This window comes from Pelodiscus sinensis, chromosome 17 (genome assembly GCF_049634645.1).
Source record: "Pelodiscus sinensis isolate JC-2024 chromosome 17, ASM4963464v1, whole genome shotgun sequence".
NCBI classification, from domain to species: Eukaryota; Metazoa; Chordata; order Testudines; family Trionychidae; genus Pelodiscus; species Pelodiscus sinensis.
Window position 1 is genome coordinate 34,094,329 of NC_134727.1, and position 535,342 is coordinate 34,629,670.

At 44.4% G+C, this 535,342-nt stretch overlaps 11 protein-coding genes and 2 long non-coding RNA genes across 30 annotated transcripts; 4 read left to right on the forward strand and 9 right to left on the reverse strand.

Annotated features, from left to right (window-relative positions):
* Positions 1-4,509: 4,509 nt before the first annotated feature.
* On the reverse strand, positions 4,510-25,913 carry HNRNPH1 (heterogeneous nuclear ribonucleoprotein H1). Of its 3 annotated transcripts, XM_006138207.3 has the most exons (14): positions 25,721-25,913; positions 24,777-24,887; positions 13,191-13,325; positions 12,278-12,433; positions 11,936-12,079; positions 10,236-10,374; positions 9,029-9,207; positions 8,532-8,603; positions 8,319-8,452; positions 8,083-8,218; positions 7,644-7,727; positions 7,458-7,508; positions 5,964-6,056; positions 4,510-5,277 (listed from the first exon to the last, which is right to left on the reverse strand). In XM_006138207.3, exons 2-14 carry the CDS (start codon positions 24,823-24,825, stop codon positions 5,159-5,161), a joined length of 1,491 nt encoding a protein of 496 aa, XP_006138269.1. In that variant the 5' UTR covers positions 24,826-24,887; positions 25,721-25,913; the 3' UTR covers positions 4,510-5,158. The 3 variants fall into 3 exon arrangements, with proteins under 3 accessions (XP_006138269.1, XP_006138270.1, XP_025034841.1); XM_006138208.4 differs by lacking the exon at positions 25,721-25,913 and having other exon boundaries at positions 8,319-8,431; positions 24,777-25,049; XM_025179056.2 differs by lacking the exons at positions 5,964-6,056; positions 25,721-25,913 and having other exon boundaries at positions 24,777-25,051.
* Positions 25,914-27,571: 1,658 nt separating this feature from the next.
* On the reverse strand, positions 27,572-37,760 carry CBY3 (chibby family member 3). Its single transcript, XM_006138209.4, has 2 exons — positions 37,617-37,760; positions 27,572-28,143 (listed from the first exon to the last, which is right to left on the reverse strand). Exon 2 carries the CDS (start codon positions 28,055-28,057, stop codon positions 27,572-27,574), a length of 486 nt encoding a protein of 161 aa, XP_006138271.1. The 5' UTR covers positions 28,058-28,143; positions 37,617-37,760.
* An 18,277-nt stretch (positions 37,761-56,037) lies between these two features.
* Positions 56,038-70,891, reverse strand: LOC102456931 (leukotriene C4 synthase-like). Of its 2 annotated transcripts, XM_014581142.3 has the most exons (6): positions 70,780-70,891; positions 69,202-69,447; positions 62,923-63,022; positions 57,810-57,880; positions 57,468-57,549; positions 56,038-56,857 (listed from the first exon to the last, which is right to left on the reverse strand). In XM_014581142.3, the coding sequence occupies exons 2-6, from the start codon at positions 69,257-69,259 to the stop codon at positions 56,731-56,733; spliced, it is 438 nt and encodes a 145-aa protein (XP_014436628.1). In that variant the 5' UTR covers positions 69,260-69,447; positions 70,780-70,891; the 3' UTR covers positions 56,038-56,730. The 2 variants fall into 2 exon arrangements, with proteins under 2 accessions (XP_014436628.1, XP_075756625.1); XM_075900510.1 differs by lacking the exon at positions 70,780-70,891 and having other exon boundaries at positions 69,202-69,457.
* Positions 70,892-85,245: 14,354 nt separating this feature from the next.
* CANX (calnexin) lies at positions 85,246-117,632 on the forward strand. 6 transcript variants are annotated; one of them, XM_075900515.1, is made up of 18 exons: positions 85,332-85,386; positions 88,298-88,326; positions 90,197-90,231; positions 92,714-92,765; positions 99,744-99,929; positions 100,385-100,458; positions 101,024-101,082; positions 101,394-101,535; positions 102,499-102,580; positions 104,328-104,520; positions 106,578-106,767; positions 107,826-107,939; positions 109,826-109,982; positions 110,476-110,691; positions 111,644-111,763; positions 111,864-112,017; positions 112,458-112,558; positions 114,376-117,632. In XM_075900515.1, exons 5-18 carry the CDS (start codon positions 99,747-99,749, stop codon positions 114,409-114,411), a joined length of 1,821 nt encoding a protein of 606 aa, XP_075756630.1. In that variant the 5' UTR covers positions 85,332-85,386; positions 88,298-88,326; positions 90,197-90,231; positions 92,714-92,765; positions 99,744-99,746; the 3' UTR covers positions 114,412-117,632. The 6 variants fall into 6 exon arrangements, with proteins under 6 accessions (XP_075756628.1, XP_075756629.1, XP_075756630.1 ...); XM_075900514.1 differs by lacking the exons at positions 88,298-88,326; positions 90,197-90,231 and having other exon boundaries at positions 85,289-85,386; XM_075900513.1 differs by lacking the exons at positions 88,298-88,326; positions 90,197-90,231; positions 92,714-92,765 and having other exon boundaries at positions 85,246-85,386.
* Positions 117,633-123,664: 6,032 nt separating this feature from the next.
* On the forward strand, positions 123,665-163,177 carry MAML1 (mastermind like transcriptional coactivator 1). Of its 3 annotated transcripts, none has more exons than XM_014581148.2 (5): positions 123,665-125,648; positions 143,667-145,079; positions 148,100-148,360; positions 156,730-156,841; positions 158,721-163,177. In XM_014581148.2, the coding sequence occupies exons 1-5, from the start codon at positions 125,280-125,282 to the stop codon at positions 159,707-159,709; spliced, it is 3,144 nt and encodes a 1,047-aa protein (XP_014436634.2). In that variant the 5' UTR covers positions 123,665-125,279; the 3' UTR covers positions 159,710-163,177. The 3 variants fall into 3 exon arrangements, with proteins under 3 accessions (XP_014436634.2, XP_014436633.2, XP_075756627.1); XM_014581147.2 differs by having other exon boundaries at positions 123,668-125,648; positions 143,664-145,079; XM_075900512.1 differs by lacking the exon at positions 123,665-125,648 and adding an exon at positions 139,716-141,647 and having other exon boundaries at positions 143,664-145,079.
* Positions 131,018-133,440, reverse strand: LOC142818744 (uncharacterized). The gene is made up of 3 exons (XR_012896387.1): positions 133,344-133,440; positions 132,380-132,512; positions 131,018-131,131 (listed from the first exon to the last, which is right to left on the reverse strand). It is a non-coding gene; the product is annotated as an uncharacterized LOC142818744 (long non-coding RNA).
* Positions 163,178-169,042: 5,865 nt separating the features above from the next.
* Positions 169,043-186,589, forward strand: LOC102457340 (leukotriene C4 synthase). Its single transcript, XM_025179020.2, has 6 exons — positions 169,043-169,427; positions 177,778-177,877; positions 180,059-180,129; positions 181,438-181,519; positions 183,968-184,111; positions 186,257-186,589. Exons 1-6 carry the CDS (start codon positions 169,370-169,372, stop codon positions 186,369-186,371), a joined length of 570 nt encoding a protein of 189 aa, XP_025034805.2. The 5' UTR covers positions 169,043-169,369; the 3' UTR covers positions 186,372-186,589.
* On the reverse strand, positions 174,210-182,541 carry LOC112543872 (uncharacterized). 2 transcript variants are annotated; one of them, XR_012896388.1, is made up of 4 exons: positions 182,185-182,541; positions 181,279-181,506; positions 177,905-178,032; positions 174,210-174,338 (listed from the first exon to the last, which is right to left on the reverse strand). It is a non-coding gene; the product is annotated as an uncharacterized LOC112543872 (long non-coding RNA). The 2 variants fall into 2 exon arrangements; XR_003087150.2 differs by lacking the exon at positions 174,210-174,338 and having other exon boundaries at positions 177,884-178,032.
* Positions 186,478-306,380, reverse strand: MGAT4B (alpha-1,3-mannosyl-glycoprotein 4-beta-N-acetylglucosaminyltransferase B). Of its 4 annotated transcripts, none has more exons than XM_075900519.1 (15): positions 306,296-306,380; positions 222,233-222,412; positions 221,447-221,587; positions 220,467-220,600; positions 216,622-216,668; positions 211,396-211,509; positions 208,889-208,964; positions 207,924-208,038; positions 206,214-206,344; positions 198,095-198,202; positions 195,423-195,616; positions 193,038-193,101; positions 190,718-190,805; positions 188,530-188,642; positions 186,478-187,668 (listed from the first exon to the last, which is right to left on the reverse strand). In XM_075900519.1, the coding sequence occupies exons 1-15, from the start codon at positions 306,363-306,365 to the stop codon at positions 187,645-187,647; spliced, it is 1,599 nt and encodes a 532-aa protein (XP_075756634.1). In that variant the 5' UTR covers positions 306,366-306,380; the 3' UTR covers positions 186,478-187,644. The 4 variants fall into 4 exon arrangements, with proteins under 4 accessions (XP_075756634.1, XP_025034804.2, XP_075756636.1 ...); XM_025179019.2 differs by having other exon boundaries at positions 193,038-193,116; XM_075900521.1 differs by lacking the exon at positions 306,296-306,380 and adding an exon at positions 304,640-304,928 and having other exon boundaries at positions 193,038-193,116.
* Positions 306,381-324,863: 18,483 nt separating this feature from the next.
* On the forward strand, positions 324,864-334,407 carry SQSTM1 (sequestosome 1). Its single transcript, XM_075900522.1, has 8 exons — positions 324,864-325,146; positions 327,001-327,096; positions 328,634-328,863; positions 329,006-329,174; positions 329,453-329,539; positions 332,135-332,379; positions 332,661-332,868; positions 334,108-334,407. The coding sequence occupies exons 1-8, from the start codon at positions 324,978-324,980 to the stop codon at positions 334,263-334,265; spliced, it is 1,362 nt and encodes a 453-aa protein (XP_075756637.1). The 5' UTR covers positions 324,864-324,977; the 3' UTR covers positions 334,266-334,407.
* A 1,766-nt stretch (positions 334,408-336,173) lies between these two features.
* MRNIP (MRN complex interacting protein) lies at positions 336,174-345,996 on the reverse strand. The gene is made up of 7 exons (XM_075900523.1): positions 345,865-345,996; positions 344,053-344,112; positions 343,588-343,685; positions 342,041-342,113; positions 341,536-341,672; positions 341,164-341,266; positions 336,174-339,273 (listed from the first exon to the last, which is right to left on the reverse strand). The coding sequence occupies exons 1-7, from the start codon at positions 345,922-345,924 to the stop codon at positions 338,626-338,628; spliced, it is 1,179 nt and encodes a 392-aa protein (XP_075756638.1). The 5' UTR covers positions 345,925-345,996; the 3' UTR covers positions 336,174-338,625.
* A 6,784-nt stretch (positions 345,997-352,780) lies between these two features.
* On the reverse strand, positions 352,781-401,303 carry TBC1D9B (TBC1 domain family member 9B). 3 transcript variants are annotated; one of them, XM_075900527.1, is made up of 23 exons: positions 401,073-401,231; positions 393,088-393,198; positions 392,037-392,097; positions 386,764-386,882; positions 383,762-383,990; positions 382,686-382,944; positions 381,284-381,491; positions 379,057-379,269; positions 377,346-377,507; positions 376,358-376,508; positions 375,644-375,858; positions 374,602-374,719; positions 372,047-372,332; positions 370,769-370,898; positions 369,353-369,451; positions 366,542-366,610; positions 365,484-365,724; positions 364,884-364,949; positions 363,124-363,195; positions 362,706-362,756; positions 359,459-359,512; positions 356,948-357,054; positions 352,781-355,343 (listed from the first exon to the last, which is right to left on the reverse strand). In XM_075900527.1, the coding sequence occupies exons 2-23, from the start codon at positions 393,175-393,177 to the stop codon at positions 354,678-354,680; spliced, it is 3,666 nt and encodes a 1,221-aa protein (XP_075756642.1). In that variant the 5' UTR covers positions 393,178-393,198; positions 401,073-401,231; the 3' UTR covers positions 352,781-354,677. The 3 variants fall into 3 exon arrangements, with proteins under 3 accessions (XP_075756642.1, XP_075756640.1, XP_075756641.1); XM_075900525.1 differs by lacking the exon at positions 392,037-392,097 and having other exon boundaries at positions 401,073-401,303; XM_075900526.1 differs by lacking the exons at positions 362,706-362,756; positions 392,037-392,097 and having other exon boundaries at positions 401,073-401,302.
* Positions 401,304-422,102: 20,799 nt separating this feature from the next.
* RNF130 (ring finger protein 130) lies at positions 422,103-533,167 on the reverse strand. 2 transcript variants are annotated; one of them, XM_075900528.1, is made up of 9 exons: positions 532,207-533,166; positions 512,784-512,978; positions 480,694-480,944; positions 456,082-456,153; positions 454,000-454,082; positions 440,547-440,643; positions 439,146-439,350; positions 436,909-437,002; positions 433,659-433,840 (listed from the first exon to the last, which is right to left on the reverse strand). In XM_075900528.1, exons 1-9 carry the CDS (start codon positions 532,463-532,465, stop codon positions 433,825-433,827), a joined length of 1,272 nt encoding a protein of 423 aa, XP_075756643.1. In that variant the 5' UTR covers positions 532,466-533,166; the 3' UTR covers positions 433,659-433,824. The 2 variants fall into 2 exon arrangements, with proteins under 2 accessions (XP_075756644.1, XP_075756643.1); XM_075900529.1 differs by lacking the exons at positions 433,659-433,840; positions 436,909-437,002 and adding an exon at positions 422,103-426,816 and having other exon boundaries at positions 532,207-533,167.
* Positions 533,168-535,342: the final 2,175 nt, after the last annotated feature.

Here is a 535,342-nt window from a genome sequence, read left to right on the forward strand (position 1 = left end):
CTCTGTTCTGAAGGAGTGCCCTGGGACTCACCCCCTGAAACGTGCACTCTCCATGCTCTGCAGCAGGGTTCCTGGTCCATTCTCCCTCCATTGGAGCTGGGGCTGAATGGGTAGTTAGGGAACTTCATCTGCCTGTTTCATTCCCAGCCCTAGGACCCAACAGAGGTTACAAAAGGTTGGAGGCAGGCTGGGCTCAACTTCCTGTCTACTGAGCCAGAAAAGCTGCCTCAGATACCACTTGCATTTGACCCAATGCTTTCTTAACTGCTCTACCATGTCTTTATACAGCAAAGCCAGCAGGGACAGTTAATCCTCAAGGCTATGTCTACACTCGAGGCTCCTTGCACAAGAAATATGCAAATGAGGCTAAGCATGGAATATCACTGAGCCTCATTTGCATACCTAATGAGCCACCATTTTTTGCAGAAGTGGCTCTTGCGCCAGAAGGAGCTGTCTACACTGCCCCTTCTTGCTCAAGAAAAACCCTCTTGCGCAATGCCGTTATGCCGATTATTTTCAGGAATGGCATTGCACAAGAGGAATTTTCTTGCGCAAGAAGGGGCAGTGTAGACAGCTCCCCCTTCTGGCGCAAGAGCCTCTTCTGCAAAAATGGCAGCTCATTAGGTATGCAAATGAGGCTGTGATATTCCACACTTAGCCTCATTTGCATTTTTCTCACATAAGAAGCCTCGAGTGTAGGCATAGCCTTGGGGATTCACCAACCCAGGGAGGAATGCTGAGCCAAGTGCTTTCTTTCTGCCCAAAGAGCTGGGCAGAAGTTAAAAACAGTGGCCATGAAGAAATGGACCAAGTAGAGGTCACTTTTTTTCCCTCCATACGGAATAGGACAAAGATGCATGGTAGGAGGGAAAGCTTAGGGCCATGTATTTTGTCTCTCTTGTTTAATAAGGAGTGTGAAAAGAGGCAAAGAGATGGCCTGGACTTCGGGGTTGACGGCATTAGGATACAACAGAACACAAATGTAATGGAGGAAGTCAAGATAGCTGGCAAAACCCCAGCCCAACCCGCCCTTTCATTACATGTCTCACTTTATCTTGTCTTGCTGTTCTCCACCCTTAACACTAGGGTCAACCTTGCCAACTTTCAGCCCTTGTTCAATCAACATTCACTTCCTCTCTTGCTGCTGATATGCTGCAGGGTAAAGTCAGACATAACGAAAGGGAGGACTGGACTCAGCAAATGAGTGCTGATGGATTAGCAGGCAAAGGCTGGTTGGCAGAATACTAGGAGTGATAGATGGTTGATGCTGAAAGCCCAGAGCTTTAAGTTGAACGAATTATGCTTTCAGTGAGTTGTTCAACCCGAGGTGCAGGTTGAACAAAGATGAGGTGTGCAGTATAAGTCAGAATAAGCACAGGAGATGGCAAGCCAGGAATGGAAAGCAGAGAGGAAGAGGTAGGTGGATGGCAGCTAATAGCAGCCTAGTGGGACACTAAAGTGTTATTCAAAAGGGAGTTGGAAGCAGGAGCAAAGAAGCCCAGCATTCCTATGGCTCATCCAATCTAGGCAGTATGAGAGGACTCAGTGATGTCTGCTGCATTAAGTAGGGAGGTGTGATTCCCAGCTCAGATATCCTCATATGCGCTCTTGAACTAGAGTGCTAAAAGGTGTAGTTGTGGCATATGCTCCACACACTAACCACAAACCCACTTAGACCTGCAGGCAGTTGGCATGGCCAGCATCTGCTACCACAGCTACATTATTTTTAGCACACTAGCTCATCAAACTCATGTCTACCACCACTCCAGCTCCTTGTACAGATGTTAGATGACAGAGGCAGGGTCAGATAGAGCTGGAGAACTAGCTTCCAGCAGTTCCTGGCTCAAAGATCACAAGGGGTTGAGTGTTAGTTTTAGAATAACTGCTCTAAATAAACATGGCAGAGAGGAGTGGCCTAGGTGGAAGGTAGTTCAGATGTCAGGTGAGAGGGGTGTGGATTTGAGTCCTGTTCTTACTAGCATAGCTAGGTAAGACAGGATTAAAAAGCAATAAGTAACAGTGGGGGGGGGGGGGGGGGAACTAGCAAGGTGAATAGAACCAAGAATAAAGCCAGTGAAGGGTGCAAGAGGGCAAGCCTGAGGATCTGATGCAGTAGAGACATTAATAAAGCATGGTAGAGGAATAAAGATACAAAACCAAGCCATACCAAATAAGAGATAGTATTTTGGATCTAAACCAGCTGCTGTTTACAAGAAAAGCTCTTCAATTACACTTCCTTTTAGGGGGTGAGGAAGCAGGGACAGGTGTGATACAGTTGCATTACTGTTGCTTTTCATGTACATGTTCAGACTGTTGACAGTCATGCAAATCTCAGCCTGAGAAGAGAACAAGCTACTGGCGAGTTGGTGAAATTAATGCACTGCTTAAAGGGGAGGGACTTAACTTTGTAGGAAGCTTATTTGCAAAGTCGAAGTTCAGTAAGCTAAAATACATTTCATATTTTGGTCATTTTTGTTCAACCCAGATACTGTACTTTTGAAAGATACAATAGCAGAGATGTCCGTTTCTTAAACTACCTTCTCAGGCCTCAGTGGATGTTTTAAGATAGGATGTAGTTGTGCCATAGAACAGGGGACTCCAATTTTCAGCTCTGCTGCTTGTCTGGGGTACCCAGTATTATTCATACATTAATCTCCGTCTGTAATTCAAAGATTAAGTCCTGTGATGAAAGCTACCTACACTTTAAATATTCCCTAGCTCTAGTAGTATTGGGGATACATGAATTGGAAACTACAACATCAAGTGAATTAGCTTTCCTAGAAGAGCTTGAAGGACTAACTCATTTGAGTTGGTTAGCTTGCAATTACCAAGTCAATATAATAAACAATGGTCAAAGTACTGTTTAATTTCTTTGTACTGCTATTGTGTTCATTTTTCAATGTAGTTAAACTAGTGCCCTTTTCCAGTATGGACATCTATGGCAGCTAAATGCTTTCTCCTTCACTTGTATAGCACCTGAATAATGAGTTATTCAAGTGTGAAGTACAGTCAGGGGCATATTTGTGTTCTGATGGCCTCCCAAGAGAGTGGGGGAACAAAGCACATTGGCAGTTGTTAGCAAGAAACCACAGCACCTTAGTATTTCCGTACAGATTTGTCAGCCATGTTACCGCACGGCCCCTATTGTGCTGGTCTCCAACCTTTTTAAGCATGAGAAATTCAAAAAGTGAAGTGCAATCCAAGATCTACCTCAAATATAAATACCCTTCTCCGTGGCTCCACCCCTGCTCACTCCGTCGTCCTTTTCTTGCCCATCCTCAGTCACTTTCACCAGGCTGGGACAGAGTGTTGGGGTGCAGGCTCTGGTCTTGGATCAAGGGATCTGGAGTGTAACAGGGGCTCTGAGCTGCTCTTGGGGCAAGCAGTTAGGATGTAGGAGGGATTCTAGGTGCAGGCTCTGGGACAGCATTTGGATGCAGAGGTGCTCAGGGCTTGAGGGGCAGGAGGGGATTCATGACTGGTCGGCATTTGGGATGTGGGCACCAGCTGGACACTGCATATCTCAGGTGGCTCTTGGTTGGTGGTGCAGTGGGGTTAGGCAGGCTCACCCTGCCTTGGCCGTGGACCACTCCCCCTTAAGTAGCCAGCAAACTCCATCCCAGGTCCTGTTTTGCCGCCTCTCTGCTCTGTGGAGAAAGGGTACAGAGTGGGCACCTTATCAGTGATCCTCCACCTCTTCCCCTGCCCTGCACAGAAAGCTCCCCAGGGGAAGGGGCAGCTCCAAGGGAAAGGGCAGGAGATGGGCAGCTGATAATCTCTTGGCCAAACCAGTCAGGATCACCTGTCAGACTCCAAGATCTATCAGAAGATCCCAATCTACTGGTTGGTGACCACTGCCCTATAGTGATTTAAGTTTTGGACTGTGGTAGGAAAAACTAAGGCCCAGAAACAAATCTGGGTTGAATATAGGTTATAGAGCAGCTCTAGGAAGCTTTATGAACATAAAAGTTTGAGATGTGACTCCTCATGGAATTCGATGCAGAATCTAGTCTACATAGAAATGGTAACTCATTCTAGCCTCAAGCAGTGCATCTGCAGCATGTTTTCAAACTCACAACAGTGAGTCTCAGGACAGATCTACAGGTTCAGGATCATGAAACTTGTAATATACCACCTATGTACAAGCTCAGGCAGTGTTTTTACTGCTGTTCTTAGCTCCCTGCTATAAACCCCAGGACTCTGCATCTATAGACATGATTATAGACCGCTTTTAAAAACGGTTACCACCGAATCAACATAACCAAGTGGCACCAACTAGGCAAAGGAATAGATTCGCTTGTCAGAAACAATAGTCTGTCCAGGAATGCAATACAGAATGCTATTCATCAGCAGCACTCCCAGCAGTAGAACTAGATAGGCTGGCATATGTATGCTACTGGGTTAGCAGTACCTAAAATTATCTGCATCTGTATGTGCAAGAATGTCAATTACAACTCTTCACCCCTTGTAGTTATGAAGGATGGAACACAGAATATCAAATGGAGAGAATAGTTTTTAAAAGGAAGATTTATTTAACAAGTTTCACTTAGCGCAATACACCTAAAAAAAGAAATCACCATACAATGAAAGATTAACTCAGGCCTCAGAATTTTATACGAACACCAAGACCAAAATCCTAAAGTAGCTGTATCACATCTCAACATGTTTCCCCATTAACTTAAAAAAAAAGCTTAAACGTGCCTTACAAGATATTAAAAGAAAGAAACTAGAACTAACATGCCAAATGTTCACTTTGAATTGCAGACATAGCCCCTATATTTCAGTTTACAAAAAAGCATGTTTCTCAACATGCATTCAAAACAGTGTTGGATGTAATATGGTAAAAGAGCAACATTTAACATAATTGAAACAGCTTTAACCTAAATACGCTTACTGTTTAAATACGCCCCTACAACAAAACTAACTTGAGAAAAAGCTGAAAATTGTTTAACAGTTATAGTCTTTACTCAACTTGGTTATTACACCCTAAGTGAATGTTTATTTCCATGTGTTCAAAAATACTGAACCTGAAGTTTTAAAATAATCCTGATTTCACTTACAGTAAAGCATAAATCACAAGCTTGTATTGCAAAACTGTTAAACTTAGTTTTTTGTTTTGTTTTGTTTTTTTAAAAAAGGTTGACCAAAAGTCAGTCAGTTACATTCCCCAGCCAGCGCTCATATTGGACATGTTGGACATCCCGCCCATTCCATTCACTCCCATTGATGCGCGGTTTCCACTGCTGTAGTAACTGCTGTTCATTGCGCTTTGATTACCTAAAAGGAAAAACAAACAAATAATTGAAAAGTTTTCCTATTTATCATAGTACAAGACTGGGTGAGAGATTCAACTCCACACCCCTTTCATCCTCAAGTGCTTAATTCTTGAGACTCAAATCCACTCATCACCTTGCACACACTTCACTACTACTACCACAGACAAACCTTCCAGATATTTAAAAATGAAAAGTTGTTTCTTTCTTCACCAAAATAGTCTGTTATTTCACTGAAAGACCTAAGTCCATACACTACATTTCTAGTATATCCTGCTTTTATTTTGGGAAACAAAGCACTGGCAAAGGACTGTTTTTTTTCCTCACGTTGGTATAACTAGTAACTGCAATGGAACTGCTCCCCATTTATACCTACGAGAGAGAAGACAACAAGCCATAAAGCTTGTAGTTACTGGAAGGGTGGATTTACTTAGCTTATGTAATGTAGCTACCCAAACAGAAATGGATCCACTTTCCATCTTTCATATTTCAGAAGAATTTGACTTTTAGAAAACTAATTCCCCCTAATACCATACTTTGAAAACATATGCCAACAAAAGCTCTATTTTAAGGTGGTGCTGCCCATCAGCTTATCTTTCTTTGTCCTTACACTCCTACAAAGAGATCCTTACACACGATGTGCAAGCCAACTGTATGACAACCACCTAAAGCTTTAAAAAAACATCTTACCATATCCGCTCATGCTGCTTTGAGTGCCATAGCCTGCTCCATAACCCCCACTCAGCTGCTGATTAGCAGGACCACCATAACTGGATTGGTTTCCTTTCAAGTTAAGGATATGAACGTTAATACCTTGACTGCCAACAATCTGTCCAACAAACAGATCTACATACTACCAAATTATGAACGTCCTAACAGATGTTAGCCCTTGTGGTGCCACATATCTGGTCTATTTAGACACCGTTCTGCCTATTTTTCTTGTTTCTCACTAGTAGAAATTTGGCCAAGAGCAAGATACCTGTGATTCTAAATGGTATTTAATCTAGGCTAAAAAAACCAATTAAGAATAGTAACGTTGTATTGCTCCCTACTCTATTTCACCAGAAGAGCATCAGTTCACTCATCACTACGTAAGTCACCATATGTCTGAGGATTTAAGGCTTAAATAGTCTAAATAGTCTACTCAGCTACAAGAGACTTTAAATGGGGTGCTATATTTTGGTGTGTCTCATCCCCAAAATGCCCACTATTCAGAAATGCAATTGAGAAATGTCTGACAATGCGTAGCAAAAATCCATGTAATGGATTTCTGGAAATTTTTTATAGTTAAGCCAACTGAGACACCTCTGTACTTTCAGAGGCACAGGAGAAGTCAATACTAGGACATCTGGAATGTCAATCCTTCAGACAGTCTGAGACTTATTCCTACCCTGTATTTGCATGCACCACATGGGAAAGTTTCTATACCTGTATGAGAACTTGGTACGTTACTGAGTCAGCAACTACTACTAAAAGTTCTCAAACACTCAAGCTCCCTTTGAAAAGTACAATCTGCAAGAGTACAGTACCCTCTACAAAACACTAGTTGAAGTTATGAAATATGCTTTTAAAAACACTTAAAACAACATTACAGTACAGTATTCTGAAATAATGAAATTTCATTCCACAATCAAAGTGCTTTACAATCACCACCCACACACACACACCCCCACCACAAAGATATAGAAGCCAACCACCACTTCAAGATTTTATCTGAGGAGACCAGCAAAGTAAATTTCAAGAGGAGTATCTACTTTACCATGTTGCATCCAAGCTTCTATTGCTATGAGAAATGGTTCCTCAATAGCAGTAACAGGACATTACTGGACTTAAACATATTTTAAACTTGGTAATTTTAGGTTTGCTATGATATCTTAGAGCTTAAGTTTTTAGAGTGGGGCTTTTTTGCTCCCTGTTTCCAAAAAGATTTACGCTGACACTTTACTCATGAGATAGTTGTAAGTTTGATACACCCTCTATCAACGCTTGGTCGGGGGGGGAGGGGGGAAGGGGGGAAGAGAAAGAAAAAAAAGACAGGACAAGGATAACTAGCATCTCCCATACCACTTGTGCAAGATCACATACTTATAGAAAGCACTCATATCATCACACTCTTCACATTCAGCACAATTTATTTAACAACCTAATTAATTGTTTTAATGTATTCCCAAAAGGTTTATATACCTGGCAATGTGCTAGTGTTCCAATCTTGAACTACCCCTTCCGATTCCTTGACTGTGTGATTAAGACAGAATGTTGAATTTCAGTTTTTATGCCAGGCATAGAATAAGCAGGAGCTGCATAAAATTAGCCAGCTTTGTTAAATATCAAGTTTTGGAATAAAAATGCAGTTAGACTGTTCACACATACCCATTGCTCCCATCATTTGGCTGCCATATGCACCACCACTTCCTCCTGCTGTAGAATTCAAGAAGAGTTCTACATATCTGTGTTCTGAAAGGAAAAGCATGTTTAACAGAGCATTGAAAGATGTATCGGACATTATGATGTGTGGTACAGAGTATCATCTCAATTTAAGATAGCTCAGATGTCTACAGCAAGTCTGGCTTTAGACTAATTCCTACAGAATCCACACAATCTGTCAGGTCACACCAAATAGAGGATGTGAACTATACAAACCCTATTACACGTATAACTTTAATCCATCTGTACATCGACAGTCTTGTCTTAGATAACTATTCTACCATGTTACAAAACAGGAGGTCACCGATAATTTTAATACAAGCTTTCAGCTGTAGTGTTTTCACTTTTCTTCAAAGACATCTTTAGGAAAGACAGTCACACTTACGCATATTTGCTTTGTCTTTGGACATGGCGGCCACAGCATCCTCATGAGTAGCAAATTCAACATCTGCCTCTCCGGTCACTCTACCATCTGGTCCAATTTCAATGTGGACTCTTACAGGGTTCAGAGGTGAAAAGAACTAGGTAGAAAATATTTACATAAGATTTTCTTCATCTGGCAAAATATTGTGGTACATTTAGGAGAAATTGCTTGTTATACACAAAAGTATTTGAACTCACGTTATAAATGTCGTTCTCCGTAGCTCTGTAAGGTAATCCTCTCATGTGTACGCAGTGACCAGTTGTGCTTTGGAATGTAGAACTCGCATCTCCGTATCTATGGTCCGACATACCTGCGGAGAGAAGAGTCCATTCTAGATCTTTCAGATGTATTGGCAGTTACATTTTGGATGTATTTAAAATTTTTTACCACCCCTATTAAAGAAGACTTACCTCTTCCAAATCTATCAGAACCAAAGCCATAGCCATCACTGTATCCATTGTAGTCATCATAGCCTCCATAGCCTATAAAAAAAAAACAAATAAAATACATTAAAATGCTTGTCCTACATAGAGAAACTAGTATGCAACATACTAAAAAATTTGAAGCTAGACTTCTGCTTCTTGAATTTGATTTTTCCAGGTTTTAACCACACGCCAATAGGTATGAAATAGTATAACGTGCAATATAGGTTATGGTTTTAAAGTACAGAAAACCCCCGACTCCGACTGCCCGAGTTACGACCCCCCGCACTTACAAAAGTGGTTGTAAATGCGGAAGGGGCTGAAAACCCCCAACTTATGTCCTCAGCCCACATTTAAGACGGCACATGGCGCCTATCGTAAATGAGAGTTCGAGTTACGACTCCCCCGACTTGCAACGTTTCCTCAGGAACCAATCACATTGCAAGTTGGAGGCCGCCTGTAACTGAAAACCTTATGATACATACCTCCACCATAAGCTCCACGTCTCATTCTTTCAAAACCACTTCCTCTGCCAAGACTGTTATAGCCCCTTCCAACACCAGGCCTGTCATAAGGACCTGGCCTCTGCATGGCCAGTAATTTGCGGGGAGGATCATAGTGAGTACGGACTTCTGCTCGACTACTCTTGAAGATTTCAATATACCTAGGATGTTTTCCGCATAAGAAAGATAGTCAGTCTTTAATTCTCCACACAGGAATATTAAGTCAGTATTAAATTGAAATTAGAACAAGATAGTCTAGTCATAGCCTTGAAACTGGCAGTCTATTTTAAGCCAGGTTTCTTTGTTATACAGGCAATGACAAATTCTACTCAAATACTATTTTACTTTCAAAATAGTGAATTTTCAAGAAATTACAATTACTGAAGGGTTTATAGGCTCCTCATACTTAACAGTAGCCCAGCCTTAAGGGTGGGGGAGCATGTAAAGTTTAAATTTAATGGCTGTCAAAAAAAAAAAATAGGAGGGAGACAAGTCCACTCAACTCATCACTTTCATGTTTTGCGCACGCGGCAATACATAAAGAGGGTTAAAAACCTAGTCTCCACCAAGATTTTAACCCATCAGAAGTCTATAAAAAAAGCTTTGCATATGTGCTAGTCAACCCACCCTATGCTTCAGTGGTACAGCATAGGAAAAAAATGCATGCTTCAATGAAAAATAGTCACAAGTAAAATAGAATAAAAACCCTTTGTGACAATTTCTTGAAAGCTATGCTTATTACATTGAAGAGTAATACAATAAGAAAATTTGTTACATTTCAACTTATAAAAACAAGTTTAGAAATTATCACATTTTCTTATGGTAATAGGGTACTATATGTGTCTTTACAGCTAGAGATATTATAGGTGCTACTTGAGAAATTTAAAGCCATAATCTCTCAACTTCTGTCAGTTTTTAAGCTATCAAATTTATAGTTTAAAAGTTAATTGAATTTATCCTCATTCAGTACTTAAATTTTCAATTTTGTAGGATGAGTAAATATTATATGCTATGTACACAAAAAACAAGGTGGTGACAATACTTTTACTTACATGATTTAAGTTAGAAATTCAAATACTAGACTAAGTTTTAATTGTTTATGAATCTGTCCTTTAAGAAGAGAGAATATGGATTTAATTAGCATTTACCATAAGAAAAGTGACGTATCCAACCAACCATCCATCCCCACCTGTGCCCTATTCTTTCCTTGTGTTTCTTTAGAGCCTTTTCAGCTATTTCCTGTGAAGCAAACTGCACGAAGGCCTCCCCCGTACTCCTCCCCTGGAAGTCCACCGGCAATGTTATCCCATTTGGCACGATTTCCAACCCTTCAACCCAAGGACAAATAACCCCAGTAGGGGGCAATATTAACATCACAAGCCCAGGCATGAATTTTTCTTATAGCTTTAAATATACCAGAAAGTTAACACTTGTAAGCGAATGGTATGCTAGTTCTAAATTAGCATTCTAACAGAAAACATGTCAACATGAAACTTCACTATTACATACCATTCAGTTTACATTCTTAACCCATCCTGCTGTGCAGAAAAAAAACTTTTACTTTGTAGCAGTAAAATCAATTTTCATTGAATAGTGCAGGGTGTGTTAAGACAAGTTAAGCAGAGCCTCTTAAGAGAACTTTACGAAATGTTTCAATCTGTTAAATTCACACAACTTAAGTCAAACAGTAACAGCTTTACACATCGTAGTATTTATAAAAGTAACATTCATATAAGACAATACTCTTATACAAACATTTTAAATCTCTAAATCCAGTATTATACATGTAGAGTACCGCTTATCTAAGAAATTCATGACTCGTTTCAGAAGTATAACTGCTAAAGAGAAAGCAGAACTTTGCATACAAGGTACATGTATAATTTCTACCACCACTGCTCACAAGTTACTTGTTAACCACACGAACAGTGATAAACAGTTCATTTATATGCTAAAAAAGGGTCACGTTCAATACATCAATTTGCCAAAATACACAAAACAATTTAGTTGCAGTCTAAAATAGAATAATCATCAGTTTTCAGCCTACATTAAAAACAAAAAGTGTCCTTACTAAACCTTTAACAGGGTGTCAAGTGCTTTGGGATTTTTTTTTTTCCATTAGACATTCTAATATTCAGGATTATAACTTAAGCAAAAGTCACATTTAGAAGTTGACACTTTCTGCTTTCAAACAGACAGGTAAGGTTTAGGCCCAATCAAGATCTAATTGTATGCATTTGTAGATCTCATTCCAATTCCCAAAATAGGAAATCAATATTAAAAACAAATTGGCAAGTATTCAAAGTCATAAAATTTACAATTCAGTCTTTAACCCTAAAACAAAGTTCATAAAACACTTATTCAATGTGAAGAAACCAAACTTCTGTATCACAACTACTCTGTACTTAATGACAGAACTGTACAATATTGACTCTACATACCTGAATTCAGAAATTTTAAGCCTAACATTAGTCTGTCATCCTTAAAGATTCCACCCATTTTACTGAGTCCAGCAATAAAAAGGCTCAAGCATGTATGTGCTTGACTGAGCAGCATGAGTGGAATGGCTAGAACAGCATGTAGAAATTAACCTCAAATATTTAAATATTCACTTTAATTCTCAATTTGAAGAATACAATTTTGACTTTTCTATGGAGCTAAGTAAAACAAATGTGTTTAGATGGAGTTATCTAGATAACCGATATTTTAAACAAGCAGATAACGATATTTAAAAGCTATTAGCTATTCAGTATTTATCTGCAAACAGAGCTCAATATAATTTAACACACTATGGCACAGTTTGCCCAGTTGAAAGCATTAATGGGCAAGAGTTCAGTGCTACTGATGTGCACTGACCCATAATGCTACAGCTGATACTTATACCCCACATACCTGAAAAGAACTGTACAATTTCTTCTTTGCTACAGCCAAATGGGAGTCCTCTAAGACGTACAAAACCATCATTAGCAGTATCAGGGCTGTTAGGACCAGTATGCTTCAGAACCCAATCCATTTCAACGTTGTTTGACTTGAAAACTGTAAGAGGCACTTAGAATTAATGAATTTTGGAATGCAGTAAAAACCATTTTAAGTCATTTGCCATTTGAGAAGATAGCCAACCGGTATAATCTTAAAATTCACTTAAATCAACTTACATGCATTTAAACACCACAAGTTATAAAAAGAGAAGCTGATACGAACATTTAATCGATTACTAGGCCAATTAAATCAAACCTTCAACATATCTGTGTCCCATTGTTTCTCTGTCTTTCTTCAGTGCCAATTTCACATCATCTTCTGTTTCAAGTTCAACAAAAGCTTCTCCACTTGGTCTGCCTTCTCTTGTATAGATGAAACGGATGCCTGAAGATCCATTTTGAATTTTACATTCTATAAGAGAAACCCCAGACAGTTCTGTTCATACACGGATCTGAATCACTGCTGTTAAGTGTTGTTCCTGGAAATATTCGCTTTAATCCTAAATGGCTATAGACATTTACTATAATACTACAAAGATGACTGTTTTCCTTCTTAGTTTAGCTGAATTTAAATAGTCTTTTTTTAAATTTACTATTACGACTGAAATCAACTGAGAGATGCAAGGCAAGCTTGCCTGCCAGCATGCCTTGAAGGCAATCAATACCCAAGATGAATTGAGTTATAAAAGAAGCTAAACTATACCCCTCTTACAGACCTCTAAAGACGACACTGGGTTTTTGCTTTTTTTTTTTTTTTAAATTTAATTGAAAATACTCAAAGCCTTATTTAAGGCTGCAAGAATGCTTATCCCATCTGGAAAAAAAAAACCAAAACAACAAATTGCAATATGGGACTTTAAATCTGTTCAGTAAATAGTGAGTGTACTTGTTCATGCAAATACTAAAAACATGCTGTAAGTTAACTCTTACTTACGGTAATTAAGTACTTCAAAAATGCTACTTATTTTGAGTAGCGAGGGTACTCTACAGATTTCCTCCATTCCCTGGTGGTGCCTTGACTCCCCACAGGACCCCTTTACCACTTCCTCTGACTAACCTTTCTTGGGACGCTATGGAACCTGCCTCTCCCCCCATGCGGCTAACAAGTGGAGTGGCCAGTTCCGCTTAGGATGTTGCCCAAGCTGAGGCAGCCCTCGGTTCACACTTACCGGAGAAGAACCTTTGGACCTCCTCGGCGGAGCAGGACCAAGGCAGCCCACGCACCTTCACCACGAAGCCCTCACCGCCCTCAACATTCAACATCATGCTGGAAGCAAGACTTGGCTCAGATTCACCTTCCGTTGCTGGGCGGGGCAGGGGAAAGGGGGAGAGAAGAGAACAACACACTGAGGCAGAGATAAAATTCTCCCTTCCCACAGCCATCCCCTTACTCCAGAGTACTGCCTTTTAGTCCCATCTCCCCGCCCCTGCTCTACCACCTCCCCCACTCCTGCATGGCTGATGCTATTCAGACAGGCTCATTCCTCCAGCCCCAACTGATGCATCCTAATGGTGGGCAGATTCCACCCTATGCTCCTTCTCCCCTGCATGTACTAATAGCGGTGCTCCGCAGCAACCTCAAAGGTCTGAGCCTAGTCCCCAGTCAAACAGGTGAACCTGCAATGAGACTGTGTGCTTCTGTTTCCGTGAGCCAAGCCCTGTTGCTACACAAGACAGGCCCAAGCTGTAGCGACCCCCTACGATGTTCATAGCAGACTCTTCCTGCTCACTGCCAGGAGGGCCGGAATGAGGGTGGCTAGAAGACAGCTCTGAGACAGATGCTTGGGCAGCCTACACTAACCAACCCCCCCCCCCTTCTTTTTGCACATGCATCCTGGACCTCATTTTCAGCAACCCTGCAGCAGTTGAAAGACTATGCAGCATGCCTCTGCCATACATACATGGCTTGCAAAATGGGAAGGGGCGGGTTAAGCGAACGGCACATGCTCTCTATCAGAGGATCCATTCTCCTTTCCTAGTCACAGTGACGTAGGGAGCATGCATCCTTCTGCCACTCCTCATATCTCTGGTCAGGCCATACACACATGCACTTCCTCCATAGAGTTTTCAAAACAAGGGCCCTCAATCCCGCATAGCTAGTAGGCCCAGCCTGTACTGAAAACTGTATGTGCACACAATTACGCTTGAATAACTCCAACCACTTCTGTTCTGGTACATGCAGCCCTGTGGATCCCAGAGACAATCCTGGTGCAGGCTCCTATCCTCACACGGCCCCTAACAGAGTAGAGGGGCCAGACAATACTTTGTGGTTGTCTTAAAGTAGCAATATCTAACCAATTAGGAAAGAAACTTCTGGCGGGAACAAGTTATTCCATTTATTTTCAATACAGTTTCATGCTCCTTTTTCAGACTGCAGGATCTGAGAGCTGACACAAGAAACAGGATATAGAAGAGGAGACAGTCATTTGATCCAGTACACATGAAGTAGGGATGTTGAAAATCAGTTAAATAGGTAACCGTGTAACCACTGAAAAGCTCAGTTGCACATTGCAGACTCTGCAGTATAAAGCTTAAATAAGTTTTGTACTGCAGAGCCTGCAGCAAAGCCTCCTCTAGAGCAGTACTGCAAGCCCTGCCAGCCTGGAGCTGACTAAGTGTAATTACGACCACTAATGCTTATCGGTTAAATGGATAGTTGTTCATGCTCAAACATCCCTAACCTGAAGGCTGCACGAATAGAAGAGACTGAGCCCTGGCTGAAAACTAACATTAAAAAAAATAATTAAAACCAGATCAATGTTAATCTATTTAATTAAAAACTAATGCAATTTTACTAGTACAGAGGCTGGCTAGAGAAGTCAGTCCAGGTACTGGAGGTTCAGACCAGCAACAGGATGGAGAAACATGGTAGAGGGACAGCAACAGCTATTCTAAAAGCAATGGCAATGTGGCAAGGCTAGTCATAAGGGGTTCAGCCTGCAGCAGCTACAGATTGGGGGAGGCAACACACACAGTGGGTACAACCTGGGCATAGGGCACCAAGTTTCAGATAACTGCAGAGGGAACAGCCATGTAGCTGGTGAGAAGCAGGACAATTGAAACTGCTGGCTCAGAGCAAGCTCAACTGCAGTGATTCCCTAGATTGTGGAACCTGGTGTTTCCCCCAGGCACACACCAATGCCTCAGCCCCTCCAACTTGAAGTGTCCATAGGGGAGTATCAGTGAAATGAGGCCCTACCCTCCTCTCTCCAACATAGGAGAAGGGGGGGCTGAGTCTTCCTCCTGCAGTGAAAGACAAGTGCAGCCTCCCCTGGCACAGGGAAGGTGCCAGAGACCTGAGGTTGGGTGCTGGGGGGAGGGGCGAAAAGAAATAGAGTGAGGTCATGAAGCTAATGCCTCAGAGCACCAGACTGCTGCCAAGAGCCACACAGTCCTTTGCAGCCAGCTGAGTTTTAATGGCTATCAGCAAGACCGGTCAGTTTCCCTGGGACACTGCAAGATTTAGATTACAGACACAGCAAGAAGAGCAGCAAATCCCAGCCAGCATTATTAGCCTTAAGCAGGGGAAATAATTCAGTGGTAACCATTAGCATTAGGGATGTTACAATGTGTTTACTTAGGTAAACGTGTAACCTAAGAAATGTCAGTGGTTACACATTTACATACTGAGAGCCCTGCATGTAACCATGAAGGTTGACCTTTGAATCCAGGGTCATCTGGTTAACAGTTTACACTTTTGCATCCCTGATTAGCACTAGTGTTTGCTATGAGCAAGTAATAGCATTGTCAGGATGTTGCCATGACTGGAACCAGCATTTACAATTTCACAGAGCAAAGATTCTTTTCAGCCTCTAACTACTAATTAGAGAGTCCTTCCCTTGTACAATAAGAAAAACAGCATTTGTTCTACAGGATTTAAATAAAATTCACATACAATGTGGGTCTTCACTTGCTGTATTATTTCCTGTTACTGACCCAAAACCAATATATTGTATGAGGCATTCTGGCTCAGCAGTTCTGTACTTTGCTCTGGCAAGCCTGCCGATAATGGTTGATCTGAACCACAAGTTCTGGCAATTCTCCCAGACTCCACCCATCACTCTCAATTGCTCTGCTGAACATGCATAACAACTATACATTCTCTCCCACCCCATGCCCAGCTCTTAAAGAATGCCATGTTAGCAGCATCTAAGTCCCATCTCCATGTTTTAGGCATGATTTCTAAAATGGTGGCAATTCTTAGCGGCAAATGTACAGTAGCTCCAGTCTGTGTTCAGCACTATTCCAGCTCCACCTACTGACTTAGTGTAAACAAGGCAGGCTAAATTTACTGTTTGTGTACTGAGAAATGCTACAGATACTTTTTTTCCCTTTTGCATCTAATGGAACAGTTAACACAATAGCTCCTACAAAGTCAGTGATAAAAGGTCTTCCAACATTTTAATCCTTGCTCCACTACTAACATATTGGCTTCCAAGCAAGTTGTTTTGGTGGCACTTGTATAAGCAGTCCAGTAATATGCTGTCGGAAGGATACAAATTTAGCAAATGTTCTGATGGAAATACGAAATATTTCCAACCAGGTAAACAGATTTGTACGATTTAAGTTGCAGACAAGACTACAACTTAATATGGAGGACAACAAGTCAGTCCTTTTAATTTCCAGATTTAACAACCTCAGTGATTTTAAAACCAATTACTGTTTGGTCTCCTTATTTATTCACAGAAGTTTCAGATGATATTAAAAAATGAAAATCCAAATTTTGGAAAAAGGAAGGCGCTAACATCCAGGTATAAACAGATTGGTCACTAACGGTGCTTGTTCACACAAGCTCTCTCTTATTAGATGCTAGCAGTCATTTAAAAGCCATCAGGGGGAGAAAGTAGCATAGCCTTTTCACAAAGCAAGTTTCAGGGTGCAAAAATTATTTATTCAAAGAGCAGTACATTTTCAAGGCTGCAGAACCCCCATTGCAAACTTATTACAAAGAGATGCCATAAATGCTGAAATAGCTACATGTAAAATTTTTGCAGTTCACACAAGGCAGCTGAAATAAATCACATGTTAAACAGTGCCCAGAATTATGGGGGAAACAAACCCACAGATTCTTTCGGTCTTCTCATAAGAATGTGCATTCTCTGTAATTCACAAATGCTGCTCTTAAGACCACTACTTCCAAAAGTTTTCTAAGAAAAGTGGAGGAACTCTATTTCCAGTGTCAAACTCACAATATAGGTTCATACCTTTCCAGTTTATACTTGACTAGGGTTAGAACACAATTAAAGCTTGCCTCAGCTAAGTGCCATGAAGCAAACATCCATAATTCAAAAAGCTGTGATGGCTTGTTCAAGAGTTCAGTAACTATCTCAGTGTCTGGGTGTAGTATATGGTGCAGTAGCCTAGAATAACTATTTATATATAAAGCTCAATTAGGAATGTAAAATTTCGATTAATTGGCTAATCCAATAGCAGGTGCAATTTGTACCAAGAACTACAAATCAACTAGCATGTCAACTATAAGATAGTGATAGAAATGTAGCCGTGTTAGTCTGGGGTAGCTGAAGCAAAATGCAGGACAATGTAGCACTTTAAAGACTAACAAGATGGTTTATTAGATGATGAGCTTTCGTGGGCCAGACCAGCTTCCTCAGATCAAGTAGTGGAAGAAAATAGTCACAACCATATATACCAAAGGGATACAATTAAAAAAAATGAACACATATGAAAAGGACAAATCACATTTCAGAATAGGAGGGGGATGCGGGGGGGGGGGGGAGGAAGGCAAGTACTTACCTTCCTTCCTTCCCCCCCCCCCCCCCCGCATCCCCCTCCTGTTCTGAAATGTGATTTGTCCTTTTCATATGTGTTCATTTTTTTTAATTGTATCCTTTGGTATATATGGTTGTGACTATTTTCTTCCACTACTTGATCTGAGGAAGCGGGTCTGGCCCACGAAAGCTCATCATCTAATAAACCATCTTGTTAGTCTTTAAAGTGCTACATTGTCCTGCATTTTGCTTCAACTATAAGATAAGCATTTGTTTACTGGATAGTCAACTAGATGTTCACATCCCCTAAGCTCAATGTTTTCAACCTGTGGTCTGCAATCTTCCTATCCCCATTCAAAAGGGGTCTGGCATCTCCATATGAAATGTTTGGGGGGGTCTTCAAATGAAAAAGGTTGAAAAACACTGTTTTACCTTATTTGTCGAAAGTTCCCTCAGACAAACCCTCATCTTTATTGGGGGAGAGCAATAAATAACATGCCTAATCTATTCTCTCCCCCTTTGCACCCCACCCCACCCCACCGACCAATTTAAATCCTGTTTAAATCAACTGCGAACTGTAAAAGCCTTTTCCAGCCATTATATTACCAGCAAACAAAAGGCTCAGTGAACCTGCACTTTGTAATGAATGTGGATGGTAAACAAGCAGCAGTGCATTTTTTTTTTTGTAGTGGAGATGCAGGTAGGAAGAAAAAGTAGCAAAATGCTGCTTTCTGAAGATTAACAAGAATAGCGACAAGCATTTTTTGCCCACTTATGCAGTACTGTGTAACAACATGAGAGCTTGTCTACACATGGATTTATTTGGGAATAGCTATTATGTTTAAAATTCATATCCAACCTTCAAGTGTAGACATTTGAGTTAGTACTGATATAGAATGCATTCTAACAGTCGTCCACTATGCTCTCAATCAGTTTATTTAGAAAGTTTTTTCTGACATTCTACATACAAGTTTGTGCCACATCTATCACTGGATTATAAAAAGTTTATGTTGCAGGAATGTGTGTTTCCAGTCACGTTGAAAACATCGATGAAAGAGTGACCTATATATTAAGATTGGCCAAGAAGGTTTCTGCACCAGTGAGAATCCGAGAGAGTTGAATGACTTCATCTACCTCAACTACACCTGAAGAAAGACTCCTTCTCCATATCATGAATTAAATAGCCATTTCCAGATGTTTTTAAACAAGAAAACTTGAATTGGTTGCTATTTCTTGTAAAACATGTCATATGTAAGTCAAGCTCATCTCACACAGTCTGACTCACTACTGTAGTTATTACACTTTAGGTGACCATGTAATTTTGATATTTTGACTATAAAAGAGCCAACAGCAATTGAACTAGCCTTAATCTATGTGCGGATCCCAAAGTTGTGTTAGCAAATGTAAATATACAGGCTATGTAATGGGTGTGAATGGGGTGTCAATGTTTAAGAAACACCATATTTTCAACATTTTAGAATTATACTTGGTCTCCCATACCCCTGACATTAAATTCATGGCTTTTCATTAAAAAGCAACACTGAAGTGGAGTTTTCTACATTCCCCTTTCTGGGGAAGGTTCAGAAAGGTATTTCCATCCTGAAATTAAGCAGATGGAAATGAAATTTTAGTCTGCTTTTGGGAAAGACAGCACAGAATTTCTGTAACAGCAAAAATTCCTGGGAGGACTGCAGAGGCTAAATGTCACTAGACATTTTAGATGATGTGATCTGCAGAATTGAAAACTGAGGTTTTGCTTTAAAACATTATTCTCCCTTGCCTGAAAACATCACATTCTACAGTTTAAATAGGAAAATATATTGCATATGCTTGTTTGCATGATTTATGGGGTCCAGTAATTAATTTTAATACTGAAGTGACTTACTGGCATTAGGAGATAAGGGTCAAATAGGGGTACAAACTGGTCCAAAATTGGAAGGCTGGGCCTTTACAACAAAATTCCACATAGCTTTTACTCTTCCTCATGTGTGGTTTTAAAACCCTGACACCAGGTGGTAGGATTTTAATGAATTTGAAAAACAAAGTAAACAGCATTCTGAAAGTCTGCATTCATAACATATCAAGCTTTAAGATTAGAATATTGGACACTATTTATTATATTGTACTCCGTACAGATATAGGTGTGTCTTGGGGTGTATGTATCAAACCAAATTTAGAAAATAGCCATAAGGACAGGACATCTCTGCATACTTACAGACAACAGCTAGTTTCCAGTAATTTCACAGACTAAATTCTAAACAAAATTCTTCTTTCTGAACACTATACTGAGGTCATCAGATTCTATATTGTTGCCAATAATGACCAGTATTGCTCAAGGCCCTGGACTGCCATCGAAAGCTGTATTGTCGGTTTACACCATTTGACAGATGTAGTATTATAAGGAAGCTAATTTTAAACTAACTAAATGAATAATCAATGGGCTTTCCATCGACTATTTGATTAGTCTATAAGGGGCCTCTACTTTTGCACTGTAGCAAGAGCCCTGTTGGGCTCTTGCTACAGTTCAAAAGCAGAAACCCCTCAGGGAGGATGGGGCCAGCAGGGGACTGGCCCCCCACTCCCTGTGGAGCCTCAGCTTTTGAAATGAAGCCATTGGGGCTCTTGTACATTTAAAAAGCAGAATTACAGTAGAAGCAGCATGAGCAAAGACTGCTTTAGCACCTGCTCATGTCATTTCCTGCTATGCCTCTACCTCCTGCAGAGATGGTGCTGGGGGAAAACTGTCTTTTAAGCTAGTTCCCCCCACAGCACCAGGTCCTGCTCCTCCCTTCCCCCGCCTTGCTGCCTCTGATAGAGGCAACAAGGGGGGGGGGGGGCAACTAGTCTCATCACTAGTCAACTATCTGCTTACACCCCTCTTAGTATTCAACAAAAATCCTACGGTTTTATGTATTTAGCTCTATAAATCCATTCTGGTGAAGAAACTTGCACACTAGCCAGGATCAGTCTGAAATCAGTTAAACCAGACTGATTCATATGTTCAGAAGAGATTGCTTGAAAAATGCATTTACATACCAGACATCTGAATAATGAGACCAATGGAAAGGAAAGTATTAGAAAGGGTTTCTAATTTGGATTGTGTTCAGAAACATGATCCTACAGTATTGTCTTTTTTGAAGGTTTTTCTTCTTGTGCAGAAGACCAGACTGGGAGCATAAATTCATAACGGTTAGATACGAGAAATCATGGACAAAAAATACTGGATTTATGGCTCATTACAACTGCCATTACCCACTAACTATGCTTTGTCTGCAAGGCTGTACTAACACTAATGGAAACTTAAATTTAGCATGGGATTTACTGCAACTAAAGCGAAGTACGCCTAAAAAACCAGTTCTGCAGGTGGAGATGCACTGTGAACACTTTGAAAGCAAGACAAGCTGTAACCATATCTACACTAAGCGCCCATAAGAACTAATCCCAAATCAGTCAATGGAGATTTTTTTTAGGTAAATTTACCCCAATTTAAAGTCTGAGGAGAATTTTTGTTGTTTCAAGGTTTCCCTTGGGCATTTTGGTTTCATTTCCTTCAATTTCACTCCTCAACATGTAAACTGCAGCAGCTATCTACCGTCAGAAAACTATGTAAGGCATTAAGCACCATTCATCCAAATTGGTCTTTCAACCATAACTTGTAGCTTACAGAAATTTGTCCGCTTTAAACATTTCACTCTGCAGCACTAACATCTATGTAATGTGCTTATCTTAAGTCCCTCTCTTACCTAACTGAAAAACGGAAAATTTTAAAAGTTGTAATCTGAATGTTTTAAGACTTCAGTGGAGAGTTAAGGTTTTGGTCCTTCCCAGAACTCCCTACCATAATAGCTGGCTGATCAGATAGTTGCTTACCAATCAAATTCCAATTATGATATGGGCAAGAACCTCTGATGATCACATTTAAACTAAGGCTAATTATAGTTGAACTAGCATTTAAATATTAATCCTAGTTTCAAGATAAGCAATTGAACCAGCTAACCAGTTGCTGCAGGATTTGTCCCAGACAACAGCTTTCACTGTAGATTGACGCAGGAGTTCTACAAAAGCTTTGTCCAGACTCCATAATGATTTCTAGATTCTTTATGTTTTAGAAACATGTCTAGCTGTTTCTCTTTCCTTTACTGAAGCTTGAAATCCACTGCAGGGCATGATAGACTGTAAGGTATGTGGTTAAATCCTTGGCTACTGACTGAAGTTGTTGCCAGGACATGTATCTGCCACATCTTTCTGATGATAGAACTCAGAATTCCTTTTTAGCTGAAACCAGAAAGCCATTTCAGAGAAGCGTAGCAAAAGATTCCTACCACTTAAATCGAGCAAAAACACATTAAGACCTACACTAGTTACAGCATCTACACACCCAAGTGTAATTATTACAGGGAGAAACTCATGACCTAGTTATTTCAACAGAAAAAGGGAGTGCAGCCTATGTTGTGGAATGTAGAGAAAGTTTAGTCTGTCTGCTTTCAGGTTTGTAGCAATGAGAGAAGAAAAGTCTCCTGTATTAGTTTGCAGAGGCTTAGTTTCCAAATGAAAGCTAGAAACGTGGTTCATGTTTTCTTGTATGGTATTTTGAATCGGTTTCCTATTAAAGGAGTTGGGGAGATAAATTAGTTATTAACAGTCAATTCCAAAGGTAAAGTACAAGCACCACAGGTTTAAAATATTACCAACCTGTGGACAGTCTGTTTACCCAAAGTCATATGCACCAAAGAAAGCTAAACAAATGCATCTTACGATACACTAATCCATAAAATGTAGAAGTTATCTATACTTCTAATTTTCCCTGGTGCAATATGCGCCTTTAAAATAGAAGGCAAAGTACTATTGTCAGAATGTGAAATGACCACATCCCTGTACCCAAAGTAGTCAGTCACTCCTTGTGACAAAGATTTTCCTCTATTTAATTAGGTTCAGCACACATATCTGAGAAAAAAACATGACAACAGATATCTTTTCTCTTCTCTCAAATAGCCACCCTCCTGTTTCTCCTTTATAACCAGGACAACAGCACTATTACTTATTTAGGATAGACTTCATGGCAATCCACTAAAGTACAGTGCCAAGTTATAAACCCTGGGTTCGTAGCCACCTCTCTCAGAGAGGGTCACTTCAGGCCAAGAGTGTAGCTTTCACAGTAATGAGATTAGTTCTTGCTACAAACTGTTACAAGATTTCTTTTTTATATACACACTTAAGGGACAAATTTTCAAAATTTGTCAAATTTTCTTGAATTCTGAATATTTGAGAATTTAAGAATTACCAGACTTAAATTTTAAAGAAACCTTTTCAGAAAGTCTAGGGTGTTACACAGAATTAAACATAATCAATCAATGGTGCTTATTCCTATGGAACCCTGGCGAGTTGACCTTGGTGGTCATGCTACACTAAAGTTATGATCTCATGTGTTGGGGAAGATACCTACTTCAGCACTTTTACTTTATCACTTAAGATTATGGAAAAACATATCCCTGACCTTGCACACTGAGAAAAGTGCCATGTACACACTGGAGGTGGTTTAATTATTCAGGGGGAAGAGCTCTCTCAGGTTGGCAATGGCAATATTGTATGGTCTCCTATGTACCTGCTGTGAGGCAGATGCAATGGTACAGCTCTGCTGTTGCAAGGTCTTAAGGGTAAACATTATATGATGCATAATCAGCACAGGAATATTCTCTCTCCTTCAGACCTAAGAATGGCATCTCTTGTGTACCTCCTACCAGAAAATAGGAGTGCTGCTGCAACAGTCACTTTCAATATTAGTTTTCATCTCACCACTCAAGGGAGTCTGAACAATGGTTCAAAGCCTCCTCTTCAGGGTGGAAGCATGCATCTCAGGGCATGCTCAGCTGCATAAGAAACTAACTAGTTTGCTATATGGTTAAATCAGAGCTAGACAACAGCAGCGCATTGAGGCACAAAAGTTGGGTCTCCATAGTTGCTCAGCAAGGACTTCTTTAAAAAAATGTATCGAAGTGGGGGGGGGGGGGGGGGAGAGAAGAGGGACCTGACAGGAGAAAAATTAGTTAGCTACCAACCAATGGCAGACAAACCAGAAACTAAAAAGTTGGGGGGGTGGGGGAACCCTCTAAGGTATTTCACAATTGGCATAGCTCAACAGTGTAAACAACACATTTTATGGCTTCCACAAATTTCTGTGGTTAACTTAAGGAGTCAGGGTTTCACAATATTTATGCTAATAACTAGTAGTAGAAGTCACTACAATTACTGGAATGAATATTTCATCCATAATGAAGTCTTGAATATGTATCCTTAACTGCCGAGCAAATGCTACTGCACGTTTTTAACGAGCATAGTTAAGTGTGTTAAAAACGGCCAGCGCACTTCTACAGAAGAGGAAGATAAACGCCGAGGGTGGGGGGGGGGAGCAACAAAGTCATCTGAATTGTGCGCGCCTTTACCCCCCGCCATTCTCCGCATGGGCGGTCACAACCCAGCAGACTGGCGACTCTCGCGGTGCTCCCACCCAAACTATTCCCAAAGGCGTGGATAAGACGCAGCTTCGGAACGAGGTCTCTCGGGGGAGAGGGGGGGCTCCAGAGAGGAAAAGGGAAGTGAAGCTGCTTTTGCGCCTTCGCGATGCCAGGCAGGGCCTAGGCCGCAGTGGAAGCCTGGCTCGATTTCCGCGGCGGCCTGTAGGCCGCGATAGAGGCCTAGCGCAGAGGCAGGGCCGCGCTCTGATCCCATCCGACGCAATCGGCTTTCGGGGGCTCTCGCAGGCCGCCGACGGGGGACCCTTTACACCGCGGGGGCCTTTCGCCAGCGAGGGACCCCACCCTTTTGTACGCCACGAGGCTGGAAAACGGGGGGGGGGGGGATATCGTCGCGGCGCCCAAGGCCGCCAAACGGCCACTTCCGGGCTCGCGCGCTCCGCGCGCCACCCAGGCTCAGGCGATCCCCGCGCGGCCACGGCTCGGAACGTTCTAGAAGGGAACCCAAGGAGCGCGCGCGGGCGGGCACGCGCGCTAGGCAGCAGCGGCTACTCACTCAGGCCAGGAATTTCTCCCTCGGTCTCCTCGCTGCGGAGAGGGTCCATCTTGGCCACGCGCTCTCACGGTCCCGCGGAAAGAAAAGCTCGGCAGACGGATGGCTTGATCGCTAGACAACAAAGGCAGAGGGCGTCAGGCTAACACCCCCCCAAGGCAACTGCCTCCCGGGCGCTCGCGGTTCTTTTGTAAGTCTGAAGCGGCGCGTCCAGCAGCCCAGCCCCAACTGCCTCTCTCCCTTCTTCTCCTTTCACAAGCGGGCGGGTTCTGGGCAGGGTTATAAATAGCCGATTACACCGTTGTCGGATTGTAACGTCATCTTAAATAACCCCGCCCCTCTCCTCCACTGCCGCCAATCAGAGACCGGCTCGCACGGCTGCGCAGTACAGCCGCGAGGCCAAAAGCAGCCCCTGGTGTAAGCGACAGCGGCTACTGGAGACGTCAGAGCCAGCCGCGAGGGAGGGGGGAGTTCAGCCGCTGGGCGGCGCGCGCGCTGGCGCCATGGCGGGAGGGGTGTAAAGAGTCACTGACCTACGCATCAGGGACAGGGGAAGTGGCGAGAAAAGCAGTTGGTGGGAGGGGGCGCAGCGAGGCTGCTCGAGCGCCGCGCCGCGTGGGGAGGGGGGAGGGGGACGGCAGCAGGAGCCGCCCCGCCTCAGGCAGCTGGCGGAGGAATAACGGCCGCCCTCAAAGACCGCCCCCCCCCCCCTCCGGCGCGTCACGAGCCGCGCGCCCCGCACAATGCTGCCAGGCGGTCTCCCAGGGCGGGGGGAGGGGCGCTTCAGCCGCTCGGCTCGTTTTCCCCCGGAGAAAGCGGGCGCCTGAAGGAGGCCGCTGCCGAGCGACCCAGCCCCGCGCCGAGCGACCCAGCGGCGAGGCCGCCCCGCCCCGCGCCACCCCTGCTGCGCCGGCCGGGAGGCCCACGCGTGACCCGTGCCAGCAAACCTGGCCGCGCTGTTGCGTCCGGCAGAGGCGAGCGGTCACCACCCCCGAGGCCGGGCCGCCGAGCGAGAGGGCGAAGCGATGGCTGCGATCGTTCCGGGGAAAGCGGCTGGGTCAGGTGCTCCTGGCTCCGCCTCCCAGGGGCTTGTGCTAAGGGCCTGAGCGACCGGCGGGCTGAGCTGGGGGGCAGGCGTCTGGCTCCCGCCGAGGGGGGCAGGGGGAGCCCGGGGGGTAACCAGCAGCAAACCAGTTAAAAGCAGCGGAACGGCCCGAGCGCAGCAATTGCCGCACTGTTGTCTCGCCCTCGCAAACGGGAGAAGGGGGCTGCCCGACTGCCAATGGGCGGGGTCCGAGGGGGGGCTCCGTGACTGCAAATGAAGGAGGAAGGCAGCTCACAATGGACTGTAATGAGATGCCGCTCTGGCTGGGGGAGTACGCTTTTATGGTGCATTTATTTTAGCAGAAAAATCGGGACCCTGAGCTGTTTTGCATTTATTTTAACATGGCAGCCACAGGCTACCACCAGAATCGGGACCCTGAGCTGTCAGGCATTGGGCACACAGAAACATAGATGTGGTCTCTCTCGTGCAGAGAGGGGTGGTTTATTTGGTCGCCGAGTCTGTGATGCTAAAGGAGAAGGTTACACATATCTTATTAGAATCAGGGGAGACGACTGTGATCAAATTGGGGACCAACTGCTTGTCATTTAAAAGCAGCACGGCCACTGCAATTGATCAGACTACACACCCTCAGAGACGCACACACCCTCTGCATCCTGTTTGGGGGGGTCTCTGCAGCATTAGAGGGGGATTTAGGGGTGGAGCTGTCTTATCTGCTATTACAGTCTCTGGCCATTCTGCCAGTGCAACAGTCAGACAAAGCAACACAAAGACCAATGGATCCCTGTAACCTCAGAGTAATTGAGAGGAAGAAGACTAATTCCAGTTCCAAAATGCAGGACAATGTAGCACTTTAAAGACTAACAAGATGGTTTATTAGACGATGAGCTTTCGTGGGCCAGACCCACTTCCTCAGATCTGAGGAAGTGGGTCTGGCCCACGAAAGCTCATCGTCTAATAAACCATCTTGTTAGTCTTTAAAGTGCTACATTGTCCTGCATTTTGCTTCAGCTACCCCAGACTAACATGGCTACATTTCTATCACATATCTAAGGCCCTTCTCATTACTTTAATTCCTCACCATTTTTAATAGGTTGTGTTTATCCTCACATCCCCACTGAGAGGAGGGGAAGTATCATCCCCATTTTTATCTGAAGAATTGAGAGAGTAGGCAATTTGACCAACTCCATGTACTGAAAAAGCCCTTGGCAGAGTAAAAAATTGAAGGGTCTCTTGACTCTTAGGCTAACACCTTAATCACTGGACCATCCTTCCTCTCTAACTGCCATCAGCTTTCCAACTGTAGTATTCAGGTAATGATATTTAGTTTCCTTTAAAATGCTTTGAAATGTATATATGAAAAGTGAGAGCATAAAAGTGCTAAGTTTCATTATTTTATTACACTGTTCATTAAAAGAGATTTAAAATTCAAGAATATTCATAAGTCTCAATTTCTGCATTTGGATAATGGGTAAAGCTGTTTTTCATTTATTTAATGCCATGATTCATGAATGGTCAGATCTGGTTTTGAAGTGTAATGAACTGTACAGACTGATTTCCTGTTTTCTGTCAATCATAAAATAAATTCTAATTTGCTTAATACATACAATTAAAGCAAAAATCACTCTACAGATAAATTTGATTCAGGAATGTATTAAACTTCTGGAACCAAGGAGGCAGATCTGCATGTGTTTCAACAAATGCAAACTCCCAGGTCTTGCATCCACAGTTCTTGCTAGGATTTAAGCATCAATACTTTATTTGGCTTCTTCATCTTGTTATGCCATGTGGGGTTGTCCTTCTTTTTCTCTATCATGTGAAGTCGGGCAGTGGTTTCTGTCAGCATGTCCATCAACAGCTCAAGCTGCAGCTTCAGGTAATTGTTCTCTTCCAGGAGAGCCTTGTTCTCCTTCTTCAGGGCTTTACAGGACTGCTCCCTGTCACCAGAGGAGAATAACTGCAGCAGTGGAGGCCGATGAGAGAGGCCACTTTCACCTTGCCATTTGCCATCCTGGAAGACAAACTTGGTATCACTCAGCTGAGCCCGCGGAGGGCCGTAATCCAAACCTAGTTCAGCCTGCCGGGTTCTGAAGTCCAGGAGGTAAAAAGTGGAAATGGAGGTGATTCGGCGAAGGGGAGGCCTCTTGGGTAGAAATCTGCGTGAGAAATGATCTGCCCAATAGTCTCGCAGCTCCTGCATTATGTTAGCAATGGTATTCATACTGAAGCTGGATGAAAACAGAGGTATCAGTCAAGAGAGCTATAGCAGAAAATTGTGAAATGCAAATCCAATCTGTAGAGTTAAAGCTGAGAGGACAGTACTGAATTAGAACAGGTAACCAGAAGCTAAAACTTAGGCTCTAAAGACTGTCATTGACCAAAAATGGTAATCATAAAATGATATCTGGCAGCTTTTTTTTTTGTCTCTTTACTGAGCATGAAAATAATACAGAATCCATGGGGCTTTGGTAGGTGTCCAAGCACATGATTTTCATATTGATAGATTCCAAAGTAAAAAAGGACCATTGTGACCATCTCATCTAACCTGCTATATAATACAGGTCATAGAACTGCCCCAAAATAATTCCTAAAGCATATATTTTAAAATAACATCCAACCTTGATTTAAAATTTGTGAATGATGGGGAATCTACTAGGGGGATGTGAAGATTTAATTGGATAACCAGTAAACCTTACCTGGTTAAGATTAATGAGTGGGGCTGCTTCAGCCTCTCTGGCAGCCTCTATTCACAGCAAACCAGGGCACCCTTCTGGCAGGGGCTGCTTTGATCAGGACACTGGAGGCAGGGATGCCCTGGCCTACCATAGATGGGCTGCTATGGCCAGACTGCAGCAGCCCCTGCCTGTGGGGGAGGGTGGGCGTTCCAGCCCAGTGAGGGTGGGGAAGGCATTCTTCCTCTCCTTTAACTGGGTAAGCAGTTAAATAATATGTTTAACCAGTTAGCCATTTAAATGGGATTTTACATCCCTAGAATCCACCACCACCCTTAGTAAATTGTTCCAGTGATTAATCTCTTTCCATTAAAAATGTGCTCCTTATTTCCAGTCTGAATTTATCTAGCTTCAACTTCCAGCCATTGAATCATGTCATACCTTTCTCTGCTAGATTACAGAGCCCATTAAATATTTGTTCCCCATGCATGCATTTACAGACTTTAATCAAGTCACTCCATATCCTCTCTTTGTTAAGCTGAATAAGATTGTTCTAGAGTCTATCACTCCATGGCATGTTTTCTAATCTTGTGGCTCTTCTCTGAACCCTCCCCAATTTATCAATTTACATTTTGAGCATCAAAACTGGATGCAATATTCCAGCAGCTTACCTGTGTAAAATATATACATAAAGCCTCTCTGCACCTACTCAAAATTCCCTGGTTTATGCACCTCAGAATCATGCTAGTTCTTTTGACCACAGCCTCACACTGGGAGTTCATGGTCAGCTGATTATCTAGCATGATCCCCAAATCTTTTTCAGAGTCACTGCTTCCCAAGGGTATGCCCTCACTCTTTGTTCCTAGATGTATACGTTTACATTTAGTATGGCCATTCTTGCGCAAGAATCTGCAGAGCGTCCACACTGCCCGCCCACTCTTGCGCAAGTAAATTTACAGTACGGCATGGTAAGAGAGGGCTCCTTGCGCAAGAGCTGCGCTCTTTTTTAACAGGTGTAAGCTCTCTTGTGCAGGAGCTCTTGTGCAAGAGGGCAGTGTGGACGCTCGGCAGGGATTTCTTGCGCAAGAAAGCCCTATGGCTAAAATGACCATCAGAGCTTTCTTGCGCAAGAGAGTGTCCACACTGCCATGGGCGCTCTTGCGCAAAAGCACAGCTCACACATGGCAGTGTGGACGTTTTCTTGCGCAAGACTTCTTGCACAAGAACACTTGCGCAAGATGTTCTTGCGCAAGAAGCCGCCAGTATAGACATAGCCATACTGTCTACTTGCTTCAAGTTTACCTAGCGATCCAGTTCATTCTGTATCTGTCCTCTTCCTTATTTGCTACTCCCCCAATTTCTATATCATATGCAAATTTAATCAGTGATAATTCTATGTTTACTTTGAGATCTTTGAGGAAAAAGTTAAATATTAAAAAGCATAGGGCCAAGAACCCATTTTTGTGTGACCCCACTGGAAACATATCCACTCAATAATGATTCTGCATTTACAGTTACATTTTGAGACCTTTTAATTAGTCAGTTTTTAATATACTTAATATGTGCCACATTAATTTTATATCATTTTAGTTTCTTAAACAAAATTTCATGCAGTATCACCTTCTATAAAATATTAGTTAAGTATATTTAAGTCAGCACTATATATCAACTAAATGTGTAGTCTCGTAAAAAATAGCTGAGTTTGATAAGGTCTATTTTCCATAAACCCATGTTGACCTGCATTAATTACATTACCCTTTTTAATCAAGTTCCATTATCGTCCTCAGATTCAAGATAATTCTGTCAGGTTTACAGTTTACCCATTTTAAATATTAGCATGTTATCTTTTTTCTTGTCTTCTAGAACTCTCCAAGTACTCTAAGACTTACTGAAAATCAACATTAATGGCAAACTCTTCAACCAGCTCTTTTAAAACTGTTTGCAAGTTATCTGAACCCGCTGATTTAAAAATATATAACTTTAATAGTGTCTGTTTAACTCTGTCCAGATATACTAGCAAAATGGAAATAGTGTTATCACCACCATACAATAAGACTTTTCCCCCAAATACATAAAAGAAATATTCATTGAACACTTTTGCCTTTTCTGTATTATTATTGATAATTTTACCATTTCTTCCTAATTATGAACCAGTACCATTTTCAGGATTCTTTTAGTTTCTGAAAGATTGAAAAAACTCCTCCTTAACTCTGCTGACCACATATGGCCCCTTGCTTCCTTTTTCAGTTTTCTACAATTTCTAACTTGTGATTTATATTAATTACTATCTACTCCCTTTCTTCCATTTGTTATATATCATTTTTATAGCTGCCTTCTCTTCCTTACTGAACTAAGTCTTTTTTTTTTAACCTTTATGTCCGTGTTCTTCAATTGTAAGATTGTGGTTTTTTGAGCATCTAGTAAGATGCTTTTAAATGATTTCCAGTTATCATTCATATTTTTCTGATTAACTTCTCCCCAGCTCATTTGGCTCATAATTGTTTTCAGCCTTGTGAAATTGGTCCTATTAAAGCATGAAGTGTATATATTAGTAGTCTGGACTTTATTCAGCTTGCACATTGTAACTGTGATTAAATCATGATCACTTGTGCATAAGCTATCATTCCTTTTTCTTTTTATGATCAGTTCCTCTTTAGTTTTTAAGACAATAGAATTCCCCCTTGCTGGCTTCAGAATTAATAAATGATCTATAATATGTAGAAATTTCAATAATGTTTTAGTATTGGCAGTATTAGTTATCCATATGGTAAGTATTACACAGACTGCACCTTGATGTTAGAAATCACACACCTAATAATCCCCCACTTTGGCCTCCAACATCCAGAGATAGAGGGGATCTTCCATCTGTAGATCTCCCTCACCCCCATCACTGCAGAAGCAAGATCAGCATATTTGGCACTGCCTCCCTCTCTTCTGGAGCTAACAGGATCTATAGGGATCTGCAAAGCTAATAGGTGCTCTGCAGGTCTTTACTGAGGAAGGGAAAGAGGCACATGTAGTTGGGGGGACAAGAACATTCATCATTCCTCCTCTGTCTTTTGGTGAGTGCCTGGCCTGGAAAAGATATTACAGCATGAGGCTATACCAGCTTTTCCATGGATTTTCTTGATTTCCCAGAATCCCAGAGGCAACCATTGTGAGGTGGAGATCCCTGGAACATGGCTGCAGTGAAGGTGCACTGCCAGGAAACAGGAGCAGAGAGGCAGTGCATCTAAGCAAATACCCCTGCCATTCCCCAGATACTTGAAGATCCAGCACATTCAGGGGAAGGCCCCATAGTGGAGGTATGAGGAGTGTAGATGGAACAATCATGTCAGAACTTGACAGGGAATCTTCACAGTTGTTTCTGCTCTCTAGGGTTTCCCATAGAACAGTGGTCTCCAACCTTATTAAGCATGAAATAAATTTAAAAAGTGAAGTGCAATCCAAGATCTACCTCAAATATAAATACCCTTGTCCTATCTCCTTCCCTCCCCTTCTCTGAGACCCCGCCCCTGCTCACTCCGTCCTCCTTTTCTCACCCATCCTCAGTCACTTTCACCAGGCTGGGACAGAGTGTTGGGGTGCAGGCTCTGGTCTTGGATCAAGGGATCTGGAGTGTAACAGGGGCTCTGAGCTGCTCTTGGGACAAGCAGTTAGGACGTAGGAGGGGTTTTAGGTGCAGGCTCTGGGACGGCATTTGGATGCAGAGGTGCTCAGGGCTTGAGGGGCAGGAGGGGATTCATGATGGGTCAGCATTTGGGATGTGGGCACCAGCTAGGCACTGCATATCTTAGGTGGTTCCTGTTTGATGGTGCAGTGCGGTTAGGCAGGCTTACCCTGCCCTGGCCGTGGACCACTCCCTAAGGTAGCCAGCAATCTCCATCTCAAGTCCTGTTCCCCCTCCCTCCTCCGCTCTGTGGAGAAAGGGTACAGAGTGGGAGAGGGGGCACCTTAACATCAGTGCCCCTTCACCTCCTCCACTGCCCTGCACAGAAAGCAGGGGGCTCCCCAGGGGGAGGGGCAGCTCCAAAGCAAAGGGCAGGAGATGAGCAGCAGTGGGAGGAAGGGCAGCTGAAAATCTCTTGGCCAAACCAGTCGGGATCACCTGTCAGAGACTCCAAGATCTATCAGTAGATCCCAATCTACTGGTTAGCAACCATTGCCACAGAAGAAGGATGCCTGGGGCAGGTCATAGTTATTGATAGTATCCACAGCTTTACCACTCTTATTAGAGGGTCAGATAGAGACGGCATAAAACAAGAAGGCTACGTACTGCGCTATTTTGCGCAATAAATATGAAAATGAGGTGAAGTGTGAATATCACCATGCATCATTTGCATAATTAATGAGAGGCCACTTTTTGTGCAAGAAGCTTTTGCACAAAAAGGAGCCATCTACACTGTTCCTTTTTGCACAAAAACCCCACTCTGCTTTTTTTCAGGAAGAATGGCTCTTGCGCAAAAGTCTTGTGCAAAATTAGAGCCTAATTAATTATGCAAATGAGGCATGGCAATATTCCATGCTTTGCCTCATTTGCATATTTTTTGCGCAAGAGGGGGAAGTGTAGACGTAGTCGAAGTGAAAAAAATCTGGCAGGTTATCAGCCTAGGGTTATCTTGATTTACCCAACAGCTCTAGGAAATCAAGGCTACTCTATAAGTAATGAAGTATTGTTGTATGTAAATAATTTGATTCTCTTCCAACTCCCTCCTAAAAACCCCCTCTGCTATGATGCCTTCACATCCCTGTCATGTGGCACTGAGTAAGAAAAGGGCAAGCCCAGACTGTTATTTTTCTACTAAACCCTGTTACATTTATTACCTCATCTTCCCACCCCACCCTCACTCTGTTTTGTACATCTGTCTCACACTGTCTAGCATGAAGACTGTAAGCCAGAGGCCTGCAACCTATGACTCGCAAGCCCAAATATAGCTCAGTATGGAACCAAATATGGCCCTTTCATCATTCCTAAAATATATGCAATTTTTAAACTAAATATGAAAAATTAATTCAAAATTTAAAAAATACGTAATTACTCATGTAGTTTGAATGTGTTCATGAACCTGAATTTGACCAGTTATGATGTAAACTTCAAAGAAATGTGCGAAAAGTCCCATTAAACGAAGTTTGTGAGTACAATATTTCATTTATGCTATTATTAATCATCATGTAAATGATCAGTAATATTAAGTTGTATATTTTCAGTCATGCAGATGGGCATTCTGGCTCTTTGTTGACCACTTGTTCTGAATTTTGATGTAGTTTGGCTCTTTGGTTTGTAAAGGTTGCCGAAACCTGCTGTAAACATTCTAGGGGAGAGACTATAGCTCTGTAATCTATAGGGTGCTTGGCACAATGAGGTTCTGATCCTGGACTGGGGCTCTTCAGCATTAATGCAGTATAGATAATACATAATGGCTGTGTCTAAACTGGCAGGTTTTTCTGCAAAATCATCTGCTTTTGCGGAAAAATTTGCCAGCTGTTTACACTGGCCGCTAGAATTTCCGCAGGAACACTTGATCGTCAGTGTTCTTGAGGAAATACTGTGTTGCTCCCATTCGGGCAAAAGCCCTCTTGCGCAAATCATTTGCGCAAGAGGGCCAGTGTAGACAGCACAGTACTGTTTTGCGCAAAAAAGCCCCGATGGCTAAAATGGCGATCAGGGCTTTTTTATGCAAAACCGCGTCTAGATTGGCCACGTACGCTTTTCTGCAAAAAGTGCTTTTGCGGAAAAGCATCCTGCCAATCTAGACGCGCTTTTCCGAAAATGCTTTTAACGGAAAACTTTTCCGTTAAAAGCATTTGCGGAAAATCATGCCAGTGTAGATGTAGCTAATGTGTCAGTACTCACCCTTTTGGGGAGGAGGAGAACTGATCAGTGCTCAAAAATCTGCTCCTTAAAAGATTTAGGCTGCATGTACGTTGCATCACTCTTGTGCAAAAGCCTATGCAAATGAAGCGTGGATTAGCATATTGCCATGCTTCATTTGCATAATTAAATAGGGGCCGTTTTTGTGCAAGAGGCTTTTGAGCAAAAAGGAGCCGTCTGCACAGCTCCTTTTTGCACAAATGCCTCTTGAGCAAGAGCTGTCCTTCCTGAAAAAATGAGGAAGAACGGCTCTTGCACAAGAGTGGGGTTTTGCACAAAAAGGAGCTGTGTAGACAGCTCCTTTTTGCTCAAAAGCTTCTTGTGCAAAAACAGCTCCTAATTAATTATGGAAATGAAGCACGGCAATATGCTAATCCACACTTCATTTGCATAGGCTTTTGTGCAAGAGGGATGCAACGTAGACGTAGCCTAAGGGACTCATTATCTGTTGTCCCCAACCCTGTCTTTCTTACATAGTGTACCAACAGGGGCGGCCCGTGAGCCTAGGCAGACGAGGCAGTCACTAGGGCATCCCCGGCCCGCCCGGTGATGCCGTCCTGGGGTACCTGGGCACCCAATGATGCCGTCACGGCCATTGACGGCTGTGCAGGCGGGGGCGCCGATCGCTGCTGCAGCCGGCATCGGGCCGCTCCTGTGTACCAATTGACATTCAGACCCAAGTTATGAGACTCATCCCACCATATTTCAGCTATGTGTAGTAGGTTGTTCTCGCCATTGCTGGGCATCATTGTGTTGCTTGTTTCCTCTGCTCCCTGCATTTATGTATGAAAACTTACACACAGTTAAACCGCATTAACTCTCATTTAAAGCTGGTCTATACTAAAAAATGAGGTCAGCCTACCTACATTGCTCAGCAGTGTGAAAAATCCATACCCTTGTGCATCATTGTTAAGATGACCTAAGCCCCTGCGTTGAAAGTGTTTGGTCACAGAAGAATTCTTCCATCAACCTGCCACTTCTCAGAAAAGTGGATTACTTATAACAACAGGAGTGGATTACTTATCCCACCCATGGCATAAGGAGTGTCTACACTGAAGTGTTACAGTGACCCAGCTGTGCTTTTGTACCATTTTAAATGTGGGCAGGTCCCTAATTAATCTACAAACTGGATTAATTCTCACCAAAACACTGGCAGTGTCACATTGTTCTTTTTGTCATGAGAGGATTAAAGCAGGGAGATACAGGAAGAAATCTACTGCCAGGGCTTTGGGATTTTCCTTTATGTGCAGCGGGCTTGCCCCAAAGCCCAGTGATGTCAATGAGACTCTTTTCATGGAGGTCAATGGGCTTCAGAGTAAGCTTTAGTGTACATTGTCATGATTAATAAAAGCAAAACCATATTCATAAAAGAGTGTACTGTGTGATTCAATCTTTTCTTTTTGCTAATTCACAAAACTAGATAATCACAATGGGCCTCCCATTCATTTTGTGCAAATGATGAAGGTTCAAGCATCAACTGCACCTTTGTAATCTTCTTTTTCACCTTTTCTTACAGAGTATGCATTCTTATGAATTATACTCAAAGAGACTGTCTGCTTACTGAAGTAGAATGAGAGTTCAACTGCCCCAACTGTTCCAAGCTGAAATTTGCGAACAAGCTAGGCTACTGTATTTTTCAGGCTGTTTTGCTGGGGTGACGCTCAAGTGTTGACCAGATCATCCAGTCATCTCTCAACTCAGAAACTGTTTCTATGCTTATTGAATGCACATTCCTCCTTTTTACACCATCAGCTTATCTCCAGGTTTGTCACCAGCATCAGCCTTCACTTGCGACCTAAAGCATCTGAGAACATTACCTCTGTCCACCAGATTTTTCCCAAGGTCGGTCTGTGCTTATTTGGGAGCTCATCTGTTTACTTCTTTTCTGATCTTTAGGTAAACTGAGGCCTGATGTGTACACACTTTTTGTACTGATATAATAGTTAAGGGTGCGACTTTTTTACTGATATAGTTATACTGATACCACCCTGAGTGTGGGTACAATTATACCAAAATAAAGCTGCCTAATGCAAGTCTAGATTATTCCTCTGCCTGTCAGAAAATAAAGAAATGTCTATACTGTACTTTTGTCTTTTGTTGTTCAGAGGTATGAAAAAAATACTCTCCCTCTGAACAGGCCTGGCCTTAGGGCATGGCGAGCAAGGCAGTCGTCTTGGGCCCCACGCCTTCAGAGCCCCACACTGCCCAGTGCCCAACCAGCTACTCACTCGCTGCCCGACTGCGCAGTACTGCCAACCACAGCATACTGCTTTGGGCCATATAAACTCTTTGGCCAGGCCTGGCCCTGAACAACAAGGCTACGGCTACACTGTAACCTTTTTCCGGAAAAGCTTATGCAAATGAAGCGCAGCGTGGAATATTGCTTCATTTGCATAACTAATTAGCAACCACTTTTGTGCCAGAGGCTTTTTGTGCAAAAAGGAGCTGTTTAGACAGTTCCTTTTTGTGCAAACCCCCCCTCTTGTGCAAGAGCCGTTCTTCCTGAAAAAAATAAAAAGCGTCTTGTGCAAAAGCAGCTGCTAATTAATTATACAAATGAAGCGCGGTGATATTCCACGCCACATTTCATTTGCTTAAGCTTTTCCGGAAAAAGGCTACAGGGTAGCTGTAGCCCGAAAGTTGTAATGACAAAAAGTGCTGGTGTAGACAGCATTTCATCAGTGGGAGCCACTCTCTGGTTGATGAAGCTACTGCTGATAAAGTTACTACTGATGAAGTCCTATTGGGGGTTGAGGGTTGGTTTTATTTTATCACCAAGAGCTGGAGAGCTCCAGTGACAAAGAGCATCTACGCTGTACCTTACAATGGCACCGCTGTAGTGGCACAGTCATGCCATTGTAGATAGAGCCTAAGATATAGTGATATAACACATTAATACTAGTTTAACTACATCCACGCTGCGGGAGGGGAGTTTTACCACTGTATACTTGCATATATTTTGTGTGTAGGCTAGGCTGGATCTTCTGTTTCTGTATGCAGGAGTGATCTCCATGCCAGTGACTCATTAGTGTTTGGCTACTCTGGCAAACTCTATATAGTGAGCTTTCAGAACAAGTCTGTAAGGTCACCAGCCAACTCAAAAAAGATCTTGGGCCCACTGACATGATTGGCAAAACTCCCACTGACTCCACAGTTGCAAAACCAGACCTAAAGTGCCTTGTTCCAATCCTAAGCACACCCAGCTCACTAACATGTCCTTTGTTTCACCCACTCACCAAAGTGCTGAATTGATTCTCACTTGAGTGAATCCTCAGGAAGGGCTAGCTCTGGAGTTCACCTGTTTGGGACTTGCTTGTTCACTGACACCCTAGCTGTTTGGTGTTTGGCCTGGCTCAACCTCATCACCCTGCTTGCAGTGACTCACAATTGCCCTGTTTCAGCTAGCCCAAGGGTGGGGAACCTCAGGTCTGGGAGCTGGATTTGGCCGCCTAGGTTCAAGTCCCCCCCAACATTAGGGAGCCTGCACTGGTGCTCCAGCCCCCTTGTTGCCCCACCGTGGGGCTGGAGCACACAAAATCTACTAGCCTGGCCCCCTAGGATCTGGTGTGCAAGGAGAATGTGGGGAGTATCTTTCTCCTCAGTTGGGGGCCACATTAATGGGAGTTTGTTTGTTTGGGGGCATGTTTGGGGTTTTTTTTTTGCTTCTCACTTGTGTGGTGTGTGGTTCCTGATTGTTTTTTCTGTGGGTAAGTGGCTCCTGACCCAAAAAAGGTTCCCCACCCCTGAACTTTAGCCACATTTTCGCACAGGAGGGATAGCTGAGTGGTCACTTTTATACTTTCCAATTACCAGGAAGTAGCACAGAGCTTTAAGTATTTAGGATTAAGGATATATTGAAACCAGGTAATTTGATACCTAATTAATGCCTCCAATGCAAATAACACGTCAGTGCCTTGAACATTGTACTTTTGTCAAGATAACTGAGGATCTTTCCTCATTCCCTCCTCCTTTTTCCTTTTCTATAAGGACTTCACTATAAGACCCTTCATTCTTGCTCAGTGAGTCCTGATTTGGCAATTTTGATATAATTATTACTTTTCAAAAATGTTTTAAAAACTTGAAATATAAGTACCCGCAATACGACAGTGTTGTTAATTATGTGGATGGGGACAAGACACAGTTTTTCCTAAACTTTAGTGTAATGAATGGCTAAGTTGTTTCAAGATTTTCTCTCTGGAGGAAATTCGCCCATAAGCAAACAGTTCATGCAAAGCCCCATGCTTCTGTTACACTCTTTGGTCTTGTCTTCACTAGGGAAAAGGTGTGTTTATTCTAGCCCGTGTTCACTAATCATGAACATGAATCATGTAATTAACAATAAATAAAATTCTAGCAAAGGTCAGGTAGTATCAGGGACAGTAATAATAGCTTTGGAGGTCAAGATAAACCCTACACTCACATTTAATCACTACTTTGACCTGCTAACAAGTATGAAACCTACAAACTGTCTTGTCTTTAGTAGGATTTTATCACGTTAGCTAGTATGAGGTAAGAACATACCCTTGTCCTTGTGTGGATATACCTTATGTTAAAGGGAGAGCACATCTGAAAGAGATAATATAATCTGAAACACTCTAATTTTAAATCTATACAATTGATATTAGAGAATGTGTTTCATAACAGCACAGAGAATTCCAACCAAGCGTCAGAACACTGAAGCCTATGTATGACACAGAAGGAAATAAAATGTTTATTGCATAACTTCAGCGTGACTCCTTTTCTTCCTATGCTCCTTGAAGTAAATTTGATGTAATCATATAAAAATAAAGCAAAGGTAATAAAAATGTGTGGGGGACAGTCTGTAACATTTGGGTCCAGATCCAAATGTGATCATAGTTTAATGGAGCAGAGTGTGGGAATTTTGATTTGAGCCATTAGAAAAATAAAAGACCAACTGAGAATTAGTATTGAAACTAGCATCTACATTTCCTCATAGTTTGTGGTCAAGTTTTTGGAGTTCGGTTCAGGCCCATCTCTTGTAATAACACAAAAATAAGTAGCTTTAAAAAGTTGCTCAGGGTGTATTTTTGTGATGAAAAGAAATGCACTTTTTGAAGCTATCTATTTTAATCTTGTATCTGGATTTCTTTTTCTTTCCTTTTCCCCTGATCAAGCTGTAGTTTAAAACTGCCATGTCCGGGTATTATTTAGACCGCACTGACCTACTTCTTCCAGCCCCTTGGCCCTTTTGATATGGATGCTGCTACTATGGTAACCTATGTAACATGCTGGCATCACAAAGGAAGGTCTCCATTAAATGAGCCCTATGCATCAGTTACTGCATTCAGTTTCACAGCAGGTTTCTTTCACAGACACACCCAGTTAGAAAGTAAGCAGTTCAGTTTCCAGGGGAAGCACATAGATATGCTGTTTCTACCCTACCCAGCTGTGTCTTGAGATCCAAGACGGCAAACGAACCAAGGCAAGCCCCTGCACCCTGTCCCCACTCCTCACACTCCATTCCCACTCCTTGGTAGGCACATCATGCAGAATGGGGCAAGTCCCTGGTCCCTGCTCCCCCACAGGAGTGCTGGGGTGGGGGGTAGTTTGGACTGCAGGCAAAATGGGTGAGAGGGCCCCCCCAATTCCCTGCTTCACAAAGCTACCTCTGGGTAGCAGGAGGCAGCCTCCTTATCCCTGTCCCCTGTCATTGCCTGCTCACTCAAAAGCCCGAGGTCCACCCACTTTTCCTATCCTAGCTATGCCACTGAGTTGGTGTGTAACAAAGAGATAACAGCATGTAGGGCCTTGCGCAAGCCCTCTGTACTTGGATGAATTTAATCCTCAATGCCAAAACAACCGCATTTCCTGAGTCAACGTGACTAATCATGAAATGCTTATTTACAAGAACATATTTGTCAGTCTTTCCTCTCGCACACACCAGTAGCTCTTGTGACTTCGTAAACAGCACCACCTGGCGAGATACTGACCCTAATGCAGCCTCAGAAATGAAACAGCTGCCATTGGCCAAAGCCTTTGTCATTCAAAGCAGACACACAAATAAATGCCTTTTGAGCCCACCCCTTCACTCTCAAACAAAGCAACAGAAATAGCTTAAGTAGATTTCTACTGAAATTGAACATGTCCTTTGTGAAGGTATCTGTGAGGTAGCTTCTGATTGTCAGAAGTCATAGAGGTGACAGAGAGCTCCCACTAAGGCTGTTAAGAAGCAGGTAATTGGATAATCGTGTAGTCGATACAATTTGATACAATTTGTATCGACTACATGATTAGTCGATAAGGGAAGGCGCTCAGAAGGAGCCACCCCGTGTGACGGGGAAAGGGTTCCCCGCACTCGCAGCCGTGGCCCGACGCAGGTGCGTGGCGGGGAGGACGCCAAGCGCCCTGGGGAAGCCGGCCATCCGGAGCACTCAGTGCGTGTGCTGACGAGCGCCCCGGGGAAGCCGGGGAGGGGCGACTGGCCGGGGGCAGGGCCGCGATTGCAAGCCCACCGCCCGGGGCGGGCATTCGGATCCAGGGAGGTCCAGACGGCACGCACGCCGCGCGGGGGCAGGTCCGCAACCAGCCCGTTCAAGAGGGCGGCGGCAAGGGCAGAATGGGGGAGAGCCAGGAGGGAGCAGGGCTGGCTGTGGTCTCTCCTCCTTTGCAGGCAGCCCAGGGGGAGTGGCGGCCGGAGGACTCCCAGGGGCGTGGCAGATTGCTCGGGACCCGACCGGGAGCTGGAGGACGAACCCTGCCGGCGGAGGAACGCCTGCAGGACGCAGAGAGACGCCGTCGCAACCAGGGATGCGAGCGGTCAGAGCCCGAACCAGGACATTGAGGCCGCAGCAGCCCGTGGGGACAACCCGGTAACAAGACACTCACAAGGACCGTCAGCCGGCGGCCCGGGAGCCCGCAGCCGGGTTAGAAGGATGGGAGAGGCGAGGGGTGGCGGTTAACCACCTCGCCACACTCTGCAGTGGCTCTTCAGTTTAAATGTAATAAGAGCCAAGCACGATGGAGCAGCTTCTGTTTGGGGCAGCCAGAGCTGGCTGCAAACAGAGGCAGCTCTGATAGCAGCCCCTGTCCGTGCAGGGGTCCCAACTCCCTGCAGGGACTCCCTACAGACAGGGACTGCTGCTGGAGCAGTCTTCCCAGGCCCCCCACACTGCTGCCTCTGGTAGAGGCAGCAGCTGGGGGGGGGGGAAGTAAGAGGCACTTTGGAGACGGTGCAGGGGGAATCAGCTTTTAAGCCAGGTCCTTCCAACATTGGCTCATGCTTCCACCCCTTGCTATCTCTGATATAGAGGCAGCAAGTGGTGGAGGGAAAATGCAGATAGTCGACTCAACTACTCACTTACATCTCTAGCTCCCACTATAAGAACAGATGTTATTCCCAGGTCTGTCACTGGACAAATCATTTCTATGTCTCGATATCCCTACCTGCAAAATTAAGATAATGCCCTGAGCAGATGTCTTCCCTGCTCTATTACAAAGGACACACACTGCGTAGAGTCCAAATCCCACCTCTTCTCAGGTTTTGTCTTTATTAACAAGACTGTGTCAGTGTTACCAAAATCAGATATTCAAAAATCGTCAGTTTGGCTTAAAAATGCCGAGAGTAAAAAGTAATAATGCATTTTGGTTTTGTTTAATTCCCTTTTGGTCTTTGATCCTTTAGGTTGCTCTTGGGTCATGTTTTTCAAGCTTTTTTTCTTCAACCACAAGAATTAGAAACTTCCTCATTTTTAAAAGGGAAGCTGAGTTTCTCGTAATCCAGAAGGTGGGGGAAGGGTTTCAATTAAAATACCAAATACTACTAGACTTTTAATAAAGTTATGGGAATTGTAACACTGTTGTGCACCATTATTAAACTCTGTTACGATTTTCAAACACAACCAGGGCCTGGTCTACACAAGGGCTGCGTCTAGACTGGCATGATTTTATGGAAATACTTTTAACGGAAAAGTTTTTCCGTTAAAAGTATTTCCACAAAAGCACATCTAGATTGGCACAGATGCTTTTGCGCAAAAAGTGCTTTTGCGCAAAAGCATCCGTGGCCAGTCTAGACGCAATTTTGCGCAAGAAAGCCCCAATCGCCATTTTAGCCATCGGGACTTTTTTGCACAAAACAGTTCTTCCCTGTCTACACTGGCCCTCTTGCGCAAGAATACTTGCGCAAGAGGGCTTTTTCCCGAGCGGGAGCGTGAAAGTATTTGCGCAAGAAGCACTGATTTTGTACATTACAAAGTCAGTGCTCTTGCGCAAATTCAAGAGGCCAGTGTAGACAGCTGGCAAGTTTTTGCACAAAAGCAGCCGCTTTTGCACAAAATTTTGCCAGTCTAGATGCACAAGGAGTGTAGGGTGAACGCATTAGGTCAATTTCTAAACAATGAGTCCACACAACCAAACCCATTCCATCAGCTTTAAGGGTTGTTAAAGTTAATTTTGGTATTCCTGCTTTCACATGGAATAATGATAAATTCAACCTTGCAGGGTTGACTTTCCAGTAATATAGATTTATGGCTATGAAAGTCGTTGTTCTTGGCCTCTGGAGGGTGTCCCACAGTGCCCTGATGTGACCACTATGGCCAGGACAATCAACTCTGTTGATCTCCAGGTGTACAGAAAAAGCCCCAGGAAAATTTGAATTTCATTTTCTGTGCAGCGAGCATGGCAAGAAGACCTCAGAACAGGCAGCACATCTCAGCAGCACATCTGACCATTAATGCCTGTGGTTACAAATGAGCACCGGCAAGGAATGTGCAGGAGATCCCGGACCTCTTTGCTGTGCGGGGAGAGGAATCAGTTCAGGCAGAGCTATGAAGCAGAAAAAAACCCTCACTTATATCTTTGCCAAGATGATGGAAAAAGGATATGCCAGGGACACCCCACAGTGCTCAGGAAGGCATGCAAGACAACAAAGGAGGCAAACGGACAGTCTGGGTACGTGCTGCAAACATGAGAAGCTGCATGAGATTCTACGGGGGTCCCAATGAGTTTCCCAACCCAGTCCATTGATTCCTCCCAAGAAACTCCTTTGGCAGCCTCGGGGAGCAGTATGGAGGACAGTGTGGATGAGAAAGAAGAAAAGAATGGTCAGCAGGCGAGTGGAGCATCTGATCTCACCGGCAGCCAGGACCTTTTTATAGCTTTGGAAACAATCCCTTCGCCCAGGACATATCACTGCCGGGGCCCTGATGGCAGAGGGGGCACTTCTGGTGAGTTCACTGTTTTAATCATGCTATAAGAAGACAAATGGGTGTGATATGTGGTGACCAATCTGCCTACACAGTGGGGGCTCCCCAGAACAGTTTGTTAACGTGTCCTCCCTGCACGTCTCCATACAGCTCTCAGATAGAAACGCTTTCATCCTTCTCACAAGATTTATGGGGACGCCTCCCTTATTCTACCCTCTGGAGCAGGACACCTTCCCACGCCAAGCCAGCAGTAAGTGGTCTGGCGTCATTGTAGCACAAAGCATTGCAGCATAAGGTCCAGGTTTCTAGACACATTCAGTCAGCATCTGCTCCCTATCACTCTGTGTGATTTGGAGAACACTGTTATAATCACATGGCAACCTGGAGGAAGTAGGGCAAGCTATTGTAACTGATACCACCGTAGTTCACTTCCATTTGCTGATCCCCTACAAAGCCCTATTGAGCCCCTGCCCAGCTGCCGCTTGGACCGCCTCCCACCTGCAGTTTCTTTGGTAGCCACATGTGCCCCAGCCCTTCTGTCATGCCCAGACCAACATGCTCCTGTGGCAAGGAAAAGTTGCACCCTCCCTGTAAATAGGGGGGTGCCAGACACACAGTCACTGTGTGAGCCTTTGCCCTACCCTGCCACCCTGACCCCCACTTTGCAAATGCAGAGTCTTACCTAGTTGCAGGAGCTGCTATTTGCAAGCACTGTGTCGCACATGCTTTCAAAACCTGTTCCCAGGCCCGGCCAAAGAGTTTGCGGGGTCCAAGGAGGCATGTTGTGGTTGGCTGCATCGCGTGGCCAGGTGGCTCCTAGCTAGGACAGCAAGTGAGCTGCCGGGTGGGCGGGCACTGGGCAGCACGGGGCCCAAGGCAACTGCCTTGCTCACCTTGTCCTAAGGCTGGGCATGCCTGTTTCTTCCCATGACTGCCAGCCACTAGACTGAGTCCAGCTGCTCCCAGATCTCTGTGGTGTCCCTGCCGAGGAGTGGGCATTTAAAAGCATAACTGTGCATTGTACGTAATACACGCTTATTATCTTGGACAGACGTCCCTTTATGCTAAGAGATTAGGTTCTACGATCCACAATGTATCTCCTGTAGTCTGCCCTACACTGTTCATTACAGCGGACACAGCAGCAGGCTTGCAGCTTGCTCTCCTGGGTCCAGCTCCTCCAGGTGTTCAGCTATCACACATCCAAAGGCAACAATGTACTAGGGACGACATGCTCAATGAGCAAATGCAGTCCGCGCACTTGGAGAGGGTGCAATTAAGTGAGTGGAGGAAAAGACTGCTGTAGGAGATCGGAGCGGAGCATGAGGACAACAAAGCGAGCAGGGAGTGTGAAGTGAAGACACAGGAGGACGTCTTGATGGTCATGGCGGAGTTGATGAAGCTCGTGGTAGACTCACAGGACAGCCAAATGTACAGGAACCCTCTCCGGCCCATGCTAACCCACATTCCCTCCTCACCAAGTTCTATAGTCTCCTCTCCCAAGGGCCCAAGAACATGTGGTGGGGCAGTGAAATCAGTCTCACGTTCAATCTCCAGGGATGTTTCCCAGAACAAACGGCTGTCATTCTCACACCTGTGTGACTGCTGAACAGGGGGGATTGTAATATGACACTTTCCCTTCTCTCTCCCACCCCAAGCTCCCAAGTTCCTTCCCATGCTTTATAAAATTGTCTTATGTATACAAATGTGCATAACTCGAGGATGCTTTGGACAAAATACTTCATGTAACCTATCAATTTTAATGTCACAGTCTGCTGGATCGGTATGTCTTGTTTTGGTGTATGTACCATTCTTGTATGTTAAGTTTGAAATATGGGGTATGGAATGGTTTATGATTTTAAATGTGCAAATGAAAGCAATCAAGGGTGCTTGCTGCAGTAAGATGAAGGCTTAAAACATAACCCCATGTAGCACAGGCCTCTTCTGAGGCCTCAGGCCTGGCTAACAACAGACAAAACATGGCTAATATAAGGCAAAGCTAAGCTGTGAGCAAGACGCAGTCCCCTGCTCACAGAACTTGGCACAAACAGGGCTGAGAGAGCAAAACACTAATTGGTAATAGGCCAAGGTGTAGAACAGTAATGGGTCATAAGTTGAAAGCACATGGTACCACCAGCTCATTAAAGAAGACCTTGGTACCCACACTCCCCACAGTTACCGACCCAGGTTCAGGAAAGGGTCTAAAATGACAGCATGATGGATAGAGATGATCGAATCAAGCCATGAGGTACAGGGCGATGGGTGGTATCTAAGAAGCATCAGAGGGTGGTAACCAGACAAGGTCAGAGGGTGGCAACCTGACCGGTCAGCAGTGATGTGTGACTTGTACCTGTATATAAAGTGGTGTCTGGGAGGGACAGTCTTTGTCCAGCTGGGAGGCAATGGAAGTTTCCCACGGGTTGTGCTGAGGCCATTGTTGTAAGAACATGTGTGTAGTGATTCAGTAGAGTCTACTGACAACTATTACTGTATTTTGCTCAACACTAAACCTGGTCCAGCACCTTTGATCCTTATCTGATTTGTGGTCTTTGGCAGCCCTCTCAGGGTCTGCAGTTAGGGTTGCCAGGTGTCCGGTTTTGAACCAAACAGTCCAGTTTTTGAGCTTTCTGTTCGGGAAACAAATTGAGAAAATAGAAATGTCCGGTATTTTCTAAATAAGATGTAATGTAGATTGTGATGTCATGTCAAGTGTGTCGGTATTTCTGTTGAAACCCTGTCTGGCAACCCTATCTGTGGTGGTCATTGGGCCCACACCATTGAGTACACATGCAAGCAGTCTTATGGTTATCATCATCGACAGAGCCAGAGTAAATCCTCCTGACTATATTTCCAATTCTGGGACACCATAATGGGTGCGTGGTCAATTTTAAGGACTTGAGAACAGCATTGTTTGTCCTTCAAGTCTAAGCAGTAGTTGACAATGCCACCTGAGTAGTTCGATAGCTTCTCTCTCTCACCAATAGAAGTTGGTCCAATAAAAGAGATTTCCTCTCCCACTTTGTCTCTCTATTGTTCTGGGACCAATATTGCAAATAACAATGGATGGTATCATATTTTATTTGATAAGTGAATCTCCTATGGTGCCAGTTTATGGCATGAGTGACTAAAAATAGCTCAAAAGCTTCAGGGGGTAGCCGAGTTAGTCTGTACAAGAAAAAACAACAAATGGTCTGGTAGCACTTTATAGACTAACAAAACATGTAGATGGTATCATGAGCTCTCATGGGCACAGCCTACTTCTTCAGATGACCTGAGTCTCGGAAAAGATGGTGTAGACTGAATAATGTTGAAGCACTCAATCAGTTATAGGACCAACAGCTGAGGAAAACAAACATTTTGGCCATGGCTACACTAGCGAGCTTAAAGCAGTGCTGCTGCACTGATGCAGCTGAAGCACTTAGTAAATTCTCTAGTATAGACACTGTAAGCCAATCGGAAGAAACTCTCGTGTTGACTTAATCCACCCACAATGAGCAGCTGTCGCTATGTCAGCAGAAGAAGCTGTCCCACTGACATAGCGCTGTCCACATCAGGGTTTATTCACATCCCTGAGGCTTTGTCTATACTGCCGGCTTTTGCCAGCAGAGAGTATGCAAATGGAATGCTGATTAGCATTTTGTCGCACTTCATTTGCATAATCTATTCGAGCCCTTTTTGCACAAGGGGTTTTTGTGCAAAAACAAGCAGTGTGGACGTTTTCTTTTAGTGCAAAACCCCCTTTTTGCACAAGATCCGTATCCCTCTCCGGGATCTTGCACAAAAAGAGATTTTTGCGCAAAAAGGAAACATCCACACTGCTCATTTTTACGCAAAGTAGCTCGAATAGATTATGCAAATGAAGTGCAACTAAATACTAATCAGTGTTGCATTTGCATACTCTCTGCCGGCAAAAGCCGTCAGTGTAGACATAGCCTGTGTGACACAAGTTGTACTGACATAAGTGGTAGAGTAGACGTAGCCTAAGAGTTATAGTTATGGAGGAAAAATATAGTGATTATTGCCAATCTCAAGGGCTCAAAAATTATGTAAAGTTCTTAAAAATGAGATTGTCTTAACAATTAGGAGATTGTATACATAGTTCACGTTGGGTTCATTTTATTTGGCTTCTGACTTTTGAGCCTTTTCAGGATCACATTTTTAAACAACACTGAGCATGTTAATCTTCAAAATACTTTACAGACTAAAAAAACTCACCCCTGCATGTGTTAACAAATAAGCCGTTATCTTGCTTTACAAATGGGGAAACTGAAACATTAATCCATTCAATGACGTGGACATTGTCAAACTCCAAGTCAGTGGCAACCAAGATCCAAATTCAGGAATTGCTGGCTCGCAATTCCTTGCTCTTGTCAAGTGAAAGAAAACATACGCCAGATGTACACTATGCAATATATTAGATCAGGGCTACTCAACTTTGGAAGCCCCGGGAGCCACAATGATACTCACAGCACATGCTGAGGGCCACAACTTAAGTGTGGTTGCCAATATGTATGCAAATAGCTTCTTTCTCACTGCCGGGCATGAATATGAAGATTAAGGCAAGACTACACAACACACAGACCCCATTTAAGTCAGTTCTGCTGATATTGATAAAATACAATATTTACCCGATTTCCACCCATATGACAGCACTTTTCATGAGCAATGACAGTCCAGGAATTTAGGTACTAAAACACATATCAACAGAGGACCATTATATTGACTACTTTTTTGTTTTGGCTCCCACCCGCAGGCTGCAAGTTGAGCCCTGTATAAATCCAAATTGCACCGTGGGCCGCAAACAAACAGGCCACAGGTGGCCTACAGGCTGCGTGTTGAGTTGCCTTGTATTAGATATATGATACACAACTCCAGATACAATCGAATTTCTTCAGCATCCCCACTGCAGGAGGTTGATGGGAGAAACTCACCCATCGACTTCTCTTACTCCTCGCAATCCCACAGAGTACCAGAGTCTATGCGGGCACCATCAGCGTTCAATTTAGTCCTTACTAGTACTATGAGTATGTGAACATATGCATGGTTTTTTTTGCTTCAACTGCTGCAACTTTTTCTTAGTAGATAAGACCTTATTCTTTCTGGGTCAAATCCTCAAGGTATTTAGGCACCCATGTCTCATTGGTTTCAGTGGGAGTTAGGTGCCTAAATACTTTAGAGGATCTGATCCTTTTTGCCTCAGTTCCTCATCTGTAAAATGGGATCAGTATATTAAAAACCAAGAAGTGTTCAGGATGGGCAGAAAGGCCCAGGTAGGTGCTTAAATATCTGTGGGTCATTTCTCCTGAAATGAATGGGGTGGGTTGGAGCCACCAGTTTAGTGTGGGGGTTGGTGTTATCACACCTATCGATCACATAATTGCAGGGAGACTCTTGCTTTGATTGTCCTTTTCCACTTATCCGCACGGTGCCTGTCATGCTATTAGATTGTGTCTTGGCCTCATGCAGAATCTTTGGTTTGAAGATCATTAAGCAGTGGGATGAAACATCGCTGAATGAGGAGGAGGAGTTTTCCTTTTGCACAGGGTATTTAATACACAGGACAGTAAGACACAAATTCTAAGTCACAGCACCTTTAAAGGCAGACTAGCTTAGAAGGCATTTCCTGGTGCCAAAGCCCCTCAGCTCCACCTTGCAATCCTTATGCTCCTGCAAAGCAAGAAAGAAGACAGCTTGCTGTAGTCACTTACTGCTGCTGAGTCATTAACTTCTTTTTGCTGAGTCATTCTGCAGCTGTGTTGGACAAAGCAGAAGACAGAGGAGCAAGAAGGTGGGTAGCATCTGCAGGCTTAGCTGCCTTGTAAAACTGCCTTGTTGGGTGAAAGATGGAACTGGCCTCTGGAGGAGCGGTAAGCACCACACAGTGAATTTAAATCCAGCAGCAATGCTTCGAATAAAGAAAGGGGAGCTGCAGGGGCAGTCTGGAACTGGCTATTTTGTTTTAACTCAAGACCTGGTAGATTATTTTGGTTACAATGTGTGGGAGGTGGGATAAAGTTGAAAAGATTATGTAGTTTGTTGGTATCCGTAATTAAGAAACCTGTCGCTACGTGACCAGTGTAGTAAAATGTCTGTTCATCCCTTACGTTAAACGACACCATCAATGTTAACTTGAAAATCTGTCTTGTTCCCTGAAGCTTTCTACAAAAACTGTTAGAACACAACTATATTGGTGTTTTTATTGCAGTTCCACCCCTGGTCCCCAACAAGCTGGGAACTCCATTGTGCTAAGTCATTGTGCAGTTGTTTGTGCTTGTATTTGAACCTTGCCAGGCAAATGTTTACTACCCCAGACACTGCAAGGAGGTGCATGAAAGCCAGAAAGTGAAAGTGATTTATCCTGTTCCATCCTTGGGAGCAGGGTTGGTGTAGCCATGTTGGTCTATGGATATGAGAGAGATCTTTGATGGGACCCACTTCTGCCACAGAGCTCTTCTGAAGTTCAAAAGCTTGTCTCTCTCACCAGAAGTGAGTCCCATAAAATATATTGCTTTCCATACCTTGTTTTTCTACAGTGAATCAGTTTTGCTGTTCAAACTGAGTGAGATACAAGAAACGAGGGACCAGCAAAAATTGTGAAATGGGTCTCTTAAAAAAAATGTTTGCTTTTCATAAAGTTAGGGGTTGTTACATGGGCAAGAAACTAGTTTGGTGGGGGTTTTAGGTAAAATATAGCTTTGTATGCTATGGAATTGAAGCAGAGTCCCCTTGTAACTAATCATATTGGCACACATTTGTTTTTGTTTTCTTAAAGCTACAATACTGAGATTAAGGGTCTGGTTTTTGAAGGAGCTCTGCACGCTGGATGCTGAATTCTTTAGGAAAGTTGGCCATAAACATGAGCACTGAGGTCTCCAAAATCTGGTCCTTTGGGGTTGACTTTCAAAGGGACGGAGGGAGCCTCCAGAGCTTCAGATGAAGTCAACCGATGCAGGTGCTCAGGCCTTCTGGTCACCAGGCTGTAATCTGTTAACCTCACAAAAGCCCTATTCACAGGCAGCGAAAGGGAGTCAGAGCAGTGACATAGCCACAGGTGAGTCTGAGAGGGTCAGCCCATGGCCCACTCAATTATCATCCAGGCCCATCCACCCTTGCCCCAGATTTACTCCTGCTCTGATCAGCCAGTCTGGCTCTCTTGTCAGGGAGTGGGATTGGGGGCTTCTAAGCCCCCGACCCTCACTCCACAGCTGGAGCACAGAAGTACAGCAAGCACCCCTACCCTGACCCCATTCTCCAGCAGGAGCGTCAGGTAAGTGGAGCAGGACAAGGGCCCATGGCCCTTTCTCTTCTGCTGGTGATAGGCAAGCCCCACTGCCCTGACCCTGCTCCCTAAAGGAATGCCGGGCATATCAGGGCAAGCCCCCAATCCCACTCTCTAGCAGCAGTGCCAGGTGGGGGGGACAGCACAGGTGGGGTGCACTTTTCTTCTCCCCCTAAGGGTGCTGGAGGTGGGGAGAGTTGGCCCTGCCCACCTTAAATTGGGGCTCACCCAAGTGTCCCAATCTGTCTATGCCACAGAGACATGCATTTGTTTTGCATGAGAGCTTTAGTGTTCTGCGCTGCATGTGGACCTGAGTTACACACAAGTTATGCTTTTCTCCTCCTGTGTTTTCATTGAGGCTAGTTTCCATAGATATGGTTGCACAGTAATGTTTGAGATACAACCAGCCTAGTCGCTATTGAGGTACTCAGTCTAATTTACAGACCGTCCCACCCAGGGACAGGAGTTATTGTCCCTTGGAGAGAGATTTGTAAACTTTTCTTTGGTCTTCTGATCCGAACAAGGAGAGTGTTCGATTAAAGCTCTGAACAGACCATTTCACAGCCATTCATATGCCCATTACACCCTGAAATGTTAGTGTAGATTTTTCTCATGGCCACACAAGGCTTTTTTTAATCCGTGAGCCAAGGCATTTTCCAGGAAAAAGAATTGCCATTCAGTGACCACAGGGAGAATGCGTCTCTGCCGTGTGGTCTAGAAAGAGAGAGAGTAGCTCTCAAGAAACTGCACAGTGAATACCTAACTAAAAACACTCAAGGGACCAGGGAGAGGGACAAGAATGTGCTGATTATTATAGTGAGGCAGAGGCACCACTGTAGCACTCTCCTTGTACAGATCAGGGCCAGTGGGGTCCAGAGGACGGTTTGGGGAGGCTGCCAAAAGCCCCATGCTTTTGGAGGCCCTGTGGCAACCACCCCAAGTGTTCTATGGATGGGACCCGTGGGATTACCTGTGATGAGGGGCAGGGTTCCCTAGAGGCTGGGCACTTGTGAGGCCACTCAGGAGAGATTCCAGTGCCACCCAGCTGATCAGCAGAGCGCCAGTGCTAGGTTTGTTGTTTCTATTGGTGGTGCGCCTTCTTATGAGCCGTGGTGCACATAAAAAATTAAGTCTGCACAAGGATTGAAATAATCTGCACCTGGATGGAAAAGACTTGAGGGAACATTGGCTGGGGGCCTGGAGCATCCCCAGTTCCAAGAGTAGATACCCCCATAAATGTAGAATGCAGCCATTAGCTGCCGCAAACACAACAACAAATCAGCTCCATTTCCTTGCCACTTGGGCTCAACTACTATAGGGTATGTCTACACTAAAAAGTTAATTCGAACTAACGGACGTTAGTTCGAATTAACTTTGATAGGCGCTACACTAGCGCTCCGCTAGTTCGAACTTAATTCGAACTAGCGGAGCGCTTAGTTCGAACTAGGAAAACCTCATTTTACGAGGACTAAGCCTAGTTCGAACTTACTAGTTCGAATTAAGGGGTGTGTAGCCCCTTAATTCGAATTTGTGGGAGGCTAGCCCTCCCCAGGTTTCCCTGGTGGCCACTCTGGCCAACACCAGGGAAACTCGTATGCCCCCCTCCCGGCCCCGGCCCCCTTAAAGGAGCACGGGCTGGCTACGATGCCCGTGCCAGGTGCAAGCCTGCCAGCACCCAGCCAGCAGACCCTGCACCTGGCACGGCTCAAGCCAGCCACCCGATGCCCCCCAGCCCTCCCCCTCTTCCCAGGACCAGGCTGGCGGCTCCCGGGAGCTTGCCCGGGACCGCAAGAGGCGGGCACCCGCCTGGTCTAGTGCAGACATCGTGGACCTCGTCCACGACCTCCGCACTAGGCACAGGAAAGTGGCCGTCTAGGGCAGGAGAGCTGCCAGCCTGGCCACCCAGGAGCAGGTGTGCATGAAAATCAAGGTGGTCCACTGAGACCCCCGACCCTGAGCCCTGAGCTTACAATGGCCGTACTGGGTCAGACCAAAGGTCCATCTAGCCCAGTAGCCTGTCTGCCGACAGCGGCCAACCCTAGGGACCCTGGAGGGGATGGACCGAAGACAGTGACCAAGCCATTTGTCTCGTGCCATCCCTCTTCAGCCTTTCACAAACTTTGGGCAGGGACACCACTCCTACCCCCTGGCTAATACCACTCCATGGACCCAACCTCCATGACTTTATCTCACTTCTCTTTAAACTCTGTTCTAGTTGTAGCCTTCACAGCCTCCTGCAGCAAGGAGTTCCACAGGTTGACTCTCTGCTTTGTGAAGAACAACTTTCTGTTACTAGTTTGAAGCCTGCTACCCATTCCTTTCCTTTGGTGTCCTCTAGTCCTTCTATTATGGGAACTAATGAAGAACTTTCTTGATGCACCCTCTCCACCCCACTCATGCTTTTATAGACCTCTATCCTATCCTCCCTCCGTCTCCTCTTTTCCAAGCTGAGAAGTCCCAGTCTCTTTAGCCTCTCTTCATATGGGACCTGTTCCAAACCTCTGATCATTTTAGTTGCCCTCCCCTCTCCCACCCTCTCTCTTCCCCTCTCCCACCTCCTTTTCCCAGTCTCCCCCAGTTTTGTTCAATAAAGACAGATTCCATTTTTGACCACACGTTTTCTTTATTTTGTACATCAGGAAGGGGAGCTAGGGAAGGGTAAGTGGAAGGAGGTGAGGGAGGAATGGGGTACGAGCCCCCAATGGGGAGGACTGGGCTGGCTCTGCGGGCTTCTGGGGGTGGAAGCTCTCCTGCAGCCCCCCAATTGCCCCCTCTCCCCAGATGGCTGCCTGCGGCAAGTGCAGCCGGTCTGATGGCCGAGTGGTGTGATGTGCCCAGTGTGGGCACTCAGGGCACTCCAAGACAGGACTGCTTTGCAAGCGAGGCACCCCTGAGAACTGTCTGTCCGGGGTGGGGATCGGGTCCCTTTAAGCACAGCCCTCGGCTAGCCTGAGACAGCATCTCCACGCTCTAAGTCCTCCTCTGATGCCCTGCCGGCACTGCTTCTGGCCATCCTTAAGCCCGGTTCAGGGTCCACTTAATGTGGACATGCTAGTTCGAATTAGCAAAACGCTAATTCGAACTAGTTTTTTAGTCTGGATGCGTTAGTTCGAATTAGCGCTGCAGTGTAGACGTACCCATAGACATTAGTGAAACTTCCACTGTCTTCAATAGGAGCAGGACTGAGCTGTTGGCCAGGTGAGAAGTGCCTAGAACAGAGGTTCTCAAACAGAGGCAGGACCACAGAGTGGGTTGCAATCCCATTTGAGTGGGGTCATCAAGGCTGGCTTAGACATGCAGAAGCCCGAGTCACACCATGGGGGCTGAAACGAAAGCCCGAGAGCTTCTAGGCTCAGGTTATAGGGCACTAACTTGGGGCTCAAGCCTTTGGAATTTGGTGCCCCCTGTCCAGGGCAGAAAGGCCCCCCTTGAGGGTGGGTTCCGGCTTCCATGCCCCTGTGATCTGCAGTCAGTCTGTTTTCAAACTGTGCCCAGGGACCACCTGTACACGCTCAGGCTCCCATGCTGCTTCTTCTCACCCTCGTGTCCCACCCTGACACCAAGTGGCAGGACTACTGAAGATCTGTGGGGGTGGGGAATCGTGAGGCCAGTGTGTACTCCACCCTAATTCCCTGGCCCATCGGGGACATCAATTGGCGGCTCCTTCACAGAGCTACAAGCACGGGTGCAGTTCACCCCCATCCCCGACACCTACCCCTTTTGCGGCGAGGGAAAACCTGGTGCACACATATCTGGAATGCACCAGGTTGCAGCCCCTAGTCCTGCTCCTCCAGAACCTTTTATTGAGGTTCTGGCTGCACTTTTCCCCACACCTTTTTATTTATGCACATTCTATCCGTGGCCCCACAAAGTCATGAGACCTCCTCGTCAACCTCTTCCTGGCCCTGGTGGAAGCCTCTATCTACAACACCAGGAAGAGGATGCTGGATGAGGGGGTGCTCTGTCACTGTGGGGCCTATTTCCATTCCTCCCTTGTGTCACGTAGCCAGGCAGAGTTCCTCTGGGCAGCACCCACTGGCTCCATCGACAGCTTTGAGGAGCAGTGGGCGCTGTCCGGGGTTCTCTGCTCTGTGTCCCCATCCGGCTCCCTTGTTTTAAACCTTTGACCTGCACCCTCTAACCATATTTTTCATTATTTGTTCCCTGGAATCGGTTGATCCCTAGGTCCAGTTGTCCCTCCCACGAGGCTGGGAGAGGGGATTTTAGAAGTGCGTGGGCTGACACTCATCCACCCCAGGGGTTTCAAATAGCGCCGGTGTGATGGGTTGGACCCCGTCAGACGTCACTGGATGTGCTAGAGATCCCTTTTCTGCCAGCCTGGGCATCCTTTTACCCTGTCTTGTGGAGCCAGGCTTTAAGCTTCCTCCAGCACAGACACGGATGGGGCCACATGCAGCTGCAGAATGACACAGACACTGAGATCAGCTCTGTGAGGGCTTAGCACCCAGATGGCCTCTTCCCTTGGAGTGCAAACCTAAAGTTATGTGAAATTTGACCCCTCTCTTGAAGTGGAGGAGGGTATGCACAAGTCTCCCCACCCCCAGTTAGAAAGTACATAAACTGAATTATATTATAAGCCAGAAGTAAGTTTATTAACTATAAAAAGATGAATTAAGTGTTTAAAGATATAGCAAGCAGACTACTAAAAAAATACTGCAATAAAGCAGGCAAACTAAGCTAGATTCACTAAAGAAACTGGTTACAAATTCATCATCCTAGATACTGTTTTTACAGTCCTTCACAGGCCAGAGGTGTCTTTCTAACTTGGGTCCAGCAGTGTTCCTCCCCCCCATCCCATCCCTCAGTTCTAATCCTTTTGTTTCCAAGTGTTTTCAAGTATCTTCTTGAGTGGGAGACAGAGGTGAAGCAAGCTGAAGACCTTTATTATTTCCTCCTCCTCCACCTTATATAGAATTCCCATAAGGTGGGAATCTGGTTTGACTCCTCACACCCAGTGGAGAAGTACAGCAGTCCAAGGTGGTGATTAGTATCAGGTGACCTGGTTACCTGACTGTAGCATAGTGATAGAAATGTAGCCATGTTAGTCTGGGGTAGTTGAAGCAAAATGCAGGACAATGTAGCACTTTAAAGACTAACAAGATGGTTTATTAGATGATGAGCTTTCGTGGGCCAGACCCACTTCCTCAGATCAAAAAAGATCTTTGATCAAAAAAAAAAGTTTTTTGATCTGAGGAAGTGGGTCTGGCCCACGAAAGCTCATCATCTAATAAACCATCTTGTTAGTCTTTAAAGTGCTACATTGTCCTGCATTTTGACTCTGTAGCATCACTGCATCCAGTGAGTCAGCAGCAGTATGGAACCAAGCCTTTTCACAGTCCATTGTCCTGGCTAATGGGCCATCAACTCTGTCTGGCATTTTCATTGTTACCTGAAGTGTTAGCAGGGCATGTCACCCAAAAGTAGCATATATGAAATACAGATACCTGGTCAATATTCCTAACTTCAGCTACAGGAATGATACAAGGATACAAATTAGATAATTACATTCAGTAAATCATAACCTCGCCAGTGACCGCTTAAATGAATTACCTTGCAGAAAGTACTTCTTAGTTATGTCACTCATGCCATAAGCATATTTTCAAAAAGAATATGGAACAATGTCTCTCATCCCCTGTGTAATGTTTGTAATAATATAGTCATTTTTGTTGTCTGAAGGGAGTTGCAGAGCAACGAAGTTTGAGAATCCCTTGCTTAGAATGTAGACACTGAGCATGACTCACATTCTACCAGTACAGGGCAGTGCTATGTGCACCCATTCCTTTAGCACACATTGAGACATTGGGGTGGTTGGGGACTTGGATCTTCCCTCCATTGGATCCACATGTTCAGAGGGGCCAAGACGGGAGCGTGCAGTCCAAGGAAACTCTCCTTTCACAAACTAATGAATAAAAGTACATTTAGCCCCACATAGTGAAAGAGCAAGAAATGCAAGATCCCAACTGCTGCTAGTCCAATAAGAATCCAGAGAACTCCAGCGCTGAAATACATTGGGGCTAACCTGAAGGAAGACAAGAGTGCTCATACTTAGAAGCCTCACATAATGACAATAATACACCCCAAGAGGGGAAAAGTGGGGAGAGGGTATAATGAAACCCATTGACTCCCGTCCCCACACCCTCTAAAAAGGGAGGGTAAGGTTAGAACTCTGACATCTGTACAGTCCTTTCCCTTGTGCTGGCTCACCCCAGGTGCACCCATGCACACACACACAGACTGCCCACAATCAAGGGAAGCCCTGAAGCAGAAAACTCTTCTGTATGCTTAGTCCTAATCCTACATCCAAGCCCACATGAATGAGTTCTGGCTGCCTGTAATACAGAGCACAGTTCTCAAAACACCCACCATGACATTGTGATGTTAAAGAGACCCCTATAAATCTTTGCAGGCTCTAATTTTCTTAATTAGCCTTGACAGTATTTTTATATTCAAGGGAAGAGATCTCTTGGCAGTTCTAACTAATGCTGATTTTTCTACTAGAGAAAGGAACCCTGCTGCATCCTGAATAGGCAGGACAGTAGTCTCTGAAACCAAACCCCCAAGCGCCTTTAATTCCATGCCCAAAGCCCCAAAAAAGAAATCTGTGACCCGCTTCAGCAGGGCTCCATTACCTTCCTGAGGAGGATGCCTTATATCCCACAAAATAGCGGTAGCGGGAGTAGAGATAAAGCAGGCCCAGGGCAGCAGTCAGACCTGCAATTAAGAGAAGGAGACAAATAACAGCAGAAGACAAAGGCTCTTGGGAACTTTTTTCCCAGCCTGTCCCTGTACAGCTAGAACCTTCTGAGACGATCCTGACTATTCCCACTCTACTGGGGTGCAATCGTGTCAGAGAGCTGAGGAACCTAGTGCTGTTGACCTCTGCCGAGGGGGTCAGCCCGTAGCAGACGCGAAGCTAAACAGAGCCAACATTCCCACCTCACCCGTTTAACCAATGAAATAGCCAGTCTCACCTTGATGGAAGAAGAGGCCAGCCTGCCACAGAACAGCCAGGAAAATGGGGAAATACTCAGAGCAGTTTGCCCTGGAGGAGGAAGAACAACAGGGTCACCATTCTGAGCTTCTCTGGGGTTTCCCAGTGGCTCCAGGCTTCTGCTTTTCCATAGGCTACTTCTAGTGGCTTGCACCCATTCCTCTCCTATCCCCGTCTTCAGAATAAGGCCATGTCTACACCGAGAGACATGGTTTAATTTATTAAGGTCGACTTTTTAGCACCCAATTTTGTAAAGTTGAAGGCACATGTCCTGTGTGCAAGAATTCGACATAATTTGAAGTAGTGCATCCTCAGCAGGGTGGCTACTGTCGACTTTGAGAGTGATGCACTATGGGTAGCTATTCCACAGTGTCTGTACCCCTTTTCATTGTGGTTATGCTCCCAGTGCACGCCAGGACCAAAACTGTGCAACTGATAGCTCCAGGTACATGTCGTCACTGTCCCATAATTAACTTGTTTCCTCCCTCCCCCTATGCTTGAGAACAACATCAACAATTCCTTAGTGCCCTTTTTTTCTTGGCTATCCATGCAGATGCCATAACATCATAAGCATGGAACTCATTGCAGATCCTGTTGAGCATCAAAGCATTATGATAATATTAATCATGGAGAGCCTAATGCTGAAGTCTGCCAGAATAAGGCTGACTCTCAGGAGGCCATGAACATACTATTCTGTGAAGCACTTGAGTTGAACGACTAGCAAATGCTGCCAGCATTTGATCCTCTGGACACAGTGGAACACCGGTTCTGGTGCCATGAGACAAGCACAGGCTGGTGGAACAGCATAGTTATGAGGAATGGGACAATCAGCAGTGACCACAAAACTTCAGTAGGTGTAAGGCCACTTTCATGGAAGTTTGTGAATTGCTTTCCCTCACCCTGAAGCGCAAGAATATCAGAATGAGTCCTGTTCTTACAATGGAGAAGTGAGTGGCAATACCCCTGTGGAAGCTTGCAATGCCAGACAGCTACCACTTATTTGGGAATCTATTTGGAGTGAGGAGCTCTACAGTGGGGGCCATTGTGATCAAAGCAGACAAGGCGATCAATACCCTTCAGCTATGGAGGGTAGGGATTCTGGGAAATGTGGAGGACATAGTGGAAGGCTTTGCCACAGTTGGGTTCCCTAACTGTGATGGGATAATAGGCGGAATGCACATCCCCATCTTCACTCCCAAGCACCTTGCCAAGGAGTACGTAAACCACAAAGGGTACTTCTCAATGGTGCTGCAGGGGCTAGTGCAGTGGTCCCCAACCTGTGGTGGTGGCCGGGCGCCAGGGGGCGTGGCCGTTCGCCCGCCGGGCGCCAGGGGGCGGGGACGGTGGCGGGGCCCCCCCATAGCCGCGCACCCCCCCCTCCTCCAAGCGCCCGGGGCCGGCGCCCCCTCCCCTCCAAGCTCCGTGCGCCCGGGGCCAGCGCCCCCTCCCCTCCAAGCTCCGTGCGCCCGGGGCCAGCGCCCCCTCCCCTCCAAGCTCCGTGCGCCGGGGGCCGGCGCCCCCCCCTCCTCCAAGCGCCGGGGGACAGGGTCGGCGCCAGCGCCCCCCCCAAGCTCCGTGCGCCCGGGGCCAGCACCCCCCCTCTCCTCCAAGCGGCCGGGGCCAGGGCCGGGGCCGGCGCCCCCCACCCCAAGCGCCACGCGCCCAAGGCCAGGCCAGCCCCGAGCACGTGGCGGGCGCACACGAATGCCCCCGCGGGCGCCATGGCGCCCGCGGGCACCGTGTTGGGGACCACGGGGCTAGTGAATCACAAGGGCCATTTCACAGACACCAACATGGGATGGTCGGGAAAGGTGCATGATGCGTGCATCTTTAGGAACTCCTACCGCTTTGGCAAGCTGGAACTTGTTTCCCAGACCAGAAAATTACCATTGGAGACACTGCAATGTCAACAGTGATCCATGGTGACCCAGTTTACCTCTTGCGCCTGTGGTTCATGAAGCTGTACACAGGCAGCCTAGACTGCAGTAAGGAGCAGTTCAACTACAGGCTGATCAAGTGCAGAACGGTGGTAGAATGTGCTTTTGGGTACTTAAAAGCAGTTTTATAAATGGCCAGTCTGAGAGTCACGCAGGTTGCTCTCAACAAGGTGCCTCTGCATTCAGTATCCTTTCCTGTAATCCTCCTCCCCACTTCAACAAAAGCAGTAAAGGAACCATTGTTCAGAAATCCTGCATTTTTATTTAGGGAACAAAGCAGGAATGGAAAAGGACTCCAGGGGCATATATGTGTGATCACAATTGGCAGGACAGCTTTTTGCTTCATGACACTCCTAGGAGTTGAGTGTGAGGCTGCCCTTGACTCCCCCGGGATTCTAGGGCCCCTGAGAGAGGAAGCCATGGAACTCGATGAGGAGGGAATGGTGATCCGCAAGAGCTAGAGGGGTGCCTGTGCATATGGGCATCCTGGAAAGCTGCCATGTGGTCCATCATATCCACCATGGATGACAAGACTCCCTCCCAGTCCCTCACTTTCAGGTCCCTTCACACTCTCCTGTCCTCATGCTCCACATGCATCCCCTTCAGCAGCATGTTCCTCCACTAACTTAAATGCTCCATGTCCAAGTTGGCAGATTGCATTTGTGCCTTGAATGTATCATCCCTAATCCATTTTGCCTGATATCTGCACCAGACGGATAGCTGGTGAGGCCAGGGGAGGGAGCAGCAGGCTCACTGCTTTTCTTGCTGTAATGAAAAGTAAAGGGCAAACGTAACAGGAGATGCATTGTAGAGCATAACACCTAATCTGTTAAAATAAAAGGAAGGTCTGTCTAAAGACAATCGGGATGCATTGTGTACAAGGCCACAGTTATGCTTTTAGGTAGCCACTATACAGCAGGTAGACATCAGAGTTTTTAGGGGAGCAGCTGGACTCAGTTTGATGGCAGGCATGGTAGGGAGAGGCTGGGGCATGAGCTTGAGGGAGGGGGGGCATGGCTGCAGGGCTAGCGCCCATGTGTTCAGCACCCCCATTTGCTGGGAGGGTCTAACTTTCCCTTACTGCAGGAGTGGGTGAGCGGGAGAGGTAGGGGGTCTTGGCACGGCAGCAGGGCAGAGGCTCAAGCCATGCCTCCTTGGGGATGAGCAAATGGAGGTTTACTGCAGAGGCATCAGCTAATAGCTTCCCCTGCTTCCTCCAGGTTGCCATGAGAGAGATCAGTCTTCTGTGAGTCACTGAGGCTATGTCTAGACTGCATTCTATCTGCGAAAGAGGATATGCAAATTCTACAGGAATTCTGATCTCACTTTCGAAAGTGGATCTTTCGAAAGTGAAAGTAGGCTGGATGCAGGTTTTTTTGAAAAAACTCCCTTTTTCGAAAAAAACCTGCAGTTTTTCTCTTTCAAAAATAGAACGTAGTTTAGATGTACCCACAAAATGATAGGGAGCAGATGTTGACTGAATGTGGCTAGAAACCTGGACCTTATGCTGCAATGCTTTGTGCTACAATGATGCCAGACCACTTACTGCTGGCTTGGCGTAGAAGGTGTCCTATTCTGGAGGGTAGATTAAGGCAGCCTCCCCATAAACCTTGTAAGAAGGATGAAAGAGTTCCTCTCTGGGGGTCTGTCTACACTGCCACCCTAGTTCGAACTAAGGTGACTAATGTAGGCATTCGAACTTGCAAATGAAGCCTGGGATTTAAATATCCCGGGCTTCATTTGCATGTTCCCAAGCGGGTGCCATTTTTAAATGCCCGTAGTTCAAACTACCTGCCCGCGGCTACACGCGGCACGGACTAGATAGTTCGAATTAAGGCTCCTAATTCGAACTACTGTTATTCCTTCTGCAAGGAGGAGCATTGTCTCTTCTGTTTTATTCCTTCTGAAGAACCTGTCATTGGCCACCATCGGAAGACAGGATACTGAGCCAGAAGGACCTTTGGCCTCACCCAGTATGTTCTTCTATAGAGCTGAAATGTATCTGCCCCCTTGCAGTAAGCCACTAGACCCCACTCCCCTTCCAGAGCTGAGATAGAGCCGAGGAGTTCAGATGGGGTCTGTCTCTCTCCACAGAGTTAGTAAACAAAGTAAGAATATCTATTAAAATTTTAAGGCTAGCAAGTGTCCCTTACGTGATTTGCTACAAGAGATCAAAATATGTTAGTTAGAGCTGAGTGGATCTAATATTTATTTAATGGTATTTCTTTTATACAAGAATTAGATACAGTGCTCCTGTCAGCTAACTGCTAAATTGTCTGCCAAAAAAGTAGAATTTTTCAGTGCATTAGTAGCCTCTGGATACAGATGATGATGTGCGGGAGGGGGCTGGTTTCCCTCCTTCCCATTTGGTGCTTGGCTTGTACTGAGCATGCTCAGTAACACTGCTGCAGATTCTGTTCTCAGTCCACCTGAATGCTCTCACTCCCTTCCCTCCCTTCATCACGGCATGCACAAGTCACCCCTCCCCCCCCAATCTGAAATGGCCCCCCTGGCCATAGAGGGAGGGATTTATAGCAATAATCAGTCCTCTTCCACCATGACAGCAGGCTGACTGAGAGCAGCGGTGAGATTAGTCCTTGCCGTTCTATCAGTCATGTAGCCCCTAAAGCCCCTTCTCTGGTCTCCCAATACTGTAACCACCTGCAGTCCTGGAGGAAGTCTTTTAGGGTTGCCAGGTGTCTGTTATTGAACCGGACAGTCCATTATTTTTGCCGCCTGTCTGGTAAAAAAAATCAGATAATATGTCCAGTACTTTCTGATTCTTTTCCTGGCCAGGAAGCGAAAATCCCGGGCTGTCTGGCTCAATACAGAGGCAGCCTGGCAACCCTAGTGCTTACTGGGGAGCTGTCCGGTCTAGTGCAGAGAGGCAAGATGGCAGGCAGCCACCGGCAGCCTGTTAAAGCCAAAAAGCCTCACGCATGCGGTTTTTAAAGGGGCCACGGTGGGGGGGGGGGGGGGACTTCCTCTCCCCTTCCCTCTCCTCCCCTCCCCCATCAACAAACTTTTTCCTGGCATGTTTTTTGTTGTTGTTGTTCAGTATTTTTTGTGAGCAAATTGTCCGATCAGTCTGTCAGCAAAAATAGCATAGGAGACTTCTGGCCCTACAGAGCAGGTCATTAAAAAAATTAGTCTTACTGTGCTCGAAAGACCCTCTCAAACTCAGGTGGCCCTGAGATTTTTGGAGGAGAGATCCCATACGTTCGCCTGGCATAGATCACTTGGAGGGAGAAGTAAGCTGTAAAGAAAGAAACAAGAAAGCATGATCTCATGGGGCTCCACAGAGACTGTTATACATGGAGTTCCATGTTGTGTTACAAGATCACTCATGATCCTTTTGTTAACATTCCGCAACCATGTGAAAGAAGAAGTTGGTGTAATGTCCATATATGAAATGGAGTTATCCCTCTCCCAACCCAGCCACACACTTCCTAACACTATTGTTATAGCTCTACCATAAAATAATTATACCCAGGACTCATACAAATATTTCCTCAGGAAAAAAAAAGTGATGCCTCTGGAAGGGACCGTATTTCTCCACTAATAAGAGATTTTCACGAGTTTCCAGAGAAATATCTCCAGCTCTGACAAGGCTCCACACATACCATCCAGATTTCACAGGACAGACTAGCCACATGTGGGTCTAATTTCAGGAACCAACATATTATTATGTCAAGTGCACAGGCTGGAAATATTTATAACTTATCAAGTGATATCCTCTCTCATCTTAGTTCTAAGGAGGGAAAAGATATTTAAATGGAAGACAAATGTTCTTCTGCAGCATAGATAAAATCACCCTGTCTCTGTAATTGGGTTCAACATCACCCCTTCCTCCAGGCCTCTGTGTGGAAGGATACAAAGCACTCAGCACTGTGTGTCAGAGCTCAATATGAAATTAGATTCTCTCAGGACTCATCTGTATGAACTGCCCATGTAGCCAGGAAGAACTGGTGACTTAGTCTCATCACTTATCTCTAACCCAAATCCCTAATTCTCACTGTAGCTATGTCTAGACTGCAAGCCTCTTTCGAAAGAGGCTCTTTCGAAAGATACTTTCAAAAGAGCCTCTCAAAAGAGAGCGTCTAGACTGCACGTTGAACTTTCGAAAAAGCGGCTTGCTTTTTCGAAAGAAAGCATCCAGTGAGTCTGGATGCTCTCTTTCGAAGAAGCCCTATTTACATTGAAGAACGCCTTCTTTCGAAAGAGGAACTTTCGAAAAAAGGCGTTCTTCCTCGTGAAATGAGGTTTACCGCCATCGAAAGAAAAGCCGCGTTCTTTCGATTTAATTTCGAAAGAACGCGGCTTGAGTCTGGACGCAGGTGAGGTTTTTTCGAAAAAAGGCTACTTTTTTCGAAAAAAACCCTGAGTCTGGACACAGCCTGTGAGAGGTATTAAAAAAGTGAATGGGTAACAGATTAACCAGGATTCTGTGGATGGGAGACTGCCCCAGATGGGGGGGAGGGAGGGAGGCGAGGGGGGAAGGGGCACCAGTTCACTGGTTATCTGGGTAAGCATGCTGGTAAGGCTGATGCTTACCAGGTAATAGGCTAACCCTTTACTTCCCTAGTGAGAGAGAGTCACCTTGAATTTGAAGCAGTCTTAGGAATCAGTGGGTATCATTACAATAGGTACCTTTACAGAGTCTGGCCTGTTTATACAGCCAGAAGTTCTGAAAGCACTGAGGGATGAACATTCAAGCCATCACCATGTCTAACCCTACCCTTCATTAGGGAAAGAAGCAAACCTGACTACACAGGCACAGATAAGTGGCTCCAACCACACTGCAAACACACCACCATAAATGCCAGTTACATTTAATTAGCCTGTTGACAAAGGGGCTCATTACAATATACTTACATGCAGTGCAAAGAATGATTATATAGACCAGGCCTGTTATTTTTCAAGGACAGAAAAGACACAAACATACCTCTCATTTGCATCCTAGTACCAGATTCTGAAAGATCACTACAAACTAAGGAATCTGATGGAACACAGCCTCTCCGTTCACCTCCTCATTTTGATCTCACCATGGCAGTCACACACACTTTTGACACCCATGCTCCTTCCCCAGAGTCCAGTGAGCTGGGTTTAGGATGAAGTAATAGGTGTGTGTATCCCTATGTAGGCACTGTTGGAAGCCTAGTGTCACTAGAAAGCAAGTAAAAATGGCCAATGTTATTAGATAATCCTGTGTGCTGTTTGCAAGTGCCAAGCCAGACCTGCCAGGAAATCATGCACACTGGTTCCTGAAAAAGTTCCTAGCCACTTGCTTTTTTACCATTCAGTGAGGAACAAGATCTAGAAGATTCCTTTTCTACCAGAACCCTTTGCTTCCTGCCCGTAGAAAGGTTTTACTTCACTGTCTCTAGTTGCTCTACTTTTCTGCCCATGTGACGTTCTTCAATTATCTTTTTGTTCGCACTGAAGTCCACAGTCCCTCAAGGAAACAATGAGCCTATTTGTAAAATGGAGGGAGTTTCCTGTTTCCTGGGGAGCTTTCTACATTTGTAAGTTAAGATGCACCAAGAAATTCCCAAGAAGTGGGTATATTTGCACTCCAAGCATTTCCACGATGCCACTGTAGTTTAGATATTTCCTATGCTAATGCAAGGGGGCAGGGATTGTTGGGTTTTTTGTTTGTTAATGCAGAGTAATCTACCTCTCTGAGAGACAGTAACTCCTGTGACAGAATCAGAGGGTAGCCGTGTTAGTCTGAATCTGCATAAACAACAAGAAGTCCTGTGGCACCTTATATAGACAAGTGTTTCTCAACATTTTTTTTATAAAGTACCCCTTTAAAAAAAATTATAAGTACCCCCAGTACCTTCAGTTTTCAGACACACACATTTTTTTTTCCTACCATTGCAACATATTTGTTTAAACAAGTTAATCGTAGCTGGGTGGGCAATGACATTTTTGGGTGTAAAAAGTACAAAAATAATAAACCGCTGTAAAACTTAGAACAGAAATTCAGTTTTCTCCAAATTTCAATTGCGTTGACGTACCCCTCAGACTTCTCTTGAGTATTCCTGGGAGTACTCGTACCATTGGTTGAGAAACACTGTTATAGACTAACAGATTTGATGCATCTGACAGCTAGGGTTGCCATATGGTTTCAACAAAAATATCGGACATATTTGACATTACATCACAATCTACATTACGTTTTATTTAGAAAATAGCAGACAATTATATTTTCTCAATTTGTTTCCCAAACAGAAAGCTCAAATACAGGACTGTCTGGTTCAAAACCGGACACTTGGCAACCCTACTGACAACGGGGGTCTTTGCCCACAAAAGCTGATGCTCCAATAAATCTGTTAGTCTGTAAGGAGTCACAGGACTTCTCATTGTTTATACTTTGACAGAGGGATTCTTCCCTCAACAGAGCTGTATCTGCAGTAGGTCAATCTAACTACATCACACAGGCCACACACTTTTTCCACAGACCCAAGTGGTGAAGATAGTTTGACTTAAGATTTACGAGGCCTGTATGCAAGGGGAGTGTGAAGGGCGTGTGAATGCACCCCTTCTCCACCCATGGTCCTCCAAGTAAGTGTGAGGCTTGGGCGGCACGCTGGCCCAAGGAAGGCTGTGACTGATTTCCCCGACCTCTCCCAGTAGCGAGGCATGGGGCAGGCAGGGCTAGGCTGTGGGGCAGCCATCAGCCCCTCCTACAGCTCGCCCCCCCCCCCCCCCCAGAAATTCCTGTGTATGGGCCTGTTTAGGTTTATGCCATGCCTGAGAAACAGGTCCTGCCCTAGACTCTCCCATCTTATTACTCTGGTATCACTGACAGTCCTTAGGGCTAATGCATTTAGAAGCCCAGCCTAATTACTTGTTGAGTGTCTTAAAAGCTGATCTCAGAAATGTAATATACAAAGCAGGAGTGTGAGGCTATGTCTACACTTGCGGCTTCTTGCACCAGAAATATGCAAATGAGGCTAAGCATGGAATATCGCTGAGCCTCATTTGCATACCTAATGAGCCACCATTTTTGCAGAAGAGGCTCTTGCGCCAGAAGGAGCTGTCTACACTGCCCCTTCTTGCGCAAGAAAAAACCTCTTGCGCAATGCCGTTCTTCCTGAAAAGTAATCGGCGTAACGACATTTGCTTGCCGGGGAAGAGCAAAGTTGTTGAGAAGAAGAAGAAAAAAAAAAAAAGGACCCCAAGAGTTGTTAAGCAAAAAAATTTAAATTTTTTTTTAAAAAAAGCACGGCCCCTTTAAGAAATGCTTTTGAGGCTTTTTGGCCCTAACAGGCTGCTGATGGCCATCTGCTATCTTGTCCTCCTGCTCCCTGAGGAACCAGGTAAGCACCCAGGAAAGCATTTTCGCCTCCTGGCCGGGGGAAAAAAATCAGAAAATGCCAGATATTTTAGGTGCCTGGTATTTTCTGAATTTTTTTACTGGACAGGAGGCGAAAATACCAGACTGTCCAGGTCCATACCGGACACCTAGGAACCCTAGATGCCATATCCTGCAGTTACTCAGCCAGTCATTCACCTTGCTTACTGAACGGCCTGTCGTAGGCCAGATGCTGCCGTTCTTTCCTCTAGCTGAGCCACATTAAAGGTCTCCCTACTTCCAGGATATTATCAAAGGCTGCTTTCAGCCACCACCAAATGAGCTATCCCCCTACTGCCTCACTCCAGCAAAGACACATAGGTGAACCCAGGCCCACCCTGTAACACTTGGTTTCAGTCCGGGGAGCCCTCAAGCCAGCAGCTCTCTGCTTTTGCTTTCCAGCCCTTAATGCCTTCCCTGATCTGCTTCCTCCTCAATCATTTCTACTTTCTACTCATCCCCCCTTACATCAGAAGCAAAATACAGGACTATGTAGCACTTTAAAGACTAACAAGATGGTTTATTAGGTGATGAGCTTTCGTGGGCCAGACTCACTTCCTCAGATCAATATGTGGAAGAAAATAGTCACAATCATATATACCAAAGGATACAATTAAAAAAAAGTGAACACATATGAAAAGGACAAAGCACATTTCAGAACAGGAGGGAGATGCGGGGGGGGGGGGGGGGGGGGGGAGGAAGGAAGGTAAGTGCCTGTGAATAAATTATATTAGAGGTGGGGAGAGTTAGATGTCTGTGAGCTAATGGTATTAGAGGTGATAATTGGGGAAGCTATCTTGGTAATGGGTAAGATAGTTAGAGTCTTTGTTCATTCCTTCTCGGAGAGTGTCGAATTTTAACATGAATGACAGTTCAGAGGATTCCCTTTCAAGTGCAGATGTAAAAGGTCTTTGTAGCAGAATGCAGGTGGTTAAGTCATTGAGAGAGTGTCCTTTCTGGTTGAAATGGCAAGAAACTTCTTACCAACAACCACAGGACATACCACACTAATACCAACCCTGGTACCTTCCCTTGCAACAAACCCTGTTGCCAGCTTTGTCCACATATTCATTCTGCTGATACCATTATTGGACCTAACCAAGTGAGTCATAAGATCAAGAACACATATTCCTGCGCATCCAGAAATATAATCTATGCTATCATGTGCCGACAGTGTCCATCTGCTATGTACATTGGACAAACATCTCAGACACTTCGCCAAAGGATTAATGCCCACAAAACAGATATCAGACAAGATCACAAAGAAAAAACAGTTTCTTGCCATTTCAACCAGAAAGGACACTCTCTCAATGACTTAACCACCTGCATTCTGCTACAAAGACCTTTTACATCTGCACTTGAAAGGGAATCCTCTGAACTGTCATTCATGTTAAAATTCGACACTCTCCGGGAAGGAATGAACAAAGACTCTAACTATCTTACCCATTACCAAGATAGCTTCCCCAATTATCACCTCTAATACCATTAGCTCACAGACATCTAACTCTCCCCACCTCTAATATAATTTATTCACAGGCACTTACCTTCCTTCCTTCCCCTCCTCCCCCCGCATCTCCCTCCTGTTCTGAAATGTGATTTGTCCTTTTCATATGTGTTCACTTTTTTTTAATCGTATCCTTTGGTATATATGGTTGTGACTATTTTCTTCCACATATTGATCTGAGGAAGTGGGTCTGGCCCACGAAAGCTCATCACCTAATAAACCATCTTGTTAGTCTTTAAAGTGCTACATAGTCCTGTATTTTGCTTCAGCTACACCAGACTAACACGGCTACATTTCTATTACCCCTTACATCAGGGCATAGACCTGCCACTCTTCCTACCCCTTCAGCCTGCCTCTCTTTATAGATCCTGCCTACCTCCTCCCCCATCTGGACTTCACCAGCAACTAGGACCTAGCATGCTGTGGATTTCATCTAGGTGCAGCCTAAGGGTCAATGGCCTAATGAACCCCGTCAGAGGAGTTATTAATTAATGTAAATAAAAGGAGAGTGACAAGGATGTAAACTAGCTAATCCAAGTGGGGAAGAATGGTTAGTCAATCACCATACCTTGCTCCAGGACTCCCAGGACGCTCACAGCAGCCAGCAAGTGAATCTGATCCAGCATGTTGTCTCTTCCAGACTGTAGTGTCAGTTTCTTGCTAGAATGCTCTGCAGGTTATTTTCCCTCTCCCCTGACCAGGCGGCATAGGTTTTAATGGAAAGTAAGGAGAGTTGCTCTAGCAGCCATGCAAGTTCTAGGGACTAATGCCAACAGTGAGGCGGTTCCTGGCTTTCCTCTCGATAGGCACAAATCTGGCAAAGTGAAGCAACAGGATGTTACAATCAGTGACCAGCTCAGAATTTCCATTCCCGCCCCTCCTCTTTCCAAGAATATAGTGTAGGGAAATGGTGAAAACCTCACAGGGCAGAAATGAGCTAGGAGTGGACCAGCAGCTGGGAGCAGAAGATAAGTACTCCTAGCCCAACAATCAGCAGCCTAGAAGAGGTCTGATTAAAACTAAACATCCTGACCACACATGCAGACACCTAGGGATGGCCAAAACATGCTTTTCTTACTGGAATTGAAAAGAAAACAAAGCTCTCCTTGAGATGCTGGGTATATGCATCTGGCAGCTTTTTGGATCCTAGCAACCCAGCACTGCCAGTATATTTTTGCTAATTAATTTCAGATTACTCAGCCTCAAAAATAACTGTGTCAAAATAAGAATGTATTAACAGTGGTGAAACAATAATAATGAATCAATATGCAACATTCCCATGAGATGATTCTGCTATAATAGTGGCATTGTCTTTGAACTCCCTCGCCCCCATCCAGTCCATTGTGCAGGGTAGTATTTTATTTTATTATATTTTATTTTGGCTCTGCCTCCAGTGCATGGGGGTGTGGGGGCTAAATGACAACTTGCGGGGCCCCTTCCTGTCCTACACTTCTGCGATCTGTAAAACCCCGCAGGCTGAGATTTTTAAAGCCACCGAGGCATTTTAGACGCACAATTCCCAGTGACACAAATGGGAGTCATGCGCCTAAATCCTTCAGTCAGCTTTGGAATTCTCACTTTTGAAAAAGCTCCCACTGGCATCAATGGGAGTGTAAAGGGTGCAGGATGGGACATACAAAAACCGCAACCCCTTGTGATGTAGTGTCAGTACCTTGCTGGTTGCTGTGCTTGGGCTGTGGATGACCCCTACTGGCCTCTGTCTGTGAGCACTGCCCAGTGGGGGGCGCCTTGGGGGGCGCCTTGAGGCCCCTCCCCCCCTTCCCCCCCCCCCCCCCCCGACAGTGACGAACCGGTTCTACCGGTTAAGGGAAGGGATGGAACAAAGGATGTGAGTGTTGGGGAAAGGGTCAGTTTCTGGCTGGAATCATGAAGGAGACAGACTAAGGAAAAGGGCTGGGAGTCTAAGGGCTGAGACACCCCATCTCAAGGGGTCTGAGGCATCCTAGTCCAGACTCCTCTAGCCACGTCATGTCTAGGCTGTGCTGTATCCTGGAAAAGCAATAAACCCTCTCTATTCTACTGGAGGGCAGAGTCTGTTCTTGCTGCTACGGGGCTGCATGATCTGGGGAACCCCAATTCGCTGTCATACCCCTCCCGTCCCCCGAATTCTTGCTGTCATTTTCACCTATGTAAATCAGGAGCAGCACCAGTGAAATTAATGTCCTCCCGCTGATAAAAAATTGGCACATGCAAGAGCTGAAGTAGGTCTTTTGTTTCCTTCCTCTCTGTTATCGCTGAGCAGTTTCCTTTTCATCCAAACTCAACAGAAAAGGAGAGAGGAATAAGATAAAGCAATCATTAAATGTGACTATGGAAGAAAACAATCTCAACCCACCTAGTTGAAAGGAATTAAACCAAAGATCAAGGGAATTAACATGCTTCCCATTTTATTTTAATGGTGGAACAGCAAAGGAAACAAAGGAAGGAAGACCAGAGGACTGGCTTCAATTGTTTTTTGCTTGGAAGTACTGGAAATACTGTCTTCTCTTCTTGGACTTTTCTTGAGGAGACAAGAAGGACAGGACTTCTATCAAACCTCAGTCCAAGAGGTTGGAATATTTAAATATGAAACAATAATTTTTCTACCAAATGTTGGTCACCTTGGTGTCCTTAACAAAAGGAAATAAAAAGCAAATAACAGAAATCCAAGATCCCTGGAGTTCTTCTCTCTCTTAGAATGGTGTACAGCAGAACAATATGCACTGCAATGGGCAGAGCTCTATGAGCATAAATTCAGTGTAAATGAGAAGAGAATCAGGTCTGAAGAGTTGTAAAGAATCTGAACTTTAAAAACCCTTCCTCCTCTCAATATCATGTCACATCATCATCCCTCCAATTGTCCAATCACCCAGCAAAAGCAGGTCCTGACATTTTAATATTAAACAGAAGCAAAACCAATCAATACATTTCTGAATAGCTAAAATTCTTCAGGCCTCTTTATCCTCAAAATGGACAATACTCTTTTCATCCCTTTACAGATCACCTTTAGCATTTTATTCTTTTTCACTTCTTACTCTATAGTTCAATGGTCCAAAGGGTCCTCCTTTCCTGGGGTAGCCTGCATACTGAACCCCTCATCCTCAGCCCCACCCCAGAGCAATGATTTAAATGAAGCATGTGCATTTTCATTTTATTTAAAAAAAAAACAAAAACCCAAAAATAAATTAAGGACACAAAACTCAAATTTCAGTCAGGGTGGATGTGTCTCACACCCAGGAGCTGATACACTACAAAGAGAAACAGCAGTGTTGCAATTTGCAAATTTAATACAATCAGATTAGGACTGAATAAGATTTAGAATGCTTGTGTCACTTCAAAGGCAATTTTGCCCCTTTCTTGGTATTCACACCTCCTCATCAACTGCCAGGAGGTGTGAACTCTTGACTGAACTGGCCTCCTTAGCACTGGCCCTACAGTTGATAAGTAACTCCCTTCTTTTGATATGCTAGTACACATGTATGTCCCTATCTCTCTAAAGTCCATTTCATGCATCTGACAAAAGTGGTTTTACCCATGAAAGTTGATGCCCTAATAAATCTGTGAATCTTTAAAGGTGCCACAAGGCTCCTTGTTGTTTTTGCAGAATCAGACTAACATGGCTCTCCCTCTGGAGCTAATAAACAAGTACGTTTAGCTGTACAAGAAAAATACAAGTTTGGACTTAAACATGAGATAATGCAAGACTTAAGCAGACACAGTCAATTGACAAGCCAAAAGAAGAAGATGAAGACTAGAGAAGTATTAACAACACCATACATGATCAATATGATGAACCTGAAGAAAGTCACCAGTAGCAGGTTTCATCAATACAAATTTAGAAACTTTCTTGGGTCAATTTATAGTTGTGTATATACAGTAAAACTCTGATGGTCCGGCATCTGATGGTCCGGCACCATCAGGAACCTGGAAGTGCTCTGGGCAGCCGGACCATTGGAGCTGCTCTGCCCCCAGCTTCCCAGATTCAGCCGCTGCTAAAACTGACCAGCGGCTGAATTGGGGACGCCGAGGGAAGAGCAGCTGGAGTGCTGCCGGGTAGGTCCGGTAGTGCTGCCCCTTGGGGTTGGGGCTGTGGGACCAACCCGGCAGCACCCCAGCTGTCCCCGATTCAGCCGCTGCTGAAACTGACCAGCGGCTGACTCCAGGAAGCCCGAGGCAGAGCTGCTCTTCCCCGGCTTCCTGGAATCAGCTGCTGGTCAATTTCAGCAGCAGCTGACTTGGGTACACCTGGCACAGAGCAGCGGAGGTGCTGCCGGGTTGGTCCCCAGCTGCTCTGTCCTAGGCGTCCCGATTCAGCCGCTGTTGATACTGACCAGCGGCTGATTCCAGGAAGCCCGGGGCAGAGCAGCTCTGCCTCGGGCTTCCTGGAGTCAGCCGCTGGTCAGTATCAGCGGCGGCTGACTTGGGGACACCTGGGACAGAGCAGCTGGAGTGCTGCCGGGTTGGTCCAGTAGCGCCGCTCCTCGGCGTTGTGGGACCAACCCGGCAGCCCCCTCAGCTGCTCTAGGTGTCCCCAAGAGCAGCTGGGGTGCTGCTGGGTTGGTCTCGCAGCACCAAGGGTCGGCGCTACCAGACCAACCCGGCAGCACTCCAGCTGCTTTGCTGCAGGCGTCCCAGATTCAGCCGCTGCTGAAACTGACCAGCAGCGGCTGAATCAGGGATGCCTGTGGCAGAGCCGGACTATCGAAAGGGGGGGCTATGAGAGGTCTGGGGTGGTTTCCCCCCACCCCACCCCAGACCTCTCATAATCCCCCCTTCTGATAGTCCGGCATATCTGATAATCCGGCACCCCCTGGGTCCTAAAGGTCCCAGGTTATCGGACATTTACTGTACTAAGTTGTAAAATAAGTTTTATACAATTTCTCTTGAAAGAGAATGGCTCAGAAAATAAATACAAATTTTAAAAATGGGTCTTGTTGGTTAAAATGTACCTGTTATTTTAATTTCATTCATGAGTAAGGTAGAGCAAGGGGAAGGATGATGTGAAATTAAAAAGACAGATAAAATTCAGACTCAGCATGTATTTAATTCAAGCAGTATTTGTTTAAATAAGGCATCTGAGTTGTCAGAATTATTGCTGCTCTTTAAAGAAAAGTTGTAACTTACAAGAAAACTGGAAAACACCAATTTATCTTCCTGCAGGAAAACTGAGAAGACTTAATTACAGTAAAAGGTTATGGAATAAAGCACACTTTATATAAGTGTATTTTATGAGCCAGTAAAATGAATAGAACTCCTAACTGCCTGCACACTTAGTATGGTTTAAAACTACGTTTTTCTCCTACCCCACCCTTCTTCTTGGACTAAGCTGTCGATCGACGGATCTCATCCTCTATGAAGCCTTTGGTGAGCATCTAAACCAATCCTTGATCGGCAGAGCCAATTACAGATGTCACATAAAAAGCTGCCAACTGCAGGCGCTGTATGTACCTTTCGGATCCTCCGCTTTTCCTGCAATGCCTGGATATGCTGACTGTCAAAGCAATTAAGAGCCTGTACAATGGTTTGTTTCCAGGACAATCTGTCCTGAGCTAGAGTTTCCAGATCATTGGGAGATATGCCACATGACTTCATACTGGCCTTTAAGATGTCTTTATAGCGCTTATATTGACCACCGATAGAGCGTTTTCCATGAGCAAGCTGGCCACAGAAGACCATCTTTGGTATCCGTGTATCATCCATCCTCATAACATGACCAATCCAGTGAAACTGTTTGTTCATAAGCATTGCTTCCATGCCCATGACACCACACAGCTTACAGACCTCCGTATTAGGAATTTTGTCCTACCAGTTCCCATGGGCAATCTTCCTCAGACAATGCATATGGAACTAATCGAGCTTCAAAACATGGTAATGATATATTGTCCGTGTCGCTGAGCCATACAGCAGGACATTCAGAATAACTGCCTGATAAACTGCTATCTTGGTATGGAGTTTAATACCATGGTAATTCCATAAGCGTTTGGTCCATTTTCCAAATGCAGCGCTGGCTTTGGCTAGTCAAGCAGATACATCATGATCCATATTTATGCTAGAGGACAGTACACTTCCCAGGTAGCAGAACTTGTCAACAGCCTTAAGGATTATACCAGCATCTGTAATCACTGAAGTGCTGGGCTCTTTCCAAACAGGCTGAGGCATATCTTCTGTCTTCTTGAGGCTCACTGTGAGTCCAAAATGGTAAGCAGAAGTAACAAAGTGCATCCTTCACTGAATGAGCCACCGAATGAGCCAGCAATGCACAGCCATCGGCAAACAGAAGGTCACGAATAGTTGTAGTAATCACTTTAGTGCAAGCCTGGAGTCGCTAGAGACTGCCATCAGTGCAAAACTGAATAGGTATGCCCAATGTGCAGTTCTTAAAAGCAACTAACAGCATTGAAATGTAGATGTTGAACAGGAGAGGACCAAGGACATCCTTGCTTTGTACCGTTTGATATTCAAAAGGAGCTGATGTGTCTCCATTGTCAAGGATGTGACCAAGCATGCCATCATGGAGAGACCAAATAATGTTGATACATTTTTCAAAACAACCAATTTGTCCAAGTATTTTCCAGAACCCATTTCTGTTGACTGTGTCGAACACCTTGGTCAAATCAATGAAAACCACATAGAGGTCCTGATGTTGCTCTCTACATTTCTCTTCTATCTGTTTGGCTGTAAATATCATATCGGCAGTGCCTCGACTGGCACAAAATCCTCACTGGCTTTCAGGAATACTACCATTTTTAAACACATGCAGTGAGAGCCGATTGTAAAGGATGCGGGCCAGGATCTTACCAGCTATAGAGAGCAGAGATATGCCCCGATGGTCATCACAACATGCACAGTCACATTTCCTCTTATATATATGTACAATCAGAGCATCTTTGAAGTCCCGGGGGACTAGCTCCTTTTCTCCCAGATGGTGCTAAATAATTGGGTGAGACAGTATATCATCTGGCCACCAGCAGCTTTATAAATTTCGGATGGAATTGCATCACTGCCAGGTGCCTTTCCAGATTTCATCTGTTTAACAGCTTTTTGTACCTCATCAAGAGTTGGTGGTATATCCAGCTGTAAATCATTAGCCCGCTGAGGAATCTCTTCAAGAAAATTGCTGTCAAAAGATGAGGTCTGGTTCAATACTTGTGGAAATGTACAGCCCAGAGATCAAGGATTTTAGCATTAGCCGTGATCAAAGTGAGGCCATCAGCAGAGCGCACTGGTGTTCAGCCAGCAATGTGTGGCCCATAGATTGCCTTCAGCCCGTCACAGAATGCTTTAACGTCATGTCTATCCGCTGCATCTTGGAGTTTAACTGCTTGATGTTTCAACCAGTCCTCTTTCATTTGCCATAATTTGACTTCTGTCTCCTGCTTAGCTCAAATATATGCCCATTTCCTGGAGACATTCTCTTTATTATTGATCCAAGCCAGGTGTGCCACATGCATCTTATCAAGAATTTGGGCATCTCTCTCCTTGTCATCAAACTAGTCCTTGTGCCTGTGTTTTTGGAAACTGAGGACCCCGACAGCAATTCTCTAGGTTTCTTTGATGTTTCTCCAATCATCCTCAATAGTGGGTGACCTTTCTAGACCTTCATTGCTGGTGACTAAGGAAGCATCAAGAGTGCATTGAAACAGTGCTTGTGTCTCGGGTATTGCAAGTTTACCTACATCCAACTTTTTTCGGCATGCAGCAGAATGATGACGTTTTGATGAACAAAGGTTCAAGGAGACAACGCTAGGTACTATATAGTGGTCAGACTAGGAGCCAGTACCACGCATTGCACGAGTCAACTTGACATCAGAAAGGTCTTTTTGCTTGGTGACGAAGTAGTCAATCAGATACCAAATCTTAGACAGGGTGACTCCCAGGATTGGACCTGCCCCCTGCTGTTCCCATGCCCCTCCTGGGTATACCACAGCCTGGACAGACCCACTAATACTGGGCAATGACTCAGGGTCAGGGCTGGCTTCCTTCACCCCTCCCCCTGCCTGCAAATTGTCCAGCTCAGCTGCAGGAGAATGAGAGAGATTCTCTCTTGTGCCCTTTACAGCCGTTGTGGCATTTCCCTCCCCCTCTGGGATTTTAGCACAAGGCTCCTCCTTATTGCTGACAGTTCCAGGGATAGTCTCAGCCACATCAAAAAAGTCATTTCCCAAAATAAATGGCACAAAATTCTCAGCCAGTACAGTCAGTTCATGCAGCCTCTCCCTCCTTTCCCTCTTCTCTTAAGCAGCTCTTCGAGCTTTTCCTTCTCTGTCCAGTCCAAGTCGTATTAGTTTTAGGGCTTCCTCGCGGGCAGCTTGCTTCCAGGCAGCTTGGGCTTTTATGGCCTCTATCTCACACCCCTTTAACTCCGCCAGTCTCTTGTGTTCTGCCTCCTTGGCTGCTTCCCAGATTCTGTACAGCTCCCATTCCTTCTGCACCTCACTCTCACTCATTTTCCTGACTCTATTTCCCTTACCTGAAATAAGCAAGCAGAAAATAAACTAGTAACCCCATTCTCTGCCTTCCAAAACCACACTTAGAACCAGGGGCAGATGACCGTTTTGCGGGGTCCCGGGCAGCATAATTCCGCAGGGCCCCCCCTTTGCCACGGCGCATGCACAGCGGCGCCACGGCGCATGCGCGGGGCTTTCTAAAGTGCGGGGCCCAGGGCGGCCGCTCCGTTCGCCCTGCCCTATATCCGCCCCTGCTTAGAACCCACCTAAAATCACTACAACCGACCAGAATAACTAGCTGTGCACATCTACCCTGCTCGCTGCGCCATTGTGATGGCGAAAGGGGTTACTAGTTTGTTATTTTCTGCTTGCTTATTTCGGGTAAGGGAAATAAAATCAGGGAAATGAGTGAGAGTGAGGTGCAGAAGGAATGGGAGCCGTACAGAATCCGGGAAGCAGCTAAGGAGGCAGAACACAAGAGACTGGCGGAGTTAAAGGGGCGTGAGATAGAGGCCATAAAAGCCCAAGCTGCCTGGAAGAAAGCTGCCCGCGAGGAAGCCCTAAAACTAATACGACTTGGACGGGACAGAGAAGGAAAAGCTCGAAGAGCTGCTTAAGAGAAGAGGGAAAGGAGGGAGAGGCTGCATGAACTGACTGAGAATTTTGTGCCATTTATTTTGGGAAATGACTTTTTTGATGTGGCTGAGACTATCCCTGGAACTGTCAGCAATAAGGAGGAGCCTTGTGCTGAAATCCCAGAGGGGGAGGGAAATGCCACAAGGGCTGTAAAGGGCACAAGAGAGAATCTCTCTCATTCTCCTGCAGCTGAGCTGGACAATTTGCAGGCAGGGGGAGGAGTGGAGGAAGCCAGCCCTGACCCTGTGTCATTGCCCAGTATTAGTGGGTCTGTCCAGGCTGTGGTATGCCCAGGAGGGGCATGGAAACAGCGGGGGGCAGGTCCAATCCTGGGATTCACAGAGGTGTGTGCCTTGGAGCAAAGCCTTTAGGCAGAGGTTGGAGACCAAAAAGCTACTGTGGGAGCTGAGGAATCCAGGGGCCTAGTTCTTGAGAGCTTACCCCATGAGCAAAATGCAGGACTATGTAGCACTTTAAAGACTAACAAGATGGTTTATTAGGTGATGAGCTTTCGTGGGCCAGACCCACTTCCTCAGATCAAATAGTGGAAGAAAATAGTCACAACCATATATACCAAAGGATACAATTAAAAAAAAATTAACACATATGAAAAGGACAAATCACATTTCAGAACAGGAGGGGGATGCGGGGGGGGAAGGGGGGGGAAGGAAGGAAGGTAAGTGTCTGTGAATTGATGATATTAGAGGTGGGGAGAGTGGGTTGTCTGTGAGCTAATGGTATTAGAGGTGATAATTGGGGAAGCTATCTTGGTAATGGGTAAGATAGTTGGCGCATTTGTTCATTCCTTCCCGGAGAGTGTCGAATTTTAACATGAATGACAGTTCAGAGGATTCCCTTTCAAGTGCAGATGTAAAAGGTCTTTGTAGCAGAATGCAGGTGGTTAAGTCATTGAGAGAGTGTCCTTTCTGGTTAAAATGGCAAGAAACTGGTTTTTCTTTGTGATCTTGTCTGATATCTGTTTTGTGGGCATTAATCCTTTGGCGAAGTGTCTGAGATGTTTGTCCATAGCAGACGGACACTTTCGGCACATGATAGCATAAATTATATTTCTGGATGCGCAGGAATATGTGTTCTTGATCTTATAACTCACTTTGTTAGGTCCAATAATGGTATCAGCAGAATGAATATGTGGACAAAGCTGGCAACAGGGTTTGTTGCAAGGGAAGGTACCAGGGTTGGTATTAGTGTGGTATGTCCTGTGGTGGTTGGTAAGAATCATCTTGAGGTTAGGTGGTTGTCTATAGGAGACTATGGGTCTGTCTCCCAGAGCCTCTTGGAGTATGGTATCCTGTTCCAGTATAGGCTGTAATTTATTGATAATGTGTTGGACAGGTTTAAGTTGGGGGTTGTAGGTACATTGGACAAACATCTCAGACACTTCGCTGAGCAAAGTGGCGGAGGACCATAGGATGGTTGAAGCAGCCACTGTGGAGCCCCCTAAAGCATGGGAACTGGGGCATCAAGCCCGAACTGTCCTATGGATGGGACAGCTCTGACTATCACAAGTCACAAGTTTCAAGGTGCTGCCAGTTTCGTGTTAACTGCGGTGGAGATGTCTGGCTTTAGGGTGAAGGTATTGTAACTACCAACTTCGATCTCCTCCGGTTACGTGAGTATGAGTTCGGAGAGCTGCAGCTGCTGTTGAGAGGCACTGGCAGCATGAGGAGATTAAAAAGGGCAGCAAATGGTGATATGCTCCCAGAAAATGATCCCCTCTTTCTCCCCTTTGTTTGGGTGAGTCTGAAGCTTTATGAGCATATGTGCTCTGGGCAGTAAAGCTGCAATTCTTGGGGGTGTTCCTGACCCCTTTTAATCCAGCAGTTTTTAGACAGGAACCCCCTATCTCCACCCAGATGCAGTTCACTGCTGCTTTGCCCTGTTTCCTCATTTCTGTTCACTGACGATTTGCCCTGGACCTCAGTTGCCTCTTTCTTTTAACACCTACCCCTTTCCCTCTGCCATTCTTTGTAACTAATCTATAATTGCTTGCATCCATCTTCCCTGCTTTTAAAATAAACTCTGCCTTTCCTTTAGACCATGTCTACATCTCTTTCTGCCTTCCTGGATTTCTGTTCTCTTCATGCTAGGAACTGTCTCGACATTCGCCTGACTTCCTTACAGAAATAGCATGTCAGGCATTATTCTATATGGAATGCTTGCTGGAGCATATGACTAGCACCCAATGCATGGAAATATGTTTTTTCTTTACTCTCCCAGAGCAACGTTCAAGTGAGCAAAGTCAATTTTCTCCTGTTCAGTTGTATTTACTTCCTGCCGCCTTGCCAGAGCACAGAACCACTGATGGCCCCAAAGCTCCTGATCTAGTTTATTTTTCATTTGCTGTCTGCCAGTTAGCAGTGAAGTGAAAGAGTCCAGGCAGTTTTTGTTTCTTATCAGCTGCAGTGAAAACAGAGCTCAAAGTGGTGGGGTAGGAGTGGGATGGGGGTTTAGGCAATTGTAGTGCAGATGGTGGGCGGGACTCGAAATTTACACTGGTAGGAGATTCACCCTTGGAGAGAACTGAAATAAGGAACTAGCTGAAGGAAAGGAGGTGGTGCCGCTCAGTGTCTGATCCTGAGACAGTCCCAGAGAAGAACTATTATCAGATGAAGAACCAATTATTCCAGGATCTGGCTAATCTGTTCTTGGTTTTGAATTTCATGCATTTACAAGAAGATTCTGGGCTCTCTGACTCACCCTTAGTTGTGGTCATCTCCCCTCACACCACATTTGTGGTGTTGCCCTCCTTAAAATTTATTTTAAAAAACCAGGAATGGTTTCCTTTAGACTGCAGTTAACCAGTGACTACAGGTAAACTTTCTGATGTATGTATTTTAAAACACCAACAATGACCTCCTGTCATGGAGCTGTGTTTTCCCTGTGGTGTCTGTCATCTCTCTCGCTTTCATCACCCGTCTTGGCATTCTTTGGGTGGATCTCAGTAACCTGTGCTTGCTTAAACACCAACTCAGCCAAAACTCTGGTGTGTGCTGCTTTTCAGTATACCCAAAACAGTTTTACATTAACAAAAAAAAATCCTGTTATACCCTGACCTGGGCAATACATTCAGACACTACTAGCACAGCACCCATCCTTTGTTAGAACAGGCCACTCAAGTGGTATCTATCTAGAAGTTATGGTTAATGGTGCTAGCAGTCTGTCTCAACTTTCCCTAATTTTTGATCCCTATTTACTGCTAGCCTACACTGACCTTTTTGTAAGCTATGCAGAGGGAATAGGAGCAAGAGACTCCTTCGTTTTCATCCTTGCTGTGCCAGTAATTTCTTGTGTGATCTTACAAATACTGCTCCTCCTCTCAGTGTCTCAGTTTCCTATTCTAAACAATGGGGAACAGTACTTTCCCCACTTCACAACATTGGTAGGAAAATTATGAAGCTCATGTTTGCAACATACTTATCATTTACATAACATTTTACATCTACGGTGCTATATCTTGTTTCAGAGAAATGAATGCAGCATAGCTTAGATTTTTCTGCATGATATAGAAAACGTTATCAGAATTTTACATCAGTATTGTCTCAGTGGCACGCATAATAAACTGGGCTGTGTATGTGCATAACTGCCATCTACTGGATAGAATTGGAAGAGCCCAACAATGAATCACAAAACGGTGTTCTGCTATTGGAGAGTCTTCTTTTAGTTTGTATTTGTGGAACAAAAGAGTGGGAATTCTGTCCTGACTGTTGCAGTGAAGTCCTAAGTGGTGAGCAGCACAGTAATATATGTGGAGACCAGGTATGCAGGTATAAAAATGTCATTTAAAAAAAATCACACCCCAAGGCCTCAGATGTAGTGCTAGGATGGCCATTGACAGATCTCCAGAGTACTTCTTGCATGGTGTGGGCCTGCCACCTGCCAGAATGGCCTCTCAAGGACAACTAGCTCCTACTGCATGCCCCGTCAGTAGTGACACCAGGGCTGTGTCTACATTGGCGCTATCTTGCGCCAAAGCAGCCGCTTTTGCACAAAAACATGCTGCCTGTCTACACTGACGGGGAGTTCTTGTGCAAGAACACTGATGTTCTAATATGTGAAATCAGTGCTTCTTGCGCAAGAACTATGATGCTCCCGCTCAGGAATAAGCCCTTTTCCACAACTGTTCTTGTGCAAGAGGCCAGTGTAGACAGGCAACATGAATTTCTTGCGCAAGAAAGCCCGATGGTTAAAATGGCCATCAGAGCTTTCTTGCACAAGAGAGCATCTACACTGGCACGGATGCTCTTGCGCAAAAGCAAATCTCTTGCACAAAGGCACATGCCAGTGTAGATGCTCTCTTGTGCAAATACTTTAACGCAAGAACTCTTCCATTAAAGAGTATTTGCGCAAGATCATGCCAATGTAGATGTAGCCCTGGACTGTCTGGCTTAAAACTTTCAGAGGGTTAGCCAAGTTAGGCTGTAACAGGAAAAACTTAAAACACAACAAATAGTCTGGTAGCACTTTAAAGACTAATAAAACACATAGATGATATCATGAGTTTTCGTGGGCACAGCCCACTTCTTCAGATGACTAGAGAATGGAAGGCCTGCCTAGATCCTGCATGTCCTCTTTTTAGGCTTGCTCTCAGTTGGTCACAGCTCTATGTTTTGAGGAGTGGGTTTTGGGTAACGTACAGTGCTCAGGATGAAAGGGAAGGATGTGCAAGTGTGTTGAGAGGTGTGTTATCAAATTGCTGTAACTGTCTTGCAGTTACAGATTGGCAGACTTAGGCTGAAGAAAAAGACTAGCAGCAGGCAAAATACAGCCTGTTTGCCACAGCCTCAGGCCACTCAAAGCAGCCAGCTGCTGAGGCCTTGTGCGTCTAGGCACTGTGTACCCCTTGCAGAAGTGGGGGAAACTTTGTGCGCTGCCCCCACCCCCAGCCCAATCATCACAACTCCCATTGGCTGAGATTGTGCTGGGGGTAAGGGCAGCATGTGAAGTCCCTGTCCCGTCCCCGCCCCGCAGCACAGTGCAGAGGAACATGGCCCCAAGCAGCCAGCCACTTTGAGCAGTCTGGGGTTGCCTGAGTCCCACTGGGCAGCTGACAAAGCACTGCCTACCAGCCAGAACCTTCATTTGGCATCCCACCCCCTCCCATACCCCAACTCTCTGCCCCAGGTAACCACCCAAATCCTTGGCACCCCTCTGGTACCCCTACCCCAGGTCACAACTCCCTCCCAGACTCACGTGCCCTCCTATGCTTCTCTCCAGTCTAGAATCCTCTCTTGCACCGTGTGACGGGGTTTTGGAGCGTAAGCTGCCGCCGCTGAGGGCAGGGCCCAGCGAGCCCTCCCTCTGTCTGTCTTAACCTCCCCGGGTCGGCTATATGGGTGCGAGCCTCTGCCCCAAGTCTGAGGGCAGGGCCCTGTGGGCCCGCCAACCCTGTGGGGACTCTGGCCCTCCCTGTAAGAACTTTCTCCATCAGATTAGGCTTGTGGATGGATGAGTGGATCGAGGAGGTGTAGGGGGACCCGGGCCCTCCCTCTCCACTGGGTCCCAGCCCGGGGCCCTTAGGGTGGGCTTGGCCGTCCCTACCCAGCTGATGGGGATTCCACCCGAAGCTCTCCAGCCCACAGGCACCAGAAGCGCTGTGCCCTGGGCTGCTTCCTAACACCCCCTCGACTATTGGGTCCCTCTTTGGGGACCCCAAGAGTTATCCTTCCGGCGGGTCACGATGATCTCTGCGCGGAGTTCTGGTTTGCCCGGCCACTTTCCAGCTTTTGCCACCGAGGAGGAATGAACCGTTTCCCCCGATTCTGCAGGCTGTCCCCAAAGCTGGAGCCACCCCTCCATCTTCTGCTCTCGTCCTTTTCAAGGGTGCCGCCATGTTGCGCTTGGGAGCATGGTTCTGCCCCCTGCCGTAATCCCCACAGGCGTCCAGCCCCGGGCAGGGGTTCCTCCCTCCTCTGGGAGGGCCTGTGTTGCTACCGGGGCTGGCCTCAGGGCTGGGGTGGTGATCGGGGTCCCGCCAGGGGTGGCCCTGGCTCGAGCCACCCCCCCACTTTCCCCTCCGTCTGCCGCTACCTCCTAACCTCTGCCCCAGGTTGGGCCCTGCCACGGGTGCCACGCGGGATGCCGTGGCGGCGCTCGGCTGCCCCTCTCCCCGGCCATGATCGGCTGCCACGGCTTCCACGCGGCTTGCAGCCAGCAGCTCAGCCCCCGCCGCACTCTCCAGAGTGCGGGCTGTGTCCGGCCCATCACACACCTATACCCCCTTCCTGACCCTGCACCCCCTACTTTGTACCCCAATCTCCTGCCCCAGTGTACCCAAACCTTCTGCACCCCTCTCCCAGGTCAGAGTCCTCTTCTGCATTCAATCCCCTGCCCCAGGTAACACTTCACTCAAACTCCCTCTCACACCCTGCACCCTCGCTGCACTCCAGTCCCCTACCCTGAGCTCCCATTTATTCCCATCTCTGTGCCATACCATGGCATGCCCTCCATAGAAAAGTGCAGCTCTTGACCACTTACCAAAATCTTGGAGTGGCCCCCCCCATCAAAAATTATTGCCCACCTCTGGAACAGACTGAGGGATAACAGTTCCTTGGTTGTGCCTTAAGCACTAGCCCCTATGCAGATCTCTGCCAGCTGTCCCGCCCCACCTCCTATGTTGACCTCTTCCAGCCCTCTCAACCCTTGCCCCAGCACTAGCCCCCAGAAGCAACTGGTGAGGTAGTTTCCAGGGGGGAAAGCAGCCATATGCTCCCCCCACAACCTGAGGAAGGCCTGGAACAACCCTCCTCTGCCCCAAGCCCTGCCTCTCTCTACCCCTTCCCCACCCTTGTTCCTCTCCCACCCCATCTCTTCCTTCTGCCACACCACTTCCAGTGAGTGTAGGGGCAGTCCCACCACTCCCCAAGAGCAGCACCAGCAAGAACTGCCTTACTATGCTTTCCCCGCATCAGCCCTGCTGGGGAGTGTGTGCGTATGGGCTCCAGCAGCTGTTGCTGGTCAGCCCTTCAGGGGTCAGTGCCGCCCTCCCCCTGCACTCATGGATAGTGCCACAGCAGAGAAAGCCTCTGCTAGTTCCCACCACCCCTCCCAGCATTGGCCTCTTATGGCTTCTTAGCAGAGCACTCACAGCTGGGTTTTGATTTTACTGGTGGTGCACATTTGCATGTGCCTCAGTGCACATACAATTATTCTGCACATGGACAGAACAGAGGGAACATTGCTGCCAGCTCCCCCTTCCCAGCACTGGCCCCTATCCTGGCCTAGCGGCTACACTGCTCCCAGGAGCAAGGACAGGACCTAGGCACCGCTCCTTTAAGAAACCCAACGCTTCCTCCTGCAGGAATCTGATTCTTCTTCTCTCACGCTCCACCCACCTCCCCGTGTTAGCCAATCAGCGCACACTTCCTGCGCAAGCGGCCAGCCAATCACCGCGCTCCACGAAGGGCAGCGCCGTAGGGGCGTCGCTTAAGACGGGAGAAGCGGCGCCATTGACCAATGGGAATGCGACATACGCTCCGGCGCGGGAGGTCGATTGCTGGCTCAATCAATGGGGAGGTAGGAGTGGGGCGGAGCTAGCGCGCGGTAGATAGGCGGGCGGGAGGGCAGGCGCGCGCGCGGGCGGCCGCTCCGGCTAGGACACGTGACGGGGGTGTTGAGGCTGCGGACGGCGGCTGCGGGGGGCGCGTGGCGAGGTGAGTGGGGGTAACCCCCGCCCGGTAGAATCGCAAGGCCGGGCCTGCTTCTCTTCCCCCCCCCCCCGGGCTGCCGGGGAAGGCTCTGCCCGCGGGGCATGCTGGGGCATTGGCGGGGGGCGAGGGCGCGAAGGGCCGGGGGTTGGGGTGGCGGGCGCGGAGTTCGCAGGCGCGGGGCGTGGCAGGGCTCGGCGTGAGGGGGAGCGAAGCCCTGTGGGACGCGGCGGGGCTGGGCCTGTAACGGGTTTGCGAAGCCGGGGGGGGGGGGGGTCGGTGCGGCCCCCGCGTGTCCGTTGCCAGTCCCGGCTGGGAACCCGCCGGCGGAGCCCGGGACGGGCGAACGGAGGCCGGCGCGTGGCCAGCCGCGTCCAAGGTGCGCGCAGGGCTGGGTGCCGCGGCTCTTCCATTCCCCCCTCTGGGCTCGACCAGTGGCGGGCGAGGCAGCCCGTTCTGGTAGCTTCTTGTCGTGGGTGGGGCGAGCGACTGACACTGGCCCGCGTGGCCGAGGGCTGCGGGGGCATGTGCTCATCCCAGTGCGATGCGGCGCAGAGACTGTGGGCTTGGGCGGAGGCGAGGTGGAGGCCGAGCTGGTGGGGTTTTAATATGCGTACGGGGGAGGTGAAGTCACTAGGACTGGATCTGCCCTTGCCAAAAATCGGGGTGTTCAGAAATGGCTCTTCTGACCGGGCGTTTCTGCAGAGGGTGAAAGATGCAATCAGGACTGGAGCAGTATGACTGGAGGGAAACGGGTGGAAGTTACTGGAATGAAAGAGTTCGGACCACAGAAATAAGAGTGGAGGAGGAAACAGAAATAAGGTGTGGAGGAGGAAACGGAAATTAAACAATATGCCTAGTAAAAGGCATGTAAAACAAAGGTGACCTATAAAGTGCAGCACTTTATACAATTTAAAATGTATATCTCCTGAACATAGCTTCTATTTTTTTTTTTTAAAGCTGTGTGTCTTTTTCAAGGCAGTATGTAATGGAACCCTTGCTGCTGTTCATTGTGGTGGTCTGGCATCACACAGACCTTGAGTTAAAGTAGATGCTTTCTGTCTTGCTACCTCTAATCTTTTTAGATAGCTCTGAATGGGAAAGTAAAGGGAGAGTACTCTGGACTGAACAAGAAATGCAGCGATTGAATTACAGAGTAAGCAGCCATCTTCTTGGAACTTTTATCTGAGTTGACAACTGCCTTCGAGTATCATGTCTGCATAGAGCCTGAATTAATTTTTCATGGCAAATATCCAATAGTAGTAGTAGTAGTAGTAAATATTCATTAAAATGTGGAAGGTAATTGACTTATCTCTGTTAGCAGTGCTCTTTAGTTGCTGCAACAATTTTTGCAAATGGTTTTATATTTGCAAAAATATAGAATATAAAAATATTCTAGTCACACTAGAATGGTTTGCAGTTTGTGTGCACTTGAAAATCAGGCTTAGGAGTGTTCTTGACTAGAGGTGTGTGTATCAGTTACCTATCCTGATTTGGCAATATTGTTGTCTGGCTCTAGGTGTGGTGCCCCAGAGAACTTGAAGGCTGGTTTATAGGCAGAATGATAGTAACATCAGTGTGCGCTAGTGAAATTGGGGAGGTGACAACGCATAGGATAATACATCTTTGAATAACAACCACCGAGAACAATAAAATATTTGCATTTATGTTCAGTCTGCAGTTAGTTCTAACTTGCAAAACTCTCATAATGGTCTTTTCAAAGATACTATTAAAATCCAGCCATAAAATCACCTGGCTTCAGCCCAAAGTACTTTCACTTAATTCTAAAATTATTGTGTATAAACTTCTTAGACTCAATAGAAATGTTGTTTAAAATACACTGAAATTTCTCTACACCATTTACAATTGAAATGCTACAGTAATGGAGTAGGGCAGGCGTTGGGAACCTTTTTTCTTATCAGGGGCCATTGACCTCCAGAAAAACATCAATAGTGGGCCATATTCAGCTCTGTCAGGGAGGGTGTTGAGGGTTGGGCCAAAACGAGAACTTTGAAGTGTAGAATGGAGTTCAAAATTGGGATGTAGGAGGGGGTGAGGGCTCTGAGTGGGGGTGCAGGCTCTGGGCTGGGATTGAGGGGTTTGGTGTGCAGGAGGGGGCTCCAGGCAAGGAGTGAGGATGTGGGTTTTTAGAGAGCGTTTGGGTGCAAGAGGGTGCTTAGAGCTGGGGCAAAGGGATGGGATGTAGGAGCTTACCTCAGGCAGCTCCCATTCACAGTACTGTGGTGCTAAAGCAGGCTCCCCACCTGCCCCGATCCTGTACCTCTGCTGCAAAGCGGCCATAGCTGGCATTTCCCTGTGGTCCCTCATGCGGGGCGGGGGGCCGGGGGAAGAAGACAACACACATGCTGTCCTTGCCTGCAGGTGTCACCCCTGAAGCTTCATGAGCAAGTGGTGGTGCTGACAATTACAGCCTGGCCTGGGGGGGGGGCGCGGCGCAACACACCAAGGCTCAGGGCTTTTAGCCTGTGGCATAGAGACTTGATGCTGGCCAGATTAATTTAATCAGGGGGGTCTTTAATGTGACACCATCCCTACAGTTAGTTTTTAAACATTTCCCTTCCAACAGCTTCTGATCCTAAGAATTCAGTGTAACTTACTCAGTTTTTTCCCAAATAAACTTAACTTTGTCCCCTTCTTCCCTCTCCTGCCCATTCTGCATTTATGGCATTCATATTCCTGTCTCTTCAGTGCTTGTCTTCATCCATTTAACTTGGCACCATAATGGAAAACTCCACCTGGAAGAAAGGCTGTTGCTTTTGATCCCAAGACAAATTTGAGTTGGTTTGCAAAAGTGACAGCAAGACTGCTAAGTATGCTTTTCCCACTAAGTGAATTCTTGTATCTTGAGGTATTTCCATAATTTTTGTTATAAATACCCATTTGTTTTGATTTACAGTACCGCCAGTGGCCTTTGAAGGCTTCCAGGTATGCATGAATTACCTTATTTGCTAGCATAATTTTGCAGAATTCCTTTCCTTTACTACATCTCCATTAATGCAACTTAATTTTGGAAGCTCTTTTGTTTGCAACACTCTACTAAAAACAGGTGGGTCTTGGGTGTTGCAGTTTTATTTTAAGTTAGGCTTCTGATGACACAAATGTTAAGACTACTGCTTCTCAACGGAAATATTTTTGAGGATTCTAATCGAACCTCTTAATACATGGTGATCGTTATGAAGCTTATTGGAGAACACCTCTGAAACGCATGATATGGTATAGGTTGCCAATCTGTGGCCTAGTATAGGAAAGAGACACAAACTGTCAGAGCCTTACAATGTAAAATTTAAAACTTAATTCCTGGGATCAGATCTTTATACAAAACTGGTGGAAGGAGGGTTTGTTGTCTACCCCAACCATGTTTACTGTTTGTGATGATCTGTCATTCCAGGGCTTTGAACACAAAGCAACTATATAAGGGCAAATTATTGTCATAATCCTTCCCATACCACCTCTCTCTCTCATCCTTCTGTCACATTGATTACTCTTCTCTGCAGCTAAGCACAGGCAGTCCCCGGGTTACGTACAATATAGGGACTGTAGGTTTGTTCTTAAGTTGAATTTGTATGTAAATCAGAACTGGTGTCCAGATTCAGCCGCTGTTGAAACTGACCAGCAGCTGACTACAGGAAGCCCGAGGCAAAGCTGCTCTGCCCCAGGCTTCCTGGAATCAGCCGCTGATCAGTTTCAACAGCGGCTGAATCTGGACGCCTGGCACAGAGCAACTGGGGCGCTGCTGGGTAGGTCCCCACAGCGCCGCACCTCGGTGCTGCGGGGACCAACCCGGCAGCACCCCAGCTGCTCTACCCTAGGTGTCCCCAAGTCAGCTGCTGCTGAAACTGATCAGCGGCTGATTCCAGGAAGCCCCGGGGCAGAGCTGCTCTGCCCTAGGCTTCCTGGAATCAGCCGCTGATCAGTTTCAACAGCGGCTGAGTCTGGACACCTGGGACAGAGCAGCTGGGGTGCTGCCAGGTTGGTCCCGCAGCGCCGCTCCTCGGTGCTGCTGGACCAACCCGGTAGCGCCCCAGCTGCTCTACCCCAGGCGTTGGTGAGAAAACCCTGGTCTGCTCGGGGGGGGGGGGGGGGCGCTCACTAGCTGCGCCCCAGCGGACCAGGGAGACGTGGAGCAAAGCCTCTGAGGACGCGGGCGGTGGGACCGCGGCGCCTCTCTGCGGTCCCGCCGCTCGCGTCCTCCGCGGCGAGAAAAGGCGCTCTGCGTCTCCCTGGTCTGCTGGGGGGGGCGGCCCCCAGCAGACCAGGGAGACGCGGAGCAGCTTTTCTCACCGCGGCTTTGCTCCGCGTCGCTTCTCGCCGCGGAGGACGCGGGCGGCGGGACCGCAGAGCATCTGGGTGGTCCGCCACCTGAGTTCTCCGTGGCGAGAAAAGCCCCGTTTGTATCTAGGGATCCGACATAAGTCAGATCCACGTAAGTCGGGGACTGCCTGTACATGTGATTTCTGCACTTGGTCATCAGTGTCTTTTGGAATAAATCTGAATATTCATTCATACAACTGGTCAACATCACATGTTCTTTGCATTAAGTCAAGTAATGTATGGGCTACTTATTAAAGTATAATAATGAGTCAATTTAAATAGACACAATGAACAAAGTGTAGAAGAGAAAAAATATATCCCCATTTTACAAATGGGGGGGGGGGGGGAGAGGCGCTGAAGCCAAGAGAGCAAGCCTTGGCATAGGTCATGTGTGAAATCCTTACCAAATTTTCTGTGGAATGTAAGTCTCAGAAGTTCCAATCTGATGCTGCAACAGTAAGGCCATTTTTCAACTTAATTATAGGCTACATATGTGAAGGACATCAAGCAGTGATTAAGGTGAGTATAGTCTAAAATTTTACTTGCTATCAGATCTTTAGGTTTCATTGTAAAAAGAAATGCTGTATCAAATGGGTAGAACTTTGGGCAGCTCAGAAATACTAGTAAATTAGTGCAGGTGTCTTGTAACTGCAAATTCTGTGGCTATTAAGTTTTATTGTTGTAAATCTTCACATTGTACAACCATATATACAAATATTCATTTCTTTGAAGTCTTGAAAAGTGTTTTTCCATATGGTAGGTTGCTGAAGAGGGAAAGGTAGGAAGAAAATTGATCTAAGGCAGAAGATGAGTGTTCCACTGACCAACTCAGCTGATTTAGGATGACTTTTGAGTTGAAGCTTTGAATTACGTGTTCATTGTAAACTTGGCACAAATGTAATACAATGAATAGGAATGTCTTATTTTTCTGGGACCTCCTGTTCTCAAAAAGCAGGCAGACTCAAAGGGAGTTCAGCAAAATGTGAGAAGGCCCTACTGCTTTAAGAGTTCTGGAATAGTACTTTGTTCCCCCTGTCCAGTGTTGTATTTTTTAGCTGTATTGAATGTTCAGTATTACAGGGCTGCCGTAATGGACTCTCCTTTTGGGATGAGACTTTTTTCTTATTTCTATTTATTACTGGTTGAATAACTGTTGGGTGGGTGGGGTAAGGAATCCTATCAACTGTTGGGACTCCTTTTATGGTAGTTGCTGTGGATTAAAATCCATTTTGTGGAACAGACTGGAAGATTAAAGCTATTAACATATAATCTTTATATGCAGGGCTCGACAAATAATGCAATCTACTCGCCCATGGCGAGCAGATTGCAACCCGGAAGAGCCGGGTTTGGGCGATCTGCGCATGCGTAGATCACTGGACAGTGCGCTCGCTGCGATTCGGCGAGCCCTGTTTATATGCATTAGTTATTTATCTTAAATGGCACATAATACAAACTTTTGTTTTTAATGACGAGTCCTCTCGAGGATTGTCATAATAGTTTTTGAGAATGTTTTCCTGAACAGGAAAATAGACTTCTGAGTGTGCCAGTCTGCACTTTCAGGATGGAGCCTAATGTAGGTTATTTCAAATGTGTATTACATTAAAAAAAAACTGTATTAAGAAACATTAAGGGGCTGCTGGGTGACAGTCAAGAAAATAATGATCCAACAAACCCAGGGCCCATCATTTTGGGGTTTTAATTTAATTTTTCCCATGAATTTATGGTGCATATTACAATAACAAACCCAGGTGAAAATTGGCAAGTAGCACCACATGGCTTTGCACCTTGCAGGGAAGCACCTCTCTGCAGTATGCAGAGCCCCTTCTTCTCCCTGCCAAGTAGAGCCCATGGGCGTGAGGCTCCCCTGCATGCAGCAAGGAGCCAGTGCTGGTACTCTAGTTCTGAGGTCCAGCATAGTACCCCCTTCATGGCTGGAGTACCAGCACTGAGTAATGCCACTGTTGGGGGAGCTATGAGCCTCGTGGACTGGATCTGACTTGTGACGTAGATCCTCCAATCTTGCTCTAAATCTTCAGGATGTGAAAGGGATGTAGCCCACCTCCCCTTTTAGCATTATTGACTTGAAGAAAAAGTTGCTGTGGAATGCTGCACTGTCTTTAATGCTTCTCTGTCCTGTTTCTGCCTTTGGATTACTCATTAACTCACTTCTAAGGCTTTAAATGTTTGGGGACCTTGTACATCATCTTGACCAGCTTTCTCTGTTGTTTTTTTCTGGTGGAATCTGATTTGAGTAGACTCCTAGTGGATGTTGCTAAAAAGAAGGCCATGCCTAGAACAGTATTTTTCAAACTGGAGGTTCTGACCCAAAAGTGGGTTGCAGGCCTGTTGCAGTATTGTCACTCTTTCTTCTGCACTGCCTTCAGAGCTGGGCACCTGGCCAGCAGCAACTGTTCTTCATCCACCCAGCTCTGAAGGCAGCATCACCAGCAGCAACATTGCAAAAGTAAGGGTTATGTGATATTGTAATTGTGAGACATTTTTATTTTTTTGTCTGCTGTATAGTTAATCTTTTAAGGATTACCAAAATGTCAAATGACTTGCTCCTTTTGCTGAGTTCATCCTTATTTTATTGGTTCTAAAATGAGTTTGTGCAAAAATAATCCTGTTTTGTGGGATGCAACAATCCTGTAGTGTTTAAAAAAACAAAAAAAACAACAATCTGGGGACAAGCTAATCTTGTCAGAAGAAAACAAGCAAGCAATCACCTTTTCTTCCAATCCCATGAAAAAGGGACAACTGTTCATTTGAATTTCACTTGGGAAAAGTAGAACCGCTAGCAAACACTAGGACATGTCCAGAGATGTATTGGGACACAATAATAGGATTTGTTAGCTCATTAGTAAGGGCCTAAAAGAAATTTAAGTTAAATAATGGAGTGTTTCATAAACTGCAATGGCTGAACGTACATCCAGAAGCAATTAAAAGGATGCCTGCAGTAAAAGACAGTCATCATCTCTCTCTCTATCCTTTCTCCTTGCAGTATGTGTTGAAACCAGGTTTACGCTTGGGATACATCAGCTGTCTGACTTCTGGTTTGTATTATTACTCCCTATTTGTACCTTGCATGCAGCCATATTCTCACCTGTACTTTTTGCTTTGCATTGTTTTACAAGAACCTTTAATGTTTGTACTGAGATCTGAATGTTCAACTGCACAACTTTCCAAGAAATTCTCCTTTGGAGACATATTCTAATCTCTTTTTGTATCTTATCTTTGGAAATTAAGAAGTGGTAAACTCTCGAGTGCTGCTCGAATGGGAAGCAGTACTGCTTTCCCAGTTTAATTGTTGATAGGCAGTTCCCAGAAGCACTGGCTTCATTTTAAAAGGTAATTTCTTGACTTTGCCCAGCTGTGGAATTGTTTCTGAAGTTGGGAATGGAAATTGGATGTTTGCCGTATGTCTGCATTGTAGCTAATGTTACATGCTCTCTGAAATATATACTATGGGAGCTAAGGATGTGGAAGTGTAACTGGGTACATGGTTAACTGATGACCCATGGCTCATCAGTTAACCTTCATGGTTAGATGCAGGTTCCCAGTATGTGCAGGAAGCTGGCTTAATATCTGGCTCCCCATTTGCATGACTGCCCTCTCTCCCTGTGTTGCTGCCAGCTCCCCTCGTGCACAGGCTCCCAGGGAGCTAGCTGACTGCTCCATATGTAACCTCTGAAAGCAGTGCAAGGGGGTGGGCTGGGCAGGTCCATGGAGCTGGTGCTGGGGGGGGGGGGGACAGGGGGAGCTGGCTTTTAAGATGGCTCCTCCCCCTCAGCACTGGCTCCTGCCTGCTTTCCTCACCCCATGCTCTCTCTATAGGAAGCATCAAGGGGGAGGCAGGCAGGTCCATGGAACCAGCGCATGCGCTCTCGCCTGCCCCTCTCACCCTCCATACTGGTGGTGGGGGTGGGCTGGCAGATCCAGTGCTCATGGGGAACTGACTTAAAGCTAGCTCCTGTCTCCCTGCTCCCTATGATACAGTATAGTCAACAGGGTTAACTGATAAATTTAGGCTTATTGCTTAATCGTGTAGTTGTCTACACATTTACATCCCTCCTCTAACATCTGGTAGAGACCAAATTTCACAGTTCAGGACATGTTTTTCATGCCCATAAACTTGGTAGGGCCCTGAGTAGGTCTAGACAACCAAAGATAAGTCAGAGCAATGAGCGGGGCTTGGATTCTTGCCTCCCCAGTCCCACCCAAAACCCTGTGAGAAGGTGGGGGAGCAACAGGACTCCCAAACAGAGAGGTCAGGGTAATAGTCTATGCTGGGAGCCTGGAGTGCAACCGGGGTTGGAGTGGAGCTGTCTGTCTTGTAAAAAGTTGACAAGAATGACAGCCATCAGCTGATATAAGGATCTCAGCAACTGTTTAGACACTAAGTTGCCCTTTGTCTCTTCTTTATTATGTTGGCAGAGTGGAAGATGTCATTGAGAGGAGCGTTTGTGTGCATCCTCCACTGTTTTTGTTGACAGAGCTATGTAGTGCAGACAGGGCCTTACTGAGTGTGATGACATGGAGTCCTGGCTTTAGGAAACGATAATGATTGAGGTGCTAAGACTGATTGAATAGTGAGTATATTTGCGCACACAGGTTCAGAATTAGAAGTTAGCACATGGGAAGAGTCTTTAACACTTTGGGGAAACTACTTGCTCATATTACAAAGGAGGCAGGAATGGAAAACTTGATCAGCTTGTCTATCTACTGCCACTTTTTTTTTTAAACCAGCTTACCTGTAAATTTGTACAATAGTAGTGATGCAAGAACAAAAAGTTGCTGTTTGATGGAATGTACCTTAAATGATCAATTAGAAGCAAAATGAAAATTTAGACTCTGCCTTCTGTACGGGTAACTGGCATATTTGTCTGGTGTTTGGTTGGTTGTGGATTTTTTTTTCTCACTTCACTGTTTAATAGAAGAATTACTTTTCATGCAGTAGGCTTTGGGATATGTTACAGTTGTTGCCTTAAGAAAAAAGAAGACTATTAATTTGATCTTGCCTGAAGAACTGTATACCTGAGTGTAAGAATCAGGAATTTACAAAGCCCAGTCACTTTTGAGAATCTTTCCCTTGATCCTGCTTAATGCTGGATTGTGGGTGGGAATAAATATAATTGGTGTGGGGTAGATAATGGAGAACTTGACAGCTGATATTTGTCAAGCCTCCAAGCCTAGGTACTTGGCCTCTAGAGAAAGTGAGGTGGGGGACAACTAGATTAATCAAATGCTCCCTTCTTTGGATGCTAACTGGCTCATATTTAAGTAACGTGTTTGAGGCCTCTTAATAAACTGTCAAAATATTTCTTACAGGAGGTGGTAGGGAGGGGGAAAGATATGTGTAGGCAGTCTAGTGCTTGACAACCATATCACTGGTTTAAAAAGGTATCCCTAAGTGTGAAAGGAACCAAACCCGGTTACCGAAACTAAGTAGGGACATCATAATCCAAACATTTCCAAACGAAAATACAGCCTCTCTCCGACTTACAAAGTGGTTACGGACCCAGCTATTGGTCGTAATTCGGTTTGTTCGTAAGTTGGACCCCATAGAGTTACACGCGACTGCGCTGTTCGTAAGCGCAGATTGCATTCGTAACTCGGGGTCCGCCATTTATGACCGTTTGGGTCATAACTGCGAACGGTCGTAAGTTGACCGTTTGCAACTCAGGGACTGGCTGTACTGAAATTAGAATGATTGCTACAAGCAAAAACTTGGGAGGTAAACTAATGCCTTGAACTAATATGTAGAGCCTTATCAAATGCATGTTCTGTTGAGGTCAATTTCATGGCCATAACACTTGAAAAATAGGAAACTTCATTATTTCAGTTGTTTAAATCTGAAATGTCAGTGTTTTGTAATTGTAGATCTAAAAAGGAGGAGTTTACGGTACTGCTATCCTTTTTCACTGCTGCTGGCAGTTTTTGCTACCTTCAGAACGGTGCTTCTGGAGAATGATGGCAGAGTTGCCACCAGCAGCAATACAGAAGTAATAATGGCATGGTATAGTATTGCCACCCTTACTTCTGCTCTGCTGCTGATGGCTGGGTGCTCATCCACCAGCTGCTGCTGTCCTGCATCTGCTGATGGCTGCACAGAAGTGAGCATGGCAACACTGTCACCCTGCCTGTCCCAATAACCTCCCTGAAACTTGCTTTTTGGGTCAGGACTCCCAATTAGAGAAATGCTGGTGTCTCCTATGAAATCTGTATAGGATAAAAGCACATGCAAGACCAGACTTCATAGTGGGAGAGCAGATTTCATGGTCTGTGATGTTTTTCATGGTCATGAATTTGATAGGGCCTTACTTTTACGTCAGAAATGCAATAATTTTGAATGGGGAATAGCACAGAGAATGAGGCCAGGCAGAATTTGACCCCTAGTAACTCATGGTCTGGTTTAGGAATATTAAGAAGCGGGTAATTTGCTAATCATGTAGTCCGACAGAATTTGTATGGACTACATGATTAATTGATAAGGGCTCAGTCCCGGCTTGCGCCAGGTGCAGCACTTACACCTGCTGTGGCTCTGCAGTTTAAATGTAGTAAGAGCCAGGCAGGCAGGCAGCCTGGCTCCTGCTACATTTAAACTGCAGAGCTGCAGTGGAAGTAGGTTCCACGAGGTTGCCCACCTGACCAGCTCCTACAACACTTTAAATGCAGAATCGCAGTGTGAGTAGATCTACTGCTGAGGTTCTGCATTTAAATGTGTGTAGTTGATAGCATTAACCAATAAGCTTTTGCTTATTGGTTAATCGACTATTGTATTACATTTGTAGTCTGGTGAATTATTTCCCTGTGAACTCTCTAGTCACCTCTTTATTCAGTACTTTTTCAGTCTCCTGTTCCAAATGAAATTTTGGAGGGTCTTGCTTTTCCGCTGAGCAGTATCCTATGTAAACTCCTGTTGGGCACTCTGTTCCAACAATGAGCTAGCACAGAGACCAAATTGCTTTCCCAAAAAAAACCCCTTGAGCTTTCAAGGATAGCCGTGTTTGTTTTGTAGTTGCTGCTTTATAAACTGTTACTTTGATTTCATATTATGGTTCTTCTGTCACAAGTCAGACACTTGACTCAGGTTGTGCCCCTGCTCTAGCAGTAAACTCGCAGGGTCTCGGAGTCTGAACAACTTTGTGCAATTAAACAGCCCTACAGCCTGAGCCCCACAAACCAGTCAGCAGACACAGGGCAGCTTTGTGTTTAATTTCAGTATAGGCATACCATATGACAGAGGCAATGCTCCCTTTAACTTTTTCCATCCATGTGCAGAATAAATGTTATGTACACAGGGCATGTGCAATGTGCACCACCAATAGAAACATGCTGCTAGCTGTGTGCACTTTGTTAATCAGCTGAGAAGCATTTGATGGATGGCCACCCAAGTGCTCAGCTTACAGGAAACACTGGATATTAGTAGTTTATTTTTTTGTCAAGTTCCAAATGTCTTGGTCAAGATATAATCAAGATCCAGATTCTAGAGAAAATAATAACAAAATCCTCACAATTCTAACAAGTAAATAAAGATTTCAGGGTCTGCTCTACAGTTGCCCTGCTGATCTCATAGGACAGGGAGTGACCCCTCTATGCACTATTTAAAAAAAAAAAATACCAGTTGAATAGTGATGCCTTTAATGGCCTCTTTCTTAATTGTTGGATGAACTGAATCCTGTTTAGCACAGAGCTGCTTGGAGCAGTAACATTCTGACTGGGATGTTGCCATGAGAAGAAAGCACGTATAATGCAAACTGAAGATGGATGTGGCGTAGGACTGTAAAGACAACTGCTAGAATTGTAGTGCTTCCCTTTGCATTTTGCTTAAACAATCTGTCCTTTTCTTAAAATCAGACTTTCTCTAAATGTTGCATAGAATAGTGTAGTTCTTCAGAAGGGCGGTCGGGATTTACTGCTGAGGGGTCCTCACAGATCTCTGGCTCCATTGATGATGATAACCAGAAGGCTGCTTGTGTGTGTGCTTAGTGATGTGTGCTGTGTAGACTTGTGCACTTAGTCTCCACTGCAGACCCCAGGAGGGTCCCTGTAAGACCACAAACCAGATAAGGATTGAAGGTGCCAGGCCAGGTTTATTGTTGAGCAAAGTACAATAACAGTTGTCAGTAGACTCTACTGAACCATTACACACCTGACTTGCCACAATGGAATGACTCAATCGGTGGGAAATTTCCACTCCCCGCCCCATCATCCAAAGGCTGTCCCCCCAAGACACCACCTTATATACAGGTACAACAAATCACACCTCACTGCTGAGGTATAAGGTTGCCACCTTCTGATGCTGCTTAGATACTACTCATCACCCTGTACCTTGTGGTTACACCATCTCTATCCAACACACTGTCAACTTAAACCCTTTCCTGAATCTGAGTCTGTATCTGACAAGTGTGTACCAAGGTCTTTTTTTAATGAGCTAGTGATATTATGTACTTTCCACTTCTGACCAGTACCAATTATTGTTCTGCACCTGGGCCTATTACCAATTAGTGTTTTGCACTCTCAGCCCTGTTTGTGCCAAGTTCTGTGAGCTGGGGCCTGCCTCTTGCTCACAGCTTAGTTTTGCTTTGTTAGCTGTGTTTTGTCCATTGTTAGCTAGGCCTCAGACCAGGCCTGTGCTGCACTGGCTTATGTTTTAGGCCTTTATCTTACTACAATAGTAAAATCTGAACTTCAGTCTTCCCACTTGAAAAAACTTAATTTTAAAAGGAAGCTGAGATATAACTTACTGGAAGTAAACAAGTGCAGTGTGGCACTTGTGTGAGCAATCAACAGATGACATTGTGTTGAAACTTGTCCTTTGATTCTTTTGAGATGTGGCAATGATGACCTACAAAATGGCTGGCACTGCTGCAGTACTGTCTGTCTTGGAACAGCAAAGTATCTTGATTTGCTTTTGGCTTGGGTTTTTGTAACCCAACAAACTCTTTGAATAATTCTGCAAAAAAACTTAAAGCCATTTAAAATTTGATTTTGCTTTTAAAAAGAGCCTCTCTTTAATCACCCTTTTAGGTGGCTTTTAACTACTATTTATAAAATGAAATTGCCTATGAAGTTTGAGCTGCAGCGTAATCCGTAGTGCATCAACCTAGACAAAGATATCCTTGTCTAAAAGTGATCTTGCATGTACAGTATTTGGCTGGTTGGTTGACGCCTGCGTTCTCTTAGGCTGTGGTGGGCAATAACTTTTTGCTGGGGACCACTTCAGAAATTTTTGAAGTGGCCCCGGGCCTCAAGCAAAAGGCCAGGATACATCCCTGCTTCCCCACCTACAGACCATGATTGTTCTGGGGGTGCAGGAGCACGTGAAGTGTTTCCCTCCCACCGCCAGAGGTTCCCTCTAGGCACCCATGCCCCTGTGGTGGGAGGAGACTGTGTGCTCCCGTTTTGCCCCCAGGCCAATCAGGGCTTGGGGGCAGGGCGAAGTGCATGAAGTTTCCTCTGCCTTGCCCCCACCCTACAAGGAGCACAATGTGCTTAGAAGTGCTAAGCACTCCTGGCAGAACAGAGGAAACTTCATGTGCTCTCCCCCCAGCCTCCTCCCCATTGGCCTGGGGGCGGGGGAGCTGCAGGGCCTCTATGGGCTGATGAACTCACTTGACGGGCTGGATCCAGCCTGAAGAGGCCCTTTTGCCCACTCCTGCTCTTACGAGATGGGAAGAAGAACATAGCATTCAGCAGGAAGGTACCTTTTCATACGGTAGAAGAGCAACAATAAATGCTTATACGACACTTCGTATAGTATACCCCAGAAGTTTGTTCTCCTTAACACTGCTCTAAGCCGTGTACTGAATAAGGTATGCACAGGGCTAAGATAAAAGCAACATGAAATTTACCGAGAGATAGTTAATAGATTTACAAAGTACAGAGGGAACTTTGTGGTATGTTTCTCATCTCTTCTGGGCTGCACTTGCCTGTTTGCTATTGGGTACTTGTTAGTGAACTACAGAAGTCCATACCCTTTATCTTGCTAGTGGGTATAGGGTTATAATGCTTGCTTCCTGTTCGAACAGACCATGGAACTAAAGTGGCTACTGTGTGTGACATTGCTGATACTTGGGATAGTTGATGTCCAGATGCATGATGAGGAAGATGACCATGGTGACGATGTAATTGATATTGAGGATGACTTGGAAGATGGTGTTGAGGAAGTAGACGAGTCAAAGCCTGAAGCCAGCAGCCCTCCTCCATCCCCAAAGGTTTGATTTCAATTTACAATAACAAACAGAATTACACTTGGGTAGTCAGTTATTATAACCGGTACCATGTTGGTCTGATCTGGGGACCATCTTGAGCATAAAAACTCAATACGTCAGAGTAATGGCATTCATTTTAAAAAAGCATTGCAATGAAGCTTGAGCTGCATTTCTTCCATAGGAAAATTTCTGTAAGAGCATTTGAATCTTGTGATATACCAGGATTTATCAGTGCTATTATTCTTAGACGTTGGTGTCTTTATCCTTTAACTAAAATGATAACTTTCCAGCAATGGTAACCAAATTGTTGGGAATGTAAATAACTTAAGATGTTTCAGGCAGAAACCTTGTCTGATTCAGGAAAAGCAGATGAACTCAAATCCTTAATTTTTTGTAGGGCGGCAAAGATTTTTTTTTAAAGGTCTGTGTAACTTTTTTTTATCTTCCTCTTCCAATAGGTTACCTATAAGACCCCAGTTCCAACAGGAGAGGTTTATTTCGTGGAAAACTTTGATAAGGGAACCCTGGAAGGGTAAGTGTTATCAAGATGATTTTAGTGAAGTAATCAAAGTAGTCATTTTGGCCCTTCAATAAGGTATAATGAAATAACCTTTCCAGAGCACCCATTCTTGAATAGCTAATGTTAATAGATGAGTTCAGATGACTCATAACTACTTTACTGTACTTTTCTCCTAACTTTAATATCTCTTGAAACCTTGGAGAATGTTCAAATAAGCATTTTGTTAGATGCTCACTAAGGGGAGAGAGGGAAGTGTACCATGTGCACGTATAGAATTACACAAGCTGGCTTTCAGTAGCCTCTCTTGGAAATATGACTAGATGGAGATAATGGTGCTACAAGCACTATCCCTAGTGGAAGGCTGATAATAGGATCACTGGTACAAAACTCTTTTGAAGCAAATCTAGAATTGTCCAAGCAGGACTATCAAAGAGATTGATCAATGATGGGGGTTCAGAATGCAGTAAGGGCTAGTTTAAGGGTAGCTCTTGTAGTGGCAGGATGTTCCTTTAGAGCTGGCTTTGTATAAAAGTTTGTAATGGTCCATCTCTTATTTCTGCTGGGGATATCATTGCAGATGGGTTCTTTCCAAGGCCAAGAAGGATGATACAGATGATGAAATTGCAAAATACGATGGTGAGTGCCATCAACTTTCTGAACAAAAGCTAATCTGTACTACAGAGCATTTGGGTGTAGTGTTTAGCAGCTTATGTGCAGTGAGCTGTGGCTTTTGCAGCAAGTTCTCCTGAGTGTTGAAGTGTTACTTTCCTAATTAACATTTCAACTTTTGAAGGCACCAATTTATAACTCTGGTAATATAACTGAATTCTGGAAATGCTGTTAACCTCTATTGTACAGGATGATAATTTTTAGTTGAAGTTCAGTAAACTAAGACAACAAGTAACTGGGGGTTCTGATAGTAATGAAAGGATGCGTGTTCCTTGCAGGTAAATGGGAAGTACAGGAAATGAAGGACTCTAAACTTCCAGGGGACAAAGGACTTGTATTGCTGTCCCGGGCCAAGCATCATGCAATCTCTGCCAAACTGACACAGCCCTTCATATTTGATACCAAACCCCTCATTGTACAGTAAGTGGGAAAGAAAGTTTTGTTGCACCAAAAAGGGCTAGTGGCTTATTTCAGAATTATATGAAGTTTGGTTTACCAAGTAGTAGATTAACATGGTAACCTGTTAGCATACCAGCTACCACTTTTGTGTAATTTAAAAAATAGGGTATTGTACAATTTTTCCCTCTAATATTTTTTCCATCCATGTGCAGAATAAATTTAATGTTCACCCAGGTATGTGTACTACTAGTAGAAACACTCTGCTAATCAGCTGGGCAGCATTTGAATCTCTCTTGAGTGGCTGCCCAAGTGTTTAGCTTACAGGGAACACTGGTACTGTAGCATACCACAATTTTTCCATTTCAAGTTCTTGGGGATGCTGTTTCTTCCATTGCAAACTGGCTATGTCTGAATTTCTAAAAATGAGCCGTTCCTTGCAGCGTGACACTGACCGCTACGGTTGGCTTCACTCCTCTGCTACAGCTGTAATAGCAAGAGCCTAGTAAAAGACAATTTTTGAGAGTGAATAGAACTTAGTTCAATGCATTGTCTATCCTTTCCAAGGTAAAACTAGTGTGTTGGCAGTTGTCTTCAACGGATTCAACTCTTTTGCCATGGGATGTTTACAGCCTGTCAAGTTTAGCAATAGTTGCTAGATGGGTCATGATAGATACATAAGAATGCAGTCTTACTGAGAGTAGCTGATCTTGTGGGACTTTCCCAGCGAGATAGGGGAGAGTTATCAGTCTGCATAGGATAATGAATTAATCATTTTGCCTGTGTTGTCTAACTATTTAATTTGTGGTTCTTATGTCTCTGCCTAAGATCCATCATGAAATGTGGGAAACACTATTATTTGGTGGGGGGGGGGGGAACCCCTTAATTGTGTAGAAGCTCTGTTACACCTTTATATGAAGGGAACTTTTGTCTAGTTTGTTCCATGTACTATAATGGCCTTCTGCTTCTTTGCCCAAATGAAATCAGGTATGAAGTGAATTTCCAAAATGGGATTGAGTGCGGTGGTGCCTATGTGAAGCTGCTTTCTAAAACCACTGAGCTGAACCTGGTGAGTGGTGTGCATGCTGTTGAGTTATTACACATAAAAAAAAAAAGTCCCGTCCCCCTAGCCCCCTCCAAACTGTATTATCCTAGTGGCCTGAAAGCAATTGTTTGTATTTAGGTGCAGACTTGTAAAATGTATTCTTTATGCTGTGTTGGGGAACCTAAGGCCATTTGGGCCCCAGCTTGCCTGGATCCGGCCCCTGAGGCTTGGGGTTCCCCCCCTCCCCAGGATTGGGATGCCTATGCTGGTGTTCCAGCTCATCTCCCTATGGGGCTGGAGCACATATCTACTAGCCTGAGCCCCCACAGGCTCTGGTGTGTGAGGGGAATGTGGGGAGTGTCTTTCTCCTCATTTAGGGACTGTGTGTGTGTGTGTGTATATATATGTATGTATGTATGTATGTATGTATGTATGTATGTAGTTGGTCCCTAACTGATTTTTCTGTGGATCTGGGGCTGCTGACCCAAAAAGGGTTATCCATTTCTTTATGCAGAGAAAAGCTGATTGGGATAATACTGTTGTCTTCTAAATTGAGCTCCAGAGAGAGCCTGCAAAGAGAAATAGACTAAGATGATCCTAATCATATTTCTTTACGTCAGATTTCTTACATTTGTTTGCTTGTAAAGAGCTTGGTGCCTAAATACTAGAGGCTTGCTGCTTGCAGTGTAGGGCTAGCAGGATGCACTATGTGCTGTAAATGTCTTGAGTTAAACACCTCTTGTGCCTGGCCCATGGGCAACTATTCCAGCAGCATTATCTGAAAGGTAAAATGAGAGGATTTTGTATTTAGCTACTGGATGTCTTTACTCCCAAGTCCTCCAGTTTTCAGTAGGCTCCTTCCCATGAAAGTAGAAGTCAAAATTATTGTCCCTGCTCTCCTTCTCCTTAGCTGTTTCATCAGCATCTTTATTGATACAAATCCACGTCTGACCAGGATATGCCATTGAAGATGTGAAAGGCCACTTAGTGACACTGCAGTTGCTTCTTCAGTTCTTTATGAATTGAATGCCCAAATAGGGACAGTGAGTGTAAAGCATGGGTTGCAATTATTAAAGGGATGGTATTAACCAACATCTAGTTAATTCTTAAAGCTTCATATAATCAGCCCTATGCTTGGTACAGACTTCTGTGGCTTTTCATTCAAGTTTACCCTGTTAATGCCTTATGTTCCTGTTGTGAGAGCTATCCAGACTGAGGAACTGAATGTAGAAGGGGGTCTGAGGAAGTGGGTCTGGCCCACAAAAGCTCATCACCTAATAAACCATCTCGCTAGTCTTTAAAGTGCTACATAGTTCTGTCTTTTGTTTCAGCCAGAAGGGAAATTGCGACTGACTAGACACAGTAGTGTCAAATGCACAGTAAAGATTTCACTCTTTCAGTGCTGATTTTTGCATTGTGGGATATCTGGGATTTTTGGAATTTAAAAATTAACCTCTGGCTAATCTAATAGGTTATTTAACATTTGCACATGGCCCCCTCTTAAGCACAAATTTATTACTTGAGGTTTTTAATATTGCCTGTCACTCTTGAAAGCTCCTTCTTATTAGCCAGGGAAAAGCAAAGACCACTGAACAAGATGATGGAATTTGCAGGGACCAACTATGCACCAGTAGGGTTCTGGATTGGATTGTCTTAACTAGCTTCTTCCATTTCAAATTTCTGTGACAACTATATAAGTTCACTTGTGGTAAGCGCTCTCTTGTCTAAACCTGAACTTTAAAACGATTTATTCCAATTGTTCTCTTTAAAGGATCAATTCCATGACAAAACTCCGTACACAATCATGTTTGGTCCTGATAAATGTGGAGAAGATTATAAATTACACTTCATCTTTCGGCACAAGAACCCCAAAACTGGCAAGTATGAAGAGAAGCATGCAAAGCGTCCAGATGCAGATCTGAAGACCTACTTTACGGATAAGAAGACTCACCTCTATACTCTGGGTAAAGCAGCCATAAATTTGTTTCAAGAAAATGTGCAGCTCTTTTTAAGGGGTAATTTTTGGAGGTTGGGGGCGTGTGCAAGAGCAAGGAAAAGGGTCCTCAAGTAACTGAATATACAGTAAAACTCCAATTGTCTGGCATCCAGTGGTCCGGCACTCCTGATAGTCTGGCACCACCTGGAACCCAGAAGTGCTCTGGCCAGCCAGACAGAGCTGCTGTGAGCCCCATGGGCACTTGTGGCTGGTAAAGAAAAGGGGAGAAGAGGGGAATGGGATTATACCCCCTGTAATGGGTCTGCCGGGACTTGGGGAAGTGGCAGAGCTGCTGGTCAGTTTCAGCAGCGGCTGAATCAGGACGCCTGGGGCAGAGCAGATGGGGTGCTGCTAGGTTGGTCCAGTAGCACCCAGGAGCGGCGCTACTGGAGCAACCCAGCAGCACCCCAGCTGCTCTGCCCCAGGCGTCCCCAAGTCAGCTTCTGCTGAAACTGACCAGCGCTGACTACAGGAAGCCCCAGGCAGAGTTGCTCTGCCCCGGGCTTCCTGGAATCAGCTGCTGATCAGTTTCAGCAGCAGCTGATTTGGGGACACCTGGGGTTCTTAAGTTGATTCTGTATGTAAGTCAGAACTGGTGGTCAGTTTCAGCAGTGTCTGAATCTGGATGCCAGTTCTGACTTACATACAGATTCAACTTAAGAACAAACCTACAGTCCCTATCTTGTACGTAACCCGGGGACTGCCTGTACAAGGCTTTTTGTTTTTCTGCATTTCTTCCTTCTGCAGAATAGAACTTAGACTGTGCTCTGAGGCTCTGTAAATGAAGGAGAAACTTTTTAAACAATGGCGGCATGATAGTATGGGCAGGTGTGGGATTTAGTCTGAAAAGTGACTTTGTCTCTTTGGGAAAAAGAGAATGCAGTTTAATATTTTGTGGTCTCAATGATTTCTTATCAAATGATCAATATATGTGTAAAAAGTAAACTCTTAATTGCTCACCCAGATTGAAACTGGGATTGTGTAACTCCATGCCTTATTACCAGTAATAAAGATGTCAATATATGTCCTTGGTTAACATATCAACTTTCCCCACCCTTCATTGATAGGAATTTGCTAAACAATTCTGTTGATGCCTCTGCAAGGCTAAAGAATAAAAAGGAGTAAAAAGCTTTTTAATATCACAAAAGACTGGGGCTGGGGGACCTTGAACATATATAAAGGTGATCCATTAAGAGTAGTACAATCTTTTTTCCACAGTTACTTTTCAAATAAATAAGACATTGAAGTTGTCGGTCTTTAAAGTTCCTGTCCTCTCTGTTAAGAAAATGTGACACAACCTGACTCTTTAGGAGGAGTGAGGGAAAGAGGAAGCATATAAATCCCTCAATTCTAGACTCTTCTCTTTATAACAAGGGTGGGGAACCTAAGGCTGGATGTGGTCCCCCAAGGCGCAGGGCTCCTCCCTCCCCCTGCCCAGCATTGGGGAGCCCTCAGGACTGGAGCATACAATCTGCTAGCCTTAGCCACATTTGGCTCTGGTATGTGAGTGGGGAATGTCTTTCTCCTCAGTCAAGGGCCACGTCAGTGAGGTGGGTTTTTTCTTTTTCTTTTTTTTTTTCTTCTGCTTCTGATTGTGTGCAGCCCCCGACTGACTTTTCTATGGGTCATCGGCCCCTGGTCCAAAAAAGGTTCCCCACCCCTATTTTATAAGTAAAGGTAACAGGTATGAATGTGCAGAGTAGAACTTTTTTCCTGATAAAATTGATTTGGGGGGGGTATATAGTACTAATGCTTATTGGGTACTCACATTAAGACACACCAGAAAAGCCTTCCTTTGTCTTACCCCTCTACACAAGAATAAATAGGTTAATTTATTTCCCCTTAGTAGCCCCTTTTGGGCATCATTATTTCGTGACTTCATTCTAGAGGGATTATTGCTATAGTATTGAGGATTGGAAGAGGATGGCAGAGTAGAAAGTGCTGATGAGTTCTCTAGAGCTCTGTTTTTTCCTTATGTTAGTGGGAAAAGACTCCATTCATTCTCTTCCTCCTTATCTCTTCCAGTATTGAATCCTGATAATAGTTTTGAAGTTCTGGTTGATAACACTGTGGTGAATAGTGGGAATCTCCTGAATGATATGACACCTGCTGTGAACCCACCCCGAGAGATTGAGGACCCAGATGACCAGAAACCAGAGGACTGGGATGAAAGACCCAAAATCCCAGACCCAGATGCTGTTAAACCAGAGGATTGGTGAGTAGCTTGAGTGGTGGAATTGGGGGAAGCTGTTTAATAACCTAATGCTGGTCTAAAACAGTTCCTGGCTAGTCATTTTGTCCTTGTTAGTCCTCTGTATTCCAAGCTGACTGGTTAGTGTTGACCAATCTAACATTGGACATGCAGTCATTTTTCAAGCTGTTTAAACTAGAAAGAAGCTTGGCAGAATTCAAGTTTTCTTAATTTGGGTGGCTGCAATAATGAAATGTATTCTTTTAAAATGCTATGACCATGAAATTGACCAAAATAGACTATAAATTTGGCAGGGCACTAATGACTCCAAAAAACTTTCTTCAGTGGGAACAGCTAAAATAGACCCAATTATTTTACATGTGTAGATGAGCTTGTTATGCACTTGCCAACATTGAATTCAATGTGCCATTTTATTTGCCTGGTTAGTGAGATCTTGTTGTAGCTCTTAGCATTTAGTTTTGAACTCTTACTAACTTAGTACCTGCAAACTTAGCCACCTCACTGTTACTACTTTTTTCCCAGATCAATTCTGATTGTTGTCTTCTGTCCTTGATGGTCATAAAATGCTAAATAAGCACAGCTAAATTTTTGTTCCTTTGTCAGTTTGACTGACACATGGTAAAATATTGGTAGTTCCAATATAATAGAATTGGATCCTGAGAATGCATTTTACTGGGTACAATACATCACGTACTTGCTCATTAATATGCTTTCCCTAGGATGCTTCTTTCCGAGGATAGATGAAATGTTACAATTCTGTCTCCGTGCACACTCCTCCCAACACAAGACAAAGGAATAGGCGCTTCATATGACTACCAGGAATGGGGTAGCAAAAAACCCCCATCCTTCCATTAGTTACTACTTTGCATTTTCATAGTCAAAGCATAATTACTCAGTCAGTTGATAGGCTTGTTCATATACTCATTGTCATAGGAATCAGGCTTGGTGAGGACCTGTATCTAATCCAACAGTGTCTTAAGCCTTATGGGGAGCGTGTGGCTTTTTTTTTGGCCAAATCCTTTTGGCAGGAATCTATAACAATCTTGTATCTCTTTCCCAAGGGATGAGGATGCTCCTGCAAAGGTTTCTGATGATGATGCTGTGAAGCCAGAAGGTTGGCTGGATGATGAGCCAGAATATGTAGCTGACCCTGATGCAGAGAAACCAGAGGACTGGTATGCTGTCACTAGACTTCCATTTATCCAACTTGTGTAAAAGTAGTAATTTTCAGCTTATCAGACCCCACTCAGTCACTTTTTTGACCCAAAGGCACTAACTGGGTTTCAGGAATATAATAGGGCACTTGAGTGATCATAGACTAGGCATAAACTGGTAGGAGAAAATGTTCCTGGGATGGACTTCCCAGAGTGCAACCTGATACTGAAGTATTGCTAAGGTCTCTGGCCCATCAACCTTGGCTCTCTCTTTCTCAGTGTGATGTTGTGACAAACAGCAGACCCCTCCAGATCCTGTACTTACATAAATATTCATAGATGGGGACATCCCAGCTGCAGTTACATGAATGTTTTTCCTAGCCACTCATGAGCTAACAATAGAGAGGCTCCAGCCAGTTGTCCTCACCATCCTAGGACTCCAGAGCTGTACCTTCTTGCTCTGGTCGAAAGGCTGACCAGCGTAAGTCTCGTATCTTCTCACTGCTGGTTGGCCCCTTCCTCAATGTGTAAAGGACAATGGATCTGCACCTGCTTCTGAGTAGATTTCCCATTTTGCACTTAAAGAGTATTAGGTAAAAATGTAAAACCCATTAATTACAGAGATTAAGTGATCAATAGTGTACAGATCAAAGTTGGTTACCTAAATAATAATAAAAAAGGCAATTTAAGAAAATTTGAATCAAGCTATGAGTTACCCTGATGGTGTGAACAGTTTGCAGATCTTTCATACAGACTGGGATTCCTTCTTTCCTGCCTGGAACTATCTTCCCCAGTTCAGTCTTGGTTCTTGAGCTGTGGAATTGTAGGGAGAAGAAGGTCCAGAGGTTATGTCCCTTCCCCCTTTTTATAGCTTCTTCCATGTGGAGAGAACTTATTTGTTCCAACAAAGTCCCCAGCAGAGCCTGTAGAAAAGTACAGGCACAAGATGGAATTCAGAATCTCATGAGCTAGTCACATGCGCTTGCATGCTTTGATGAATCATAGCAGACATTACTCACACGCCAGCTGAAGTGTCCACAAGAAAGTCCATTAGATGAGGATACATTTTTCTTAGGGCGACTGTTCTGCTGGCTTGACTGGATGTAAAAGAGCTTGTGGGAGTTTTGAAATACAGATGCATAGTCAATATTCATAACTTGAGATACAAAAATGCTACATGCACACACGATAATTGTATTCTGCAAACCATAACTTGTTTCTAGTGACACCCACATGACACATTTTGTACAAGATGCATCATAATTATAACAGGTTGGACCTCACTGGCCCAGCACCCTTGGGACCTGACTGATCCTGGACAAGAGAATTTGCTGGACCAAGGGAAGCTTGTGGGGGGAGGCACTAGCCTCCCTGTTGGGTTCCTCTCCCCAGCCACCTGGCACCTCTGCCTCCTGGCTGCTGCAGCTCTGTGGGGTCCCGCTGCCCCTGGGAGCTCCAGCAGCCTTGTTGGCACCCTCTGCTGTTGGGGCTCTGTAGTCCAGCCACATCTCCTGGATAACAGAAGTTCATCCTGTATACTATTGGTGAATATGGGATGCAGTGTGTCCCAGTTGCTAATTTGCTTGTGCTGGAGTAAGACACACATGTCTGAGTAGCAAGAACAGAACAGAAGCCAATATCTGGTATCCTTGTGATCTCTCTGGTCCAGATCATTTTGTTTTGGCACAGTGGTGTCTTGGTCTGTGACTTAGGCTCTGAGGTATGGTTAAAATACAAATAACTTTACTCTTGAAACATACAACAAATGTTTAACCCTTACAAAGCTTTCTGTCCATAAAGCTCATTACTACTTTCCTTTGTAAAGTATCTTCCTCATTTTACAATGTAAAAGTAGTAAGACCACAAACCCCAAGAACAAACTCCCTTAATAAGTTTGCTTTTTCCAGGGATGAGGATATGGATGGAGAGTGGGAGGCACCTCAGATTGCAAATCCTAAATGTGAGTCAGCTCCTGGCTGTGGTACCTGGCAACGGCCTATGGTTGACAATCCCAACTACAAAGGCAAATGGAAGCCTCCTATGATTGACAACCCCAGTTACCAGGTATGTCTCCTACTTCTAAGTAAATCATAATTGACCCTGCTCCATCTTAGGCTATACCAGTTTACTACCCAATACACCAAAACGAGATTCCTCATAGTCTTAATAAAATGGCAGCATAGCTAGGCATGCAAATCACATAACTTCAAAGGACAGGTTCAATTTTTTATTCCCCTTAATAAACCAACCCCCACAACTTACCCATGAAAGCCAAAAAAATAAAGCTAGCTAAGCTCAAAGCTGCTGCAGCAAGAGTAAAGCAGGGAAGACACTCTCCCTTAGAAAAATATTCAGCCTTGTAGTAGGTTTGTAAACTTTTTATTTACATAATAAAGATTCTGTTGCAATCAGTAATGCAAGTTATAGTTAATATATCTCTTTTGTTGGTACAAGTGTGGGGAAACACAGGAACTTTTTTTCCCACCCCTCCCAAGTTTTCCAATTCAGAGACAAATTTTGTATGTTGCATGAGGCTACGTTTCTTTGCTTTCTCCAGGGAATCTGGAAGCCCAGGAAGATCCCAAACCCAGACTTCTTTGAAGATCTAGAACCTTTCAGAATGACTCCCTTCACTGCTGTGGGCCTTGAGCTATGGTCAATGACCTCTGACATCTTCTTTGACAACTTTATCATCTGTATAGACCGAGTGGTGGCAGAGGATTGGGCCAATGATGGGTGGGGTCTAAAAAAGGCGGCTGATGGTGCTGCTGAGGTGAGATGCAGAAGCTTATTTTTGTATACTTTTATTCTTAATTTTTATTATCTTTACTTATCTAGAAGAGCTTCAAGCTCCTCTAGCTTTTACTCTTACAAAAATCTATGCTACTAGCCCTTGTTTAAAGATAACTTTTTTCCAAACATGAACTGATAGAGGCTTTCAAAATGAAGGATATAATCTTCGCTATCAAAACCAGCCTACCTAAGTATCTTGTGTATTTTTTTCCCGTTAAAACTATTTTTAAAAAAAGTTACTATGGGGGTGGGAAGGAAGAGGATGATGATCTTCAGGGAACACAGCACTACTTCTTTTTTTTCTTTTTTTTTTTAAACACTATTGGAAGCTAGAGAGATGAGTGTACTTGTTTAAATGGATAATCAGCATGAGATTTATCCCATTTATCAGCTGGCTCCCTGTGAGCAGGGTGGCAGGCAGAAGCTGACTGCTGCCCCATGTGTAACCATATAGCTTCTAAAATTTTCAGCAGTTACACAGTCCTATTACATACATTTTAACATCCCTATTGGAAACATAACATTTTAATCTTGACCATAAAAAATAGCTTTCCTCATAACCTACTGTTTGTTTATAATTTTTGTTTTAGGTTAAATTCTATGAATATTGTTCCCCACATTTTTTCCTGAGTTGAGAAAGTTATAATCATTCATAGAAGGCTAAGCATGGGACAGGGACCATCTCTTTGAATAGTGCCAAGCAAAGTGTTGTCCTGATTCATGGTTATCTAGGTGCTACAGAATAAAGCAAATAATTAGCTTGTGTAGTTCTGACTAATTCTAGATCTATATATTTAAAAATAAAATGTGGCTGTCCCTACTTGGTATGACTGGAGACAGTTACAAGTCCCCATGGATAGCCATAAAACTTGTTGCATACAACAGTAGGAGAGGTAAATACTCGAGACTTAAGGATTTAATTTATCTTCTAGCCTGGTGTTGTGGGCCAGATGATGGCAGCTGCTGAAGAGCGTCCTTGGCTGTGGGTAGTGTACATCCTAACTGTGGCTCTGCCTGTGTTCCTTGTTGTCCTCTTCTGCTGTTCTGGAAAGGTATGAATTTCCTTCTGAAGTGCCTAGAAATAGGTCCAAATGCTGCTATACAAGAACTTTAAAATGGGCAGATGTTTGTTTGACTCTTCTGACATTCTAGAAACAGCCAAGTGCTGCAGAGTACAAAAAGACTGATGCTCCTCAACCTGATGTGAATGAGGAGGAAGAGAAAGAGGAGGGTAAAGACAAGGCAGATGAAGAAGAGGAGGAGGAGGAGGAAGAGGAGGAAGCTGACTCAAATGAAGACAAGCAGGGTAAGCATTATGGAGGCTTCTTGAACTGTGGTAAAATCTGGAATTGGTTTACTCTTTCATGCAGAAAGTGATGACAGTAGTATTGGTAGACCTAGGGCTTCTCTCTGGTACTCTGGGGATTGACACTGTAGTGTTCAATCAACTGGCTGTCAATTTACCATGTCTGCTTAGATGTGATAAACTGATCTCCAAGCGCTCTCCTGTCAACACTGGTACTCCACCAGGACAAGAAGAGTAACTGGTGTTGATAGGAGATCAGCTCCTGCTGATCTTACTGCATGCAAAATGCCATGGTAAATGTCTATTTCAGCTACGCTATTTCCATAGCTGAAATAATTTAGTATTAGATCAGCTGCAGGGGTTAGTGTAGACTAGGCCATAAATTTATACCAGTGGAGAAAACAAAATAAGTTCACTTATTTCTTGATTCTTTTGGTTAGAAGAGAAGCAAAAGAGTGATGCTGATGTTGGAAATGCTAGTCAAGAGGAGGAGGAGGAGGAGGAGGAGGAAGAGGAAGAAGATGGAAAACCCACACCAGAGGTAAACACAACGTTTTGGTGTTCTGAGTAGAAGTGGTCATCATGTGATGATCCACTATTGTTAATTAATGATTCACTCTTTTAAAAAGCTCTGTAAAGGCAACTTTTAATACACATGATCGAACTTCACTGGGATGTAACTGATCTAGTTGAGCTCAGTCCACGGTGGTTAAATTCTCAAGGATATTCTGCAATTTGAAGTGGTGCTAATATTAAAAACTTGACATTAAGGGTTGGAAAACAGGATAACCTCAGTATCCTGGTCTGTACGTGTTTCTATAATAAAATGGGTTCTAATAGGCGATGATGCTTGAAATAGTGGAGAAATCTGTAAGAGGACGCTTGCACTACTAAAATGATGGGCAGGATATGAGAACATACGTACATGTATAAAGCTCTTATTCTTTGGTCTAGAGTTTCCTAAGCTTAGAGAGAAACTTGCCCTGACCCACCCAAGAGTAATACAGTGAGATGATTAGGAGAGCAAAGATTTGCTGGGCTACAATGAAGGGAAAGGGGCTTTGTTGTGTGGGTGGTCTCACTGCAGGAACCAAGTTCCCTGCCTACCTGTCACCCACTGCCACAGCTACCCTCCTCTACTGGGAAGTAAGGATGTGACTGTTTACATGATTAAACAGTTGACTGATAAGCCTGGGCTGTATCAGAGGCAGCAGTTTTGGGTGGTAGGCGTGTAACTGCTGAATTTTTTTTTTTAGCTGTTACATGGTTACTCCATTGGGTACTGTTTTTTGAGGTGTTCATGATTTGGTTAGTATAAAATTCAGTAATCTGTAGTACTGGCATGAGTGAGGATGGACAAGATGATCCAATTGTTCCTAAATCTTTTATATAAAACTGCACATTTTGAAGGGTACCAGAATAACCAGTGGGTCTGTATGGAATGAAATCCTCCAGTAACCCGTAATAATCTGCTTCTTTCCTGTTTTTGGAGGGAACTTTTTCTAGAGGTGAAAGGATAGTTGAGCCTTCCTATACAGTGTGTTTTTTGGTGGTGGTTTCAAAAGCACTGAATATTGGCCTGATTCCTACCATGTGATGGGTGATGGTACCAAATCTGTGGTAAGACTTCCACTGATTTCAGTGGGAGTCTTCATTAACTCCATTAAGCACGCTGGAAAATCGTGCCACTGTAATCAGGCAACTAGCCAGGATTCCTAATTTGCTGCAGTGGATTTTTGAAGTAATGGTATTTAAAATCTGGCTAAAAGCTACATTGGTACCCAGGTATCTTATCTATTATTATTTAATACTGCAAAGATGTGGGCTGGAATAATGGTGGAAGTCTGCTAGTAAATAGCTGCCCTGCAGAGACAAGAACATTTTGTTTGGCACGATCACAGTAAAAGACAGTTGTCTGTCTGTTTGAACATAAAACCAGTAACCCAAGAAATAAGGACACAGACTTTCTGTTGTGCTTATAGGGAATCTGGAGTGCGTGCTTTCATGGTAGCAGAACATTTTCCTCTTACTGCATCACAATATTAGAACCAAATTTTAAAGAACACTTTCTTTGTGGAAACAAAGGAAGGTCACAGTTCATCTAAATTTCAGAGTAAATACTGTGCATCAACCTTGAAAAGTGGGTTAGTATGTCAGGAATTACCGGAATAAAACGAAATGGAAGCTTTACTAATTGTTGACTTTGTCAAAAGTTCATTCTTTTTGCAATGTAGTAGTGCCATAATTCCAAACTGTTTAATTTGTATAAACATTTAAGACTATTTTTAATCTTAATAGCAAATTCAAAGAATAAGACCATACCTTTTTTGACACTTTGACTTTATTTTAATACTGCAGGAGGAAGAAACTGTGAATAGATTGAAAAAATCATAAGAACTTGATCTATGATTATTTTTTCCCCCAACATGGTTCTGGGAGAGGACCTTGGACACCATTTATGTTGAAACTCAGACAAACCTCAAGACTTCACCATCTACAGGTTCCAGTCACACTATCCAATATAACTGAGTGTCTAGCAGTAAAATATTTGCAATCATCTGTTTTAAAAAGAACATCATTCCTGTAGAAAGATGCATTTAATGTAATGGGCTGTGGATTTTGGAATGTAACAAAACTAACCTTTTTATTTTTAAATAGATTGGTAGAACATTGCCAGTCTCTCAAACTTAGCTTAATTTAATGTATTAATCGATCAATGAAAAATAACAAATCTAGAAAAACGCTAGTTGGTGAAATGCAGTTTTTATAACTATTTTTTTTATAAAATGGAAATTCCTGGCAATGCTTGTATATCCCTTAAATTTGGTCGTCATGTTAAAGAAGTAGTTGTCATGGTTACTGTGTTGGTTTTTTTTAAACCCTCTCAAATAAGGAGATTAGGGCTGGGAAGAAAGCTAAAGTCCATGTAAAGAAATATACGTAAGATATATGTTTATATTCCCAATAAATCCTCTCCTTTAATTGATGAGGGAGAAGTATAGGTAGGCCATGAAATAAGTGTGTTGCCCAGTTAAGTGTTCACAATTGGCTTAAGGTAGTGGGGGCTTTTAAGGTATCTTTTATTATGGTACTTAATCTTGCAAGACTCACAGGGGCCAGATGTCTGATTCTTTATTTCTTGAGCTCTTCTCATAGGCAGTGATTAGGGGTTCTGGGAGTTCTTATTTTAAAAGTACTTTTCCTTCACTCTGCCCTAGCTTTCTCTGCTACTGTGCAGCTTTTTTAGGGTGTGAGTTGGCCTGCATTGCTGAAAATTACTTTATGCTTGGCTCACTATTAAACTTTTTTGATGGGGCAAAGGGGTGGGGTTTTTAAGCTATACCTACTCCTTTCCAGGATACAAACACTGACTACAACAGTGTCCCTAATCTCCTTATTGTTGCCGCTGTATTTAAACTCCTGAACAGATGGAGGTGGGCAAAGAATAGACAAGTTGACCTAAAGACTCATATCAAAAGCAGAGATGTCAGTATTTGTAGATGGGGAAGGAGCATGTGGAATAACCTACTGTGTAACCATTTGAGTCTTTAATCTGCTTTTCATATACAGTTGCATTCTAAATTGTGAATATAGGGGGTTCCAAATCAGTTAAATAAATTTTTTTTAAATGTCATGTCTAATATACTATACTGTGCTAAAGTTTTTGTTTCTTTGTGGAATGTAAATGACTACCCACAGAACATACCTCTAAGAGGGTAAACTATGATGCTTTCATTAATGTACCAAAATGGGATTAGGAGGGAAGATTTCTACATAGATTAGCTTTCTGCCGTCTTTGTTCAGAATGACTTTAAATTGCTCTCCTTGCACTGAATAGAAACACTCCTACTTTCCATTTGTTTTTGGTTAGGTTAGAAGGGGAAGAAAAACTATAGAAGCAAAAACATGACCCCAATATTTTAAAACTATCTTACCAATGTCTAACATTTTAAAAACTAATTATCTGGATGATTGTCTTGAACCAAGAGGGTTTTTTTTGGGGGGGAGGGGTTAAATACAGTGATCATAAATGCATAGCCGGATTGCTTGATTTTAGTACTCAAGTAAAACATGGTAAGTTTAGACTGTTAAGAATGACTGGCTTCTGGAAATCAGACCTCTTTACACACTTCTTAAACACATCTCCTCCCCTTCTCCCCCAATAGCTTTTGCCTTGATGTTGGAAGCTGTCGTGTTTTATAAGCACTGCTTTTAAATTAGTTCTTGGTTCTCTAGATAACTTTTATAGAGATGTGATTTAAGTTCCTCTTGGATAAAAATAGGTGTAGATGGTCTCTTGTGGTTATCTCCGGCACTAAACCTACTTTAATTCACTCCAGTTAATGTTGTTTTTTTTAATCTTATACAACCTGCCTTAACTTTCAGTACATTTTCCCTACATACATGCACTCTTCCAAAATACTACTAGAGATGAAATTCTGAAATGCTTGGCAGACATCAGCTATGAAATAATATTGCTAATGTACAAGTCTTTGCTTCTACAGGACCTCTTTGAAAAGGTTTCCTGTCTGCATGTGATGGCTTTCTTTTGGTACCATAGTACAAATTTTGAATAGTCACTACATTGAATGGTGAAACTTCACAATAGGTAGAAACACTTCAGTTTTTAAGATGTCATGGCATCTAATGCTGCCTCCAGTGTTTAAATTGCAAGCCTCTTTTGAATAGATAAAGGATATGATTCCATTCTTGTTGAAAGGGTTGTCATTGTTATCTGTCCACTTCCAGGTAATGGGAGAATACATTTATTCAAGCTAATACTATTTTCTGAATACCTGACACTTCAGGTGTCTCCCACCTGTGATTTGAACAGTTAGTGACTCTTAAGAATACTTGGAAAGAAGTCTGTATTTTAGTAAGCAGAAGACGCACAGAAGTGCAGTGATAAATGGACCTTTTGTAAAGGGTTGTCTTTGGTCTTTATATAGCAAAACCTGAATTCTTTCCTTTTTTTATGAAGACACTTTGTGCTAACTAGTTCTGCAGAGCCAAACGACTCTTAACATTCAAATCTTTAGTATCTGAAATAGTAAAGAGTGTTTTGAAAATGCTGAAAAATAGTTGTCTTGGAACTGTGATTGTGAAAGGAGGTAAAAGAAACATAAGAAAATACCAGTAAGTTTGCTAAGATGTTAGTGAGATAGAAACTGGCCTTTCAGAATTTGTGGTAATTCAGTGAATTAACAGAACTTGAGACTGTATGGATTGTAAAATATATTTGACAATGTCTAAGATTTGGACCTCTGGGATGGAGAGGGTATTCTTACAAATATTTATTACTGGTAAACAAGTTCTATCTCTACACATGGCTCCATTCAACCTGTGACCGCAAACATGGTGCTAGTGACTAGTTTCTCTGCACCCCTCTGCCATCCCCATATGCACTTATCTCTAAATGCCAGTATTGCCTCCATAAATGGTTTCAAAAGCAAAATCCTCAAGTGTTGCTAAATGAGAACTGTGACTTCTCTCACAGAAAAGTCCTGTCTGTTTTGTTTGAAAAAGGATAATTGTAGATGCAGTATGCATATATAAATATATTGGATAAGTTATAAATGTAAGTTTACTCTGATTAATAAAGAAACTTAAATCTAGACAGCTTTCTTTGTCTAATTGGCTAAGAAACAGCTAAAGGCTTTTTGGCTCTGGGATTTCAGTATCCAGGTGAAGAGGAGCTGCAGCCTTGTTTAATGGCAATTGTAATAATCAAGCAAAAGACTACTGTGCTTCAGCAGGTGACGAATATCTGGAGAAAGGGGTAGCTATTGGAGCTGAATACCAGATGGGATTTATTATAGGCACACAGTGCGATTAGAGTTGGTAGTAAATGCAGTGTCAAAATGAAGCCAATAGCTGTGATGGGCCAAAAAGCCTTGGATTTTTGACACTTTTATGAACTAGTGTTAAAAATTAAGTCCTGCCTCGTGATGTGGTATGTCTCTTTCGTGGAGTGTTTATAAATAGAGCATAAACAAAACGTGTTTATCTCCATAGCATAGGCAGCATGATATCTGCCTACTCTGCTTTAAAGGGTGCCTTCATTGCTAAAAGCTGTGAAACTTAAACATTTGAATGAAGTTAATACATTGTTGTTTTTTTTTAAGATGGTAAAAGTAAAATCCTAAGCTTTGTTGGTATGCATATTGTTTAAAGCTAGCAAATCTACTGAATCCAAGGACTGGATATCTCTGGAAATCTGTTACAAATATTTGTAAGTCCCGGTGTTCCAACCTTATTGACTAACTGCAGAAATAGACTACTTCTATATGCGAATAGCCAGAGCCTGCAGTCTAATTCCATTTTAAAAAGCAGTGGGGTTTTGGACTACTCCAAGCACTTGACATGAAGAATGGTAGAATGTCCTCTCTACCTTGCTGTACGTACGTACATACATACATACAGCAATTTCAGTATATTTCCCTTACACCAGTTAATAATTTTTTGAAATTAAGTTTACTTTAATGCAGCAATTATTCCTTAATATGTATGGTTCAAGTGATGGTCTCTATTGTATTCCAGTGAGGGTTTACACATGTGCATTGTGTGTTGAGAGCCAGAGAATTTAAAAGTAGTAGTATCTATTGGTTTGAGCACATGCCTTGAACACACTTTATGGTTTAGTCTGAGGTCATAAAGGCCAGGGTAGACCAATTGGATCTCCAATTACAATCCACACCATGCAGCAGTGAGAAGGAAATAATTGGTGTCCATTCACTTTTGACACTTTTTTTAAACTTGAATATAGTGTTACAGATTGTTACTGTTTTTATTATTAGTTTCTAGTATCTTTAGAGTTGAATAGTTGGGGGGGGACCTGTTTTTTTCTCTGTACCTGTGCACAGATACTGGACAATGCTGAAGACCCCTCAGATTTAAAATTTGTGCCTCCTGCCCGCTTCTTTCCCCCCCCCCCTCCCCCCCAGACAGTGACAAACACTGCCTAGTGCTTGGAAGAAGGCCACATTGCATCCAGGTGCAATATCTACCAGTCCTTGCCAAGGCATACCTGAAGGTTGGGCTCTCCATCTAAAACATCTTGTAGAAGTTGCCATAAAGCCAGGGAACTTCCTTGTAGATAAGCCTGAGACACCCCCTCCTGTTGCAGAATCGGGGTCTGGCATCAGTTGTACCATTGTTATGGATGCCATGCTGGGGCCTTGTCAGGAGGCAAGGAAGCATGACCCATAAGTATTCCTCCAAAACTAAGAAAGGAGACTCCTTCCATTACTTCCAGTCATAGTGAGGGAATCTGTATCAAGCTGCCTTAGATCTGTGGATCTTTCTGCTCTCCCTTCCTGAAAAGGACTATCATCACAGACACCTCCCTTCTAGGCCGGGGTGTGCATATGGATGTACATATGACTTGGGAATAATAGAGCCCTCAGGAATCCAGAATCCACATCAACATGCCAGGCCTTTGTCTGCGGCATCTGTTCTCACTTTATTTTTTTGTTGGACATTACCACAATGGTGTGCTTACAGCTACATCAACAAACAGGCAAAAGGGCAACCACTGAAGTGCTGAGAAGCAAGTCACCCTTTGAAACTGGTGCATGCACCTCTAGATAATCTTTTCTGCAAGCTCTTCCCCCCCCCCCCCCCCCCCCCCCAGGAAACCTCAAGTGATTTGCAGAATTGCTCAGGAGACGGCTCATGATCAACTACATGTGGGAACTCTGCAACAACTTACTACAGGTCTCAACAAATGTGGACCTCTGACCACGGACTTCCTTTGCATCCTCTCTGAACGCATATTGCTTAAGTGGAGGTCTGGCTCAGCACTCTTGGCATTTATGCTCTCATCCTACCCTGTTCGGTTATGACCTCTTACCTTCTCTCCTGCTCCTACCTTGGGTACTACACCAAGATCAAATAGGAGAAAGCGACAGTCATCTTGATAGTCCCCCGCTAGCCCAGACGGTTTTGCTTTCTTAACCGTCACATGTCTTCATGCCCGTTTCCCCATTCCTTTCCTCAGTCTACCGATACAAACGTTCCATCAGCCATCCCACTCCATGGGTGCTTCCCCTCAGCATTGTATTTGGATGGGCATCATCTTGAATGTGTGTGTTCCTCACAAATACAAAATACCCTTTCCAGTGGCAAGAAGGACTCCACTAGGTGTAGGTACTGAGCCATATGGAGGCACTTTGCCTCCTGGGTGCAAAAGTCTTCCTCAGAAGGAGTTAGGGTTCCCATTGTCCTAGAGTATCTCTTGTCCTTTAAGGTTGCCAGGTCTTGCCCTTGGTTTTATCAAGATCTAACTAGCAGCAGTTAGTGCCTCTTTGCCCCCCAATGTTAAGGGCACTCAATCTTTACCCTCACATTGGCTGGCTGGCTAAATTTTGGAAGGGCCTCTAGAACTTTTCACACCTATACAATCCATTATCTCCAATGGGATCATAACCTGGCCCTATATACATGAACAAAACTGCCCTTTGAGTTGCAGATGTCATGCTCGTTGCCCCTCATTTTTTACGAAAGTTGTCTTCCTGATGGATTGTGTGTGAGTGGTTTGCAAGCTCAGGGCTGTGATAGTAGGCCACCTTTTCACAACACTGTGTGTGGATACTTTATCCATACATCTTCAACCCAAACTTTTGCCAAAGGTTATTTCCCAATTGCATGTTAATCATCCTGTTTTCTTACTGAAACTGCATGCATTGGAAGGGGAATGGAGACTCCACTAGCTAGATGCTGGGCCTTACCTTTTACTTTCCACAGATGAAACCAATCAGGAGAGTCTCCCAGGCTGCTTTTTTGTAATATTTGAAAGAATTAAGGGGTGGGTAGTCTCCATATGACAAGTGGATTTGGGGCTGCATTACAGTTTTATCAATTATCCAACCTCTAGCTAACCCACAAAGATGCAGGCCCTCTCATCAAAATCTTAGGCTTTGACCAGGGCCCTCCTTCCACTAAGTGCCACTAAGGGATATCATATGGAGGAGTTCTGTTCACACCTTTTGATATGCATTATGCATTGTAACAGGAATCCCCAACAGATGCCTTCTCCCTCACCTTTTCTCTTCCAATTGGGGTACTAACTAGAGCTCCTGAATGGACTACAATAGGAGACCATCTCTTTTGAAGAGATTACTTACCTGTATGTTGCAACTATGGGTTCTTTGAGATGTGTGGTCCCTGTTTGTATTCTACTTCATGCCCTCTTTCCCCTCTGCTGGGAATCTGTTGAAGTAGAGAAGGTGCAGGAGATGCATTTAGTCTACCCTGCTCTTTCTCACCTGTGACAAAACCCATGAGGTGAGTTCAGGTTGCATACATGAACCAAGAGACTACTAATTTTAAATTATCCAGCTCTGGATGAATAATATGCATATGTAAACATTCACTGGACTACAGATAGAGACCACACATCTTGAAGAACCTCTAGTTACAAGTAACCGACTCGGAGCTTAAATTTGGAGACTCAAATTTCTCAAACTTAATACCACATGAAACATTTTTCATTGGAGAAGAGCTGGATGAAGAGATTAGGATGTGAATTGAACTCTTTTGCCTCTTGATTCACCTTAGCTTGGGCTGTGTAACACACCCTCTCAAGACTATGCCTCCCATAATGTTCTTAGTAGTCTTGGTAGCAAGTATAAAATTTCTAAACTTCAGAACTTGTGAAAACCTGACTGGGGTAAGCCATTTGTAAGTTCCATGCTAATTAGAGACGAGTTTTTTTTTACTTGACTGTTTTTAGAAGCACCTGAGCTATCTGTCCTGCATAGCTATCAAAAATCTAAGACTAGGGGGTTACTGCTGGGTTTTGAATCAGTTTTTTTTCTTTCATCTGCTGCCACCAGTCTTGATAAATTTGCCACTACTGCTGCTAAGAGGGGTTAAGCTTAACAAGTTTTTGGAAGTTCTATTTTTTTTAAAACACCAATAAATTTAATATGCCCTTAATAAACAAAATCAGTATCTAGATACTTTGTCATCAATTTTACAAACCATATAACTGTATTCAGGTTGTGCCTGACTTGTTTAGTAACTTACTTTAGAAGAGGACTGGGATTTGGATCCACAACAACTCTGTCATAGTCCTTCGGTATTTTAATTGTATTACTGCAGCTGTGATTTCGATTATCAAGAATCTGTTCTTTTTGACCATAGTTGGTGGATTTTCTGAGGGTTGCTGTTTTTTCCCTTGTCAGTTTATTCTATAAATGTTGCTTTTTTAGGTTCATTATCGATTACTGCTCATGGTATTTTTTTGTCCTTATCCAGTTCATAATAATGCTGTTGCAGGAACCAGTAAGTACTCCTCTACCTTCTACTATGCATGGTTCTGGCTGATACTTTAATCTTAGTAAATTTAGTACTTTTGAAATCTCAAGAATTTTTGAATGTACACATGCTCCCATTTCAAGTGGCACACCAAATACAATACTTATCAAGTTTAAAAAACATTTGTCATGACAGTTTTCATAGGTCATCTGCACAATCTTGTATTACAACCCATAATCTAGTAAAACATATGGTATGAATAGTTCATTTCTGTACATTGCTAAAAGGTTTGTTCTCTGTATTCCCATACTGTAAATTCTTCTGACTCAACTTTGGAATACAGATTCCACTGTTCAGAGCTTCTTTTCAAGAAAAGTAGTATATAAATTCATAGATTCCAAGGCCTGAAGGGACCTTTGTGGTTATGTAGTCAGAGCTTTTTGTATAACAGAAGTGATAGAACTTCCTTGAAATAATTACTATATGGTTTTTAGAAAAACTTTAATCCTGATTTTAAACTTGCTAGTGTTATATTCTGTTACTACCTCTGGTAAATTATTCAGTGGTTGGTTATCCTCAGTTAAACACTTGCACGTTAACTGTATTAGTCTAGCTTCAGCTTCCAGCCAATGGATTGGATTATATACCCTTTTTTGCTGCTAGATTGAAGAGCCTATTGTAAAGTATTTCTCTGCAGTGGTACTTAAAAACTGCTCTATAGTAAATGAGCTTGGTGTCCTTTATTATGTTTTTTTCCTAGCCCATTAACCATTCTTATGACACCCTTATTCCAACATCTTATATGAATTGTAGACATCAGCACCAGTAATAACATTCCAGCAGTAGTTGTTTTCAGGCCAAATAGAAGTGTAATTTATTGCCCTTTTTTATGCACCTATGGATCACATTAGGGCCCCCCCCTCCTTTGCCACAATTATTGCAGAGGAGTTGATGTTAATTTGATAATCCACCATTACTCCCCCTCTTCTACCCCCCAACTTATTTCAGTTAAGGTAGAAAACTCTACCCTAAAAAGTACCATGCATTGTGATCTCGTTTTTGTTGGGCGCTTTTTTGGCCTTGATGTTCACTTTTACATTTAGTTATCTGAGAGTACATGCTTCTGTTTCACCTATTTTACCAACTGATCAAGATTGTTCTAGTAGTGCTCTCATCTTCCTTTTTTACTACTCTAATACTTGTGGAGTGGAACCTTATTACTGATTTTTGTGGAGGTGTGTGGGGTTTTTTTTTGGGGGGGGGGGGTCGTCCTGGAGCACTGATGAGTAGCATAGGGCAAACTGGTCAGTTGTTCCCTGTAACTTGTGCAAGTATGCAGGAGATTCCAGTTTTACCTGGCTGATGAGCAGTCTGCCCATAGGTGCACATTTGCACAAACAGGTGAGCTGACACTCGCTGGGTCCTTTAGCCAAGGTGGTTTGCAGAAGGGGGGGAGGGATTTGTGCTCCCAGAAGCAGCAGCAGCTTCCCCCTGGTGCTGTCTGGACCATGTCCCCTACTCAGCATCTCTGGAACATACTGGGCAGAGTTGTGCTGGTGATTTAAAGGGCCTGGGCCTCTGACCATCCAGCAGCAGCCAGGAGCTCTGGGCCCCTTTTATCCCTCACCCCCTTGGCAGGCCTGCACATGTAAAAAAGTATTCTTGATGTGGATGGCGAAAACTGCACAAGGATGAAAGACCGGTGCAAACACTGCCAATAAGGCTTTAGTAGAAACATACTAGAAGGGGCTTGAGTTCCTAGTTGAGACTAGGGATGTTAATCACCTAATGGAATAGTGGATGGAATTTGCATAAACTATTTGATTAGTCGATAAGGGTTGTTCTCTCTTTTGAAATGTAGCAAGAACCCTGCTGGCTCTTGCTACATTTAAAAGGCAGAAGCACCATAGTGAGCAGGGGCTCAAGCAGTTCCCTACTGGTCCTATGCTCCCTGCTTTTGAAAGGTGGAAGTTCCTCCAGTATCCTGTTGCACTTCTGCCCCTTCTCACCACCCCCCAGCTCCTGGAGGAGAACTGGCTTTTAAGCCAGCTCCTGCTTTTTTGCCTCCATCTCTTTTTCCTCTCCTCCCCAGAGAGGCAGCAAGGGCTTATAGCCCTAGTTGTGACCTTTTCCGGAGCCAGTTGTTACTAGTTAGTGCCTATACCTATGGCTGGGTTAGTCTAATTTTTTAAACATCTGCCTTAGTGGAACAGCGCTGTCTGTCATAGGCTTGAGTGTTTTATCAGCCGGTTTGGTTAATCCCCGCTTTTCCCCACCCAGTGGCCAGTTCTAGCCCACTTCCTTAGTTCTTCATTCATCAGGCCTGGACGCTGGGGGGGAAGGGATACCGGCCCTCTATTGGCCCGAGCAGGGACCACCGAATTGTCACTCACAGCTCCGCCCTTCGCTTCTCATTGGCTGTCTTCAACGTGCCCCCGCCTCTTCCTCGTCGATGCCTTTTAAATGCAGTGAAAGGGCACCGCCTACAGGATCGTCATTAGGCCCCGCCCCTGGTTCCTTCCTCGGGCAAGCTGGTGGGCTGGACAAGATGTCCGTCATCTCCCGCGGCGCCCTCCGTGCGCCTGACGTCAGACACCACCCAGGAAGCCCCGCCTAGTCAGTCTGAACTCGGCTCTTAAGGGGAAAAGCAGTTCCAAGATGGCGGCCGCGCGGCTAACAATGGGGAGTCCGGGCTGTGGGCCTCAGCGAGGCGGCCGCCGCGCCTGAGGGAAGTGGCGCGGGCTCCGGCCGGGCCGGGCTGAGGGGGGGGGAAGCGGCCGCGGGGCGAAGGAGGAAGTGGGGCGCGGGGAGCGGAGTCGGGCCGGGGCGTAAGAGGAGGAAGTGGGGGGGTGGGCGAGGCCTGAAGGGAGCCCGCTTGGGGAGGGGGCGAGGCCTCAGGGCAGCCTGGGGAGGGTTCGAGGGGAGCCCCGGTCTCGCCCTGGCCATGGTGGGGCCGGCGTGAGGAGCCGCTGAGCGGCAGCGGCCCCCTCGGTGCCCGGCCCATGGTGCTGCCCCCCTGCCCCATGGCGGAGTTCGTGGTGCCGCGGCACAGCGCGGTGATGGAGCGGCTCCGCCGGCGCATCGAGCTCTGCCGGCGGCACCACAGCGCCTGCGAGTCCCGCTACCAGGCCGTGTCCCCGGAGCGCCTGGAGCTGGAGCGACAGCAAACCTTCGCCCTGCACCAGCGCTGCCTGCAGGCCAAGGCCAAGCGGGCCGGGAAGCACCGCCAGCCTCCCCCGGCGCCGCCGCCGCCCGCCCCCCCTCCTCCGGCGGCTGGGGTTGCGGGCAGCGCCGACCGGGCTGGAGCCAACGGCCTGGACGCCGACGCCGCGAGCACCGAGCAGCACGGCCGCAGCAGCACCTTGATCGCGGTAAGGAGCAGCTGGTTCGCGAGGCGGGGTGGGTGAGACGGTGCCCAACTGGCAGAACTACTTCCTCCTCTGGGCTGGTCTAGGGGAGAGAGCCCCCCAGCCCTTACTGGCAGGAGTTCGTGTTAGGTCTCTGGGCAGTCCATACGAAAACTCCTCGCTTGGCTATTCCTGCCCTGACTGCCCTCGTCCGGTCCTGACACCGCAGGCAGAAGCCTAGCGACGGGGAGGGACAGGAGTAGTTTCTATTTAGAAAAATCACAGATGTTTTAGCAGCTTTGAACTGTGCTCCATGTAGCCGGGCTATTTATGGTTCTGGCTTATTGACCTATAGTTGTCTCTGTAAGAGCAACCCGGGGTAGTGCTTGTTCTGTGACTGTCATATTTTTTTGGAAGTGAACAAGAAGGGAGATGGGCGATACCACTGTTTACCATGGTTCTTGTTGATCGGTAGAGATGGTTCTGACTAACTAGAAGCTTTCTGCTTTTCAAAATAGTAACACCCAATAATACTACACCATCCTTGCAAAGAGCTAAATGAAGCTGTGCTCGACTGGCAGCTGATGATTTGCCACTTTTCCTGATAGATGTGAGCTAATCGTGACTGATACTCTGATCCCACTCTACCCATTTAAAAATAGTTCAGTCTTCAAAAGAGTAACCTCCTCTCTTCTCACTAGTATTATTGGGTGTGATGCTGTACTGTTAAATAAAGTATTATTTAACTTGTTTTGAGGTCTTGAGAATGCTCGGTATAATGTAGCTAAGGAGCAGGGAAATGTAGTGTAGCAGAACAACTATTTAAAAAGTAACCCACAGTCTTCATTGAAATAAAGGTTGTAAACTGTATCCTAAATTCCATAAAAACTGTTAAACTGAGGTCTTTTCAAGAAGCCTCTTGGCATTAATCAGTCGCCTTTCCAGTTATACACATACATAATCTAATTTTTACGTAAGATGAAATGGGTGGGAGAAATATTTACAAGGACCCATTTACGAATCTTTAATTCAAGGCACAGCCAAAAGTAGTAATCATAAATTTGTCTTTAATTTTGCCTTTGGGATTTGGAAATGAATTCTACTGGGATAAAATCTGGCACATTGAAAGTATTAGTGAGATGCTTAGTGCTTTCTTTCCTTCTTTCAATAACTACCTTTTGTCTTATGCAGCCAGCACTGAAGTTGTGGAATGCATTATTCAAATCCATATAGAAGAGGGCCTGATTCTTCGCTTTTTTTTAATGTCCTGTATAATAACTTGTAAAAGTGAAAAGGGTGTGAAATGCTGTCAAATCAGAAATATTCACTTGTACCAGTAGTAGTATTTAATGTTCACTTAGGATGAAAATAAGGCGACGTAAGAGACGAGAAGAACCGGTCACAATGATTTAGGCCTTAGTATGACTATGATTACAAACATTTTTCATGGCTGTAGTATGAACAAGTGTCATTTAAATGAATCAGTTTTCTTACCTCGTTAAGTTGTTTGATGCATGTCTTTCTGATGATTCTTTTGGATCTTATATATATACCTTGCCCTTTCTGAAGGAAAAAAATCCTTATAATTGAATCTCAAACTTAATCATAGAGCAGAAAAATCCTTGAAAGAAGGAACAATTTGTACTTATATAATCTGTATCATAGAGCAGGTTGGGTCTTGAATGTAGAGTTGTCGTGGAACCCAGGATTTAAATACCTGCTTTGTTGATCATAAAACTGATAAGACTTCTTGCTTTGCATCTGGACTGCAAAGTTTCACACTTGTGTCTTATTAGATAATATAGATGGAACTGCTGTTAATAACATACTGAATCCACTTTCTTAGACTGTCAGCACACTTCCTACAGAACTTCTGAAAAAATGTCTTGATTCATTGCATTCTTTTAAGTTGCTTTGGATGAGGATTTTCAGCTCATTAGCTTGCATTATAATGAGGACTCGAAATTCCCCAACGACAGTGTGGTTTTGAAGTGCACTATGCATCTGGGGAAGCCCTTCTTGTACAGGAAACTGCCTCCCAACTGTTGATTTACACAACAGAGGAGGCTTTTAGTGTAAGAATGACCCTTGTATTGGCCTGTTGCTTCTTTCCTAGTATACATGACTGTAAAAGGAGTTGCCTCTGCTGCTTCATCTTGCTACTTTAGTTATAAAGTTGGATCACTTAGTAATTCAGTTAAAATTCCTCTTTGTATGATGCTTATTTTAGTTCTTTGGTGTAGTCTGTACTATTTTAACTTAGAGCCTGATGTTTCACCACCAACAGTCAGGTAACAATTATCAAAAAGAAGCAGTGTGTGGGAGGGGGTGGAATATGGTCTGGAATGTTCACTACACTTTTGATTTCTCAACAATTATTTTATTTTAAAATGTTTCATAAATGTTTCTTTTAAATGTAGTTAAGGCATCAACCACGTAATATAACAGCCAATGCTGCTGTTGAGCTACATGGAACTTATTTGAAAGTGTTCCATGTAAAACATTTTCTAGAAGGCTTTGTTCTGTGTTACTTGGATTTTAAAGCGAATGAAACATTGACAGTTTAAAAAAAAAAAAGACCATTCATAATAAAAACCCAAATGAGCTGCCAAGTTCTATAACATCTAGTGACCTATAGTGGAAAGGACAGTTTTGAACAGTTGTATTGCTTTGCTTGTAAATTCCGAGGTGCTTCATGTACTCAATAGCAGTTCAGAATAGTAAAGGGGGGAGCAATATGAGCACCTCCCTGTCTTTTTTTGTGTGTGTCATTTTAGGTAGTTGTGATCCCCATGTAGAACAAAGTTAGAAGTCAAGTGCTTTTGTTGAATAGTCATTTCTTTGTTTTAGACCATGACACCTGACATGTCAGGGCATAAACAGAAGTTTCAATCCTTGGCTTGCTTGCCAAGCAAAAGGATCTAGAGCACTGAGGCCAGGATGAATATGTTGTGACACTGAAATACTTCTAGTTGAGGATGTGTGCCATCTATGCTTGACCTCCAGTTTAAAAAATATAAACTATTCTTAGTTTCTTCTTTTCCTTAATGTAAGACTGTTTTTAAGGCTTTAAAATTTCTTTTAAACAGACATTTTCCATTTTCATTTAAGTTTTAACTATTTTCTGCCTTACGAAGGCAAGTATTACTATTTGGATAACCCGATGTCCTTCATGCTAATCTTGTTTAAGAAACAAATGTTAGAGAAAAAAGACTTGTAGGTCATGCAGTATACCTCCTCTTTTTCCAGTTTCCAATCCCGGACTGCTACTTTCTTCCAGTCTCTAAGGTAAACTTCCATGTAAATGTTCATGAGGCAGGGGGATATGTTCTTCCATTTCTCTAGAAAAACTTTAGCATAGATTCAGTTTCACTAGGAAGTCTCTTCTTGATGATAGTTTTCAGAAGAATTCAAAAATTTGGATTTTCATCTCCACTGCTTGTTCATGTTGTGTTTTCCTAGCCAGGAGACCAGCATTAAGCACATCTGCTTACTTATTCCTTATGATTTGCTTTCATCAGTCAATAGTTCTTTTATAGGTGATTTATTTTGTCTAGTCTTGCCTCAAAACTTGAAATGGTATTTCTGCAGAGTCCAGGGAAGTTCAATTTGATTGTTATGGGAAAGAAGATACTACTTAAATCTTAAGAGTACACAGTATAGTTTTTAGCAGCTAAACAGTTGGGTGCAATATGAAGAGATGATGTTACACTGAAAATGACCTCTCTGCTCTATTTAACCCAGTGAAGTACAGGGGTCCTAGATTAGGGCCCTTCATTGGGAGTATTTTTTTAATTACACTCCTTTCCTGCCCTGCAATACTGACTCCCACTTGCTTCTGCATTTTTATCCTGCTTCCAACTGCAAAAACTTTAGGTACTGCAAGAGGGACACATTCTCCCAAAATAACTGGAATGGTCAATTAATATATTGCATGTATATAAAAAGAATTCAGACACAATTTTTACCGCTAAAAGAATAAAACAAATATTGCTTAAACAAGTAAAAAATAATTTGATTCCAGTTATAATAGACCTTGAATCTTTCTGTCTCACTTAAAATTTTATCTTTTAAAAAAGTGGAAGTCAAATCCTAGTGAGGAAAATAGAAAGGACCATAGACTTTTGTCAAATTAATTGTAAAAATGTAAGAAAAGCCCAAAAGGAGTTTGAAGAACAGCTATCCAGAAACTCAAAAAGTAATAATAGAATGTTTAAGAGTGTTCAAAAGCAGGAAGCCAGCTAAAGAACCAGTGGGGCAGTTGGACAATGGAGATGCTAAAGAATCACTCAGAGATGATAGTCATAGCAGAGAAGCTGAATGAATTCTTTGCTTCAGTCTTCACGGCTGACGATATTGGACAGATTCCCAAACCTGAGCCATTCTTTTTAGGAGACAAATCTGAGGAATTGTCCCAGATTAAGGAGTCATTAGAGGAGGTTTTGGAACAAATTGATACATTTCACAGTAACAAGTCACTGGGACCAGATGGCATTCACCCAAGAGTTCTGAAAGAACTCAAATGGGAAATTGTGGAACTGTTAACTGTGGTTTGTAAACTATCCTTTAAATTGGCTTCTGTACCTAATGATTGGAAGATAGCTAACGTGACATCAATATTTAAAAAGGGCTCTAGAGGTGATCCTGGCAATTACAGACTGGTAAGTCTAATGTCAGTACTGGACAAATTAGTTGAAACTATAGTGAAGAATAAAATTGTCACACATGGATGAATATAATTTCTTGGGGGGAAAGTCAACATGGTTTCCGTAAAGAGAAATCATGCCTTCCTAATCTGCTAGAGCTCTTTGAGGTAGACAAGGAGGACCCAGTGGATATAGTATACTTAGATTTCCAGAAAGCCTTTGACAAGGTCCCTCACCAAAGGCTCTTAAAGTAAGTTGTCATGAGATAAGAGGGCAGGTCCTTTTGTGGATTAAAAGACAGGAAACAAAGGGTAGGAATAAGTTTTCTGAGTGTAGAGAGGATACTAGTGGGGTCCCCCAAGGGTCTGTCCTGGGACCCATCCTGTTCAACTTATTTATAAATGATCTAGAGGAAAGGGTAAACAGTGAGATGGCAAAATTTGCAGTTTATCCCAAACTGCTCAGGGTAGTTAAGTCCAAAGCAGACTGTGCAGAGCTTCAAAAAGATCTCCCCAAACTAAGTGATTGGGCATAAAAATGGCAAATTAAATTTAATGTTGATAAATGCAAAGTAATGCACATTGGAAAAAATAATCCCAACTCTATATGGTGGGGACTAATTTAGCTACAGCTACTCGAGAGAGATCTTGGAGTCATTGTGTATAGTTCTTCGTCGAGTAATGTCCCTGAGGGTGCTCCACTCGAGGTGCTGGGCTCGTCCCGGCACCTCAAACGGAGAAACTTTCTTAGCAGTAGCCCTGCCTCCGTCCGAGCTGTTACAGCTGAGCGCGGGCCGGCTCGTCAGTTTCCTTTCAACCGTCCGCGGCCACAAACGGACCTAGGACGTGCTCCCTCTCCGGCCTGAGGAGAAAAAGGGATTTTTACTTTAGAGACTTTAATTGCCACTTGGCAGTTTATAGTTAGTGTAGTTGTTAATAGTTACTCTAGCTAGTTTTCAAAATCTTTGTTTTCCCATCCTAATCTTATAGTTTGTGTTCAGTAGCCTAAAAAAAATCAAAACACCTGTTTTTTTTGTTTGCAACTTACAAAGACCATGCCTGGCTTCAAGAAATGTTCACAGTGTCAGGATGCCATGCCCTCATCCGACGGACACTCATGCTGTATTAAGTGTCTGGGGGATGGGCACATCCCGATGAAGTGCTCGCATTGTATCAAACTGACAGCGCGCGCCAGGCACGATCGTGAAATGCGACAGAGTAATTTTATTCCATAAAGCCCTCCAGACTGATGCGAGTGAGTCGTCCTCTATTGCCTCTGGGACTCACACAGCTCGTTCACCCACAAAGGAGCTCCACAAGCCGGGTGAACTACCACAGCGAAGGAGCGTGGGGGATAGACCGGGCACCTCTGGCTTCTTGCCGAGGCACCCAACTGAGAAGACGGGCAAGGGCCGTAGTGCCCGAGCCTTGCTCGTCCCAAAGACCTGATGCTGGCTCCTTGCAAAGGGCCAAGGGTGGAATCGGCACCGGCAACGGCTCTAACAGCCGTTTTAAAGCCGGCAATGGCGGCATCGGCACCGGCTTATGCTGAGCATGCGCAGACAACTACAGCCCTACCGGCACCCACACCTGTGGGGCTGGTTGCTGTGACCACGCTCTCCATGGTGCCACAAGCAACAGTGCCAACTCAGGCACCGCAGGCAAGCATCTGCACTGCAGCCTCCTCTGGCACCGGCACAGCTTTTGGCTCCTGTGGCACTGCTGACTCATCCGCATGGCAGCTATTCGACCGGGGCCACCCCACTTCAAACGGCACTGTCTTCCCCTCTTGATTCTTCAGTGCTGACTAAGGCACAATACAAGTCAAGGCGTGTTCGGACATCTTCCCTCACGCCAGACCGAGCTGTGTTCTCCCCGAGACGTTGGTCACCAGCTTCATCTTGCTCGGATGATCATCACGCTCCTCATTATGTCTCCACCAGGTATCACTACCATAGATCACCATCATGCTGGCGCTACTCTTGCTATTCTCGTTCTCCATCTCTTTTTTTCTGTTAGATCTATCTCACCAAGATCCTCAAGACCCTCAGGATATTCACATCGATGCGATGCGTCCAGTGGCTACTCTCCAAAACACTCCCCAACTCACCATCAGAGATATGACCATTACTATGATGACCGTCTCCCTTCTCATAGCACGCGATGCCCGCATTTGCGATCTCCACTGTCCACTCATCCAGTGTCTCCACTTCGTGCACCCTCGCCGACGGTTCCACCAGCACCTGCGGAGGACACTATCTCAGTTTCTAATCACAATGAGCATGAGGACAATTATACTTCGAACAAGGAACTACGGACCCCTGATTCTCTGGCCAACCATTCATCATCATCACCGGACGACGCTGTCTTCACTGGAGAGCTATTTCCCGCGGAAGATCATATGCAATTTCAAGAGCTCTTTACGAGGGTTGCTCAATCTCAGGGCATTCATACTACGGATGTGTAGCAAAAGCAACACCCCGTTGCTAACGAACTTAGTCTTCACAAAAATTGAAACTGGTGCTCCCCTTCGATGAGGCTATCCTGGAGATCACCAATGATATATGGCAGACTCCAGCTGCTTCCTTACCGACTAACAAGGTCGGATAAGAAATATTTTATAAACTAAAAGGGTATGGACTTTTTGTTCACGCACCCCCAGCCCAATTCCCTCATCATGGACGCCGCACAACAGAGATCCAAGACGGCTGAAACTAAAAATACCACAAGTGACAAAGAGGCTAAGCGCCTGGACATTTTAGGCAGAAAAGTATATTCTTCTGCCACTTCAGTTCTCCGAATGTGTAACTGCGTGGCTTCCCTCGCGAATCATGATTTTGACAATTATTCAAAATTAGTCCCTCTTCTAGAACACCTACCAGACTCTAAGTGTCAAATCTTAAAGGCAGTAATACAGGAGGGCTATGCAACGGCTAGAACAGCACTGCAGATTACCCTGGACACAACTGATGCAGCAGCTAGAGCCACAGCTACTGCTGTAGTCATGCGTCTTGCATCCTGGTTACACCAAGCCGCTGCCCCGAAAGAGTTCTTAAACAAGGTAGAAGACTTACCCTTTGATCGTCAGTCACTCTTTGCCCAATCCACTGATCAGGTGTTCCACTCAGGCAAAGACTCCTGTACAACGCTGAGAACGCTTGGGATATATACGCCTCTGTATAAGCATAAGAGGTATACGCCCTATAACAAACAGAGACCCTTCTCTTACGCGACATTCCGTGCCAAACTATGTGAGCAGCAGAGGCCAAGACAATGCCAACAGAAACGAAGACAACAGCCTAGCAAGGAGTCCAGCCACCAGCAGGGGCGGCAGCAAGTTTGATGGGTCAGTCAAGGGACTGTGCATCGCCCCTTTGATGGGAGCTTCACACAATCCGCTAGCTTTATTCCATCATCGGCTGAGGCCTTATCAACGTCGCTGGTCTCTGATTTCCACCGACCGATGGGTCAACAACATAGTTGTTTCAGGATATGCCATCCCTTTCAACTCAGTCCCTCCCCACTCCCTACCCTCCCTGTCCCTTTTCAGGGACCCCTCCCACGAGTCTCTTCTACAGCAAGAGGTGTCTCGAGTACTTACTATAGGAGCAGTGGAGAGGGTACCCATTCAGTTCCAGGGGAGAGGTTTCTACTCTCGGTACTTCCTCACCCAGAAGAAGTCGGGGGGTTGGAGGCCTATCCTGGACCTACGTCGACTCAATTGTCACCTGCGGAAACAGAAATTCAAGATGGTCACGTTAGCCTCTATCATTCTGGCTCTCGACAAAGGGGATTGGTTCGCGTCCCTCGACTTGCAGGATGCCTATTTCCATATAGCAATTCATCCGGCCCACAGATGATTCCTTCATTTTGTAGTGGATTCAGATGATTACCAATACCGAGTGTTACCCTTCGGTCTGTCAGCAGCGCCAAGAGTGTTTTCCAAAATCCTAGTGGTGGTAACTGCTTACCTTCGACGCCTCTATATCACGATCTTCCCGTATCTCGACGATTGCCTATTGAAGGCCCCTACTTGCGAAGAGGCTACATGGGCAGTGACCGCCACCACGACAGTGTTCGAGGCGTTGGGCCTCATAATCAACTTCGGAAAATCATCTTCAAAAAGATCTCACCAAACTCATAGACACTCAGACTTTAAGGTCAGAAGGGACCATTATGATCATCTAGTCTGACCCCCTGCACAGTGCAGGCCACAGAATCTCACCCACCCCTCCCAGAATAATCCTCTCACTTATATCTCAGATATTGAAGCCTTCAAATACTTTGAAGACCCCAAGATGCAGAGAATCCTCTAGCTGTGATCTGTACCCCATGCTACAGAGGAAGGCGAAAAACCTCCAGGGCCTCTGCCAATCTACCCTGGAGGAAAATTCCTTCCCGACCCCAAATATGGCGATCAGCTAAACCCTGAGCATGTGGGCAAGACTCAAGTGATTGGGCATAAAAATGGCAAATTAAATTTAATGTTGATAAATGTAAAGTAATGCACATTGGAAAAAATAATCTCAACTCTATATGGTGGGGACTAATTTAGCTACAGCTACTCGAGAGAGATCTTGGAGTCATTGTGGATAGTTCTCTGAAAACATCCACTCAGTGTGCAGTGGCAGTCAAAAAAGTAAATAGAATGTTAGGAGCCATTAAAAAGGGATAGAGAATAAGACAGAGAATATCTTATTTCCTCTGTATAAAACCATCATATGCCCGCATCTTGAATACTGCATACAGGTTGCCTAGTCTCAAAAAAGACATATTGGCATTGGAAAAGGTTAAAAAAGGGCAACAAAAATAGTAGGGGTTTGGAACGGGTCGCATATGAAGAGAGGTTAAAAAGACTTGGATTTTTCAGCTTAGAAAAGAGGAGATTAAGGGGGGATATGATAGAGGTCTATAAAATCATGACTGGTGTGGAAAAAGTGAATAAGGAAAAGTTATTTACTTAGTCCCACAGTAAAAGAACTAGGTGATGGGGCGTGTTCTGCCCATCCAGTCCTTCCTACAACAGAACACATTTGGCTTGCTCCCACTGTTATGACAGTGGGTCATCCAGGATTGTGGGATCCATCACAGGCAGGGCTCAACAAATGCACTCGCCTGTGGTGAGTAGATTTTTGCGCCCGTCCGTAGTGAGTAGATTTTTCTAGCTGGCGAGTGCAGGGGCGGGCTGGCCCGGTGGGCCGTTGTGACAGGCTGGCTGAAGCCCGCACTACGGGTGGTGCAGCCCCATCCTAGCCGCTGGCTGGTGGAGGAGCACAGCGCCGCTGGGAAGAGGGAAGTGTGGAGATTCTTCCCGCCAGGCTGCCTGCGTGCAGCTCCGGTGTGAGGAGGCGGGGCGGGATGCCAGGACGCTGGGAGAAGGCTTGAAAGAAGTGGTGGGCATGAGGAAGGCGGGGATAGAGCAAGGCATCTGTGAGGGCACTGGGACATGAGGGAAATGGGGGCAGAGGGTGGTGAGGGGATGGGCATCAGGGACAAAAGGGCAAAGAGTAGTAGGGGGCTACTCCAGCCCAGTCAGGCTGGCCGACACCTGGTTCCAGAGAGCTGCTGATTAACCAGTTACTGGTAAACATCAAACTGGTAAGGGTGATACTTACCATGTAACTGGTTACCCATTCACATCTCTAGTACAGAATGGCTACTGTATGCAGAAGGATTAATAAGGCTGACTTTTCAGCTTGGAAAAGCAGTAACTAAGGAGGGATGTACTAGTGGTCTATAAAATCTTGACTGGTAGGGAGAAAGTGAATAAAGAAGAGCTGTTATGAGAAGAAAAAAAATAAGGGTCACCAAATGAAAATAATAGGTAGCAAGTTTAAAACAAATCATTTTGACACAATGGACAGTCAACCTATGGAACTCCTTGCCAGCGGATGTTGCGAAGGCCAATATCAGGATTAAAAAAAGAACCAGATAAGTTCATGGAGGGATAGGTGCATCGGTTGTAAGCTGGGATGGTGCATAGCCTCTGTATGCCTGAAGCTGGGAATGGGTAACAGATCACTTGATTACTACCTGTTCCTTTCTTTGCCTTTGGGGCACCTGGCATTGGCTATTGTTGGAAGACAGGCTACTGAGCTAAATGGACTTTTGTTCTGCTCCCCTGCGGCTGTTCTTGCTTTCTTAGTGTTTCATTAAGTCCTAACTGGTCGTTGGACTTACTTAAAACTTTTTTTGGATGTCAGAAATGTTGGTTAATTATTTTTTGGTCCCACAATAGCAAACATGAATAACTTTGCAGTAATCTACTATAACAATGTAAGACTGTCTCACTGTAATTACACCAATGCCATCACTGTTCATTTCTGCTGACAAGGCTGATAGTTCATTTCCCAATAACTCAAGTAGGCTTTATTTTGCCTGTTTATTCTTGGCACAAGTTATTGCAATATGTTTAGGGCATTTTATTGGCTTGATAAGGCCTGCAGTGGTGTTTCCTAAACTGTAAAGAACTGGGAGTGACCAGTGCTACTGAAGTTAAACTTAGGAGGAGGCTCTAGCATTGCCACTTAAAGCATGTCAGTTTTGATTCAGCAAAACAGTTCCTGTAGCAGAAGTTGCCTCTTGTGAATAATGCAGGCACTTTGCCTTTTTTATACGTACACATCTGTAGCTATTCTTCATTACAACATATTGCTGCCTCCCAAACACACACATCTTCAGGAATGAAAGTTAAAGTTAAATTAAAATTAGTCCAAGTTTATGGTTCTCTGATAGCCTAGTGAGCATTCCAAGATATGGGAATTCATTTGAAAATTAAATGCTCTGATTCTTTCAAGAAAAGCAATTATGGAAGCTGTTTATATTTGTCATCCGGAATAGGAGTAGGAAAATTCTAATGTATGGTATTTATAAGAGAATAATTTTAAATTGTCTGTGTTTTCATCCATACCTACCCTCTGATGGTCATCTATTTCCATACCACAAGGTTACCTCTTCTTGAGTGAGATTCAGTCCTTAGCTGGACATTTATACATTTGTGCAGGGCCTAGCACAATGGAACTCTGATCGCAGCTGGAGCTTGTATCACTACTAAAATAGTAATATTTATAAAGATATTTATCAGTTGCTCTTAAGCTCGGTTTGGCACAGGGAGTTTCTTTCAGCAAGGATTATGGACTGTCCACAAAACAGATACATTACATAAACAGCCACAAATTTCTATTAACCTTTAACTACTTAAAGCACAGAATTTTCAAAAATAAGGTTTGATTGTCTCTTTAATAATTAATACAGTTAAGGAGTCTATCACTATTATTTTTAAATTGCTGTTGAATGGAAGAGTCACTATTAAGTTGGAGACTAGAATTAAAAATGTTGAAATAAAGCTGATCTACTTAATGGAAACCAATTGGAAATCTAAACAGTTTCAAAGAACAATTAAAAAGTAATGCATCACACTGGGTCTCCTGCTAATTTTTGTGACTTTTGCAATCACATTTTCCTGTTTAAAAAAGTGCTTTTTCCCCTGTTTCTGTGGGAAACCTGGACAAACAGGAAACCCAGTTTATATGAAAATACTGTCTAATGTGCAAGATAAACTGAAGAAAGAGGAGTATGTTTCTTAAATCTTTTTGCTAAATAACCTGTGATACTTCCAACAATAATATGTAAAATACTTTCAATAAGAGGAGGGTTTTTTTCTTCACCATAAGTGATACTGCGTTAAGGGTTTCATCCCTTCAAATGGATTTTTAACAGAAAAGTTGAAAACGTAGGGTCTATTTCCAGAGCCCCAAGGCCCTTCCTGTTCTCCTTATTTGATTTCTCCATTAGTTTATGATCATCATTCCCCTGAATGCACTATGTCTTGTTGGCTTATTTTCCTAGTAAGGAAGGCTAGATGAGCATTGATGCAGAATTGATCGGTTAAAACCTGGTCTGTGCTTTTCCTTTTGGTAGTGAGGTAGCTGCATTGGTGCAAACCCCTAATGTAGATGCAGCAGGTGTGTAAAGTGACTTGCTTGCAGTGGCACAAATACCGTTGTAGGTAAGGCCTAAATCAATTTAAAGGTCTGCAGAAGAATACTCTGAGCCTCTTCTTTTCTTTACCTAAAAGTCTGAATACGATGCTGCTTCAATGCTTCCAGCTCTATTACTCGATAGGGGAAGGCAGCCCTCTGAGTCCCGACTCCTGCTGGGACCAAACCCAGCTGTGGCTTGGCAATGTAAAAGGTAGTAGGAGCCAGGGGGCAGCTGCCTGGCTCCTACTGCCTTTTTACATTGCAGACCCACATCAGGTTTGGTTCTGGCACCAGCTGGAACTAAGTGGGGCTTCCTGACCAGCCGGTAGCAACCCCTGTCTGCGGGGGGTCGCAGCTTCCCCACTGGACCCCCCCCCCATGGCCAGGAGCTGCTGCTGGAACAGCCTTCCAGTTCCCTCCTCCCCTGCTGCCTCTGATAGAAACAGCGGGGTTGGAGGGGCGGGGAGACAGTGCAGGGGGGATCTGGCTTTTAATCCAGCTCCCAACAGCACCCGCTCCTGCGCCTCCACTTGCTGCCTCTGATATAGAGGCAGCAAAGGGGTGGGGAAGGGGGGGAAATGCAGGTAGTCAACTAATCAACTACTCTCTTACGTCCCTAGTGGGGGGGATAGAAATCCATGTCTGGTCCCGTGTGACTGGGATAGCACTGGCTCTTGCTGTTTTAGTGATTTAAATCAGTGGTGCCCAAACTTTTCCTGTTGTGCCCCACTTACATTAATAGAATCCAGCTACCCATCCCCTCTATTACAGCACAGTAGGCTTAGCAGAGGAATTGGGCTGAAGGTGGAGCTGGGGGAGGAACTGGCATAGGGGCAAAGAATAAATGAAGGCACAGCTGACTTAGGGGTGGAACTGTGGCCAAGCTGGGTGGCACTCACTCCCCACTCTGCGGAGTGCTGGCCCAGTCCCTGCTGCATCTCCCCCCCCACCCCCCCGTCTCCCTCTGTCCCTCTCTTACAGAGAGATGTACCCCACAGTTTGCAGGCCACCGAATTAAATGGATTGATTGTGCTATGAACAGCTAGCAAGAATGGCATTCTAAAACACCACTTGCACCTGAAGTGGCAATGGCCAGCATACCTAAACACTCTAAGTCTAAAGGGTTTTCCTCACACACCATCAAATAGCATTAATTTATTTTTCAGTGTTTCTGTTCCGTTTGGACTTTCATAATAGAACAGGATTTTCTTGCTTCAAGGTCTTTCTGATTGGGCTGCTGATTGTTCATGGACTCTGTTGACTGACTCATAATTCTCAGCTGCCAGATTTTGTGAACTGGGTTTACTTAGAACTGCACCCAAGGAGCATAGTTCTTGTCACTACATTGATTTAGCAAACATGTCATTTTCTGCTTGACAGAAGCCAAGAACTGAGATTTGGAAAACTTTGTTTATTTTTCCATTCAGAAGCGGGCGGGGGGGGGGGGACGATATCCCAGAATCTAGGGCGAGTAATCTGCAAGGCAGCTATGAATATTCCCTCTAATCTTTTCCAACCATGTGTGGATTTTTCCCATCCATGTGCAGAATAAATTTTTTATATGCACCAAGGTTTGTGTGAATGTGCACCACCAGTAGAAACCAAACCTAGTTGTGGGTACTCCTCTAATTAGCTGGGCAGCATTTGAATCTCTTGAACAGTCCACAAGTGCACAGCTTACAGGGAACATGGGCAACTAACCAGCTTTACATATTTGGAGGACTTTGGTGTCCGTTACTATTTTTAATTTTCAAAGGCACAAATACTGATATATAGTGGGGAAGGCTTTTGGTTGTTGGAAACTTTTGTAGCTGTGATTTGCATTGGGAAATCTACATATCCAAATGCATTCTTTGGCAGTCTTTTTAAGTGGAAAAACAAATAATCAAGAAGTTTAAAACAATTAATAGCTTGTATGTAAGCCAAAATGCAGTGTCTTGCTCCTAGAGCGCTCTCAGGCTTAGAGTGTGTGCATTGATATCAACAATAACAAATATGCACTAGGGATGTGACCATGTACAGGAAACCCCGAGATGCGACTGCCAGGGTTGCGACCCCCACACTTACAACCATTCATGTAAGTGCAGAAGGGGCCGAAACCCCCGACTTACGTCCTCGTCTCGCATTTACAATGGTGCACAACGCCTATCATAAATGAGGGTTCGAGTTACGATGCCCCCAACTTGGGACGCTTCCCCAGGAACCGAGTGTGTTACAAGTCGGGGGCCACCTGTACATGGTTAACCAAGAAGCCTGAGCTCATCGTTAACCCTCACGGTTACACGCGCCCGTATGCCCATGCTGCTGCATCTACCTGAGGCAGCAGCGTGAAGGGAGGTGGGAGCTGCTGCGTGTTGGAAGCAGGCTCCCATGGAGCCTCGGGCTGCCTTTTCCCCCACGCTGCTGCTTGTAATACAGTGGCAGCAGCACGGGCGGGAGCCGGTACGTGCTGGAAGCCATCTTTCAAGCCTGTTGCCTGCATGTACGGTCTCCTGCTGAACCAACTGCCCTCCATGCCTGCACTGCTGCTTCTGATGCATTGTTTTTCAAGTAAATGTGTAACCACCAAATTTCAGCAGTTACATGTGAGGAGCGGAGTTGTGGCTTCCACCTCTCTTCTCCCCCTCCCTGTGCTGCTGCCTCTGTGTCAGAGACAGCCGTGAGGGGCAAAGTGATACATGCGAGGAGCTGGCTTAAAAGCTGGCTACCTGCACCCGCCAGCTCACTCCTACCCTTCCACCCCCCTGTGTGGTGGTGATGAGGCCCTACATGTAACCATGTAGATGGTTACACTTTCACATCCTTAATCTGTACAGACTGCTGAATACAGGCTCATATGTCTTTTAAATGTTCTCTGACTTTGATGAGGCTAAGCAAGGTATTAAGGATCTTAATGAATTCTTAAATATCACTTTAATGCCTGTATACGTGGTGCAATTTTATGCAAGGATGGTTTGTTCTTTTTTTAAAATCACTCTGCTTGGGAGCAAAGATACAAGTGCAGCTTGAGGTGAGTTTTTTTTTTTTTCCTTTTGTGGTCAGATATCTGAGCACTAACGATCATTTTAACACCAATGGGCTTTCAAATGAATCGGAAGCTTCTGAAGTTTGAGGAGATGCTATGAAAGCTGTAAGGCATATGTATCTAACATAAGAATTTGCTCCAACTATGGGAAGCCTGTTCAGTATTAAAAGTTCAGTTATCGCTTTTAGATTTCACTCTTTCTGGAGCTATCTGCATGGGAGTATGGATGGATGGTGTATAATGATTTAAAGCAAAGGAGGATCTTGTTTCTGATCTGAGCCTCTGATTTGCTATGTGACCGTAGGCAAAGTGCCTTGTGCTTCAGTTATCCCAATTGAGAAATGGACTAAACAAAGGAAACGTTTTGAAAGGTAAATATTGCATCAGTACTGTGCTTCTTGATCAGTTAATTACAGACAGTTTAAAAAAACTTATTTTGTATCCATCTTTTCTTTATCTAAGGCTTGAAAAATTTATGCAGCATTCCTAGTCTAAGCTATAGAGTATTCTATCATCCTCAGACATTACCCATTGTCTAGTCTTCAAGTGGTCAGATACCTCTTCCATCTGTTCTCAGTATAGAGCTGGAAGATCACACTCTCCTGCTTGCCGAATTCTATGCTTCAGATTAAAATATTGCTCTCCCCACCTAGGCAGATATCAAAATAATCAGTGTTTCCTCTGAAAATCAATTGATATTTGGCTACCATTTTGATATATTAATTAATTCTGTTGATCACTACATCAGCGTATGGTTCCTCCCAGATATGTTATGTAACTCCTTCCTTCTCTCATGCCTCCAAAATCCACGTATACTGATGCTGCACACAACTTTCTGCTTGAATGATTGGACATTGAGGTTTCCCTTCCCTTTAGCTGGATTCCTTCCACTCGTAACAGGGAGCAGAGGACTGAGTTGGGAAGGTCCATTTAATCTAGTAAAAAAAGACAGACTTCTCTTCTACCTTGTATTGTGCTCTTGTATCGTGGTGGCGCTGGCTGACACAAGACACATACTACTTGTGAGGATTCTGCAGCCATCCCTACTGAAGGCTATGTGTAGGGGTCTTCGGCATCCCAGATGAGGGAGTGATAGCATAAATCTCCATGCTCTCAACACACAGTGCTCTTCTATTGTGATGTGTTTATGCTAAGACTTTGCATATAATATCCCAGTGTACGTGACACATCTTTTTTAAAATGAAGCTTTGTTTCTGCACATTTGCTGGGAAATGTTCCTGTTTATCTTTGGTTTTTGCAGAATACTCTTCAAGCCTTGTTTAGCATCACTGGTAGTACGGATGTAAGCAACTAGTCGACTACCCAGTAAGTCTAGTAATAGTCAGAAGCAGAAGAGCAGTGGGAGAAACAGTGCGAGTGGAGACTCAAGCAGTCCCCGCTCCCACCAGGTCTGAGCACTCCTGTAAGGCTCTTGCTACATTTAAAAGGCAGCAGCACAGCTGTGACAGTGGGGCTACTCAATTAGCTGATTAGTTGAAATTTAACATCTTTAATTGATAGCAAGTTTATAGATTGGGAGTGCTGCCAGAGAAGATAAAATGAACGGAGATCCCAAACTTCTGTAATAACAAGGCTGACTAGAATCTGATGCTGTTCCCTCTACTTGCTCCTAGATGGCACTATGAAATAAGAAAATTTGTATGTACAGTCTGAGGCAAGCTAATTTTATATGCTTAGCAGTGAGCTGTTTGCTTAGCGTACACACTTCCGCCATTGATACATCAATTAAATAATCTGGGAAGAAAATGTCACTCAAATTCATCCCGGTGTGATATAAGAACACTGATCAGTGTGCTTTGAATCACTTTTAGAAGTGTGAATCATAAAGGTGTTTATAGAGGGGGCGGGGTCAGTGTTTGCACTAAACAAAGCAATGTGATTTATATACAAAAAATTTACAATGATGAGCTGTTTAGCATATAAACAAGAGGCCACTACATATATGGCTTATAGTGAAGGGGGGAAGGTTAAATTTCTATACACAACATTTTCTCATTTTCTGTAGGTTTTAAATTCTTCAGCTTCTTTCTGCATCTGTTATTCAAAGCAGGAAACTATGATTTAAGATGCTTTTGAAGACCTAGTCTAGACCTGCTGTATCTTAAGCAGAAGACTTATGGCAAAAGAGTTTGTTCATAACAAAGGAAAGCACTACGTTCCATTTTTGTAGGCTGCTCTTGCATTCAAGAGTTGTTTTCTTAAGCATATCTTGAAGTTGTGCATACAATTAATTGGTTCAGAAACATTAGCTCACTATGAAGTGTGCCATTATAGTGGAAACTTTAGCCTTCCGATGTTTGAGGATGGTAGGAGATAAATGGTGAAACACATAAAACTAAACTTAAAATGACCTTTTTCTTTTTTAGCAGCTCCATGAGACCGTGAAAAGAAAACTTGATAGTGCTGCTTCCCCTCAGAATGGAGATCAACAGAATGGGTATGGGGATATGTTTTCTGTGTCCAAGAAATTACGTCATGAGGATCTTGCTGGGGTAAGTGGCTCATCCAATGGCATGCCTCCTTTATCGCCACTACATCAACTTGACAAGAAATCTTCTGGTGGAGATACCCTACAGGTCAATGGAAAGCGTTCAATAGGATTGGATAGCATCAACAAAAAGTGTCCTCCAGATTCTAACCTTCACATGAATGGACGTAGTGATGCTGATGATTCATTTCCTTTGAGTTTGAACAAAGAGCTCAAGCAAGAGCCAGTAGATGATCTTCCTTGTATGATTGCTGGAGCAGGCGGTTCTATATCTCAGAACAACTTGATGCCTGATCTTAATCTTAATGAGCAGGAATGGAAGGAGCTCATTGATGAACTTAATAGATCAGTGCCTGATGAAGACATGAAGGATCTATTTAATGAAGACTTTGAGGAGAAGAAGGATGCAGATTCTTCAAATTCAGCTGCACAAACTCCATTGCCCCAGGACATTAACATAAAGACTGAATATTCCCCAGCAGCCTTTGAGCAGGAACAGATAGGGTCTCCACAAGTCAGATCCACTTCTTCAGGTTCAGCATTCATTGGGGCCTCCTCTATACCTGTTAGTGCTGCTTCTTCAGCAGTTGGTGGTTCTCAAACTATGTTCCAGCCTTCCAGTCAGCCATTGACTGAAAATCCTAATCAGTCCATGATGCAGGCATCAAACCCATCTCAAAATGTGCAGAGGCCTCTACCCAATGTATTGTTATCTGGACAGGGCACAGGAAATGCCAAAGAAATGTCCTCTGCTCACCAACTTCAACAGATAGCTGCTAAGCAGAAAAGAGAACAGATGTTGCAGAACCAGCAGCAGGCTTCACAAGTCCACCAAGCCAATCAGATGTCCAGCTGGCAGCAGTCTGGACCTTCTCATAGTCCACTGGGTGTCCCCTACACAATGGAGAATCCCACCAGTCCTTCAGTTTACCCACAGGACTTCAGTAACCAGAAACTCATCATTCCTGGTATGGCAAATAAGAATTCTCCCAGGACTGGAGGCAATTACCATGTGAATATGTTGAGTCATCAGCCAAACAGCCTGAACCAGAATCCTGTAAATAGCCAAGGCTCCATGCTGGACTATGGCAACACAAAACCTCTTTCACATTATAAAGCGGAGTGTGAGCAAGGAGTTACAGTACCTGGCCAGAGCAAGACACCTATATTGGCATATCTGCAGCAACGCCAACAACAATCACTGCCTCATATGAGTGAAGAACAAAATGGGATGTTTGTGATGAAGCAGAAGCCTGGAAATATTGCCTACAGACCTCTAGTACCACACAGTCAGGTAAATGTTTGGGGCTCTTATCATTGTAAGCTAACACATCTTGGAATGCTGGGTGCATAGGGCTAGGTACAATATTCCCCTCTAATTGTATACATCCATGTGTGGAATGTATTTTACGTGCACAAATACGGAAGTGATGTGTAGCGAGGGGTGGATCTGAAAAGTTTGGAGTATGGGAGAAGGTGAGGGCTCTGGTTGGAGATGCAGGCTTTGGGGTTGGGTTAGAGAAAGGGGTTTGGATTGCAGGACTCCCCTCAGTCTTTTCTAGCTGAAGCAGCCTGGACTGTGTTTAAGTGAAATTCCAAGTTTGGTTGTCTTACAAGCCTCTCCAAAATCTGAGATGTATGTTTTCTTCTCTTAACTCCCACCACGGATATTAACTGTGGTAACATTTGTTTGCCTAAGGCAGTATTGCTCCTGGGAGAATTCTGGGCCACTGTGCAATGCACAGAATTAATGTTCTGTGCAGCATTTCCTTTTTCTCTTGCAGAAATAAGCTGCAGAGTTGCTGGCCACTGCTACGGGCTGCTAAAGCCAGCAGAACCCATTTTGCAAATACAGTAGACGATGTTCCCCGGGGGTTGGGGGGGAAGGTACTGAAGGATTCTTGGCAGCTGCAGTTTCCTGCATGAAAGAGGGTGCCATGCAGGAAACTCTATACAAGCCTGGGACATAGCAACAGGTGTCTTTCTTCCCCCAGATTCCTGGGTTCTGGCGGGCAAGGGGTGCGAGTGTCCCGGCTGGGTGTTGCTCTATGGCTGGACTCTGGGGAGGAAAAGGGCATGCAGATGTCTGGAGTGGGGTGAGGGGAGACAGGGACTGTGTTGTTGTAGAGCAGAGGTAGGCAATAATTTTTGCAAAGGGAAGGGCACTTCATGTATTTTGGCAGTGGTTGTGGGCCTCAGGCAGAAGGGGGTAGAACCTCAGGTAGGAATATAAAGGAATAGTATATTCCCCCCCAAAGGCTTATTATGCTTGTTTTACATTAAAAATCCATGTCTTATCTATCCTGTTATTCCTGGAAGATTGCAGAACAAATAGGATACACATTATATAAAATCCCAGTTAATAAGTTAACTGCTTAAATGGGCTGCCACTGCAGTACTCTCCTCTGAACCCCCTGATGGGGGGGGCAGCAGCAGTAGCTAGCAGCCATGCTCGTGGGGCAGCCAACTCCCCAGCTGATCCCACATTCTGCTGAAGTGCTGCACGGAGCCCGGGATAAGTTGGGGAGTCCTCCGCTGACCCCGAGCTCCACAGCGTTGCCCCTTTGAAATGCTGAGGTGGTGTTTCAAAGAGGCCATGCTGCACAGCCGAGCCCGGGATCAGCTGTGCAGCTGCCCCTTTTAAACACTGAAGCGACATTCAAAGGGGCAGTGCCATGAAGCCCGGGGGCAGCTGGGGACTCCACAGCTGATCCCAGGTTCCATGCAGCATTTCAGCGGAATCCATGATTAGCTGGGGAGTCCCCAGCTGACCCTGGGTTCTGGGGAAGTGCCACTTGGAACCTGGGGTTAGCTAGGGAGTCCCCAGCTGACCCCGGCTCCATGGCGCTTTGGCGTTTTAAAGGGGCAGCGCCAGCACAGCTGAGCCACGGATACGGGTTCCAGAGTGGCAGTATCGCTCAGCTGTGCAGCTCTGCTGCTTTTAAGTACCCCTTCTTCCCCTCCCTCCCATTGCTGCCTCCTCCCATTGCTGCCTCTATCAGAGGTAGCGGGGGGGGGGGGGGGGGGGGGGGATCGACTTGTCAACTGACATTTGCTTATCAGATAATTGACTAGTCAACTAGTTCTTAACATCCCTAATACAAAAACACAAATGATGTCACAAGTTCAAATCTGTGCAGCTGAGAGTGACTTGTCAGAATATTTAGAACTCTAGTATTTAATGCCTAGAAGACATGCTTGTTGAACAGTTGAGATAAAAGTTCTTTGTTAAAAACTAACTAGAGGCGGTCAGAGCTCTTTCTCTAGTAATGTGGTCCTTCAAAATGATTTCAATCAAAAAATAGTAAAGACATAAATTGGTGCTTCTAAGATAAAGACCAAGCTGACTTTTTTTTGTAAATCAGAGCTGCTTTGTGCTTTATAAAAAGCATCATTCCAGTTTTTCCCCTTTGTAAGTCACCTTTAACACTGCACTGATTAAAAAAAAGGGGGGGGGAGGGGAACATTAACACCCAAACAGATATTTTTTTCATGTTTGCTGACTTGGGGGCTGATCCATATGCTCATGTGCATTGAAATAATAAAAGATATTAATAAAATAAATTAACTAGCTATATTTTCTAGCTTTGTAGACCAGCCATTATTGGCAGTTCCATATCAATTACTTTTGGTTCACAATACAGGGCATTCCCGTTATATGTCCCAGATACATTTAAAAAAATGGACGTATAGCAAAGATTAATTGAGTAAAGGTTAATAAATAGTTCACTACAGGAACTCTAGCATGTTGACCGGGTGGGGATTGGTGAATTTTTTTCCCCTTAATTTTTTTATTAATAACTGGCATGTGCTTCTACTTGTATAGAAGCATATAGGTTGTGAAGTGTGGGGAAGTGTTGTAAATAAGATTAACACTGCAGCTTCCCTTCATGAATGTTTTGTAGCTCCTGATCTTCCTCTAATCACTTTATTCATGTATGGCCTTTCATAAACATTTCTCCTTGCTTCCCAGGCAGTTAATTTGGCATTGTCATGGGTTAATCTGATGCCTTCTAGATTGATTAAAATTATTTTGCTAGATTTATTTGTTTTTACACTCATTTTTTACGGTAAGTTTTATTAATGAACTGTAAAAACATACACAGATTTGGCTTGCCAAGTGCCTATTTTCTTAGGGATATTTTTATGACTCCTGTCCTGCCGGAGATAAAGTAATAAGAGTATTTTGCCATGCTCTAGGTATGTAATTATTTGTCATGAGTGATTATCTTGCTGACCTCAATATGTTCATATAGCATGTGTAGAATCAGTAGAGCCCAAGCCATTCCTATAACTAATGTTTATATTCTGCAGGATCAAAACCCTTCTCCCAGTGTTCCTCGTGTTCCTGTTTCTGTCCCAGGCCCTGGAGTCAGTACTCAGCCTTCCAGTGTTTCCCTGGCAGGTAACCATAACAACACAGCCTATCTCAGCAATCAGCAGCAAGCAGTGGTAATGAAGCAACACCAGATGTTACTGGACCAGCAGAAGCAGCAACAAAAGCATCTGCTGATGGAGCAACAGAAGCAGCAGTTCCTAATAGGACAGAGGCAGCAACAACTCCTTGCTGAACAGGTAAGAACAGCCACTGGGTCAGACCAATGGTCTGCCTAGCCTTGTACTCTGTCTTCTGACAGTGGTCAGTATCAGAGGTAATGAACACAACAGGAAAATTGAGTTATCCACTATTAACTTCTGGCAGCTAAAGGCTTAGGACACCCAGAGCATGAAATTGCATTTCTGAACATCTTGGCTAATAGCCAGGGCTCGACAAATAATACAATCTACTCAGCCGTGGCGAGTAGATTGTAACCTGGAAGAGCTGGGTTTGGGCGATCTTCACTGCGGTGAGCCCTGCTAATAGCCATTGATTAAGTTATCCTTTATGAACGTATCTTAATTCTTTTTTAACACATTTTTACTATTCACAGCATCTCCTAGCCATGAGGTCCACAAGTAGACTGTGCATTGTATGATGTAGTACTCCCTTCTGTTTTAAACTTGCTGCTTATTAATTTTGGATGACCACAGTTCTGGTGTTATGTGAAGGGGTAAAAATGCTTCACTTTCTCCATAGCAGTCTTTTTATAGGTCTCTTTATTATTCCCCCCCCCCCCACCACACACACACACATTAATAGTTCTTTTCTGAGCTCAGAAGTCCCAGCTTTTTTAAATGTGTCTTTATATGGAAACTGTTCCATACCTATAATTTTTTTGCCTTCTCTGTACCTTTTCCAATTCTAATCCTTTTTTTGAGATGAGGCAACCAGAACTGCATGCAGTATTCAAGGTGTGTACACACCATGGATCTAGATAGAAAATACCATAATGCAACTGTCTTATCTATCCTTTTCCTAATGGTTCCGAACATTGTTAGTTTTTTTAACTGCTACTGCAGAGAGAGTGGATGTTTGCAGAGAACTATTAACAATGACTCAAAGATCTCTCTTTGGGGATAGTAACAGCTAAATTAGACCCCCTAACTTTGTACATATAGTTAAGGTTATTCATACAAAAATGGTGGGGTCAGGAAGAGAATGCACTTTTTAACATTAGCATTGTTAAGTACAATAGATTTGATTTATTAGCAACCTTTGGTTGCAAGCAAAGAGTTACCATTATCTGGCAGTTGCTAATAAGCGGAAGACAGTATTGCGTAGCTTCAGCGATGGAAGGAAGTGCTTGGCTGTTCCTTTACTGGCTGCAACCCTGATAACCTGCTGGGGGCAGGTCAGCAGCAGAGGAGGCAGCTGCATACTGGAAGCTTAGACTTTGTTTGAGCACTGGGGGCTAGTAAGACTACACTGCACTCTCCAGGGGTCAGGGCGTGGCATGTCCTATCACCTCTTCCCTGTTTCCAGTCCTCTGGCAGAGGGCATAATCTGGAGAGTGCAAGAGGAGATACCGCTCAGCTCCAGGATCTGGGGTGCAGCCCTCCTTTCCTGCTGTGCAGTCCCTGTTTGTGTGCAGGTTTATAGGGCAGCAGCCAGAAAAAGGAGCAGTGGGCTGAGTTGAGCAGCTGGGGAAAGCATGTCCCAGCACTTCCTTTCCTGGTTTCCTGTACCCCTGCAAGCCAGCCTGTGGCGGGGAGGGGGAGAAGGGAGGCTTTCTTCCAAGATATGTTGTTTAGTAGCAAGCTGTTGACGATATCTAAATTCTATTAACATTAAAGTCAATGGGACAGGATTGGTTCCCTTCAAAACTGTCAATATCTAGGTTGCTATTAAGCAGAATCTCCTGTAGTATTTGAAATCTTGCTAGGTTAATGGTTTAAAAAAACCCTAGAAGCGTAATTTTTTTTTTTTTTTTTTTTTTTTTTTTTTAAACAAGGAGAAAGTTAAGTAGCTGATGTTCTAGATAGGGATGTAAGCGAGTAGTCGACTACCCAGTACGCCTAGGCATTCTCCCCCCCCGCCCACTTGCTGCCTCTGTATCAAAAGCTGAACCCCCCCCAGCACCATCTCTGCGGTGCTGCCTCCTCGCACCTCCACTGCTGCCTGTATCAGAGGCAGCAGCACAGGAGGGGAGGCTGCCACAAAGCAGCCCCTGTCTGGACTGCTCCCCTCGCGGTCCAGCTCCTGTGTGGCACCCTGTGCTGCTGCCTCTGATATAGAGGCAGCAAACCCCTATTCACAGGGGGAGGAGCTCCCCAGGAGTGGAACCAGGAGTGCACTGCCTGCAGGCCCTGCTCCTGGGGACAACTGAATAGTTGTGTGACTGATGATGATTTGTGTGGTTACATGATTATTCATTTAATCCGTAATTGACATCCCCAAGTTTAACAATGGCAGTAGTAAAGGGTGAGGGAGATGAGGATAAATAATAGTAGCAGACAGTAAGTATTAGGGATGTCAATGTGTAGTCAACTACACAATTAACCAATAAGCCTGGTTTTATTGATTAATCTTGTCGATTACACATATCCACTCCCTTCCACTGCCTATCAGAGGCATCAAGTTGGGAGCGGGAGCCAGTGCCCATGAAGAGCTGGCTGTTAGCAGGCTCCTCACTACCACCAGATCCGCCTGCCCTCCCCACCCCTGCACTACTGCCTCTGTTACAGTGGCAGCAGTGTGGAGGGTGAGGAGGCAGGCTGGAGCCAATACGTGTGAGGAGCAGCTTTTAGGCATCAGAGAGGTAGCCGTGTTAGTCTGAATCTGCAAAAGCGACGAGGAGTCCTGTGGCACCTTATAGACTAACCGAAGTGTTGTAGCATAAGCTTTCGTGGGCAAAGACCTACTTCATCAGCATGCATCTGACGAAGTGGGTCTTTGCCCACGAAAGCTTATGCTCCAACACTTCGGTTAGTCTATAAGGTGCCACAGGACTCCTCGCAGCTTTTAAGCAGGCTCCCCATATGTGCTGGCTCTGCAGACCTGCTCCCCTTAACACCAGCTCTGCAGTGCTGCCTACCCACAGTGGGTGGGGAGGAGGCTGCTGTGAAGCAACCTCTGTCTGTGGGGAGCTTGGGCCCCCTGCAGATGGGCTCCTGCCTGTATATCAGAAGTAGCAGTGTGGGACAGCAGGCAGCCAGTCTGCGTATGGAGCTGGTTTTTACACTGGCTTCCCTCGTGGACCAGCTCCCACCTGCCACCCTGCACTGCTGCCTCTGTACCAGAGGCTGTGCAGGGTAGCAGGGGATTCCCCAGGAGTGAGGCCGGGAGCGCACTGGCTGCCGGCCCTGTCCCTGGGGGTCTATCGAATAGCTGTGTAACTGCTAAGAAATTCATGCCGTTTCACAACTATTCAATTACTAGGGATGTTGGATATCATGTAAGAATTAAAAGGGTTCGCTTTCTTGAGATAACAGTGAGAGGCTTCCTATAAAAGGAGCAAGTTATTTTAACAATAAAAAGTCCAGAAGATCATGTACAGTCTTGGGATTTTGGATGGGGGAGTTTGTTCAGGATCAAAAGCTTAACAGTTCTCCAATACCTTCATATATTGATTTCTCAAATTCATGATGTTCCTCTACATATAGCAACATCTGACATTTAACTTCCTTCCCATGCTGAAAAAGGCATAAGCATTTGAAGTCCAAAAATGTTAATTTTCTGTGTTGGCTTTGTAGTAAGATGAGGCTTGCTAACTTGGTTAAATTTCTTTCTAGTTTCACCCAAGTAAATCAAGATTTTTAAATTATCTAGTTTACAAAAGAAATCTACAAAGCAGTTGCCTAATAGTGTCAGCTATTTACTGAGTGAACTTTTTTTATTTCTTGCCATCAAAGATGACCTGCAGAGGTAAAATTTGGTTGTGTACCATATTAGTTTGGCCTACCTTACTGACATCACTGCCTCAGTTTCATTTGGAATGGAGGGGGATGGGTTTTTAACCCTCTGGACAGACTTCATTGAGACACTCACCAGGCTGCTGTGTTTGGATCCTCACGCTGGGCCCCTTTGTCACTTGATGGATTTCTAGCCTCTCTGGCACACTTGCTGGGCATGGACTGCACTCCTCCTCAAAATGGGACTTGAGGACTGCTGCTGGATACCCACTCCTATCCTCACCCCCCAAAAAAAGAAAGCAAACATAACATACAAACTTAGTTACACCCTTTCCCAGAACTCCTCTTTTGTGGGCATTCTGGATTAGTTTGTCCCTTCAGGGACACAGAATAGTTCAAGCAGTCAGAGATTGTGCAATGGATTTCTAAACAAATGACTCTAACTTTAGACAGCACAAGAGAGAAACAGATTGAGCTAAAATAAATACTTACTGTTTCCTATCTTGATTTTTTTACTGTTCTTGAATGTTCTTTAGGATTTGGGTCCATGCTCTCAGGGTTCCAGGTTCCCACTGCTAAGCTGCCCTTCTCCAGTGTGCATGGCTTTTCTTCCAAATCATGGCATGTCTCTGTGACCTGTGCAGTCAGCTTGCTTTGGCTGGTTCCACAGCCAGCAGGTTCTGGAAACTCTCCTTCATTTCCGGTCCTTTCTCCCTCCCCTTCACTCTGGATTCTTTTAGTTCAGGCAACCTACTTAGCGTATCCATTATCCTGGCAGAGCAGAGTCATTTAAAGATAATGACCTCTTTTGTTTCTTCTGTAGCATCTTCCAAACAGCCAATGTGTTATGTGGCGTAGGGTGTTGGTCAGTCCGTGGCTGATCTACATATTGAGGTTTAGTAGTATGAATTCTGATTGGTTATGATATCTAAGTTGCACACAAATTGGTACCCCAGCTTATCACACAATTCAGTAGCCTTTTGCTTCAGTAATATCTATCCTCCTAGTGAAGCCATAGCCAACCTGTGGCTCCCGAGCCACATGCGGCTCTTGTCACCCCCCCCAAAAGTGTGGCTCACGAAGCTGCTCCTGCATCCCCTCAATAGTCCCTGCCAACACCCCTCCGCCTCCGGCTTACCTGGTCGGAGCTGCGGGGGTTAAAAAATGGTGAATAAAATGGTGGCCGTCTTAAAGGGGCAGCCTCTTTTTTCTTTTTTTAAAGGTTTTCATTTTTTTGGTTTTGCTTGACAATTCTGTTCTGGGGGGCTTTTTTTTTTTCTTGACAAGTTTAGTGCAGCTCTTTGCATTTTTTCTGCCGCTGTTTTGGCTCTCTTTGTTAAATGGGTTGGCTACCCCTGTCCTAGTGCATAAACTTGGTTATGTCATCTAGACAGTCTTCAGCCCTGCCTGACCTCAATAGTTTTTCTCCACTTGATGTAGGTTTCTGAGGCTATGTATGTGCTATAGTTTATTTTCATAATGTATGTTGCTCAGGAGTGTGAATAAATTGCCCCCCCAAACCAAGCAACCTAAGTTATACCAACAAGTGCCAGGGATGTAAGCGTGTAACCGATAAGCATCAGCTTATCAGTTCTGGTTGCAGTTACTCATCTGCAGATGCAAGCCAGCTCTCAGCTCTGCTCCAGGAGCTAGCTGCTGCACCATGCTGTGGGCTCTGCAGTATAAGCCTTATGCAGCAGAGTCTGCAGCAGATGTAACCGCTAAGATTTTTAGCAGTTACTTTTTAAAGCATTTTTTACATCGCTTGTGTGGGCAGCACTATATTGATAAGAGAGCATCTCCTGCCAACGTAGCTGTTGCTGCTCATGAGGCTAGAGTAGATAGCTGATGGGAGCACTCTCTCCAATTAGCTTAGAGCTTACGGCGATCCAGCTGCATTGGTGTACCATTTCCATGGCCTTAGTATTGTTTCCTTTAGCACTATTCCCACATTGGCACAGAGGCTGAAGGTTTTTTCTCTTTCACGGGAAGTCTGTAACCCTTAAATAAGCATATGTACCTGATTATAGGCCTCATCCATATACTCTTGCTATATTGCCTTAGAGGCCTTTCTTTGAAATGCTTACTCCTTTTTTCCCTTTTCTGTAGACTTCTCCTTTGCCTCACTCCAACTGTCTCAGCTTTGGAGCCAGGCTTTAATAGTGCTATACAGCCAACCCGGATAAATATTTTCTCTTTGCAGGGGTCAAGTGCAACAGTTTTTATTTAAAAGAGGAAGGGAAAGGAGAGCAGATTCTGATCAGTGCTTAACAGAATTCTGATGAACTCAGAAAAAATGCACTAACTGAAAGCTAGGATGGCAGAACCATGCAACAGAAGTTGCTGCAATGCATATCTAAATTAAGGATGTGTATGTGTACCCATGTACACAGATAACCAGTAACCCTTGAACGACCCCTTGTCCAGGAAGTGAGAGTGCTCCTCGCTTTGGTGGGGATAGAAGAGGTCCTGCAGGAGTTCAGGGGCAAAGAGATTTTACTTCCAGAAGTTCCTTATCCTGAAGGCCAAAAGGGGGGGGGGTCTGTGCCCCATACTGGATCTCAGAAACCTGAACATGGTCACACCAAGGCTCAAGTTCAGCAAGATGCCCTGGCCTCTATCATCCCCTTGCTAGATGAGGGAGACTCGTACACTGCCCCCAATAAATCTCCATTATCCCAGCCCACTACCTTTTCCTCTGTGTGCGTGCACGTGTGTGTGTGTGTGCGTGCGTGCACTCTCACTGGCGAACCGGCATTACTAGTTCGTGGTGCTGCTCTTCAGCCTGGCCATAGTGCCTGGGGTATTTACCAAGTGCATGGAGATGGAGGTCATGTTCTCGTGCAGGAACTAAGTGCGAGTCTTCCTATGACTGGCTAATCAAGGACAGGAGCAGATGCTTAGGCACCATGAAAGTGGTTAAGGCTGCATTCTCCCACTTGGGTCTGATCCTCAACTGCCAAAATCCACCCTCATTTTTATGCAAAGATCCAAGTTCATTGGGTCCCTTCTTGATTCTACCTGGGTGACAGTTTCCCTGCCCGAGTCTCTGTTCCAGGCCATGGCGGGCCTCATCTCTTTGCTGCAACAGTGCTCGACGATTATGGTGTCCAACTGCATGAGGCTCCTTAGGCACATGGTATTCTGTACCTATATCCTACGCCATGTCCACCTGTACCTCCACCTACTCCAAGTGTGACAGGCAGTGGGTGGTGTTCAGCCCTTCTAGACTCCCTTGACTGCATGGTCACCATGCCACCAGCAACCCTGCAATCTCTTGACTGTTGGGTGCAGCCCCACATAGTGTGTATGTAGGGATTCTGTTCGCAGGGCTGCAGCCCGATATCACCCTGGTGTAGATGCCTTGGACACGGTGTGGGGGGCACACCTGAACCGTTTGCAAACACGAGGCCTGTGGTCTTGCATGGAAATGATGTTGCATATCAACACCCAGGAACTCAGGGTGGTCCATCTCACTTGCCAGGTGTTCCTGCCTTACCTACAGGGCAAGTGTGTCGTCATGATGACCGGCAATATCACAGCGATGTTTTATATCAGTTGACAGGGTGCTGCTTGTGTCTCTCCTTGTGCCAGGAGGCCATCGACCTGTGGGACATTTACATTTCTCACAACATTCACCTGCAAGTCTTGTACCTTTTGGGCACTCAAAACAACCTTGCAGATCGCCTCAGTTAGTCCTTTCAATCCCACAAGTAGTTTCTGGGCAGACGTAGCTCTCCCCATCTTCCGAGAGTAGGGTCATCCTCAGGTGGACCAGTTCATGACCAGCCTATATAGCAAGTGCCCACGGTTCTGCTCGTTTCAGGGCTGATTGTCTTGTCAGATGCTTTCCACCTGTTTCCCATGGCATTTCAAAGCAACCGGGGACTCCCCTGTTTCAAAGCGGCAGCGGCACAGGGAGCCTGGGGTTAGCGGGGGAATCCCCAGCTGATCCTGGGCTCCACACAGTGCTGCTGCTTTAAAATGCCGTGTGCATCTTGGGGACACCCCAGGCTGACCCTAGGCTGCACACAGTGTTCCAAAGTGACAGTGCCGTGTGAAGCCCTATGTCTGATCCCAGGCTCCATGCATCACTGCCACTTTGAAGCACTCCCTTCTTCTCTCCCTCCCTTCCGTCCCCCCCCCCCCCCCCGATAGAGGCAGCAAGGGGGGGGGCAGGGCAGAAGGGAGTGGTTGACTAGCCTGTCGATTATCCAATAAGCATTTTCTTATCGGACAGTCAACTAGTCATTCCCATCCCTAGTTTAGTGGGGCTGTACTGCACTCAGCAATGAGTTGAGGTCCAGCCCCTCCTCTGTATGAACTGCTGGAATGCACATGAGCAGTAACTTGAAGAAGAAAGAATGGTTACTTACCCTTGGGTAACTATTGTTCTTCAAGATGTGCTGCTCATGTCCATTTGAGACCCAACGACCTCCCCTCTAAGACTGTTCCGGCAAAAAGAAATGAAATGGGAGTTGGTTAGCAGAGGTATATATGCGATGCCGCAAGGTGTCACCACAGGGCGTGCCACAGCGGACCCAGTGGATACCTTTTAGGGAAAAGTCTTGTGATGGTTGTGCATGCAGTATGCACACACTGGAATAGATGTGAGTAACATCTCTAAGAACAACAGTTACAAAAGGCAAGTAGCTATTCTGTATGAATTCACACTTGAAATTAAGTGTTGTTTCTTTTTTCCACTTTTGTAGGAAAAGCGGCACCAACAAGAGCAGCAGCTGCAGCGGCACCTGACCCGACCACCCCCTCAGTACCAGGATCAGGCACAGAACCCATACCAGCAGCAGGTTGGACAGTTCACAGGTAAACAAATGTGGAAGTTGTATTTACAACGGTGAAAAGAGATGGCTCCTTGGGAATAAAAATAGGGTGTCTTCAAAGTCCCTTGTTAACATTTTTTTTTGTTCTTTTGTTACACCTCTTTAAATTGTTTTGATACGTACTCTAACTTCAGCTGCTATTTAACAAAACTATCCCCCACACATTAATTGAAGTGGAACATTTTTATATTCAATGTCCAACTCTATAATACACCCCTAGGAAAAACGCTATAATGCTTGGGTAAAGAGATGGCATGAAGAGGGAGAGGGGTGGAACTGACTATAATGCTGGTAGCAAGAGGATGTAATCATCAGTCAGTTGGAATAGCATAGCTGATATGGAAACACTGGAGGCCAGTAATCATCTATCATTTTATACTAGAAAGAGGCTTCCCCTGCACTGGGGCAAAAAACTGCTTTCAGTATAAACAGTCTCGCCACCAGAAATGCAGTGGTAAATACTGCATTAGAATTACTGAGCATGTAACAATTTGCAAGAGTTACAGGATTGTTAAAGCACCATTGGGTCTATCCTATAGTTAATATAACTAGTTATTTTATTACTTTCATCCAGGCATATTGACACTTCTTTATTAGCATGGCAAAAAATGGACTTTCTCTGCTTTTTTTTTTTTTTTTTTTAATTTATGGTATATTTCACTGAGAACTTATTCAATGCTTTGAAAGCCCTAACATTGAAACTATCCAATTTTTGTACTTATCTTGCCTGAATACAAAATATTCACCTCCAGCTTTTCTGGTATGAATGGCTGCTTCAGTTTAATAAAGTTGAAAGAGGTGGAGAGCTCTTTTGGGGATTCATTTATATTCATTGCAGAAAATGTATTGGAGCTATTTCTAGGATTTTTTTTCTGTACACTTTCTTCTTGTCTCTCTTTATATTTTGGACTTTGAGGAAGCGAGAACTAGATTTCTGCATACATGCTTTTATGTAGAGTTAAAAAGGAGCTGCCATGTTGGTGGTTTACTGAGCATATTGCTTATTCATCATGTTTGATTCAGTCTTGCATGTTGATGCATAGTGAACACTTCATAGGAAAATCCAAAAGGTACTCAGCTGCAAATACTAATAATACATCTGTTTTAGCTAAGAGATTTGGCAGAAACTCTATTGCGGGGTTAGACTATTTGTATCCACTCAAGATGAGCGAGTTGGAGAGCCTGCCTGCATTCTCAACCTGACTGCTATATTTCAACGTGTTGACTCCCCCCTCTCTGTTCAGAGCGCTTTCATGGACATGAACTCTGATGTGAAGGACATAGATTTTTATTTCATTAGCCATGCAATAGGCACTTTGCGTCAGATATGTAAAGGTTCCTAGTGGGATTATGAACAGCACTTAGATGCCTCCAGTTGACTTAAATAAGAGTTAGATTCCTAGGTGGTTTTGAAAATCCTACTTGGCATCTGTTTACATTTTTAGGTGCCTAAACACCTTTAAAAATCTGTCCCTTGTAATCTTGGGTTCTGCCTTCTCCTCCAAAAGAAGTGCCATTCAAATTGCTGACATTGTTACAATCATACTTGTGCATATTAGATCAGTAGCAAGCACTGACTGGGGCGACAGTTGGAGGCTTCTTTACTGACACATACTACAAGGAAGTTGTTGTATAGAACTTTCCCATTTATATGCGCTGTGTGTGTGTGTGTGTGTGTGTGTGTGTGTGTGTGTGTGTGTTTGAGTTTGAGATACAATTATATCTACTTAAATGCACCTTTTATTTATATATATATATATATATATAAATAAAAATATATATATATGAAATTGCATCTAAACATTTACTCTGGATAAACTGAAATAAACAGTTAATATAGAAAATATTGCTGTGTTTTACAGGGTCATCTCCATCCATGACTGGTGTAAGTAACTTGGGACAGTCCAACTCCAGCAGTCCGCGGATGTTTTCTCAGACCCAGAACATGATTCAGATGGGACCTGGACACAGCTCTGTTCCTTCTTTGCAATCAGGCTCCAGTCAGCAGGATCGGGGTGTGACTCAGTACACTAGTATGCAAAACATTCAGCGAGGGGGGCTGTACAACATGACATCTGGTATGACACAGATGATTTCACACCATGCAAATCAAAGTGCCAACGGACAACTACAGATGCAAAGGCAGCCCAGCTTGGGTCAGGGCACTCCTGTTCCTGCTGGCTATGGGCAGAGCACCCTGGGAAACCCAGCCATTTCTCAGCAGCACAATAAAGGGGCACTGAATCCAGCCATGGGCAAGTCACAGATGGCAAGAGTGCCAGCAGGTATTGGGGCCCAAAATCCATCTTGGCAACACCAAGGTATGCCTAATATGAATAATCAGACACAAGGAAACGGTGGCTTAGGGTCATTTACTGCCAGCTCCACTTTCCACATGCAGCAAACTCACCTAAAGATGGCCAGTCAACAGTTTGCTCAAGGGATACCTCAGGTAAACCTAAGCACCAGCAGATCAATGGCCTCCATGAACTCTGCTGTCTCTGGGCAGATGTTGTCATCTTTAGGTGCGCAGCAGAGGACAAACCCGCCTACCCAACAGCAGGTATCCTCCCAACAAGTCTTGCCTAGCATGAGCCAGGCCGTTCCAGATATGACCGCTTTTGGCCAGAATGCAAATCAGCAGCTGCCCAGTAGAGCCACTCTGCACTGTACTCAAGGTTACTCAGTGAGGACAACCAGTCAGGAGCTGCCTTTTGCCTACAGCGGCCAATCAGGCAATAATGGACTGCAGAGCTTGACTGGTGACACAGACCTGATAGACTCTTTGCTGAAAAACAGGACTTCAGAGGAATGGATGAATGACTTGGATGAGTTGTTAGGAACTCATTAAAATGGGGCTTGGGGGTTTCTACATCGTTTTTTAATTTCATGAAATATAAACTACACTTGGACCAAAAACCTGTGGCATTGAAGAGACTTGCAGGCAATAGAGGTAAATGGTTGGGAAATGGAATGGGGCTACTTCCCAACAGGCTCTGACTCAGAATGGTGCACCAAGCAGGTCTGCAATGACCATGCTAATTTTTGTGGCATCTGAAGAAGATTGCACATTTGAACAGGTCAGGCAAATTGTGTGCATCCCAATCAGCCCTTCAGAAATCTCTTGCTGTGTTTTGAAACTTTACGTTTTTAATTATTTAAAAGTAAATAAAACCCCACAGCAATGGTGCAGAAAGAAAATAAAATGGCAAGTATTTTGTGTTTGGGGCTTGGTCTCCTGCACTTAATACTTGAGTTGATAATTTTTCCCAACTTGATATGCTACTAACTACAGTACTGTCCTACCAAATGTTTTACTTGACTTTTGTGGGAGGAGAGGATCTGTCCTTTTCCGCACCAGTGAAATGTGTGCCTGCACTATCAAGCAAGTAGTATTTCACAGTAATATTTACAGCAAACTTTTCCAAATGCTGAAATTAAAGAAAAGAAAGTGTTAAAACCTGGCCAGCTGGCTTAGGATGGTGACTTCCTTAATGGATTGTGGATTTCCATACTCCAGTTTGCACTCTGTGTTGGAGGTACACAGACTTCTTGGCTTTTACCTTGCTGTGTTTCTAATGGGAGAACTTTTCAAATATATCTGAGTTAAACATAAAGCAATTCACTTTGCACATGTTTCATCATAATTCATTTCCAAAGTTTGCTGTGTTTAAAGGAGGGTGTTGCCCCTATCACAGCTCATTGTGTTTTATTATTTGTTACTGCAGTGTATTTGTAATGTGGACTTTTTTTAGATCAGTCTTCTCCAAAACTAAGTACAATGATGCCATAAGCACAAGATTTTGTCACTTTAGGATCCAGCGCATAAAAGAAGCATGAGGCTGAGAAGTGGAAAATCCTTACTAAAATGTAAATATCTGCAAGTAATAGCACAAGAAGCCAGGAAAAATGCTAAACTTGTTTCAAGGTTGCTTCAGTTTGAAAATCTCTCTTTCACAAACAGGGAGTGTTAATCTTCTGTGAACAGACGATTGCCTTCTCATATCTCACTTGAAGCAGAAACTAGTTCCCTTCAGCATAGCCCGGGGAGACTGTTCACCCGGCCGGATGTGTTAGGGTCAGTCTCACAAAGGGTACGAAAAGCAATGAGACCAGTCAATGTTCTACAGTCCTTACTTGCTACCAAATATTCCCCTCCAACAAACCACCTTGCCTTAACTTTTAATTTAAAAAAGGAAATAAAGGTGAAAGTTTGTTTTTTAGCTGCACAAATACTACTTTTCCTTCAAGCTCCATTTTAAAAAAAAAACAAACCAACTTTTCCCCCCATTTTTGTAAAGCTCCTTATAATTTCCTTGCATTGTGATTAAAAGGATTTCCTTCAACACAGACTGGTATCTTCAGGAGGCTTTCTGCACTGCAGAAGTGTGAGGGATTTTAAGCTTTTGGGGAATGGGTGGGAGGGGGGAGTGAAGGATAAAAGTGAATTCTAGGAAGGAAAATATTGTGCTGTCTCTGCAGCTCCTTTATCAGACAACTTGCACTTTTTTAAAAAAAAAACTTGCTTTTAACACTAATTTTAATTTAACCTTGTCCAAATACACAGCAACCTAGTTTTGTTGTACACATTTACCTAATACGAGTTAATTATGTCCTGTTAAACAGAGTTTGCATGATATGGAGGCTGTTGATGAAAGTTGTTGACCAGTGGAGTTCATTGACTAGAGAGGTTGAAATGCCACTGCAGCAAACGTAATCCCTTTGTAGGTTTCTTAAAAACAATGTAAGATAGGGAGTTGATAGTTGAATGAGAAGTGCCAGTGACTGGTATTAGTGACAGTGTTTTTAAGATTGTCTAGGGAAAATAGCTGAGGTTTAAAATTACTAATCCTAACTTCTCTGGTATCAACTATTGTTGTGGGGGGCAGGGGTGAAGCTTAGTAAGATCGACTTTTAATGTTGCATTAAACAAAAAATTGGGCCAAGAAAAAATTTACTAGTCTACTGAACCTATTAATTTTTTGGGGGGGGGGAGGGGGACAGGGTAAAGGGGCATTCATTGTACCTTTTTTAAAGTATTAACTTTGCACCGGTGTGCCTTCCTTTCCTATTGGGGGTACTTGGGACCTCATTCTTAACAGTGGCATTCTGTAATGTCACTTTTCTTCCTACTTAAACACTGAGAAATAGCAGGGTTGCAGAATTAAAATCTTATTTCTTCCCTGTTTATTTTATGTGAGGAAATGGTCCACATTTTTCAGTGGATTTCACACACGGAAGTCAGCTCTTAAACAAAATATAATCTATCATTATTCCATAATCTGAGGGACAGGATCTGATTAGTATACTTGCTACCAAAAAAAGAAATTCTGTCTCTATACTTCTAGACTGTCACAGAGAAGAAAATGCAGAGGTACTGTTCCCACCATTGTTGTGGAAGTTGATGGATATTGCCCTGCTTGTCCTGAAGGTTTTGTTCATACTTGTGTCCAGCTTTGACTGTAGGGTCTTGTCTACGATAGCCCCAGTACTGTTTAAACACTTCTCAAACAAAGTTGTAGGCAGGCTGGTTTCTAACATCTTTTGGTCGTGTGCAAACAGTGTTAAACGTGTTTAGAACTGTTTGAACTTAGTCTTGACTGCTATTGTACGTTTAAACACAGATAATGTTGTTTGTCCCTGACTGCATAAAGTGGTGAAACTGTTAAAACATAATATTGCGGTAAAAACAGTTCAGCGGACACTGAAAATGGGCTCTAGATATACATAAATGTATGGATGAAGATGGGCTGCACATTCTCCTTCAACTTTTACATGTAGTTTATATATGCACTTCGGTTTCCATTTTGACGCAGCTTCAGAGCAATAAGATGTAGTTCGCCTTTACCTAGCCACAGCCGCCCATGGCTTTATTTATAAACTGCGGTTTTGGGTGTTTGGGAAGGGGTCAGAATTGTCACTGTGCAACATTCGCTGCCTTCCAAAAGCCACAACTCAATTGAAAAGGGTGCTCAGACTTTTGTTATACACATTTCCTTTGTGTAAATAAATGTTTACAGTTTTATATTAAAGATTGAATAAGTTAGATCTTCTGACTGTATATTTTTTACTTTTTATAGATTTTAAAACTATAATTCTTTATATATGTGTTTTGAGGGGTTATGGTAAGGTTTATGCTTGTAAATGGAGAATAATTGAAATTGATGTTAACCTTTGTGTTTTTTGTCATTGAAATGTATGAAGAGCCCATTAATCCCCTTATTCTTTTACTACAATTACTGGTGCACACCAAAAAAGAAATCCTTCATTTCTGTTTTATCATTATACAAATAAATATTTTGCTAGTGTATTAAACATATGGCTGTGACCGTAACTTTTGCATCATCATTCTTAGTGAGGTTTGTCTTTAGCCTAATGATAGAAAGTGTGAGAGTTTGTGAACACCTATTGCTTTGATTTAGTAATGCTCCTATTCTGTCTGTCTTCATAATAAAACTTTCCATCCTTCTAGTCCCAATTTGGAAAGAACTTGTACTGCAGTGGGAGTGAAGAGGGGAAAGACAAGAATATTCTTTAACCAACCACCAGAAACATCACTTAAATTTGAACAATTAAGCTTAATATTCAACTACATCCTATATATCAATGATGGTTATTGCTTTTTAAAAATTATTTTCTTAGAGCTTATGGTTGTCAGTGGGGAGTTAGTTTCAAGTCTTCTCTCTACTCTTATTTCTAGATTTCAGGTGTAAAAGGTTTTCACTTGTCTTTGAGAGACCCCAGCGATGAGTTGCAATAGCATTGAAAATCAGAACTTTTAAATTGTGCCCAACTTTCCAAAAACCAGCATTAATAAAACTTGCAAAAATGAAGTCATATGCTGCTTTACATGCTTCCTCCCTATTTTAAACCATTGAGAAACTGCCAACTTTGGAGGTCACAATTTTCTAGGTGGTACCAAAATATGGGCCACTAAGTTCTTGAAAATTTTGGCCTGAGGTGGTTAGTACTTTAAGTACATAGTAGTTTTTTTTTAATTGCTGACTCAAACAGTTTACAATGTAACACTTACATTGTCTTCTGTTCAATGATGATCTGCACTAGAAACACAGATAGTGTGGATTTTTTTTTTTTTTACATTACAGAAAAATATTTCTCAAAAAACCTAGTTTATCAAATCACTGCCTTTATGCAACAAAACACAAAGCTGAAGTGGAGTTCTCTAATATTTCCCTTTCGTTAAAGTTTTCTGATTTCTTTTGGCAGAGGAATGAATGCTGCTTCCTTTAGAGCCTACCAGTGCTGCTTGATGTTGATGAGAGGCTACGTCTAGACTGCAGTGCTTTACCCTGGAAAAGCAATGCTTCATCCAAGGAACGGGTCTGCTTTTCCAAAAAAATTTTGGAAAAGCGGACACATTCTTTCACATCTCTGTAAAACAAGGTTTATAGAGGAGGAAAAGGGATGGCTCAAAAGAGCAGGTTTTACTGAAATTTGGCACCTTGTAGACACGCCAAGTTTCTGAAAAGCCTCATTTGAAAGAAAAGCGGTAAAAAAATTAGACCAGCGCTTTGCAATTGCGTATCCTTTTCCGACTTTTCTTTGTGGTCTAGACGTAGCCAAGTAGGGAAAGAGTTAAGTCCAAAGTAAAATTATGGAATAGCTGTAGCTTGTTGCACCTCTTCTGGTAGGTGCTGTCTACTCTGTTCAGAATAAGTGTGTGCTCTTAAGGCTTCATAGCTCTGAGCAAAAATCTTTGATCTGTGTATGCCCATTCTGAGATACTAGCTTCCACTGCTGTTTCTACCTAAACATTGGAAAAAGAGCCATATCACATACTAAAGGCGTAGCAAACCTGAAATTTAGTTTCTTTTAGTGTTGTTTATCAAAAGTTAAAATACAAGATAGATTCCAATAAGTGACATGCTTGATTTTTATCTTAGCCTTCCTGATTTCTGATCCTCTCTTAGTCATCTCATACTTTGACCACAGATTAGCACTAATGATTAGAACACTTGCACAAATATCAAATCAGGTACATATTTTAGTCCAAAACATGTCTTCCGTGTTTGAATATTTTCAAAGTCCTTTTGCTTACCCTGAGTCTTAATTAGTAAATAATCTTTAGCTGTATCAGCTAAGTGTTCTGTTGCAGTGTCTTTCTGTATAAGGAGTTTTGTAATAGTGTTCCAAGGATTTAATAGACATAAGATCCAGCCTGACTTCCTCTGAAGAGATATTTTTGATAACCTGTGTCGTCTTGCATCAGTTCCTTCTCCATGTAGTGAGTTTGGGTTGTGGTTAAATGCTGCCTTCACATGCAGCACTATTCTGAAGAAACCCTAGAATCTCAATGCATATCAGAAATTAGAGGGGGTAGGAGCACCAATTACATTCTCCATTAATTTTGGCTCCACTGAGGGAAAACTAGCCCCTGCTACCAGGACCAGCTACTTTACCTGTGATCCTGGGCACTGAAGACAAGACCTCAATTGCAGCATGAATTTTAGACTGCCTAAAATTCCTGAGGTGCCCATGCAGCACATAGACACATCTGCACTTTGAAGCAGTTGTCCTCCAAGTGGCTATTGACATACCGATCACCTGAGGTGCATAGTGTGACATGTACCACATCCAACCATTAAACCTGAAGGAAGGAGGAGGAGGGATGTTGCAGCAGTGGAGGGTGGATTAAAAAGAGGCCTAATGCTCTTCAGTGAATTAAGTGCTCTTCAATGAGGAGTCTCTAAAGAGAGCTACCACAGGCTTGTATGCTGCAGCTGGTCCAGGTGTATGACTTTAGCCTCCACTTAGAAATCTGTACTAGACATTAGGGTCCCCAGTGTTCTAGTTTCCCCATCAGAGAGTTCTTAGGGAGGAGAATCTGATTTCAGTTATTTTCAACCCCAAATCAATCAAATGTAGTGGAGCAAACACTATAGAAATAGCAAATTGCCTATTACTTGCAAACTCATCAACATGTCCTTTGAAACCCTGTCCTTTTTATTAGGGCTGTCAATTAACCTGTGTTAATGCCTACAATTAATGCAGGACAGGATTAATGCATTAAGCACAGGCATTAATGCAAATTGCTATCAATCTTGGCTCTGGCACTTCAAAGGGGCATTGCAAGTGGAGCGGATCAGCTGTGTGTGCCTAGCTGATCCCCAGTTCCCTGTTCCAAAAGGCTTGTGGTATTTCAAAAGGGCTTTGCAACAGCTGATCTGGGGATCAGCTGGAGATGATCCCAGCTCCTAATGCAGTCCTCAGCTGATCCCCCTGCTTCAGAGCAGAACTTCAAAGAGGCTTTGCACCCTGAGGCAGGGGATCAGCTGGGGACTCCAGCTGATCCCTGGCTCCGCTTGCACTGCCTCTTTGAAGTGCTACTCCGGCACTTCCAAGGAGCAGTGCTGCATATCGCTTGGGGTCAGCTGGGAGCTCCAGCTGATCCTGGGCTCCATGCAGCGCTGCCTCTTTGAAACACTGCCATAACATTTCAAAGGGGTGTTGCACGTGAGTAATTGCAATTACATTTTTTAATCGCATGACTAATCATGATTACATTTTGTAATTGCTTGACAGCCCTACTTTTTAGATCTGATTTATTTGTGCTGAGGAGATTGTAGCATCCGGTTCTCACTGGATGTACAGAGTTACAATCTGTTCACGTCTGAGTACTAAGAGCACCAGCTCCAGAAGGCACCATGTCTAAGTAACCTCAGTGGAACTGTTGAGTTAAAGGTCATAATGTCTTATCACACAAGACACTGTAACTTACTGCTCACTAATGCTGAGCCTTTCCAGACTACCAGCTATGAACAGTATGTATGCACACATGTGAGTATCCAAGGTCTTGAGGAACTAATGCAAATTGCTATCAATCTTGGCTCTGAAATTCTTCTTTCTTGTCTGTCACCTCAGCTACTTGACTATCTTTGCTTGTAAACTGATGACTTGTGTGCAGATAAAATAAGTGTGCTTTATCAGCAGATTCTAGAACTTGATGCTGCTTGCACAGTAACCTCAGTTATGAATACCAGAGACCAAAAAAGTAAACCGTACAGTACTGTTAAATTACTACGACTTCAAAGCAAAAGGTTTTTTTTAAGTGACAAAGTAAGAAGACTTTCTGTGCTTGTTACATTTGAATTAAATTATTAAAAGCAGCATTTTTCTTCTGCATAGTAAAGGTTCACAGCTGTATTACGTAAACTTTTGAAAGACCACCCATAACGTTTTGTTCACTGTTATGAACAATCTCTGTTCCTATGAAGCTCATAAAACTCTGAGGTTCTACTGTATGGAAGTTAGTGGGAGTGAGAGCAAGCGCCCCTACTGATATTTCACACGCTATTTATAAGAGAGACCTCAAACAGCAAAATGTAAATGTTGGGACACTACAGATTTTAATTAAAGTGGAGGAAAATTGCCTGTAAGGTTGAAGGACACATTTGTGTTGGTGGAAATTTTCAAAATTTGGGCCTGTCTATAATGGATACTTGAGTTTGCTGATTTTTGTAACATGAGTAACATAAGAGTGACATATAAATCAAACGGAAGTTTCTAGCTTTTGACTTGCATAATTAAGTCTGAATGAGGGTGCCTGCTTGGCTGTAGCTCTGCCTGATGCGCTGATTCTAGGGGCAAGCCCCTGCTTCTCTCTTCTGTGGAATTTTCAGGAGGTTCGTTCAAACATAAAATTTTCTCCCTCCTCCAAAACAATGTAAAGAAAACCTCAGTGGATGCTGAACTACATATATAGTATAAATATAAGTATACTATATCTACTCTTTACCCTTATATATATATATATAGTATAAATATTAATATGCTACATATCAGTGGATGTTGAACTGTATAAACAGTATACTAATAGTATATTTTTATATATACAAATTTGAAATGGGGGCATTCAAAAGTCAAAATCAATCCCTTCATTTACATCTCCCCCTTTTTGGTAAAAGCAAATTAGGCATTTAAGGGGCAGTATTCAAGAGTAATGGAATGCCTTTTACCCAAGTTTTGCAACATAGTTATATTTTAGAGGATTCTGATGCTGATCTAAAATTACTTGTCCCATAATTCACTCCTTAAGTTGCAGCTCTGTTCCAAACCAAAGGAAACCCTTGCTCCACATTAGCCATTAAGTGGAATTCCAAACTGGACCTATAACCACTCTTCAGATTGCATTCTTGCAATTTTGTCCTCTTCAAGAAAACGTTACTCTGGGTGGAGGATAAAAGCAGAATTGAATGTTGCCTCTTTAAGGGTGACAAGCTCCTATTTTGAAACATATGGGCTATGTCTACACTGGCACCTTTGTCCGGAAATGCTTAAAATGGAATACTATTCTGTTTTCAGTTTTTCCGGAAAAGGAGCGTCTACATTGGCAGGCTGCTTTTCCGGAAAAGAGCCCCGAGCGTCATTTTTGCGATCGGGGCTTTTTTCCGGAAAAGATTACTGGGCTGTCTACACTGGCCCTTTTCTGGAACAGTGTTCCGGAATAAGGACTTATGCCCAAGCGGGAGCAGAATAGTTTTTCTGGAATAGTGGCTGATTTTGTACAGTAGAACGTCGTTGCTTTTCCAGAAAAGCAAGCGGCCAGTGTAGACAGCTCGCAGCTTATTCCGGAAAAGCGGCTGCTTTTCCGGAATAAGTGGCCCAGTGTAGACACAGCCCCCTGGCTGTTTGTAGGTCTTGTGGAAGAGCGCATCTACACTGCTATGTGGCAGTGTGGACGCGCTCTCGCGCAAGAAAGCTCCGATGGCCATTTTAGCCATTTGGGTTTCTTGCGCAAGAAACCCGTGTTGCCCATCCACACTGCCTTCTTGTGCAAGAGCGCTTGCTCCTTGTGGAGAGAGGAATAACACTTGTGGAAGAAGCCCTCTGTTCCGACCCCTTACTGTAAATTTACTTGCACAAGAACACGTGTGCAGTGTGGATGGATGTAGCCTCAGTCTGTTCTGAGAATAGCCTCCTGTTCCAACTGCCCCAGTCACCCCTCGGCTATGCAAACTTGGCCAGGGCAAAAATAAAGAGAATGTGGAATTAAGCTGGACCCTGTCGAGGAGAAGAATAACAGCTGCGCCGCCTATGCATGGTGCCTTTGCAGCCTGGAACTTGGCCTCTCCTAGGGCTGGCCCGTAAGTGTTCCCAGCTGCTTGACAATAACACCCCAGCCTTTAGCGCGCAGCTTTTGTCTTTAAAAACCCAAACCCGCCCCGCTGGGCTGCAGACCTTTGTGGAAAGGAAAAACGACCCGTTCCCGCGTTAGCTTCCCCCTGGGCTGAGGTTGCCGCCGCCTCCTCCCCACCACACACTCGTAAACTCGCTCCCTAGGGGGGCTGGCCACGGCTGCAGCGACCCGGCACTTTCCCTGCCTGCTGGCTGCTGCTAGCCCTGCAGCGCGCAAGGGGTTAACCCGTGCCGGGCGGAGGAAGCACAGGCTGAGCGCGGAGCAGTAAGCGGCGGCCGGCTGGGTTGGGTCCGCAGTCCCTCGCCTACCTGCACTTGGGACGGGTCTTTCGTTCCAGCGCCCCTAGGAGCCAACATGCTGGATCAGATCGCGCTGCTCGCTGCTGTGACCCTGCTGGGGGTCTTGGAACAAGGTAAGGGGCCCGTCCCTGCCATCCTATGCAGTCAGGGGTGCTGGAAATAGGCTGCTGCCCCACCCCTGCCTTGGAGAGATTCCCTTTATATACGGGGCTTAACAGTTTAGTTCAGTGATTCTTAGCACCGATGTGCTTTTAATATTTTCTTTCCATGTGCAGAATAATTTTTATATGCACCACAGGCATGTGCGAATGTGCACCATCAGTAGAAACAGAACACCCAGCGGTGGGTGCTCTGCTGATTCTCTGGGTGGCCTTGGACTAAGCAGCTGCCCAAGAGCACAGATTTCAGGGAATGGTACTCAGCGCCCCCACTATAAAAATTATCCCAGCATCCCCCCTCAGCACTCCCCCCCCCCCCCCCCCCCCCCCCCGTATATTAGCCTAAGGCTGGGTAGTCCAGTCACTGCATGCTTGGGTGCGGTAGGGGTTAACACACAATGTGGGATGAAAGGTTGCTTTTCTCCAGGGTGATACAAAATGCAAATTGTTTGGGGGCTGTTGGCATGAAAATGCTCACCACTGTGGCCTTTGAGTTGCAAAGAACAAATAATTTGCAGACCTCACACCTCCTCGGAGCTACAGAAATGAAAGAAAGTTTTTAATGGAAAAACTGGTGTTACTGGGTGAATATTCTCCATGTTTGAGTTAAAAAATAATTGCTAATTTTAAAATTAAAGGAGTTGTCACAATGTTACCTAAAGTCCGGGGATAATAGCGCGTTAAGGAAACTTTTCTATTACTTGCAGATGTAGCTGTGAAAGCTATGTGTTCAAACGCGTGTTCCTGTAAACTATCTGTGGCACCGATGAACGTTGTAATTTAACATACAGACCTATTGCTTTGTGAGCAACGTAAATATATTGCGTGCTACATTCTCTGTATTAGGCATTCTGTTTCCAGACTGCGATTTAAAGCTATTAAATATATTAATAGTGGATGATAAATAAGATGAGCTGAAAGTCAGTGTAACAAAAAAGCCAATAGTGATAGAAATGTAGCCGTGTTAGTCTGCGGTAGCTGAAGCAAAATGCAGGACAATGTAGCACTTTAAAGACTAACAAGATGGTTTATTAGATGATGAGCTTTCATGGGCCAGACCCACTTCCTCAGATCAAATAGTGGAAGAAAATAGTCGCAACCATATATACCAAAGGATACAATTAAAAAAAACGAACACATATGAAAAGGACAAATCACATTGCAGAACAGGAGGGGGATGCGGGGGGGGGGGGGGGGTGAAGGAAGGTAAGTGTGTTTGTTCAAACTATCTTACCCATTACCAAGATAGCTTCCCCAATTATCACCTCTAATACCATTAGCTCACAGACATCCCACTCTCCCCACCTCTAATATCATCAATTCACAGACACTTACCTTCCTTCCTAACCCCCCCCCCCCCCCCCCCCGCATCCCTCTCCTGTTCTGAAATGTGATTTGTCCTTTTCATATGTGTTCATTTTTTTTAATTGTATCCTTTGGTATATATGGTTGTGACTATTTTCTTCCACTATTTGATCTGAGGAAGTGGGTCTGGCCCATGAAAGCTCATCATCTAATACAGGCAGTCCCCGACTTACGCGGATCCGACTTATGTCGGATCCGCAGTTACGAACGGGGCTGTCCCAGAGTACACGGACTGCGGGACCTCGCGGTCCTGCCGCCCGTGTACTCTGGGGCTTTCTCTGCATCTCCCTGGTCTGCAGACCAGGAAGACGCAGAGCAAAGCCACGGAGGGGCTCGGGCAGCGGGGCAGCCACGCTGCCCGAGCCCCCCCCCCCCCCCCGCAGCTTTGCAAAGCCGCAGGGAAGCCGGCGGCGGGGCAGCCGGGGAGGGGGGGGCTCGGGCAGCGAGGCAGCCCAGGCGCGCCTGGACTGCTCCGCTGCCGGCTTCCCCGCGGCTTTGCAAAGCGGCGGGGGGGCTCGGGCAGTGGGGCACCCCAGGCGCGCCTGGACTGCTCCGCTGCCGGCTTCCCCGAGGCTTTGCAAAGCCGCGGGGGAAGCCAGCAGCGGGACAGCCCAGACGCCCTGCGGCTGTCCCACTGCCGGCGTCCTCAGAGGCTTTGCTCCCCGTCTCCCTGGTCTGCTGGTCTCCAGCAGACCAGGGAGACGGGGAGCAAAGCCGCGGAGGACCCAGGCGGCGAGACTGCGGTGCGTCTCGGTCCGCCGCCCGTGTCTTCCTGGTCTGCTGGAGTGGGGGGGGGGGAGGGCGCAGCTAGTATGCCCCCCCCCCCCCCAGCAGACTAGGCTTTTCTTCGGATGCCTGTGGCAGAGCAGTTGGGGTGCTGCCGGTTGGTCCCGCAGCGCCGCTCTGGGCGCTACTGGTCCAACCCAGCAGCACCCCAGCTGCTCTGGTCCTGATTCAGCCGCTGCTGGTCAGTTTCAGCAGCGGCTGAATCAGGACGCCTGGGGCAGAGCAGATGGGGTGCTGCTGGGTTGTTCCAGTAGCTCCGAGGAGCGGCGCTACTGGAGCAACCCAGCAGCACCCCAGCTGCTCTGCCTCAGGCGTCCTGATTTAGCCGCTGCTGAAACTGACCAGCGCTGACTACAGGAAGCCCGAGGCAGAGTTGCTCTGCCCCGGGCTTCCTGGAATCAGCTGCTGATCGGTTTCAGCAGCAGCTGACTTGGGGACGCTTGGGGTTCTTAAGTTGATTCTGTATGTAAGTCAGAACTGGCGGTCAGTTTCAGCAGTGGCTGAATCTGGACGCCAGTTCCAACTTACATACAGATTCAACTTAAGAACAAACCTACAGTCCCTATCTTGTACGTAACCCGGGGACTGCCTGTAAACCATCTTGTTAGTCTTTAAAGTGCTACATAGTCCTGTATTTTGTTTCAGCTACACCAGACTAACACGGCTACATTTCTATCACTACTCTGTCTCACTAGGACAGGGGTTCTCAACCTTTCTAGACTACTGTACTCCGTTCGCAGTCTGATTTGTCTTGCACACCCCTACATTAAACCTCATTTAAAAATTACTTGCTTACAAAAGCAGACCTAAAAATACAAAAGTATTTCAGCACCGTGTTCCTGAAAAATTGTTTATTTTCCCATTTTGTCTGTACGAAACTTTAATTTGCACTGACCTTGCTAGTGATTTTTATGTAGCCTGTTAAAAAAAAAATAGACAATTACCATCAGTGAGTTGATGTATCCTGGAAAACCTCTGCGTAACCTCTTGTTAAAAATAGCTCTAGCAATCTGAGCCAGCTTAGATTTACTTACCACGGGGTCCACTCTGGGCTGGGTCAATGGACCAGCTCCCACCTGGCACCCCACACTGAGTGGCAGGGGACTCCTTGGGAGTGGGGCTGGAGTGCACTGGCTGCCAGCCCCGCCACCAGGCACTACAGAATAGTCGACTAACCGATAAGAATTCATGAGGTTACTCAACTAGTCGTCTAACCGCTATTTAACATCCCTGCTTTATACTGCCGAGCCTGCAGCAAAGGCTCCCTGCTATTGCCAGATCTGCTCCTGGGGAGGAGGTTTTGCTGCGGACTTTGCAGCCAGCTCCCCAGGAGTGGGGCTGGCAGCCCTTGTTGGACCTGCTGCTCCCAGGGAGCCAGCCTGAAACTTGCAGCGGAGGGGCTGGGCTGGGCCCATCACAGATAGAAGCTGCTCTGGTCCCTTTCCAGTTAACTGGGACGGTGAGCCTTGCCAGTTAACCATTTGCATCCCTAGTTGTGAGCTTTGGCTGGACAGCGCAGCTGCTTTGCCACCAGCCCTGGTGTTCTGAGCAGTACAGTCGGGAGGCAGGGAGCGGGGAAAGGGGGGTTGAATGAGGGATTGGAGAAGGGAGGGTTGGTCAGGGACAAAGGGTTGTGGGGCAGGTGTGTTGGAGAGGAGCCAAGAGTTCCAAGGGGGTTTAGGAAGTCAGATGTGGGGGCAGGCCGTGTCTGACTTTTTTGAGAGGCACCTCCTTCCCTAGCCAGCCCTCCACACAATTGAACTTCAACATGACCCTCTGGCCACAAAGCTTTCCCATCCCTGAGTTATACAATTAAAAGTAAGATTCAGTTATTTGGGGACTTGAGGAAGAGAAACAGGGATGGCGTTGTTGTGGACAGACACCTTTCTCCTGGCATTTCTGAAGCTGATGAGACGAGATTGAATTAAGGTGGCTTGGCTGACAGTAAGATATTAATACACTTAATCACAGTGGAACAATAGTGGAAGCTCGGTGTTCAGAAAATACACCCAAATATCCTGTCCTGAAAACACACGAGGCTTCCGTTTGCTTTTGCTCCCTTGCAGCAGTATAACATTGTGTTGTCCTAAGAGGCTCTACGGACAAAACCGCAGTCTGAACAGATTCAGTTGGCTTCTTTCTAGGAGGCACTTCTGAGGAAGAGTTTTGAACGTGGGTAGAGCAAAGCTTGGGGAGGGGGGGTTTGTAAGGCCTCAGTCTAAGCAAGCTTTCATTCTTGCACTATGCATGTATTTCACATCCCCATGATTCTCAAGGGTTTTGCTGGTCAAGGGTGTCCACGGGCAAGTCAGCTTGTAGCAGGTTAGAAGGCTAAAAACATGTGCAGTAACACATGTGTGCAATTAAATGAATAGCATGTACTGCCTGTTCATGGGACCGGATTAAGAATATTCAGTGATGCTTGATGGGCTCAGTGCTATGCCCAAAATTCAGCACTATGATCACTAGCGTGTGCCGCATAAATCAGCCTGCACTTTTTCGAGGTGTGTCTTAAGGATGACAAAAATGGAAAGGGAAAAAAAAAAAGCATTTATTAGGGAGATGTTTTGCTGACGTGCAGAAGAGGTGACAGGAATTAACATCTGATCAGATCTTGCTTTTGAAAGGCTCCCCACGTATCCTGTAGATAGCGCAGAACTGTGAAGTTTGCATCTTATCTCCCCGCTGGCTCTTTTCTCTGGGTTTTACTGAACTCTGCAACGGGAAGGTACAGCTGGGACGTTTATCATAGCACCAAGAGATGCTGGGGCTTTTGCTAAGTCACTAGGTTCTAGCTGTTATGTAAGTTACCCCACCCCATTTCTAAATTTACATTTAAATTCTGATTAATATGAAGAAATGTGCTGAACATATCAAAGATTAGGCAGGGAAATTTGTGTTGTTTTTTTTTAAAATAGTAATTAAATATTTGTTAAGTTTGCATTATAAATCAGGCTACGTCTATACTGGCAGCTTCTTGCGCAAGAACTGTTTTGCGGAAGAGTTCTTGCGCAAAAAGTCTTCCACACGAGCACGTCTACACTGGCATGTGCTTTTGCGCAAGAGCATCTATGGTAGTGTGGATGCTCTCTTGTGCAAGAAAGCTCTGATGGCCATTTTAGCCATAGGGGTTTCTTGCACAAGAAATTCATGTTGCCTGTCTACACTGCCCACTTGTGCAAGTGGGCTTATTCCTCGTGGGGAGAGGAATAACTCTTCCAGAAGAAGCCCTGTTTTCCGACACTAGACTGTAAATTTACTTGCGCAAGAACGCACGTGCAGCGTAGACACTCGGCAAGTTTTTGCGCAAGAACACCTGTTCTTGTGCAAGAAGCCGCCAGTGTAGACATAGCCTCAGAGTATTTAAATCCCTAGTATCGGGGTTCTTTCCTCTGAGTGTCTGTATCACCCTCCTCCACTGTATGGAATATGAGACCCACTCAGTTGTAAGATCTTTCTCCTCTGAACTGATTTCTGTCCCTTAAGCCCTGCAAATTCCCGAATATCCACTTTGTGGCTTGTTTTGGCATCTATGGAGGCGGGTGTAGATACCAATTTTGTGTCTAGAACCCTGCAGATTTGCAGATATCCATGGCTTGTTTTTGTGGCTATCGCTACCAATTTTGCATCCACTCGGGATGTAAAAACCTGGTTAAAATGTTAACCTATAGTTTAACTGGCCCATCACATCATGCCGCGGGTGGAGGGCCACTGGAGCAGCACCTCCCCAGCTCTAGCTTGGCTAGGCACTGGCTAACCAGTTTTTCTGATAAGCATGCTGGTAAGGCAACGTATCCTACATTCTTAGTATCCGTGCAGGGCTATGCCCACCTGTGTTGCTCTTGCAACATTTTTAGCTGACTTCTTGTCCTGGTAGTCACTTGTCTGCACCAGATTGTAGGGGCAGTGGCTCAGGGCTGTAGCTTTCCTCTTCTGTGAGGTCACTAAATGCAGTCCTTGGGGCAGTGAAGACCGGGTCGGGAAGGAAGGGTCATTCCTAACTTCCCTTCCATATGTGCACTGCAGGAAGCTGCATGGAGCAACTTGCAGGCCCACAAGGTTTTGCTTTTCCAAACGGACTTTATTTCCTTTGCATCTGGCGCGAGCTTTGCCGATGACTGTGCCTCCTAAGATTACGCGTTTCTGCAAAACAGCTGCCTCTGCCCCTGGAGACTGGCCCCTGCCGTATGCAACCGGGTGCGGGCTTCGCATGAGCCGTCAGCACCCATCCTTGCAAGGCACAGCATTGGATTTGGCAACATGCAGTTTAAAGAGACTCAGGCTTCTACATCTTATTGCAAAAACTTCAAAAAAACAAACGAACCCAACAACCCTCCAGGGCAGGACATGGGTCTGTACACTATGGGTACGTCTAGACCACATGCCTCTGTCGCCAGAGGCATGTAGATTAGGCTACCAGACACAGGAAAATGAAGCAGCGATTTAAATAATCGCCGCTTCATTTAAATTTACATGGCTGCCGCGCTGAGCCGACAAACAGCTGATCAGCCGTTTGTCGGCTCAGCGCGATAGTCTGGACGCGCGGGTGGCGACATCAAAGGCATTTGTCGACCACCCAGGTAAACCTCATCCCAGGAGGGATACCTGGGTGCTTGACAAATACCTTTGTTGTCGCCACCCGCGCATCCAGACTATCGCACTGAGCTGACAAACAGCTGATCAGCTGTTTGTCGGCTCAGCGCGGCAGCCATGTAAATTTAAATGAAGCGGCGATTATTTAAATCGCTGCTTCATTTTCCTGTGTCTGGTAGCCTAATCTACATGCCTCTGGCGACAGAGGCATGTAGTCTAGACGTACCCTGAGGCTGGCTGATCACATTTGGCTCCAGGTCTGGCAGCCTCAGTGTCCTTTTGCCTGGATCTTGAGCCCTGTCTCTTTCAGGTACCTTCTTATGCATCTGCTGGCTACTGCACAGGCTTCAGATGCTGCCTCCCTGGTTGCACTGGACAAAAGGAAGAGGTGGGGTTTTAACAGGGCCCTTGGATTCCTGTTCTTTGCTGTTGTCCTACACAGCTCCTATTTTGTAGGGCTTGAGAACCGATGTCACCAGTCCTCACAATGTTATCAAAGGTTTGGTGTGCTCTGATTTTGCCAGCAAACACGTACAGCTCAGCAATTGGACCAGAGCTGCCCACTGTTCCCCCTTCAGCAGCCAGGCACCAGTTGGTCAGCCGGAGTGGGTCAGGACCGGAGCAGGGCTATGTTTTTCCTTCCTTTCCCAAAGCTCAGCTCTTGGAGCCTCACCTGTCTGGCAGGTTTAATGGGGCTACGTGCCCAGAGCAGCCCAGGTTTGGGGAAAGTGAGTTGTGAGAAGCAGGAGCACAGAGGTGCTGGAGTAAGAGGACGTGTGGGCTCGTGGAAGAGCACTGGACTGGGAACTCAATAGATCTGAGTTCTACTTCCAGCTCTGTCATGGCCCTGCTGCAAGACCTTGGGCAATGAACTAGCCCTGCCTCGGTTTGCCCATCTGTAAAATGGGAATATGATAATACTTCACTCTGTAAAGTGCTTTGAGAGCTGCTGATCAAAAGTGCTATATAAGAACTAGGCTATTAATTATTATGATTATTCGTATGCACTTAAGGTTGAATTTTCCCTCTATAATCACGCCACACATGCCAAGCGTGGTCAGGGAGTTAACCAGAAGGTTGGACGCCACTCGAATATTTTTGCCCCCAAAATATTGAGATCTCTTTTCATGTCACAATTTTTGGGTTTCTGACTTGTGATTTTTGAACTCGAGGGGCTAACAGTCCTGCATTGCTATGGGGCAGTGTGCAGCTTGGACCGTGTCTAACTTTAGCTTATGATGTATACACTACTGTGTCCCTTATCGCTGCTAGCTGCGTGTGTGCTTGCTATGCAAAGCACAAGTCAGAGTCTAAATTGCCTGTGCCCTACAGTCTGTTAATCAGACATGAATACAGAGCACATACATAAAATAAATAGGGTATTTATTTAGTCCACCCATGAATTGTATCTGATTTTCATAGACTTTGGAATGAAAATCTATAAGTAAGTTGGCTATTTTAGAACGCCATTCTTTCCAAACCAGATAATGCAGGGACTAGTGTATTGAGTAATCCACAATGGAAGGCTGGCAACATTACCTCTTCTGTTGTTTTCTTCCAGCCTATTTTTCTCTGCAAGTGATCTACGCCAGGCGGAAGTACAAAGTCTCCCCTCCGGGTACTGCAGGCCCACCGGAATTTGAGAGAGTCTTCAGAGCTCAGTAAGAGATTTTTTTTTTCTCTCTTACCCATGGTGTTTATGCTTAACGAGAGGTCCGAGCCACATGGTACATCCAACCTCCCTTGAACTCCTGGTTAGAAAGAGCCAGATCAGATCTTCCCATTCAGGTTCCGTCCACAGCTATTTGCCGGTGTCCTGCAAAAGTTACGAATTTACACTCCCAGACTCATCTTTTGAAGGGGTCATGCCATTTCCCTTAACAGAAACTTTTAGTCTGACCTGTTAAATGCCAGCTCCTTAAGTTACTTCTGTCCAGTCTGTGTTCCCACTCACACTGTGGAGCAAAGAGGTGCCAGGGAAGGGATTTGTAGGAGCCCCGAGACCAGCGTTTCTTTAACCTCTGCCCAGTGAAGGGGTCAGTGCAGGTGCACACACCCAGGGCTGGCCCAAGCCATTTTGGCGCCCTGGGACGCATAGCCCCACCCCCAGGGTGCGTGGGCGGACGCACGTCGCATGCGCTGCCTAGTCAGCCCGGCCACTGCCGATGGCGCGCAGCCCAGAGCGGGCTGCGCCTGGCCGTGCAGGGCCCTGCGGCTGTGGGGGGAAAGGCGCTGCTGGCCAGTGCTACGGGGGTTAACACGGCCCCCGCCCTGGGCGCCCCCTGTATGTTGGTGCCCTGGGCAGCTGCCCGGCTAGCCCACCCCTTAGTCCGGCCCTGTACCCACCCTGACTGCTGACTCAGTGCTGTTCCTGAGGAAAGACACAAGGCCTTGGAAACAGGTTCTTGCTCATGACCATGAGCCTCCATTTTTTTTCCAAAAGGGGAGAGGAGGAACGTCAGCCGCGTTCTGCTGCTTGTGTCCACATGGAGGAGGCTGTTTCACTGCAGCAGTACGTTTTGAACAGCCGATCGGCTGTATTTCCTCCCCCAGCAAATGTGGGGACTGGCAGAAATTCGACACTTGAGTTCATTTCAGACCGTGGCTTTCAAACTTTTTTTTTTCTCTTGAGTCAGTTGAAGGAAATTGTGGATGCTGCGACCCAACATCATTTGACTAGAGGGCGGGCTCCAGGGTTGGGCTGAGGAAGGGAGTTTTCATGTGTAGGAGGGGAGGCTCTGGCTTTGGGAGGGGGTCAGGGCCGTGGCAGGTGGTGCTTACCCTGAGCAGCTCCCGGTCAGCGGTGCAGCGGGGGGGCGAAGGCAGCTTCCTGCCTCTCCTGGCACCGCAGACCAGGCTGCCCTCAGCAGCAGGTTCCCAGCCAATGGGAGGGTGGAGCTAGCGCTTGAGGCAGGGGCAGTGCAGGGAGCTCTGTGCACAATCCCCACCCCCGCCTAAGAGCTGGGCCTGCTGCCGGCCGCTTCTAGCGCACAGAGCAGTCTGCAGGGCCTGAACAGGCAGGGAGCTGCCTTAGCCCCCCCACTGGTCACCTGATCCCCTGCAGCAACGAGACCCAGGGCCCGACATTCCACCCCCCAGCCTTGGGTCGCGCCCCGTCGTTTGCAAACCGCTGGTTTAAAACACACCAGACCTGACATGCAATGGTCAGTTCCAGCCCACCAGCCGCCGTTTAATTTTGTGCATGGGAGGAGATCCCAGGTTGAGAAACTCTGTTGCATCTTTTGCGGGGGAGGGGAGCCGTGATAATTGCTGCCTTGGGAAGGTTAGTTCTGTGGAAATTGATTCAGAGGGGTGAGCTGCTCCATACGGCTTAAAAAAACACAGATTTATTACTTCCTACTGAGAAACCATCCGCCTCTCTCTAGCTAAATGTGTTGACTTTACAAAATTCGCAGCATGCCTGTTTCTGATTCAAATATGGCATTGCCCCAGAGGAGAATATTTTGGCGACATTTTAGATGAGTTGTCCATGGAATTGCAGAACTTTTCACATTTAGAAGATTCCCTGTATACTTGCTTACATAAAACATTTGTCTTTTGCCATGTAAAAAACCAAACAAACGGAGCTGGAGTGTTCAAAAGACAGAAAGCCGCGCAAATAGCAATTTACTGGTGCTTTTCCCTAGGGTGCTGCATGTGCACCCGATGCTGAAAAAATGGGTTGGTTACATTGCCCATAATTCCACAGCATGATCCTTTCCATGTCACATATTTTTGAAACTGAATTGCTAAATGCACTGTCCTGGGCGGAGGGGAGGAGAAGGGGGGAGGGCTGATACGGGATTTTGCTTTCTGTACTGATAGTTTCTGCTTCTCCTTAGGGTGAACTGCTCAGAATACTTTCCAATCTTTCTGTCTGTCCTATGGGTGGCAGGACTCTTCTTCCAACAAGGTAAAAATCAAACGAATAATTAAAAGGCCACTCAGCTGCCGACACTCCATTTTGCGGGCACTTACATCAAACCATTGCCACCTCATTGCTAGAAGCAAACACCCTCCTGGAGCTCAGGGAAGTGCAGCTTTGGCTTGCAGAAAGGGGAGATAGAGAAGAGACTTCAATGAAACTCAGTGGCTACGTCTAGACTGGCATGATTTTCTGCAAAAGCTTTTAACTGAAAAGTTTTCCGTTAAAAGCATTTGCGGAAAAGAGCGTCTAGATTGGCACGGACGCTTTTCCGCAAAAGCACTTTTTGCGCAAAAGCATCCGTAGCCAATCTAGACGCGCTTTTGCGCAAAAAAGCCCCGATCGCCATTTTCGCAATCGGGGCTTTTTTGCGCAAAACAAACCTGAGCTGTCTACACTGGCCCTCTTGTGCAAAAGCTTTTGCACAAAAGGACTTTTGCCCGAACAGGAGCAGCATAGTATTTCCACAAGAAGCACTGATTTCTTACATGAGATCGTCAGTGTTCTTGCGGAAATTCAAGCGGCCAGTCTAGACACAGCCAGTGGGTTTTTGCAGCTGAATTGTAATACTGCTAATCTGACATGCCAGCCTTGCGCTGAGGGAGCCATTTAAGTGACTGCATTGCTCCCTGGCTAATTAGTGCTCTTAGAGGCAGGGGCGGCCCTAGACTAGCTGCCAGCAGCTGGCGCCCTAGGCGAACCATGCAATTTAACTTGGTGCCCTAGGCGACTGCCTAGTTACCCTATGTGGACGGGCCACCCCTGCTTAGAGGTGAACTAATCCATTCTTCTTTCCATTCCTCAGGCTGCTAAAGTTAGCTCATCTTTGGCCAGTAGCTATACAGTACCTAGTGCGTTGGGCTCTGACTTGCAGTAGTTTCTACAGGCCTCCGGCACTAGAATACTAGTTCATTTTATTTCTCTTAAAGGAGCAGGGTGTACGGAAATACGGCTTTTAGCCTGATGAAAAAGCCACGGCTACCTCTCCCAGAGAGGGCAGCGGAGGCTTCCTACCACTCCTTCCCTCCTCGCACTGCCCCTTCCGCCAAACCATCCCCCTCCTGCACTACTCCTGTTCCCCCCCCAGGTCCTGCTCCCACACCACCTCTTCTCCCCAGCCCTTGCCTTGGTGCTCACCCTTATGGCCCCGTCTCCCCATCAGCAGCCGGTCAGAGGTCTCGTGGTCACTTTGCCATTTTGAGTGATTGGTTCAGGCCCTTGTCTGGCTTTGCAGCTCTGGCTGTGAAGTTTTTGGCACTGTGCCCTGCGCTGATAATTTTGGTTCCTGTTTTCTAGCTGTGGCTGCCGTCTGTGGGCTACTCTATTTGTATGCTCGGTACCGGTACTTCCAGGGGTACACGCTGTCTGCTCAGGGAAGGTAAGTAGCCAGGGATGAAATAGTGTTGGTGAAAGCACCCAAAAACAATCCTGCCCTGGGCCCATTCCAACTGAGAGGAAGGGTCTGGGCTTGCATCCCTACCCCTTAGCACAAGGCTGCCCCCTCCTTCCCCCCCCCCCAGGCAACAGCACTGGGAGGAGCTAAAGTTCCTGTAAAGCAGGTATTGGCAGGATGTGACTCGCCGGACATTGCTGTTCAGCAGTGTGCCGACACCCCTCCCCAGAAGCCTCCTGCTAGCTGTGCAGAGCAGGGAGAGAAGGGGAGAGCTGAAGTCAGGGTCTACCCTGCCCCCAGATCCCCTCTCTGCAGAGCAGGGGTCAGAGAGAGCGGGACACACAGCGGAGTTGCTCCAGGCTGAAGTCTGAGGAGTGACTGAGACGAATGCCTCTTAAAGAGGCAGTTCACGGTTTGATTTCTCCAGCAGCAGCTTTTCTCCCTTCCATTTCCTCTCCCCCACTACTTTGCATCTCTGAAGAGCAGGGGAGGGGAGAGAACAGAGCTGAGAGCTTTCCCTGTCTTGAAGAGAAAGTGTATGCGGTCTCACAAACTCAGCACACACACCCCCGTCCCAGTCTCGCTCTCTCCTGCTTCCACCCAAGGTCCTGCCCCTTCTGTGGGCCTAGAGCCAGCCCATGACAACTTACCAAAATGCATGGAGTCCTCCCCCCCCATAAAAGTTACTGTCCACCCTGCTCTATATGAAGCCTACATCTATCTTCCCTTGGGAATACTAATAGCCTCCAGCGCCCATGTGCAGGTTAACTCCAGCAGGCTGAACTATAATAGTAACCAGCTGGCTCTAGAATCATAGAACACTGGAACTGGAAGGGACATTGTGAGGTCATCAAGTCCAGTCCCCTGCCCTCACGGCAGGACCGAGCACCGTCTAGATCAGTGGTGGGGGAGCACGTGAAGCCTCCTCCGCTCTGCCCCTGCCCTATGTGCTCCCCTGTCCCCAGGCCCTAATTGACCTAGGGGCAGGGGAGCGAGGGAAGTCTCCTCCCACGCCAGGGGCATGGGCACTTAGGGGGAATGTCGGGTGGGGGCAAAGTCTGGGGGTGGGGAACCCAGATATATCTTGGTGATTTTCCCCCCCCCCCCTTCCTGTGCGTCTTGGGGCCCCTTCAAAAATTTCCAAAGTGACCCCTGGCAAAAAATTATTGCTCACCCCTGGTCTAGATCATCCCTGATAAAAGCCTCTCTAACCTGCTCTTAAATATCTCCAGTGATGGAGAGTCCACAGCCTCCCTAAGCAATTTAGTGACGCTGCTGCTGGTCAGTAGTTTGAGAAGCCAGGTTCTAACAGATTCCATGCTACCTGGAGGGTATTTAAGCTAGGGATCTAAATAAGGGTTAAAAACAGTAACTGTAACTGCTAAGAATCCAAGGCTGTCTCTACATTGGCATGATTTTGGGTAAAAGCACCTGCTTTTGCGCAAAAACATGCTGCCTGTCTACACTGGCGGGGAGTTCTTGTGCAAGAACACTGACGTTCTAATGTGTGAAATCAGTGCTTCTTGCGCAAGAACTATGATGCTCCCGCTCAGGAATAAGCCCTTTTCTGCAACTGTTCTTGTGCAAGAGGCCAGTGTAGACAGGCAACATGAATTTCTTGCGCAAGAAAACCCGATGGCTAAAATGGCCATCGGTGCTTTCTTGCACAAGATTGTGTCTACACTGGCATGGATGCTTTTGCACTAAAAACACATCTCTTGCGCAAAAGCACATGCCTGTGTAGATGCAAAGTACTCTTGCATTAAAAGTATTTGTGCAAAATCTTGCCAATGTAGATGTAGCCCTAGTGGCTACGTGGTAAACTGTTTTTGGGAATCTCCGGCTGGGTGGGACTATGGAAGGAAGGATGGTGAGGGGTGCCCCTGCAGCTCCCAGGAAGCTGGCTATACCACGCTGTGCTGCAGGGTCTGCATTATAAGCTCGAAGCTGAAGAGCCCCGCAGGGCAGCAGCTGGCTTCCCAGGAATGGGGCAGGCAGCCGGCCGACAAGCTAACCAGAACAGAAACTGACAAGGTGATGCTTATCAGTTAAACTCTCCTCCTCCCCTTCCCCCCCCCCCCCCCCGCCCAATTTAAGCAGGCTAACAATAGCACAAAGACGTTTCTTGTTAAATAATGGCGTATGGAGTTTGTGTATCCTAGCTTGTCACCCACAAGCACTTGTGAAGCTGGCTAGTCTAGCCTGCAGTGTCCACAGTGCCATAACCACACATAGAAAACTGGTGATCTCACTGTTGTCGGTGACAGGCCTTCCTCGGCTGTACAGAACTGGCGATAAATAGCTTTTAACCCCTTGGATGTCTGCAAAGCTCTGTAATAGCTCTGCTTGGTGTAGCCCAATCATTGCTGTCAAGGCAGTTGCTGTTCTCTTTCAAGAGCCAGGCAAGTTAATTGTGTTTTTCTCCTTGCACAGATTGGCCCCAATGTACTTCAGTGCCAAAGTGCTGTGGATTTTGATTGGTTTGGCTACAGTTGGGCTTTTGATCCACTTCCTGCCTCTCAATTCTTTTGTGCGGACAATGGAAATGCCAAGCCAATTGCAACTGCTCTTCTCATGGTAATCAGCACCTGGGACTTCTGAGTTAACCCCTCCCCTCAGCATTGCCTGCAACTCTTCCAACTGATGAGAATCTCCCCACTAAAGCAGGTCCAAATAGAGCTAGAAAGCACAAGTGCCCTATGGCTGAAGAGATCTAAAACCCTTCCAAATTTTTCTTCACTCGTATGTCTCCTGTGTCAATTTGGGGTGGGGGGGAGAGGAAGAAAATGGTTCTGTCCTCCTTTCCCTCTTCACCCCAGCAAGTTACACTTACCAGAAAACAGTTTTAGGCTACATTTACACTACTGTGGGGATCATCCTCTGACATTGATCCACTGGCAGGTGATTGAGTGGGTCTAGTGAAGACCTGCTAAATCAACTCCAGTTTTTTCTCCAGTTGACCTTGCTAAATTAAATTGGAGATTGCCTATCTCCTAAAACTGGAAGGGACCTTGAAAGGTCATTGAGTCCAGTCCCCTGCCTTCACAGCAGGACCAAGTACCCTCCCTGACAAATTTTTGTCCCAAATCCCTAAATGTCCTCTGCAAGGATTGAACTCACAGCCCTGGGGTTTAGCAGGCCAATGCTCAAATCACTGAGCTATCCCTCCCCCTATTACTCTTCCCATATTCCTTTTGGCTGGGGTAGTCAACAGGAGAGTTTCTCTCATCGACCCCCATCCTCCCTCAGCAAGTCGACTGAAGGTAGTGTAGCTGTAGTCTTAGTTACAAGTGATGAATAGCCCAAAATTACACTTCCCTTATTTGGTTCTCTCGTCTCCATCTAAAAGTTCTGTGTATACAAATAGAAAAGCACACGCTTGCTAGAGAAGCTAAGGACAGATATTATTGGCACATGCTTTTCCCACCCCTCCCCTCTACACCCCATGCACTAGCTGAAACTAAGGATTTTGCCAGGAGAATCAGCTTGGCTGTGTCTAGACTGCATCCCTTTTTCGAAAAAGGGATGCAAATTAGACATATTGCAATTGCAAATGAAGCGGGGATTTAAATCCCCCCCACTTCATTAGCATAAAAATGGCTGCCGCTTTTTTCCGGCGCGGAGCTTTGCCGGAAAAAAGCGCCAGTCTAGACGCGGATCTTTCGGAAAATAATAAAGCCTTTTCCGAAAGATCCCTTATCCCTCTTAAAATGAGGGATAAGGGATCTTTCGGAAAAGGCTTTATTATTTTCCAAAAGATCCGCATCTAGCCTGGCGCTTTTTTCCGGCAAAGCTCCGCGCCGGAAAAAAGCGGCAGCCATTTTTATGCTAATGAAGTGGGGGGGATTTAAATCCCCGTTTCATTTGCAATTGCGATGTCTAATTTGCATCCCTTTTACAAAAAAGGGACACAGCCCTTCTGTTTAATGTTGCAATTCCAAGCGGTTTCTTCTGTGTAGCTGGTAGCAGTACTTCATTCAGGTACAGTATACACAGAGTGAGGCAGGTCTAGCCCAGCTGTTTCTAGGACATTTGTTTTTATAAGGCCGACTTTAAAAGCTTTCAGGCCCATGTTTGCTAATTGCTTGTGGCACTGCTGAGTGCTCCTAGCAGTCAAATTGGACACTCGAAGCATGACAGAATTTTCATGACCAAACCAAGAACTACCCGATCCGCCGGACATAGACTTTAACTGTTAGCGGGTTGGCTTAATCAGGTACTCAGCACTTATACCTGTGGCAATTTTTCATCCACCTGCTGGTGTTTACCTTTGCTGAGCTACAAAGCTGCCTCATGTGACATTTACTATTGCTGCACTTAGCTAAGCAATGGGAAACATGCAGAGGGTGTCTGCTGTAAGTCACATGGGCTATGCAGGGATGCATTGCATGCCTAGTTGGGGAGTGGCCACAGAAAATAGCCAGAAAGGGTGAAGGACTACTTTCCCAAACTTAGACTGGTTTGAAGAGGAGGCACATAACACTGGAGCAATTTTCTCCTTTGGCTACCATACTTCAAAAGCAAAAGCCAGTCAAAGAAAGGCTGTCCCCTAACTCAGCAGAAACTTACATTGGTTTAATAAAGGAATTAAGTCCTTGTACTTGGATTCAAGGCTACTGCGGATGTTTTCAGGCCCCAGGTCCCTTGGCAGTAGTAGGAAAAAACATGTTACATATTACAATGAAGGAGCGAGTTGAGCAAGTATTTCTTTTCCTAATCTAGGCAGAGCTGGAATACAGGCCATTCCCTTAGGCTACTCCAGTATCCTGCCTGCAGTCGCAGGGCCTCTGGGACTGGCACCACAGCCACACGTAATGCTGCCTTGGCTAATGTGTAACCCCCTTCAATGCTTGCATTGCTGAGCAAATGTGTACAAACGGCAAGTGAAATATGAAGCGCCTCTTGGTGGAAAGTGGAAGCTCGAGTGCAGACACAGGCCCGGGTTTTAAATTTAATTAAACTTTATTACAGTGCACATTTTAATATATATTTATATAGAGATGTACTTGAAAAATCAAATGTATCCAATAATAAAAAATACAGCACATTAAAGTAGTATAATGCATTCCAGTGTATAGCTGAAGAGACATTGGGATTTCAGAAAACCTCTGAAAAATTACACTAATCCCTACCATTTTAGAACAGGGCTACTATTTCCAAAATTCACATCAACCAGTAACTGAAATAGTTATTACAAAGATGGATTTTGCACTCAAAATCTCAAGGCATGAAGACACAGAAGCCTTCAGCGTAAGTTTAATTCAGGGGCCGTGTACAACCCTGGCAGGCACAGTGTGGTTTATTATTTTCCCTGCCATACCGCTATACGCAATCCCCTCTGCTAGAACCACGATCCCTCCTGGACCACGAGGGGCGCTCCATCTTCCTGCTCACTTAATCTTCAGCGGTGGTCCTGGGAGAACTGCCTTTTGCGGGGGCAAGGGGAACTGTAGCAATTTAGGCTCTGGCGGTTTCCCGCAATACACCTCACCCCAGCTTTACAGTTAGTGAGAACTCACTCCCCCTGCGCACACTGCCAAGGCTCACTCCCCTACACTGCTCGGCAGTAGGACTACTAGGCTCCCACACCCAGGACTGCTCTTTCCTGGGCTGAAGATATATTTGCCTGCCTGCTCGTTAGATCCTTCAGTCAGTGTGCCAAACTGCACTGTGCATTCGTGTGATCCCACTGCTCTAGCCCAGGAGCCATACCCCTGCAAGGATAAAAAAGTATGGTCCTCGCCCCGGGGAACAAAACCAAATCCATTGGGATTATTTTCCCTTGGTCTCTATACAGCAAGAGCAGACAGTGTAACTGCCCTGCCCCTGCAAATTCAGCTGCAGTCAAGATGTGCCTTTGCAGGCACTAGTGCTATTCTGGCCAGCACCCACATGTGGAGGTGGTTTCCCTCCCTGTCGTCTGTTGCAGAGCTTGCCAGGATGTGTGCATGTTGACCACATTGGTTTTTCTTCCTGGCGTGGAGCAGGTGGTGGTGCTGTGCATGCAACACGTTTGCACCGTTGGCAGACTGGGGGACGGGAAGAGAAGGGAGAGGATGAGTCAGGGAAGAGCAACTGCTGTGTGCATCCAACCCTTCGTCCTGGGAATTTCATTCTGCTTTTTTCAGAAAAATCTGAAAAGATAGAAGGGGGGGGGGGGAGGAGAATAAGAGAAAGGAAGCAAAACGCTTCAGCATTGGGCACTTTCCTAGTTACAAAACTTCTGGGGAATCCTCACGCTAGCAGGGATGCAACTGGGAAGTTTGTTTTACAGAAGATACCCACGAAGGGACTACCCCTCCCCCCCAATGCTAGACCCAGGATGGGTTTTTTCTCTTGGTTGCTGGCTGACAGACACTATCTTGCAGTAATACCAGAACTGTTCTGGGGGCATTTGCCCCCTTAGGCAGGATATAAATGCCAAATCCCTTGTCCCAGACCCTCTAGCTGTTAGAACTCTGGGAGGTTTGAAGGGACACACTCAATGTTTTAAAAATGCTCTGGATGCTTATTTATTCCTCGTAAAAGTCCGTTTTCTCCCTTCTCAGTTGTCTGGCCAGCGGTAAGGGGCAAGCGCTATTTCCCCAAAGGATACAAAAAGCTGGTTTCACTGGCAGGAAAGCACTTGCTAGAGTAACAGTCCCTTTTACACAACTCCACAGGCTCATCTCTGTATCAGAAACTTCTATATCAAATGAATTGCCACTTAGGGGGCCTATCTTGCCCCCATGGGCATCTAGGTGAGCTTTTCCATTCAGCTTTCATGGGAGCAGGATCATCCAGTCATTCTGGATACAACAGGATGAAAGGGTTAACCGTTTATGGCCACTCACCCTTCTCCCCTTACTGAGAACTCACAATCCCCTGCCCCTTTTACCCAGAGATCTGCTCCTCCAGCGCTGGGCGAATTCTCGGGTGAGAAGGGGGTTGTTTGTCTGTCCCAGGCTGTTGGGAAGAACTGTGGGGTTTTTTTTAAAGCCCGAAAACCATGTTACCTCACTCAAGATGATCCACACTGGAGAATCAGTCTGGATGACCAGTCGGATGGCTTCCAGAGGCCCAAATGAAGGGTCCACTTCTCCTTCTGCAACACCCTTAGAAAAGGAGCCTGGAGGAGAAAAGCAGATGGGTCTGGAGTAGAGTATCCTCCCAAGAGCAGACTGCTTAAGCACGCAGTCCCTGAAGGCTCCCCACCACTGCATCAGGTAGTTTCATTTTCAGTCTTGTTTTCCAATAGGTTTTACAGAACACCAAACCCAGACCTTTGGCGGGAAGCCTTTGGGTTGTTTGTACAGGACCTTAACTTTCATTCTAACTCTTTAAGCAGCTGCAACGTTTAAGTGTTGCCTACCCCCGAACTGGTCCATAGCAACTGGATAAGCACATTGCTGTGTGCACGCTAAACACACCAAACTACCTGACTGATCCCCTCTCAAATGAACTCAGAGCATTGTGAGGTCAAATATAAGCCCTTCCCAGAATAGCATTGCCTTAAATAAATAAATAAATAAATAAATAAAAAAGGACCTCACAACCAAAGAAACTATTAGTCCTGTTGCACCTTAGGGTGCCTGGGGAGGACAGGGTCACGGGTTTGCACCCTTACTTGGGGGAGGCAGTATCAGGTAGGGTCAGGTGAAGGACCAGGCAGGCAGGATAAAGGGCCTCCCCACAGCAAGGTGGTGTGGTGGGTTCCCAAGTTGCCTAGGGGATAGGGCACCCACTTGGACAGGGTCAAGGGCTCAAGTCCCTCCCCCAGGGTCTACACAACAGGGTTTTTGTGCAAAAACCCACAGAGCATCCATCCCTCCAAGTGTATTTTGGCACAAGTAAATTTAAAGTAAATAAAAGAACAGAGGGGTTTCTGTGGTGTAGGTATTCCTCTGTCTACGAGGAATAACTCCTTTTTGTGCAAGAGTTCTTGCACAAAAAGGTGTGTGGACAGGCAATGGGGGTTTTACACAAGAGCCAATCAAAAAAAGCACAGGTGCCCTGGAAGCTATTCTGTGAATAGCAATTGGCTTTCTTTCGAGTGTCCATGCAGTGTGGACGCTCTCTTGTGCGAAAGTACATGCGCTTTTGTAGCATGGATACGGGCTTGCACAAGAAGTTTTTGCGGAAGATCTCTTCCACAAAAAGCTTCTTGCGCAAGAAGCCTGCAGTGTAGACGTAGCCTTGGAGACGAATGAGCTTGTGTAGACAAAACCAACTTCTACCCCTCTGAAAAAGAAAACTGTTCTGAAATCTAGATGGCCAGTAGGTGTCAGTGTTTCACAAGGTAACATTTATCAAAATCTTGGGACGCAAACAGAATCAAGGGGAAAAGAACACTGCAGGAAGAATATTTAGCCTCCTGATTTTCCTGACTACATCTGTAGGGCGGCAAAGGCTGCGTGAATGCAAACAGCAGCACAGAAATTCCCCACACAGCCCTGGCTACTCCGAATGGCAAGTTGGAGCCTGGATTCTGATAACTCTGTCTCCAGAGATTTCTTCAGCTTTCCAGGTGCGATGGGAGAACGTTACTGCCATCGGCTCCTGTGGAGAACTTTACCACCATAGGCTCTCCCTGTGTGGTGTATTTCATCGGTGTGTCCACAGCAATGTATGCAGATGACCACAGTTCTGCCTCTGCCTGCTCTACAGAGCAGAGCCAGCAAAAAGAAAATCGATTAAAAAAAAAAAAAATCTCATCTGTAATTTTTCCCTCATGGTGAAGCCTTTGCTCCCTCAAAACCAGACAGCAGCAGAGAGGATCTTAGCATAAGGTGTCTGAAAACTGCTGGTGCTGCTGAGAGAAAACTTGCTGGAAATTACTAATGAATGCACCACAGCAGCATTTTGCATTAATTGAAAGGCAACTTTGTTCATTCCCCTTAGGTCTGTTCAGTTCCTCTCTCTCTGCTCTGGGAATCAGCTTTCATCCTTCTATATTGTTATATGAGAGACAGACAGTGCCCAGCCCAGGGGAAAATTGGGATTAAAACCCATCTAAATTTTGGCTCATGGGGAGAAAAAAAAAAAACCCCTAACTTGTTCTACACGGTTGACTTTCAATCTCATTTCCAGACAAATCACTTGCAAGCAAGGTTTTTAGTGGTGTTTTATTCATCTGAAGATCAACAAAAGTGGTGCATTATCAGCAAACAGCAGGTCTGCTTTTGCCTTGAACCAGTAATTTACCTATCTGTATGTAGCCATCTGATGTCCTGTGGAACTTGAACGCTGTCCCTCTTCCCTCCTGCAGGGCTTCCTTATCTGACTGGAGACTCTGTGCGGGGAAACACAGTCATTGCAGAAAGCCAGTGGCATGAATTTAGGAAGCCTGCTGTGGGTACAGCTTGAATAGCCAGGGCCGCCAGAAAGCAAACAGCATTGCAGCTTTCAAAGGAAATCACTGCTGCAACATGCAGATTTGCTGTAAGGTCTTTCCTTTCAAGCACAAGCATCATATATTAAAACACAGAGAGTAGGTATTAAACCATCAGGCCATGGGCTTGTGTCTTACGGGCAGGCAGCAGCCATATCTGGTTTACCCCCCAAGACTTCATGTATGAGCCAGGCCTCAGATTTGGGTTCAGATTAGACAGCACAGAAGTTTTACAAGCTCTTAGTGAAAGATTAGATTCCCACCACTTGGGGATAGGACAAGAAAATCTGGTCTGAGCCTAGTGAGATCTTAAAATTAAAATTTAAAAAACAATTTAAAATTAATGGAGATTGCCTATCTCCTAGAACTGGAAGGGATCTTGAAGGTCATTGAGTCAAGTCCGCTGCCTTCACAGCAGGACCAAGCACCATCCCTGACAAACTTTTGCCCCAAATCCTTAACTAGCCTCCACAAGGATTGAACTCACAACCCTGGGTTTAACAGGCCAATGCTCAAACCACTGAGCTATCCCTCTCATCCAAGAGAATCACAGGAGAACAGGTATTTCTGCGAAATTCCGTTGGCATCTGGCCTGGAAAGTAAGCACCTAGTGGATTCTGATCTGAATTTGAACCAAAACCTTCATGGGGTGGTTCAAATTGGGAATCTGAATCGCCCTGCCCTTCCACCCAGCTAGAATTTGACTGGTTTTGGATGGCAGGTGCTTGTCTACATTTAACCTGTATAGAAGTTACATGTCTAACACCACGCTGCCATGTGATGGAAGCCAAACCACAGCAAGGACCAGCCAGAGGTTGGTAGGAGAAGCTGCAGAGGCAATCAAAGCAGGTAGGGGAGCACAAAATGGGGGCCCTGCAGGGGCACCTCACCCTCCAACTCAGAAGCATGCAAAGGGGACCCTGCTTTTCTCTGGTGGGACACTAGAACCCAGCAGCGTCTCCCCTTGTCTTGTTGTTGTGGAGAAAAACTGCGAAACAGAGACAGAGACCCCAGGTGGTAAGAGCAGCTGCACAAGTAGCCACAGCAGAGACCACTGGACATTCAGGAAACTTTCTACAATTTTACTGAACTTTCTCTACCCTTTCCTGATTGGCTGTTTACTCCAACCCTCTCCCTACCCCTCCTTCACAGTCAGGGCTGGATTACCCAATAGGCAGACTAAGCATGTGCTTAGGACACCAGCAAAGCAGGGGCACAAAAAAAAAAAAAAAAAAAAAAAGATTTGATGGTATAGTAGTGTTTTTATTTTGAATTACATATGGGGAGGTGGGGGGCTCCATAATCTTTTCAGTGCCTAGGGCCTCTAAGGGTACGTCTAGACTACATGCCTCCGTCGACGGAGGCATGTAGATTAGCCAGATCGGCAGAGGGAAATGAAGCCGCGATTAAAATAATCGCGGCTTCATTTAAATTTAAATGGCTGCCCCGCTCTGCCGATCAGCTGTTTGTTGGCAGATCAGGGCAGTCTGGACGCGCCGCGCCGACAAAGAAGCCTTTGTTGATCGGCACAGGTAAACCTGGTTTCACGAGGCATACCTGTGCCGATCAAGAAAGGCTTCTTTGTCGGTGCGGCGCGTCCAGACTGCCCCGATCATTTCCCTCTGCCGATCTGGCTAATCTACATGCCTCCGTCGACGGAGGTATGTAGTCTAGACACACCCTAAAGGTCTTAATCCGGCCCTGTTCACGGTCCTGTCAGCTTCATTCCACACTTGCCCCTCCTTCCCTCTGGCCAGCACCACGCACCCGCTTCCTTTCACCTCTGGCTTATCCCCTCTGAACTCAACCAACCGCCCAGTAGAAGTCCTGGGACACAACATGAAAATTGCTGCCATCACTCTGCTTATGCGTTTGACCTTTTTCTCCCACTGGTGTCGGTCTCGTCTACTCAGACTATATGCAGGGAGTGTCCGCGGCTCTGTTTCTGTGCAATGCCTAACACAGCGGGGCCCCCAGCACCTCCCTAACTTTATTAATAACAAAGTCTGAGACTAGCAGAACAAGCAGACACGTCACAGCCAACAAATCACATGCACTTAGCAAACATTTCCCCCCTCCACAACTTCCACTGCTCCCTACGCCCGACCTCCAGCCCGATCCTCCATTACTCACGTCGAAGGGCAAAACCTCCACGGTCGTATTGAACAGTTTGTCTTCTGGGTGTTCAATGTTGCCACTGCGGAAGAAGAATCTGTGTAACAGAGACCAAAGCTGTAAGACTCTGACTGGATTGGAGGGGGTGGGTGGGACCATCATCGCGTCTCCTGCCAGGAGGGATTGATCGAATGTCGGAACCAAGCAGGAGGCTTTATGCTCACGGAAAACCACTTTCATGGAGATGGGGATACGGAGATGGCTCTTCTGCAAAAACAGCTAATTTTGGATTATTGTTTTATTGCGTCTACAAATGAAAGGTTCCCGCTGCATTTGGGAGAAAACATAAGCAGTCGTTATCCCTATGGGGGGATCTTAGTTAGTAAAGGAGTTCTGAGCAGGCTACATAAATGGAGCCCTGGACAATATTCCCTCTATCCATGTGCTGAATAAATTTTGTTGCCTGCGCTGAGGCTAATACTGTGCACCACCAGTAGAAACATGCAGCAGGCACGCTGCTCCTCAGCTGGGCGGTGTTTGAATCTCTCCCGGGTGGCTGCCCAAGTGCACAGCTTACAGGGAACACTGCTCCTGGAGAAAGGCTTTTTCATGACCCTCCTGAGGCAGGGCTATTGGAATCCACCCACCCTTCTCTCTGGCTCATGGAAGAGATGAGATGCCACCACCCCAGAGCAAAAAAAAAAACTGCTAGGCCTGTTGCCGTGATATCTGAACCACCACATCCTGGACCTGAACACGAGCTCTGTGAAGATGGAAGTTCTTCCTCTCTCAGGAAAAAGAGGCCCCTCTAGACTGGGGTGGGCAAAAGGGCCTCCACAGGCCAGACCAGACCCACCAAGCGGGTGGATCTGGCCCATGGAGGTCCTACTGCTCCCCTGCTCCAGGTCCTAATTGGCTTAGGGGCAGGGGAGTGCGGGAAGTCTCCTCCCACGCCAGGGCTACATCTACACTGGCATGATTTTCCGAAAACGCTTTTAACGGAAAAGTTTTCCGTTAAAAGCATTTTCGGAAAAGCACGTCTAGATTGGCAGGATGCTTTTCCGCAAAAGCACTTTTTGCGGAAAAGTGTCCGTGGCCAATCTAGACGCGGTTTTCCGCAAAAAAGCCCCGATTGCCATTTTCGCGATTGGGGCTTTTTTGCGGAAAACACTACTGTGCTGCCTACACTGGCCCTTTTGCACAAAAGTCTTTCAGAAAAAGACTTTTGCCCAAACAGGAGCAGCATAGTATTTCTGGAAAAGCACTGACAATCTTACATGAGATCGTCAGTGCTTTTCCGGAAATTCAAGCAGCCAGTGTAGACAGCTGGCAAGTTTTTCCGCAAAAGCAGATGATTTTGCGGAAAAACTTGCCAGTCTAGACACAGCCCAGGGGTATGGGCACCCAGGAGAAATGTGGGGGGGCCAAGGCACTCCCTCACCCCCAGACCAATCATCGTCTGGGGGTGGGGACCCCGGAAGTATCTTGGCCCTGCCCTTTTCGCTTGATGCCCCGCCCCTTCTGAAGTGGCCCCGCCCGGCCAAAAATTATTGCCCACCCTTGCTCTAGCCCCTGGAGAGCCAGCACAGCTTCCCCTCGTCTATACAAATAGGAGAGCAAAAACAGCACACACCAGCCTGGGGAGAGAGGCTCTGGGGTGGATATTTGCACATCACTACGGAAGTCTGAAGGGCGATGGAAGTGCTGAGAAGTGCTCCTGTTGTAGGCAAGGAGCAGCACAGGTATCACTACTGTTCTCAAAAAAGACAAAGGGTTCCTGCAACTACCGGGGTAGCGGAAGATTGAACAGGTTAATTGCGGGGATCTGAGGAGGGCAGGGGAGGAGAGACGAGCAATTCCTTACTCTGGGACATGCTTAGAGATGGCAGGACTCTTTCCCAGAAAAAAAGAGTCAGCTCCTACTATTATCAAGAAGGAAGAAATCGGAGGCACTAACAACTCTCCCCAATTCAGTTCCAATCTGAGTCAAAAGACTCTCTGCCAGCCACACAGAACCGAGTATTGACTACAGCTCTTTCTATTGTCCTGCCGCTTTCCCCTGGCAGAAGTCAGAGCTAGGCAAAGCCAAGTCTAGAATCAGTGTTCGTTTCTGCCCTGCAGCGAGCGGGATGGGGTTCCTGCCTGGGCACAAGGGACCAGACCCCAGAGAGAAAAAAATCAAGACATCTAAGAGAAGGAATGAAGTGACAGAGGCTTGCTTTTGCAAGGGGGAACAGGCAACAAGATAAATGCAAAGGAAAATAAAACCGACTTCTAGAAGCAGCCAGCATCATTTGGGATAAAAATCATGGTACTATGGGGACAGGAAAAAGGGGACCCACATCTCAGGCCCCGCCTCTGTACATTCCCCTCCTCCCACTGCGCACACCCCAACACACTGACCTTTCGATGCGGAGGGGTTTAAAGAATCTGAATCGGATGAAGTCTCCTGCCATGGGGGTGAATGCCCAGAAGAAGTCCTCTCTCAGGTAGGCTTTCTCCAGGGTAAAGTGTTGGTAGGTTTTCAGGCTGGTGCTCACCTCTGCCGGAGGGTTGACGTGCTCTTTTCGCAGGGCCTGCTTGCCAAAGTCTTTGTCCTCAACGCAAACCGAGAGGGAGGTCTCACACAGGGCTTTCATTGAGTGAGAAATACACCCAATGTCCAGCCTTAGGGACACACAGATTCCAGGCTCCAACATCCCCATGCCAAAGCAGCAGTGCAGTATTTACAGACTGTGAGATGTAAGCTGGTTTGGAAAGGGCATGAGGAACAACAGCGCCCTTGGGGCATTTGGGGGAGTGGATCCCCCAGGAATACACAAAGGGGAAATCATCACCATTATAGGCACTGTGGCAGCATATAGGAGCCTCCATAAGGGTATGTTTAGACTGCATCCCTCTGTCAGCAGAGGGATGCAGATTAGGCAGGTCGACATTGAAGCAGGGATTTAAATATCCCATGCTTAATTTGCATATAAAGGGCCATCATTTTTGCTGACTCGGTACAGTCAGCAAAAAGAGGCAGTCTAAGAGGGGAATCTGTCGAGAAAGAAAGCCTTTTTCGACAGATCCCTTATGCCTCCTGCAAGGAGGTTTACAGGATCTGTCGAAAAAGGCTTTCTTTCTCGACAGATCCCCCTCTAGACTGCTGCTGTTTGCCGACAAAGTGCTGACTCAGCAAAACGTGGTGGCCATTTTTATGCAAATTAGGCACCGGATATTTAAATCCCTGCTTCATTTGCAACGTCAACCTGCCTAATCTGCATCCCTCTGCCGACAGAGGGATGCAGTCTACACATACCCTAAGAGACCAGAGCCCCATGGTAGTAGGTTCCATACGGACATACACAACCCCAAAAACCTTACATAAGAACGGCCATACTGGGTCAGACCAACAGTCCATCTAGCCCAGTATCCTGTCTTCCAACAGTGGCCAATACCAGATGCCCCAGAGGAAGGGAACACAACAGGTAATCCTCGCATGATCCCTCCCCTGTCACCTATTTCCAGACAAGCCAAGGAAAGCCTTCGTTAATCTGGGTCAAATTCTGTGCCAGTAATTGAGTTATATCAAAGAATGATGGAGTTATATGGACTGGATTATACCATATATTTATATACAGTGATCTCTGTATCAGTTACAGAGCCATACTTAAGGGCAAATCATGCTTCTCACACTTAACATATACACTTCATGAAAAAAAAATCAGCGCCACTACTTTCTAATTGATTTTGATAAAATTTAAATGCCCCCCTCCCATACAAATTTACACTCTCAAGAAGTGGGCCTTAATTTGCCTAAAAATAAAAACCAAGAATCAGATAAAACACCGCAGCCCGGACTGTGACATGACAGGAAGCTGTACTGCTAGTTACAGTTCTGTGGTGATGCTCAAGATGGAAGGTTAAGTACCTCCAGTCTTTGGAAAAACATGAAAAACAGCTGTCATCCTCAACCTTGCTTTAAGTACATTGTGGCTCTGAAGCCCTGCGACAAACAGGATTAGGGAAACCTGGCTAGTGAATGTGTCCTAACTTCTTTATTTAGGGCTCCGGGCACTGCTTCGAGACCTGGTTTTCTGACTGATTTCCTTCCAACACATTTTAAAATCTTCATTATCTCTGGAAGTAAAAACATTCCTCTTCTGTTCAGTGCCTCTAAAATGCCCTGCCTAAAGAGTCAGAAAAGTCAAACTCAACTGAATCTATGAATTTGCATTACATCCCCCACCAAACATAGGGATGTAAGCGACAAGCTGACTACCTGATAAGCATCTTGGGTAGTCAAGTAGTGACTTGACCAGCTGCTCCCCCACCCCTTTGCTTACTATCAGACAGAGACAGTAAGGAGCAGGGGGTGGGGAGGGGGAGCAGGAGCTAGTGCTGAGGGGAGCCAGCTTAAAAGCCAGTTTCCCCACTGCACTGTCTCAGAGGGGTGGGGAACAGGAACAGAAGAGGTGTAGCTAAGACCATGGACGAGCTGGGACAGCTGATTCCCGGCCCACTCCCAGTCCCCCCACTGCACCTCTGCCTTTTGTATGTATGAAGAGCCTGGCAGCCTGGCAGCTTTTAATATGTTTAAAAGGCAGAGCTGCAGCAGGGCTGGCTTCCGGCCCGGGAGCTAACCACGCTGCAGCTCTGCAGTTCTCCCCATTATCCACTAATCAAGTAGTCAATGGAATTTCCATCAATTACTCGATTAGCTGATTACACGCAATTTAACATCCCTCCCACAGCATTCACAAGCAGCATTTAGTTACAGATAGACTGCATGGCAACCAGCAGTCCAGTAATGAAGGGAAGAAAAGGAGAGAGCGGGGCAGCTTACTAAAGGCGTCTAAAAGATTCATCTAACATTTGCTGAACTTGAAGGTGAAAAAAACCAAAGGGGGAATAGAGATGTTGCCGCAAACAGACACCTGGCCATTAAGATACGAAACACCAAGCGTCACATCTGCTTTCCAAATGTGGCAAGTTGGCTTGTGCATGTGGATCCAGGGTGCACGAAGGACCCGACATCAGGGAGATCTTCAGGGATGGGGGAAGAAGGCAATGCCATGGGGTCAGATACGCACTTTCAATTTCTGTATCTTCCCAGCCAAGGAGGAGTGGGTTCCCACGTGCTGGAAGAGAGAGGGCTTGAAGCGGATCCTCAGGTTCGCCTTCTGCCGGTCACAATGTTTCTGAAACAAGAAAAGCCCTGTGAGAAACTCTAGCTTTTGCCTTTGTTGGCCAGCATGCCCGGATTGCCAGAAGTGGGGGAAAGCAAAGGGCAGGGCAGGGCACGGGGGAGAGAAGGGTGGGAAACACCCTTTAGTAGAGTGGCCTGTGATTCTGGCTTTGATTTGCAAGATGACGACTCTTGACTCCAAATTGCATCACCCCGTTTTTGACTTTTAGCTCATTAGGCAGCAGGATTTGGTGAGCTGGCCCAACCAGGAGCAATGGCACCGATGCGCGATTATTAATTCCAAGCTCCTACATTGCAAACTCTCCTCCTCGGCCAACACCACTGAATACATTTTACCATCTGCCTTATCAGTGCCCTTCTGCCTACATTTCCAGCTGTTACAAAGCAGGTCAGGCACTTTGGTTTTCCTGGAAATTCATTGCACTCCTCCCTTCTACAGTCCCTGGAGGTTCACCCATGGAAAAGCAGAGAGCTCAGCTGGTTTAGCTCTTCCTCCCAGACAACACTCCTCTCTCTTTGGGCAAACTGGGCACAAGCACCAGTAGGGCTGTCGATTACTCAGTTAACTCACATGATTAACTCTACAAAACTAATCGCAATTTTAAAAGATTAATTGCAGCTTTAATCACACTGTTCAATAGAATATCAATTCAAATTTATTTAATATTTTGGGATGGTTTTCTGCAGTTTCAAATATATTGATTTTAAAGCCAACACAATAGAAAGGGTATGATGCTCCCCTTATTTTTTTTATTACAAATATTTATACTGTAAAAATGATAAAAGAAATAGTATTTTTAATCTCACCTAATATAAGTACTGGAGTGAGATTTTTTTATTGTGAAAGGACAACTTTCAAATGTAGACTTTTGGTTACATAATTGCACTCAAAACAATGCAAAACTTTAGCACTGGTAAGTCCACTCAGTTCTGCTTCTTGTTCAGCCAATCGCTAAGACAAACAAGTTTGTTTACATTTACAAGAGATAACACTGCCCATTTCTTATTTACAGTATCACCTGAAAGTGAAAACAGGCATTTGCACGTTGCAAGGTATTTATATGCTAGATATGCTAAACTTTCGTATGCTCTTCCATGTTTCGGCCACCATTCTAGAGGACATGCTTCAATGCTGCTGCTGCTTGTTTTTAAAAAAAATAATGCATTAATTAAATTTGCGACTGAACTCCTTGGAGAAGGACTGTATGTCTTCTGCTCTGTTTTACCCACATTCTGTTATATATTTTATGGAATAGTCTTGGATGGTGGCCTAGCATGTTTGTTTTAAGAACACGTTCACGGCAGATTTGACAAAACACAAAGGAAATGACTAGTGTGATATTTCAAAAGATACAGCACTCGACCCAAGGTTTAAAGAACCGAAAGTGCCTTAAAAAGAGCAACATGCTGATGCAGAAACTACAGAACCCAAACCATCAAAAACGAAAATCAGCTGTTTGTTGGTGGCGTCTGACTCAGATGATGAAAATGAACACACTCTGTACTGCTCTGGACCGTGGTTATCAAGCACAATAGGTTATCAGCATGGACATATATTCTTTGAAATGGTGGTTGAAGCACGAAGGGACATATGAATCTTTAGGACAATTGGCACATAAATATCATATGACACCAGTTACAAATCTTACCTGATAGTCAGAATAGAAGCAGACAGCATTATCTCCTGCAAATGTGAACATACTGGTTTGTCTGAGCTGAACAAAAAGTATGACTAAGTGGATTTATAGGCTCTACAGTTTTACATATTTTGGTTTTGAATGCAGTTATTTTTGTACATAATTCTACATTTGTACATTTACCTTTCATAATACAAAGATTCCACTATTAACCTGTATTAGGTGAATTAAAAATAGCATTGCTTCTGTTTTTTACAGTCTGAATATTAAAAAATAAAAAAATAAAGTGAGCACTGTACACTTTGCGTTCTGTGTTGGAATTGAAATCAGTATATTTAAAAACGCAGAAGACACCCAAAAATATTTAAATGGAATTCTATCATGCGATTCATCATGATTATTTTTTTCTTAAAATCCCTGGCCAGTCCTAGTTTTTAGTTTGCTCGTTGCTTTCATTAGGCACACTGCATTGTATGATTCTTTGGCAAAGCCATCTGGCCTGATTTCAAACCACCCCAACAAGAGGAGACTGAAAGTTCGGACTCTTATCTGAACTAACGTTATCAGCTTAATTCTGCAGAGGAGAGTGAATGCAGAAAGGGACAGGAGAAAAACATTGTGAACATGGAGTAAAGAGGAAACCAGACAGAGAGAGAGACTGCGGAAGGGAGCAAAGGGGAGTCCTACGGAAAAGACATTAGAGATTGGATCTCTATAGTCTGGTTTTCTGTAGTCTGGCAGCATCTGTTGTCTAGCATCCCCATGGGTGCTTGCAGGCTAGAGCGCTCATGGGGGAAAAGCTGGGCCCCTCGCTCAGCAACTCCTCCCCCATCCTCTGGAGAGCTGCAAATGGCTCATTTGCAGTGCTCATGCTCAGAGAGGATGAAGGAGGAGTGTGGATGGGGCGAGGGGGAGACACACAAGGGAACAGACAGAGTGGCCATGGTGCCCTGTGGGCAGCCTGGTGGCCAGGAACAGAGCCCAGCAGCCGTGGGACGTGGAGTGCTCCCACTGGGCTGCACTCCCGATGGCAGCCTCTTCCCCTGAGCGCTGCCCTCTTCCCCACTTGGCCAATACTTGCCTCTCTGCTGGAGCAGAGCCCCATGGCCAGTGGCAGAAGAGGGACTGACACCGACCTCCCCTGGTCCAGCAGATTCCCTGGTTCTGAGGGTGCTGGACCAGGGCGTTACAACCTGTATAGTTATATCCTTTCCAGGACACCTATTGCAGTGCCTGGCTTGTGGGGATTTATCCCCAATATGCTGCACAGGAGTCTCGTTAGTTGGAAAATTAATTCAATTTTCCTTATCCGGAGGGGCGACAGGATGCAAATAAGTATTTAAGCACTGGTAAATATAAAGGAGGTTCAGTACAATTTGTGACCCCACTTTAGGGATGTTTGCAAAATATCAGACTCAGTGAGGGCTACGTACCCTTTACCATGGGCACAAAGACCTTAAAAAAGGGACAGGCTCAGCTGAATCCCGTCAGTAGTACTGAAGCCTTTCATGCTAAACAAGCCTTTGGACCCGCCCACGGGTACTGGTGTGGTTCTGCCAACTTCCAGAGATCAAAAAAGCATGAGTTGGACTCCCAGAAATCATGAGATTGGCTCTCAAATCATGAAATTTTAAGAAGAGATTATACTGCGCTTTTTAGCTCTGTCTCGATGACTGAATTCCCCTGCCCAGACCCAGGTGGGCATGTGTCGCTCGCTCTCCAGCACACAGAATCATAGAACACTAGGACTGGAAGGGACCTCAAGAGGTCATCAAGTCCAGTCCCCGCCCTCACAGCAGGACCAAGCCCCGTCCAGATCAGTGTTTCTGAAAGTGTCCCTCAGAATCACTCTCAGAAACACATTAACTGGCCGCCCCGCTTTGTTTATTTACCGGCGCCTTGCGGCTCCCGTTGGCTCCATTTCGTCCTTTGCAGCTCCCCTTTCTGAGGGTGATTCCGCAGAACACTTTCCGAAACACTGATCTAGATCATCCCTGATAGATGTCTGTCTAACCTGCTCTTCAATATCTCCAGTGATGGAGATTTCACAACCTCCCAAGGCAATTTATTCCAGTGTTTAATTACCCTGGCAGGTAAGAAGTTTTTCCTAATGTCCAACCTAAACCTCCCTTGCTGCAATTTAATGGACTGAATAACATGACTTTGCCCCCTGCTTTAGAAACCTTCACCCCCTAGATCTACTCCCTACCCCCGTCCAGAAATTAATCCTATCCACCAATCCCCTTCATCTGGGCTCTTCTCATGGTTCTTCACCCTTCCACGGTCTGGGGACGTTCCCCTTTCCCAGGCTGGCAGGGGAGCAGGGGCCTGTGTTCAGTAGCAGGAGCCCCCAATGTAGCTGACGAGGCTTTCTAAGTTAAAACTAAGCCTCACTTTTAGAGCGCTCAGGAGTTTGATTTTTTCCAGCCACCGCAGAAAAACTCCACCCCGCTCCTGACACTGGAGAGTTCTATGGTGCGATCAGGAGCGAGGCTTCACTTGATTCAGAAATCACAACCCTCAGGATCAATCTGCAAGAGCTGCCCCTCCCAGGAACCTGGGCTTTCTAGGGGTATTCTCCACAGGCTGCATTTGAGCCAATCTCTTAATCCAGCTCCCATTGCATTATAAAATTAAAACTGGCCAAGTTAATGGGAGAATCCCTTTACATTGCTAACTAAAAAACAGAACTCATTTTAGGTTCCTATTTTAATCTAGGTGGGAAAACCAGGCGAGGCATTCATTAGTCCCCTCAACTGTCCCAACCCCCCGCTTGACTCATTTTGTTATGGACACATTTACTGAAAGCAACATTGTCCTAGCTTAGACAAATTAGGGTGGAGAACCACACTGCTAGTAACCGCAAGGTCAGCTCTTTCCACACATCTTTACCTCAGTTGGTTTTCAAATGTAAAGAGAACAGGAGCTATCCAGACCAGGCAAAGCAATTCCCAAAAGCTCAGGTGAAACACTTTCAATCAAGAAAGCAAACCCTACCAGCTGCCAGTCGTGCGGAAAGGGGTGCTGCACAGAGTTAATCATGCACACAGTGGGAGAAGCCAGAAATCCACACTACAACTAGGGGTGTGTCTAGACTACAGAGTTTTGTCGACAAAAGTGGACTTTTGTCGACAAAACTATACCTGCGTCTACACTACCGCTGAGTTCTGTTGACACAACGTTGACAGAACTCAGCAGTTTTGTCGACACTGGTAAACCTCATTTTACGAGGCATAACGCCTTCTGTTGACAGAGTTCTGTCGACAGAAGGTGTTATTGCATGTAAACTGACCTTGCGTCTACACTGCCATGTCGACAAAGCACCTTGCTTTGTCGACAGAACTGAATGTAGTGTAGACGCTCTTTGTCGACAGAAGCTTTGTCGACAGTATCTGTCGACAAAACTCTGTAGTCTAGACGTACCCTAGGTTCAATTTATAAAAAGGCAATAACTCAGAGGTCTGCAGCATCCTCTGAGACGTCTGTGGAGAGGAAGCAGTCAGATAGGCAGAAGCGGCCTGTGTGCCTAGGTAGACTAGGCAGTTGCCTAGGGCACCACTGGCCCAGGCGCCCGATGATGACATCTTGGGGCACCAGGGTGCCCCATGATTACATCATGGCCATTGACGGGGTGCCGATCGCGCCTTCCAGCTGGGGAGCCAGCTGCCACAGCCGGCCTCAGGCCGCTCCTGCAGGTAGGTGAGTAGGAGCTATCCTGGCTGTGCAGTGGGAATGGCATTAACACTCCTCTCAAGCTGCAGGCTTTACAAGAGGAAAAAAAACAAAAAATGGAACAGCTGCATCTCATCTCCTCCTGCCTGCAGATGCACAAAGCAAACCCCAACCGGGGAAGAGATTCTGTAGGTTATGCTGATCAAGAATGGGTGTGCCACCCTGGGCCCAAGCTGCCTACGAACAACAAACGAGTGCTGCGGGGGTATACAAATGTGGATCCGCATCGGAGAGAAGCAGCCTCTGATCCGCAATCCGCTCCCCGCCTTTTCTGCAGATCCGCATCCAGACCTAGGCAGCAGCAGCAGGCTGCCTGGCAGCGCCTGGCTCTCAGGAGGAGCGTCTATGTGGGTGGCCGAGGGAGGCTTGTCTCACTGCGCCCTGCCAAGCGCCCCTGCCGGTGAGTGGGGTCATGGTGCTCCTGCAGAGGAGCGTGGTCAGGGCACGGATGCTTGTCCTGCTCCGCCCTGCCCAGTGCTCCCCAGGGTGCGGGGCAAGTACACTTCCCACAACCCCACTTTCCAGCAGGAGCGCCTGCTGGGGCAGAGTGGAACAAACACCTGTGTCCCATCCACACTCCTTGGTGGAAGTGCTCTGACCCGCTCCCTGGTAGGCGCCGGGTGGGAGATGGCACCCGTTTTTCCAGGGACTCTGGCCACTAATCTGCCTCTGCAGAGGTGCAGGGCTGGCCCCACCACTCACTCTTAAATGCCCTAAGAACTAGCGATGGGGGGAGGGTGGAGATGGGGCAGGGTCTCGCAGGGAAGAGACATGAGAAGGCAGAGACTGGTGAGGCTAAAGGGCGGCACAGGGACAGGCAGGGGTGGGGGGGGGGGGGGTTAGAACAGACACTGCATCTCAGCACAGAGGCGGCAGCAGCGCAGGCTGGTTGACGCTGTTTTGTTGTATCCACATCCGCTCCGACATGTGGATTTGCAGGGCTCTGCAGAAATCCCCTTACACACAGAGACGCTCCCGGGCACGGCTACCTTTCCCCGTGAAGAGCGGGCAGAGGAAGCAAGACAAAAACCGAGTAGTGACTGATCCAAGCCCTGCTTCCCTGGGGCCTCAGATGTGAATGGATTCAAAACGCAAGATCAGAGCATGCATCTGGCAACAAGCTCATCTCACGGTCATGGCAGCAACCTGCATCTTCCTAGGCCCTCTGCTCCTCCATCCCATTCACTCTCCTCTCTTGGCGCTAGTTTAATGTAGAACACCGGAAAGGATGTCCCCTTTTTTATGGTAATTGAGATGTAGCCATGTTAGTCTGGTGTAGCTGAAACAAAAGACAGGGCTATGCAGCACTTTAAAGACTAACCAAATGGTTTATTAGGGGATGAGCTTTCGTGGGCCAGACCCACTTCCTCAGATCAAACTGTGGAAGAAAATTGGCACAACCATATATACCAAAGGGATACAATACAAAAAAAAAAAATAAAAAAAAAAAAAAGAACTTTGTTATGGTCACCTGGGAAGCATGAGCACAGTTAAGCAACAGGTCACCCTGACCACACTATCCGGTTAAAGATTCCCCTAGTCTGCCTCCCGCAACCCTCCTCAATGCAAATGGAGAAGCTTGGGGAGCTGGAAGGAGATCCTTGATTTGCTGTGGTTAAGTTGCAACACAGAGTCTATGTCACTGAGTTTCTCCCAGCCACAGCCTGCCGGTGTACTCCAGACTGCAACTGCCCTGGAGCGCGCTCTCAAAGGGTTACTTTGCTGTTCCAGTAAGTGGGGAGGGAAGGAGAGCAAGGTTTCTGCGGAGGGAACACCCAACAAGTACAAGATAATAGCATGAAGGGGAAGAGACCCCTCTAATAATGGAGTGAATCAAGGAGCCGGTTTCAATTCCCCCCAGCATTTGGAGGGATGACTGCCCAAGATGAGAAGTACTCTTTCCTACTCATCCCAAGGAATCCCCATAAAGCAGGGCTGGGCAAGATGCGGCCTGGGGGCTGGATCCAGCCCGCCTCCCACGTTGATCCGGCTCGCCGACTGCATCTGGCTGTGTCTATTTACACCCCCCCGTCTGTGCTACTGATTTCCAGGAGGTGGCTCAGGCAGCAGGATCCTACTGAAATGGCTCCCAGCTCCCAAGCATGGTGCTCCCCGGCCGAGGCTGGAGCCATGAGCCCTTTAAATAGCCGCAGCAACCCTGGGCAGCTGCCAGGCAATGCGATAGCAACCAGGCCGGGAGTCTTTTGCTATGTTTTTAATTCAAAGTCTCCAGCCTCAGACAAGTCTGGGGGAAAGCTACTTGCCAGCCCTGCCCCTTCTGCCCTCGGCCACACCACTTCCAGGGGTAGAGCCATCTCATGGCCATGTACCAAAAGTCAATAAGTGCACCTCCCCGGTGAAAATTCCTGCCCACCCCTGCCATAAAACATCTCTTAACAACACACTGAACTTTCAAAACATTTTCTCCTAGGGAAGATCCTACAAGGATTTCCCTCATCCCGAGCAAAGCTTTCCTGGCTAAATGAGATTAACCAAGATTCAGAACAAAATTTCATCATCACTACTTCTTATAACAACAGATCTTCCCTTTTTTCCTCACCCCCAACAAGTTCTGGGAATTCGGAGCCAGTGCAAGCAGAGTCTCGGTGCCCTTTGCAAGGATTGTTTACTTACTGCATCTTTTTCCGGATTGCAGACTTTCACCCAAAGGATATGATCTAGGAGCCAGTCAATGGGCTTGTCCTTGTAAAACATAAGTATAAACTCCACAATCAAGCTGAGATCCAGCGACTTGAACATCTTTCCTGCAAGCACATTTGGGTGGAGGAGAGAGAGTAGATACAGGTAGTGAAAAACAAAATCCAGCAACTGAAAATAACTGCAAGTTCCTCGGGGGAAAAAAACTGGTCTCTCTCCTTGCATCTCTAATGGAGTTTCAAGTAATCGTAGATCTGCGCAGTCGGGGCTTATGCACCAGCATCACTGATGCTGCTAGTACAATTCTAAAATTAGCATTTGTTATAGATCTGTTGCTACAAAGCTAGCAACACACACCATTATGAGTCCCACTTAAGTGCATGGAACACTCACACCAGATGGAAAAGGAGCACCAAAGAGTAGGCTTGCCAGATGCTTTCACCAAAAATCCAGAACATGGAAAAAACCCAAAAAACTAGGAGACCAAACTTGTTGGAAAAAAAGGTGTTGTGCCTTTTAAGAATCCCCACACTCCTCACTTTCCCCTCCACCCACACCAGATGCGGCAGGAGAACAATATCCCCGCTGGCCTTCCCTCCAAAAGAAACAGACATTTTTACATTTTACATGTGTGGTATTTTCTGGGTTCCTTTTTGTTTGTTTTTTAAACCAGACAGGGGCCAGAAAAAAAAACGGACTATCTGGGTGAAAACCCTACCAGAGGGGTATTCATGAAAATGTCATTCATGGACATTTTCCTGCCCTGAGAGTTCAGAAAGAGTTCAAACTCCATCAAGTTAATATAGTCCTGGCACGGGAATAGACAAAACCGCTTGCATAACTACACAGTCCTGAAATAGTTCTCAGTAGATATAAAACTGCTCCAGCCCAGGGTCTGAATGATTTATGGCAGGTGCTTCTCACTCTCATCCAACCAAGAAACAACCAGTCGCATCCAGGAAGCGAGCCTTTCTGCTGGGCCACTGAGTAAATTTATTTTTATTAAAAATGGATCAGAATATTGGCATCTGAAGGCTGGTAGAAGAGGTCACCTGGTCAAGCACAGACATGCACCGCCCCCTACCCACTTGAACGCAAAGTCTCAGAGGCAGCTTGGCCTGCCTAAGACACCTCAATCAAATCACCATGGCCGTGAGAAGTTAGGGACAGTTGCTGCTGCCATGCTCTGTGTTTTATCTGAGCTGCATCCACAGGAAGGCGACTGACACGCAGGTTGTCGTTCCATCTGTGCAACTGTTCCAGAGTCAGGAGGACAGAAAACTCTGCAGTAAAGCTTTCTTTTCTGGGAAAGCCAAAGGATCACTATAAAAGTGTTAGAGGAGGCCATGCCTCTGGCATTCCATTTCCCTTTCCTAGGGGAAAACTTCTCCAAGCAAAGGGATTGCTGTTTGTAGGATCCAGCCAGCTATGCCATAGCCATGTCTGGAAGAGTATTCAAGGTAATGCTCCCTCTCAGCCCCCCATCCACGAGCGGATTTTTTCCCCCTGACCCCTAATTTTTTTTTTTATGTGCGCTGAGGCATGTGTGAATGTGCACCACCACTAGAAACACAAAAGCTATCGCTGTGGGTGCTCTGCTCATCAGGCTGCATGAGAATTTCTCCCGAGGGGCTGCACAAGCACCCATCGCTGCTTTGGGGAGGAAGGGTGGGGGGAGACAGTTACCAATAAACCCAAGCTGCGAGAACTCCAGGATCATCCACTCTTCCGATGGCTGCTGCAGAGCAAAGTTCTTCATTGTACTGAGATAGTTTGGCTTGGCCACAATGTCATCCTCCAGCTGCAAGGGGGGAAGGAAACTCAGCACCGACCACAAAAAACACACACGCTCTGTTCCAGTCTCTGCACTGCACAGCATTCAACATGAGAGGGCTGGGGAAAGTTTTGGCAAAGGCAGAGTTTATTGCGGGAAGACACATTGTACAGACCCTTCTAAATCTAATCCAACAGGCTAAGGGAAAACTGACAACTACTCTGTGAATCTCCACCTCTTCCATTCCTGGGCACAATTCTTTAGCCCGCTTGGCCAAAGGGAACTTTAACAGCTGGGTTAGATAAGCTCCAGCTCAGACACAACTGCTCTTTGGGACTGCTACTTTTCTAGCCATTCGAACAGGTTCCACTGTAAAGTTTTTCTGCAGTGCGGCACCACAGGCAGACTGATTTCAGAGCGAGCCTTCACCCCTCTGCCCCCCCCCCACCAAAATCGCATGCTGCCCATAATGTAGAGCTAATATACTTCAGAAGACTCTATAGTGCACTACAATGAAGACTTACGTTTTGGCTTGCAAAGGGTTAATCTAACCTGGTCCAAAGTAAATGTCTTTGCACGCGCAGAAAAAGAGAAAGAGAGAGAGAGAGAGAGGGGTGGTTGAAGGAGAAATGCAGAGGCGTTCCTGAATCGGACGTGAGAGGACAGAATGTGAAAGGGACAGCATATCCTATGGGTGTTACTTTTGGAGCAGAGTCAACATCACAAACACTCCAACAACATTTGAATTAACCTCTTCTCCCTTTCCCAATCAAAGACTCCACTTTATGTTTTTTCTCACTCACATCCCGCCCCCCCTCACTCAACTGATACAAGACACACATCTTTGTGAATTCAAGCATTCATTCATCAAACTTACCTGCACGTAGTAAATGCCTTTGGACTGGGCATACATCATTAAAAAGCAATAATCTAGGTTCTGTTTTGTTCTCCACCTGCAACACAGACAGAGTGATGAGAAATGCCTTCCTACCAGCCAGCAGATGCTTTATTTGGGGAGTGTGACTGTCTGTATAGCATTATATTCACCCCTTTTAACAGTACTAGGATACGTTGGGTGTGTCTAGATTACATGGCTCCATTGACAGAGCCATGTAGATGAGTGGATAAGGTTTACTGGAGCGGTCGACAAAGGCTTCCCTTGTCGACCGTGGCGTACCTAGACTGCCCCGCTGTGCTGAATCAGCTGATTGTCGGCACAGCGCGGTGGCCATTTTGATGTAAATGAAGCACGATTATTTAAATCGCCGCTTCATTTTGCTATGTCTAGTATACTCATCTACATGGCTCCATCAACAGAGCCATGTAGTCTAGACACACCCATTGTGTACAAAGTTAAGGTGCCATTTGAAAAAATCATAATTTGCTGATCATTATTGTCCTGGTAAAGTACGAGTGGCAACACTGTACGTAAAGTTATGAGGCTCCTCCACATGATATTATTAAGACATGTTCCAAGTCAGGGGGACAGCCACAGGGTAGTTCCCCAGACACAAAAGGTTAGCAAATGCCTCAGTCAGGTGTCTATAAAAATCAAATGGACCATCACTTTGCCATTCTTTGGCAGCAAAGAGGATGTGAATGAAAAATCTACATCATGACAAAAAAAGACACACACAAAAAAGATGGAGGCTCACATCTACGCAGAGAATTTCTCTCTTGCACCTCAGCTGGAACTTATTCTTGCAGCTGAGAAACAACTATAAGAGAGTAGACGTCACAAATTATTGCTTCTTTCCTCTCTCCCCTTGGCACACACAAAGCCAGAAACAACAAAGGAAAAAACTTTGGACTGGGGAAGGGATCCTGACTGAAAGGAATTCAGCCAGTAAGACTGCTAAAATATGTGGAAAGAGACCTTGTTTTGAATTCACTTAGTTTCTTAAATTAGGCACTTGTTGCATTTTACTTTTATTTTCTTGTAAATCAATTCTGACTTTTATGCCTTATTGTAGTCATTTAAAATCTCTCTTTTGTAGCTAAACAAACTTTGTTTTATTGTTTCATGTAAACCAGTATGCGTTTGGGATTAAAAGGATTTGTGTGCTTCATTTTCTATTAATAAAATTACAGACTTTCTATGTACATGCATTGTCCAGGAGAGAGCAGGGCCGTACAGGACACACGTCTCTGGGGCAAGCCGGGGAGTGGGAATTTGCTGGTGTTGCTTTGCTGTGGAATGCAGGAGTGGCTGGCCATAGCACTTATCGACTATATAACTGAGACAGTTTGTCTGTCCATTCAAGAACTCCTCCTAAACCAGGGTGGAGAACCTAAGGCCCCGGGCCGGATGTGGCCCCAAGTTTGCCTGGACCCCGCCCCTGAGGCTCAGGGCTCCTCACTCTCCAGCTTGGAATGGGATTGCTTCTCATACAACCACACAGAAAAGAGACAATCACCAGGCAGGTGAAAGGGGCTGGCTGGGGGTGCGCCCCCCATCCGGGACTGCCCCAGCCCTGACCTTCTCACCCCCCAAGCACCCTTTTGGGGGGGCCCTGAAGCTCTCCTCCCCCAATTTCTAGAGGGACATTGCTGGCTATTCCCCTTCATCAGGGAGCAAGGGGATAGTGCACAGTTTGCTGCATTCCTCACTCTGGCTGGGGAGCACAACGGGGCAGACTAACCTGGACCTGCCCGTGGGGACATGCACCCCTCCCCCAGCTGGGTCTGCTGGTGCTACAACTGCTATGGAGAGGTGCTTCTCACCTGGCCCCAAGGTATTACAGTGAGAGAGGGTTGGGTTGTCCTCTCTTTCTGGGGCAACCTGCATCCTGAACCCCTCCTCCACAGCCCCACCCCAGAGCAATGATTCAAAAAATGAAAATGTCCATGCATCATATTTAAAAAAAAAATTAAAGTTAAGGTCCTGAGCAATGCTGGGTAAATCTTTTAGTAAAATACAGCTGGGAGCATGTTAGATGTTGGTGACTATGAGAGCAGACCAGGAGTAGCTGCTCTCACAGTGAAGCAGTGTAAAACGCAACCCAGACTAGAGAACTAAGGGGACAGAACTGTTAATCAGCCCAGATTATACCCTGGGTAATGTCACAGCAGAGATGCAACCCAATACACCTTTCACTTTCCCCAGAGGAGCAGATGAGTTAAAGAAAGCCTGTTCTTTACTGTTTAATCAGTTTGAAGTTAACTGGAAACATGTGGCTTCTTGAGAAAAGTATCCTGTGTCTCAGTCTGACTAGTGGAAAACAGACATGGGCCACATGACAGAGCAAGCCAAGCCAAATAAAGCTAACAACAATACATATTCACTATGTCCTTAGCTCTCACAACATGTTTTTCCTTTCTGAGTCAGGATAGTGGAGAATCAAAAATCTGAATAAAACATTATTGAAGTCATCTAGTTATTACCTGACTCTTTCCTTGGGATCGCCAAAAGATTCCCGGAGGCGAGAGAAGTCTGGATAGAAATGTGGAGAGGGAGAAATGACTTCCAGGAGACCAGACTGTATTTCCTTGGGGAACCTGAGAGACAAAGGTGGAAGCAAACAATTGCTGCAACAACCCTAACATGAGAGATTCAGTTAGTTAATGCACTTGCAGGCCTAGCTCTAACAAAAAGGACACCTGTAGGATACTTGTCATGCGATTTTAAATTCCATTTCCCCCCACTGTTTAAAAGCCCCATGCAAGCCTGGAACAGCAATCTGTTTCTTTATCAGTATTTGTGTCTCTATGGCATGCAAACATGCTGATCTGTTAAGGTAGGTTGCTCAGGGAATGCTGAGCTGACAGCACAAATTTACTTTTTAAATAGTGATAGAAACCAAGATAGCTTCCCCAATTATCACCTCTAATACCATTAACTCGCAAACATCCCACTCTCCCCACCTCTAATATCATCAATTCACAAACACTTACCTTCCTTCCTCCCCCCCCCGCATCCCCCTCCTGTTCTGCAATGTGATTTGTCCTTTTCATATTTGTTCATTTTTTTTAATTGTATCCTTTGGTATATATGGTTGTGACTATTTTCTTCCACTATTTGATCTGAGGAAGTGGGTCTGGCCCACGAAAGCTCATCATCTAATAAACCATCTTGTTAGTCTTTAAAGTGCTACATTGTCCTGCATTTTGCTTACTTTTTAAAGTGATCCACAAGCGTTGTGTGGGGAATGCTACAAACCTTGGCACTCACCATAGAAGGGAATCTAAGCCTTTTAGGTTCCTCCCCTCAAGTCACACTGCCTGGTTCCCACTAAGCTACAACAGTCCAACATAGCCATAAGGAGGCATCCCTGTAGGAGTAGCAAGCTGGCATGTTTGGGAGTGGAGGGGAACTCCATCCAGGGTGTTAATAAGCATATGATGAGGTTTTGCAAATATTTCAGAATATTTTAAAGGAGACTTGGCAAAGCCCCTGGATGGGCTTTTTAAAAGGTCACTTATGAGGCCTTCCCTCACAAACTCACTCCCATGGGTGCCCGTGGTAGGTCTGATGCAGCAAAGTGGGAGCAGACCAGCTGCCACTCGGAGGTGGAAGAACCTGAAGAAGCCATTTGGATCCACTTATGTCCAAGTATCCCATCTATCGCTGCTGTCTGGAGTGAGCTGCCTTTAACTCCTTTAAAACTATGAGTCTGCTTTAAGAAAAACATCAGCATTTATTTGCAGGTAACACCCTACAGATAATTAACTTAACCCCAGCAAACCTGGGGGACACAAAGTCTGATTTACTAATATCAGGTAGGTGTACTGCTGTTTGCAAAGTGTCATGAAGTAAACAGCTGTTTGCAGAAATTATATTAAGCTCATTTGATAGGCTACCAAAACCATTGTAGTTGGTCTTGGTTATCATCAGAAGACCACTTGGAATTCTGCCTGTTTTCTACTGCTGATTGATTTTTCATCATGCCAAACAAAGCTACTGAAGAATATTCTCTCCGTGATATGGTTAAGAACAATGTAAAGGGTCACAGTCAATAAAAATATCACATTGTCTGAAAAATGTGTATCCATTATTACTATGAACAATAGTCAAAGAGATCCCTGTAACTGCAAGGGATTATTAGACAGAAAGACAGCTTTTCCCCAGTATTTTACACCGTACGTTTTAGCAGCACTTGTATAATTGTTTAATCCAGGAGCGGGCAATAATTTTTGATGGGGAGGGAGTGCACACTAAGATTTTGGAAAGTGGCCAACGTCTGCACTTTTCTATGGAGGGCATGTGGGGTCTGGGACAGAGGTTGGGTGCAGAAAGGAGCTTGGCGTAGGGACTGGGGTACAAGAGAGGGTGTGGGGTCTGAGAGGGAGTTGAGGTGAAGGAAAGGGTTGTGACCTGGGGCAGGGACTTGGGATGAAAGGTTCTGGAGGAGGTATGGGTGCAGGAGAGAATTCTGGTCTAGGGGTGAAGTATAGGAGGGAGTCTGGCCTCAGGCTGCTCAAAATGGCTGGCTCTCTGCTCCAGGTGCCAGAGGGAATGTGGGGAGGCTTTGCGTGCTGATCAAGAGGCAAAAATCTCTGAGCTCCCCTTGGCTGGTTTCAAGCTGAGAGATTTTGCTGGGGGCCAGGCAGCGTGTGAAATCTTCTCCTCCCACTGGCACCCAGAGCAGAGAGCTACAAGGAGCAGCAAGACACTTAAAGTGATGTGGGGGTGCTCTGAAGCAGCTGGCTGCTCTGTGCCTAAAGGTCTTGGTGGGGTGGCCTGTAGACTGGATTAGGCAGCCCAGGGCCAGATCCAATGGCTTGGTGGACTGGATCTGGCCTACGGGCCACATCTTGCCTGCCCCTGGTTTAACATAGGGATGTAATAGTGTAGATGATTAACCTATAAGCTTTTGCTTCTCAGTTAATGCTATAGACTACACACATTTTCCTCCCCTCCCCCCCACCAGTAAATTTTTTAGCAGGCTGGCCAGCAGCCCTGCTCCGTCCTAGCTTGCTCTGGGTCTGGGACTTACTCCTATTGTGGTTCTGCATTTGAAGTGTATTAGGAGCCAGGCAGGCAGCTTGGGTCAGTTCTGGCTCACGCTGGGTCCAGGAGCTTAGCATCCCCGGACAGGGATTGCTGCCACCCCACGCTACTGCCTCTATATCAGAGACAACAGCACAGAGTGACAGGCAGCTGGTCCACTAGAGTAGCTAGTTTTTAAACTGGTTCCCCTTGCGAACCAGCTCCCACCTGGCACTCTGAGCTGCTGCCTCTGATACAGAGGCAGCAGTATGGAGAGGCAAGGGGATCCTCAGGAATGCAGCCAGAGTGCACTGCCTGCTGGCCCCACCCCCAGGGACTGCAGAGTAACCAATAAGAATTCATGAGGTTAATCAACTATTCAGTTAACCGATATTTAACATCCCCAGTTTAACCCCTATAGTAAATCAGTTTCCCATATTTATGTGTGATTATTTACGCAGCGAGAGGCGGAACCAGACATGATAGACAGGCAGACTGACAGAAACAGTCCCTGAAACTACTTTTAGCTTGTTTTTTAAATGCTGGGATGTTGCTAAAGGAACGCTTGTGCTTTCCCTGAGCAACACAAATTTAGACTGTTTAATGCACCTTGATGAAATTAATCAGCTCATTATCCCCTTGATCAGTACACATTCCTGCCACAAAAGGCAGAAGGGTGGATCTGCCTTGCTTTGCACAGGCAGACAGAGGGCTCCATTTCAGCTCTTCTACAAGCCCAGGAAGAATACAATGTTTTCCAAGCATGTCCTAACTCCTCTCCTATTGCCCACTCAGGAATTGCACTGAGCCATTAGGTCACATCGACCTTTCTACAGTCTTGCTCCTGGGGTTACTGTGGTTCTTTGGAAACATGCAGACACAGAAGCTGGACTGGAATCAGAGCCTCCATTGTTATAATCACTTTCTTCTATCTCTGAGCTGTGCTGCTGCTATTACCTAAACCAGTCCTTCTCAACCTTTTTTTATAAAGTACCCCTTTAAAAAAAAAGTACCTACAGTTTTCAGATACACCATTTTTTTTCTACCATTGCAAACACATTTGTTTAAACAACTTAATCGTAGCTGGGCGGGCAAAATTTTGGGGCGTAAAAAGTACAAAAATAATAAAGTGCTGCAAAACTTAAAACAAAAATTCAGTTTTCTCCAAATTTCAGTTGTGTTGACGTACCCCCACCACTCCTCTCAAGTACCCGAGGGTACTCGTACCATTAGTTTAGAAACACTGACCTAGACCAGCTCATCACAGCTTTCTTTCGAGCACTTAAAAAAAAAAAGCCACGGAAGGAGGAATGTGATGCTGCAGCAGCAGCTACCATTCCAGGGCAGAATGTAACTGTTACACTATAGTAAACTTCCGATAATCCGGCACTTTTGGGACCCAGGGGGTGCCGGATTATTGGATATGTCAGAGTACCGGAAGGGGGGCTATAAGGGATCTGGGGGGAAAGGGAGGTTGGCGAGGAGCTGCGCAGCATGGCCAGCACTCCAGCTGCTTTGCCCCCAGCTTCCTCAAGTCCGCTGCTACTGGAACTGACCAGAGGGGGACTTGGGGAAGCTCTGCCCCTGGTTTCCCCAAGTCCACCGCTGGTCAGTTTCAGCAGCGGCGGACTTGGGGAAGCCAGGGGGGCAGAGCAGCTGGGGTGCTGCTGGGTTGATCTCGCAGCACCGCTCAGGTGAAGGGCGGCACTGCGGGACCAACCCGGCAGCACCCCAGCTGCTCTGCCCCCGGCTTCCCCAAGTCCGCCGCTGGTCAGTTTCAACAGCACTGGACTTGGGGAAGCCTGGGGCCGAGCAGCTGGGGTGCTCTGCCCCACAGCTTCCCCAAGTCCGCTGCTGCTGAAACTGATCAGCGGCGGACTTGGGGAAGCCGGGGGCAGAGGAGCTCCGATTGTCTGGCTGGCCAGAGCACTTCCGGGTTCCAGTTGGTGCCGGATTATCAGGAGTGCCAGACCACTGGATGCCGAACAACTGGACTTTTACTGTAATATAATTCCAAAGAGATCCCAGACGAATGCAACCTAATCTGGAATAGCTAAAAGGGGAAGAGAAATAGACCCTTGTAGAGTTGAAAGGTCCCTTTCCTAGAGCTCATGCCGTGGCCACACTTTCAGTTTAAAGTGCTGCCATGGCTGCGCTTTAGACTTTTTAAGTGTAGACAAAGCTGTAGGCTGTAACAGCCTTACTCTAGTTTGAGATCATGTGTGCCAATCATGCTGTTCTCTTGCTCTAACCCAGTCCTGTGGGAATACTGCAATTTACTGCGGTTCCAAATTCAACATTTGTAGAATTCCCCTAGGACACACTGACTCTCTGAGCAGGCAGGACGCTGAACTATACAAGAAAATTCCTGTACATATAAACAATCCATCTTCCCATAACACCACAGGACAGGAAGAGTGGCTCAGATGGCATGGTCATGTGCATTAAGTACATTAAAGTACAACACTGACTGGACAAGATCAGAAAAATTAAGACTATGATACTATATATAGTGTTTTAGAATGAGATGAATTTGAGATGAGCTTAATTAAGAAACAGCATAAGAGTCTGGAATTTATAATGGAAAAATCAAGCACACAAAGAGATTTATTTTCTTTAACGAGGCCGTTACATTGCTACATGCCCAGCCCACATCAGGGTAATGAATGGGAATTGCTTACAAGTTTTTGAGATTTTCTGCCACTCCAGTTGCGTACTGTTCATCCGTCTAAAAAATAAAAAAAATTAAACATTATAAGAAGAGATCATTTAGCTTCAGAGAAAATAACCACCAATACTTTAAATGCCTCCTCCAGATTTATTCTCTGCCCAGGGCTATATCTCAGAAGCCATCACTAGTACTCCCCACTCTGTGCTATCAACACTTCCATACTCCCTCCATTCATCTCCAGGCCGTCCTCTGTACAGACCTTGTGCCTGACGTACCCTCCCTATTTTGGTGGAGCAAAACAGAACTCTTTTTCAAATGCCTCCTGTTTGGCCAGTATAAAATCGAACCAAAATGCCAAGTGTCTGGGACCAAGGACCACGGTTGCCTTTAATTTCTCTTCAGTTCCTAGCAGGCTATTGGCATTCAAGTGGCTGAACAGTCCCTGATAGAAAGTTCATCCTTCATCAGCAAAACAGAGGGGTTTCTATTAAAATGCTCGTTTATGTTTTGGGTTAATTTCAGCTACAAACCTGAGTCTCCCACTCGGTTCTGAGATTTGACCTGGTCACTCTTCGCAGCAGAGGGGGAAGAGTTAATCATGCTGCATGACACTAATATAAAATGATATAAATACAAAGACTCGTGCAGGGAGCCTGTGGAAAGAAAATAAGGACCCAGGCCCTCTGTTCCGGAATGGTGGATCAAGAGGAGCCCTAAGATTTTACTGCTCTGAGTGACTCCACTGCTGTTGAAAAAGTGAGCAAAAGTCCCAGGTGAGGATCTGAAGAAGAGGGATGACGACTTTTACCATCACTAGGAGTTTGTGCTCAACAATGCCTTGCTCAGTGGCAGGTGCTGTCAGATTTGGTGCCACAGCGGGAGGAGGAGTGAGATGTCAGGGATTTGAATATTTAACCGATTAACCAGTTAAATCGGTTAAATATTCAACGGGCTGCTCCAGCCTCACCAGGCCCACCCTAGGCAGGGGGCTGCTCCAACCCAGCCAGAGCAGCCCCATCTATGGAGGCTGGAGCAGACCATCCCCACTCACCCATTTAATTGGTTAACCAGTTAAACATAACATTTAACCAGTTAACTAATTAAACAGGATTTTACATCCCGATGTTGGCGACCAAGGCCAGTGTGTTACCCAGAATAATGACAAGTAAAGCTTTTCCTAGAGAGAAAAACCTTCCCAAGAGGTTCTCAGGGGCACAGGGAGAGACCGAGGCCACTTCTTCCTTCCGCAGAAGATCACCGCTGCCACAATCGATCTTCCGGAGTTCAATTTAGCAAGTCTAGTTAAGACTCGCTAAATCGAACTCAGAAGGTGCCCCCGCCAGCATCCAGTACTCCTGCTCGTCAGGAGCAAGGGAAGCTCATGGGACTGTTTGCTCCCATCAGCCTCCCACTGTAGGGACGTAGCTGGAGTTGTGCACCTTAAGCCAAGCTGCCGGGTCTAGTGTACACCTGGCCTCGTTTCTCACTCTGGCAGAGCTGGGAAAACAGCTACACAAAGGATAGAAGACTGCCTGATAATCTGGGAGCAAACACACGACTCCGTAAGAGCTCCCATCTGTCACAATAACCCTCTCAGCACTTGGCATCGGATACCAAACACCACATCTGCCCACCCACACATGTCATCCTGCTTTAATGATGAGGTAGGGGCTAAACAGGCTTCTCCCTGCTATGATAGAACATTGCAAAGCAGCAGTTCCACTCCATGAGGACTCTTCTCATTACAGCTGTGTTTAACTGCTCCAACAGGGATAGCTGTCTCAGTGCCAACGCAGCTAGGGGACTCAGGCCGAATAAGCAGGCTGCTTCGCTTGGTGATCATGGGGAATTGTTTTCGCAACTCGTAGATGGGAAGTTTGCTGCCAGAGCCACATGCTTGACGTCTGAGATACTCTAAATTGTAAAAGGCAGCCGTTAAAACACCTCAGAAGGGAGTTTACAACATCAGTTCTCTTCTCCTCTCCCCTGCCCCTTTTGAGATGACAGTGGCAGCTTGATGTTACCTAGAATGACGGTTCAAATCCCACACCATGTGCTACATCATTTTCTCCCCTAGGCCTGAAGACTCGTGAGCCACAGGCAGCGATGTATGAAGCAACACACTGTCTGGATCAGGTGTGTAACAAGCACAGCAATAGTTCACACTTACAGAGTGCATTTACAGCTCTTACAGCACCTGAGAGTTCAAAGGTCAGAGTCTACTTACCCCTTCTGTCCGAAATAGTTTTACCTTTTGTTACCAGCAACACCTACGGTTACTGTAACTGAGATGTGAGAGAGATTCTCTGGTTTTGTGCATTTGGCCATTTATGGAGGAGTTAATTTCACTGTTTACAAGTTTGAGAGCCACCACAAAGGTATGAATAAAGACATTACCTGGCTAGCACACTGCCTTCCACATCCTAATGACTTAACCAACTAAACAATGGGTACTTAAGAATAATTTGCACCTTCTCTATCAGAGTGTTCATGTTATAAGAAGCTAATTCACTATTTTTTCCCTTCCTTCCTCCCCCCATCCCCTATTTATTTTGGAACTGGACTTTTAATACTCCATTCATCTGAAGAAGTGGGTTGTACCCACAAAAGCTCATAACACCATCTACATGTTTTGTTACTCTTTAAGATGCTGCCAGACTATTCATTGTTTTTTGTTTCTCCACTGTCAGCTTCCCCTATCAGAAAGTCTTTCATACTTCAAAAGAAGGGGAGATCTTATAAAAACATAGTGAGGAGGGAAAAGTCTGGCAGGAGGAACTCAGAACCTGGAACTACTTGCAAACCAATTTTTAAAGAGATTAATTTCACATGGAGGCTTTCATTTAAACGGTCACATGATCCCAGTGCGTTCCATTTCACAGACAGCACAAAGAAAGGCATTAAGTGACTTGTCCACAATCACAACCTGCCAATTGCACACTGGAGGAGACAAACCCATGCTTCTCAGTCCCAGGAGTTACTTACTAACCCCAACCCTCTCCCTTAACACTTTGGACAGCAGCCACTTGCTCCCCAAGAGAACACTAGCTAGAGACCGGTAAGCAAAATGCTGCTCAGACCATCAAATTGCTAGTAAACAGGCAGCAAAGACGGGAATTTATCCTTACTTGACTTCTAGCAACACACCACTGAGGTTTTGCTTGCTCAGGGGATTTCTGAAAACTAAGACAAATGCATTTTAGGCTTGAGAAAATAATCCAGAGGGGAAAAGCCATGGAGGAAAATAACCATATAAACCCTTAGATAAAAGCAGCTCTCATGGATTAACGCAGAAAGGCTTTGTAGCTCCTGAATTTAGCAATGGATTCTGGCCTCAAGCATCAGAGCAACACAAAGTGCTAGTTTCAGCCTTGGACAGACGGGCCGGGGGATGACAGAGTAAATCATGAGGGAGCCTTGGAAGGGCAGCATGAATGAGGTGGAGGGGCATCTGCAGGGCTTCCATCGGCAGCTGCTTTGCAGTTTTGTAGGAGCGAGGTCACTGAGCACAACTTAAATGAAAAAGATGAATGTACAAGCCAGGCTGGCAGCTAATGTAATCATCTGCTAACATATTGACCCTCTGCAGCAGGGCGCATCCAAGCATTGTTTCCCATTAAAAACAGGCTGCTGGCCCCCATCAGGAGGATGTGCCTGATGAGCCTTGTCGGATAGCAGCCCAAGGTTGGGCTTATCTGCCTCTGCCGTGGCGGATCTGGCCCACGTCCACGAGAAGACATCCTGCTGCTTTATGGCTGCATGCAGCCCCCTGGACCAGTCCCAAGTCCCTGTCAGACAGAGAAAGGGAATGAAGAGCTGATGAAGTGGGAGAAAGAGACACGAGGGTCACGTTACCTCAGCGATCAGAACAACAATCACAGTGTCCTCCTTTTCCTGTTGAGTGAGCTCGGAGATCAGGGAATTCAGGGTGTCCGCAAGGTACGAATGCACCTCCCGCTTCACGCTGGGGATTCCCATCACTATGGAGACTGCCCAGAACCAAAACAAAGTGTTTTCAGAAAGGTGAATACAGGGCAATGGGCCAGGACAACTTACAAGACTGTTCCCTCGGCTCCTGAGGTCTTGCCTTCTACTTGCTTTTTGCACTAAGTTCCATCAACAGTAGCTTCCCAGGCCTAATTCACTGAACACGCCCTCTCAGCAGGTTAACTTTTTTCTAATGAACACTTTGGCCAGGAAACAGAAAAGAACTGGGTGCTGGCAGGAAGGGCCTCCCTTTGAAGAATTCAGTTTGGCTATTACAGCTTTAAGGCCGATATTTAGGGAATGCTCTTCAGAAAGGCCTTTCGACCCTACATTGGCATTCATGTCTGAGAGTCCTTCTGCCCAAAACAGGCTCCCCAACCAACCAAACCCTTTACAAAGCAATGTAAAAAAAAAAAAAAAAAAAAAAAAAGTTTGTTAAAAAAAAAAAAAAAAACCAACAACCACCCTGTCTCAAGCAGAATTTTTATCCCCCAAAAAAGGCAAAGTGCAGGAACTCCACGAAGTCCACTACAGGCTTTAACATGCCATTGGCTTTACATGGGAGGGGCTCAAATACTATGTTGATGGATGGCAGTAAAACCCTCAGACAGACAAAGGTAAAATATTACTTTAGGGCTGGTTAAGGTCCCTGCACCTCTTAATTTATAAGGTCACAGTCTGCGCACCCCGCCACAGCACTGAGGAAGCCTGCATGTAAGGTACTCCCTCCCTTCCAGTCCTGCTCCTCTCCGCACGCCAGCCAGGAACGGAGGGGAGGAGAGGGCGAGGTGGGAGAGGGCGAGGTATAAAGTGAAGGGAAGAGACCTAGCAGCAGCACTGAGATTTACCTCCAGTGCGTCCCTGTCCCACATGCACAGCTGGTTGTAGACTGTTCTCCTTGGACAGCAAGTGTGGCAAATGATGGAAGATGGTGGGAAGATGCAGCACATTCTTGTTGGTGATATTCCACAGTTTTAATCTGGTTTCATCTTAAGGAAGAAAAGGAAGTCAATATGCAGGACACCAAACAGAGAGACTTTTGGTGACAAAACCCCCTCCCAGAGCAATCTGGCTACCTTTGGTTATCACTAGATTAATATGCTCAGTTTTCTCCATGGGCACCCACAACTCCCACTAATGTTCGTGGGAGCTGTGTGTGAAGGGGCATAATTAGGTCCCACATCTCTGAGGGGGAAGAGAATGAAGATCAATCCAATCATCTCAAAAAGAGCCAATTTTCCCATCCAATCAACTTTTGCACTTTTGAACAGAAGAGAGTTTCACTGAGCAAATCTAAACCCTCCACTGTGACCTGTTTTCCACAAACATTCAGTACTGAGCACACATTGTCCTGGAACGGCATAAACAACCGGTGATAAAAGCTCATGAGCAAGCAAGATAGTATATATTATCTGCAGGGACGTGAGTCGACGATCAAAGGCACATGGCCATCTCCATTTAGATAGATTTGCTAAACCTTCTAAGCCTCTCATGTTAAATCAGCGTATCTGGAGTTTGACCTATGATTGCTCTGGCAACGGCAGGACCACTCTTTCTATCTGCAGCCCTACACAAACACACACCTCACTCCCTCCTCTATAGCAACAGCGTCTCCCTGTTAAAGTCTGATTCACCAGATAAGCTGCTCCATGTCCGGTTTACGTCCCGTAGGGCTTGCTTCTCCGAGATCGCTCTCTTTATCTCGTCCAGGACCAGGTTCAACTCCTTGGAGCGCTTTAGACTCTCCTGTTCGGCAGCGTGCAGACGGTCTCTGAGCGCCAGGAACTCTCGCTGATAGATATCCACCACCTCACCTGCAGAGAGGGAAGAGGGGAAACACATTTTGTCCATGCTGTGACTGGCTCCAAAAGGGAAAGAGTCATTAGTCCTCCATTCTCCTCCTCTGCAGCCCTAAGCACCAAACCCAACACAGAGGGAGGGAGAAGTGTCACTGAATCACTCTTACCTGTGAGGGAAACTAAAGGGGTAGAGGGGAAAACTGAGACCCAGTTGTCTGGGCAGGAGAGGAACACAGATTTGATGAGGTTTGAGAGAAGCGTGGGAGTGGCTGGACAAGGAACCAGTGGGGGAATGAAGGCAAGGGAGACAGATCTGTCAAGGGGAGGCAGTGTGGGAGGCAAACCTGGACTGCCTGGGCAAGGAGACAGATGGAAAAGCCCGGTGAGGGCAGGGAAGGAACTAAGCAGCAAGGACTGCAGATTGGATGAGGGGCCCCACCAGGGAAACCAGGAGTGGGAGCCAGCAACTAGAGAGGAGAGAGTCCTGAGACGTCAGCAGGAGGGGAGATGGGACTGGCTAGGGGCTGGTTTGTGGAGGGCGAAGAGACTGAGGGAGGTGGGAATTGGGGAGCTGACAGTAAGATAGGATGGGGAGACCAGGACTGGAGGGGCAAGAAAAAGTAGCCGGAGGAAGGGAAGACTGGGGCAAGGAGCCAGGGGCTGGGAAGGGACAGGCTGCATGAGACGGCACAGGAAGGGACACGCTTGAAGAAGAGTCTGTGATCACCAGGGTAACCCCTCCCCCAGCTCAGAATGGCACCTCATATTCTTCTCTCAACATTTCTCTGCTGTCAGTAAATACCTGTGAATCCCTCTAACAGCATGGGTATCTCACCTCCCTTCATCATTATCTGTATTACCATAGCACTTAGAATCCCTCACCACGGACCAGGGCTCCACTGGGCTGGGCACTGTACAAACAGAACAAAAAGATGGTCCCTGCCCCAGGGAACATACAATCTAAGCAGGACTACCCAACACACGGCCTGTGAGCCACATGCAGCCTGCAGCCTGTTTGTTTGCGGCCCACGGTGCAGTTTGGGGTGGTATGTGTTTTAGGAGTTACATTCCTGGACTGTTGTAAAACTAAAACAAAAAAGTAATCAATTTAACGGTCTTCTGTTGATATGCATTTTAGTAATTCCTGGACTGTCACTGCTCATTAGAAGAGCTGTCCTATGGGTGGAAATGAGATAAATATTGCATTTTCTTAATATCAGCAGAACAGACTTAAATGGGGCCTGCGTGTTGTGTGTCTTGCCTTAATCTTTGTATTCATGCCCATCAGTGCGAAAGAAGCTATTTGCATATATATTTGCATGTACATGCAACCACACTTAAGTTGCAGCCCTCGGCACGTGCTGTGAGTAGCACCGTGGCTCCCGGGCTTCAGGGGCAGTCCACAACATTTTGGCAACTGAGGCGGGGAGCTCAAATGACGGCCCCATGCCCCCTCGCTTGGGCCAAAACTTCGCAAGGTCTCAATTCTCTGGGACCTAGTGGCACCCCCCGCCACTCCACAGTCGCATCTGAGGCAGCTGCCTCAGTTCGCCTCATAGTAAGGCCAGCCCTGCCAGGCTTCCAAGTTGAGTAGCCTTGATCTAAAGCAGCGGTTCCCAAACTTTTCCAGATGGGGACCCATTCTGACAATTCAGGAAGACCTGGTGACCCAAGGCAATTCAAAAACGGGGTGAGGAGGAGGGGCAGAGCCACCTGGGGAGAACTTGGCAACAGTTTTGAAATATAATAGTGACCTCTATTTGGATTGCAACCCAGAGGTTGGGAAACCCTGATCTAAAGACAAGCCAACCGATGATACGCTACAGACGGGACAGGAGGGGGTATAAGGAAACACAGAGGCTGTGTCTACACTGGCATGAATTTCCGGAAATGCTTAAAACAGAATACTATTCTGTTTTCAGTTTTTCCGGAAAAGGAGCGTCTACATTGGCAGGCTGCTTTTCCGGAAAAGCCCTTTTTCCGGAAAAGCGTCTGTGGCCAATGTAGACGCGCTTTTCCGGAAAAGAGCCCCGATCGCCATTTTCGCGATCGGGGCTTTTTTCCGGAAAAGACTAGTGGGCTGTCTACACTGGCTCTTTTCCGGAACAGTGTTCTGGAAGAAGGACTTATGCCCGAGCGGGAGCAGAATAGTTTTTCTGGAATAGCGGCTGATTTTGTACAGTAGAGCATCGTTGCTTTTCCGGAAATTCAAGGGCCAGTGTAGACAGCTCGCAGCTTATTCCGGAAAAGCGGCTGATTTTCCGGAATAAGTGGCCCAGTGTAGACACAGCCAGAGACATAACTGGTCAGCGTGTTAGGAAGAGGCTTCAGCATAGCAGCCGCACAGCTGTTGAGAAATTTTTGTCAGCTCCATGGAAAAGGAGGAGTTTGAAAGAGGCTAAGGAAATAACTCATAGACTCATAGACTTTAAGGTCAGAAGGGACCATTTTGATCATCTAGTCTGACCTCCTGCATGACGCAGGCCACAGAATCTCACCCACCCCCTCCTAGAATAATCCTCTCACCTATATCTCAGATATTGAAGCCTTCAAATACTTTGAAGACTCTGCAGATGGCTGGGGGGAAGCTCCTCCCAACTGCAAGAGGCAGCATGAGAAAGTGCAAACCTGTTTGTTTGAAAATTTAATAAGTGAGCAATGGAAGCTGGCATCATGGGCTAACTGGAGGAGAGAGCAGACATCTTAATAGTAGAGAAGTGACAATATGCAGGGATGAGACAGGCCCTGAAAAGGAAGACAAGTAATTTATGTGGAGCGTAACGGTGAGGAAGAGGTAATAAACTATTGCTTCCATCAGTTGCTCTGTTATCTCCAGTGGCAGAGGTCTATGCAGTGGATCTAAAACTTCCAACCCTGCTGCTGACCCATGTCTTAAAACACGGAACTCGCGAAGCCCAGCTCTCGGAAGATTGGAAATGCCAGAATTAAGAGTCTGTGCAACCTTGTGCACGTGTGTTATGAAATGCTCTGATGACACGATCACATAATGTTGTCTCCAATGGACACCTGGCTCATTCAGTAGATGATAGAGATGTACAATTTTTTTTTTTTAAGGTAACCAAGTAACCACTAAAAATCCTAGTGGTTACACGCTGAAATAAGCTTTACATTGCAGAGCCCTCAATGAAGCCACTTTCCCGGGAGCAGAGCTGGCAAGAGCTACTAGTCCCACTCCTAGGGGGGAGGCTTCACTGCCGCAGTGAAGCCACCTCCACAGCAGCAGGGCCGGCAGGAGCTGCCAGCCCTGCCTGTGGTGGCCCCTGCGGTGCTGGAGCAGCCCCCTGCACAGGGAAACTGCTCCAGCCCCTATCAGTTAACTGTTAAGCATTACCCATTTAGGGTGATGCTTACTGATTAACCTTTCACATCCCTAGTACACAGCACGGCTGAACCAAGACTGTGTAGTAAAGGAGACTGTAGTCTGCAGGATGTGTGCCCAGGCCTGCCAACAGAGGAGAAGAGGGAAGAGAGGCAGGGCAGGGATTAAAAAAGGCCCTGGGGCTCCTGGCTGCTACTACTACTACAGCAGAAACATCAAGGGCCAGAGCTCTGGGCCCTTTAAATCTCCACTGAAGGCCTAGACAGCATGCCCCAGGCAACACTGAAGGGCTAGCTGGGGAGGCTCACTCTGGCCCCACCCTTTCCACCCAAAGCCCCGCCCCTTCTGGAGCCCTGGATCCAGCCCCCCTCCACATACACATTGTCCAGGGCCCAGCAAAATCTGTCAGCCACCCTATCAGTACCTCATTTATTGAAGAATTTAGAAAGTATGTAGAGTAGTTCAGACAGAGAAAGGATGGTCTCATGGTGCAGCTCTGGATAATTATAGCCTCTCCCTATCTCTGCCACAGAGTTCTTATGTGAGGCTGGTCAAGTCACCTACACCACACTTTTCCACAGGTGGCCATTAATTGTATGTCCCTCATTTTCTATGTGAGTGTCTTTGGATCCTGCAGCCTGACTCACAGAAGTGCTGAGAACTCACATTTCAAATAGAGTTGGCTGGAAATTTTCCTGTGAAATGAGTTTTGTTGGAAAATGCTGCTCCATTAAAACTGGAAAAGTCTTGTGAGAACTGCTCAGGTTTGAGGAACTTTTATCAGAACACACAGACACCTGGCGTGGTTCCCTACCAGCTTGTCTGGTGGGTGACCAGCAGCACCTGGGTCATTCTGACATGCCAGATTTTCCAGGCTTCTTATCATGACGCTGGGAACCTGAAAGCCTTTACAGTCCCAGCTCTGGCAGAAGTACCCATAATACTGTATGCAGTGCTTGACTCTGTGACCTTTTAACATTGGCTTGTGGATGTAATCCCAGTTAGAACGTTAAATATTTACAGTTCTGTCTCATACCCTGGAGCAAGAGTCCAGAATCCACAGGCAATTATAGTAGCAAAGCAACAGATCAAGAGCAACTTCAGTTTTCTCTTTTCAACTCAGTTGAATATATAACTTGGCTGATTTTAAAGTCCCCGTGGGTTGAAAGTGTGCTGTATAAAAATGTCCATGCTGTTAAAGATTTCCTACAAAGGAAAAGAAATTGGGCACTTGCCCTTCTCTGCTTCTTTATAAAGGTGACCTGAAAGTGGAGTTTAAAAACACAAACAAAACAAGAGAGGCATTCCAAGTGCATGTGTGAAATAGAAAGCATGGCCAGGTGTGTGTATAGCTATCAGTATGCAGGAGTATGATGACAATATGCATACCTCCAAGTTTGAGAGCACACGTCCAAAGCTATGAGTCAGAGAAGGGGGTGTGCACATGCAAATGAGCATTAATGGGTAGTATGTGGGATGTAAGGGAAGGGTGGGCTAGCAGATTTTTGCCTGACAATTCGTGACAGTTCTGCAAAGCTGAATTAAGCCATGAGAGCTTATGATGCACATGCTTTGTTCCTCCATCAAAAACTAGAGAACAGCATGGTGCGCCTGATAACATTGGCTTCTCTTTCCCTTCCTGCCACCTTTTTTTTTTTAAGCATTAGAACTCAGAACAAAATAAAAAGTAGCACATACTGGGTTTGCGTTACACATCGCAGGGGGCCCAAAGAAGGCATGATCCTGATTTAAATATATATATATACATTTTATAGCTCACAGCTGTAGGATTCCCTCATGCCAGCACTTTCAACTTTTGTTCATGCTGGCCTAAGTGATTTCCATATACAAAGCAGCACCGGACACTTCTGAAAGTGATAAGCGAGGGTGAAGTTATCAGAACTTCTCCCAACTGGCTCTCAAACCATTGTGCAAAAAAGATGCTGCCACACAAGTTGATGTTACTGTTTTTACTATGGCAACTGAGACTACTGAGAACAGCAGCCAGAAAAGACACCAAAAATAGCCTGCTTCCTGCATGGAACTCTCCAGTTTATTTTCCACTCTCCAGATAGTAATATGTAACAAACTGCAGTGAGCATTCAAGACATGAGGAAGTGGGTAAGAAGGCAAAACTGCACTGGTTAGATTAAAATTCTACTTTAAAAGCTCAGCAATAACATTGCTCCATCTTTTCATGCCTATGAACTACTGGGATATACAGCTAGAAACAGAGCAACCACAACTCCGACCCACTCCTGGGTGGGGTCTGGAAATCACAGCCAGGTCCAAAAGCCAAAACTCCAGCTGTCTCTGGGGTCCCAGCTGCTTCAAGTGGATCTGAGTGAATAATTAAGGACAGGGTTGCAGGACCTCAGCCTGCATAGATTGTGTTCTAGGCCAGATGGTACACGAAGGCTCTTGCGATGATTAAAAAACCCTGTGGGTGTACTGGGCATTTAAAGTAATACACTATTAATAAACAGCCTTTTGTTAAAGTATTTTGTAAGTTATGTTTCTGATGAGAGGTTTTGGAGAGACAAGGAGGATGAGGTAATATCTTTTATTGGACCAACTTCTGCTGGTGAGAGAGAGAGAGGCTTTGGAGCTTACGCGGAGGCAGTAGCTTCACAGTAATTTAGACGGGTCTCACACAAAAGGTGGTGATGGAGAAACAGCTGCGCCCATGTCTTAATAGCTTTCCCCTGCAGAGTCCCTCCATGGCTCAATTCCAGCCCTCTCTAATCTTCTCCCCCTCAACTTAATAAACTGCCTCAGCAACTCAATAAAACTGCTACTGGAGCCTGTGAGCGCACATTGACTTGTACACTGGTTTACACGTGAAACACTGCTCTGTATCACACTCACATCAGACACAGAACCCAATCACGCAGCTGCCCTGGTGTTTGAGGAAGAGAAGCACCCAAATGACAACCAGATGGTGCAAATTCAAACCTGTGGCAATAGAAGCAAATGGGTGGTGGGTATTGTAGGCAGGGGCAGACAATGCCTTCCCAAAGTGCGTCACCTGGCCCTGTCAATGCTCCACCTGCTGTTGCAATGCTGGAGAGGCTGCAGCAGGCAGGCTCAGGGCCACACTGCCTGTCCTCCCAACGCCAGGCCATGCTAGCAACCCACTGCTGCTTCCTCCATCCCTACCTTGAACCACTTCCCATGAGCTCCAACCTGGGATAGTGCGGCCCCAGACTCCCAGAGTTCTGGAGAGTCAGGGGGCAGCATAGTCCCAGCCTCCCATGGTCCCAGATAGGGATGTAATAGTGTAGCTGATTAACTGATAAGCAAAAGGTTATAGGTTAATGCTATAGACTCCATGCATTTCCCTCCCTTCCCCCCCGCCCAACAGGGGCTGTTGCCAACCTGTGCTGCTGCCTCCTTATCAGAGGCAGCAGCGCACAGAGCAGGGAGGGGGGCTTGCTGGTCAGGGATCTGGCCAACAGGTACAGCCTGGGGATGCCGTGGCCAGATCTCCAACCAGCAATCCATGAATTGGGATGTTAAATATCGGTTAACTGAATAGTCGAATAACCTCATGAATTCTTATAGGATAGTCGACTATTCTATAGTACCTGGGGGTGGGGCTGGCAGCCAGCGTGTTCCAGCCTCACTCCTGAGGAGCCCCCTGCCACTCTGCGTTGCTGCCTCTGTATCAGAGGCAGCAGCGGGATGCCAGGAGGGAGCTGGTCCACGAGAGGAGCCAGTTTAAAAACCAGCTTCCTTCGTGGACTGGCTGCCTGTCGCCCTGCGCTGCTGCCTCTGATAAAGAGGCAGCAGCACGGGTTGGCAGCAGCAGCCCGTTGGGGGGGGGGAGGGGAAGAGAAAGGGGGAGAAATGCATGGTGTCTATAGCATTAACCTATAACCTTTTGCTTATCGGTTAATCAACTACACCATTACATCCCTATCTGGGACCAGGAGAGGCTGGGGCCATACTGCCCCTTGGCTCTCCAGAGCTCCAGGAGGCTGGGGCCACACTATCCCAGGTTGGAGCGCATGGGCAGTGGGTCAAGATAGGAATGGGAGAGGTAATCCCTACTCCCAGCCCCACCTTTTCTGCCCCCTCCAGCACCATGGGGAGGGTGGGGGCAGCACATGGCTCCAGTCCCACCCCCCAGCACCACAGGGAGGGCAGGTAGCACATGGCCCCAGCCTCCCTCATCCCAGAGCAGTAGGCATTGGGAGGGGGGACATGCCTGGCAGTTTGGGAATACACCACCTCCCCCTCCATGATATTCACCACTCCTGCTGGAGAGGTACCCTGGAGTAGGTGGAAAGGGCCACATTGTGGGGGTGGGGGCAGGCAGGGGCCAGCAGCAGCCTGGAGATGGGAGCTGGGCTCTGGTGAGTGCAGATTGGGCAGGGCTCGCCTCCCCAGGCCAAGTAATCACCCTCCAACCAAGCAGAGGCAATACTGTTAGGAGGAGGAAAACATTAGGAACAGGCACAGTTTCCATTCAGGGCAATTGCCTCCAGCTGTTGAGTGGTATTTAGGTCTCAGGGATTTCCTGGGGACATCAGTAAGCAAAAATGCTTTTTACCATATTGAACTGGCCAGGAGGTTGCATCCCTTGCTCTCAGAGGTCACTGCAGCTGCTCGGCATGCTCATCTCCTCCACGCTCAATTGCTTTGCTGCAGTGCACAGCACCTGCAGCTGACAGGTCGTATCGCAGAGCAGATCCAAGTCCCGTGCACAGCAGACCCTCTTCTAAGCTGCATAGGCCAACTAAGGCTTTGTCTACACTTGTAAGTTTAAAGCACAGCCGTGGCAGCCCCTTCACGTGGCAGCAGGGCCACAGCAGCAGCACAGGGAGAGCGCTCCCCAGCGCTGTAGGTAACTCACCTCCACAAGGGGAGTAGCAAACAGCCTATTTTTACATTAGTGCTTTACAGCACTGTAACTTGCTGTGCTCTGGGGTGGGGGAGAGGGATATGGAGGGGGGGGTGTTTTTTCCATATTCCTGAACGAGAAAGTTACAGCGCCATAAGTGGCAGCATAGACAAGCCCTAAGACATGTCACTGCAATGTTCCTCATGATGCACTGGGTCCCTTTTTCAAGGAGTCCTTCAACACAAGACAATAATAAGAACATAAGAACGGCCATGCTGGGTCAGACCAACGGTCCATCTAACCCAGTATCCTGTCTGCTGACAGTGAGCAATACTGGATTCCCCAGAGGAAGGGATCATAACATGTAATCATTCTCCTGTCACCTATTTCCAGACAAACAGAGGATAGGAACACCATTCCTTCCCATCCTGACTACTTAGTATTGATGGACCTATCCTCCATGAATTTATCTTGCTCTTTTTTGAACCCTGTTAAAATCCTAGCCCTCACCACATCCCCTAGCAAGGAGTTCCAGAGGTTGACTGTGCGCTGAGTGAAGAAAAACTTCATTTTGTTTGTTTTAAACCTGCTGCCTACTAATTTCATTTGGTGACCCCTTGTTCAGGCTATCAATGAGATCAGGAACTGGCTACCTCTGAGATCCAGGGGCGGCCCGTCCATCTAGGCGAACTAGGCGGTCGCCTGGGGGCCAAGTTAAATGGGGCACCAAATGGTGGTGCAATATCATTGAGGGGTTTGGAGGTGGGGGCACCAATTGCATGGTTCGCCTAGGGTGCCAGTTGCTGGCATCTAGTCTAGGGCTGCCCCTGCTGAGACCACAGGAGTGGTCTCTAGTAATGCCCAAGGGAACAATGCCAAGAGCAAGGCTCCCAGGAGAAGGGACACAGGTCTTGGTAGCTGGCACTCAATGTGAAGGCTCTCCCTTCCACGAGGAGGGATGTGAAAATGCAGTTAAAAAGGTAACTGTGTAACTGCTAAAAATCATAATGGTTACATATACTGCAGAGCCTGTAGTGAAGCTGGCTCCCCCGGAGCGGGGCCAGGGTTTCTTGAAGTATTGCAGCTGGCTTCCCAGGAGCAGGGCTGGCAGCCCTTGTTGGCCCCACTCCCAGAGAGCCAGTGTGGAGGTGGGAGGCAACTGGGCCAGCGGCAGACAAGGGGTGTTTTGGTGGGCCCTGCGGTGGTCGGGGAGTTGCTCCAACTCCTACCGGTTAACTTGAACCTGTAAGCCTCACTTGGTAAAGGTGAGGCTTACAAGTTAACCTTTTACATCCCTTATCCATGAGGCACGTAGTCATGGAGCTCACCATAGTCAGAAACAAACAGTACAACTCAGTTCTCTCTTTCCAACTGTAGAAGCTATTTCATATTTAGCTAGAAGCCATTCTGTATAACAAAAGCCATTTCAGTTTCTTGTGTCTGCACAAGGGAGTGAACTGGCCTTCACCGAGGTGGGGAGAGACCAGAGGGATGCGCTGTTGGAATGTGTTAATGAACTATTTTGAGCTGAAGCTCGAACTCCCTTTTAACCTGTTTCTTTCTCTACTGATAATAATTCCTCTTTGAAGTTCGCTTTGGTTTCTTGCCCTGACGTCAGACTTGTTTGGTTAAGGATATAAAATACTAGGATTGATTGTATTAGCCAGCCTTACTGGACTCGGCTTTGCTGAGACCACGTTTGGCTCACTTTGCTTTTATTGGCCAATAAAACTGTCTGTTTAGCCGCGTAAACTGAGTGAGGCGTTTGCTTCGACACAACCATCTTAGAATAGCTCAGTGAGGACAGACAGAATGGGAGAAGGAAAATAGGTAGGGAAGAGGAGAGGAAAAACAAAAGTGCACCCTCCTGAAGGGATTCATTCGTAGGTTCACCTTAATAGATTTTAAAGCCAAAAAGTATCATTATGATAATTAACATCCTGTGTAATACAGGGGCAAAAATTCCACACAGTGACCCATGTTACAAACCACCTCATTGCTTATATAACCACAGGTGCTCACATACCATGGTAAAGTGTGCACAAACACACTGGAGGGTAATCTTATTGCAAAGCAAAACAATGTTAGTCTTTTTTTTTTTTTTTTTAAACAGACATGGAGAGACTTTTGTTTTTAGTGGTATTTGATGACACTTGAACAACAGACTGGAAACCTTTTTTTTTTTTTTTAAATACACAGATTCCTCAACAAAAGGGGGCAGGTATTGCAACGTTTTAATTTTCAAAATGAAACCATCTGAATGCAATGCAAAAAATGATGTGCTTTCCGTGCTTCTGATAAACTGCCAATTTTCCCCATTTCAATATCTTCAGTGGAAAAAATGGAATTTTACTAAACTTTTACATTGAGCCACCTTGGGCTGATGGCAAGAGAAGAGTACAGCTAACAAAGCTAAAGATGGGTTTTCTTTTTTTAGAAGTTATGCACACCCAAAAAGCCTGATCTTAAAATAAGAGTGCCTCACACAACACTGTCACATAGAATCTGCACTTCTGCATATGTGAGAGAATGAATTAAAGAGGAAAAAAATCTATTTTTAACTTCGCAGACTGTGGCACTGGCTACTACGTAAGGTTGTTGACTCCATAGGCTTAGCATGGTTCTGCCAATAGTTTACTATTCTTCAGTTTTGTAAACTGGCTGGACTAAAACATTACACTAGAATTTTCAAATACAATTCTAAATATAAGCTTAGACCCCTTAACGAGGGAAACAATTCCATCAGAACTCAGTTTTGAGGTTCAGAGAAAGTTTAGATGATTAAAATAAGCAGCAGCTTTCATTTGAATACCGTGGAACATAAGCTATAAAACGCAGTTTCCAAGGCATGACATGTTTAAAACCAATTATGTAATTCATCCTTTTCCCTAGCTGGAATTTGCAGGCGAAGTTAATTTTTACTCCTACTATCACCAAACCTCTTCTAACGCATACACACACACACACTTTTCTTTAATGCTTTAATAATTTAAGCAGTGTTTCCAAATTTGTTAGAAGTTGTGAAGCTTTCACATATGACAGATTGTCCTCTATCAGGATTAAAGCTGTGCTATAAAGTTAAAGAAATCTTGTTAACTTTAAGTTTACGTCCTTGCTATAAAATGTTTCATCTATTTGTCAGTAATCTTAGATATTGTTTGTTAAGAATTTTATTCACCCTCCAACCTCCCTGTTTATTTTGGGGCTTTGACAGCACTTTATACATAAGTCATTCTACTTTTTCTCCCTCTGAACTTTTAGTTCTCCTTTTTTGTGTTTTTCCCCCCACACTTAAATGGGAAAAAAACAAAAACAAACAAACAAACAAAAAACAAAGAGAGATAGATCCATTTACAAATACATGAAAAATTTCTGAAAACCACAAAAAGTGGCATGAGGATTCAGAGTAGGGTGTAGTACCGAAAACATTTTTTTTAAGGTTGATATTGCTTAACTCAAATACAAGCAGATGCCCAAGAACTCCCAAATGCAGTAGTGTATTGCTTTTACACCATTTATACCTTTTAATTCAGCCAAACAATACACACAAAGCATCCAGTAAAGAGTAAAAACACAAGCTATTTAAACAAACTTGTTTTGTGGCAAGAACCGTCATTTACTATATTTGTGTTCTGTCTAGTGCAATGGTTCGGAGCATGGTTGGGGTCACAACTCTAGCAATGTTAGTACTAACAAGCCTACCAACATCTAATCTTCTTTCTCCTGCTAATAACTGAAGATGGATATTGGGGCCCAGTATGCCAAGACTGGAAGCCGGGTTAAGGGGCAAGCCATTGCTTAATGACTTTTTCTAGAGCACTACACTCTGCTCTTGTCAGAGTTAAATACAAAATGTCACTGATTATTCATTCGCTAATGACCTGCTTGCTCAAGCAGAGAGCAGTACTTTTCATTAAGCTGAAGTGCTGATGCCTAATCGTAGCAATTTGCTGCATTTCCAGCTAACAGTGGAAAAAGTGAAATTGTATCTAGCTTTAATGCTTCTATTCCATAATGTCCATAGGAGGCTTTTCACTCCCCTGTAAAGTTACACGTGAGTTTGTGATTTAATTACAGTGCCTCCTGCTTGGACAAGTAAGAACTAAAGCAATCATAGAATGACTTTATTTCTTACGGATTTCCAATCATACCATTTTGTAAATGTCAACATGTATTGTGTAGATGGAAGAGTCCTCCTCTTGCCCTCACAAAAGAAGAGCCCAATTCCTGAGTGAGAGAAGATATCCTTTGAAAAGCCATTAGGAAAAAAAACAGGACTTCACTCCCACAAATAAAAGCAAGTTCAAAACGCAGAAGTGACTTGCTTCTAATCAGGCTGAAGCAATTTCTATGCTAGTGTCTGTTCAAAATAGCTCCTAGCTACACATTTCAGACACTGAAAATCTAGATTTTTTTCTTCCATTGCCTTAAGTTGTAAAAATAATTGCAATGGTAGGCCTCAAAGTATCCAGAGAATCAAGCACACTGGGTACAGATACAAATTCTCACAATGCCTGCCAAAAAAAATCAAAAGTGTGTCTGTTACTTTCTCATTTCCCTTTTCTTGATATACAGCATATCGCTGCAAAGAAAGCAAACAGAACATAAATTGACCTGTAGCGCAGGTCTTTCCTACGGGATAGAGTTGACAGTACAAATGGGATACCAGCGTATCCCGGGCATGGTATTCTGCTATCTAGTGACCACTCTGTGCTAAAATGAAAATCTACAGTCCTCAGAGAAAGTCAGGTTTTACACATTGCTAAGTTTGGCCCTCAGTCATTAGGTACAGTCTTTATAAATATATAAAGAAGGCCCCGGACTTGTGACGCGATTGGTTCTGGGGGAAGCATCGGAAGTCAGGGGCGTCATAACTCAAACCCTCATTTACGATAGGTGCCATGCACCATCATAAACGTGGGCCGAGGACATAAGTTGGGGGTATCCAGCCCCTTCCGCACTTACAAAAATGGTTGTAAGTGTGGGGGGTTGGAATTCAGATGGTGGCAAGTCTGGAGGCCTCCTGTATTTGAAACCTACTCCCATTCAGGAATCCAAGTCAGCACTGAGAAAAGTTCTTCTACAACCAATTGGTATGGTCCACATCATCTGTTTACAGAACCATCTGCTGGGTCCCAGAACAATCAGCTAATTGCTAAACAAAGGTGTCACTCATCAGCTTCTGAGCTGAGTTTATGGAAGGGTAACTAGGCTGGTGGCCAGGATGACTGCACTAGAAGAGCTCGAGCGACATTTTTCAGTATCACTTAAAATAGGTTACAATCTCACATAAAATGTTCTTCCTTCCGGCATCCTGCACTGGGTTGCTCTTTAAAACAATGGCCAATATTTCTTATGTTTTAAAAGGGAGGAACCTGTGTTAGTCTGTATCTGTAAAAACAACGAGGATTTATTTGATCCCTGAAAGCTTATGTCCAAATATATCTGTTAGTCTTCAAGGTGCCACAGGACTCCTCGTTATGTTTTAAAAGTGGGCCTAAAGTTAGGATCACAAGTCCGTATTTAGACACCTGTATAAGTGGCCTGATTTTCAGAGATGCTGAGCCACTGAACTCAGTGGCAGGCCTTTCTGCTGGTGGTGAAACCCACCCATGTGTGTTTTTCTTAACTCACTTAAGGAGATGGGGGAAGAAGACTGAAACATTTGTTTGGAGAAGTAAAGGACTTAATTTAATACAATCACAATAGTGATTTAATACAATCACTTTTATTCATTAATAAACCCAGTGTAAGTAACTGTTACCTGGGAGGGTGGGGGGGGGGGGGGGGGACAAGAGCTGTGCATCTCTTTCATTGATAAAAGGAACAAACAACTTATGAGTTAGCTCTATATAAAACTTATGTGGCATAAGAGATTTATAGGGGGTTCTGGTCCCACGTGGGTGCTATGTCATGTCCCTGTGATTAAGCCTTCCCAGAGCCAAGCTGCTCTCGGTGTCTGTGTTGCTCTGCTGTGGACGATGACCCCAACACTGTGACTTTGCAGGGGGAGAGATCAGAGGCTCTGGCCAGCAGAACAGGGTGGTGGGGTGCCCCAGAGGAACGGTAGCCCCGTTCAGTGGTATAATCAGCTCACTAAGTGACAGTCTCAAGAGCGTCTCTGTGACCAAACTAGGGTTGCCAGGTGTCCAGTATGGAACTAGACAGTCCTCTATTTTTGCCTCCTGTCTGGTAAAAAAATTCAGAAATACTGGACACCTAAAATGTCCGGCACTTTCTGACCTTTCCCAGCCAGGAGGCGAAAATCCCAGGCTGTCCGGCTCAATACGGAGGCAGCCTGGCAACCTTACTGCTTAGTGCAGAGCTGTCTGGCATGATGCAGGGAAGCACGATGGAGGGCGGCCGCCAGCAGCCTGTTAGGGCCAAAAAGCCTCACCACGCAGATTTTTGCTTAACAACTCTCAGGTTGTTCGGTATTTTTTCTGAAACCATCTAGCAACCCTAGACCAAACCCATCACAACAGAATTCATTAGTTGGAGAGGGGAGGAAGCAAGATTACTGCTTACTCATATGTTTTCAGTTTCAATGCTGAAGCAGAGAAAAGAGTTAGAATTAAGCAGGGGAGTCACACAGTATAGTAAGTGCAATTACAAGTCCAGCTCTGTGAGCCTCAGACTAGTCCATATCCACATTTGTCAGGAGTTTTATGACAAATGTATTAGTCTTTAAAACAGCATCACAATCTCCTTTGCACATTTTAAATATCTCAGTGTTTCAGGACCAATTAGCTTTGTTTTTGTGCTTTGAAGATAACTTTTCCCAGCAGAGCATATTGATGTCCAAAGCATAAGATTTCTCCACCTCAGTCTTTCAGCAAATGAATCCAGTCTTTGCAAACTGCATTTACCACTCCACAAAGTAACGTTTTATAACATTTAAAAAAGCCCAAACTTTTTATCTTTATAAAATCTTGATTGAGAAAGAATGACTACAGATTTTGACTATTTTGTTGAAAATTCTGCAGGTCTGTGAAGCAAATGTTTATTCCTAAGAACAGAAAGGTAAGGAAACAAGTATAATTAGCTGGAAAAAAAGTTCAAGTTCTCTCTCTACAAGTCATCCTAGTTAGTGCATATAATTGCAAACTGTCTACCATGGAATTTAATCCTAATTTGAGAGGACTGACTGTCCCACCTGGTTTTATTTCAAACATGGGTGAAAGTGCTTATCAATCAAGCTAGAATCTATTATATATTTTGAAGAGTTTGTTTGTACAAAATAAAGTCATACTTCGTAATTACCTACAGATACCAAATTTTGCGTTAACAATACTGCTGCTCACATTAGCTAAATGCACTACTTTTTACACTGGAATATACTGGGTGAAAGGTTTAAATAAATATTTTTGTTTTTCATCGGAAAAAAGTCATAACTATTATGATTAGAGTTCATAAAATATTTGCTAAGAAAATTAAAACTGAGTTGCCTATTCAACTGTCATTTTAGTGTAAGGGAAATGTTTACAGTTACGAATCACAAAATAATTTAGAACAGTTTTGGAAAGAGTAACGGAAGTTTTACGAGATTCTGGTTCAAATTTACTATATATGGTAATTATTCAATAAAATGAATAATGTCTGAAGTTGAAATCCTACAAATTTAAAACTATTCTTTTACTTCCCTTTTGCAAGCACATTAATAACAAAATCTATTATACATATTTAATTTCAACGACGGCCCTCACCTGCTAGTAGGTTATATATGCCTCAGATACACTGTACCAGTTTGATTTTAAAGCCTTACTTGTAGGCATAAATAATGTAGATCTGGACACTAAATTAGCTAATATTACAACTCAGATTACATATGGCAGGCTTGCAGTACCGTTACTAATTCCAGGTACATTTAGGCATTAGTATGGTGAAACTTGTTTGGAGTGCAAAATCCAGTTTAAAATTCTCACAAGAACAGCAATGTTGAGCAAAAGTTGTCAGACAGCATCGTTCACAAATGTAAACTGCAGAAAGCAGAAAAAGAAGCTGTTAAGTAATTCAACAGCCCAGAACGGCCCCCTCTCCAGCTCCCCTTTTCAACTTTGGATATCTCACTGCTGGCACTCAGAGCTCACATATCTCCGGCTATGTCTAGACTGCAGGTTTCTTTCAGAAGAAACTTTTCTGGAAGAGATCTTCCAAAAAAACTTCATCCAAAAGAAAGCATCCATCCTGCCAAAGTGCATCAAAAAAGCGATCTTTTTTCCCCACACTGAATGGACGCTATCTGGCATTTCAGGTGTGATTACTATAGGCAGAGTGGCCACCAGGGCACCTGTGCTTTTTCCTCTTTCCTCTTCTTGCAAAAGAATTCCCTCTTCCCCATTCACACATGCCTTTTTCCAAAAGAGCTCTTTCGGAAAAAGGCTTCTTCATCGTAGCAAGAGGTTTACCAATGTTGGAAAAACCCTTCAATTTTTTTTATTTTTTTCAAAAACGCAATTGCAGTGTGGCCGTAATTGATTTCTGAAAAAAAAATCCCTCTGTAGTGTAGACATACCCTCCAACTGCATCCCTGAGTAAGCCAACCAAGCACCCTTGAATGCAGATTACGTTTACTGGTTGCACGTTCTGATGACTAGTCGAGTTTTGTATAGATTGGTGTAGCTTTCTTAAATTACACTGGATGTTGTTCTGGTTCAACAAGTTCCATATAACCAAGGAGTTTGCATATTTGAAAAATTAGTGTCCCAAATTTGGGGACTAAATTTGATTACTTACATGTCTAAAAAGAGGAATGTTAATTCTCTCAATGCAAATCTCATTGCAACCAGAATAATGAGGATGAAAATCCTTGCAACAACTACATAGATAGTAGTAATGACCCCATGACAAACTGCTCAGGCCAACCAGAATAAGTTTTTGTCTTTGGATTAGACCTCCCATCTGCTGGTTTGTTCCTGGAAAGAGGAAAACTGCTGCATGATACATGATTTAGATGTTTCCCACAAGGAACCTGAGCAGAAGGCAATTCTACAGGACCATCTGGTGCTACAGATCATGCTTGTGGCAGACTAGCATGCAGAGTAAGGGAGAGTGCAAGAAAGCACTGATTTACTAGGAAATCCCTACCACATTGCTGAATGCCAGATTCAGCCCAACAACAACATAACTACCTTCACCAGAAGATTCTTGATTGACGAAGTGTCTTCCTTGGTGCATAAAGTCTAGACACAGACTGGGGAATAATATCTTATTACTGAAATACTTTAAATTGCAAAATATTAATGTGAATACACATACAAAAACCACGGAGAATTCCCTAACTCAAGTCTAGGTTAGCAAAGAAACTAATGATGTAACAAATTAATCATGACTCAAGGCCAGATTTTCAGGAGTCCACAACTGGACTTTCAAGGGACCTCTGCTCTCATTTGAGTCTCTAGCTACCTCAATAAGTTGCCTAAATGCAAAATGATCTTGTTAGAAAAATCTTTCCCCACTACTAGAAACTCCGAACTGGAATCAAATGCTTTATATTTCACTTTCTAGGTAAAATTAAGGAGACAACAAAACAGGAGAATAAAAAGCATCCAATCATTAATAGTCTAATTAAGTCAGTCTTTATGTACAAAAAACAACATTTTATTCAAGGTCTTGAGTATCCAGAGAAAGATAAGCATTATCATCATTCAGTCACCCTTCAACCAAGAGTCAAGCCTTCTCCCCCAGGTCAGGTAAAACAGATTTTAGGGGGTGTCAACACTAGATTTAACAGTTCTTGTTTTGTGTCTGCTCGGAGACAGATTAGATGAATCACTGTGTAAACATAGACATGCATCTGACGAAGTGGGTCTTTGCCCACGAAAGCTTATGCTCCAATAAATCTGTTTGTCTATAAGGTGCCACAGGACTTCTCATTGTTTATGCAGATTCAGACTAACACGGCTACCCCTCTGAGATGTGTAAACATATATGATGCTAAAATATTCTGAATCAGTTGGCTATTGCAAGACCTTGGGCCAAAATAGACATTTTATAATCATCTCACATAATATGCATCTTAAATTTCCTATACCTACCTTATAATTTGTACATTTAGCACTAACAATTTATCCTGGGTGTTTTTCCTGGATTCACGATTACAGGCAGTCCCCGAGTTACGCGGATCCGACTTATGTCAGATCCGCAGTTACGAACGGGGCTTTTCTTACCCCGGAGGACGGGAGCGGCGGGACGCCCAGATGCGCCGTGGTCCTGCCGCCCGCGTCCTCCGGGGCGAGAAAAGCTGCTCCGCGTCTCCCGCCGCGGCTGTCCCACTGCCGGTGTCCTCCGAGGCTTTGCTCCCCGTCTCCCTGGTCTGCTGGGGGGGGGGGGGAGCGCAGCTAGTGCGCACCTCCCCCCAGCAGACCAGGCTTTCCTCGCCGACGACACCTGGGGTAGAGCAGCTAGGGCGCTGCCGGGTTGCTCCCACAGCGCCGCTCCTTGGTGCTACTGGACCAACCCGGCAGCACCGCAGCTGCTCTGCCCCAGGCGTCCCCAAGTCAGCCGCTGCTGAAACTGACCAGCGGCTGACTACAGGAAGCCTGAGGCAGAGTTGCTCTGCCCCGGGCTTCCTGGAATCAGCCGCTGAATAGTTTCAGCAGCGGCTGACTTGGGGACGCCTGGGGTAGAGCAGCTGGGGTGCTGCCGGGTTGGTCCCCGCAGCGCTGAGGTGCGGCGCTGCGTGGACTTACCCAGCAGAGCCCCAGCTGCTCTGTCCCAGGCGTCCAAATTCAGCTGCTGTTGAAACTGATCTCTTTTAAGAGAATTAAAAGCTCCAAGTTACACTGATTTGTCTCCCTTAAATAAATGTTGTATTTGCAATAGCTGGATAAATGCTTAAGTGCGGATGCCTTTCAAGAGTCTTTGGAAACTTCAACTGGTCCAGAACGCGGCTGCTTGAGTTTTAACTAACACTCACTATACAGAACACATTATGCCGACGCTCTGGCAGCTGCACTGGCTTCCAGGATGTTTCCGGGCACAATTCAAGGTCCTAGTTATGACCTATAAAGCCCTAAATGGGTTGGGACCAGGGTATTTGAAGGACTGTCTCCTTCCATATGAACCTGCCCGGGGATTGAGGTCAGCTAGGGAGGCTCTGCTCCGTGTTCCTCCACTTATGGAGAGAAGGTTAACATCTGTGCAGGGCAGGGCCTTCTTAGCCTTTGCTCCAAAGCTATGGAACTCCGTCCCCTGGAACATTCACCTGGTGCCAACACTGGCATTGTTTCGGCACCAGGCTACAGCCATCTCTTTTACCTGTGCTTTTATTGGTGTTGAGTTTGTGTGTGAGTGTGTGTGTGTGTTCCTCCTCTTGAAGTGTCTTAGCATGTTTCATGACCCCCTTGGAGTCTTGTATTTTAAATGTTTCAAATGTATTTATATTGTGTTTTAAAAATTTTGTAAGCCACCTCAAATATTTTAAGCAGATAGGCGGGGTATAAATATTTTAAACAAGCGAACGAATAAATAAAGTGACATGCACCCATTATTTGTTCGCAGGATGTCAGCATTCCCACTTCATAAATATCCCCAGTGAACTTCACTCCATGTTCACCACATGATTTAAGCCATGAGAGCCTCAGGGAATTCCAGCTTGTTAATCAAAAGCCAGAGAAGAGATATGTCTCATCCTGTTTTACAGTGTCAGAAGATCTTATAAGTTAGCAATATGAGTAACACTTTTGTTTACCGTTGGGAAATACTGCTAGGCTCATAAGGATTTAGGGGATCCAAAACTAAGTTAATTTTTTTTTAAAAATTACAGTAACACACAATTGTTCCACTCAGAGGTGTTGTATCACAAGTCGAACTGTCACCTCCCCATTGTGAGGAGTGACAGTGGAGTCAAAATTTAATCAGGGTTTATTATTATTTAAACAAAGTAACCACTATGCCTAGAACTCTGCAAATCCACAGATATCCATGGATTTCAGCATCTGTGGACCATTTTTGTCCATCATGAATTGGGTGCAGATACAAGTGTTGTATCTGTGCAGGGTTCTAACTAGGTCTACTGAATAAGCTGTCAGAGCTGAGATAAGATGGGATTAAAAACCCTAATTTAGTTGGAATCTTATTTTATACAATAGCCCTTATATACAAAGGCACCCTTTGTTAAACTCTCTAAGTTACTTCCTCATGAGGCATTTTCAAATAACTCATAACCTCTGCAGGGTGATATATTTTCAGTCAACAACTGCCTTGAAATAGAAGTTGTCATTGCCTAAGAACTCAAGAGAGTTTTCTAATTTTCCAAGTTTACTGAACAACCATTATTTACAAGTCTGTGTATCTTTCTGAACTGGATTCAGGAAAGCAACTAGTAATCAAAAAAGCACTTAAGCACCATTGAAATCAGTGATACTTAACTTTCAGCACATGCTTAAGTGTTTTCCTGCTTTGGGGCCATAAGGCTTAAGAGAGATTGCATTTCCACACAGGTGGAGTTTAGAGTACATGTTTAGAAGATTTATCAAATTGCTAACCAATTGGAAGTGTCTCACTCCACACACACAGTCTGGCTGCACAGACTGTCAGGAGTATAAATTCAGCCTTTTAAAGAACAAGCAGATTTTTAGTAAGGCCTCCCAAGGGCTGACATGCTGGCTCAGCACATTACTGATGTTCCTAGCATGTTGATCCCGGATTCACAGCATTGCTTCCAGCTCCAGTACTGACAGTAGCTCTTAGATTTGAAAAGCCCATCAGCACACTTACAATGCCACTATTGTGCAGAGCCAACATGTCAGCCTTCATAGGAGACTTATTAAATGTCAGCCAGTTAGGAAAAAAATTCAAGTGCAAGGAACACTCCCGCAGACTAATTCGTATGGATTTTTTTTATTTAGTCATTTAGTAAGAGTCCATGGTACATTTAACAACATTTCAACCTGCAACAGCACAACAGAATTGACTAGAAATGCAATGTAATGTGTGATTACATAGTGAAGAACCACCAATTAAAGGTACACTCAATAACACACAGTTACCATTTTTTCTGCAGAACATGAAGCGATATTCTAATCCATCTCCTTATTGATTTCAGTTTCATCCCAAGACGTACACTCTCAAAGGAGGGGATAATATATAGAGAGTTATATGAGCACCTCATATTGTGCTGCCAAAACTCCAAAGCAGGACTGGGTGCTGATCTTTCAAATCTACGTTCAGAAAATATGTAAATCTCACCTTATAAAAATAGATAATGGAAAACAAGCTAAATGTTCAAATCTCATGCCATATGGGAAGGAAGGAACCAGAATAAGCCGGCAAAGATAAAGCTGGGAATCTATAGCAGCTCTCAGTGCTGTCAGGCAGAGCTTTCTGGAGCACACATTTGACAGATGCACCACTCTGCTGGATAAAAATCCATGCAATATTTGATTCACTGTTTGAAAAATGAGCTGATGAATCTATCATGCATGCCTGATGCTTCCAGGTTAAGAGAAGGGAGAGAACTTGAAACAATGAAATTTGTCATCACCCACTCCCAGAACAGACCTTAGGTGACAAATCTTCAATCAGATCCAAGTGGGTGAATCAGACTGGATGGTTTGAGCCTCACTCTGCACTTCTAGCTTCAGCATTTAAATTGCAGAAAATTGCTAAAGAACAAGAAAACCTCATGACAGAGTCCCACCAGCACTGTTTCTGCAAACGAAAATCATCTCTAATTAATCTCTTTGAATTCTTTGAATGTGTTAATACTGAAGCAGATAAAAGAGAAGCAACTGACATAATTTATTTAGATTTGTCACAAGGTCCCCACACAAGACAGCACTAAAGAAACTAAGTAGCAAAGTATGGCTATGAGTAAGTGAGATGCAAAATAACATTGTGGATCAAAAACTGGCTAGGAAAGAGAAAAAGAGTAGAATTAAATGCATAATTTTCATCCTGGTAGAGAGCTAACAATGGGAGCTTCAAGTTTCTCTACATCACGACCAAAGTTAAATACAGTAAAACTACAATAGTCAGGCATCCAATAGTCCGGCACTCCTGATAGTCCGGCATCAAAATGGCAAGAGCCTAGTGAGTGATCTTCAGCAAAAAATGAGTCACAAGGTAACAGCGGCAGCAGCTGAACTGAGCAAAAAGGGTAAAAAAGGCTTAAAAAAACCTAAAACATTACAGTATACAGTATGTACAATAAAAAGGGTTAAGAACACTTTATATACAGTATATAATGTATACAGTATATATATAAGCAGCTTATAGTACCTCCTGATAGTCTGACATATCTGATAAACCGGCACCACCTAGGTCCCATAGGTTCTGGATTATCGGAAGTCTACTGTATATGCATTAGTTGTCCATAGAGCCCAGTGAGGATACAAATGTATATCCGCGGATGCAGATATCCCACGGATGCAGATATCAGCCAAACCACAGGGCTCTTCCACAAACCGCAACGGCAAAAGGAGCAGAATATGAAGCCGCCGCTGCTGCTGGAATGCGCCAGAAGTTCCTCCCGTATGGCTGTGCCACCCCCAGCCCTGCCCTCTTCCACCCAGCTGTTTGCATCTCCTGCCCAGGAATGTTCAGGTGAGCCTGGTGGGCTAAGGATGGTACAGGTTCACAGGGGGAGCTGTCAGCATGGAGTGCTGGCTCCCAGGAACAGAATCTCCACTTTCTGCTCCTTTTGCCACTGTGGTTCCTGAGAGAGCCCTGCAGTTTCACAGATACCAATATATATCAGCAGATGCACATTTGTATCCACACAGGGCTCTAATTATCTGAGAGGAGGGGTGAGTTGCAAGAATTCACACATGAAACTAGATTATTTAGGTTAGTCAAGACTAGAGAGGAACTTTAGAGAGCTAGACAAACTATGTAAATAGGCAACAGTAGAAGTCTTACTTAGGGTTGCCCGGGTCGGCTTGGAGTGGGAGACCCGGCCTCTGGCTTCACCCTGGGACCAGCCCAGGTGCCACCGGGGGTATGTGTGTGCATATTCTGGCTGCCAGCACTTCCCAGGGCCACTCAGGGGCGGGAGCCACACAAGTTCTGCTGGTTGGGGTGCTTGCTGCCCCCCGGTGGTCATTCCACAGTATAACTCTTCCTCCTACCAGACCCTTCCCTTTCCATTTTACGATAAACAATCAAATTCTAGGCACATCCCATTGTTCTGGAACAACCAAATCCTGGCCTTGCTTTAAATCAGTTTTACAGGAAACTGCATACCAAATTTGGTGGCTCTATCTCGGGCTAGCCAACCTGCGGCTCTTTGCTTAAAGAAATGCGGCTCTTGCTAGTTCTGAACCACACTCCCGGACTGGTCATGGACGGCCACTCTGCGCACACGCCCCAGCATCTGGAGGGAGAAGCAAGTGGCGACGGCGGCTCCAGAACCCAAGCATTGGGTGAGAACTGGGGAAGAGGGGGTGCCTGGCTCTGGGGGAAGAGGAGGGCATTGGGTTAGAGTGGGGGACTGGGGTTGCTTGGCTCCGGGGGAGAGGTGGGACATTGGGTTAGAGGAGGGGGCTGAAGCACCTTAAACTCAAAGTCTTCACTGATGCAAAATAAGGCAGCCAACACAGATGTCATACTTAAATTCCAGGGCAAAAAAAGAATCAGCATGTACCTGGTTTACACTGTGTTTCTTTAAAGAAAATTCAAAGGCTATTGTTTGCCAGGCTGAAGCAATTATTCTGAGATACAAGTCTCTCCGGGTATGTCTACACTACCACCCTAGTTTGAACTAGGGTGGTTAATGTAGGCAACCGGAGTTGCAAATGAAGCCCGGGATTTGAATTTAAAAATGGCGGCACCTGGCAACATGCAAATGAAGCCCGGGAAATTCAAATCCCAGGCTTCATTTGCAACTCCGGTTGCCTACATTAACCACCCTAGTTCGAACTAGGATGGTAGTGTAGACATACCCTCCCTTATTGTTTTTGAACCTCTCATATTTGCAGTCGGGGACAGACGTGAATTTTTAGAATGATAAAAAAGCCATAATTTTCATAAGTTTAAAACAAAAAAAAAAGTAAACCATACCAGAAATCAACAAGCTGGAGTGATACAGGCACTTCAAATTGTGCTAATTTACCCGTCAGTTCAGTTTAATTTTAAAAAACTCACAGGACATAATAGGGCAGTAGTATAAAATTTAAAATACGTGGTGGGGATGCTTTTTGTTTTTAAGTGCAAGAATATTACTGTATTTTTAAAGGTTTTTTTTTTTTAATTTGATGTTTGTTCCTTATCAAGTTCTTTGAAGATCTATGGACTGGACGTGAATTTAAGTGACTAGAGACTTTTGGGGGGGGGGTTGTAATGTTATTTTTATCACTACATTTGTGTACTATATCTATCTACCTATATATAGATATATAAAAATAAATATAAAATACGTGGCTTTTCACACCCTATCCACAACTATTTTGGCTCTTCACCTCTAACTAATTGGCCACCCCTGTTCTAGCTCTCACCGTTTAGGAGGAGTTTTGGAACAGGCTCACAGACAGATGCATATATCTAATGGATGAAGGCACATGAAGCTGAATGTCAATGAATGAACAAAAGCTTCAGAGGGTAGCTGAGTTTGTTGTTTTTAAGTTTATCCTGTACAGACTAATAGTCTTTAAAGTGCTACCAAACTAACAAAACTTGTAGATGGTATCATGAGCTTTCATGGACACAGCCCACTTCTTCAGTAATGCATGTTGGAGAGAAAAATGTAAGAGGTTCATACACCTTACAAGGTTCTAAATTAGCTATCTGTTCAGAAAAGGGACTTTGGAGTCACTGTAGATAACTCAATTAAGAGCTCTGTTCAATGTGCAATTGCAGTCAGAAGAAAAACAAACAGCATTTCAGGATGCATAAAAAGATGGGATGAAGACTAATACAGAGAACATCATTATATAAATCAATGATGCAGCATAATTTGGAATACCATGTGAAGTACCGATTATCCATCTCGGAAAGAAGGATAGTTAAACAATGAGAAGAGTTTCAGAGAAGAGCCACAAGAATGGTCAAGGGCCTGGAAAGACAGGGAGAAATTGAAAAAGACGGGAACTGTTCATCTTAGAGTGATGAATGAATAACGAGGATCACAATAGAAAATACGTAAAAGAATGAATGGTCTTGGGAAGGTAGATCAAGCATTTCTGTCCTGTCTTAGCACAAGAACAAGGGGGCATTCGATTAAACTGAAAGGTTGCAAATTCAATATCCATAAAAAGGAAAGATGGTTGCCAGATTGAAAAGGACCTGTACATTTACATGGATGTCAAGTATATGCAGGTTTATCATAACTAATGTTAATAACATTGTGGGAGGGATTTTAAAACTCATGCTTCACAAGTTAAACTCAGAGATGAGGGTACATTTATCCTGGAGTAAGCGACCTGTGGCCTGGCTGTGGCTGGCCTGGGTGAGGTCACTCAGGCTGATGGGGCTAAAAACTGCTGTGTAAACATCTGGGTTTGGGAAGAAGCCCAGGTTCAGGGGTGCTAAGAGAGAGGCGGGTCACAGAGCCTACATCCAGCCTGAGCTTGATCATTTCCACAGAAATTTGACAGCCTTGCAGTCCCAGCTCTGAAAGCCTCACTCAGTTGCTCTGGGCCAGTTATGGGTGTCTAATTGCTATGTAGATGTACCCTTAGAGAACAAACTGATATACAATGGGGGACACATTATCCCACGTAGGCCTGCTGCAGAGTTCTTACATATTCTCCTTCAGCACCTGGTAAGAATCACTACTAGAGACAGGATAATGGACAACATGGTCTCCTACTCTTATCAGTGTGGCATTTCCTATCCCACCAACATTTGGAAACAGGTCCAGAAAGTTCCTACAATTACTACAAGTTTACACAGATATTGCAAATGCAGTGTTATTTTTTCCCCCCAAAGCAGAACTTCTTCATTAGCCATCTAATTATTCTAGCTGTGCAGCACAAATAAAGCTTTCTAAGCATTTTCCTTCCTCTACCAAGCAAAAGGCTTTGTTGTTTTTTAAGCTCTTATTTGGTTGGGGAATAAAAACATGCTGGAAGTGAACAACATATTACAGGAACCCTGGGCCATTAAACTTAAAAATAAGCACAGCTCTGCAGGATTTTTTAAGGGGCGGGAGTGCGCAAAGTTGAGGCATGGGATTTGATCCAACTTATTTCTTTGGGAAAACTGGCTTTCAGGAGAAGCCAGAAGAGGGATCATTTGTATATTTTAGTAAATTAAAAGTTATCAAACTACCAAACAATATGCTTAGCCTTAAGGTTGTATGCATAAACAGTTTTAAGGCATACTGCAAATCTTATTACAGGTTGAACCTCTCTAATCCAGCAACATCTATAGTCCGGCATCATTTTAGTTAGGCAGATGTCCACTTATCATGAGTGCAGCCAAATTTCCTGCAGTCCCATAAAGTTTGTGTAGAGCCACCAGTCGTGCTGTTATTTACCTCTAATTTACCTCTAACTGTCTTCTAAGAGCCCAGTAGGCAGTAGAAGTGTTGCTAAACTGAAAAGGTTCAACCTGTAGTGATGTTTACAGCCAGAGGTGCCAGATGGGTCCTCAGGAGCTCAAGCACCCCCAAAGAAATAAACAGAGGGTGCTCAGCACTGATGGGACTGGCCAAGGCTGCTGTTCTGGTGGCCTTGGGGCTAGCTGCTCGTCACCAGCTGTTGAGCAAGGGGGTCCTCACCATACTCCTCTCATCACTGCTCTTAGGCAGGAGGGGCAGAAATGAGAGAATGGGGGAAGAAGGTGCTCAGGGGAGGGGAGATACAGAGGAGGGAGCAGAGCCAAGGGTAGGAAGAGTGGAGTGAGCCCCCAGGGGAGGAGCAGGAGCGGAGCTTTAGGGAAAGAGATGGAGCCGGTGTGGGGCACCCACTGGCAAAATGAAAAGCCAGCATCTTTACAACTTGTCACACTATCTTAGAATAACACATGAGAAAAACCTCAACACTCTAAATATGCTATCGGATATCTGGAGGAAAATACTACAGATTTTACTTATGTTACAGCTTTAATTTGGGGAACAAAATACATTGCCAGGGATTAACAATACAGTGAGAATATAAACATTTCAAATAGTTAAATGTGAAGTTTCCATTAAATCCATTAGTATCACTGGAGAATGTTAAATTGAAGCTATTAAAAATGTCTAACTTTAAACCAGCAGTCCACATGAATTAAATCCAAGAGTTTTGAAAGAGCTGGCTGAGAAATTTGTATGGACCATTAATGTTGATTTTTAACTAGTCTTGGAGCACTGGGGAAGAAGACTAAAAGAAATGCCAATTTTAAAAAGAGGTAAACAGGATGACCCAGATAATTATAGGCCTGTCAGCCTGACATCGATCCCAGGCAAGATAATGAAGAGGCTGATAATGGAACTTAATTAATAAGGAATTAAAAGAGGATAACAATTAGTGCAGTGCCCTGTTATCATAGATCTCTGGAAAACTGATTCTGTTAAACCAATTTTTATACTTTTTGATGGGATTATGAATTTTGTTGATAAAGATAATAGCATTGACACAATTAAGACTTCTGTAAGTTGTTTGGTTTGCTACGGCACATTTTGATTCGAACACTAGAAGGATACAAAAATTAACATGCATATTAACATATTAAATGCATTAAAAACCGATTAAGAGATAGGCCTCAAAATGTAACTGTAAGCAGGGAATCATCAGCAATGACCATGGATGCTGGCAGGAATCAGTTTTTGATCCTACGTTATTTTGCATTTAAATCAATGACCTGGAAGAAAACATATGATCATCACTAATAAAGTTTCTATGTGTCACAGAAATTGTGGAACTGGTATTGAATGAAGACAGCAGGTCATTGATTGAGAGTGAACTGGATCACTTGGTAAACAGAGCATAAGCAAACAATATGCTTTTTAATATAGCTAACGGTAAACATATGTCTAGGAATAAAGAATGCAGGCCATATTTACACAATGGGGGATTCTTTCCTGGGAGTGGTGAGTGAAAAAGATTTGGGAGTCATGGATAATTACCTGAACATGAGCTTCTATTGTGATAATGCTGCAAGAGCTAAAGAGATCCTAGGATGTACAAAAATTGGTATCTTGAGCAGCCATAGAAAAGTTCTTTTACCTCCATATTTGGCATTGGTGTGACAGCTGCCAGAATACTGTATGCATTTCAAGAAAGATATTGATACATCAGAGAGGCTTCAGAGAGGAGCCACAAGAATGATTAAAGGATTAGTGAAAGACTCAAAGAGCCCGATTTGTTTCTCAAAGAGAATGCAAAGGGGTTGTTGAAGCAAAATGCAGGACAATGTAGCACTTTAAAGACTAACAAGATGGTTTATTAGATGATGAGCTTTTGTGGGCCAGACCCACTTCCACTTGAGTACAATCTGTAAGTATCTACATGGGGAGCAAATATTTAGTATTGGGCTCTTCAATCTAGCAGAGAAAGGTGTAACGTGATCCGTCGCCGGGGAGTTGATGCTAGACAAATTCAGACTGTAAATTAGCATTTTTAATTGTGAAAGTTGTCAATAATGGAACAATTTACCAAGGGTTGTGCTGAAATTTTCTGTTGCTAACATTTTTTTTTTACAAGAACTTCAAATTTTGATTAAAAGACAAGCTCTAGAAATTATCTAGTTCTCTGGCCTAAGTTATACAGGAGATCAAACTAGATAAACCCAATCAATGATCTCTGTGAGTTGTGCACTTGTGCAGCCACTCAGGAGAGATTCAAATGCCACCCAGCTGATCAGCAGAGCACCCACAGCTAGGTTTTGTTTCTACAGGTGGTGCACATTCACATATGCCTTCATGAACATAGAAACATTCATTCTGCACCTGGATGGAAAAATATGTACATGGATGGAATAGATTAGAGGGAACATTGACACAATGGCCCCTTTTGGTCTTGGAATTGATAAATCGTAAGTGACCCGGCTACAGGACGTGCCTTTGGATACTCATTTTAGGGTTTACTGCATATCCCTGCAATTCTAGTTTCCTTGGAACCAAATCAAGAGTTAACCTCTGCTCTCAACAGGAGTCTTGCAAGTCACTAAACCCTGTGTCCTCCCCTTCCTCATAATACTGTGCTCACAATGGGTTCCAAAATAAATTCGTAGTCAGAACGTTATAAGCTATTTAACCTAAGATAAAGACATTAGTACAGGCCTGGGCAAAATACGGCCCACAGGGCCTACCCACCAAGCCACCAGATCCGGCCCGCAGAGGCAGGCTCCCCTGCTTGCCCTGCAGCCCCGTGTGCCAGGCAGAAATGCGGCTGCAGGACTCTGCTTCTGTTTTAAAACTGGAGGGAGAGGGGAAGTTTTAGGAACCTCCCCGCACCCACCACATTCCCATTGGCTGGTTTCTGGCAGAAACCAGCCAATGGGAGCTGCTTGTTGGAATAACAGGCAGCTAAGAAGAATCACGCCCCCTCTCCCAGGTTCAGTTATTCATGAAGCACATGGCCAGGCAGGCTGGGAAACATTTTAAGCTCTGCAGGCAGGCAGACTAGTTTGGCAGCTGGCAAGTAAGTCTCTTGGCCACAGCCTGCTTGTGGCACCCCAGCACTTTCCTGCCCCAACTTTCTGCCCCCCCCCGACATACCCAAACCCTCTGTTCCCCTCTTACATCCATACTCCCTCCCAGATCTGGCACCCCAATCTCCTGCCCCAAAGTCACATCCCAAACGCCTGCACTCCAGTCCCCTTCCCTGCTTCATCCCAACTTCTGCCCAGACTCCAGTCTCCCTCTTGCACCCCAGTCCGTTACCCCAAGCTGCCTTCTGCACCCAACCTCCATCCCAGACCCCGCATCTCCATTCATATCATGGAAGAGTGTGGCCCTTGACCTCTGTCCAAAGTCTTGGAGTGGCCCCATCAAAAATTATTGCCCACTCCTACATTAGTACAAATGTCTGGAATCTGCCACACAGCTCTGCTCCAATGGTACTACAAACATAGCTTACTGGAAAAGTGAACTTTTTCTTCCCCAAAAAAGCACCACAAGAAGGGCAGATGCTAAAGAATTCTACAACACTTTTGTGTATAATTTGAAAGTAACTTCATTATAAGAACAGGGGATTTTGTTTTTGCTGAACCACCACGCCAATCCACCTCTCTCATAACCTTGAGTAAAAAGGAATTCCTTCAGAAAGACAAGCTGATCTTTAGAAATGTCACTCTGTTAATCATCTCTCTAACAGCAGCTGCTGCTAATTACCTGCTTTGGAGCTAAAAGAAAATTCCTGTTCATCTTCCTCCTAACATTACTGTGATCCAACAACAACATTTTCAAACTACGACATCACTGACACTACTTTAGCAAATGATGAATTAGCTAGACCAACATCCAGAACAGATGGAGAATTAAAGAAGAAATTAGTGGAAGAAAAAAAAAAAACTACCTTCCAATCTGCAGACTTAATAGTAGCTTTTTTCCATATAATAAATTTATTATCACCCCTTTTCAATAAACTCAGAGAAGAGCACGTTAAAGAAAGCAGCACCAATTATTCCAAGGGTGGAATTCTGGAAGACTCAAATACTTCAAAATAGTGTGGTATTTTTCATCTTAAAAAGTACTTTGACCTCATCATAATCCCCTCAAAAAATCCATATGCACATATTGTTCCTCTTCAATAAAAAGAGCTTTTTAATTTGTATGTTACACTGCAGTTATTAAGACAAACAAGCAAAAATTTTGGAACTTCTTTAAATAACAAAAGATCTTCAGTGCCTTTGAGAATCTCACATGATGGGTTAAAATTTTTGTTTTACAAATGCAAAAACAAGCACAGAATAGTTAAGTGACATGCCCTTGGGCATACAGCAAGTCTTTTGCAGAGCAGATCACAGAAATCTAGGGGGAAATGTTGATTTAATTGAAGTTAATGTTAGTTGACGTCAATGGAATCATTCCTATTTCTTACCACATTTATCATGCACCCAAGACTATATCACAGTTCAGCATGTACCCTCCAGATGTCAACTCCACTTGCTGTGCCTATGAATTGTATCCCTTCTCAACTTAGAGATAATGCAAAGGCAAACAAATTACAATTCCTCTGTTGTACTAATGTCTGATCAGAGCACAAAATGTGCTAGTGAATAGAAAAATATTATCTTTTTAACCACCATGTACAGTTTATGGGGTGAGCAGAAAGAACTGCACTTTGCTTTCAGAATTTTAAATAATTGGCAGGGTGCTTAGAGAGCCTTTGTGTGGGAACTTTTTATTCACTCTAAATAAAATAAAATAAATATAAATGGCACTAAATATACATGGGAATATGCACGGTCGTCACTGCCACATTGTAAACCCACCATCTGATGGCTCCTTTGCTTAGCTCCACAAAGAACAAAGAATTGCCATTGAATTTGTAATTTAAGTTACACAGATGTCTGCCATTTCATTTTACTTGTGTTTTACACAACACATAAAACCAAGTATTTCTATGCTCTACTGACACAAAGGTGATGCTTACCAGGTAACTGGTTAACTAGTTACCTGTTCACATGCCTAGTTTCTTTGGCTCGGATGGTGCTAGGATGTTTAGTACGCTATTTCTAGATGTGTGTTGTATCCTATTCAGTTAGCGTCCTTCCTAAATTAAAAAGCTGCATAAACAGTATGGCCTAATTAGTTTATTCACTTTAAACAATCAGAAGAGACTTTGTAGTTAAACCAGATCCAGATAAGGAAAGGTCTGTTAATTCAACTAATCCCTCTCACCGCTAGAAGTGATCCCTGCAAGTTGGGGTGAAACACACCTGTAGGGCAGTTTGAGGCAGCTTGCATTGTCATGGGCTCTGTCCTACGAAGTCTGTAGCGGTAGTTAAATGAGAAATGACTTTAGGGATGTCTAAACCCATGCTTATGAAACGTGCCATGTGTACAAAGTAAAGGTGAAAAAAGGGAAAAAAGCAAGCAAAAGAGCAATATAGTCCTGCCATACCCTCTTATTTTAGTATAAAAAATATATCTACAATATAGGAATTCCTAAGACGCATCAAGGAGCTGGGTTCCCAAATTTCCGGTTAGGCTGCTTTGAAAATCTTACTAAAAATATTAAACAAGTGTCCGATACCATTTTTTAAAAGACAAAGGTACAAGTTTTACTATTTTAAACAACAGGACAAGAACTAAACCTCTAAGATGTAAGAACTTTCTTCCTCTAATCTTTTTCTGACTGCACTGTTCTACTGTATTATATTGATAGAGATGCAGCCGTGTTAGTTCTGTTTTTTGTTTCAGCTACACCAGACTATGTAGCGCTTTAAAGACTAACAAGATGGTTTATTAGGTGATGAGCTTTCGTGGGCCAGACCCACTTCCTCAAATCAATATATGTAAGAAAACCAGCACAACCATATATACCAAAGTGATATAATCAAAAAAACATGTGTTCATTTTTTTGGATTGTATCACTTTGGTATATACGGTTGTGCCGATTTTCTTCCACATATTGATCTGAGGAAGTGGGTCTGGCCCACGAAAGCTCATCACCTAATAAACGATCTTGTTAGTCTTTAAAGTGCTACATAGTTCTGTCTATTGTACTATAGGGTATTTATTGCATGCATAGCTATGTATCTTTGTTTAAAAGTTTATGAATTTAAGTTGTTGCCAGAAAAGCCTTTTTTTATTTTGAAGCATCATCTGGTCCTTCAACTTTTCCATTTAATGTCACAATACTGTTTGTGGCATCAAAATGGGTCACTGTGCAATGATTATGAGGTCAAAAGATTAAAAGCAGATTCTGCCAGTATTTTTAGTAATAAAGAATTAGGAAAGAAATCCAAAAGGAAAAGAAAGTTATAAAAAGTGAAGAGTTTCTAAATGCAAGTTATTGAAATGTGCCACAAAACATAAATGCCTTTTTGTTATTCATGGAAATGGGATATTAAGGCTCTCATACAGAAATGTATTTAATCTTATATCTACTAGTGTAGCATTTTTGCAGTGTTTTGATTTTACAAAGCAGTACACAATGTTATCAATGTACTTTGGCTGCTTTTTCAAATTTTATTTTTCTTTATAGCAGACATTTTATTCCTTCAGCGAGAAATAAAGCCATTTGTGTAATTCTGCTGAAAACTAGAAAGTTGGAATCCAACGAGTGGGCAAGACAGATTCACACCCACATTATCTGTGTTAAGAGCTCCAGCAAATTTGTGTAATACTCAGTATTATAGAAATGGATTTCATAGAGGAGAGAGGCAGTTGACAGGGATTATAAACGAGTAAAAAGGCATCCATACACATAAAAGGACTCTGAAGAAAATTAATGGAGCAGAAAGAAATAACTGAATATACACACAGTAAGTTTGGGCCCAAAGATGACTTCCTTTATTATAGGAAGTAATGTCTCATTATGGGGGAAGCTAGTATCATAAAGATGAATATTCCACCTTCTCTTGGCTACGTTTTAAGTGCTAGGTCAATACAAATGCTCAGGTTATATTTCACTAAAATAGCTATTCAATACAATTGCCGGTAATGCGGCAGACACACAAAATTTCATTTGAAAAATAAATCCTCCACTTATTGTGGATAGATGGTAAAATGTACCAGACTTTCAATCATAACAGCTCCTCCTGGGAGCAAAGAAAGCCCCAAAACGAGCTCACAATGAGAAAAAATGTTTTTTCTCTTCCTCCATCCCCGCCCGGCCTGTGCTATTCAATGGTCTATATAGAAAGCTACCAACAATAGAGCAAACAATATGTTATAGAAATGGATGATCCAAACTCTTACATATCAAACTGATATCTGCATGGTAAATACGCCTGTATTTAGAACTAGAAGGTTTACCCGCGTTGCTTGGGTCCTTAACTCAATTTTTGTTTGTCTTCATTGCTATCATTGCTCTGGGGTAGGCTGGGAATTAGGGGTTCAGTAGGCAGGCCTCAGCCCCCTCTCACTGCAGCAGCTTGGGGCCAGGTGAGAAGCACCTCTCCATGGCCACTGCAGTGGGCACAGCTGGGAAGGGTTGCATGTCTCCCAACTGGGGGTCAGACAAACACAAGCAGACGAACACTCTCAAATGTATAGTAGAAGATCAGCAGAACTCCCCTGCGGGAAAAATGAATTGACGGTGTTTTTAATATCATCATAGAAAGCTGTGTTAGATCTTCTATGGCCACCTCTGTCTGCCAGTTGTTCCATAGACTACTATGGAACAACTCTTTGTAAAATTATTAATCTACATTAGGAGACATAGCCTGCAATCAGCACGGTTCATGGTGAGAAAGAAAGCGGTCCGAAATTAAAATGCATATTTAAAAACTACTAAGTGTATCAGCACTTTAGCAAACACCCCGAATTCTAGTCCACTTTCAACTACGTAAACGAGACAAGGGTTTAGACACATGCACATTTCTGTGTCAAATCTAAGATACAACTTGGTTCCCTGATTTATTTATTAAACCACTTCAAGGGGACAGGTACATAAAACAGTCCTGAATCTCCAGCCAAAGGTGCTTGGATTTTGACTTACAAGACTAGCAGGAAAAGATATCAGATCTATTCACCCACCCCATCAAATGACAACGGGGTGGAGGGTGTATTTTTTTTACTTGACCCACCAATTTTGCCCTGGGTTAACAGGTATGCTGAATGTTGCAAGACAGGCTAAACAAACAACAACACAAAACACAGAAAAAAAATGGGGAGGGGATGAGAATGTGTTTTTTGTTGCTGTGAACATTTTGAGTGTTTTGCCCCAGTAACAAGATTTTGCAGTGGGGATCAGGGGAGCAGAGGGGGGATGTTTTCTAGTTTCCATACCTTCAAATACATCACTATCTAATTTCACTATAAACTATGGACCTTGGGAACTTGATTTTAAAAATACTCTATTTGGGTGTATTTTGCATCATGAATACTAGCACCAGAAACAAATACCAGGTTGAACCTCTCTAGTCCAGCATTTTCTGATCCGGCAACATTCATGATCCAGCATGATTTTAGTTAGCCGGATGTCCACCTATGGACATGTCCCAAGTTTCCCATGGTCCCATAAAATTTGTTCACTGCCACTAGTCCTGGCTCTCAGTGTTCTATGCTGTTATTTAGCTCTAGTTTACCCCTAAATGTCTTCTAAGAAACCAGTGTTCAGTGGAAGTGTTGGTAATACTGCTAGACAATATTGACCACCTCTGGTTTGGCAAATTCTCTGGTTCAGCACCGGTCAGGTCCAGAGGGTGCTAGACTAGAGAGGTTCGGCCTGAATAATAAATGCAAAGCCACTACCACTGTACATTAGTAAATACTGCAAGTCAGACATCTGCATAGATACAAACATGTGCAGAACTGTTATGCTTTAACACAATGGAGTCTGTCCGTCCAGGTATCTGTTGGCCCTTTTTCATCCACCCACCTCCATTCCAAGTTTCTACAAGGAGGCAATGTGCATTAACTTCCTAAAATAAAATATACCCTTTAATTCTTCCTTACTGAGCATGGCTTAAGGCCTCCTTTACTCTTAGTTTCACACCCCACATTTTAGGGAGTTCTCCTATCAATGAAGAAGTAGCAACAGACAAGAGTCCTCTCTACCTGTAAATCGGAAGTAAGACCTCCTCAACTGCTATAAATTATTATCTTGAACTGCTGATTAATACAAATGAAGACTAAAGAATGTTAGGGTTTTCTCATAATTTAGGAGTGCCCTGCTTTACTCAAATATCTGCCATTGGAGAATTTCATTTTTCATGTGTATTCCATTTATAACCAAGGAATTTCCCTTTGCCTCACGTCTTCATTTTGAACGATTTATCACAGATCACATTCATTTGCATAATTTCTGAGGTGCAAAATAAGTGATCCCATTTTATGATCTTTCAAAAATGGTGTGCACTAATTTCGGCAGCACAGACTTTTCTGGTCTTCTGCCATACACAGGAAAACATCTGAGAAGGAAAGGATTGGATTTCTTTGAAATGCACAGTAAAAAAAATCAATGACTACTTACATAAAAAGTTCTTACTTTGTTATACAGCTGTGCCCAAGAGAATGGAAGGACCATTATCTTCTGTGTAATTTATCCTATTTACAGTTGTAAGTAGTAATATTTCAAAAGCCTTTATTTACTAATCAGAAACAAAGCCTTTATCTGCTTAATGCTCCCTTCTTCAGTCTGGCTGATTATGTACAGTAAAGAGCTATCATTTAACAAAGGAAGAGACAATTAAGCCAACTTCTGAAAAGTATTTAAATAGCTGAAATTCTTATTGCGGTATTGTAGTGGATTATATTGATTGTAATGAGGAAAAACAAAGTGAAACACTGTAACAAGAAATAAAAGAACTATGCACCAGCCAGTGCTGAGGAATCAAAAGATCACCTCAAGAAAAAAAATCATTTCTACTTAAAATTATTTTCCACCAGTTGCCCTGTTACATTGCTGTAATGAAGATAAAAGAATAAATATTTTGTCCCCATTTTATTTACACTGCATTTGACAATCCTTCATTTATGATCAGTTTATCCAACTATTCTTTATAATAGCACAGATCACAGGACATGCCATGTCTTGCAGCCTCTCTGTAGTCCGAGACCGTGCCTCTGGGCTTCAGAAACCCAGATTTCACATTGTGGCTCCTTAGCAGAGACAACTGGGCTTGGTACCACGTAGGAGTCCTTTCTCTTGGGAGCTGCATAGCCAAGAAGGCGATGTCTAGACTACATCGAATTTTCGAAAGAGGATATTCAAATTCAGCAGGAATTTTCATATCTTCTTCCGATCTCATTTTTGAAAGCAGATCTTTCGAAAGTGAAAATAGTCTGGATGCGTTTTTTTGGGAAAAACTTTTGAAAAAAAAACGCTCTTCCTTAAAAAAGAAAGTTTACGCAGGTTTTTTTTTAAAAAAGGGTTTTTTCCCCGAAAAAAACGCATCCAGACTACTTTCACTTTCGAAAGATCCTCTTTCAAAAGTGAGATTGGAAGAAGATATGCAAATTCCTGCTGAATTTGCATATCCTTTCAAAAATAACCAGTTTAGACGTGCCCTTTTATGCAAAGGCATACTTAGCCAGGCAACCATCAGTCTTTCCCCCTATGTGACAATGGTACAGTTTAAAGGTCTCTGTTCCAGATTTTTCCCCATACCTCCCCCTTCAAAATCTTTTCATGTGCTCTCAGTCTTGACAAAACTGATCTATGCCTCTCCCTAAGGTTACTCCTCTCCTGGTGTTGCCAGCCTGCCAGATTTCTATCTGAGGTGAGCCTTCAAGACAGTTCACATGCGTATTATCTTTTGAATATGGTGACTAGGCTTGTCTCAAAGTATTATCTGTGCCTTTCCTGTACAGGCAGATCTTGACTCAGGTAGGAGAACCCTTGGAGAGTCCAAAATAGGCAGCAGTAGAAAAATCAGCAAGTAAACGGAAGCACCTATAATAGTCACGGAAATAATACAGAAGTCTCCCACATTTTCCTCAGGGAGGGAGTTAATCAGTTTGTGTGGGTCTTTCACAAAGCAATAGGGACGACGACAGACACATTATGGAAAAGACAGGCAAGTGTGACTGGAAGACTACAGAAACTGAAAGTTGCTCAAGGGCAGGCAAAGCACATAAAACTAAGGTCTGGCCTACACTGGGAGTTTAGGTCGAACTTAGCTGCACTAGGCTAATTTTATAAACAATAAGTCCACACCACTAAGCCTGTTCTGTTGACTTTAAGGGCCGTTACAGTTGATTTTGGTACTCCTATTCATGAGGAGTCACGGTAAATTCGACCTTGCATGGTTGACTTTAAGGTAGTGCAGACACTGCACTGTGAAAGCAGACGTTCTTGGCCTCCAGGAAGTGTCCCACAGTGCCCCACTGTGACCGCTCTGGCCAAGACTCTCAACTCTACTGCTCTCCAGGAGCACAGGAAAATCCTCGGAAAAATTTGAATTTCATTTCCTGTGTGGACAGAGTGGTGAGCAGACCTCAGAGCAGGCAGCACACCTGAGCATCAGACCTGACGGTGTATGCCCAAGTTGCAAATGAGCAGCAGCATGGAGCTGTGAGAGGAGAGGAATCTTTTCGCAGAACTACGAAGCAGCATAAAAAAGTCTCTCTCTGTGCCAAGATCGCCAAGGGCACGGAGAAGAAAGGATATACCAGGAATGGCCATCAGTGCTGTGTGAAAATCAAGGAGCTAAGGCAGGTGTACCAGAAGATAGTGGAGGCAAACAGATGGTCTGGGTCATCACCATCACCAAACATGCTCCTTCAGCTGCATGTGATCCTTGGGGGTGACCTAACCAGTTTCTCAAGCCAGTCCGTGGATTCCTCCCAAGACACTCCTCAGGCAGCCTGGGGCTGCAGCATATAGGACAGTGTGAATGAGGAGGAGGAGGAGGAGGGGAACAGTCAGCAGGCAAACAGGGCATCCGATCTCACCAACAGCCAGGACCTTTTTATAACTTTGGACACACCCCCCCCCCCTCCTCCCAGGCGGTCTGGCTGCCAGGCCGTGATGGCAGGAAGGGTATTGCTGGTGAGTTCACAGTTTTATTCATGCTAAAAGTGGGCTAAGGCAACTGGCAGCCACTGTGCCTGAAGAGGATGTTGTGTGTCCCCGGAACAGCTTGTTAGCATGTCTGGAGATGGAGAAGAGTCCTCTCTGCACATCTCCCGACAGCTCTGTGACAGACCGGACTGAGGGCATCCACTCAGAGCAAATTGCTCAAAACTCAGACTGGGGACCTTCCCAAATAGGCCACAAACCCATCACACTGAGTGCTCCAGCTGCCAATCTGGCCAGCCTGAAGCCTCACAAGCAAAACCCCTCTGACACCCCAGCTCTCCCTGTGCCCCAATCAGCCCCAGGCCTGCACACAGGTGAGGGGTTTTAGAACCCAATCTTGTCTACCCCAAACGGGTTATTCCGGTCCCAAGAAACCAACCACAGGTCCCAATCAATTTACACTCTGGATCTTACCCACAAGAGCACGCTGGGCCAATCCTTTAGAATCTAAAATCTAAAGGTTGATTAATAAAAGAAAGAAAAGCATGAGAGTAAAGCTGTTAAGGAGAATACGTTACATGCATTGAATCACCAAATTCTCAATGCAGGCTCTTAGCAGAGATGTTACAAACTGCTATCTTAAAAGTCTCTGGTGCACATCCTATGTCAGGATGGGTCCACGGTTCTTCCTGGCTCATTGTTCCCTGCAAGGCTGCATCTGGGATCAGGAGCTGAACTCAAGACCAAATGGAGTCTACCATATGGCATTTTATATCCATCCCTGGTCTCTTACAAGCTGGAGTGGGTCACACGGCCCAGGGACCTATCCTTGTGTCCCAAGCCAGCAGTCATTATTCTGACTGGTCTGCAGGCATCCAGATTCATTCCTCAGGTGTGTCTTTGGCACCTAGAGATCTGTTGTCCCTGAAGCCTCGCTAATTAGCATAGTCATTGAACGAACATTTCCGGCACATTGCTCTGCCTCAGACAGAGAATTTTCCAGCATCAACACATACAGATATTATACAAGTACAGGAATAGCATCTACAGAATCAGTAGAACATAAGCTTTCTTGTGACACCTCACATGACCCCCTTTGTACAGACTTTTGGGGCAATCCCCCCCCACAAGAGTACAACAGTGATCAATAGAATCCAGTAACATGACAAGCTCTCACAGAGGAACTCTTGCACCCTTCTCACAAGGTTCCTGGGGAGGCTGCCTTATTCCACCCTCCAGAGTAGGACACCTTCCTACGCCCAGCCAGCAGTAAGTGGTTTGGCGTCACTGTGGCACAAAGCATTGCAGCCAAGAGCGGCCTGAGGCATGATTTGAGCCTCTACCCTTCCACAATACCCAGACCCCCCTTCTGTCTGCAGGCTCAACCTCCAGCCAGTCCCTTACCATGCCTGCCACCAAACTGACTTCAACTGCTCCCTTAAGATCTCTGTGATGTACCTGCTGAATTGTGGTCACTTAGAAGCATAACCGTGGCCTTGTACAAAATACATTCCTATTGTCTTTGGACAGACCTTACTTTATACTTAAGAGTTCAGGTTTTAAGCTCGACAATGTACCTCCCGTAACGTCTGCCCTTCATCTTTCGTTACAGTGGGTGCAGCAGCGAGCATGATGCACCCACCCCCAACACCTCCAGCTGTCCTGCTAGCACAAATCTGAAGGCAAAAACATACAGGGGATGACATGTTCAAGGAGCAATTGCCATCTGTCCACTTGGTCAGGGAGCAATTAAGTGAGTGGAGGAAAACCCTGCTGCAGGAGAAGCGAGCGGAGCTTGAGGAGAGTCGAGTGTGCCGGAAACTTGAAGTGAAGAACCAGCAGCGAGTCTGGACTGTCATGATGGATGTGATGAAGTGCGTGGCAAACTTCCAGGACAGTCACGTGCACAAGCAACCCCACCAGTCCTGGCGGACTCACATTCTCTCCTCTCCCAGTTTCACAGCCTCCTCTCCCAAGGGCCCTAGAATGTGGGGGGAGAGGGAGGGAGTCAATCCCCAGCCTCATACTCAACCCCCAGGGATGCATCCCGGAGCAAAAGGCTGTCCTTCTCACAGCTGTGACTGCTGAACGGGGGTGTTGTAATACGCTGCTTTCCCTTCTCTCTTCCCCCTCAAAGCTCTTGCCCTGAATTCCTTTTCTGTCCCTGCTTCTCTGTGTTCCCTAAATAAAAACGTATGATATCTCAACAAGAGTCTCTTTATTGCTTATGCTGAAGGTTGGGGGAGTTTACAGGGTTAAAAGGCAAACACACTTAAAGTAGGGGGGGGCACACCTCATTAACAGCAACATGCATGGCTGTCATATTGCTGTCTGGCCATTCACAAAGCTGTCTTTCAAAGCCTCTCTGACTTCCAGTGCCCCTCGCTGTCCTCTCACTGCCCTGGAGCCTGACTGCTCATGGTTACTGCCAACCCCCACACTACAACTGTAGGGCTCAGCACCCTTATAATTATAACACCATGAATTTTCACATTTAAAAACAGCTCAAATCATGACATTTGCTATTTTTGAAAATCCTATGATCATGAAATTGACGAAAGTGGACTGTGAATTTGGTAGGGCCCTACCAACAATGCCACTTCCAAGTCATAGCAACAGAGTCCCTACAGAGTCTGCTAGGCACTCCTAAACAATTAGAGCAAGCTGCTTCTGAAGCTGCCCCTGCCGGTAAGAGCTACAGGCCAGATTTTCAAATGTATTTAAGTGGCTAAAGATGAAAATAGGCACTTAGTGGGATTTTAATGTCTAAACTGGTTAGATGCCTAGTTCCCACTGAAATTAATATATTAGATACCTAACCTGCTTTGGTGCTTTTAAAAATCTGCTTCTAAATGCTCACAACAATTCTCTTTAGAGTTGTATGTGGCACCAACACCAGTGTTTTCTGTTACAATTACTTTGCCACAATACTTTACGGATGGAGCTTCTATCCCCAATTCCTCTCAACTTTTACAAATAGAATTTAGTTTTTCCCAAACAAACCAATTCTAAGATACCAGTAAAGGAACTGAAATTTCCTGAGGAAGCACAGGAAACAACAGGTCAAGTTCCCAAAGTGAAAATTCCTCCACTTTCGGAAACAGTCTTATCTCACAGCAAGTCAGTATATTCAGTCCATGACAGCTCAGTTCCTAAAGATTCAAAAGTAGGAAGGTACCAAGCATCATAAGCAACAGCAAAGTAGGTGCTTTGAATTACAAATTACTGTTCAATGAGCAGAAAGAGACAATTACCACATTTACTTTACTGCACAGGAAGAAACTAAGGTTATTTTAAGTCATTGGCCTAGACCATTCTTGTGATTTGTTATGTGCCTACGCAATCATTTTTATATCCTATTCAGAGTCCTTGAGAAATTTATTTTGAATGCTCCTCAAACCTAAGTTACTCCTCTTATAAAATTACTTCAAGCTGTTAAATGGCTGAGCCACAAAGAGGGCAAGTTCTTCATGTATCAATCCCTCGTATTATTAGTAGTAATATTAATAGAAGTATTGACTTTTGACAGATTCACTATGAATGCAGTATTACACATTACTGTATACACAGTAAGGGCTACTGTTCAGCATTTCAGGAAGACTTGCCATGGAATGCACAAAATATAGACCTGAAATGAGAAAAATTACAGGAGGCCCCCGACTTGCAACGTGATTGGTTCTGGAGAAAGCGTCACAAGTCGGGTATATCAGAACTTGAACTCGCATTTACAACAGGTGCTGTGTGCTGTCGTAAATGTGGGCTGAAGACATAAGTCAGGGGTTTCCAGTCCCTTCCGCACCTACAAAAATGGTTGTAAGTGTGGGGGGGTTGGAACTTCGGAGGTTGCATCTCAGGGGCCTCCTGTAGATTCCAAATTCATTGTGTCAAATCACTTCCTTCTGAAAAAAAAAAATCACCTCCTTAAACTGTGCTAGTTCACATTCTGCTAAGATGCACTGGTACAAGAAAATTGTTGTGCAAAACAGGATTTATATATTCATTGTTCACCATTAAACTGTTACTCCTGTTTTAATCCTAACCTCATCGTATCTCATCTAGACCATAACAGACATTTCTCCAGTATTAGGGAAGAATTTGTTCAGCTTTAGCAAATTAGTAGGGCCATCAAACAATTTAAATTGGTTAATTGGTTTGAATCACACTGCTCAACAACAGAATACCATTTAAATATTTGTAGATGTTTTCCACATATATAGATTTCAGTTACAACGCAGAATTCAAAGTGTACAGTGATCACATTTTTATTACAAACATTTGCACTGTAAAAAAGGTAAACAAAAGAAATGATATTTTTCAAATCCCCTCATAAGTACTGTAGTGCAATCTCTTTATTGTGGAAGTGCAACTTACAAATGTAGATTTTTTTTGTGTGTAAGTGCACTCAAAAATGAAAACAAATATGAAATTTTTAGAGCCCCACAAGTCCACTCAGTGCTTTTTTTGGTTCAGCCATGGATTAAAGCTCTGAGATCGGTCCACCAGCAATCTATTTAGCAGATTTAGTGACGTCCTGCCAAACTGACTGCACAATGCTCAACCCTGTTAGTCTACCTCAGACAAGAAGCGTTTCTCCTCTTGACCCTCCTGCAGTATAGAGCTTGCAGTAATTCAACTTAATGTACATTCACGTAGCTGGAGTTGAATAGTTTAAGTTGACTTTCTGCTGTTGTGTTGATGTAACCTAAGAAACAAATCTGTTGACGTTTAAGGGAGGTAATGCTGCCCACTTCTTTACAGACTATTGGACAGGCTCCCAATCGATTAGTGAAGCAGAGGGAGGGGATGGAGACTGCTGAAGTTACCCAGGGTGGGTTGGGTCCCACAATAGCAGCTCCAAAGCCCCTTTCCTTGCTTAATGTCCTCCTGGCTCTGGCCATTGCCCTCCACCCTCATGTAAAACTAAATTACTAGATCGCAGATGGATAATTTAGGCTAGTGATTGGGCTGCACGAGTGACCCACCATCTCAATGGGTCACAAGATGGTCTCCCGGGATAGGGCAGTTTTGCTGACGGCACGTGCATACTTAGAATTTGCAGTGTGTGCCAACTGAGCCATCACAGTGCTTTGCTGGGATGCAGAGGGAGCACACGGCTCTCACAGTCAATGTTACGTACAGCCAGCACCCATCTCACTTCATGGGCCCTTGCTTTATGTGCCTGTCACTTTAATAATACCAGCAGGGGAAAAAACGAAGCTGACAGAAGCCAGCAGAATCTGGCAACCCTGCGCATGGGTAACAATGAACAAGATGTCTGGCAGGCCACGCACACAGAATCCCCATGGCCACCTGTGACCCGGGGGTCACAAACCACTGCACTAGATTATCATGGGGGGAATTGGCACAAGATCAGCTCCAAGAAGTCAGCAAACATTTCACTAATCTGCATATCTCATGTGGACAGAGTCTTTTGTCCCTGGCTACCTCCTGCTCACTGACACCACCTCCCTCCCTCCCCAGCCGCCACCAAATCCCATCTCCAGGGGTGCACAATTAGCACTTCTTTTTAAAAATGCATTAATTCGTTCTGAGTTAATTGCATGAATTAACTGTGACTGACAACCCTACAAGTTAGCAATTGAGGAAAAAAGGTCAAAAATGCTTTTGGTTCATTGCCCACCTATTGCCCCATTATCGATTTTGCAGAGGCAAAAAGGGCAGCAATGACTTTATTACTAAACAGGCAGGTCCAGCTGTGCAAATTAATCATTTCTCTGAATTTGACTCTGCATTCAGACTGAGCCTTACTCGGATTGCATTACATCAGTGGAAAAGATCCAGGTATAGACAGTGATCTCCATTACAACTAAGGATGTGAACGTGTAGCCAAGTATACGGTTAACCAATGAGCCCAAGTTCATGGGTTAGCCCTCTTGGTTACATGCAGCCCTCCCCTCCATGCCTCATCTGGACCCACAGAGGCAGCAGTGCAGTGGTGGGAGAGGAGGAAACAGGAGCCAGTGCTGGTGGGGAGCCAGCTTAATTGCCAGCTCCCCGTGAGCACTGGTTCCCCCGTTCCCCCACATGTACACGTTTACACAAATAAACGCATTTTAACATCCCTAGTTACAAACACATAAACCTAAAGTGACTTCATTGATTTTAATGGGGTTGCTCGGGATGTATATTGATGTAACTGACAGCAAGATATGTCCCCATTAAAAGGCTACCCAATTTTCATTAAAGTTGAATATTCCACTGAAAGATAATTGTGCCTTTCCTTTCATATTATCTGTAGTGCTCTCTTTATAAAGGGATCGTTATTTCTCCAAGGCTGTGTACAGACTCAGGGGTTTTTTCGAAAAAAGTAGCCTTTTTTCGAAAAAACTTCACCTGTGTCTAGACTGCAGCCGCATTCTTTCGAAATTAAATCGAAAGAATGCGGCTTTTCTTTCGACGGCGGTAAACCTAATTCCACGAGGAAGAACGCCTTTTTTCGAAAGTGCTCTTTTGAAAAAAGGCGTTCTTGAAAGCAAACAGGGCTTTTTAGAAAGAGAGCATCCAGACTCACTTGCTGCTTTCTTTCGAAAAAGCGGCTTGCTTTTTTGAAAGTTCCGTGTGCAGTCTAGACGCTCTCTTTCAAAAGAGGCTTTTTCGAAAGTATCTTTCGAAAAAGCCTCTTTCGAAAGAGGCTTGCAGTCTAGACATAGCCCAAGTGAAATCAAAAGCCTCTATAAAGGGAAGACCTGGTGGTAATCTTACCTTTATATAGTGTTTTTCAACTTGAAGAATCCAGAAGTGCTTTTACAAATGTTATACACAGGGATCACTTCGCCTACCAAAGAAGTATAGCCACTTCTAGGTTTGGAAAGTGGCAGATGATTTACAGAGCAACACTACCCAGCAGGCGAGGTCAGTTTAGGAGAAAAGAATACTATCTCCAACTGAAACTGGTGGAGAAAATTTAGGACATTTAGGCATAAAGGGGAAAATTGGAAATTGAAGGGGAAAGAAAAATAGGAATTTATATTTTTGAGACAGGCTGGAGGAAATGTGCCTGGTTATGCTTTTTAGCACCTCAGAAGAGTTGACTTCGCCCATTAGCTCATGCTTCAGTCCACTCTCCAGTCATCAATGAATTCAACCATTTCACCTTCTTACGTATGCCACCTGTCAAGTCTAGAAGCTTTCTGAAAGGCCTACTAGAACCTTGCAACCTCATCACTCTCCTTTTAATTGTTTAGAGTGAAGTTTGTACGGAGTGTGAGATTACAGTCCCATGTTTTTAGCGGAGTGTGAGATTACAGTCCCATGTTTTTAGCATCTGAAGTCTTTCAAATACAGTTATACCCAAGTAAGTACTCCAGCACGACATAGATATTCAAAAGAATGAAAAAAAAAATCTAAGCAGCCCAGGGAAAATCTCTGGTTCATTTAGACAGACAAAACAAGAACAAAAACTGAGCAAAAAACATTTTGCTCTAATGATGGGGCTCCTCCCAGCAGTCCCCCACCCAGCACTACTCGCTTAGTCAGTTAACCAAGTTAAACATTAACTTAACTGATCAATCAGGATTTTACATCCCTACTACACAATCCTAATTAATTCTCTCAGGACAGTCCACCCTGTGCAATAAAGGAAGCAGGGTTCCCTTGGAAATAAATAAATAAATGTGATTGTGTATTTAAAGCGTGTAAACATACCTTAAAATTACAAGCAGCTCTTCAACCATAAGATTTTAGAATACACCTTTACCCTTCTGTTTTTAAAACCATAGCAATCAAAGATATAAAGGTTTCCAAAACTGGCCTACATGAAATCCACATCATTTGATTTTAACCTCCTGTAGAAAAGAGGACTAGGATGGAGATACCTTGCATTTCTGACTACTCGCCATCAAATCTTTTTGCAATACACCAGTAGTGCCAAAAATGTAACCGCATCTCTGACAGATCAGTTGCTTCATTTGCGTAACTATTTGTTCAATCTTTGTTCAGATAAGGAGGAAACAAACATCGACTCTCATACTTCGGCCTTGCATGACCCATTCTCAATACAAATGATAAGACAGATGACAAGAATATATTCAAATTCACCGGGACCAACAAGAAGAATTAGGCAGATGGTCACCAAGGAAAGAGATACAGATCCTGAAGGGAATGTACCCTATTTTAGAAAAAAAGTAACCAATTAGATCCTGAAAATATCTTGACAGCATTAGTGTTCTATACATGCGAGCGCTGTGTCAAAGCAAAAAGAACCTACTAGAAGGCCTCAGGTTAATGCTGCTGAGATAATTATTTGGATCCGTCTTTATCCCATTAGTGGGTTTCATCCATGTCCTGAAATACTATAAGCAGATTCCTCAGTATTATTTGTCCTCTGTTGTTTCAATCCCAATTGGAATTATCTTTAGACTCTGGTTGCAGGAAAAGATTACATACTTTCCAAGACAAGGTGCAGTGCCTTGTTTTCTGAAATTCCTTTACCACCTGGCAAACTGAAGTGCTGAATGGAATCTAGACTCTGACCCTTCCCCTCTCCTTACTTCTCCCTCCATACAAAATTAGATTGGTGATATGTCTTCTGTATCACACCCCTAAGCGAGGCCTTATCTTCACTGCACGATAAACAAACCTCCGAATGCTCTCCTGTCAACTCTGGTTCTCCACCAAGATGAGAAGAGTAGCCAGAGTTGACGGGAGAGTAGCCCCCATTGACCTTGCAGCACAGAAGATGCTACGGTAAGTCCATCAACTTCAGCTACGCTATTTGCGTAGCTGAAGTTACGTAAGTTAGAGCAATGGGGGGCGGGGAGTGTAGACTAGGCCTGAGACTGGAGGAGTGGATATATTGAACTATTTCTCCTTCAACATATAAAAATTAGAAGGATCTGATTATAATTTTGATTACTTAAAGAATATGATAAAAATCTGATCAATGCCTCCTTTTTATTGCTATCCCATAATAAAGGAAGGCGACCCAATAAAATTGAAGAAGGACAGTAACATTTAAAATCAGTTAAAGGTATCACTTTATGCAACCTGTGGCATTCATAGCTACTGGAAGTTATTTAGATATGCATTAAATGGGTAACTTTTATTTAGGTATTAAGTAATGTCTGTAATTATGCAAACTAAGTGTAGGGAAACATATCCGTGCTTTATCTGAAAATTTTCTTTTCTTGGTGTAATAACGTCCACACATCCATGGCACTGGGTTCTCTGCTCTATGTAGCCTTGGAGGTGGACCGAACCTATCGAAGGGAGGAGAAGTGTGGCTCTATTGCCGAGAAACTGCCACTTGAAACACTGCCATAGCCTAGGGAAAACTAATCACTCTGGAGCAGGGAGGAAAATTAAGTATCAAGACTAAATAGCACAATCATTCTAGAGTGGCCTTCTACCGCAGTGGGCTGCAACAGCCCATGGCCCACTTGGGTTCCATCTGCGTCTTCCCCTCCAGTTTCTCCCTTTCCCATGTGCATCTCACACACGGGGGCACCAGAGCCCCACACTTCATGCTCCTCGTTCTCCCTCCCAGAGCTAGAACGCTGTGAACAGCTGATTCGTGGCTTCCAGCTATGGGAGGGAGGGAGCTGTGGAAATAGAGCATAAATCAGATGATTCGTGGGTCCTCCAAAAGTGCTGGGAGGAAGGGAGTGGAGCACTCAAGTGTGAAGCTCCAGTAACCCAGTGCACGAGGCACATGGGGAGGAGGAAAGTCCACAGGTAGAACCGCAGTGAGCCGCATGTGGCCCACAGGTTGCCCACCACTGTGGTCCAGCATGGAGTACACCCATATGGTTAAGGCAGCAGCAGACAGTGATTGGATATTCAGCTTGTTGAATTCTGAAGGTGGGATGACCAGACGATCAAATGACTGCTTTATAGATTTTCTTGTATAAGTCATATAATCTTTCCACTCATTAGGCTGCCATGGCTCTGAAGGAGTGAGCTGTGAAACTGGAAGATGGAGCTAGGCTTTCTGACTTGTGTCAAACAAGCTCTTTCAGCCACTTGGAAATGGAGGTTTTCAAACCCTTCTTTGCCTTTGACACGAATAACATATTTTCAATTGGACCTGAGCTGGATGGTGAATATATACTCTGCGTGCTCTGCAGAGGCATCTCATGGAAGCCACAATTTCTCTTTGGGGCTGGAGAGAAGGATGAAGAACAGTTTCCTGCGGTCTGTGGAGGCTGGAGTTAATCTTAAGCATGAAGGCAGGGCCAGTTTTGAGTACCACTTTAGCATTACGGAATAGCATCAAGGTTCTAGGGAAAGAGCTCCCAATTCAAACACTCAGTGAACAGACCTTAAAAAAAACCATTTAATACTTAGAAAGTAATGAGGCACTCTCATGAGTGGTTCAAATGGGGGGCCTGTTATGGCAGGTAAAATCCCATAAAAGAAACGTGTGCACATTGGGAAGATGTAGAAGAGACGTTGCTCTCATAAGAAAAATGCTGTATTTTCTGGGTAAGATAAAATTCTTGCTTGTCTACTGCACAAAGGATGCTAGACAAAGCAGCCACTTTGACCTTTGAGAGTCTCAACTGCCGAGTCCATTTTGAAGATATTCAAGAATCTGTCATATCAATGCAGATTGGGAGTGGGGGTGGGGGTGGGGGAGCACGAGAGGTTGAAACCTTTTTCCTGGCACCAACATTTAAAGCTCAACCACTGAAGTACTAACAGCATAATTTATTTCTGGAAGCTAAAACTGTGGCTATTATCTCTCTGAATAACCTCTTTGGTTTAAGAGGCTCTGTTCAAGAACAAGGCAGCTATGCTTGTGGGCTGTGTCTAGACTGCATCGCTTTTCCGTAAAACGGATGCAAATTAGACACATCGCAATTGCAAATGAAGCGGGGATTTAAAACGCTTTTCCGAAAATCCCTTATTCCTTTTTTTAATCCCTTATTCCCCCCCCCACTTTTTTTTTTTTAAGAGGAATAAGGGATCTTTCGGAAAAGGCTTTATTTTCCGAAAGATCCCCGTCTAGACTGGCGCTTTTTTCCGGCAAAGCTCCGAGCCGGAAAAAAGTGGCAGCCATGTTTATGCAAATGAAGCGGGGGGGATTTAAATCCCCTCTTCATTTGCAATTGCGATGTGTCTAATTTGCATCCCTTTTACGGAAAAGGAATGCAGTCTAGACACAGCCAGAGTGTCTGGATTTTGATGCACGATTGGTCCTTGTTGCAGAGGCAGGTCTTTGCACCACCAAGGAGAGCAGACAACTCAGACATCCTTGGCCAGAGTGATTATGAGTGCTGCTTCTCTCCTGACCTTCTGTAGCCTTCTGGTAAGGAGAGGAAATGGGAGGGAAGACTGAAGCTTTGTCTACACTGCCAAGTTTAAAGCATTGCTGAGGCAACATGGTCACAGCACCTGCACTGAGAGAAAGCTCTGCCAGCGCTGTAGGTAAACCACCTCCATGAGGGACGTAGCTAAGAATGCTGTTTACACTGGAGATTTACAGCCCTGTAACTTCTTGCACTCGGGATAGGGGGTTCACAACCAGGGCCGGATTAAAGGGGGGGTTAGCCGGGCAGCTGCCCAGGGCGCCAACCTATAGGGGGCGCCTGATGGCAGCTGTAAGGGGCGCCATGCGCCCGGCGTCCCTTAGAGCTACCAATCAGGCGCCGCATGCCCGGGGGCCACGCATTGCCCCTTAGAGCTGCAATCAGGTGCCGATTGCAGCTGTATGGTGCGCAGCACGCCGGGGGGGGGGGGGGGGCGGAGCCGCGCATGCATCGCGCGCACTGCCCTGGGCGCAGGAACAGCTCGAGCCGGCCCTGTTCACACCCCTGAGTGGGAAAGTTTCAGTGCAATAATGTGGCAGTGTAGAGAAGCCCTAAAGAGTTCCTGTTGGCCATCTTTGCAAGAAAGAATCTGCTGCCTGGCCTCTGTGATCCCATCAGCAAGAGAGGAACATGGACAGTACAATTCAGGTGAAAAGTTGCCATATCTAATGAAACAACTTTTTGTGCAGTTTCCATTTAATCTAACTCTTGCCTGCTCAGCCAATCAGCCACATCATTCAATTTTGTTTTGGACATGAAGGGAGAAAACTGACTACAGAATCTCCTTTCCCCAAGTCACCAGAAAGGGGGAGAAGGGTTATCTGAAGACTGTAGATCTTATTCCCTGTATCTGTCAACATAGGACACAGCTGAGGTGTGGTCTGTCGTTATCAGTACTTCAGGTAAGTCAAAGCTCTGCTTCCATATCGGGCCAATGCAAATATTCTGTTACATTGACCAAGTAAAACCTGAATGGCACAGAGCCATGATGGACCTACTTTTTGAACACACAATACATGTGCAGACACTGCATGACCTGCATTGACCTTAAAAGACTTTTAGTCACAATCCCACAATGCCCCCAGCGTCCATACTAGTTACTGCTCTGGTAAAAGTGTTGAGCTCATTGCCTTTGAACCATAGAGACCAGAAACCCACCTCCCCCTTTAAAAACATCATGTGTTTTTGAAATGCCTGTTCTGGATAGTCCACCCAGAGCAAAAACATCTGCCTGCTCACCTTTGTTGTGATAGAAATGTAGCCGTGTTAGTCTGGGGTAGTTGAAGCAAAATGCAGGACAATGTAGCACTTTAAAGACTAACAAGATGGTTTATTAGATGATGAGCTTTCGTGGGCCAGACCCACTTCCTCAGATCAAAACCTTTGTTGTGTCCAACAACCATACTGGTTCCACGCAAAGTGATCCTATCTCACAAAACATTGAGTAAATACCCCAAAAGGCATTGTGCTGAATAGCAGCACATGGCACACTGGGATACCTTACCTGTGGTGCACCATGCTTTATTTACATCAAAGCAAGTCACCTGATAATGATACACAATTATAATCCAAGCAACTAAATATGCACACGCCCAAACTCATGCACAAAATTCAGCAGCTGTTCGTAAAATTCTCTCTGCCAATGGAGGATTCTCTCTTTCCAATGCCTTGGAAATTTCAAGTATTTTTCTTATTCTCTTGTTTTTCTTCTTCAAATCTGATCTACAGCAGGGAGGTGTGGATCAATCTCCCTACAGCTGGAGAGGAAACAAAATCTAGTGGTTTCTCCAGAGGTGAAGCCTCAGACTGACAAGTCTGTTTTGCCTTGTCTAAGGGTGAATGAAGCAGAGAAGCCAACATCATGGATCTATGGGCCTTATTCTGAATAAGAAAGTGATAACACTAAGATAATTCAACTGCACACAAAATTGCCTGCTTCCGGAGCTAAGACACCTGTAGAGGTAAGGAAGAGATTCCTCACCCAACTGCCTTAACACACAAATGGCTAGTTCTCTAGTACAGAGAGCGTTGCTCCTGGTACCTGCCTCCGCCTGAAACAGGATAGCAGAATGAATGTATCAACGATGTAATATGTTCTATGACATATCTCGTCTCACTATGACTATGCTTGAGAAAAAATTAGAGGGCAAAACTAGAGTAAGCTGGAAAGTGTTCCTGAACAATTGGAAAAAATTATCTTTTACTCCATCAGAAGTATTAAAAACTTGAGAAATTATATGTATGAGATCTCATATTAACAAGCATAAAGTTCTTAACTGCTATGTATTATAGCTCTATAACTGTTTCCATAGGAGAGCTGTCTTACATTAACTGTATTTACACCAAAATATAAAAACACGAGACACAGCAATAGCATGTGCTAGTTCTCTTAAATTCCAGTGGCTGATTTTCAATTTTGCACCTTCCCCCAAAGTAAGATACGCCACTACTCTAACACACTACTTCAATAACTTACAAATACTGCAGAAGATTTTTCATCTCCCCCTAAAACAAAGATGCTATGTTGCTTCATAACCACCACAAAGCAGCAGTCTATTTCACAGATTTACCCCATGAGATCAACCAACCAACAATTCTTCAAAAAGGACAGAAGAAGATGGAACATTTTAAAAAGTACCTATTCACCAGCATTTTATTCACCATCTTATTTTGGTTGTATAGACTCTGGCCATTCCTACTGATAAAATTTTAGAAAATATTTGTTGCATAATTATGGCTGCAGGGTTTGTTCTCGGCCTATAATTTTGTGTTCAGTTTCAAGAAAATACAGCAATGGCTTTTATTCTCTCAAAAACATGAGAACTTTAAGATGCCAAATATTCACAACTAGTCCCAACAGATGCAATACAGCTTCTGTTCTCAGGAAAACACACCAAGATACTTGTAAAATAAACATGTGAACTTGAGCTCTTAAATCTTAATTTTCAAAAATTAGCAAAAAGTTACCATGTCCATAGGTGATCTTATCAATAGCCAAAGCAAAAAGATTGTTTAAACCACAAAATAAACACAAGATAGATTACTTGGCATATGCATGGCAAGCACTAATCACTTTTAGTGACTCAGTTATTTTAGCAACTCACGAGAGAGGTTCTTTCAAAAGTAATAAATGAATCTAATAAGACACAGCAGGCAGGGCAGAACCAGATATTAAATGATCCACAAAATGACCTATAAGCAGCCAACCCCAAGCCGTATTCTCATTCTTACATTCACTCCGTATACTTCACACTGAGCCCTCACCAGCTTTTGTTTAATTACCATACTCAGTCAGAATGGTTACTTCACACACGTTTACTGGAACAATAATGCAGACAAGATTTTACAAATTAAGAAATTTGCTCTTCCATTTTCTTTCTAAATCAATACGTTACTTTGTTAGTTCTTTCCCTAGATATCAGCAAATGTATCTGCCATTTGCACCAAGTGGCTTTTCCTGTCACTTACTGGAAGGGCTATTCCCCCTCCTCCACTATTTCCCTCAATCACAATCTACAAGTTGTGGGAAACCCTACTCCTCAGAATCGCCTATCATGCTAGAAGCTGGGATGCAACCACTTCCTACACTCCCTGCCCCAGCTTCATCCTGTCCATAAAGACCATCTGCTCTCCGCTGACATCAGAGCTTTCTCAAAGGCAGATTCAATCATATGAGTGGCTGCAGATGTTTGCTCAAAGCATTGCACACTATTAACATAGTCCCAGATATAACTAGCCATCTATGCATTAAAGCAGGGATAGGCAACCACGAATAGTGAGTGGGCCACACGAGTGGCCCTCCATCTCACTGAGCTGCAGCAGCTTGTGGCCCACTGAGGTTGCTCCTGCAGTCCCATGGGCTCCTGTCTTCCCCTCCTCCCCCATGCGCCTCTCATGCCCTGAGACGCTGGAACCCTGCACATACCTGGCCTTCCCCCTCCCTTCTAGAGTTGGAATGCAGCAAACAGCTGATTCACGGCATTCCAGCTCTTGGAGGGAGGGGGCAGGAAGAGCGGGAGAAAGTGCAAACCAGGTGATTTGCAGCTCCTCCAAGTGCTGGGAGGGTGAAGGGAGGTGTAGGCAGTGCAAGGGGAGGAGGGCAGGGAATCCGCAGGCCACAGGGGAAGCCCCAGTGGGCTGCAGGTTGCCCACCACTGCACTAAAGCAACATTAAGTGCAGATACTTGGTTAAACAGGATGAGACCTACTAAAGTCCAACTTCACTATTGACCAGGTGTGTCCATCTCAGATGAGAATCCCTGGATGGAGTTATTTATTTGTATTGCAATAGAGATCCATTTTGCTAGGCCCTGTACCAAGACAATCCCAGGCATGAGAAAATTACTTTCTAAATGTAAAGCAGGAGACAAAAAGGGAATACATGCAGTTTTTGCGCATCAACTGTTCCCCCTGTATTGCACAGTCTGTATGTAAACTGTAGATGTTCCTCACTGCTATGGCATTGGAGGTGCATAGCTCAGAGTATGCAGCGACTTAAACACCTGGGCTGCGTCTAGACTGGCATGATTTTGTGGAAATACTTTTAACGGAAAAGTTTTTCCATTAAAAGTATTTCCACAAAAGCGCATCTAGATTGGCACAGATGCTTTTGCGCAAAAAGTGCTTTTGCACAAAAGCATCCGTGGCCAGTCTAGACGTGATTTTGCACAAGAAAGACCCAATCGCCATTTTAGCCATCAGGGCTTTTTTGCGCAAAACAGTTCTTCCCTGTCTACACTGGCCCTCTTGTGCAAGTATTCTTGCACAAGAGGGCTTTTTCCCAAGCGGGAGCATGAAAGTATTTGCACAAGAAGCACTGATTTTGTACATTATAACGTTAGTGCTCTTGCGCAAATTCAAGCGGCCAGCGTAAACAGCTGGCAAGTTTTTGCGCAAAATCTTGCCAGTCTAGATGCACCCCTACAGAGAGAACGAGTCAGCTGGATTCAGGACTTCACAGTTACCGCAATGGCTATCCCAAGAGATTGATAGCTACACGTCTACACTTGGATTTTGCTCTTGATTTAGCATTTGGTTTGGACCACGGGCAGATGACCGTTTTGCGGAGCCCCAGGCAGCATAATTTCGCGGGGCCCCCCCTTTGCCATGGCACATGCACGGGGCTTTTTGAAGCGAGGGGCCCGGGGCGGCTTCCCCGTTCGCCCTGCCCTATATCCGCCCCTGGTTTGGGCAATATATATTCATGTCACAAATGAGCTATTGCCTCCCCCAGTGTAATGGTGAGGAGCATTCACCTGTTGGAGCAAGTGACCTATTCTGTTACATAACCCTGAGAAACGAATGGGTGCTGAACGTTTCCAAAAGGATCTGGAAGAGAATGCTGCCCTGGCCACAGTCAACAGTTTAGTGGAATTTTAAAATGCTCTTTGTACTCAGCCACTGATAAGGTCCCCACCTCCCTGCTCATGCACACTCCACCTCCTTTCCTGGCTTCAGCCTCCAAAGATCATCTTAATTTACGCATGGCCTATGACAACTGAAGCGTGAAGGAAGACTGCTGAAGTGCTGGGCACAGAAATCTCAGAGCGAAGCTGACTGAGACAAAAGTCTCGGTTCTGCGGGAGGCACAGAAATGCTTAACTGATTCTCCCACAGCCTCTGCAAGAGACTCAATCAGCAGCTTTGTTTGGGGGCTGGTACACAGCACAGACAACAAGGAGTGGCTATGCATGGTGTCCAAATTGAGACTCTCCCCTTGGGAAGATGTTTTCTTCTTATTTTTCAGCTAGATCACACTCGTTCCTGAAGAATCTTTTGCTAACATAGGGACAGAGGGAAATATTTTAAGGGGACAAGTGTCATCTTTGGCTGAATCTTAGTTACGGTCATTAAAGCCACATCTTCACTTGCTGCCGGAGATCAATCTTTTGGCATTTGATTTAGCAGGTCTCGATAAGCAGCGGCGGATTTAGGGCTGGGCGAGTGGGGCAGCTGCCCCGGGCCTCACGCTTCCCGAGGCCCCACATATGCGCCGTGGCGCCATGGCGCATGCACCGTGTCAAAGGGGGGGCCCCGCAAAATTTCACTACCCACGGCCCTGAGACGCTGCCCTGAACCCTGTGGCACTCTCATCCGCCCCAGTCGGTAAGACCTGCTAAAGTGAACGCTGAGGGCGGCTTCAGTTGGCACCAGTGCTCCTTGCAGTCACAGGAAGTAAGGGAAGCCGATGGGAGCGTTTGCGCCATAGGCCTCCCTCTATGAAGACAGCGCCAAGCTCAGCCCAAAGTAAGCCAACTCCAGCTACATATTTTGCGTCCCTTAATCCAACCTTCCAGGTGTAGTGTAGTGCTGGCCTAAGCACTAACAGCACTGTGTACATTTTACCAGCCTGCACTTGGGAATCCCTCATATCCTTCCAACTACTGAAGAATCATGGGGAAAAATGGGGCCCAGTGTTAGGAATTCATATCTACTGTAGCTAGATGTACAACTTCCAGCTCAAGTCAACGTGCACATGCTACAAATTAGCAATGGTAGGGTTGCCAGGTGTCCAGTTTTCACCTAGACTGTCCGTTATTCGGGTCCCCCGTCCGGTTTAAAAAAAAAAAAATACCAGGCATGTGAAATGTCCGGTATTTCTTGTTTCCCTAGGATGGAAACCAATTTTCCCCTGCCGTGTCTGGTGGGGGAGTGAGGAGCACAGGGCCATTTAAAGGTGCAATGCCCTTTTTTTTTTTTGCGCTCAATAACTTTGGTCCCGCCTTCCCCCGTTCGCCCCCAACAGAATTTTTTCCCATTTTGGGGGGGGGGGGTATTTTTTGTTAAACCATATGGCAACCCTAAGCAATGGAGGTGCTACAACATGGGCAGTTGTACAGGCCAGCAGTCCAAGTACCTATCTAGGAGCTCACGCATAGAAATGTTCTCCAACAGCTGTCCCACCATGACTATACTGGCACAAGCATATTAGCTGGAAGAGGATACAAATGAGGGAGCTCTTGATAACACTCTAGGGAGCCATCCTAATGCTCTCCCCTTTCCCAGAAACAGGAAGGCTGAGTTTAGCATCGTTCTTGGGAAGGGTTCCCTCCTCATGCCTGTTTTGGTATCAGTTACATGCTAATATGTTTAATTCTCTATTAAGTGCCTGGTAAACCTTCCAAAGTGGGTGAGTAGATGAGAGCGGTTGGGATTAAGAGAGCAGGAGAGGCTATTGCAATAAAGTCAATAAAATAAATTGATTTTGTGGAGAACAAGTGGCATAAAAAGAAAAACAGTAGAGGGAAGAGATGGAGGGAGGAGACATGAGAATGGAGAGAGAACGAACGAAAACCAAAGAAAAAACAGCAAAAACAGCTCTGGAAAAGAGTCACTATGGTCTGTGGCAGGGAAATGAGTAGAGTTATAACAGGAAAGGGATGGAGATCAAACAAAAAAGCAGGAACAGTCACACAGATGCTGGCAAGAATACTGTTCAGATTTCCTCAGTATATTAGCCGAGAAGCTTGACAAGTACTTTTGTGGTGTTTAACCAACTCTAGGAGAGAATCAAATAATACTCAAAAACATGTGACAAACACAGAAGAAGACAAGAAATAGATCTTCAGCAAGTAGTATGTAATACATCTTTTAAAAATGCAATAGAAAGTCATTGACAAATGTTACATTTAAGTATGCTGTATAACTGTTTTACTCCTTTAAATTGCAGGGAGTGTAGATATTGGAAAGTGAGGGATTGTAGTAGTGGTCTGTTTCTCTCTCTTGAGTGGGAGTTTCCAAGATGCATAGGTAGGTATCAGGACTAACTGATATCGGTACAGCACTATGTATGTGCTAGGTACTATTATTAACCTGCCTATTTCAAGCAAGGCATCTCACATTGTTGCCCTTGCTTCTATGAACACGTACAACAGCATTTATATGTTATGCAAATTCCTTGGAGCCAGTAGCCCTCGTAGCAAATATATCAAGGCATGAAACTTTTCAGAGCTGCAACAAAGTGTGATGATTTGGGGAACCTGTACAATTTATGCATTCTGGCTGGCATTGTGAAGATGTTTTTATGAAAACTGTGGTATCTTGGAATAGGAGTAAGTAGCAGGACCAACAACAGAAGGCTGTTTGTGTTTACCTACAAATGGCCATCAAAGTATAAATCAGACCCTCATTCTGGAATGCTCCTTACACCACAGAAACCTCTAGAAAACTATTCTTTATAAAGCAACAGCTTGACCAGAGATTCATATCGTCTCTGAAAACAAATTTAAGAAATGCAGCTAACTTCTCTACTGTTGTGTCTACTTTGTGACTGAAATCATGCCTTGTTCCTTATGAACAAGGTAACCATAATAGAACTCATCAGCAAAACGGCCATGTTTAAGTATGGTTGTGGCTAATATGGTGGACAGGGCCTGAGAGCCATGGCCGGGTTCGACTATGCAGTTAGCAAAATAAAAAGCAAAACAAAAATGAAGTGAGGAGACTGGAGAAGGCTCCATATATGAAAAATAAGGCACATATAATGAAAGCATATAGTTTTGCCTTCTGCGTTGTTTTACTTCAATTTCAGTGTGTTCTCTTCAGAGCATTGACCATCTTTTTGTGTTTGTACAGTGCCTAGCACAACAAGGTGAGGACATCAGTGGATACCACAAGAATCCCCTTTTATTTGATTCTACTATGAAGTCACAATGCTGCCTTTGTGACGGCACAGTCACTTCTATGGCACTGGACTCAATATAATAAAGCTAACAAAATGACTACTGTGACGGCGTGTTGGGGGTTCCCCGTCTCCTGCACCCCGAGATGGCACAAACAGACTGCACCAGCCAGTGGAATAGAGGAAGTTTATTGCCTCTCCAGGATACAGCACAGCACAGATGTAGTCTGGTCACAGAACTGGGCTAGGATGCCTCAGGCCCCCTTGAGTTGGGGGGAGACTGGGCCCCTAAACTCCAGCTCCTCTCCCTAGGCTGTCTCCTCCATGCTCTCCCACAGTAACAACTAAATTCCCTTGCAGCCCTGCCCCCCAGTCCAGGGCAGCATTCACCTTCCTTTGTTCCTCTCCATGGGGGGTGTCTGGCCACTGGTTCGACAAGTTTGGCCTTATCTCTGCCTAGCGAGATTTTCCCTGCTGGGTCTTGCTCCAGACAGCAGGGGTCACCACAGCCCAGCAAGTACCCCCACTACGTCACAACTACTTAGGTAAAAAAAATTTCCCTATGGAGGTTCTTTGCTTCAAGTCTATGGCCAAATACAGGTTGTCTTTAATGGTGGTTTAAAAACAAATCAAACTGACCTTTTTAATAAAAAAGCTTTTTCCTTGTTAAAAAACCCCATGAGGCCACAAATGTATTGCATCTGCCTCTATTAAAAAAGAAACGAATGGGAAGCTGTGCTAAATAGTTTGAGGATTTTTTAAGTTATGAGTTGTGGCAGGTATTTTCTGGGGGCACCCTATATCTTTAACTACACAGTTAATCTTCCAAGCCCAGCTGTAAAGCTCTGTTTACTTTAACTGTTTCCATAATCTTTTAGTCTGATCAATAACGTCTGCCTATGTGCCCATCATCAAGCCTAGCTTATCTAGTGAACTTTTATTTGTTTAAAAAATTAAATCCAAAACCAACCGACCTTAAAAAATAATAGCAATTTAAAAAAATGAAAACCAAGGTTTTCCATTACCTCCACATACATAGCATATCACCCAGGGATACCATACCATCAAAGAAACCTGCAGTACAATGCAAATGTAACTCAAGACATAAGCAACTATTCATGATGCAGTGCCTGTAATAAAGCTTCCTATTCCAGTGTGTTGGTGTCTGCTCAGACACCAGATTCAGGAATGATCTTTCTAGAATACTCCAGCATTTGTTTACCCTTGAATTTAAAACATGCTAACCTAATCTCACATTTACCTCACCAGAAATAACATCAGTAGTGAATAAATATTTGTCCAGTCACTACTTAAGGATTAACGTTTAGAATTTTAAAGCAAAAGAATGCTGAACGTATTTGCAATGCAACTGTTTAGGGCTGCTGCCCAAGATTTCACTTCATTTGTTTTCCTGTAATGGAAAGAAGCGTGTAAACAAGTTACGTCTTTCTTTCTCTGGTTCTGCCAAATGTGTGTTTGATTTACACAATGATTTTCTTCCCCAGTCTCATTCTACAAATAACTTTGCTGATCTGGTCCTCTGGTCTGCCTTTTAATCTTTAAGATTCAGAGCCAAAAATCTCTCATCTTATTGTGTAAAAAGTGGTGCATTTTCTTATCACATTCACGCCACAGGGAAGAAGGAAAAAAAAAACCCAAACACACACAAGAATTTCTTTTTTACTTCACTAATCATCTGCGCTGAGCATAGGGTGTTACTTTGGGGAAGAGAGTGGGAGGTTGCACCAATTTACAAAGTTGTATCAGTGGTATCATTACTAGGTTGAGGGTGTGGTTTGTGACCACTTATAACACATTTTCTTCCAAAAGCCATCTGTTTAGTAATACATTGTTGTGCAATGTTTTCCCAAAGTGCACACTTATGGAGATCTTCACCAGATAGGATGGTGGGGCTGTTGTAAACAGATCTTCTCACCCACCCCAACTCAAATTATATTAATCTTTGTGATCTGCCAATGCTGGCTTCTAAAGGTGAACATTTACCACGCTTCTTCGGGCCCTGATCTCCTCCAGGGCATCATGTTTCACACACTTCCACAGCAGGAATTATTAGCTAGCCATCTATCTACCATAAACATCCATAACTTGTACTAGAATGTGTGACTTCACACCTTACAGCAGGTTTCCAAGGTCTGGGTTGCAGCTTGTAAGGGTAAGCTGTGAGACACTTTGTTTACCTGAGCGTGCACAGGCATGGTCATTCCCAGCTTCCTATGGCCACGACCCAGACTTTGAAAACCATTGCCGTACAGCACTCTTCCTTCTCTCTTGGAACAGTCTCTTCTGTGATTGAAACTGAAGCATATAGGGAAAAGTGTGGGGAGGGGGCACCAATCCTATAATTAGCTCTTTCCTCCTTCTCAATATCAGGTGTACACTTTACACAATATGCAAGGAAGGTGGTAGGAGAAGAAGCCTTTCAAAACATTGTCTGTTCACAGGAAGAGAAGAAGAGAGAGTATATAGAAAATTTTATTTTTTTAAAGATGTGGGAGAAGAAAAGAACCATGGATCTGTTTTTTGAAAACCCTCAAACATTCTCACACACTTTTCTAGCACACTTCTACCCTAGTACACTAACACTCCAGAACAGCTCAACCACACATTCACTTTGCAAAAGAGGATTATAAAGATTTTTAATTTTTAACAAGTATTGTCTCCAGGGAATTTTAGATCAGCACAGAGATCTGAAAACTCATTTCATATCAGAGGCATGGTAAAACATCTGTACAGGAACCCCTTTGCAATTTCAAAGTCTTCAGCTTCTGCAGGTGTCAACTTGAAACTAAATGCCTCTACATAACACTGATTTTTTTTTTATAACTGAAAAAATATTGCAGAAGAGGTGATGGGTAATCTTATAACAAGCTTTACATTACCTATCATCCTTTCCCTCATCCTTGCTATTCCCGTGGTTCCTTACCATTGCTCAACACACCTATGTCAGCCGACGGTCAGGGCAGTGTGTGTGTGTATGTTTCCGAGAAAAGGTTTAACGTCCGTGCCTTTACTGCTAGGACCGGGGTCCCATCGCAGAGGGTGGCCAGCAGGCCAACAGACGCCCCGTTATATAGGAAGAGCTTATTACATCTTAGATTTCAGCTGCTAGAATTTCATAATTCCTTCGCAGCGGGCAGCCTTGAGGAAAGACTGAAAGATGCCCCAGTGGGTCCTGTCACCTGGGAGTGACACAGATCCAAACGCCCAAGCTCTTCCTATAACTGTCCCTTTAGACCGGCTGAAGTTCTTTTAAATTGTGCTTGGTTCTGTTACAGCAACTGAAGGAGGCAGGTTAAAGCTTAAACAGTTACAGGTTTATTGAGGAAGCTTATAAATCATATGGTTGCAATGGCTATTGTTCTATTTCTTAACTATTAGCAAAATATAGGTCTTAAAATGGTTACAAAGAAGATAAAGATAGAAAAATAGAAATAATGGTACCAAGTAACAGCTTACTCTTTCTATGTGTACACTTAAGACAGAGGACCACATCCAGGTACCATTTTTACCCCCTTCTGTGCCTCTCGACTCCAGCATGTCAGGCCAGGGCCGGTCCCTCAATTCCTAGGAAAGACGAAAATACGAGGTGGGCGTCCCCATAGAACCTCGGGAGGTCAAACACCTAACCCGACCAGCAGGTAGAGGGTAGAATGACACTCAAAGTGAGTGTGTGCTGGGCCCATCTTTTATAATCATGGGGTCACGTATTTCTCTTTCTTATCTTAATTGCCAATTGATGCTGGTCTGTCTGCTGTGAGACCAGTTCTTACAAGGGAGTTGTGAACTTAATTTACACTTGTAAGAGAGAATTGAGATGATTAAATTTTGAAGTACAGGACATTGTTTTCTCAGTGGGAAATTCCTCTTCCTGGGACTGTGTGTGTTCGAATCAACATAGATGCCAGCCGCAGCCTCGAGGCCAGCTTATTGACTTAGCTACTCTCTATCCACATATGTGTTTCAGCTTCTCAGGATCAGATGAGCCAGCATAGACTATGCTGATATTATTGCTCCTTCTCTGCCCTGTGCTTCAGAGAGGCAAATAAGATGGATAATATGGAGGCAGGCTGTCTGGCCACATTCCACCCCCTGATACGACACACCACGTCCCAAGAATGCAAGATGGTGGCTTGCCAGTGCCTCTTGCCCACCTTGGAGGAATTTAAAAGTACCCAATGGCCTGATTAGAGGGTTTAGGATCTAGGAATTGACTAGGGATCTTTCCTGGTTATGTGTATCAAATGTGCACACAAGAGATAGCTACATTATCTAGGCATTGCACAATACATAGGGTTATGCAGAAAAGGAGTACAACAATCAAAACAATTAAAACAGTGGTCATAATGGAGTGTAGGAAAGGAGTTAAGGAAAGTTTTAGCTGTTGGGCTAACCAATTTAGCCATGAGTTATTTACATTCTTAGTTACAGCATGTCTTATCCCATTCCGTTCATTGCCACTTCCCTTGCCTCCCCCCAAAGTTATTTTGAGGACTGCGGTAGTCGTTGTCATCGAACCATACCGGTCCCCATCTGAAGATGTCACTCTTGTTTCACCAGTCATTTGGGTTGAGAGGGACAAACTCGATTCCCAGTCCAGTGGAGGAGTCAAGTAAGGTGTTCTGGTACAGCAGTAGCAGTTGGGATGAGGAAGAAGACCATGGCGAATTGGAGTGCCATGTCTCATTTCAATAGTCTGTACCTAACAACAGTGGTTGCAAGCGCTACAACAGCAAGCGGTATATATATATACAAAAGTTCATGGTGGTTTCCCGGATCCACACCAGCACTGGGAGGGATCCATCCCACTGGAGCACTATTCAGGGTCATTGCCTCAGTTTCCTGTGATAAAACATAAGGTTTGCTGGTCTTGGATACAATCCAAGCCTCAGTAATGGTTATTGGTGTTAGCCCAGCATCTGCAGTGGTCCAGACTCCTTTTCCCTTGTAGGAGTGCAGTAAATGGGTTTGTGTTCCCAAACTGGGGTGTTGGGACAGGGCTATTAAGCCGTTTAGTCCCATGACTGTAAACAACCCTGTTGCCACTGGGGTTGAGTAAGTAAAACCAATTCCTGAAACAATTTCCACTTCAGTTAAAACATACTTCCACCCTTGCTTACTGGTGGGTAGTGTACCAATATAATCTACTTGCCAGGTTGCCCATAGTGCTTTTCCATCTCTTAGTCTGGCAAACCATTGCCCTTCTGTTATATGTTTCCTTGAGTTCAGCACATAGGGTGCAAGCTTGTACCAGATCTTTGGCTTGTTTGTGGGTGATAGGCCACCCCCTGGCATGTGCCTACCGCACTGGCTCATCGCTTTCTGTGTGTCCCAAGGTTTCATGTAGCCAAATGTACAGGCGTTCCCAATCCACCTGGGCAGCAAAAATTTGTATTGCTGCATCTGCTAGGTTATTTAACTGTGCAGCTAGAGTATTATTCTTTTGGACACATGACTTATGCTTAAGGCATGTGAGGTTGCATGCTGGTATATCCATTTCCAATATTCCAATCTATGGTACTGGCCCTTGCCTCACAAGCTAATTGATTGCTGCCAGCTCTGCAAGTTGAGCTGTTCCTTCTATGTTTGTGGTCAGGGGTGCAGTGGATGTGTCTGCTGAAACAGCAACAGCCTTCCCTGTCCACTTTCCTTTGAAATAGCCAGGCAGCCTGTATTCACATATAATGTTGAATTTAAAAGCAAGCCAAAAGTGTTATCAACTCAGCCTTGAAAGAGACAGTTAAGTTTCAAAGCTTGAGTTTCTAAACTAATAATTTGGTTTCTAGAAAGTTAAATGTCCTTTGAGTGCCCAACATAAGCACTAACCAATTTGTGCCTTGTCTGTTTGCAATTTTAAGCAAGCGGACATTATCCAAAACAAAATAAAACTAGTTAATTTGAAATCCACAAAATAGTGTTACAATATAGAGCTCATTCTTTTATGCAGTTAACCAATTAAGTTTCAGTAGAATCCCTAATTTTTCCTTTGCAGATTTAACAAAGGTGTTCATAGACAAAACAATTACATTTGATGGTTTCTTTGCATAGATCGTTTGCACAGTGCTTAAGGAAGAGGCTGCAAAGAAACAAGGTGTCATTTTTAAAACAAGATTTCCCTTCACATATTACAACCATCACTTAATTCCTTCCACACTCCCACAGAGTCCACCTTTTATCTTCACATTCCCTCAAATCACTTGCTTTGTCCTTTCAAAGAAAATGTTTCTCATTCCTAGTAACTTTCCAATGTCTGCTCTACTTTCCTTACTCCTGCTAAATGACTTTTCCCAATGAGACAGGTTTGTCTACTATTAATTTGGTAAGGGAGGGTGAGCTTGTTTACTAAGCCTCATACCTCCTTGTCCTTTTCTTAAACATATTCCTGAGGGAAGGAAAACAAAAAATAAATCTGAGAGTTGCTTTAACTCTCAGCACCCATCCTTAAGGGAATCTAGCTCTGTCTGGGTACTAAGGGACATGCATTTCTACCTCTCTACTTCTGCAGCAGAGGTATCAGCCAATTTTGAAGAACACCTCTTTACAGGTTTTCCACAGAAGACAAAAGCTGCAGCTGTTTCCCTCTCCTTTGAAGTTGAGGGTTACATATACACAAGTAGTTAGCCAATTTGTCTTGTAGGTCTGAAATTGTATGGACAGCAATTAACACTTGATCAGACCAAGGGCTATGCCCAAACCTTTGCAAGATTTTGTTCAAAAGGGGTAACATCTTTTACAACTGCCAATTGTCTCAGTCTTCTCTCTGCCTTCTTAAAAGACTGCTTACATTTAAACTTTTCCTAGTATACCCAACCTCTTATTGGGACTAAAATAGCAATACCAGTACCTCCTTTTCTTTCTTTCTGGAGGGCTACAATTTGAACTTTCTGATCTCAGCTAGTTTGCTAATCAAACTTAGCTATTACCTGCAAAGCTTCTTTGTGTTGCCAGCTAGGGCATTTACATCACAAAGGAAATCACAACCTGTTGTGGCTCTTGGAGCTTTCACAGCATTTTAGTCTGTTTGCAGTTTTTACTCATTCTATAGTTTACAGGAAAATGTGCAATCTTTGTTTACAACTCTACTTAGCCACATTAAACTTTGCATATAGTGTAACTCTTTCTTTATGCTTACAGTTTTCCTGTACCTTCATTAAACGACTTGGACTAAAATGGTCTTACCAAACCAATTTGCCAAACCAATCTGTTTTAAACCTACAAACAAACAAGATTACTGGACCTTGAAAACTTCATATTATTTACACACTATATATATATCTACACACAGATACACATACATTCTCGCTGAACCTTTCTTACACTATTTCTACATAGCTGTACAACAATTACATTCCCTTTTTATTCAATGGGGTAGTTCAGTTCCAATAGAACCCCCTCCCTTTAGAGTTCTTTTAGCAGTCTCTCTAATCAAATGTTCAGATTTGAATCAAATTTGCCTGGATTATTTACAGACATTCCTTTGGAAAAAGGGCCCATTTTTCCTTCAGAATGACTGTAAAGAAACCACAATTTTCTATCTACACCATTTTAGCATTTGCACAACTGCTCAATTCTCTCCATTCTCTGCAGAGTTTAAATTCTCTGTTTTTCTCTTTTCTTAAAACACTTTCTTATCTCTAAAATAAAACTGGCCTTGTTTCAGATATTACTCTTGTAAGTATGTTTAAGGATTTAGATTTCCAGTACTTACAGCCTTTTTCTCAGTTCTACCACAAGGCTTTCAATCTTATCTGTTACCTGCCTGCTTGTCTGGGCCTGATCCTGTTTTCCTTTTCTGCCTGCTTGCCTGGGCCTGATCCTGTTTTTCTTGCTAAATGGAAAGTGGCTCCTTTCCACAGACTCAGGCTTTGTCCCATTCTTTAGCTTGCAGGCAGTTCTATACTTACAGAACTGCACCCACAAATCCTTAGGATTTCCCCAATCCTTTTCTAACATTTCTCTATCCCATTTTGGGTTGCCCCAACCTTCCTGGGCAAACCCTTTCTCTATATCACTAAAATCCATGTCTATCATGACAGGCTTCTTGTTGCTGTATGTGAACCAGTAGCACAATCCTGCCGACTACGCCAATTCTGTCAGCCGACGGTCAGGGCAGTGTGTGTGTGTATGTTTCCGAGAAAAGGTTTAACGTCCGTGCCTTTACTGCTAGGACCGGGGTCCCATCGCAGAGGGTGGCCAGCAGGCCAACAGACGCCCCGTTATATAGGAAGAGCTTATTACATCTTAGATTTCAGCTGCTAGAATTTCATAATTCCTTCGCAGCGGGCAGCCTTGAGGAAAGACTGAAAGATGCCCCAGTGGGTCCTGTCACCTGGGAGTGACACAGATCCAAACGCCCAAGCTCTTCCTATAACTGTCCCTTTAGACCGGCTGAAGTTCTTTTAAATTGTGCTTGGTTCTGTTACAGCAACTGAAGGAGGCAGGTTAAAGCTTAAACAGTTACAGGTTTATTGAGGAAGCTTATAAATCATATGGTTGCAATGGCTATTGTTCTATTTCTTAACTATTAGCAAAATATAGGTCTTAAAATGGTTACAAAGAAGATAAAGATAGAAAAATAGAAATAATGGTACCAAGTAACAGCTTACTCTTTCTATGTGTACACTTAAGACAGAGGACCACATCCAGGTACCATTTTTACCCCCTTCTGTGCCTCTCGACTCCAGCATGTCAGGCCAGGGCCGGTCCCTCAATTCCTAGGAAAGACGAAAATACGAGGTGGGCGTCCCCATAGAACCTCGGGAGGTCAAACACCTAACCCGACCAGCAGGTAGAGGGTAGAATGACACTCAAAGTGAGTGTGTGCTGGGCCCATCTTTTATAATCATGGGGTCACGTATTTCTCTTTCTTATCTTAATTGCCAATTGATGCTGGTCTGTCTGCTGTGAGACCAGTTCTTACAAGGGAGTTGTGAACTTAATTTACACTTGTAAGAGAGAATTGAGATGATTAAATTTTGAAGTACAGGACATTGTTTTCTCAGTGGGAAATTCCTCTTCCTGGGACTGTGTGTGTTCGAATCAACATAGATGCCAGCCGCAGCCTCGAGGCCAGCTTATTGACTTAGCTACTCTCTATCCACATATGTGTTTCAGCTTCTCAGGATCAGATGAGCCAGCTATTATTGCTCCTTCTCTGCCCTGTGCTTCAGAGAGGCAAATAAGATGGATAATATGGAGGCAGGCTGTCTGGCCACAACCTACCAGCTGCATCTCCTCTTAGGCCAGGTCCACACTCAAAAGTTGTACCAGCTACATCACTCAGGAATGTGGCTAAAAGTTATTTTCAAATGTAGTGCTGAAAATGCAATGGGAGATCAAAAGTCTACCTTCCCAGTAAGTTACTACAGGTAGATTCATTTAAATCTAGGTGATTTAAATCACCACATTGAAAGCCTTGATTTAAATTATCCATTTTAATCAACTTTCCATTTATACTTCACTTGTCTTTTAAAGAGGTGCATTTGGACTATTAACCAAAGCATGCTGATTTACAACTAACGAGAGCCTTTACACTAGATTTGGAACATTTTTTTGCTACATAGGAGGGTACAATATGAGAATATACGTTTAAGCAATTTTATATCACAGTATTTTCATATTCTTATTAACTGAAGCTTTTTAGTATGTTAGAGAATGGTGACTTAGATATTGTTCATGGACAAGACAACTTATTGCTTATGAATTGTGTCAAGCTTCATTAGGATGGTAACCAGAATTTAATTAAACACACAAAATAGAATATACAATTTATTTTTATTAAACAAATCAAGTTTAAATATTTTAGCTACCTAAATGTATCTTCTCAAAATATGTTTCACATTTACAGTTAAATGATTTATTAAACAAGAGGGATTAACTGTAGTCAGTGAACTAAACTGATTATTTCAGGTCAGCCAGGGGAAGATGTTTAAATATGCCTTGGTGACCAGAGCGTAAGTTCCTACTCGACTAATTCTCTTGAAAATGAGTCTCAAGAGTTACTTGCGGTGACTGTTGCACCTTCTTTACAAAGCAGAAAAGGAGAAAAACATCTTTCTTTAAATAAAACCTTTTAAAACAAAGCTTTTGTTAGAGGCTCATGGATTCACCACATGTATTTTTTATTTAAATGTTTTAAGATATTATAATAAATTTAGGCCTTATGATATTTTGTATTAAATTCATTTTTTTTTTTAAAGAGAAAAGGAAGGCACCTCAAGAGGTCATCAAGTCCATCCCCCTGCATCCATGGCAAGAACAAGCAACATCTGGATCGGGGATCCAGAACTTTCAGCCTGTGGCTCATTTCCAACCAAAGCATTTGTGCAATACGGCCTGGGACTCCTGGCAGGATGGTGAGGGCTGTCTGTTACCAGCCATACCCCTTTCTGCCTCTCAGCACGTGGCTTTGGGGATCACCGGGGAAGTCTGGCGCATGCAATGACAGTGGTCACACCCCCTGCTGTCCTGCATACCCCATGGCGGCAGCAGACACGGGGGAAGTGGAGCACAGTGGAGCGAGTGCACCATCCATTGCGCTCTGCTTCCCCCATGGCTCCTGTGGCTGTGGACAGTTTGGAGGTGGAGGTGCAACTGCTGCTGCTTTCAGTGATCCATAAAACTACATACTCGGAGGATGGGATGCCATGGAGGAAGGGGCGGGACAATAGTGCAAAGGGGCGGGGCTTGAAGGCTGGTAATGGACAGGTTCACCCTGCCTGCTGCAAGTACTGGGCCAGACTGTACAATCTCTTTGACCGAGGGCCAGTAGTTTGAGACCCTGATCTAGATCATTCCTGACAGATTTTTGCCTAACCTGGTCTTAATTATCTTCAGTGATGGAGATTACACAATTTACAACCTCCCCAGGCAATTTATTCCTGTGCTTAACCACCCTGACAGTTAGGAAGTTTTTCCTAAATTTCAATCTAGAACTCCCTTGCTGCAATTTAAGCCCATTGCTTCATGACCTATCACCAGAGGTTAATTTTTCTCCCTCCTCCTTATAACAACATTTTAGGCACTTGAAAGCTGTTACTTCTCTTCTCAATTTTCTCTTTACCAATTCTTTCAATCTGCACGTTTTCCAGACCTTTAATCATTTTTATTGCTTTTATCTGGACCTTCTCCAATTTGTCCACATCTTTCCTGAAATGTGGTGCCTAGGACTGGACACAATACTCCGGTTGAGACCCAATCAGCACGGAGTAGAGCGAAAGAATGACTTCTTGCGCCACACTCCTTTTAATACATCTCAAAATGATATTTGTTTTTTTTGCAACAGTGTCACCCTGATGACTCACATTTAGCTTGTGGTTCACTATGACCCCTCAGATCCCTTGCCACAGAACTGCTTCCAGGTCACTCATTTCCCATTTTGTGTGTGTGCAACTGATTGTTCCTTAAGTGGAGTCCTTTGCATTTGTCCTTATTATAGCCCTCTGTCCTCCAAAACACTTACAACCTCTGCCAGCTTGGTATCATCTGCAAGCTTTACAAGCGTACTCTCTATGCCATTATCTAAATTGTAGATGAAGATATTGAACAGAACTGGTCTCAAACTGATTTAAATAAAATCGAAATATCCCATTAAAATTAAAAATTCATTTTTGGATAGGACTGTTAGTTTGTAGTTCTGTAGACTTCAAAGCCTTCTATGGATGATTGGCAGCATTACTTTAATGTAAAGCAAATCCATTGTTTGCTAGATGAATACCAAGTAAATAATCAATGTATGTTCAGGATAGAAGCATAAATCAATGTTTTCTTTTAAATGAATCCAATTGAATCAAATGAATGAGAAATCTGCCATTCGCTGTATACAAATGCAGAGAAAATACTAAATATATCTGGGTTAGTTTCTCACCTCCTTTCTGGATATTATGACCTCTCCATCTTAGATAAATTTCTACCTTCTATTATCACAAAATCTGAGTGCCTCAATATGTAATGTATTTATCCTCACAATACCCCTGAGAGATAGCACTGCTCTATTTTCCCATTCGGCAGCTAGAAAACTGAAGCACAGAGATAAGAAGTGACTTATCCAAGGTCACAGAGAAAACCTGGGACAGAACAGGAAATCCAATCCAGGAACACTAATCATTGGACCATCCTTCCTTACCCCAAACATTCTCAAGCTCATCATATCATTATACGGGGAAGAGCTGTACCTATGACTCATACAAACCTAACTGAAGTACAAACAAGAATGTCTAACTTGAAAACAAAACTAACCAGGAGTTACAGAAGTACAACTGACCCCAAACAGAGAGGAAGCCATTCTCATGAGTGTGTATGAACTCCACAATGTTGTATGTCATAAGGATGTAAAATTCTGATGAATCAGTTAACCAGTTAAACATTAGGTTTAATGTTTAACCTGTTATAACTCGCCTCCCAGGCTCTAGCCACATTGGGCAGGCTGTCTGTCCCAGGGGGCTAGAGCAGTTCTCCTCCTGCAGCCAGGCTGCTTCCAGGGAACTAGTTAACCATTTCACAGGTCAGCATCACTGATAAGGGTGATGCTTATCAGGGAACCAGTTAACTGTTCACATCCCTAGTATGGAGTGTTGTTGTAGCCATGTTGATCCCAGGATAAGAGAGAGAAAAAGTGGGTGAGTATTTTTACTGGACCAACTTCTGTTGGTGCAAAAGACGAGCTTTCACGGTTACAAAAAGCTCCTCTTCAGGTCTTCTGAGACTAATGTTTCAGTCCTAGGTATGTCTCATCAAACTGTATGCCAAACAATTTTGAAATTCCTGCTGCATTCAAGCTATCAATCACACAAGTTATGATAAGCAACATAGGGAGCAAGAGACAGTTGTCAGTGCTGCTCATGCACAGCTTGTTTGTCACGCATTTTAATGATCCTTCTAAATTTTGCCATCTCTACTAAGGAGTTGGCCCCTTAGCAGATAATCATGTGGATCTGACTTTAGAACCAGACTTTTGTGTTGCCATGATTATTATGTGGAACCATTTTCATTTGTGAATTCTACGCTTTGTCTACGCCAGTTTCAAGTGGGATAAATCTACACCAGAACAAGTCATGATTTACTTCATTTACATTGGGATTTGCACTGGTGTAGCAACACCAATGGCTGGCCAACAACAGCTGTAATTGGAACAAATCCCCAGCATAGACAAGGCCTAAGAAGAACATTAGCAACTTATGTAAAAACAAATCAGCATACAGTTTGGGTAACACACAAGGGAACTGCATTAAGTCCTGTGTATTGGAATAAAAGCTATACATCCTTATTTAGCAGTACAATACACTCTGATCCTCCAGTGTGTAGAGAAGAGACTGGCTTGCATATTTATACAGAGATTTTGTTGCAGACTATCATTTTCTTTAGGGATTGGTGCTTAACATAGTGAGCCTTATTCTTCATAATCACCTACCAAAAAGCAAGCGCTTCAAAAGCATACAAGTGTGGCTTATAAACCCAGTTTTATTCAAGTAAACACCATTTCCCCCCTTGACACTATCTCTAAGCCTGCCCCACTATAAACTCATTAGAAAGTTACACTTGGAATGTTTGTGACAGTGAGCCAAGCTGTAATAGATATCAAAAGGTATCAAATAACATCTAACCTCATGAGAGATCCTCTTCACTTTAAGCTTAGGGCCACATGTATAGTCACTCAAAAGACGAGGACACTGGAATTTAAAGGGAACAGTTTTAAATTTGTGATAATTTTGTTTGAAATGTTTTAGTAATTTCTAATTTAGAGGAACAAGAAATGGAAGGCCAGCAATTACCAAATGTGTTTCTTATTGACAGTTCAGGGATGTGGTTCCCAGTATTACAGGGGTTCTTTCACATACCTTAGAGCAGTGTTTCTCAACCTTTTTGATATCAGGGACTGCCTTGCTGCCCTACTAAATCATGTAAGAGAAATCTCAGGGACCAACAGCACTCCACAAAATGATGTGTCAGGGGCACTGGGACCAACACCACCCAAAATAATCACAATTGTTATCCCCCATAGACATTTTATTACAAAATAAAGGAAAGGACAATATATTAACCACCACCAATGACCAAAACACAAATGATAAACTTGCTACTTTAATTACAATTTCTTCTTCATGTCTCACAAGGGTGTGTTTTTAACAGAGTTTACACCAGTGGGAGAACCTCCAAGATGTACTCACCTGTCCATAAATCTAGAACAAAATATATTGTTTCCCAAAATTACCATGAATCATTTTTTGGTACATCCTTAGATAATTAAGAATATTTACAGCTGGGAGGAAGACCTTTGTTTCAGGGCAGATGAACTTGCTAGTTATTAACAAGCATAGCCAGTTTACAGCTGGCAAAAGTAGGACATATCTTATGAAAGCAGCAGAAAATATTTAAGGCCTGGTCTACACTGGGAGTCAAACTTAGCCACATTAGGTCAATTTTCCAAACAATTAGTCTACACCACCTGTTATGTGGAGTTTAAGGGACATTAAAGTTGATTTCAGTCGCTTTCCTGAAGGAGTAACCACTAAATTCAACCTTGCATGGTCAACTTTATGGTAGGGCAGATGCAGCACTTTGAAAGTCAACATGCTTGGCCTCTAGGAGGTATTCCACAGTGCCCCATGGTGACTGTTCTGACCACAACTTTCAACTCTACTGCTCTCCAGACTGAACAGGAAAAGCCGCAAGAAAATGTGAATTTCATTTCCCGTGTGGCCAGCATGGTGAGCAGACCTCACAGCAGGCAGCACCCTGAGCAGCGCACCTGACAATGAGCTCCATGAGTTCCCGGGGTCACAGATGAACAATAACATGGAGGGTGCAGGAGATCCTGGACCTCACTGCTGTGTGTGAAAAGGAATCTGTTCTCACAGAACTACGAACCAGCAAAAGAAACACAGATATCTATGCCAAGATCACAAAGGGCATGGAGGAGAAAGGATATATCAGCAGTGCCAAGTGAAAATAAAGCAGATGAAGTAGTCACACCAAAAGACAAAGGAGGCAAATGGATGGTTTGAAGCATCGCCACAAACAAGCCGCTTCTACAAATGACTGCATGCAATTCTTGCAAGGGGGGAAGGGAACCCAACTAGCTTCCCTAGCCAGTCTGTGGATTCCCCCCAAGACACTGAGGCAGCCTTGGGCAGCAGCATGGAGGAGGAGAAGGGTCAGCAGGCGAGTGGGGCAACCCACGTCACCAAGAGCGAAGAATTTTTTATAACCTTGGAAACAATCCCCTCCTTCTGGGACATCTCAGTCGGGCACTGATCCAGGGAAGGGCACGCTGGTGAGTTCTCATTATGTATCTTGCTAAAAGTGGGATAAGGCAATTGGGTGTGATCTGTGGCAACCACTCTGCCTACACAGCATGGGGTCCCCAGAACAGTTTGTTAATGTGTTGGGAGACAGTTCCATAGAGCCCTCACACAGGAACTCTTTAATCCCTCCTCAAGTGTTCTGGGGAGGCTTGCCTTATTCTGTCTTCCTGATGCCTCTGCAGTAAGCCTCCATTCGTTGCTCATCCTCAATGAAGCATGGCTTGAGCCCCTGCTCTGCCGCCACACCCAGGCCCCCTCCACACATCCGCTCCTGTGGGAAAGTTGCACTCTCCTGGCAAACAAAGGATGCCAAACACACAGCCACTGCACAAGTCACTGCCCTGCTTTGCCGCCACACCCGAACCTCCCTCCCCCATGCAGCCTGTCCCCTACTATGTCTGCCACCAAACCGAGTCCAACTGCTCCCCTAAGAACTCTGTGTTGTACTTGCTGCACAAAAGCATAACTGTGACATGGTACATAACGCATCACTATTGTCTCTAGATAGACCTTCCTTTTTTCCTAACAGATTAGATTTTATGCCCTACAATACATCACCTGCGAAGTCTGCCCTTTACCTTTTCATTACAGTGGGGCGTCTGTGGCGTACTCCCCAGCCCTGCCAGCTGGCTGGCTGGCAGGCACAAATCCACAGGAGAAAACAGACTAGGGAAGAACTGTTCAAGGAGCAAACGCAATCTGCCAATGGACAGGGAGTGTGTAAGCCAGTGGAGGAACCATGCTGCTGGAGGAAATGCAAGCAGAGCATGCGGAAAGGACAGCATGCAGGGAACTGGAAGTGGAGCACCACGAGAGAGTCTCGTCATGCATGGCGGATGCGATGGACTGCACGGTGGCATTCCAGGATGCCTACCTGCACAGGCACCCCTCCAATATTCCATCCTCACTGAGTTCCATAGCCTCCTCTCCCATGGGCCCTAGAACATGGGTGGGAGAAGGGGAGGGAGAGGGGGAGGGGAAGGGAGGATAAGAGTCAATGACAGCCTGACACTCAACTACCAGGGATGTGCCATGAAGTAAAAGGCTGTCCTCCTCACAACTGTGATCATATACCCCTCCAAAGCTCCAGTTCCTACCTTCCTTCTATGTTCCCTAAATAAAAAAAGATGCAGGATTTCTGAATAACAGTCTCTTAATTGCTTATGTTGAAGGGGATAGGGATTACAGGCAAACACAATGACTGCAGAGGTGTCTTGTTGAGAGCAACATGCATGACTCTCAAAACTAGCCACTCATAAAACTGTCTTTCAAAGCACCCTCAAAGTCAACGGTAGCCACCCGACTGGGGATGTGCTACTTTGAACTATGTCAAATTCTCGTGCATAATGGGGATACACACTCCTTCCACTTTACGAAATCAGGTGCTAGAAAGCCAACCTTAATAAATATAACCTTATGTCATAATGTAGACATGGCTTAAGTTATTTACTAGAAAAAAACATTTAAGGCATTCTCTTGAGATAAGATTATTAGCTAATGGGCCTAAATCCAATTACATCTCTGATTATGGATGTATAGCCCCTGTCTCTTCTCCAGGAATATGTAGTCTAACCATTTGGGGATTAACAGGAAAAAAATCTGTTAGTCTATAAAGTTATTGCAGCATTTCAACAAAATCATTACAAGAATTTTAAAGCTAAGCTCTTGGCACCATGTTAGCTAACATCCTCTCACCAATCCACATTGAAGTGTTGGGGAGGTTTCCTTACATTGGTTTCTCCTGGTGTCTTCTCTAATTTTCTTATCTGTCTGAGGCAGCTTGCCTGTAAAGATGGACAGGATGAGTGGTGAAGTGCTTGCTGTCTAAGCACAGTAGCAGGGAGTGTGACCTGGCGCACTCATTTCAGAGTCTTTTATACTCTGGCTCCTTATTTTCATTCAATTATAGGGAAACACACCTCTTTCATGCTTGTTTAGATTCAAGTTGGCTGCTGTCATTCTTTAATTGGCTCCATGCCTACGGGATTATTTTAATGACACTTTCAGCTCCTGAATATGCAGTTTCTTCAATTAATATGCAACATTTCTTTAACTTGCCTTTGTTCTTCTCCTTCAGGAAAGGCACAGATAACTTTGAAAGTTGAAATTAACTCCTTTTTATTCAGTCCAGTTTCTGAGATACTTTATCAGAGTTTTACAGAATATTAAATACCGTTTTCAAAATATCCGAGCACGCCCGTTTTTCATATACAAAGTTTTAGTTCTCAAATCTGTCTCAAAATTAAATCAGTATTGATTGGCTCTTGAAAGTCAGGCTCAGGAATGAGATACTCCATCCAGCTTTAACTATTTTTCCGATTTGCATCTTTGTGGTAAGTGATATTCTACACTCACACCTCAAGAAGCAAACCTCTACAGCAGACAGAAGTTTCAGCTTTAACAAATTGGACAAATAAGCTCCTGGAGGAAAGTCTATTAAAACCATCCAACATGTTTCCAATTACCTCTGTAGACTATCATTCTCAAGCTGAATTTTGGTCCCCACACACCTCATCTGAAAGCTTACTGGCATTGTCCTAGATTTACCCATTAACTGAAATAATTATCATTACTGAATTATCAAGAAGTGATCTCAATATTATTCCTCTTCCCATCAAACAACCTAACACTTTTGTTATTCCATGATTTAGCCTTAAACATGGGGGTGGAGAATGGGAATAAAGATATTTATTCAACAAAGAAATAGGAATACCAATACAGTATGCGAATGGTAATTCTTTCAGCGGATTCCCCAATTTTATTTTCAAAATACATTTTCAAAGTTTACATAGGAGACGTGATTCTCACCGTATGTGGCACTGTAAAAGACAGGAACTCTGTTGGAATAGGTCTATTCATATGTCCAAACTTTCGGTTTCTAAAATACCACAAAAACGGGTGCTAGACAATTCTACAAGCCTTCAAGCACAAAGTAATTTCCTTGCATCAAAATCGTAAAAATAATATAGAAGTTGGAATTAAGTCTTGCACAGAGAATTTGTATTAAAAAAAAAAAAAGGCTAATTTTGAGCATGCAATCCCAGCCCGAAACTGCATGACCACTCTTTCCTCCAGGACAGTGTGACAGGATGTCCCTAAGAGGTCATTGCAAGTGCTTCTTTCATTATACCCTGGGGCGAAGAGTCCCAAACCGCGAGCTGTGGCCCAAAAGTGGTCTGTGACACTTTTCCAAGTGCGGGAAACTATATGTGAAGTTTGGGGAGTACATTTACCTGGCCCCTTCACCCTATTGTTGATTCTGGTCCCAGCTGAAAAAGACTGTGCATTCCCTGCTATGCTTCTCTTCCTTCTCCCTAGATACACCTTTTGCCTCCCCTTACTTATGTACTGTTACAAAACTTCTACTTCAGCTAGAGTAAGCCTTTTGTGAAGGACTCTTTCAGTAGTAACTACTGACTGTTGGATAATGACTCTACTTGACTATCTTCTCTCTGGCCCCCACCCTTCCCACAACACCTATCTTGTAGACTGCAGGTTACACTTTGAAAGTGAAGCCCTACAATTCCAGCAGCATTTGACTGAATCCTTAGTCCAGCATTTGATGATGGACCACAGAAAACCTTTTATGTGGATATACTGACTGACAAAGTTAACCACAGCTAAACAGAAATCCAACACGTACAGTCAATTGAACTTACTGCAGAAGAGCACTCGGGATCAGGTTATCCTATCAGATGGTGACAGAAGGAGATACAGCTAGAGCCCACAGATAGCCCACAGATATCCACAGACAGCCGCTTTATATCTGCAGGTATCTGCATCCACAGATGCGGATCAGTTTTGCAGTCTGCTGATTGGATGCGGATACAGATTTTGTATCCACACAAAACTCTGGATATAGCCCCAGCAAAGTACCACATCAAAAGAGCATCAGACAAACTTATTTAATGGTGTTGGCTACTTTCCCCTACATCTTGGCCATGTGTGGTGGAAAAAAGGAAGGGCAGAAAGGAGGAACACAACAAGCACTCGCTTGTAAAATCCCTTCCAAAATCCAAAACAAGAATTTCAGCAGCCAATCTGATGTTCTGGGCTACTCTTAGTGATGTCTAATATTTAGCTGGATACTAGAACAGTAAAAGGTTGGTTGTGGGGGGTTGGGTGGTTAATAGGGTTGCCAGATGGTTTCAACAAAAATACAGGACACACCTGACATTACATTACAATCTACATTACATCTTCTTTAGAAAATACTGGACATTTCTATTTTCTCATTTATATTTCCTCAATTTGTTTCCGGAACAGAAAGCTCAAATACTGGACTGTCTGGTTCAAAACCAAACACCTGGCAACCCTAGTGGTTAAGACTGCCCTGCCCCTCTTGCTCCTGTGCACTGAAATATCTTAACCAGGTTTGTAAGCAGTCACTACTATGGTTGTCAGGGATTTTGTATGCTCTCCATCTGGTCACAACTCAGTTAATAAGCTTTTTGCTGCTGACAGATGGTTGTCATATACAACCAGTTCAAAACCATTTTTATTTTTGCTTTGTGGACAAGCCCCTCTGTCATCCAGTATGTTTATATAATTGGTTTGGCCAGTCCCCCTTCCTCCCCGTCGCTAAGTGGTAAGTCCTCTCAGAGCACATCCTCCCTTCTACTTGTGTGTCCTGCAGGGATGTTGTTTTAAATTGTACAACAGAAAATATTATCCAGGTGTTAGGGCACTAACCTGGAAGTTGGGAGATGTGAGATCACACAGGAAGTCTGTGGCAGAAGCAGGAGATGACCTTGGGTAAGTCACTTATGGGCCTGTGCCACAGCGCCCCACCTGTAAAACAGTAGCACTGTCCCCTACTTCACAAGGGTGTTGTGACATTAAATACATTAAAGATTGTGAGACACTCAAGACACTATAGTGATGGGAGCCATAAAGTACCTAGAAATCCCTTGAGACAGCAACCCCGTTTTTACAGGTAGATCGCTTTTACCAGAATGCAAGGATATGAGCACTAAGTGTAGACACACAAGTGTCACTGTTATAGCAGAAAAGCTGCTTCGTGAACCCTATTACATAGTAACTATGATGCTATTGAGTAACAAAAATCACAGCTATAGCTGGAACATGAGCAGGTCCCTAGAGATGGTCATTCTAAAACATCAATGAGATAGAGAGGGGATACAGGAAATCCTCAGAATTATGAACACCTCAAGAATGGAGGTTGTTTGTAACTCAGAACAAAATGCTATGGTAGTTCTTTCAACAACTGAACAATAACTTAAAACAGCTTTGAAATGTGGCTATGCAAAAGAAAATGATGCTTTTTTTTAAATAGTTTATGTTTAACAGTACTATAGTGTATTTGCTTTTTTGGAAGAAGAGATGGTTGGTTGGTCTCTGCTGCTGATTGTGTACAGGGTGTTCCCGCTATGAGTCACCCTGGTATACATCCATTCTGCACTAAAGTCATTGATGCTTGTAGGAAATGACGCATTGTAAGTCCTTCCCATTCTGTGCTCTTAAGTTGCACACACAAAAAAAGTGTGCAAATGGAACTCAGCTGTGGGGGAAAAAATTTCCCACTTAAGTTGTTTCGCTATAAATCCAAGTTTTTTGGAACATATTTTAGATTTATAGCAAGGACGGTCTGTGCTTCAAGTTCCAAAAGAGATGTGCGGTCGACTGGTCAGTTCATAACTCTGAGATTCTAATGTACTTTCATTTAAGTTTCTTGTGTTGTCAGTTTGACACCTTGTGTACTGAGAAGGAAGGAAAATTAGGCTTCCTTTTTAATATGCCACTACATACTAAAAAAGTGTCTAGGGTAAATGTAATATTCTGAAATTAAAGGTTAGAATTCTATTTTTAAGAGAGTATTGCAGAAAACACCTGCTTCTTTACACTTGGCAACTACAATTCAGGAAACTCCAGTTACTAATCTGCCATTCTTCTAACACAGAAAGGTGTTTGAGGTTCTTTTAAAATAGTGAACAACATCTGTGTCGATCACAGAAAATCAGCTTTCCAGATCATTTCTGTACACATACAAGTTACGACGGGGTTTGACATTTTTGGTGGAACAGACATAACAAAACTGGTGATATATTTTTAGAGGGGAAATCTTGAAAGTAATATGCAGCCAATGAGATAATTATAGACACTTTTGCCCTAAAAATCATGCTCAACAATCTTTCTATCTGAAGTGCTATAGGGAAGATGGCTATAATGGGATTTAAACCATGCTAGAAACATAGTTAGCAGAACCTTTTAGTTAATGAGTAATGCGGGAAAACCAAATAATGTTTCATAAAAAAACAAAATCAATTTTACAACCATAAAAAAGAATAGAGGATGGCAGGAAACGGAGCAACCATTAGATAGATGGATAGTGCAGACTTAAGGACTTTTAACGAACGAATGCTCCATTGAGTAGGAAAGGTGCAGTATCCACTAGTTAATTCAGACCAGAGAGTGAGAGCTACAGTTCAGAAGCAACGGTAATTTTTCACCAGCCAAAGAAAAAATAGGACTTTGTAGCTGTGACATACAGGCTGGGGAAAGTAGCTATTATGTTGTTATAAAAAATATATAGGATTCTCCTGAGATGCTTGGTCTTACTTTTTGTTCTATACACATACAGGACATACGAGATTTGGTCTTTCTTTTTTCTATATAATGGAACCTAACATAAAAACAGGGTCCTGTGTATTCTGCAGAATTGTGCTCCATCAGATAAGCTTCAATTGTTTTAAAGTTATATTTTTAACAACTATTTCACTGCTGATTTTAGTAAACATTCAGCTAATGTGCTTATCCTAAACTGCTTCCCACACTTTTCCACATGCCAAAAGAGATGTCTTTTCCATTTCCAAAGCCTCCAGCTTCAACCCCCAATCATTTAAACAATACAGTTAAATGTTCTCAATGCAAATTTCAGCAAACTTTAAATATCAAAAAAAAAAAATAATGGGAGTATAAAATAAACATAATATATTAAACAAGCGGATTACGGTTCTGATTTTACAGTTCATTTTCATATTGAATACAAAATTCCTTTCTTAAATTTTCTGCAGCTGCTGCTGTATCTCTAGCCTGCTGTACTGGAGTGCTGTAGAACTCCAGGGCCTTGCCACAGAATTTAGGTCATGCTTGCCACTGAGTGCATACAGCCTTGGTAATAATGTCTTCCTCTTCTGACCAACAGGCACTTGCTTCACATCGCTCTGCAAAGACTCCTCACACCAAATCAGCTCCACAGAGCTCTGCATCCACTTTCCTCAGCCCGTGAATTTTGGCCGGGACAGGGAGTAGAGATATTTAAAAGAAAGGTGAGCCCCATGACTGAAAAACACTTACATACTACAACAAAAAAGAAATACCCAGACCAGCCAGCCTATGGACAGACATGATCAGAACTCAATTACAGGAGAAACAAAGCAGCCCAGGACGATGACAAGGTAGCAAGACAAAGGAAAATCTATCCTCCAGCCAAGGCTACACAGGAACTCAGGAATTAAGTACAGCCTATGGTAATGAGTTCCTAGCAAGTGCAGGAAGCTATCAGTTTACCTAAGAACTTGACTGCTTGTCATTCAGTATGTGGGATCTAACTCCAAACTGGAGCTTTTGCTACTCCAAACAGCTGTCTTATCCTGACAGGCCAGAGCACACACAAACAATGGGAAGTTCACAATGGGGTAATGGGAGCGATCAAGAGTCTACTCCAGAGACTCACCACTAAAGTGGGGAGAAAGGGGAACCCAGAGTACCAGTTTAAAAAGCCTGAATCATTACTGGTTGGGAAGCCCATGGGATGCACCTTTAGAGCTCAACTCTAGGCTGTGGAACTGGTTGCAAACTGCGAGCAAACTTCAGGCTGCAGAAGGCATCCCTTGAGCCCCCTGGGGTGTGTATGGATACAGCGCTGTACCTAGGGGTTGCATGGGTACTCCTGAGGAGGGTGGAGAGGAAAATTCATATCATGCAGCAGAAAAGACAGGCATAGCTAAAACGGGGGGGGGGGGGGGGGGGGGAGAGGCACGGGTGCTATTCAGTGCCCGCGCCCTTTTGCCTTTCCATCGGGCCTGTCCCCCAGGTACTGGGAGAGGATCTAGGATGCCTGCTGCGGAGGAAGGGAAGAGTGGGCAGCCCCTTAGCCCCGTGGAGAAGAATGGCTGGAAGAGATCCTTAAGCATCCCTTTCCTGCAGGGATGCTGCAAGGGGAGGCCCTGGCACTGGGTGCCAAGCTGGGGGGCAGGTCCCCCGGAGATGAGGGCGGGTCCCCCAGGCGAAGCAGCCCGCAGGGGGGCCCAGCTCTGGCGCAGGGAACCCCCCTCCGCCGGCGGCCCCCGCGGGGGGGACACGGCGCGCCGCGGGAGGGGGGGTCCCCGCTGGCGATGCCCGGCCGCCCCTTTACCTTTGTGCCCGCTGAAGGCCCCGTACCAGGAGAGCGAGAGCAGGGCGCAGAGGCAGCCGAGCAGCAGGGTGAGGAAGGTGCCATTGCGGAGCCTCATCTCCTCCTCCGCGGCGGCGGGGGAGGCCGCATGTCCCGGGCGCGGCGCGGCCTCAGCCTCCCGGGCCCCGGCCCCGGCGAGGAGCGGAGGCGGCGGGGGCTGCCGCGGTGGGCGGGAGGGACTCGCCGCCGCCTCCTCCTCCTCCTCCGCCCGCTGCCCTCATGCACTGGCCGCGCCCGGCCGGGCCGCCAGCGCCAGCGGGATGGGGCTGCCGCTCGCGGTCCCCGGAGCAGGGAGGGGGCCGCCGCCGAGCAGGGGAAGGGGCGGGGATGGCACCGAGTTAAAGGCGCCGCGCTCATGCTATTGCTACGGCCAGGCGGGCGTGCAAGCGGTCGGGAGAGGGGAGGGGGGCAAAGTGCGCGTGCAAGGGCGCCGCGCGCCTCTCCGTGGACAGGTGGCGGCGTGTTCGCGGGGGCACGCGCCGGCAGGGAGCGTGCCCGGGTGTGCGCGTGGAAGCGGGGCCCTGTCTTTGTTGCCCCGGGGCTCCTGCGTGCGCGGGCGCCCCTTGTGCATTAGGTGACTGTGTAAGCTTGCACGCAAACCTTCGTGCAGGTGTGTGTCTGTGCGCGCGCGTGGTGGGGGTGCAACCCTAATACACAATGACCATCAGGATGGCAACTTCTAACAATCCCCCCACAAAAGGCAGACCAAGCCCTGGCCTGTTGCGATGCCTGATTACATCAAGGCGGGTGAATACATGGGGGCAAGCGACAAGGCTTTGGGGCTTAACTGTCTGAGTCATTACAGTAAAGCAATCATATTAAATACACAATGTCTTCTTCCATATGCAAATAGGAGCTTCCTGCAATTATCCCACTTGGGGTATTTTTCTCTCTCTTATGATGAATAATAAATACGATTCTTTGTATTAAATAATGAAAGATTGGATGACTCGTATGCACTAGTCGCTGTCCTGTTTTTCCTTTTGGTGATTTATATATATTTGTGGTTTTTAAAATGGCTATATGAAAATTACTTTCAGTCTGCATTAGCCATTTAACACTTTTAAATGTAAACAGAAAGGGGGAAATTATGAACCACCCAAAACAATTAAAGCAAATACAATCACAGATCGTGGGTAATTAAATCATAAATGTAAGTTGCAAGGATCTTAATTACGGCCTTAAGTCACTTTATTGTGCTCCATCCTTCATTTTTATCGTCGTATGTCAGTCTTTTACTTGCTGTCATCTTTCACATCGATGTCGTTTTCAGCCTGCAAAGCTACACAGACCCTGGGATATTTTATTCAAAAGCGTATCCTTACTTTTCATTAGAGTACGCGAGAGCATGCTCACTTTCCAGGCAACTAAAATCGTGCGGCATGTTGGAAGAAAAAAGTGTTGTATTGCACACATTTGAGCCTCACTGTAGAACAGAAAAGACTTAATCATGTACATTAAACTGCCCTCTCAATTCATGTGTCAGAATAAATCCTTGATAAAGAAACTTTCAGAGTGCTGGGAATTATTTGTTCCTGTTGTAGTTAAAAAGCTTTGGGGAAGCATACGTAACAAGATTTAAAACGTCATTTTAGGAGATGGGGCGGGAAATGTTTAAAATACAAGCACAGACACACATTTACCTGGAGTACTGGTAGTAGCAGGCAACACTGTCATAGAAAAAAAATACTGTATAGCCTCCTCGTGGCTCATCCCTGCTAGCAAGAAGCTAAAGGAGATACAAAAAAACCACTGCATTGCCAATCGCTTGCATTCCACGTGAATCTGAAAGGAGTAGCACAAAACCCAGCACGCATTCCTTTCCTCCTGGTATTTCTTCAAGTTTGACTGACGACACAAAATGCAATGGAATAGAAGCGAAGTGATGTATCTGGATGTCCTGCTCTGGGCTCAGCCAAGCTAGCAGCGCCACCTGTTGTTTCCACCACGGCTTTGAGAACCCGAGGGAGAGAGGTATTTGTGAAGTCGCTATTATAGTTCGGAAACGGAAGTTAAGAGGTGGGCTTACTCTACCTAGCTACGCTGGGTACCTCTGGCATGATGATGGATTAGAGTCTGAAGGGGGAGAAAGAGAGTCTGTAAGCTTTTTTGTATAGAAACTAAAACCTCATGATCAAACATTCCCAACACTTATGGGATTTTGAATCTAAATCCAGATCCAAATGTGAATTTTGTGGGCGGCTGATCCCCACCTCTCCTAATGGCCCAACCCAAAACCCTGGATCCAGACAGTCCCAAGCTTTGGGATATCATAATACAGATTTCAGGTGTGAATTGTGTAACTTTCTGGTCCTTCTCTAGATTTTTATGCACAAAGCACTGGTGCCACAACCACATTTGTCTCTACTGAGATGAAGGACAGGAAATGGAAGAACAATGTGCAATAAAGTGTAGAAGCTGTAGAAACCATTTTCCTATTTAGCTAGAAGCCATCTTGTATATCAGAAACCATTTCAGCTTTTCTCTCAAGCATGTAGACCAGAGTGAACTTTCTGTCACCCCATGAGAAAAGGCCTACAGGATGGGCTATTGGTATGTGTTAATTGGGCTGGTTGGGACAGGAGATGTACTCCCTCGCACCTGTCCGCCATCTTGTTGATAAGGCTTTGTTTTTCCAAATTTAATTGAGGATTTCTGTAATTGGATGCCCTGACGTCAGACTGTTTGGCTAAGGGTATAAAGATACTAGGATTGATTGTATTAGCAGCCTTACTGGGCCCGGCTCTGCTGTGACCACGTTTGGCTCATGCTGTGCTTTATTAATTAATAAAGCTGTTTGTTAGCTGCCTAAACACAGAGGAGCGTGTTTTTGCTTCGACAAAAGACACCTAAATATATAACGGTTCAATCTTGTGTTTTCCAAAAGGCTTAGTTCTCAAGTCCAAAGTTCTCATTTCTCTCAGTTTCTCAATTTTCCCTCATAGGAAATCCTAAATATTGTAGAGAAGTAGGATTAAACCCTCTGTGTCATAACCTAATTTACCACCACTCCCTACCCACACAATATGTCATCCTTATCATCCAAAGCACATTTTTAGTGCTTTCTCTAGCTTTCTCCATAGCTCATTGCACTTTGTATGAAATTGAAAATATTCTGCAGCAGTGCAGAACAAAACAGGCTGTCATTGACAAAAGCCCCATAAACCAGAAATATGTTTTATTACTGAAAGAATAACTAAATCATTATAAATGAATATGCAAAGGATTTTAAAAAGCAGTGTTTGACAACAAAGTGGGGAGTAGTAGATTGGCAGCCTTTGTCATAGTGCATGAAGAATTATCTGCACTGACTCACACCATTCTGCACTGGATTGTAGTTGTTCTATAACTGGTGTTGCAATTATATCAGAACAGGCTGTAGCTCAGACACAGCAATTTCCCCCAAGGCACATGGTCATTAAATTTTCATCATGGGTGCAGTGCAACACTTGGAAAAAATCTCAAAACATGTACTGTACTGTTTGTTTCCCATATTTCCTTCCCCAACACTGACCTTTGCCAAGATATTTCTGTGTAAATGGAGCTTTTTTATTTCTAAACTACTGCTTCCTCAATAGGTACTCCATGACATACTTGTTTACGCAGTGATATAACAACCGTTATATAGTCCTTCCTGAGGCCCTGTCTACTTTGTGTTTCTAGCCAAACACCCTTGTGTACACATAAGAACGGCCATACTGGGTCAGACCAAAGGTCCATCTAGCCCAGTGTCCTGTCTGCTGACAGTGGCCAGTGCCAGATGCCCCAGAGGGAATGAACAGAACAGGTCATCCTCATGTGATCACTCTCCTGTCATCCATTTCCAGTCTCTGACAAACAGAGGTTAAGGACACCATTCCTACCCATCCTGGCTAATAGCCATTGATGGACCCAACCTCCATGAATGTATCTAGTTCAATTTTGAACCCTGTTAAATTCCTGGTCTTCACAACATCCCAAGGCGTCCCACAGGATGACTTCACGCTGCATAAAGAAAAACTTCCTTTTGTTTCTTTTAAACCCGCTACCTATTAATTTAATTTGGTGACTCTTCCTTCTTACATAGGGGAACAAGTAAATGCTTTTTCCTTATTCACTTTTTCCACATCAGTTATGATTTTATAGACCTCTATCATGCCCCCTTTAGTCTCCTATTCCTAAAATGAAAAGTCCCAGTCTCTTTAATCTCTCTCCATATGGTACCCGTTCCAAACCCCTAATCATTTTTGTTGCCCTTTTCTGAACCTTTTCCAATGACAATATATCCTTTTTGAGATAAGGCGACCACATCGGTACCCAGTATTCAAGATGTGGGCATACCATATTTTATATAGTGGCAATAAGATATTCTCTGTCTTATTCTCTATCCCTTTTTAAAATGATTTCTAACACTCTGTTTGCTTTTTTGACTGCTGCTGCACACTGAGTGTATGTTTTCAGAGAACTATCCACAATGACTCCAAGATCTCTCTCTTGAGTAGTTAGAGCTCAATTAGTCCCCATCATATTGTATGTATAGTTGGGATTATTTTTCCAATGTGCATTACTTTGCATTTATCAACTTTGAATTTCATTTGCCATTTTGTTGCCCAGTCACTTAGTTTGGTAAGATCTTTTTGAAGCTCTTCACAGTCTGCTTTGGTCTGACCTATCTTGAGCAGTTCAGTATCATCTACAGATTTTGTCATTTCACTGTTTACCCCTTTCTCCAGATCATTTATAACCAGGTTGAATAGGATTGGTCCCAGTTCGGACCCTTGGGGGACACCACTAGTTACCTCACTCCATTCTGAAAACTGACCATTTATTCCTACCCTTTGTTTCCTGTCTTTTAACCAGTTATCAATTCATGAGAGGACCTTCCCTCTTATCCCATGACAACTTACTTTACTTAAGAACCTTTGGTGAGGGGCCTTGTCAAAGGCTTTCAGGAAATCTAAATATACTACATCCACTGGATCACCTTTGTCCACGTTTGTTGACCCCCTCAAAAAACTGTAGTTGATTAGTAAGACATGATTTCCCTTTACAGAAACCAAGTTGACTTTCCCCCAACAAATGACGTCCATCTATGTGTCTGATAATTTTATTCTTTACTATGGTTTCAACTAATTTGCCCAGGACTGATATTAGACTTACCGGTTTGTAATTGCCAGGATCACCTTTTGAGCCCTTTTTAAACATTGACATCACATTAGCTATCTTCCAGTAATTAGGTACAGAAGTTGATTTAAAGCATAAGTTACAAACCGCAGTTAATAGTTCCACAATTTCACGTTTGAGTTCTTTCAGAACTCTTGGGTGAATGCCACCTGGTGCCTGGTGATTTGTTATTGTTAAGTTTATCAATTTGTCCTTTTCATATGTGTTCATTTTTTTTAATTGTATCCTTTGGTATATATGGTTGTGACAATTTTCTTCCACTATTTGATCTGAGGAAGTGGGTCTGGCCCACGAAAGCTCATCATCTAATAAACCATTGTTAGTCTTTAAAGTGCTACATAGTCCTGTATTTTGCTTCAGCTACACCAGACTAACACGGCTACATTTCTATTACTTCCCTAGTTCCCTCGCTGCTCCAACTCGTCACACCAGTTGGGTCTTTGTTTAAGTGACTTAGGCAGCCCACCTGCTGGGCTGTGCTCACAGGCAGAGGCCAGTAGGGGTCATCCAGAGCCCAAGCACCACAACCAGCAAGGTACTGATACTACATCACAACATGTGGGTGAGTCAGTGGGAATCACACCTCACAGCACAGGGGGACCCCGGGTTACAGAGCAGACAGCACTCCACTACGTCACACTAGGGTCCCAACTTTGGGATGGTTCCCCTCTGCTCCAGCCCAATGTTCTCCTTCCATGAGCCTTTCACTCTTCTTAATAGCTGTCTGACTGGCGGCATGAGTGAGGCAATATGTTTTGGATTAGTCCAGTTTACCAGTTTAAAACTTACCCAGTTCCATTTGCAAATAGCATTGCATCAATGAAAATAATGGCTACACTAAAGATTTGCACTGTAGTGGTTAAAAACCCAGTGTAGACAAGGTCTTAGCCAAGCCACAGAAGAGAAGCAATGGAGTAGGAAAGGTCTTCACACTTTAGATAATGGGTTTGTTTGTTGTTTGATATATACACCTATTTCAACTTATACTAGTGAGAGTTGCCTGTACACATCACTAGTAGATGAAACCCCTCTTTCCTTGTTTGCTCTTTAAGTTCTTTTTGGTCCTACCTGTAAAATACATAGAACAGGATTACAGTCCAACAGCCTCTTCTCTGCTTGCCTGCTACATGCTCCTAGCTCAGACAATGCAGGGATCTGGCATAGGTGGGCGGGAGGAGAGAGAACCGAGGCCAAAACCAGGATGTTCTCCCAACATGCCATAGTTTGTAGTCCAAGGCTTATAGTTCCTAGGGCTGCTGTTGAAGCACACTGGACCTTGGGCTACATTTGTACGAACTAGTGATTATAGTGGCTGTTGGAATTCTGGTGAAACACATAGTACACAGTTTTTGTACTACCTTAACTATCTCATTTATAAACCAATATTGTTAAAGTGATACAAACCTCTATGAACACAGTTATAAAGGTGCTTATATTATAAGCTATACTAATGCTGTTCAAAGCCAAGTCCTTGGACAGCAGTGGTAATGAAGACACAAATAGGAATAGTCAGAGCTTAATAAAAAATGACCATTTTATGGCAAGCAAGCAGCCCAGTTATATGTAGCCACTAAAGTCCCTACAGATGTGCTTGGCAGAGTTTTATGTATATTTTAATCTGCAAATATGTCCTGATCAATTTGACTTTGCAGTGCACATTTGCTGTCATTTTAGCAAAAGTATTTAATCTTAGTTAAAGAAATGGCATCTAATGTCTACTGAGAGTAAATCAATGACGGATGAACATGGCAAAGGGAAGCTAGTGCCTGGAAAAGCAACGTAATTTTTAAGGACTTGAAACTAGAAAGTTATAAACTTGAATGGTTTGCCAACCCGTAGAACAACAGAAATCAGATTTTGAAACAATTTGGTCTGTTTTTATCTGTTTATAGGGTCAATTTAATTGTATTTAAATCATCCAGGAGCATTGCACAAAGGAAGAATTTGATTTATGTTGTTTACTATCCACTAACAAATCAATATACTGAAACTGATTTTGTTCAGTTGTAAACAAGACTTTTTTTAAAAAAAAAGCCTGATCCTGCAACCCTTACTCACCTAGTAATTCTTACTTACCCAAGTCATTTCATTGACACTATTCTAGTGAATAAAGATTGCTTCTGTGTGTAGACAATAGAAACATTAACCTCTGAAGTCTCTGATCTCTGTGTTGCAAGTTCGAAGCCAGCCCACATTATCATTTAGTGAAATGAGCTGGTTCTGTCAGAGGAGAAGTACTGAATGCACCAGAGACAGTAGTCCTTTCCAATTTCTGAAGGGTGGGAAAGGACTTGAGGGAGTCCCCTCCATTCCAGCTCAGGGCTTAGACACATGAATGTGATATTATGGACAAGATTGTCAAGTATGTGTTCCAGGGGTGATAAAGGAATTCAGACTGGCACATTTCATAAGTATTAAAATCAGCACAGTTTTAATGAATACATTATTGATAAAATCACTAAATTAAAATTAAGACTTCCTTTCCTACACAAGATGTTCCTGTCAAAAGCTGCATTCTTGGGACATCTGTAATATACAATGATGTAAATCACAAAATGCCCCTCCTAGAAACTTTTAGAAAATGACTAAAATCAGCGGCATCAAAAGTTCATTTATTCTTCCTAATTATGGACCGCAACCCAGCAAACAGAGCACCACAAGAGATATTACAAAACAGTAAGTCACATGTTCACAAGTGACCACTGTTTATAAGTACTTACATTTTAAAAGCCCCGTTTTTGAATTTTTAACCTAATTTTCAGAAGTGTTGGCCACCTGAGTTTCTCACTGATTTCAGTGTGTCAACCCTCTTAAGAACAATCAATAGATTGGGGAGATCTCAACAATCTATCACATGATAGTGCAGATTATAAACAAACACTTTTCATGGGTGACAGTTGTCTATAATCTATTATCTAGCAGTTTGTGTTTTACAGTAATGACAAGAGTTATTCTCATACAAGAATCTATGATTTTTTACTTGTTTTGCTCAAACACACAACAATGCGATGCAGATACCTTAAGCCTATCATGTGAAATCATAACTCAGTGTAGCCAGCAATCATACCCCAGCAGCAGCATTCTCACCTTCAGAAAATAGTCAAAGCCTTAACAGGTTCTCTCTCCTATTTTTGAATATACACATTAAACCTGGTAAACTGGAAGCAGTAAATACGTTTGGCTACAGCCCAGGGGGGAACCAAATGGGAAGAAAGCAGGTAAAGTCTGCTTATGCATGTGTCATTTGAGTCTTTGTTGCCTGCTGAGATTTCAAAAATTACCTAATATTATTTAGTGCAGGGGTGGGCAAATACCAGCCCAGGGGCCAGATCTGATCCACCAGGGTTAGTTCCTGGCACCCCCCATCTTCCCCTATTTACCTGCATGGTCATATGTGCCAGTGATTGCAGCTCCTGTTGGTCGTGCACAGCTGTTCTCTGCCAAGGGGAGCAGTGGGAAGCGGTGTCCCAGTCCACACTGCTTCCAAACACTCCCAATGGCCGGGAATGGCGATCCGCCACCAACAGCAACTATGATTGCTGGTACCTGCGGCAATGCAGGTAAATATAGTGGTGACAACCCACATGGGGCTCATCCTGGCAAACCTCCACTGAATATTGCCCACCCCTGATTTACTGCATCTAATTTATTTGTTACTTTTGTAAAATGCACCTGTTACCTGTTCTGTAGACACACACACACACACACACACACACACACACATATTAAAATAACATTCATAATTTACCAATAAACAAATTAATTGGGGTCTCACCCCAGGATACAGGTCCATAATCACACCTTGCCCTCATCAAGGCCTGAATAAGTGGATGGGCTTCATATTATACAATGCAGGTCAACAGCACTTAGCGTGTCAAAAATGCAGGGGAAGGAAGATTCTAACTTTCATGAATTAAGAGAAAAGCTTGAAAATAAGAACCGCAAAGGCTAAAATTCCTAAAAGCAACTAAAAATAATCAATTTGTTTGCAAAAGCACAATTTTTAAGCTAGTCTCATGATTTTGAACATTTGAGGTTGGCAATACGGACATAGGCGTGCGCAGCTCATTTCATTAGGGTGTGCACCCAGAGAATTTTATTTTTTATTTTTTTTAAAGGTGAACATTTATTGACTACTCAATCATTAAAGAGATTATTTTTATTCATCAAACTAAAGAAACTAAAACTTAACTAAACTTAATTTTTTTTAAATTAACAACTAAATTTTACTTAAAAAATACAAACCTAAGTATGGGACACTGTACTTCTTAGTTTGTTTTTTACATGTGCAATTTGGCGCTTATTGCATAATACAGAAATCCATATTTTAAAACTAAAAGAGCCTATCATGCGATTAAATTAAAACGCAAAGCCACTTTTTTTTGAGACATTATAGGGTTATCAAGTAGTCTTAAAAAAAATACCGGACACACTTCATGGGGGGTGGGGAGGGACTGACTGAGAAGGTAGTGGGGCTGGCCGGGAGGAAGGGGAGGAGGCGGGAAGCAGAACTGGCAGGGGGTGGGAGGGTCAGGGGCTGGCCGGGGGAAGGGTGGCCAATGGGAAGCAGAGCTGGTCGGTGGGGGTCGGGCGGAGCGGGGCTGGCTGGGGAAGATCGGGGGGGGGGGGGCAGCCAGCAGGAGCGGGGCTGGCCGGGGGAGCTCAGGAGGAGGAGAGGAGAACTGGCTGCCGGAAGCAGTGCTGGCAGGGGGTGTAGCGGGTCTGGCCAGGGGAGATCGGGAGGAGGAACCAGCCGGCGGGAGGTAGAGCTGGCGGCGGAGGTGGGGGTTGGGTACAGCAGGGCTGGCTGGGGGAGAACTGGCTGCCCGAGGAAGGGCTGGCAGTGGGTGCAGCGGGGCTGGCCAGGGAAGATCGGGAGGAGAAGTAGGGGAGAACCAACTGGCCGGACAGGAAGGGGCGGCAGGGGAGGAGTATATCAGCTGGTGGGGAACGGGATTGACCCGGGCAGTGCAGATCCCAGGGCGCTCCCGCCCCCCTGCACGGTCCAGGCAAAGCATGAATCAGTCCAGCTGCGGCTCCACCATTCGCTTGACAAGCGTGCAGGAACATGGACCGGACTGCCTCTCCTCCTCACATGCACCCAGGGCTCCCAGCGCCAATCGCGCCCTGCCTCCCAGTCACTCCCCCTGCCAGGCTTCCGGTTGCCCAGTCGGAAAACCAGAAAATACCGGACATTGCACATGTCCGTTATTTTCTGGATTTTTTTTACTGGACAGAGCCCCCAAAAAACAGATTGGTAGAAAACCAGACACCTGGCAAACCTAAGACATTAGGATGTGCCTGGCCACACCTGGCACACCCTGTACGCACACCAGTTAATATGGAATACATTTCAGAACCAAGAGCCCTCAACTGAAAACACCGTGTCAGCTAAGGTTGCCAGGCATACAGTTTCTGACAAGAATCCCAGGTAAAAAGGGACTTTGTTGTCCAGGCTGCTCAAAGTCCAGTTGGCAGTGCAGCAGAGATAACCAGACTCCCTGCCCACCCTGGCTACATGTAACACTCTGTGGCCAGCATGTCCAGCCCCTAGGCACAGGAGTGGCTGCAGGGGCTCCAAAGGCTGCCCTGACCCTGAACTGCAGACACAGACAACACACAGAGGCCCCTGGCCTGCTCTTCTGCCTTGGATCCAGACATGCCAGCAGCCTCCAGCTTACACAGGAAGTAAGCACCGCCCAACCAGGGCTCACGCCCCTCACCTTCTCCCCAGCGGTGAGCCTTTCCCACACTTCAAACCCCTCTGGCCCAGCTCAGACCCCTTTCCTGCACCGCAAGGCCATTTCTGGCCCCTCCCTGGAGCCCCCAAAGCCCTCATCCCCTCCCATACCTCAACCATTTGTCCCAATGGGATGAAAGTGAGCGAAGGTGGGGGAGAGAAGAATGGAGGGAGGAGAGACTGAGAGAGCAGGGGCAGGACCTTGGAGGAGTGACACAGGAGCAGGGCCTAAGGGCAGGGGCAGGGCAAGAGTGTTAAATTTCACGAGATTAGAAAGTTAGCAACCCTATTGTCAACACTAAGCAGCCAAGAGAAATTCAAATCTAGAGGCTCTTATAAAGGCATCATACAAATTACAGATGAGAAAGATCTACTAAATCTAGCCATAGATTTAAGCAGCAACTTATATTCAGAGTTTAACTTCAAACTTCAGAAGTTTTTAGGTCCCTCTGTAGTTTTGTTCTGGCCCATTCCAGTGCAGGGCTGTTTCAGCCAGTTTATTTGTGATTGTGTAACTTCACCAAGATAAATTACCTCACTTACTGATTATTTTGCCTGCCAGCCAGTTTGAGAGGCAGGTTCGGCAGTGTTTTATCACTGTACATAGGTTCTTGAATCTTTAAAAAACCAAAAGCAATATTGTAAATTAGGCACTTAAAACTAACTACATTTGAATTCTTTAATTTAAGGACATGGCAATGGGTAACATGTCTATAAGAACATACTTTGGTGTGCATGTGAAAAAAATATTTTTCTCGCTCACTGGTGCTTAAGTTCTTAATTATATATTTGTATAACACTAAGAGTGCGATAGATAGATGCTTCACCTACACCCCATCACCCAGGCACTTTTTTTTTTTAATCTAGGTTTACGCAGTATGAAGAAAATACCTCCCAGGAGCATTTGTGTGTTAAAAAAATTATGATGCTCCAATTAAAACTGGTGTTGACGGACGAAATGTCTTGTGGAAGAATCCTGACATTTCACAGCCAACCTCAAGGTAGGGAAATAAGACTGGCTGCTGCTTTCTCTCCTGCCTGTGACCTTGAGAGAGAAACAAAATCCCTCTACATCCAATCTCATGAAGAGATTTTTCTGATGATGGCCATTCAATCACTCCTCCTGGGAGCACTGTAATTACTTCTCACAGTCACAGCACCTGAAGAACTCTGATTTGAGCCTGGATTCAGCCAACAGCCTGCAAATCAGGCCATAATGACCTGCTCTCGTGCCCATGACGAAGCAAGATGTCTGTGTGTATGTTTGTGGGAGGGGACATGTGAGATCATTGATCCAGAGCATTATCTAATCCAGTCTACAACTCCCTCCCCCAGCTTTGGGGAGAAAGGAAGCTATCATCACAGGACCCAGCTGAGTCACAGCCAGCTGACTTAGTTCCTTAAGTAGTCCAGGTGGGTTCATCAGGGGGGTTCCAGTGAGCCAACAGCAAGTTGTGAGATGATTTTGTGTGTATATTTCAAAGTTAGGAAAACTCTAGATGGAGCATGCTGTCATAAAGAAGAAAGTCAGAGTGACTCAGGCTAAGCTTTATGCACAGTCTATACTGCTGATGATCTCTGTTTCTAGCTGCATTTCCCATATTCCTTAAACTAATATAGGTAGAAATGGGTCCCCAAACTCTATCTCAACACCACTGCAGAATATATCATGCCTTCATCCTTTTGTACTCATAAACCCTATGGTGTGAAATTGTTTTGATACAAGAGTGTTTTCTCCAATGAAAAGTGTTATTACTCCATGAACATATGCATTCTGCTTAGTGCTTTACAACAAAGAAGAGGAAGTACCTGAGCCAAGGAGTTTATAGTTCTGACAGATATAAACAAATAGTTTGGACACAAACAGTACATGGTGAATAAGGCTGTTGTATAGAAATTGCCTGGTCACATTAAAAAGGGCTTCCCTGTAGAAGGGGTGGAGGTTGAAGAAGAATTTGAGGGAAGAAAAGAGGAATATGGGAGGAAGGTCGATTGCTACAATTTTGAAATGCTGAGCCCCTTCTCTCCCTCACATCACTCCAGAATTGTAGATTTTCAGAGAATCAGAGACCTTCTTTGAATGGGAAAGAGTAGGACAGACCAGTGTTTTACAAAAGTGTCTAACAAATGTATAAGAAAATGCTGTCCTATTAACCTGTCTTGTACACATATATACAGTACTTCGCTCACCATCTGACTGTAACCTCTTAAATACTTTTAAAAGCTCTGGGGTAGAAATGTAGCCGTGTTAGTCTGGGGTAGTTGAAGCAAAATGCAGGACAATGTAGCACTTTAAAGACTAACAATAAACCATCTTGTTAGTCTTTAAAGTGCTACATTGTCCTGCATTTTGCTTTAAAAGCTCTGTCTCTTTTATTGTGTTGTGTCAGAGTGAATGCTTGTTCAAAAATGAAAACTACTGCAATTTTCAGGACGTGGCAACCTTATTTATTTACACTCCGTTCTTGGGTTTGTCCACTGAAAACTTTCATGACAGAAATGCCACAAAGAGCATCAACAAGCAAACATAAGAAAAATTATCAAAGCTCCTATGAACCCCAAGTTCTCCAGATCAACTCTGGTCATGTATTAACTCCCAAAAGCTTAAGGAAAAAATAAAGCCAGAAATGTAAGGCTAATCGTAATCACAGAAGCAATCTTTTTCATTTATACCACAATCCGGTCCAGGATTCTTCCTTACAAAAAGCCTTCTAAGTTAGTTCCCACACTTCAGAGATACAATCAAAAAGTACATAAATCTTAAAATTTTGCTGTTTTCCTGCCCACAAATGTTCCTGTCTCTGGCCAAACATGAGAAAAATCCTAGAAGGATCACTATTTTGAAAGTTCTTTGGAAGCGGTGTAGTTAAATAACTATGTTAAGCAGACAGGCAGAACGAGACAAATTTTAGATTAATCCATTTAACTTCCAATGAGATTTAATCTCCCTCACATCCACCTATTTCTCTGAATCAGTCTTTTGTTCTCCAAAAAGATGAGAATAGTCTAGAGGGGGAAAGGACCTCTATCATAGAGACCAGGAGGATTATTCATAGTAGTAAATGTATGTCAAAATCAGTTTAGATTCTTAGAGGTCAGGATGTTACCCTGAGGATGTCTCCACACATATATTCCGGCTCCGTTGGCAACAGTTAAGTGCAGAAAAAGGGAGCTTTAGCTGGATCACTGATTCCCTATGAGCAGCTCTATGGACATGAGGAGAAAGGACCAGGATAGGGGACACAGATTAATTACAGACAGATATGTTAGGCAAATAACAGTACTCTTTATGGGGCCCCAGAGTGCAAATTCCAAATACTTTCCTTTGTTGGTATTTTCAGTGAAGAAACTTCTGGAAGGAGCATGACAGCATTAACAGAAGACTAGCATGACTCAATGCACACCAATCAGGACAGGAAAAAGTCCTCTGGCTTTTGGCCACCTTTTCATGTTTGCTAACTGGATTAAAGTTCACACTGCTCGCATTTTAGATCTCCTTCTGGTTTTTAATTTTGTGCAGCTCTTGCTTTTTACAGATGTATAAATTAACCGGAGCAACAGTACTGGCATATCTGTGAAATGGATAGAGAAGCCCTTATACGGTATACCCCAAAATAACCCTCAGGACATTTGTAGAGGACGAACAGGAATGGAATACATCTCTCTTTCACTTGTCTAAATATTACCCATGTAATTAATACCAAGAATTGTTTGTGTCTGAGGCCCATTGGATATGTCTATACTCACAGCTTCTTGCGCGAGAAATATGCAAATGAGGCTAAGCGTGGAATATCGCCGAGCCTAATTTGCATACCTAATGAACCGCCATTTTTGCAGAAGAGGCTCTTGTGCCAGAAGGAGCTGTCTACGCTGCCACTTCTTGCGCAACAAAAACCCTCTTGCACAATGCCGTTATTCCTGAAAATAATCAGCGTAGCAGCATTACGCAAGAGGGTTTTTGTTGTGCAAGAAGGGGCAGTGCAGACAGCTCCTTCTGGCGCAAGAGCCTCTTCTGCAAAAACAGCGGCTCATTAGGTACGCAAATGAGGCTCGGCGATATGCCACGCTTAGCCTCATTTGCCTATTTCTCACGCAAGAAGCCGTGAGTGTAGACATAGCCACTTAGTGCTAAGAGAACTGTGAGTTGAGGTTCTGAGGTCATTTCTTACTGGGGCAAAGTCCACCTTGTCAAATGACACTGACTGCCCTGTTAGCTGCGTCAGCACAGAAACAAAGGAGAAAAAGTAAACATAGAGGCTACGTCTACACTGGCCCCTTTTCCGGAAGGGGCATGTAAATTTCATGAGTCGTAGTAGGGAAATGCGCGGGGGATTTAAATATCCCCCGCGGCATTTAAATAAAAATGTCCGCCGCCTTTTTCCGGCTTTTAAAAAAGCCGGAAAAGAGTGTCTACACTGGCCCCGATCCTCCGGAAAAAGCGCCCTTTTCCGGAGGCTCTTATTCCTAGGAATAGGAATAAGAGCCTAGGAGTAGGAATAAGAGCCTCCGGAAAAGGGCGCTTTTTCCGGAGGATCGGGGCCAGTGTAGACGCTCTTTTCCGGCTTTTTTAAAAGCCGGAAAAAAGCGGCGGACATTTTTATTTAAATTCCGCGGGGGATATTTAAATCCCCCGCGCATTTCCCTACTACGACTCATGAAATTTACATGCCCCTTCCGGAAAAGGGGCCAGTGTAGACGAGCCCAGGCTGTATTGAGTGTCTGCATACCCTAGAGGTGAGTCTGCTAGGGAATGGCTGAGGTACATTGGCAAAAACAGTGTGAGGATCTTTGTATGGCTGGTGGACATTCTGTTTTTATTTTGTGGATAAACAGAAGACTTCAGTCTCCCATAATATTAAGTCAGTAACTTTTACCAACACTGTCAAATAATTCCAAATTTAAATGACGTAAACAAGGGAGGGCTAGTGGATTATATCTTTGTTTTGACCACAAACCCTTTCATGTTTAGGATCATTAGCCCCATCATGTACCTATATTCACAAACCTAGTAAAATGTTTCATTACAGACACAGCACTATTTACCTGGTCATGGGTTTAAACAGTAACTCGTCATTTCAAAATGGATCAGTGGCCATAAAACATTATTACCAAGCAATTCAAGTGGTTCTTCTGAAGATGAAAAGGAACAATTCTGTCTACTATAAACATAAAATATTCTTTAAATAAATAACATCATAATTATTTAAAAATTAAACTTGTGTTCATTGATTAACCAGGAAGCTAAATATACTGCCGAGTCTAAAATATGTCTCTCAAATAAAAAAAAAATCTTATTAAAAAATAAATGAATCTTTTCCTTAACCCTCAAGAACTTTTAATTCATGACAAGGCCTCTCAAGATTTCTCATTATGTTAGGTTAAGAAGTATGTCACTAAAAATCAGGGCAACAGGCCCTTAAAGTGAAACGATATTAATACCAACTGGGAACCTACTACTCATTGATCCATCTTTAATTACACTTGGAAGGTTCAGACAGCTCTTCTGCCAGCTGGATTCTTATCTGACCTGATTAAGAGTCCTGTCAACTGCATCTGATCTGCAAATATTGCTGCCAACAAATTTGGAAAGCCCACAAGCATCCTTCTTAATGTCAGCAAGCATCTATTTTTAAGTCTCAAAAACCCAGATCCAGGAGAGATTATTAGCATGATTACTTAACTGTATGTACTAAGAGGAGGGCAGGCATATGCTACCTATTGAGTATGAGGTAAATCTTGTGAATTGACACATTCACCTTTTGATTATCAAAGAGCATAGATTTTGGAACCCCATTCAGCAACCACTCCTGCCTAACATTGCTCAGTCTATAACATTATGGAAGCAACACAACTAGTCAGGACTAGACTAAAGGATCTTAAATGCCATGTTTGCCATAGAATGAGGTACAGTAACACTACTGTGTCTCAGTGCTGCAGGTCCTGGGATAGCATATTGTGGTATAGCAGAAGTTATACAGTCATGTCTCCATGCCAGAGGTTCTTGGACGTTGTGTTGTAAAATAACAGAAGCATGTTCCTGAATGATGCACAGATGTTGTTGGCTACGTCTAGACTGGCATGATTTTTCGCAAATGCTTTTAACAGAAAAGTTTTTCCGTTAAAAGTATTTGCGGAAATGAGCGTCTAGATTGGCACGGACGCTTTTGCGCAAAAGCACTTTTTGCGGAAAAGCGTCCGTGCCAATCTAGACATGGTTTTGCACAAGAAAGCCCCGATCACCATTTTTGCCATCGGGGCTTTTTTGCGCAAAGCACTTTTTAGCTGTCTACACTGGCCCTCCTGCGCAAATACAGCTGCTTTTGCGGAAAAACTTGCCAGTCTAGACGCAGCCGTTGTGTTTAACTAATCATGTTTAAAACCACTGACAGCCCTCAAATATCAAAACCAACTGGCATTTACTGGAGAGTGCTGAAAATTTGTTAAAGCACTTTCAGGTGAACTGAATCTTATTTCCACTACATAGAAAGCTGGAGACATTAAATATTATCTGTCATGTCTCACTGCCTTTCAGTTATTTTTCTTATTATACAGCTTTGTATTGTGATTAAAAACAAAACAAAACAGAAAACCTTCATGTTTGTTTCCTGTTACACTTTTAGAACTATTCATTCTTTTGTGCTGGAAAACAGATTTCCTCAGCACATCCATTGCCAAAAGTGGACTAGATGAAATCTTGAAGGTAGCATGGAGTTAAAAGTCCTGTTAAAGTAGAAACAAGTTAAAAGAAACTGCTGGGGTTTTTTTTTGTTTTGTTTTTTTAGAAGAGGCAAAAAAGACTGGGGGTGGAAAGAGTAAAAGAGGAGAAATATAAGAGACAACCAGAAAGAGGGGGGAACACACAAGAGATCTAAAGGGATGAAAAGGCACTTGATGAAAAATAATATGTCTGCAATTCTAATGTGCAGATTTCTGAATCTTGCAACCGTGTCTCACTCCCTGCTGGTTTGCAAAACACTTCAGGGAGTCCAACGCACAGCAGAATCTGTATTATATTACTTTTTGTGATGAGTATAATGGATTAAATAGCAAACACAAACTGTCCTTAACTGTAACTGTCTCCAGTTTCATCAACAACAGACTTAGGATGGTTAGTAATTTGTACAAGAAAATAAGGTAGTGTCACAAAAGGTAATAGCTGTTTAAAATGCATTTCTTTAGAGCAGTACACATCTGTATTGTATTTGTATAGCCCCTAGTATCATGGGGCCTCAGTTCTGACTGGGTTCTTTGGATGCTGCACATATAACTATGTGTTAACTCTTGTTACTGACGTTATAGATTAAAACTATTTTAAATAAAACGTTTTTATCAAATGACATCTTTCTAAACTGTACTTTAGACATTGGTTTCATTTCAGTCTCAAGCTCTGTGGATCTTTCTGGCCGTCCCTGCAGCCAGGGGCAAGCAACATGGTCTGTGGCCCTTGGGGAGGCCTGTACCCCCACCCAGAACGACTGGTGGGTGGCTAGTGCCCCGCAGGCCTGCCTCCCCTCCATCTCTGACAGCAGCAGAGGGGGAAAGTGCTGAGTCACGGTGACTGCAGGCTTTCACAAGGCCGCTTCCTTGCGTGCTTTCTCCACCTACTTGGGATCAGGTGCCACTACCTGCCAGTGCCAAGCCCTACGTACCCCCTTCGTCCCATCCCCACCCACCTGCCACGCCCTTGCCGCCGCCACCGCCTTCCCCCCCCATCTCTTCAGGCTCCAGCTCCTTCAATCCACAGACGAATCCCCCATCTACCCCCCCAGCATCTCCTCCTCGGGCTCCCCCCCCACTCTAAACCGGCTCCCCCCATTCTAAACCACCCCTCCCGCCTCCCTCCTCTAAACTGGCTCCCCCCATTCTAAACCGCCCCCCCCGCTCCCCTACTCTAAACCGGCTCCCCCCATTCTAAACCGCCCCCCCCCACTCCCCTACTCTAAACCGCCCCCCCACTCCCCTACTCTAAACCGCCCCCCCCGCTCCCCTACTCTAAACCGGCTCCCCCCATTCTAAACCGCCCCCCCCCACTCCCCTACTCTAAACCGGCTCCCCCCATTCTAAACCGCCCCCCCCGCTCCCCTACTCTAAACCGGCTCCCCCCATTCTAAACCGCCCCCCCCGCCTCCCTCCTCTAAACTGGCTCCCCCCATTCTAAACCGCCCCCCCCCCCGCTCCCCTACTCTAAACCGGCTCCCCCCATTCTAAACCGCCCCCCCCACTCCCCTACTCTAAACCGCCCCCCCCGCTCCCCTACTCTAAACCGCCCCCCCCCCGCTCCCCTACTCTAAACCGGCTCCCCCCATTCTAAACCGCCCCCCCCACTCCCCTACTCTAAACCGCCCCCCCGCTCCCCTACTCTAAACCGCCCCCCCCGCTCCCCTACTCTAAACCGGCTCCCCCCATTCTAAACCGCCCCCCCCCGCCTCCCTCCTCTAAACTGGCTCCCCCCATTCTAAACCGCCCCCCCCGCTCCCCTACTCTAAACCGGCTCCCCCCATTCTAAACCGCCCCCCCCGCTCCCCTACTCTAAACCGGCTCCCCCCATTCTAAACCGCCCCCCCCCACTCCCCTACTCTAAACCGGCTCCCCCCATTCTAAACCGCCCCCCCCCGCTCCCCTACTCTAAACCGGCTCCCCCCATTCTAAACCGCCCCCCCCGCCTCCCTCCTCTAAACTGGCTCCCCCCATTCTAAACCGCCCCCCCCCCCGCTCCCCTACTCTAAACCGGCTCCCCCCATTCTAAACCGCCCCCCCCACTCCCCTACTCTAAACCGCCCCCCCCGCTCCCCTACTCTAAACCGCCCCCCCCCCCGCTCCCCTACTCTAAACCGGCTCCCCCCATTCTAAACCGCCCCCCCCACTCCCCTACTCTAAACCGCCCCCCCGCTCCCCTACTCTAAACCGCCCCCCCCGCTCCCCTACTCTAAACCGGCTCCCCCCATTCTAAACCGCCCCCCCCCGCCTCCCTCCTCTAAACTGGCTCCCCCCATTCTACACCGCCCCCCCCGCTCCCCTACTCTAAACCGGCTCCCCCCATTCTAAACCGCCCCCCCCGCTCCCCTACTCTAAACCGCCCCCCCCCGCTCCCCTACTCTAAACCGCCCCCCCCCCGCTCCCCTACTCTAAACCGGCTCCCCCCATTCTAAACCGCCCCGCCCCCCCGCCTCCTCAGCCTCCAGACCCCGCCCCGAATCTAGCCCCCCCGCGCCCGGGCGCTGAGAAGGTGCCTGAGCCGCGCCCCGCCCTGCCTTCCCCCTAGCGGGGCGCCCAGGGGCGGGGACTTTCCCGGCGCAGGCCCGGCCTCCCGCGGTATAAGGGGAGCGGCCGGGCGGAGGGAGCTCAGGCCCGCGCCGCGCTCTGCCCAGCCCCAGCCGCCCGCCGCCGCCCATTGCTGCTGCGCCACAGCCCGCCCGCCCGCCATGGCCGCGCTGACGGTGAAGGCCTTTCTGCTGGGCAAGGAGGGGGTGGTCCGCGAGATCCGCCGCTTCGCGCTCCCGCCGCCCGCCCGCTACCAGGACGTGCGCGACAAGGTCGGCGAGATCTTCCCCGCGCCGCTGCGCGACGGCGCCTTCCTGCTGCACTACAAGGGTGAGCGCCGCGGGCCCGGCTGTGGCCAGGCTCGATCCGCGGCTCTTTTCCGCCCCTGAGCTGTGCGAGCCCGTAGGGAGACCGCCCCGGTGCATGCTGCGGGCTGGGCAGAATCGCGGCCTGATGCCTGCCCCACACCCGGCTGCTCCGGGGGGGGACAAGACTCCTAGACTCGAAGGGACCATTATGATCATCTAGTCCCACCCCCTGCCCAATGCAGGCCGCAGAATCGCACCCACCCTCTCCTGGAATAGGCCTCTCCCCTCTCGCTCACATATTGGTCTGAGGAAGTGGGTCTGGCCCACGAAAGCTCGTCATCTAATAAGCCATCTTGTTAGTCTCTAAAGGGCTACATAGCCCTGTATATTGAAGTCCTGAAATGGTCTAAGGACCCCAAGATGCAGAGAGGACAGCAGACTAGCTCTGGGAACAATGCGCTAGGCTGCCCTTTTGCCTCCAGGGCTTCTCTTTTCTGTACCTCTGTAAATGCCTACGGCTTGGTCTACAGCACTACACACACATGTGGGTATAACTGCTTCGCTCAGGCCCCTGGATTTTCCATCCCAGAGGTCGGCTTAATGGCAGTATTAACACTCCATCCCTTCCCTGTACACAACACATTGTGGACTGTTGCCATAGCAATCATTTCCCACGGAGGTGTATTCACTACCCCATGGGAATATAGTAGTGTTTTCACCAAATGCTACAATGGCATAGCTGCACTGCTGCAGCACTGGGGGTGAAGACCAGCCTTGGAAAGAAAGCACATACAGTGAGCCTCATTTTAGCTCAAATTTTAGCTCAAATTACAGAAAGAAAAGTTCTTGCTACTTCCTGCCAACCCCTTCATTAACATAAATTGAAGTTCAGTGTTATACAGTATCATCTCATACTTTATTCGTATTATTAGTTTCTAGACTAGCTCATTGAGGAGACTTTCACATTTCTCCCCTTTAAATTATCATTCATGCAGTAACTCTATTCTGTTCAAAGACCAAGATATTTCAATGCCAAATATTTAGTTCTTAAAGATCATACACTCCAACGTGACTGTTTTTCTGCGGGTGATATTTAACTCTAGTTTATTGGAAAATTGCTTCCTTGTCAGATTTTTCTCTGTTCTCACTACTGCCAGTTTTTAACAAGAACACATATAGCTCTGCAGCATAGCTTCTCCATAGTACTGCAGACATAGTAAAATTATTTAAACATACACTCCATTCTGTAACTATTGCTGAAGTGGCTTGTGTCTTTAAAACTATACCTCTCTGCAAATGTGGTGGTTTGTAAGCAGAAGATAGTTTGGTAGGGAAGAAACTACTTAAGTAGAGGGGCAAGGTGGGAGAGAGTTTTTATGCTGATAATCTGGGGTTGATAGGACTAAAACAACACTGCATACAACTCTCAAGTAGGTTAGATTTCTTTCCCATCTAAGTTATTTGTTGTTATAGAACTCTAAGCAAAAGAGGAGAGTAAAACTAAGTGCCATTTTGAAATGAGGATAGTTAATCAACCCTTTTATTTCTCTCTCAAAACTGGAAGGGACATCCAGTCCAGTCCTCTGCCCTCATGGCAGGTACCATCCCTGACAGATTTGCCCCAGATCCCTAAATGGCTCCCTCAAGGATTGAATTTACAACCCTGGGTTTTAGCAAGCCAATGCTCAAACCACTGAGCTACCCCTCTCCCCAACAGTTCTAATATCAAAGCAGTAAGGTGTTGCTTGATTGTTAGTCTCTATTATTTGCAAAATACTTAAGACAAACTACATATTTCACTTTGTTTTCATAAAGACTTACTTTCATCTCTTCCTGATTGTCACTTATATCCAATTTATTAATCTGTCTTCTTCAGATGAAGATGGCGACATGATTGCCTTTTCCGGTGAAGAAGAATTCAAGATGGCTCTGCCATATGTGAAGGATGGCATTTTTCGTATTTACATCAAAGGTAATCTTTAGTTTTGTGGTGGTAAAGAGGCTCTCAAAAGAGAAGCAAGGCTGACTTTGTGTTTCTGTAATGGGTAACTGCGTATGGCAGAGGTAGTACTTAAAGAGTCCCTGAGAAAGTGTGTGATGCAGAGTACACCCTAATTGCTTCAGGAGCACATGTCTCTGCTACAAGGATGGCACTCTGCTACAGGTCCCTTGAGGGCAGATTGAATAAAATATAGAACAAGTGTTTATAGGCTTGGAGGAATTCTATTCTGTTGTGCTGAGAGGGAAACAAACTAGAAAATCCAGTCAAATAAATTCAAGGAAATTGTATTACAAAGTTCAAACTTCTAGAGTTACTTTAAGAAAAAAACATGTCTGGACTAGCACTAACCACAAATTAAGAGGTATACAATTTCATTCTTTAAATATTATGTAATTAGGGTATTTAAATCCTGACTTTCAGTTTTATTAGTATTTTAGCATGCCTCATAGTAGCCCTCTGGTTGAAGTCAGTGCTCCATATGTATCTCTTCTTTCCTCACATAATTTTGAAGATTGACACATCCACAGTTTGTAGATTTACAGTCTGTGTAACCATGTGTTTTACTGCTCCTTGTCTTCCCTTCCCATCTGTTAATCTAAGTTTAGAGAAAACAAGGGTTTATCTGAAGAATTTACATTGTTCCAGACATCGTTGTCTTACTGTAGTCATATGGAGCACAAACTTGATGGGTCTTGGTACTGTCATGATACAAGTTAAGGAATGTTAACAGACTGGAAGTTGTCAGGCTGATGAAGTGGAGAAAAGTTATCCATTCACAGCCTTAATTAAATGTAAACAGTGGCTGTGTCTACACTGCACCCCTTTTCCGGAAAAGGGATGCAGATTAGACACTTTAGAATAGCGAATAGAATAGATTAGACGCTTTTTTTCCGGCAGCCATGTTAATGCAAATACCGTGGAGGATATTTAAATCCCCTGCGGATTTTGCTATTCCCATGTGATACATTAGCATCCCTTTTCCGGAAGGGATGCCAGTGTAGACATAGCCAGTCAGTTTTGGCTGAGATGACTTTAAGAAATTGCAATATATTCAGCATGGCACACTATTTAATCTGATCCAGATTTATGCTGGGTTTTTCCATGTCTATGACTTTTGTATAGTCGAAGTAGTACCTTGACAAATGAAGGAAGGGGAAGAAAATCACAAAATTGCTTTTACAGACTAGATGTGGTACCCTCAACTTCTGTGATGTAAGAGCATCAATTCTTGTCTGAGCAAACTCTAATGCAATAGTCTGAGAGAGAGCTCTAAAGACTTACCAGTTTCAGGAGGGAATCACAATGTGCTAAAACTAGGACTACACATAAAACCTGTAGACACATCAAATTTCAAAATAAGCTATTTTGAAATAGATTCAAGATAAGATACACAATTTGAGCTACACAAATTGCGTATCTTATTTCGAGTTTAGGGTGCTATGTAGATGGACCCTTAGTATCATATTCCTTAAGATTTAAAATGGCAATCTACCGGTTTCCTTTTTAGAGAAAAAGGAGTGCAGACGTGAGCACCGCTCACAGTGCAACCAGGAGCGTCCTCTCATTGTGGTGCACCCCAACGTGGTTTGTGATGGCTGTGAAGGACCAGTGGTAGGGCCTCGATTCAAATGCACTATTTGCCCAGATTATGACCTGTGTGGTACCTGTGAGAAGAAAGGCATCCATAAGGAGCACAACATGATCGTGTTTCAAACCCCACTGGTCAATAAATTTGAGGTGAGCAAAACTAACTTCTAGCATGGGGAAGAACTGGTCTAGAGGGGAGCCTGTAGAGGACAGCTACATGTAAGAAACTGTAGATAACACATAGCTGTATCTTGTGGCTTATACTTGGACTCATGTGACCTTGTTTTCTCAGTGGATTCCCGGAGGTCGCTGGCTTCGTAAGATGAGACATGGGGTTCCACCTTTTGCACAGACACATGGCTGGGGGCACACTGGTTATGCCGCTTCATGTCAAAATTCTGGGCAGGACTCTGGGCAAGCACAAGCCAGTGCTGCATCCCAAAATCCAGACCCTGAGCAAGGTAGGAATGGAATGTTTTGGTTAATGAAGTATTAAATTAATTGACCACTTTCGCAGAGAAGTATGAAGTTTTTGGGTTAAATTTAAAATACAAATTTTTAAACTAGGTTTGCTGGCACTTAATGACCACTGAAGGAGGCTGGGATGGAGTTGTCTGGTAGATTACTAAAAGCCCTCCTTAAAACTTGAGAAAAGACTAGATTGTACTCTTTGTTTAATTTGTGTTAACATGCAGTGGCTAACTTTTTTTTTTTTTTTTTTTTTTTTTTGTAATTAAAGAAGCCTTTAACAGCCAGTCTCAGGACCCTAATGTCACCTTTTTAAAGAATGTTGGGGAAAGTGTAGCAGCCATGCTGAGTCCTCTTGGTAAGTGACTTAATTTGCCATCCTAAAGCCAGGATTTTACCAGACCTTTTATCAACAAGAACAGCGGCCTGCCTCTGCCTCTCAGGAGAGCTGAGTCATTTCTGGCCTCAGCTTGGGAAATTGCCCTGTTTCTCCTTCACTCACTCCCACTTCACTGAAATTTTGCCTATTTTCCAACAACCATACTAGCGCCACACTAGGAGTGTCATTCTTCTGACTGAAGCAAAAGATGTACAGCGAGCCAAAAACTTAATGTAATAGCAAAACTTTTTTTTTAAGTATTCCAGAAGCAGGAAGCCTGCTAAACAATCAGTGGGGCCATGGGTAGATTGAAATGCCAAAGGAGCACTCAAGAACAATAAAGTCATTGCAGAGAAACTAAATTAATTCTTAGCCGTGAAGATCAATGCAGAGGATGGGGAGATTCCCAAAGCTGAGCCATTCTTTTTCGGTGACAAATCTGAGGAATTGTCCCAGATTGAGGTGTCAATAGGGGAGATTTTGGAACAAATTAATAAACCAAACAGTAGCAAGGCACTGGGGCAGATGACATTCACCTAATAGTTCTGAAAGAACACTTACGTGAAATTGCAGAACTACTAACTGTGGTTTGTAAATTATCCTTAAATCATCTCCTGTACCAAATGACTGAAAGATACCTAATATGATGCCAATCTTTAAATAGGAATCTAGAGATGAATCTGGAAGTTAGACAGGTAAAGCTAACATCAGTTCTGGGCAAATTGATTGAAACTATAGTAAAGAACAGAATTGTCAGACACATAGATAAACATAAGTAGTTGGTTTCTGTAAAGGGAAATCATGTCTTACTAATCTACTAGAGCTCTTTGAGGGTATTAACAAGGCTATGTATACATTACATTCCTCTTTCGAAAGAGGAATGTAAATGAAGCAAATCAAAAGCACAAATGAAATGCAGATTTAAATATCTTGTGCTTAATTTGCATATTTGAGTCCAAGAGGGATTTGTCCCAGACATTTTTTCAGGAGTACGAAAAAAAAGGGTTAGGGGTGGTTTTTTTCTTTTTTTTTCTTTTTTTTTTTTTTCCTGAAAGAACCCAGTCTAGATTTTCATTTTCAAAAAACCCTTTTTTTGAAAGTGCTCGGATGCGAATATGCAAATGAAGCATGGGATATTTAAATCCGTGCTTCATTTGCACTTTCAATTTGCTTCATTTACATTCCTCTTTCGAAAGAGGAATGTAGTTTAGACATGCCCCAAGGTTCCTCACCAAAGGCTCTTAAGTAAAGTAAGTTGTCGTGGGATAAGAGGGAAGGTCCTCTCATGAATTGATAACTGGTTAAAAGACAGGCAACAAAGGATAGGAATAAATGGTCCATTCTCAGAATGGAGAGAGGTAACTAGTGGTGTCCTGTAGGGGTCCATACTGGGACTAATCCTGTTCAACATATTCATAAATGATCTGGAAAAGGGGGTAAACAGTGAGGTGGCAAAATTTGCAAATGATCCTAAACTGCTCAAGATAGTTAAGAACAAAGCAGACTGAAGAGCTTCAAAAGGATCTCCCAAAACTAGGTGACTGGGCAATAAAATGGCAAATGAATTTTAATGTTAAATGCAAAGTAATGCATATTGGAAAAACATATATGTACTAAATGATGGGGACTAAATTAGCTATTACCACTCGAGAGCTCATGGAGTCCTTGTGAATAGTTCTCTGAAAGCATCCACTCGATATGCAGCAGCAGTCAAAGCAAACAATGTTAGGAATCATTAAAAAAGGGCTAGAGAATAAGACAGAGAATATCTTATTGCCTGTATATAAATCCATGGTACTTCCACATCTTGAATACTATGTACAGATGTAGTTGCCTCATCTCAAAGAAGATCTCCTAGCACTGGAAGAAGTTCAGAAAGGGGCAACAAAAATGATCAGGGGTTTGGAATGCCTTCCATTTGAAGAGAGATTAAAAAGACTGGGACTTTTCACCTTAGAAAGGAGGAGACTAAGGGGGGTAGGATAGAGGTTATATAATCATGACTGAGGTGAAAAAAAGAATTAAGGAAAAGTTTTGGTTTCCATAACAAGAACTAAGGGTCACCAAATGAAATTAAGAGATAGTAGGTTTAAAACAAAAGTTTTCACACAATGCATAGTCAGCCTGTGGACCTCCTTGCTAGAGGATGTTGTGAAAATCAGGACTTTAACAGGGTTCAAAAAAGAACACTGTTAAACCCTAGATACGTTGATGGACCTATCCTCCATTAATGGCTATTGACCAGGATGGGTAGGAATGGTATGCCTAAGCCTCTGTTATGTGCCAGGCATGGGATCACTTGATTACCTGTTCTGTTTGTTCCCTCTGGAGCACCTGGCATTGGCTCCTGCCTGTCCCACCTTGCTGCCTCTATGGGAGGTGGTGGGGAGGGGAAAAGGTGGCTCCACAGAACTAGCATGCACAGAGTGCCAACTTAAAAGCCAGCTCCTGCATGCCTCCTCACCCTGTGCTGCTGCCCCTCCCCCCCCCATAGTTTAAAGTAACTAGGATTAACATGAGGTCACTGAAGGAATTTCTATGACTGACTCTTCTCCCTCTCAACTGTTTTCCTAGGCATCGAAGTAGATATTGATGTCGAACATGGGGGACAAAAAAGCAAAGTTACTCCCCCCTGTCCAAGTACACAGAGTGATTCTGAGTCCGGAGGCAGTTCCACTTGTCAGAATGGCCAGAGCAAACCAGAAGGAAGTAGCAAAGAACCTGCCACAGAGAAAGAAGATTCTATTACAGAGCAGATGCAGGAGATGGTGCTAGAGCCTCCTTCCTCCCATATGGAAGTCAGCAATTTCCTTTCTCAGGTACATGAATTCGTCTATCTGGTAGACACGACCAGTTCCTTTTTGCCCTATTAGTTTATAGCAGTAAGAACCAAACATCTCTGAATGGATTCATAGCAAAAATTACAGTATAGATCTTGAGTAGCTACTTTTGGATCTTAACATTCATTCCCATAAATTCCAATCACTAAAGGAAAGAGGAATAAGCCCCTTGCATGCATTATGGTAGATAATGGCAGAGCCTGCATTCCTATGCTAGAGAATTGTGCAAGACATTGGCTCCTTTTTCTTTACACTTACAGGAACAGAGTGAATCCAGTAGTTCTGCAGGGGGTGATGAGGACTGGACCCACTTATCTTCAAAAGAAGTGGATCCCTCCACAGGTGAACTGCAGTCTCTCCAAATCCCAGAGACACAGGGTCCCAGCTCTCTAGACCCATATCAGGTTCCCCCTCAACCAGGACCTACAGGACTGCGAGAAGCTGCACTCTACCCCCATCTTCCACCAGGTGTGTAGCTGTGTGTCAGCCATTTGCCCCTCTCTAGAAGCTTATTACATGAGCTGCTAGTATAAAAGCCACAACATTGTCCATCAATGAGTTGAAAGAACAAAGTAGAAAGCCTTGTCTGAAACTAAATTATTGCTAAGACTATATCTGCCACCTCTTGCAGTACTTCATTGGAATGATGCTAGAAATTAACTTCAGGGTGAGTTTTCAGATTACTTGCACTGACCAATATTCAGTTTGCCACTTTTGCCTCACTTCCATTTATATATGGGGGGAAAAAGTACACTATATATGCTGGCAGCTGCTGCCACGAACTAAAAATTAGAAATCACTTCAAGACTTGAGGGGAAGTAGTAAATACTAGATGTTGAAGGGGAAAATTCAGAAGCAACTAAGATACTGTTAGTACCAACATAAGGAGTGACTGAATAAATTAGCTTGTTACCCTGACTGTCTTTCAGGTAAGCTATGTCTACACTGCCACCCTAGTTCGAACTAGGGTGGCTAATGTAGGCATTCGAACTTGCAAATGAAGCCTGGGATATTTAAACCCCGGGCTTCTATTTGCATGTTCCTGGGTGCGGCCATTTTTAAATGCCCCGTAGTTCGAACTACCTGCCTGTGGCTACACATGGCACGGGCTAGTTTAGTTCGAATTAAAGCTCCTAATTCAAACTAACATTACTCCTCCCTGTAGCCGCGGGCAGGTAGTTCGAACTCCGGGGCATTTAAAAATGGTGGCGCCCAGGAACATGCAAATAGAAGCTCGGGGTTTAAATATCCCAGGCTTCATTTGCAAGTTCGAATGTCTACATTAGCCACCCTAGTTCGAACTAGGGTGGCAGTGTAGACATACCCTAATAAGCATTTCCTTAACATCTCTGCTCCTAGCAGGAAGCAAGGGCAGTACTTTCGCAATGAGGGTAAGACTATGGAGAGCCAATAATGGAATGCTGGATCATAATAGTCACTGACCTCTAGCATCCTTAAATTAATAGCTGGAGTCATCTTTGTGCATGTAGTTACGCTTCATTCAACAGCACGATTATTGTATGGCATCAAGAATTAAGTTATTTAGTAAACAAGGTAAAAGGATATATATCCTTGATAAGTAGCTTCGCAAGGAGACAGTGAGAGCTGATCACTGTCAGATTGGTACAGCAAGCTCAATTAGCTCCTTACATTGTGGAGTGGGATTACACGGATATTTTAACATTCATAACTGGTTTGGTTTAACAGAAGCGGATCCTCGCCTCATTGAATCTCTGTCCCAGATGCTCTCCATGGGTTTTTCCGATGATGGTGGATGGCTGACCCGTCTCCTACAGGCAAAGAAATGTGACATTGGGGCAGCACTGGATACCATCCAGTATTCCAAGCAGCCACCTCATTCCTAATGGCATTTGTGTAATCCTATAAAGCACTTTCCTGTGAACTGCTGAAAGCTGAACAGCAGTCCTATACTTAGTCTCCTTGTCAGAAAAGCCTGTTCCATTTTCTGTTCTCTTGTTATGAAAAATAAATCATTTCCTGCCTCCATTATTTTGTTAAATCAGATTATTTAAAGTACAGCGTAGCCTAGCCATTCCAGGGACAACGCACTAATTCATCTCTGCTGGAATGTAGTTTAGGAACCACTGAAAGTGGGAGATCTCAGGATCTTTGGCAAAGGAGAGAAATTAAGCAGTGGTTTCTCACCCTTCTAGAAGCTGTGAATGTTTGAAAGAGGAAATCTCTCATTTTACAGCAATGATGGGAAACCTTGTTGGGCATGGGGGACCCCGAGCGACAGAACATAATTAGGGGCCATGTCAGGGAGGTGGGGGTTTGTTGCTTCTCATTTGTGTGTGGCCCCAAGAGCCTGGGGGGCTTGAGTTAGATTTTTGTGGGCCCCCACATTCTGGTGTGGGGCCTAAAAATGAATTTAGTGTGTGGGAGAGGACTATGGGTGGGGTACAGGAGTGAAAGGGGGAGGGCTGAGCAGGGGGCTGGTGGCACAGCTCTGCAGGGCCATACATAGTGACCACATGCCCCCTGTTTTCCCCCCGGGCCAGTCCTGGATTTAAGGGTTGTGTCCAGGTAAAGGCAGCAAAGGGCCTGGAAAACCTGTTAGGATCCAGCTACAAACAGCAGCACCATTCTCTCTTCCTCCCCCCCCCCAAAATCCAGGACACCTTCAGACACACCCCACACTAGCATGGCCCAGCCCTAATGCCCCACCTCCACCCAGCATGTAAGTGTCTCCCATTGGCTGCATCTAGACTGGCAAATTTTTCCGCAAAACCAGCTGCTTTTGCAGAAAAACTTGCCAGCTGTCTACACTGGGCGCTTGAATTTACGCAAAAGCACTGACGTTCTACTGTCCAAAATCAGTGCTTCTTGCACATATGCTTTGACATTCCCGTTCGGGCAGAAGCCCTTTTCCAGAAATGCTTTTGCGCAAAAGGGCCAGTATAGACAGCTCAAGACTGTTTTGTGCAAAAAAGCCCCGATCACAAAAATGGCAATCGGGGCTTTCTTGCACAAAACTGCGTCTGGATTGGCATGGATGCTTTTCTGCAAAAAGTGCTTTTGTGCCAAAGTGTCCGTGCCAATGTAGACACACTTTTCCACAAATGCTTTTAACGGAAAAACTTTTCTGTTAAAAGCATTTGTGGAAAATCATGCCAGTCTAGATGTAGCCTTGGTGTTTTGTGCAGGCACACAATGTCTAGAGCACCAACCTCCCCTGCAGCACACACTGCCATGCAGCACATTCTACCCCTCGGCCCTTCGCTCCCTAGGTGGCCACCGCTGCTGGAGGGGGAGAAGGATAAACTCAGCAAGCCACTCCTGGGACAGAGCCTGGCTGGAGCGCTTCACAGCGGGGTGTGTTCGGGCTCTGCTGGTGTATTCTCTGCATGGCCTTTTCTCCCTCCCACCCCTTTCCACCCTGCTTGGGGAGCGGGAGTGCATGGACACGCTTGCTCTGCTGCGTTCCGCAAGTTGGGCCTGGGGGCTTCCCTCCTCTCTCTTCCCCCCCCCCCCATGGGAGCCAAAGCTGGTGTGGGGACTTCAGTAAAATTAACCCTGTGTGGCCCAGCTCCAAGCCCACAAGCGGTCCTGCCCCAGAAATAGCTAGGGCTGTGGGGACTTCTGGGGCTTGACCACAGACTCCAGCCCCGCAAACTGGAAGGTGGGAGATGAAGGGACTTGTGCTGAGGGGAGGGCAGGAGAAGAAAGGGAAAGGCACCAAGGGACAGGGTGGAGGAGAGAAATGCCAGGGGGCCAAGTGAAGATAATGAAGAAAAGGGCAGCAGGCAGGAGGGGAGGTGTCAGTGGGAGGGGACAGGGTGATGTGAGAACAGGGGAAGGGCAAAAGGGGGAGGTGCTGGGAGAAGGGTTGAAAGGAGTGGGCATGAAGAAGGCAGCAATGGAGCAAGTCATGTAAGCACAGAGGGGCATGAGGGTGTCATGGAGGTGGGCTTCAGGGCAAAAGGGGCATGGACGATGAGGGAAGGCGGAGGCACCAGGAGGGTGCAGGAGCCAGGGGATGAAGCAGAAGGGGAGAGAGGCAAGGGAAGTATTAGGAGAGGGGATGAGGAGGGGTAGCTCACATGATCAGAAGGGGGCTATTGGAGGAATGGGCACAGGGGAGAAAAGGGCTGGTGGGGCAGGGACAGGTCCCAGGAGGGCTAAGGGGAGCGAGAACGGCAGGAGTCAGGACCAGCAGAGGAGGGTGAGGGGTTGGGGGGCAGCAGGCACCAGGGGAGCTGATGGAGCAAGGGGAGGAGACATGGCAGCAGAGGGAAAAGGCAGAGGTTTATAAGATATTTATTAATAACTTGGGTGCCACAGTGGCACATCCAAACAAGTCACCTGAACTCAGTACTGGTGCACAACACAAAATTCTTTCTGCTCATGGAAGGAAACTCTTAGAGGGAAAGCTTCCCTCCCCCTCTCCCTCCTGAGTTAATGAGACACAGATTGGGTTAATGCAATTGCAGGATAGTTACATAATGGGGTATGTGGTGGGGGCCAAACTCATCCCTACTGATAGGAGAATGGTGGGAAAAGTTCTTGGGGGAGGGGGGGCACATGACACCCTTTAGTTCTGGTCATGGGTGCAGCTTGGCCCCAAGAATGTTACCTCCAGAGGTGTGGCTAATGTGTCCATAATTTTGGTTCAAAAAATATGGTCACCATATAGTTTTTCCTGCCATTTCCAGGCACCATCTTCTGCTACTCCTATTGGCTGTGATTTTGCCCAGTCAGAGCATCAGGGGAAAAGCCTTCAAACAGTATTTTGCTGTGCTTCTATTTTTCCTAGGGAGAAGGCACAGCAGTATGTGAAGCCACTTCCTCCCTCCTGCCAGGCAAAGTCCAAAAGTCAGATCCAGCCCAGGGCTTGCCTGTGAGGCTCAGGGCTCTACCCCTCTCCTGTGGTAGGGAGTTGGGGGCACCACACATCTAGAGTGACAGTGTCTGCTCCCCCTGCTAGGGCAGAGGAGAAAGTCCTGAGTCTCTATTGTATTTTTACCAAGAAATAGCAGTACTGGGTGCTTGATCTAATCCTAGATAAAGAATGGAGGATAAGAGCTCTAGAAGAGAGTAGGTGTAACGTCTTCTTACCTAGATGTTGCTCTTTATCAGCTAGGCACTCACTTCATTCTGGCACATGCACCACCACTGTTGCTATCTGCTTCCAGAAGTATTAAGGTAGGGTTCTTGCTATTGGGTCATTAAGGCATCTACTAGTCCAGAAGCAAATTCTAGCTCTTGGAGAGTATAGCTACACTTCTCAGATTGCCTTTAGTGGGAGTGAGAAATTAACAAGCAATAAGAGTTTGAAGCATGTCAGCCCTCAATTAGAACAGTTAATTCAGGTGGGAACGGTCCTGTTTGAGTGGCAGAGAAATGTAGTAGAAACTCAGGCTTTTCCTACATAATAGTGTTACTCATCTGTAATGGAAGAAGAGCAATTGGGGTAATAATACAGAAGCGTGCATGAGTTCATCTATCTCTAGAATTAGCCTTTCAAAGCCACAGATTTTCTCCAATTAAAAAAAACAGAAGCCCTCAGTCCTCCCAGCGCAGTGACTAACAGTGCTGTTAGTGAAGTGACCTTTATGCGGCAGCAGGCCTTTGCCTCTAATTAAAAGCACAGGTAGTGCTTATGGCAGGTCATAAGCCCACCTTTCAATTTCCTTCTCAGACACACCTGCTGGAAGAGTACAAAGCACTACCAGCACAGCCTATTGCACTGTAAACAAAATCCAACCTAACAGTCAGGTAACTGAAAGGAAAAAGAGGTCAGTTTTTCTTCCCCAAAACAGAATTATCCATCTACGTACAGGAGTGTCAGTAAGAGAAAGATCATAGCTATTTCCCTCAGGAAATTCATTCCATGTTAATTCTAACTGTGGAAGAAGGTGAGAGATTGAGATTCCTAATAGCACTTTGATAGGCAGCTAGGGTTGCTAACTACACACCTTGGGGAAAACAGGCTTTGAAAAACAGTTTCTTTATAGAGTATTTATGCTTATCACCTCTAACAAGCTAAAAACAGTTTACCACATCCCTTCTATCTGGCAAAATGGGGAGCATGAAAATGTGCATTGTTCTAACAAACTGCAAAACACTAATGGTATTCAGTAGCCCATACTGTGTGTCACTTTGATCAACTTCAGGGACAGAAGGATGAGTAGTGGATAGAAAAGTAAAAGCCTCTCTCTCAAACGGTGGGGAGAGAAAGTTAAGTGCAGAGCCTGGAACTTTTCAAAGATCATCATCAAAATCATCATCCGTGCAAAACAAGCTGCTATTTGGAGCAGCAAGAATCTGAGGCCCTCCTCTATTGCCAGCAGAAGGCTCTATAGAAGCAAAGGTCACAGCATTCTTGGATAGACAGTTTGCTGGCACAACAGTGCAGGCCAAACATAGCCTTCCTTCATTCTTCTCTGCAACATGAGACCCTGCTCTAATCAGGTGGTCCTTATATTTTCCAGAAAGCACATCCCCAGTAGATGCATGGCTGATGTCAAAGGCAGTCTGTACACTGGCAGCCAGTGTTGTGCTATGTAGCTTTGTGGCACATTTCTGAGCTGTATGCTTATTGTTGGTGAAGTTCTTTTCAGTTTGGGCACCTGTGCCTAGAGATACAGAATTTTCCTTTTGCTCTGGATATCCATCAGACATTAGGAAGTTTCCTGCTGTGGCATTCTGTCTCTCTAACTTCCAACTGCTCTTCTGCGTTGCAAGGATTGTGTTACCATTATTATAGCTGTTGGGAGACAGGATAAATTTTTCCCATTTGGACACGATGACATCAGATGACTGAGCTAGTGTGATAGCAGGAACCACAACCTGGTTACATACGTAATCGCCAGAGTCACGTTCAGCTACAGCTGTAAAATCCTTCCTGTTCTGTAACAAGACAGACAAAATGTTATGCAGATTTATTCCCCTGGTGCCAAGTACAGTGAGCCTATCAACACAGAACTGATGAGACAGACAAGCAAGAAGTAATCCTGTTCTTCCAACCAGACTCTCTGCTCTTCCTCATTACTTCACTTTCCAGTGAGCGCTGAGGTTGGTACAGAGCCAGCTAATCGGATATATGGTGGAAAAGAACAGTCATGAAGCAGAACCCACTGTGCCCAGGTCAGTTCTTTTATCCACAGAATATGATCTGGTTTGAAATTGTATTTCATTAGCTATATCCAAACATTTCAATTCACTTACATCAAAGACCAAAAATACACATCACAGTCACCACCAGAAAAATCTTAAATATGCAAATGAAGGGCTATAGATGTTGGACCTCCCTGGTCCTGATTGAAGTTGCTTACTGGACCAGGGGTGGTGAATGCCACCCCTCCTGCAGGGCTCCCAGTCCCACCGCCACCAACCTGAGCAGGGCTCTGTCATCATGTAGCTAAATTGTAGCCTTATGCAATACAATGTGCCTTAGTGTACCTTGCCAACCATCCTCTCTGACTACCAGAAATAAATGGTCTAGTGATGTTGGTAAACATGCAGTAAGTAGGCTGTTCATGTTATTAATGTTAAGGGAGAAATAGACCAGAAGAGTCCTTACACTTTTTTACCCTTAGAATTGTTTTCTTCTTTAATTTAAAAGAGTGTAAGAATGTGTTTTTGTATTATGGAAGAATTTCTAATAGTAATAGTTATTTTAATCTAAGAATATTTTGTACTAGATCTATTTTTACAAAACTAACTATGTAATTGTTGTTTGTGTGAATGAAGAATGTGAGAAAGTGAACTGCTTAATGCAGTTGTACTGAGGGGGAAAAAAAAAAACCACACAAAAGGGATTATTTTACACGGCAGCACTATTTTGCCTAACTATAACTTTCAAAGATAACAATAGCTTATGCAGATGTATTCCTCTTGCCTCCCCAAACAGATGTTTACAAGGAAAGGTAGGGAAAGGAGTATGTGTACCCCCTGTACATGGTTAACAGATAAGCCCACGCTCATTGGTTAATGTGCATGCTTACATGCAACATTGCTACTGCCTCAGAATTTACCAAATAAGAATCCAGTTGTAAGAGATTTCACAAATAGTTCCATATTTCTATCCCTTTCGTAGCTCAGTGTCCTCTGGTTGAGAGGAGTGAAATGTAACTTTCATAAATAAAGAGCTAAGCTCCAGTCCATAATTCTTAAATTAAGCAAGCCTCCTGTTTCCAAACCAGGGATTGAATGAAATTGTATGCTGGGCAGCTGGCTAAAAAAGAGTTGATGAGCTACACCCACACACCCCATGCCCTGGTTTCCTTTGTGCTAGCCTTCAGACTAATGAATCCCTTGAAACAAACACATTCTTCACTCACACAGACAAAAATTACATAGTTGCTTCACAAAAGTAAGGATTACATAGCTGCTTTTGTAAAAAGTGATCTAGTACAAAATATTCTAAGAATAAAATAACTATTACTAATACAAAAAACAAACAAAAAAACCCACACCAAACAAAAAACCCCCCCTCACACTTTTAAATTAAAGAAGAAAACAATCCTAAGAGTAAAAAGGTGACAATACAGACTCACAAATATCAGACACAGGAGGTGGGAAAGCAGAGGCAGCTCCAAGGAAGCCGTTTCCCCTCCACGTGTAAACATGTAACTGCTGAAAATTTAAGCAATTACACATTTCCCTAAAAGTCATTTTGACATCCCTAGAAAGGCAGGGAGATGACTTTTATAGTAACCTCTGAATGAAACACACACACACGCAAAAAGACCTAAGAAAATAATTTATGGGAAGGAAGCACTTGCTACAACTAAATACCTCAAAAGTTTTGACTTTCTTGGCTTGGTAAGTGAGCCCATAAACCTCCTTTTCCTCCAAGCACTCCTGAGCATCGTTGTGGTGGAAGCTGCTCTTGCGTTTTCTGGTGGGGGAGCAGATGATGAGAATCACAGAGATGTTAGATCAGCTCAACTGGGAAATTTCAGAGGTTAAAAAAAAAGAACAGATTTGACAAGAGGTGAGGTTTCCACCTCCATGTACCCAACACCACGCAGGTCAGTTTGGATTGGTCACTGCAAACTCAACTAAGTTTAGTGAATGTGCCCAAAATACCATCCATGTTCCAGTCTGCTCCAACAAATCCTCACCATTAAACTAAAATAAAGATTACAGAAGAAGTTATTTGTGTACCTTTGTTCTGCCACAATGTTCCTTTTAGGGGAATACAGCTGCTCTTTGTCTGTACACTCCTCCTCCTGATCTTCACTGTCCTTGTCCAGATATTTATTCCAGCGGCTGACCAAGGGACTGAATTCCAGCTCTTGTTCCTACAGTGTTGTAGGATGATTCAGAATGACTCCTCCAAAGAGCCTCCACAAGTGGAGTCACCACAGAGATACTAAAAAAACTAACTTTAATTGGCTTCAGTAAGAATCGAGTGTGCTCAGCATTTCATGGGAACAGATCCCAGATTAAGCTGTATTAGTGGTTATGTTCTAACACATTATAATGGAGCAGAGCTTCCACATATCCTTTCCCAGTCACACACTGTCCTGTGTCTCACTGGCTGGCTTCTCCCTTGATTTTATAGCTAGCTTCAGACCAATTTGCACCACATAGCACCCTCCTCACTTTCTTACAATTGCTTCATGTTTGATTTAGCTTTGCAGCTACTGTTTGTCTGATAGTGCCTTACCTGCCAGCACAAATTTTCTTCCTGTGGAATTGTTGTGTTTTCTTTGTCATCATGCACTAGTTCTTCTACACACCTAAAAATAAAAGATTTAGTCTAGAGTGCCTAAGGTACTTGTCGTTATAGATATATCTATATGCACCTAAGCATTAGCACCAGGAACAGAGCAGAATGAGAAATATGTAGGAAAATAAGTCCACAACTATAGGATTTGCCAGCGGAAATGGTAAGGCCTATTTTCCAGATATTTGCAAGAAGACTGGGTGTCTAGAAGGACTCATTTCTACTACACAGAGTAGTCAGGGTCATTTACAATGCTCACATGACCTGTTCATTTTTAATGATCAGTTTTTTCTTAAAGCCCAACAATAGTTTCTTCCCCAGCGAGGGAGAAATAAAGAAAAGCCACATGTTGAAGCACTACACATACTTTACTGGGATACGTCGCTAGTTTTGACTGACTACCGCAAATGAGCTGACACAGAAGATTTTGTGGACAGCCAGGGCAGTTGGAGATCAGGGCTCCCACAATTGAATTCTATGGTAATGGAAACAGAAAACCAGTCATATTTTCTAGCACAGTGGCCATTACACCCAGGCTGCTGACATTAAACAAACCCCTCAACATTAGCAGCGGGGAATGCCCACTGATACTCCCTTAATGGGAAGTATTTGAATTCCAACACTGCAACTGAGGACTTGGGGATTTTCATTTAGCCTCCCAAACTGAGAATACTGGGACTCACTCTTACAGCATGGCTTAGAGTCTGCAATAGGTCACCACTCCCACGGTCATCCAGCAAGTAAACAGGAAAGGCCAGTTTCAAAGAGCAACCATTGCATTTTTTTGCATGCGAACTATGCAAACACAATTGGTGCAACTTATCAACTGAGTTTGACAGGGTTTCTATTAAAAAAACCTAATACGTATAATAGTATTAGTGTAATATGTTCTCTAGATAATATGTCCCTGAAATCTGCAATCTGTAAGAAATTCACTCCCTCCAGAAATTGGCTATGGGGAAGTTTCCATTTCGAAGTCTGATATGTCGAGTGAGACTTGTGTGGAAGAAAACATTGTCCTCACTCTGAGTTTGTAAGCAACAAGTAGCCAGAGGCAGTTTTATTACGAGCTGCAGCAAGGGAAAAACTGGTTCGGACGGGGAGGGGAGCCCCCCCCTCCGAGGCAGATCTTCGAATACAAGCAATTATGAAGCAGTTTATATACGGTCTATTAGATATAATAACAATAACAATTAGTCTTCTTCCCATTACAAACACCAATGGCTAACAGTTATTTAGTTCCACCCAGATGCTCCTTATCTCAAGGTCCCTGCCAGAGTCAGCATTCTATCCTTATCTCCGTATGGAGGCGAGAGGCAAAGGCAGCGTCTAATTACAGATCTTGCGTTGTCAGGCCACAGACTTAGCCTGACTCTTGCTCTCTTGTTAACAAGACCAAGATGGCTGCACACAAATTCCCTTATTCCCTTTTCCTGCCTCCACACTTGCATAGTAAACAAAGAAGCCAGTGATACTCAGTGCTTTACCAAGATGTTCCTTTAGCTGCCACCTCTGTCCCAGCCCGCAGCAAGTTTAGTTTTTGGACATGGCGTCTACAGTCAGATCCAGAGCCTTGCCCATAGACCTGAAAAGGAAATGAAAGTGAAAATGATGGCTGATATGCCGGAGAGAAGGCTCTGTTACAGCTCTACTGTGGCAAAAAGAAACAGTGCCAGACATTATATGGACAAGTTACAAAAGGTGGTCCGTGCCCCAGAAAGCTCATTGGACAGACTACAACAGGTGGACAAATAGGATGGGGGTGGGGTAAGAGGATGGGATAATATGAACAGCAGAAAGACAGGAGTTGCAGCCTAAAAGTCAGCATGATTTGTATGTTTTAGGGTAGAGAGAGGTTTTAAAGTGAGATTTAGGAGGATAATGTTCATATATGTTTTGATGGAAAGACACAGTAGAAAGTATGGAGGTGTCTAAAAGAACCCTCTCTCTACCTTTAGCAACGACTGCTTCTCACCACACACTTTGCAGCTCCATTTTTTGTTCTTTATAACCTAAGAGAATAATTTGAGGAGAGCAGTCAGCGCCAAGTCTAATTACAGGGACAAGCCATCTGCCTTCAGGCCTCAAATGCCCAGCATATAGCGGGTATGTCTAGACTGCACCCCTCTGTCGGCAGAGGGATGCAGATTAGGTAGGTTGACATTGCAAATGAGGCAGGGATTTAAATATTCCGTGTCTAATTTGCATAAAAATGGCCACTGCATTTTGCTGACTCATCACTTTGTCAGCAAAAAGCTGCAGTCTAGAGGGGGATCGGTTGAGAAAGAAAGCCTTTTTCGGCAGATGCCTTATGCCTCCTGCAAGGGGGGTTTACAGGATCTGTCAAAAAAGGCTTTCTTTCTCGACAGATCCCCCTCTAGACTGCTGCTTTTTTTACCAACAAAGTGCTGAGTTGGCAAAACATGGTGGCCATTTTTATGCAAATTAGGCATGGGATATTTAAATCCCTGCGTCATTTGCAATATTGACCTGCCTAATCTGCATCCCTCTGCAGACAGAGGGATGCAGTCTAGACATACCCAGAGAGACATTATTCACTTGTACTGCTCTATGCCAACACTGACTGCTGCTGCTTGTCTCCCTTCAGCTGGACAGATTTCTGAGCCCATGCAGTCCCTTCAACAGCCTGCCCCCGCCCCTCCAGGCCTCAGTCCACCAAGGCCAGAGCACCCACATGGGACCCCCCTGGCTAAAGTCCCTCAGCTATGTCCTTCCCCAGCCCTGAAGATATCATCCATCCAGCCCAGAGACCCATGCAGGTTCCCTTCTCTTCCCACCGGCCCAAGGCCATCTCCTGCGGGAATTCTGCACTACTGCACACAATTAATGTCCCACAAATACTTCTCCCTCCCCCGAGCAGAAAACACAAGATGTTGAAAAATCACTGCAGTTATGCCTTTTGCTCACCAGGGGCTGTTGCCGTGGCACCAAAATAGAGGCCAGATTACTGTATGGGCCAATGAGACCCATGCCTAAGGTCCCTGGGCAATTTGGGGAAGCCCAAGAGTGCCACAACTCTGACCATGTCCCCTGCTCCCCACCTCCTGGGAGCTCTGCTTCTTGCCCAGGCTGGAAGCCAGAGCTTCCTATGAGCTTAGGTCCTTGCAGGGGACTCCTGACCTTCCATTTGCTCTGGATAGGTGGTTGGGGTGCCTGAGAACAGCTCCTGGTCCAATTCCCTGCCTCCTAGGGCAGGTGAAGGATCTGGGGACTCAGAGGATGCTGGAACTAGGGGAGAGGAGTCAGAGGAGCTATGACCCTTCCACTTAAAAATCAGGTAGCATAACCCTTTTAACAAAAGGTGCAGGTAACGGCAGCATGGTGCCCTATTGTCAGCACCAGCCACAGCTCAGCTGAGGCCAACAGACTGCGTGGATGAAGCGCCCATCCCAGGCCTGCCGATGGGGAGTTCCATTCCAGGCAAAGGGAGCCCCCCCCAACTCCCCCTGCACCTTGGGCCCCCCCCGGCCTGAGCCCCCCCCCAACTCCCCCTGCACCTTGGGCCCCCCCCGGCCTGAGCCCCCCCAACTCCCCCTACACCTTGGCCCCCCCCCGGCCTGAGCCCCCCCAACTCCCCCTACACCTTGGCCCCCCCCAGGCCTGAGCCCCCCCAACTCCCCCTACACCTTGGCCCCCCCCAGGCCTGAGCCCCCCCGGTCCCTCCCACAGCTGAGTCGCCTCCAGGCCCCTCCCTCACACACCTCCTCCCCCCTCAGGCCTGAGCTCCCGCGACCGCTCCCCACCTGGTGGACCTGGAAGGTGCCGCAGGAGACGCACCGCAGCACCTGGAACCGCGGCCCCATCCCGGGGAGCGGCCGCAGCCCAACCGGCCCCGCCTCCGCCTGGGACACCCGCCGAAACCGTTCGTACCCGGCTTCCGGTCACACGCCGGCCTCTACTTCCGGTGGAGAAACAGTCCCCCCCCCGGTGGCTCTATGGTCCCCGCCAGTCCTCCAACCCCGCCCCCTGCTGGAGCTGCTGCGTCCCCTGCCGGCTGCGGCGCGCGCCGGGCTCCGGCTTCTTTCCACGTTCGCTGCCCTTGCGCGTCTTTCCCCGCACCCCCTGGGGGCCGGCTGAGGAACCGCGGCCCAGGAGCAGCCTGAGCGCGCGAGGGCGGTTTGCTGGCTGGGTCCGTGCAAAGTCTCCAGCTCTCCCGCGGGTGCTTCTGCGCCGCCCCGCCCCCTGGTCTGTCAATCAACCAGCTGGCTGCGCCCGCCCCGCCCCCGGTCTGTCAATCAACCAGCTGGCTGCGCCCGCCCCGCCCCCTGGTCTGTCAATCAACCAGCTGGCTGCGCCCGCCCCGCCCCCTGGTCTGTCAATGCAACTAGCTGGCTGCGCCCGCCCCGCCCCCTGGTCTGTCAATCAACCAGCTGGCTGCGCCCGCCCCGCCCCCTGGTCTGTCAATCAACCAGCTGGCTGCGCTCGCTCCCGCGTCTTCCCTCCTCCGCTTCGCTCTAGCGGCTCTGCGCGCTTTCTGCGCCCTCCCTTCCCTCTGCGCTAGCCCTCCCCCCCCCTCCCCCTCCCCCTCCCTTGCCTGGCCTGGAACCGGCCCCTCTATTTCATTGGAACCCGTGCCCAGCGGTGCCTCCTGCAAGGCTCCCAGGATTTCCCATAAGGCCTTTTCTAACTGACCCCCCACCCTAACATTGGCCAGCCCCCCCCCCCTGTAGTTACATCCCCTTTTCTCTGGCCCTTTGGTCTGTTTGCACTGGAAACTCTCTCCAGTAGGGTCTGTTTATCCAACTTTGTACAGGGCCTAGCACCCAGGGAGCAAGTTAGCCCTAAGCTCTACCTTTCTATAAATAATCAACTCACTGAGGCACCTCACAGAAAGCCTCCCTCCAACTTGTCATTACACCTTCAAGGTTCATCCAGAAGTTTTCTATCAGTGTTCATAAGCAGGCAGATTTTAAAATTGCTTTTAGGAATAATGAGAGACTTGGGGCACGAGGTGCTTAGCTAAATGGATTTTCTCTTCATCCATTTAGTTTGTAATTCTCTTTAAGAGGCAATATTCCATGCAGGGTAGTGTTGATGGGTCCAATAACCTCTAGGGCTACGTCTACACTGGCATGATTTTCCAAAAATGCTTTTAATGGAAAAGTTTTCCGTTAAAAGCATTTTCGGAAAAGCACGTCTAGATTGGCAGGATGCTTTTCCGCAAAAGCACTTTTTGCGGAAAAGCGTCCGTGGCCAATCTAGATGCGGTTTTATGCATAAAAGCCCCGATCGCCATTTTCGTGATCGGGGCTTTTTCGCGGAAAACACTACTGTGCTGTCTACACTGGCCCTTTTGCACAAAAGTCTTTTGGAAAAAGACTTTTGCCCGAACAGGAGCAGCATAGTATTTCCGGAAAAGCACTGACGATCTTACATGAGCTCGTCAGTGCTTTTCCGGAAATTCAAGCGGCCAGTGTAGACAGCTGGCAAGTTTTTCCGCAAAAGCAGATGATTTTGCGGAAAAACTTGCCAGTCTAGACACAGCCTTAGCTGTTTAAAAGTCTCAGGCTATGTCTACATTGCAGGCTTCTTTCAGAAGAAGCTTTTCCAGAAGAGATAGTCTGAAAAAACTTCTTCCAAAAGAAAGCATCCACACTGCCAAAGAGCATAGAAAAAGCAATCAGCTTTTTTGACAGATAGCATCCACACTGAATCTCACATGTAAGCTGTGATTACTATGGGTGGAACGGCCACCAGGACACCAGTGCTTTTTCCTCTTTCCTCATCCCTGTCTGCATATTCCTTTTTCTGAAAGAGCTCTTTCACAAAAAGGCTTCTTTCTCATAGAAAGAAGTTTACCAATGTTGGAAAACCTCCTCCGTTCTTTTCATTTTTTCCTCTCAAAAGAACGCGATTGCAGTGTGGACATAAGTGAAGTTTTTTCAGAAAAACGGCCATTTTTCCGGAAAAAAAACAAAAAACCTTTGCAGTGTAGACATATCGGGGTAGTCATGTTACACTGTAACTAAAAAATAAATAAATAAAAAACAATAATGGTCCTGTAGCACCTTGGAGACTAATGACACTCAGTTACTTTTTGGGATTAAGCAATATTTTTTTCCTTCCCACTGGCACTAAAACTGCTTTATTTACACTTTTAGCACAGCTCTTGACTTTTCAAGTGTAGTCATTAGGGACAGAGTAGCTTATTTGCTATTTTAAGTCTTTGTACTGCTGTAGCATCTTGTAGCACTCGTCACAGAGCAGCACCCTATTGTGGTAGATGCTAGTATTAATTTCCTTCATATCACAGTATGTCTTTCCTCCATGCTGCCTGGTATACATTTTTCAAGAATTCCCGGACCTGCTTTTTAATCAGTTTTCCCCTATAATCTTTTCCTCCCAGTTTTTTTTAAGACACCCATTTGTCAGTCTATCAGTAATTTCGAGTCCCCACTATTTAATGGCCCCTATTACTCATGAACACCATAGCAACATAAATATCTATTACTTCTTGAAATGGAGTGCTTGAAATAGAGTATCTAAAAAGTGTGTTCGTTTAATAGAAGCAGCTGACATTTTAAGAGAAAAACATTCAGGATTTTAAACTTTTCTGCTTCCCTATTTCAGATCACATGCAAGAGAAGTATAGCTTCTCCTTGGCTGGTTGGTAAATACATAAAATAAAATAAGTCTGTGAGTCTGTTCAAGAACTCCTCCTAAATGGTAAAAACCAGGATAATCAAATTTGGTAGGCAGCTTGCTCTTACCCTAACTTAAAGCAGGTCTGGGTTTGGTTGCATCAGGAAAATGGGACATGCCAGGAATGGATGTTTTCCAGAACATGGAAAGGGAGGGGACACAGGGATGTGATACCAACAGTCATCACTGGGGGTAGCGTGCAAAGGGGGCTGCTATATTGCACAGTGACCATTAGCAGCAGCTGCACCAGGCAGCATGTGGGTGGCTGGGGACAGGTGCTCCACATGGCCACTGCACCAGGTAAATGGCCCTCCTGCACCAAACCCTTCCCCCCAGCCCTCAGGCACAGCACCACACGGTATGGGGGCCCTACCAGCCAGCTGCCCTGATACTCCACCTGGAACCACCCGTTGAGCCAGCCAGTGCAGGCCCAGCCTTCCCCACTCCCAGGAGATGCTAGAAGACCACAAACCATCACTCCTGGAGGAGATGCCAGGGCCACCTGCGCATGCAACTCCAGGGAACTGCCCCCGGCACAACAACACGGCCCTTGAGCACTCCGGCTTCACCCCACCATCCCTCCTCCATCTTTTGTCTCAGCTCTGGGGCAAAGCCTGTGGCTGAGTGGCTCTCCTGCCCCTTCCCCCAGCTGGACCTGGGCAATGCCAGGTAAATCTACTAGTAAAAGCATCAAGGAATCTTTTTATGGTATTTACAAAGTTATTGGAATTTCCATTTTCAAGAGAAAACCTGGCAGCAGTGGGCTGGAGGGCACATAAGGCCACCCAGAGTTGCTGGCAAAGCTTACTTCATGTGGCTTTGGAAGAATTTTTTAATGCAATGGGAAAATTTAAACTTGTTTTTATGTGTAAAAATCAGCCATAAATTTCCCTATGTACCAAAAAAATCAGGCAAGTGCCCAAAAACCTTTCTGCATAGAATCTCTCTGACCTTTTCAAACAGAAAATCAGTAAGATCTGCCTTGACCCCTCTGCATTTTCTGCTCATCTTGGGCCAGAGTCTCATCCTTTGACTTCTATTATCTCTCCTCTATGGCTATGTCTACACTTCAAGGTTTTTGCGCAAAACTGGCAGAGCGTTCACACCTCAAGCACGTTTTTGCACAAGAAAATTGACAGAACAGAGAGCTTTTGCCAGTACAGTTATTCCTCTCCCCATAATGAATAACTCCTTTTCGCACTACAGCTCTTACGCAAAAAGGCATATATGGACACTCCGGAAGGGTTTTTGCATAAGAAACCCCTATCAGAAAAAGCACAGGTGCTCTGATGGCCATTCTGTGAATGGCCAACAGAGCTTTCTTGTGCAAGTGTGTCCCTGCAGTGTGGATGTTCTCTTGTGCAAAAGCACATCGCTTTTGCAATGCACTTTTGAGGTGTGGACACGCTTTTGCACAAGCAGTTTTTGCACAAGAACTCTTCCGCAAAAAGCTTTTTGTGCAAAAACCCTGCAGAGTAGACTAAGCCTTGAGCTTGGTACCAGTTATATTTTTCCCAAATCCATTCAAAATACTGCTCTCTTTTCTTTTGGACATCACTCCTCTCAGTCTTTCTTGGCTTGCAATCTCTACTGTATTAGATTTTTTGACTTCACCATTTAGCCCCACCCGATCAGCGCTAACAATTGACAATTACCCCAACTCTGCTCTTGCACTGATGTCAGTATCCATTGCCAATGTATCTTTTAGATATCCCCATACTTTCTACTATGCCACTAGCTGCGTATTGAAAACTCTCTCATCAAAACACGGGAACTTTATCCTCCTAAATCCCTCCTTAAAATCGGTCTCTGCTTCAAAACATACAAATCACCGCTGACTTTGTTAGATAAGTGCAAGCAGCCGCTTCTGTTTTTCTGCTGTTCATGTCAGCTCATCCTCCCAATCCACCCCTCACCCTAGGTTTCGTCCACCTGTTGAAGTTTGTCCAAAGCCTAGACTCATGAGCTCTCTATGGACAAGTTACAAAAGATGGTTCTGCCTCAGCCTGGCACAATACAATGCATCTTACACTGGGTGGGTCCTTGGAGTTATTGTAATATAATCACACCCTAGTTCAGGGGTGGGTAAAAGGGCTTCTGTGGGCTGGATCTGGCCTGCTAAGTGGGTTGATCTGGCCCCCAGAGGCCCTGCCGCTCCCCTGCCCCCAAGCCAATCAGGGCCTAGGGACCATGCAGTGCTTAGAGTCAACCCTGGCAGTTGACTAAGCGCCGTGTGCCAGAGATCAGGGAGCGAGAGACTTCATGCTCTGCCCTGCCCCAGGCCAATCAGAGTTTGGGGGCGGGAGAGAGTGCACAAAGTCTCCTCCCACTCTCCAAGGGTCATGGCACTTATAATCACCGCATGCTCCTTGCGGGATGGCAACAGGGTGGGTGGAGCAAGAAGTCTCTGGCTCCCTGCCCTCTGGTGTGGGGCACTACCAGGGTTGACTCTAAGCACCATGCGCTCCCCCATTCCCAGGCCCTGATTGGCTGGAGGATAGAGGGGAGCATGCAAAGTCTCCTCCCACCGTCAGGGGCATGAGCACCTACCTAGAGGGACCTGCCAGCTGTTCAGGACAGCTGATGGTTCTCTCTGGGGTGGGGCAAAGACTTCCTGTGCTCCCCCACCCCCAGACCAATCAGGGTCTGGGGGTAGGGAAGCACAAAAGGGCCCCGGCCCCCCCGAAATTATTGCTCACCCCTGCCCTAGTTGTATCTTTTGGTTTATTAGCCAAAATTCTTAGTGTATGCTCAACTCACATAGCTTGATTCCAGTGTAGGAACATCTGATGTATTACCACTCCAAAGTTAATAGAAAAACAAGAGGTTAAGTTGTTCAGTGTCCCAGGACTGCTGTATTTGAGGGCAAAGTTCCTCTACAGAAGCCTGTGACCTACCTTGATTAAAATAATCATGAAAGTGACCACTGCAATCCTGAGAGAAGAGAGATGTGTGTTTGCATCCCTATAACTAGGGCCCTACCAAACTCATGGTCTATTGCCGATTTCACAACCACAGGACTTGAAAATTGGTAAAATGTCATGTTTCCAGCTGTTTAAACCTGAAATTTCACAATATTGTAACTGTGGGGTCCCGACTCAAAGACTGGGAATAGAGGAGAGCTCACAAACCTGTTGTGGGGTGGGGGGAGGGTCATGGGGTTGCCACCTTCACAGCTGGACTCTGAAGACAGCAACCACAGAGCTTCCTGCAGCTGCAGGAGGTTCCAAGAGGTAGAAGTGGATCTTATCTCCCTTGTGCCGCTGGGAGCACCCAGCTAGGGGCTTCTGGCTGCTAGTCCTGACCAGCTTGGGAGGGACAATACTTGCTCCCTCTGCACAGCTGCACAAAGTACTGCACCGCCTGCCCCACATTCAGCTGCAGGAACCTCAGGCTGCTGCCCAGACCCAGACAGCATCCTGCAGCAGGGGGAGGGACCCAGAGGTGGTTCTGATTTGGTTCTATCCTCCTCCCACCACCAGAGCAGTTTGCAGGGGAGGGACAGGTCCTGTCCTTCCCCTGCCCAGTCAGAGCTAGGAAGCTCCCTTTGATGGGGCATTCCTAAGAACCAGGAGACATCAGATTTCATGGGGAAGGGCTTATTTCACAGTCAGTGACATATTTTCCACATCTGTGAAATTGGTGGGGCCCTACACATAGTTATGAATCTGTGTGGAGCTGGCGTCTCCTGGCATTTGTACAATTTACAGCTGATACTGTGAGGGAGACGGGAACTGTACAGAGGAGATAGAAGAGTCTCACTTTTCTTTCCCTAACAATGGGACCCCCCCTCCTGGGAGGGCCCCTCTAGTTACAACATCTGCACTGCAGTTTTATAGCCCTCACAGCATGAGACCGGTAAGCCTGAGTTCGCAAACACAGGGCCAGCCATTGGATCTACAGTCTAAGGCAACGATCACGCACATACAACCTAGCTATGGAGTGAGGAAGAATCATATGTCAGACACCCTGAGAGAAAGCCACATTCAGCTGATGAAATGAAAGTCAGTCCAGGACTGTGTGTGGATTCTGGTTCATTTATTGAGGACGCGACAGATCAGACAATGTAAAATCACATGTAGTATCGGTACTTAAAAAATTACAATAAATTATTGAAGAATTAATAAAAGCAATTTTACTAGTAGCTGCTCTTCAGAGGTACATGACAGAGGATGCAGAGAATTAAGAAATATGCATTGGCTGTGAACACAGAGAACAACACAAAAGGAAATAACACTGAATACTGCATAACATGGCGCCTTACTTGGGAACATCCATCAGCTGGCTCCAGTCTGTGTCATACCCATCTGTTCTGAATACCAGCCAGAAGCACCAAGGTGGCTCTCCCTCAGTACTGGGTCTGCACCAGCCACATGCTCACATTCTTGCTCTCTGCCAGTGAAGCACATGCCACTGGAACACAGCTGATTTGCAGAGGGTAATCTGTAGCTGCATTCTCCAGCTGTATAAGCTTTTAAACTTGCAGTGGGCTAGTCTGTTCAGAGTTCAGGTATGAGTGACGGCTGAGAGAAGATCACCGTCATTTTGCTCCCACTTCTGTTCTACTCTTCAGGACAGAGGTGTGAACAGCCCTTTGGACTCTGCTGTACAGGCATCCTGGAGATGCACACGCTCCTGGAAGCACTGTCCTTCAGAGAGGCTACATGAACGGTCACAAATGGCACCAGGGGCTCATGTAAGTTTTCTGCCTCAGATAGATCAGATCTGCTGTGGTTCTGTCCACAGAGAGAAACTGATCTGCTAAAGTTCTACCAAAAATACATTTGCTCTGTGACAATTTAGTGACTAATATTGGCTTGGTAAGCCTGGATCATACATTGATATTTGACTGATTTAACACAGATTTACTGTGGATCATTTTCAAAATGGAATCCTTTATTAGAATATTAAAATAAAGTAAAATATTGCCAGAAAATTAAATTACATAAATATTTTTCTTTTAAAATCTAATGGCTGTGCTAACAGAAAGGGAGGAAATTCAGTTGTGAACAAACTAATGTCAAGAGTAACGAGAGTAAGAATAATAGCTCTGTGTACCACCAGCATGGAACTGGGCTCCCATAAATGGATTTCCAGTTCAGGGCTTGCCTCCAGGGCCTAACCCCTTGGCAGACCCAATATTTATTACAGCTCTAGTGCCTCTTATATGTCAATGTCAAGGAGCTTGTAGCTTCAATCACAATTCAAAACCACCAATTCCTTGCATCAAAGAGTTAAAAACAGAGGCTTAGAAAACAGTGTTTACATGAAACCTTATTGTAAAACATTGAAAAGCACACGTTACTGGGATGGCAAATCACATCCAATAAACGCCTCCAGATCTGAGAAACTACTGCATTCAAATCTCGGGATACTGGGAGCAATGGGATACAACTGCCATGTATTTGCCAAGTTACAGCACAGTACCTAAGAACCTAGTCAGACTATTTTATGGGCCAGGACCTAGAGCACTCAGACATACTGCTTAGATCAGTGTGTGGCAGCCAAAGACGTACAAAGTTTCAAGCTGGGCTACACCTTCTGTACAAAATCACCCAGGAACCTACAGCAAATGAGGGCAGGGCATGGAGTGTCTGTGTCTGAAATAAAACTTCATCATTAAAAAAATAGCCATAGGCAGACATGCATAATTTACAGTGGTAATTGTAAGCCTTAGGGGCTATTAGGTTCTAATAGCTTCATGCTCTTGAGAATGTAATGTAATTCCACCAAGCAGGGACTCCAGGGAGGTGTCTATGTTCAACAGCCACTGTGACAAGCCACTTACTCAGCAGAATCTACTGTAGTTGTTCTGCAGTTATTGGTCTCGGTAAAAAATACAACAAACTCTTGCATCTGCCTGATTCTATAGCCTCACCCTTCATCTCCTGAGACATGACTGCTCTCCTTGAGTTCAGCCTGACAATGAGGAGGAGAGCTCATAGTCACTGGATGAGCTAAACTGTCTCTCTACTTTCTTCTGCTCCTTTATCTTCAGGCCAATGTCGACCTTCTTCTCAAAGTAGTTTACCAGGGCAATCTCTGTAAGCATGGAAGCCAAGACCTGTTCAAAGGAGATAGACCAGTCAGTGTCAATGGTGCTGCCATATCTCGCCGCTGAACTGCTAGCTTCACAACCAACCAGGACTGTGTCATCTGCAATATCTTCACACTGCAGAGAACCCGTGCTGACCATGGAATAGGAAGACATAGACATATCGTCTTTGGTTTCATCATCTGACAGGAGCTGTATGGGAGATCCTAGTCCTTCTCCACCATCCCCATCTCCAAGAGTTTGTTTTTCCTGCTGGGCTTCGGGGTCAACTTGGGGTTGTTGTTCCACTGTTGAATTTTGACTGTGTTCAGACATTGGTGACGCCTCTTCACTCACAGCATCCTGGGTATTGTTTGCTTTATCGTCTTCAGCCTTCTTCATGGGTCGGTTGGAGAACTTTTTCCCAACCTCCCCAATTCGTAGGAGGAGGCTAGCTACAGTGGCAATGGCATGGTATAGCTCTTGTTCCACTGGGTCCTCACTGAACATGTTGTAAAGGGTCTTGCATAACTCTATAAACTGCTCCTTTAAAAAAAGAATGCAAAACCATGTTAGGTTGTGAAATCTCCACTAAATCTACAACGGTGGATGAAACTACGAGCCAACCACTCAGAAGCACTGACTTTTATTAAGTAATCTTGGCCTAATTTTCTATGTCAGTATATGAAAACACTCTGAATGAGGCAACCTCTGCCACCAACATCACACAGCATACAGCGGGAAGTAAAAATACGAAACTGATCCTGCAAGTTATCTGAATGCAAACTGGAATTTGGCTTCCACAATTTAAAGGGTTAGGGAGCACTATGCAAATCTGTATAGCAAGCATTAAGTATGGACGACACCTCATAAATAAGGTTCTTGTGTGGTCCCCTTACTAAAGTTGCCTCTGACTTTCTGGGAGGATCCTGTGTGCTGCAATCTAGCCCTAAAGACTACAACTCCCATGAGCCCTTGAGGAAACCAGGGAGAGAGGACTGGTCCGGGCATGTTGAGAGAGGGTCTCAGCAGTCTGGGGCTCTCCATTTTGGGAGAGGGGAGCCAGACTGCTGTGGACTAACACACACACACAATCTACAAAGAACCTCCACTCCAGCTGTAGATCTCCAAGCATGCCTACGCAAGTGTCTGGGACTCTGAGTCCAGAGGAGTGCACACTCTGGGGTGGGATAAAAGGTGGCAGTGCAAATGCCAGATAGATAAGTTCCTATTATTTCTGTTAATGTTATTCACTGTTTATCTGTTAAACCCTGTTTCTTTAACTTGTTAAGTAGAGGTGTGTTCATTCTAATATAATCAATTAGATGTATATTATTTATAATTTGTAATTGTTGTTCTGGAGTTAGATCCAGATTATTGCTGGAATAATTTTATTCCTGGAGGCTCCCAAAGCACACCCTTAAGTGTGTACAGGGCCAGCCAGGTGGAGGCACTGCCACTGCATATTCTTTATGAGCCAGGGACTGCAGCAAGGAGGTGGATAAAGAATCCCCAACTTAACACCACCACCCCTGGGGTACTCAGGATCTCCTTTTATGTTAAAACTATCAGGTGCCCAGGCACACCTGTGAGTGTGACCTGCTCTCGAGTAACCTGGGGAGGAAAAAGGGGGTAACATATGATTCTGTGATCTTATATTAGATCATACCCTCCAAGGAGCAGCTTATGTTTTCATGATGCAGGACACTTACTAATATGGAGTCCGATATTTTGCATAGTGTCCATCTTCAGAAGGTAGTGGAATCCCTGACAGTGTGTAAATCAGAAGAATGGCACTGAGGGATGTTTGAAGCACACAGCATTACAGGGGAGCCTTTTATTAGTTTTAATAGGAAAAGGAGTGTTACATGCATCTAATATTCACCGCTAGAAATACATCATATACTTGAAACAAAATTATTTTAGTTTATAAAAGTGAAATCTCAAACTAGTTCCCCATAGGATGCTTGTCCATATAATAGAATTACCAAAGTTTGACATTATTAGAACTCTAAATATTGAAACAGCAAGGAGCGCTGCAAGTAAAGACTGAGGTGTACTGGCAGAAATATGAGCCTGCTGTATCCTACCTTACTCCATCCTTGCTGTAAATAGTTGAACTGGAAGCACATTCTCTGTTCACTTCCTACCTGGTTTATTTTGGGGAGATCCTTGATGTTTTCTTTCTTGGAATTCTTTTCCTTGGCCAACATCCGCAGGTAGTATCTGTAATCTTGGGGGCTGGTACCCTTCTCCTCTGCAAGGCAAGGCCAGATCATTATAGTCAGGGGCTCATGGACTGAGGTGCCAAACCAACCTAGTTTCTTTCTCTGATAAGGTTACTAACCTAGTGGATGTGGGAGAAGCAGCAGAGACAATAGACTTTGATTTTCATGAATGTCTTAAATAAAGGAATGGAAAGTATGCCTATCAAGTTTGCTTATGACACCAGACTTGCAAACGTACATAAGAACATAAGAACAGCCGTACTGGGTCAGACCAAAGGTCCATCTAGCCCAGTAGCCTGTCTACCGACAGTGGCCAGCACCAGGTGCCCCAGAGAGGGTGGACCGAAGACAACGATCAAGCGATTTGTCTCCTGCCATCCCTCTCCAGCCTCTGACAGACAGAGGCCAAGGACACCATTTTATCCCCTGGCTAATAGCCTTTTATGGACCTAACCTCCATGAAATTATCTAGCTTCTCTTTAAACTCTATTATAGTCCTAGCCTTCACAGCCTCCTCTGGCAAGGAGTTCCACAGGTTGACTACACGCTGTGTGAAGAACTTTCTTTTATTAGTTTTAAACCTGCTCCCCATTAATTTCATTTGGTGTCCTCTAGTTCTTCTATTATGGGAACTAATAAATAACTTTTCTTTATCGGCCCTCTCCACACCACTCATGATTTTATAGACCTCTATCATATCCCCCTTCAGTCTCCTCTTTTCTAAACTGAACGATAGGATTACAATTCAAAACAACCTTGACAAATTGGAGAACTGGTCCAAAACTCAACAAGACAAAATTAAAAAATGCAGTGTGCAAAGTAGTACACTTAGCAAGGAAAAATAAAACACACAAATACAAAATGGGGAACAATGGAGTAGGTGGCAATAGTGAAGAAAAGGATATGGGTATCATAGCGGATCGTAAACTGAATGAGAATAAACAATGCAATGCTGTGTAGGTTTATGCAATGTAATGTGCCTCAGTGTACCTTACCAGCCATCCTTTCTGACTTGCAGAAAGACACGGTCTAGTGCTGTTGGTAAAGGTACATTAAGCAGGCTGTTTGTCTTTGTTATTAATGCTAAAGCAGGAATAGACCAAATGGATCTATGTCACTACCGTCACCCTTTTACTGTTAGGATTTTTTTTCCTCTTTAATTTAAGAGTTTAAAAATGTTTTTTTACTAGATCTGTTTTTGTGAAAAAGGCTACCATTATTCTGGGGTGTATTAACAGGAGTGTTGAATGTGAGACAGGAAATAACTGTCCTGCTTCACTTGTCCCTAGTAGGCCTCAGCTGGAGAACATTGTTCAATTCTGGGAGACCTGACCTGAGGAAAGGTTAAAAAAAATGGGCATGTCTGAAAAAAGAAGACTGGGGGTGGGGTTTTGTTAATGGTTTTCAAATACGTTAAGGCCTAAAGAACACTGACCAATTATTCTCCCTGTTTATTAAAGGACAGGCAAAAAGTAATCCATTTAATTTGCAGCAAGGGAGATTTAGGTAAGGAAAAACTAATTATAAGAATAATTAAGAACTGGAACAGGCTTCCAATGGAGGCTGTGGAATCTTCCTCACTGGGGCTGTGTCTACACAGCAGTGTTATTCCAAAATAACAAAGAGTGTGTCTACACCGCAAGCCATTGTTTTGAAATAATGGTGAGCTGGAGGACTTCTTACTCCAATTCCTATAACCCTCATTTTACAAGTTAAGGAAGTTGAAGGATGGGTGCATTTTCTTGGACTTCCTGCTGTGTAGACAGCGTCAAAAGTCGAAATAAGCTATTTCGACTTAAGCTATGCAACTGATGTAGATCAAGTTGCGTAGCTTAATTCAACTTTTGACCTGCTGTGTAGATGTGCCTTGGATGTTTTTAAGAACAGATAAGACATGTGACAGAGATGGTCTAGGTTTACTTGGTTTTGCCTCTCAGCTCAAGGTGGCTGGACTAGATAACCTCTTGAAGTCCCTTCCAGCCCTACATTTCCATGATTCTATGCTGTCAAGAATACTCTTTTAGAGAATTTCAATGACTGGACTCAGAAGATAAGACCTACAGAGAAGGACACTACTTGTAGACAGACAGTTTTTCTCATGTGATGCAGAGGATCAAATTATATCACTGCTGCAATCAGCTTGGCTGTTACAAAAATCTTTGCTCTTCTATACATTTTGCAGATCTGCAGTTCATGGCTAGTGAGTTATGGCCTCTCTAGCACATCAAGACCCTGTCAGCTGGGAGGCTGTTACCATACCAGAATCCAGGTTGGTAGAAATTCCCTGGACCACGTTACTTTGTGCCTTTACCATTAGAGAAGCCTTGAGAGATCTCCTATGTTTGGGTGAAGGGTGGGAATTAAATAGCTTGACACTGCATGAATGACACAACGAGGAAGAGCTACTACTTGTCCATATTAGGGAACAGTTACCTTTTTCTTTAGAGTCTCCACTTCTCCCTTCTCTGTCTTCCTGAGTAGCTGCTTCTAAACAAACATTGATATTGGAAAAGTGATTCAGCGAATATCCTATTTACTGCATAGTGTACAAGCAATACAAAGACTGTTACTCATATTTGGAAAGTCAACAACTCAGGCTGTGAGATGTCTACTAAAATTTCCAAGCCTTATGGCCTTTTCTAAAATAGCAGTTTTCTTAATTTTTTCCACTGGTGCAGTTCAACAGGTAGTAGCTATGATGCTGGCAGACTAGGTGCCACTTCATGCCAAGGGCCTAGGTTTCAACTGAACACTGACAAATAAATAACTGGAACCAATCTGAGTTACCTGCTAGCGTTGTTAAAATAGGCATTAGAATTATAAAAATATGTTTAGACTTTACAGAATGCTCGTTGAGTTGATGCTAGGGATGTAAAATTTTGATTATTTGGCTAATTGAACAGTTGATGCAATTTGCATCGACTATTCAATTGATCGATAAGGGTGCTTTCGCCTTTGAAGTGTAACAATAGCCCCAGGGCTGTTGCTACACTTCAAAAGCGAAAGCACTGCAGGGAGCATGGGGCCATTGGGGGTCTTGGCAGTCCCCCACTGGCCCTGTGCTCCCTGCGGCATTTCAAAGCGGCAGCGCTGCATGGAGCGTGGGTTCAGCGGGGAGTTCAGCGGGCATTGCTTTGAAATGCCACATGCAGCCCAGGGCCAGCTGGGGACTCCAGGCTGCATTTGGCGTTTCAAAGTGGGAGTGCTGCATTGAGCCCGGGGTCAGCGGGGGACTCCCCCGCTGACCCCAGGCTCTATGCAGGCACTGCTACTATAAAATGCCATGTGGAACTTGATGCTCGGCTGTAGGCGGCATTTCAAAGCGGCAGCGATGCGTGGAGCCCGGAGTCTGGCCACAGGCTCCATGCGGCACTGCTGCTTTGAAGCACCCTCTCCACTTCCCCCCTTTGCTGCCTTTCTGATAGAGGCAGCAAGGAGTGGGGATGCAACTAGTCGACTAGTCATTCACGTCCCTAGTTGATGCATGCATTAATCTCACTTATATCTGTGTCCCATGTCAGAAAGAAATATTCACGTGCTTGCTCTGTAACTGTATATCACCAGTCAGGAGAGAAACATTACCAAGTGTGAAATATTAGCTTTCCACAGGAGGTGTGATCTCCTGTCCAACAAAAGAAGGCCCATAAACACCAGACAAACCAGTGTGAAATATAAGGCGACAAAAAAAACTGTCAATTGCTCTCCCCATCCCCAGCTGAAGAGGACACACACAACTGAATTCCCCCCAACAGCTGAACTTGCAGCTTGAAGCAGAAGGTGGGAAAATAAAAGGCCCTAAACAAGGAGAAACCATTTATTTAATGCCACTTGATCTTGGAGGAGCAACTACTAGTAAGCATAAGCAGAAGATCCCTGGTGTGTGGCCTGGGTTACCCCAAGGGACACACAGTGCTTTCACATTATAGATGCTTCAATTATCGTTTGACACTCATTTGTGTGTGTGTGTGTGTGTGTGTACATTTACCTTCTTTAACCTCGCAAATAACTCGTTTCCTTTTCCTAGTTAATAAATCCTTAGTTTACTATAGGACTGGCGACAAGTGTTGTCTTTGGTGTGAGATCTAAGGTGCTATTGACTTGGACTAAGTGACTGGTCGTTTGGGGCTGGGAATAACCTGAATATTGCTGTAGTAGGGACCATCTATGACAGAGGTGAGCTTACCTTGATGGCAAGGTGCCGGCCTCTTCCAGGCCCTATCCCCACCATCCGTCACCTGCCTTTTCCTGCCCCTGCTCCGCCCACTCCTCCTTCCAAGCCCCCTGGCCTCTTCCTGCCCCTGCTCTGCCTTCATTCCTTCATGCCCAGTTCTGTCTTCTCCTTTGAGCATGTTGTGTCCCTGCTCTGTCCTCACCCCACACCTCCTGCATGCTGCTGAACAGCTTATCGTGGCAGACAGGAGGTACTGGGAGAGGGAGGAGTTGATTGGCAGGGCTGCTGGCAGCCAGGAGGCCTGGCGGTGAGGGGAAGGGCTGGCTGCCGATGAGTGCTCAACACCTAATTTTTATCTGGGGGGTTCTCCAGTGCCTATGGCAAGATAGAGCAGAGTATGCCAGCGGACTGTCCATGTTAGGGCTGTTATAGTGCCTGAGGAGTTCACACTTGATAATTGGTTAGTGAAACACACAACCAACGTGGGGCTTGTGCCCTGCTTTTACAGTCTGCCCTGAGGTTGGTATTCAAGTCCTTGAGCTACTTGACAGTAGCAATGGTAGAAGTTTGAAGGAAAGTGTTAGCGTATACATGGCCCGGGACAGGCATGACAGGGACAGGAAAGGACAGAGGGAGAAGGAAAGACTGATGGGATAAGTGAGCAAAGAGAAATATGAAATAAAGAGACAGGTAAGAAAAAAGCACAATATAGGAAAGGGGAAGGGGAAAGGGAGAGAAGAATGAGATAAAACAGACATGGAAATTAACTAAGCCCTATGATCTATTATAGCAACAAGCCCCAGAAAGGAAAGAAGATACAACAAAAGCAAGAGAAATTAAAAACATAAAGATGATGGAAACGTTTTAGACAAATATATTATTCAATATCATCACTGTTATCTGAGTAATTTATTTGACACTCTTATTCAACTGGCTCTTTAGAGGGCCACACCTTATTTGCCAAATATTTTATTCAATACATATTAGTGAAATGTATCAACTAATACATTTAACCTTTTATCCTGCTATTTGATCAGTCATAGTAGTAAGCTACATTTTAAAAAGCATGTTATATAGGAAGTTGATTGACTATAGCACACGACTTCTTTGCTTTTAACTGCGAGCTTTTGGGAGGCCCTGGTGATGGAGGCCATTGTTTTCTTTACATTCAAGTCAATTTTTCAATGTCTGGGAATAGCCATTGCCAAATTCCACTGAAGGAATCATAGATCAAACCTCTTCTCAAGGTCAAAATCTTTGTTATATCCAAAGGTGACTGATTCTAATTAGAGACATAACCCAGTAGATAGACTAAACAGGTTCTAAAAGGCATTTAAAATACATGAGGCAAACCAAGTGCTAGGTATAGCATTGCATGTATAGAGGGAGTGCCACTGGAAAACAGCAATAAGATAATTTCATGGTGTTTTAAATGGAGGTTCAGTGCCAGCAGATAATCTTAGCATAATAATAAAGAGCTCTGTGTGCGCACACACCCTAGAGACTAACCTTGAGACTCACAGTGCAAGAAGAAATCCAGCTCTGAGACAAAAGGAGATACTGGAGCAGCAGAGAGAGGGGTTGAGGGCAGGGTAAATCCAAGGAAAAACAGAGAGAGTGGGCCAGACACAGACACACACATACAGAGGAAAAAAAGAGATAGTGAGACTCTCATGAGAACCCTGAACCTGGAAACAGGAAAGACGGGTTGGTATCATTAGTGTTCCTCCTCAGCAGTCTCTGTGAGCGTTTCACAGCATGCTGCATTCCCCTCTAGAAAAGCAGAGATTAACACAGCTCATCAACTGACTTCTCCCCATATGCAACAATGAGAAGCAACCCTAAAACACTACTACTGATCAACCCTGCTTTGGAGGGTCACCATTCAAACCCCTTTTAGTTGGGTTAGAGCAGGTGTTAACTTTACCTTCTGTTGGGGTATTCTCTGTGAAATAACTTGTGGCCTCCAAAGCAGACTCCGCCTCTTCTGAGATCAGAGCTGTACATTCAGATAAAGACAGAAAGCAAGAGATGATTAGATTACTTAGCCACTTCCACCCCCTCATCTGCTGTCACATAATGTCCCTGTGGAAATGACAGCACTTACTTACATATGTATCATTTTTAAAAATATTTAGCTATCCTTCAGTGCAATTCAGTAGTTAGAAATGAGGGTGGCTACATTACCAGCTTTTTGCAGATCACCAGCAAATTCTTCAAAGAACAATTTGAGAATCACTGAGGTAGGACATTCACTCATTCATGGGTGGTGGGTATAACAGGCCAAGGCAGGCTCTGCTTCCCTTGGCATTGCTACTGCCGCTAGACTCCCAGTTGCAGGATTTTAGGGGAAGTTTTTGTTTTCTTATGCCCCGTGCAGGTTCTGGGGTGGCTTTGGGGCAGTATGTGCTCTTCAGCTTTCTGGGTTCATCAGCAGTCTCCCTAGGCTCCAGACTACTTATGAACCCAAGAAGCTGAATAGCACACACTGCCCCTCAGCTGCCCCAGAACCTGCATGGAGCATATGAAAAGCTTCTTTGGAGGAGGGCGAGAGGGTTTTCCCCGCGGTGGGGAACGTGGGGTATGTGGAGGAGAGCGTGGGGAAGCTGGTGTGAGGTTCACCTGGGCAGGTGGAGGGGGCATTAGGGGATCTTTGGGCAGGTGGGGGACAGTGTTTCTCTAAGTTTTCCCTCCTATGTGCAGAATGAGTTTTGTTATGTACACCGATATGGAGGTTACATCACCTCCATATTGCTGTGCTTAAAAATGCATGTAGCAGGAGTGGGGCCAAGGAATACTGAGTATAGGAGGGGGCTCAGGGCTGGGGCAGAGGGACTAGGTGCAGGGTGAAGACTCTAGCCGGGGGTGCGATCTCTGTGTTGTTCAGGGATGAGGGGCTCATGACAAGAGCAGAAGTTTGGGGTGTAAGGAAGGGAGGGTTCCAGATGGGGGTGAGGTCTCTGAAGCGGGGCTGAGGATGAGGGGCTGGGATGCAAGCTTCCCTGGGGCTACATGGTTAGAGAGGGTTCCCTGCAGTAGAACGTGGACTGGTGGGGGGTGGAGAGAGGTGCTTCCCCTAGATGCAGCAGGTCTGGGCTTGGCTGGGACCAGGAGAGGGGCACATGCTTCCTGGCTGCAGCAAGTACAGGTTGGGATTGGTTGGGGAGAAGAGCGCCTGTCACCCCACCATGGCAGGTCCAGGCTGGAATTGGTCGGTGCCAGGGGAGAGGTGTTGTGGTAGGTCTGGGGAGAAGCATCTCTCCCCATTGCAGCTCTGAGTACCTGCATGGTGCTTAACAGGCAGTTCCATGGCTGTACAGCTTAAATGGAACTTAAGTTGGGGGAAAGGCTTAGGGCGCTAGGGGGAGAGGCTCAGGCCTCAGCTGGCCAAGGACAACTCTGGACAAGGGAGGGGGGGACACTCGGCTCCAGCTGTGGTGGAGGAGCAGGGGGTTTTGGAGCTCTGCCTGTAGGGGTGATGGCCCTCTTGTGCAGAAGGGGCAGAGCCAGGGACTAGCCTCTGCAAAAGGGGGCTCCAACTGCTGCCCATGCGCTGACTGCCTTCAGCAGGTAGAATACAAAAAGCTTTACTGACGGATCTAGCAAACCACATGAGGATTCCCCTCAGGCAGTGTGTAATAGCAGACAGCGATTGGTGTCTGAGAGAAGGAGGAAGAGATCGCTCACCCGGAGGCAGGTGTAATTTGTAAAGTAGTTTAAGCTTCTCAGTCAGGTCGCCATGGTACATCCCACCTGTGGAGGGAAAGGACGTGATAAATGGCCCTTAGTGCGGGAATGGGAACCTAAGGCCTGGGGGCTGGATGCAGTCCCTGGGTTGCCTGGATCTGGCCCCCGAGGCTTAGGGCCTCCCCCAGCACTGGGGAGCCCACGGTGGCACTCAAGCCCACACGCTGCCTCCCCGCCGCTCCTGGCCCCCGACTGTTTTTTCTGTGGGTCAGCAGCCTCCAACCCAAAAATGGTTCCCCACCCTTGCCTTAGTGTTAAGAGTTGCTGACAGGATCCAAACAGACCCCTAGAGTTCCCATACAAGCAAGGGGAAGTGTAAAGCTCTGCAGCTACAGGCCCTGTACGGAAAGAAGTATGTGCTGCTGCAAAGTCTAACTTGTTTAGCAAGACGGCATTTCTCATTCAGTCATAAGGTTGCTGAAATGACATCCTCCTCCCTCCCATTCTGGATGAATGCTACTGGCTCTTGGTAGCTGTGTGCTCGGAACAGTGGAAAACTTTGCTAAAACATTCCACAACAATGCTAGGAAAGACACTTACTCATCCCTGTAACAAACTCCTTGAAGTTAATGAGAGAGTCCCTGTTCTCATCTAGAAGTCGGAACATTCGCCCTGCCAGCACAGGAGTGTGGAGGCCACAGGACCAGGGGGTCAGACTGGCAAAGAGCTCTCTGAACTGCTCCAGGTCAATGCGATACTGCTCCAGGTAGGGCAAGCTCTGATCTCGGTGGGCGGTTGCAGTGCGGCTGCCCCCCCAGTAACAGTTCATCAGGTGTCTTGCCTTTTGAGAGGAAAGGGTTAGTAGGACACACTATTAATAGTTACACAAAACTTCGTGCTTAAAAACTCAGTTATTCTGCATGGACAAAGACTATGTAGCCAGAGAAGAAACTGTTGCCCATATATCTATTTTTCTCCTCCCCTTTTTTATGCCTAAGTCCACATGTGATTATGGCTGAACTATGAGAAATGAAGAAGAGGCTCTGACCAAACTAGAGACTGATTTCAAGGAGAACAAAAGGCATCATCAGATTTGGATAAAGACGCAGAGAGAAATCTGGCTACACAAGCCTTGTCACAGAACCAGAAAGTTTTCTGAGCAAGTCATACTATCTGACTTTGCAAGTCCACATACCTTGCAACTGAGTATTTCAAAAGGCATCACAGATATTGAGTCTTAATGCCTTTGTGAGGTAGGGAGCTATCATCCCATTTCTATGTATGGGCAAACTGAGACACAGAGGGGTTCAGTGACTTGCCCAAGATTACAGAGCAGTGGCAGAGCTAGGAATAAAACCAAGGTCTTTTGAATTCCTGTCCCCTATTCTAGCCACTAAACATTCCTTTTCAACACTGCTACCATCTCATCCTGAAGGAATAACATTTAAATACAGTTTTCCAACTTTGTAAAAAAACAATCAGACATACTAGAGATAATCCCAGTGGCACTATGTATCTGAGCGCTCCACTTCTGCTTCTGATAGATCAGATTCCGGACAGAAACACACCATTACTTCCCCATTCACTCAATCTTGGATAGCTATCTGTGTATCTGAGGGAGAGTGATTAGGGCATATTCTTCCCCATGCTGGGTTTACCTTGAATACCATATAAAGCTCTTCTAGTTCTTCCATAGAAAAACCAATATCACCAGATATAGCTCGGACCTTAAGTAAGAGAGGGAAACAGAATAAATATTTACTCATTAGTCAAACTGGACAATGAATTCACTTGCTATAAGAAACAATATGAAAAAGGCCAATGAACTTGACCGGGGTGGGCAATAATTTTTGATGGGAGGGCCACTCCAAGAATTTGGAAAGTGGTCAAGGGCTGCACTCTTCCATGATATTAATGGAGGAGGTGTGCGGCCTGAAATGGAGGTTGGATGCAGAAAGGAGCTTGCAGTAAGGGATTGGGGTGCAGAAGAGGGGGTGGGGTCTGGGAGGGAATTTGGGTGAAGGAAGCAGTTGTGATCTGGGGAAGGGGACTAGGGTGCAGGAGGGGGTAGAGGAGTTTGGGCTGTGACCTAGGGCATGAGGGGGTTGTGATTTGGGGCAGGGGTTCAGAAGGGAGTGCGGAGATTCTGGCTGTGACCTTGGGAAGGGGATTGGTGTGCAGGATCTGGGAGGGGATATGGGGGCAAGAGGGGGGCAGAAGGTTTGGGTTATGTGGGGTAGGGGGGCAAAGGGTTGGGATGCCAGAGGCAGACTCTGGCTGGGAGACTTACTTGCTTGACTCCAAGCCAGCAGCCTTCTCAAGCAGACTCCCTACCTGCCCCACACCCACACTGGCTACAGGGGCCAAGAAGTTTCTGAACATTTACGAGCCTGAGAGGAGGAGTCGTAGGGTGCTTTGCAAGCTGCCTGTTGATTACAGGCAGCTCCCATTAGCCGGAAACCTCCCCCAGGCTCACAACTGTTCAAACAGAGCCCTGCAAGTTCACAATGGCTGCTTTTCTCAGCAATGTGAGGCAAGTCTGCCTGAGGCTCCTGGCTGCGTCCACGGGCCGAATGCAGCCTGTGGAGGGTATTTTGCCCAGACCTGGACTTGACTAAGGTATAGGGGAGGAGGGATTGTGTAGTGATTTTGAACTGAAGAAAAACAGCCTCACACCTCTGAGTTGCTCTGACAGGAAGATGCCAGCAACTATTGACGCAAAAAACAGCTGTACCCTGCTTGAACAAGGAGGGTAAACGCAGTAAAAAAAACTACTCAAAGTATTAACTGTGTTCCGTGCTGTCAGTGCATTGTAATTGGAAGTGGGAACAAGTGTCACCCGTTTGCCTTTGTTTCACACTGTGGCTTTCCACATCTACAGTGAGAGGGGCAAAGGGAATAGGTTTCACAACTGGCACAAATAAAAGAATAAAGCAGCAATCAGATACAGATGCTCCCCCTCTGCCCCAGTCCCCTGTGGATTCCCAACATCATAGCCCACACTCTGGGCAAGAGGGATGTCAGTATCTGCCTTCCTGTTATGCTCAAAGAACCAAGATAAAGCGTAACAAACACAGGCAACTCGAACCAGTGGAAAGTGTTTGCAAGGGCTGTTGTGGTTCATGCGGGAAATGATTTATCTACGATGAACTTCTATCAGGGTCACGTCTTGGCATTTCAACTCTTTTCTCTGATCTTTAACCCAACTTGTTAGACTAGATCAGTGGTCTCCAACCTTTTTACACCCAAGATCACTTTTTAAATGTCAGAACAAGCCAAGATCTACTGCCCCATCCTTCCCCCAAGACCCCATCCCTTCCTTGACGCCCCGCCCTCTCTATTCTCCTCCTCTCTATCACTTGCTATCCCCAGCCCTTATACACTCTACACTGCTGCTTTTTTTTCGATTCTTCTGTAGGAAGAGGTTTTTCCAATATTTGGCCTGTCTAGACTGGACCAAATGTCAGAAAAACCCCTTCTTTGGGAAGTCCCCTTATTCCTCGTGGAACGAGGAATACAGGGGTTACCGAAAGAGTATGCTTGCTCTTCCACTAAAAAAGCGGAAGAACAAATATGTCCTTGGGTGCGGAAGAATTTTTCTGGGATATCTCTGGAATCCTGGAAAAACTCCTGCAGTCTAGCCATACCCTCACTGGGTTGAGACAGGATGTGTGGGCTCTGGGGTGGGAATGAGGGATTTGGGTGTGGGAAGGGGTGAGAGGTGCAAGCTCTGGGAGGAAATCTGGATGCAGGAGGTGGTGGAGAAGGGGATGCTGGCTCGGGGAGGGGGCTCCAGGCTGGAGAGTGTAGGGGTACTAAGCAAGCCACAGGCTTGTGGATGTAAGGGTGCAGGAACTTGGGTTGGGATATGTGAGGGGCTCAGGGCAGGGGGGTCCAGTGTTTGATAGGCGCAGATCGTGGGTCGGTTGGTCTGGCATGCGTACGAGTTTTATGATGCTGCGGCCAGATGGGGACTTGGCCCCAATTGGGGGTTTGTTGGCCAGGCTTCATTTTTAAATAAAATACTATGTCAAACACAAAAAGTTTCTTCATTGTCTTTATTTCTGAGAAGGGCAGGGAACCTATTTTGAGTCAGCGGTCACTAACCCACACAGCTTCAGGACTTCCATCCACCCTGCAGGAAGCCGGCACTACCTCCATTGTTACTGGAGGTAGGTGGTGGGGCTTCTTGAGGGGGGAGGGAAATCGAGGGGGGCCCGAACGTCTCACAATCGACTGGTCGAGCCCTCACGATCAACCAGTTGATTGCGATCGATGGGTTGGTGACCACGGGACTAGATCAATGAGAACTAAATGGAAGTTGCTCAAGCTAGCAGATACTTTTTCCACATTAAAGGCATGATAGTTAATCACCTCATCTTGGGTATACTAAGAGAGCAGATTTTCAGAAGACAAAGCAAAATGTGGTGCACTAACATGCCAGCTCATTTACTCAGGACATTACCTACCACGCTCCTCTTGGCTGTGTCCTCCAGAGACTGGATCACCTTCAATCTTTGCTTAAAGCGCATCTGCTCAATGTCATCGGCCCTCAAGTTGCTGAATTTCTAGTGTGAGGAAGAAAAGCACATCAGGTCACCCACATCTACCAACAAGACAATGTCTCATATTCAAAGACATACTCTTCAGCAAATCAGGAATCTCCTTAGAAGTGACCTGAAAGGGCAAATGGCCTTCTGTCAATAGAGATGGTCTGCTAAGACTCTTTTGTTAATGCGGTGGGACGTATAAGAACATGTAAGGAGATGTGCCAGCAGTTATTAAGAATCCAAGCTCAAACTGAGTGATGTACCTGTCAGGAAGCAGGGCTTTTTCTCAGCAGCACTAATCAAACATGTAAAATTATTTGGATGAGGTGACTAACAAGGAAGGAACCAGAAGGAACAACCAGTCAGAAAGGGAGTGCTCTGAAGGAAGAGGGTGCAACGGTAGCAACAGGCTTTCCTCGAGGAGGAGACAAACAGTCATGAGTTTATTAGAAAATGAAACTAGAAAGCAACGTAAGATGCATAAGAAGAAGAGCATACGGGTGAGCTGAAGGGAGAGGAAAAGGAGAATGACAGAAGACAGAGAAGAGAGAGAGCACAGAAAAAAAAAATCCACCAGAAACACTAAGTCTTTTCCCAATTTCCCTCATTTCATTCAGGGAGAGAATGTGTCAAGTGTGCATTGACGACTGTCCTAGTAATTTAAGCATAAAAATAATCTATTTCCCTCCCATGCAAATATACTCATTGTCATCCCTGAAGAGCTACGTTTGCAAAAGTATACAGTAGTTGAGACACAGGGAGAGCTACTGCTATTTCTGCAATATGGTCTTTTGGATTCATGGTTGTTGCTGCCACCACTCTCAGGCTTGGAGTCTCCCTGCCATCCAGCTATCATCACAACACGGACACCTCAGGAAGGGATTCATGTGCATCTCAAATCTTACACTATGAATTGTGTGAGGATACACTACTCACAATTCTCTAAAAGTTTATCCTCAAAATATTTCTTTCAATATTCAGTAGTTAAGTTACCTCCAGAATTCCCTGGCATTGGCTAACCCTGTATGCAAAATAATAGCCTAAAGCTTTTCTCCACAGTATGGAGGGGGAGATAGGTCTCTGACCTATCAGCTTCAGTAGGCGCTTCAGTTTTTAACATTAATTAGCATTGTTGGTGAGATGTCATGGAATCTGAAAAGAAGAACAAAAGGATTGAACTCCCCTCATATTTAACATGAAGACTAGTGGCCCAATCCTGCATTCCTTGCATAAGCCATATTCCTAGTGAAGCCAATTTATCTTTTCTGCATAAGGAACGCAGGACTGAGCTTTAAACAGTAAGATCACTGACGTAAAATTAATCTTGCCTCTGACCTCATAGGATGCTTTGATGAGTTCAAAGATATCAATTTCAAGCGGTGGCTCATCTCCACTTGTGAGTAAGGCATGTGGGTGTGGAATAGGTGGGGAAATACTCTGTCGATTAACTACATTGTCCAGGTATCTGTGGGGACAAACAGGAACAAAGGCAGGGCTCTAGGTTAACACAATCTCAAGAATTAACAAAAAGGCAAGTAAGATCTTAAACATTATTCCCACTACTTTTAGGCAGACAGTCTCATAGGCTGGGAGAATTCATTTCTTCCAAGCTAGCCTGCCTGGGTCCATAGATGTTTCTTTCACTCTAGTACAATCAGTTTCATTCTTTAGACCACCTGTTTTTAATGAGGTTTCAAAAAACAAAGTGCAGGTGGTGGCATGTTTGGAATTGATCAACATGCCACTTCGCTACAGGACGCCTTTTTATAGTTGCTGCATTACATGAAGATTTGCCTCACCAGAGTTTAGGAGCTCCTACTTTTAAGAGCTGTTACTGACAGCAAATCAGAATTCTCTCTAGATTGGGGATCAGCAACCCTTCAGACTTCAAACTGAGGCTAGACATCAGGGATGCACTGTGCCAGGAACTGAGGTTCCAAAGGACACTAAGGAACATGATGGAATTCTTCAGACTTTAGTTTTCTAACATGAGAACCTATTTTCTTGGATGCAGTAAAAGAAAGTCAATTGAATGCATTTGGATTCTTTTGCAATTATTTGTTTGTATATGATCAATTAACCATTATTAACACTTTTTTTCTTTTATTATTAAACTTTTAGTTACTAAAGGATTGGTATAACTGTGATTACTGGATTGAAATATCTGAGTTATATACTGGCCTGACTAAACGGTTGACCTCTTAGAATTAGAAGACTCCTATATTTGATTAAACTGGTTTTCATTAACCACTTATTATAGAGTGTTTAGGAGGTGGTGAGACAAAGGCTCGAATGCTCGAGGAGACTGAATTTTTGACTTCCAGATAACCAGTGAGCTGAGACAGAAGTTCACTTTTATGACTAGCTTGGTATAATCTAATATTAGAGACTAATCTGCTGGTTATTATAAGGTGTCACAGGACTCCTCACTATTTTGAATTTGGCATCCTCAGCTGTGACCCTCTGAGACACAATGACATCTAGTAAATATTGTTCTAAATGCGAAGCAATGAAGATTGCAGGCGCATGAAAAATACTAAAGAAGTCACGCCAGATTGGAATGGGAGTACCATAGCTATTTATTTAATGATATGGAAGTGTAATGAGGACTACCTGCCCAGGGCAGTCATGGCTTCGCCTTCATCACAGCAGTTTAGCAGCTTCTCCATGTTGGCATCCAGGATGGCCAGAGACACCTGCAAGATAAGCTTGATGCCTTCATAGAAGAAGCAGTCAACAATAACCACAGCACTCTCAAAGGGCATGACACTGAGGAAGAGAGTGAGGAACCAGGAAAGAGAGATGGTAGAAATCACTCCCAAATCCTGCATCTTCTCTGACAGCTGTGGAAGGTAGTCTCGTGTAAGCTCCTCAAATATGCCTTGGTCCACTAATGCACCTAAAAAGACAAGGGAGAAGTGACATGGGACCAATCACAAAGCAAAGTAAATCTACACTAATTGGATAAATACTGACTGTAGTCACAAATCAGCAAGTTTTCAACAGAAGTGAAATCAAATAAGGTTTTGTCTTATTTATTTCCTGATTCCCTCTTTAATACAGTCAAAGGGTTCTACATACCTACGGGAATATCATATGATCTGTTACCACAGATCCTGAGGTGAACAAGTCATTGTTTGATCTGTATATCCCATCAAACAAAAGAGTGAACATAAGAACAGCCGTACTGGGTCAGACCAAAGGTCCATCTAGCCCAGTAGCCTGTCTACCGACAGTGGCCAGCACCAGGTGCCCCAGAGAGGGTGGACCGAAGACAACGATCAAGCAATTTGTCTCCTGCCATCCCTCTCCAGCCTCTGACAAACAGAGGCCAAGGACACCATTTTATCCCCTGGCTAATGGCCTTTTATGGACCTAACCTCCATGAAATTATCTAGCTTCTCTTTAAACTCTATTATAGTCCTAGACTTCACAGACTCCTCTGGCAAGGAGTTCCACAGGTTGACTACACGCTGTGTGAAGAAGAACTTTCTTTTATTAGTTTTAAACCTGCTCCCCATTAATTTCATTTGGTGTCCTCTAGTTCTTCTATTTAGGGAACTAATAAATAACTTTTCTTTATCGGCCCTCTCCACACCACTCATGATTTTATATACCTCTATCATATCCCCCCTCAGTCTCCTCTTTTCTAAACTGAAAAGTCCCAGTCGCTTTAACCTCTCCTCATATGGGACCCGTTCCAAACCCCTAATCATTTTAGTTGCCCTTTTCTGAACCCTTTCCAAGGCCAAAATCTCTTTTTTGAGGTGAGGAGACCACATCTGTACACAGTATTCAAGATGTGGGTGTACCATAGTTTTATATAGGGGCAGTAAGATATTCTGGGTCTTATTTTCTATCCCTTTCCTAATAATTCCTAGCATCCTATTTGCCTTTTTGACCGCTGCTGCACACTGTGTGGAAGTTTTCAGAGAACTGTCCACAATAACTCCAAGATCTCTTTCCTGATTTGTCGTAGCCAAATTAGCCCCCATCATACTGTACGTATAGTTGGGGTTATTTTTCCCGATGTGCATTACTTTACACTTATCCACATTAAATTTCATTTGCCATTTTGTTGCCCAATCACTCAGTTTGGTGAGATCTTTTTGGAGTCCCTCACAGTCTGCTTCTGTCTTGACTATCCTAAACAGTTTGGTATCATCCGCAAACTTTACTACCTCACTGCTTACCCCTTTCTCCAGATCATTTATGAATAAGTTGAAAAGGATCGGTCCCAGGACTGACCCTTGGGGTACACCACTAGTTACCCCTCTCCAATCTGAAAATTTACCATTTATTCCTACCCTTTGTTTCCTGTCTTTTAACCAGTTCTCAATCCAAGAAAGGACCTTCCCTCTTATCCCATGGCCATGTAATTTACACAAGAGCCTTTGGTGAGGGCCCTTGTCAAAGGCTTTCTAAAAATCTAAGTATACTATATCTGCTGGATCCCCCTTGTCCGCATGTTTGTTAATAGCGATGGGGGAAGAATTATTTTTCTAAAAATAATGTCACAGAAGCAGAGAAATAAGAAGCAAAGACCTGTGTAGGACCATTGCCTATAATAGATGTGCTTTCTTCAATCTAAATTTAGATCTTCCAAGCAATGGGGCTTCCACAACTTCCCTTGGGAGACTATTCTAAAACTTCTCTCACAACAAGGACATCTTTTTTTTCAAATTTCAACTCATCATTGCTACTCTGTGTATCAACCTAATGAAGTCCTGCTACCATTCCTTTGTATATACACCCTTCAAACACTTAGTAGACTATTATGGCACTCTCCACCTCTTACTCACGTACACATTTAGATCTTTTAAATCTTTCTGCACAAGTCTAGCCCTACGGCCTCCTCCCATTTCTGATGCTTTTCTTTGTCTTCCCTCCAATTAATAGCTGTCAGGTCCTGAAGAATTAAGAATTGAATTATTCCAAGGAGAATAACTGGATATTTAGAATTTGCCGGAAAATCTTTACGCATCACTTATCAAGCCAAAGCTTTCATCTGCTAGTGCCTCCCCCTCACTCAAATGCACCATGTTTAAATAGTCTGTTAATAAAACACAACTGTCCTTCCTTCCTGATAATAAAACACAACTGTCCTTCCTTCCTGATGGTATAGTAGAAGGAAATGCCAGCCCAAATAATGAATTTTACACACTCACCCACTACCCTGGTGTTGTAGTAATCTGGCAGCATACGCTCACATAAAGCCACTAGCAGCCAGAAAGCCTCTTCCTCATTGCAGTACAACAACAGTACCGATGTCACGATGTTCATGGCCTGGGAACAGGTAGAGCGACACAAACATGTACAGAGAGAAGAAACTACTCTGAGGATGTTCAGGAATGTAATATGACACTATCCCTATTCAACTTAGAAGAGATAAATGTGGTTAAAATACTATGCTCCTATGAATAAGGTATGGGACTGTGAGCCAGAAGATCTATGTTCTGTTTCCAGTTTATCGCTCTAGGCTTCAGCTCTTCCAACTATGAAATGGGGATAATTCCACACATCTTGGTAAAGTACTTTGATCCATGGATGCAAAGTATTAGTATAATCAACCGGGTTAATAAAACCTTGAAAATGGTATTTATACAGAAAATGCTAAGACAGCTTTAATAGAGCAGCATGAGCAAATATCCAAAGGATACATAAAACAATTCAGTTGCTATAGTATCTTTCATACTCTGAATATCTTACACAGCAGGGCCGGGCAAAATACGTGTGGGCCAGATCCAGCATGCCCAGTGTTTCTATCTGGCTCACTCAGCTGATTACCAGAGTGTGCTGGCAGCATGTGTTCAGCTGCTCCTCCCCCCATCTTGCTCTATCCTGCAGACCTATAGAGGTTTGCAAATTAATAAGTTTGATGCATGCTGTCTTCATAATCTCAATTAACTCTTATATACTACTTAAGAAACTAGAAGGTGCTTTTGAGGGAATGTTAGCCAGGACACTGGGGCTCTCCATATTCTAATAAAATAGTCCATCTATCTCTGATGGCAGTGAGCAACAGAACAAACTGAATATCATATCCAAAGGATGGTTAGAATTTTACCACAAAGCAGCCCCTGCTTTACTGCTAGAGTATAAGAGCAGCATCAAAGATCCTAAATTCCAGTATGAGACCTCTTTTAAAATGGTGGTTTGGCTCTCAGTAATGCCCAATGCGTGGGGTAGCTAGTTTATACTCCCTCTTACCTGACAGTACCCGATTGTGGGGTTTCGGAATGCGTACGCTGTCAGAACCCTCCGAAGAGCAGCAATCCCCAACTCATTCTGAAAGGCAGGGTGCTCTGGCATGGAACGGTGCAGGTCTCGCTCAATTTCCTCTGTGGCAAGGTTGTATTTCCCCATTGACTTTTCCACCAGCTCTGCATAGTACCCTGGAAGGGTCACCATCTCATTCCAGGCCCCTACAATAACAGATACAGGCACTGCTTCACTCACTTGTCCCAGAAGCTTCAGTGAAGGGGCAGATAGGGGATAGGAAACAGACTACAAGCAGAGTCTCAGGCTCAGAAACAAATCTGCAGTTAAATCAGATAATTCCCTAATTTCTGAATGTCAGCATCCTAGCAAAGTCAATTATGTAGCACCTGGGAGAAGAGGGCATTTAGAATATTCTGTCACTGTACTGTCACTTAGCCCTAGCAGGCAACAGATCATAATCTCTTCAGAAACCGCCTGCTGGCCTATTGCATTCAGATTTTGTGAGAAACTGCATCTGTCTAAAGCTTCATTCAGATGGAGCACACCTGGAAATAAATGATTATTTGAGAAATAAATGTGATCTATTTAGATATGAACATTTAATTCTTGCAATCTAGACCTATCCTTAATCCTGATACTTAAACTACAAATAGACTACCCATTACCTGGGAATTGTCTTGAGGGTCCAGTAGAACCTTTTACCTGAGAACAAGAGCCACAACTCCCCACGAAGATTCTCTGGGATCCCTTTTAGTACCAGTTCACGGGTCTTGGCTGTGCGATACATACACATTCCTCGCCCATACTCAAAAAAATGAATATTCCATGACTCTTCCTTCATCTTCTCCTTCGCCTAAGGGGGAAAAAAACAAACAGAGCCATTTGATGGATTAAAACATTTGTATCAAGGTCATCTGTAGAATGTGAGGTTTCAGACTATTGAAGCTTGTACTTGACAAACAGTGCCACATTTAAACTGTTCCTTCTTCCTTACGATGTGCTACATTCATTATCTACAGATGATCAATTGTTCATAAATTATGTATCAAGTTTCTAAGTATTCACAGCCAAAATGTGCAAGTAAGTAGTTTGAAATGTGACACTGACACAGCTTTTACTTGACTAAAAAGAGACATCAGTGGAGGAAGTGATGGATGGCACTGTGGTGATGACACATCACCCTTCATCTTAAATATCTGATTTTAAATAGCTCACAAGTGAAATGAGTTTGATGGTCTTAATCTACATTTTATGTCTCATCTACAACACAAATGTAACCAAGTCAGGGCATTCTCTTACTACATGGTTGAAATTATCATGTCCCTGTATTCAAGCTAAAGCTCTTGAAAATCTGAAGCAATAGCAGAAGTGACTCAATGGATTTTATAATATTGTAAAAGCACAATAATTTAGCACAATTGTCAGTCTTTGCTCAAGTAGTGGGAAATCAAGCTAGTGCTTGGGTTACAGCTAAGATGCATTTTCACAGCTGTAATGGAGCGTAACAATAGAATTGCAGTTGGTGACACAGGTCAGCAGTAAGAGGCCCTGATGAGGCATTGGTGTGTGGAGTGTGGAATGAAGAACAAGGAAGCTTTCACAGTGCCTGCCTGTTTTAGTTAGCACTTCATTTTAACACCAGACTCATTGCAATTAATTGTTTAACATTACATGCAAGCAGCTTGTATACCCCTTTGGGTCCCAAGAGCTCCTCGGAGTTTTTCCTGAAGAGTTTGAGTAGCCCCTGGGAGGCTGTTGGCACCTCGCCTGTACAGAAGCTGGCCAATTGTTTGTTGAGAGCAGAGGTTGGGCTGACTGCAGGTGGACTGCTGGAAGACAGCTCTGGAAATTCCTGAACAAAAACACATCGTCTGAGAAAAAGCACAGTAAGAGTCTACAGTTTTGTGGTCCAAATACTACAATGAAGACCCCTCTCCACAAAACACACTGATTTCTCTATACTGTAAAATCAAGGCACCTCAAACCAGCCCTTGCAGGGATTGCTGCCCAGAGTAAAAGGGAGCCCTGTCTCCAAACCCATTCTGATTTCCCCTTTCTATCAAGATTAACAAAGGTGCCAGCTGAGATATGGTGACCTGCCAACAAAGATTAGTAAACAGGCTAACAGTCAGATAGCAAAGCCACTTCTGGCCACTAACCTATATGTAAAAACGTCTGCATCTCATTATCTGTTTCAGAGCTTTCTGTTACTTAGCTTTATATAGTGCATCTGTCTGCGAATCCGTTTGTTCAAGAACTCCTAAATGGTAAGAGCTAGGGCCACCAAATTTGTTAGGCAGCTTCCTCTTCTCCTAACTTAAAGCAAGGTCAGGGTTGGGTGCACCAGGAAAATTGGAAACCCTGGGAAAAGGACAGCTTTCCAAAATATGCAAAGGGAGGGGCTGAGGAGTCCCTAGCTGATGCTGGGTTCTGGGGATATGCTGCATGGAGTCCATTATCAGCTGGGGAGTCCCCAGCTGCCCCTGGATTCCACGTGCGCTGCCCCTTTGAACACCACCTTGGCAGCGCCGCACAGCTGATCCCGGGCTCAGCTGTGTGCCATTGCCGCTTTCAAGTACCTCTTCTTCCCCCCCCTTGCTGCCTCTGATAGAGGCAGCAAGGGGGGAGAAGGGAGGGAGGGAATTTACTAGTCAACTGACTATCCGATAAACACTTGCTTATCAGATAGTCGACTTGTCGTCTAGTCTAATATCCCTAGTGTCCAGATCTCACCGACTGTAATAAATACGGGCCACTTGAGGCGTCTCCAAACTATGACAGTTGGGGATTGCCAGAACCTATTTAGCTCTAGCCACTTTCCCCTTGTCACACTGACTCATCCCCCCACATCAGGGATTGCGGAAAGAGAAGCTTTACACTCTTTGAGATTGTCCCATGTGAACGGAATTCCCAGCAGGGGATTTAGGAAGAGGTTTCTGCCCCCTTTACACTGACTGACTTTGCAGAAGGGGCACAATGGACCAGAGAATCTAGTTTAATACTTCAGCCCTTTTCTCTCTTCAAGGCAACAGAGGCTGTCTACTTCCTGTCCCCCTTGCCACTCCTCCAGCATAAATACCATATTCTCCGTGATGCTCAGGCTCAAAGAGGAACTAGCTTTATCTTCAGAAATCATAATACAACTTAATACATACTACAATAATACAGCTCTAACCAATGAAATGGGTAACTTCCCTAATCTGCAGAGAATGGTGTTGCAAATTAGAAATTGATTTAAATGGGTCTTATTCCTACTGTTCCTCATTATAAAGACTTGAAATATCTGAGCTTAGTCAGACTCTAGCTTTAAGAGTCATGAGTCTGAGAAGATGATGCCATTTGCTGGAGCAAATAATGCAACAAATGTTTTTTGGAAAGGTGGAAACCCCCTGCCCCAATACCTCACATCCAGTGACACTGAAGTTCTCCTTCCACTTTCTGCCACTGTCACCTGATTTCTTTAATGGCGTTTTCTGCAAGAAGTCAGAGATTCTCTGTACCAGGAAATCTCGGTCCTTCAAGTTGGCAAAGAGGAAGGTCATTTTATTTTTGGTGCTGATGGAGAGAGGGCGAGGCAAGACACTGGAACTGTCTGCTTTCTCAACAATTGCCACCTGGAAAAGATAGTCGCAGGCAATTTGGATACAGCAGGCCTCCATCATTTCCATTTGATCATTAAAAGGGATTCTGAGATGCAGGTCCAAATTTAACTTGCTATAAAACATGTATAACCTGGATTGTCCTCTGGGTATTCATTTTTGCCAACACATCAACTCTGTCATCAAGTCATTTATCTATCAGACACCAGGCTCTGCAGTAATTGATGTGTTTTTTCAGGAATGATAGAGATAACTTATGTGGAAAGAAGGGGGAGTAAACCAACGAAATACCCAAAGAGGAGTTTACTTTTCTTTTTAACATCTGCTTCCTCATGCCTGCCATGTACTCTGGTTTACACAGAAAAGATCAGAGGGCTCGCCTCCGTTTCCTCTGCTAAAAGACAGAACTTTCATTGCCCTCATTAAGATGCAGCATTCCCTTTTAAAAGAAAAGGAAAAAACATATGCTAAGATTTTGCCCTTTTTCTTGTTTATGCATTCAATTTTGTAAACAAAATAAGAAAATACCAGAGATTGTTTAAAAATGCTACTTTTCTAGGAGAGAAAATGCCAAGATAGAAAAGTGTGTTCACCTGCACTATGCACAAACAGCTGTGTCTGATAGTCTAACATTAGTTTTGTCTCCACTACTACAGAACAGTGCAAGACGCTCCGCAAGCTCATTTTTATAAGAGCAACAAAAAATTATTTTGTGTTGTTGTTGTTCCCCCTACTGAAGGAGCTGTGCAGATTTCATTAATGATGCACACAAGCAAGATGCATTTCAGCTTAATTGATGGGAATGGATAAGTCAGCAAAGAGGGAAAATGCTACTTTCAAGCTGCTAAGTGGTCTGTCTTTGACAAACAAGAAAGGAAAAACAAACTCTAAAATGTAAAAAACACACTAAACAAAAAACCCAATGTCCTTTGAACAGAGTTTGTTAAACATTGAAAGTTTTGACTTTTCTCTGGATACTTCCAGAATTGGGTAAGAAACAAACTTGCTAGTAAGCAATCTTATGGCTACTGAAAAAATGCTTTGCGTGCGTTCTCCACCTTTGCTTCCTTCCCTGTTATTGAGAGTTTGGAGACAGATTTCTTTGGATAGGGTCTGATCTCAGTCTTTCCTCAGAATTATTGCCTATTATGAAATAATCCCCCAATACCTTAATAAACTTCCATTTCTTGCGAAACAGTTGGGAATCATGAGGGAAGGGATAAACAATAAGGTAAAAAAACATATAATCTCTATATAAAGCCCTGGTATACCCATATTTTCAGTACTGTGTGCAGATCTATTCACCCCATCCCCAAAAAGATGGAATTGGAAACAGTACAGAAAAGGGTAACAGAAATGATTAGGGTCATGGAACAGCTTCCGTATGAGAGATTAATGAGACAGGGACTTTTCAGCTTGGAAGAGAGGCAACTAAGAGAAGCATATGGCAGAAGACTATAAAATCATGATTGGTGTGGAGAAAGTAAATAACGAAGTCTCATTTAATCCTTTTCATAACACAAGAACTAGGAGGTCACCAAATAAATCTACTGCCTATGAATTTCAACACAAACAAAAGGAAATATTTAATCACACAACATATTGTCAACCTGTAGAACTCTTTGCCAGAGGATTTTGTGAAGGCCAGGACTAGAACAGCATTTAAAAACATCTAGGTAAGTTCATGGAGGTTAGGTTCATTAATAGCTATACGCCAGGATGAGCAGGGATGGAAAACTCTCTCTGTAGTGAACCTAGCCTTTGTCTGCCAAAAGCTGAGAATGGGTGACAGTGATGATTACCTGTTCTGTTCTTTTCCTCGGAAGCACCTAGTATTGGCCACTATTAGAAGACAGGATAAGGGGCTAGATGGGGCACTGGTCTGACCGTTCTTATGTCCTTAACCCAATTAACCTGTGGTCAAGAGTCAGCATTCACAACCTGTAAGCATCAGACACACCCAAAAGCTAGAGACCAAAAGCATGTGGCCCTTATGAATAGACAGCTTTTAAATCCAATAGGTTCCCACCTCCCTGAGTGGAATGATGAGATGACAGGCCTCCTCTGCCTTGCTGGCAAAACAGATGTAATTGTTGGAAACAAACATCTGGCCAGGGATGTGCATCTTGTTAAACGGAGTCCACAAGGTGCAGTCTGTATGTCCATCCAGGCGTTCATCCTTGGGCAGCCGGAAGGTGGCACGGTACCAATCGTTTTTGGCTCGAGCATCCAGATCTCTGAAGTAAAAAAGAGAGAAGGGTAACACCCTAACCCCGAGAGGCATGAATGGCCTAACCTGCATCTTCAAAATCCTAAGAAGGAAACACCTCAACCAAAGATTCTTTTCAGAATCAGCTTGCAGGATTGTGTCTGGTCTTCTCAATCACTGTTCACTTCCCAAACTGAGATATACCACAACACCCACGCATTCGCTGCAGGACAAGTATTTAAAAGATAGAACAAGGTTTCTCCTTAATCTTGTAGAAGAGTACTTTGACGGAAAACATGTTGAAACTCTGGACAGAAGGGTCATGAATTTCAATGGCTGTACCATCTTCCATCCCAAAACAATGATACTATTAAAATCTGTACAATATTTTGAAATTTTAAAATGTTATAAGGGTATTATGATTTTTAAAAGACCTTCAACTTTAAATAAAAGGCTATCAGAACAGAGTATTGGGGTAAAATATAAGATCCTGAAAGCATGCTTTCAAATGGCCACATGCCTTCCCCTCCCCAAACTGCACGAAAGCAGAAGGCATCTCCAACAGAAGTAAATTCTACTTAGGTAATTAATTTCAGATAGAGATTGCTGAAAGTCCAGTCTGTGCCTTCAAGCACAGGGGAACAAACTGAAATTGTAAAAAAAAAAAAAAAAAAAAAAAGATGAATTATACTCAACTATGACAAAAATGAACGTATGTATGGGGGTGGAGGGAGAGAATTACTCAGAGATAATTAAGCACCTCTCTAAACTGGGACACTCTGATCTAGCAGGGTGTTCCTGGACCAGAGAGCCATGGCAGCCAGCAGCAAGAGTGCCAGTGGCTGTGAGCCCAGCCTGGCCGGTGGCAGGGGGGCCAGTGTCTGAGAGCCCTGCCAGGGCTGGGCTGGCAGAAGCAGGGCTGGTAACCCTGCCAGGGTGGTGGCAGTAGGACCAGCAGTCTTGCCAAGGGCGGGAGCCCTGCTAGGCTGGTGGTAAGGGGGCCGGCTTTGACTTCTCCTGGTCTGTCAAACTCCTTTGTTCAGGACCAGTCAGATCATGACAGAGCTGGATCAGGGAGATCCAACCTGTAACTGAACCTTGATTTAGATTTGGGCCTCTGGGTGCTAACGAATATCAATATTACCAAATAATGCAAGCTCCCTCTGACTCTCCAGCTCCTCCTCCTTCTTTCCCCACTCCCACTGCTGGAAGAGAAACGCACCTTTTGAGTGCAGAAATGTTCTTTAGAGGCTTGCTGGGCTTGGGAAGGGACTTGTCCTCCAGGAAGCCCTCGTTGTCCAATAGCTGCCTCATGGCAATATTAGCCAGCTGTTCCATCAGCTTGAAGGTCTCATTGATGTTGAGGAACATGGAGAAGTAAAGCTCGCTGTCCCTGGTACTCACTTTAATGCACTCAGGGAACAGCAGTGTGGCATTTTTTTCCAGCTGTGTCACGTCCACCCACTGGACTACAAGGGTCACTATGGAAGCAACCACAGTAAACTCATTGATTACCATGTGATGCAAAACACACACATCCAGCAGAAGAGAAGTCAAATTAGCAAGAAAGATATCAATCAAGACTTATTACTTCCCCCATTCTCGGGCAAGTTTTTCCCTTCAAACTTTAATATGTGTTTCCCTAAATGCTTCATCACAAAGGAAGCATCTTCTGCGAATAACTGGTCTATGAAACAATACTGGATCCCATCTGAATATCGTCACATGAGTGCACACTCCGAATAATAACTTCTCACATTTTTATATACTTGATAGATAACTATGGCAACAGAGTAACTCCTGGAAAAAGCCATTAAAATCTGAAAAGTACAAAGAACCCTAAACAGGGCTACATTAGTGCAAACTAGGAACCTTTTAGTTTGCACCCACGGCATCTACATGGGGGAGTTAAAGTGCAGCATCACCGCATTCTGCACTGCAGGGCAGACATAGCCATAGGCTTCTAGATTATGGGTAGAATTCACAAAAGTAAAGTCATGAACAAGTTAGATGACAAGTTAGATCTCCATAGACATCTGTCAGGGATGGTGTAGGTGGAGCTTGGTCCTGCCTTGAGGGCGGGGGGCTGGACTCGATGACCTCTTGAGGTCCCTTCCAGTCCTATTATTCTATGATTCTATGATTCTATGACAAGTATAAGTGGACCCTAAAGGCTGCATGCTGGGGCTAAAGGAAGATTTCTATGGGAGAAAAAAAATTAAAACACCCAAAACCACACCACACCAATTATTAAGGGGGAAGTGGCAGACAAGAGCACCTAGCAAGCTGACAACTTACCTTCTTTGCCCAGCAGAAAGGAGTAGAAACAGAGGTGATTGACAGTCAGATACAGCCAGCCCTGCCTGGGAACACGCCCTTTCCAGTAGCTGCAAGAATAGTAATTGACTAGCTTCTCCACCTCTGGCATCCCAAACTGTTTTCGCATCTTGAGTTCAGCCTCCTTAAATTTGCCTGGATCCTCTTCACCCTGGGGCTGCTGATTCTTGTTCTCCTCAGCAATAATGCCCTACAGAGAGAGGAGAGGATGATGAGAAGTGGAAAAATCAGTGCTGTCTTCACTTAAAAGCAGCACACAGGATGGTAGCAGAATCTCAGAGATACTGAGGAAGAACATGGCAAGGGAACCAGCAGCAAATCCAGGTTAAGGGTAAAAGAGAGGTGTTTAATAAGAACAAATCAACCTATACCTGAACACACACTTAAAGTGCCGACAATTAACATTTCAGTGACCTTCTCAAGACTGGCTGGGTAAATTAAAGATAGCACTCACTCTAGTCAATTTCTAGCACTACTGAAGTATGAGTTCTGTCCTATTCTGTTTGACAAGAAGGAAATGACTGATGGTAACCTAAGAGTTGGGAGTAGCCAGAAAGACAAAAGAGTCTAAAAATACCATCAATTTTTTACAGTTACAACTAACAATGATGTCTGGTTTTCTAGGTTACAACATGGCCCTGATTTTCAGAGGTGACAAGCAAATGCAACTCACAACTTCAATGGCAATTACATATCCTCAGGACCTCAGAAAATTTGACCCTATCAATCTCAATAGGTTAATATATAAAGAGTTCGCCTTGACCATGGTCCACAATTTGCACATCCTACCATGAAAATCAAGTATTTTCACTACTTTAAAAAAAGTCAAATTCAACTGCTAAAATGCTGAAAGTGAAGCTGCCTCTGTGTTACAGATCCATGAGAATATACTAATTTGGGACTAAAAAATGTGTCCTATTTTCATATTTCTGTGGATAGACTTTTTAGGAACATTCTCAGATCTATTTTAAGGATATGATAACTTTACAATAGGGATGTTAAATTTCAATGAATTAACTAATTGAATAGTCGATGGGATTCCCATCGACTATTCGATTAGTCAATAAGCACTTCCACTTTCCACCTTTGAAATGTACAAGAGCCCCAGCGGGGACTCTTGTGCATTTCAAAGTTGGAATGCGGCGTGGAGCCCAGGGCCAGCAGGGAGTCCCGCTGACCCCGGGCTTGACGTGGGCATTTCCGCATTCCCGGCTGACCCCAGGCTACATGTGGCGCTTCTGCTTTCAAATGTCCAAGAGCCCCCGCTGGGGCTTTTGTACATTTCAAAGCGAAAGAGCCCACGTGGAGCCTGGGTCAGCAGGACTCCCTGTTGGCCCAGGGCTCCATGCTGCGTCCCAACTTTGAAATGCACAAGAATTCTAGCAGAGACACTTGGACAATTCAAAGTTGGACGCTGCTGTGCCCCTGCCCAAGGAGCTGGAGCTGGGGGGAACTGGTTTTTAAGCTGGTTCCCTCCAGCACACCTTCTTCTTCCTCCCCCTTGTTGCCTCTTTGTGATAGAGGCAGCAAGGGGGGGAAGCAATTAGTCGACTAGCATGTTGACTCTCCGATAAGCCTTTGCTTGTCAGATTGTCGACTAGTCGATGAGTTGCTTATATCCCTACTTTACAAACAGATCAGTTTCTTAGCACATCAGCATGTGCAGTGTCAAGAAGCACTGCTACTTTTCCCTGTCTGACAGTCAGCAGCACTGATGGCAGAGACACAACCTTAGTTGTTCCGTTTCCATGATGCCCACTTAAGTTATTTCTCACTCTTAGCACCTCCACCCTTCTAGAGGATGGATCATCACATGGGTTCCTAGCATCATCCTCAACTCTCCAATCTTATTTATAAACAGCTTGATTTTCCGTTTTTAGAAACGCAGACACAACAGTATCTACGGCTGCACCTACAATCCTACATCCATCTACCAAACCAAAATACAGATAATATATTCCATCCTTGCCTTCAGCTAAAGGCTGAAATAAGGCAGGGGAACTTTGTACAGCCTGCAAAGTTTAATTCTGGGCACTACCGGAAAAGTAAATTCCAGAGTTAAAGGCCATTCACCAAAAATGCCAGTAACCCTTGGCCATTTGGATCTATGGCCAGACAGCAAAGGTACATCAGTTAAGTTCAACTTTTAATATAAAACACAAGAGAAGGTGAAGTCTCAGACAATCAAGATCCAGCTCATCTAGAGAGTTAAATAAACTATATCAACACACAAACAAAAGCATGATTTTTTGACATACTCAGGCTGTCTTTCTACTATAGTATTCCTAGCGAGAAACTGTCAGTCAAGCATTCAGAGGCCTGAATCCTTCCATCTTCTTCACTGTCTCTACTAATTGTGCAACAGCTGACTCTACCCCCATCACACCAGAGGACAAGACGACTTCAGTCAGTCTTTCCAAGAAGTATCAAAGGCCCATACCACCCATAGCTCAAATTCTGACTCTTTGGTAAGTACCCCATCAGTAGAGATGCTAGTGTTTGTCTGAAACAGCATAGTGGGAATTAGGATACACTGGAGACAGATTCTGGTAGGGAAAGTGCACTGTCTACAGGCTAGAATTATCTGGCAACAAATGTGGGAGTAGCCAGAGCAGTGCAATATGATCCTCTTGTTCATCTCTTTCAAAGATACGGCTCACTAGGGTAATGTCCCAGGTTTTAGTGATTTATTATAGCAGGAGAAATTATGAAAGGCTGATAGTTCTTTGAGATCCTGTGGCCTTTTCACATGATTTCTCCTGCAGTACATATTAATTCTGTGCTATCATAGCAATAACATAGTATAAATTATGTAAAGATCTGAAGCATACATATATCCAGACAAAGGTGAAGATGGACATTTCTAGGGAATTTTTTTGACCTCCAAAAAGTAAAAACAAAAAACTCAAAAAACCCCTCAACACTGCCTTTGTATGGCCTTCAGGGAAACATGTGCCTCTTACATGTATCTTGCCCTTGACAAAAGTGGTGATGTCCTCCTCATTATCGAAGATGGAGAGAGTCTGCAGCAAGTTATTCTCTAGCCATTCCCAATGTTTCGTAATCTCCTTACGAGATGAACCTAACAGAGGGGGACACAGAGGAAATAGTCAGAACACCATTCGTCTTGAAAGCTCAGAGCAGAAAATCAATGAAAACATCACTGCAGACAACAGTGGATTGGGTACCTGTAACCAGACAACTACACCCATTGCTAGGGAACCATTTCTGTTGTCAGCCATGCATACTAAAGGGCAGTTTGCCTTCAAGTACAAATCCTGTTTTCCCCCAAATCACATAGCTTGCAAAGGTTTTCTTAATTCTTCAGCATTTTACACCCTGTGGAATATTAGGAAAACTTCGTGCAAAATAATTTCAGAAAAATAGGACTTGCTGGACCTCTGCAGACTGACTCCATTTTCCAATGCTGTGCGTGACTACCAAAAGAGAGCAGAAGGGCCCAAAACAAACAAACAAGGCCAATGTAAAACATTCACATTTGAAATGCTGCTGTGCTATTTGGGACGTCTGGCACAATTTATTTCAGAAGAAGCTGGTGTGTCAGTCACTTTAATGCTACACTGACAAGTTTCAAGTCTAAATACAGGCAGTCCCCGACTTACGCGGATCCGACTTACGTCGGATCCGCACTTACAAACGGGGCTTTCTCGCCCTGGAAGTCGGGGCGAGAAAGCCCCGTTCGTAAGCTGCTCCAGTGCCCCTGGTCTGCTGGAGACCGTCTCCAGCAGACCAGGGGCACCGGGCGGGTTCCCGCGCTTCTGAGGCTTTGCCAGAGCAAAGCCTCAGAGGCGCGGGGAACCGCCGCTGCTGCCGCTTCAATCTGGGTGCCTGTGGTCTGCTGGGGACCGTCCCCAGCAGACCACAGGCACCCAGATTGAAGCGGCAGCAGCGGCGGTTACCCGCGCCTCTGAGGCTTTGCTCTGGCAAAGCCTCAGAGGCGCGGGACCCCCCCGCGGCTGCGGCTTCAGTCCGGGAGCCTGTGGTCTGCTGGGGACGGTCCCCAGCAGACCACAGGCACCCAGATTGAAGCGGCAGCAGCGGCGGTTCCCCGCGCCTCTGAGGCTTTGCTCTGGACCGTCCCCAGCAGACCACAGGCTCCCAGACTGAAGCCGCAGCCGCGGCGGGTCCCTCCCTCTGCTCCCCGTGTCCCTGGTCTGCTGGGGAGGGGGGGGGCGCAGCTAGTGTGCTCCCCCCCCCCAGCAGACCAGGCTTTTGTTTTGGACTCTGGGGCAGAGCAGCTGGGGCGCTGCCGATTGGTCCTGCAGCGCCCGCTCTGGGCACTACTGGACCAACCCGGCAGCACCCCAGCTGCTCTGCCCCAGGTCCTGATTCAGCCGCTGCTGGTCAGTTTCAGCAGCGGATGAATCAGGACCCTGGGGCAGAGCAGATGGGGTGCTGCTAGGTTGGTCCAGTAGCAACCAGGAGCGGCGCTACTGGAGCAACCCAGCAGCACCCCAGCTGCTCTGCCCTAGGCGTCCCCAAGTCAGCTTCTGCTGAAACTGACCAGCGCTGACTACAGGAAGCCCCAGACAGAGTTGCTCTGCCCCGGGCTTCCTGGAATCAGCTGCTGATCAGTTTCAGCAGCAGCTGACTTGGGGACGCCTGGGGTTCTTAAGTTGATTCTGTATGTAAGTCAGAACTGGCGGTCAGTTTCAGCAGTGTCTGAATCTGGACGCCAGTTCCGACTTACATACAGATTCAACTTAAGAACAAACCTACAGTCCCTATCTTGTACGTAACCCGGGGACTGCCTGTACTCTCTTTCATGCTAGAGCAAATTTGGAGGCGGGAACTCTTCTACAGAAAAGGTAGTTGGCCAGTGGTATTGTTCCTTTAGTTATTTATTTACATTTTAGTAAGAGACTTCTCCTTCTCAACCCAGGGTCACCTTTTCTGCTCAATCTCGCATTCAATTCAGAACCACGAAAAAACAGAATTATGTCAAATATTCACTGTTATAAACTTCAGAGTAATATGAAAGCAGAGAAGACAATAAGAAGAGGTAAAACCTTGATATAAAAACACAGAACTTTGGTAATTAGCAGTTAAACTAAGAAACATAATAAAAAACAATTGAAAGGTGAATACATTTATATTTAACTCTAAAATGTTTGTAAGCTTCCTCCTCAATTAAATTCCAGTTAAGTTCTAAAATCCAACTTCAACAGTCTACAGGACTCATTCCCAGTTGCATACAGTATGGAAATGGGATTCCTAAAAATGTGTAGGTGAACATTTCAATTGTTTTAATGACACAGCATCCATCCTGCTAGGTAATTTCTATGCTGGAGTAGATGCCCCTGCACGATAGCTTAATGAGAAAGCTTCATGGGAAAGGTGGAAAACAAGGGACGACACAAAACTCCCTGATGCTCTTATTCTACATAAGGTTTATTTCTTACCCTGTTTAAAGGCAACCTCAGCAACAAACAAGTCACAGTTGAAAGGTCTGTAGTTGGACACCTAACCATGAAACCTACCCCTGCTTGTCTGTGGTTTCACAAACTGAAATAACCCCAAGATCTGAAACCAGAAACTAGAATCAGCATTAATTGTATCTGCCTCAGGGGACTATGAATTTTGTCTTCATTAAGTGACTGTAGAATAGAGAAATATACACAAAGTCAGAAGAAAAGAAGCTAATTTGAGTAATTGGTAAATGTTTTGATGGACTTGGAGGAAGCATGGTGTTCACAGCATGAGAATGAATCTGAAATTCTGCCCCCCCCCCCCCACTCCAAGAGCTTCAGTTCTTGTTGTGTGTCATTTTTAGGGAACATGATACATAATTATTGTTTGAAAGACACTAAAGTCATGAGAATATTATTGTTCCATACATACAGCTATATTACAAGAGAGTGTTTGGACTTTACAGTTAATCATTCACTAGTCAAGAAGGACAAAATTGGAGGTTGCATATACAAGGATGTTAGTGTACAGTTGTGTAAACAATTAACCGATAAGTCTGGGGTTATCGGTTAATCCTAACGACTACATGCACTTCCCTCCCCGCTGCTGCCTCTGTATCAGAGGCAGCAAGTGGGAGGGGAGGTGGGAGCTGGTGTCCTTGGAGAGCTGGCTTTTAAGCTAGCTCCACATGAGCACTAGATCCTGCAGAGCCACCTGCCCTTCTTACCCCTGCGCTGCTGCCTCTAATAGAGAGGCAGCAGTGTGCAGGGTGAGGGGGACAGGCAGGAGCCGATACACACAGGAAGCTGGATTTTAAGACAGCACCCTGCATGTATCAGCTCATGTGGAGTCACCTCCCTCCATCCCCACGCTGCTACCTCTCTATTACAGGCAGCATTGTGGGGGGACATGATCAGGCGGGATGCTGGCTTGCAGTGGACAGAGGCTGCTCTGTGGGATGGCAGAGCAGCCTGTATCTGCGCAAAGCTCAGGTCCCGCAGAGACAGATGCTGCTGCCGCCCCACACTACTGCCTCTGATACAGTGCGGGGTGGCAGGAGACTTCCTGGAGCTGGCTGCTGGCCCTGCTCCTGGGGACAATTGAATAATCGTGTATCTGATAAGTTTTTTTGTATTTCAATCTCAACTGAGATTGAAAAAAAAAAAAAAGCACCTCATTTTTACAAATTTTAATACACATGTAATTACATATTGTCTTTTTTCATGTTTTTTTCTTACATCAGTATTACAGTCAAAAGGTCTAAGGTCTATAGAAAAACTCTGTAAATAACGGTAAGTCTTTGCTAAGGTATATATTTTAATAGTTTTATCAACGACCAAATATCTACTATATATTTTCTTTTAGCTCACAAAACTGCATCCCATAGAGGTAATTCAAGGACTGAAGTAGTTAACTAAAGCCTGGTGTATACTAGACCTGGAAGGTCAGCTTAAGGTATGCAACTCCAGCTATGTAAATAACATAGCTGAGTCGATATATCTTAAGTTGAGCTTGATGCCGTCTTCACAGTGGGTGGTCAACGGGAACAAATATGCCCATTGGCTTCCCTTACTCCTTGCAATTGCAAGGAGTACCGGCACCCTCAGTGTTCAATGTAGTGGGCCTTTATTAGGCCTGCTAAATCAAATGCCAGAAGATTGATCTCTGGTGCGTAACTACAGACATGGCCTAAGAAACTAATTGTGATGCTGACAGACCAATTGAGACCAGAGTGATAGGCCAATTCAGTTGTGTTTGAATATTAAAGGAGTTAAATTCATTAGCATATATTCAGGCAAAACAGAACAGAGCAGAATAACTCTGGGAATCTCTGTTTTCTCATTCAGTTATTCTATTTAGCCCTGGAAAAAAACTTTTGGAAAACTAGCAGCTTATTACATCATTGCCACCATTTGGAATTACAAACTATGGTTCACTTGCTTTAACCTGTCATTTTCCTAGCTAACAAACCTTTAGTTAGTTTACTAAAGAACTGGCTGCCACTATTGTTTTTCAAAGTACCAGCTGAACTAGGGGTACGTGATTAGGAATGCTAACATGTAGATGATTACATGATCAACTGATAAGCCTGGGTTTACTGGTTAATCCTGTTGACAAACACACATTCCCTCCCCCCCTTGCTTCTTCTGCATCAGGATTGAAAGAGGCAGTCTCAGAGGCAGCAAGAGGTGGGAGGCAGGAGCTGGTGCCTGTGGGAAGCCTGCTTAAAAGCTGGATCCACCTGCCCCCTTCCTCCCCCAAGCCCTGTGCTGCTGCCTCTTACAGAGAGGCAGCACCACGGAGGGTGAGGGAGGCAGGTGGGAGCCAATATGCATGAGGAGCCAGCTTCTGTGCCCACTCTCTGTGTGCCAGCTCCACGGACCTGCCTGCCCCCCTCCTGCAGCCTCCTACAGAGGAAGCAGGGGGTGGGGGAGTCGGCTTAAAAACTGGTTCCCCCCAGCACTGGCTCTGCGGTGCCAACTGCCCCATCCTGTGCGCAGCATGTGGGGGGAGGGAGCAGTGGAGGCTGCTGCCTCTGTCTGCAGCGGGCCTAGGCTTGCCGCTGACAGAGGCTGCTCCATGGGATGCTGTATCAGAGGCAGCAGTGTGGGGTGGCAGGCGGGAGCTGGTCTGTGTGAGAAGACGGTTTTTAAACTCACTCCCCTTGTGGACCGGCTCCCACCTGCCACATTGTGCTGCTGCCTTTTTACACAATTTGCTGTCGTCACATTGCTATATAAATCCCAATTTGCATCATGAACATTCATAAAAATGCTACTCCTTCTGCTCTGAGTTTCTCACCCACCATTTTGCTTTCCTGCTTTCTTCCTGTGTCTTCTTCCCCACAAGTGGGAGTTGATGGATTTCTGTGGAAGAATGCAGCAGTTCTAAGCTTCTCCTCTCCTGTAGGCTTTAAGCAGCTCTACAGGAGAGACTGTGTGGCCATCTGGAGGAAGGAGGGGAACAGGGGCAGAAACTGATATTTGTGGGATCAGAGGGAGATTATTTTTAGACTCACGTTTTACGTCCTTACGGCAAAGATTTCCCACCATGCCCTGATCAATCTGTTTGAATACAATGTTCTTTTCATCAGTGGATAGGACTGAAAGCCTCTCAATAACCAAACTGCCCTATCAGATTTAGAAATTTTATTGGTGGTAATGTTAAAAAAATGTGCACATTTTGAGAAAAAGTTGAGAAAAAGTTTCTGTACATATGGGTATCATGCTTGGATTATCTACAAATAAAAGTTTTGCTTAAACGTCAAATTCCAGTACAGCAGTGATGCTTTAGGAGGACAAGGGATGCAGATAGTAGGTGAGGCTGGAGTTCTCATTACATTTTTTTAAAGGAAAAATCATGCACTGATTAGGATGGAAAGGACTAAGCCATAGCAGTAAAATAAAGAAATAATCATGATTATTGTTTGGTCCCCTACATAACCTTCATTTCCTCATTTTTGTACAAGTTCCCATTTTGTGCTGTGCCACCAACAAACATATCAGAACACTTGAGTCATTTATAAATCCAGTTCAATTCTCCAAATTATCACCTTGCATACATACATGCATATCGCAGAGGAGGGAGAATCCACATAACTCTGAAGAAATTAAAGCTCCTGTTAAGAATTCACTGGACCTGAGATTTTGAAACTCAGCTGTTATAGCAACTCATATTGCTTGGAAGTTTGACTTAACAGCAATTAAGGTTCTTAAATTAATTCACCTGTAATCATTACAGATAGTCGTGGATACATTAGAAAGTCCCAGAAGCCATGACTCTGTTAGAGTTGTAACATGCAACGTTAGCTAACGATATGTATGCAGCCACCTGCCAGTATTCACATTACTACATACCACATGCCACTGCCCAATAGATTTGTGAGTCCAGAGTCTGGTGCAGGATCCGGTAAGGGGCAACTCTAGCACTGGAATCCAAAACCACATCAAGGGTTCCCACAAGCAGACCTAGGAAACAAAAGATGTGACGATAAACAAAGTGATAAGAAAGTTGGGATAAAGAGAAATGTACCCTCAACGGGATGTAGAAAGCAATATGCATGACCTCTTGGAATTCCCAAGGGACAGGTGAGCAATGGTGCCTCAGTCTTGAAAGAGGGTGTGGTGAACATCAGGAGCAAATAAACTATTTGTACGGGATAATTACAGGTAATTGTTAATGACTTGACAGTAAGGCTGCAATCTGAAAATCCACAGATATCTACATCCACTGATGTGGATATCCACAGCTCATTTTTGCAGATATGGACGCAGATACAAACTCTGTATTTTGAACTCTGCAAATCTGTAGATATCCACTTTATAATCATGGGTATCCATGTTCACAGATGTGGATGCAGATGTTGCAGATATTGATACAGATGCATACAAATTTTCTATCTGCGCAGGGCTCTACTCAAGGTGACACTCTTCCTTTAAACTTTCTTGGAAGCAGATGTTTCTATGATAGTGTTTGTAATTAACACATAGGAATTTTTCTGGAGACATTCAAGTCTAAGGCCTTGTCTACTAAACTTACGTCAACACCTAAAACTTAACAAAACAAAAATTATCCAAAGGTGTTCACATTTGTTTCCACTGTCGACAGATCACATCCACATTAGGGACACCATCATCAACAGTGTGAACACTATGAGTATGTATCCTACAATACAGCATTGTGGGAAGACAGAGCTCATCCCTGTGCATCTTGGGATTTTCACCAACTTGTCTCACAGCTTCCTCAGCTGCTAGGAGCGGCACCTCAGAGTAGCTCTAGGAGCAATTTGTGCTGAGGAATGTCAAAGCAGCACAGCAGTCTGACTTCCTCCCCCTACAGAATTAGTCTGCATGCAGCTGTATTCCTGGTGCAGGGCATAATAGGAGCATTCCAATGACACAGCAGCATACTCGGCTGTCAGATACTTCCGGAAGCTTTGAAAGGGGAGGGGCGCATGTCTGTAGAAGCAGAGCATCAGGCCAGGCATTGTGGGATACTGGTGGAAGCCAGTTCTCTCAATAAAACAAACAGTAGTGTCTACACTGGCTCTTTGTTAACAATAAAGGGAGGGGGAAAGAAAAAAGTCAATCTATGGGGTGGAATTTTTTTGTAGATGAAAATAGGCATTTTTCTTGACAAAAATCCCATTGCAGCATTTACATCTCACTGTTTTGTCGCCAAAAGGCAGTTTTTTAGTGTAGACTAGGTCTAAGATACTTCTCAAACGGCAAGCACTTAAACATAAGCCCACTGAAAAATGTAAATACAGTTTTTGGGGGTAGAGACCAATCCCCAACATAAAGAAAGCATTCTCATTGATGTACCTAAAGCATTATTAAAAGAACCAAATGTTATAGATCCTATGGATGTCACATTCCTATAAAATGAGAAAAGAATTTAAGGATGTTTTTTTTAAAAGAATACAATTGAGGATTTTTCTAGGCCACAGCTTCTAGTGCTACCTTTGCAAATAGCAGGTAAGATGATAAACTCAACCAGCGTAAGATCAAATAAAGAGAAACGGCTAAGCAAATGCTAGCAAAACCTGATGCTGTCATGCCTCAGTGACATTTCTAGAAGGTAAATTTGATTTAATCACTTCTTAAATTAGTCATTTAGATGGGAGTGGGATCAGATCTGATCCTCCAACCACACAAGCAAAAATTCTTTAATAGGAACATCACAGAGTTCAGGAAAGTACTAAATATTGGAACTAAATACTGATTATACAGGGGATAGGAGCCAAACGAAACCAAAGCTTTTTGGTTTTGTGGTTGTGTTGTTTGTTAAACTGCTGCCAAATCTAAATGTTAAAGATTATCTTCTTTCTATTAAAAGATATTACTGAGGGAAGCCCAAGAACTTCCTTCTCTCCTATCACAAAGAACGAATCCTCAGGCTATAAAGCAAAAGAAATCTTCCTTCCTTGACTTACACATTCCCAATCATGAGATTAGGGATGAAAGCAAGTAGCTGAGTCAACTACCTGTTTCCCCCATCCCTCCCCATGCTGCCTCTATATCAGAGGCAGGGTGTGAGGGGGGGGGCCGGAGCCAGTGCAGGGGGGAGCCAACTTTAAAGCTGGCTCCCCCCAGGATCGTCTCTGTGGTGCCTCCTCCACCCCCGCTGCTGCTGCCTCTTATCAGAGGCAGCAGCAGGAGGCGGGGAAGCTGCCATGAAGCAGCCTCTGCCCGCTGCAGGCCCAGGCTCGCCATGAGCAGAGGCTACTCCAGCAGCAACCCCTTTCGTGTGGGGGGCCCAGCAAGCTACTCCAGCAGCAGCCTCTGCCCACGGCCAGCCCAGGCCACCGTGAACAGGGGCTACTGGACCTAGTGTAAGCCAGGACGGAGCAAGCCTAGCTCAGTCCCAGCTCACGCCAGTCCGGGACTGCTGTGGCTCTGCATTTTAAAGCTGCATTTTTAAAATTTAAAATGCAGAGCCACAGTGGTCCCGGCTCTGTCCTGGTTCATGCCAGTCCAGGAGTTACCCCTGCTGCGGATCTGCAGTTTAAATGTAGTAGGAGCCAGGCTGCTACTTCCCTTATCTACTAATCATGTAGTTAATACAAATTGTATTGATTACAAGATTAGTCAGTTATCAGCCTCTTAACATCCTTACATGAGATGTGGAAGGACTTTGCCATTATTCAAAAAATCACATGCTTAGTTCCTTCCTTATTTAGAACAACATTTTAGCACAACCTTCAAGTTAAGCTGTTGCTTTAGTGTTGTCCTAAATACAATGCTTTTCTAAATTGGTAACTTTATGCTGATCAAAAAATATTTTGTGGAGTTTTCATTTCCTCCTGACTTCAGAGTGAAATTTCGAGTCAAAACAATTTATCTGCTGGATATACAAATCAGCAAATCATTTTTTGAAATTATTGAGGATAAAATAAAATTTTTATGTGGATTCAAAATATTGAATTTATCTCCACTGGTTTATTACTTACTGTATTAAATATAAGCAGTACAAGAGGTTTAAGCAGTTGTACTTTTACATTATTCATTTTTGATAGCTGCTAGTATCCCAAGTAATATATACTACAAGAATATTGGGAACCCCCCCCCCCCCAAAACACAAGACACAAAGGTCCTTTGAACACAAACTCCAAATTAGGTGTCAGTAAACTATACATTTGAAAATACAGCTAAAGAAATTGTGCTGGGTAATTTTTTAATCTGGTGGTCAGAGCTGGCCTAAGGTACGGGCCAACCGGGCTACTGCCCAGGGTGCCCCATTGTAAGGGGCACCGCGTGGGGCTGCCGGGCCGGGTGGGGGTGGAACCGCGCATGCTTTGCTCGCCCAGGGCGGCGCCACGCATGCGCCGCACACCCAGGGTGGGGCCACACGCTGAGTGCCCGGGGGTGGAGAGGGCTGCGCACCCGGGGGCGGAGCCGCACATGCGTCGCACTCCCGGGGGCGGCGCCAAGCTCCCGGGGCACACGAACGGCTTGGGCCGGCCCTGCTGCAGGTCACTGGATACAAACTAGTTGTCACCTCACCCACTAAGAGGACATACTTGTTAAACTATTATGATAATTATTTTAAGAAATAATCATTTTTGGAAAAAAAAATCTGTAATTATTTTTTCTCTAAATCTTATCTTTAAAAAATAGTACAATTACTGATATCAGGTCTGCCTATTTTATGGATTATAGCAGTGCCTATCACCACAGAATCTATCCATTTCACAGATACATTGCCTCCGCGTGGCAACGCCACTAATTAACTCCGAAGAACTTCCTGCTCTTCCAGCTTCAAAGTGATAGGAAATTTTGCTTGAGAGATATTTTAGTGTCCAAAATTAAATATTAATCATTGCCTAGAGCTGGGGGAAAATTTTCATCCAAAACTGGTCTTTGCCAAAACCCACAGATTCAGATTGACTAAACACTTTGCAAATGTGTATCAATTCACCAAAATGTTTTGGTCAGGCGAATAGTGAGAGGAATCAGAACAAAAAACCAAAATGCTTTGTTTTAACTTTTTAAAAATGAAACATTTCAATTCAAAACTTTGTTTAAATTTTAATTTGATTTTATTTAAAACAGGTTAAAAAACTGAACAGATTCAGGTTAAATGTTTTGTACATCCCGAAAGAATTCCAGAAAGCCTTTGACAAGGTCCCTCATCAAAGGCTCTTTCGTAAATTAAGTTGTCATGGGATAAGAGGGAAGATCCTTTCATGGATTGAGAACTGGTTAAAAGAGAGGAAACAAAGGGTACGAATAAATGGTAAATTTTCAGAATGGAGAGGGGTAACTAGTGGTGTTCACCCAAGGGTCAGTCCTAGGACCAATCCTATTCAACTTATTCATAAATGATCTGGAGAAAGGGGTAAACAGTGAGGTGGTAAAGTTAGCAGATGATGCTAAACTGCTCAAGGTAGTTAAGACCAAAGCAGACTGTGAAGAACTTAAAAAAAGATCTCACAAAACTAAGTGATTGAGCAATAAAATGGCAAATGAAATTTAATGTGGATAAATGTAAAGTAATACACATAGGAAAAAATAACCCCAACCATATATATAATATGATGGGGGCTAATTTCGCTACAACTAATCAGGAAAGAGATCTTGGAGTCATCACGGATAGTTCTCTGAAGACATCCACGCAGCGTGTAGCAGCAGTCAAAAAAGCAAACAGGATGCTAGGAATCATTAAAAAAGGGATAGAGAATAAGATGGAGAGCATCTTACTGCCCTTATATCAATTCATGGTACGCACACATCTTGACTACTGCGTACAGATCTGATCTCCTCATCTCAAAAAAGATATATTGGCATTAGAAAAGGTTCAGAGAAGGGCAACTAAAATGATTAGGGGTCCGGAATGGGTCCCATCTGAAGAGAGATTAAAGAGACTTGGACTTTTCAGCTTGGAAAAGAGGAGACTAAGGGGGAATATAATAGAGGTATATAAAGTCATGAGTGGTGTGGAGAAAGTGAATAAGGAAAAGTTATTTACTTGTTCCCATAATATAAGAACCAAGGGCCATCAAATGAAACTAATGGGCAGCAGGTTTAAAACAAATAAAAGGAAGTTCTTCTTCACACAGCACATAGTCAATCTGTGGAACTACTTGCTTGAGGAGGCTGTGAAGGCTAGGACTATAACAGGGTTTAAAAGAGAACTAGATAAATTCATGGAGGTTAGTTCCATAAATGGCTATTAGCCAGTATGGGTAAGGAATGGTGTCCCTAGCTTCTGTTTGTCAGAGGGTGGAAATGGATGGCAGGAGAAAGATCACTTGATAATTACCTGTTCGATTCACTCCTTCTGGGACACCTGGTATTGGCCACTGTCAGAAGACAGGATACTGGCTAGAGGGACCTTTGGTCTGACCCAGTATGGCCATTCTTATGTTCGTATGTTCTTAAAGAAAAATCTTTTGATTTTTGTTTTACCAAAAGTTCTTGTTCAGGGTTAACCCAAACAATATCCTCTCCCCCCCCCCCCCCCCCCCCATGTGTTGGTATGGCCAACAAATTGAAGTGGTAGTTATTTGTCGTTTTAATGGCACCACATTTCTAGATGTTATATTATGTATGCACATTAGTAGATAAATGTAACCTATACATTTTGCAATATTTACATAGTGTAGCAGGGTGTTGCCCTGCACTGGCCCTTTAAGGGGTTGGGAGACCTGGAGTTGGGGGGCCCAACTGGAGCTTATAAGAGCAGCTCCTGGGAAGAGGAGAGGGTTCTGCCTGTCTGCCGCCCCAGGGCCACAGGCTTTGGGCCCAGCGAACCCAGACTACCCGGCCTGAGGCCCAGTGCTGCATGGAGGCAGTCATAAAGGGCGGGGGCTTGCACGGAGGCAGCCCTAAAAGGCCGGGCTGCAGGGAGGCACCCATGGCTCACACAGAGGCAGTTATGGTAGGCCAGGGAAGCCCTAGGCCAGAAGGCACAAAGGCAGAGGTGCAGGAGGGAACCCGGCAGACTGAGAAACTGGGTGTTCCAGGAAGGAGCTGAGTGCTCCTGGGAAGAGCTAGGGGTCTCTGGGAGTAAGGAGGACCCTGGGTGTACAAGAAGAACAGTGACTCCCCCCGGAAGAGGGCATGGACGAAAAGCGGAGGGCAGTGACCTGAAGAGAACACCTCACTCAAAGGGGGCGTGTCAGAGAAGTGGGTGACTTCCCCACAAGCCACCCTGAGGAAGTCATCTGGGCAAAAAAGTGAGAAGCTGTGCGAAAAGTGAGTGAATCTGCTACAATAGCTAATTCTGCATATCACATAATGAAAGTATACTATTGAGGGATGCTCTGAAAATGATTGCAAATACTGGTTATCGATATCAGTTAAACCCTATATGATCACATCCATCACTACATTTTTTTTACTCAAATGAGGCACACACAAATAAAATGAATAATTCTAACTAACCGGCAAACAGCTTCAATTTTGCAAGTGTAACAAAATATTCATAACTATAAAGTCTAAAAACAACTGTATTCATCACAAAACTTTCTCAGATGTGCACTTAAGAGCTATAATACCTCTCAGACTCCTGTAAAGATTGCCAATCATACAAATCTGCAAAACGGAAGATCCTTCAGCAAGTCATGACTATATGAGTATTATACAAACAACCATCTTTTACCATGGAGAAAAATTCCATCTACTTCTGTTCTTGGTTTTTTTTTTTTTAAATACTGTGGTAGTTTCTAGAAGACAGGTCATGACCCAAGACCCATTGCACTAGGCACTGTATAAACCGAACAAAAGGAGGGTCCCTGCCCCAAAGAGCTCCTAATAGAAGTATCAGGTCAGAAACAATGTGGGGCTACAGCCAAGGCAACAGAAAGAAACAATGAGGCAGGACAGGCAGAGGTCACAGCAAGCCAGTGGCCTAACCTTTGTCAAGTTGTTTTGTAGGCCGTACTGCAAAAGAAAGTTTTAAGGTGGAATACGGTGGGTGGGAATGAAACAGCTTTGCAGATCTCCGCAGGGGTCACCTCCCACACAAAAGAGAAAGAAAACTACAAGGTGTCTGTTTGGAAATGTAACAAGCCTGTGATCCATCCGGCTTGGCCTCTCTACCCCACTAATGGGGGATGGGAGCCAGCCCCTTGTACACACTGGGGAGCACCTCACAGCTCAAGGCAGGTCCGGGTTTGCATTAGGGATGTAATAGTGTAATTGATTAACCCATTCACCGATAAGCAAAAGCCTATAGGTTGATGCTGTAGACTACACGTATCTCTTCTCCCCCCACCTCCCTGCTCTGCCAGTACATTTTTTTTTAGCAGGCCAGCCAGCAGCGCAAGTCAGGCCAGGTCCAGGACCTATCCCAGTTGCGGCTCTGCATTTAAAGTGTATTAGGAATCGGGCGGGCAGCCTGGCTCAGTTCTGGCTGGCGCGGGGTCCTCCCCCCAGACGGAGGCCGCTGCCATCCCACGCTGTGCAGCACGGGGGGACAGGCCGCCAGCCCGGGAGGGGAGCTCCCCTCATGGACCAGCTCCCACCTCACACCCCATAGTGCTGCCTCTGGATCGGAGGCAGCAGCCAAGGGGGCTCCGGGGGAGCAGAGCTGGACCGAGCCATAAGGCGCCTGATTGACATGGGAGGGGGCGCCAACCTGTGGGGGGGAGGGGCCTGACTGAAGTGCTAAGGGGTGCGCTGGGGGCGAGCCCCCCCCCCTCCGGGCCTGGGGATGGAGGCGCCGCTGCCGGCCCCGCCCGGGACTAACCGACGCAAACCGATGAGGTTTTGACTGGTCCTGAGGTAACATCCCGTTGGCACCGCGCGCGGCAGCCAGAGCCAGAGCCGGGCCCTGAGGGGCAGGACAAGGCAGAGCCCCCCCCCCGCCGGCCCTGCCCGCCCCCCCGGCCCCTCACCCGTCAGGCCGCCCCCCTTGCCGTGGCCTCGCCGCCGCTGCAGGAGGAAGAAGGGGTTGGCCCGCTCGGTGACCCAGAGCGCGCCGGCCAGCAGCACCTCCTCGGGGCTCAGCCACATGGCGCCGGCTCGGCTGGGCCGGGCGGCTTCGGGCCGGGCCGCGCGGGCGAGTGACGGGGCCCAGCCGACTCAGCTCAGCCCCGGGAGCCGACGGGGCGGCGCCCTCTGGCGGCCCGGCCGGCTCATGGCGGCGCGCAACGGCCGCCGCCTCCCCTGGGGGACTGGGCGGGAGCTGCCGCCTCAGCGCCACGGCCAGGCCCGAGCCCCAGGGAGCGACTCTCCCGCGCTTCAGAGCCCCCCTCCCTGGGGGACAGACCCCCCCCCCCCGAGAACGGCCCGCCCTGTGCCCCAGAGCCCCCCTCCCCTGGGGGACAGACCCCCCCCCCGGAACGGCCCGCCCTATGCCCCAGAGCCCCCCTCCCCTGGGGACAGACCCCCCCCCGAGAACGGCCCGCCCTGTGCCCCAGAGCCCCCCTCCCCTGGGGGACAGACCCCCCCCGAGAACGGCCCGCCCTGTGCCCCAGAGCCCCCCTCCCCTGGGGGACAGACCCCCCCGGAACGGCCCGCCCCGTGCCCCAGAGCCCCCCTCCCCTGGGAGACAGACCCCCCCCCGAGAACGGCCCGCCCTGTGCCCCAGAGCCCCCCTCCCCTGGGGGACAGACCCCCCCCCGGAACGGCCCGCCCTGTGCCCCAGAGCCCCCCTCCCCTGGGGACTGACCCCCCCCCCCCCCCGAGAACGGCCCGCCCTGTGCCCCAGAGCCCCCCTCCCCTGGGGGACAGACCCCCCCCCCCGAGAACGGCCCGCCCTGTGCCCCAGAGCCCCCCTCCCTGGGGGACAGACCCCCCCCGGAACGGCCCGCCCTGTGCCCCAGAGCCCCCCTCCCCTGGGGGACAGACCCCCCCGGAACGGCCCGCCCTGTGCCCCAGAGCCCCCCTCCCTGGGGGACAGACCCCCCCCCGAGAACGGCCCGCCCTGTGCCCCAGAGCCCCCCTCCCCTGGGGGACAGACCCCCCCCCCCGAGAACGGCCCGCCCTGTGCCCCAGAGCCCCCCTCCCCTGGGGGACAGACCCCCCCCGGAACGGCCCGCCCTGTGCCCCAGAGCCCCCCTCCCCTGGGGGACAGACCCCCCCCCGAGAACGGCCCGCCCTGTGCCCCAGAGCCCCCCTCCCCTGGGGGACAGACCCCCCCCCCCTGAGAACGGCCCGCCCTGTGCCCCAGAGCCCCCCTCCCCTGGGGGACAGACCCCCCCCCCCCGAGAACGGCCCGCCCTGTACCCCAGAGCCCCCCTCCCCCTGGGGGACAGACCCCCCCTGGAACGGCCCGCCCTGTGCCCCAGAGCCCCCCTCCCCTGGGGGACAGACCCCCCCCGGAACGGCCCGCCCTGTGCCCCAGAGCCCCCCTCCCCTGGGGGACAGACCCCCCCCCCGAGAACGGCCCGCCCTGTGCCCCAGAGCCCCCCTCCCCTGGGGGACAGACTTCCCCCCCCCGAGAACGGCCCGCCCTGTGCCCCAGAGCCCCCCTCCCCTGGGGGACAGACCCCCCCCGGAACGGCCCGCCCTGTGCCCCAGAGCCCCCCTCCCCTGGGGGACAGACCCCCCCCCCTGAGAACGGCCCGCCCTGTGCCCCAGAGCCCCCCTCCCCTGGGGGACAGACCCCCCCCCCTGAGAACGGCCCGCCCTGTGCCCCAGAGCCCCCCTCCCCTGGGGGACAGACCCCCCCCCCGAGAACGGCCCGCCCTGTACCCCAGAGCCCCCCTCCCCTGGGGGACAGACCCCCCCTGGAACGGCCCGCCCTGTGCCCCAGAGCCCCCCTCCCCTGGGGGACAGACCCCCCCCGGAACGGCCCGCCCTGTGCCCCAGAGCCCCCCTCCCCTGGGGGACAGACCCCCCCCCCGAGAACGGCCCGCCCTGTGCCCCAGAGCCCCCCTCCCCTGGGGGACAGACTTCCCCCCCCCCGAGAACGGCCCGCCCTGTGCCCCAGAGCCCCCCTCCCCTGGGGGACAGACCCCCCCCCCCCGAGAACGGCCCGCCCTGTGCCCCAGAGCCCCCCTCCCCTGGGGGACAGACCCCCCCCCCGGGAACGGCCCGCCCTGTGTCCCAGAGCCCTCCCTCCCCTAGGGGACAGACCCCTCCCCTGAGAACGGCCCGCCCTGACCCCAGAGCCCCCGCTCCCCTGGGGGACAGACCCCCCCCGAGAACGGCCCGCCCTGTACCCCAGAGCCCACTCTCCCCTGGGGGACAGACCCTCCCCCCGAGAACGGCCCGCCCTGTGCCCCAAAACCCCCCCTCCCCTGGGGAACAGACCGCCCCCTGAGAACTGCCTGCCTTGTGCCCCAGAGCCCCCCTCCCCTGGGTGACAGACCCCCCCCCCGAGAACGGCCCGCCCTGTGCCCCAGAGCCCCCCCCACCTCTGGGGAAAAGACCCCCCCCCCGGAGAACAGCCCGCCCTGTGCCTCAGCGCCCCCCCTCCTCTGGGGAACAGACCCCCCCTGAGAACAGCCTGCCCTGTGCCTCAGCGCCCCCCCTCCCCTGGGGAACAGACCCGGCCCCCGCACCCCGAATGGCCCACCCTGTGCCTCAGAGCCCCTGGCTCCGCTGCGGAACAGACCCCCCCCCCCCAGAATGGCCTGCCCTGTGCCTTAGAGCCTCCCCTCCCCCAGGGAACACACCCTTTGTGCCACAGAAATCCCCCTCTGGGAATGGCCTGCCCTGTGCCTCAGAGCCCCCCCCCCCCACTCCGTGGGGAACAGACCCGCTGTGCCACAGAGACCCCCCAGGAACAGTCTTCCCGCCCAAAGCCTCCTCCACTCTTTGGGGAACAGCCCAGCCCATACCAGAGAGGCCTCCCCCCATCCCCTGCAGAAGGTCCCTCTGCCGGGAGAACCCTCCCCATGACTGCTCTAGAATACTCACCCCTCTCCTCCTGGGGAACAGTCCCCACCATTCCATTGCCACAGAGACCCCCTGGGGGATGGTCCCTTGCCCTCAGGAACCCTCCACTGACCCTGCTAGAATGCCCCCCCATGCATCAGAGACCCTCCCTCCAGGTAATCCTTGCCCCAGGAGACCCTTCCCCACCCCCTAGGGACAGGGCCGGCCCGAGCCATTCATGCGCCCTGGGTCCGGGGTGCCCGGCAGCCCTGCGTGGCGCCCCCTACAATGGGGCACCCCGGGTGGTAGCCCAGTCAGCCCATAGCTTGGGCCGGTTCTGCCTAGGGAACAGGCCCTCTATTCCAGTGCCACAGAGACACTTCACCCTTGGGGAACAGCCACTTTCTCCATTGCCACAGAGACCCTCCTGCTGGAATGGTCTCCCTCTGCCCAAGCCACAGACAACATTCTCCCATCCCCGGGGGACTGGCCCTTATCTCTAATGCCATGACAGAGGTCATCCCTGCCAGGGGAATAGCCCCATCCTCAGTGCCTCCACTTCCTTATGGGGGAATAGCCCTTTGCCTTGTGCCACAACAGAGGTTGCTCCACCACACCCCTGAGGATAGGAAGTCTCCCCACAAACTCCTGTTCCTAATCCACCTACGTCCTCCCCTGTTGCATTGTCCCCCACCGCCAACCACCACCACAGTGTTGCCAACTTTAAACACTCAAATATTGTGAGTTAGGGCCCTCACAATCATGAATGTAGTGATATAAATGTAGCCGTGTTAGTCTGGTGTAGCTGAAACAATTGTGACAATTTTCTTCCACTATTTGATCTGAGGAAGTGGGTCTGGCCCACGAAAGCTCATCACCTAGTAAATCATCTTGTTAGTCTTTAAAGTGCTACATAGAGGACTGTTTTTTGTTTCAGTCATGAATGTAGTTCACCTCAAAAAATTACATTCTGATGCCTAAGCCTTTAGGGTGCATGTTTTCAGGCTTTTCTCCCTAAATATGCAGGTTAAAAACGTACATTCTGTGAAACGAAAGCTGCAATTCTCACTGCAGTCACAACTCCAGTAGTTGGGGCTTCAAGCAAAACTCCAAATGTTATAACTCGTGACAAAATCTTGAGAGTTGGCACTGCTAGGAATAGGACACACCTTCTCCGTGCTCCCTCCACTTTCCCTGCCAGACAGAAGGGAGAGGCCTTCCCTCCTCCTGGGGAAATGGGACTCAGGAGCAGAGTTAAATTAGTATCTGCGTCCACATCTGTGGACGACTTGCAGATACCTGTGGCTATAAAGTGGATATCCACAAATTTGCAGGATTCTGGATACAAAATTGGTATCCACAAAAATGAACCACAAATATCTACATCGGTGGATGCAGATATCCGTGGATTTACAGGCCTACTCAGGAGCAATGTTCCCTCTAATTTTTTCCATCCATAAGCAGATTGCATTTTATTTCCACTGAAGCAGATGTGGATATTCACCACTAGTAGAAACACATGCTGTCGGTTCTGGGTGCTCTGCTAATCAGTTGGGACAGGCATTTGAATCTCTTCTGGGTGGACACCAAAGTGCTCCGCTTAGAGGGAACACTACTCAGGAGTATGCTGTGCACCAAATATAACCTTATTCCCAAGGAGTGGACCCTCTGGGAAAGGTTTGAATGCACTCTACCACAGACAAGGAGCATCCTTTTGTGCCATCTGCAGCCTCTAGGCAACAAGAAGTAGCTCGTGTGTCCTAGCCCCCTTTGGTAAAGGAACCTCTGAGAGCTAGCTTGGAAGGGATCTCTCTGCATTCCACCTTTCCTGCAAAAGAATTAGAGAGGAGGCCTCCCTATGCTGCCTTCACCCAAATGGGCCACAGAAAGTGTGTTTCTTCCCAAACCAAAACAAAGAGGCTGTGTCTAGACTGGCAAGATTTTCCGCAAAAGCAAGTGCTTTTGCGGAAAAACTTGCCAGCTGTCTACACTGGCTGCTTGAATTTCCACAAGAACACTGACGATCTCATGTAAGAAATCAGTGCTTCTTGCGGAAATACTATGCTGCTCCCGTTCGGGCAAAAGTCCTTTTGCAAAAGGGCCAGTGTAGACAGCTCAGGTTTGTTTTGCGCAAAAAAGCCCCAATCGTGAAAATGGTGATCGGGGCTTTTTTGCGGAAAAGCGCGTCTAGATTGGCAGGGACGCTTTTCTGCAAAAAGGGCTTTTGCAGAAAAGAGTCCGTGCCAATCTAGACACTCTTTTCTGCAAATGCTTTTAACGGAAAACTTTTAAAACCGTTAAAAGCATTTGCGGAAAATCATGCCAGTCTAGACGTAGCCAGAGAGATTTCACTTTCCTGTTGGAACAGGTTGTGGGGGTCCAGCATTTGCCAGATGATGGAGAGTATCCATCTTTCCCAGTTCCATTCATGCCCATTGTTTCTTAGAAGAGGAAACAATATGTACTGCAGCATCTCCTGTGCTCCTGAGGAAATAGGAAGCAGTTCCCACAGAGCCACTTACATTTTCTGGGGAATCCTGGTCAGCAGGGGAAAATACCCATACTTGCTGGGGTATGGGTGCGTCGGGAGGCCATGTCCGTTGCTAATAAGTTATCAGTTTTTCCACGTTACAAACCATTTGTGTGTGTGTATTTTGGACTTCTGTTCTCAGGGTAATGGTTCATGAGGGTAGTCTGGGGATTATACATAGACAGGTGGCTTTGAGAGGCACAAAGAAGGTAATAACTCTTCACGTGACTTTGAAAGAAGAGGTGAAAGAGGAAACCACTAAACAGGTTGTATGGGATGGGATGGAGCTGACCAATATTGGTTTGAGATGATGTAACAGTGTCTTGAAGGAGGTCCAGTATTAATGAGGTCCAGTTATCATGGACTAGATACACTTTGATCTAGATATAGCTGCTTTTGCAGAAAAACTTGCCAGCTGTCTACACTGGCCGCTTGAATTTTTGCAAGAACACTGACGATCTCGTGTAAGAAATCAGTGCTTCTTGTGGAAATACTATGCTGCTCCCGTTCGGGCAAAAGTCCTTTTGCAAAAGGGCCAGTGTAGACAGCTCAGGTTTGTTTTGTGCAAAAAAGCCCCAATCGCGAAAATGGCAATCGGGGCTTTTTTGCGGAAAAACGCGTCTAGATTGGCAGGGACGCTTTTCTGCAAAAAGTGCTTTTGCAGAAAAGTGTCCGTGCCAATCTAGACGCTCTTTTCCGCAAATGCTTTTAACGGAAAACTTTTCCGTTAAAAGCATGTGTGGAAAATCATGCCAGTCTAGACGTAGCTCTTGTGGAGAATGGAGACCAAAACACTGGCATATTTTTAGAGGAGGGAGACACAAGAGGAGGGAAGATTTTTTCATCATTCGGTATCCCTAATTCCTGGCCTCCTCCTCCTCCTCCTCCTCCTCATGTCTACTACCTAAAACAAGGATTGTTTCCCATTACAGCATTGTGGGAAGTAGCTGGAAGAACAGGAGTAGGACCAATGAGCCTTTCAACCCAGAGGAACAGGAATCATTGCCTTAGTTTCTCCCTCCAGCCATCATGTCTCACATGGAGGAACCAGGACCTGCCTCTTTACTCCACTGACCCCCAAAGCTGTGACCTACAGCCCCCTCCCACAAGAAAGGAACAGCAGCAGTTTCAGTTCCGTTGCTTTTATTTACGGACTCAGCCTATAATATGGCTTCAGCAAGTTACTTTATAAAAGGTATTTGCTTAGCTCCTGCAGATTTCCTCTTTTGCAAGTATATGTCCCTTCCATCAGAACTATAATTTGCTAGAGTAACGTGCTTCTGTAGTAAATGAAGTATCTTCCAGTTCAGCCCCCTTGGGGTCCACTGAAACTGACATTAACTACCACGTTTTAAATGCGCTTTCCCTCCATACTGCTACTTAATGCCAGGGAACATCAAAAGCACCTTTGTAAGTGGCAGAGGTCTTCCTGTCAAACTCCCACTACAGGCATTTGTTCTGGTCCATTCTCTTGTTTTCATAGAGCAGCTTCAGTCCCTAGTCAACAGGAGTGTGTTCAATTTCTTCTTGGCTGCGGGGAATGGGATCAGCTCAGTTGCAAAACCTGGACTCTAGGGCAGCCGTGTTTCCCACTACAACTTAGATGCTCTGGCTATGTCTACACTAGTGGCTTCTTGCGCAAGGGTTCTTATGCAAGAAGTCTTGCGCAAGAACACGTCCACATTGCCATGTGTGAGATGTGCTTTTGCGCAAGGGCATCTATGGCAGCGTGGACGCTGTCTTGTGCAAGAAAGCGCTGATGGCTATTTTAGCCATAGGGCTTTCTTGCGCAGGAAACCCCTGCTGATCGTCCACACTGCCCTCTTGTGCAAGAGCTCCTGCGCAAGAGGGCTTACACCTGTTAAAAAAGAGTGTAGCTCTTGCGCAAGAAGCCCTCTTTTACCACGCCGAACTATAAATCTTTTTGCGCAAGAGCAGGTGGGCAGTGTGGATGCTCTGCGCATTCTTGCGCAAGAACAGCTGTTCTTGCTCAAGAACCTGCTAGTGTAGACATAGCCTCCGTGTTTGCACTGAGTGGGCCTCTCTTAGCATTTAGTATACAGTTGTAGATTATTTACCTGCCACACTGAGCATTTGGGAAGATATTTTATACTTCTATACCACTACCATCACCTCCACACCAGTACCTCAACTTTGAAACACCAGCCTTTTCAGAACTCTTACACATCTGGTCAGGCCTGTGGAAGTTTCATCTTAACCCCAAGCATTTTCATGGAAGACATTTCTGGCAACAACTTTGTGAAGGACAATCTCTGATTGAAAGCAGGAAAGTGATGAGTAAGATATGCTGATATTTCCCCTCTGTTTTCTGAAAAGAACTTTCATGCTGAGTTATTGAGTTTCCCTTCATATTTTTATAACTGTTACTTGAATTCTTTCAAGTGCTACATAGTCCTGTTTTTTGTTTCAGCTAGACTAGACGAACACGGCTACATCTCTATTTGAATTCCTTCAGATTCCAAAAGTGACATGAAGGAAAAGCATTCTGAATATTGACATATGCATGAGCACATTGTTAAGTAATCGCTTTTGCCTCAATTTCTGCATGTGTGTGTGAAAGTTGCCAAATTGAGGATGCTGGAAACCAACCCCCCCAATTTATTCATAGCACCAATACTGCAGGCATAGCACCAGTGCAGGCTTCTCCCACCCTCCCCCACCAAACTACTTCAACACTGACCCAGAGGGATAAACTTTTAGGTTAATACAACCATGGGATGGTAGTCTTCACCTGCAGACATTATTTAACCACCAAGTCCTATATCTCTGCTTATCGATAAACCTCTAACCACCTGCTCTCAGTGATAAAAACACTGGCACTTTGTCTATGCTAGTGCTGTCACTGCTGCTAGTACTAATAGCTGAACTTGTTACAGCAACAGAGGGAAATGTCTGGTCAAAAAAAGCCTTGGTGTGAATGGAGCATTCATTCTCTCTAGTCCTTTATCCTTGGCTTCTACTAAAAATGTCAGCAATTCATGACAAATGAAATGGCTTTGTGAAATGGCTAGGGATTAGCAGCCTGTTTCACAGTCTACCCTATAGAGATCTTTTGTATTGGAGCAGGATTTACAGAAGCCATAAAAGGATTAAAATACAATACAACCTAGCAGGCGTTTCAGGAGATCCCTTGTAAAGGAAAACATTTTGCTGACATTAAACAAAACTGAGATGTAAGGTCCCAAACACTTAGCAGAACATGTATAGATTTTGCAAGATGGGGCCATTCAGTGCCTCATAGCTTAGTGCCTTGCCTCATTGCCCATAGAGATTGAGCAAAATGCAGGACAATGTAGCACTTTAAAGACTAACAAGATGGTTTATTAGATGATGAGCTTTCGTGGGCCAGACCCACTTCCTCAGATCAAATAATGGAAGAAAACAGTCACAACCATATTGTATCCTTTGGTATATATGGTTGTGACTGTTTTCTTCCATTATTTGATCTGAGGAAGTGGGTCTGGCCCACGAAAGCTCATCATCTAATAAACCATCTTGTTAGTCTTTAAAGTGCTACATTGTCCTGCATTTTGCTTCAGCTACCCCAGACTAACACAGCTACATCTCTACCATAGAGATTGAGATTTTACTGGTCTTTAAAGCAGGTGATTTTGGTTAATAGGTGACGGTTAAGTCATGTTTCATTGCTTATAAACTGTTCTGATATTGAAAGATGAATTATACATGCACGTGCACGCACACACACACACACACATTTAGGTGCATGTATATTAAAAGCTCACTTTATCTGTAGGCCTTAGGAAAATTTGGACTATGAGGGCCTGATCCAAAGCCATGCAAGTCAATGGGAGTCTTTCTGTTATCTGGGTGGTGCCTCTGGATCAGAGTCCAAGAATGTGGTCAAACACGAGAATGCAAAGGTTTAATTTACTTTTAAAGTTGCTCAAAGTAAATTCTCCCCCCCTCCCCTCCCCAAGGAAAAAAGACCTCTCTTTGTAACAAATATTTGCTTTCCTTGGAACACTGTGTTGTAATCCACTTTTTGAGCAGGACAGGCCAACCAGTGGTAATGGTTCATAACAGCTATATTCATGGGCAGAATAGATATAGAAGCAGGATTTTCAGCAGCCTTAGCTGATCCAGAGCCAGTTAGTGCCAGTTTAATTCTCTGCCATTTAGCTACAGAGAACTGTCAGGACAAGGCTTTTTAAAATGGTCCAAACTGCTATGCAGTGGAGATTGCTAGTCATAGCTGGCACCAGCAAGCATTATGTTCCTTTTAAAAACGGGGAAATACACAAATGGCTGATTCAACTCTACCAGATGTGCCAGGTTTTGTACCTAGCTTCACAGCCACCAAGTAAAATTTACTAGAAAAAATGTGAAACCATCAATCGTTTGACAGTGACATTTTATTACCTTCACAGTGCCTATTGCCTTGGCAGTGTGGTACAGACTATTAAAATCATACAAAAAACATAGAGTTGCCTACAATGGGCAGAGAAACTTTCTGTGCACTCTGCAACACCTCATTTCAATTGCAGAACAATTTTGTGCAAGGGCTCTATGATAATAGCTAGAAAAGTGGTGAGCTGTGATTACTGGTACTGATTGTCTTAATATTGCATGCACTGCTACTCTGTGCTGAAACATCCCGTATTTATTACTTTCAGCTTTCCTCTCTCACCGCTTGCTTATTTGCCTCATCAAAGCAAGACTGAAAGCCCTCTGGGACAGGGGCTACAATTTCTATTTATTCGTACATTACTTAGATCACTGAAGCTTGAGACTTCTAGCACAATCGCAATACAGGCAGTCCCCGGGTTACGTACAAGATAGGGACTGTAGGTTTGTTCTTAAGCTGAATTTGTATGTAAGTCGGAACTGGTACCTATTGTAGGGGAAACTCTAGCCAAACATTTCTCCAGAGCTCAGTTTTATTCTCCCACACCTCACTTCCCTCAGTCCTTTATTCTCAAGCTGAGGTGTCTGCTGAGAAAAGCCGTTCCGCGTCTCCCTGGTCTGCTGGGGGGCGGGGGGGGGGCACTAGCTTTGCGTCTCCCTGGTCTGCTGGGGGGAAGCAGCTAGTGCAGGGTTGCCTCACCCCGTTTGTAAGTAGGGATCCGATGTAAGTCGGATCCATGTAACCCGGGGACTGCCTGTATAAACAAAATTATTTTTTATGTAGAGGATAAAACCAGTTCTGCCAATGGATCTTCAACAAAGATCTGTCAGACTGTTCCATAAACTTTTGCTGGGACTCCTGTTCAAGGATAATGCTCTCATCCTCTCCACATGCATCAGTTTACACCTTTCTGAAAGATACTAAGCGACACCATTTGTATTTTAAATAGATTTTATTGAAATGTGTTACATTAGCAAATCCTAAATTATAGGTATACATTATTAACATATTGGCATCTACCACAAAACTACAACACGGTATTATACTTACATCAAAATACGTAGACCGAAAGGTTTTGCTGCTGTTGAGCTACAATTTCACAAGTGCTTGAAGGATCTGATTGTCAAGAGGCTAACATATAACCTCATTGTGCCGAGGTTCTAAACAAGGCCATAGTCCATTTCACTTTGTGAAACCTGTGGTAGTTGGCTTGCATTTTTAGAATATATATCCATACTGGTACAGACCACTCTGTGGCAAACAAATTGTAATGCATAGAACCCGTGTTATTTCTCTCTCACACACACACTCCCCATCCCCAATACATTTAGTTCTTTTTACTTTCAGTCCCCAGAACCAATACGAGTTTTCCTCTCTGTTATTACAATGAAATCATTCCCACTCGGTTCTGTGCACTGCCTGCCATGGTCTATAATAGGTGATCAATATAGACAATGACACAAATAAGCTTTTATTATTAATTTTTTAAAAATTCTAACTGCTGCCAGTCCGATTACAATCGGAATATAAATCATTTCATGTCACCTGTGTATGTGTTCTCAGTATCATTGTGACTTAGGTATAAATGCGTAAGATAAATCACCAGGTGCGATGTTTCAGTTTTGGTTGTGACATTCTCTTTTGGCATGTAAGCATGGGTTTTCCGCAGGTTCCTTCTGGTATGCATATGCACTAGGATCTGGATCATTTGTTGGGGAAGGACAGGGAGAGCACTTCTTCCATTCGCCATTATCATCATCTTGCCAATCATCTCAGAGGCAGATGCTATCAAGACTCTGGGCATATCAAGCCTGTTCTCCCTTTCCCAGAACTGCAGGGAGGTTGTTCCCCATATGCACTGTGCTAAGCTTGATTGGCCTTGGTAACAAGCAATTCATGGTCATTTCCAAACCCCACTTTCCAGTGCTGGAGTATGAAACAGTTGCCAAAACACTCTGCTGGCTAAGTGGAGGCTACATTCCCGTACACAGTACACCCTCATAAATTCATCTCCTGGTTATTTACAAATTTAATATTCTGCAATGACTTTGGACCAATGCACTGTTTATTTTGACACTTCTGGACATTGTCACCGGTTCATCCTCTGGATACAGAAGAGGATTTTTTTTAGCAGCCAATTAATTACAATCAGCATCATTCAACTGTTGACAAAGTTCAGTAATTAGCAAAAAGGGCTTCTGATGGTAAGGAGGGTTCTACTGCATTATGTGTTCTGAATATTCAAAAAGAGTTAGCCTAGAACAATCAGAGCCAAGCAACAAAAGTGACAGAACATGCATAAAGCAAAAAAGAAAGGCAACCTTTACATCAGAGTAACTATATAAAACAGATCGTAAGTCATAGCTAAAATTGATCACAGTTCCTGAGTGGCCAAAGCATAAAGAAGGCTAAGGATAGATGGAAAAAGATAAGCAAATAGGTCGTGACCTGCTCAAAGCACAAATGACAAATAAATCTCTATGCACTTATACAGAACCTTCCATGCAAGGAATTCAAAGCACTGTACAGATATTACTGAAATAAGCCTCACACCATCTCGTGAGGTAGCTATCACCCCCATTTTACAGATAGGGAAACTGAGGTACAGAGCCTGACTTGCATCTGAAGTCAGAGAGAGCGAGCGAGGAATCTCTGCTTACACAGCTTTTGGCTTCCAGGCTGATGTCCTAATCATATGATTATCTTCTCTTGTGTTTGATAAAATAATACCTTACACCTTGCAACTGGACTGGTGTACTGCAGGGCAATGTGCCAAGTAGAAATCGCTCTGTCATTAGCAGTCTTAGGAATATATAGTATATAGGAAACTATGTGGATTATTATTAAACTTCAATTTGAGGAGCTTTTTTGGAGGAGAGGAGAGAGAGGTTCCACATGCTCTCTCATGTTTCACTAGAGAGCCCTCAACTTCACTGGCCACCAGGGGATGTTTCGGCTCAAGAGCCATGCCTTCTTTATTTAGATTGTAATAGTCTGGGGGCAGGGATTCTCTCATACTAAATGAATGTCCAGTGCTTAGCACACTGGAGTGCAGCTGGATTCTATTCTGGACACTCCAATAATACAAATAATAATAAAATGTTGACTCAGCTATGCAACAAAACCCTTCTGCAGTCTCTAAACAGACAACTGAATACATCAAAATTAACAGTTCCTTCTTACACTGTAAACTCTTTGGGACAGAGACCATCCTTCTACTCTGTGTTTGTACAGTGCCTAGCAAAATAGGGTCCTGGTCCACGCCTAGGGCTGGCAGGTACTTACAATGCAAAATACATTCAAACATTTTGTAGTTTTAAACGTGAAATTCCATCCCTTTGTGGTCTTAGTTTCAAGTTCCTCTGAGATCAGGAGATGTGGAAAGGTGACTCAGTGTCATAATCTGCATAAATAATTAACATGAGAATCTTGGAAAACTGGGTCACGTTACCCTTTAATAATTTAACAGAGAATGACAAGGGATTGCGCTACCTTCCCCTTGCAGCAGTACTGCTGTTTCCACGTGGAGGGTTAATTTTCTTGAGACAGAGTAAGTCTGGGCAGGGAACGGAGTCAGCAGTGGTGGGAGAGGGGATAAGTCAGGCAATGCAAAATCTGACAAGGCTGGTTAAACAAAATAGCTGACTCAGAGGAATGCACATGGATTGTTTCACTAAATATCCAGTGACAGACACGGGCTAAATCTGTATGTCAGATCTGAACAGTCCTGGCATCAGACTGACGGAGAACTGAGTGAATGGTGCCTTCCTTGTCCTAGCAAGCAGGGGGGAAAATAATAAATAAAAAGACAATGGAAAAGCTGCTTATCTGACCTTGGGGGTTGACCATCTGTGCCCTCCCCACTAGATGTCACTGCATGCAACTGAAAATTCACCACAGCTTCACTTGGTGAGCCAGACCCCACTGGTCAACTGCAATTGTCTTTTCCCTCCTTTTGACACATCCTGCAGGCTGCTCACCTTTTTGCTCAGACAGTGGTAAAAAAGCAGTCTGACTATGCTGCTAGTAAAGGATTTCTCAGCGTGAAGATGGGAAGTTCAACTATCCGGACCTAGCAGCCTTTGTTACTGTAGCCATGTGACGGAAGTAACATGCTGGCCTGCTCACTTACAATGAAATACCTCAGGAGCAGTAAATACAGGCTCCAGGAAGCAGACCAAGACCCACCTCACAGCAGCCAAATAGGCAGTACGTGTTCTGAGCACAAGAAGTGTCCGTTTCATCGGAAAGTCACGGAGGGTCAGCAACTATCATAGCTAACAGATGTCCAAAAGGAGGCAGAATAATCTTTTCATCTGTCAGGGTGGACAAGTTGTTTCCTCAGATCTCCATCTTGGGTGTTTCTATTTCCCCAGTCTATTAATTGGCTCTTTGGAGTTATTTTTAGTTGGTGTTAGGTTTTATTTCCTTCTGACAAAACACTATACCCTGGTTTACACTAGGATCTCATTTCAAAATAACCTGCCCCAACCCCTGGTCAAATTTATAAGTGTTGCATCCACAGTACCAAGTCTGTTTGTTTCAAAATAATGGGCCGCAGAATTTGAACTCTGTACTCCTGCTTTTCACAAGGAGTTATGCTAATTCTGAAATAGAAATTTTGAAATAACGGTAGTGTGGCTGTTACAGTGCCGCTAATTGGAATTTACTGGTATTCTCCATCTCTCCAGAGCGCTTCTTGAGGCTCTAAGTCCAAAGTAGTGCGTCCACATTAATAGAGCCTGCCTCGGAAGACATGCTAGTTTTAATGTGTTAAATCGGGAGGTCTTAAATCAAATCTAAGAACTTCGAAATAGTTTCCTGGTGTAGACATGGCCCATGAAACAACAGGCACTGGAAACAGTTGATATTGGCCAGTATCATGTGATGCAGTATTAATCTTTTGTAATTTTGACCCATGACAGATCACTTGGGCCAGGAAGTGAAGTCTAGTCCATTACTAGTACCTCTATGTATCACAGCTTCACTACAGACATCTCCATTCTGTAGGAGAACAGAGATTACAGATAACATTTTCAGAAGTGCATAAAATGGCTTACGTCTCATTGAAAGTCTAGGCTTTCTGGCACTTTTTGAAAACTTTACCTCTTCTCTCTGAAGAGGAGGAAGGAGGAGGTGGCAATTGACAGAGGTTTATGCACTCTTCCCATGGACATAGCAGCAGATCTAAGGACAAATCCACTCCCTGTCCCTTCATCTAGCCACCAGTCAGTATAAGAGAAAAGTCTGATCCTTTTGTTTTCTTTTGATTTTAGAAGACATACTGAGCAAAGCAAACTCTGTATCACCATCACTCTCCCCCCTAAAAACATTATCTTTTACTCTAAAATCTGACATTTTCTGCATTTATTCAATAAGAGCTTAGACAGATACAGAAAGCTTAATCTTTTATATTCCGTTTTGAAACGTGCAGTAAAAAAAATGATCACACCTGGCATATGCGCATCAAAGTCAATGGGGTTAGGGTTTTATCCTGTATTTAAAAGCTGTATTTCCTCAATCCCCTCTCATGCAGTAGTAGTCCTCACTTCATTAAGTTCAGCACTGAAGAAAAAAGGCAAGGGCATTTTAAAAAACGCACGGGTGTGAAAACTCTTTTCAGAGAATGCCTATTCTTCTTGTGCTAACAAGCTGGAAATTAAGATACACATTGAGTTATAATAGAGAGGGTAAAAACCTACAGTTAAAGCTTCATCTGTGATGATTATCTCCATTTTACCAGAGGTGCAGTTCAGAGGGAGACACCGTTTATTTACTTAAGGTCTAAGACCCTACAATCTGATAGACTATGTGAATAAGTAACATCTAAGGAAAGTTTTACAGAACACATTCCTCACTCCATTTTTCTGTGGGAAAGTAGTTTGTTGCCTTCCTAGTCCTAAATGCTTTCCTTCTTTAAACAATCAGCAAGGGCAGAGAATCTCACCCACATGGGGTTAGTGTGGCCCCTGCTGCCTAGAGATGTTAAATTTAGATTAACTGGCTAATCGAATAGGCGATGCAATTTGCTTCAACTATTCAATTAGTTGATAAGGGCACCTCTGCCTTTGAAGTATAGCAACAACCCCAGGGCTGTTGCCACACTTCAAAGGCGAAAGCACTGCGGGGAGCACAGGGCCAGTGGGGGACTCTAGCAGTTCCCCGCTGGCCCTGTGCTCTCCATGGCGTTTCAAAGTGGCAGCAGTGCCCCTGGGCTCCATGCAGCACTGCTGCTTTGAAATGCCGCAGGGAGCCCAGCGTCAGGCTACACCTCGCATTTCAAAGCAGCAGCACCATAAAGCTGCATGCGGTGTTTCAAAGTGGCAGACCCTGGGCTCCACATGGCACTGCCACTTTGAACCACCTCCCTCTTTCCTCCCCTCCCTTGCTGCCTCTTTCTGATAGAGGCAGCAAGGGGGGGGAGGGAAGCGATTAGTCAACTAGTGTGTAGACTATCTGATAAGCATTGCTTATCAGATCGACTAGTCATTCACATTCCTACTGCTGCCTAGCACATACATTCATTTTTTGGCACCCAACGACTTGGCTTCTGAGATGTCATGTGACTTTTTTGGTTTTAAAAACACAAAAAGTACTTGCTGAGCAAAAAATGAATAATTCTCACCATTAACTATAGCCACACATCAACAAACAGATTGCACAGACCTGCCTTAGGGAAAATCCAGCTAGATTCCTCTGTTGTAGCACCTCAGGCACAAGGCAGTGATAATGCCCATAACCACAGTCTGTGTTTGCAGCTAACCAGAGTGTTAATTTTGTCCCTGGCTGCTGGAGCTGCCTTGCTGCAGCATACTTGAGTGTCTAAATTTGTGGCTACAGACAGTTGTTTTCCCAACTTTTGAAATGATTTAAATGAGCTCTGCTGTTTGAATATCTCATTTTATGCTCTTTGCAGAGGGTCCTGCATAAATGTAGGTTACATCAATTTTTATAAAGCACACGGGGTTGCTCAGACAGAACACTTAGCTAAGCCTGTGGTAACGAAGAGACATGCTGACTTGTACAGTGGAATGGGTCAGACTACTCCAGTGTTGTTTAAAACAAGAAAGAAAACCCATAAGTGTTTTGTAATATATTCATAAGAACAGCAGGCATTTCTTTCACTCTTGTGACAGCTGTTCCAAGTTTCCACTTGGACAAGGTAGTGCACAGTCTTTTGACATCACAGAAATAAAGAGCTGGACGGGACCTTGAGTCCAGCCCCTTGGCCTATGGAAGGACCGTGTCAACCTAAATCATCCCTGACAGCTGTTTGTGCAACTTGTTCTTAGAAACTGCCAGTGATGTGGATCCACAGCCTCCCTTGGATGCTTCTTTCAGAGCTCAATTCCCCTGATAGTTCTGAAGTTTTTCTTCCTTGCAAATTAAGCACATTACTTCTTGTTCTACCCTCAGTGGATGTGCAGAACAATTGATCCTCCTCCTCTTCATAACAGTCCTTCATATCTCTGGTCAGTCTTCTCTCAAGACTAAACATGCCCAACTTTCTAAAACTTTTCCTCATATGCTTTCTAAGCCTTTTCTTGGTTTTGTTGCTCTCCTCTGGACAATCTTCAATTTATCCATATCTTTTTGAAAGTGTGATGCCCAGAACTAGAAACAATATTGGTCTCATACCAGTGCCAAGTACAATGGGACAGTTACCTACCAGATTGTCTATATAAACACTCGTGCGAATACATTCCAGGATATTAGCTTTTTCGCAAATGCAGCACACAGTTGATTCATACTCATTTTGTGATCCAATATCACCCCCAGATCTTTTTCAACACTACTACCACACAAGCCAGTTATTCACATTTTTGTAGTTGTCTTTCCTAAGTGCAGTACTTTGCACTTGGCTGTATTGAATTTCAACTTGCTGATTTCAAACTAATTCTCCAGTTAGTCAAGATCATTTTGAATTCTAATCCAGTCCTCCAAAGTGCTTACAACCTCTCCCAATTTAGTGTCATCTACAAATTTTAAACCTGCTTTTCGCTCCATTATCCAAGTCATTAATGACAATACTGAGTACTACCAGACCCATGACAGGCCCCTGCAGTATCCCACCAGATAACTCCCCCGGTTTGACAGAGAATCACTGATAACTACTCTTTGAGTACAGTCTTTCAAATAATTCTTCACCCACCTTATAGTAATTTCATTTAGACTGCATTTCCATAGTTTGCTTATAAGAAGGCCTTAGTAATATCAAGATATACTATATCTACTGTTTCCCCTCAGGCTAGTAAAAAGGAAGGATATTAGGCTGGCTTGGCATGATTTGTTGTTGAAAAATTCAAGCTGGATATTCCTTATAACTCTATTATCTTCTAGGTGCTTACAAATGGATTGTTTAATAATTTGTTCCAGTATCTAATTTAGGTTGACTAACCCCTAATTACCCAGGTCCTCTTTTTTTGAGATAGGCACTATGTTTACCTTTCTCCATGAATAATCAACTGTAATCACTAAGGGTGTGTCTAGACTACAGGGTTTTGTCGACAAAAGTGGACTTTTGTCGACAAAACTATACCTGCGTCCACACTACCGCTGAGTTCTGTCGACATAACGTCGACAGAACTCAGCAGTTTTGTCGACGCTGGTAAACCTCATTTTACGAGGCATAACGCCTTCTGTCGACAGAGTTTCTGTCGACAGAAGGTGTTATTGCATGTAAACTGTCCTTTGCGTCCACACTACCATGTCGACAAAGCAGCTTGCTTTGTCGACAGAACTCAATGTAGTCTAGACACTCTTTGTCGACAGAAGTTTTGTCGACAGTATCTGTCGACAAAACTTCTGTCGACAGAAGCCTGTAGTCTAGACGTACCCTAATAGTTCAAAGATTGCTTCAGCTATTTTTTTTTTTTTGAGTATGCTACGTAAATTTCTGTAACGTGAATACCTCTAACTTATCTACATTTTTTTAACCTGTTCTTTCTCTATTTTGGCTTGTGACTAACACTGTTGATAATGTTGTGTAAGTATCTGGTCACAATTAACCCTAACACTATGAAACTTTCTTTTAAAAGAAAAACAAAACAACAACAAAAAAAACCTGTGAGGGCAAACGTTAAATGTGAGGGCAGATATTAAACACAAACAGCCTGAAACAGATTAACTTTCATTTAAAATTAAAATGCTCTATTTTCTCTAGACAGATTTTGCGCACACATCTTACTCTGGCAATCTCATTCTCTGATCAGTGAGACTGTAAAGGGAAAGGGACACACCAAGGAAGTCCCTTCACTGATGATTTCTTGTTTTACTTGTAATATTCTCTTCTTGACATTTGTGCAGCTTTTGCTTAGAAAGCCTGCAAAAGTGTTGCTGAAGAGGCTCCTAATGATGGCATTTCTCTTACAGTGGTAATAGAACTATGAAATATTTTCCCTACTATAATTCTACCCATAGAGGTGGTAAAATTTACCTTTACCTAGAGTCTGATCATATAAGCTTCACACCCTTTCATTACTGTGTACTCAACCAATAGTAGGCTCCAGTCAGAACTCACTGCGTAAGTCAGTAGTGGGCAACCTGTGGTCCATTGGGGTTCTGTGTGTGGCCCACTAGACATTTTGTTTACCGATGCCCACGTGCAGGGTTTTCAGATTCTGCTGGTTTTTATCCACATAGTTTTCCCCCCCTACCAGTGTTACTAAAATGCCACACACTGAAAGAAAGGGCATGTGCGGTGAAGTGCATGTTGATTACACACAAAATTGACTGTCGGAGCCCTGTGTTTCCTCTGCATCCAATCAAAGTGCTGCTATTGTTCAATCGGAACACCCTGCAAATTCAGGTATGCCCAGAGCAGTGAGCAAAACTACCCTATCTGGGGAGACCATCTTGGTTACAACAATCTTGCAGCCCACTGAGATGAAGAAGGGCCACTCATGGGGCCCATTCACTAGCCTAGGCTGCCTCTCACTGGCATAAGCATTTCCTACTTGACTTTCCGACCCCAATCCTGCTGCAGCATTAAAATGATTGAATACCCTAAGGGTGAGAATTTGAGAGGCATATACTCAGTTGTATAGGTAATGACACTGCCACAAAGCTCTTCTCAGCACGAGTACCAACTAAGACCTGTACCTGAAGGGAAATTATACACCATCAAGTGGTTCTGATTACCTGGTGTCTTATTTTATAGACTTTCTTGAGCAAGGATTGATATTATTTTCCATAAATAGAATCTTGTACATGGAGAATTCCATTTCTTCTACTTGTCCTTTAAAAGAAGCATCCCTTGGAGAACACAAGTAAATCTTAATTTTACAAGTGACCTGTTGGTGGTGGGGGTGTAAAACTTCCACATAATTAGGAGTTGGGTAACAATGGGGGAGGGAGAAGAGGGGGCACTATCACCTAACACCGGGAAGATGTAGGATTTGGAATAAAAAGGATTTTAATAAAATTCATAAAATTAGTGGTGTCACTATAAAGCTTGTTATTTCATAGGCTTAATGATTTTTAAAAGACTGACATTGTCTTGTAGTTTCTTGAAATGTCTAACACAGACCCAGCCTGATTGTAGCTTTTAGGCGCTATCACATTTAAATGTAAAAAAAAATAGTCTTTTTACTGTCCAAACTTAGTGAAGCAAATCAATACAGATGTTGCAAGGCGTGATGGATAGGAGGAGTGCTGACCAGCATTTGGTGACTAAAGGGTTAAACTCAGGTAGCTTGTGGGTGCTGGTGGGGAGCCAGGAGAGACAATGGCAGAAGATGTTGACATTTAAATTGAAAGATATACCTACCTGCTGTTTCCTTTGTGTGAGTTTTAAACTAAGAGGAGGGGGAAGCAAGATGAATTGAACCAGGCAGAACTACCATGTCTACAAGGAATACTGAGCATGGAAATGAACTGGACCTAGAAGTACAGGTCAGTATGGATCATCACTGTATGTTTAGACGCGATCGGGTTATTTTTCCTTGTTGTGTTGTTTGGTTAAACTTCTCTTGTATTAACTCCATGTATTAACTCCTTGTATTAACTGCACCGTATCTAAGCTACACCCAGATATACTATTTTTCTGTGTTTTAATCTGTTCTCTCTCAGTTGCTCTGTAACACCTAACAACCATATATGCTTTATCAAGTATATATTTCTGTTTTGTTAATAAAATCATCTTTTTAAGGAGACAATTTGATTCTTGTGTCCTGGAATGTAGCAGGGGTCTGTGTATATGTGCCTAAGACTAAGACATCAGCTATTAGAGACTGCAGTTTGTTTTCTGTTTATCTTTTTCAAGCTCTCTTGTGGTAAAAGAGCTTGGGGATACCCGTCTAAAAGAAGTTCAAGTGCTTCTTTCCTAAGCCTAAGAAAAAAAAAGGATCGTGGGTTTTTTTGGCTCACTTGGTGGTGGCAGCTACCTCCCAAGGCCAAGGACTTTGGGGAGTTTTTGTAAGCAGAAGCCAAATAGAGGCAAGGCATTTAAGATCTCTTGCAGACCCCCACCTTTTGCACTCGGAGTGCCAGAATGCGGACAAGCCTTGACACCTGTTATGTTATATATTTTTAAAGATGTTTTCAGTTGTAATAATTTATTTTACTGTTGGTAGCATAGGCAAGAAATATGCTGTGAGATTGTTTTTAACTTCAGAGCATCCCTTGGAGAACACAAGTAAATCTTAATTTTACAAGTGACCTGTTGGTGGTGGGGGTGTAAAACTTCCACATAATTAGGAGTTGGGTAACAATGGGGGAGGGAGAAGAGGGGGCACTATCATCTAACACAGGGAAGATGTAGGATTTGGAATAAAAAGGATTTTCATAAAATTAGTGGTGTCACTATAAAGCCTTTATTAGCCTTTAAAATTATCTCAAGTAACTGGAACTCACTGTGCCGCGTAGATTCTAAGTCATTTTACTTCTGTAAAGTGACAACCACCTGCAGTGTCACTACACTAGAAAAAGATAGCAGTGCTATAATGCAGTTCTTTTTAATATTGAAAAAGAAAGCAAAAACTAAGAAAACGTCTCGGAAAAATCAGCCATGTTCCCTACACTGGCTCTCATGATTAATATGACCCAGTGCCAGGACTTCCAGTACATATCAGAGCATGCATTCTTGGATCAGCTAGTTGTACTGGCATTTAGCTTTCCTTTCAGCTTTCCAAATGAGGGAGTGTTATTTACAAGTGTTAGCTTCCAAGACACCCCAGAACTAACCTATTTTATTAGCTACTGCACCAGTATATTACTAAAGAAGAATTGCTAACCTGGGCTTTTCAAAAATCATGAATCAGGCCCCCTAAAATCCTGAGATGGCTTTAAAAAAATCATGAGATTTAATATTATTTTAAAAATTATACTGAAGTTTTTATTTGCCCTCTGACCCTTTAGGATTTTTTTCCAGCTTTTCTCCACAACCATGAGACTTAGAAACATTAGCGCCAGATCCTTGACGGCTGTAAACTGTCATAGCTGGAGCAAAGGATCTACTTTCACTTAAAAAAAAAAAAACCCAGTAAGCTGAGATGTATCACATACTCACATGACTCCAGCAGCTGGAGCTTTAAGAAAAAGCAGCAAATATCACAAGAGTTGGCCACATTGTCAAAAGTATCAAGAACATAAAAAGTTAATTTACGTTGTAACTGAAGCAGAGCAACGAAACGGGCTGAGCAGAAGGAAAAACAGCACTGATTGGAATTCAGAATTTGTGATCAGTGGGTTCAGAGGATCAATATTACTTTGAAAAAGACTGCTCCATTGAGTGATGATGAGTTTGCCTCTTGCGATATTGTTCATTGGGGCACGGGGTTTTAAGACTAGAACTGGAAATAGAATTGCTTTCAAACGTAAGGAGGGGTTCTCTCTCTGGAGTGCTGCTCTGGCTGCCTCGCCTATACAGAAAAATTACCCCCATTTTGTCTGTCAGTGGCCCACTTGGATAGGCCACCTCCCACAGCAAGTCAGGCAAAGCACCTGGATAAACTAGGATTTGCACAATAGATCTGAATACTGTTTAAAATCAGAGTAAATCACACCAGTGTAAATACTGGCTCACAGCTACTTTTCCTGACTATGGTTTGCACCAGTGGTGAGCTGCCTGGTTCTGTGTGTGGCCTACAAGACATTTTGCCTACATTGCCCAGATGGAGGATTTGCCTATTCCACTGGCTCCCATCTGTGCAGGGTTTTTTCCTACCAGTATTACTAACGTGACGCACACGTAAAGCCAAGGGCATGTAAAATGAGGTGCGTGCTGATTGCACGCAACATTGACTGTGAGAGCTGTGCGCTACCTCTGCATCCAAAGTGTTGCTATGGTTCAGTTGGCACACACTACAAGTATCCCAAGAGACCGTCTTGGTTACAACCATTTTCAACCCATTGACATGAAGGAGGGCTACACATGCGACCCACTCACTAGACTAGTATCAGAGGGGTAGCCGTGTTAGTCTGAATCTGCAAAAGCGACGAGGAGTCCTGTGGCACCTTATAGACTAACTGAAGTGTAGGAGCATAAGCATGCATCTGACAAAGTGGGTCTTATGCTCCTACACTTCAGTTAGTCTATAAGGTGCCACAGGACTCCTCGTCGCTTTCACTAGACTAGGTTTCCCATCACTGGGTTTCACTGTACACTGGTGGCTGGATTCTGCTGCATAGTCAAGGCCTTAGATGCAGGTAAACTTTACAATTTGTGAGAATGCCTAGCTCAAGCCAGCTGTAACCTGCCCATCCTGCCTTGCGGTTACAAGCCTGCTAAAAGTCACTCTGTACTTAAAAGATGGGAACTGTATTTCTGTGCCTTTGTCTGGTTTGGGAAGCGTGCTGTTTTTACAGATCGGCATGCAATGATCACTCAGCTACAAGAATGAAAACCAGAATTGTCCAATCAGCCTTTCACTGTGCCTGAATTCAGACAGACTTTCAAGGAGTTTGGGTGACCAGCTTCAGGGGTGATCACACAATAAGTATCTGCCCTGATCCTCAGATTTAAAAGAGGAACAACAAAAAATGCTGATTGTGGGTCTCTTACTTGATAACAGTGATATAGTGATATCACCCACCAATCTTCAGTTTCATAGCCACAATGCTGGGTGTGTTAAAACTGTGCTTCTTAAAAAGTTTGGTTTTTAAAAAAATGTTTGTAAAATTAGACTACAATAAAATTTATTTGGCAAATACAAACAAGGTGCTGTAAAAGATAAAACTTTTTAAACTCTGCACTATCCAGTCTAGAATGATTAGTTTAAATACAACTCTGCATCAGCCCAAGTTGGCTCTGCTAGCAGCTCACTTCCTCACTTCAGAGTTTTTTTCTTGTTTTTAACATCTGGGTAGGTCACAACTGTACCACACTCCAAGTCAGAATACAGGCCAAGAGGACTGATTGCTTTATAAAAGGAAGGCAAGTTTCTCCCTGTACAGTAGAAGCTGTTTAGATTCAAAGATAACAGGAGATTTCAGTTTGCCATTTGTTCTAAATTACAATTATAGAATGAAGATCTTGTTCACATTATGAAGGACACAAATGCATTTCTACACCTACAGTAACTCAGACTGCAATGGAGAAAATATTGACATGTGTTAAACAATTACACAGCATTCAGTAGGAAAAGGTGCACTGCCTTACTCTCCAGAGCTGCTTTTTAAAGGAACACTGTTTACTAAAAACAAACAAACCTCAACATCTTGTTTTCTATTTCTGCATTACCCATTTAGAAGCTTTAGAATATTCATTTCCCAATCATTTTTTGTCATGTTCTGGTAAAAACTGCTTTTCCTCCAAGTGTCAAAACTGCATGGTTGCTTTCCTTTACTCTTCTGCTTTCTGCATTCATGTCATTGATGTCAACAGGAAAGGGCACAGCGCTTGAGAAAGAGTTTGTTATTTAACTGTTGCAGGTCTCAGTGGGAGAACAGGGTTGGAAACTTACTTTTTGTTCTGTGTATAACAACAACATGTTGGCTTCTAAAAAATCTCAGTGAAAAAACTTGGTGGATTTTTTAAAAAAATCAAGAGAGGATAACTATCCACATACCTGTGCGTTTCCCAAGAAATATAATGATTTTAAGGAGGATCAAATGCTGGGCCCACGAACATCAACAACATCCCTGTTGTCAAGAGATTCACTTGGCAGCGGGGCTAAGAAAGGCTGAAGTTGCATTCTGTACAGGAAATCTTTGTCCAACTTCAGTGGAAACTGAACAATTGAAGCACTGGGTTACTTGGAAGCCTTTCATGCATGCTTCACACACAGCTCCTATCTGGAGCTTTAATGCCAACCTGTTTTTCACTACCCAGAGTTAAATAGGTAATAGGAAAGTCAATCCATTTCTACAGGTCCTCTTAGACAGGGGACACATCACAATAATCTCATGGGGAGACCGAAGAAAAATGAAGTGTCTTTACTTGCAATTGCCTTTGCCATCAGGTAGCTTGTTTGATAGTCAACCAACATGCGCACGATTAAAACAATGGAAAGATCATGTGCTTATTCAAGACACACTTTTGCAGTACAAAAATAACTCTTGATCAGGGCAACCCCTCTTTAGTACAGACTCGGCTGGACTGACAAAGCTAGCTTGCACGCCAATTCTGCAACTTACAACAGCCAATTTTGTGTACACACATTGTTGGCCCAGAGATGATGTCCTTGGAAACAACCATAGTTGAGCTTCATCTTTGTAACTTGGAAGCCAGGCTTATATTCTGGGAAAAGCAGCTCTTCTTCAGACAAAAGGACACCCATGGAAGGAGTATACAACAACAGGAATGAGCAACAAAAAAAGGAAGAAACCGAAACCAACACACATTCCTTTCAGGTTTTGTTCTCATCATACATGTCCAAGGCAGGCTCGAGTGTGGAGAATTCACTCTCATAGACCAGGCTCCGAGGAGACAGAGAGTTGCGGTGAAAGAAGTGACCACCTACAAGAGGCAGAACAAAGAAACAACCTTGTTAGTAATTTGTATAAAACATCACAGGAGTTGAGCTTGCAAGGTTTTGTCTGTGATCACGTATTCTTTTGCACTTGCCCATTCTAAGTGAGAACATACTGAGAACTAAAAATTAACTTTCCTTATAAACCTGTAACAGTTGGTAGTATGAAGTGGCAGTGGATTCAAGTATGAGGAAACTTAACCTTTGCTGCATAATCATTTTAGGAATGCATGTGGAAAGGAAGGCAAATATTTATCCCCCAGGTATCAAGAGGCATGCAGGCATGGTCCTTTTGCAATTCAAGTTTTCTAATGTTATTTTCCTTCTCCTCAAGACCGTGGCCTATGCTATTTATAGGCAGGTAAACAGCTATCTATTGGGGATTGGACTTTGGCTAAAACCAATTTTCTTCCTTAGGGTACAGTTACACAGTGTGGCTAACGTCAGAATAAGCTACTCAACTTCAGCTATGTCAATTGTGTAGCTAAAGTTGAAATAGCTTAATTCAGCTTTTGAAGCTGTTTACGTAGCAGGAAGTTGAAGGAAGAACACTCTTCCTTTGACTTCTCTTACTCCTCGTGAAATGAGGGTTACCAGGAGTCGGAGTAAGATGTCCTCCAGCTCGACATGATTTCAAAATAAAGGCTTGTAGTGTAGATGCACACTATGTTATTTTGGAATAACGTCAATTATTTCGAAATAGCACTGCTGTGCAGACATAGTGTTTGGTGCTAACTGACCAAATGGCCCTCTGAAATATCCTCCTTGGTACTGAAAAGAAAAAGCTAGTTTTACAATCTCATCTGGGAATGTGGCTTTTAAAGAGCTGAAATGAGCAAGAATTGTACACTAATCAAAATGAAGGCCCAATAAACAGTATTGGCTAGTGCCAGAAAGAATGCAGACAGGTGCCATGCAAACTTCCTCTTGCACAGCTCTGACAATCCACCACAATCTTGACCTGCAGCAGCCCTGTTAGTTGTAGTCCTGAGCCAAGAGTGCCCATAGTGCTGAACTGCTCTATGGCAGTTTTTGTAACAAGCATCTACTAAAGAAAGCAGAAGACTGAGACCACCAAATATTCCCTTCCATTTCGGATTTAAAACTCATTCAATCCCAAGTCTTCACTGGCTAGTACACTAACCCATTCACTTTTTATTTGAAGGTTAGTCCTGGGGAAATTCTGCAATTGGGCTCCAAACTGCAGAATTCCCCCAGGACTAGAATGCTCCTGAGAAAGGGGGAAAAGTGTGAATAATCTAATATCTCAATGAGTGAGTGAAATGAGCACTTAAATTCCATAGGGTCAAGTTGCTGACTCTGCCAATATCCACAAGCACAAACCCTGTCTCTCCCCCGACCCCACCCCAACAGTGCTGGAATAGGGACAGACCTGTCAATATGATTATTCAAATATTAGTGTTCAATTTTTGGATTTGAATCCTATCCTAGACTTAAGCTTTCTGGAACTATGCAATGCTGTAGCCAAAAGGCAGACATATTTATTTACATGAATCTGCACAGGTCTACAACTCAGAACGATCAGTCTCTCTCCAAGCAAACCTAAACTTCATTATGAAATGCCTACTTAGGTATCACCTGGGATCAGTTGGATACCAGAAGTCTCCTGCATTTTTGTACTTGGCACACTGTCATTCTGAGGATCGGGTGCAGTTGAGAATACAGCATCCCATGTTACCTTATTGCTCAAATGAGCAATGTTTGTAACAAATGCTGCATTTCTTCTTTCCTCTCACTGAAGTGTTACATATTGTACAAGCAACATTGAAACACAAAGAGACTCTAAAGACTGACCACTGCTCCTAATTGTTTTTTGTACACAAAAAACAAACAAGGGATTAGGAAGCAGACTCCCTAAACTCTTGTGTGTGTGAACCCCCGTGGCTGTGTCAGAGAATGTGTAAACTTTTGCTCCAATAGATTTGATGGAAACATTTTAATCAATAGGCATAAGGCCATAAATGTTTCATCTAACAGATATTTTTTAATCAATCAATCTGAAAGCAGGCACTGTGTATTCAGCATCTCTAAAATTCTTTGCTGCCTTCGGTATTTTCTTGCATCTTTACAAAAGACATTTATCCTACCCACATTCAAACAAGTTGTGTGTTTCTATACATACAGGTATAGCCGACTGCTCGGTGTAAATGCTCTCCTTTGCACATAATTCATTCTTTTCTAATGAATCAGCTAAATCAAACAGAATTTTTCAAAATTCTTCCTTGCTTATTCACCAGATACAGCCCCAGGGGATAGCATTGTTTTGAAAGACCACATATTACAAATACTGCCTCTCACCAGATGCAGGTAACTAGATGCAAGCTCCCTTCCTCCTCTTTTTCACCAGTCCCTTCATCTAGTAGTTTTTGCTGTTTACCACCATTTCAAACTTCCCCAGAAAAAGTCATAGCTCACTATGAATCTTGTCTCAGAACTGAAGTCTGCGTTTCTATACACAGGTTCAACCTTGCTAGTCAGGCACCCTTGGGCCCTGACTGGTGCCGAACCAGAGAATTTGCTGAACCACAGGAGGTCAATATTGTCTCGCAGCATTGCCAACACTGCCCCCGCATACTGGGCTCTGAGACAACATTTAGGAATAAATTAGAGCTAAATAACCGCACAAACACTGAGAGCCAGGACTGGTGGCTGTGAACAAACTTTACTGCAACCATGGGAAAGTTGGCCACACCCATGATAAGTGGACATCCGGCTAACTAAAATCATCCAGGACCACAAATGTTATCGGCCCAGTATGCGTCAGACTACAGAGGTTCAACTTGTAGCACTAGGCAGCATTCCACCTGGACTGAGCATTCCTGAAGCTCATCTAATGAGTATGTCGAGGAAAAGAGACACTGCACTAAGTCATGCCAGGGGAGTCATCTTAATATCACCCAGTTCTCATACAGTGCTGTGTCAGTAGGTCTGAAAGTGCTTTACAAAAGAGATCGGTGACATTATCATCATTTTCCATATGGGGAAACTGAAGCACAGACAGGTGAAATGACTTGCCCAGGTCATCCAGTAGGCTAATAGTGGAGCCAGAAATAGAACCCCTGTCTTCTGAGTTGTAGGCCAGTGCTTTGGATACTGTGCCACTACGCTTCTGACTGGAAGAAGATGCAATCTCGGAGGCTTCACTTTGACCAAGCATGTCTATGTACTGTAAAGAGAGCATAGCTTCGAAAGCAAAGCTCGGGCTTGTTTTGGTATGCAGGAATACTTTGTTGTGTTAGAGGTTTAAAAACTCCTGGCACCTTGCTGGATGTGTTCCCCCCCTCTCCTGCAGAAAACTACCCTGTTTGTTTACAGTCATGACATCAGCTCTCTTTTGTAAATCCATTGTTGTGTCAGGCATGAATATCATCTTGGCAGCAAGCAGCAACATGCAGTTACACAGACACTTCAATCAAGACTTATGAGCTTGCACTCCCCATTCTGCAGTTACTGATAAAGTCAGAGAGACAGTGCAGAAACATTTTTTCATGCCTTCGGTATGGAAACCAAACTGGAGCAGGAGCAATTGGTGCCTGCAGGGGGACAGGGTGCAGGGAGGGCTACTCAGAGGGGCTTGAAGGGGCATGTGGGGGGACCCCATTTAGCAATTAAAATTTTGGTGGGGGCACAGGGAAGAGGTGCACCTCCCAAGTGCGATGATGAGTCTCCTATGAACTGAAAATACACAATTCAGGCTTCCCAGGTGAAAAATACATATACAAGTCATACTAGCCATTATTTTTCATTACTTCATTAGACTGAACCATTCAACTAACCCAGTGGTCCTCAACCTTTTGGGGCTGCCGGGCGCCCGGGGGCGGAGCCACTCACATGCTGGGAACTCGGGGGCAGGGCCACCCATACGCTGCGTGCCTGGAGCTGGCACAACCCATGCGCCGCACGCCTGGGGCTGGTGCCGCAACTGTGCTGCATGCCCAGGGGTGGGGCCGCCCACACGTCACGCGCCCGGGGCCAGAACAGCCCATGTGCCATGCGCCCGGGGGCGGGGCCGCCACCGCCCACGTGCTGCGTGTCCACAGCCGACGCCTGTGCCACGTGCCGGCAGCCCCCATGTGCCGCGTGCCCAGTGGCGGGGCCACCCATGTGTTGCGTGCCTGGGTCGGCACCGCCCATACGCTGCTAGCCCGGGCCGGCACAGCCCTCGCGCTGCTCACCTGGGAGCGGGGCACCACGTTGGGGACCACTGAACGAACCTGTATATATTAAACTAGAACATAAACTTCAGCCTGAAATAAAATATCCCCACCATTACCGGAATGCTGCAGGAATGGATACAGTACAAACTGTCAACTGAAAAGTCTCTGGGCTGCTTTGACATACTAGTTGCACAAACAACAAGTGCGAACCTGCAGTCCCTTTTTATTTAATATTTATACTACAGTAGCAAGATACTGAGCGCCTCCTTGTGCTGGGTGCTGTGCAAACATATATGAATACAAGCTCTTCAGAGATCATACTTTGCAACCCTTTCAGAGACTTTTCTCTTCACATTGAGATAAAGTCAGGTCCTTCCTGTTTCAACTGCGTGATCCACTTGGACACTGGGACAGTGTAAAGCAGTATGAGAGCCAAATCCAACTAGAAAATATTTCCTCTCTCGCCTACACCTCATAGACTAAATAGCAGCAGAAGAAAAAAACCCACTCTAAGCTGTTTAACACGGTGTCGTTGCTCCCACCTGTACAATATTGCTGCATGATGTCTCCTAGTTGCTGTAGCAACATTTGGGAAAATGGAAAACAGGCTGTTGAAGGGCACACTTCTTTATTTACTCGTGCACAGTCCCAACAAAGAAATTAGCTGATGTGCCCTTGCTCCAAACGCACCAAAGAAGGTGGCAAACAACTCTGGCATTTGCTTCTCCTGTTGGTTCAGAGTAAATAAATGTGTAGATCTTCATAAGGTGGTGTAAAGTCCATTTGAGAGGTTAATAGGAGGATATGATATATTTATCTTAAGTTACAGCCCTTGGTTTACACTCCTTTAATTTCTGATTGACACTTATCAATTAGTTTCTCTATTTTTGTGAGCATGTAATGATGAAATGTTTAAAAGACACAAAACAATGTGAAGTGTGGAGGAAACTGGACTCTGGATGTCCAAAGTTCCCAACAGATGAGCAGGAACTAGAAATCAGACAATCACTTTGTTCCTGATAACAATTAAAAAGGTTATTTTTCACTACTTTGCTGTTGTTCTGTATAAGGTAGATAAAACAGACCCTGTTTTAGGAATCTGCTTTCTAAAGCCACCCAGAGTTTTCCCCAACAACCTCTTTTGTTTACAGTATCTTTAAAAATAAGTTTAAGACCACAGTCCCAGCAGGCGCAAGGGCTATTTGATTCAAAGCCATTTCAATTGCCGTATGCTTTTAGGAAACTGGAGAAGAAAAGTAATCTCCTTACTAAATAGTCTGTGCTTTACATCATGTTACACATCAGTCATATAGCTTGGCAATAACATTACGTGATAAACATTGAATTCTAAAATGAACCAGGCCTGGAGCACAAATTCATTTAACGAGATTTCTCAGATTTTTCAAAACACATTCACTGCTCTCTTCATTGACAGCATTCATGTTTTTCAAAATTTCAAAAAGACGCCTTTAAAAACCTATTAACATTATTGAAACAATGATACATACATTTCATTTTTAAAAGCTGCCTTCTCAGCTAAAGGTTTCTTGACCACTACAACTTAAGTAATTATTTTAATGCAGATTTTGGCTGTCTTCCTGAATTCCAGAAGTGCCCATACCTTGAAAAAATATTCCCTACTCCAAGTACATTTGAAAAACTAAATCCCATCACAGTTTAATATCATGGTTCTCTTTGATAGCTGGAAATAACTAGTATATTTTAATTAAGAATGTGTTAGATTTCAAAATGTCACTTAAATTTTGATACCAGAGAAAACCCACAACAGATTCTAACTTCGATCAGCTTATGCCTTTTTTCCTCAACTGATATATCTGCTTTCAGCCAATCTCATTAACTCAGATATTAGCCTTTGTCTGTGAATCAGAGCTCAGCAGCTCTCCATCCAATACCAAAGATATGCATTTTTTAAATGAATGTTAGGCTATTTCTTACTTTCTGTTCAGATAAAGAAATGTGTGAGAAAATGAGAATCCTCAGTAAAGAATGCCAGGAAAGGACATGATGAGAGTTTACTCATTATCAACCTTTTCATTTTGCACAATCGCCTATCAGTTGACACAAACCAGCACCATTACTTGGTTAGTTTTCTGATCTGTGAGAAGATTTAGCAACTGAAGGAGGAGGGAAAACCACCTCTTCATGCAACATTAGGAAGGAAGAGGCGGTGTAGATTCGTTCACTTTCTGAAAAGTGAAACAGGGTAGTTGGGGAAGGATAAGGAAGATTTTACTCTTCTAATGCATTCTGAAAAGGAAGACAGAACTGCAAATTTTCTGTGGTGACTGGACCAAAGGCAAGGGATCCTGCTGTTACCTTTCCAAAGTAATACAAAAAAGAGTATCTTAGTTTAAAACAACTCTGTAAAACAATCAAGAAATACAAACATTGGACCCAGTTATGTGGCTAACTATAACTAACTGGTATGAAGCAATCTCTGGTAATGCTGTAACTAATCACCATGCCAGTGGTGGGTATCATGCTTATTTCTGTCCTAAAGTAAAAAGAGAAGCATAAAGATCTACCAAAGATTTCACACATTGCTATAGTAGATCACAATCAAAACACTAAAGATAGAGAGTACTCAATGAAGAAGATTCATGGAAAATAAAATTCAGCCAGAGAAAAAATTTCATAATTAAAGGTTTATTTTGTCATTTTTCTTAATACAAAGCTTTGGCATTAGCAAATTTTAATAAAAATAAATGCACTAAGTATAACTGCATATGCTGCATGATTGATAAATGATGCAAAAAATAGGTGTCTCTCCAAGGCAATCTGCCAGAAAGTGTTTCTTCAATACCATTCTGCTCTGTGGGGTAAGAAAGAGGACAGAATATTTATATTAGTTAAAGTTGATACTGAATGTTGAATTAAAAACTGTCAAAAGTCAATAAGCAAATTATATAGAGCTAAAAATGCTGAACAGGACCTGTGCTTCTCAAATCATTGATTATAATTAGCGAAAAATTTCAGTTACTAGAATTCTTCACACCAATGCCTTAAGGTTTCAGTCTTACTTCTAAACCACTGGGAAACTGATGTAGCCTTCTGGGTATATGGAGCAAAACTGGCCTATTATCTAAATAATTAACAGGAAAGGCAGCTGTGAAGTCAGATCAGTTCCTGGAAGTGTGTGTTCAGCCTGGGAATAGCATGAGCTGTTTTAAGGCCACGTGAAAGCAGCCCCGTTACTGTTATTCCCTTCTTATTGTTATTATTAAAATGGTTAGAGCTGTCTGGAACTATTATTTATCTTTTGTACGTGCACATGAACACAGTAACTAATATCTTAAATCAACGTGTCTGAACAGTGGGAGATACAGAAGAGGAAGCAAGCAGCAGGGAACATCTCTTGGAAGGGTTTCACCGACTGAGAAATGCTCTCTGAGAATTCCATCACAGAATACTTAGCATCTTCCACTTGCTTCATTTACTACATCTCTCCTCCTTCCTGCTTGCTTGTTTCCTCGTCTAAGATGAAAATGAAACCTCCATCTTCATGTTTAGTTATGGTTCACTGGCTGGTGCACTCTCAACATTCATGTTTATAGGAAAAAGAGAGGAGTAAAATCTTTTTCTGATTTTCTCCTCTTTTGCACCTATTATTGTGGCATTTCATGGAAATCACAATGAAGAGTCACAATATATCTGGTGAAAGCAACACAGGAGAAACTTTTCGCCAGACACTTCGCATATTACACAGCAGTGAAGCAATTTGTTTTGTTTTTTTAAAAAGTGGCATACACACACAGGGCATGGACCTAAAACAGGTAGCCTAACATAGGAGGAGAGATGGTGGTTTAGACTCCAGCAGAGCACAGCCAGAAGCACTGCGGGCTCTGCAGTACAGTATTAGCTTTATACAGTGAAACCTGCAGTGCGGGGCAGCAGCTGGCTCCCCAAAGCTGGTGTGCACCAGAAGCCATCTTTTTAGCTGGCTCCCGCCAACTGCCCCGATATAGAGCCTGCAGCGCAGGGTGACAGCGTATAATTTAACAGCAACCAATAAGCCCAGGCTTATCGGTTAACCATTTAAATGGTAATGCTTTACATTCCTACTGCATACTTTTTTTTTTTTTTTTTTTTAAAAGCAGCCACCAACAGAATATCAACAGGAAGAAAAGATAGGAAGCTGAAAGGGAAGTGCCAGAAATGCAATGGGTTCTGCTTCTATGCGTGTACACTGCTGAATGGTGTTACACTGGCTGAGTTTTCTCTATCCTCTTCCTAATGCATGTGGCAGTGCCCAGAAACATAGACATTCCTATTTCTCATGTATACATACAGAACTTCTAACAAGTTCCCTTCTTCACTGTTGCTGGCTATTTTTCACAGCAGCAGACTACCTTCATTTTGGTGGTCACCATCTTTAATTTTGCCAATTTCCTGATAATTTGCTGCAATTTGATGTCATCTCAAAAGGAAAAAAAAAATGGAAAGATTGAATCAGTTACTTAAAAAGTCTTAAATTCTTCTCCTGTCAGCCCTTGGGAATTAGCATCTAGAAGTGCAAACTGCAATCAATCATAACCAGAATGAAGAAATTAGGATCAAAGTTCTGATCCAAAGAATTCTAATTATCCCTCTTCCTGAACACAATTTACCAAACTGTATGGATTCAACTCATTTATTCTGCAGGTACACTCATTGAAAAGCTTTCACTTTTGAGGGAGAGAGCTCCAGATGGCAGAGACAATGAGGATTTGGTTTTAAAAACTGCATCTTGTCTATAGCTCTCTTCTCACTTCTTTCTTACCCTTTCTCCCCCACCTTTGTTTTGCTGTATCAATTCATACTTCAGTCTTATTGAATTCTGTTTCCATAACCTGTCTCTAAGAGCTGAAAAAACACTGTTCCTCTTCTCTTATCTCAGCATCTGAAGAGAGGAACCTCCATTTATAAAGGCGATCTTTTCCAAGCAGTACAACAGACTGCATTTGAAATGTAGCCAACTTTCAGTAAGAGGATCAGCACAGCAATGGATCTGAGCTTAGTGTGAGACATTCAGAGGTAAAGGGAGAAAATGCTGACCCTCAAATTCAAGGATTAAAAAAAATGTAAGTGGCTGGAATTTTTAGTAACTTGTTCTGCATGTATTTGTGCACACAAATTGCATGTGCAGCACTGTGTATAATGTGCAACCTGCTAGACTTACAAGCAAGACACAAATGTAGGAAGATCTACTTACTGAAAATCACAGCCTACATATTTGTGATTAGACTTTGCGTATGAAAATCTACCAAAATTAAGATGGCATGGCTTTTGCACACTATTTTGGACTGCAACTGTCTATTAAAACATAGATCAACAGTGCCAAAAACTGGAATGTTCTACCCACTGAATAGCTACAAGGTAAGAAACAACAGTGGAGACTTCATTACTGCTCGAGTCCCAAAATCCCCTGAAAGGAGCATCTGTAAATGATGTAACATTTATAGCCTTCCTCCTCTCTATGAAGAGGGCCAACAGTAAAAGTGGGTAAAAATCTGAGAAACTGAGATTGAAACTACAGGAAGTCACCAGATGGTAACAACTATTGGCTGCCATCAGGCAGTCTGGCCTAATGAAATAAAGACATATGCTTACCACTTAAGTATCAGCTGACTGGATGTCAATTAAAAAACTATGAGGTCTACCCCAAGCTCTAAGACACCCTACTCTTTTTTTGTACTTCCCCTTTCTGGGGAGCTATTTTAGGCAAATCTAGTTACATGAGGATTAACAAGTGCTAGCAAAGACTTCTACAAAGAGAGAAAAGGCATTCACACCTTGAAAACCTCATTTTGCCCATTCTTTCCCTCCTACCCCTTCTTCCCAATGATGCCTACGACACATACACCAAAAACTATATAGATGCACATCTAAATATTTACTTACTCATTAGCATTCAAGCTAGCTGTGGCTTTGATGATCATGTAGCAGAGTGTGAGGGCGCTGAGGAGGCCAAAACTGGCAATAATAAACCATTCTTCTGTTGACAAAGGAAAGGAGGAAATCACTCGTGGGAGAAGGCTTATGTCAAATCGATGTGAACATTTCTCTCAAACGCCACTGGCAGAAGGCAACAGGGTTCTAAGCCATGATTGGTACCAGGAAGTAAAGCAGAAGGAAGTTAACCACAGAGTTACTGATTGGAGAAGGCTAGCAAAGAAGAAGTTTAGAGAGGTATGGAAAAAAAGCCTGGCACAGCAGTATGTCCTGGCTGAACCAAAGGGTTAGCAAAAAAGAAGGAGCATTTAACAATGTAATGTGAAACGTAAGACTGGGAAAAATGTAAAATGAAGGCTTTCCTCCCCTTCCAGTTAATATGGACATTGTCAGGGTTGGTTTGGTAAGCCCAAAATGTGATTCTTCATATACATGTTATGTATACAGACACACATGTATAAAAAAAATTCTTTCCCCAAAACATACTTTATTGAAATTTTTATTTACACAAATTCATTGCCAAGTGCCAAAGCACTAATGCATAACTAACAAATTTTCCACATAACGGAAGGATGTGATATTTGGAAAGGAAACAGATTTCAGTTTCAAATGATTATAAATATGTACAAATGCTTGAAAGTAAAAAAATATCTTGACAATGAGCTTTAAAAAATTGTTCCGTCTCAAAGGCATTATTAAATAGCCTCTATGCTCTCTCTCCTACTGAGAAGTTCTGCATGTGCAAGTAAGTTTAATTACAAACATTTCCATTTACTGAAACGTATTTTAGACTTTGAGTGTGCTACAGAAATGTGTGTAATATATAAAGTCAAAGCATTTTTAAACAGGCTTCATTTTATAACCACAAACAGAATGAACTGTTGCTTATATTTCTCTTTTCTTTCCCTTGGTGTTCCATCTTTGAAAACCGGATACTACAACAGGGAACAGACAGCCAACACACTTGCCATCAAGAAAGTTGAGCAGTTATCCTGGTTTAGTTGCAAACTTCTCTCTCCTGGGTAGGAACACTTTGAATATTAAAAGCTGTTACCAGGTTTAGTCTGTGTTCAGGAGAGCTAAATTAGGGATGGATTAGTAGAGACAGATGCAAGATAAAATGACTTGTTGGTTTTATGAGCAAACTAGATTTGGGGTTTGTTTTTGCACTTCTCAGGCCAGTATGCTACGGAATATTAGTGTGTTTGGGGGAAGGGTGGGAAAAGGGGAAAAAGGAAAGTTTTCTATCACAGATTGCTTTGTTGTAGTATAATACGAAGCGTTCCATAAAGCACTGTTTTACAGACTTTTTTAGTAACTCTGCTTATTAACATAGGTAAGAATACAAGTAGCGTCCCGAGTTTGTGAGATTGGGTGAATAGATTCAAATGAAGAAAACATGAAAAGACCGACTGCCTCCAACATAGATTTGAGTTCTGTGATGCAGTCAAATAGAAATATGCATCCATACATCAAATCTTTGCCTTAAAGCATTTACAAAATGATGCAATGCCCTGTGTACTGCATATATAGGGTCTTTGTTTATATACCAGAAGCCCTAGGTGGAATTTATTTTCAGTGGAATTTCCTCCAGTTTTTCCTTTGAAGAGAGCCTTGCAAATAGTTAGCTTTCACTGTCCTCCAATACTTTGATGCCCAAAACATCCAGCTTACTCTGGGTTCAAAGACCTTAGCATCAAACACAAAAATCACAAGTTATAAAGGCAAGTATGACAAATGCTAAGGCTGATCTCTTAGAACTCCACTTGGAGCCTTAAGGGTTCTAAATGTAACACCCTAATTAAGAAAATGTCTAAGTACCCATAATACCTATAACTACCTTAGTAACTAACTAATCAGTTAAATAATAGTCTTATAGTATTGTTTTGCTGTGTTGAAACAGAGGATGCCTTTTTGGCAACCATGCTTCCCATGTTGGTTACCAAATGCATTTTTTTTCTTGAAGTTCACCTGAAAATTGTATGAAGTGCTAAATTAATTTACAATTCATAATAAAAGTGTTTGCACCACAGCTCCTGAAATTGTCAGTTTCAATAAAAAACATGTATATTTCTTGTATTGAGAGAGGTCAGCTTTGTCTCTACTGGGAAAGCTTTCTCCACTGCCCTGCTGTGCAGACCCACAGCAAAGCGCAAACTGCACAACAGGGAAACCATAAGACTTACTTGTTACGGCAATGTTGATTTCCCCTGTCCTCGGAGTTATTTCCCCATCCTGTGGAAGCTGTGACATCCCACTAGTGCGCAGGGGCTCCTGGCTGAGTGAGTTGTCATTGGCAAAGTCACCAAGTGCTGATCGTCTGTTGGCTGGCTGGGCTCTGGTGAGCCTTTCCATATCAAAGGCTACATTATCTGTACATGGCACATTTGTCTGAAAAAAACATTTTCATATTAAAGTGTTAGTTATTCTACACATAGGCAGTCTGTAAAACCAAAAACCACACATATGTACACACTTTTGACATTTCTCTCTTACTTAAGGTTTTTGTTTTTAAACAAAGACGACACTGAATCATGTACAAAAGCTATCTCTGTCATAGATGGACAAGGTGGCCCAGGTAATACATTTTATTGGACCAACTTCTGTTGGTGAAAAGACAAATTTCTGAGCTCTTCTTTAGGTCTCTGTGTTAGGCTCAAAAGCATGTGACTTTCACCAACAGAAGCTGGTCCAGTAAAAGGCATTACCTCACCCATCTTGTCTCTCGAATATCTTGGGACTAACAAGACTATAATACCACCATCCCGATGATAAAAAGTTGGTCCTATGCTCTCTGGCAGTAAGTTACAAACAACTTGTTTAAAAAGGCTGAAAAAATGTGTGTAAATAAGTATAGGAAATATCATGATTCAGTTGAGGGAGCTGTACATGTTGGTATCACAGTGCCTATACACAAAAACAAGTATATTCTTAACAGTAAATTTATTACAATGGGCCATAAAACCTGATTTTCTGTGTACTCTGTCAATGGTGAGAACTTTAGACAAGGCATGTCAAATTACAGTTTCCTCCTTTAAAAAACTCAGGTATGTTGATTACAAAAACAGCTTGCCCACAGTATGTTATCTGCTGCTATTTCTAGAAAGTCTGTGCTGTTTTTACCCAGCTAAGAATGTAGATCTGATTTCTCCCTTGTTATGTTGGTCTTGATTGTTACTACAGACGCACTGAGCTTTCCTTTCCCCTTTTTATGGAGGACATAATCTGCCTGAGAATCGCCAGTGCGATCAGAACTTCTCCCCAGAGAGGGAAATGGGAGAAAGGTCTCCTATGAGACATTCTTTAATGCCTCTTTGCGAATCAGTTAGCAGTTGATATTTGCAGAATAGATTCACCAAGCACTCAAACTCTCTATATGCACTTGAGGTCCTCTGACTAAAAAGAGAGATGTCAGAGGCTACACTCAAACCTTAGGAAGAAGGGCTCCAACACGGGTGGGTAATATACTCTTGCTATGCTACCATACTTACTGTGATGGATCTCTTATTATGAGCTACTTTGTGTGAAGAAGTTACTTGAACTGGCTGCATCAGTTATGTAATACAGGTCACAAATATGCAACTTACAACAATTCCTAGAGCCTTCAAAATGTTCAGTTTACACATTGGACAGGTACAGTGCTCACTAAGCCAAGGATCCACGCAGGCTTTGTGGAAAACGTGCCTAGAAAAGAATACACAGGATACCCACAAGTTATAAACCTGCAAGAGTTTCATGGCGTACAGCAGGAACAGTCTAACATTCAGATGAGGTTTCAGAAATGAAACTTCCAATTAAAACAATTTAGAAGCTTGCAACATAAACTACAAGAGACAAAGAAAAGAACATTATGGAGCTAACTGAATCCATTTCTGTTAGTGTTCAGTGCTGTCTTGATCAAGGAAATACAAAGTTCTGCTCTCCTTTGCCATCAGTTCATCATGATTCACATAGGAAAAATAGGATTTAAAGCCCTGGTTCTGCACTTGGACCCACACAGGCAAGCCAGTGGAACCTGCTGAAGTCCCAATAACAGGATCAGATTATAATGTGTACTATAGAATCCACATAGATCCACAATCTCGTCTTTAATGGGATTTAAACTGACATCTGAATACATTAGCATTCCAGCAAAAATACAATGCTAGTAATTTAATACCAGTAGCAGTATATAACCTGTGATATTTTCCAAGTATACTTCATATTTTTGCAGTGTTTATATATTTTGTTACAGATAATATATCATTTAGCTAAATATCAGGTTTACAAACTAAGACCCTAAACACACAATTGAATCATTGCAGGAGTATTTTCTACAAACTAAGTTTGGTTCTTCTGGATGTTGGCATAGCACAAACTGCAGGGTAAAATTTACATGTATGTTCGTTTAGTTAAGATCCTGTATCTGTGCAGGATGACCATCCTTAATTTTAAACATTTTTAAATGTGATATATATATATATATATATATATATATATATATATATATATATATATATATATATATATATATATATATATATATATATAAAGTACCTATTGAAATAGTATTTAGGAACTGGCTCTCTCTCAAATAGAGACCTGCCACATTAAAAGCTGGGTTATTAAATTGCCAGAATGGTTTCAGAAATGTTACAACTGAGAGATTAATGCTGGAAGCTGGACACAGAGAATCCTACCACTTCTTCTATGACATATTAGGGTTGTACATCAATTTTGATGATTTTGCTGTTGCATTGCCCTAGCTCACTGCTAAGCCTTTTTAGTGCTTTTAGTGCTTGTCTTCAACAATCTGCCACCTTTTTACTTTCCAGTAGTTTAAACTGGCTTGTGTGGACACTGGCCAACCTGCTGACACTCCCACCTTCAGGGAGCTTTCCTTCCCTTTCCCAGTTGAACTTACATTGGCTGTCTCCCTCCCCATTCAGAAGTAGCTGCTGGGACACTATGTGCCTTCTCTATGCTGGATTTTTGGGAGAGGGAAAAGATTCCCCTACATAAAGCAGGGTCTCAAATACAGCCTTGGGCAGCAGCAGAGCCTCTCTGCAGCAGCTGCTTGCACACAGTTAGCTGCTTTCCTCCTCCCCCCATGTCACCAAGCTCCACCCAGGTCCACTGTCATCCTCCCCCCATGTCACCAAGCTCCACCCAGGTCCACTGTCAATCAAGTGGCAAGAACACAGTCTCATTAGAAATCAAATTTAAACTAAAAATCAATGTCGCCTTACAATTAAAAGCAAACCAAATCTATTGTATGTTAATTCTTTTCAGACTCTTATAACCGGCAAAAGTATGTGCTAGGGAGGAGAAACATGTAAGAGCTTTACCCTACAATGCATACCTTTTGAAAACTGGAAAAATAGGTTAACCATTCTACACAGGAAAAACAATCTTCTAAAGATGGGAAAGCAAAATAGGCTTCTACTTGCACAGCACGTTAATCTGCATTAGACAAGAGATTTGTATCTCCACCCACACGGCTTGCAAAGACATGCTTTCGGATAGACTGATTAATATTGGAGGTAATTAACACTGATTTTGTTATAAGCTTAAGAACAGGAAAGGAATGTGCAAAGATAGTAACATGCTCAGGCAAAGAAAGATATTTTGCCTTCCTTGACCTGTCACTTTACTTGTAGAACATTTTTGAGAACGAGTACAGGTTGGACCTCGCTGGTCCGGCACCATGGGGACCTGACTAGCCCTGAATGAGGGGATTTGCCGGACCAGGGGAGGTCCTTCCCTCCTGGCCCATGTACCACTGGGTTAGGGCCCCAGTCCCCCTGGGCTCACTAGAAACTGCCAGAGCTGGAGTGTCACAGCTGGAGCTCTGCAGCCTGGGCAGAGCTCCAGAGCCACCTTGCTGCACAGCTGGGGCCGGAGCTGCACAGCTGGGGCAGAGCTCCACAGCCACCTGGCTTCACAGCTGGGGCCAGAGCTGCGCAGTCAAGGGCTGAGGTGGAGGGCCAGAGCTGGAGCTCTATAGCTGGGGCTAGAGCTCCCTGGTTGCCACTGAGGCTGGGCCTGGAGCTCCCTGGGTTCTGGAGCCAGAATGGGTCCAGGGCGGATCTCCATGGTCGTTGCTGGGGCCAGAACTCCCCACCATGCTGCCTTTTACCTCCCCCCCCCAACACTCTGGGGACACTGGGCTCCCAGATGAGTTGCCAGTGCCCCCCTATGGCGCTCCTGCCCTGCCAGCAGACCTCCTTGTTCCTTGACTCTGTGGTCCAAGAACATCTGTGGTCCGTGCCAAACCACAGAGTCCCGGTTAAGGGAAGTACAATGTATAGCTGGGGTAAGAAATGGTATCGGTAGATTCTCTACCTTATACAACACAGACATGCACTAATATACTTAGTCTATACTGAAAAGTTGTATTGACACTACTATGTCAGCAGTTGGGGTGAAAAAAAACCTATACCCACAGTTATGGCAACAAAATCCTCAATATAGATGCAGCTCTGTAGATTCAGCTATGTTGATGGAAGAGTACTTCCGTTGACGTAGCTAATATCATTCAGGAAGATGGTGGTTGTACAGGATAGGAAAAACTTATCTTGGTGTAGGCTGTGACTAGGTGGACAGAGCTAACTGAGAAGCAGCTTTGTTATGCCATACCCGAGAGAATGAATAGTGCACCATCTATTCCAGGCTACTGAGCAACCCATGACTGGCCATCAGAGCAGCTGAGAATCAGGGAGGTGTGAAATTTCTGTATAGCTGCCTTTTCTTCCTCCTTCCTTTCCAAGGTTGTGCCTGTTATTCTGTCCACCCTTCACCCCGAGTTGCTGAGCATGGCATGTCTCCCTGTGTTCTATAACAGTAATCTGTTCCTTCTTCCTTCTCTACCACAGAAGACATTAAAAGCAGAACACAAGAGGCAGGTCACAAGGAAGCTACTAAGTCCCCAGGAAGTCTACCTGGAGAACTGTTCCTGAAAAGGTTTATTACTAAAAATGGAAAGATGTAATTCATCTACAGTAATAATTTCATGTTCACAGGTATTAAGATGGTTGCAGTACTCATCAAGTATGCTCTAATCAATAGAGCTTGTGCAAACCAACTAAGGGGAGTACAGGTATACAAGTTTAACCAAGAGCCTAATCTGGTCTGCAGAGCCTATTCTACTACTAGGGTTGCCAGATGTCTGATTTTGAACCGGACAGTCCAGTATTTGAGCTTTCTGTTCGGGAAACAAATTGAGAAAATATAAATGAGAAAATATAAATGTCCAGTATTTTCTAAATAAGATGTAATGTAATGTCAAGTGTGTCCGGTATTTTTGTTGAAACCATCTGGCAACCCTAACTACTACTGATGACATTAATAACGAAGGTTGAGTTTGCAAAGGTGGCAGTAAAGCATAAAAACTTTACTGGCAACTGTCGTATATCTGAAATGTAATATTTTGGGAAATTGCAGTTGATTTTGAATGCATCTCAAGCTAAAAGACAGATTAGAGTTTTCATAAGAAGTTTAAGTTATGAAAAGCAATGAATTGCTACCCTAAAGCAAAATACCCATCTGCAGGCTGGATCTGGCCTGCCAAGCCACCAAATCCAGCCTGTGGACACAGCGGGGAGGTCTCAGAGAGATTCCCTTGCCTGTCTCCCACATGCTGCTGAGAAAAGCTGCTGAAGGGCTTTGTTTGAACAACCTAGAAGCCTTTCCACATTGCTCCCACCCCCAGCACAATGCCATTGGCCAATTTCTGGCCAATGGGGAGCTGCCTGTTGTCTACAGGCCGCTTGCAAAGCACTCTCCCCCTCTCTTCTCAGGCTCATAACTGTTCAAAAACCACATGGCCCCTGCAACCAGTGAAGAGGCAGGGAAGGTGGGGGGGTCTGCTTGACAAGGCTGCTGGCTGGAGTCAAGCAGGTAAGTCTCCCAAGCCAGAGCCTGCCTCTGGCTCCCCAAACCTTTCCCTCCCTACCTCACATAACCCAAATCCTCGTCTCTTCTCCTTCCCCCATACTCCCTCCCAGATCCTGCCCCCAATTCCCTGGCCAATGTCACAACCCAAACTCTCAGTCCCCATATCCCCTCCCAGATCCTGCACCCCAATCATCTGCCCAAGATCAAAGCCTAAACCCCTGCATCCTAGTCCCCTGCTCCAAGCCACAACCCCCTCCTGCCATAGGTCACAGCCCAAACACATGTACCCCCTCTTGTACGCTAGTCCCCTTCTCCAGGTTACAACTGCCTCCTTCACCCAAATTCCCTCCCAAACCCCACACCCTCTTCTGCACCCCACTCCCTTACTGCAAGCTCCTTTCTGCATCCAAACCTCCATCCCAGACCCCATGCCCCCTCCATTAATATGGAAGAGTGCGGCTCTTGACCACTTTCCAAATTCTTGGAGTGGCCCTCCCCACCAAAAATTATTGCCCACTCTTGCCCTAAAGAAACCAATTAACATAATTTTATGCACCACAGGATTGGAAACCATGTAAACATGGAGACACACATGGAACTCCACATCATATTTTCACAGTCACTTGAGAACTATACTCTCCAGCATTCATGGGCTGCTTTGGCATGGTGAGCCGTATTAATCAACTTACAAATGCACTGCTTGAACATGCCAGATTGTTTCACCAAGAAAATGCAATAATCTCCACTATCCAGGATGCTGATATCTCAGCTTCATTCTAGAATTCTTATTAAGGCAATGAATGTGGTGTGAAAAACGTGAGAAAAAAAAAGGGATTGGTACACTGCATATCCTTCCTGAGCAACTGTACAAAACCCGCTCCCAATGTCCTTTTTTTGTGGCAAATTGTTATTAACTTTTTATTTTTGTCACTCATGAGAGCACAGAAAAGATTATTCAGCTGTCCTCTGAGACAGAAGTGAACTTGCAATCCCGCGGTACATATAATTATATTACTGTGTTGTGCTACACCATTTATTGCTTTTAGTCACTTATGTTGCTTCTAAAAACTGCACTCTGGATTTTAGAGTGGGATGTGCATTTAAGACAATCTAATATTTTGTAAAACAGCAGACATCAAGACTCCATGTAAGTATGAAAACAGCTTTAATATGCTGTTATCAGCTCACCAGTGCTCAGTGCTATAAAACCATTCAGATAAAATCAGGCACTGAATGATATGATTCCAATGTGTACTTAGCAAATATTATGAGATTATTTTTAAAGAGGTATTTACAGTCTGATAAGGTGTTTCTGTGCATTTAAAACCTAACTACTTTTCTCATATTTTCATTTTTTCTATAGACCCTTTTCAATGTCTTCCGAAATTACACCCTCCCCTAATTTTAATCAACATATTTTTGCCAGCCATTTCTCCCTCCCCTAGCAAAGGACTCCCCCAAGCTGGTAGAATTTCTAGCATGTGACTTTTAAATTAACTTTGTTTCCCTTAGAATGTCTGAGCCAATCAGCCTCTGCATGTGTGTACATAAACACAGACACGAGACTCTGCTGTACAACGTGACCTCTCTGGGTGTCTATGGGCTCCGCCTGGGTTGACAGATTCAGTCTCATGGGGCTCAGGCTAGTGCTCTAAAAATAGCTAGAGAGAGAGACAGCATTTGAAGTTGCAGATGGGGCTGGAGTTCAGTCTCTGAAGCCCTAGGCTCCAGCCCACTCTACAACTTCAAAGTTGGGAGCCGTTGACCTAGGCTGGGAGGCTTTCTGCCACAAGTGGTACAGAAATGCCATCCCAGAAAGGGAAGTAAGTCTAAATGCCCTCTCCCCAATACAGGAAGATTTTTTGGCTGGTGGTAATAAAGAATGCCCGGATACAGTGCATTATACAGGCAGTCCCCGGGTTACGTACAAGACAGGGACTGTAGGTTTGTTCTTAAGTTGAATCTGTATGTTAGTCGGAACTGGCGTCCAGATTCAGCCGCTGCTGAAACTGACCGCCAGTTCCAACTTACATACAGAATCAACTTAAGAACCCCAAGCGTCCCCAAGTCAGCTGCTGCTGAAACTGATCAGCGGCTGATTCCAGAAAGCCCGGGGCAGAGCAACTCTGCCTCGGGCTTCCTGTAGTCAGCGCTGGTCAGTTTCAGCAGCAGCTGACTTGGGGACGCCTGGGGCAGAGCAGCTGGGGTGCTGCTGGGTTGTTCCAGTAGCGGAATCGGCGCTACTGGACCAACCCAGCAGCACCCCAGCTGCTCTGCCCCAGGCGTCCTGATTCAGCCGCTGCTGAAACTGACCAGCAACGGCTGAATCAGGACGCCTGGGGCAGAGCAGCTGGGATGCTGCCGGGTTGGTCCAGTAGCGCCCTGAGCAGTGCTGTGGGACCAACCGGCAGCGTCCCAGCTGCTCTGCCACAGGCGACGCAGAAAAGCCTAGTCTGCTGGGGGGGGGTGTACTAGCTGCGCACCTCCCCCCCCCCCCAGCAGACCAGGAAGACGCGGGCGGCACCGCGGTCCCGCCGCCCGGGTCCTCCGCGGCTTTGCTCCCAGTCTCCCTAGTCTGCTGGAGACCAGCAAGACCAGGGAGACAGGGAGCAAAGCCTCTGAGGACGCCGGCAGCGGGACAGCCGCAGCGCGCCTGGGCTGCCCCCCTGCCGGCTTCCCCAGCGACTTTGTAACGCTGTGGGGGGTGGGGCCTGGGCTGCTCCGCTGCGCGAGTCGTCGTCCCCCCCCCCCCCGGCGGCTTTACAAAGCCGCAGGGGAAGCCGGCAGAGGGGCAGCCCAGGCGCGCCCCTTTGCTCCGCGTCTTCCTGGTCTGCAGACCAGGGAGACGCAGAGCAGCTTTTCTTGCCGGGGAGTACACGGGCGGCGGGACCACGCGGTCCCGCAGTCCGTGTTCGTAACTGCGGATCCGACATAAGTCGGATCCGCGTAAGTCGGGGACTGCCTGTACTCCCAACAATGTCGCTCCACAAGAATTGTCCACAAATGATTAGTACAAGCTGTTTCAATTTACAGAAAAACCAGAATAAGGCAGGTACCATTATGGCTAGTCACCCTCTCCATTCTTGCACCTAGCGAGAAGGAAAATTAAGAAGCTGGTCCAAAATGTGTATGTATTTTATGGTATCAATTTGGCTTTTAACCTTGTATTTTTTAAATTCGTTGCCTTTCTTTTGGTTCTTTCTTTCCTTGCCTTCTTTTCACTCTTCTGATTCTTAGTATCTGTTCCTTCTCTCCTTGAACCATTCTCTTTCTCTTTCCCTGCCTCAGCCATCTTCCCTCTTCCTGATCCATTTTCTATTCTTTTTCTTTCTAGTTTCACTGATTTCCCCAAACTCCTGTCTCTTCTTTTCTAAAACCATCTCAACCTCATCTTCCTTTCTTTCCACACCACTCATTAAACCGTCAACTCACTGCCTCCTCCTCATCCCATCCCCATTCTTGTCTCCCTCCTTTTTTTTCTTAGCCTCAATATTGTGATGGAAAAGTGAAGTGTAGTCTGAGAGACTGGTCTTTTGTGTCTTTTTGACACATTTGTTTACATTACTTCTTTAAAAAAAATTATATAATAAAGGTAAATGCACTACAAAAACTTTAAATAAACGTTCACAAGTCTAAAAATGACCACGTCACCCTGTGGTGATGGAAGCTGGGTAGAACTGGAACTGTCCCATGTCCTCCTAGCACAAAGACCCAGCAGCCATGTTTACAGGCTCTGAATACTGAACACATTTACATAGCCAGCTACCTTTATGCTCCAGAAGTTGAAGAGACATCACCTTTAACAACAATATACACAAGGAATATTATGCTGTTTATATTAATTATTTTCATATTTAATTAGAAAAGGAGAATTTTACTGAATGTATTTGAATCTGCCACAGAATTTCCAATTTGCCACAAAACACTTAACACCAGTGGGCACCAGAAACCTAGAGTCTTGGCATAGAATTTAGGTCCAACTTGCTATGGAGCACACAGGGCTTTGCTTATTGTATAACAAGACTCATCAGATTTCACTGCACCAATGCGTAAGTGTGTTAGACCAAGACTTTAAACAGGGGAGCACAATTCTAGCAGCATAAGAAAATGCTACTTTCGCAATGGGCTAAAAGAAGAAAACTGCAGTTATCACATGCCATGTTAGTCCACTGTCAAATGATTACAGCTTCTTCAAAAGACATGAGTCCAACCTTTTCCTTGGGTGCCTCTTGCTCAAAATACTGATCTACCCATTTTCTAATCATTTTCTTACAAGACAGTTCTTCATGTCTGGCTTACTCACTGTACTGTTTTTATTGCTTCATCACTGACTGCAATTATGGTATGAAAATAAGAAGGTGGAATGGCAAAGAAGAGTGTGGAAAGAGATTAAGATTCTATAAAGGTATTTATTATGTGACCAGTTTACCTATGCATATCAAAAAAGGCTAGAAAAGTTCTTTTTAAAGAATATGGTTCATTTATTAATTTAATACTTTTTAAAATATACTGTGTATGTGCAACCTTGTTAGCCGTAGGAGGGGAAAGTGCAAGCAAAACTGCACCTTAATAAAGAATGTTGTATCTAACATTATAATAATATTGTAATGCTCTATTTTTTTCACAGCCCAGTTATTTGTTACTACATGTAGATGATTAATAGGAGATCAATCTTTTACTATAACAATGTTCCACTAGCAAAAAATTATGAGCCAAGCAAGATTCTTAGCTAATCTAAGAGATGCACAAGGAAGATTTGAAGATAAAGCCAAAAGGGATCATTATGGTCATGAAGTCTGACCTCCAAAGATAGCCACTTAACTGCAAGATATTCTGCTTGAGTTTGACTGATCAGCAAGCAATTTTATATTCTATTTACAGTATATACAAAATATTCCCAGGCAAAAAATTAGAAACGAGTGTTTCTATCTGTATTAGTGTAGCTGATAAAGGCGGTAAGACATTGTGTATTTGACAGCAGTTTAATAGCATCATTTGTGTGGGTTTAAGTTTTTCATGGAGCTCCAGAGAAGAAAAATGTTTAAAAATAGAAGTTAGGATTGCAAGACAACAGATATTTCTAGGACCACCAATGGAAAGGAGAGGTAAAGTAATGCATCTTTTTTTTTAAGCTGACATGATTCTTTTTAAAGAGTCACTACCAAGTGTCCATAATGTATTATATTTTACTCTCCTACTTGGAATCCCACCCCCCATTTTTCACTTTGCCATATGGTAAACATATGAGTTATCTTTTTGCTAGTGCTTCAAAAGCCAACACGGTAATCACTGATTTACTTCTGTCTGTGCACTAGGATTTTATGCTGACCTGTTGCCACTTTAACACTTTAGAAGATATCTGAGAGAGTTTTCACTCAGTGGGTGCATGAGTGTGCAGTGTTCTGCTGAAAAGGGGAGTAGGTTTCTGGCAGGGATACAGAAGTAGGTTGGGACTCCCAAAAGAGGCAGTCCAATATGGCGGAAGAGAGTTTAGCTCATCTGGCCTTTTTTTCTGCCTACAACAATAATCCTTGATAGGTACAGTTAGGCTAGGATCCAGAAATAGGAAAACATGCATTATAAGTGGAGATCAGACTAGGAGGTTCTGGCATGGAGTCAGCAGCAGCTCTATCAGGCTTTGGGGGCACAATACTTTATGCCTGCTTTACTGTTTGGAAAGGACTAAGGAGGCTGGGAAAGACTTAGTTTGAGATGCAGATTGCAGAGCAAAGTTAAGGGAAAGCAATCTATTTTATTTAGCCTTGGTCCCTCCAATGAAGTCAAGTTTACTTTTCTTTAGGGCTCCATGTGTTAATGTCAGCAGGAATAGTTCTGAAAATTGAACTTGCATAGCATCAAACAACTGCCATCCACTTCATTTACTGTATCCTCTGTGCAGCAAGATGAAATACACTATTAATTTTTTGGTTGTTTAAGGTGAATAATAGCATGGATACCTTTTTATTTCTTTTTGGGACCAAAGTAGGTTTAGGAAATCCACAGAAAATGTATTACCACCATCACAAAGGTCAGGTGTTAGGTCTAACCCTGATAAATGAAACCAATTTCCTTCTCAGAATTAGATGTGCTCCTTATTCCCTTCAGATACTTTTTTCATTCTATATGTGGAAGTCTGTTGGTTTCCCAGACTAGCTAGAAGCAAGTCTCAGAAAAGCATACCTAAAATAAAAATACCTGCTTCTAAAGTGAAATAAGAGAACACATTTCATGGACAGATCATCTGACACCATTTGGCTCTGAGTATTAAACCACAATCTAATTGCTACAAACCAATAGAAAAGAAAACTGAAAATACTTATGCTCAAAAACTGTGAAGATGTTAGTTCAAGATAATTCCACATGAAAAATTGTTAGAACAGAAATTCTATTATCATGGTACCCATGTGAAGATGAGCATGAATCACTCAAAGAACAGTTAAATAAAGTTTTAATGACAGGAGGGAAAGAAGTGGGAAAGCTTGGAATCTCTAAACAAATCTTTTCTAACCTGGACCCATAATTAGTGTTACTATTGTGCAACTGAATGTTCTTGAATTGCACCCTGGAATATAGAAAACTAAACAGTTTCTGAAATTTCTATTTGACAACTGCTCGTAATAATTCTTGTAGGGCCCTGGAGGACAGAATATCTTTGTATAACAGCAAGGGGAAATGAGTGAAAGTATAAGTTAAATTTGAGTAAAAAATTTAGGATCTGTAAAAACAAACCTTTACAATTTCTAAAACCAAGAAAAATGCTACCAAGTGTTTAACCATGTTTTGATGAAAATAATTTCTAAACAAACATGTCTCTGCAGTATTTGTTACCTATGCACTACAGCAATGAAAACCTAAAAATGAGAGATTCCATTGATTGTCATTGTACGTACACACACACACACACACACACACACACACACACACACACACAAAGAATACAGTGAAAGTGAATTGATATATAAAATTTTTCTGCCTCGCTAAATGAATGTGTTAACTTAAACATGATGGTAAAGACATTTGTATTTACTAGGTACAAATTATAATTTTAGATTGTCTCTTTAATATCTTATAATAGCAAAAATTCACTATGCGTTAGAAGAAAAAGCCTCCAGCTTTCTAGGACAGGTTGCAGGAGCAGCTACAAGACTGATAATGAGCTTCAATATGGCCCTCAGGGACACAGAATTGATGTCTGGTTCTGACGTTGTGACAGAGTATCATACATACAGCTATTCACATACCAAACATAGGCTAAGTTTCTGGATCTTGTCTGCATAGTAATGTACATATTTTTCTTTTGGAGGGGAGAAGGAGGAGGAAAAGAAATGTGTTATGAAGTGAAAGGGTAAGGCTAAATAATTCCTCCAAAAATATTCAGTATTTAAAAAAAAAAAAAAACCCACAACTAAACAGCTACAGAGATAACGTCACACAGTTCTAAATCAAGTTCTTTGGGATGGAGGGGAAAAAGAGAAGACTGAGACAGGACATCAAGGACAGAGTTTGGTTGCTGCATTTTAAGTGCCAGTATAGAATTACTGACAAGACACTGTACTGAAAAAAAATATTTTTGATGGAGATGGCAGCATTTCTAGTAAATGGGAAATGTCTGAGCAAACAGGAACTGCTTACATCTCTGATTCTCACCTATTTGGGCTCAGGACAGCTTACCTCAAACAACTAAATACCTTTAAATAAAAACATCCATGTAATAGACACATTTATGTAAGGAGTACTTAATAAGTACACTATGCATACCACAGTGGCAGATCCTATAGCTTCTGTCCCACAGGGCTGTCTGGGCTGAGCTCTGGGAGTTGTGATCTTTGGGACATCAGTGTTGGTCATGTTTGGTGGGGTCAGTTGGGTCAGATTTGTGAGAATGGTGAAATTTGTTGCAGACTGTCATTGAGCCATTCAAATTTTGCCTGTCTAGCCCACATCATCATGACAAGAGAGGAGGGCGGGACAAATCTAAGCAGCACTGTGACCCTGTGCACCATGTTAAAACACCTGGAAAAGAGGAGCCACAGAGTGCAGGTTGGGCTCTGCAACCCCTGCCCTGCTCCCTTACCTCCAGGGCCAGAATTCCTCCGCATCCTACCCTCACAGGTTTCATCTGATCTTATGGCACATTCTGGCAGCGAAATTCTGGGTTGGGACCCACAGTCATAGCAGGATATCAGGTTACAGTATCCACTATATGGAAATTTGCATCTCTACTTTAATTTACTATGATTAACTGAAGTTCTGGATCTGCTCTTTTTGTCTAATTTATTCTCTTCTTATTTTGTGCCTTTTTCATGGTCTTCACTTCCCCTAAAAATCACTTCCTACTTTCCATATGCCAATCACCTGCCATTCCTCCAGGCTGGTGGTGGGCAATAATTGTTTTGGGGGGGGGAGGGGGGAGAAGGAGGGCACTCTAAGATGTTAGAAAGTGGCCAAAGGCCATACTTTTCTATGGAGGGCAGGGTCTAGGACAGGGTGCAGAAGGGAGTTCAGGGTAGGAGACTAGGGTGCAGGAAAGGGTGTGGGGTCTGAGAGGGAGTTTGGGTGAAGAACAAGGTTGTGAGCTAGGGCAGGGAACTGGGGTGCAGAATGGGTGGAGGGAATGGGTGCAGGAGAGGATTTTGGCCTGTGGTAGGAGTATTGGAGGGGGTGCAGGGTCTGGGAGGGAGTTTTGACCTTGGGGAGGGGAGAGTGAAGAGGGTTCGGGTGGTAACTTAGGGCAGGAGAGGGTAATGACCCGAGGTAGGGAGTCGGAGTGTGGGAGGTGTTTACCTAGGCGGCTCCTGGACAGCAGCCCTGCTCAAAAGAGCCAGCTGCTCCCTGTGGCTTTCTGCTCCAGGCACTGGGAGGAGGCTTTGTGTATTGCCCTTGCCCCCCCCCCCCCCCCACAATTTTACAGATCCTATTGTCAATACTGTCTACTCCCACCTTCTCACGTCAGTATATTGTATTTACTTTATTGAGACTGCATGCTCCCAGGACAAGGGACCTGTCTAAACTATATATGTGTAAAATATTATGCACACCTCTGTTGGAATATAACAGGGAAGAGAACATGCTAGATAAAATGAAACAAAGGAATGTAAACAAGAATCAGCACACTTCTTTTTAGGAATAAATTCATTTACAAAGGAAGAGAAATTGCTAGCTTACTTGCATGGCAGAATGCGGACAACATCGTTCTGCTTGTAACACTCGATACAGACAGCACAATGATCAAAGTCAGGGTCTGTTTCCTAAAATGAATAGCATGAAAACTCAAGTCAAGAGTTAAGATTACATTAAAGGCAAAGTAGGCATGATTAGTCATCAGGAACTGTGTACTGTGGCAGTGAGGATCAAATATGCAAAGTGGCTATGGACAGGAAGAGGTAGAAAAGGGTGAAAAGATTATAAATAAATAAATTCAAACATGCCTCACAAAGAAGATACAACACACATTTTACATGCATATCAAAGTCACAATTTCATTTAAAATCAGTATTTATGTATACACTAGATTTAAAATAGAATAAAACAGCTATCATTCCTTTGTACAAATAGTACTTTGTATTTTGACTCAAAAGATACTTCCACAGGATTTTATTCCAATTATAATCTAGTCTACATCTTTACTTTACAATGTTTTATATGATACTACTAAAGCAGAATTATTACATCTCCTTTTATAATCAGAGCTAACCCTCTTTTGTTTTGTTTCATACTTCAGAAAGTCAAGTGTTCTTTTCTACTCTTTAGAACCAAGAATTACTGATGTCATTCCTATATATAAACATCTAGCTCAAGATCACTTGCTGGCTATACTTTGTTACAAAGGTTACAGTCTAATTACTGTTTCTATATGGATAAAAATAATTGCACATATTTTAAGTTTCCATTTGGAGAAAGGTGGATTTCATGTAGATCATGTCATGGCATTGGTAGTACACACGAAGACCTGTGGGCTATCCAGACACACAGGCTGTGCTTTCTTTCAAAACATACTTTTTTTCAGCACTAGCAAAGTACTAAAACAAGGACATAAAGAACCATAGCAAGACAAAATTAACAACTCCACAGTTGGAAACAGGCAGTCAATATTTCATGCAGAGAACCCTGATGGGCTGCACTGATGAGTGGCAGATTTATTCCTGTATTCCTTTCAACTACATACATGTCCCCTGCTGCCTGTTCTGCAATCTCCATATCACTTAATCTTGCATCTATGTTGTCAGGAAGGCAACTTCTTCCCTTGTCATTTTAATAAGTTCTAAATATACACACATCAGCAAAGATCTACTGCAAAAGATTCATGTAACTAAATTGCTTAGAAACAAAACAAAAACAAAACAAAACCCAAAAAACAATGGCTTGAGAAAAGCATTTTTCTCATGTTTCTCTTCAGAGAAGCAAATTCAGATGACTTCTCCTATTTCTGCTGTGTAGGTAGCAAAGATGATGGGAGGGAGTCAGTGTGGAAGAAGCAAAGGGAAACATTTTTCTTTTAAAAGGCAAAAAAAATTATAATCAGAACACTATTTAATTATAATCACACCTGTGCCTTTTGCAAAAGGAAAGGGAAAAGTGACTCATGCTATAAATACATTTTACAGCTGATACAGAACTTATGAGGTTCAATTGTATAGGTTTCAATTGTTCTTTGATATCCAAATATAGTTCACTATAGCACAAGACTTCAGACTCCAAGTATTTCAACTCAACCTCTCCCTTAGCTCAAGAGACCACTAGTCTATAAAAGTGAATTCTCACAAGGACACTTTCTCTATAAACCCTCAATTTTTACTTTGCACAACATATATGTGCAGCATTCTAAGTGTACAGTGTTCCACATAACTAACACTAAACTTGCCTTTCTCTAGTACTCACAATTTATACAGATTCATTAGCAGCACAGTAAATTAAATGTTACCACGATGGCTCAATACCTTAGGGGTTCTTGTACACAAAGCCTTCTGCACTCCTGCCTGCAGAAATACACAGCCAGCTAACACAAAACAGCACTCAATCACAGTTCAACTAGTCCCAGAACAAGAAAAATTCTCCTCTGGGGGAAAAAAGGCTACAGATTACAGAAAAGCTCTAGATGTCACACTGAAATACTGCAGCAAAAGATTTCCCCATAAAGTAAGCAAGCATCAAAGATGAGAGGAAAAAGAAAAACAAATCAGATAAATAAATTGTTTTTACTATCAAGGTAAACAATGAGTATACTGTGCTGAAGTCTTATTACCATACCTTATCACCCTTCTTTACTGTCCTGGTTGTCAATTTGCCAATGGCTTTCTTTGCAGCATCTCCAAGACGACGCTATTGAAGTTAGAGAAAAAGAACACACGGATTAATGCTTAGAGTCTAACAATTTTTATCCTTTAAAATTACTTAACTGGCTAAATATTAATGCTGCAATACTCTGCTATAATTGGCTAATAATCAAAGTATAAAGGATATGGTAACTACAATCAGATAACCTGCACATACCACCAAAGAGAAAATCCAGCTGCAGACTGTGTACATGCAGTTAAGGAAATCATTTGCTATTGCAAAAGTCTCATAGGCGGTTTCAGATACGGTTTTTAAAAAGTATCAGAGGGGTAGCCGTGTTAGTCTGAATCTGCAAAAGCGACGAGGAGTCCTGTGGCACCTTATAGACTAACTGAAGTGTAGGAGCATAAGCTTTCGTGGGCAAAGACCCACTTCGTCAGATGCATTTAAAAAATCTCAGAGCCATTAAAATACATACACTGGGATATAGCGATTCATGCCTTTCCACTAATTCCTACTGTATTCTGCTCTAATTAATTTTTATTCAATGACCTGTATATCATCCCTTGTTCTCTTCCTAAGTTTTCTATTTGGCATTTCCAAGTAGAGTATAAACCTGCCAAAAAGGCAGACAATTCACAGCCTTGCCTAATAGTTATCTCAATACAACATAAAACCAAACAGTATTTACACACGCTAGAAAATAATTTAATACCCATAAAATAAAAATGCAATCAATGCACTTTACACTTGAATAAAGTTCATATGAATACTGATCCCAAGACAAATCTATTTGGTTGCAAAGGGTCAAGTTGTTTTTAATGGGCATCAGTGTTCGTTGCAAACAGTCATTTCTATGTGTAAAGTGCTGATTCCAACAGCAGTGCTGTGTTCCATGCCAATTAAGAATGGCAACTTGCCAGTTGGTTCATAGGATTTAAGGGCCAGATCACGTTGAGCTGAACAAAGCTCATGTTTCCTCATTTCAATAACCATGAGCCACAGAAACAGGAGGAGGTTTCCACTGATTGGCAGAAAGAAAGTTAGTTTATTTTTTCATTTAAAAGCTTCTATAATTATGCACATGATTACTGTGAACTTTCTACCTTCATCATGGCTCTCCTGAGCAGGTGCAAATTGCAAGTCAGAAGTCACCATATGTCTTTGAAACAGGTCAAGTAACTGGATATTTGTGTCTGTTCCCAGCCTTTTATAAGCTTGAAAATAAACTAAAATCTTTCCTTACAAGTTGTCCTTTTTTATATCACATACTTTTCCTTTGTTTAACAGTGCTGAAATAAATATGGCTGCTTTTATTTAAGCAACTTACTTAAGACCCAATTATGCCAGCGCAATTTATGTACCAAAATCATTAGCAATGCTAGCCATGTTCTGGAATTGTACAAAACACTTCTAAAGTTTTTGCAATAGCAATGGCTCTTTCATTTTAGGGTTTAAGATCTTGAAATGGAATGATAAATCTGTAAATAGGAGAGATATCCAATCACTGAACTGTGGTTTGCCTGCACAGCTGCAGTGATCTTTTCATTAACTGACAAAGCTATGTTGGCAGAATTTTGGGAATGACATTGCAATGGATGTTTCCATGTTGCCTAATGATCACTTTAGTAGCTCAAAAGTAGCTGGAGGACACAATAGCCATCTCTCTCCTGCCCTGAAGCTGGCATAAGGCTGTTGGCTCTGCAACATCCCCTCAAAACACTGCTCTGTTTCAGAAGATTTTCCAGATGAGGGAAACTATTGCTCTCTAACTTCTTAAGGCATGGCATAAAGTTTATTTTACTTGCTAGCTACTTTACAAATATAGAAACGTAGCGTTAAGTCTGTGTCTCTTGAATGAAATTGGGCACTGCAGATTAGTCGTCAGTTTTTGGTAAATATAACTCCACCACTAAGATTGGAATTAAACAAGTTTACTCTGCACATGATCTTTACTTTGAAATAAATGACAATTGTTTTAGCAAAACCTTACTGCAAAATGGTAGTTTCTACAGAGCAAAGCAGTATTCTATAAGTTCATCCAGGGCTGTTCAGTTTGGTAAGTGCTTGGTCATTTTTCTTCAGAATGTAAATAAGTTGCAAAGTCTGCATTCAGTATTCAAGACTGTGAGCTACTATAGGCACTGAAACACCTCGGCTGTGTCTAGACTAGCCAGTTTTTCCCGGAAAAATCAGCTGCTTTTCCGGAAAAACTTGCCAGCTGTCTACACTGGCCGCTTGAATTTCCGCAAAAGCACTGACTTCCTACTGTAAGAAATCAGTGCTTCTTGCGGAAATACTATGCTGCTCCCATTCAAGCAAAAGTCCCTTTTGCGCAAAGCTATTGCGCAAAAGGGCCAGTGTAGACAGCTCAGATTTGTTTTCCGCAAAAAAGACCCGATCGCGAAAATGGCGATCAGGCCTTTTTTGCGGAAAAGCGCGTCTAGATTGGCACGGACGCTTTTCCACAAAAAGTGCTTTTGCGGAAAAGCGTCTGTGCCAATCTAGACACTCTGTTCCGAAAATGCTTTTAATGGAAAACTTTTCCGTTAAAAGCATTTCCGGAAAGTCATGCAAATCTAGACGCAGCCCTCCTTTAATGACAACTTAAGTGACTGTTCCTGGGATGCATTCATGTAATAGTTTCCATCACATAATTTTCTATAGGGAATGTTACATATGCATAATTAAGGAAATGTCTTAGCCCACCTCTAAACTTAGCCACCTTTTCAGGAACACAGCAGTTGGTATATAGCAGGGGTGGGCAATAATTTTTAATGGAGAACACTGCAAGATTTTGGTAAGTGGTCAAGGACTGCACTTTGCTGAAGAGGGCACAGCATCTGGGACAGCAGGTGGGGTGCAGAAGGGAGTTTGGCTGAAGGAGGGGGTTATGATGAGGGTCAGGAGTGTAGGGTGCTGGGTCTAGGAGGGGTTATGAGTGCAGGAGAGGATTCTGGACTGTGGGAGGGGCATAGGAGGGAGTGGTGACCTGGAGGAAGAGAGGATACAGAGGGTTTGGGTGGTGGCCTAGAGCAGATAGTTGGGGAGAAGGAGAGGGACAGGCTCTAGCTGGGAGCCCCTTACCTAGGCAGCTGCTTCATAAGAACCCTGCCTGTGTGCTGGGCAGACTGCTCCACATGGCTCTACTCCAGCACAGGCAGGGGGGAGTGAGGAGACTTTAATCACTACCCCTGCCCTCAGCAAAATTTTTCTTCTCCTATTGGTCAGAAACTGGCCAATGGGAGCCTGGGGCTTTTGCTAGGGGGCGGGGATGCCACACAAACTTTCTCCTCCCTGCCCAGTTTGCAGAGCAATTAGCAGCCTGCTGTTTAAAGCAAGTGCAACTGCTCTATGGTAAGGGTGCTGATGAGATGGCCCTCAAGCCACCTCTTGCCCAGCTCTGGTGTGTAGCATCCTCACACTCTATTGTAGGATAGGAAGTCAAGAGTACTACGGGCCATTCAAATTGACACACTATGTCTATAAAGTGCTTTTAAATCTTTTGTAATACACTGATTATAGATGGAACAGACAGCACTACTTATAAATAAGGTTGATTGTCACATCCCACTACAAAACAACTGTTTTAAGTTTATAACTTTGCCTAATTAACAATTCAGGACAATATTCCCTCCAATCTTTTCCATCCATGTGCAAAATATATTTTATCTGCGCTGAGACGTGTAAATGCACCATGTCACCCTCACACATACAAAAAAAAGCTAGCTGTGGGCATCAGAGTTTCTTCTGAGTGGCCACACAAGTGAGCAGCTTACAGGAAACACTGGTTCAGGCTGAAGTTTCTCCATGCTAGTGTCTGCCTCCAGCTTTTTTTTTTTTTTTTTTAAATAACTTCAGCTAAATCAGTTTGATCATTATGGATAATATGTTTTGCCCATGCTAAAGATTTAGAGAGAAACTAACATCTTCATGCTCTGGAACAGGGGCTTGAAATTTGACAGGGATCATCCTGTTGGGAGTGTGTCTCAAGCCACCCCTGTAAAAAGTCACCCAAATATGGCCAGTTTATAAGCCTTAGAAAAACTGCTATTTGCACATGCTCATGAGAGATTTGTTTACAGTTGAATTTCCAGAGAATGTTCAGGCTCAGGGTAGGGTCTAAACAGGACTTAATTGCAGTTGTTTTTCCTACTACTGCTCCAGCACTGAACGGGGAGACACTCTACCCTGTTTTCAATGCTCCCCCCCCCCCCTTGCTGTAAACCAGACAGGGAGGAGGAAAAAGTAACCTACAGTGCCAACCCTAGACATGAGTGATGAGGGTGGCTGCTCAGGATGTGCCGATGGGGGCCCATATGAATAGTCTCACATGACCTTACTTGGGGACAGTTAGCTAAGCAGGAGGGGAAACAGAGCAGCCAGATCAGCGAGGACAGAGGCACTCATGCATCTCAGGTAACTCTTCAAATTTTTTTCCACAATTTGATCTGAGGAAGTGGGTCTGGCCCATGAAAGCTCATCACCTAATAAACCAGTGGTCCCCAACACGGTGCCCGCGGGCGCCAGGCATTTGTGTGCACCCACCAAGTGCTCGGGGCTGGCCTGGCCCCGGGCACGTGGCGCATGCATGGTGCCGGAGCCGGCCCCAGGCACATGGCTCACGGTGAGTGCCGGTCCCGGGAGCGCCGCGGATTGGCCGCCCGCGCTCTGGGAGCATGGCGCATGGGGGGAGTGCCAGTCCCCGGGCATGCGGCTATGGGGGGGCCCCACCCCTCGGTGCACAAGTGTCCCTGCCCTCTCGCGCCCGGCAGGCGAACGGCCACGCCCCCTGGCACCCAGCAACCTCTAATGGTTGGGGACCATTGTAATAAACCATCTTGTTAGTCTTTAAAGCGCTGCATAGTCCTGTCTTTTGTTTCGTCTAGTCTGGTGAGAGCAGCAGTAGGGGTGGATGCCCAGGAGAACTCCCCAATCTCTCTGAGAAAGAGGGCCTCTGTAGAAGCCATGTGGGGAGTGGGTTGGGTAGACTGCTAGAAGAGGCTTAGGGTGGGTGGCTGAGTTCAGTGGGGATTGAAGGAGTATGTAGCTTCTCTGTGTTCTGGCTGGCTAAGGGGTTGGAGCAGCCTTGCTATCTGGGTGTGTGTTACTGTGAAGCAGGTGTGGGTCCACATCCTCCCTTTTCTTCCCCTTCCCTTCCTAATAGCCACTTTTCCAGGAAAGGGCTTTCCCTTGACTCTTAACAGTAAACAGATTTAGCTTTGCAAAGTGAGCACCAGGCTAACCCAGGATGGTATTGGAACCTGCCTGCATCCCATCCTTTCCCTGCAGAGAGATGACACATTGGGGGGGGGGGGGGGGGGGGGGAGCATGCACTGCACTGGGTCACATTACCCCCACACACCCAGTTTTCTCCAAGGTCTGCTTGCCAAGATCTCTCCTCCACCCTCTCCTGCTTGCTGGAGGCAGGCAGCCTGGGGCCAAGCCACGAGAGAGAGAAACAAATAGCATATGCACCAAGGACCTCAGCCTGGAAGGCTACATCTAGACTGGCATGATTTTCTGCAAATGCTTTTTAACGGAAAAGTTTTTCCCGTTAAAAGCATTTGCGGAAAAGAGCATCTAGATTGGCACGGACACTGTTCCGCAAAAGCACTTTGAGGAAAAGCATCCATGCCAATCTAGACATGGTTTTGCGCAAGAAAGCCCCGATCTCCATTTTTGCAATCGGGGCTTTTTGCGCAAAGCAATACCACGTTGTCTACACTGACCCTCTTGCGCAAAAGCATTTGTGCAAGAGGGCTTTTGCTTGAATGGGAGCAGCATAGCATTTCCGCAAGAACACTGACAACCTTACACAAGATTGTCAGTGTTCTTGCAGAAATTCAAGCGGCCAGTGTAGACAGCTGGCAAGTTTTTCAGCAAAAGCAGCTGTTTTTGCAGAAAAACTTGCCAGTCTAGATGCAGCCGAATAGTAGGGAGGAGGGAAGGCTGCTGAGGTTAGGTAAGGGAGGAAGGAATAGTTGCTTTCCCACAGGGGAACTGAGGGGGAGAGGTGGAATACCAGCTAGGGATAGGGGTATGACGCTTGAGTGGTTGGGGTAAGGACTTTAAGTTGTGCCCCCTAAAAGCAGTTGAAGATCATGTCCTCCCTGCTCCCCTGGCTCAGAAGTTTTACTCACTTTTATTTTTGAGGGGGGGCGGGGGAGTGCTAGGGGGCTGTGAGGCAGTGGGCTGGGTGCAGAGGAGAGGAAAATGGGGTTACAATGGGTGGTGTCTACCTGCCAGGCTGAAACTCATACCTTTCTTTCAATTCTTGATCACCTATCTGCACCATCAGGATCTGTTTGTTTTCACTACAAGTTGTACTTAACAGTATGCTGAAATTCCTGAGGGCAAGGAGCCTTTGTCAGAGCTGTTGCTGGGCTCCGTGTTGTTACTACATCAAAATTAAGAATAAAGAAATTTCTTTTGCTCCCATGCAAACCTTTTTCATGCTCTCAAAGGCACTGGGGTTCCTAGTATGATTATTAGGGATGTAAAATTTCAATTTGTCTAATTGAATAGTTGATGCTAAGGATGTTAAATTGCAGTTAACTGACTAGTTGAGTAGTCAATGGACTTTCCATCCACTACTTGACTACTCATCAGGCATTTCCACATTCCTCCTTTGAAATGTACAAGAGTCCCCACTGGGACAAAACTCCACAGGGCAACGCTACATAGCTTCCCCTTTGATATGCCACCTCTGTGTTTCAAAAGGGCAGTTGTGGAGCCTGGGGGCAGCTGGGGCATTCCCAGCTGTCCCCAGGCTACACGGCACTTCGGCCTTTTAAAGAGGCAGTTTGAAACACTGGGTTGGGGTTTCAAAGCAGCAGCACCGCACAGCTGATCCCTGGCTCAGCTGTGTAGTGCAGCTGCTTTGAAGCACCAAAATACAAGTTCACCCAGGGCGCCATTTTCCCTAAGGCCAACCCTGCCTGACTGGAACACAAAGGGGTCAGAAATTGTGGAGGTAGGATCTGGGGTGAAAGGCAGGGTGCGGCAGACAGAAGCTCAGGGAGATAGAGGAAGGAAGGGTCTAACCCTACTGCATGCTCACCTGCAGAATCTGGAAATGAACTCAGGGAGTCCTGGGTCTCTGCGGTACTCTGCTATTAGCAAAGAACTATGAAACCCACTGGCGAAGTGTGTTCACTGCATCTCTTATCTCTTCACAGATCAATCTAGAGATAATAGCCTCTGACTGATCAGTTCAAGTAGTAGATATTGTGCTGTGAATTTAAGGTCCAATATGAACTGTAACCTTTGTACAAAATGTGCTTTGTGGCATTTGAACTCCAACAACTTATCAATAATAACTTGCATGATGTATGTGCTCCGTGTGTTGAGTTACAGACATATGCTTGGATTATAATGAAAGTGTGTTTAAATCAAGCAAGCAAGCAAGGGGAATTTATAAACAGGTCTGCCATAGACAAAGGAATGTGTTTGCTCCTTTATCTAGCCTGGACATCAGGCAGAGACAAATAAAGTAGATTTACATATAAGCAGTGAAGAAAGCTACCATGCTAACAAGGGAAGGAGAGATTTCAGGAAACAGAATGATTTGCATGTTAGCAGACATCAACCAGGGATGGAAGAGCATGGAGCTTCCTTCATCACTAGACCCCATGTCCTTCCTCATAGTTTGAAAATACTTTTGAGTTGACCCTGAGAAAAATCAATTTCAAAGGGTTGAAGTGGGGCTGAACCTCAAGTTATAACTGAATCAACTGATTGTGTACCATGTTATTGTATTATAAAAGCATACAGAGCGAGGTCTTTTCTGAAAGCTAATGATACACTGATTAATAATTGTGAAATGTATGAATCAATACTATGGGGAAATAATATGCTTTAAAATCTGGCAAAACAGGTTCCCTCCCAAATAGGAGAGAAAGTTATGTTCCTAACTCCTATGTAAATTAATCATGTTGGAGTCAAAACAATGGAAGCCCTATTTATATACAGAGGGATGGACAATCCACAAAAAAGGCAGAACTGCTTAAGGCCACCTTTGCCTTTTGAAACAATAGCACTGCATGTTGGAGGACAGAAGCCCTTTTAGGCAACCAGCTGGAGAAAGACAAGAAGCCAGAGATCTTGCTAGCTGAGAAAGATGGGTTCTTCAAACAGGAAAGAGTTTGAAAGTCTCTGGAAACTAATATTGTCACTCAGTCACAGGAAGCAAATATCTTGTACTTCTGTAAAAGGTACAAGGGAAGGGGAAGTTAGCTAGGGTTGGAAAGAATGAATGAATGGCAAGAGAAAACATCTTGAACAAAGCCTGTACCTTACCAGATGAAGTTTTAGAAGAATGTTTTTGCTTTTATTTTTGTTCTTTTCTAACACTATTCCTTTTACTGGGCACCACTTACTCGATGTTGAATATGAGTCAACAGTGTGATGCTGTTGCAAAAAAAGCAAATATGATTCTAGGTTGTATCAACAGGTGTGTTGTAAGCAAAACTCGTGAAGTCATTCTGCCGCTCTACTCTGCACTAGTTAGGCCTCAGCTGGAGTACTGTGTCCAGTTCTGGGCACCACATTTCAAGAAAGATGTGGAGAAATTGGAAAGGGTACAGAGAAGAGCGACAAGAATGATTAAAGGTTTAGAGAACATGACCTATGAAGCCAGGCTTCATGAACTGGGCTTGTTTAGTTTGGAAAAAAGAAGATAAGGGGGGACATGATAGCGGTTTTCAAATATCTAAAAGGGTGTCACAAGGAGGAAGGCGAAAATTTGTTCCTCTTGGTTTCTGAGGACAGGACAAGGAGTAATGGGCTTAAAGTGCAGCAGGGGAGGTTTAGATTGGACATTAGGAAAAAATTCCTAACTGTCAGGGTGGTCAAATATTGGAATAAATTGCCAAGGGAGGTGGTAGAATCTCCCTCTCTGGAGATATTTAAGAACAGGTTAGATAGGCATCTGTCAGGGATGGTGTAGACGGAGCTTGATCCTGCCTTGAGGGCGGGGGGCTGGACTCGATGACCTCTCGAGGTCCCTTCCAGTCCTATTATTCTATGATTCTATGATGTTAATACATAAATATTTTTACTATAAGCCAACTCAGTGCTGTGTTTTCTGGGCAGGGTGTTTTTCCCTAAGTAAGTTAAGCTCTGATGTACTTTTGTCTCTAAAAAGGAGCAAGCAAACATTTTTTTCCCTAACTTGTTCAGGGGGGCTGGACATTGCAGAGAACACAATTTTGACAACTTTCGAAGTATGGAGGAGTCATCTTGCTGATTGTAGCGAAGACTGGTGGAAGCCAGAGTGGGCCCATAGGCAGGCTGTGGGTCAGAGCTGCTAAACTGGGGTTTTCTAGTTCAGACACTAAGGGTATGTCTAAACTACATCTCTTTTTCGATCAAGGAATGTAAATTAGACATATCAAAACTGTAAATGAAGCTGGGATTTGAATTTCCTGCGCTTCATTTCCATAATGGCGGTCATTGGGAAAAGAAAACCCCGGTTAAAAGATAGGGATCTTTTGACAGAAATGTCTCATTTCAAAAAAAATGAGGGTTACAGAATCTTTCAAACTGGGGCATTTCTATCAAAAAATCCCCGTCTTGACAGCGGGTTTTTTCCAAAAAGTGGCTTTTCGAAAAAAGCCGCAGCTGCCATTATGCAAATAAAGTACAAGAAATTCAAATCCTAGCTTATTTTACAGTTTCAATATGTCTAATTTACATCCCTTTATCAAAAAGGCGATGTAGTTTAGACGTACCCTAAAGGTGTAACCTGAAGGTTCGCCAGGTGGTGCCAGGTTGTGAGTTATAGCATCAGGATATTTCAGGCACCCAGGGTAACAGGACAGGCAGTGACAACTTCTCACTGATCTGGACTGCACCTTTAAACCACAGCACAACTGCATATACACATGGGCCTGCACTGAAAGTTATTTTACAAGAGTCCCTTTTCTTTTGGAAATGTTAATACATACAAAATTAACCACAACAAGCCTGATCTTTAAATTGATCACATTTAAATATCTTAATTCTAATGGCTGTTTGGAGATCATATTAAGTTTCACAGATTCTGTACTTTGAGGCTTTATATCAATGTGAAAATAGCGCACGTGCTGCATTAGTGGGACTCATCCCACCTCATGTAAACTGTACCAGTGCAGAGTGTTTACACTTTTGATTTTTGATCACGTGCTTACATTGATTCAAAAATCCCTAATGTGGATAAAACCCTCTAATGAGCCAACATTCTATATATCCTAGTTTTGCTAGTTGTACACCAAGAGTAAATGGAATTTTTGCTTTCACACTCATGACTGATGGTAGTTTAAGAAAAAAAGATATCACTACCTGGCAAACTAAATAACCATCAAATTTGCTTAATGATTTTGGACTAGTGAAAGTGTACATATTTATCCATGTGAAACACCTGTAACATACAGTTCTACTTAGTTTATTTAAGAAATAGAGCATCTGTTTTCACTTATTTCTGTAGAAAGGATAGTGTGCTTCTAAACATAATAGCTTAAAAACAGCAGAGTTCACAAATTAGCTGTTACTGCATCACTAAAAGCTCTGGCTTCTCCTTTACAATATATCTGAACATTTCAAACTGAGTTCTAACTGCTGCCACCTCCTTATTAAACTTTAATAAGCTGAGCTTTTTAAACCACATAAAAATTTCATCAAGTTTCTCCTGACCTTTGAAAAAATATAAAGCAAGTAAAGGTCATAAGAGCACTTTCCCCACAGAGCTGCAGTTTTAAAATGTGTGCACAGGGAACAAATCTCCAGCCACGTACAGGATGCAAGAGGAACAATTTAACTTTCCACGGATATTCTTTGAATGATAATTATATTTAAACTTTTAATATCGAAAGGAACCATGATGAGTACCAGTTTCAGGTTATGCAGCTAAATATAATATATACCAAGGAAACTTCCAGGGTCTCTATGGGGCCTATCACACCACAACTAGTATTTCCGGCAACAACTTTAGCCACTGTCAAAACATTTAAAAAAATGCCATTTGTTTTAGGTATTCAAATTTAGCACAGTTGTTAGAGCTTTAAAAAGTGCAATAAGGAGCCCCCCCCCCTTTTTAAACTGAATATATAGAAAACCACAGAAAGTCACCACAGAAAGACTTTAATGATGCTTGAAAATGCTTATTTAAGCAGTGATTATAGCCAAACAAATTTCAAAACAAACTGGGGATCTAGAGAGACAACAAATTCTATCCTCAGTGTGGCGAGCAAGAGAATGTCAAGAAGAATACATGCAGAATGTTTTGCAGTTTGTTAATCCTTCCCCATAAAAGAAATAACATAGTACATGGGAACAGAAGCAGGAAGAGAATAAAATTAGGACAGTAGGCCCGTGTACTTTTAACAAAGCCAGAACTTTCAGAGTCCAATTAATATCTAGGTATGTGTCATAAGTGACTAAGAATTTTCTTACAGTGCAGCCATATTCAGACATAACTGCAAGACAAAATATTGGTGAAAGTGAAAATATTAGCACAATATAAAGTTCATACACTGGCTAAGTTGGTTCATGGAGTTTTGTCATACCAAGAGTCACAGGTGTACTTCATAGTTAAGTGGCCTGAGATCTAAATGGGAATCCATAGGCCAAGGAAGTAGAGGTTCAAGGGGTTCTGTAGCACTCCCCAGGTTTTGCACCCTGCATCAAGGTCCCATTTACCAGCCCGTGCCCAGGGGCCTGCTGCTTCTGGGGGTCCTGGCTGCTGGCCCAGGGGGCTCTGTTGCCACCCAGGGTGCCAACAGCTCTACTTCAAGCCTCTGGGGCCCCAACCATTGGCCCTGCACCCAGGGCTCCATAGTTGTTCCCAGTTGTGGCCCCGGCCTAAGATGGGGGAATGGCCTGAGGGAGGCACAGTGCCACATCCCCACACCGAAAATTGTTCCAGAGCCACTGTTAGAATCCTTCAGTGCACTGACAACAGCTAGCTCTGCAATATTTTCCTTGGTTCTTTAGAATCCCCATCACTATAAAAAAGCGTAAGTGGCCAGTTATATGGGCCTGTGCTACATGAATATTCAGGAATGTGGGCTTGGTTCCACATTTTATGTTTATATTTTCAGAGCTGTAGGATGAACCAGGGCAACTGCTTCTGGCCCCATACTTTACCCAACCCCACCTTGCTTCTTCCCACCCCTACTCTGCCCCTTTCTTCAAGCCCCCACCCTACCTCTTTCCAGCTTCTGCCCCCTCAGCAGAGCAACACTAGGAATAGGCAAGGCAGAGTGGAGCAGGGTGGGCTGGCGCCAGACCCCCCTGCTAATCTCCCATGCCACCCTGGACTCCACATACCTCTGAAGTATGCTCCTCCGCCCCCACAGTGTGGGTCCCAGGGTTGTTGCCCTGGTCCATTCTATGTACAGGACAGTTGCCATTCTGCGCACCATCAGAAGTTATAAAAACCTGGCACCCATGTAAGGAAGTCCCAACAGACAGCACACTACAGCTGTTAAAACAGAGGACTGGGAGTATCAGGTGGTTTGCGTACTACTCCTGGCTTTCCCAAAGATCACACAAGAAATGACTGCAAATCACTTAATCACTCTTTGCCTCAGTTTCTTAATCTAGAAAAAGGAGATATTTATGTAACTCACAGGAACGTTACATTAATTCATTAGTTTTGGAGTGCACTTTGAGAATATATTCAGCAGTTCAGAGCAGATGTGTAGTGCATTATGAAACTAATCAGTTCTCAGTCCACTACCTACATTAGTAAATAAGGGCTACATTTTCTTAAAAATAATGATATTTTTCAAGATCAACTTCTTGGAACTATAGAATATCACTGTCAGGTGCTGAGCACTGGACCCAACAAAATAAAAGCCGAAGACAACTCCCCTGAAGATTGAGATTTTTAAGGACTCAATTCTTGGTCTGAATGTCCTCAGGCAGCTTTTAGAAAGTCAAGTCAGATACTGAGCCTACAGAATCACAGATATCACATAGGGAGTAAATTCTGTTTTTAAATTTGCCAACTGCCGTCATTCTCCAAGTCATGCACTAATGGTCAATGTAGAGAATTCTGTCCAGCTGCATCTCTGCTTTCCCACACAAGGATATTGTACTTTTTAATCCAGTACAGCTGTGGTCTAAAATTTTCATAAGGAGAATAACATACATTTCTCACGAATTACATTCTATTTGCAATATGATAACAGCTTTGTAGCATCTACAGCACTTGCTTTTCTATTACTCTTCTATGTAAACAATTCTGTCTTGCTATTTATTTAAAGCTACTTAGTAGCTGCAAACAGGGAGACAGTGTTACATGACTAATCAGGCCTGCACTGACCCTACAACAGGGGTCGCCAACCTGCGGCATGAAGCTCGTAAAGAAAAAACTGCAGCTCCTGATGGAACCAGGATGGAATCCGGAACCAAAATAAAGAACTCTATAATAATGGGGGATTTTAATAATGGGGGATTTTAATTACCCCCATATTGACTGGATACATGTCACCTCAGGAAGAGAAGCGGAGATAAAATTTCTCAATGGCTTAAATGACTGCTTCTTGGAGCAGCTGGTGTAGGAACCCACAAGGGGAGAGGCAATTCTCGATTTAGTCCTGAGTGGAGTGCAGGATCAGGTCCAGGATATAACCGTTACAGGACCACTTGGGAATAGTGACCATAATATAACAACATTCAACATTCCTGTGGTGGGAAGAATCCCTCAGTAGTCCAGCACTCTGGCATTTAATTTCAAAAAGGGGAATTACACAAAAATGAGGAGGTTAGTTAAACAGAAATTAAAAGGCACAGTGACTAGAGCCAAATCCCTGAAAGCTGCATGGAAACTTTTTAAAGACACCATAATAGAGGCTCAACTTAAATGTATATCCCAAATTAAAAAACATAGCAAGAGACCTAAAAAAGAGTCACCGTGGCTTAACCACCATGTAAAAGAAGCAGTGAGGGACAAAAAGGTATCTTTTAAGAAGTGGAAGTCCAATCCTAGTGAGATAAACAAAAAGGAACATAAACACTGTCAAATCAAGTGTAAAAATGTAATAAGAAAACGCAAAAGAAGATTTTGAGGAACAGGAGCCAAAAACTCAAGAAGAAATAAAATGTTTTTTAAGTACATTAGAAGCAGGAAGCCTGCTAAAAAACCTGTGGGTCCCCTAGATGATCGAGCTATAAAAGGAGCAATCAAGGACGATCAAGCCATTGCGGAGAAACTAAATGATTTATTTGCTTCAGTCTTCACGGCTGAGGACGTTGGGGAGATTCCTGAATCTGCACCGTCCTTTGTGGGTGATGAATCTGAGGAACTGTCCCGGATTGAAGTGTCATTAGAGGAGGTTTTGGAACAAATAGAAAAACAATGTTAACAAATCTCCGGGACCAGATGGCATTCATCCAACGGTTCTAAAAGAACTCAAATGAGAAATTGCTGAGCTATTATTTGTGGTTTGTAACCTATCCTTTAAATCGGCTTCTGTACCTAATGACTGGAAGGTAGCCAACGTGACACCAATATTTAAAAAGGGCTCTAAAGGCGATCCTGGCAATTACAGACTTCAGTACCAGGCAAATTTGTCGAAACAATAGTAAAGAATAAAATTGTGAAGCATGTAGAAGAACATAATTTGTTGGACAAAAAAGTCAACATGGTTTCTGTAAAGGGAAACCATGTCTTACTAATCTGTTAGAGTTCTTTGAAGGGGTTAACAAACATGCGGACAAGGGGGATCCAGTAGATATAGTATACTTGGATTTTCAGAAAGCCTTTGACAAGGTCCCTCACCAAAGGCTCTTGTGTAAATTACATGGCCATGGGATAAGAGGGAAGGTCCTTTCTTGGATTGAGAACTGGTTAAAAGACAGTATTGGGATCAGCAGAGGTGCACACGGCATCCCAGTCTGCACGTCTCAAGGCTGGCCACTCAACGCACGCGCCCCAGCGCCTGGAGAGAGACGCGTGTGGCTGTAGTGGCAACTCCACCTCTGGGACCCGAGAATTGGGGAGAAGGGGGGGAGAGGAATTGGTAGAGGGGGACCGGTGCCTGGCTCTGGAGGGGGGATTGGGATAGGGGTGTGTGTACCTGGCTCTGGGGAAGGGTATTGGGTTGGGGGGGTGTGCCTGGCTCTGGGGAAGGGAAGGGAAGGGGGATTGGGTTGGGGGGGTGCCTGGCTGTGGGGAAGGGGATTGGGTTGGTGTGTGGGTACACGCCTGGCTCTGGGGAAGAGGAGGGGGATTGGGAGGGGAGGAGCAGCCAGCATGCTTCCTGAGACCTGGGATCCCCAGGTACTGAGCCCAGTTGTGTCTGTCCCCTCCTCCTGGCCAGACCCGCCCCCCCCCCACTAGTACCCTGCCCCAGCACCCTGTCCCCTGCCCCCACCAGCACGGTTGGAGGCCACATTAGTGAGTCTTGGGGGGGGGGGGGGTTTGGAATGGTTATTTTTTTTGCATCTCACTTGTTTGGCCCCGAACTGACTTTTCTGTGGGTCAGTGACCCCTGACTAAAAACAGGTTCCCCACCCCTCTCAAATAAAGACAATGCTGAAACATTTTGTGTTTGACATTTTATTTAAAAATGAAGCCTGGCCAACAAGCCCACAATTAGGGCCAAGCCCCCACCTGGCCGCAGCACCATAACACTCCTGCACCCCCGGAGGCCCCAAACCTGAGCCTATCATACACTGGAACCCCCTGTCCTGAGCCTCTCAGCCCCAAATCACGAGTCTTCTGCCACAACACTTCTGCTCCATCCACACACTGCAAATCTGTGTCCTGAGCTCATCATACTCCCAGCCTCCCTGCCCTGAGCCCCTCATGCACCCCAGCCCAAATTCCTGCACCCTTACAGCCACAAGCCTGCAGCTTGCTCAGCACCCCAAGCCTCCACCTGACCCCAACAATCTCTAGCCTGGAGCCCCCTCCCTGAACCAGCATCCTCCTCTCTATTTCCTCCTGCACCCAAATTCCCTTTCCAGAGCTTGCACCTCTCACTGCTTCCCACTGCTTTTTTTGTGAGCCACAACAGCAGTAGAGACAACATGAAGAGCCAGGGCAAAGTTGTTTTGGGGGGGGGAGGGAAGGGAGAAGAGGAGGCAGGACTGTGAAGACCTGGGGAAAAGTTCACACACACACACACACACACACACACACACACACACACACACACACACACACACACACGGCTCGACAAATAATACAATCGACGCGGGAGAGCCGGGTTTGGTCGATCTGCACATGCACAGATCGCCGGACAGCACAGCTGGCAAGCAGGGCTCGCCGCTGTTCGGGGAGCCGTGTGTGTGTGTGTGTGCGCGCGCGCGAGCCCCCCCAGGACAAATGTACCAGCACCCATTTTCCCCCAGCGCGATGTGGCTCTTCGTCTGGAACAGGTTGGCCACCCGTGCCCTACAATATAGCACAGCAGATGCCAAGCAATCCTTAGAACCAAGGAACTTCTATTTTAGTCAAGTGTAGCATATGCGTAATGTGTACTAGATCATCACACTCATTTAATGAGATGTACTGAAATGAGAGGGTTCTTGGGGAAGTATCAAGTCTTGATTTTCAATTGATCCTTAACTCATTTTCTGCTTAGGCATATAACTGCAGGTGTACATGCTTGTACATTAACACTCGTGCACACTGGATGAAAAAAATCCAGCCTGTGCATATACATGGTCCTAGTATACCAGAACTAAAGCATATATGGATACTGATGAAAATTTAATTCCTTAATGTCTTAGCTCATAACATGTCATCTAAGAACTTCCCTCTCACATCTCAGGATATCAGAGTTTCTATAACAAAACCCTAAGAAAAGTGTATTTTGGTGTATTGCGGCTGATAGACTAATGGTCATTTCCACTGATAGCTCACACCATTTAAGAAATTTGTATTAATATTATTAAAACGTTTGGTACATTAACGCATTAATTATGACTATAAAGCGGATCTAGCAAATGGGTGTTCTAAAGATGACTAGTGATTCAATATCCATGATCTCTTATCTTTGTATCAGAAAAGGCATCTGTGTGAACGAAGATACTATTATTCACAACTAGAAGATTTACCCAGTGTTGGTCGGGTTCTTATCTCAAATACCTTTTGTTTTTCTTCATTTAAATCAGGGCTACTTAACACCCGGCCCGCAGCCCCTTTGTTTGGGGCCTGCGGTGTGGTTTGGATTTACATGGGGCTCAACAAGGCCTGTGAGTGGGAGCCAAAACAAAAAATTAGTCAATTTAATGGTCTTCAGTTTGTGTGTTTTAGTAGTTAAATTCCTGGACTGTCATTACCCATTAAGTGCTGTCACATGGGTGGAAATCAGGTAAATACTGCATTTTATTAATATCAGCAGAACTGACTTAAATGGGGCCTGGATGTTCTGTAGTCTTGCCTGATTCTTTATATTCATGCCCATCAGTGTGAAAGAAGCTATTTGCATATATATTTGCATGTATTTGCAACCACACTTAAGTTGTGGCCCTCAGCATGTGCTGTGAGTATCATTGTGGGCCCTGGTGTATCATTAACAGGTAGGGCTACTCTGGAGGAGGCAGAAGAATGTAGATTGTGGTGTGACTCAGTCATCTCCTGTGTTCGGTAACTGTACTGACCATCACACACTGCACCAGATCCTGAAATAATTTAAATAATCTGCCACGGATGGGTGAGGGAGCATCACTGATCTGGTCATGACAATGAGAAATTAGCCCAAGCTGTAACTTCTTTCTTTTGGCTTCAGCCTCTTGTTCCTCCCTTGTCTATCCAGGGTGTTCAGATACATGCTTCTTCAGCTCTGCATTGAGGGTATCCTTGGTTGCTGATAGGCCACACTACAGCATGTATCTGTCTTTGAGCTCCTAAGGCAGGGGTGGGGAACCTTTTTTGGGTCGGCAGCCACTGACATTCAGAAAAAAAATCAGTCAGGGGCTGCACACAAGTGAGAAGCAACACCAGAGAGTCTTCAAGGATCCACACTAGTAGATTTTGTGGGCTCCAGCCCTACGGGGAGTAAGCGGGGAAGCTGGAGCCCCGAGCCTCGGGAGCCATATCTGGCCCACAGGCCTTAGGTTCCCCACCCTGGCTGTAAGGGATACCCACAGGGCCACTGCAACAGTGAGGAGGAGCCAAGTGGTTAGTACCAAGTCTGCCTATACCAGGGAGGCTGTGGATCATAACGATGGTATGATTGTGGCCCATGGTGGAACTGGGCTCTATATGATGGACAAGAAGAGCAACAGGAGATTAAGTCCTCTTGTTTGTTTTCTGACTTGGTGGAAGAGAAGGGTGGTGCATGACCTGAGATTGTCAGTGAGTCTGGAGCTCTGGATGAACTCTGTAAGGGGGCCTTAGTAAAGACCAAGGCAAAACCAGTCCGTCACGCACCAAAAAGTCCATCACACATCCAAAGTGTGATGATGCTGAAGGTATTAGTACAGTGGTTGCAGTGCAGAGTTGCCTGTACCAAAGGAGTCAGTAACATGGGTCTGATAGTATGGTCCCATACCTGGCATCCCACGGGTGGTAAGATGTCTATGTACATATGGTAGGAGCCTGTTTGGGGCAGATTTTCTATATTTCTTGCACCAGACAGCACTGATGATTCCCTGCCTGTGCCCATTGGTACTACAAGAACCTCAATACTGAATTTAGAGGTCTTTGCTGCAGTTGGCACCAACAAATGTGCAGGAGATTAGCTTTTACCCTGAGCAGGGCTCACTGTAGGGATTCATCACCCTTTTCTTCTAGGCCTTGTGTCAGTGGCTTGTCGACATCCCTTTGGGGGTTATGGTGAAGTTTTCTGCTGTCTGGGGCTCTGGTGCAGCTCGGGTGATTGAAGGGCTGTCTGTGAGGAAACATTTTAACCTCAGACCTTTTTTGAATCTGGGCTCCAGTTGCCAGCACAAACCACACCTCTGTGGGATGCATTCTTCTCCACTTAGAATGTCCATCAGTCACTGGGATAGATTCCTTTCAACTGACACTTTTTGAAGCCCGGAGAGCTGAGCATACCCTCATAGAATCAGAGCTGGAAGAGACCTCAACAGGTCATCAAGTCTATACTCCTGCCCAAAGCAGGACCAATCCCATCTAAATCAACCCAGCCAGGGCTTTGTCAAGCCAAGACTTAAAAAGCTCTAGGGATGGAGATTCCACTACTTCCCTAGGTAACTCATTCCAATGCTTCGCTACCTTCCTAGTGAAATACTTTTTCTTAATATCCAACCTAGACCTCTCCCACTGTAACTTGAGACCATTGCTCCTTGTTCTGCCATCCGTCACTACTGAGAACAGCCTCTCTCCATCCTCTTTAGAACTTCCCTTCAGGAAATTGAAGGCTGCTATCAAATCCCCCCCTCATTCTTTGCTTCTGCAGACTAAACAAATCCAAATCCCTCAGTCTCTCATAGGTCATGGGCTCCAGCCCGCTAATCATTTTGGTCACCTTCCACTGGACCCTCTCCAATGCGTCCACGTCCTTTCTATAGTGACGGGCCCAGAACTGGACACAATACTCCAGGTGTGGCCTCACCAGAGCTGAATAAAGGGGAATAATCACTTCTCTAGATCTCCTGGCAATGCTCCTCCTAATGAATCCTAATATGCCATTAGCCTTCTTGGCTACAAGGGCACACTGTTGACTCATATCCAGCTTCTCATCCACCGTCATCCCCAGGTCCTTTTCCACAGAACTGCTACTTAACCAGTCGGTCCCCAGCCTGTAACAATGCTTGGGATTCTTCCATCCCAAGTACAGGACTCTACACTTGTCCTTGTTGAACCTCATCACATCTCTTTTGGCCCAATCCTCTAATCTGTCTAGGTCACTCTGGACCCCTATCCCTGCCCTCCAGCATATCTACCTCTCCCCCTAGCTTAGTGTTATCTGCAAACTTGCTGATGGGTGCAATCCATCCCCTCATCATCATTAATAAAAATGTCGAACAAAACCGGTACTAGAACAGATCCTTGGGGCACTCCACTAGAAACCAACTGCCAACCTGACATTGAGCCATTGATCACTACCCGTTGGGCCCAACAGTCTAGCCAGCTTTCTATCCATCTTACAGTCCATTTAGCCAATCCATACTCCCTTAACTTGCTGGCAAGAATTCTGTGGAGACCATATCAAAAGCCTTGCTAAAGTCAAGGTATATCACATCCACTGACTTTCCCATATCCACAGAGCCAGTTACCTCATCATAGAAGCTAATCAGATTGGTCAGGCATGACTTGCTCTTCATGAATCCATGTTGACTATTCCTGATCACTTTCCCCTCTTCCAAGTACCTCAAAATGGATTCATTTTTCCAGGGACTGAGGTAAGGCTGACTGGTCTCTAGTTCCCTGGATTGTCCTTCTTCCCTTTTTTAAAGATGGGCACTACATTTGCCTTTTTCTAATCATCCAGGAGCTCTCCCAATCTCCACAAGTTTTCAAAGAATGGCCAAAGGCTCCGCAATGACATTTGCCAACTCCCTCAGTTCTCTTGGATGTGTTAAATCTGGACCCATGGATTTGTGTATGTCTAGCTTTTCCAAATAGTTCCTAACTTGTTCTTTCCCCACCAAGGGCTGTTCACCTCCTTCCTCTACTGCATTGTTTAGTGCATTAGTCTGGGAACTGACCTTGTCTGTGAAGACCGAGGCAAAGAAAGAATTGAGTACTTCAGCTTTTCCCATATCATCTGTCACTAGGTTACCTCCCTCATCTAGTAGGGGCCCCACACTCTCTCTCTCTCTGATCACCCTCTTCTTGCTAATAACTATAGAAACCCTTTTTGTTACCCTTCACATCCCTTGCTAGCTGCAATTCCAATTGCACTTTCGCCTTCCTGAAAACTCCCCTGCATTCTCGAGCAATATATCTATACTTCTCCCTAGTCATCTGTTCAATTTTTCACTTCTTGTAAGCTTCCTTTTTGTGTTTAAGCTCACCAAGGATTTCCCCAGTAAGCCAATCTGGTCGCCTATCGTATTTGCTTTTCTTGCTGTGCATTGGGATTGTTTTTTCCTGTGCCTCCAATAAGGTTTCTTTAAAATACTGCCAGCTCTCCTAGACTCCTTTATTTAAGCATTCCAGGGAATCCTGCCCATCAGTTCTCTGAGGGAGTCAAAGTCTGCTTTTCTGAAGTCCAGGGTGTGTATTTTGCCACTCTCCTTTCTTCCTTTGGTCAGGATCCTGAAATCTCTCTCATGATCACTGCTTCCCAGGTTGTCACCCACCCCTACTCCCCGTACTAGTTCCTCCCTCTTTGTGAGCAGCAGGTCAAGTTGCACATAGCCCCTAGTCAGTTTCTTCAGCACTTGTACAAAGACGTTATCCCCAACATTTTCCAAAAACTTCCTGGATTGTCTGTGTACTTCTGTATTGGTCTCCCAACAGATGTCAGGGTGATTAAAGTCCCCCATGAGAACCAGGGCCTGTGATCTGGAAGCTTCTCTCAGTTGTCTGAAAAAGCCTCGTCTACCTTAACCACCGGTGGTCCCTAGCAGACACCAACCACAACATCACCCCTGTTGCTTCCACCTCTAAACTTAATCCATAGACTCTCAACAGGCTTTTCTCCCTCTATATACTGGAGCTCTGAGCAATCATACTGCTCTCTTACATACAGTTCAAATCCCCCTCTTTTTCTCCCCCACCTGTTCTTCCTAACAGTTTATACCCTTCCATGACAGTGCTCCAGGTATGCGAGTCATCCCACCAAGTCTCCGTTATTTCAATCAAATCATAGTTCTTTGACTGGGCCAGGGCTTTCTAATTCTTCCTGTTTCCCCATCTTCTTGCATTTGTGTACAAACACCTTAGATAACCAGTTGATCACCCTACCTTCTCCATTTGAGTCAGGGGTCCTCCTTTGTTGCTCATTTCTCCTTGTGTTTCTTCCCAGTATCTGACTTCCTCACTTACCTCAGGGCTTTGGTCACCGTCCCCCGACGAATCTAGTTTAAAGCCCTCCTAACTAGGATTGCAAGCCTGCCTACGAAGATGCTCTTTCCTAGCTTGATTAGGTGGATCCCATCTCTTCCTAACAATTCTTGTGCCCAGGACAGAGTCCCATGGTCTAAGAAACCAAAGCCCTCTCTTCAACACCACCTGCGCAACCATGCATTTACTTCTTCAATTCGACGATCCCTACCCAGACCGTCTCCTTCAACTGAAAGGATGGACGAGAACACCACTTGCGATTCAAATTTCTTGATCCTTTTTCCTAGCGCTACATAATCCGCAGTGACCCACTCAAGGTCATTCTTGGCCGTATTGTTAGTTCCTACCTGGAAAAGCAGGAAGGGGTAGCAATCCGAAGGTTTGATCAGTTTTGGAAGACTCTCGGTCACATCCTGGATGCGAGGTCCTGGTAAGCAGCATACTGAGATTGCAGGTCTGAACGGCAGATGGATGACTCTGTCCCTCTTAGGAGGGAGTCCCTGACCTCCCCCGCCTTCTTCGTTTAGGGGTGGTGGTCATGGAACCCCCATCCCTAGGACTATGCATCCCATGCCTTCTGGTAGATGGTGTTCCCTTCTGATTTCTTCCCTGAGAGGTCCCCGCCACAGCATTTTCCACCACAGTGTCTGTGGAGACAGCCTGAAAGCAGTTACTTACCTCTACAGAAATGGGGGATACCTGAGTTGGCCACCTTCTTCTTCTAGTGGTTACATACTACCAGTTCTCTTCCTTGTCTTATACTGCCCTCACTGGCTTTTCAGCCTGCTGTGCCTGCAGGATTAAACGCTGCCTTCTATCGAGGAAGTCTTCATGCTCTCTGATAGAACGTAGGGTTGATACTTGGGCCTTAAGTCCTCTAATTTTTTCTTACAAAATGCCAACCAGCTTGCACTTAGTGCAGATGAAATCCCTTCTTTCTTCCAGGAGGAAGACAAACATGGCACATGCAGTACAGGTAATAACAGCAGACCTATCACCATCCATACATGCCTTTCTTCTGAGAGATTCTTTAGATGTTTTAGATGCCTCCTTGAAGGGCAGGAGAGAGAAAAGGAAAAAAAATTCTTCAAGAAAAAGAGCACTATACACTACAGGAGTTTCCCAGGGTAAATTTCCAAGCAAACTCCCATGCTGGCTGCTGCCCTGCTCTGGCTGTCTTGTTTAGAAGGTGGAGACTAGACCCAGGTCAAAGACTTGCCTCTGATGCAATCAACCACTGAAGGCCCACCAGAGCTCAGGAAGCTTTGATAATAGTTTAGTGAAAGATTTTAAAGAATGGCAAGTGTATTGTGTCCCCTTCCCACACCCTCTCAAAGCTCCCCGTTATCAGCCCCTGGTTGCTGACTCTTTGCTATATAAAGCCCTGGACTGTTTGATAATCAGTGGGAGGGGCTAAGGATCAACCAATGAGCAGAGGCTTCTAGTTTTCAAACCTTGATTAGAAACTCACAGCTTCCACCTGCCAAACCACAGCACGCACTCCGGGGGGGAGGCGGGGGAAGATCCCCAAACCCCAGATAGACAAACACAAGCTCAGCACACAGCAAGAAACCCCCAAACACAAACACACACTACAGACAGCCACTTCCCTCAAGGGTCCTGTATTAGCTCCTTCTCCACCTGGAAAAGTCCCTTTCAAAACTCCGTTATCAGTCCCTGTTCGCAAGCTCCCAGGTCACTGACTCAGACGGGATGGAGGAAAGAATGAAGTGTTTTTTTTTGGCCAATAGACAAAATAGATAGAATAAAGAAAAAGAAAAAGAAAGAAAAAGAAAAAGCTTTAAAAAGTGCTAAAGATTAACCTCTTTACAATTGCTAATCATCCAGTAACAAATAGTCAGGGGCTATTGAAAAAGAACTAAGGAGAGTTTATCTGCACAACACCAGTTAGCCTTATGGCAGAACACAAGGGGATAGCACATGTGCGAGCTGAATAGACACTGCTACAAAAGTTCTCTGATCAGCAGTGCAAGGACAGATACATCTCTTAGAATAGAAAACCCAAAGGGACATTACTTGAAGCAGCAGCAGAAAATATTGTATTGCATTGTACATCACTTTATAACAACTGGGTCTTTTGTTTAGAGTTCTTAAGGAATTTTTAAACTTTAAGTAATCCCACATACATAGTAGATTCCAGAAACTAAAAAATAATCGGAAAATGCATTCTTTCTTTAGAATTTGTATGTCCTACTACACACAGCTCTTGAGTAATTCACTTTAAATTTTTCAGACTAAGAGGGGTAGATATATAAAAATCTACAATATACTTTCTTAGACTAATTTTCAAGGGTAGATCACACTTTAGTTTGTGGCTCAATAATAAAGAATTTGCAATGCCAATCAACTAGAGTATCTTACTGTATAAAATAATATTCCTTCCTAGTTTTTGCATGGAGACTTTCTATAATTGTTACTCCTCATAGCAAGCATTTGCTAGATTAATTAAAACACGAGTAGCCCTGTGGCACCTGAGAAACTAACAAAAGTCTCTAAGTTGCCACAGGACTACTCATTTTTATGTTACAGACTAACATGGCTACCCCTCTGAGATGGTATAATTATTCTTATAATTAATATATGATCCAATAGTTAACTACTGTAATATATAAAAACATCTAAATAGAGAGAAGCAAGGGACATCTTACCTGATTCCTGTCACGTGCATTTGTGTACCTGATCTTCTGGATGAAGTAAAATATTAACCACGCTGAAGAAATTATCATCAAAACGATGAATGATATTGACACAAAGACTAGAGAGCCACGACTAATATTCTTCGGAGGAACACGAGCTCCAACTGCTATTGCCATCAGGACAGAGATGTTCTTTTCCAAGTAATTTAGGATCTCCTTTACTTTGGATTCTGTAATCATGACAGCAACAATGTCTCCAGTTCCTAGAAAAAAGACAGATAAAAGTCCACTCACTTTACAGCCAAAGAGATCACAGCACACTGTTCACGCCAAAGGACTTAAAGGATTCATCTTGTGCTCCGGAACACCTTGTGGCTGTTTAGCAACTTATAGCTTGTACTGCAGAGAGCTCTGAATAGCGATGTTAAGTTTCCAGTGTGCTACCATGTCTTTGAATGTTACAAATTTATAGATTGCCCTGGGTGCTGTTTTTTGAAAGTGTATGTGTATTGAAATACGTAAAAGATGAATTTCTTCTCTATGCATGATATCCTGCAAACTTCAGCCACCAGATTCAAGCAGATATTTTCCTGGAACTTAAATACTATTCACAGAAGTCCCATTAGACAATTTCACTTCTACAGGAAAATGGCTTTTATTAGGACTTTTGTTTTTGTTTTTTTAAAAACAGAACTTCATAGGTAACATCTATGCAAAGTGCAATGTGTTTCTCTTAGGAAGCCAAGTAATTAAAGGAGGAAAAGTCACTCTCAATTCTCCCTAGCAGGAGGCACCACAATGTTAAGTGTGGCAGAGATCTTTTTGGGAGGGGAGGGCAGGGAAGGGAAGAATATAAAATACCTGAAGAGGCAGGGAAGCAGGAGAGATGCCTAAGAAGTACATGCAATTAAAAACCATGTTGTAGCCCTATAAAATGTAAGTAACAGAGAATGCAGTAAACTCCTCCTGCAGTGTCAATGAATCAGATAATGTGTTTGAAGTTGGCAAGCTCCCAGCTCAAAAGAGCAACATTCCCCCCAAAAAACTAATCTAGATATGTTGATCTGTTACTTCCTGTAAAAAAAGACTTTAGTAGACCACTGTAGTTATCAAAAGACAAAAGTCAGAAAGTCTAGAAATTTAAATTCAAGGTCATACTTAATCCAAAACAGTCTATTTTCATATTTTGTAACTGAAGTTACTCAGACAACCACAATTCTGCCCAGGTATCTCTATTTACAGAGGAACCAAAACTAAGAAATAATTCTATCCAAGCAAGTGAAAAATGCTACCCCAGTTGCTAATATGCAAGTTCTGCCTCATAACTACTAATGAAAATATTGGCTCCAATGGTTTCCCTGAAAAACCCATTGCTTAATTGTGAAGATCACTGGAAACCAGGAAGTAAACAGGCACTTCAATACTGTACATAAAGAGATCACTGTCTCCTTCTAATTAGTTTGAGTACTTCTAGACCAGGAAAAGTCATGGAATGAAGGAGAGAAAAACAAATCAAATCAAGATTATCAATAGGAAATTTTCTCATCAATGCAGAGTATTGAGTGCAGGGCCTGTAAGTTGTACAATCAGAGCTGCTGGCTCGGATTAGACAGAGCACCTAGATGCGGTAGAAGCAGCTAAAGAAAGAGCTGGAAATGTGTTCTATAAGGAAAAAAAGTTCAGGAGTAGAGGATGGGTAAGTAAGTCAGGAGGCTCAAAATTGTAGCACTCAATCCAGAAAGCTGGGTAAAAGTGTGTGTGGGGGGGGGAGGAGTGGAGGTTGGAGAGAGGTCGGGGAGCAAGGACAGAGGGTCCTGCATAAGGGAAGTCATCTGTAGAGGCTCTTGACAGGTAAAATGTGAGAAGATACATGGCTCGGAGATCTGTTTTTACAAACAGCCTCTCTTTATTCCTGTCTTTTTTGTCTCCCTTTTCTCCTGGTGTAGAAAAGCAAGGGAACAGTTTTTCACACTAGTATGAAGGAGGAAGGACTTACCTTAGATAAAGTGACAATCTTTTTACCTCCTGCTTTTGGGGTGGAAGAGAACATCTAATGTTTCTCTATAGGTTAGGGCATAGAGAACACAATATATCTCCTAAATCCCCCATTATGAAAACCAACAATTGAAAATGGTAGCATAATAATGGAGGATTATTAAGGTTGCCAGATGGTTTAACCAAAAATACCGAAAACCCACTGGGGGAAATTTTTTTTTTTTTTAAACAATAAGACCCTGAGCATTATTAATCAAAAAAATAAAAAATAAAAAACCCAGCATGGCCCCTTTAAGAACAGGTGCCCGGTATTTTCTGGATTATTTTAATACCGGACACCTCACAACCCTAAGGATCATGCTTAGACTATCTACAACTCTCAAATAAATTGTCCTCATTGACTTCTTAATATCACAAACGTAGTTGACAGAATGGTACCTGCTTTTCTCAGCAGAGAAGAAAAATCCTACCGTGAGAATTGATGTACATGGTAATTACTTGAAAACAAACTCTTACCCATTAAGAACAAATAGGAGTCCCCCACCAAAGAAATTATTTAACAGTTTATAGTATTTTAAATAAGCATGATAGGAGGAGAGTAATCAATCCAGCACATGTAAAACACCCACCACAAAATACAAAAAAATCCAGTGTTCCATTTGGAACTATTTTTTAAAGACAAGTTGACAAACTCAAAGCTTTAAACAAATGGAAGCCAACACAAGTTACAGAAAATATTATGAATGGTAGAGCACCAGAGAATCACAGAAGATCGCCAGTAGAATATCACTGTTCAGTCACCCCGTAATTTGCCCCACACCCCCACAATACTAGGGACAGGAGGGAGAGCAGAAGTCTCCATGTGCTGCTCTTGCCTGAAAGTACTGCCCCTCCCCCAGTTCCCATTAGGGATGTTAAAAAGCATTTTTTTGTAAATGTAACCACTGAAGTTTTCAGCAGTTACAGGTTTACATGCAGAGCCACCTGTCCTCTCACAGCAGTGCAGGGAGAGGGGGAAAGAGAAAGATGGGAGCGGATGCTCACAGGGAGCTGGTTTAAAATCTGATTCCCCACAAGCACTGGCTCCTGACTCTCCCCCCGCCTCCCTTCTGTATCAGAGGCAATAGCACAGGGGGTGGGAGGTGGAGGGTGGACGGGAAGCTCCCTGGGAGCTGGTGCTAGTGAGGAACTTGATTAAAAGCTGGCTCCCCGTGACCACCAGCTCCTGCCTGCTCTTCCCCACCCACTGATGCCTCTGATACAGTGTGTGTGTGTGTGTGTACGGAGGGCAGGGGCGGGGGCTTGCGTGTAAACATGAAGATTAACAATTTAAACATGTATAACTAATACATCCCTAGCTCCCATTGGCCGGAAACAGGTCACTGCATCCAGTGGGAATTGTGGGGTTAGTACTGACTGAGGGGCCAGTATACAGAGCCACATGCCACCCTAGAAGCCACAGGGGCATGTTGGTCCCTTCTGGAAGAGATATGGGTCGGGGGCCACCCAAAGTAAGTGTAATACCCTCCTGCATCCCATGTCCCTTTCCTGAGCCCCATCCCAGAGCCAGCACCCTGTATCCCCTGCACTAGCCCTGACCAGTGTTCCCTCTAAGGTGCATGCCTGCGCAGGCGTGCACCAAGATTTTAAGGCCCACCCACCTCCTCAGCAGAGCAGTGGCTGCTCAGCTGTTCCGGGGCAAGGCCACGCGACAGGCAGCGACTCCGACCCAGGAGCAGCTCGGCAGCCACCATGTGGCACTGACCCTAGCTTGAGCTATGGGCTGCATAGTTGGAGGCGGCTTCTCCTGTGGCACTGGCCAGAGCCAGAGGTGCATGGTGGGCAGCAACTGTTCCTCCAGTGGTCCAGGCCAGGACCAGAGCCAGAGCTTTGTGGTGGATGGCCGCTCCGGCAGCTGGTGCCCAGGCCTGAGCTGTGGTGTTAGCCCTGCATTAAATAAACTGGTGACCTCCACCCAGGCCTTTCCATCACCAGACTTATGGCCACAGTCACCCTTCTCGGGGACAGATCTCAGCAGAGAAGACGATACACCTGTTGCCAGACCACAGCTGTGGCATGTTAGCAGCAGTGCCTTGGTGAAGCTATACTGGTAAGTATATTCAATAGATACGCGGGAGCAATTGGGGGTGCAACAGACTAACAGAATGTAACTAATGCATGAATCAGTGTAGACACACCCTCCTCAAAATATATACTTTTTATATCTAATCTCTCACATATATTTGCATATATTAGGTAGCAATAAATGAAACCTACATGCGTACCAGGAGCAAAAATATACATAAACCTGTCCTTGTCACATATCTGCATATGCATATAAAAACCCTACACGTCTACTTGATTGAAATGCATCAGATTGCACACATATAGATACTCAGCAATCTCGTTGACTGTAGTCTGGAGGGTTGATCCATTTAGATCCATGTTTCTAAAGAATGGTTTGGCTGGAAGTGTTAGGGTGCTGCACACAGACTTCTTAAAGGTCTTGGTACATGTCTGGATTATCCCCCTACCTACCTCCAAAAAAACCCAACAACTTGCCACTTGCTAGATCAGGTAGGTTATTTAAACTAGTACTTGCATGCCCTGGAAATATATGTGAATGTTAAGAAATGAGCATTAGCTGTAATTGAGACTGTTCAAAAATGTCAGCTCCTCTTACCTTTGTTCATAAATAGGGCGGGGAGCATTAAGTGATGGGTTTTACTGTAACCGGAGAATGAATAGTTATTGGATCTACTTCTTTTCTTCTTTAATTATGGACAGCAGCTGTAAAGCTAGGTAGACTGGGTCTTTTATGTAAGGGTCCTGTCATTTAGAGCTGTGTTTCTCAACCAGCGGTACGAGTAGCCCTCGGGGCACTCGAGAGACGTCTGGAGATACGTCAACAACTGAAATTTGCAGAAAACTTAATTTATGTTTTAAGTTTTACAGTGCTTTATTTTTACACCCAAAAATTTCATCGCCTGCCTGGCTACAATTAAGTTGTTTAAACAAATGTGTTATAATGGTAGAAAAAAATTGTGTGTCTAAAAACTAGGTACTGGGAGTACTCAATTTTTTTTGAAGGGGTACTTTATAAAAAAAAAGGTTGAGAAACACTGATTTTGAGAGAGAGAGAGAGAGAGAGAGAGAGAGAGAGAGAGAGAGAGAGAGAGAGAGAGAGAGAGAGAGAGAGAGAGAGAGAGAGAGAGAGAGAGAGAGAGAGAGAGAGAGAGAGAGAGAGAGAGAGAGAGAGAGAGAGAGAGAGAGAGAGAGAGAGAGAGAGAGAGAGAGAGAGAGAGAGAGAGTGTGTGTGTGTGTGTGTGTGTGTGTGTGTGTGTGTGTGTGTGTGTGTGTGTGTGTGTGTGTGTGTGTGTGTGTGTGTGTGTGTGTGTGTGTGTGTGTGTGTGTGTGTGTGTGTGTGTTTGTTTCAAATTGTAGACCGGTATTTGTGAGTGGCTGAGAGAATGTGAAGTTTGTGTATTTCGAGGTGTATTCTTCTGTACGTGTGTTGTGAATTAGGGGGTGTGTTAATGTGTATATTGTTTCCATCTGTGTATTGAGAGAGCCTGGGCATTTTTAGAGTACATTAGTTTCCTTCTGTGTTTGTGGTCAGTGTGTGGTGTCATCTGTGCAGTGTGAGAGCTTGTGCGTCTTTCAGTTCCCATGGAGCTTGCAGTTCCCAGGTTGTTAGGTTGTGCATTAGTGTGTATTTCCAAAGGTAGATTGTATTAATATGGGTCAGCAGTGAGTTGTGTTAGCTTGTCCGTAATGCAGTATCAGTGCTTGCGTTTTGTCTCTGTGCTAAGCTATGTGGCCCGTGGGCAGGGGGACAGAATTGACCCAATGAAATCAAATATTCTAAACATGGTAAAAAGTGCACAGGATGGGTGTGTAGGAGTTGGGGAGCCTATGGATGCAGGAACAGTGGGAGCAAGGCTGGGTGAGAGTAAGACTGGATGCCAAGGTGGGTGGTTTTCAGCGTGGATGGAGGCAGGGTTATGCCCCTTGTTAATTATCCCTTGTTTTAGTATATTTTCTTACATAATTTAAATTATATAAAAACATTTTGCTAATAACTGGTGGGTGCCACAGTGGCAAACATCTGAACAAACTTACATGACATCAATACTGATGCACAAGACAAAACTCACTCTGCTCATGGATGAAAAAAAATCTTAGAGCAGTGGTCACCAACTAGTAGATTGGAAGCTATTGGTATATCCTGGAGCCTCTGACAGGTGATCCTGACTGGTCTGGCAAGAAGGCTGTCTTCAACTGCCTCCTCTTCCCACTTAGTGTTGCTCCTGCCCTCTGTCTTGGAGCTGCCCCCAGGAACCTCCTGCTTGCTGTGCAGGGTGGAAGAAAGGGGTGCTAATGTCAGGGTGTATCCCTCCCTCTTTTCATACCCCCCATCTTCACAAAGTGAGCAGAGCGGGGCCTCGGAGAAGGGGTGGTGTAGGTGCAGGATCAGCGGGAAGGAGGCAGGGCAAGGGGTTTTGGGTTTGAGGTAGATCCTGGACTGACTTAAATTCAAAAAGCGATCTTGTACTTAAAAAAGTCAGAGACCATTGTCTTAGAGGGAACACCCTCCCAGAGGGAATGTTTCTCACCCTCTCCTGTACTTCAACCACTTGCCAAGGATCAGCCTAGAGCCTCTTCCCACACTGAGAATCCCTAAGCCCCACCCCAGGACTGCCCTACCCCAGTAAAAGTGAGCGAGGATGAGGAAGAGTCAATGAGAAAATGAAAAGGGGGAAAATGGAGTGAGCAGGGCATGGCTTTCGGGAAAGGGCAGGGCTTCTGGCATATGGCTCTCCCCTAGAAGGTTTTTTTGGAAAGTTGTCCCCCACTTTAAAAATACTGAAGAGTTTTGCTCAAGTATGTCAGAATATCAGCCAGCAATAGCCAAACTAGTGTTTGAATAGAGAAGCTATTTATGGAGCCATCAGCAAAGCATAATTGACTAATATCCCATTAGCTTGTCTGTTTTTCTCTGAAAAAACTGCAGAAGCCTTTACTTTGTCATCAATTTAGGGCAAAGATTATGTGTCTTGGTCATGCTTTTGTAAAATGCCTAGCACAATGGTCACTGTTCCATAACTAAGGTTCTTTGCCACTACCGTAATATAATTTTACACATGGAAGGATTCAAAGGTAGACAAACCACTGCTACTGCTTCTGGTTCTACAAAGCCCGAGAAGGTACACTGAGGAAAAAAGGGAAAACAAGATGCGTGCCTATGAATGAAAATCTTAACTTTTAATCTGTGGAAACTTACTTTTCAGGGACCACATTGCTTAGGAAAGGCTTCCTAAAGCGGAAATTTCTTTAGTATGCCAACACCTATTTAACCAAAACACATAGAAAAGGGGAGAAAAAGTCCATCAAATGCTTTGCATCTTACATAGCTTCAAAACAGAAGAAAAACCTCTGAAATACTGAACATAACATTTTGAAAGTATCTATAGAAAGAAGATAATATATTAACATTGAAGTCACATCCTAAAATGCTAATCAGAACAAACATTTTAGACAACCAAGAACAAAGCTATTCTCCAGGAAAAAGACGATGGATGTTCACTGAGGTCAGCCACATCCTGTGAACTAAGGACAGACACTAGATCTAGAATACAACATTCACAGAGGACAACATTTAATTTAATTATTAATGTATGGGGATCAATGCTCAGCTGAACATTATAAAATTTAAAAAAAACTTGTGTGAAGAGGGGGGAAAAGGAATGAGACAAAAGGAACTGAAGAAAGGGAAGAACTGAAAAGCAATAGGATGAGGAGGAAGGAGAAAGTGATAAGGAAGAAGGAACTAATAGGGAAGAAATAGTGGCACTCAGATAAAGAGGTTTTCCTATTTTAAAGGATGGGAAATTAAGTTCTGTAAACTACCAAAATTTTGTATTTTGGTAGCTCACTAGATTATCACAGAGTGATTGTGTTCACTCTGAGTTTAACCAGATTAAGAAAACAGGTAGACAGCTGTTTGAAAGAATCCTCATTTTCTTTCATATACAGTATTCCATTGTCTCATCAATACTCACAGTTTTACTCCTTTCTACTTTTACTTTCTTTGGTTACTGAATCTTCTTTTGAAACTTACAGGATTGGCCACTCTGGGAATGAGACAGACAGACCATAGGCCAGACTTAATCCAGCATGACAATTTTTATGTACTATCATCATCATTAGGGTCCTGACATCAGAAGAGAGCTAATAAATGTCTGTCAGTCAAAGTCAGCTGACATCCTGGAGAGTCCACTGGCACCTGGTTAAACAAGCTGGTGAGGACATGGGGAGAGGCAGATAAATGTTTTGTGAATATCTGACTCTTCCAAAAGCCATTTAAAAAAAAAAAAAAAAAAAAGAGTAGGCTGATGCGATTTAAGTTTGATGACAATAGGCCTTCCATAACAATCAGTAGTTATACTATGTTACAATGGATTTTAAGAAAGGAATATCATCTGTTTAGTCTTATTTGAAATAAGCCTTGTATAATTGGAAAGAGTGGCTATTACATATCACCCTAATTAGCTGATGGCAATTTGTCACAAGGGCATTTGCACCTAGAATCTGCTGACAATGCTTCCAGCCCTTCCCCTCACTTACCCACTATAGGAAGGGCAGGATTTATTTCAGTTATCAGAGTAGGAAACATATATAGTTGCAGATGTAACTGTCATAAAGAAGTTTTCAGTGATCTTTGGAATAAGATGTATCATCTTTATAGAAGCCAGATTTCTCCTTTCTTGTATTACAACAATAAAAATATTCCACATTTACATGGCCATGCGAGTACTCCTAGAAGCATTTCAGTACACATGAAAATAAAAGTGACACACATTATGTGCTGTCCATGGGAGGATCAATCCCTTTGTTGTGAAAGACAGATTTCTAAACTAGCATTAGACCACTCAGAACAGATCACAAACACAGCTGAGGAGGCAGAAAGTGAATTTGCTCAAGTAATATGAAAGAATCATAAAATCATAGAATCCTAGGGCTGGAAGAGACCTCAGGAGTCATTGAGTCCAGCCCCCTGACCAAAGCAGGACCACTGATGGTAGCAACAGTTCCAGTAATGTTATGAACAAGCCTCCAGACTGCTACCAACATTTTAGCCACCATGTTTTTCACATCTGTGTCATGTTAGTAACAGTGGGAAGTTTTTCAGTAGAAGTAGCTACAGTAGACACAGCCTTGGAAGAATTGCAGAATACTAGAATTGGAAGGGACCTTGAGAGATCATCTAGTCTAGTCCCCTGCCCTCACAGCAGGACCAAGCCCCATCTATCATGACCCTTCTCAGACTTCTCTCTCTCAGACTAAATAACCCAGGTTTTTTAGCCTCATGTATCATTTTCTAGACCTTTCATCATTTTTGTGGCTCTTCTGTGGACCCTCTCCAATTTTGCCACATCTTTCTGAAACCTGGTACCCAGAACTGGACACAATACTCAAGTTAAGTCCTAATCAGCACAGAGTCGAACAGAAGAATTATTCCTCATGTCTCTCTCAAAAGACTCCTGTTAATACATCCAAGAATCAAGTTTCCTTTTTTTACAACGGCGTCATACTGTTGGCTCATATTTAGCTTGTGGTCTATTATGACCCCTAGATCTTTCTGCAGTACTCCTTCCGAGGCAGTCATTTCCCATTTTGTATACATGAAAAAGACAGTTTACCTGTTCTTGTAACTGGTGTTCTTTGAGATGTGTTGTTCACGTCCATTCCAATCAGGTGTATGTGCACAAGTGCTGGAAACTTTTTCCCTTAGCAGCAACCGTAGAGTTGGCTGTGGTGACCCCTAGAGTGTTGCCACTATATTAGTGCAGCTATATTAGAGCGCATATAGCACTGCCGCCCCTGCCCGCCCCTTGGTTCCTTCTTGCCAGCTACTTTGACAGCGTGGAAGGAAGGTGGGTAATTAAATGGATGTGACCACCACATCTTGAACACCAGTTATGAGAACAGGTCCTTTCTTCTTCCAGTGCTTGTTCACATTGATTCCAATCAGGTGAATCTCAAGCTGCTACCCCACGGAGGTGGGATCGGAGTTAGGAATCACAGATTGGAGCACTGTCCTACCGACAGCTGCATCCTCCCTAGAAAGCCTGTTGACGATGAAGTGCACCGTGAACATGGGTACGGAGGACAACATGGCTGCCCTACAGATCTCTTAGAGGGGAACCTGCACTACAAATGCAGTAGACGAGGCATGTGCCCTAGTCGAGTAACCCATCACCAGCAGGGGATGCAACCACTGCCAGACTATAATAGGTACATATGCACTGTATTATCCAAGATGATACACTCTGTGCAGAAATCAGATCCCATTTCATCTGTTCCACTATAGCTACGAATAGTTGAGTGGATTTCCAAAATGGCCTTGTACAGTTGATGTAGAAGGATAGGGCCCTTTTCACATTTAGCATGTAAAACACTCTTTGCCTAGTGCTAGAATACAGTTTTGGGTAGAAAACTGGAAGATATCTTGACCAAGATGGAATTAGGAGGTTGGGTGCAGCATGAGCTGCACCATGTCCTTGTGGAACACCGTCTATGGGGGCAATGAGAAAAGAGCTCGTAGTTCAGACACCCTTCTCACGGAAGTGATGGCCATCAGGAAGGCCACCTTCATGGACAGGTGAAACAATGAACACTCAGCCATTGGTTCAAAGGGGTGGGTGTGTCCCATAAGTTTACTGAGCACCAAATTAATGTCCCATGTGAGTACAGGTAGGTGGGAGTATGGATACAACCTGTCCAACCCTTTCCTAAAGCAGGTTACTATTGGGTGACCAAAAAGGAAATGTTGGGAACACCCTGGAGGGATAGCAGACACAGCCGCTAAATGGATCTTAACAGAGGAGGGCCCTAGGCCCTACGTTTGTAAGTGCAACAGGTAATCCAATACCACCAGAATGGGTGCCCTCCTCAGGGAGACAGTCTGTTCTGCACATCACGAGGAAAACCTCCTCCATTTGGCCAAGTACACTGCCCTAGTGGAGGGCTTCCTGCCTCTTGAACCTGAGCTGAGCACTGAAGCTCTAACAGATTGAGCCATCCAGCTTCCATTTCATGAGGTGGAGAAAGGGGCATCTCAGACACCCAGACCTGCACTAATGTTGCGTGAGGAGATCTAGGTGAAAGGCTATCGGGGCCTCCACTGACAGGATAAGCAGGGTGGAGAACCAGTGTTGGTGCGGCCACACCAGCACTAGTAGAATCAGATATGCCTTGTCCTTCTGAGTCTTGAGTAGGACCTGATATAACAGGGGGATATGGAGAAATGCATACAATAGCTTCCCCCGCCCTCCCACAGGATTGCAAATAAGTCTGCTGTGGCGCCTGGACTGTGATTCTGGAATTAACAGAAGTCCTTGCACTTCTTGTTCTTCCATGTGGCAAATAGCGCTAGACGAGGGGTCCTCCACCTGCAGAAAACTGAGTGTAAAACGTCTATTTTGACTGACCACTTGTGGGCCAGGAAGGTCATGATAAGGGCATCCGTAAGCATGTTCTGCAGGCCCAAGAGGTACTAAGCCTCCAGATGGATCTTATGTCTTATTCAAAAGTGCCAAAGATTTTGGGCTTTGAGGGAAAGACGGGATGACCGTGACCCGCGGTCATCATGGTCATGCTGTCCATATACACTGACATGCAGTGACCCTGCATCTGAGAGTAGAATACTCAGCAGGCCAATGTGACTACTCTGCAGAGGACCAGATTCCCTGGGTTCTTAGGTTCCCCAAGTGGGCTTCCCACCCCAGGTCTGAACCATCTGTTACCAGAGTCATGGTAGGCACAGCAGGGTGAATGCCACTCCTTCGTCCAGACTGCGTGGATTAGACCACCATCTGTGGGTGGATATTACGTCTGTGGGATGAATACCACTAGGTGCAAACTGTCCTGCATCGGCAAGTAGACCAAGACGAGCCACCCCTGAAGGGATCTGAGGTGCAGTCGGGCATATCTGATCACGTGGCAGCATGATCCCATATGACTCAGAAGGCTGAGGCACGTCCTCACAGTTGTGATGGGATACTGAATGAGAGAGAATACCAAGTTCCGTATTATCTGAGATCGGGCTTCTGGAAGCGTCACCCAGCCCTGAGTCTAGAGTTGTTCCAATTAACTCTGTTCTTTGCACAGGACTCAGCACTGGTTTCTTTTTGTTGAAAAAGATGCTCAGAATCCTGAACAGCTCTAACATTAGTCTTACATGCATATGGAGCTGTTCCTGGAAGGTTGCTTCCAATAGCCAGTCATCCAGGTATGGGAACACTTGAACACCTCTTTTGTGCAGGAAAGTCATCATCACCGACATGCAACTGATAAACACACGGGGGGGGGGGGGGGGGGGGCAGTAGACAGGCAAAAGGGAAGAACTGTTAACTGATAATGCTCGTTCCATACCATGAATCTGAACTAGCGCCTGTGACACGGGAGGATCAATACATGGAAATGTGTGTCCTTCATGACAAGGGCAGCGTACCAGTCACCCAGATTCAGGCACTGAATGATTGTGGCCAGGGAGACCATATGAAACTTCTTTTTCCACATGTAGCAGTTGAGGTTTCTCTAGTCTAGAAATAGGTCTTAGAACCCCTTTCGCCTTCAATATTAGGAAAGAACGGGAGTAGAACCCCTTACCTCTTACCTTTAGCGGAACCTCTTGGATCACCCCCAACTTAGGAGCAACTGGACCTCCTGTCTTAGGAGATGCTCATGAGAGAGGTCCTTGAAGAGGGACAGGGAAGTGGGGTGCAAAGGTGGTCAGGAGAAGAATTGCAGGGGGTATTCCACTCCAACCATGCGGAGGGTCCAAAGTAATGCTGGCCCACGCATGGCAGAAGTAGGAGAGTCTGGCTGAAAACGAAGGGGAAGAATTCGGTGAGACTGGTGGCCTGCCCTTGGGAGCACCTTCAAAAACCCTGCTTTGTGCCTGGAGGAAGTTATTCCCCTGGTTTGGCTGCTAATAGGGGTTCTCCTCTTATTACTGTTTATATTGAGCCTACACTGTTGCTCTTGGCGTTGTCTAAGTGCAAACCTCCTCAGAGGGGGGTTGGAGTCTGAAGGCGTGCCTCTGGGTAGCAGTGGTGTGCATTCCCAAGGATTTCATAGTTGCCTGTGAATCCTCAGGTGTGGGGAGTTTGGAGTCCATCTGTTCAGAAAACTCCTGCCCTCAAACAGGAGGTTCTGCAAAGTGTGCTGGACCTCTGGAGGGGGACCCGAGACTTGTAACCATATCGATCTATGCATGGCCAACCCTGTCGAGAATGTTCTCACTGCTGAGTCCAACAAATCCAGAGCCACTTTCAAGGAGGTTCTGACTATGGTATGCCCTTTCTCTGGCAAGGCCCCAAACTCCTGTTGTACATCTGGGAGCAGGAGCTCTTTATATTTTGAGTGCCTCCCAGGATTTAAAAGTATACAGACAGGACTGCCTGCTGGTTTGCAATCCTCAACTGTGGGCCCCCTGAAGAATACTCCTTCCTACCAAAAAGGCTGATCTTTTTAGCTTCCTTGGCTTTGGGTGCCGGCACCTGCTGCTCTCTCATTAACAGCTGACACAATGAGAGAGGAGGGGTGTGGGTGAGAAAAGAGGAATTCATACCTTTTGGAAGGCATGAAGTACCTACTTTCCACCCCTTTTGCAGTGAGTGGTACAGAAACAGGGATCTGCCATCGGTTATTATAATTAGACTGGATAGTCTTTATAATCGGCAAGGCCACCTTCGATGGGCCCTCTTGGGGTAATGTTTACCATTGGGTCCTATGGTTCTTGTATCTCCTCCATAAGGAGGGTCCATATTCTGGGCCATCTGGTGCAACAGCTCCTATGGTCAGCCAGATGAGGCCCCCACCACAGCATGATCCAGGGAAGAGGATGAAGCCGCCTGCAGTGGCAGTGGGTCCACGGAAGGCTCAGGGAGACAGTGGTCTTGTTCCTACCTCTCTGGCTGAGATGGCCACTCTTGATGCGAGGTGTGGTCCGGGACCTCAATTTCTGGGCTATCCCCCACAGCAGATTGAGACAGTGACAGAAGGTGTCCTCAACTGCCATCTGTACCCAGGAGATCAGGACTGATGGCTGGTAGAGACCACCGATTTAGAGTATCTGGGTACACCCTGGGACTGGTGGTATTCCCAGGGTGTCCAGAAAGGCCATTGTGTGGGGGGCGGGTGTCAGGAGGGAGGGAAGTGTCAAGTCCCCTATGGTCACTACTACTCCTGCAGGAACGCATCAACACCATGTCAGACTCCGACTGAGGACCATAGCGGCACCTATGATGCCAGTGCTGTATCGGTGGATGGCCTTGGTGATCTTGAAAGACAAGACCTGGAGCGGTGCCAATTCCCTCTTGATCTCGATCTGATCCAGGACTGGGAATGGGACCTCAACAAAAGCGTTGTGGCCCGCTCGGTGCCAAAAGTGATGGATCTCCACCTTTGTCACATGTACCCAGTGCTGAAGTGTCCACCGAAGGCACCAGTACAGTACGGTGCGCTGTGCCAGAGATGAGCCTTTGGAGGAAGAGGATGTTGATCTGCCTCGGTGCCGCTCCAAGGAATGAGGAAGCAAAAGCATCACTAGTTTACCCCTTGAACAGTGTGGTCTCGGCGGTGCTGGAGGCTTGTCCTACACCCTAGACACCTCAGTTTCTGAAATCTCTATGAGGTCCTGCATGGCCTCATAAGCGTCTGGCACTGATGAGGAGTTCAGTGCCTTTACTGGACTCCTACATCCTGGTGACAGGCTGCATGCCAGAATTGACGGCACCGCTCTCAGGGCCAGAGTCAACATCAAGTCCTGGACTTCACACTTGGGGAACTGCTTGCACTGTGCCTTGCTGCGGGTGTGTTTTGTAGGGTCATCTGCGACTGCCCTCTTTATGGTCACTGGCATTGGCAAGGTCAAGCGGTGCCTTGGGGCTGTGGCTTTTGGTGCCAGAGGGCTCTGGTGACGGGAGTCCTTGGCAGCACCAGCTTTCAACATGGAATTGCACTGTGTACCGAGCTCGCACCCAGTGCGGTTTTCTTCGCCTGGGGAGGTTTTTACACTGCCTCATGAGTTGTTGGAATCGATACTTTTTTCTTGTGCAGGGCTTAAAACCCCTGCAGATTTTACATTTTCCACTGCTTAGGTGAAGAACATTGCACTGAAGACCCACGTCGTGCGGGTCGCTGTTGGCCATAGGCCGTTTGCACACAGTACACCACTAAAACTCTGAGGCATTAGGCATGCCCCAGAGCCTGGGGAGCTAACTAACCATCGGCATCTGCCCACCTCTTCTGAATCTCTCAAAGAATGCAGTTAGGAAGGAAAATGAGAGAATCACTATTAAGTGCTAGGGGCTAGGAGCTTACCTAGGCAATACAGCTAGGAAGTTCCAATGCCATCACGGACGGTAAGAAGGATCTGAGGGAGGAGTAGGGTCAGTAGTGGTATATATGTGCTAATATAGCTGCACCACTCAAGGGGTCTCCTCAGCCGACCCTACAGGAGCCGCTGGGGAAAAAGTTTCCGACGCTTCTGCACACAGCATGCAGACACCTGATTGGAATCGATATGAACAACCACTCGAAGAACTGTTTGTTCCTTCCCAAGTGGAGTACTTTGCATTTATCCTTATTAAACTTCATCCTCTACCTCAGACCATTCCTCCAGTTTGTTAAAACATTCTGAAAGGGACTAACACAAGAGCAGACTACCTGCCTGGGTGGAAGATTCAAGTATGGGTTGAGACAACTGTTAGATGTGTTTTTTGTGGATACAAGTCAAGACAACCTTTAACCTCTAAAAGGGATACAGGAAAAATCTGACCCTAAAACTAATTTGCCCACAACAGTAATATCCCTTTGAAAGCGTATCTGTACAGCTACCTTTGTGTAGGATACCTGGGATTATAATTGAACATCAATATCAGATGATCAGCTAGGAGTAAGAGGGTAGGAGTAAGAGAGGACTGATATAATTGAGATTACCAACATCACATGCTTTGAGACTAGTGCCTAGGTTTGACAGATGGTACCTATTTAGAGTAGCTTTTGTGTATTTTTTTAAAGAGTAGATAAACTGTGCATATGTTTTTAAAAATTGGTTTATAAATCTTTATTACAACCCATGTGGTTTTTCTTCACACAAAACATTCTGAACATGAAAATTCCTACCTTTCCATAAAAATGTTGAATATTTTTGGAGACTACCACATTCAGGATTCTCAATCAAAAGGGGATTTGGGGGTTTTATCCCACAAGGTGCATTTTCAGGACTGCAGTTCAGAACATGCAAGAAATAATAATTAACCACAAGCATCTGCATTTCAGAGGTTCGTGAGATTATAATCTGAAGAAGTGGGCTGTGCCCACAAAAGCTCATGATATCATCTATATGTTTTGTTAGTCTATCAAGTGCTACCAGACCATTTGTTGTTTAAGTTTATCATGTAACATTCAGTATGTGAACTAACTACACAAAGGTTATCTTCGATTAGCTGAAATTCTCACCTACACTACAAACAATCAAGCAATTACAGTAGCGCTCCAGTTTAGATAGAATATTCATCATGTTTCATAACCAGGCTAGATCTTTGGAAATGTAAAGAACTCCTACAACAATGACTTGCAATATGAAAGCTTCTCACTTACACATTGAGCTATTTGCTATTTCTAGTAGCAGTATAAATCTATTTGACACCTGAAAATCAGCAATATTTATGCTAAAGCTTGAATTCATAACTAGTCTACCAAGGAGGACATGGATACACATAGAATAAGCATGTAACCAGGCTCCCAGACTCAGCAGTACTAATGTAAATAAAATCCTGCCCAGGTGCCATAGGACCACTAATTTTTAAGACTATTTTGCTTGCAATAGTCAACTCTAGAGTCCAACAAAAACAAAAAAGACATTTAAAAGTAAGCACAGTAGTGCAAATATAATGAAAAATGAAAACTTCAAACATTTTTACTTTATAAGAGCAAGAACAGGCACTGGACAGAATTATGAAAATATGCCTACAGACTTCACTATCTTGTAGTTTAAAGCTCACAACTGCATTGTTTAACGTAAATGACAGAACTTTATTCAGTTCTAGTTTTCTTTCTTCTTTCAGAAGAAAGGGGATGAAATTAAGACTGAGGATAAATCCAGAAAGTGCATGCAGCTTTTCAAAGAGTTGGGACTGGCAAATCACCTTCAAAGTGTAACTTATGTGCCAGTTGAACAAGGCTGAGACAAATTAAGGCATTTTCACATCCCCTGAACATTTGGTAATCAAACAGGAATATTCTTCCCAACAGAACGGCTCATGTATTTTTTTAAGCTTCAAGCTTTCAATATAGCAGTTGCCAGGACTGGGATATATCAAGGCTAATGTCTTGCAAAAGGAACAACGGAATATCAAACCAGATGACTAAAATTTTTAGGCTGAATTCTAAGACCAGTTTAGAATTCCATTCTTGGCATCTGCTTGTTTAATAGTCACAAAATTGCTCCATTCTGCCATTCAAACATTAAGTGGATTTACACTTTGGAGTGAGCATGATTCTAAGCTACATTTTTCATTTTCCCACAAGTCCAGTTCATATAGATTTGGCTATGATAGCTTACGGTCACAAGCATGATTCTATAAATCTAGTAAGGTATCAATGGCTTCTAGTTGCTTCTGTCTTTCTCCACTATCTTCACAGCTTCAACTATGCATAAAGATCAAACTCTATGTAAGCTCATGATACCATCTACATTTTTTGCTAGCCTCTAACATGCCAACGGACCATTCATTGTTTACGTTTTTTCAGTTACAGACTAATATGGCTACCCCTCTGACACTCAAAGAAACACGCTTTTTAATTCTCAAAGATATAGTGCAGCATTATGTAGAAGTGAGACCACTGTGTTACAAATGAGCTGTGCTCTAGACTCCTAAAAAATGTCAGGAAGCACCTCTACGCTTCTAGTACAATGCATATTATAGTAGCTAAATTTTAAATGTGTCTTATGAAAAACCAATTGTGTAATCATAAATTTGCCCAACTCTTCTACCGGCCTCGTGGGACTCACTGAATCTGTCTCTTACCTCCATCTGCAAAACTGGCATTTGTACCATTTCTACAGGGCATCAGGAAGATAAATCCATAATATGTTGTGCTCAGAAGAGAGGAGTACCATAGGGAAAAAAAATACTCTCTTCAGACCTGAAATTATGACAGGGTTGAATTTTTTTAAAATGATAAGTATAGCTTCTCTTTTTCCACCTGCTTCTTGACTACTGCCTTATTCTTAGATTCAAACAGATGTGACCAATCATTTTGTTTGTACTGTGCATCCTCCCTCTAGGTGCAGATTCTGTTACCTTCTGAAAATAGCATTTATAGCTCAAGCTCACACAGAAAATCTTGTAGTATCCTGAGGGGCATCAAGTAAGATTAAGGGATGCAAATTTTATTTAAAAAAATGCCCTAACCTTTTCAGCCTTTTAATTCTTTTCAACAATGCAAAACAACTCTGGAGAAACATGCATAAAGCAGCCGAAGACAGAAATGCATCTACATACACTTGATGTAGTAGTTTCTCCCTTCCCCTAAGTGATGCTTCCATATACTTAACTTTGTAAGGCTGTAAAGAATAGGAAAATATACTTCATTTTGACTACCACAGCATGTGTCTTATGTGACTGCTTTCTTTCTCCTTTTTGAGAACCAGTTTAAGTCAGGCAGATCATTTTTACGGTGAATGAGGTCTCTGTTTGAGAACATACATTTTTACAAGTTTGAAATACAGGCAGTTCCCGACTTACGCGGATCTGACTTATGTCGGATCCGCAGTTACGAATGGGGCTTTTCTCGTCCCGGAGGGCTCGCCCCCGGGGCGAGAAAAGCTGCTCCGCGTCTCCCTGGTCTCCCAAAGCCGCAGAGCAAAGCCTCGGGGGAAGCTGGCAGCGGGACAGCTCAGGCGCGCCTGGGCTGCCCCGCTACCCCACCCCTCCGCGGCTTTACTCCTCGTCTTCCTGGAGACCCCCCAGCAGACCAGGGAGACACGGAGCAAAGATGGGGAGGATGCGGGTGGGACCGCGGCACATCTCCGCGGTCCTGCTGTCTGGGTTTCCCTGGTCTGCTGGGGGGCGCAGCTAGTGTGCCCCCCAGCAGACCAGGCTTTTCTCGCCTGGGGTAGAGCAGCTGGGTTGGTCCTGCAGCGCCGCTCCTCAGCGCTACTGGACCAACTGGGCAGCACCCCAGCTGCTCTTCCCCAGGTGTCCCCAAGTCAGCCGCTGCTTAAACTGATCAGCGGCTGACTACAGGAAGCCCGGGGCAGAGTTGCTCTGCCCCGGGCTTCCTGGAATCAGCTGCTGATCAGTTTCAGCGGCGGCTGACTTGGGGACACCTGGGGAAGAGCAACTGGGGTGCTGCCCGGTTGGTTCCCGCAGCGCCCCAGCTGCTCTGTCCTAGGCGTCCAGATTCAGCTGCTGTTGAAACTCATCAGCAGCTGATTCCAGGCAGCCCAGGGCAGAGCAACTCTGCCTCGGGCTTCCTGTAGTCAGCCGCTGGTCAGTTTCAGTAGCGGCTGAATCTGGAAGCCAGTTCCGACTTACATACAAATTCAACTTAAGAACAAACCTACAGTCCCTATCTTGTACATAACCCGGGGACTGCCTGTACCCTCAAAGATGTACTTTATGAAAAATGGAGGACAGTTCTTTGAAGTAGTATCTCTTTTCCTACCGGTTGCCCAAACCTCTTTTGCCAGATAATTTTGTAGCTCTGGAGATTTACTCCCTCAGATCTCAAGTTTATATGAAGGCAACTAAAGCTGCTTTTAATTTGTGTTAGTCTTTAAGGTGCTGCAAGACTATTAGTTGTTTTTAAAATTAAAGCTGCTTTGACAGCATTTCCATGCCTGTTTCCACCAATACCTCTAATATCCCTATAAACATTTCAAGCAGTGCCTGACTGATATCTCTGGTTGCCTCCAAAATAAAAAGGGATGCAAAGTCAGGTGTGGATTAGAAGAAAATACATCCAGAGCAGTGTTCTAAGATTTTCCATCCTAGGGAGGGTTGAATTTCCCTTATGTGCAACACTAATATTGAGGTAGTGTGTAGATGTGCACCCACCAGTACAAACAAAAGCTACAGATATAAATATATATTTAAATAGTCCATAGGTGTGGAAGAAAGTATATTAAAACAAGAGATAATTAACAAGGAATAATGCTTATGATTATTTAATATGAAATCAAATAAAAAGAAAATTAACACTATCCTTGGCTGAAGGAGTGGATTGTGCTCATGAAAGCTCATGATACTATTTTTATATTTGTGTCATTCTAGGGTGCTACAAGACCATTGTTGTTTTTTTCCACTGAAGACTAACAGAGCTATCCCTCTGAGACCTAAGAGTACATGTATCATCATCCTTTCTAACAGATAGATGCATGTTTCAAAGACCTCACAAATAAGATTTCATTCCACAAAACAGCAAGCATCACACCTAGTACTTGCTACTTCTGACTCATAAGAGCCAGAACTCTACTACATAGCAAAGATCTGGCCTTAATGCATTATAATTTACCATGTATTAACTAGTAACACAGGATTTAAAAAAATCATTAAGATCAGAGATTTAGCTATCGGCAACCCTCAAAAAAAATCTGTTAAAAGAATTTGTCTCTTACCATAAGCTATTAATAGTTATGTAAATTGTGTGTGTGAGAGAGAGAGAGAGAGAGAGCGCTCAGATCAGTCAATTCCCCAACAGGAGGACTAGGGGAGAATCAGGAAGGGGGGAGAATCAGGAAGGGGGGAGGCTGCTTCTCTGTTATCAGTTCATGGGGCAGAGGTGGTTTTGGTAAAGAGGCAGAGAAGTTGATTCTATCTGGCAGTGTCTGTAACTTACCCAGCTTTTTCCACATAGCTAGTGGCAGGCAATGAAGCACAGATCCCTTTCCCCTTCAGCTGGTAGCTTCAGCATAATCTGGGTCACATGATCCCCCAAGTACTTCCTGCCTCCCTGATTGAAGAACTCACCCCAGCGTGTTCAGACCCTCCAGGGAAGTGGAGAGGGGAGGACCAGAGTAGAGACTGGAGCCAAGACAGCAGGCAGCTGCTGCTGCCTCTGCTCCTCTACCATGAGGGAGCGAGTGCCTGGTTCTGCCTTTCCCAGCCACTTAACTGAGCTCCCTGTCTGCACAGGGAGCTCGGAACCTCTGTGCGGGGCACAGAAAAGGGCTGCGCAGCCATGCAGCTTACAGGGAACCTTGCTCAGAGAAACAAGGAAGACAATGGTAATTTAATCTTGCACCTCTCATCAATAAATTATGTCCATATACTGATTTGAAAGTTTGCCTTTAAGCATTTGAACTTCATTGGCTGTCACCTTTGAAGAAAATTTAAATATTTTGCACTGTAGTGTGCTACAGTGTTGTAACCAGTGAATTAACATGGCTAGTATGACAAAAATATAACTAAAGCAACCAATAAAGGAAAAAAAGGTGAACAAATGGTTCAAGACATCTAGTTTGCAAGTTTATTTACAAATGAAGCACTATATAATAAGCCAACATGAATGATGAACATATAGTTGGCCTTGGAAAGAGAAGCAATTCTCAACTGGTCACTTTAATCTCTTATTCAGAGAAAAAAACCTCATGATAGACAGAACATTCTACTCCCCCCCCCCCCCATTTTGAATCTATATTTACAACTTCGTTTGCAATAATTTTATTAGATCTTTCATAGAAAAACATGCCAAATTAACTTGCACTAAGACTGAAAATGTGTTTCTTATTGTTGGGAAATTATCAAAGCTAACAATCAGGGAATTAAAGTTGATTACATAAAACTCTGAGCAAATGTAAATTTGTGTGTCAGAATAGCTTATTAAGAATGAATCCATTTTAGTCAGCTACAAATTGGAAAAAATTCAGTGCTAAAAATCTACACACTAAATTCTATTCAAAACTCAACAAAGTCAATTAAATAAAAAAGTGCTGTGCCCTGATAAGTAAGCAAATAAAGCTATTTTGGGATTCAATGGTCCTGAGGAAAACACTAATACTTGGCTCAAGAGATTTTTACATAATGCATTGAAAAATACTTGCTTGTTTCTGTTGCTATCTTCAAGATTACCAAAATTTTCAATTAAAAAAACAAATAGTCTAATAGCACTTTAAAGACTAACAAAATATGTAGATGGTATCATGAGCTTTCGTGGGCACAACCCACTTCTTCAGATGACCCGAGTGTTGGAAGTCCAGATCCAAGAATAAATAAGGGAAGGAGGGAGGAGAGAGAAGGAAAAAAAATTGAAGGGGATGAAGAAAAAAAAAAAAAAAGACAGCGAGTAGATAAGCGTCAGAGGGATAGCTGAGTGAGTCAATAACAGGAAAAACTTAAAAAACAACAATTAGTCTAGTGGCATTTCAAAGACTAACTAGTTAAGAGGCTGATAAAAACCATTGGTTAGCACTTGGAAAGGAAGATGACCAACACCAGATTCTACACAGACATTAAGAATCATTAGCACCTTTATTGTTTGTTTGGTAATGTGTGAGCTGTCTAATATCACAATTCAAACCATTAATATAATAATTAAACTTGGGAATGAAGTTAGGCTTCAATCCTCCTCTGCGTATTTGGCTTGTGGAATTGGTCTGAAACAAAACAGCAACTTGGAGATCCATTAATGAGCATCTAGGAAGATTAAAACGTTCTCCAACAGGTTTGTGTGTGTTGCTTTTTTGGATACCTGATTTGTGTTCATTAATTCTTTCCTGTAGAGACTGTCCAGTTTGGCCGATATACACTGCAGTAGGGCATTGCTGGCATAGATCACATTAGTGGATATGCAGTTAAATGAGCCTCTGATTTGGTGGCTGATGTGGTTGGGTCCAGAGATGAAAACACTTGTGTAGATGTGTGGGCAGAGTTGGCACCAGGGCTGATTGCAGGAGTGGGTTCTTGGATGCTTATGATGTAACTGTGCTGCGTGGTTACCAGAAATAATGTGTTTCAGGTTAGGGGGCTGTCTGTAAGTGAGAATTGGGCTCTGAGAGCGAGGAGTCATTTTCCAGGATAGGTTGTAGATTTTTGATAATGCGTTGGAGGGGTTTAAGTTGTGGACTATAGTGATGACAAGTGGAATTCTGTTTTCTCTTTTGGGCCTAAAAAGAGAAAACAGAATTCCACTTGTCATCACCTAAAGTCTTTTCATTCTACATCATCTAAGACTCATAAGCTTATGTAAAGTTGGACTGACTGCATGGGCTTAAAACTATGTTTTACTTATTGAGGTTATGTAAGTGGAGAAACAAGTTGATGTGAGATGCTTTTTGGTGCCTCACAGGAATAATAAATTATATATAGTATGATCACAAAGACAGATTTGGTGCAAGCTTCTCTTCATTGTTCTATCAATATCTCTGAATCCTGACTTGAAATCACTTTTGGAGTGATTGGAGTGAGACTATTTCTGCTTCTGCATCCATTCCTCTCTTGATGTCTAAGTGCCTGCCATCAAGCATTACCCTGGTAACTGTGATGGCAGCATGAACTTTAGAGCCCTGTCAACTCTGAACTTGACTGAAATCCCTGAACTGCCATTAGTGACTTGAAGTCAATCTACTACTATATCTGTTTGAACCAATGATGAAGAACACATCCATTCTTCTTTGCTCACATTTCAAAACAAGCATGAATTCTTCTTCTTCAATCACTATTCTATTATTGGATAATATCATCTGAGTCTCTCTCTTTCCCTTAATATGTAATTCATGCTTTTCTGGTTTGGAGGGAAGGGATAGGGTGCAAGGTTCATGCTCTAAAAAGCTACAGTCTTAACTCTAAAAACAGAACAAAGAGTCAATCATACATCACTGAATGGATATTCTCTCTCTTTCTCTAAAGGATGCATTATTTATTCAATGATGCGATTAAAGCAAGCAAGCTTGTTCTGATTACTTTAAAGATTTGAGTCTACTTTGGATGTAAAGATGTAATGCTAGATATAATGTAAAGACCTAAGGAGAAAATTTCTGTAACACTGACAACAATGATAAAATCAGTAATCAATGGAATTTAGTAATTTTATTTAAATAAGTTGTATTTTAAGATGTAAAACAGTAAGTGTCATGATGCAAGTAGCCCTCCTCACAAAAGAACAGAGATGGCTGGGTCATGTGAGTATGAGATGTGGACAGTGTGGTCAGAGTACAAGATAGTAGTCACAAGACAAAGACCCAGAAAAAGATAGTTCAAGGTACGAAGGAGGACAAGAAGAATGTTAGTATCAACTTGGATGCAACACTTTGTTTTCAAGCATTCCTGTCAAGACCAACTATCAATGACCCTAACCAATAAAAAAGTCACGATTTACCTGAATTTGAGAATGACTTACCGTGACTTAGTAACACTGTTAAATTTAAGTTTCTACTAAACAATTAAAAAATTTAACATTAACACTAGTTTTTGTTTTACCTGCATTTCTTTCCTGTTCCCATTACTGACTATAAAAAGACAGCTACTAAATTTTTTCCCCACCACATATTCTCTCTTGTGCATTACCCATTATTTGTTCTGCTTCAATAAAAGAAACAAAACCACTGATAAAGCTGCCTTCCTGCCAGTAATGTCACTACCTAATATAAACTGCTCTGGAAAAGATGTCCTTCATCTACCCAACAGAGGACATTTAGCAGGATACGTGGAATATACATACATACACACATACCTGTTGTAACTAAGCTTAGCAAGTTTTTGCTAGTAGATACAAGCTCATAACTCTTTTGCTAGCTGGCCCTGGGAGACAATGTAGCATTAAAACCTTCAAGTCAGAGACTTAATATACTATTAGAACACATAAAATCAAACAGCTTCTGCTGTAAAAGATGCCAATTGCTTTCATTTGATATGATGAAAACATTGATTGGAAAGTTACATTTGATATCTGGCCATCAAAAAGATTATGTACTCGGCTGTAGCAGTATATTGAGAAAGTGCATAAACATATTTCCATATATTCAGCCAGGAAAAAGAAAAAAAATGTATTAGATGAAATATTCATCACCATGCCAAAAGCAACTGACTTAAGGGAGGATTGTTTGCTGAAATCCACAAAAGGATAAGTATCCTTCAAAGAGCACCAAAATGTTAAAGGTAAATCTTTATTGACTTTGTATATGTATGATTTCTGAATCCAAACCTCAAATAGTTTGGGTCCTAGGTACTTAAACTTTCTCTTCCTGCAAGATACCACAAAGGCTGAGATCATCTGAGGTGGAAATGCAAGCCGTCCTCTACTATGGAATTTATTTGTTTAAGTGACTGGATGTGGTAACTTTCAGTACATGCTGCAACACCCACATATTTGTCAAAGCTATTCTTTGGAAAGAGTTAATGGGAAAAATGTAACAGCTTGGACTACAGGGCAGATGGGACTTAAGACTTCCCATTCAGTGTTAAATATATAGGTCTGTGGGCTTGGTTAGGGAATCAGGGGTGCCATTTAGGTAGAGCAAGATGCACAGGCTCCTTTGCAAATGATACTCTTTGTCAGGTATGATGAGTTGTTCCTGAAGAAACTCACTACACCAGAACACTCGTATTATAGGATATTTAGCTATAAAGAGTAACATGTTAAAATATCTCCAGAAAGCTTGTAACTTTTCAAGATTTATAATTGTTGTGGGATGCATGTATGGTTAATCGTCATGGTATCATGTATTTACACTGAAAGTGTACTGAAGACTAGTTTCTACCACAAGTCTATAAAGTGATGTAACAATTGAAGGTTAAATTGTACAGCTTTGCACAATACGAAGACTTTCAATGGAAAGCCATGAAAGGCAACTGCAAACAACTAAACCATTTAAAGGTGAAAAAAGAAACATTACAGCAAGACTTACCTGTTAGTGTAAGAGGATCAAATAATTTTCAGTATAACAGAAGAGTGAGCGATCCCAGTGACAACTAGTGAGGAGGGACACAAAGGTGGCACCAACTGAAGGGGGAAGGAGGATGTAACCCCTCCCAGATCTCTTTACATGACTCTACCCACCCCGCCCCTAGCTCAGGGTCCCTGCACTCTCTTGGTCTTCTCCCCATCCTACATTACATGGCTGGAGGCCGAAGGAGGGGGAAGAGACTAATATTTGTTCTTCTGTTGTGCCGGCTCCAGTCTCTCTGGCATGGGGAGCCACTAATGCACTCTCGCAGGCAGCCTCCAGCCATGCTGTCTGCTTGGGACACTGTCTGGTTCGGCACAGCTGCAGTGTCCCAGGCAGGCAGCATAATCAGAGGCTGCTTGGGTCAGGAGAGTGCAACTGCTGGACTGAGCATTTCAGGTAGCATGGCTGGAAAAGGATTGGCTCTGCTTCCACCTCCAGCTGCTGGCCCCTCTCCCCTTTCCCTTCCTCACTGGTCTTATAAGAAGGAGCATGTGATCCTTCTGCTTAAAAGACATCTGGAGGAACAATATTCTTAGGAAAAACTGCATCCCTATTCTTATGAAACAGCTAGCTCTGTAATTTCTGCTGGACCTTCGGGGACAAGGAGAGAATGTCATTTTTTTAAGATAGGAAAGGTAACCACTAATGAACGTACAACCAGCTTTGCAATTTATGATTTTTTGTATAATAATCATTTGTTGCCACATCTCCGACTTCTAGTTAAATTGTTAGTCTCTCAAATCTATTTTTGTTTTATTATAATTGTTGTGTGGTTTACAGAGCTGGTGATATAAGTTAAAACTAGTAAATGGGGGCAAAGGACCTGGAAATTCTGTAAGATACCAATTGCGGGGGCTGGATATCAGTGTGACACCTCAAAAAGGACTTAAGGAGTGGGGTGCATCTATTGCTAGCCTGCAAGGTGAATATGGGCTGGCCTAGCCTAAAAAAGAGTAAGTCCCTGAAAGGCTAGTGGTGCTAAAGAACTGACACCCAGTCAGCATCAGCAAGACTCCTGCAGGTCAGACGCAGGGGGTAATGACGTGACTCATGGTACCAGGTCCCTCAGGAGTGATTAAAAGCCTTACTAAAAATCAGGATTTCTCACAATTACTGATTCCTCTCCTGCAAATCCACTATGCCAATAATCCTGTCAAAGAAGGAAATTAGATTGGTTTGACACGATTTGTTCTTGCAAATCTATCTTGAGTATTTCTTCTAATCCTACTGTCCTCTAGGTGCTTACAAATGGATTGTTAAATAATTTGTTCTGTCTTTCCAGGTTTTGAATTACGGTTTTGAATTAAGGCTGACTGGACTACTGTTCCTGGGGTTTTCTTCGTTTTCCTTTTTAATGGATAAACTAATGCTTATCAGTTTCAGTAGTTAAACTGTGCTAGGGTTCCTCCTGCTGGCTCTGCACCCAGGTTTTCTCCTTGCTGACAGCCTGGTGCCAGGGGCTCTGCTGCAACCATGCCTCAAGCTTCAACCCGGCCTGCTGGCCCCACATCTCAGGCTCCAACACCGGAAAGCATCCTAGCACGCGTGGGATCCCAGATGTTTTCAGCGAGAGGCATCAAAGCCCTACGCCTTGGCAGCATCTTGGGAGTGGAGCTGGCAACCAGGACCCCACATGTGCTGGGACGATGCCAGCAGCAAAGTCCAAGGCATGGGGCTGACAGCCAAGGCCCCAGGAGTGGGGCCAGTAGATGAAACCCTGGGCGTACTAGGATGCTGCCGGCAGCAAAGTCTGACGCGTGGGACCAGCAGCCGGAACCCTTAGTACAGGGGCCTCCTCTCCAGCACCTTTCTCTCCCTACCCTAGTTAAATGTTTGACTGTGTAACCAATACAATTTTGATCAGTTATACAGTTACTGTGTTTATACGATTTTTTTACATCTCTACACTGAAACTTTACCCAACCTTCATTATGTTCCCAAAGATAACTGCTAACATTTCCAAGATTGTTTCAGCTAGTTCCTTAAGCACCCTAGAATGAATTTTATCAGGCCCTGCATTTAAAATATTCTTTAAATCTGTTCTCCCTATTTTAGCTTGCATTTCTTTCCCCTGGTTACTACTACAGCTTGCAACTTCTAGTCTGGCAGACTCTGGTCCAGCAGCCTTTGTGGTCCAGCATGACTTTAGTTGACCCATGATGCCCATGTATCATGGGTGTGGCCAAGTTTCCCATGGGTCTCTTGCTACATTTCATAAGTAGAAGCACCACAGGGAGCACGGAGTGAGCGGGGGGTCTCAAGCAGTCCCCCACCTGCCCCGAGTTCCCACTGCCGTGTTTCAGCCTTTAAAATGTACAAAAGCCCTAAGTGCTGCAGGGAGCATGGGGCCAGGGGGATTGACTGAGTCTCTAACAAAGCGCCACAGTGGAAACAGGCATCACACAATTTCCACACTGTGCCTCCGCCTCCCTGTCTCCTCCAGAGACAGTGCTAGAGGGAACCGGCTTTTAAGCTGGCTCCCCACAGCACTAACTACTGCTCCCCCCCCCTTGTTGCCTCTCTCAGATAGCTGACTAGTCGCTTACATCCCTAGACTAGAGAGGTTCAACCTGTATTAATTGTATTGTGCATCTGGTCAAAGTTAACCTTTAGTTAAGAAATGAAACAAAAAAGAGACATTAACCACCACAGCCTTTTTCATGTCACCAGTTTTGCTCTGCTTTCCTACTAAGTAGAGGACCTACACTTTTCCTTGTTTCTCTTGTGCCCAAGATATTTAAATAATCTTTTCTTACTGCCTTTTATGCCATTGATAAGTTTAACTCATTTTGTGTCTTAGTCTGATTTTGCCCCTTCTATTTTTTGTACTTATTAGTAATTTGATCACATTTACTCCATCAGAGCAATGTATCATATAGTATGACTACCCTACTACGGTACCAATGTAAAGGCTAAAAAATTCATACATAAAGAATGTGGAATCAATATTTTAATGTATTTCTCTAATGTGCTCTAGGGATGTGAACAACTAGCTGAGTAGTCAACTATCCGATAAGCATTTGCTTATTTGATAGACTAGTCGACTAGTGTGTTGACGTGCCCCTCTCCTTGCTGTCTCTATTGGAAAAAGGTAGCAAGCGGTCAGGGAAGAAGAGAGGGTACTTCAAAGTGGCAGTGCCACATGGAGCCCACAGTCAGTGGGGGAGTCCCCAACTGACCACGGGCTCCACGGGGCGCTACCGCTTTTAACACTACGGGGAGCACAGGGATAGTGGGGGAGGGAGGCCAACTGGACCAGTGGTCCCAGCAGCGCTTTCACCTCTGAAGCATAGCAACAGCCCTGGGGCTGATTCTGCACTTCAAAGGAGGAAGTACCCTTATCGACTAATCGGCAGTCAGTTAATCAAAATTTGACATCCCTCGTGCTCTAAACTTTGTTTTAAAGGCCTGAAAATTAAGTTTTATTTGGTTTATTTATTGATTTTATCTGCATGCCACTGGTGCTTAGATTAGCTTTAAATGTTGCCTGCTTTTCCTACATTGCTAATTTTATTGTAATATATTCATATATGGATCATTAAAAATATAGGAACCAATCAAAACAAATTCTCCAAAATTAGACGTTTTCTCCTTCAGAAAATCCAAGTGATCCAACCATAAGTTAAAAATTGCCTCCCCACCCCAAAAACCTGAATGAGTGCCTTGTGGGGAAATGGGACAATATTTTAAATAAATGTTCATAACTGAAGTATATAAACCACGCTGCATATCTTGGGTTGTAGGCATAAACAAACTTATCTTTTTTATTTTGACCCAACCCTGTTTTTGGCACAAACATTCATAGGCTGTTTGGACTCATACTACAAGAAGATTATGCACATGGCTCACAGGAGCACGACATCCTGGGCAGCTATTGTTCTCCTTGCTTTGCTTCCCTGGACCCTGGCAGAACAGAATATGCTGCTACCTGATAAGCAACAAGAGCAAGACCTTCTGATTCCTAGGCTATTAGCATGTGGAAGTGGGACATCACTTGTGTAGCACCTATTTAGCCAAAAAAGTCAAACAGCTATTTGATTAAGGTACTTATAACCAGTTTTCCTCCCGATAATAGTCTACACTATCAAACTTAAAATAATTCAACTACTGCTCACCTAAAGGAAGGGGAAAGTTAGACGAATGGAGCTTAAATATCCAGTTAGCACAGAGATATTGCCACTCTCTTAAAAAAAATGCTTCAAGGAATATGGTTGTTGACAGTGTTAGCAAGGGAAGAGTTAAGAGATCTGAGAACCATCCTGGTTTATTACAAAGAGACAGGGCTAAAGACTGCATGATTCAGAGATAAGATTGCTCAAGCAAAAAGCTATCTTAAAGCTTCCTACCTTCTGTCAATCTAGCTATATTAGTCTTCTTGCCTCTCCTGCCCATTTTGTTCATGAAAAAAACAGAAATCTTAATATCTTGTTACAACAAGTATCCTGCTTCGCTAGGGCCGGTAGAAGTCAGAAATCATCTGCATCACTTGGAAGTAAATACTGCAGGCTCTGTAACCCTTACAAACCTCACATCAACTTAGATCTCTGCCTTTGGAGCTTAAGTCTTCAGGGGAATTGCATGAACAAAGGAGCTATAAACATGGTGATGGCTCACAAGAGAAAAAAAAATAAAGGTAAAAATGTTTTGTTAGAATGAAGCAAAAGACAGTTACAATCAACAGAAGTAACAAACATGTGTGCTGGGCAATTTCTTTTGTAGGAGGCTTTGTTTCATTCTGAAAATGAGATGTCCAGAAAAGCTGCTTTTTAAAAAAAACTATATTCGGCACTCTAGAATAGAGTTCCAATCATATTCACACTAGGGGGTTTGGTGAGATTTAAAAAAAAAAAAAAAAAAAAAAAAAAAAAAAAAAAAAAAAGATAATTTGGGAACTCTGAATTCCCCAAGCATCTCCCCCATTACATTCAAAAGAAACGTAGTGGAACATTTTTAGGGGAGCTTTCAAAGGAAATGCAACCATCAAAACTAACTGGTCTTTTTGGGGTGAGCTGAAGGACGAAGACATCCCAAGTAAATAGACACTGTTTTGGGAAAATGCAGGTAGTTGTATTTTGCCCCGCTGTGAAATCTGCTAAAGGGATTTTTTCAGTGAAGGAAAGTCCAAAATAATCCTCTTATAATGCCAAACTTTTACATGTAAACTGCCCTAGAAACAGGCCATCAATACAATGAATCCTGAAAGAATTTCAGGTTATGTTTATAAGAACAATGCCTCCTTGAAACACTGAGTATGTCCTTTTTATTCTTGCATTGCAACAGTGTGATGGCCACATTAGTCTGTACCATCAGCAATACTTAAGTCCTTTTAAACTTCCACTAAAAGAAGCCTGGAGACTGGGATTTTGGAGCTTAATTCCTTTTGGCGCCTCTGAAATCTCCAATCTTCAAAACTCTGCTATAAGACATTACTATACATATTCTTCACTTCCAGATATTTTGTATTAAGTTACAGCTCTACTGTTATATAGTATTTTGTTTTCTGCCTCTCCAAAAAGCAATAGCTCTAAGATTTAAAACAAAAACAATAAGCTCTAAGATCCCAAAAAGGGGAAAGAAAAAAGTTACTCAGTGGATATGTGTATTCCTCTCCAGTTTAAAACCACAAACAAGTCCACTTCTCGATGCATTCATTGCATTTCACTATATTGTGTACTTGCTTGTAGTTTTAATGAACTAAGGCAGGGATGGGCCCCCGATCAGGGGCCACTGACTCACAGAAAAGTCAGTTGTGGGCCCGCACACAAGTGAGAAGCAAAAAAACGCAAAACAAACCAACCCTCATTGATGTGGCCCTCAACTGAGAAGGAGAAAGACACTCTCCACATTCCCCTCACATACCAGAGTGGGGGGGGGAGGGCACAAAGCAGGCTTACAGATTTTGTATGCTCCAGTCCCATGATGGGGAGGTGGCGGAAGGCTTGGAGTGCCAGCCTTGGGGACTGGATCAGGCAAGTCAGAGGCCGCATCTGGCACCCAGACCTTAGGCTGCCCACCCCGAACTAAGGACAAAAAAAATTAAGTAGCTCTGTATTATTTATAGTGCTTTAAAAATAATGTATGTGTCAGAAAAATACCCAGAAGGCAAAGGGGACAAAAGAGGAACAGACTTCATACTATTTACCTTGATGAGTCATAGTGACAGGTTCCTCACTGGATATGTTGTTGTAAATTACCACAGCTGTGGCATTATGTGAAGCTGCTCGCAATATTTTCTCTCTAAATGTACAGTTTCCTCGTTGCAGCAAGGCAATCCACTGCTTGGTATTTGGAGGAACATGGAAACGTGTTCGAGGATCACAGCCCAGACGATCTGCCACTGAAAGAGGAGAAATATACACATTAGGGATTTGTTCAAACGGGCAAAAAAGTTAAAAGGAAAACAAAAAAACATTTGCCAAATAATTCAGTTGTCTTATAACTGAAAGTTATTACTCCCGTTATCAAAGCCTAAAACAAGCTGCATCCTTAAAAGAAAAATTCCCCTGAAAAATATTTTTATAACCTCATACTCATTAGAAGCTGTGAATACATAGACCTGAGAATTAATTTAGTGACAAAGATATTTTTAACTCTAGAAATAATTTATATTTGAATCAATACTTGCTCAAAGGTAAAAAACAGAAGTATGATTTGTGCACCATAGACATTACCAAGCATCTGTTTCTCAGCCACACTAGGCAAAGATATTTTCTCCCTTTTATGCAGTTATAAATATCATTCCAGTGTGAAGTATGGCTAAACAAAGGAGGATGTGAAGACAAGCTTCTAAACCAGTCCTGTCAAGAACAGACTAGTGTTAATAAGTGTCACTGGTCTAATCTTTTCTAAAGTTGCACTATTAATCTTGTAAATATTTTAGTGCAAGTAACCAATTTATCAGGTACTTCAAGAATTAAAAAACCCTCAATTTCAACACCTCAGGCAAAGCCTTCTTGTAGCTCCCCTCAACCACACTACAATAAAAATGTGTCATACAATTTCTCCTAGGACAATAAGAAGCCAATGCACCATACTAAAGGGAGAAAAACCTAGGTACAATACATTACTTGTGATACAACAGCTGAGACCCATGACAAGTGGTACTCTTTGCACATAGCTGGAAACAAGACAGAGAAACTAATGCTTGCCTCATTCAAGAAATCTAGCATTGTTAAATAGTAACTTAAAGACAGCAAAGTGTAACATCTATGGTATTTAAGAACCAGTCAATATTATATCCTTCAGCTTCCAGAAAGTAAAAATATCACTAGCTACCAATAAGGTTAAAAACCAATAGTAGTTCTGCTTAAATGTGGTAGGCTTCTAAAAGCATTTCACACAGCAATTTATTTTAAAAAAGTAATTCAAATATGCTACAACTTTGTACTCTTAAAAAAAAAAGTAATAAAATGTGGTACCCAAGACAATCTGCATTTTCTGGGCAAAGTTGTGTGTTACATTTACTACAAAACCATCCGGCTTACTAAATGGAACAGGTATCCAAACAGAATGCATTTGTAAGCATTATCCAGTTATCCTGGAAGGACAGCAGATACTGAATGTGCTTTAATTATGCTGCAACTTTATTTCTACCTGACTAGATTTTGGCAGATGAAATTGTGCAGTGCAAGTAATTCCACACTCATTAAACATACACCCATGGGGTGCTGGCAACCCTACTCCTTACCTCTCCTGAACCCAGCCAACTTGTTACTGGGAACACACTAACCCTCATTTGAGGGTTAGAAAGGTAAAGAAGGGGAGCTGACTCCCTACAATAGCATTCATAGGAGTCCCAAACCTCCTGCTTCCACACCTTCAAAGAACATCTCCTTTAAATTCTTTCCCACCCCATTTTATTGAATCATTATATCCATTCACTATGGAGTACTGCATTGGACATCTGCTTCAAGCTTTCATAATCAAAGCCTACCTCCCACCCCTTTTATCCTTTGCTCCTCACTAAGCCCCAACATACTGCGGGGAAGACAAAAATGTCCATCTCAGTTTGGCCAATGTGTTGATAAGAAAAAAACTCCTTCCTAGACCCCAAGATTGGAGAGACCAGAATAATACCATAGTTGATCATGATGAAACCTGGTATTTCAATTACTTCCATGAGTAGGAAAGCAAGTGCTGCTCAGCCTGGTTCAGGTGAAAAAAAGAAGGGTTTTACTGCACAGTAGGGATGTAAGCAACTAGTCTAGTCACTACAGGTACGTCTAGACTACATGCCTCTGTCGCCAGGAGGCATACCTGGGTGGTCGACAAATGCCTTTGATGTCGACACCCGCGCGTCCAGACTATCGCGCTGAGCCGATAAAGAGCTGATCAGCTGTTTGTTGGCTCAGCGCGGCAGCCATGTAAATTTAAATGAAGCGGCCATTATTTAAATCGCCGCTTCATTTTCCTATGTCTGGTAGCCTAATCTACATGCCTCTGGCGACAGAGGCATGTAGTCTAGACGTACCCGTAGTGACTACCCGCCTACCCTCCCTCTCCTCTTCCCCCGCTTTGCTGCCTCTGCATCAGAGGCAGCAAAAGGGGGCGCAGGAGAGTCTGTGCTGAGCAGAGCCAGTTTAAAGGACAGAAGTGCAGTGGTCCAGGATTTGGCACGAGCCAGGGCTGCTACTCTTGCACGGGGTCTAGGACCTATCCCTGTGCGCCTGGCTCCTACTACATTTAAACTGCAGAGCCACAGTGGGGATAACTCCTGGACCCTGCCTTCCATTACTGACTAATCGTGACCGTAGGATTAGTCAGTTGCCTGCTTCTCAACATCCTTACTGCACAGACATGGGCATAAAGAGTCCTCTTTTCTTCTGGTCACCTAGCATTTCCGCCCCCCCACTGACCTGGTACAAAGCTTCTCCACATAGCAGGTAATTCTCTAGGTGCCATTAAGGGGAAAACACCCTTCAGCAAGCCAGACAAAGGTATCCATTGCTTAACATGCAGTGAGGTCATTCTCTCCAAAAACAGGAGAATGATAAACGGGGCTTTCAAATGCTCAGAAGATCTCTTCTGAAATTTTTTAAGATTACCATCCACTTCAATTTAATTTGGATGGATAAATCTGTATTAGTTAATTTTAAATAAAATTGTTTGATCACTTGCCTGAGTGAAGTAATTTTACAGGAAATGTTTTTTCCAACAACATTGTAAGAATTAGCAAATAAATTAAGTACCTGGGTTTCAAAAACCATCAACGATATACAAGTTTAGATTAGAATACTTCAGGCATTGTAATAAAAGCTACTTAGCTGAATTATTAAATTTTAATTTCATTTATTTTCTGAACTGCCTATGTAACAAAAATGTTTGAAACTGGAATCTCTTGCTTCACAAGCAGGCTTTTGCTTCCACTACATTGACACATAACATTTGTTTTAAGGTTTATGGTGAGTGTTAATCACTTGAATTGAATCGCACAGAAGTATTCTAGGAGCTCTGGTATCATATTAAATGTATCTTTGTGTATTGTATTTTTTTATTTAAAAAGTGCAATAAACTCGTTACAAAAGCAAAAGGAGCATATATAGTTTTTTTTAAAACCATCAAATACATAGTACTCTGCAAGAGAAAAAAAAAGTATGTCAAGCTTGACTGCCTCTATTTAGATAAAGCGGTTTGCAATATAATATAATATTACTTTCCACGGTTTAGAGCAGTAGCCTAGGAAATGGAGAAAATGGGATATCATGAGCAGGGGAATAAAATATTCAAATTCTCAGAAAGTAAAAGGCATCTCTCTCTCTCTCCTTCTCCAGGAAAATCAGATTTCAGTAACTGTGGCAAAACACACATCCAAAATTGTGGCTCAAGGTAAAACCAGAATGCCACACACACTTCTTGGCTTAACAATGAAAACTCAGAGGATATTCTACTGTCTCCAATTTTTATTTTGTATTACTGCAGCTCACAAAGCAGAAACTATATATAATATTAAGTTTGCTTTAAAAGAAAACGCAAATACATGCTGATTTTATCCTGGAATAATAGTTGAATCAGATTCTGAAATTAATTTTTTCATTGCAATCATTATCAATGCTAAGTAGATGGACAATATAAAATACGAAAGACTAATAACGATAGGAAACAAAGTATGGGTGTTAGTGTGTAATTTTAAATTTTAAAATTTAAAATTTAAATTTTAGCAGTTACACAATCATTAGATGGTCCTGCCTCCCGGGGCTGACAGCCAATGGGCCCGGGCCCAATTGCCAAGGAGCTCCCTGCCAGCTCGTGCTGCTGCCTCTCTAACAGACACAGCAGCACAACGTGGAAGGTGGGAGGGGCGAAATGTGCATAGTTGGCAGGATTAACCAATAAGCCTGAGCTTATCAGTTAATCACGTAGTCATCTACACCTTGACATCTCTAAAACAAAGACAAAATATTTACATTAAATAGATGGGGTAAGAAAGTTTGATGACTGCTCCATTTTTAATGCATCCCGTTGTAAATAGACGATGTAGTTTTTAGGATGTTCAGATCACCCAATGCTGTGAGGCCCACTGAAACTAAAATGGCAGCCTAGAAGCCTTAATACAGACCCTCACTCCAGGATTTTAGAAGTGTGTGAAAATTTTAGCCATACATTTTTTACATTAAGTCAAATCGCTATCTCCCCACACATCAAAGTTTAGCAAGAAAAGTTATTACGAATCAAACTATTTTTTAATGGAATAAACTATTGCTGACAGCAACAGAAGACACTATTTGTTGTTAGTTGCCACTTCATAGCTAGTTTTATCTTTTGTGGGGATAAGGATTAGGAACAAGTCATGTAATCATTTGATTTGTATGACTTTTTATTAATGGTTTGATGGGATCATTGCATTTTGCTATTCTTCAGTAATTTAGAACATTCAGCCTTTAAGGGGACAGCAATATCTTACACAAGAGATAGACAAACATTGTTTCCAATTCAATTCAAACATTAGCAGGGATGGTCTCCCCTTTAAAACCATTTTATTAAGTATTCACAATGAAAACAGTTAAAAGACATTATACATGAAAATGACTGTTATAATTCTTATGCTATCTAGGGATGTTACATTGCATTTAATCAAATAATTGACTAGTTAATGGAACTTCCATCGACCTGTCGATTAGTCAATAAGCAAGGGAAACTGCGGAGCCACAGAAGGGTTAGCTCCCAGCTCTGGAAGCTAACTCTGCTGTGGCTCTGCCTTTTAAATGCATTAAGAGCCAGCAGTGTTGAAGCTCAGTGTGTGCGCGCGTGCGCGGGGGGAAGGAGACCAGGTATAAGCCAGGACAGCTGATTCCCAGCTCACAGTCGGTCCCCCGCTATACCTCTGCCTTCCCTGCCATCCATGGAGATGGTGCTTGGGGGGGGGGGGGGGAGAGGAGAGAGAGAACTGGCAGCAAGGGGAAGAAGTGACTAGCCAAGTCACTACCTGACTATCCGATAAGCTTACGCTTATTGGATAGTCCACTAGTCACTTATATCTCTAATGCTATCACTGTTTGATCACAGCATTAAAAATTCCTCTTGCACATAACACAAATGATTTTGAAATCATCCCCCACATACTCCTTAGGGAATTTGATGCTACTGCACACATGCAAAATTCATGTTCCTTGCCAGACTTTTTCTCTCCTGAGAAGTGCATTCTGCAGAAGATGCTCTGCATTTATGCCTTTTGCCCAATAGGGCCTGCTGTGGCAGCAGAACATAGAGCAGTTGGCTCACTGGAAGTTGGAGTGCAGACAGGGAGAAGGAAAGGCGGTGTTGCTCAAAGCACCCTGACCATGGGGCCAGATGGAGGCAGCACAGGATTGCAAAGAGGCAGAGCAAGGCACATGGGGCTTCTGGGGAGACAGAGTAGGATTCAGAAAGGTTACTGGTTGGGGACTGACTGGAGCAAAGACTGAATGAGGGCAGGTCCACATGAGGATGAGAGAAAGAGGAGGAGAAGGGATGGCTGAGTGAGGGTGCAGGGCTACTTAGGGATAGGGACAGAGGAAGGGGGTGTAGGACCACATAGGACAAGAGCAGATGCCCCTGACTGAATGGGAGAGGCTAGCAGTCAGCCAGCAGTCCATGTGAAGGTAGGGTTGCCAGGCATCTAGTTTTTGACTGGAACACCTAGTCGAAAAGGGACATTTTTGGTTCTAGTCAGCACTATAGATGTTAACTATCAACTATTTGTGTAAACAGGTAACCACAAAAATGTCCACTGATTACACAAAGAGAGGGGGCAGGTGGGAGCTGGTGCTTGAAGGGAGCCGACTTAAAAGCCGGCTCCCTGTGAGCATTGGCTCCCTCCTGTTCTCTCCCTACAGCCTCTGATAAAGAGGCAAAAGCAGGAGGTAGGCATCGTCATGGGCATGGGAGCCAATATGCACAGGGAGCTGGCTTGAAAGCAGCTTCCTGCATACACTGGTTTCCATCTGTCCCCCCCCCCCCCCCCCCCCCCCCGCCATGCTGCCTCCATTCTACCAGAGGCAGCAGTGGGAGGCAGGGCAGGTGGCTCCACAGGAGCTGGTGCTCATGGGGAGACAGCTTTTACAATGACTCCCTCCCGAGTACTGGCTCCCTCCATCCTCCCCTGTACTGTTGCCTTGGTGGTGCAGGTGGTGCAGCGGGGCTAAAGCAGGCTCCCTGCGTGGCTCCCAAAAGTGGTTGCTGTATCCTGCTCTTAGGTGCAGGGGTGGCCCCAGGGGCTTCATGCATTGCCCCCACCCTAAGTGCTGGTTCCACAGCTCCCACTGGGTAGGAATCACAGCCAATGGGTGCTGGAAGGGTGGCACCTTTACGGATAGGCAGTGCACATAGCCCCCAAACTCCTCCACCTAGGAGCCAGACATACCAGCCACTTCCAGGAGCTTTCTGAGGTAAGTGCCACATGGCTAGAGCTCACTCCTCATCCATTCCTGCACCCTAACTTCCTGCCCCAGCCTTAAGCCCCCTCATACACTCCAAGTCTCTCAGCCCAAGACCCACCCCAGAGCCCACTCCCCCAGCTGGAGCCCTCAATCCCTCCCATACCCCAACCCCATTTCCAAACCCGGTGGGGGACAGCAAGCGATGGAGGAAGGGGAGATGGAGTGAGTGGGAGGCAGGGTCTCAGAGAAGGGGCAGGCGAGTTTTGAACAATTCAAAAATTGGCAACCTTAAGTGATGGTCAAATAATTACTACAAAAAGCGGTTGCAGCATTTCTTGTATTGTAACTTACTGATTCAGTTAGGCAGCAAACCTGAAAAAAGTCTTTATGGCCAATATTGGACCATTTGAGAGAAAGGCCTTTACAAACCCTGCTAGACAACTGTGGGACGATTATAGTTAAATTTTCTATTAAAAAGGGACAAAAAATATAATCTTGAAGAGAAAATTAAATTTTCAAATCATGAAATCTAAAAGGTACAACAGTAACCCAAACAATACAGAGAGGTGGATAAAATGTAGCATAGCAATCCTGTAAGAAGCACTTAATGACCAAAACCAGAAGTGACAAGTAAAAAATTTAAAATTACACTAAGGTGCAGACTCCCATAGCAGACAAAACATTAGGGAACAGTCTTCTGATGGTATTTATAAAATGTTAGAAAAGGAAGATATAATTTTATTATAAATATATCCTAGCTAGAGATACCACTAGACATTACAACAGCTCTAAATTTACCATAATTATAACATCTCTCAAGTTACTATCCTATGCACATAGCATAAGCTCAATAAGTCTGTTTTTGCTGACAGTGTATAGGTAACACTAATGGAGAGTCTCAGTACTTTAGGTTTTTGTGTGTTTTATTATGGTTTTTAATAGACTCCAAAGAATCTAACTATTACAGGGAATCACACTTCCTTTTTACAGAATTTATAAAGTATCTGCTATATGTGAGTGCTGGCCATATCAATCAGCACTGTAAGGGACAGATAACTGAACTAAGTCAGCAAGTTTAATTGTCAATAGTTGTCCATTATCATCCGTCATCTATGCTCAGTTATTCAGAATCCATTTGGAATGTACAATATTTTTCACTAGCTTAGGACTCAAATATATCAGCTGGATGGTCTCCATGACATAATGAAAAGCAATTTAAAAGTAATTTAAGTGATTGCTAATACAAATCACTTACATATGAAGAGATCTCATCAGAAGCCATTTGTGTCATTTCATGATTGCATAAAAGTATCAATATATAGAAAGCTGTTTTTATACTTTTCACAATAGATACAAGTATAATTATGTTGACTAACTCAGAGTGATCGGTTACCAGCATACAGATCCATCTTAGGACCAGCACAATCAGTATTTGCCCCATGTCCCTTACCCTATATTTGCTACGTACTCTGAAAGTGAGTGATGAAATTTGGACAGTCTTTTCAGAGTATGCCAACTTGCCTTTGCTATATCATCTCATGACTAGTGGGCTCCAGTGTTTAGCAGTAAGTCATTCAAACATCTCCCCTCTTCTGTTTCAATTAATCTGCTTATAGCAAGTCTACTGACTGAAGTGATGAGTCTTATGTAACACGGTATAGGTTTAAATAATTTAAAGATAAATGTAAGGATTTTATAAACTATGTCATTTGTATCTGTTAAAGAATATGATTTGATAGGTATCTCCCTCCTCAAACTTAGATTGGAAATGCAGCAGACATTTCTTTCAGACAAACTTACAATTCTTATCCCTCAGTTGTGGCCTATTATTATGAACTAGCCAATTAGCCTGTCATAAGATGGGATTTTCAGGTCTCTCCTCCATGTCTGTCTTCTCTTCTGAGCCTCCTTGTCTCTCGCTCTTCCTCCTCCTGCCCCTCCCCCAGCTCTCCTCTGCCTCCTGCCTCTCTCTCTCTCTCTCTCTTCTCCTCCCCCTCCTGCCTCACACGGGAGACCGCGGAGCCCAAACAGTCGCTTGCGCCACTTGCTCCCACGCGATGGCCTGGCTGAGCTGTGCAGAAGTCAGCCAGGCGCCTCAGCGGGAGGCGAAGGACATGACTCAGGCAACAGCGTCACCAGCATTTCAGTGTTACAGAGTCAGACATCGGGCTACTATCTATCTATCTATGATGGTAGAATCCTGGTCAGACAAAACTTTTATATCAGGACCAGTTCAACTACACCAGTGTTTCTTAAACTGTTCCGTGGCAGAGAACAACAATTCAAAATGGCCACCCTCAAAGGGGCAGGTGACTTTTTTGGCTCAATTTTCCCTCGACCCTTGCCCCCCAGTAACTTCCCCCCCCGAACCCTTCCCCACCTTTTCTTTTTTTGAAGTGGCCCCCAGCCAAAAATTATTGCCCACTCCTGGCCTGCGGTCAACCTATCAGATTATAAGAGAATAGACATTGTTTTTCTTATCTGCTCTGTTATGGCTGCTTATTAGTTTTCCTTAGTTTCTTTTGCATCTGTTGTATAATTGGATATCAGACTGCATTACCTGCAACACATGGAGCGTACCTGTGGTGCATCGATATTATATATAGTACGCTACTAAATTCATGGTCAATTTTGGACAATATCATGGTCATAGGCTATACCATTTTAAAATCAATTTCATTACATCAGCTATTTAAATCTGCAATTTCATGGTGTTGTAATTGTAAGGGTTCTTACACAAAAAAGTTGTGGGGTCACAAGGTTATTGTATGGGCGTTGCAGTAGTTACCCTTACTTCTGTGCAGCTGCTGGCAACAGCATTGCCTTCAGAGCTGGAAAACTGTAAAGTGGAGCTGCAGGCCAGGAACAGAGCTCTGAAGGCAGAGCTACGGCCAGCAATAGCGCACAAGTAAGGATGGCATGGTATGATATTGCCACCTTTTCTTCTGTACTGCTGCCTGCAAACTTGGCCCTTGGCTTGCAATAGCCGCCATTCTCTGGCCACCCAGCTTTGAAAACAGCAGTACAGAAGGGAGACATGGGTATGGAATTACCACCCTTACTCCTGGACTGCTGCTAGCAGAGTGCTGTCTTCAGATCTGGGCATTGGGCCATCATTACAATCACCACACCCCTGGCTCTGAAAGCAGCACCAAAGTAAGGGTGGCAATACTGTGACCCTCCTAAAAACAACCTTGTGATCCTCCTGAAGCTCCCTCTTGGGTCAGGACTCTCAATTTGAGAAATATTGGTCTCCCCTTTGAAACCTGTATAGAATAAGGTAAAAGCACATAAAAGGCCATATTTCATAGGAAGACACCAGATTTCATGGTCTGACACACATTTTGCACAGCTTTGACTTTGGTAGGGTTAGGGTTATCCCTATATCTAATAGATATGTATCTATAATACATACATACATAGGCTGACATAGCAGAAGAATGACATTTGGGAACTGAGAAAAAAATGCAATATCAGTTTTCCTAAAATTTAGCAACGAGCATCTCCCCCCAACTTCATATAAGACTTATTTTCTCTCTACCCATTATGGCATTAGCATGTTGTCATTTATACAATCAACCAATAAGTCTGGGCTTACTGGTTACGCGCACACACACCCCCCTTGCTGCCTCTGAAACAGTAAGCAAGGGGATAGATAGGAGCTGGCGCGTATGGGGAGCTGGCTCCCTGGGCGTGCCAGCTCCCGCAGAGCTGCCTTCTCCCCTTGCTACCACAGAAACAGCTGCATGAGTGAGGAGAGGCAGGAGCAGGTGCTCGGGGGGGAGCAGGGAGATGGTACATGAGGAAAGCCAGCTTTCAAGCTGGCTCCCTGTGCATATCATCTCCCATAGAGCCCCCTGCGCTGCTCCCCCTGAGCACTGGCTCCCTGCCTGCCCACTGCGTGTGAACATGTAACCGCTAACTAGTTAGCTAGCTCTCCAGATGTGGCGGCCGCTGCCTAGAGTGCACATGGTAGGCAGGATCCCTACCCACAGAGACAGTGGGAATGCAGCCATGGTGAAGCCCCAGCTGATCTGCACCAGCCCTCCAAAAGTTAACCAATTAAAATTATAGGGGTTAACTTTTAAATGGGTTTTCACATCCCTAGTGCAGAATGTCCCAAATTCCTGAACCAGTGCTTGACCACATCACAAATCAATCATATTGGGGATGTCTTCCTTCAGACCAGACATAGTGACCGTATCAGAATATCCCCCTTACAGTCGAAACTTCTTGCATCAGAAAGTTAGATTTAAGGCTGCCTCGCTCTCAGTGCAGGACTGGTCCTTGTGACAAAGGGCAAGTCACTCTATAGTAGAAATATGAGTAGATCTACTTGCTGTGTGTGAAACAGTTCTCCTCAAAATAAGTGGTGCTGGTGAATGAAAAGTGTTTTCTCTTTCCAATCTTTTAATCTTTTGAAGAACCATTTGCAGTCCGAGTCCCTGAATCCTCCTTTTGAAAAGGAAGACACTAGACAGATGCTGCGGGGTTGCAAGAGAAAGCTAGTAGATACATTGCCTGGATGTTGGACTTCATCTTTCTTTAGCCAAACCTGTCTGTGCTAGTGTTCAGCTTTCCCTTATTATGCATGGTGCATACTGGTAACAGTTTTGTTCTGGAAAGATGATGTGATTATATCCCATTTTTGCTACACAGGCCATGAATGATGTGATCTGTCACTACAAGACTGTGCATTTTCCACAGAAGGAAACTAGGCTGAGATTCCAGCCTGGGTGGCCCTGACCTTTAGCCAGTTTACGTTATGCCCTTGGATTCAGGTCTCTGATCTTTGTCCTTTGGGGGTATTCCACTGTCCTGAGCTGGCTGTTGTCATGACTGCTCTGTCTTCCTCATATACAAGGATACCTTTCGTAAGTTTTTCCAATCAGCAGAAAATGAAAATGGAAGCGAGTTGGAAGATAGAGATTCATTACTAAACAAGACAGCAGAGGGTATGAAGAAAAACAGAACCTCTGAAGAAGCCTCATTTAGACTTAGGCCAATACTGACATATCTATGCATGACATTCTTCAGACAGACTGTGCTCTCTGAAGTTGTAGATTTTTCACGTAACTGTCCTTAATTTACTTCACCTTTGCTATATTATTAGTATCTTATGCTGTAGATGCATCTTCATTCTTAACCACATTCAATATTTGGCTCTTTAGATGCAGCATGAAGACAATCCTCCGGAACCCCCCAGATTGCATGCTAGGTATCCCACTGATGCTATGTCTGAAAATGGGACCCTTATTAAAAAGTTGTCCAGGAAGGAGGGGTCTTTTCCTGTCTGAGGGCTGCTACTAGGAAGGCAAGAACTTTATAAAAAGCTATAGAAAAGGTGAACAACCAAAAGGAAAAAATAAATTTATATTTCTCGTCAGAGCAAATCCTAACACAGACAATCGAACCAACTGTGCCACAGGGTCATCAATGCCTGGCAGCTCCTTTAAAAGTTGTCCAAGTGAGGATTAGATAACATTCAGACATACAGGATTGTGAAGAAAAAATATTAGTAAGGCTGGTAGATTAGAATGTACAGGATACAACTCTAGCTGGAAAAATTACCAGCAGAAATGCAGTAGCAGCAACCACTTTACCTCTATTAAAGAGACAGTATCAGTTTTGTTGTGTGTGAGAATGTCTGTTACGCCAAACAAACAAGTTCTCTCTCATAGACAGGCTGTATAAGTTTCTTACCTCTCATTGCCAACAGTAGCCTTTAAAAAAAAAAAAAAAAAAAAAAAAAATCTAGGTCACAATTTATACAGGTACTACTTTTTAAAAGTCTACCAGAGAGGTTAAATAAAAGACCATTTTAGCTACAAAATGTAGTATATTGGATTTGACTAAATTGATCCTGACATTAAGAAAAGCACTTTAAACAAATTAGTCTGGTATCAAGAAGTAATTAGTTCATGTTGGGGAAAAAAGGAAAATTCACTGCAGTTTATTCAACTTTTTTGTAAAACGTAAGTTTTTCTATTGAGACACTATTGAACTGTAAACCTCAATACAGTTTTAGTCTAGCTATCTCCCCTAAGCCATATTGTCTTACATGATTTAGGTTGTATGTATCCATACCCATTTTCTGCCAGAACGATTTCCTCACAATGCTCTCCCTGCTCGTTTGTTGGTTTAGTCACCTGTCACATTGTCTCACACACAATTTGGGAGTAGGCAATCTTGAGAACAATGCATGTTATTTGTATGCATTTAGTGGAGCAAGGCCCAACCAGGTTTCATAGGCACTGCCTTATTTTGCTCAATAGTTCTCTTTTCACACAATTAAGGAACGTGTGTTAAAAAAAAAAGTTCACCTCAACAGAAAATGGCTGAAAAACAAGGGTTTTCAAGGTATGTACATAATAAGCCAAAGAAACCACATGATGGGGAGTACACAATTTCTACCACTGATGCTAAGCATCGCAAGGAAAACCAAGTTACAGTAGCCAAATTATGTGAACTCAAGTTCTACATGCTTCAGTTTTCTTGATTTTATAACCTTATTGACCACCCCAAATTCCCAATTCTAGATTTTTTTACTGTTTGAAAAATATAAGATATGCAATTCCTTTAAGAAAAACATCTTCCAGGGATAGAAATGTAGCTGTGTTAGTCTGGCATAGCTGAAACAAAATAGTTTTTGAAGTGCTACATAGTCCTGTATTTTATCTTATAGGGAAATAAACAAAAATAAAGCAAACAATAAGAATCCAATGATTACTGAGATGATTATAAAAATCTCTGCTGATACCAGCCCTATTAAAAAACTACATCTTCAGAGTCTTAGGCCACATCGCCACTTGCCACGTTGGAATTCGATCTTCTGGCATTTGATGTAGCGGGTCTAATTAAGACTTGTTAAATTGAACGCTGAGAGTGGCTTTGGTACTCATCGCAGTTGTGAAGAGTAAGGGAAGCCAACAGGTGAGTTTACTCCTGTCAGTCTCCCACTGAAGATGGCACGAAGCTCGGCTAAAGGTAAATCAACTCTGGCTATGTTATTTACTTAGCTAGAGTTGCGTACCTTAAGCCGACCTTCCAGGTCTAGTGCAGGCCTGACTTTAGACACTGAAATTAGGAGTCAGCATATTCTTTAAAATGCTAAATAGTCTCACTTACAGTACTAGAAAAAGCAGGTAACAGACCTATAGAAGAATTATTTTATTACATTGTTCAGTACGGATGTCAAAGTAGTCTGTGGTTTCTCATCTGTACTTATTCTATGGTCACTTGTGTATTTAGAAATTATATTCTCATGATAAAAAGTGCTTTGTTTTGAGTTTTCTTTTTAAAATGTAAGCTATAATGTTTGAGATAATGAGAAAAAGATCCAAAATACACTTAAGTGCAGAACACAAGAATAGATGAAAGACAGTCAGCCTTCATATGAATTTACTTACAAAATTATATCTATACTTAGGCTATATTTCCATATTATGTTGATTATGACACAGCCAAACCATTCAAATTACACTATTTACATTCACGGAATCGCTTTAGTGACTTACCAGCTAATTAAGTAAAGTTTCTTTGGGTGAAATACAGCTTTTGAAACCAGATATCAAATTCACAAAGTTTTAGCAAGACATAGGGAAGACAAATGGTCTTAATGTGCATACTAACAGGACAGAGTAATAAACCAGAAGCATTTCAGCTGTTGGATGGAAGAGACAGGACAAATGAACAAATTATAAAAAAATTACAGCACGATGCAGCCACATCTTTAACCATGGAACTACAGTATCTTAAAATGTGCTTTAAATAGACATTAAAAATATCAATATTAAGTAAACAAAGATGAGGGATGTAATCACATAGTCAATTAACCGATAAGCAAAAGCTTATACGGTAATGCTATAGACTACACACTTCCCCCTCCCCCCCCACACACCTCTTGCCAGTACATTTTTTAGCAGGCTAGCCAGCAGCCCAGCTCAGTCCCAGCTTGCACTGGGTCCTAGACCTACTCCCTCTGCAACTCTGCATTTAAACTGTATGAGGAGCCAGGCAGGCAGACAGCCAAGCTTAGTTCCTGCTCATACTGGATCTGGGAGCTCAGACCCCTCCTTCCTGGATAGGGGCTGCCCAGGGACTATAAAATAGTGGACTGATAAGAATTCATGAAGTTAAGCGACTAGTCAATTAACCGATATTTAACATCCCTAATGAAGACCCAAGACATATAAACACTAGCAAGTACAAAGCCCAGTACCATGAGAAGTCCCATTATGGCAGGTTAAGTATCTTCAAAACTGGTCCCAAAAATCACGGTGTGTGAAATTTAAATATATTAGAAGCAAGAGGAACACCAAGAAGGTAGGACTATTACTCAACTAAGTGGGGAGAGGGAGTGAGAGGAGAAGAGGACCAAAACCCAGAAAATTTGGACATGGCAGAGCTGCTTAATGTCGTCTGTGTTTCGGTTTTCACCAAGAAGATTGGGGGTGATTGAATGACTAACATAGTGAATGCCAATGACAACGAGGTAGGTTCAGAAAGTAATATAGAAAAAGAACAAGTTAAAATTAGACAAGTTAGATGCCTTCATGACACTGAGGCCTGATTAAATGAATCTTGGGATACTCAAGGAACTGACTGAGAAAATAGCCGAGCCATTAGTGATAATCTCTGTAAAATCATGGAATACAGGACAGATTCTACAAGAGTGAAAAAGGGCAAATACAGTTCCCATCTATAAAAAGGGAAATTTCAGATCAGTCAGTTTAACTTCAGCATCAGCATGAATTTGTGAAGAACAGATCATGTCAAGCCAAACCAATAGCTTTCTTTGAGAGAAAAACAAACCTTGGAGGATAAGGGGGAAGCGGTAGATGTGGTATACCTACACTTAATGAGGTATTTAATACAGTTTCACATGACCGTTTCATTAACAAACTAGGGAAATACAACATAGATGGAACTACTATAAGGTGGGTGTATAACTGTTTGGATATCTATTCCCGGAGTGTTGTTATCAACGGCTCACAGTTAAGCTGGAAGGCTATAATGAATGGGGTTCCACGGGGATCAGTTTTGGGACTGGTTTTGTTCAATGTCTTCATCAACAATTTAGATAATGGCATAGAAAGTAGGTACACTTATAAACTTTTCATTTGATACCACTCTGAGAGGGGTTGCAGGTGATTTGGACAGAATAATAATTCAAAATGATGTAGACTAACTGGAGAAACTGTATGAGGTAAATATGATGAAATTCTATAAGGACAAATGCAAAAGTTCTCCACTAGGAAAGAACAATCAGTTGCACACATACAAAATAGGAAATGATTGTCTAGGAAGGAGAACTGCTGAAGGGATCTAGGGATCATAGTGGACCATAACTAAATACAAGTCAACAGTGTGACACTGAAGCAAAAAAAGCCAGCATCATACTGGGATGTGTTAACAGGAATGTTGTAAGACAGACATGAGAAGTCATTCTTCTGCTCTGCTCTGCACTGATTAGGCCTCAACTGAAATATCGTGCCCAGTTCTGAATGCCACATTTCAGGAAAGATGGAGACATTGGAGGAGATCCAAAGAAGAGCAACAAAAATGATTCAAGGTCTAGAAAACATGACCTATGAGGGAAGTTTGAAATAATTGGGTTTGTTTAGCTTTGGAAAAGAGAAGACAGAGGGAACATAAAGTACCTAAAAAGTTGTTACAAAGAGGAAGAAAAATATTCTCAGTAACCTCTGAGGATAGGATAAGAAGCAATGGACTTAAATTGCAGTAAAAGAGGTTTAGGTTGGACATTAGGAGAAAATTCCTATCCACATGGTTAAATTTCCTATCCACTGGAATAAATTTCTTAGAGAGAATGTATAATCTCCATCATTGGAGATTTAAGCACAAGTTAGATAAACACCTATGGGGGATGGTCAAGATGGTGCTTGGTCTTGTCATAAGAGCAGGGGACTGGGCTTGATGGTCCCTTGAGGTTCCGTCCAGTTCTATTATTCTAGGATTCCCTATATGCAATGAACAAGAGACTACAGAACACTGAAGTAACGTTTTCACAAACAAGGACATTTTAGGTTCTCAACACAGGCAGTGGCCAGAGTGGTCTGGTACCAAGTCTTAATTTCACTATCAGTAAATCTGCATACATAATACCACAAATACAAGGTCTTTGCTGCTCATCTTAAGTAACAGGTCCACATAGAGATTACATACAGTCCTAAAGGACTCTGATGGTAATAGCTCTTAAATCAATCTAAACAAAGTCTTGCAAGAAGTTAAACAGACAATGATAAAGGTGTAAACTGTAAGGGCAGCTGTTAGTAGCAAGGAGGCATTATGGCTCACTTATGAAATACAGCAATACAACAAAAACAAAACAAAACCCTTAAGAGACTGTATGCATGTAAACAGATATGTAAGTTACAGTTCATGAAATAAAATATTTCAATCTTCTCTACACTAAATGAATTCTTGTGGAATATACCACTCTACTTGTGGGAAAATATGTCTTTGCACAAATAAAAGGAAAATATGCAAGGTTTTAACAAAGCAATACAAAGCATTTCATAAAAGATTAAAAGCTAAGTGTAAGTCAGTTCTTCCTTTATAGGCTTCTCTTCACAAGGCTAAGGACAGAATAGAGCCTGTTCAGTAACTGACAACATATCAAACATTAATGATTACATGTCAAACTGCCATAATTCAGATCTGCAATTTCATGATTCACCATGCTACCTAGTTGAAATTATTTGTTGTGTTATATTTTTAAAAGATGTTTCATGGATTTGCTAAGGTTTCTCTTATTATTCTAGCGAAAGCTTTCTCTTGTTATTCCAGTGCAAATACTGTACTATCACCCTTTGACCTATGCTTTAGATGAACATCAGAAAAGAAGAGAAAAGTGCAAAAATAGAATTAAGGATTGTTTCAATGATTTTTATTGATAAAAGATGCAGCACTTTGCTGCAAAGAAAATCCAGATGTTAGACTCTTTCATATACGAAAAACAATACATGCTAAAGAGATACAATCCCACCTAGCCTAGAAGATACTGTTTTGCATCTCTTTCCACTTCACCAAGATAGCACCTTGATTTCATGTCACGTTTTTTTCCACCCCTTCCTTCCTTTCTTGGGGGGGAGGGGAAAAGGACTCAAAAGTGCACAGATGGCCTATATTTGAATTTCAAATCCTCCCCTCCCAAGTGTCCTATGGTTTTATTTGGACTATGATTATAAAGTGTTTGTCAGAATGTGTTATTCTAGCATGTTCTAAATAACACCTCCAAAAACTAGGGAAGTTCAGGGCTTCAACTAGACCAGCTAGCATGTACTAAGCTACAACTTGCCTTGACTATACTAGATTTTTAAAACATATTTGTTAACATTTAAAAAAAAGCACAAAATACAAATCCACTCACTGTTTTAGTCTAGTCAAGCCAAACCCTGTAAGTGGCCTTCAGTATTAAAACATACTACCATGATAGTATTTGTGACAGTAATTGGGATAATTCAAAAGCTTTTTTAAAATTCTTTAAAAAAAAATGTACATTTTGGGGTTTTCCAAAATAAGTTAGATGTTCATTTCCAGGTCAATATTACAACTACTAGCAGATTAATTCATTTTATATTTTCCACTATATGTGCAGCATCCAGGAAACATGCTAGGAACTAGATATGATCTATCAAGTAATTCCATTACCCAAGATAGGTAGTGATCTGTGAACCTCTTGTAATCCATCACTTAATTCAAGAGATGACATTTAAAAAAAACCTATTTTGACTTGCTTAGGTATTCCTAGTTAATGGCTTTAGTTCCAGCCCTAACAAGATTAGTATCATTAAAAAAATATGAATAGGTTAGCATTCTTTAAGAAACACATTTATCAGAATGTAAACAACAAAAAGATAAAGCTATTAAATTCACATTTTAATTTAAAATGCTCACACACTAGTTACAATAACTGTGCACATATTAATAAAAGATGAAATCTGGCTAAGGTGTAATTACACAAAGCCACATATGTGGTGTATTGTTTTTGCCAGATGCAAGCATACTGTGGGTGTCTGACACCAGAATGCAAGCTTGGTGACTTCAACCATCCTGTAAGTGCAAGTGTACACACACACACACACACACACACACACACACACACGGGTTAAGTGTGAAAATGATTAGGGTATCATGTGATTTTATGCAATTATACACATCAAGTTCTTCTAATAAATACCTAACATGGAAGTTTTGAGATATGCAATTTTGACACTGGCAAGAGTACCAAAGCAATGTATCAAATACCTAATATCCAACATTAATTCAGAAAGAAGGCATATGAACCTTGACGACTAATGTGCTGAACTGTGTATAATGAAGAGCATATTAAACCCTGTACAATTGTTCAGTACTAGCACAGACACAGATTATGAATATTCCTCTTCTATACCAGAGCTAACAATGAAAATCTGCAAACCTTGTACACAGGTCACTGCTCTGTCAACAAGACACCCAGAAAGCAGGTGAATTATTTACTCTGAGAGTGGGTTAAATAGCTTACTAGTCACCACAGCACAAGGAGGCATTGGCCAAAAATTTATTTTGTTAGCTGTGCGTGTTACCCAACATAAGCTTGCTCAATAAACAAACACGCATCCAAAACCTAGAAAAAAGGATCTAGTACTTTCAGGGGGCTGCTTCTCCATGCACAATACAGGAAGAGAGATGGCAAACGACATTTACCTCCGTTGATAGGCACGGGTGCCAGAAGCAGGCCTTTGACCTCCACTTTGGGCGAATCCTGCCCGTAGCGCCCACGATCGATCCGTAGCAATGTAGGGCTGACTCGGTCCGGGTTCAACACCGTCACGTTGATGAGGGCTGTGTAATACGCCTGGCTGGTGTTATCCGCACTCGCGAGCAGGACACAGCAGTGAACCAGCAGCAAGACCGGCCAGGGCGAGAGACGGCTCCAATCCGCTGAAGTCCACGGAGGGATCATCTTCCTCCCGCGTCTGGCGAGCCCAGATGTGTACGGAGCGAGCCTCCTCGGGCTACAGCGCAGGGCGGGTGCTTGCTCCACGAGGACGGGCCCGCCGGCTCGCAGCGCGGGAGGAGGCAGGGAAGTCCTCGGGCTCCAGGCAGCCCATTCACGGGCCGGGGCCGGTGGCCCCAAGCAGCGCCCGACCACAGCCCCCCTCCCGCCCCGGACTTGGACTCACAGACGCGGGCTGCTGCGCATCCCGCCGGGGCGCGGGTACCAGCGCGGCGCGAGGCAGCCGCCTCCCCCCCCCGGCGGACAGTCCCGGTCGGTGCCCCCGCCGCTACGGAGGGCGCGCGGCAGCCACCTGCCGGGCCGGGGGGGATGCGGCGGCTCGCGCCCCCCCGCTGCGGGTCGCTGGGCTGGGCGCGGAGCAGGAGCCGGCCAGAGCGAAGGGCGCCCGGCGGGGCCCCTCCCGGCGAGCTTCGGGCTCCCTCAGGGGCTCGCCGCCCCCCCCCCGCGGCAGGGATCCGCTCGGTGCCGCCCCGGCCGCTTCGCTGACGTCTACCGCCCCATGGCCGCCCGCGCGGCTCCCTCCTGGGGCCGGGGCTCCACGAAGCGCCGACCCGACCCGCTCCTGAGGCAAAGCCCAGGTCCGCGAGCGTCGAGCCGAGCCCCACAGAAACCACCTCTGGCGCCTCGCCTGCTGCGCAGGCGCGCTGGGCCCCCGACCCCGCCCAGCGCCATGAGGGGAAGGCGGGGCTCTAGGAAGACACGACCACTTAGGGGCGGGGCTACCAGGGGGCGAGGCGGGAATCTCAGTCAGCAGAGGCCAGGCCACATAGATAGGGGATGGCTGTTACACCGAGGGGAGGTGTCTGGAGGTGGGGCGGGGCCAGTCAGGGAAAGGGGTGGAGCTATGAGTAGGCTGCCCCTCCCCCCACCTCAGCTTTAGGGAGAGAGAGGATGTGAGAAGAACTTGACCTTCTGCTAGGGTTTCAGCTGCTTCCTATGGGGGAGTGACTCCTTCCCTCCCAGTTGGGACATGTTGGGAGCTGCTCCTTCTGATGGGGATGGAAGGGCTGAACCCACAGACCTGGTTGCTCCAGGGAGCAGGGGTGGCGAGGTGTAATGATGGGCCTTTTCGTCAGTGGACATGGGAGAGAATAGGCCTGGGGAGAGACATGCCCTTCATCCCTAGAAATAGGTCTCTTCTGGTTAGGACCAGGAGGGAGTGACTTGTGAACAACAGGACCAAATTATGCCCTCAGTAACTTCAGTGACTCACCAGACTCAGTCAGGATTCAGCTACTTGAGAGCAAGATCTGGCCACTCTGTCTCCAAGGCTGCCGCTTTGGCCTTAAATGTACTCAAAGGAAAATCAGAAGGACGTAGCAACACCCTCAGGTTGAACTCTCAAGACTTTGATCTGAAGCTGCATCTGATCTTTGACAGACGCGATTTCCTTAACAAAACAATTTGCAAAACACAACTGCTCACCTTCTGCCTCAGAACCTTGTCAGGCCGCAGTCTAGGACATAGTCTCCTGAATTCTAGTTTATTAAGAGCCATAAATACAATGGCTATGCTATTTTAGATATTTTACAGTTATTATATTGAAGAAATACTTGGCTCAGTTTTCTGATTCAGAGATTTAGACATAAGGACAAATGCTCTGCCTAGAGGGTCTCCATTATTCTTTTTGCCTTTTTACATCTAAGAGTCAAAGCTCTGCTGAGTACCAACATGATCAATGAACATAGTTAAAAGCACATCTAAAATGTAAAAAATGTGTACTATATGCATGGGAGGAAGATGTGGTTTTGTGGAAAAGTAAAAAATAATTTAGACAATTGAAACTAGAGGGAAAATTTAAGTAGATACAGTACTATGTAACAACCTCATTTGGAATTTGGCGATTTCTGCATGAGTTGGCCTTTGTTTTCTGTAGTAACATGAAAAAAATTACAAATATCCAGATATTGAGTTAAATATTAATCCTATGAATACTGTAATATCATGGCTTGAATAGTTAGATTTCTTCATTTAAGTAACATAACAGAAATTTCAGGGAACTGGGTCTGTGCATGGCCACAGAGATAATAAAAAATAAAACACACATACACAAAAAACCCAAACCCTTCCTGACCTAAAGTAGGCAAAGTATCTGAAACTTATTTATGGGAAGAAAAACAAGTCATCCAGTAATTTAGTCTTCATAGGATCTTTGTTGAGAATATGTTCTGAATTCCTGACCAATAATTGTGAATATGTTCTTTTGATACATGCACTCTCTGATGACTTTACCAACAGCTGTGGAAGGCTTCAAGATAAGAGTGGTGATTAACCTTAAATATTGTGGTTAAACTGCTCCACTCTAACAGTTGCAGCTGATCCTGTTGCACCTGGTCACAGAGGCAGGTCAGATAGGCTAGAAAAGAGAAAGAATTCTGTGTTTTCATTTACCTGTTACCGAGAGGTTAAATGTTGTCCTTCGAAATGTCTAGGAAACTTCCAAGGAAGGTAGTGGGAATCACATGCATGCCTCTGTGAGCACAAATTGGCCCACAAGGCCCACTAAAGGCAAGTAAGTTGTGGAGCTATAAAATCCTTTGAGATGCTGTTTATGAAAAGCTCTATAGAAATGTCAATACAATGCAGGAAATGTTTTTGAAACAGCATAGGAACGTTCTGCTTTCACATCACATTTTTCCCTCTCCAGCTTGGGAAATGCTGGGTGAGGAACCACAATGATTTCACTAATGGCTTATAAGCATTTTACAAAAACCTTTCATCCTGTATACAAGGGGGAGGGACCACAAAGCAACAACAGTAATGACAAATACTCGTATTTTGATAATGCTTTCATGGGTAATGTTCTAGAACCCTGTCTCATCA

Coding starts and splice junctions, on each gene's coding strand:
- HNRNPH1 (XM_006138207.3), bottom strand. CDS start 24,825: ATGGACCCTCTCCGCAGCGAGGAGACCGAGGGAGAAATTCCTGGCCTG. Junction 8,453..8,531: donor TTCTGATAGATTTGGAAGAG/GTAAGTCTTCTT, acceptor TGAAAGATCTAG/AATGGACTCTTCTCTCCGCA. Junction 8,219..8,318: donor CGGAGAACGACATTTATAAC/GTGAGTTCAAAT, acceptor TTTTCTACCTAG/TTCTTTTCACCTCTGAACCC.
- CBY3 (XM_006138209.4), bottom strand. CDS start 28,057: ATGAATACCATTGCTAACATAATGCAGGAGCTGCGAGACTATTGGGCA.
- LOC102456931 (XM_014581142.3), bottom strand. CDS start 69,259: ATGCTGGATCAGATTCACTTGCTGGCTGCTGTGAGCGTCCTGGGAGTC. Junction 63,023..69,201: donor CCTGGGAGTCCTGGAGCAAG/GTATGGTGATTG, acceptor CTTTCTTTACAG/CTTACTTCTCCCTCCAAGTG. Junction 56,858..57,467: donor AAGGCATCCTCCTCAGGAAG/GTAATGGAGCCC, acceptor GTCTTCCTTCAG/GTTAGCCCCAATGTATTTCA.
- CANX (XM_075900513.1), top strand. CDS start 99,747: ATGGAACTAAAGTGGCTACTGTGTGTGACATTGCTGATACTTGGGATA. Junction 101,083..101,393: donor TGAAATTGCAAAATACGATG/GTGAGTGCCATC, acceptor TGTTCCTTGCAG/GTAAATGGGAAGTACAGGAA. Junction 104,521..106,577: donor GACTCACCTCTATACTCTGG/GTAAAGCAGCCA, acceptor TATCTCTTCCAG/TATTGAATCCTGATAATAGT.
- MAML1 (XM_014581147.2), top strand. CDS start 125,280: ATGGTGCTGCCCCCCTGCCCCATGGCGGAGTTCGTGGTGCCGCGGCAC. Junction 125,649..143,663: donor GCAGCAGCACCTTGATCGCG/GTAAGGAGCAGC, acceptor TTTCTTTTTTAG/CAGCTCCATGAGACCGTGAA. Junction 156,842..158,720: donor GCAGGTTGGACAGTTCACAG/GTAAACAAATGT, acceptor TGTGTTTTACAG/GGTCATCTCCATCCATGACT.
- LOC102457340 (XM_025179020.2), top strand. CDS start 169,370: ATGCTGGATCAGATCGCGCTGCTCGCTGCTGTGACCCTGCTGGGGGTC. Junction 177,878..180,058: donor GAGAGAGTCTTCAGAGCTCA/GTAAGAGATTTT, acceptor GCTTCTCCTTAG/GGTGAACTGCTCAGAATACT. Junction 184,112..186,256: donor TTGCAACTGCTCTTCTCATG/GTAATCAGCACC, acceptor TTCCTAATCTAG/GCAGAGCTGGAATACAGGCC.
- MGAT4B (XM_075900520.1), bottom strand. CDS start 304,710: ATGAGGCTCCGCAATGGCACCTTCCTCACCCTGCTGCTCGGCTGCCTC. Junction 208,965..211,395: donor GATCCCAAGGAAAGAGTCAG/GTAATAACTAGA, acceptor TCTGTGTTGCAG/GTGGAGAACAAAACAGAACC. Junction 195,617..198,094: donor GGAAGATACAGAAATTGAAA/GTGCGTATCTGA, acceptor GTTTGCGTTGAG/GACAAAGACTTTGGCAAGCA.
- SQSTM1 (XM_075900522.1), top strand. CDS start 324,978: ATGGCCGCGCTGACGGTGAAGGCCTTTCTGCTGGGCAAGGAGGGGGTG. Junction 332,380..332,660: donor TCAGCAATTTCCTTTCTCAG/GTACATGAATTC, acceptor TTACACTTACAG/GAACAGAGTGAATCCAGTAG. Junction 332,869..334,107: donor CTACCCCCATCTTCCACCAG/GTGTGTAGCTGT, acceptor TTGGTTTAACAG/AAGCGGATCCTCGCCTCATT.
- MRNIP (XM_075900523.1), bottom strand. CDS start 345,924: ATGGGGCCGCGGTTCCAGGTGCTGCGGTGCGTCTCCTGCGGCACCTTC. Junction 343,686..344,052: donor AGAAGCAGTCGTTGCTAAAG/GTAGAGAGAGGG, acceptor TTTCCTTTTCAG/GTCTATGGGCAAGGCTCTGG. Junction 341,267..341,535: donor AACATTGTGGCAGAACAAAG/GTACACAAATAA, acceptor CTCCCCCACCAG/AAAACGCAAGAGCAGCTTCC.
- TBC1D9B (XM_075900525.1), bottom strand. CDS start 401,190: ATGTGGCTGAGCCCCGAGGAGGTGCTGCTGGCCGGCGCGCTCTGGGTC. Junction 393,199..401,072: donor CAAGGGGGGCGGCCTGACGG/GTGAGGGGCCGG, acceptor TTTGTTTCCTAG/GTCTGCTTGTGGGAACCCTT. Junction 382,945..383,761: donor CTTTCTGCTGGGCAAAGAAG/GTAAGTTGTCAG, acceptor TTGCTTCCATAG/TGACCCTTGTAGTCCAGTGG.
- RNF130 (XM_075900529.1), bottom strand. CDS start 532,465: ATGATCCCTCCGTGGACTTCAGCGGATTGGAGCCGTCTCTCGCCCTGG. Junction 480,945..512,783: donor TGTCACTATGACTCATCAAG/GTAAATAGTATG, acceptor TCTTTTTTCTAG/GAACTGGAGACATTGTTGCT. Junction 456,154..480,693: donor ATGCACGTGACAGGAATCAG/GTAAGATGTCCC, acceptor TAACTTCAATAG/CGTCGTCTTGGAGATGCTGC.